Source organism: Cetorhinus maximus, chromosome 13 (assembly GCF_964194155.1).
Source record: "Cetorhinus maximus chromosome 13, sCetMax3.hap1.1, whole genome shotgun sequence".
NCBI classification, from domain to species: domain Eukaryota; kingdom Metazoa; phylum Chordata; class Chondrichthyes; order Lamniformes; family Cetorhinidae; genus Cetorhinus; species Cetorhinus maximus.
Genome location: NC_135891.1, coordinates 16,293,994 through 16,780,850, shown reverse-complemented (window position 1 = coordinate 16,780,850; position 486,857 = coordinate 16,293,994). Strand labels below are relative to the sequence as shown.

Below are 486,857 nucleotides of genomic sequence, written 5' to 3'. Positions count from 1 at the left end.
TACAGTTACCCAAGAAGCCCGTGCTGTGTAGCAATTGGTTAATACCGTCACATGGTTAACTAACTACATTTTCTTAAAGCTACATAGCACTCCACTTTACCACAGCCTGAGTCCACACAGTCATTTGTTTTGACATCCAGGGTGCATTCTATGTAATGTAGTCTGCCCTTGGCTGTGCTCTTGTCCTCCTGCACAGGTGCCGGCCTGCTAAAGGGCTACAGGAATCAAGATGGTAGAGCCGGCCGGGGAGGCCAGGAGGAGTGATGCTTGCAGCAACAGCAAGACCTGGGGCAGCTGCAGTGTTAGACAAGGTGTGGAAGAAGTGCATCTTGCCACCTTCACAGTTGGCCCAAACTCCATCTCAGAGATAAAACCTCTAAATCTCCCGAGCCTGAGGGTAGTGAGTGAGTGAGGGAGTGAGTGTGAGTGATTGAGTGTGTGGCTTTGTGTGAGAGTATGAGTATGTGTGAGAGTGAGAAAGATAGAGAGGACCCTGAGACTTGGAGTGAACCGGACACACACATGTATACACATGTACACAAACACACACACATTCCTATCCCCTCCTCCTCCTCCATCCCAAAAACCTATCCATACACCAGCCGTGAGAGGAAGAAAACCCAGGCTGAAAGTAACCCTCTTCCAGCCCCGACTTTTATATGAACTCTGTCAAGGCCATCTTGGAGTGTGCAAAACCAGAGGCAAAAGCAGTGTTGGTGTTAGTTAAACCCAAATCCTTAGCTCAGCACTGGTCCCCTTCCCTGGTGACCAGGACTTTGGCCCTAATCTGTTGTTTCTAGCTCTGTTTCTTAAGCGAAAAGGCAAAAAAAGGTTTTATTAGTTAGCTCTGTTGCTTGGCACTTTTTAATGGCCATTTTTATTGATTACTTATTTTTTTAAATTAGCATTTTATTGCTTTGACATTGATTTTTTTTTTGCTGATCATGTTGTTTATGCTTTCTTCATACCTTAACATTTTTAAAATTGAAATTCATGTTTAATGTCATGCCAAACCAGGAGCTGCATTTTACATGCCCCTGCTCGGCATGTTTTCACCTTTCCGCCCATCTCCGAGCTCGAAATTGACAGTCTGTCCCCTGAACCTGATGGGCTACACCCTACAGTCCTAAAGGAAGTGGCGGCAGAGATAGTGGATACGTTGGTTGTAGTCTTTCAAAATTCCCTAGAACCTGGGAAGGTCCCAGCAGATTTGAAAAGTGAATCAGGTAAACCTACAGGTATACTTAGGGATGCAGGGGCTAGCCAAACTCTTGCTGGGGAAAGGCCTGACTTTTCCACTGGAAAGTTCACTAAATGCCAAGGTTTTAGTAAATGGCATTGGCGGGGAGTATCTGCCTCTACCTATGTGTCGGTTGCACCTGGAGTGTCTGGAATGATAACAGTAGGAATTGTTCATGGTTTGCCTGTAGACAGAGTTGACTGATTCCTCGGAAATGATTTGGCCGGAGGAAAAGTAGTAGGCTCTCCCGTAGTTACGGAAAGACCAAGTGAAGTCAAGGAGACAGAGCAGTTGCAGGCAAAGGTTTCAGGAATTTTTCCTTCTTGTGGAGAGACCCATGCAATGGCTAAACAGGTTCCATCGCCTGAGGTAAAATTGCCACCACAAACAGATATTTGGCTATCTGAAACTTTCTTTGTGGATTTGGACAATCCGAAGGAAATGTTCCGTAAGTCGTCTCTGGTGGAGGCTCTGCAAGCTGATCCAGAGTTAAGCGAAGTGGCACAATCAGCTCAAACTAAAGCTGAGCAGAAGGGATTCCGGAATTCTACTGTATTAAAAGTGGGTTTCTGATGAGGAAGTGGAGGCCTCCTCACAGACCTGCGGACGTAGAGTGGATGGTGGTTCATCAGGTAGTGATCGTCAGGAAATATTAAGGATAGCTCTTGAGGTTCCTATGGCAGAACATGTAGGGATCTGAAAGACTCAAGCACGTATAAGTCAACATTTTTATTAGTCAGGTCTTCACATGGATGTGGTGAAGTTTATAAAACCTGCCGTATGTGCCAGATGGTGGGAAAACCGCAACATGCAATCAAACCGACACCTTTAATTCCTGTGCTAGTTTTAGGAGAACCATTGAGTAGGGTGTTAGTAGTCTGTGTGGGACCGTTACCGAAAATGAAAGCGGGACACCAGTATATCCTTATTATTATGGATATGATAACTCGAATTCCAGAGGCCATCCCTTTGAGAACAATTACAGCTAAGGTCGCGGTAGAGAAGATAACCCAATTTTTTTACTGAATATGGATTACCGCTGGAGATCCAGTCAGATCAAGGTTCCAGTTTTATGTCTAAAATTTTTCAAAACATAATGAGTAGTTTGGGTATAAAACAGTTAAAGTCCACAACATAGCATCCACAGACAGAGGAAGCTTTATAGAGGTAGCATCAAACTCGCAAAACAATGATTAAAGCATATTGTCATGAATATCCCCATAATTGGGACTAAGGACTGGACTTTCTTTCATTTGCCACCCAAGATTCACTGAATGAATCTACCGGTTTTAGTCCTTTTGAATTAATCTATGGACATGAGATAAGAGGTCCTCTAAAATTAGTTCAAAGAAAAGTTTTTAAAACAGATTAGATTATATTAGATTATATTTCCATGTTCCAGGAACAGCTCACGGGAGCCTGCAAAGTGGCTCAAGAACATCTTAAAATTTCTCAAACAGAGACAAAGGAATGGACAGATAAAAAAACTGAGACCTGAACGCCTCAACCAGTTAGTGATGAAGTTAGTGTTTTTGCCTTTACAAGAGGATCCTCTGAAAGCACAGTTCAGTGGTCCATGCAAGGTAGTTATGAAGGTTAGTAAACTAAATTATTTGACAGGCAGCCCTGATCGCAGGAAAAGGATAGGAAGGAGCAGGTATGTCAGGTACTAAGGAGAGTGGAGGATGAAGGAGACAGTGAGAGATTGAAGGCAGTTTTAACTTATGAACCAGTGTTGGCTGCCCCTAAATTCACTAAACCGTTCAAGGTGGCAATCGATGCCAGTGACTTGGGGGTGGGTGAGGTCTTATTACAAAATGATGAATCAGGTATAGAAAAGGCAGTGGGATACTTTTCTAAAAAATTAAATCAGCATCAAGAAAGATATTCTACCATGGCAAAGGAAACACTGGGATTGTAACTGGCCTTTATAGAAACCTTTAAGACTCAGCATGCCAGACTGTAAGATGGAGTTTGTTACTACAGCCTTGTAACTTAAAGGTTGTCTATATTGCTGGAAAAAGATAATATAATTGCTGATGCGTTATCCAGAATGTAATTTTTGTTCGTATAATATAGAAATCAAAAAATCAGAAACTATACAGAGATTGTGTTTAAGGAGTGAGTGAGTGAGAATGGGTGAGTGCATGTTTAAAATTTATATATAGATGTTGTATATGTTTTCCTATATGTTTTGTAATGAAGCACATTTGAAAATGGTGTTTCATCCCTTACAGATGGACGCATGTAAGGAACACATTTTTGAAAAATTTGAAGGACATTAAATTTTGGACATTCTTCCACCTGAGTTATTTTTAAGAGTTTGCAATATTAAATTGGGCTGTGAATATGCCATTCTTCAAGAAACCACTGGTCAAGATAGATGTCTGGCAGGGAATACCTGGAGAAGGAAGAAATACCTTGTATACCTAAGTTAACAAAGAACTGCTGTTGTCAGGCTAAAGACTCTTGCTGATTGGTTAAAAACATTTGGCCTAAGAGAAGTATTCTCTGAACATCTTAGTCTTTAAAACTCTCAGGCAGAGTGTGTATAGGTGCCTTAGAAGGCTGCAAGGAGAAGACTCTCTCTTTCCCTCTCTCTTGATTCGTGTGGAACAACTTTAGATTCTTTTGCAGGAACCACATTCTCTGGAACTGCATGAACACCAGGTACCTCTGTGGGCACTTGCAGTTCAGTGTCTTCCACTCTGATAGGGACATAAGACCATAAGACGTAGGAGCAGAAATTAGGCCATTCGGCCCATCGAGTCTGCTCCGCCATTCAATCATGACTGATAAGTTTCTCAACCCCATTCTCCCACCTTCTTCCTGTAACCTTTGATCCCTTTACCAATCAAGAACCTATCTATCTTAGTCTTAAATACACTCAATGACCTGGCCTCCACAGCCTTCTGTGGCAATGAATTCCATAGATTCACCACTCGCTGGCTGAAGAAGTTTCTCCTCATCTCTGTTCTAAAAGGCCTTCCCTTTACTCTGAGGCTGTACCCTCGGGTCCTAGTCTCTCCTACTAATGGAAACATCTTCCCCATGTCCACTCTATCCAGGCCTTCCAGTATTTTGTAAGTTTCAATCAGATCCCCCCTCATCCTTCTAAACTCCATTGAGTATAGACCCAGAGTCCTCAAACATTCCTCATATGTTAAGCCTTTCTTTCCTGGGATCATTCTCGTGAACCTCTTCTGGACCATCTCCAGGGCCAACACATCCTTCCTGAGATACGGGGCCCAAAATTGCTCACAATATTCTAAATGTGGTCTGACCAGAGCCTTATAAAGCCTCAGCAGCACATCCCTGCTTTTATATTCCAGTCCTCTCGAAATAAATGCCAACATTGCATTTGCCTTCCTAACCACCGACTCAACCTGCAAGTTAACCTTAAGAGAATCCTGGACTAGGACTCCCAAGTCCCTTTGCACTCCAGATTTCTGAATTCTCTCCCCATTTAGAAAATAGTCTATGCCTCTATTCTTCCTACTAAAGTGCATGAGCTCACACTTCCCCACGTTGTATTCCATCAGCCAGTTTTTTGCCCATTCTCCTAACCTGTCCAAATCCTTCTGCAGCCTCCCCGCCTCCTCAATACTACCTGTCCCTCCATCTATCTTTGTATCATCTACAAACTTAGCCAGGATGCCCTCAGTTCCTTCATCTAGATCATTAATGTGTCCCAACACTGACCCCTGCGGAACTCCACTAGTCACTGGCCACCATCCTGAGAAGGACCCCCTTATCCCCACTCTCTGCCTCCTGCCAGACAGCCAATCTTCTATCCATGCTAGTACCTTGCCTCTGACACCATGGGCTCTTATCTTACTGAGCAGCCTCCTGTGGCACCTTGTCAAAGGCCTTCTGGAAGTCCAAGTAGATAACATCCATTGGCTCTCCTTTGTCTAACCTACTCGTTACCTCCTCAAAGAATTCTAACAGATTTGTCAGGCATGACCTCCCCTTGATGAAACCATGCTGACTTTGCCCTATTTTACCATGCACTTCCAAGTATTCTGAAATCTCATCCTTAATAATGGACTCTAAAATCTTACCAACGACCAAGGTCAGGCTAATCGGTCAGTAATTTCCCGTCTTTTGCCTCACTCCCTTCTTAAACTGGGGGGGTTACATTAGTGATTTTCCAGTCCTCTGGGACCCTCCCTGACTCCAGTGATTCCTGAAAGATCACCACTAACGCCTCCACTATCTCTTCAGCTATCTCCTTCAGAACTCTGGGATGTAATCCATCTGGTCCAGGTGATTTATCCACCTTCAGACCTTTCAGTTTTCCTAGCACCTTCTCCTTGGTAATGGCCACCATACTCACCTCTGCCCCCCGACTCTCTTGAATTTTGGGGATGTCACTCGTGTCTTCCACTGTGAAGAAAGACGCAAAGTACCTATTCAGTTCCTCCGCCATTTCTTTGTTCCCCACTACTACTTCTCCAGCGTCATTTTCCAGCGGCCCAATGTCCACTTTTGCCTCTCTCTTACCCTTTATATATCTAAAAAAACTCTTGCAACCTTCTTTTATATTACTGGCTAGTTTACCCTCATAATTAATCTTCTCCCTCATTTCTTTTTTAGTTGTCCTCTGTTGGTCTTTGTAGGCTTCCCAATCCCCTGGTTTTCCACTGCTCTTCGCCGCATTGTATGTTTCCTCTTTAGCTTTTATACTGTCCCTGACTTCCCTTGTCAGCCATGGTTGCCTCATCCTCCCTTTAGTATGCTGCTTCTTCCTAGGGATGAATTTTTGCTGTGTCTCCCAAATTACTCCCAGAAACTCCTGCCATTGCTGTTCCACTGTCTTTCCTGCTAGGCTTATCTCCCAGTCAATTCTGGCCAGCTCCTCCCTCATGCCTCTGTAGTTGCCTTTATTCAACTGTAATACCGTTACATCTGATTCCAGCTTTTTCCTCTCAAACTGCAGGGTAAATTCTATCATATTATGGTCACTTCCTCCTAAGGGTTCCTTCACCTTAAGCTCCCTTATCAAATCTGCCTCATTACACATCACTAAATCTAGAATTGCCTGTTCCCTAGTGGGCTCCACCACAAGCTGCTCCAAAAAGCCATCTCGTAGACATTCCACAAGTTCCTTTTATTGGGATCCACTACCAACCTGATTTTCCCAGTCTACCTGCATATTGAAATCCCCCAAGATCACTGTAACCTTGCCTTTCTTACACACCTTTTCTATCTCCTGTTGTATCTTGTGCCCCACATCCTGACTACTGTTCGGAGGCCTGTACATAACTCCCATTATGGTTTTTTTCACCTTTGCGGTTCCTCAACTCTACCCACACAGATTCTACATCATCTGACCCTACATCATTTCTTGCTATCAATTTAATTTCATTCCTTACTAACAAAGCAACCCCACCCCCTCTGCCAACCTGCCTATCTTTTCGATAGGATGTATATCCTTGGATTTTTAGCTCCCAGTCCTGATCCCCTTGCAGCCATGTCTCCGTAATGCCCACATCAGACATGTCAGTCCTTGGTTGAGCATCTTCAACAGGAAACACTGGTTCAGTAATGATTACAGGTGGAACCATATCTTGCTGTGGTATCTGTCTTTTTCTTAAATGGTAAACATGCTTATGGGTGATCAGTCTTTCCACGTCAACGTGTTATGATAATGGTCTGGTCACTGAACTTACTTTACTTGGTAACCACTTTGGTCCTCCACCGAAATTCTTTACATATACTGCTTCTCCAACAGTAAATTGTCTCTCACGACTATGCAAGTCACGCACAGCTTTTTGGCTTCCTTGATTCTTTTCCACCTTCCCCTCCAAATTTGGAAATATTAGGCTCAGCCTTTTCCTAAGATGGCGTCTCATCAACAATTCTGCAGGTGTTGCTCCTGTCATCGTCGTGGGGGGTCCTGCAGTGAAAAAAAAGCGTGCATGCTTGGTCTCCAATGAATCATCTGTTAACTTCTTCGTGCCCGCCTTAAAAGTTTGAACTGCCCTTTCCGCCAGTCTGTTTTATGACGGATGGTACAGTGCAGTCTTCACATTGGTGATACTGTTGAGGCTGATGAATCGTTGGAACTCAGCACTCGTGAATGCAGTGCCATTATCAGATACAACTACTCCCGGTAGGATGACCAAGCTCTGGTGTAGTTTCTCTACTGTAGCGACTGAAGTTGGTGAATTCACCTCATGAACATCTAACCACTAGGAATGGACATCTATAATCAGTAGAAACATGGTTCCAAAGAAAGGTCCGATGTAGTCGACGCGTAACCACACCCAGGGTCTGCCAAGCCACTTCCATGGATGCAATAGAGCTGCCACCGGCAATGTTTGCAGCTGCTGACATTGCACACAGTGTTTTATCACATTTTCAATATCGCCATATATCCCTGGCCCCGATTGGTTGCTGTGCACTATGGTCTTCATTTGGGAGATCCCTGGATGGGCACTGTTACTCCCTTTGGGGGAACTATTACCTGTACACCCCACAATAGAACATGATCTTGACTGCTCATCTCGTGTCTTCGATTGAAGATGGTTTCATTTCATCGGAGACTGTCTCTTGAGACCAACTATGTAACACTTGGTCTTGTACTCGAGATAGGACTGGGTCCCGAATCATCCAATCTCGGATCTGTTTGACACATACTAGTGAGGAATCTAGAAAGTTTAACAGTAAAACGAGTTCCTGTGGAACTGGGATGTGTTCACTATTCACTTGTAAGGGCAGGCGACTCAGGGCATTGGCATTTGCGATGTGAATGCCAGGCCGATGTACAAAGATGTATTCATAAGCCACCAAAATTAGGGCCCATCATTGTATTCTTGCTGAGGCTATGGATGGTAGTCCTTTCCTCGCTAAACAAACCCAATAGTGGCTTGTGGTCTGATATGATCATGAAATGCTGGCTGTGTTCGTATTGGTGAAATTTTTTTACACCAAAAATGATCCCCAGACCTTCCTTTTCAATCTGAGAATATCCTTTTCCAGCTGTGGTAAGTGTCCTAGATACATTGCCTAGTGGCTGCTCTGTGCCGTTGTCCATTCTATGAGATAGCACCGCTCCCCCTCCATAGGGAGATGCATCGCATGTTAGCATCAAGTCTTTTGTCTGATAATAATGTACTAAGATTGGATGAATGTCACAGCTGTTTCACTTTCATGAAAGCTTCTTTTTGAGGTTCCTCCCAAGACCAGTGTTGGTTCTTTCTTAGCAGTGAATGCAGAGGGGCCAGAACTGTAGGTAAAATTAGGTAAAAATTACCCATAGTAATTTATCATTCCTAAAAATGATTTAAGTTCAGAGGCACTCTTGGGTGCAGGTGCTTCTCTTGTTGCTTTAACCTTCTCTTCAACAGAGTGTTATCTCTGAGAATCTGCCCAGTGGCCCAAACTGATTACTTCCTTTGCTTGAAAAGTGCATTTTTCCTTTTTCAGTCACGCTCCTGCTTGTAAAAAGTGTTTTAGGACTTCCTCTAGATTAGCCAAATGCTCCTTTCTAGTGAATCCGGTTATCAGCACATTGTCTAAGTAGACTACAACCTGGGGTAATCCCTGCAGTAAGCATTCCATTGTTCTCTGAAAGATGGCACAGGCTGAGGAAGCACAGAAAGACAGGCGTATATATTGGTACAGCCATTTGTGGGTATTAATTGTGATGAATTCCCGGGAGGCGGCATCCAACTCTAATTGCTGACATGACTCATGTCAAGCTTTGTTTACGTTGTCCCTCCTCCTAGCTTGGCATATGGGTCTTCAATTTTTGGAATGGGATACCTGTCCAGTTTGGCTGCTCCGCTGACCGATAGTTTATAGTCCCCACAGATTTGGATGCTTTGGTCTGGTTTAAGGACAGGACTATGGGTGCTGCCCATTCTGAGAACTGAACTGCTTTTATGACACCCAATCTGTCTAGCTGGTTCAGCTCAGTGTCAACTTTCTCTCAGTGTATGGCACTGATCTTGCTTTCATGAAGCAAGGGATTGCTTCTGGATCCACAAATATCTTGGCCTGCAGGACTTCGATTTTTCCCAGTTTGTCCTTGAAGACGGTGTCATACTTTTTAAGCAACTCTGGTAGCCCACTTGCTCTCAACTGGAAGATTTCAGACCAGTTTAATTTAATCTCCTTTAACCAATCTCCCCCAAGAAGGCTTGGCCCTTCCCCTACGACCAGTATCATGGGTAGCTGTGCCGATTGGGTATAATGGACAGTTGCTCTGCTGATATCTTTTACTTGGATTTCTTCTCCTGTGCTTTCAGCTTGGCAGATGTTTGTTCCAAATTTAATTGATGTTCACCATTATTTAAATATCTGAAAGTGTGTTCTTAATTATAGGAGTGGAAGCTCCCGTGTCTGCTTCCATTTTTATTGGCTTACCAATCACTTGTACTGCAATAAGTATTGGCTCTGTCTTCCCGACTTTCTTGTTAAACAATGAATAGATGTCCGAATTTGTTGTTTCAGGCTCTTCTACACTGTAGGTTTCATTGGGCTTCTTCTGTTGTTTGCATTCCTGTTTAAATCTCTCTTTGCACTGCCTCATTATATGTCCACTTCTGTGACAAAAGTAACATCTTACTTTTTTAAACTGCCGATTGCTAAAAGGCTGATTGTTTCCACATCGATTAAAGTTGTTCTTCGAAGTAGCTGCTAAATTATTTCTTTTTATTTTTCGGTTAGCGGGGGCTGTTTCCCGCTTTGCAGTGGAGTCTTGCTTTTTGGCGCCACTTTTGGCTGACTGTTCCCGTCCATTTTGGAGTACAGCACCATTTAGCACCCCTTATATTGCTTGTGAATCTCTTACAGCACCTTCCATGGCCAGGGCTATTTCTAACGCCTTCTTAAAATCCAGATTCACTTCAGCCGGCAATCTTCTCTGAATAGTGTCTTCTTTCATGCCACACAGTAAATGTTCTCTGAGCATGTCATTCAGAGTCTCACTGAACTCACAATGTTCCGCTAGTTGTCTCAAATTCACCACGTAGTTAACAATTGTCTCATCGAGACTCTATTTTGTGAATTGAACCGGAACCTCTGTGACTGAGGGCTTGAGTTGAAAATGTCCCTTCATGAGGCCCATTAATTCTGCAAAATTCTTCAAATCTGGGGCACTGGGTGCCGTCAAACTTCGAATCAAACTGTAGGTTTTGCTCCCCAAGTACGCAAGAGGATCGCTCACCTCTTCTCTTCCCCTGTGATTTCGTTCGCTTGAAAGAAGAATGCGAAGAGGCGTTTTATATACTGAGACCAATTGTCTGTGGCTGGCTCAAAGGGATCGATTCTACCAAATTGTGGCATTTTGGGTGAGTATATCCTCTGTTATTTTAAACGGACGTTGATACTCACAATCGCTGGGTACTGATTCCAATTTATCTTGAGTTATCCTCATCGCCAGTTTGTTATAGTGTGGCCTTGTTGCCTCTTTGTAATAGAGTTGATCTGCAGACAACTTTCTAAGTGGAAACATTAGGCTTATTTGCAATACAGCCAGCAGCAACTGCACATATGCTTTCAACTCCATCTCTAACTCTACAATGAATGAGGAGGTAGCCTGTGCTGCTAACACATTGTTTTACACAGACCATGTGATCTTACATCACAGGACTATTCTTAAAGGTACAGTCCAACATTTAGCAAAACCATAATTACTACAATACCCAACTTCTACATCTTGAGACCCCTTCCGTCTTTGAACCTAGTGACATTCTACACAATAAGCTATTGTCCTTCCCTGAGATATCTTAATTAAATTAAAAAGAAGCCTTTGAATATGCGGCAGATGTGTTCTCATTAAATAGCATGTCTTTGTAGCATGAACAAAATGGAAAACAATGAAAGGCAGTGACATAGTGAACTTGAAATCATTACATGCACATGGAAAAAAATGGTTTATCCCCTTGTGGATCAGAAATATTGACTGTAATCAAATAGCTTGTATGTGCTTTGCTTCATAAAATCAGCTTAACATCGACTTCCTTGAAAAAATATTTCCATTTCCTGCAGCTGAAATGCCTCGACAGACATATTGCGGTTTTTTACATTTATGCAATGGTTGAAACCTTATCTGTATTCTTTTTATTTTAAATTATTACCCAAGTTGAGGTGGGGAAGTGTCAAAAAAATTCTTCATCCATTTGTAAATGTGGGTTCTGCATTTAAGATGCTTTTAGTCTATCTCAGAATAATCACATTTCTATTTTCCATTGTCTTGTTTCATGTTACCAGTAATTGATAAATGGCTCATTTGTTCTGAGGTTACATATTGACAATGCGTATTAAATTAGGACCCCCCTTTGTCTTTAATTTTCCCTCATTAGGATACATTAAGGTGGATTTGTTGCCTCAGATGGGCCAACTGGGGCCTTTAGGCTACACCTGCCGAGCAATAACACGAATGAGTGCATGACAGCAGCCGGCAGAGCGTTTTATAACTTTGCTGCAGCATTGTAATTCCTAAAACAGTTTCCTGCAGGCATTCACATTGACAACATATTCCATCAACACCTACACCTTGAACAGCTCGTTATTTATGTGGTTAGAAAGCCTCCGGTAGAAGTGAGTGAGCAGATGCATGCTGGCTGCAGGTAAGTGACTGGGGGCTTGAGGATCCCTGATGAAAACAGAGCCATAACAATACTGTGGGGTAGAAACTGGAATTTGTTGCGCCGGTTTTTGCAGGCGTAATTTATCAATGGGATGTCCTATGAAAGAAAATTAATTATGCAAATGATTGATGCAAATCTGCTTTGATTTATATTGTGATAAAATCACTAGGCTTCTACCCAACTGAACCTTACAATCAGACAAAGGGACTAGATATTACAGTCATGTTATTTTATGAATACTTACCGATTTCCCCTCTTCACCATCTTAACCATTTAAAATGAATGGGTTAATGCGGCCATTAGAGTCGGTGTAGAGAGCAGAATTTGGTATGACTTAATGAGCTCCATTTGGTAATATCACTGTCAAAGTATAATTAGTCACTTGCACTGCTAACATGATACACAGTAATTGAATATGCAAGTAATCATTGCTTCTCCAACTTTTTAATAAGCTTGTAAACACATTTCAAGTTCAGCTATCTGCATCCAATAAGGAATTGTACAAATATTCAAAAATATCACCAATGAAGCACTGATAAAATGGGACCATACTGTTACTTGGTACTCTAACGTTCAGTGACGCTACAGAAGAATAGATTATGGATTTGTGCGTCAGATTATCTGGTGAAATGTTTTAGATATTTGCAGACCATTAAAGCCAGATACTTCCTTAGAGACATTGGAGAAAGTGCCATTGCAGCCCAGTCTTGAATACATTCCAGTGTAGTGCAAAATCCAGGAAAACTCAGTCAATGGATAGTGCAGGATGTGGGGCACCTTAAAAAGGGGAACAAAAATCTAATATGTGGGCTGGGAGGTGAGAGGAAGCAACTGAAATAAATCAACACTGAACAATTATTAAAAAAAAACAAGATCTTGTTGTAATTATGGCAGTGATATACCTGCTTTATCAATACTGGACCAAACTCTCACATCTGGAATTAGTTTTCACAAGTTTCCACTTTTGACATTATTGCAACCTATTAGAACATGAACTCATACATTTAGTTGTTGGGCAGAACAGAACTTGAGTATTGCTAAAAAAAAGACATTTTGTTGAAGTTTTTCATCTTGCACTCATCAGGGCAATCAGAAGAATACCAATGTCAGGGGAAGCAACAACCTTATACTGGATGAGAAGAGAGTCCTGATTAGTTGGCAAGTGGGCTCTGATTGGTAGAGGCATTGCCATGAAGAATACAGCAGTTAATGGTGACTGACAGTTAACTGCCAAGCATTGTTCGAAATTTAAACCAGGCACTTTGACTCTGATTCATCAAGGCATTGCCCTGAGGAATGTTCCAGTGAATGGCTATCACTTATTTTGTTTAGCTGAAACAGGCGCCATGTGTGAACACGTTCTTTCTGTCTGAAACATTCCAGATTCTTGCCCAGATGGGCAAGATTTTAAGGTCACGGGAGGGCATGGTGGGCGGGCCTGGGATTGGCCGGGAAATGATCTGCCACCTATGATTGGCCACCGACCGCGATTTCACGCTAGTGGGCCAGTTAAGATCTGCCCAGGATAAAACGCAGCTCCGTACTTGTCAGGAAGGGCTGAGCAGGGGCGGGGGCCTTTCGGCTGCTGGGTTCAATGGCGACTTGGTTTAAAAACAGCCCAAGGCAGCCCCTGGAAGGCTGCCATGGAAGGACACCTCCTCTGTGTTCCCAAATCAGTTATGGAGTCAAGTGTGGCTGGACACGGCTGGTGGGGTCAGGTAGGGTGGGCACTTGGCCCCTCGCTTTTCCGACGAGGGCCTTGCTGTCCTCCTGGAGGTGGTGGCTGCCAGGAGGGACACCGTTGTCCCCAGGGATGGGAGGAGGATGCCACTGCACCTCACAAAAAGGGCATGGGAGGAGGTGACAGCAATGGTGAGCAGCCGTGTCGTAGAGCAGCGCGCATGGGTGCAGTTCCAGAAGCAGTTCAATGACCAGGAAGGGTGAGTACTGTGTTGGCATGGGTCAGTGTGAAGAAGTGTTAAGGTGTGGCCGTCCTCCACGTGGACCTCAGGCGTGCTAGAGTCTGAGTGCCAAATATCAGTGATGCCAGGCTGCAATAGCGCTGCAGGTAGACAGTGTACTAATCAATGCACCTCTGTTCTTTCAGGAGAAGACAAACCATAACCAAGCAGAGAGGGCACGTACAGGCAGAGTGCCACTCAACCTCCTGCTGCTCAGCAGGTTCGAGCAAGATGCCCTGCAGCTCGGGAGCTGGCACACTCCACGTGTAACCAGGCGTGGAAAGGTGGGGGTGCCAGACGAAGGTAAAAGTGCAGCACACAGAAGTAAGACTTTCGGATTGAGCAACCATTCTAGTGTAGTCTCTTCATTGCTGTGAGCCTTGAACCTGGAGTCCCCATTGATCATTGAAAGACGATGGCACCATGATGCAGATCTCCATTGTCTCACCAGGGTGCCTGGCATGCGCAGTGACAGTGTGATGCCTTTAACTAATAACATGTCCTTGTTCTCCCTTTTAGGCTCGCCAGCAGGCGTTTACTCTGCGGACCCTGAAGTGCCTCCCTGACATCGGAGGACCACCGAGCTTCAGATGTACCTGCGTCACACCCGCTCTCTGAAGCAAGCAACAGTGCAGATACCAGCACCTCGGTGGGCATTAGATTGGCAGCTAATATCTCGGTGCACATTGCTGAGGGCACTTCACACGCGCTTGAGGTGCAGGTGGAGGCTGAGAGTGCCCAGGGTGCCGGCAGTCGAAGGGCTGCTGGGGACCAGGACGATGCTCAGTCGAAGGCAGATGATGAGCCTCTGGAGTCATCCATTTGGCAGCAGATGCTGGATGTCCAGCGAGATGTACGGGAGAATCTGGCTGAGATCCATGAGGGTATGTGTGCCACGGTCTCCGTTATGGAGGAGTCCATGCAGAGCGTGAGCACTGTGTTGACTCTCATGGCCAAGCAGACTGTCTCCTTCATTGAGAGAGTGGTGGCTCTCATGGCGAGGCTGCTCCAGGAAAGAATCAGGGGTTCCTGGGGTTGCGCTCAGACCTGCAATCCCTCACAGAGGCAATGACCTCAGGTGGTCAGTGCCATTGTGGGAGTTGGATGAGGCTAGGTGCCTATCCATCAATGGTGAGCATAGAGGTCCAGAGCGACCTCACGTTGGTGCATGAGCTGCCTGTCGTCTCTGCGGGCTCCTCTCAGGGCGCACTGGATGACGGCAGCAGCTCCTCCACCCCTCCACTAGTGACCATTGCATGAGGGTGCGATGACTGAGGAGATGCCAGCAGCGGCACTGGCTGCTACCTCCCAGGCAGGGCCAGTGCAGGCTCCACTGGCCAGAGGACGGCCGCCAAGGTTACCAAGACCAACACGACAGCAGAGTCAGCAGGCTGTCTCCAAAGTTGGTGCCAGTGAGGGGGCAGCACCAAGACGTAGCACTCACAAGCTTAAGTTAAAGGCAGCATGAGCATAAGAGGGACAGTTCACGGGTGGTTTAATGTTCATTTATGTTTGTTTTATCTATACTGGTCCGGGAAAGAAGATCAGAAAAGGTTATGTAAATAGTTTGGATTTGTCAAAATGAGATAAATTTTGTGTCTGTCGTCATGGCCTGAGTATGCTTCAGCTTTTTATTTTATTGGTGCAGGGTATGCCAGTATGTAATGCCGGACGTAAGTGGCTTTGAACTTTATTGCACAGGTACTGAGTGTTCTTTGGGTTCAAATGAAAGGGTCCTTTCAGATATCCAGATGGAGGCGGCAGACCTGGCATGAGGTGGAAGCAGATCTTTGGTAGCCTAGCTGAAGGAGCATTTGATCAAGGCATCCCTGGTGTCCCTGCCTCCCTAGAGGTTACCAAGGTCTGTCTCCTCGCCCTCAGCATTCTCCTCACTGTGTTCCTCTTCAGACTCACTACTGGGCTCATCATCTGTGGCCTGTGCAACTGCGTCAAGATCCTCCTCCTCCAGTGGGTCCCCCCCTTGCCAGTGCCAGATTGTGGATAGCGCAGCATGCGACCATTATCAGTGACACCTGCTCTGGGGGTATTGTAGCGCTCCCCCTGAATGGTCCAGGCATCGGAAGCGGATCTTTAGAAGACCTATTGTCCTCTCCACCACCACTCTTGTGGAACCATGACTCGTATTGTAACGCTTCTCTGCCTCTATTCTTGGGTGGCAGACAGGCAGCATGAGCCACCTCTTCAAGATAGCCCTTGTCACCCAGCAGCCATCCATCCTGTCGGGTTGGAGCACTGAAGAGCCTCGGCACCTGGGAGTGCCTGAGGATGTAAGCATCATGGGAGCTGCCAGGGTACCTTGCACAGACTTGTAGAATCTGCATCCTGTGGTCACACACTATCTGCACGTTCATGGAGTGGAAGCCCTTCCTGTTGATGAAGGCACCAGGCTGACCCGCTGGCCACATGTGTGCAGTCGATAGCACCCTTGATGCAGGGGAACCCAGCAATCGTTGTAAAGCTTCTGGCTTGCTCAGCCTGGCTGGCCTTGTCCGTACAGTAAAGAATAAAGGTTAGTACCCACCTGAACAGAGCTTCTGTTAACAGCTTGACACAACTGTGGACAGCTGATTGGGAGACTCCACTGAGCCCTGGAAAGAGCTGGAGGCATAGAAGTTGAGGGCCACTGTAACCTTCAGAGCCACTTGCATGGGGTGTCCAACCATACAGTTGGAGCTGATCTCAGGCCCAATCATCTGATAAATGGAAGTCAGCTCTTCCTTGAAAGGCGGAGCCTCCTTCAGTATTGTACTTCGTACATATTGAAGTATTTGCATCGCCGCCTGTAAACCCTGGCAGCAGGATCTTGGCGTCTTCTGTGGCCCCTTCTCACCTTGGACTTCCTGCTGGCCCTGCACCCCTTGTGCCGGCACCTCTCCTCCCACTGTCACTCCCCTGGAAGCTGCATAGGGATAGCTGGCCTCCTCTCCCTTCTGCCCCTCTCTTCCTCTTCAGAGGAGGTGCCACCAGCGGAGACCACAATTCCCATTACTGAGGAGACTGAAGGCTGTCTGATACCTGGACAGGTCCACATTTCTGAATCCTCCGGGATCCTTGGAGACACCAAATGCTCTTGAAATGAAGCCTGGAATTACTAAGAATGAAGCTCTGAATGGAGATGAATCTATCAACTACCAATGAGTCACCATCAACAAAATATGTATCAAACTCCTCACTACTCACACTGCCAATGCTGCTGACCCCTTTTATCCCGCACGGTGGATGAAGTTTTTGAAAATATCAGCTGGCTGCCTGCCCATTTTGCCCGCGAAATTGCACGAGCGACATAAAATTGTCATCAGTTGGATTGTTAATGACCTTAAGTGACCTGTTAATTAATGGCAGGCGTGGCACTGGCATACGCTCGCACCTGCTGAGTGAAATATTGCGCGAGTGCGCAATGACATTGGGACACTCATCCGATGTCATTTCGCGCCATTTTATGCCTGATCAAATCGGGTGCGCGCCCGCTCACAGGACATAAAATTCTGCTCCTTCATTCTCAGGCCTCATTTCAATGGAACAGCCATCTGCCAAAGAGAAGGTTGGACCATTGCTAGCATTGCAGTGGCCCTGAAGTAATGGGGACCAGAGGTTGGGAGATAGGAATCCAGAGAAGATGATTGGAACCTGCAGGTCAGGAGATAAAAGGTCAGGGGAGGGGATCAGAGGCCAGGCTGGTAGCATATGAATACTTGCTGGGTTGCTGCTGCATGAGCCTCATGTCTCTCATAGTGGTCATTCTTTATGTATAAGCCCGAAAGGTAAGCGTTGGGAGAGGGGCATCCAAGTGAGCCCACTTCTTTCCTCATGTTTGTATAAATGCACACATACATTCGCACATGCACACACATGGACTCTAATCCAGCAGCTTTCAATGACTATCCATCAGCAGTAGTATGTTTGGCCAATTTTCCCTTTGTAATGCAGTGTATTGAGGCCAAACGTAGTATTTCCAACTTTGTTTTGTCTGAGATCAGGCAACTTAACGTCAATGAGGTATTTATCCCAGGATCTATCTCATCCTTATCGCTTAGCCAATTACTTTATTAAACAAGCCCTGACTTGTTGGAGGAGCCATTATTTTTTAAGTGCTTTTAGGAAAATATTGCTGATCTGTGAATATAATAAAATAAAATCTATCAATTTCTGAGGACGAAAATTTTCTTTTAGACATTTCTTTGAGATGTTGCAACAATTGAAGCAGGCTGTGCTGTGGGCTTGTGCCCACTGATCTGGTAAATTAATGGGAAATGCCCAGATCTTGAACTCGATGCCCTTCAAACTTGGAACAGCTGTAACAATAAAAGGCGAGACATTCATCCAAGCTGGGTTGAGTCAAATTCAAACCCAGGTGGTAAAAGGTGAAAGGTCAGTCAGTCCATTGGTCAGTCAGACAACAAGCCTTTAATGAATTTATGTTTTGTTATTACAGTTGACTTCACTTAGGAGTAAAGCAAACACACTGTCGCTCCATCACCTTGCTCCAGGTATGAATTTTATTCATTTGGAAGATTCTATTAAGAGCAGCTTTCACTTCTATGAATTAAATAGCTTCAATTTATATTCTTGCCTTTCCTCTGACGATGTTCTCCCCATGTTCTCTTTTGAAAGCATTAACTCCTTACAATGGTTCCTAGTTACTTGACAATATCCCACCCAAGCGGCCTTAATTCATTGTGAGCCTCGGCAATAAGTGTCAGAAGGATATTTAATTCTTAGTCAGCATTAGAGCACAGCATGATCATGCCCTCACCTGATGTCCACTCATTTACACTTCTACTAGGGGTCACTGGATGATGGTCAGGATTAAGAAAGCTGGTTGCTTTCCTCTTTCCCTAACATACTGCAGCAACCCTGCACTCTGGCTGAGATCAACTAACTCAGTCTGAGCAAGTAAATGAACACTGGCTTGTCTGTGTTTCAGATAACTCATTGGTCATAACTCACATCCATTCAGAGAAGACTGGCAATCAATGGAGCTTTCGCTTTTGAAGGCTCCAGAACTCAGAGCACAAAAGGCAAGCTGGCAGTGCAGTGCAGTACTGAGTAAGTACTGCACTGTCAGGGGTAGTGTCTTTCGGCTGAGGCTTTACACAATGGTCCCCATCAGCCCACTCAGATTGCACTAAGGAACAGCAGGGAAATTCTCCTTGGTGCACCAGCCAACATTTTTCCCTCAACCAACATCGGTATAACAGTTTATGTGGATATTATCACTTTCCTGTTTGTGGAATCTTACTGTGTGCAAAATGGCTGCTGTATTTTCTACATTACTACAGTGACAACTGTCACAGACAGAATTTTTGTGTTCCTTTTTACTGCCTACGATCAACATGTTTGGACATGCATACTTACCCTCAGAGTGATTGTCTCAATTTAAATAATCCCAGCAGCAAGCATTTTTGTGAGTTTTAAAAAATAAAGGTAATTTATTAGCACATACTTGCCTCGGATGTTTAAAACGCGACATCTCAGTCACTTAACTCATACACACATAAAGATTAGATACAGATGAAAGTAAAACAATACAATTACAATTTATGATTGTCTCAGTCTCTTTCATGGCAGGCCTGTAGTTTCTTAGATGAGTTGAACCTTTAATTGAAGCTAAGGTCTTGTAAAGCAGAGGATCCTCAGTAAGCTGTGAGACTTCTTGTAGTCGAATTTCCAGGATGTTGGTTCCCAGGTGAACTCAAAGTTGGAACAGGTTGGGGGGAGTCTTTCTCCCACTTTCAAGCTATTGCTGTTTATTACCTTGGCTGCTTAGATGACTTGCAACTTGTTCAATGGCTTTCTGATGGAACTGTGTCTCATGCAGAACTGCTTCTTGCTGTTATTTTAAAAGCAGGAAACAAAATGGCTTCCTTAGCAGATGACTTGTAGAAGCTCATAGACTTTTTGTCCAAAAAGGAGTGGTGCGTTTATTATTCACCCTGTGTTGTTGGTTGACACCTTGAAATTCACCCTGGTGGGGATTTTCTGTGCCTGTCAGCGTCGGGCATGTTTTGTGGTGTGAGCGGACAATACAGTGAGAGGGCAAAAATCGGTTTCACGACGTTGTGAAACCAGTTTGTGATCGTCCACTCTGCCAGCTGATGGTGGGTCGCGTTTCCCACCATTGGACGTCAGGGACCCCATTGTAATACATCAGCATTTCATTATAAGGCCAGCCCATCGGACCCATCCCCCACTGGATTGTCCGCCCACGTCGACAGGTAAACACGCCGATGTGTTTCACAACATCAAGTAAGCGATGTGTACCTGCCGGGCTGCACTGCGCTCAGGGCTTGAGGTTTTGTCTACCTTGCTTCGGTCAGCACTCACAGTCATCATCACCAGGCTTCACAGGCAGCACCACATCACTTTTAGGGGACTTACGGGAAGGTCTCTACCTACCAGATATGTGGGTGGCCTTTCAATGGCTGCAGGGCAAGGTCTTGCTTGGGGAAGGGGGAAAAGTGACCTCGGGCAAGGGAAGAGGCTGCAGGACGAGGGCTGTACTGGGGAAGGAGGGTATCCCGGGGTGTGTGTGGGGGTCACATGTTGATCTGTGCAAGTGGTTTCAAGATGGTGAGGGCTGAGGAGGCAGTCTCCAGAGGAGATGAGACCAGATGGACCTGTGAGGGTATGTGTGTGAGAATGGGTGGTGAGGTCCCTTGAGCTGCCAGTGAATGCGTCATGGGCTTGAGTGTGTGAGTTTAGAGTGATGAGATGATTGCCGTACCCTGGCTGCACGGATTATTCATTCTTTATCTGCGTTGGATGGCCAACCTCTTCTGTGTAGCATTGGCACTGATCACCACTGCCAGATCCTACCAAGCCTGGTTAGTCATGCTGCTGCCCATCCTGTAGCCAGAGTGGGAGCAGAGGACGTCATGGTGGGCCTCCACGGCGACCAAATGGCATTCCCGTGACGTGTCTTTAAACCTGGGGTCAGCAGTCTTTTTGTCTCTCATGGATATCTTCCCTGGAAGCATTGAGATGTGTGCGTGTGGCTGGACTTTAAATATGGCACCCGATGTGATGATGCGGCAAGGTGATGGCGGGCAGACGAACGAGAGCCCATTTGCCATGGAAATGGCGTGTTTCCTGGGATTGCATAAATAATGTGGTGGGTTTAGGATGATACAGCATGAAAACCCACCATCACGGACGTTTTACCCGCCCACTACCGCACTTCTTACAAATTTGGGACGATTCTGCCCCCTGCCTAGTTTGGATGAGGGACCATCATAATACAATGGAAGGGCAATGGGTTCCATTCACAATTATCTGACACACATCGAGTTTCGATGTTTTTTTTTGTCCATGGTGAAACAGAAAGATGAACCAGCTGGAATGCCGTAATTCTTTTGTTTATGGGCAATCCTTAAATGAACGGATGTGTGAATTCCCTGGGTGGCTGTGAATATCCATCTTTAATTAGGCATTTGCTTGAGGCTCAGGGCTACATGGAACTCAAAATGCCAAAGGTCACATGATTTGTAGTGGCCATTTTAATAGTCTGATTCTGTTCAAAATTTTTAAGTACCAACCGAAAGCTCATAATATACTAGAAATGACACAACCCTTCAGTATTACATCATTGATTGTAAATTATTTTGCAACATGCTGAGGTTGAAAAAGGCACCATATAAATGGAAGTCATTCTTTTTTAAAACAAGGTTCATTCTCTTGTGTCACTGGAATTCAAGAGATTGACAGTGAATAAAGACCATAAGACCATAAGACATAGGAGCAGAAATTAGGCCATTCGGCCCATCGAGTCTGCTCCGCCATTCAATCATGACTGATAAGTTTTTCAACCCCATTCTCTCGCCTTCTCCCCGCAACCTTTGATCCCCTTACCAATTAAGAATCTATCTATCTCGGTCTTAAATATACTCAATGACCTGGCCTCCACAGCCTTCTGTGGCAATGAATTCCATAGATTCACCACTCTCTGGCTAAAGAAGTTTCTCCTCATCTCTGTTCTAAAAGATCTTCCCTTTACTCTGAGGCTGTGCCCTCGGGTCCTAGTCTCTCCTACTAATGGAAACATCTTCCCCACGTCCACTCTATCCAGGCCTTTCAGTATTTTGTAAGTTTCAATCAGATCTCCCCTCATCCTTCTAAACGCCATCGAGTATAGACCCGGAGTCCTCAAACGTTCCTCATATGTTAAGCCTTTCATTCCTGGGATCGTTCTCGTGAATCTCCTCTGGACCCTCTCCAGGGCCAACACATCCTTCCTGAGATACGGGGCCCAAAATTGCTCACAATATTCTAAATGTGGTCTGACCAGAGCCTTATAAAGCCTCAGCAGCACATCCCTGCTTTTATATTCTAGTCCTCTCAAAATAAATGCCAACATTGCATTTGCCTTCCTAACCACCGACTCAACCTGCAAGTTAATCTTAAGAGAATTCTGGACTAGGACTCCCAAGTCCCTTTGCACTCCAGATTTCTGAATTCTCTCCCCATTTAGAAAATAGTCTATGCCTCTATTCTTCCTACCAAAGTGCATGACCTCACACTTGCCCATGTTGTATTCCATCTGCCATTTCTTTGCCCATTCTCCCAACCTGTCCAAATCCTTCTGCAGCCTCCCTGCCTCCTCAATACTACCTGTCCCTCCACCTATCTTTGTATCATCTGCAAACTTAGCCAGGATGCCCTCAGTTCCTTCATCTAGATCATTAATGTATAAAGTGAAAAGTTGTGGTCCCAACACTGACCCCTGTGGAACTCCACTAGTCACCGGCCACCATCCACTCTCTGCCTCCTGCCAGACAGCCAACCTTCTATCCATGCTAGTACCTTGCCTCTAACACCATGGGCTCTTATCTTACTGAGCAGCCTCCTGTGCGGCACCTTGTCAAAGGCCTTCTGGAAGTCCAAGAATGGCATATTCTTGCCTTACTCTAATACTACTAGCAATTCAAAGACATAAAAAAGTCTTAAAATATACCTATAATGTAATAATATTTATGATAATACATTTGTATTAATATTTACTGCTTGGTGTAAAATGAACCAGTAAAACCAGACACAAATAAACAGATGAGGTAGCCAAGTCGGAGGCAAGATTGCATTGCATAGACGACTGGAGCAAAACTTTCAGAAACTTCCTGCCCTCCCACCTCCAAAGCCACCTTTGCACAGCTCTTAAGATTACACCCATAAAAAGCAAGAGGAAAACTAAGTCAAGAGTAGAGCCAATTAAAGACCAAAGAGGAAGCTTGTGTGTGGCAGCTGAAGATGTTAGCGTGGTTGTTAATGCACACTTTGTGCTTGTCTTCACAAAAGAAAGGGTGATGCAGACGCTGGATTTAAGAAGGGTGAGTGAGAAATATTGGATGGGATAAACACAGTGAAAGAGGAAATATTAAGGGGTTCAGCATCTCTGAATATAGATAAACCGGCAGGCTTGGATGGACTGTATCTCTGGCAATTAAGAGAAGCAAGGGAGTAAATAGCAGATGCTCTGACCATCAGTGAGGTGTCACAGGACTGGAGGACTGCTAATATTGTACCATTGTTTAAAAAGGGAGGAGGGGAGAAACTGACTCATGACAGGGCAGTCAGTTTAACCTTGGTGGTGAGCAAATTATTCGAAAAAATTCTGAGGGACAGTATAAATTGTCATTTAGAAATGCACAAATTAATCAAGGGCAATTGGTACAGATTTGTTCGGAAGGTTGTGTCTGACTGACCCGATTCCATTTTTTAAGGAAGTAACAAGCAGGCAAGCAGGGTGGATGAGGGTAACACATTTGATGCAGCCTCCATGGATTTTAGCAAGGCTTTTGACAAAGCTCCACAGAAAAGTAAGAGCCCATGGCATCCAAGGACAAGTAGCAAATTGGATCCAAAATTGGCTCCATGGCAGGAAACGAAGGGTAAGGGTTGACAGGTGTCTTTGTGATTGGAAGGCTGATTCCAGTGGAGTTCCGCAGGTCCCAGTACGAGGTGCCATGCTTTTTGTGATTTATATCAGTGAGTTCATCTTAAATCAAGGGACATGATCAAGAATTTTGCAGATGATGAAAAAATTGGCCACGTGGTTGATAGTGAGGAAGAAAACTGTAGGCTGCAAGAAGGTATCAATGGACTGGTCCACACGGCAAATGGAATTCAATCCGGACAAGTGTGCAGTAATTTATTTGTAGAGGCAAATAATGCGAAGAGAATACAGAATGAATGGTGTGATACCAAGAAGTTTAAAGGAACAGAGAGACCTTGGAGTGCGTGTCCAAAGATCCCTGAAGGTAGCAGACTGGGTAGATAACGTGACCTTTTTTTTAATATTCGAATGGCTGGGAAAGTAGTTATAGTTCGATGTCAAGGTTAACAATCCATTCAATAGCTTCAGCAGATGCAATGTGAATGGTTGTGATGCCATCAGGAATGGATCTCTCGGTAGAAGTTCAGTGGCACAAGTTCAGCCTGCCTATTTTTTATTAATTCACAGGATGTGGGCTTCACTGGCTGGGCCAGGATTTATTGCCCATCCCTAGTTGCCCTTGAGAAGGTGTTGGTGAGCTGCCTCCTTGAACCGCTGCAGTCCATGTGGCGTAGGTACACCCACAGTGCTGTTAGGAAGGGAGTTCCAGGATTTTGACCCAGCGACAGTGAAGGAACGGTGATATATTTCCAAGTCAGGATGATGAGAGACTTGAAGGGGATCTTCCAGGTGGTGGTATCCCCATCTATCTGTACCCTTGTCCTTCTAGATGGTAAGACCATAAGACATAGGAGCAGAAGTAGGCCATTCGGCTCATCGAGCCTGCTCCGCCATTCAATAAGATCATGACTGATCTGATAATCCTCAACTCCACTTTCCTGCCTTTTCCCCACAACCCTTGATTCCCTTGCTGATTAAAAATCTGTCTCTCTCAGCCTTAAATATACTTAATGACCCAGCCTCTACAGCCCTCTGCAGAAAGAAGGGGAGGCAATGGTGTAGTGGTATTGTCGCTGTTGCTGGACTGGGGACTGGGTTCAAATCCTGACATGACAGATGGTGGAACAAAATCTTGAATTAAATGCCTAATGATGATCATGAAACCATTGTTGTAAAAGTTAATATCCTTTAGGGAAGGAAATCTGTTGTCCCTATGTGGTTTGGCCTACATGTGACTCCAGACCCACAGCAATGTGGTTGACTCTGAAATGGTCTACTAAGCCACTTAGTTCAAGAGCAACTAGGAATGGGCAATAGATATGGGCCCAGCGTGACCCATGAATGAATTTTTAAAAAAGAATTCCACAGATTCACTACCCTCTCAGAGAAGAAATTTCTCCACCTCTGTTTTAAATGGGTGCCCCCTTACTCTGAGACTATGCACTCTGGTCCTAGACTCTCCCACAAGGGGAGACAACCTCTCAGCATCTACCCTGTCAAGCCCCCTAAGAATCTTATATGTTTTAATAAGGTCGCCTCTTATTCTTCTAAGCTCCAATGAGTACAGGCCCAACCTACTCAACCTCTCCTCACAAGAAAGTCCTTCCATACCCGGGATCAACCTAGTGAACCTTCTCTGGACTGCCTCTGATGCCAGATAAGGGGACCAAAATTGTTCACAGTATTCTAGGGGTAGTCCATTTAGTGCCTTGTATAGTTTTAGCAAGACTTCCCTATTTTTATACTCCATTCCCTTTGAAATAAAGGCCAACATTCCATTTGCATTCGTATTACCTGTTGAACTTGTATGTTACCTTTTTGGGATTCATGCACAAGGACTCCCAAATTCCTCTGTGCTGCAGCCTTCTGCAGTCTTTCTCCATTTAAAAAGTATTCAGCTTCTCTATTCTTCCTGCCAAAGTGCATAACCTCACATTTTCCCACATTATATTCCATCTGCCAAGTTTTTGCCCATTCACTTAACCTGTCTATATCCCTCTGTATATCTTGTGTCATCCTCACCACTTGCCTTCCCACCTATTTTTGTGTCATCTGCAAACTTGGTGATAGTACATTCACTTCCCTCATCTAAGTCATTAATATATATTGTAAATAATTGAGGCCCCAGCACATGTGTCACTCCACTAATTACAGGTTGCCATCCCGAAAATGTCCCCCCTTATCCCTACTCTTTGTCTTCTATTAGTTAGCCAATCCTCTATCCATGCTAATATACTACCCCCAACATCATGGGCTCTTATCTTATTAAGTTGCCTTATGTGCGGTACCTTATCGAATGCTATTTGGAAATCCAAATATGTGACATAGTGGTTCCCCTTTATTTATCCTACTTGTTACCTCCTCAAAGAATTCTAATAAATTTGTTAGGCATTATTTCCCCTTCATGGAGCCATGCTGACTCTGCTTGATTAGATTATATATTTCTAAATGCCCTGCTATTACATCCTTTATAATAGACTCCAACATTTCCCCAATGATACATGTTAAGCTAATTGGCCTATAGTTACCTGTTTTTGTCTCCCTCCCTTTTTGAATAAGGGTGTTACATCCTCTGGGCCTTTTCCAGAATCTAAGGATTCTTGTAAGATTACTACCAGTGCATCCACTATTTGTGTAGCTACTTCCTTTAATATCCTAGGATGCAACCCATCAGATCCAAGGGACTTATCAGACTTTAGACCCAACTGTTTCCCTAGTACTTTTTCTCTAGTGATAGTTATTGTATTTATTCCTCTTCCCCTTTTGCCCCTTGATTATTTAGTATTTTTGGAATGCTATTGGTATCTTCTACCATGGGAAATTAAAGCAAAGTATTTATTCAACTCCTCTGCCATTTCCTGGTTCCCCATTATTATTTCCCCAGCCTCATTCTCTAAGGGGCCTATGTTCACCTTGGCCTCTCTCTTCCTTTTTATATATTTAAAGAAGCTCTTACTGTTTGTTTTTATATGACTTGCTAGTTTACCCTCAAAGTTTATTTTCTCCCTCTTTGTTATATTTTTGGTCATCTTTTGTTGGTTTTTAAAATTTTCCCAATCCTCTGGCTTACCACTAATCTTTGCCACATTGTATGTTTTTTCTTTCAATTTGATACTGTCCTTAACTTCTTTGGTTAACCATGGTTGGTTTATCCCCTTCCTAGAATCCTTCTTCCTCACTGGGATATATCTTTGTTGAGAGATATGAACTATTTTCTTAAACGTCTGCTATTGTTCATCAACACTCTTTTCTGCTAAACTGCTTTCCCAGTCCACTCCAGCCAACTGTGCCTTCATTCCATTGTAATTACCCTTTTAAGTTTAGCACAGTTGTTTCTGATGCAAGTTTCTCATCGTAGTGGTTGAGGGCTTGGAAGATGCTGTCTAAGGAGCCTTGGTGAATTTCTGCAGTGCATCTTGTAGATGGTACACACTGCTGCTACTGCGCATCGGTGGTGGAGGGAGTGAATGTTTGTGGAAGTGGTGCCATTCAAGTGGGCTGCTTTGTCCTGGATGGTGTCAAGCTACTTGAGTGTTGTGGGAGCTGTACTCATGCAGGTAAGTGGGGAGTATTCCTTCACATCCCTTGTGCCTTGTAGATGGTGGACAGGCTTTGGGGAGTCAAGAGGTGAGTTACCCATCGCACAATTCATAAACTCTGACATGCTCTTGTAGCCACAGTATTTATATGGCTAGTCCAGTTCAGTTTCTGGTCAATGGTAATCCCCAGGATGTTGATAGTGGGGGGGAGGGTTCAGTGATGGTAATACCATTGAACATCAAGGAGCAATGGTTGGATTCTCTCTTGTTGCAGATGGTCATTGCCTGACACTTGTGTGGTGCAAATGTTAACTACCACTTGTCAGCTCAAGCCTGGATATTGTTCAGGTCTTGCTGCATTTGGACATGGACTGATTCAGTATCTGAGGAGTCGTGAATGGTGCTGAACATTGTGCAATCATCATCGAACATCCCCACTTCTGACCTTATGATGGAAGGAAGGTCATTGATGAAGCAGCTGAAGATGGTTGGGCCGAGGACACTACCCTGAGGAACTCCTGCAGTGATCCCCTGGAGCTGAGATGACTGACCTCCAACAACCACAACCATCTTCCTTTGTGTTATGTATGACTCCAACCAGTGGAGACTTGAATGGCCACAGTCACAATTTGAGCTTTTCCTTACGTTCCACGTGGGGAGCAAGTGGCCACATTTTCCCTGGCCCATCCTCAAAGTAATTAAGAGACATACGGGATACTTTCCATTATTAATCAGGACAAAGAGTACTGTAAAAAACACTATTTAGGCTACAGCTAGAGCAGTTACAGTTTTGGTCACTACATTATGGAAAGGATGTGATTGTGTTAGAGAGGGCATAGAGGAGATTTAGGAGGATGTTGCCAGGGATGAAGAATTTTAGCAATGAGGAAAGGTTGGATAGGCTGGGGAAGGCTGAGGAGGCTGAGGGAGATTTACTTGAGGCCTATAAAATTATGAGGGGTCTAGATAGAGTAGATGGGAAGGACCTATCCATTAGCAGAGAGGTCACTAATCAGGGACATAGATTTAAAGCAATTGACAGAAGGATTAGAAGAGAGTTAAGGAAGAATCTTTTCACCCAGTTGAGGTCTGGACTCACTAACTGAAAGGGTGGTAGAGGCAGATACCTTCATCGCAGTTAAACAATATGTGACTATGTACCCCAATCTACAAAGAGCTGGAAAGTGGGATTATGCAGGATAGTTCTTCTTTGGCCGGCACAAAGATGAGGGCCAAATAGCCTCATTCTGTGCATAAATTTTCTATGTTTCTATGAGTGATTAAGAGAGGAGAGGAGAGGAGAGGAGAGGAGGAAGCTCACAGTGAGCTGAGTTGAAATGGAAATTAAAATGAACAAGGATGAGGAGTCACGTGGTGCAAAGTCTGAGGGAGAAAAGCAGCGAGGATAATGATGTGTTCAATGGAGGGGCAGCAGAAAAGTAGGGGCATAGACCGTGGAGAGATATGGTGATCAGGGCCATACTGCCACTGTGGCAATTTGAGCAGGCAAATGTTGGAAGGAATAGCCAATCAGAGGAGTTTCTGTAAGGAGGAAGATGTCATCATCCATAAAACCAATTTTTATCAAGGCCATGATATCATTGCAATAAGGTTATAGGTAGCAACAGCCTCGGTCACAAGTGAATGGGCACTTGGAGATGAGGAAAGGTTATGGTAGATCCATTGGTAAAGTGAATGGTGAAAGGGGCACTTGAGACAGGAAGAAAGTTGGCAATATTATCCCCCAGCTAGAGTACTGGCTGGGCAAAATAATAAGATGGGGTATTTGGGGTTGTTGCTTGTAAGGAGGCCTCTTGAGTGCCTCGACTGGCACTTCAGAGAATGTTGACAAAGGCACAGGATTATTTCAGATGGTGTGAAACCCTTGATAGGAACAGGAGAGTTGAAAGTGGGAGAATAGTGGAAGCTATTGCTCTGGATTTTGGGGGACTAAGTATACAAGAGGGAAGAAGTGAAAGAAGGAGTGGTTGGCTAACAAGAAAGTGAGGGGACAGAAGAGAAGGGAAAGGAAAAGGGAAATGGAAGTAACTGGGCTCAGGTCTGATTACTTAATAATGATAAAAGTAAAATATGCTTACTTAAAGTTTAATACCATTTTGCATCTGGCGAATGATTCAATGATAGCAAAACATAACTGTTCTGTGGGCTTTGGCCAGTCTGCGGGAACTGCAGGGAGAGATCACCAGAACGAAAAGTGCACCCAAGAGATTGAGAACATTCACATGTTCTCCTTGGAATGAAGGCTTCCAATGATCAATTTTGAGTAATGTTTTTGAAACCATGCACTTGTGGCACAGTCTGCATGTAAAATGAAACAGGCAACACTGAGCATTGCAGCCAAACATTGTGACTTCCGTAGATAGCCTTTGGAGGGAGAAACAAATGCTTGTTTTCATATTTAACTGAACATGCAGTTTCCAACATTACTCAATCTGCACATTATATAGGGGCATACTTAATTGGACCTACTTATCACTTAATTATTAAAAAAACAATTAGATGTGGCAAAAGGGAGAATGTAAGGTTACAATGAATGAGTGAAATAAAGCCAGCCAAATTACCCTCCTCTTCTGTAATTATCGTCTAATCTTGTGATTTGACTGTATCCCTTTCATTAATCCGACTTGTGCTGGCAGCACTAACTCAACCCAAATCCTGCTCACCGCTCCATTCCAATTGTTCTGCTAGAAGCTCTGATCTAACCCAACACTTGCTGGCAGCTTTCACATGAAAATTATAGGATTATAGAAATTACAGCACAGGAGGAGGCCACTTGGTCTGTCATGCCAGTGGTAGTGCCAGCTCTTCAACCCAATAGAAATACAGCTAAACCAACCATTCTAAATTTTTTAAGGATGGGTATGGATGAGTTTTTTTTTAATGCATCTTTGGAACTCGTCAAATTATCCTTGTGAAAAACAGAGCTGACTCCACAGGCGCAAGCTTTTCTCAAGTCTCAAATTGGCTCTGATTACATGACGGATTTCTCTGGTAATAATGTTCCTTGAAGGAAATCAAATGGTTGCATTCCAAACATAGGCTCTTGTAGCTGGGTACTTTGTGAGAGGATAGCCTGAGCAATCAAAACAGAACAGTTTGGAGCAGAACATGAAAAGGATCATCTTGCGGACACTATGCATGACTGCAAATGCAGCACAGGCTCATTGTCTGTCAGCATGGGCTTAAATTGCTGTTTAACTTTAGCTGAGAACAGAAATTACAGGAAATAGGCAGAATCAGCTGACGGATTAATGCAGGTACAAACAGAAACTTCTCAGTTGTTAGGTGGGGGGAGGGGCAGCTAATTGTGTAAACTTTTCATCTTTGGTCCTCACAGATCAGTCGGTACTGAAGATGCAAATATAGTCAGGCCGAGAAAACGTTTTTTTTGTTTCATGTTCCAGTTACAACTTGGGCGACATGATCACTGGAAGGAGTCATTTATTCAAAATAAGTTAACACTGGTAGCTCACAACAAATATTAGGGATGGTTCACAATGAATAAGATGCATTCATTTTTTTAAACGAAATGTTTCACAACACTGCTTACCTTCAGTTTTCTCATTTTTATTTGTGGATTTTATATGGCAGTGAAGCTCTTAAATAGTCCAAATAATTTCTGAGGTTAAGAATTTTTTATTATTAAGCATACGAAATGTAATAACAGTGAGCAAGCTGAATATTTTTTGAACATTTCGTTACAGTCCACTTTATGAAACCATTTCTGATAACTGTAACGATGTAAGGTAGGGGTAAACCACAGTAATTCTCAGTGACTTGAGAAAAGAACCAAAGGGAGGATGAGGAGAATTTTTTTTAACATATAGGGCAGAAATTTGCCCTTGGCAGGCAGGCTTGGTGGGGACGGGCGGGGGTGGTTGAGAAGCCGACTGCTGCCCGCGATCGGCACTGCACCGCCATTTCAAGCTGGTGGGCTGATTAAGGCCCGCCCAGCGTGAAACGCGAACAGCAGTGCTGAGTGCTGCCTGTGCGGGGGTGGGGGGGCGGGGGCGGGCGAGCTGCCTCAGGGAGATGAAGAGATATTTAAATAATAATAAAGAAAATAAAAATGTAATAAAACATTGACCCCTCATGTGATTCTATCACACGAGCAGGGGCACGCTACTAATGAAAAATTAAAGCTTTTACTTTATTTTTATTTGCTTTCGGAAACCTCATCCTGCCCGTGAATGAGGTTTCCAAAGAAATGCAAAAGCTGCTTGACCTTTTCGCCTGTCCGCCAACCGTTAGGTTTGTCGGGCAGCAAAAAATTTATGTTAACTGATTACTTAATGGCCTTAACAGGCCTTTTAATTGTCAGCGGGCATGCTGCCGACTCCGGCGCGCGCCCGCTGACCGAACTATCGCATGACTGCACGTTGACGTCGGCATGCTTGGTGGACGTCAACGCGCATCATTTCACGCTCAAGCAGGTCGGACGCGCACCAGCCCGCCGAGCGAAGATTTCTGCCCATAAAGTTGTCATGATCTAGAATGCACTGTCCAAAAGGGAAGTGGAAGTAGATTCAATAGTAACTTTCAGAAGGGAATTTGGTAAAAAACCTAGAAAGAAAAAATGTAGAGGGCTATTTGAAAACAACGGGGGGAGGGGGGGTAGTGATTGGATACTGGCAGCTGTTTCAAAGAGCCAGCACAGGATCAATGGGCCGAATGGCCTCCTTATGTGCTGTAACATTTTATGACTGCCTGTTCTATTTCTAGAGACTAAAGAAGACCATGAGGACAGAATCCAAATATATTCTCATTACCTTTGTTTCTAGTTATAAATTAGAATTGCCTTGGAGGAGATGCAGAACTAAGCATTCTGCAAATGTTTGGTACAGAAATTCTGTTTCACTGGGACTGGCTAGATGGAATGCAATGGCCTTTCTTTAAACATTGTACTATTGCTATGTGATTGCTTGGAGAACCCACTCACTGAGGAAATTCGTTAAATCCTGACATCATTAAATATTGATATATTTTTGGAGTAACACATTCCAAGATTTTTTATACTTTTCTAGTCTCATCCGAACATGAATTGGGTAAATTATTCCAAGTTTGCGGGTAATGTCAAAGTATTTATTCCAAATTTGTTCAGTTGTGTTTATTTCATTATTTTTCATTAAAAGCTTAAATTACTTCATATTGTTACAATCTACAATTTTCATTATCTAAGATTTAAAAGGAAACAGTTGCATTAAGTGATTATTCGGAATAGTAAGATTTTAAACAAAAACAGAAAAATACTGTAAATACACAGCATTTTTTGAAATAAAAACAGAAAAAGCTGGAAATACTCAGGAGCTCTGACGGCACCTTTGGAGAGAGAATCAGGGTTATCAGCCACAGCCAAGATTTTATGGGCGGTTATGGCCCCATCTACCAGCCAGAAAGCTGGGTACAACGTCTCAGTTGGTCATGGAAGCCAAAACTATATTTTACATTCATCAGGCAGTTAACTGGCTGCATTTGAGACTTCCATCCCTTTAAGGGATGAGGTCCCGCCCCCAAAAGCTGATGGCCAATTGGAGGGCCACCAGCTCTTCAGTCCTAACAGCGCCACTTGGAGTGGTGGCCACTGCTGGGACTGCAGCAGGCCAGGATCAGTCACATGGAGGAGGTCCTGGAATGAAGGTAGGTGAGGTTGGGCTTACCAATCAGGCTGACCCTGGTGAGAGGCATGGGGGAAGGGTATTTGTTCTTGTGATTGGGAGGGTTTTTCCATTGGGGCTGGCCCTATTGTCAAGGTGCCCGATCAGGGGGGCTCTCCCCTTGAGCCTGCAAGGAGGCCTCCAAGGTATACCCAGCAGTTTTCTGAGTGGCAGTGGAAAGAATCCCTTAAGGGCTTCAATTGGCCTAAGGGCAGAGGGCCATTTGCCACTGCTGGTAAAATGCCAATGGTGGTGGGAAGGTGACAGGCATGCCGTCATCCCTTCTCCTTCCCACCCAATTTAATGTCCTTATCTCCGTTTCCCAACATGCTTCTTGGGGCCCCTTAAAATCCTGGCCAATTCTCAGGTTGATGACCTGTGGCTTGGTCTGTTGGTATGGAAGGGACAGTATATTTTGTTAGAACATAGCATTTGCAGGAGCCTGACCTGTTTCTGTCTTCTCGGGGCTGGTGGACCTGTTGTGTTTTCTAGCGCTTTCCTTTTCTTTTCAGGAATGCTGTATTTGTAACGTGTCTTTTTTGTTCTGATAGCATTCTATGTTTTCACTTCCCACTCCTTCTATGTCACTTAATCACCACTTAGAAAGTTGTGGGTTCAAGTCCCACTCCTGGATTTAAGTGCAAAAGGTATGAATGACAACTCCAGTGCAGATTATCTGACCATTATCATGTTGCTGTTTGTGGGTGCTGTGTACAAATTTCCAGGTGTGTTTCATCCATTGCAACAGTGGCAGTGCTTCACTGGCTGTCATTTGATTTCGGACATCTTTTAGTCATGAAAGCTGCAGTATCAATTCACATCTTTTTTGTCACTAATAATCTATTCTAATAATTTTCTATTTCAATTTACAGCTCATTCGACCCAGTAACACTCTCTGTGACCTGTTCCCTATTGGTTATCTACAGTCCTTATTTCTCTCTATTTTTTCTACCTCTGTTAAAAAGCCTATTTATATATTAGTCTTCCATTTTAATAAAGGGTACATACCTAAAATGTTGTTACCTGACTTTTCTCTCTGAAGATGCTAACTCACCTGTTGTGCATTTAGTGTTTGTTTGGTGGTGTTGGTAGGTTGGTGACTAGCTGATAGTACTAATGACACTGGTCCTGAAGGCCATCAGAGGTCAGTGTTGTTAGGAGCTGTAGGATACTGGACACCCTCCTCTTGTTAAAATCAGGAAGCTCTGTAGGAAGAAACTAGAACAGAAAGCAGCAGGGAGGGAAGAATCTGAGGAGAGAAAGAGAGAGACCAGAAGACAATGTGAGGTAGGAAAGGAAGAAGCCAGGGAACTGACCAGAAAAAAAGACTAAAAAATAAGCAAAATACTACGGACGTTGGAAACCTGGAAAAGCAGAAAATGCTGGAAAATATTCAACAGGATGAACAGGGTCTGTGGAGAGAAACAGAATTAACTTTTCAGGCTGTGACCTCTTTCTTTATGGTAAATGAGACTACTGGAGTTAATTTGCTCTTAGCAGTTTGTGTTAAGGTGAGGTTATGATTACTTTTGCCTTTAACATTCTCAAAAAGACATAGGTAACTTTTTTGGAGGTTCTTTGTCTTACAACTAATAAACACTGAGCAGTCAACCATAAAAAAAACACAATAATGGCAATTAATCCCTGTTAACCCCTTAATAGGCATGTATGTGCTATAAATACTATTCAGTGTGTCAATGCAGTTGTGGGCTATGAAAATTGGAACACTATTGGAAGAGTTACATTTAGGCACTAATCTCTAACAAGCTAAGTCAGATTGAGCAAAGTGCAAGAAAATAGTGAAATTTCCTCTTCAGACCAGAAGTACAATCCACTACTAAACCGACTTCCACACCTATGGGAAGAAATTGTACAGGAGTGCAACACAGGTTGAACAACATATATATATATAACAATATACATTTTTTATATAAAGAATGTGTGACGAGGGTGTCTGAGTTGAAGAAAAGTGCCAATGTAAGCCTTGTCAGTTATCTCACATATACATGACTATCGGTTACATTATATTAGCATGATAAGATAGAAATTTATTTAACATCAGTAAAAATGCTTGTCCAAGGTGGGTGCAGGTGTCAGGTTTGCTTTCATGCATAATTTCAAAAGGGGATTATTAACTTAAATTTACTCTACCTTGAAGCCATGAAGGTACTTCAAAGCTATTACAATATGCTAAAAAAGATACCAATGCGTAACAACAGCTGAGAGAGGTTGGTCACTAACTATTCTTATGCAGTAAGAGCATGGACGAAAAACGTATTAATTTTGCTCTTCCACTTCACTCAGCAAGATATTCAAATTTCGACCTCTTATACTTGGTAATAAATATACTTTTAACACTCACTAAAAAATTACATTTCCATCAATACATTGTGATCTTTCCTTTAAAGAGAAGGGAACCTTTAACAGACACCACTGTGCTGAGACAAGTAATGGCAGACATTAGATAAATTAGTTAATGATAGATACCATAGGCTGGGAATCTCTGCGGGCCTGAATGATGTTAAACTTGGGATATGTAAAGCAGAAGGAAGCATGTGTTACCTCAGTGATGTCATGATGAACTGCATGCCAGCAGATCTAGTGATGTTTTCAGTTAATTCCTAGAAGCATGCTATCGTTTCAAAGGCTAATGCAGTGGTTGTTTTCATATCCACTGACAAGGCTCTGGGATGTTGCTCCTTGACTCGTAGGTCTGGTTCAAGGAGCTGACACAATCCTGAGATCAGATGCCTGTTAAAGTGCAGCCTTCTTATATGCGGTTCCTAGCTGAGATTCAGTTATGTGATATTTTGACAGTTCTCATGCTGCAGAAATCGTATTATATCACTTCAAACTTCTCAGACTATGGTCTGCTGTTGTTTCAGTTCCTCCACTTCGACTGAATCTAACATTGACAGACCTGCTCCTTAGGCAGCACCTCCTAAACTCACGACAAACTAGAAGGACAAAGGCAGCAGGTACATGGGAACACCACCATCGGGAAGTTCCCCTCCAAGCCACTCACCTTCCTGACTTGGAAATATATCACTGTTCCTTCACTGTCGCTGGGTCAAAATCCTGGAACTCCCTTCCTAACAGCACTGTGGGTGTACCTACACCACAGGGCCTGCAATAGTTCAAGAAGGCAGCTCACTGCCACCTTCTCAAGGGCAATTAGGGATGGGCAATAAATGCTGGCCTAGCCAGTGATGCTCACATCCCATAAATGAATAAAAAAAACACAACCCCATGTTGGCAATTTCACTGAAAGGCTCATCTTTTAGCCAATAGCTTGTGTTCTGCTCACCGTTTGAACAATAGCATCTGATATTTCAATGCCAGCTTTAAATGGGAATGAAGTCCATCTTGAATCTTTTTTTTCAGTTCTACACTTAGCAGTTCTTGGCTGTCCTAGAGATATTCATTTTCATTAGGAGTGTGGGCAAAAGTTAATGACTACTTAATTAACACCAACTCATGTGATGGCAATCTCTGGACATACACTTAGCATGGTTATTAGCTGTACTACACAGCAAACTAAACCCCTTAGCACTGAGAAGCAGGCTGAGTGGGAAGGGGAGAGTAAGTAAATATCAAGCAGAAGGTTTAATGGGACGAGATTAGATTTTTGTAATGTTACAAAGTAGCAATGCTGATATGAAAGACCAAACATTTGAGGGTAGAACTTCCAGTTGGTAAAGTTCAGGAACAAATATTTAGCAAACAGTTGCTCCATTCCTGTGTGCGCTATATTTAAACATACATTAACTGATTTAAAATAAATCCCTTAACATTAATGTCTTCATAAAAATAGCACACATTGGAATGTGGTACAAGTGTGTTAAACTTTAGTACCTGAAGTCACTGAATGGAAGTTCTATCTTCTGATAATAAGCTCCACAGGTGTTTCTGTAAGAAAGGTTTGTCAGGAAAACCACTGACTTGATAAAGTTTAGGCAGCTTTAGCCTTGGTGTTGGTCCTTAGCAATCTGTTGCCTCAGGAAACTTGTTCTTTGTGTATAACCAATCCCAATTATAAACAGTTTATCTTTGTACTGTAAACCTATGGGTGGAATCATCCCAGATTTGCACAAGGTGCGGTAGTGGGCGGGGAAAAGGACATTTTACCCGTCGGCCACATTGTCAACTTTTTCCGTCATATCGCCCCATTCCTGGCACATCCCGCCTCATGAATAATGCATTCCTGGGAAACACGCTGGGTTGCTGGCAGGGCGGCCTTTGATTCGCCTGCCCCGCCATCACCTCAGGCCTTCGGTAAGTCAGGCGCCATATTTAAAGGGCGCCCTTGCACAGAGCTAGCTCTCTCTCTAAGACATCGGAAGCTGCTGGAAAGTCATGGCTGTCAACGGGAGGAAACATGCTGCACCTAAATTTAGCAACACCTTTCTCAGGCACCTACTGGGCGCTGGGCGCTGCGGAGGCCCGTCGTGAAGTCCTTTACCCCACTCTGAGCGAGCAATGTGACAAATCCAGCATGGGAGGCGGTGGCAGTGGTGGTCAGCGCCAATGCCCTTCAAAAGAGGACAGCCACCTATTGCCAAAAGATGATGAATGATCTATTCCATTGAGCCAGGGTATGTCACTCTTCTCATCACTCTTAACTCACACGCTTGCAAACCCATCACACATCCACAGGGATCTCACCCACTGCCAGTTCAAGCGACATCACCATTTGCTCTGTCACACACACCTCATTGACCTCATCCTGTCCATGGGACCACTCACCACCCACACATTTCAGCCATACTTATTATGTGGCCTGGCAGGCATCCTGCTTACACTCTGTTCATCTGTATTCATGCAGGATAAGCTGGCACACAACAAAAAAGAGAGGTCAGCAGAAAAATCTGCTGACATCCTAATTGAAGACCCATCACAGCACTCACTCACAACCTCTGCCAGAGCGGGGACACACACCTCAGTTGGACGTAGTTCTAGAGTACCCTTGGAGGCACAATCTGGTGAGTACATCGCGCTGTCTGATCCACAACAAGAGGTAGGCAGGGACTTCCCAGGTTTCTGGCACTTGGAGGATTGCTGGGGCCAGAACTTGAGTCAGATGAGGAGCCTTTGGACTCAGCCATATCTCAGTTGCTGGAGCTGCAAAGGTAAGCTTGGGAACATCAGGAAGGGATGCCCGCTGCACTTCTCAGAAGATAAGAGCGCTTGGGATCCAGGGCAATTTGGCAAATTGGACCCAAAATTGGCATAGTGGTAGGAGGCAGAGGGTGATGGTTGAAGGTTGTTTTTGCAATTGGAAGCCTGTGATGAGTGGTGTACCGCAGGGATCAGTGCTGGGACCCTTGCTGTTTGTAGTGCACGTTATTGATTTACACGTGAATATTGGAGGTATGATCAGTAAGTTCGCAGATGGCACGAAAATTGGTGGTGTTGTAAATAGTGAGGAGAAAAGCCTTAGATTACAGGACGATCTAGATGGGCTGGTAAGATGGACAGTGCAGTGGCAAATGGAATTTAATCCTGAGAAGTGTGAGGTGATGCATTTTGGGAGGACTAACATGGCAAGGGAATACATAATGAATGGTAGGACCCTAGGAAGTACAGAGGATCAGATTTGTTGTTGGTGTACATGTCCAGAGATCCCTGAAGATCTCCGCAGCAGCACAAGTAGATAAGGTGGTTGAGAAGGCATATGGGATACTTGCCTTTGTTAGCCGAGGCATAGAATATAAGAGTAGGGAGGTTATTTTGGAGCTGTATAAAGTGCTAGTTAGGCCACAGCTGGAGTACTGTGTGCAGTTCTGGTCACCACACTATAGGAAGGATATGATTGCACTGGAGAGGGTGCAGAGGAGATTCACCTGGATGTTGCCTGGGCTGGAACATTTCAGCTATGAAGAGAGCCTGGATAGGCTAGGGTTGTTTTCCTTAGAGCAAAGAAGGCTGAGGGGGGAACTGATAGAGGTATACAAAATTATGAGGGGCATAGATAGGGTAGATATGAAGAAGCTTTTCCCCTTAGCAGATGTGTCAATAACCAGGGGGCATAGATTTAAGGTAAGGGGCAGGAGGTTTAGATGGAATTTGAGGAAACATTTTTTCACCCCAGATGGTGGTTGGAATCTGGAACACACTGCCTGAGGAGGTGGGAGAGGCAGAAACTCTCACGACATTTAAGGAGTATTTAGGTGAGTACTCGAAACACCATAACATACAGGGCTACGGACTAAGTGCTGGAAAATGGGATTAGAATAGATAGGTGCTTGATGGCCGGCACAGACACGATGGGCCGAAGGGCCTGTTTCTGTGCTGTATAACTATATGACTCTATAGTAAGGCGTGATGGAGGTGTCCATCCGCCTTCAGTCTGAGGTGATAGCACTGGCATGCCAATGCACCGAGGTCAACACTGGTAGGATGGCTGCCATGGAGACCTTGGTCCAGGACATTGGTCCTGCACTGCGGCGCAGGCTGAACTCCATCGCTGACATCATAGTTGGCCTCCAACAGTGTCAACGCGAGAGGGGTGCGGGGCAGCTCGATCTCATTCCATCTTCCCCTTCTCCTCAAGGAGTCAGCCAGGGGCCCTGGCGCACCCATGCGGAGGAGGATCAGCAGGTGCACACCCTGGGACCATCCACCCAGGTGACCCCACGAGTGTCCGGCCCATACGATTCCCCTTTTCCTGTGACCCCAGCAGTTCAAGCTCCACAGGCCTAGGGGGTGCCACTGCCACTCAGCAGGACCACAAAAGCAGACCGAGGCCCTCCAGGTCTCAACCCTCCAGAGGACACCTGCCAAGGTCATCACAGGCAGGGTGTAGCAGTCAGCAGGCTGCCTCCACCTCCGTTGTGGATGTTGGGGGAGCACCAAGACATAGCGGCAGGGTTAGGATGGTTAAGCAAATGTAGTTTCACCGTGTGGGCATGGGCGTGAATCGCTTGTACATAATGTTGACTATTGTAAATAAGCTCCCAACAATGTCACCCTGTCTATGGCTCCTTGTTATGATAAATAGTGTTCGTGTCAGTCTGAAGTGAGAGCTTGGTTTCTGCACAAGATGAAGGGAGGTGTCTCCTCCCTGTGCTTTGTGCAACCTTTCCTGCACACTGAGGGTGTGCCTTCACTGTCACTGGTCACATCAATCATACCTGCACCTCGATAGGACTTATCATTGCTGCCAGAATGTCCTGGGCCAGCGGCAGAGTTCCCTCATTCTCTCTGTGTGCCCCCTGCACCTTTGAGGTGCGGCTGGCCCCCATCTCATTAGCATCTGTGTCCAGATACAGTGTGGTCCTGAAGGGTTCAGCTCATGAAGGATGACATCAGGCCAGGAGAAGTTAAAGTTTTCCTGTTGCATCTCCTGTTCACAGAGCACAAGCGAGCTGCAGTAAACCAGACAGGTGTCAGACATTCACATAAGCTATGTGAGGATCTAAGGAGTGTCCCCACTGCATGTCATCATCATCCTCTTGGAATGTAGGGGCTATGGGCACCCGCTGTGCCTCCGTGACAGGAACCTTATCACGGAGGGCATGTGCGCTGCCATCAGCCAGACAGGAGCCAAATGTTCACAGATGCAATGTGGGGATTTATGGAGTGTCCTTACTGCATGTCGTCATCATCCTCCATGAATCTAGAGCGCTCTGAAGGCCTCCTGAGTGTGCCTGCCTCGCAACATGATGGCTTCTTCATTGCCACCTGGGCTTTGAGGACCTCATCACCCTCATCCCTGTCGACATCCTCCTCATCGGAGGAGACATGCAGCTTCTCTATCTCCTTCTCAGACAGCTCCTCCCCCCGTTGCAACACCAGGTTGTGTAGGGTGTAGCAGGCAACACTGATGCGTGACACCCTCTGCCGACTGTATTGCTGGGCTCCACCAGACTGGTCTAGGCACCAGAACCTCATTTTCATCATCCCGATGGTTTGCTCCACCAAATTGTGAGTTGCAGCGTGTATCTAATTGTGCCTTCGCTCTGCTGCAGTCTGAGGCTGCCACACAGGTGGCATCAGCAACGGCCTCCGCGGGTAGCCCTTGTCCCCGAGGAGCCAACCCTGCAGCTTCTGCGGATCCTGGAAAACCTTTGGGATCTGAGGCCTACTGAGAATGTTGGAGTCATGGAAACTCTGGGAATCATGCGCAGACCTGCAGGATGCATCTGCTGTGATCGCAGAACAGCTGAACATTTAGCAAGTGGAAGCCCTAGCGGTTCACATATGCCATGGAGATCTATAAGCCACGTGAGTGCAGTCGATGGCAACCTGCACCAATGGAAAACCAGAGATCTGCACAAATCCCAGCGCGCTTGCTTCCTTGTTTGCCTGATCCCGGGCAAAATGCACAAAGTTCTGTGCCTTCGCCAAGATGGCCCCCCTGACCTCCTGGATACACTTGAATGTGGAGGCTTACGAGGTCCTGCAGAGGTCACTTGTGGAGCTCCGGAATGAGCCACTGGCATAAAAATTGAGCACTGCGATCACTTTCACGGCCACTGGCAGTGGATGCCCTCCATGTCCCCATGGCGCCAAATCCTGCAGCAGATGGCATATGTGACCAACCAGTTCCCTGGACATGCGCAGTCTTTGGCAACAGTGGTTCTCGGACATCTGCAGGAAGGACAGGTGCCATCTGTAGACCCTGGGCCTAGCTACGTGATAACTCACTGTGGATCTTCAGCGGCGTGCGCGGGAGCCCCAGCTGCCCCTTGTTCTTGAGAGTGCCGCTCCTCCCTCTGCCCAGTAAGGCGTCTCTGCTGCTCTCTTCTCCTTTGTCTCCACTTCCTGTAAGCCATGAGGCATACAGCTAAGTCACCTGGCTCCACACTCCTGATGTACTCCTCCTGCAGGATGAAAGAGAGAGAGACATGTGTGTTAGCATTGATCTCCAAGGGACCTCCCATGGCTATGTGAGTGGCTCTGGCTCTGTCTCAAGGCCCCTTAATGCATGACGGAAAGTGCTGGCCACCACTTGGATGGCCAGAGTTTGGTGTGCTGCAAGGCTGCCTGAAACCCAACCCACCTCTACCCAACTCCACCTGACCGATTGGCGGCAGCTTCACCCCCTGGACTGCATGCTGTGCTCTCATTCTCCTAACCCGCACTGCAAGGCTGCGCTGTTAGCTTGAACCATGGGGTAGACTGGTCCAAACCTGAATGAAGACAATGCAAGGGGCTGTGAGCAGCACCAGTGACTGCTCCATGGCTAGCTTTAGCAAGGAGATTGTACATCTTGCCCAGTCATTCAATGGATCTGCAGCCCCCTAAAACACTCATTAATTTGCAGTCTGCGCCTGAGGGGTGAAAAGCTTAGGAGTATTTGGTGGCACTTTCGTGTCTCTGCATTGCTTGAGTGGGCAGGTAAGCCATAGGCCCGACTCCAAGCATGTCAATATAGCTGCATCTGTACTGTCTCAGCTGTGGCAGAATGCTCACATTATTCAAGGTTTCCCTAATGTGTGGCCGTTCCCCTCCTTACCCCCACATGTACTTGTGCACTACCACCGGACTGTGCTGCCTTGCACCGTGTCCCCCCGCTCCACCCTCACCTCAACCGCAGTGCAGCCCCTGGCCCGGCGCCGCACTGTCAGCCAGCTGGGCAAAAGCGACTTGCTTGTGTCCTTGGCTGAATGTACGGTGCCTCTTCCTTGAATTTGAACAGGTGACTCTCGCGAACCCTGCGCGATGTTAGTGTGCACTCACCTCCAAGTTCCCCTCGAAGTTCAGCTCAACAGGTTCATGCACTTTAAATGCTGTTGTGAATCACGTTGTTCTGAAGTTGCGCCCATGTGGGAGGTAAATTCAACGTGGGAGGGATGATTCCGGCGGGCAGGTAAGATGATGAGATGCAAATGCATTGAAATTACATTCCCGACGTTGGACACAGGAAAGGTGGCCTGCGGTGACAGGCGGAGCGGACAATGGCTAACTGGTTTCACAATGATCTGAAACCTATTTTTGGCCTTCCTGCCATATTGTCCCCCAACCAGCGATGATGCCCAACCGGGCAGATAATTCTGGCCTATATACGCATCTGACTGCACTATGCTATTTCAGTGGTCTTATTCAACTCTTAAGAAGTCTCAACTTAAGAAATTAGATTGCGCATCTGAGCTGTGGATTCTGAAGCAAAATTTAACTTCTTTAACCTTGGTCAGTGGCCTGGCAGCTAGTGAAAAAGACTTAGGAAAATAAATACCTTGGTTACAGCTTATGCTTGGGTAGCAATTTCCATTGCACTAAACTTACTGCTCACCTCCATACCTTCCTTAATGGGTAGGCAATGTATGACAGATGAAATCAGAATCAAGAAAATTGCTCCTATGTTCTTTTATACCTTGTTAGACAATACTGATTTTGTCAATGAAGAGTTACATGTTTTCTATCAGAAATTATGGTAGACTTCTTCAGATAGAGTTGTCAGAACTAATTGACTGGAGATTAGTACAGGCTAATGCATGAATATTCCAGCAGCCATAGGTTGCACAGATCCTAATGGAAGCCACTGGAGTCAATAAACCAATGTAGAAACATTAGTATCTTGTGTAAATCAAAACAGGAAACTAGTGTTGATTGAGGGCGTGTAAGTGATGACAAGATTGGATTGATAGTTTGCACATGCTCCTAGTTAGAGAGCATCTGTTTTACAATTTTAGTGACAAATCAAATAAGGGAAACATCAAAATACAAGTTGTACTTTTTCGGAATGCTTATTTTACAAACACAGATTTGAATTGTTCTTTGCGTGACCCTAATGATGAGGAGAATTCTAGTATCAAGATACGAACATTGCAGCCCAAGAGAGCTGTAACTAAGAGTATAGCAGGCTCCAAATGAAGCTGGAAGTTACTGTGAACAATGGTATCAGACAAACACTAAACATATTCAAGTTTGTCTTTCTCCTTCTGATATTTTAACAGGTTACAGCTTCAGCTAAAATAGCAGAGAGAGAAAGCAGATATGAGTGTGTTAAGTATTTATATAATAAGATTGCTCAGGAGGGCCTGTATGCCTGCTTGGAATGCTGGCACCCCAGCCTGCCTCTTTGTGCTTGCCTCCAGGCTGTCCATCTGCCTTCCTGTTGCATCGGGAAACCTCCTAAACTTACCTTCAATAAGGCTCAAAATTAGTCTAATTGCCTGCCCACCTTGTGGGCCCAGACCTGCAGCGGCCAAAATGTCTGATCCTGGGAACGGGGTTGGAAAGCCAGCTTGCCAGCTGGCCTCATAATTTTTTGGGCCCCATCTGCCTCTGTTTCTGATGTGGTGGGGGGCCAAAAATTCAACTACTTATAGTAATTGAAAATAGATGATTAGAACAGTGCCCCTCGGGGTGGGAGCTCCAGGATTTTGACCATTGATGGTGATGAAATGGCAATTTAGATTGTTAAGAGATCCAAACATACTTTGTTATTGGATGGGGGTCAGGAACTAAGTCCTGATATGCCCCTGGGGTTTTCACACTTGGGTGGATAAGGAGTGGGCTGTGCATGTGCAGTCCAGTGTTCTAGAGCTCTTTGGGGCAGGAACAAGATCTCAATGCGGCTACATGGGAAAAAGGTGGTGCGAAAACCCAATCATGGGACCCAGGGGTTGGGCACCATATTGAGAGTAGTCCTGTGTCAGTGGACAGGGAGAGGTCCCCTAGAGAGACAGAGAGAGAGAGAGAAGGGAGATCAGGGAACGAGCCACCAGGAGGAGACCGCCAGGAGGAGGAGACAACTGGGAGGAACCACCGGAGAGAGAAAGGCCTGGACAGCTGAAATGGCAGCGGAAAGTTGGAGACTCCATGGTGCTGGCCATTGGGGCAAAGGTAACCCTTTGGAGCAGTGGTGTTCTATTTGGCATGGCCAAAGAGCTAAAGTTGTGCCTGTGAGTTTGTGCTGGAGTGCAGACTCAGGAATCCAGGGGAACAGAGAATCAGGAGGCGAAATTGAATCCCTAGGAGTTGTTGAGGCAGCCCGAGTCAGAGCAGCTTTTGAAGGGAATTCTGAGGCTAGATCTTCAAAAGGTAAGAGTGAAGATGGGCAATCCCTCATAAGGAAGACAGATGTTATGGATGGGAGCGGGGTCAATCTCAACAGCATTAATTTCTCATCTTACCACCCATCCGTAAACAGAAAGGTGTTTTTGATTTGCTTCCCTCATTATAAGTGGTAGTATCACCCAATTATAATAGTACCCAATCAATCAGTTTTGGTGCGATCTAATTTTCTATTACTAACCCCACAGCAAACCCAAGGTAGGATGGACTCAAAGTGTTAGTTTATTTGTGCACTCAAAACGTGAAAAGAGGGTTTGAAACATCCCCCTCGCATTCGGATAGTAAAGAGAGGGATAGACAAAAAAAAGATTTACAGTACAGAGACCACAGATGAAAGAAATATTATTTCACATGGGTTCCAGGGTCTAGAATCAAATGATGTGGGTTGAAAACTGATGCTGGATAATTCACTTTTCCAGTGGTGTTGACTTCACATAATGAGATAGGCATGCAGAGATGAATCAGTCTTGTAGGCAATGGTACAGAATTTCCAGCAGAAGCAGTGTAGTTGGGGGCCAGGTATTCTACCTGGGCCGAACTCCTTGTCTGTGAGGCTACTAGTTAGATGGTAAACAGCAGACTGAGCTATGCAGTTTAGCAAAGCAATATTACTTATTCCACAAGCCAGAGGCCCATGCCACATGACTCCAACCTTTCCACTAGGTCTTTGAAAAAGGATGTGTAACCATTGTCTGGATTCCAAAGATTGATAAATGTCTCAGCTGTTAAGAATTGAAAGGAAGGTTGCTAGACCTTTGCCTTAGCAGATGATCAGTCTCCTGTTGGCCATTATTAAATGCAGATGGCCTTTGTACAGTTCTTTTTGAATTTGGGCTGTACAGTCCACAGGTGGTTGTTCATGGCTCCTCAAAGATAATGAGCTGCGAGTTTTCACGGAAGTTCAGCCATTTTAAAGGTCGTTGTTCAGTTTTAAAATTTTAGAAATAGCAATGAGCATATCTATAGATATTTTAGAAAAATATACAATGTGAGGTCTTATTCCCTCACACAGAGTTTTAAGGAGATTACATAACTCACAGCGAACACTGGCGTCTGGGTGAATTGCTGAGAAATCCTTGGACCCTGTCTTGGTCGTATTTGTTTAATGTGTAAAGTGGGTGTTAAACCACAGTTTGCCTGTTAATTCAGAATTACATCATGTTCATCCTGAATGTTAGAGTAAGATAGATATTATAAATTGTTTTATTTTTCTGACTTTGTAGAGTAAAGTTTATTTTGTTCAGAAGCCATGGAATCTTGTGGCTTTATTCTCTTAGTAAGTACCTTGGATTTCAAACTCTGTCTACATTAAACAGAAGGTTACTGGTCCTTAACTAGATCATATCAAAAACTTGGTGGTCTGATTCAGGATCATAACAAGGTCTAAATCAGGATGGTGTGTGACTTGGTGAGGAATGTGCAGATGGTGATGTTACCATGCATGTGCTGCCCTTGTCCTTCTAGGTGATGGAGGTTGCAAGTTTGGAAGGTGGTGCCAAAAGAGCCTCGGCGAGTTGCTGTAGTGCATCTTGTGGATGGTGTACACTGTGCATTGGTGGGTTAGGGAGTGAATGTTTAAGGTGGTGGATGGGATGCCGATCAAGGAGCTGCTTTGTCTTGGATGGCGTCAATCTTCTTGAGCGTTGTTGGAGCTGCAACTCATCCAGGCAAGTGGAGAGTATTCCATCACACTCTTGTTTGGCACATTAAAGACCTACCAGAGAGCCTGTGCCACTGTCAAGGAGCATGGAGTAATCCAGCTCCAACAAGACACAGGGCTTTGAACAGAGCTTGGAGCTTATCATTTCCAGCATGAAAGTGGTGGCTAGCTCCATGAGAACACTTGCAGATTCCGAATTGGTTGGCGATTAGGCAAGAGACTGAAGCAGGTTATTTAAATAAGGCCCTGCCATTAAGATGGGCAGGGCCGTCAAGTTCCCGGCCTGGCTGGGTTTCCCCCTGCATTTCGCAGCACCCTCCCAGCAAACCAATTTAATTTCAGGGCCCATTCTATAAAATAGATGCTGCGTGACAATTTCGAGGCCTGTGTGTGTGAATAATTAAAATGATATGGGATTGGCAGGTGAAAGAGTGAAGGCGCCTGATACACAGGATCACACCGTGGTGGTGGAGTGGTCCATACCCTTAACCCTTTTGTCTTATGCTTATATTTGACAATGAACCATCCCTTGTTTTTCATTTAAGCACTTTACAGGGAATTTTATTTATTTTCTTTTGCCGTATGCATTTGTTCATACCCCCACCCACCCTACTTCCCCATTGTCTGACTCCTTTTTTAAATGCTGCTCATATGTAATATCGCCCAGTTCTGACATTGAGCTTGCGCACTGAATCCTTAACTGATTTGTACTTTCAATTATGCTGTCTGCCCTGCTAAGTGTTTACAGTATTTTCTGCTTTAATTTCACTAAATTAAGAACCTCTGTGAGGGAAAGAGCAGCGTAAAATCTGATTCTTTCGACTGAAAATCAAATGACTGTCCTGGGCTATTTCATTGATGAAACTATTTTTCTGAAGAAACTGAAAATTCCTTGTACAATATTTCACCTAATGAATCACTCTGGTGGAATGTGTTTTTTTTATAACGGCACCAATTAAACTAATACAGATTTCAATCCCCAACATGTCAGCACGTTCATCCTTAGGGAGAAATTTATTACCTGAGATAGGTGATTACTTCGGGATTCTGTAGTATGCTTTATTCATCTCTGTGTGTAAAGAGTTGGACATTACTCAAAGAGCAGGAGCTCGACCTCCCTCCAGTGGCTTTCAAAGATCCCAATTTCAATTCTATTTATTTCACATTGATAAAGCAAGGGCCAAAACCCTAAGTAGATGACTGAAATTGAAAAGAGTTAAAGGAATGCGATAAATCAGTTAGTAATGATTACATGGGTTTTGAAAGCCTGAACATTGTAGGCAGACTGTTAGACTCAAGAAATTCAACTGCCAAGTGTAGTGTGAAAATACAGTGTTCCAAGATGTAGGGTAGAATGTTCTTTTCCCGGCATGGATTCCCAGGGAGTCTAAATTGTATTGGGCCTATGCCACACTTGGCCAAGAAGTGTTTACCACTGTTATTGGATGCAGAGTTGAAATCATTATTTATCACTATGGTCACCTCAATGAGAACAGTAAGAAAAAGCTCATGTGGGGATCTGATTGGCATGTATCACTCAACACCACCACTGCATCATCATTACCGCAATGTTTTAATTTCATTTTCCAATCACATTACGCATTTTTAGAAAATTTCATGCGATCTTCATCATGAATCTGATTTTATTTGTGAGTGTTCCACAGCACAATCAAGTCAGCTAGCTGCAGATGTTTGGGTAAAATCCAATTAGTGCATTACAAATTTAGTTTTCACTGGAACACAATCAATTTTAATTCGTTTTACAGTAGACTGCTCTCTCTAATTGTGTGCATCCTCTCTACTGAGTATAGATTTAAGTAAATTACTCCACTGAGTGGAAGAAAATTGTGCTATTTAGGTTGACAGCCTGCAAAATTAAAGATAGAGAAGGTGTATATCATTAAATAAAGATTTACAGAACAGATTATGATAAATTTTAGCTATTTTCCATTAAACAGGATAATGCATCTGGTTAAAACATTGACAAATTATGGCATGCTACATTTGGCTTTTCCATCCTTCATATGACCCATGAAAATTTTTCTTGCGTTAACCATTGCACTGCCTGTACCACTTCCTCTTACGACTTAGCCCATTCACTGTTCTACTTAGTAAAGTGTTATATACTTTGAGTTGGGCAAAGCGACAATGGCTGCAATGCTACCAATCTGAGCCCAGCAGCTGAAAGTGTCTATTAGGAGAGATCACTGAGTATGTGTTCACATAGCTTTACAAAGTTACCTCCGTCTTCAGTTATTTCTTAACATTCAGAGAGATGGGGTGAAAGCAAGTAGCATTGAACAAATTGAATGCAAAAGTTACAAAGTGGCAGAGAGATCCAAATGAAATGGTGGGCTGCATTTTTAAACCCAGTTTCAAGCAGGACTGAAGTTATAATTTATTTCGTGTCAGGACAATGCATTGCTAGAAAGTGTCCAGGAATGATACCTAATTTGCTGGCATCATTCCTTGTAAGACATCCCACACAGCTATCATTTTAATTCATACTATTCTTCATTAGTTTCTTGTCTTTGAGTGATTTCAAAATCCTTCTCTTTATACATAAATCACTTTATGACTTCACCTCGCCCTACTTCTGCAACCTTCTACAGCTCATGTCCAAGCATGCACTCTCTGCTCTTCCAACTTTGACCTTGTATATGTTCTCCCTTCCCTTTTCTCCACATCAATAACAAACCCTTTAGTCAACACACCCCTGAATTCCCTTCCTAGAAACTGCCACTTTATCACATCTTTCTGCACTTATAAATGCCTTCTTAACCCTTATCTCTTCACCTATGAACTTATTAACCTTCTCCAACCCTTCTCCCAAACTCTTGCCTTTAGGTTAAGTGCCTAGGACATTTTGCTAAACAATGGTGTAAAAGTGCAAGCTGTTGTTCGTGGATTTGAAGTCATTTTTGCATTGAAACACACCTGACAATGTTCTGTGCCAATGTGAACGCAGCAGTATAACTACAGGCTAAAAACATATTCCACATTGAGCACCTTGAGATGCGGATTACATCAGCAAATAAGGATCAATGGAACATAAACTATTTCCTGCCCTTCACTTGGTCACTTCTAAATGACATGATTGAAGTCAAGATCTTATTCTGTGTGGAATTGAATGTGCATACCCGATGGAGTTGGAGTTTTGCTTGTAAAGTTCCTCTTAGTTGCCTTTTGATTCAGATGTTGTTTGACGTTTTAATCATGAACAAAAAGCTAGTAACACTGCTGCCTTAGTAACACAAGAGTTCTAAATCACACCACACTTAGCTGGGTCTCCTTTAGGAAACAGTCAAATATTTTCTATAAATCTCCATCCATACAAAACTGTTTATTGCTGTAAAATGTTAAGATATTAAGCCATTTCTTATATATTATTTCATTAAAATATTTTAGTTTATAATGATCCCATGTGTTTTTGACACAGTGATTACATTATCTTACGATTCAACACATCACCAGTGAAAAGGGATCAGCTGCAGTCCGACAGATAACAAGTACACTACTTTTGACCCTTGATTTAACATTGTCACCAGTATTGTTAAAGTAAATCATTGCTGGGTATTTTGCCTTTGCTGGCCACATATAGGAAACAAAAACTGTAATATGCAAATATACAAATCAAAAATAATTTGCATAAAAGCATGGATCATCAGCTGCTCCAGTAGAGATGAAGGAACTTATTGCATTGCAAATTCAGAAAGCTGATTTTTCCCAAAACCTAACCCCAGTTTAATTGGGCAAAGTAAATGCCAAAGACTCAAAAGGATGCAGCTGTGCACGTTTAATCCAAAGCTTTATGCATACTTTGAACTTTAATGTTTAGATTTATTTTCACAGCATTCATTATTGCTAGATTCCCTGAGGGCCCAATTCAGATGGATTGTTATGTCCTCCAATTGTCAAATTTATGTTTCACTTTTGCAACTTGTTGATTCCTTCCAGTTTCTATGAGTGAACCTATACAAAAACATTGGCATTTTGCTCAGCTGACAGCTAAGCTTCAAACTCCAGATTGTCACCAAAACCACTTCTGCAATATAGCCCACCTACACTCTGATTTTACCCAACCACTTCAGACATCCTTATGCATGTTTCTGTCACCTCTAGAACTGTATCCTTCAGTAACTTGCTCGCTGGCCTCCAATCCACCACTTCCTTCAGTTGCCTCAACCTGCATCCAATTCCACTTGGCCATCGCCCCATATTCCATTATTTACAAGGCTCCCTATCCCAAAAAACTATGAATGTAAAGGCCTCTTTCTGTCTTTTAAACCATTTCCAAACCCTATCTCTGTAACTAGCTCCAATCTTACATCCTCTCCTGCACCCTTCAGTTCTTTGACTCAAGGCTTTTGCGCTTGGCTTTACCCCACTACTGGCAACAGGGTCCATAAGACCATAAGACATAGGAGCAGAAATTAGGCCATTCGGCCCATCGAGTCTGCTCCGCCATTCAATCATGGCTGATAAGTTTCTCAACCTCATTCTCCCATAAATAGTCTTGGTCTTTCTCCCTGGAAAACGCTACCTAAAACCTTTGGCTCTTTCTTTATCTTTCAAAGATTTTCAAAACCTTTCAAAATTCAAATTTACCACCATGCTTTTGGTCATTGTTCTTAACACTCCCACATGGCTCAACTTCTGTCTAATTCTTTTATCAATTCTTACCTTTGGCCTCTAAATTGCTTTGGGTTCTTTGCTGCTTAAAGATCATATATAAATTGAAATTATTGTGCTTGTAATAGATATTTTATGGATGGGTATGTTAATCATGTTTCCATTATTAATAATACAGTGTAAGTATCGTGTTAACAGCGCTGGAGCCAGACTACAGCCATTGAAGAAGTAGGTAAGGTGAATGAGGAAGGGTCAGCAGGGTTTAGGTGAAGCGGTTGAAGTTGCGGGGGTGGGAGGATGGAATGCTTTCCAGCACTTGGTATCTGGGGCTTTGATCCACAGGCGATTAAGCTATGCTCATGGCAGGGAACAAGCAGTTAGGATGGGTGTCAAGTTTATCATCAACGGGTGAGGCAGATTGCAGCCCTTCTCAATTAATAAATGGTGTTTAATCATGAGTGGCACCATCAGTAAGTCACAATGTTTAAACCAATGTGACTGACTCACTCCTAATGTATGAGATTCACAGGTCTTTAAGTTTCTTCCTTTTACAACTTTATCCCTCTTCCACAGTGTAGGTGTTAGTTTTTTTTATTTCCATGTATAACCTTCTTGAGTGCCGTATAAAGAGTTAACAGAGGGGATTTGCTAATATATGGCTTAGAAGATGTTGTACTGCTGGCATCAGTCAGACATGTGTTAGATTCTCAAGGGAGAGGTTGGAGTCATGCCTGGGAGCTATGTGCCTACTCTGTAATCTGTTTAAATATAGTACTAATAAACAAGCATTAAGCAGATACCAGAGCATGCCTATGGTCTGGCTGAAACCAAATACCATGCCTAGAGTCCAAGGTAGAACGACCTACCTCAGAACATGGTGGCAGCAGAGGAGACATCAATGTAAGAAACAACTAAGTGTTATGGAAGGAACCATGATTGAAGAAACTTTTGAAAGCAGCTCGTAAAAAAATTTGGAGGAAGAAGGAGATAAACTGGAGAGAGGCAACAATGACCATACCTGGTGAGCAGCCCCTGCCTTTGCCCTGCCCGTTTGACTGCCTCATGGGCCTGCAGGGAGACCAGCAGTAAGAGTTATGGAAATGCTAGTTTCTCCATTACCGAGCAGCATCTGGCTTTCACAAAAAGGAGCAAAAGCTTTAAGTTAGTTCCTTTCTTTATATAGTGGTCCAGTAGCAGACGACATCCTCCTAAGGCAGGGGGTAGAGGAGTCTACTCTGGACTTTGAAACCGTACTCAAAGCTTTTGACACCTATTTTAATCCGCCACGGAACTCCATTATTGAGCAAGAGGTCAGCGTGAGAGGTGTGCTAAACTCCGAAGGCCGAATTGGGCTATAATCCACCTCAACTTTGAGGCCTCACATGACTCTGTTGACTGGGTAGGCCCATTTGCAGGGACCCCACCCACAAGAAAGCCTTCCAAATGAGGCAAAAAGGCACGAAAGAGAAACCAGCCTAGACACCAGAACTGCTCAACGGGGGCGTGGAATTCTTTCAGTGTGGCAAAGCTGGACATTTCAAGTGTTTCTGCAAATTCAGCAATTTTAATCGAAGTTGAAGACCAGAAAGCCTTTTTTGAAATGCATTCAATCCAAGAAATGGAAAGTCAAGAAAAAAACAAAATGACAGAGTTCCGAGGGGAAATTGATAGTCTTAATCCAGACTACAGTTACAATCCAAGCTCAAGGCTCTGATACCACTTTTAAAATTGATACTAGAGCTGCTGTTAACATATTAGCAGATGATCCCGACTGGCTTCAACCAATGATCCTTTATCCATCAGACATCAAATTACAAGGTTCAGATGGCATGACCTTCCAATCAAAGGCAGGATTATTGCTCCTCTTGCTACCCCTTGCAACACATCGTTGATTCTTTCTATGTTCTTCACAATCAACATACATCCTTATTGAGTGGTGATGTTGGCATAGTTCTAGGAATCTTAGAGAAACCAGACCATGCTCATCATTTGAATGACTCACTGACTTTCATGCAACAATCTTCAACCTTTCATTTAGAATCATTGGAAATTCAGCCTTCAGAAGCTGAGGAAGTTTATACAATCAGCAGTAAGTTCCTATCTTTCACAGAGACACCATTCACTAGGCCCAGGGCAGACATGGACCTTGTGAATCTCTCAGTTCTTCACCAAGTAAGGCCAGAGGTGATGGATACAGAAGTCACTGCAGCAGATGGTGACCATCCTCATGAAGACCTGCTGGACCAGAATTGGCTCTTCCTAGAGGGTGATGAGGAAGAATCCCTGCAGTACTGAGTGATCTCTTGGAGGCTGAGGTCCTAGAGAATGATTCATCTTTCATGTTGATGGATGCACCTCATGAAGTCACTGTTGTCTTTTTAGAGAAATCAAGTGTATTTTTAATGGCTGAGCAGCATTTAGATCTTAGTTACCTGAATCTACAAATGTATTGCTTACTTTACCTCCAGTTGTTCATGAAGAGTCTTCCACAGAGGATGCTTTGCCTGAGTCCATGTCAGAGTCCATAGAGACTCACGCTGCTAAAGAGCTGGTAATTTGCAAGGGTGAAAGTCAATCGACCCCCATACTTCAGTACTAGCTGAAAGTCTTCCTGTAAGACATTTTGATATTTTGTGTATTTCTGTGATGCTGTAAGTCCTTCCTTTGTTTCTTTTTAAGATGCATTATCTTTATATTTGTGTCAAAATGTAACCTGTTGTGAGGTGGACCAACGTCCTGAGCTCAGAGCCAGGTGGTAGGAATATGGAGTGTGGAGGACATTGGACGAAAGGAGAAGGTTTTTCATCGAAGACATCAATTCTGAGGCTTGAAACTTTTTAAAAAGTAAAGACTGGGCAAGGATACACAGACACAGACGTGTCATGACATGTCACTGGGGTGATGGCTAACCATCAGACACCCTGATTACAGAAACTGACCTTGACAATGGTCTCTTGGGTTTGTGTGAATGGCTTTCCTCCTGCTTTACCAAGATACGGAAATCACATTCATTGCCGGCAGGTACCTGGAGACACCCCCTGCTGAGAGCAGGAAATGACCATGTGCAGGTTGTCTTTGCATGACCAGCATGGGATTGATAGTCCAATCAGACGACTCGATTTAAGACATTACCTTATATGCCGAGAGACCAGGTTCAGAAAGGGGTATAAAGCCACACCTCTCAAGGACACTGGGGGCTGCAGCCAGGAAGTGTGATTTGGTCAGTCATGTGAAGTCATGTGGAGGAGTTCGTTCAGTGTATCAACCACCTGGGAATGAGCCCCTGCACGTGAGTCTTACTAAGTAACTGGTTGTAAGTATATACTATTCCTTACTGCATTAATAAAGGTTACCCACATAAAATGGAAATTGTATCCATAGTTTGTTTTGTGTCATTGATACCAAGTAGTGAGGTAGTGAGACCCCCGGTTAAGAGTCTGACATTCTTTCCTCCAGAGCTGGAGGTCAGCACAGAAGCTGTAGCAGAATCTTTAGCACTTCCGAAGCTGCAGAATCCTGTACAGCAATCTTGTCCTTGAGTTGATTGTGTACAGGAAATTTATCTCATTACAGAAGGTGAGGCTGTCTTGTCTATATTCTCAGCAATTCTTCCCATTGCACATAATGGAGCAACCTCATTCAGAGAGAAGTGTGGCTCTTTTACCACTACCTACAGAGAGTAGATGGTCTTCCTGAAGTATCAGCGGGAAACCATCTCTTATTCTTTTCCTGACAGTTTTACAGTAAGCTGGTCATTTTTTTCCTTCATCGTCTAAGTTCATTGAAATCTCAGATCTTCAAAGCCTTTTCAGTCTTTGATGCAGCAGTTGATGATACAGCTGTGACAGTCTTCCCTGGAGTTAAAGATCATCGCTCTTCTAAAGCTTCTTCCTAGAGTCCTTCGAGGGAACAACAAGTTCCTCGGAGTGTCCTGAGTTCTTCTAGTCCCAGAGGGTCTAGATTCTCTTCAGTTTTCTCTTTTGGATCAGTATTTCGTTGAAAAGTCTTCGTTGTCCTTGCAGTTCAGTCATCCTGAAACCTACACTCAGCTTCCCAGCAATGCTGACAATGTGCTGTCCTATCCTGCAGATGATGATGTCCTCCCAGAGGCAGATGAAAACCCTCAGGTCTCCAAGCATTCTTCCCTAAGGACCAAGAATACTGTGGGAGATTGAATCCCCCAGGCCTGTGACTTGGGGAGGTGAAGAGTAGGAGTTGGAGTTGGCTAAAATCTGTGGTTGTAAAAAGGGAGTTACAGAAATATAATGTAAATAGTTAAAGACATAGTTTCATGTTATTGTTAAAAAGTAGGATAGTATATTTGAGGGAGGTGTGGTATTAAGGTTTAACAGATGGGATATGCTAACGTATAACGCAGATGAAGATGTACTACTGACATCAGTCAGTCATGTATTAAACTCGAAGGAGAGAGAGAGAGAGAGAAGTTGGAATCATGCTTAGGAGTAACATACCTACTGTGTAACCTGTTTAGAAGTAGTACTAATAAACAAGTGTTAAGCAGATATGTCTGCCTTAGAAAAATCCCATGCCCAGAGTCCAAGATAGAAGGACCCATCTCAGAACATTGAGATGGGGAGAAATTATTATGCTTTTAAGATCCCTCAAACAAGCAGGTAAAATACTACAGGTGCTGGAAAGAATATTTGTATTGTGCTACAAGGCGTTTGTGGAATTTGATAACGATTTTCTTTGTAACTGTATTGATTTTCTTTTCTTATCAGCATCTACTCTATAGAGCCAGAAGGTTCTCTGTCTCAGTACACCCAAAATTATTTGGACCCCTGCCTCACATGTGTTCTGAAGGACCAAGCAGCAAGAATGGCTCTCTTTTGTAGAGTCATCGAAGGGGAAGAGGAAAAGGAACAGAAAAGTCAGAATGTTCTGAGAATGAGGCAGAAGACAGTAACCCACTTGCTATTAGCTCTGTTGGTGGCACTCTGGCATCTGGGTTTATTTTATGCTGATTTTTAGATAGGTAAACAATCTCTGTGGGAAAGTTCCCGTTGGCAAGATTGATGCAGAAACCGCCAACATTTCTGGCTGTGTGATCCAGGAAATTCTAGGCAATTGCATTGTGCGTCATGTTGTTTACTTGCATCTGTGCAATATGGCAGGTATGCTAGAGAAACAGCGATGACATATTTGGAGTTATTTTAAGGAAATGTAATGAAAACATGAAAATATCTTTTGAAAAGTTTGAAATTTCCACTACTCTACTTCACAAGTGTAATTGGAAAAGAGGCTTTGAAAGTACTTTGACACATTTATGACATTAAATACTCTATATAAATGCAAATTCTTGTGTTATTGATATGAACTTTGGCCATCATTGGCTTTTATTGTAGAAGCAATTGAATGTCAGTACCTCTGAAAATATTTACATCCAGATCACATTGTAAAATACCAGTTACAGGCCCAAAGTCAATGGAACTGAGTAGCAGACAGGATGTTTAACAGGTTGCAGACACAATGTCACCCATTTTGCATTCCCACTCAAGTCATATTTCACCTCTTCAGTTTCTGTTTTTTGTGAACAAGTATTACAATATTTTAAAAGTTTAATTAAAAGAATATGGTACAACTAAGATCTTTGGTGTATGATTATATTCAAGCTAAACAACAAATAATTAGCATCTACTCTGACGCTAGTGCTAACCTTTATTTTGCTATTAGCACCTACTCTGACCAAGCTTTGTGTCTTTACTACCATCATTAGCACTTACTTTGCCTGGGTTCCATGACATCTTTGTCATTTTATCTCCCCCACTCTCTAACCTACCCCTGACCTTCTCTTTGGCTCCACAAGCCCCTCCCCCTTTTTCAACAGCATAAAACACCTCACATTCCTACCTCTCTCCAGTTCCAAAGAAGAGTCGTATTGGACTTGAAACATCAGCTCTGCTTCTTCCTCCACAGATGCTGCCAGACCTGTTGAGCTTTTATAGTACTTTCTATTTTTATTTCCAATCCCCAGCGTCCGCAGTATTTTGCTTTTATTAACAAATAACTAAGTGCATCTAAATAGGTTACAAGCCAGGTGACCCAGTGTTGGGGGGGTCCATGCTTACCAGAGGAAATTAATAAAGAGTCTTCTGGAAGAACCAGCTCCTGAATGTTTTCTAGCTACCAAGTTCTTCATCTTTTTGAAGATAGCCCATCCTTTATTACAATATCTTCCATCCCATGCATCTTAAAATCTGAAGTAATCAACAATATTTTTCAGCAAAAGCTAAACTTATGTTGAACAAGTTCTGTCCAGTCTGGCATGTGTTTTTTGCACTACCAAAAACATGGAGGCCAGAACTTATAATTAGATTTGAATAAGTATTGGATGATCACTATGCTGTAAGTTCTTCTCCCAAATATGAGGTCCAGATGAGATCATTTTACCCATAGAGGCAGAAGCAAGCATTGGATTATACACATGCACTTTGGCCTTCACAGCTTCACAGAAGTATTAGATATGCTGTTCTGGTTAAAGCAACAGATTAACTCCCCGAGGTCCTGTTACAAACTGTTAAGTATTTTAATTCAATTTTAGCATTCTACTCAAAAGATGTGAAATTGGGCTCTGTAGTACCACTGGAGCAGGGCCTACTGAAGCTCTGAGGGCAGAAAATAGTGAGTGTAATGCTGCTGGCCACTTCTGGCATATCCTGTGTGGTGACCCATGCTCAGCAGATGCTACTGTGGGCATGTATGCTGGTGGCATGGGAAGATGTCGGATATTGATGTCAATCCGTTCCAGCTGATTTGATGTATGTTGCTGAAACTTCGATTGTGCAAGTCCACTGAATGCCTGCTCTACTCACTCTCAGTTGAACATGCTTCAACTGCACGTGAAACCAACCCTACCACTAACGCTATTTAAAGGGATAGGCACCCAACTTGGAGCTTTTGGTTTACTTCTACTGTGCTGAAGTACTGTGTCTTGTTTTGAAATGCCTATTGGTGACATTATGCAACCACTCTGGGATGACAGAGGATTTTGCTACCTGTTGTGAGCAAGCTGTGGGAGCTGTTGCTGTGGTACCTCAGGATCTACAAATAGCAGAGACTGCAGAGGGGGGAAGCTCTGTGAAGAGAGGGGAGAAGGAGGCGAGTTTGCCACAGATGGCCTTACCCACCACAAGTTGTCTGAGTGCAATTCTCACACCTCCATTTGAACCAGGAGCAATACCGGTGACTCAGATTCAATAAACAGGTGGTTATAGAACTGTGCCACATCATTCAACATGACCCCGAGCCTCAGACCAGGGTGAGGACGGTGCTGCCAATGGCCATAAACGTTACAGTGATATTAAACTTCTATGTGACTGGGCCATTCCTGGTGGGAATGGGTGTCATATCCACCATCTCCTACTATGCTATCCATCAAGGCATCCAGGAGGTAACAGAGGCCTTATGTGATGGGAGATATGATTACATCATATTCTCTTTAAGGAGAGAAGGGCAAGGTAAATGGGCATATGGATTTGCCCAGGTAATGGGATTCTGGGAGCCAACGACTGTGGCTTTGCGAGCTCCCCACCTCAATGAGGAGACATATGGGAACCACAAGGACCTCCATTCCATCAATGTGCAGTTGGTGTGCAACCATATACATTACATCATGTCAGTCAATGCCCACTACCCTGGCAGCAGCAATGATGGCTCGATCTTGAGGCTGAATGAAATTCCACTTTCTTTGCGTTTCCAAGAACAACCAGAGATCGGGGACAAAAGCTATTCCTGTACACGTGGGTAATGACCACATGAGGACAACAGGCATATAAAAAGAGTCGTGGAGCCACCAGGAAAATTAGGCAACAGACCAACAGCATGCTGAAGCAATAATTCCAATACCTGGGCAACTTGGCGAAGGCCATCCAATAGCTGGAGGAATGTGCCTCCAAATTCATGGTGGTTTTCTGCATCTGCCACAACACTGGCATCATGAGGGTACAGTCATTGCCACCAGGAATTCAGAGGCCAAATCAGGAGGAGGAGGAAGAGGAGGGAGGAGGAAAAAGAGGTTAATGGTTACACCATCTGCAGTTTGCATACCATGCCAGACAACAGCATGAGGGTGAGGTGGGAGTTGAGAAAGGGAACGTTAGCATTCTGAATGCTCCTGGTGATGGTGGATGCTATAGGCTCTGTCGCAGTACCACCTTCTTCATCGAGCTAGGGGCTGAAGGTGTGCCTGTCCCCTGAGCCTTGACTTTGCTCCCTTTTATTACCCTGTCCTGCAAGAAAGAGGGCAGAATGTCAGTGATGGTATTTCGCTCCGTTTGGGTGATGTGCCTGCCAGAGCTGAATAGCTAGAGATACCTGGAGGCAGTGAGAGGTGGAATTGAGGCCAGCATCATTGGAAGGTGTGTGAGGGTGAGGTGGAGCATCTGAATGTTAGATGTGAGCTGAAGGGGTGATGTGGTGCAATGAGCAGTGTGAGAGGTTGGCGGTGCAATGGGTATGGGACGTCCTCTGAAGGTGCATTCACCAATCTTGACCGCCTACCTAAGGTCACTAAATGTCTTTTGGCACTGCAGCCAGGTCCTCAGGGCCAGACTCTAGGAGTTCACCTTCCTGACCACCTGCTTCCGCCACCTTCAGAGGACAATCCTTGAGGCCTCCTGGCCCCCTGAGGGAACAAGGTGTCTCTCCTCCTGTTCATTTCCATTACTAATGCCTCCAGTGCCATGGCGAGAAGCCCGGAGCCCTCTCTCTGCCTTGGTGCTCCATTTCCCTTCTCTCCAGTTGCAGCACTGATGGTTAGCAGCAGGCTCCTTTAATTCAATGCAGCTTCTCTTTAAGAGGGACAGGTGTGCTTTGAGAGCTGGAGACTCGCTGAAACACGTACTAGTCCCACATGCTGTTCTACCCCATGTTGAATGTGCACCCAACCAGCTGGATAGGTCACGGCACGCTCAAATCATTCAATGGAGGAGGTAGGTAAAGTTTGCAGGAAAGGGGTGAGGGCGCATCGTGAATTGTGATTCCCCCTGCCTGATAACAGGCACAAACACATTTTTAACCCCTAATCTCTGATACATTTTAGCTTTGTTTTCTCAAAGCATGTGTCACTGTATCCATCAGTAGTCTTTCCTCATATTAGAACTAAATGAAACTCCTCTGATATCTCCACTGATTTATCCACTGAGTTCTAAGCCAAACTAGGAAAGCTCTCTATTTCATTTGGAGTAGAGAGGGAGCTAAAAGTGATCAAGGCCAGAATTTTATGGCGCCCGAGGTCCGGATGGCAGACAGTGGGGTGGGAGGAGGCCGTAAAATCAGGCAGCATGGCAGCAGCACCATGCCGATGCCTACCTGCCCCTGCTTCGATTTTACCAACAGCAGGGGAGGCAATGGGCAGCTGCCTTGCCTGCGGGTCAATTGAGGCTCTTAGGTGGCCCATTACTTCTCTCGTTTCCGCTGGGATTTTGCCCATGGTGGGAGAGACCGGCAGCAAGTGTCCCACTTGCCAGGTGAAACCTGGTGGACTGGCAGCTGGGCAATGGCATACATCCTTTTCAGGCTCCCTTTGACCATTACAGGCCTCCTCAAGGTGTGAATTTGATTGGTTGGCAGCGCTCGGACGTGGGACTTCATCCTGATGGGGGGGGTGGGGGGGGGGGCGTAAGGCCCGCTTCAAGCCAATTAATGGCCTGATAGCTGTTAAATAGCGGCTGGGAAAGTTGTGCAAGGGGTGGTGGGCTTGCCTCCAGCTTTTATGCTGGGGAGGGTGTGGCAGAACATAAAATTCAGCCCCAAGTTTCTGATCCAGATTATTATCCAGTGACCTATGCTGGAAATATACATGTCTGGATATCAGGTGAGGACAGGACTGGGCTTGTGCACAATGCCTGCTGAAGTTACAGATGATTAATGGCCACTTGGACAAAGTGCCAGAAGATGAGTGATGCCTGTGGATCTGTATCCCATTAAGGAGTCAATGCCTGCAGGAGAAGAGGAGAGGGCAGTAAACCAGAGAGAACGATATTTGAATAAAGGCCCACTGCCATTATCTGGGTTTTGATCTATGTTGTGTAATGTGGTATATTTTCTGAAATCACGTATAAGATTGTTCCCCTGTTGCCATATTGGTAGCACATGCATAACTAGAGGAAGGAATGTTGAATGTGTGCAATTGCATCCAAATTTATTTTCCCATTAAGCAGAGCAATTCGAAATGAAGTCTATTCTTGTGCTAGTGGTAACATTTTTCACAATGATGCAGATGTTAGCAAGTAACGCAAGCAGAAATTTTTACAACTTTGATGCCAGCGCTCAAGTTTCAGAACCATTAGACTGAGGGGAAGATTGTAGCGGGGTGTGAAAATCAGCAGTGTGTCCAAATTTTAAATTGCCCTTGAGTGCATATATCATCCGCTGTAGTGTCAACTTACTTTTATTGGATACCATTAATTATTGTAATGTAGTTTTGAGATTTTTTTCAGAGCAATGATCATTGACCCAGTTGATGTAATTGTGCTGCAGGCAAAGCAATTCACAATCCCAATGAGATCATTCCCTGTACATCGGCACATGCATGTTCTAAAGAAATGACTATTTGTGCAGCCAAGACTGCAACCGCAAGTGATATGGAAGGGCTGGATGTGGACAATATGCACATCTCAAAAATGTATGTTCTGTGGCCAACATTTCCAAAGCTATTGTAAACATCAGTCTTCAAAGCCACTATTATTAAAGGGAACCGTCCATAGGTCTATTGAGTCACATTCCTCATGTTCTTTTGTTCCTACATGCCATTGCTAGAAAGGAGTTTCTATCTCACTATGAAGATATAAAAAAGATATCTTGTAACAAATATCTCTTTCCATCTTGTGCATAAATAACTGGCTTCAATCATGTTTTCATACAAACAGCTGAAATGTTTTCATATTAGCATAACATCCTTGGACTTGTTCTATAGTGCAAACATGGGAGAGAGAGTAGAAAAACAGGCACTGCCAATATTGGGACCGCTAACCTAAATCAGGAACTCAAATCTTTCTCAATTAAGTGAGCAGATTGAGGACAAAATCCAACTCAATAATTGTCTCAATCTGAACCAAGAATAATTTGTTAATAAACCCACCAAACTGGGTTCCATGTTGAAGCCAGAAAGCTTCACAGCTAAAGCCATTGTTTTGACGAGCTTTAAATTAATCATTCAGATGTACTAAAAAGAACCCCCAAAGTTTGAGCTCACTTTAGATGAAACTGTCTTCCAACAAATGGTCTGTTTTGATGCTGTAATAGTCTATGATAACGTAGACTGGCAGAACTCAGATTATAATCAGGATTTATCCAATTTCCTTTAAACATGTAGGCAGCAAAATTCAGCTCCAAAGTGCCAACAGCCTTGGACATAAAAGTAAGGATATCATGCTTCAGTTATACAGGGAATTGGTGAGACCAGATCTCGAATACTGTGTGCAGTTTTGGTCTCCTTTAAATGTAAATTGTTGGAGGTGGTTCAGAGGACGTTTACTAGTTTCATACCTGGAACGAGCGGGTTGTCTTTTGAGGATAGTTTGGACAGGCTGGGCTTGTTTCCACTGGAGTTTAGAAGAATGAGAGGTAATTTGATTGAAGTATACAAGATCCTGAACGGTCTTGACAAGGTGGATGTGGAAATGATGTTTTCTCTTGTGGTTGTGATAATTATGGTTTTATCTAAATGTGTAATATATCTTTAAGAAGAATGTTATAAAGGAAGATTACATGACCTTGTGTTACCAATAGAAGAGTAGCACAGGCTACTTCTGTAGTCAGTAGTCTGTAGTTAGTAGTCAGTAGTCTGGAGACAGGGTTTGATGTGAAAGCACATGTGTAATTGCTGAATACCTTTGTAATTAAACAGAATGTATTCCACCTAAGAGGTGTCTGCTGATCAACTCTATCTATAGAACCAACTCGGCCATCCCACAACAAGTGTGCAACTGGGATTCACAAGTCCCAACAGTGGGTGAGTCCAGACCTAGGGGGCACTGTTTCAAAATTAGGGGTCACCCTTTTAGGACAGAGATGAAGAGAATTTTTTTCTCTCAGAGGGTTGTGTGACCTTGGAACTCTCTGTGGGGTGGATGGGGGGAGTTGTGGGGAATGAAGAAAGAGGGGGCTGGGTGGAAAGCAAGAGGTCCATGGTGACACCATCTGTAGCTTGCACTTTATGTCATTTAGAGGAATGAGAGTGAAGTGGGATTAGAGAAAGTGCATAAGGCAGGAACACACCATTTCTTTCTTCTGAGAGGTGATCAATCTGAAATATTGGGCAGCATCTTCCGGTCCCACCTCCGGCAGGACTGGAAATTCCCGCCCGAAGTCAGCGGACCTTTCTCTGGTCCGTCGAATTTTCCATCCCACCCACAATGATTCCCGTGGTGAGCAGGACCGGAAAATCTCACCCATTAACTCTTCTCACTCTGCCAGACCTGCTGTGCATTTCCAGCATTTTCAGTTTATATTACAGATTTCCAGAATCTGCAGTACTTATCTTTTGAAATATAAAGCCAGTGCTTTCACTTCACCAAGGAAAGTACCACTGGGCTGTGTGACCTGTTGCTGTCACAACTGGAGTCTTGAACCAGGGCATGGACAATCCCTCCTGTGGCATTAACGTGTCCCTGGCTCTTATCTTTAATGCTTTTTGGACTTTAGCAGGTGATATCAGCAATATCTACCAGTTTGTTATTCACTGCCGTATCAGGGAAATCACCAGCACTCTGTATGGCAGTAGAAAGAGGTACATTACTTTCCCAATGCACATAGCAAAGCAGGATGAAATAGCATTAGGATTTGCCTTTATGGTGGGTTCCCCCAGGGTTCAAGGAGATCTAGACTACACCCTCATTGCCTTGCATTCTCCCCATCACCCTCCTGGCATCTTTATGACTAGAACCAGCTTCTGCTCCTTCAACGTCCAGCTTGTTTGCAACCCTTGGCAGTGCAGCATTATGCTGGCCTGTGCGGTTTCCTGGCAGCAGTTCTGATTCATTCATCCTGTGTCAGTCCTCTGTTTCACCTTAGTCCAGCCAGGGCTGTCAGGATACAGGCAGGACAAGGGCTATCTTCTTCAGCCGTGGCTCACGATTCCTGTCAAGAATCCAGCACAGCTGCAGACGTCGCCTGTAACAAGAGCTACTTTGCCTGTAACAAGAGCAGAAATTTCATCAAGCAGCCAGTCACTATGCTTCCACTGTTTGGATTATTTGCGGGGAGTTTTGCAGTGCAGCCTTGACTGTGTATGCAGATTTGTAGCATAGATAGCCCTCACCACCGTCTATGAAGCAAGAAGTGCAGGAAGATGGAGGAGGAGGAACGGATACAAAATTGACCTTTAGTGCAGAGCAGGGAGAGAAGTGGCTGGTGAAAGCAGCTGCCGTTTGTCACGCAAGGTGCGTTGGGTGAGATGGAAGTAATAAGAGATAAAGGTGAAAAGGTATAAAGAAATCCTGTGCGCCATCTCCGCTCCAGCATTGCCATTTGTTGCAGCCATGACCACCCCACTGTCTGGGATGGACAGCACAATTTCTTTTAAAGAGGATGGATGAGCAGGCGGACTCGGGTTCTTCTGGCTGTGGCTTCCTGTGCGTTGTGCATGTCCTTCCCCTGCAAGATAGATGTGCCTGCATTTATGATCTACTTTAGTTGTTTAGAGAACGCTCCTGACATGGTAGAACAGTTCTTGTAGAGTTGGTGATATATGTTGTGGAGACGTTAGGGTTGCAATATGGTGCAGGGTGGGTGCTTACAAGAAAAAGGAAGTGGAGTCAAGCGTGGGGCAATGGTTGCAGGACAGTGAAGGAAAGTAGGGGAGAGGCATATTAGTGAGGCTGGAGGTGCAAGCAGAGGGTAAGAGAGCATACCTTGACAATTCTGGTGAGTTTGTTGAACTTTTTGTACATTGCCGCCATGTTCCAGGTATTCAAACCCCCAAGCTAGTGGAATAGCAAGGGTGTCCTTCACTGTCGTTTTGGACAGGCAGTTAAAATAGCACTGATGTACTTCCCTCCCAATTCCTGATGCACGAAGAAGAGTCATATTAGACTCAAAACGTTAACTCTGTTTCTCTCTCCATAGATGCTGCCAAACCTGATGAGTTTTTCAGCACTTTCTGCTTTTACCCCTGATGCACTCCTGCCTGTTACACTATTATTTTGATGAGATAACAAACCCTCTGCTTGTTGTTTCTCATTTCCGTTTGTGAGATCTTAATTGTCTATATTGAGAGTGACACCATTTCAAAAGTAGTTAATGCAACCAATGCTATCTAAATGCGAGTTGTTCTTTGTTCTTTCTCATTTTGCCTTGGTTTGTGGTTGATATTTTTCCCAGAGTTTCAGCTCTTTGCCTGTAATTCCCTTGTTGTCCTAGTCTGAGCATGTGCAGTATTTCAAGCATGCATTAATGCAATTCTCTCAGATCAAATGGCAGGAGTTTTCTTCACAGTGTTACAGGATTTATGAGTTCCATTACTTCTCAAGCTGATTTGAAAACAAGCTGGAAAGTGATTTTTTTTGGTACAGTTACGCACTTAAGCAATTATTAAAAGGCCATTATTAAGTGGTTCAGATGGACGATTAAAATTGTGCTCGCATGCTTCGGTCCCTGTTCCCACTGCTCATCTGCTTGCCATCTTTTCTTGGAAGTACGCCTCTTTTAATTGAACCCTAAGGGAACACTGGGATGCCCCAATGTCACCAAGCAAAAAGAACTAGCAAAAGTGCTTCCTTTTTAGAGCGGCAGAACTCATAAACAACAAAGCCAAACAAGGAAAAAGGAGTCCTGTCAAATTAAGTACTAATATTGTTTCCACTGTTGACTATGCACTCCAGCTCCTGCAACACACATTGGTCACAGAAGCCCTCAAGCGTACCAGTGAAGACCGTTTGTTCCTTCTGCAGGGCCATTCAGATGCGGACAAAGCCGCAGAAGAGAGGCAAGCAGCCAAGGCAACCACCTCCACGGGGTGCATCCAACCTGGACCTGTGGATGGGCTACTTGGTCAGGCCTAGTGCAGGCCCATGAGGAGGTCTTCCTACTTGCCTCTCTCCTGCCGCACTGGCTGACCGAAGAAAAGGAGCGTGGGACTAAAGTGGAGCCAGAAATTGAGGAGCAGCCCCTTCAAATAATGGGACAAGGGCTACAACCTCTCACATTTGTATTATACTCTAAATAGCCAGGTGGCTAATAACACATTTAGAAGCATTTATTTGCAGTGACACAAGTTACAAAAATGTACCTCCTCATCCAGCAACCATAGTTTAAATCTATTCCTTTTTATAGAGACATGTGAATCCCCAGTTAAGGCCCACTAGCTGTAAATAATTAAATACAGTTAACATTCAGTATAGACATGGAATATAGGGTCATTCAGTCCTGAGTGTATGTCAGAAAGTAGTTGAGGCCAAAACATTGTATGTTTTCGAGAAGGAGTTAGATATAGCTCTTGGGGCGAAAGGGATCAAAGGATATGGGGAGAAAGCGGGAGTAGGCTATTGAGTTGGATGATCAGCCATGATCATGATGAATGGTGGAGCAGGCTTGAAGGGCTGAATGGCCTACTCCTGCTTCTAGTTTCTATGTTTCTATGTCCTAAAAGGAGGCTAATCAGCCCATTATGCTGGCTCTCCCTAGCTCAAAAAAGATATGTCACCACTGTTCCATGCAACACTTGTTTTGAAAATATTATTTGAATTATTTGAGTCAGGTACTCCAAATTTATACTTGAATCTTGATTGCCAATTCTATTACCAGGTGCTGTCAGCTCTTGGGAATAAACAAAATGTTAGTTTTTTTATTTCAATTCATGAAAATGCATTATATGTGATAAGGTAGAACTCCATGAGTTTAACGCACAACGGACTTATCAGGAAACTGAAAAGTGGCCGAAAACTTCGGGGTCATTAAGAACTCCAACACTCATGGCATTTTCTGAGGCCCATTCTAAATAGGCAAAGCAAGTGTTCAATCCAATTCCAATTTGAGTGGAGTAAAAATAAGACATCTTTCATTTCAGTGCATTATCGAGATCATATTATGATCCAGACATAGGTGCATTTGTGGATGACGCAGAACTTGGAACTATTGTGAACCATGAAGAGTACAATGATAAACTTCAAGTGGACACATCTAAGTATTGGACTGGGCAGACAAGTGGCAGATGAAATTTAATGCAAAGAAGTGTAAAGTGATATTATCTGGTAGGAAAAATGAGGAAAGGCAATACAAAATAAAGAATGCAATTCTAAAGGGGTGAGGAACGATAGACCAGGGTCTTTATGTGCACAAATCATTGAAGATAGCAGGGCAGGTCGAGAAAGCAATTTTAGCATATGGGATCCTGGGCTTTATAAATAGGGGCATTGAGTACAATAGCAAGGAAGCTATGATGAACCTGTATAAAACACTGGTTCGGCTTCAACTGGAGTATTGTGTCCAATTCTGGGCACTGCAATTTAGGAAGGATGGGAAGGGATTAGAGAGGGTGCAGAATAAATTCATGAGAATGGTTCCGGGGATGAGGCACTTCACTTACATGGATGGATTGGAAAATCTGGGGCTGTTCTCCCTTGAAGAAGAGAAGATCAAGAGGAGATTTTATAGAGACGTTCCAAATCATTAGGGGCCTGGACAGAGTGGATGGGGAGAAACTGTTCCTGTTGGCAGAAAGATTGAAAACCAGAGGACAATAATTTCAGATGACTGACAAAAGAAGCAACGGCAACATAAGGAAAAACTTTTCCAAGATCTTTTAGGATTTAGAATGAGAATTGAGGTGTGGTGGAGATATATTCAACTGAGACATTCATAAGAGAATTGGCTAATTATCTGAAATAAAAAATTTGCAGGGCTACAGGGAAATGGTGGGGGAGTGAGACTAGCTGAGTTGCTCTTTCAGAATGCTGGCATAGACACAATGGGCCGAATGGCCTCCTTCTGTGTTGAAAACATTCTATGATTCTGTGAATTGACAGCGAGTAACTTTACCCGCCACCAACACATATTGAAAAATCGTGAAACCCAGCCATCCCATTGATTTGGAAGACAGAAAATCGTATTCACATGCTTACAATAGGTTACCTGCCACCAATACTTACTCAGGAAACTACCCTCCATAATGTTTACATGAACCTGTTGAGGGTAATTTCTGTTGAGGTGGTAACTGAAATCACAAGACATGTAAAAACGGGCTGCTGATTCGCTATTGATCATTTAACACCATCGCAGGGGGTCAGAATTGTCCCTATCGCATTTTTTTCAATACAACCACTTTTGGCTCAGTATAAAATACTGGCTGAAGACTTAGGGCAGAATTTTTTGTCCTGCAGGCGGGCGGGCGCTCGACCCAAATGGGAGTGAAGTAGCGCATGGTGATGTCGGGCGAGCGTCCCGACATCATTGCGCATTCTCGTGGTCATTTGGTTGGTGGTCACGTACAAGAGGTGGCAGCGCGCCCACTGGCAATTATGAGGCCTACTAAGGCCTTTAAACAAGTAATTAACTTGTATTTTCCGCTGCCCACTCAGCCGTTCGGTTGGCGGGTGGGCGAATAGGCCAGGTGGCCTTCGCATTTTTTACGAAACCTCATCCACGGGCGGGATGAAGTTTCCAACGGTAACTAAAAAAAAAATAAATTTTTTTTACATCATTTTCAACATGCCCCTTCTCCCATGTGACTGAGTCACATGTGGGGACGTGTTTATATCACTTGTAAAATATTTATTTTTCATTTTAAAATTCTTCAGCTCCCTGAGGCAGCTCTGTGCCTTCGGGGAGCTTACAGTGCACGCTCCCCCCGCGCATGCGCAGGCTTCAGCGCTCACGCTCCTCCCAACCCCACCCTGGCAGTGCTGAGGCTCTCAGCGCGCGTTTCACGCTGGCTTGGCTGGCCGTTAATTGGCCAGCACACGTGAAATCGCTGTCGGAGCCCGACTGCAAGCGTCGGCCCGTCTGACGGTCTTTCCCGGGCCTGTGTGCCGCGCCCGCCCGATGAGGGGAAAGTAACGCGTTAAATTAACACAGCTCTGACTATTTAATCCAAGTCAGATTTTTTGGTCCCTCAGCACCTGTTCCACTCTTGTGTCACAGTCTTAGTAACCAAAAAATATACCATCATGTTATATAAACATGCTGGCATCTCCTGTGATGCTGCTTGCAATGAGTCAGCCAGAAGATACACTATTTTGACAGGAGCATTATATCATATATCTTTAACTTTAATCAGTAATATATTATAAATTGCCAGAGCTCTATCTCTATCGGCCAAAGACTGAAGGAAGTTTGAGTGGATCTGCTGCTCGCACAGTTGACATGCATTCACTTTACCACCAATTTAATCCAAATTCTAATTTTAAACAGTGAGCTGAGTGCTTGTCATCACTATGGACAGCTGTTATAGCAGCCAGCTGGAGACCTATTTCAATGTTAAATTGGGCAAGGAGAGGCTGGATGCAGCAATTTAAAATCAGGCTGCTGATTAGAATTTCATTCTCGCGCCCTTCTCTCCTTGTAGCATGAGGGTCTGCATGATTTTATTTCTTTTCTTTTGTAATTTTCTCACAGATTTTACTTTGCCCTCTCTTCATATATATTTTTCTGTCGTTCATTTATTGTGTCTGTTTGTATATTTTCCTTCCCCTTTGTATATTTCTCTCACACCTAAAACAGATTATCTTGCCATTATCACTTTGCTGTTGGTGGGACCTTGCTGTGCAGAAATTGGCTACCATATTTCCTGTATTACACCATTAACAACATTTCAGAAGTACACCATTGATTGTAAAATGCTTTCTGATGATCTGAGGCTATATATAAATGCAAGTTCTTTCCTTCTATCCTTCTTTCTTTTGCCCCCCACAAAGCACTTTCTCCCTCCCCCCACACGCACGACCATTCTTCTCATGCCTCTCTTCCTCATCCTCACACACTGGAGTTGGTTTTCATGTGTGGCGTCAATCAGGTAGGTGAGGGGGGGGCAGCATTCATTCCCCTTACCCAGTGATGTCAGTGGAAAATACTCAGCAGGTCAGGCAGCATCTGTGGAGGGGGAAACAGAATCAATGTTTCAGGTCCACGATCTGCACGAGCTTTGCCAAAGGGTCGCTAACCTCTGTTCCTCTCTACGCAGATGCCACTCAGATGTGCTAAGCGTTTCCAAATTTCCTGTTTCTATTGGAGCAAAGATAACCCTTTTTGCCAGCCCTCCAAAAAGCAATCAGATTACTTGTGAGCTTCTCATTCCCCTTCAGCAAGAAACCCATCAGCAGCTGCCTGAGATTTGGTTTGGCACAACATTAAACATGAATTTCAAAACAAAGTTAAGGTATGAAGAAAACATAAAATACCTGCTGAGCAAAAAAATATAAATTGATGAAATTAATAAACCTTTTTTGTCTTTTCGTTTACGAAGCCCCAAGTCCTGATCACCAGGGGAGGGGGAGGGGACCTGGGCCAAGCTAAGGAGTTTGATTTAACTAACACTGATCTTACGTTTGCCTTTGGCAGCGAAAACTATGAGCTGGCTTCGGCGGAGTTCATGCAAAAATGGGGATTGGAAGTGGGTTGCCTTTCAGCCTGGGTTTTCCTCCTCTCCTGGCCTGGTGTGTGGATAGGTTTTTAGGAAAGGAGGAGGAGGAGGGGGACAGAGTGTGTGTCCCTCCGCCACCCCCCACTGCAGCAAGCAGTGTGTCTGCGTGTGTGTGTGTCCAGCTCACTCGTTGACTCAGAGTTCACACACACTCATTTGCTCTCACACTCACTGTTATGACCCAGCAGTTTGGTAAAGCGGAGTTATTTAAAAATCCCAGAGGGAAACTTCAAGATGCTGTCATAGCCAAATTTTAAATGGTATACTTGAGAAGCAACTCTAAATTCAGGAATCAGACCACCAGTTCTCGAAAGGTTTTATATTAAACTAAATGAAACAAGTTAAATATATACACATGGCTACAAATTACTAACGTCATAACTTCTAACAAATTCACAAACTAATCTCCATTAAGGCAACAGCAACCCATAGACTTTCAGCAGACACCAGGCAAAGCATTTTCATCTTACACATTCAAAATGAGGTTCCTTTCACTTTGGTTCTTGTGAAGACAGTTGTAGGCTTACAGCTACTTTGATCTTACATTGCCTATGCCGTGCATACATGAAAAGTGCTATTGGTTATATCCAGCACATCTCATTGAATGTAAATTCTCATTGTATCACCAGCTTCATTGAGCTTCACCTCTTCTAACAATAAAACCCGTTTCATAGTACCAATTTTATTAGTAATATAAACATTGCTTGGTCTCTGCTAGCTAGGAGACAGATTTCACCCCACTTGTTGAATGCTCTATTCAACAAAATGCAAATGCACCTCTACTTCTCTGTTTACATCTCAAAACTAGGACACATCAAAACACCCAGACTAGTTGGCTTTAATCCAATTAAGACACACCCACAGACTAAGCCTCTTTTTTAAAAGAAAAATATTTTCCAATAACATTATGTACATTAATAGCTTCAAGACACTCACACACTCACTCAATAGCAGCTGTGATTTCTTTCTCATTACTTTGTTCTGAGCCCAACCTGTCAGTTGTGCCCTGTGGAGATGATGGCTGATTCAGGAGGGGAAGGGAATGACCCTAGGCGTTTCCTCCCGACATCCTCTTTAAGTCTGCTCCCAGTCCAGTCCCTCAACGATGTTGTCTTTGGCCTGGGGTCTTTCCCCTACTGACCTCCCCTCATAAGTCCTGAAGTCCACCTCCAGCCTAGTCCCGTTTCAATGACCTGGGATGGCAGGATTGTCGTATGAGGAGAGATTGGGCCGACTAGGCCTGTATTCACTGGAAGAATGAGAGGGGATCTCATTGAAACATATAAAATTCTGACAGGAGTGGACAGACTGGATGCAGGGCGAATATTTCCTCTGGCTGGGGGAGGATCCAGAACGAGGAGTCACAGTCTGAAGATATAGGGTAGACCATTTAGGACTGAGCTGAGGAGAAACTTCTTCACTCAGAGGGTGGCGAACTTATGGAATTCTCTACCACAGAAGGCCGTGGAGACCAGGTTACTGAATACATTTAAGAAGGAAATAAATAGATATCTGGACTCTAAAGGCATCAAGGGGTATTGGGAGAGTGCAGAGGTATGGCATTGAGGTAGAGGATCAGCCATGAACATATTGAATGGTGGAGCAGGGTTGAAGGGCTGAATGACCTACCCCTGCTCCTATTTTCTATGTTTCTGTGTTTCGAGGTTGGGAGGAGACGGACCCTGGGCCGCAGACATCATCGTTGACAACGTCGAGGGACTGGACTGGGTGTGGACCTCAGGACTCAGAGAAGACATCTAGAGGGAAGGGTCTTCAGGAGGGGAAATAAAGTAAATGTAGCAGCACTTACCTTGCACTCCAGTAGTCTCCAGGCTCTAGGCAGGGATGAAAGTAGAACATGACTCCAACAACCCCCAAACAGATGTCCACAAGGACATAGGCAAAAAAAGGAAGGACTGGGGAATCTGGTGCACCCTACAGAGCCAGTGATTGCTGCTGTTCAGAACAGCAGCAATTATTGGTTGACTAGCCTGTCAATCAGAATGGTTTATATGCCAGATTGGCTGCTTTGGACACTACAATCCAGGATGACAGACTACTTGGCCAATGATGGCCTTGGTGATTAGCACTATCTGCACCCACCTCTCCCGGGCCCTGCGTAAAAGGATTCTACTTCAAGTGCAGGACCCCTATAAACATATTTTACTGAGGCCAATGTTCATTTGGACATCTGCCAGGGACTAATAGCTACCTTTACCAATATGGCAGCAGCCTCCATTAGTATGGGATGCTGGACTGCAAACTTCATTAGTCCAACACCCAAAATCGGTGGGACCTGAAGGAATTTCTATTCCATGAGTCTTTATACTAATATCGCTCACTCCCTACTATGTAGCATGTATTACTTTCATATAATATCAGATGCTTGTCATACATACAGATGTTATGCCACTCATGAAGACTTCATGATATATATAAAAGAATCAGAACCAAATACTGAGCTATATGAGAAAGAAAATTGAAAATATTGGTACTCAAGGAGTTAAGCAAAGTTTTTCAATAAAAATCTCAATTTTACACAACTTTCATGCAAACATCTGGTTTGGGATCACATAGGATTGTCACACCACTGACAACTGACATTTCAGTCAGAGCCAGGAAAGCGGGTTTGAGCCAAGAGTCTGACTCTGACCTGATGATGTGTCAACACCAGCCAACTTTGGAATGAGGAGTTCATCAGCCCAGTTTTCTACATATCTTTATTGGTACATCAGGTTTTGGCTTCTGAACATGTTACTGAAACCGAAGCTCTCCCCAAAACTGCTGAGTTTTGCCTGGAGGTATCTTGTAACCGGTATTAGTAGAATGTCTATTTATGCTATCGTGTTTCCTTAACTGTTCCCGTTTTCCTTTCTGTTCTAATTACAGACATCAGTGCCAACCATGGATACATCCACTGGGTTGGGGAATTGGCCCGCCCGGTTCAACAAGATATTTAGAGGAAGAACATTCTTGAAAAAAAAAACATGATTTGAAAACAAAAACTGCGCTGGAACAAAATGTTTTTTCTTCTTCAAACAACATCAAATGATAGGTCTGCGAAGCATTCCTTACAACGTAGGATGATGGTGTCGTGATTTTTACCATTCAACATCATTAGAAATTATTTTACTAGTTTGATCTGGCCTGTGTAGCCTTAGGTTCAGATAGATCACTGAGCGCCCAAAATAGTACAATCATTTCTTGTATTGAATGATTCCTGCGTTTCTGTATTGTGATACAGATAAACTTATATTAAAGTTATAATTCATTATTGTATACTGCAATAAGGGATTGTCATGTTTATTTTTCTTCAGCTCCAGTATTCCATAGCTGAATTAGCACTTACCAATTAAGGACACGATTAGAGAATTTATGGTATATAATATTTTGCTGTAAACTTTTGCAAAATAATTGAAATGGCTGGAGGGAAAAAGAAGTAATTCCTTATATTTTGACTTTCAAGAGAAGAAAATAGTATCATATACTTCAAATTTCAAATGTTGATTAGAATGTTCAGTGTGCATTCGCCATTGAGTGAATACAAGGCAGCAGTGTTTACTGAGGAGAACAGCACAGGAGACCTGTGTTACCTCCAAAGGTGCTGAAAGTTCATAGAAAAAAATGGGATAAGTGCTTCTCCATATCTCAGCCGTCATTTCCTGTGAGAGTACAAAGTATGGCTCCTAAAAGTTCAGCTTCATTAGATCTTTTAGCTTTGCTGAAAAGTGCTCTGGTCACTAAAAAGACAGAACAACTGATAACAGATATGTGCCACTCTCTCTCTCCCCTCCATAAATACACATGCATTTCTCAAAGCAGTTAACTACTTTTGAAGTGCAGTTTACATTGTTATGTAGCAAAATGCAGCATAGCAAAGTCCCACAATTAGCAATGAGATAAAGGAGCAGTTAATTCTCTTTGGCAGTGACCGTAGATGGATAAATGTCCAGGACATTTCCCCCTCTATTAGTTCCATATGATCTTTTACATCCACCTGAACAGGTGGACAGGAGCTCAATTTAATGCCTCATTTGGAATACAGCACCTCTGACAATGCAGCACTCTCTCAGTGCTGTAGATTATGTGTTCAGGTCCTGAAATGTGCTTTGAACCCATGACCTTTCAGCTCAGAAACAAGAGTTCTGCCTTGATGAAAGAGACGTGAGTATAGAACAAGTTACCTTGTACAAGGTGCTAGTACGGAACTACAGAGCAGAATATATATTTGTCTATAATACAATATGAAATAATTTATAACATGGCACATATTGCAGCCTGCACAAAAAGTTGTATACAATGTTATACATGTTATACTGAGTACACTTTCAACAGCACGTAAAAGGATATGGAAGAACTAGATATTCAGTGTGAAATATAACGACTTAAATGGGTGTCCAACCTTTTGCAGAAGTAGGCCAGGTACTGATGACACAACTAATGAATGGTCCAATATGGTTCATTTAAGTTAAGCCGAATTTTTAGCAAACACTAAATCTGATTGACAATTTATTTTGTTCCTTGGAATCCTTGGACCACGCCAACCACATTCACCTCCTTCTCTTCTAGTTGTTTTCCTTTTCTCTCCTTTACTTCTACCTGTTCCCCTCTCTGTTGATGCTTTACTCTGTTTCATCTTACCCTTTCACTCAGATCTCTCTTCTGCTTCACTTCTCTCTCTGCCTCAATTCTGTCTGTCTCTGCTTCTTCACTTCTGCCTCCCCTATCCTCTTTTACCCCTGTCGCATTTTACTTGCTGCTCTCTTTCTCTATCTTCTCCTTCATTTCTGTCTATCCGTCTCTCTCTATATCTCCCTGTTTCTTTACTTGGTTTCACTTTCCTTTTGTCTCTATCGCCCTATTTCTGATATTTCACCTTTCGTCTGTTTACCTGTTCAACTGTTGGTGGGGAGAGGCAAAATTGGGATTCAGTTTGCAGGGTGAATTAAAAGCAACTTCATTGGGACTTAAGATAAAAGCAAAAAACTGCGGATGCTGGAAATCCAAAACAAAAACAAAAATACCTGGAAAAACTCAGCAGGTCTGGCAGCATCTGCGGATAGGAGCACAGTTAACGTTTCGAGTCCGAATGACCCTTCAGCAGAACGTTCTGTTCTTGTGGCTTTCCCTGAGTTGGAGGGCACAGCCTGTTGAAAGGGGAGAGGTGCCTGTTTACAGCTCCATAGCCTGAATGAGCCTTATTAAGGGATATTTTGATAAGCCACTTGCTCCACGTCTAGCCAGCTGCAGGCATTGAGAGCAATCCTTATCTTCCTCTCCCAGCACAAAGTGACAGATAAGTGAACACCATTATTGAAAAGTGCTTGCTTATGAAAATACCGCCAGCAGAAACAATTGGTTTTCCAGTAGAGTTGTAGGAACAAAAAAAAAAATCAGACAGAAACTGCTGCTGGCTTTCTCAGAGGAATCCAAATGGGCTGACGTACAGTTCCATTCCAATTAGGGTTTGCTTCAGCAATCTGTAGCTCTGCAGGCCGAAAGCGAATGTAAGATGCTGAAATTAGAAGCACTTATCAACTGAAGGGTTTTTCATAGCTGACTGATTTTCTTTAGCACTGCTTGCCTTGCTTATTTGTGGCTCTGTGTTGAGGAGAACGAACAATTTAAGAGCTGGACCTCTGCAGGCCAGGCAAACCTAGTAAATGGGCTTCATTCAGTTAATGTTTGAGCTTCATTCAGTTAATATCTGGGCATCCTCAGCTTGTACTGTAGTGTGTCAAGTACAGCCTAAATAGTGCAATGGCAATTGTTTATAGATCAGAGGATGAGGTAAACTATACCTTACCACAATTTCTAGTGCAGCATATATTGTGGCCTATATTACCCCAGTTTAAATAGTACAATATTTAGTACAATAGTCTATAGCACTGTATGAGTTCCATATTATGTGACAGTTTATTCCTTCACTAATGCAAAAGCAGGCACCATTCTCTCAAACTGCCTATTTAACATTTAGACCTGGATCAGCCTCCAGCTTAATTCTAGAAAAAACTGATCATATTTTGCCCTAGTCACATAAAACCATATGCTTCTCTGACAACAATGCCATCCATCTCCCCAGCTGCCACATCAGGTTAAACCCAAAAATGTGAAGCCATAATGTATTGTTTGACTTCTGTCTTCACACGGAGGACACATTCCATTATGCTGTGTGACACTACTACCAAGCTAAAAGGGATGGAGTCAGAAAAGACCCAAAACTGGGCATTCATGAGGTGCTGTGGGCCATCAACGGTAGCAGAATTGTATTCAACTGCAACCTGTAACCTCATGGCTTGGCATATCCCTCACTCTAGCATTATTATCAAGCCAGTGGACCAACCAAGTTTCAATAAGGAGTGTAGGAGGGCGTGCAAAGAGCAACACCAGGTGAGCCTAAAACTGACATGCCAACCTGGTGAAGATACAACAGCAGAAGCAACATACTATAGTCAAAGCTAAGCATACCCACACCCAATAGATCAAATCAAAGCTGTGCAGTTCTATCACACCCAGTCATGAACGGTGGTGGAAAATTAAACAAGTAACCAAAGGAGGAGTCTCCAAAAATATCCCCATCCTTAGTGATGGAGGAGCCCAGTATGTCAATGCAGAAGATAAGGCTGAAGCATTTACAAATGTCTTCAGCCAGAAGTGCTGAGTGGATGATCCATCTCAGTCTCCTCCTGAGGTCTCACCATCAAAGATGCTGGTCTTCAGCCAGTTCAATTCACTCCATGTGATATCAAGAAACAACTGAAGGCAATGGATGCAGTAAAGGAGCTATACACCCTGAAAACATCCTGGCTGTAGTACTGAAGACTTGTGCTCCAGAAATAGCACCATCCCTAGCCAAGTTGTTCCAGTACAGCTACAACCCTGGCATCTACCTGACAATATGGGACATAGCCCAGATATATCTTGTCCACAAAAGGCAGAACAAATCCAACCCGGCCAATTACCGTCCCATCAATCTATTCTCGATAATCAGCAAAGTGATTGAAGTTGTTGTTGACTGTGCTGTCAAGTCACACTTACACAGCAGTGACCTCTCACCGATGGTTCCATCAGGGCTGCTCAGCTCCTGACCTCATTATTGTCTTGCTCCAAACATGCACAAAAGAGCTGAATTCCAGAGGTGAGGTGAGAGTGACTGCTCTTGAATTAAGGCCGCATTTGACCGATTGTGGCATCAAGAAACCCTAGCAAAACTGAAGTTAATGGTGATCAGGAGCTTGGCCCAATCTTCAGCTACTTCATCAATCACCTTTCCTCCATCAAAAGGTCAGACGTGGGGATGTTTACTGACAATTACACAGTCTTCAGTACCATTCAAGACTTCTCATATATTGAAGCAGTCCATGTCTGCATGCAGCAACTCATCAGTCCAGGCCTAAATGTTGAGAATCTATCCATTTCTCCCCTGACATTTATTATGAACAATGCATAATTTTTAAGTTGAGTTTATATATATTTATGTATACATGTATATATATGTGTATATATATATATATATATATAATTATATACATTTGTGTATTAAGAAAGGTAACAATGTTTCAGTTTCATTTAGGTTTTATTGATGAACCTTTGTGCCTGAGAGTCTGGATTGTGACTATAAGGTTTCAGGTTTTTTGGGTTTGTTTGTATATATACATTTTTAATGAGGTTTTACAACACCTGAAGTGAAAGAGATAGATTGAAAGGGTGTAAAAGCTCGGTGATTTTGGAAATAAAGCACAAATTAGAAAAGCTTTACTGTTGCCTAGCGACAGTGATCCAGTGACACAGACACAGAAAAAGACAAGACTTGAGAGGGGGAGAGTGCAGATTGTGTGTGTGTGCCAGAGGGAGCAGACAGGGATTTTTAAGCTCTCTGAGAAGAAAAATTACAAGGTTAGTGGGGCAGTAGTTAACTGAATAATCAGTTATGGGACCCAGTAAAGTGATCAGTTTAGCGGAGGTGCTACTGGAAGACTGTGCTTAGGGAACTCATTTGTTTGCCCTGCACATCCTTTTCTCACAATAAACCTGTTACAAAGACCACTTTCTTTCATCACTGAAACTTTGCTCAACTCCATTGTTATTACTTGTGTATTGCCGGTGAAACTTTAAACCACATTTTTATCTCTTCAGCCTCAGTCTTCTCCAATAATCTGCTTCCATCCATTCATCGCCATTCCCATTATCCCTGTAGTAAAAAGCTTCATTGGCTTCTTGTCTTCCAGAGTGTCATGAAGCTATTAATGTATATAATATTATTGGAAAATATTTTTCTTTTAAAAAGAGGTTTAGTCTGTGGGTATGTCTTAATTGGATTAAAGCCAACTAGTCTGGGTGCTTTGATGTGTACTAGTTTTGCGATGTAAGTGAGGTAGAGTGAATTTGCATTTTTTTGAATAGAGCATTCAAGAAGTTGGGTGAAATCTGGCACCTAGCTAGCAGAGGCCAAGCAATATGTTTATATTACTAATAAAATTGGTACTATGAAAGGGGTTTTATTGTTAGAAGAGGTGTAGTTCAAAGGAGCTGGTGAGACAATGAGGATTTACATTCAATAAGTTGTGTTGGGTATAACAGACAGCAGTTTTGTGCACGGCAGAGGCAATGTAAGATCAAAACAGCTGTAAGCCTACAACTGCCTCCACAGGAACCCAAGTGAAAGGAACCTCCTTTTGAATTTCTATGGTGAAAATGCTTTGCCTGGTGTCTGCTGAAAGTCTATGGGTTGCTGTTACCTTAATGGAGATTAGTTTGGGAATTTGTTAAAAGTTATGATAGTAGTAATTTGTAGCCATGTGTATATATTTAACTTGTGTAAATTAATAAATGTCTCATGTATTTTGATATAAAACCTCTTGAGAACTGGTGGTCTGATTCCTGAATTTAAAGCTGCATCTCAAACATACAAAAATAAAAAAAAAGGGTATGACAGTTGTTTAAAGTTTCCCTCTGCGATTTTTAAATAACTCAACTGCTGGGTCATAACACAGAGAATCAATTTTAAGATTCTCTTCCTTACTTTCAAATTCATATATGGCCTCACCTCTCTCTAACTCTTCAACCTCCTCCAACTTTTTGTCGTTTCACTGAGTCAATCCTCTTCAAAGTCTGACACCTGAAATGGGACATTTCTCTTTCACACCCTGACACAGCCTCAGAGTGTTTCAATAAAAGCAAATTACTGCAGATGCTGAAAATCTGAAATAAAAACAGAAAATGCTGGAAAAATTCAGCAGGTCTGGCAGCATCTGTGGAGAGAGGAAAAAGTGTTAACATTTCAAGTCTGTATTACTATTCAGAGCTGAAGTGAGGTAGAAATGTGATGGATTTTATACAGTTGAGGAGAGGGGTTGGAGCAGCTGAGTAAAATAGAAGTCCAGGTATAGGTGGAAACTCAGAAGAGATTTGACAAAAGTGTCATAAACACAAGACAAAGGGGGTGGTAATGATAGTGTTAAATATTAAGGCAGGTGCTAATAGTGGCATAGAGATCGGATAGCAAAATGTGTTAATAGCAGAACAAGGGTCGGTGTTGTCTGAAAGCAAAACATAAGAACAAGTTACAGACTGGCCCTATGGGGGGAGGGGGCTGGGGAAAAAATATATATCAAAATGGAGGACAGACTTCATGGCCTGAAGCTGTTGAACTCAATGTTCAGTCCAGGAAGCTATAAAGTGCCTAATCAGAAGATGATGCGCTGTTCCTCTAGTTTGCATTGGGCTTCAATAGGACATTGTAGCAGGCCAAGGGCAGAAATGTGGGCATGAGAGCAGGATGGTGGATTGGAATGGCAAGCGACAGGAAGGCTGGGGTCATGCTTGCAGACTGAGTGAAGGTGTTCTGCTAAGTGGTCACCCAGTATAAAACCCATCACATTTCTACCTCTCTTCAGCTCTGAAGAAGTCATATGGACTTGAAAAGTTAACTTTGTTTCTCTCTCCACAAGGCTGCCAGACCTGCTGAGTTTTTCCAGCATTTTCTGTTTTATTACAGAGTGTTTCAGGCAGCTTAGTTTTTATTTCAAATAAGGAACTGAGATACTTATACAGGTACTGAAGCCAATAATGGAAACTAAACAGATAAGTTTACCAAGACAGATACTAATATCAATACAAATTCTAATAGGATAGATTCAGATATTAGAACTGCTGCACATACTAAGATATGAAAATGTTGATGCTAGAATAGATATTGATAAAAAATAATCAATATATCATTTATATAAATCAGGCAGAGTCAGAGTATAACTTGGGTCCTTAAATTGTGCAATGCACTGAGATACCAGTCTCAGTAGGGGATTTGCAGTATTAGTGAATGCTCAGATGCTAGCACAGATGTTACTTATGGGGGGTGTTTTCTGTTCTTAATACCAACAATGATGGAGATATATGTTAAAATTGGTAGAAAGGTAGAGAAGAATTTTCCGGTTGGCAAGCGAGGGCAGGGCCCGCTCACCGACATGTAAAATGACACGTGGTGACGTTGGGTGGGTGTCCCAACATCACCCTGCATCATTTAAATTGTCAGTTCGGCGGGGGTGTAGTCACATCAGCTACGCACCCGCTGGACTGTCAAAGGCCTATTAAGGCCATTAAGAAAGTAATTAAAGTTGTTAAGAATGCTGCCCGCCCAACCTCAAGGTTGGCAGGCAGGCGAAGAGCCCAGGCAGCCTTCGCATTTTTCATGAAACCTCATCCACGGGCGGGATGAGGTTTTATGAAGGATTTATTAATTAAATAAAAATGTTTGAAAAAATTAATGGACGTGTCCCGGCTCATGTGACAGTTTCACATGAGGGGACATGTCCTTAAAATTTTTTTTTGTTTAATTAAATTTTTCATAGCTTAAACTAATCTCCCTGAGGCACTTCTGTGCCTCAGGGAGATGTCTGCGCTTTTTCACGTGCATGCGCAAAAGAATGCAGGCCCTGACTCAGGGAATCACCCCCCCTGCCTGTGCAAGGAGCACACAGCGCTACCGTGTGTGCATCACGCTGGGCGGGCCTTAATTGACCCGCCCACGTAAAGTGGCGGCGCACACACGATTGGGGGCGCCGATTGGGTTTGCGTTCGCTCCCGCCCGCCCCTGCACAACCTCCCCAACTGGTGGGGGGGGGGGTGGAATTCAGCCCATAGAGATACGCTGAAGCTCTTAGCATTACTATTTCTACACTACTCCACTTTCCACCTTAAAAAAGGGAGTGATCTCTTTTGTTGAAAAATTGCTGTGTATCAATAAGGCTTGTTGATGCTCTCTTTGAGAAAGATAAACTCGGTATGTTCTGGAAGAAATTAAAAGGGTTGGTAAAAATGATCTGCCCTGCTGATCAAACCACAGTTAATTCGTCTCTATCTGTGCCACAAACATTTGCTGCAATTGTTAGGTTTACTGGTTCACTGTTGGCATTGGTGGTGGGGGACCTAAGGTCTGCAATTTGCAAAGGAGGCTAGACATCTGCTGCAATAACCATGATCTGGCTGTTAAGCGCTTTACAATGATATATTCATGAGCATTTCAATCAGCCGAGCAGAAGTTGGATCAGATCCCTTTAAATGGACAATCAGTAAAATCTACAGTAATGCTGATGTACTGCTCAGCTGAATGTTTCATTCTTCCTCATGGGAAATCAAAAATTTCAATGTTTGTATGTACAACTGAACAATTTGAAGTACAAGAATGGTCAAAATTAAGATTTTTTTTTCCAGTAAGAACTACACAAGCAGATGTTTTGCACAGTTCTTAAGACTTGCGTTATGATCTATGTTTTGTTTCTGATTTTAAAAGTCAAAATGGAAAACATGGATAGGAAGAAAAATTCTGATTTTAATGCCATGGATCCTAATATTTATCTTTCAAAATCTGAAATTGGCTGAGGAAATGAATCTACAAGTAGAAGTTTGCTGCTCAGCTCAATTTCTGATGGTTTCCTACTCTCCAGCGTTGGATTAACATCCTTGGCTATTACTTACATACGAACAAGGAGCAGGAGTAGGACATTCAGCCCCTCGAGCCTGCTCCACCATTTAATAAGATCATGGCAGATCTGATAGCAACCTGAAATCTGCATCCCACCTACCCTTGTTAATCTATCACCCCCTTGCTTACCATGAATCCATCCACTTCTGCCTTTAAAATATTCAAAGACTCTGCTTCCACCACCTTTTCAGGAAGAGAGTTCCAAAGACTCACAACCCTCTGAGTGAAAAAATTTCACCTCATCTCTGTTTTAAATGGGCGACCCCTTATTTTTAAACAGTGACCCCTAGTTCTAGTGAAGTGGCTGTTGAACCATTTGAGATCGAGGCACAAAATTAGCAATATTGCAGTTGGGTTCTGAGTCTTTGTCAGCAAGGCTAGGAAAATCCTGTAGGGTAAAAGTATTGATTACCATTAAAGTCAGCAAAATATGATGAGATTAGTGTTCAAGTTTCTAAAAGTGAAAAGCATCCCATTTACTAAGATACAAACATAAATTCTGAAAAACAGACAGTAATACTAATAGTGATATATATATATAAGTGTACCTATGGCTTTGCTACTTGACTCAGTCAAATCACCTTCCTGTTATCAACTTTGGATGAAGTACTTAATATGGTTGAGTAAGGCAAACACAGTTTATTAGACATGGCAACTATTTAACATTTGCCTCTACTTAGTATACAGTTGCAGAAAAGAGTTTAAATTAAATTAAAACAAGTGAAGCAACTAAACTCATGCAAATACAAAGATTCACATCCATTAACATTTTCAATGATTGGAATTTAATAGGTCCTGAATTTATCTTCCAATAGCTTCTTAAGGCCAGGCAACATATTCTGACCTTATGGTGTGGGCTGTCAGTCAATTTTCTTTTAATCAAGTCTCTACCTTTGCCTAGCCTCTTTCTCCAAGAGTGATTGGCTTAGATCTTTCAGTCCCTGTCAGCCTTTGGTCTGTAATTGCCCCATTGAGATCTTCAGCCTGTTTCCCAGGCATCCTTACATTAGGAAATACGGGGTAATATGATCCTGTGGCTCATGACCCAGTTGTGCAACATATGTGGGCAGATTCGATACAACGCTGCCACACGAAATGTGATCGGGCAAATCACTAGTTTGTTGAAACAGCACTGCCTGGACCGCTTTGAAGAAGCCTTGTAATACTCAGCAGAGCAGGTATCAAGACTCATGGTGATCTGTTGCATTCTGCATAACCTCACCATCGTGAGGGTACAGCCTTTGCCATCAGCTATATGGCAGTTGAGGAACAAGAGGAGAAACTGACTTTAAGCAGTGCAAGCTAACTTTAACTCGTGCTAGCTTTGCATGATTTTGGGCTTGCTGCTGAGATCAGCAGCCTCTCAACAGCTTGGTTTGCGCTCGCGAAATGCTACAATCATGGTAATGAGCAACAGCACAAATTGGTGTGCTTCCTGCATCACGTTGGATGGGTGGGTGATAATTATGCATCGTGAGCCCTGTGCCTCTTTTTGGAGGCTGTCCAATTTACCCCCCATCAATTCTTCCACAAATGTAGGTAAAATGTACAAAGGTTATGTGTGCTCATCAATGCTCCGGCTCCTCTACCCTTTTGACGAGAAGTGGAAATACTGTGTGATCTGAGAGAGGAGGAATGAGTTGAAAAATAAATCTAAGCAACCTGCTTAAACGCTAACACAAGGCAATTATGTACATTGGACACAATACCAGTTATCAACAACAATAGATCATTACCAAGGCTAAAATCGGTATCTGTGTATTATCAATACTGGAAACTGTTTCTTATCAACAATGTTAGAGAATCGAATTACTTTGTAAATCTCTGCATCACTAATTTATTCTAAAAATTCAACAGTTTGATTATGTTGCAATGATTTCACTGTTACGTTGTGGTTCTGTCATTGGTCTCAGTGTAGGTTTGCAGAAATGGTTGGGAGGTCCAGCTTGAAAGCTGTGTTCATGGGTGGTTGGGTTTAGGCTGAAAACAGCATAGAGGACAAATTAAGAAATCCTGTTTCAACTCTAACATTACTGAAAAGTCATTGATAGCAAAAAAGAATTGCTAAAGTACTTACTTATAAATAATAATTGTTCTCCTTCCAGCTCTTGTTACTATTATTTTGGATGTATAAATATTTCATATTGATGCCGCAAATTAGACTTGTCCTTGTGCGTTTCTAGTTCTATCAATCAACATCACAAAAGCTTTGTATAATTTCATGTTAACTCCTCCTTTTCCCTTTCCCTTAAGGTTGCTAAAATATTCACCCAATGTGATATGCAGAAGCACCAATATCAGCTCACTATCAGCCTGTTACCGACTTTTGATACTGAGCTTATTGCTGACAGAGGAATTAAGACATTTTTATCACCAGAACAACTTAAATTTATATAGCGCCTTTAACATAATAGGACAGATGCTTCACAGGACAGTTATAAAGCAATATTAGACATTGAGCTATATAAAACAATATTGGGGCAGATGGCCAAATCTTGATCAAAGATGTTGTCTTTAAAGAGCACTTAAGAGAAGAAAGAGAGGTAGAGAAGCAGAGAAGTTTAGGGAGGGAATTCCAGATCTTAGGGTCTTGGCAGCTGAAAGCACAGCCATCAATGGTGGAACAATTAAAATCTGGGTTGTTCAAGAGGCCAGATTACAGGAGTGCAGACACCTCAGAGAGCTATTGGGCTGGAGAAGGGGAGTGCAAAGGCCATGGAAGCATTTAAAAACAAGGATGAACATTTTAATATCAAAGCATTGCTTGAATGGAAGCCAATGTACATCAGCGAGCACAGGGGTAATAGGTGAACAGAAATTGATGCAAGTAAGAACAGGGGCAGCAGTTTTGGGTAGAAGGATAGAATGTGGGAGGCCACTCGGGTATGCATTGGAATGGTCAAGTCTAGAGGCAACAAAGGCATGGATGAGGGTTTCCATAGCAGATGAACTGAGGCAGGGGCAAAGTCAGCTGAAGATATGGAGGCAGTCAAGTGACTGCGTCGATATGTGACGGGGTGTTCATCTCGGGGTCAAATATGACACCAAGGTTGTGAAAAGTCTGGTTTAGTCTCAGACAGTTGTCATGAAGAGGGATGGGGTTGGTAGATAGGAAATGGGGTTTTGGAACAGGGTCCAACAATAATGGCGCCAGTCCTCTCGTTATATATTTGGAGGAAATTTCAGCTCATCCAGTACTCGATGTTAGATAAGCAGCCTGTAAATTAACAACAGTGGAGTTGTCAGGAGAAGTGGTAGAATATAGAGAGTATAGACCAGCTTTCCCAAACTGTGGGTCACAACCTGGTTGGGACTGCAGAAACAGCGGATGGGGTCGAGAGCTCCTCCTCCTCTGAGGTAGTGCCTTGTACTGGCACCGAGGCCGAGGCAGCATCAGGCCCAGTCCTTGTCCTCCTCCTCTCTTTGCCTCACTTTCTGAGGTGCTGCGGAGGAGAGTGATGGACCTGGCAGGTGGACAGAGAGGCTTCATAAACATCTTGTGTAGGCCATAAACCCCAAATAAGAAGCTACCAGTCCCACGTTTGCACCGAGCGGAGCGGCAGCTGGGGGGGTTTATCCTGGGGATGGGCCCGGGTTAATAGATGTCATCTTTATAGGGGCAGGATGCATGCACAGCCACCCTGGGCCAGGAAGCGGGAGGAGAGGACCTTCGCTGAGTCTTCAGTCATTGGGGAATTTGGAGAGCCTGACTGAAACCTCCATAATTACATGAAATAATGGCCTGTAACCTCCGAGCTCCAGGGCATCATAACTAGGGGGTATCCCAAAGATGCCCTGGGGAACCCCCCCCACCCCACCCAACCGCCAGAAGTCCCCAGGTAAGAATTATACTTGCCCAGGAAGTTCAAACTTCCATTGGGAAGGTACCCTCACAGTGCTGTTAAGAAACAGAGTTTCAGGTTTTTGACCCAATGACAGTGAAGGAACAACAATATAGTTCCAAGTCAAGATATGTGAGACTTGAAGGGAAACTTGCAGGTGATAGTTTCCCATGCAACTGCTGCCCTTGTCCTTCTAAGTGGAAGGAGTCATCGGTTGGAAGGTGCTGTCGAAGGAGCCTTGGCATGTTGTTCCAGTGCATCTTGTAGATGGCATACGCTGCTGCCACTGTGCACCTGTGGTAGGGGAAGTGAACATTTAAGGTGGTAGATGGGGTGTCGATCAAGCAGGCTGATTTCCTTGGATGGTGTTGAGCTTCTTGAATGTTATTGGAGCTTTAGTCATCCAGGCAAGTGGAGAGTATTCCATCACACTCCTGATTTGTGCCTTGTAGATTGTGGACAGGCTTCTGGGAGTCAAAAGCTGAGTTACTCACTGAAAAATTCCCAGCCTTTAATTTGTTCTTGTAGCTGCAATATTTATATAGCTGGTCCAGTTAAGTTTCTGATCAATGATAACCCCCAGGATGTTGATGGTGGGGGATTCCATGATGATAATGCCGTTGAATAGATATCAATATCAGAATCAGCATTAGTCCGTTATTATTTTCAGAATTAGGGCAAATCTACTCCAATACTGCTCTTAATTGCAGTGTTTCCAATTTCAAAATTTCTTAAGTATCTATTTGTGTTACCAATCTATTACTGACATTTGAATCAAGACCAGATCTAACTACCAAATATCAGCTATCAACATTCAAATCAGTATATGCTTAATTCCAAAACTGTAATCATTACTCTTGTATTGTCAATACCAGAGTCAACATCACATCCATTCGTATTACCTTAGTTATACTATTAGTTCCAGGATCAGGACCCATTCTCAACTATTGCTAATATCAGAGTCAATTCTATCTATTAACAAATACCAGAATCTACATTAATCTGTTACTAATAATGCAATAGATAACTGCATGTATTAATGGTACCAGAATTGGTGCAATACTAGAATTGGTGAAAAACCTATTTTTGGCATTGGGATTTGTTGTTTTGTGTTACCAGTGCCTAAATCCATGGAAGTCTGCTCCTATTACCAACAGAAATAATGGCCCATTGCCAAAATTAATTCCAGTATTTTATTGATTCCAGTATGTGCGCTAATCCATCACCAATATGAGAATTGATGCAAATGTGTCTCAGTGTTTCACTAATATTTCAGTATTTATCAGCATGGCAATCCATGTCACCTCACCCCCAGCCGTACCCTCTACGCTATGTGAGGGCAAAGTTGGAATACTTGGATTTAAAACTCACTTGTTATTCAACAACAAACTACTATGAAGTACAAAACGTCCCCAAGAAGAGTCAGTCAAAACATCATTGACTGGATCTCAAATGAAAAACAGATGTTATTTTCTTTAACTGTTCCATTGCAAATCTTCCTATGTAACTCCTTGTCTGAGGTTGCGCCTCCAGGACTGAGCTAAACTATCAGAAACAGCACAATAGAAATTGTGAAGTAAGTACAATGTTTGAATACTTAAAAGTGGTGAATATGACTTTGTTTATTATGTGTGAGCGGAAAAAAGTAATCATTCCTCAGGAGGTGAAAGGTCTCGGCTTCATTGGAACTGAGCACATTAAAAATGCCAAAGTTAAACAGAAGGGTTAATTGAAGTAAATGACATAATCCTCTTCTATCCTGACATAATCCCTAAAACAGAAAGAAGCTGTCAATCAAGGGGTTTGAGCCTTTTTCTCATTTGCCCCAATGTGCATTTCATTTGGGCCATACTGGAATCCATACAAGCTGACTACTAAACGGAATTTTAATTCAACTTGCTGCCAGTGCCAAAATAATCAAATTCATACTTAAAAATTAGCTGTACTCGGAACATGCTGAGCAACTGTTCTCAACGGCCTTCCTCTTCACTTCATGTGGAAACCAAACATACAACTGTTTAGTTTAAATTTAAATCAAAATGATTCTTTTCAGGTTTCAGTTCATGGAATTTTTCTACAAATCCCTCTGATCACTTGTCCCTCTTATTTCCTTACAAAAAATGGCCAATCTTATTAATCTGAAACTAATATATCTGAAGATGGGCCCAGGCCCTCACAATCTTGAAGCAATAATATGTCTCTCCAAGCCAATGCAAAATGTTTGATCTCTATATAGCCAGTTCTTATTCATAAACTTAAATTAATTGAACCAAACCGTTTTGAAACCATTGTATTTCTTATGCCCGTATACAGGTTGTTTGATCGGTACCAGTGCAATCCTTTTTGCTGCACAGTGGGTCACTTGTCCCATTCATAGCTGGCATAATTTCTGATGCACAGGGTGAGAAATTGTGCTCTTTAGCACCTATTATTTGGGTGCTACGAGTGCCCTTCAAATTCCAAAATGGCATCTGCAGCATGGGCACTCACTGTGAGGTGAATTGTGCCAGACGCCAAATTGATGATGGCGGTGGAGTATGTGCTATGTGCTGGAAGTACGCAGCGCAGGCAGATCATGAGGTCAATCGGTGTGCATTACTGATTTTGACACCAGTGCCATTTTGGAGCTCAGCGCTCCAGCTAATTCCAATTCTTGAGCTTGCACGGTTGAACACATGATCAGCAGCCAGAAGGAACCCCACCAGTGCAATTTTTCAGGATCATCAGCTACTTCCAGGTTAGTTGCTGTTTGGCTGTTACAATGATTTTACAAGTGTTTGTTGCTTTCTATAGTTGCTTCAAGTCACTGATGTCTACAGGGAGCAGTATGGAAGATACTGAAGGACATTTTTCTGACTTCAAGCCTCTGCACAAGCCAGTTTCTTTCAGACATGGGTGCACTTGTCAGCCTTCCTCTAGGAATACAGCATAACCTGGAGAATGAATAGAGGCCATGCAGAGCAGTACAAACTTCTTGAAGTTGGAGAAGGAGGAGGGGAAAAGGGCTCAGCAGGTGGCCATAGTTACCCAGGGTACTCAGAGGACAGCAGATATAAACCACCCTATAATAAGGGGGCAGCACGCATAAACCACCCTCATTTCTCAGCAATCAAAGTGTAGGGAGTTTCTAGATGTCATTGGCACTTTGGAATACATCCCCTTCAGTTTGGCTGCTAAAGCTGCACAATGGCTTGTTTAATATTTTGTTCCTTGGTATTTTTCTGTTGATAAATGAAAGTAAAGCCCTATTCTAGTATTTCAAGTACTTGCTGTAGCATTCACAATGTTACCTCTCTCATTGTCTGAACATCTACAATTCATCTCGGCATATACTGAGAATACATGCAAGTCTGAAATCAGTATGGTTCTCTCTTTAAGTTTATTTAGTCATTTATGGGGTGTGGATCTCACTGGCAAGGCCAGCATTTAATTGCATACCTAACTGATGGTGAGCCATCTTCTTGAACCACTGCAGTCCATGTGGTGAAGGCACTCCCACAATGTTCTCAAGTAGGGAGTTCCAAAATTTTGACCCAGCATCGATGAATGAGCAGCAATACATTTCCAAGTCAGAATGGTGCGTGACTTGGAGGTAGTGGCTGTGTTGCCATGGGTCTGCAGCCCTTGTCCTTCTAGATGGTGGGTTTGGGAGGTGTGGTTGAGGAAGTCTTGGTGAGTTGCTGCAGTGCATCATCACAGTGTATCAGTGGTGGAGGGAGCAAATATTTAAGGTGGCAGAAGAACACTATACTCAAAACTGCCCATCGTCAAAATTACAAGTTGCTTAAAGATGAGGACGGCCATTCAGCCCATCTTAATTTACCCATCCAGATCAACCCTCCATTCTCCCATTGCTACATCTAGATGTTTCTTAAATGATTTTAGGTTTTTGCCTCGACCATTCTGTTTGACCGTCCATTCCAAGTATTGGTCACTTTTTTAGGAAGAAGATCCTTGTCATATCAGTCCAAAATTTACCTTTTGCTATTTTGAATCCGTGTCTTTTTATCCTACTCTCACTTATATTAAAGTAGCATTTTGCTTGCAGTATTTCCAGCTATTTAATCAGCGGGATTTTCTGCACCCGCCCGCCGCCATGATCTTCCGGTCCCGCCGCAAGTCAGTGGACTTCTGGCTGGAACGCCGTCTCACCCGCGGCGGGTCCCACCCATGACAGGGCCGGAAAATCCCGGCCAACATCTTATAGCTCTGGCATCGTCTTTCCCGGCTAAAACATCCTAAGCCTGTCCAGTCTTTCTTCATTACTCAGGCCTCTAACCTTAAGAACAAGGTGACTTTTCTTTGCACTGCCTCCAATCACTGTTGAAGTAAAAATTTATTTGTGTCTGAATTCTTTGTGTCTTAACATATTGGGGCTCTAACAAAATCCATTACAGAGCTGTAGGATGTAGGTTAGCATCCATGGTTCCCATTTTGGTAACTGGGGTCCAAACTTTTTCTTATATGAAGGAAGGGGGAATTGGATCCCTGCTTACCCTAGGCCATTTTTTTTTGGTGTATTCAATTGACTTGTTGTAAAGGAAATAAATGTTTGAAATAGGATTTCTACCTGTACAAAAAACAGAAAATGCTGGAAAAACTCAGCAGGTCTGGCAGCATCTATGGAGCGCAAAACAGAGTTAATGTTTTGAGTCCAATGTGACTCTTCTTCTTCTACCTGAACTCCATTTTAAAAAACTGCATGGCACAGTCAGACTGGAGCAGGAAATTGTTTTTAAAAAGTGGAATATTTCATTGTTCATCCTCCTTGAAAATTACTTCCAAAATGCATTCAAGAGCACTTAAGCTGAAATGTCTTGCTGTCAATATGGAAACATTTCTATAGAAATACTGCAAGGCATTACCATGAGTTTATGAGTTAACTTTCAGATAGCAATTGTTAGTAACAAGAAGTGAGGTGAGAGTGACTGCCCTTGACATCAAGGCAGCATTTGACTGAGTATGGCACCAGGGAGTCCTAGCAAAACTGGAGTCAAGGGAATCGGGGGGGAAATCTGCTGGTTGGAATCATACCTAGCACAAAGGAAGATTGCTGTGGCTGCTGAAGGTCAATTATCCCACTTTCAGGACGTCACTGCAGGAGTTCCTCAGGGTAGTGTCCCAGGCCCAACCACCCTCAGCTGCTTCATAAATGACCTTCCTTCCATCATAAGGTCAGAAGTGGGGATGTTCACTGATGATTGCACAATGTACAGCACCATTCGCGACTCCTCAGATACTGAAGCAGTCCATGTCCAAATGCAGCAAGACCTGGACAATATCCAGGTTTGGGCTGACAAGTGGCAAGTAAAATTCACACCACACAAGTGCCAGGCAATGGCTGTCTCCAATAAGAGTGAATCTAACCATCACCCCTTGACATTCAATGGCATTACCATCACTGAATCCTCCACTGTCAACATCCTGGGTGTTACCATTGACCAGAAACTGAACTAGACTAACCATATAAATACTGTGACTACAAGAGCAGGTCAGAGGTTGGGAATGCAATGGTGACTAACTCACCTCCTGACTCCCCAAAGCTTGTCCACCATTGACAAGGCACAAGTCAGGATCAAGATGGAATCCTCTCCACGTGCCTGGATGAGTGCAGCTCCAACAACACTCAAGAAGCTTGACACCATCCAGGAAAAAGCAGTTTGATTGGCACCCCATCCACAAACATTTACTCCCTCCACCACTGACGCATAGCAGCAGCAGTGTGTACCATCTACAAGACCACTGAAGGAATTCACCAAGGCTCCTTAGACAGCACCTTCCAAACCCATGACTGCTACCATATAGAAGGACAAGGGTAGCTGACACATGGGAATACTACCACCTGGAAGTTTCCCTCCAAGCCACTCACCATCCTGACTTGGAAATATATCACCATTCCTTCATTGTCACTGGTCAAAATCATGGAACTCCCTCCCCAGCCTCACTGTGGGTGTACCTAGACCACATGGACTGCAGCAGTTCAAGAAGGCAGCTCACCACCACCTTCTCAAGGGCAATTAGGGATGGTCAACAAATATTGGCCTAGCCAGCGATGCCCACATCCTATGAATGAATGAAAAAAAACCTCACTCTACTTATTAGTAAAATAACTAATGTGTTGAAATACTATGTCTAGTGTCATCCTAAAATGAAGCAAAATAACTAGATAGAGTTGTAGTATTCAACTTTCCCTTTGGCCCTTCATTGGATTCAATTGCTTGCTCTAATTATACTGTTACATTCCATTCTTTCTTTCAAACGTTATTCAATATAATGTTAGGAATTTACTCACCATTAAGCTCCTTTGTGGCTTAATATTGGTCAGGAAATTGACTGGGAATAATGACTGGGAAATTTCAATTTATTGGCTTGTGAGACTTTTGCTTTCATTCAGGTTCAGTATCCTTAAGTCACCAAATGCTTCATCCAATGTAAAATATATAACACAGCAGTGATGATGCCAACGGTATGTGAATTCTTAATAAAGAGTACTCCAGAAATGTATGGGCTGAGGATATCTTCCAAGAAAGGGATGAAGTCAAGACCAGACTGACATACATGTTCTTTCCAACTTTCTTAAATCTGAATACTTAAAGCAAGTCACTAATTTGCATATAAAAGTATTGGAAATTTTATGTGATTCATGTCACACAAAGCTAGACTCAGTCCACACCATTGGTCCAAGTGTTGTACATAAGGTTCAATGGTGCCCCAGGGCTTTTTTAATTAGGAGCCAGGCCCTTAATGTGCTGGAGCATCAAACCAAAGCTTCATGCAGCTCAGCACCCACTTGCAATGAGTATATATTGGGGCACTGTTATTGATCTGACACTTGCAGTGTGCCTGGGCCCTCATTATGCAAACACCAAGGGTGGAATTTTCCAGGGCCACTGGCATCGGGTGTGTTCAGCGGCATGAAGGGACAATATGTCGAGGCCAAAGATAGGTTTCACGATGTCATGAAGCCAGTTTGCAATTGTCCGCTCTGCCCATCAATGGTGGGCCGCATTTCCTGCCATCAGAGATCGGGAACTTCATTGTAATGTATCTGCATATCATTATAAGGCCAGCCCGCCGGAATCCCCCCCGCCAATGTCGATCATCCGCACACGTTGGCAGGAAAACACGCCGGTGCAGAACATGCCTTGACATCTGTGCCGCGCAGAAGTTGGGACTTATCGCCAGGGCCTTGCTCACATCACGGACATCCGAGGAGCAGAAGGTGCTGAAGCCTGATAGAAATAGGAGGAACGTCCATGGCATGCTGTGTAGATTCTCATAGACATGGCTCTGCCACCAAACAGCTTACGAAAGGTGGGAAGCCATTGTTGAGGGTCAGCTCACAACAGATGATTGTTGAGGGGGTAGAGAGAAAGGTCCAACTGTGTTTGGGAGAGGCAGATGTACTGGGGAGGGCGGGGTAGGGGAGGAAGATCTAGGATTGACTGGGGGAGGAAGAGGTGCCAGGGAGATGAGGTAAGGAGGGAGTGGGGGGGGAAGAAGGTGTCAGGGTTTGGGGGTCGGGGTGAGACCAAGGTGTCGGGGGGGGGTGAGGTTGGGAGGGGGGGATGAAGGTGTCAGTGGGGGGAAATTGGGGGAGGGACTAAGGGGGGAGGGGGTATTGGGGGAGAAGACAGCAACTGGGGAGGTAGGTGTAAGGGGTAGAAGTTGTTAGGGAAGGAGTTCGGAGCGGGGTAGGAATCCGGGGGAGGAAGGAGCCTGGGGGGGAGGAAGGTGTGCAGAGAGGATTCATGTTGGATCCAAAATTGGCTGAGAGGCAGGAAGCAGAGGGTGATTGTAGAGAGATAGTCCTGTGACTGGAAGTCTGTTTCCAATGGGGTTCCGCAGGGCTCTGTGCTGGGGCCCTTGCTGTTTGTGGTGTACATAAATGATTTGGACTTAAATGTAAGGGGTATGATCAAGAAGTTCGCAGATGACACGAAAATTGGTAGGGTGGTAAGTAGTGAGGGGTATAGCCGTAAACTGCAGGAGGATATCAATGGACTAGTCAGGTGGGCAGAGCAGTGGCAAATGGAATTCAACCTGGAAAAGTGTGAGGTAATGCACTTGGTAAAGGCTAACAAGGCAAGGGATTACACTATGAATGATAGGACCCTGGAAAGTATTGAAGATCAGAGGGACCTTGGTCTTCTTACCCATAGGTCCCTGAAGGTAGCAGGGCAGGTAGATAAGGTGGTTAAGAAGGCATATGGGATACTTGCCTTTATTAGCCGAGGCATAGAATACAAGGGCAGTGAGGTTATGCTGGAACTGTATAAAACGCTGATTAGGCCACAACTGGAGTACTGCGTGCAGTTTTGGTCACCACATTATAGGAAGGGTGTGATTGCACTAGAGAGGGTGCAGAGGAGATTTACCAGAATGCTGCCTGGGCTGGAGGATCTGAGCTTTGAAGAAAGATTGGATAGGCCAGAGATAAAAACAAAAAGCTAAAAGCTACCGCGGATGCTGGAAATCCAAAACAAAAACAGAATTACCTGGAAAAACTCAGCAGGTCTGGCAGCATCGGTGGAGAAGAAATCAGTTAACATTTCGAGCCTTCACGGCCCTTCGGCAGAACTGAAGCATAGTTAGGAGAGGGGTGAAATATAAGCTGGTTTAAGGTGAGGGGGGGCGGGGTGTGGGGGGGGAGAGAAGTTGAGGGTGTGGTGATTGTGGAGATAAGCAAGCAGTGATAGGAGCAGATAATCAAAAGATGTCACAGACAAAAGGATCAAAGAGGTGTTGAAGGTGGTGATATTTGTCTAAGAAAAGTGCTAATTAAGAATGGAAGACAGGACACTCAAAGTACAGCTCTAGTGGGGGTGGGGTGGAAAAGACTAACAAGGTTTTAGTTTTAGATTTAAAAATAATGGAAATAGGTGGGGAAAGAAGAATCTATATAAATTATTGAAAAAAAAAGGGTGGGGGGGGGCGGAGAAACGGGGTGGGGATGGGGGGAGGGGGAGTTTAAGATCTAAAGTTGTTGAATTCAATATTCAACCCGGAAGGCTGTAAAGTGCCTAGTCGGAAGATGAGGTGCTGTTCCTCCAGTTTGCATTGGGCTTCACTGGAACAATGCAGCAAGCCAAGGACAGACATGTGGGCAAGAGAACAGGGTGGAGTGTTAAAATGGCAAGCGACAGGGAGGTTTGGGTCTTTCTTGCGGACAGACCGCAGGTGTTCTGCAAAACGGTCGCCCAGTTTGCGTTTGGTCTCTCCAATGTAGAGGAGACCGCATTGGGAGCAACGAATGCAGTAGACTAAGTTAGGGGAAATGCAAGTGAAATGCTGCTTCACTTGAAAGGAGTGTTTGGGCCCTTGGACGGTGAGGAGAGAGGAAGTGACCTCATCTCCTCTGGAGATCTTCCTCCCACAGCTTCCAACTTGATAGTCGCCCAACCTCGGACGGCCCGCTTCTACCTCCTACCCAAAATCCACAAACAGAACTGTCCTGGCAGACCAATCGTGTCAGCCTGTTCCTGCCCCACGGAACTCATTTCTCGTTATCTTGACTCCCTTCTCTCTCCCCTTGTCCAGTCCCTTCCCACCTACATCCGTGATTCCTCTGACACCTTACGTCACATCAACAATTTCCAGTTCCCTGGCCCCAACCGCTTCCTCTTCACCATGGATGTCCAATCCCTCTACACCTCCATCCCCCACCAGGATGGTCTGAGGGCCCTTAGCTTCTTCCTTGAACAGAGGCCCCAACAATCCCCATCCACCACTACTCTCCTCCGTCTGGCTGAACTTGTTCTCACACTGAACAATTTCTCCTTTAACTCCTCTCACTTCCTCCAAATAAAAGGTGTGGCTATGGGTACCCGCATGGGCCCCAGCTATGCCTGTCTCTTTATGGGGTATGTGGAACATTCCTTGTTCCAGTCCTACTCCGGCCCCCTCCCACAACTCTTTCTCCGGTACATCGATGATTACTTCGGTGCTGCTTCATGCTCTCGTCGGGACCTGGAAAAATTAATTAATTTTGCTTCCAATCTCCACCCCTCCATCATTTTCACATGGTCCATCTCTGACACTTCTCTTCCATTCCTTGACCTCTCTGTCTCAATTTCTGATGATAGACTGTCCACCAATATCCATTACAAGCCTACCGACTCCCACAGCTACCTCGACTACAGCTCCTCACACCCCGCTTCCTGTAAAGACTCCATCCCATTCTCTCAGTTCCTTCGCCTCCGTCGCATCTGTTCTGATGACGCTACCTTCAAAAACAGCTCCTCTGACATGTCCTCCTTCTTCCTTAACCGAGGTTTTCCATCCACGGTCGTTGACAGGGCCCTCAACCGTGTCTGGCCCAAATCCCGCGCATCCTCCCTCACGCCTTCTCCTCCTTCCCAGAAACATGATAGGGTCCCCCTTGTCCTCACTTATCATCCCACCAGCCTCCGCATTCAAAGGATCATCCTCCGCCATTTCCACCAACTCCAGCATGATGCCACCACCAAACACATCTTCCCTTCACCCCCCCTGATGGCATTCCGTAGGGATCGTTCCCTCCGGGACACCCTGGTCCACTCCTCCATCACCCCCTACTCCTCAACCCCCACCTATGGCACCTCCCCATGCCCACGCAGAAGATGCAACACCTGCCCCTTCACTTCCTCTCTCCTCACCGTCCAAGGGCCCAAACACTCCTTTCAAGTGAAGCAGCATTTCACTTGCATTTCCCCTAACTTAGTCTACTGCATTCGTTGCTCCCAATGCGGTCTCCTCTACATTGGAGAGACCAAACGCAAACTGGGCGACCGTTTTGCAGAACACCTGCGGTCTGTCCGCAAGAAAGACCCAAACCTCCCTGTCGCTTGCCATTTTAACACTCCACCCTGTTCTCTTGCCCACATGTCTGTCCTTGGCTTGCTGCATTGTTCCAGTGAAGCCCAATGCAAACTGGAGGAACAGCACCTCATCTTCCGACTAGGCACTTTACAGCCTTCCGGGTTGAATATTGAATTCAACAACTTTAGATCTTAAACTCCCCCTCCCCCCATCCCCACCCCGTTTCTCCCCCCCCCCGCCCCCTTTTTTTTTTCAATAATTTATATAGATTCTTCTTTCCCCACCTATTTCCATTATTTTTAAATCTAAAACTAAAACCTTGTTAGTCTTTTCCACCCCACCCCCACTAGAGCTGTACTTTGAGTGTCCTGTCTTCCATTCTTAATTAGCACTTTTCTTAGACAAATATCACCACCTTCAACACCTCTTTGATCCTTTTGTCTGTGACATCTTTTGATTATCTGCTCCTATCACTGCTTGCTTATCTCCACAATCACCACACCCTCAACTTCTCTCTCCCTCCCCCCACCCACACCCCCACCTTAAACCAGCTTATATTTCACCCCTCTCCTAACTATGCTTCAGTTCTGCCGAAGGGCCGTGAAGGCTCGAAAAGTTAACTGATTTCTTCTCCACCGATGCTGCCAGACCTGCTGAGTTTTTCCAGGTAATTCTGTTTTTGTTTTGGATAGGCCAGGGTTGTTTTCCTTGGAGCAACAAAGGTTGAGAGGGGACCTGATAAAGGTGTATAAGATTATGAGGGTCATAGATAGGGTGGATAGGAAGACGCTTTTTCCATTAGTAGAGGGGTCAATAACAAGGTGGCGTAGATTCAGGGTAAGAGGTAGAAGCCTAAGAGGGAAGTTGAGGAGAAATTGTTTCACCCAGAGAGTAATGGGAGCCTGGAACTCACTGCCTGAAGGGGTGGTTGAGTCAGAAACTCTCGTAACATTTAAGAAGTATTTAGATATTCACTTGTGTTGCCATAGCCTCCAGGGCTTTGGGCCAAGTGCTGGAAAATGGGATTAGCATTGTCAGATCTTTGTTGACCGGCACGGACATGATGGGCTGAATGGCTTCCTTCTGTGCTGTAGACGCCTATGAGTTATGAGGGGGAGGAATCCAGGGAGAGGAAGGAGTCGGGGGAGGAGGATGGAATGCAGAGAGAGGAAGGAGTAAGGATGGAGGAAGAAGTAAAGGTAGAGGAAAATTTGGGAAGGGGGAAAGAGTAAGGCTGGAGGAAGAAGTAGGGCTGGAGGAAAAAGTAAGGGTGCAGGAAGGAGTCTGGAGATGGAAGGAGTAAGTGTGGTGGAAGAAGTAAGGATGTCTGAAGGAGTCAGGAAGGGGGAAGGCCTAATGGGGATGGAGGGGAGAGTCTGGGGGGAGGGGGAAGGACTAAGGTGGGGGAGGAGTTCTGGGGGTGGAGTCCGGGCAGGGAAGGGGTTCCAACGGAGTAAGGAGCTCCAAGGGGGGAAGGAGTTCCAAGGGAGGAAGGAGTCCGGAGAGCGGATGTCCAGGTGAACGTGCAAGGAAGGGCTCTGATGAGTCCATGACTGCCTCCTGGGGAGCGAACTGAGGGTGGGCGTGGTACGAGGAAATGGTGAGAATGACCAAGGGCAGAGTGAGGAGGGTGAGGGTGTGATGGTATCGGTAGAAGGAATGGCGAGGGTGGTTGGTGGGGACTCGGAGGCAGACATGGACCCTGGGGGAGCAAGGAGGAGGTTACTGTGGATGGGGGTGAAATTTTTGGGAAGGAAGGGAACATACCCGTTCACCTGGAAAACCCCAAAAGAAAGGGGTTGTGGCTGGTAGGTCACGGAGAGGAGGTGGAAGGTGATGCTGGGCGGTCAACAGTGATGGGGGGAAAGGAAATGGGCGACTGGGAGAGGGGAGAAGAATGGGAGAGTGAAAGAAAAACTGTAGCACTACCATGCTGGCTAAATCGAAAGTGAAATGAGAGTCATGGTGGGCCAGATCAGATGCTGCGTGGGATTGATCTCAGTGGGTGGGCGGAGATGCAGGTCAACTCAGATGGATAACTGAAAGTGAACCCCAGCAGGCAGCATTGAAAATGCTCAGGACACTGAGATGAGTGTGATATGGGAAGGATCTGCGTGCATGGGAGAGTGCTTGAACTAGGCTCCGAAAGGCCCTGCCACACACACACACACACACACACTTCTCCCTCCAGAATCACTCGTGGGCTGGCTGCATGCAGCTGAAATGCTAGTGGGGGGGATGCAGTGGGACAACTCACGAAGCCTGTCAATGAAGCTGAAAGATTGAAAGATACCATTACACCTTATTCAGTGAAAGTGAATATATTTCCAGTTTGTAAACTGACAAAATGTGTTCACCCATGCAACCAACTGTGATCAGAATTTCTTAACTTCCAAATGCCCTAGCCATCTAGTTCCTGCTCTGACACCCACAGCAGGAGTGGAGACAGCCTGTTCAATGGTTGGCTCTGTTGCCTCTGATGACTTCGGTGTGTGTGCCCTGGAGAACCAAGGCCTTGAGGGCCCCATCTTCCTTTGGCTGTCCTCCTGTGGGCCAGCTACTCTCTCTCAGGTGACAGAGAACATGGTTGAGGGGGGTCATAGGCAAAGGGGACTCGGAGGGAGTGGGCAGCTTCTGAGGTTCCTGAGTGGATGACCCAGGGGTGTCCAACTGCCGCTCCTCTTCCCTTTGGGTGCCAGAGGGCCCAGCCTGACTCCTTGTTTCCCTCTTGTGTTGCCGCTGCAGGAACTCACCGATGGCTCCCGCGATGGAGCGCAGGTCTGTGCGCATCTCCACGTTCTGCTGGACCAGGGTTTCCATGGCATTCGCCATCCTCCCCATGGAGACCTCCATAAGCGCACATGTGGGCATCACTTCATCAGAGAGCAGGCGGGAACACTCCTCCAACTTGCATGCCACTCTGTTGAGGGCTTCCAACAGCCTTCTGCTGACTTTACAGGATGAGTTGGAAGGCCAAATTCAGAGGTTTGTCATCTGACTCGGACCTCACTGATGCCTCTTCCCCAGAAGTCCTTCGAGTGCCAGGAATCTCGGCGGAACCTGCCTCCTCCTGCTGCAGAAACGTGTCCGGGTGGTGACCAGCAGATTGCAAACCTGAGCCTGCTCTAGATCTAGGTCCCACTGAGATATGTGTCTCTGCACTGGTGGAGGATGTGGGTAGGCACTGTGACGGGTCTTCCAGGCTGCTTATTTCCAGCTCTTCAATGGAGGCAGTGTCCTCTTGGCTGCAGATAAGGACCTGGATGGAGCTGGGGGGCTGGCTGGCTGAAGGTGTCGATCATTTGGCAGAGCTCCCTGTGAACCACAGTAGAGATAATTAGTGCATGGCAGCAGAGTCAAAAGCAGGAGAGAGAGAGCACTCACAGTTACATTAAGAGAGGGATGATGTGGTGCAGGATTCTCACTAGGGTGCTCACTGCCGACCCCACTGTCACCGCAGGCACGGTCCACATCTTCACCAGTCAGCACGATGGCACGGTCCTCAAAGTGAGGGAGGGGCCTAACTTGGGCCACTCTACCCCCGGTCTGGGACCTCCACCTGCTGTAGTGAACCAGTTTCCCCTAGATAAAAACAGATGGAGAGACTGTGAACAGGACAAGTGAATGTTTGCGTGGTGAGCGGAGACATCAATGGGATGAGGATATGAGCTCCAGAGGATACGAGCCTGATGGAAATGTAAGGGTGTGTGTGTGAGTTAGTAGTGTTGTCCCTTGAGGAGTGAGATCCCTGTGGGTGTGTGATGGGTTTGTGAGTGTGTGAGTTGAGAGTGATGAGAAGAGTGACTTACCCCAGCAGAATGGATGAGACCATTAATCCTGTTGTGGCACTGGGTGACTGTCCTCTTTTGCAGGGCAGTGGCACTGATCGCCGCTGCCACAGTCTCCCATGCTGGATTAATGATGTTCCTGCCCCTCCTGCAGCCAGAGCGGGGTAGAGGACACCACAGCAGGCCTCCACTGCTTCCAAAAGGCGCTCGAGAGATGTGTCATTAAACTGGGGGGCTGCAGTCTTCTTGCCTTTCAGGGCAGCAGTCCTGGGCTGAAAGAACTGAGAGGTATGTACATGGCTGCACTTTAAATATGGTGCCTGGTGTGATGAAGCGGTGATGTGGTGGCGTGGTGGACGAATGAGAGCCCGCTTGCCATCAAAATGGCATGTTTCCCAGGAACGCATGATTGATGAGGGGTGTGAAAACCCGCCATTGTAGCCTGTGGGAAAAATGTCGTTTTACCCACCTGCTATCGCACTTAGTACAAATCTGGGACACTTCCACCCCAAGTGTCACTACACACTGTGGTTCTATCTTTCCCTGATGTTGTGAAAGATGGGCCTGGCACAATGCTGCCAAACCCTCCTTTCATTTGGACAATGTCTTATCACCTGTCTCTCGTGGAATAGTTCAGGTAGAAAAACAACTTTGACCACAAGTCATTCAGGCAGTGGTCCACACATAATGCCTGCAAGGCCCTGTGAGAAAAGCAGATGATAGGTTCTTTTGGATGGTTCCCTCCCAGACTGTCAAAGTCCTTTGACAGAACATCCCATCGCCAGAACGTTCAAACAAGGACCAAGGCATAGCTTGGCTGGTGGTGAGAAGGGCCCTACCTGTCAGATCCTTCATATATGCCTGGGGTCTCACCGCCTCCGCATGCTGCCCTCAAGGTGGCTGCAGTGGAGAAGAGACTGTCACCCACCTCCTTGTGGAATGTGCCTTTGCAAAGCAGATGTAGAAAAGATGCAGAGAATTTTGTTAAGGTTCATCCGAACAATTCCGTGATGCAGGACTCAGTGTTCTACAGGCTGTTCCCAGGGATTGCACAACAAAACAAATATCAACCATTGCTGAGGACCATCAACTGGGTGAAAGACACTCTTTGATCTGTCCAAACTTTGCTGGTCTTCCAGTGTAAAGAGCCACCAATGACTGAGTGTGGTAGACTGGCATGTTCCAAGGTCCAGGGCTACGTGCACTAAAGCTTGGGTCAGCCATTGTAACAACTCACTGGAGATGGACGACTGTCTAATGTCCTCCTGCCATAGTACACTCAGGGATTGGAAACTGTGTAAAACCCCTCAGGTTATATGTGTGACATGAAATGAATATTGTAACTATAACCTGTAACTGTGAGTTTAGTGAGGCACCTCAGAGAGCCACATACTGTATTGAAAGAAACTAATCTGTTTTGCACTTTGTGTAATGTCAATTTTTAACTGTTCTGTAATGTACTCCTACAAATTTTGTGAAGAAAGCATGTTTTTTGGAAAAAAAGGCTCTTGCAGCCACCAACTCATGTGTATATGTTAAAGAATAGTATAGATCCGCAATTCACACATGACAAGTCATCGGATATGAGTGGGCATGCAGCTATACCAGGAGAAAGGATCATGCGTATGCCAGCTCCCAGGAAAGTGAGATCGCAGACAGGCTCTGCTGCAAAGGACACTGATGAGGACTTTGAAGGGGCTACCTACAGCAGAAAGCTAATGGGAATGCACACAGAAATGCTTGGTGGACTAGCAAGCCTGACACAGCGATTGTGTTCACTGTCAAGGAGCATGGAGGAGCCTGGCCCCAATGTTGCACAGGGCTTCACCTAGAGCTTAGACGTCATCCTTTCCTCCATGGTTGTGGTGGGCAACTCCATGACAGCACTTATGGATCCAGCTGTAATGCAGCACCTGGTAGCTAATGTCTCCACTTCCATTGACGTACAGGTGGAAGCCACCCAATGTCTGAGTGCTGAAGTGGAAGCTCATACTGAGGTCATGACATCCATGCTTGTTACCATGCAAGGCCAGCTTGGTACCATGCAGGTCAGACTGCTGCCATCATGACCACAAATAACAGAAATGGGCATGCAGGTTCTCACAGCAGTCCAGCAATCTGTCCTAGAGGCTAGTTAGCCAGACATCACTCATCAAGAAAGTGTTGGAATCTATTATTAAGGAAGTCTTAACAATGCACTTAGAAAATCAAAGAATGAATAGTCAAAGTCAACATGATTTTGCGCATAGGAAATTGCATTTAACAAATGTATTAGAATTTTTTGCAGATGTAACAAGTTGGGTAGATAAAGGAGAACCAATAGATGTAATATACCTGGATTTCCAAAAGGTATTGAATAAGGTGCCACACAAAAGGCTAATACACAAGATGGAGTTGGGGCGTAATATGTTAGTACGGATAGAGGATTAGTTAAAAGACAGGAAGTAAAGAGTAGGGATAAACGGGGAATTTTCAAGTTGGCAGGCTGCAGCTAGAGATGTGCTACAAGGATTAATGCTGATGCTGCAGCTATTTACAATCTATATTAATGACTTAGATGAGGAGGCAGAAACTTACGTATCTGAGTTTGCTAATGACACAAAGCCAGGTGGAAAGGCAAGCTGTGAGGAGGACACAAAGAGGCTGTAAAGAGATATAGACATGTTAAATGAATGGGCAACAAGATGGCAGGTGGTGAATAATGTGGGGAATTGTGAGGTTATTCACTTTGGTCATAAGAATAGAAAAGCAAATCTTTTTTAAAAGGCATGTAACTTGTAAATGTTGATGTTCGGAGAGACTTGGGTGTACTCATACAAGGAACATAGGGGGATTGCATGCAGGTACAGCAAGCAATTAGGAAGGCAAATGGCATTTTGGTCTTTATTGCAAGGGGAACGGAGTATGAGAATGAAGAAGTCTTGTTACAATTGTTCAGGGCTTTCGTGAGATCACACTTGCAGTACTGTCTCCATATTTAAGGAAGGATATACTTGTATTGGTGGCAGTACAGCGAAGGTTCACTAGATGTGTCCCAGGGGTGGGATGGTTGTCTTCTGATGAGACACTGAGCAAACTGGTTGTACACTCTCTGGTGTTTAGAGGAATGTAACATACAAAATTCTGCAGAGGCCCTTTAGGGAAGGAAATCTGCCATCCTCACCTGCTCTGGCTTACATGTGACTCCAGACTCACTGCAATGTGGTTGACTCTTAACTGCCCTCTGAACAACGGCAATTATGATGGGCAATAAATGCTGGCCTAACCACCAATGCCCACATCCCATGAATAAATTTAAAAAAAACACTGGCTGGGGAATCTAGAACATGGAGCACAATCTCAGGATAAGGATCATTTAGGACTGAGAGGAGAAGTTCCTTCACTCAAAGGGTTGTGAATCTTTGGAATTCTCTACCCCAGAAGGTTGTGGATGCTCCATCGTTGAGTATATTTAAGGCTGAGATAGACAGATGTTGGGTCTCTCAAGGGATATGAAGAGAGGGAAGGAAAGTGGAGTTGAAGCAAAGGTTATTCATGATTGTATTGATTGGTAGAGCAAGTTCGACGGGCTGTATGGTCTACTAATGCTTTTTCTCGTAAGTTCTTATGTTCTCCTAGGGTTACTAGGATTTCTGCCCTTTGGAATGGCATTGGCTTCATGGAGTACGAACCTGCTTTCCTCTCAAGAGAGGACAACTGCCACTCTGCTGATGCCCTTTTAACCAGCCTAGGCTATTACTGTACATGTTGAGGTAGTGCAGTCCGAAGCTGGGCCTTCAGGGCCCAGAGCTGTTCGAGAGAGTTCTCTGAGACTATCTGCAGTCTCCCTTCCACCAGCAGCCTTCCACCAGCAATGCTGCAGCCACTGGTGTTGTATTGCATAGGAGAACAATGACAGACAGAAGAAAGGCACGAGCCTGAGAGCAAATAGTTCATTTTTGTACCTGTTATTGCAAGTATTCTTGGGTAAAGTTATTGTGGTGTCTTTTATTTCACGATTTTGTTCAGGAGGATGCTATAAACATCCATAGTAGAGGGATGGAAAGCTGAGGAATTGTGGAGCAATGATGATGTGAGAATGGGGTTTCAAGGGAACCGTCTGGATGCCTTTTCACTTCCTCCTTGTCTTCCACTTCCTCCTCCTCCTTTTGCTCCTTCTCTACCTCCTTCTCCCTGGGCTGCCCTCCAAAGGCCTGGTAACAAGGGCTGCAGCCTCATGAGAGTGAGATTGTGCAGGATGCAGTGAACCACCACAAATTCACAGACACGTTCTGGTGAGTACTGGTCACGATCTGTCCAGGCATTAGAATCATTGTTTTAGGATGCTGATGGTTTGCTCCATGGTGTTTATGATGGCAGCATAGCTCTCGTTGTAGACTTCTGTCTGTGTGTGTGGTCAGCCGACGAAGGGGAGTTATGAGTCAGGTGCAAAGTGGGTAGCACTTGTCACCAAGCAACCAAAGATGATGGATACTGTTGACTAGCAAGAGGCTGTTGCCAGGATAGCAGGCATTTACCAACAGGATGCTCTGCGCATAGGTGCGCACCAACTGAATGTTCATGGAGTCATAGCTCTTGCAGTTCTTCTACATCTCCCTGTTAATATATGGTGCCTGCAGAGCCACATGCATGCAGAAAATGGTACCCTGCACCATTGGGAAGCCCACTTATAAAGTCAGGTACTCTCTCCTCCAGCTTCTCCAGAAGACCATGAAGTCCTCCCTCCTTTTGAAAGGGCCTCTGTCAGTTCCAGATGAGTGATGTACAGTGAACTGAGAAATGTTCGCAATGTTGACTACTCCAATCTGGAAGAATCTGTTGGTGTAGAAATTAAGGGCTATTCTGAACTTTACAGACGATGGCAGTGCCATCGTCATCCTGCTCTGCAGCTGTAGGTCCGATGGTAAGAGATGACACAGTTCTATGATCACCTCCTTGTTGAAAAGTAGCTATCTCAGACATTGCTCCTGACTGAGGTGAAGGTAGGAGAAGTGCTCCCTGCAGACCATTGCTGGGCACATATGTCTTCTATTAAAAGCCCTCCTCATTCTCCTCCCTCTGTGATCAGCTTCCCCTCTCTGCTGCCTGTGCCCCATGTCCCTGTTGTGCTGCATGCAAAGAGGGACAGCAATTATAGCCTGCATTACTGAAAGCAGGTTCTCTCCTGACAGGGCTTCCAACTCCTCTGACTTTCTTGTTAAAGTCTAGCACCAATCCCGTCACTCCAAAAACTTTTCCAAACTTCACCAATAACACTCAACACAGTACTTCCATTCACACCGCAGCATCAAAAGCACCTCAGCTGGACGTCCTGTAGTGGATCCCTTTAAATAGCTGTATTGTGGGGTCCTTCATGTTCATCTGGAAGTGATTAAGAGAGGGTGTTAACAGGACTTGCGAGGTCCAAAATGGCAGGTTGTGTATCAAATCAGCGTTAGACCCTGTTTGACATCACAATCTGCCCATTCTGCATGCTTCTGATGCACATGCGGCAAGATTGTGTTGGCATGTTTACAATCATGGCATGCCACATGTGTTACTGTAGAAGTTGCCGGAAGCAGGCAGGCCAACATTATAGAAGTTTCGGGCTTCTGTAGTCATGGCACCAGCCACCAATGGAGTCAAATCTTGCGGCCAAAGAAATCCTGTGGCAATTGATAGAAGAGTTAGTATGCACCATGTGATTTTAATTTTTAAAAACATCTGGAAATGGCCATCATTTAGATAAAATGTTTAGTGATTTATATCTAGTGTTGTCATTCTAAATTACTCTCAGCAGCAAATCAAAGAGAATTCCAGCTGTATGTTAATTCTTCATTTAACTAGTTAGAAAAATCCCTTTTGAAAAAATCTAAGCATTCTACCTATGGATGAGTTTTAACTGTTAGGTTGTAGATACTTAATATCAAACTCAGAACAAACATTTTGGAAATGAATTCTTGAGGATTTAATTTACCACATTGTCGAATATAAAATTAGCTTATCTGCTTCCATATAGTACTACAATTTTTTATTTCAGATTGACTGGCAAAATTCAATATCTGATAAGTAAAGCCCTCAAAATCTAAAACTTGAAACATGGAATTACTGAACTTGTGATGTTTCAAATATCTATTAATTATGTATTTGGTGCTCCAATTTTCTGTCCTTTCATTCCTGAATTGCTGAGTGAAGAAGCAAAGTAATACATACATAAGAATATGCAGCACAGAAACAGACCATTCAGCCCAACCAGTCCATGCTGGTGCTAATGCTCCACTCGAGCTTCCTCCCATCCTTCTTCACCTAACTTGATCAGTATAACACTCTATTCTCTTATCCAGCATGTGCTTGTCCAGCTTCCCCTTAAATGCATAAATACTATTTGTTTCAACTATTCCCTGTGGTAATAAGTTCCATATTCTCACCACTCTTCAGGTAAAGATGTTTCTCCTGAATTCTCTGTTTGAAAGATTAGTGTTACTGGCTCTCATTCAGTTCACCTTTTGCCCAGCTATTGTAGTCAATGACTCAGAACCTGACACTAAATACAAAAAGCTAGCAGCTACTCGAACACCCTCACCAATATCCCCTCGGGAACTGTTCATGCCCATAACTCTAGTCCCTAGGTCCTCAAGTGAATATGTGCAATTCTTTTAGACAATAATGGTGAAATACATCTTGAATAAAATCAAGATGCAATTTAATCATACAATAGTTCCCATTCATTGTATTTTGAAACCTCGGTATCTGCCTTAATTTAAGTAGGTTCTTTAGGAACTGCAGAAAGACACATGATATATAAACATGTAATGTCCCCATTTTAGTATTTGCTTATTTACCATACAAACAGTGACTGGGCTGGGTGCAACTAGTTATATTGTGACATCACACTCACTGTAGAAACTAATCCCAGGTTAATGGGTTTTTAAAGTAAGCAGTCAAAAGTAACGTAAATATTTTAGTGACAGGTTGACAGACTTAAGGTTAACACGTTAATCCTGGCTGCAGGCTCATTTGTTACCAAGTGGCCTTTATTAAAGCAATGATGATGACAATTTAGATTATAAACTGCTACAGTCAGGATCCCAGGGAGGGCGTGCCTGAGAGTTCAAAAACTGACCATAAAAAAAAAATGACACCCTCCGTTTTAGACCTCTTTTCTTAAAAAAAAAATTACCTCAATTTATTACATATTATGTAAAACTAATATAACTATATATTGTAAGAGCGGTTATTTCTATAATTATTCTGAATGTAGTCAAGTATAAGAAATATAATGGTAACTGGATACACATGAAAGATCGAAGTCAATAAAAATGATTTAAGTGTAACTGAATAAAACTTGTAGAATTTAGGTAAATATTATCTCACAGTAGGCATAATTTGGACCTTTTTGTGAAAGGCAGCTAGCCCACAACAGTAGTTAAAGTCAGTCCTCTGACTTAACTGCGTACTTTTAATACACAGCTGACAGATTCTTATTAAGTTTTAGCGGTCAAACACTTTACAATCCTAAATAAGTACCTTAAGTTTGATTACTGTTTGTATAAACCAACTCAGTGATTGATGATGTGCTGAATAGATAGTGTGGGGAGCATGGCACAGATTTCACCGGTTACATCACCAGTGGGGTAGTCTGTTTAGGCAAGGGAGAGCAATGCAAGTCTACATTTAACTTTTAATCATAATTATGATTCAATTGGTTGAAAAGAATTTTATCAAGAGGTGCATTCAATGCTAGTGTCCAAAGTACAACACCGTAATGCAGCCTCTAAGAAGAACTATGCATTGGCCAAATGCTTGCACATTACTGAGTTGCCGATATGGCGGGTAGTTGCCAGGTGAAAATTAGACATTTTGTTTCACAGAAAAAGATGGAAGTTAGCTACAGAGCCTACACTTGTCCACTTCCTTACAGCCATTTAAAGCAGTGTCGGTGGAGACTTTGCCAATTTCTTCAGCTGTAAATAGTCCTTGGGCCAGGTGATAAGGCACAACATAATGAAACAGGGAGGCATAGCTTCCCAAACTTTTCATTATTTATGCCCAAATTTACCTTAAAGAAAGCAGTAAACAGACTTTTTATTTTTCTTAATGGCCTGCTCTATCACCATGTAGAGCCAAGACAGATACTTTAACAAAATAAGGAAGTCATAGAGTCATTACAGTACAGTGGAGGCCATTCAACCAATCAGATCTATGCCAGTTCTTCATACAGCAATCTCCTGCTCTATCCCTGTAGCTCTGCTATTTCCTTCAAGTGTCCATCCAATTACCATCTGAAATTATTGATTGTTTCCAATCGTAGGCAGCTGTTTCCAGGTCATTACCACTCACTGCACAAAAAAGTTCTTCCTTATATCCCACAGGTGATAACACACCCTGAATGTATCTTGTAGGATGGCATTATATGTTCCTGCAAGTGGGAAGTATTTGAGCCATATTAACTCATCCAGAGTCTTCAGGCCAAAGAGTTCTTCCACACCGTAATTTAATAGTGTGAGAAACCTGATACTTGTGATTCTTGTAGACATGATGGTTAAAGAAAATGTTCTTTCTGTTATGCAAAGGTTTCTACCTTCGGGTTTTATTGGTGCTGGACACTTTGCTAACCATATTGGTCATCTTTTCCCAGGCTTTTTTTTGGCCTGTGGATTGTCTGAAGCAGTTCTTTAGACAAATTGGCATCTTGTAAGCCAAGGCTTCTTGTGCAATGACTCATATCACAGTTTAATTAAAACAGACCTTTGTGATACTTTTGAATCCATAGTTCAGTGTGTTACAAGCAGTGTATTTGAACTGGGGAAAAAATAATCTGTAGGTGAGTCATCATCCACAACTTATATTTCAACAACATCCATTATGTTTGGAGCGGTATATGGCCCCAAAGAAGGGTGGACAGGGAAAGGGAAGAGGAAGATTGAAAAGACGAGGCGAAAGTATATATGAAAAGCAAGATATTAAAGAACTTTCTAAAGGCAAGGAAGTAGGTGGCAAGGTTGAGATGCTGAGGGAGGGAGTTTCTGATCATAGTAGTAATATTACTGAAGGGTGAACAATGATAATGGAACAGAAGATGTTGGAAAGGAAGAGTAGGTCAATTTTATGGGACAAGACAGAGGTAAATATGTTATGGACCATAATGAGGGTGAGGACAAACTACAGCATTCTGATTGTCACTTATAAATTAAGAATGGCAGAAACAAAAGTCCAGCCACAATGTGATAAAAGCATGGATTAGGATTTGGTTAGAAGAGGGCATGAAGTAGGCATGGAACTCAATACTGTTATGGAGGTAAAATAAAGTGCTCTTGGCGACATGGGATGTTGGATTGAAACTCTGTTTGGGATTGAGCAATATGCCAACATTCTACACCTCTCGGAAAAGTTTGAACAAGGCAACTGAAAAAGGAAATAGAATCAAAGCTGGAAGCTCATTGGTCTAGAGGTTCATTCTCTGCTTGTTATGGTGTTAAATTGTGTTAACTGTGGCTGAACATTGATAAGGTGCCTTAGTTTCATAAAGACAAGGGGTATCACATTATTGCTTTATTTCAGAAACAACTATTATTTAAGTCTCACACAGACTTGACTGGAAGTCTTAATCGCTATATATTTTAACATAGTGACCATCTATATTACACTTTATTTTGAATATTTATCCTTCAACTGCATTTTGAATTAACAAAAGACATACTGGTAAGGTTCAAAGCCCTGTTGAATGCACCTGTTACTAAGCAGCACGTCAAACAAACCTCTGTCTCTATGGATTGTCCTTGTGTCAGGTAGTAGGCTTTCATTTTCACTGTGAATAATACCTCATGGGAATCTGATCTGCATCACAATTAACTAAATTAAAAGGGGGAAAAAACTTGCAATCCATAAGCAGTTAGGCGTGATAAGAGGAAATAATGAAAAGAATACTCTATATTTTTAACCACGACATAAAATAGTAATTATGAAGTAAAACAGAAAATGCTAGAAACACTCAACAGATCAGGAAGAAGGTGCGCAGAATAAAACAGGGTTAATGTTTCAGTTTGATGATCTTTTATCAGAACTAGAAGAAGTTAGAGATTTAACAGTTTTAAGAAAGGGCACGGCCAGGGAAGTATTAAATGTTTTTCTTACTTCAGCCAATTAATAAGCAGTCACTAAAAAAAAACAAGCTGGCACAATGTATATGGGAACACAATTTAAAAGAGGAATGTTTACAGACTCAGCATATCTTTCTTCAGCTTGATCCTCTATGGGTTTTCTCACTCATTCCTTCTCTGCACTCATTCTGTTGCAGTTTTTCCCAGCAGGACTGTTTTGAAGATGTTATGTATTTGACAACAATGAATGAAAGGAAATTGCAGTTACAGTGTATAATTGCTTAATGTCCATGTCGAGTAGAAAGCAAATGGAGGTATTCTTATGATAATCTAGTAACCAGGTTAGTGTACAATGTCTTATATTCATAGTACTAAGTTGAAATCTTCTAACCTATCAAAACTTGTATACAATTGTGCACAACCCAAGCACAATCAGGCTAGCACAGTTACATTAGAAGGGATCAAAGGTTCATATTGAATATGGAATGGGTTGTATGCCATGATACTCATTTAGTCTATTTGAGATCAGATGATGATTATTTCTGAGGAAGGCAATTTGGCCCATCTTAACTCATCCATGCACAATGACCTTATGCTCATTGCCCCCACTAATGCAGCTAATTGGTCCTTAAACGATCCCAGGGTTTACAAATGCATCATTCTGCCTGGACATCCATCCCCTGTGCCTATGTGAAGAAGGAGCATCTGATAATAGTTCCAAAGTTACCTTTTACTAGTTTGAACTTGTCCTGTTTTAATTTAAATTAATATTTTAGATTAACCCTTGTCGCTCACTTTACTGTCTTATATCTGTCTGCAAGATCACCTCTCCCTTCCAGAATGAAAACATACTTTTCCCAGTCTTTCCTCAGAATTCAGTCCTCTGATCAGCCTTTGGCTCTTCTTTGTATGGCCTCCAATGTTTGTATGTTTACTTAGTTTCTTGATGACTGTTATGATCCCCATCAAGACCTATAACTTTTAAGAAGAGACTCGAACTTCCAGTTGATAGCTGAAAGAATGACACAACAAGATACCACTTTTTAAAACGTTTACTGTAGAAAATGACAACAGCGCTACTGACTGAACTATTTTCTTTTCTGTTGGCAGCTTATATTTTAAACTACAGAGAGGAAGATTCCCCTTTTACACTTATCACACATCACGCTCTCCACAGAATTACAGTTCTTATAGCAAATTGCCCACAGTTGCTCCCAGATTCCAATGGGTTCCTGAATCCCGCCTTCGCCGAGTGGAAACCCTGGAGCCTCCGGGGTTTCCTTTGGGGAGTTTCTTAAATCCACCACAAGCAGTAAAGCCTGTTCCAATGATTCTTCTTCCCCCGGCCATGCCAGAGCAAATCTCCTGCAATTTGAAGAAGGCTGCAGGATGTGTCTCTGCAAGTTGAGACCGTCTCCCTCCTGCATCCGGCTGTGGTAGTTCGCAAGGTCACACAGCCTTTTCTGATTCGTAGGGAAACCACAGCTTCCTCTGCTCTCTTCCCCATGGCAATGTGAAACACCTTCAGCTTGTACATAGGTAGAAATGCTAATGAGCTCTCCTTGATCCCAAATCCCTTTCATCTCAGAAGTAAATAGACAGTTCCCAGCACAGCTGTTTACAACTGACACCTACAACACCTTTCTTGGATTTTGGGAGACTCAGGGTCCACTCATTGCAAGCCCAGAGTCTGCTGCCATTGTCTCCAAGCATTAATACTTTGCAACTTTTCCTCAGTAAAATAATCTAAACCTTCCTTTGATCTCTAACAATCAAACCATCCAGGCTTTACTGTCAGGCAGACTACAGAACAGTTCATGTGGCCCCCTTCATTTACTGTAAATTTGAAGCCACCATCCCAAATTATAATAATCTTATAAACCTCATAATTGTAACAATAACTAGAACCGGGCAGTCTTTAGGTCCAATTCAATGTTTGAATTAATGATAAATTGTACCATTAAACTGAATTCTATTATTAAATTTCAGTAATGCAAGAGAAACAGTAATTTATAATGAACTTCCCATAGTATCTAATTGTTACAATAGTTTACAGAAGGGATAATGAACCCAAAATGAACTTTAATGATGCAGAATAATTACTTGAAATGCAGTATTTATTTTGCAAATATTCTCTCCTGAAAGCACTGATTTTTGCTGGGGTGTGTGTCCATAGGTGCCAGCAGCTTTCTGATGCCTTGTGCATGTGACCATTGTTCGTGGTCTCCTGGGCTAGTTTTCAACTGCCTAAGATGGCCAGGGAAGAATTTCCCAGATTTGTCCTTTTGGGTTTTGATCTGTCTTCTTTTCCTCTCCCAGGAGATTACATGGCTGCTGGTGGACAGGTGGGCCAGGATTGGGCAGGACCAGAAATTCTCTCCAAAAGTCAACAGACCTTTGGCTGGTCTGTCAAATTTTTTCCTCCACCCGTGATGATTCCCACCATGGACGGGGCCGGAAAATCCTGGCTGTGGTGTCTAATCACGATGCCTCATGCATCATGACCATGTGGGACAGGCTTGGTGGTCCTGATGATCGTTTCCCACGCGCTATTTTCATACACTCATATGTACGTACTGGCAGGCTATTCACTCTTGTGGGGCATAACAGCCAAGTTTTATTCTGTTCAAGTTCAACAATGTCACAAAGACTTTCCAGCATGGATTGCTGGAACTCAGCTAGAAGTTGAAGGCATGGATACATTTTCCCATCTTTAACCAAGAGGCACCATAGCCAATTTTAGCACTCTGATTTGCTGTCACACTCACATTGATTAACAACATAAATTGAATAGCTCCCTTATTTAAATATTTGCTCCAAACTTTTATTTAAGCGTCCTCCAAAATCAGAGTGACGAGAGACCACGAAAGAGTGCAGAGAGAGAGGCGGGAGCCCAGTAAAGAGCGTGGAGAGAGAAATGAGAATCCATTAAAGAGTGTGAGGGGGAAAAGAGTGCAGACAGCAGCTGATTGGTGAGTAAATTTGGTGAGTATATCTAGTTTTTAAAGTAAAAGTAAAGTCTTTAGCTTGTGTTTAGGTCTCTATTTTTTTTTCTCTTTTTCTTAAAAATAGCTTGTTAAGTGCACGGTATGTAAAAACATAATTACAACGATGTGTAAAGATTGGGGGGTGGTGTTCTTCAAGTGTAAAGAGTAGGGATACTAGAGTAATTAATAAATAAATCAAATTAAATGCGATAGCGATGGCAGGGCAGGTGATGTGTTGCTGCTGCAGCATGTGGGAGCTGCTGGACACCAAGGTGATCCAGAGCGAACACATCTGTAGTAAGTGTTTGCAACTCGAGGAACTTTGGATCTGAGTTAAGGAGCTGGAATCTGAGTTATAGACATTGCACCACATCAGGGAGGGGGAAAGTTACCTGGACACTTTGCTCCATGAGGCGGTCACACCCCTCAGATTAGGTAATTCAAATTTGGTCTGTGATCAGGGACAGGAGGGTGTGACTGGTGATGCAGGTATGGGGACCCAGGGGGTAGTATTCAAGGAGCCTTGGCCCCTGTAACTGTCCAACAGTTACAAGGTTCTTGCAAGCTGTGTGGATGAGAGTGGGGACTGCAGGGAGGATGAGTGAACTGACCATGGCACTGTGGCACAGGAAGCCATTCAAGTGGGGAGAGGAAATAGGAATGTAGTAGAGGTAGGGGACAGTATAATTAGGTGGATAGTTACTGTTCTGTGCAGTCATAAGCATGAGTCCTGAAGGCCGTGTTGCCTGCTCGGTGCCAGGGTTAAGGGTATCTCCTTAAAGCTGGAGTGGAACTTGGAGTGGGAGGGGAGGGATACAGTTGTCATCATTCATGTTGGTACCAATGACATTGATGGGACTAGAAAAGAGGTTCTGCTGAAAAAATTTGAACAGTTAGGAGCTAAATTTAAAAGCAGGACCTCCAAGGTAATAATCTCGGGATTACTACCTGAGCCACGGGCAAACTGGCATAGGGTAAATAAAGCCAAGGAGTTAAATGTGTGGCCCAAAGATTGGTGTGGGAGGAATGGGTTTCAGTTCATGGGGCACTGAAACCAGCTCTGGGGTAGAAGGGAGCTGTTCTGGTGGGATGGGTTTCACTTGAACAGTACTGGGACCAGTGTCCTGGTGAATCGAATAACTAGAGCTTTAGAGAGGGCTTTAAACTAAATAGAGGGGGGGAGGATTCTGAAGAGAGGATTCGTAGGCTTACAAGTGAAAAGGATATGGCATCATTGCAGGGCAACCATTTAGGTAATGATACCCAGGGTGTGACAGGAAGGGACAGAGTTTACAAGCATAAAAAAAACAGCAGTATATAGGGTCAAAGGGGGATAAAATGGTAAAAAGGCAAAATCAATGGCTCTTTACTTGAATGAATATAGTATTCGGAACAAAATAAATGAATTAACGGCACAAATAGAGGTTAATGGGTATGACCTTACAGCCATTATAGAGACAATCAAAGCTGGGAACTAAATATTCAGGGGTGTGGGAATTTTCAAAAGGACAGGCAGGAATGAAAGGGTGGTGGGGTAGTTTTGTTAGTACGAGATAGAATAAGTGCGATAGCAAGAAATGATCTTGGATTGGAAGATGTAGAATCCATTTGGGTGGAGGTAAGAAATAACAAGGGAAAGAAGACACTGGTGGGGGTAGCCTATAGGCCCCCTAACAGTAGCTATACTGTAGGATAGAGAATAAATCAGGAGATAATGAGGGCATGTAAAAAAGGCAGTACATTAATCATGGGTGACTTTAATCTTCATGTAGATTGGGAAAATCAAATTAGCAGAAGTAGCCATGAGGAAGAATTCATAGAGTGTATTTGGGACAGTTTCCTAGAACAATATGTTGTGGATCCAAGCAGAGATTAGGCTATTTTGGATCTGGTAATGTGTAATGAGGCAGGTTTAATAAATGACCTCAGAGTAAAAGATCCCCTAGGATCATACAATGCGGCAAAGATTATTGGTTAGCCAGAGGATTGGGAAAGCTTTAAAAACCAACAAAAGATGACCAAAAAAATAATAAAGAGGGAGAAAATAAACTTTGAGGGTAAACTAGCAAGTAATATAAAAACATACAGTAAGAGCTTCCTTAAATATATAAAGAGGCCAAAGTGAACATAGGCCCCTTAGAGAATGAGGCTGGGGAAATAATAATGGGGAACCAAGAAATGGCAGAGGAGTTGAATAAATACTTTGCATCAGTCTTCATGGTAGAAGACACTAATAGCATTCAAAAAAATACTAAATAATCAAGGGGCACAAAGGAGGGAATAAATACAATAATTATCACTAGAGCAAAAGTACTAAGTTCTTTGTATTGGTTGGAGAGCTGCTTCCCATAAGCTTTCCGTCTAGGTCTTAAGCTCCTCCTCCCAGTTGCCTTCTGTCATGCCTGTCCAAGGATCTATCTGGCCACCCAGGCATTTCTTGATCTCTCCTGGGGAGATATAGGATATGGATTTACTCTATAACTTCCATTTTTTGTCATGGTTGTATAAAAAGGACTTTCCCTTATATGTAAAGTTTTCGTTTAAGGTTTTCGCTTAAGGTTTTCATGACATTGATCTTTAGTCCTGTATTAGTGCAAAATGACTGGACTAGTTTAAGGTTCCATTCAATCCCTGTGTGGGAGTCGCTTAGGAGGGCAATATTGTCAGTGAAGGCCAATGCAGAACAGTTGACTTTTCTGCTGCCCAGGTGCATAGAGATGCCTGAGTTGGCCTTCTCCAGGGAGCATACCAGCGGGTCCAATGCTATGTTCAATAGAATTGGTAATAGGGAGTCGCTAAAGGCCAACGCGTCCCCTGGACCTGATGGGCCATGTCAGGTCCCCTGGACCTGATAGGCCAGTTAGCTTAACATCTGCCATTGGGAAAATGTTAGAGTCTATTATAAAAGATGTAATAGTGGAACATTTAGAAATGCATAATACAATCAAGCAGAGTCAGCATGGCTTCATGAAGGGGAAATCATGCCTGACAAATTTATTAGAATTCTTTGAGGAGGTAACAAGCAGGATAGATAAAGGGGAACCAGTAGATGTAGTATATTTGGATTTCCAAAAGGCGTTCGATAAGGTACCGCACATAAGGCTACTTAATAAGATAAGAGCCCACTGTATTGGGGGTAGTATATTAGCATAGATATAGGGTTGGATAACAAATAGAAGGCAGAGAGTTGGGATAAGGAGGGCATTTTCAGGAAGGCAACCTGTAACTAGTGGAGTGCCATAGGAATCTGTGCTGGGGCCACAATTATTTACAATATATATTAATGACTTAGGTAAGATGAGGGAAGTGAATGTACTATCACCAAGTTTGTGAATGACACAAAAATAGGTGGGAAGGCAAGTGGTGAGGATGACACAAAGAATCTGCAGAGGGATTAAAAAATCAAAAAGAAACGAGAGAGCAGAGGTGCAGGGTAGTGAAGAGATGAACGATAATCAAACAGTGACAGGAAGGGGCAGAAAATATAAGCAGAAGAGCGCAGCAGAAATCGGTACCCAAATGAGCAATAATGATAAAAAGTCAAAGCTTAAGGCTCTTTATAAGATGAGTCAAGCAACAGCCTGACATAATCAACCTCACGGAATCATATCTTACAGATAATGTCCCAGACACCACCATCACCACCCCTTGGTATGTCCTGTCCCACTGTCCCAGTACAGATGCAGCAGAGGTGGCATGACACAGTGGTATGCAGTCAGGAGGGAGTTGCCCTTGGAGTCCTCAACATTGACTCTGGACCTCATGAAGTCTCATGGCATCAGGTCAAACATGGGCAAGGACATTTCAAAGGGAATGGATTATAAAAATAGGCAAGTCTTGCTAAAACTATACAAGGTACTAGTTAGACTACACCTAGAATACTGTGAACATTTTTGGTCCCCTTATCTAAGGAAAGATATACTGGCATTGGAGGCTGTCCAGAGAAGGTTCGCTAGATCCCAGGTATAGAGGGGTTTTCTTATGCGGAGAGGTTGAGTAGGTTGGGCCTGTACTCATTGGAGTTTGGAAGAATGAGAGGTGACCTTATTGAAACATATAAGATTCTTAGGGGGCTCGACAGGGTAGATGCTGAGAGATTGATTCCCCATGTGGGAGAGTCTAGGACCAAAGGGCATAATCTCAGAGTCACCCATTTAATACAGAGATGAGGAGGAATTTCTTCTCTCAGAGGATAGTCAATCTGTGGAACTCTTTACTGCAGAGGGCTATAGAGGCTGGGTCGTTAACTATACACAAGGTTGAGATAGACAGATTTTTAATCAGTAAGGGAATCAAGGGTTATGGGGAAAAGGCAGGAAAATGGAGTGGAGGATTATCAGATCAGCCATGATCTCATTGAATGGCGGAGCAGACTCAATGGGCCGAATGGCTTAAATCTGCTCCTATGTCTTATGGTCTTATAGCAGGAGAAGCAAGTCATTCAAGATAATAGCACATCATAATGCTTAAGAGTTGAAAAAAGAACAGTTTGCCCAGGCTTAGTAAAACAATAAAGTGCATGATAGAAATAAAATAAACAACAAAATAATAATATGTTTCTGTTTGGAGGACCTCATTTTCTCTCCCATTTCTTAGTTATCCTGTGCCATGTTCCATAGGAGAGCCACTGACCTCCTCACAATTCCACAATCAAACCAGTGGACGATACACCCAAAAAAAGACGCTGGCACTTGTCCTTTGAATGCTTTTTCTCATCAGTCTCGGTGAGATTAGGCCTTGCTTTGAAAGCGAGCTTTTCAATATACTAGTTAAGGTAGATCATTTACATCCTCTCAACTCTTTTTAACCTACACTGTGGCTAAGCAGGTTTCTCTACACTCCAGAAGGCTGCATTGGGATTCAATCCAAGCTCTTGTTTTCTCTAAGTAGGCCATCTTCTTGTTGTACTGTGCAGCAAATGGCATCATTTTCTGGAGCCTAGCACCTTTAAACTGCATGAAACCATGTGCTTTTTAAGTACTGTACCTCAAAAACACTTTAGTCCTTTATAAGTGAAAATTCCTGCCGTCATTCTACACCTAACCACAGTAATGATTGTCTTCATTGTGCATGTAAAATATATTTTTAACATTTTTACAACATTGAATTCAATGTTGCTCATGCTAGCTATGTCATGTGTGTTTAATATAAAAACTGTCCCAAATATATATGTAAAATAAAATTTGTGGGCCACAATAAAAATAGCTTGTCATTTAACTGCTAATATAGTCTTACGGCATTAAGCCAGCAGAGTTATTATGACCTAATTAAGTGCCCTTACTGCATAATAGGATGAAGGAGCTATGCTGACTTTGAGGGCTTGCCTAATGGATCCTGTATGACAGTACAATCAATTTATGGGTGTCAGATTTCCAGGCCACAAACAAGTATAAATCATGATGTCAAAAGGCAGCTTAAGTGAGCAATATGTCTATCTTGGACTCTGCTTAGTTACCAGAGGAAAGGATAGTAGATTAATCCTCAACTGGCAAAGCAATGGAAGCGTGTTATACCGAGCAGTAGACTGTTAGAATCTAACTTACATCAGTGTGAGCACAGTGCAGGGAAATCTCATTGTGGTTGTGAAGTGTGATGTGGTCAATATATAAATCTTCAAATCATAGACAGAAATCAAAAGATAAACTTAAACAGAGAAGAAAACGTATATTCCAGAAACCTGAAACAGTAACAGGAAATACACAATAGGTTCATCAATGCCTGAAAAAGAAAGTTTAATAACCTGGGTGGAAACCCATTGACATTTCACACAAAATATTGGCTAAATTCTCTCAAATGGCATTGACCTAGGCGTTGGAAATGACAACGGCAAACTCAGCCCTGTTGACCATGCAAAGGCTTCCTTACTAACAAATGGGGGCTAGTGCCAAAATCTGTCTCACAGATGAGTCAAGCAACAGCCTGACATAATCAACCTCACGGAATCATATCTTACAGATAATGTCCCAGACACCACCATCACCACCCCTTGGTATGTCCTGTTCCACTGCCCAGTACAGACCCAGCAGAGGTGGCATGACACAAAGGTATGCAGTCAGGAGGGAGTTGCTCTTGGAGTCCTCAACATTGACTCCGGATCCCATGAAATCTCATGGCATCAGGTCAAACATGGGCAAGGAAACCTCCTGCTGATTACTACATACCGCCCTCCCTCAGCTGATGAATCAGTGCTCCTCCATGTTGAACAGCACTTGGAGGAAGCACTGAAGGTGGCAAGGGTGCAGAACGTACTCTGGGAACTTCAATGTCTATCACCAAGAGTTGCTCGGTGGCACCACTGCTGACTGAGCTGGCCGAGTCCTAAATGACATAGCTGCTAGACTGAGTCTGCGGCAGGTGGTGAGGGAACCAACAAGAGGGAAAAAAATACTTGACCTCATCCTCATCAACCTGCCTGCTGCAGATGACAGTATCAGTGGGAGTGACCACCACATAGTCGTTGTGGAGATGAAGTCCCATCTTCACATTGAGGATACCCTCCATCATGTTGTGTGGCACTACCACCATGTTAAATGGGATAGATTTCGAACAGATCTAGGAACTTAAGACTGGGCATCCATGAGGGCCATCAGCAACATCAGAATTGTACTCAAACACAATCTGTAACCTCATGGCCCAGCATATCCCCCACTCCGCCTTTACCATCAAGCAAGGGGATCAACCCTGGTTCAATGAAGAGTGCAGGAGGCCATGCCAGGAGCAGCACCAGGCATACCTAAAAATGAGGTGTCAACCTTGTGAGGCTATAATACAGGTCTACTTGCGTGTTAAACAGAATAAGCAGCAAGTGATAGACAGAGCTAAGCGATCCCACAACCAACGGATCAAATCTTAGCTCTGCAGTCCTGTCACATTCAGTCGTGAATAGCGATTGACCATTAAACAACTCACTGGAGGAAGAGGAGGCTCCACAAATATCCCCATCCTCAATGATGGGAGAGCCCAGCACATCAGTGCAAATGAATGGATGATCCATCTCGGCCTCCTCTGGAGGGCCCCAGCATCACAGATGCCAGTCTTCAGCCTATTCGATTCACTCCATGTGATATCAAGAAACGGCTGAAGGCATTGGATACTGCAAAGACTATGGGCTCTGACAATATTCTGACAGTAGTACTGAAGATTTGTGCTCCAGAACTTGCCACACCCCTAGCCAAGCTGTTCCAGTGCAACTACAACACTGGCATCTACCCAGCTATGTGGAAAATTGCCCAGGTATGTCCTGTACACAAAGTGCAGAACAAATCCAACCCAGCCAGTTACTGGCCCCTCAGTCTACTCTCAATTATCAGTAAAGAAATGGAAGGGGTCTTCAATAGTGCTATCAAGCAGCACTTGATTAGTGATAACCTACTCACTGATGCCCAGCTTGTGTTCCACCAGAGCCACTTAGCTCCTGACCTCATTACAGCCTTGGTTCATACATGGACAGAAGTGCTGAATTCCCGATGTGACGTGAGAGTTACTGCCCTTGACATCAAGGTCGCATTTGATCGAGTGTGACATCAAGGAGCCCTAGCAAAACTGGGGACAATGGGAATCAAGGGAAAACTCTCCACTGGTTGGAGTCATACCTAGCATAAATTAAGATGGTTGTGCCAGGCAATGACCATCTCCAACAAGGCAGAATCTAACCATCACCTCTTGACGTTCAATGGCATTACCATCACTGAATCCCCCACTATCAATACCCTGGGGGGCTACCATTGACCAGAAACTGAACTGGACTAGCCATATAAATACTGTGGCTACAAGACCAGGTCAGAGGTTAGGAATCCTACAGCAAATAACTCACCTCCTGACTCCCCAAAGCCTGTCCACCATCTATAAGTCACAAGTCAGGAGTGTGATGGAATGGATGAGTGCAGCTCCCACAATACTCAAGAAGCTTGACATTGTCCAGGACAAAGCAGCCCACTTGATTGGCACCACATCCACAAGCATTCACTCCCTCCACCACCGATGCACAGTAGCAGCAGTGTGTACCATCTACAAGATGCACTGCAGGAATTCACCAAGGCTCCTCAGACAGCACCTTCCAAACCCACGACCACAAACATCTAGAAGGACAAGGGCAGCAGATACATGGGAACACCACCACCTGGAAGTTCCCCTCCAAGCCACTCACCATCCTGACTTGGAAATATATCGCTGTTCCTTCACTGTCACTGGCTCAAAATCCTGGAACTCCCTTCTTAACAGCACTGTGGGTGTATCTACACCACATGGACTGCAGTGGTTCAAGAAGGCAGCTCACCACCACCTTCTCAAGGGCAACTAGAGATGGGCAATAAATGTTAACCTAGCCAGCGAAGTCCACATCCCCGAATGAATACAAAAAAAGCTGTGACATAGATCCACTGGACTTAAAGATTTGTTTCTGCGCTTTAGATTCTATGCAATTCTATGTAACCCTCTTCTAATGTCTCATATGAACATACATGCAAACATATGAATTAGGAGCAGAAGGGGGCAATTTGGCCCTTTGAGCCTGCTCCACCATTTGATAAGATAATGGTTGATCTGATTGTGACCTCAACTCTACTTTCCTGTCTACCCCTTATACCCTTTGACTCCCTTATCAACCAAGAATCTATCCAACTTAGCCTTAAAAGTATTCAATGACCCAGTCTCCACTGCTCTCTGGGGAAGAGAATTCCACAGACTAACAACCCTCAGAAAGAAAAAAAGTTCTCCTCATCTTCATCTTAAATGGGAGACCCCTTATTTTTAAACCGCGTCCCCTATTTTTAGTCTCTGTCATAAGAGGAAACATCTTCTCAGCATCCACCCTGTCAAGTCCCCCTCAAGACCTTATATGTTTCAATCAGATCACTCTCATCCTTCTAAATTCTAATGGATACAGGCCCAACATGTCTAGCCTTTCCTCATAAGATAACCCCTTCACCCCAGGAATCAGTCGAACAAACATTCTCTGAACTGCTTCTAATGCAACTATATCCTTTCTTAAGTAAGGAGACCAAAACTGTACACAATACTCCAGATATGGTCTTACCGCCTCGTACAACTGTGGCAAATCTTCTCCACTTTTATATTCCATTGTTCATATATATATTCCAGATATTCTTCTTTGACTTGGTGACTATTTTTGGCTGAGTGCATCTCTGTGAAATATATTGGGATATTTTATGACATCAAATGTAATATAGAAATGTAAGTTATCACTGTTGTTAATTACTACAGTAAAGCTAATAATAATTTAGATCAATAATCATTGCATTTGTGGAAGTTCACCTGTGCTTACTGTAAGGGCAAAATTTTCCCCCTGTCATGGGGGAAGTGCGGGAGCAGGCATGGGCGGGTGGCCCTCCAATCGGCGCCCCCAATCGGGGGCGTGATGCCATTTTTCGTGGGTGGGCCAATTAATTCCACATTTCTATACTACATTTGATGTCATAAAATATCCCAATATATTTCACAGAGATGCACTCAGCCAAAGATAGTCACCAAGCCAAAGGAGAATATCTGGAATATATGGGTATAATCAAAAGCTGAAGGGTAGCCTTCAAGATAAACACTTCGTGGCTTCAATCAGCTTCTTTCTATGCATTATTCCCCTGAAAATTACCATCTCCACATTCAAGCTGCTATTCTGATGCATAAATAGAACATGACAATATTTAATATTTTGTTACCTTCAATGTAAAACAAAACTGAATATGCCTGTATTTTTTTCAGGGGCTCTTTATTTCAGTGGACATAGATTTTGTGATAATAATAATGGTGAGACTGCAAGCGTTCTTTGTCATCACTCCTTCGAAACTGACAGCAATCTCTGGAGTCCCCACATGTGCAATTAATCTGGAAATCCAGAAGTTGCTGGCAGCGATTCTACACTTCCCCATAGAGTGCACTGCTGAAGTCCCTGCAGACGGCGATCAATTAGAAATCACTGAACTGACGAGAATTTACCCTTCTATGCTACAATATTGCTGTTAAAAGCCCTAAAGAAAATTGCACCTTGTTAATGGAGCGGCACTGGGTTTTTAACAATGTACTAAGTCATTTGGTCCCAGAAAACTTAATTTATACTTAAGGAGGGATGTACTTACCTTGGAAGCAGTTCAGGGAAGTTTCACTAAGCTGATTCCTGGGATGAAAGGGTAGTCTTATGAGGAAAGGTTGAGCAAGTTGGGCCTAAACTCATTGAAGGTTAGAAGAATGAGAGGTGATTTTATTGAAACATATAGAGAAGAATTTTCCCCCCGTTGGGGGGGAAGCGCAGGAGCGGGCGCGGGCAGGTGCGCCTCCAATCGGCACCCTCAAATTGGGGGCCCGCCGCCATTTTGAGTGGGCGGGCTAATTAAGGCCCACCCAGCATGATGTCTGCAAGGAAGCACTATGCACTCCTGTGCAGGCGGTGGTGGGGGGGATTCCTTCAGCCAGGAGTGCGCTCTTTTGCTCGTGCGCGCGAAAGAGCGCACTGATCTCCCTGAGGCTAAGTGCAGCCTCAGGAAGATCAGCTCAGAATTAAAACTTTGAAGGTAAATGTTGAAAAAATTTCCCTGACATGTCCCCTCATGTAACACTATCACATGAGTTGGGACATGTCCATCACTTTAACTCAAACATTTATTAAATATTTAAAAACCCTCATGAAACCTCATCCTGCCAGTGGATGAGGTTTCATGCTTTTTCTGAAGCCCGCCAGGTCTCCCAGCCTGCCCACCAATGCTAAGGTTCAATGGGCAGGTCCATTAATTATGTTTATGACTTTTTAAATGGCCTCAATAGGCCGTTGACAGGTTGGCGGGTGCACAGCTGATTCTGCTGCGCCCCGGCCGACCTGAAAATGGAGATGATGCGGGGTGACATCGGGAGTTCCGCCCGATGTCATCCCGCGTCATTTTACGCATCAGCGACCAGGCCCCGCCCCCATCCCTGCTCGCCAACCGAAAGACCCTGCCCATAAGATTCTGAGGGGACTTGACAGGATGGACACTGAGAGGATATTTCCTCTTCTGAGGGAGCCTAAAGTTGGGGGCACAAATTAAAAATTAAAGGTCTCCCATTTAAAACAGATGAGGAGGAATTTCTTCCCTCAGAGGGTTGTTAGTGTTTGGAATTCTCTTCCACAGAGAGCAGTGGTGGTTGGGTCATTGAATATATTCAAGGCTGAGTTAGACAGATTTTTGATCAACAAGGCAATCGGGGGACAGGCAGGAAAGTGGAGTTAAGGCCACAACCAGATCAGTCATGATCTTATTAAATAGTAGAGCAGGCTCAATGGGCCAAATGGCTTGGAAATTGCAATTTTGAGGAAAGATTGGATAGGCTAGGGTTGTTTTCCTTGGAACAGAGGAAGCTAAGGGGTGACCTAATTGAGGTGTACAGAATTATTAGGGGCCTAGATAGGGTAGACAGGAAAGACTTGTTTCCCCTGGCTCAGGGGTCAATTACCAGGGGGCATAGATTTATGGTGATTGGCAGAAGGATTAGAGGGGACATGAGGAAAAACTTTTTCACCCAGATGGTGGTGGGCATCTGGAATTCACTGCCTAAGTTGATGGTTGAGTCTAAAACTTAACTTATGCTTAAATTAAGTATAATTTAAAAGGTACCTGGATCTACATTTGAAGTGTTGTAACCTGCAAGGCTACAGGCCAGGTGCTGGAAAGTGGGATTAAAATGAGTGGCTAGTTTATTTTTTCTCTTTTCGGCCAGTGCAGACATGATGGGCTGACTGGCCTCTTTCTGCACCACAACCTTCCTATGGTTCCATGGTTCTATGGCATAATCCTGCTCCTATTTCTTATGATCATTTATCCTCCTGACGTTTACGGGTTGGGGGAGAGCATCATTGTGCTGTGGCGTTAAAGCTACTTGGATCTTAAGTGTGGGGCAATTTCTCACACTTGTCTTCCTAAATCTGGGTAATAATTGGTGTCCAATTCTGAAGGGTGCCAAGGCTATGGATCATGCAGATGAGATTTACTAGAATGATTCCAGGGATGAGGGACTTCAGTTGTGTGGAGAATCTAGAGAATCTGAGATTGTTTTGGTAGTGGACGGTGGTGGTGGTTTGTTAGGGGCATTCAAGATTATGTGGGGTTTTAATGTTTAACAGTTGAGGAGAAACTGTTTCCACTGACAGGAGGGATGGTAATCAAAGGACACAGATTTAATGTAATTGGCAAAAGATCAAGGGGGGAAATGAGGAGAATTGTTTTTGTGTCGCGAGTTGCTATGAGCTTGAATCCACTGCCTGAAAGAATGTGGTAAGCAGATTCAATAGTAACTTTCAAATTGGATTGGAAGTGTACTTGAAAAAGGGATATGATCAGGGCTATGGGAAAAGAGCAAGGGTGTGGACTTTCAAAGAGCCAGCACAAATACAATGGAGTTCCTCCATGCTGTCAGATTCTCTGCCTCTGTAAATGCCAGCACAAAATTTACCACTGTTTCATGCCTTAATTCAACTAACAATAGCAAGCCCATTTAATGGAAACTTTGAACAAATCATTTAAATTAAAAACTTAACAAGACAGGTTTGAGTTCTCTCTTCTGATGACAAAACCAAACCACCAGACCTTAATGCATAAACCACTCTTTAGGGGACATAAATCTTTCAGTTTGGTTAAAGAGAAGGCAGAGAAAAATCTGTGGTTAAAAAGTCTAAAGTATTATAAATAAGGCTAGAATAATTTCCATAATCAAGGAAATTGTAGAAATCGGTGGAATGGCCTCAATAAGATGAACCATATAAAACAAATCCAAAATCTTGAAAAAATAATTTAGTTCTCTGGCAGAAAGAAGAGTGATCATGCATTTGACTTCCAAGCAGTAATAAGGGAGTACGTGTATCGTCAGCAGTTTTCCTCATGCCAGGTAAATCATAAAAATAGTTGGATACAATGTAGTTTCCATCTATGTTATATTTGATTCTGTCTCTTAAATCTGCCACATAATCATAAAATATATTTAATGTAGTTCGTTTCTAAAAAACATACATTGCTGGCAGACCTTAAACTTCTATGGATCTTGGTTCTTGGTAATGAATTAGAATAGTATTACTAATTGCTGCACTTGATATTACAATAAATGATATATGACAGGTCTACAACAGGGGATAAATCTTAAACACATTCCAAATGCAAACTTGGTTGACAGAAGCTTGAAGTGCAAAACTCAATGCAAAATTGTTGCTAGATATTCACCTTAACTCTTTCCCTAATTCATTTATTCAATTTGTGATTTTCTAGACAAGATGGCACAATGCAACATTCTGAGATTTTTATTACAGCAAGGACAGCTGAACAGGTATCTTGCCTCTGCACAAGGGAGTGCAAGTTGGGATAGAAGAAATTTTGGAATACACCACCCAGTTGATTAAATCAGTGTAGTAAGGGTTTTCTGCTCTCCTAACTGTCATTGAGTGATATATGTACCTTCAAAGGTTTCTGCAGGGAAGGTGCCAAACAAGCAGGATTTATTCTTTGGAATATGATTACTAACTTGGCTGTGTTTGATGCGCACACTCTATGATCCAATAATTGATGGCTTCAACAGAATACTGGAAAACATGAGGGAGGGATGCAGGGACCTAATTTGACTGCATAGATCTATGTTTACATAGGCCAATGGTTGAATTGTCCACGTGGCCTCCTGGCCTTAGTGGCTTACATGCTGAATAAGAGCAACAGCTGTGCATTACTGAAGTACGAGCCTTTGTAATATGCCTTTAAAGGATAGTAGCATGACATCATTAGAAGGGAAGTGTGTCATGCGATCCAGTCTTAGTGTCACTTTTGTTTTTGAGCAGAGCACACATACACACACATGAACAAAGCTCTGCTGCTGATGTCTTCAAGCCTTCTACCTATGTATAAATGTCTCCACGTGCCTAGTCTAAATAAATTAACCCACAACGTGTTCACAGAACCCCTTATAAGTGATTTGTACCTTTATATCTTTGCAAGAACATGACAGAATCCTTTCTCTTGATAAGTAACAGAAGAAATGGCAGTAAGCAAGCAGAATAGCCCCCACAGCAACCCCTCCCACCACCCTTCCCAACACCACAGCAGGCATGCCTAAAAATGAGGTGTCAGCCTGATGAAGCTATAACACAGGACTATTTGCATGCCAACAGCATAAACAGCAAGTGATAGGCAGAGCTAAGCGATCCCACAACCAACGGATCAGATCTAAGCTCTGCAGTCCAGCCACATCCAGTCGTGAATGGTGGTGGACAATAAAACAACTCACTGGAGGAGGAGGCTCCACAAATATCCCCATCCTCAATGATGGAGGAGCCCAGCCATCAGTGCAAAAGATAAGGCTGAAGCATTTGCTACAGTTTTCAGCCAGAAGTGCCGAGTGGATGATCCATTGCGGCCTCCTCTGGAGGTCCCCAGCATCACAGATGCTAGGCTTCAGCCAATTCGATTCACCCCACTCCACGTGACACCAAGAAACAGCTGAAGGCACTGGATACTGCAAAGACTATGGGCCCTGACAATATTCCAGCAATAGTACTGAAGATTTGTGCTCCTCAACTTGCTGCACCCCTAGCCAAGCTGTTCCAGTACAGCTACAACACTGGCATCTACCCGGCTATGTGGAAAATTGCCCAGCTATGTCCTGTACACATAAAGTAGGGCAAATCCAACCAGGCAACTTACCGCCCCATCAGTCTACTCTCAATCATAAGCAAAGAGGTCATCAATTGTGCTATCAAGCGGCACTTGCTTAGCAATAACCTGCTCATGGATGCCCATTTTGGGTTCCGCCAGGGCCACTCAGTTCCTGGCCTCCTTACAGCCTTGGTTCAAACATGGACAAAAGAGCTGAACTCCCAAGGTGAGGTGAAAGTGACTACCCTTGACATCAAGGCCGCATTTGACCGAGTATGGAATCAAGGAGCCCTAGCAAAACTGGAGTCAAAGGGAATCAGGGGGAAAACTCTCCACTGGTTGGAGTCATGCCTAGCACAAAGGAAGATGATTATTGTTGTTGGTCAGTCATCTCAGCTCCAGGGCAACACTGCAGGAGTTCCTCAGAGTAGTGTCCTCAGCCCAACCATCTTCAGCTGCTTCATCAATGACCTTCCTTCCATCATAAGGTCATAAGGACAGAAGTGGGGATGTTTGCTGATGATTGCACAATGTTCAGCACCATTCATGACTCCTCAGATGCTGGAGCAGCCCATGTTCAAATGCAGCAAGACCTAGGCAATATGGAGGCTTGGGCTGACAAGTGGCAAGTAACATTCGCACCACACAAGTGTCAGGCAATGACCACCTCCAGCAAGAGAGAATCCAACCATTGCCCTTGATATTCAATGGCATTACCATCACTGAATCCCCCAGTATCAACATCCTGGGGGGTTACTATTGACCAGAAACTGAACTGGACTAGCCATATAAATACTGTGGCTACAAGAGCAGGTCAGAGGCTAGGAATCGTGCGACGAGTAACTCACCCCCTGACTCCCCAAAGCCTGTCCACCAACTACAAGCCACAAGTCAGGAGTGTGATGGAATACTTTCCACTTGCCTGGATGAGTGCAGCTCCCACAACACTCAAGAAGCTTGACATCATCCAGAACAAAGCAGCCCACTTCATTGGTGCTACATTCACAAACATTCACTCCCTCCACCACCGACGCACAGTAGCAGCATTGTGTACCATCTACAAGATGCACTACAGGAATTCACAAATGCTCCTTCGACAGCACCATTCAAACCCACAACCATTACCATCTAGAAGGGCAAGGGCACAGATAGATGGAAACACCACCACCTGCAAGATCCCCTCCAAGCCACTCACCATCCTAACTTGGAAATATATCGTTGTTCCTTCACTGTTGCTGGGTCAAAATCCTGAAACTCCTTTCCTAACAGCACTCTGGGTGTTCCTACACCACATGGACGTCAGCAGTTCAAGAAGGCAGCTCACCACCAGCTTCTCAAGGGCAACTAGGGATGGGCAATAAATGCTGGCCCAGCCAGCGAAGCCCATACCCTGGGAATGAATTTCTTTAAAAATAGGAGAGACTATTCCTGGCTCACAGGCAGGCCTGTGTGTCCTTTTCATGTTAAGGTAGGTGGGAAGTGCAGGCATATCATCATGAATCACCTAAGAATCCACCATCTCTACTCCTTCCACTAGTGGATCACATAGAAATGGAGCAAGAGGCACAATGTTGCTATTGTCTTTCTTTCTTCAGTCCCACTGGGATCAAGGGTGACTATTGCTTTCACTCTCGTTCAATGGGTTCTGAGATGGCTGTAAAATCCAATATGTGATCTGCAGGCCCTGGCATATGCGGGGCAAGTGGTGCTTAAAAGGTTGGGTAAATGAGTTGTTTGGAGGTTTGTGTGCTCCCTCTAATGCCTCAACTTCATCTCTGCGTGTTCCTGACAAATTCTCTTGATGTGCTCAATGCCTTCCCAAATGAACCTTCGCCTTTTGAATCAATCACAAGCCAGTGACTCCCATAAGTCGTGGACCTTTTCATGAATGCTTTGGGAACATCCCCAAAGCATTTCTGCTGTCCTCTTAGGAGTCTCCTCCCATGGGCAAGTTGCAAGTATAGCCATTGTTTTGGATGTCTGGTGTCAGGGATCTGAACAACATGCCTTGACCAGCAGAGCTGGTTTTGAGTGATTAGCGCCTTGACACTGGTTAAGTTGGCTTGAGAGAGGATGCTTCTGTTGGGCCACCTTTCTTGCCACCAGGTTTGGAGGATCTTGCGAAGGCACTGCTGGGGGTACTTCTCCAGTGCTTTGAGGTGCCTGCTATAGGTTGTCTAAGTCTTCAAAGCATATACAAGCGTGGGGATCACTGCTGCCTGGTAAACCATGATCTTAATCTTGGATTTGAGATCCTGGCCCTCAAATACTCTTTTCCTCACTCAGCTGAAGGTTGAGCTGGCAGATTGGAGTATATTGTATATTATATTGTGTGTTGTAGTATATATATCATAAGGAGTCAGCACAGTAATGCATCATTCACACAGCTCAGGTGCACTCTCAAGAAATAGAAACAGATTATGAATGTTCTAAGTATTGTATTCATACTGTATTTATTACCACATATGAAAGAACAGCCTGGATAGTGTATTGTTATAAGTTAATCATTTATGTTTCTCTGCAGCTAGAAAGGGAAAAATTCCAAGGTAAGTTCTTGTTTTGTCTTGTCTGGGGCATTTACACCAATGTCTTTGCAATAAAATTATTTTCATCATCATCCTCTTCCTGGGGCTTTGTTGCTGCTGTTCAGCTTTGGCAAGCATACATGCAACTATTGTTCATTATACAGCATAAAATTATTCCATCAACTTGTTTTCTGCTCCAAGGTAACCAATGTTATTCTAAGCATTCAAAAAGTTAACTTAATGATCTAAAGATGCTCTATAATATTCTTCCTCAGTGTCTTCCTCTTCCTGAGGGTCTCCTGGTCGTTCTTTGAGGTGAAGATTACCATGTTTATCATGGGGTGCTTGGTAGGGTTCTGGTGGGCACGTAGGTGACTGCCAAGGCCGGCGTGACCCCGGAAGGTTCTGCTGAAAATGGGACAGGATACTACAGATGACTGAGCTTAGGATGAGTTGCTGGCTTGGGATTTCCTCTCCTAGCATTTTTTCTCTGCCTCTGAAATGCGCTTTCTTTCGAAGGAGGCTACACCATCTTTTATTTGGTTGTGCCAGATGCAGCAATCCTGGGCAAACTTCTCCTAAGACTTGAAGTTGGTATCAAAATTCCTCAGTGAAACCTTCAGAGTGTCCCTGTAGCGCTTCTTTTGAGTGCCATGAGAGTGCACCACAGACTCAGCCTCTCCATAGAAGATTCACTTTGGTAAGCAAGTGTCAGGCATTCTGGGTCCATGGCCAGCCCAACTCAGTTGTGACTGTCTCAATATTTTTTGTTTTGTTTATTCATTCACGGGTTGTGGGCATCACTGGCTTGGCCAGCATTTATTATCCATCCCTAATAGCCCTTGAGAAGGTGGTGGGGAGCCACCTTCTTGAACTGCTGGCGTCCATGTGGTGTAGGTGCGCCCAAAGTGCTGTTTAGAAGGGACTTCCAGGGTTCTCATCCAGTGACAGTAACGGTATGTCGTTGTAGTTCCAAGTCAGGATGGTGTGTGAGTTGTAAGGGAACTTGCAGGTGGTGATGTTCCCATCTGTTGCCTTTTTCCTTCTAGGTGGTAAAGGTCGCAGGTTTTGAAGGTGCTGTTGAAGGAACCTTGGTGAGTTGCTGCAGTGCATCTTGTAGATGGTACACACTGCTGCCATTGTGCGTCGGTGCTGGAGGGAGTGAATGTTTAAGGTGGTGCCAATCAAATGGGCTGCTTTGTCCTGGATGATGTCAACCTTCTTGAGTGTTGTTGGAACTGCACTCATCCAGGCAAGTAGACAATATTCTATCACGCGCCTGACTTGTGCCTTGGGGAATCAGGAGGTTAGTTATTCACTGCAGAATTTTCAGCCTCTAACGTGCTCTTGTAGCCACAGTATTTATATAGTTGGTCCAGTTCAGTTTCTGATCAATGGTAACCCCCCAGGATGTTGATAGTGGGGGATTCAGTGATGGTAATGCCACTGAATGTCAAGGTGAGATTGTTAGATTCTCTCTTGTTTTAGATGGCCATTGCCTGGCACTTGTATGGCGCAAATGTTGCTTGCCACTTATCAGCCCAAGCCTAAGTATTATGTAGGTGCTGCATATGGGCATAGACTGCTTCAGTATCTGAGGAGTCACGAATGGTGCTGAACATTGTGCAATCATCAGTGAACATCCCCAATTCTGATCTTATGATGGAGGTAAGGTCTTTGATGAAGCAGCTGAAGGTGGTTGGGCCTAAGACACTACCCTTAGGAACTCCTGCAGTGATGTCCTGGGACTGAGATGATTGACCTCCGACAATCACAACCAACTTCCTTTGCGTTAGGAATGGCTCTAACCAGTGGAGACTTTTCCCCTTGATTCCCATTGATTTCAGTTTTGCTAGGGCTGCTTAATGCCATTCTTGGTCAAATGCTGCCTTGATGTCAACGTCTTACCTCACCTCTTGAGTTCAGCTCTTTTGTCCATCTTTGGATCAAGGCTGTAATGGGGTCAGGAGCTGAGGGACGCTGGCAGAACCCAAGCTGAACATCAGTGAGTAAATTTTTGCAGAGCAAGTGCTGCTTGATAGCACTATCAACAACACCTTCCATCACTTTGCTGATGATCGAGAGTAGACTGATGGGGTGGTAATTGGCCGGGTTGGATTTGTTCTGCTTTTTGTGTACAGGACGTCCCTGGGCAACTTTCCACATTGTCAGGTAGATGCCAGTGTTGTAGCTGTATAGGAACAGCTGGGCTAGAGAGTGGCAAGTTCTGGAGTACAAGTCTCCAGTACTATTTCTGGAATATTGTCAGGGCCCATAGCCTTTGCAGTATCCAGTGCCTTCAGCCATTTCTTAATATCACATGGAGTGAATCAAATTGGCTAAAGACTGGCATCTGTGATGCTGGGGTACTCTAGAGGAGGTCAAGATGGATCATCCACTTAGAACTTCTGGCTGAATGTGGTTGCAAATACTTCAACCTTGTTTTTTGTACAGAAATGCTGGGCACCTTCACCATTGAGGACATGGATATTTGTGGAGCCTCCACCTCTAGCTATTTGTTTGATTTTCCACCACCATTCATGACTGGATTTGGCAGGACTGCAGAGCTTAAATCTGATCCTTTGTTTATGGGATCACTTAGCGTTATCACTTGCTGCCTCCACTGTTTAGCATGCAAGTATTCCTGTGTTGTAGCTTCACCAAGCTGACACCTTATCTTTAGGTATGCCTGGTGCTGCTCCTGGCATGCCCTCCTGCACTCTTCATTGAAACAGGGTTGAACTCCCAACTTGATGGTAATGGTAGAGTGAGGGCATATGCAGGGCCATGAGGTTACAGAATACAATTGTGCTGCTGCTGATGACCCAGAGTGCCTCATAGATGCCCAGGTTTGAGTTGCTAGATCTGTTCGAATCTATCCCATTTAGCACGATGGCAATGCCACAGAACACGATGGAGGGTATCCTCAATGTGAATGCAGGACTTTGTTTGCGCAAGGACTGTGTGGTGGTTACTCCTACCAGTACTGTCATGGACAAATGCATCTGCAATAGGTTGATTGATGATGACGAGGATAAGTAAATTTTTCCCTCTTGTTGATTCCCACACTACCTGCCGCAGACCCAGTCTAACAGCTATGTCCTTTTTTGGACCTCTGTCAGCTTGATATGGTGTGGGTGCTTGGCATGCCAGCTTGACCGAGTACCTAAGTGTCTGGGATTTTGTCCCGACATCTGATCTTAAGTAGCTTGTGAGGCAGCTCAAGTGAAAATGGTTAACCTTCTTCCATGACGGTAGTACACAGTCTAAACCGCGAATGCACGAATGCACCGAGCAGAGTGAGCAGCATTATTGATCTATAGAGTTCAGTTTGATAGACAGGCTTACTCCTCTTCATTCACAAACTGATGTTGAAAGTCTGCCAAAGGCTTCACTTCCTTTCACAATTGTCTCAACGTCAATATAGGCAGCTCAAGAGGGTGTGCTGCTGAGATAAGTGAACCTATCCACTGCTGACAGGTTCTGGTCATGGATTGAAATCTGGGGCTAGAGGTAGGGCTGAGGGATGCAGGGTTCTCAAAGGTGTTAGCATTCAAGTTCTGAGTGGCTAACCCATGTCTTTACGAGACGACAATGTAGTCAATTTTACTTTTTGAATTATTTGTGAACATCTAACTCGATCAACATTTGTGCATTTTTGAACACTGCCTTGGAAACAAAGATAATTTTTTGCCTGTGTTTACATATCATCTGCATTTGAAAAGCACCTATTTTTTCTGTTAACAAAGTGAAAGGTATTGTGTTAAGGTGTATAAATAGTGATGCATTTCTAATCCACTGTGCCTTGTACTTAAGATATAACAAATATCTGAAAAAAATATATTTGCCTGTCCTACTTCTGCTTGCTTGGTATTCAGGCTTTCTCCAAACGATTGTTCTCTTGTTCAAGGTCTGATGTTTCCAATAGTGGACCGAGTCCTTTTGAACTGAATCTTATCTCTTTATCTCTGCCGCAAATGTGTTAGCATGCCCAGGTATTACAAATTTGGGTCTACAGCTAATAAATCCTCAGGTACAGTGGCATCAGTCACTTCTATACATAGTATAGATGTAAGTAACACCTTATTTTTATGTTTCTTACATTACCCTATATATATGCTTGTACAATGGCTAGACCCAAAGGCTGGAGTATCACTTTGAAGTAGGTATTTGTCTCTGTCACACAGGTTCTTCTTCAAACACTTTAAGGGCAAATTGACCAAACTATGGTGAGATGAGGTATAATACAAATAAATAGGAAGCTTTATTCCTCTGTTCTGTGAAGATACATAACTACTGCAGTGAATGGACACATCTTAATGCAAACAATACAACTTATCTTCATGCAAAACAAAGTTCATTCTTCCCCACTTCAGTAGGTCAACTCACTTGTGTCAGCCTTGGCTGTGGATGCACTCTTGGCTGAGTCAGATGGTCATGGGCTCAAGTCCCACTCCAGGATTTGAGTACATAATTGAGACTGATTCTTTAAGGGTATATGGATTGTTGTAGATACTGTCTTTTCTTAGAGATGCTAAACTGAGGATTTGTTTGTCCATTCAGGTCAAAATATACATGCAATGGCAGTATTCAAAGAAGAGCATGGCGGTATTCCCAATGTTCAGGTTAATTAACACAAGTGTTAACGAATTAACTGATATTTCATCTCAGTACTGTTTGTGGGACCTTGCTATGCATTAAGTAATTGCCATGTTTACTACAGCTAATAGTGACTGCACTTTACAAATAACTCATTGGCTGTACAGGCATTTGGAATGTCCAGTGAATAACTGCCACTTTGATAAGTGCAAGTTCTTTTTTAAACAAAATTACTTTTGATCTTTCTCTCTTACATTCCAGCTCTCTCCCAAGCCTTGCTGCCTGACAGCTTGTATCTGTCTGTGTTTTATGACTCACACAGCCTTTTAATGATTGTAGAATGGTCTTTAACTGCCAAGATGATCCAATGATTTACTTATTTTACTTTATAGCCTACGTGGAAAGAACATCCGATTCCACTTCATTGGCATAACTAACTAACCACCCCAGAGCCAGTTTTTTTCACTTGTATGAAGACGCCATGGACTGAATTTGCAGGGGGCAGCAGTCTCCCAACCCTTGAAACCCCAGAAACCTCTTGTGGAAACTAATGGCTTATACTTTTAAATCTCCAACACTGAAAGTAAATATTTTTCAAAATCCTTGCTGTGTATAAGTGGATAATAAATGATAAAACATGACATTAAGTGTAATGGTTAGCCATTAATAAGCCATGAATAGGTGATTTACAGGTGAATGATAAATATGAGTAATGCCCACCAAGTCCTCCTATTACTTCAAGGGCAGAAAGTATTGTGCTGCCTTTCCAATTCTTACAGGCTAAATTACATGGTCAGTTTTATTTGCAGATGAAATAATACACTGAAGCAAAAAAGGATGCCACAAAATGCGAAAACAAGACATTGGTACAAGGAGAATGCCTCAGAGCAACTAGAAGTTGGCAATAAATGCAGCATTGCCAGGGTCACCCACATCCCAAGAGCAAAAGGAAAAGATACTCTTGTGGCATTTGCCATTTGATAAACTGCAACAATTACCTTTCTGAAGAGCCTGAAATCTCCTTTGGCATTGTTCCTCTTGTGTTTATTTTAAATATATTTTCCCCTGAAAGTCCGCCTCTCACCTGCTCCAAACTCCCATATAGCCTGTTGCTCCTCATTAAGAAGAATGCCCCAGTTTAAGAAAAACTGTTATTCCCTTGTTCATTATATTAAGGTCAGCTGGTATCCTAAATGTCCTCTCATTTTGACTAATCATTCTTTATCACACAGTGGTCCAAGTAACTTAATGTGACTCAAATGAACAGTGCATGTGTCCGAGCATGTGAGTCCTCTCTTATGAACTCCATAATTCAAACAGGCAGTTACATGTGAATATCTTTTCCTAGAGGGGTTTAGCAGTTAAATTAACCCTTGCTGTATCTTTCCTGACTTGACTTTTGAGAGCTATTCTTGCATAGAATAAACCTCTACAAAGCATAAAGCAATTGGAGCTGTAGACTCCTGTTACTCCTAGAACTCTATGTCGAATTTCCAATTCTTCTGAAACACTAGAAATTGATGACAAACTCCATACTTATTGAAAGTAACTTGAAATATTGTATAAAGGTAAGGGTGCTAGAAGGGCAGGGGCATAAGGAACATTTTGGAAGACAAGACAGTCTGACCTGCTTAGGTCAAGAATGTGTGGAGGATAGGAAGTTTTTTAATGAATTATTCGTACATAATTTTCAAAAAATAAAGAACATGTTAATTTGTGATTATTGTTCATTTTCCTGGCAGCTCCCACCCTCCATCCAAAGTAATTTTTTTTTAAATTTCGGGTTGGTCCTATATGTAGAACCACGTCATTCCTACTTTCCTTTTTTAAAACCTTTCAACGGAGGGAAATGTCGCTGAGCTTTCAGATTCCATTAATAAATTATAGATTTTAGTCCATTATCATTCATTCTCATCCCAAATCCGTCAATAGATGGTGAAGTCAAAGGAGAATTTAGCCCCTAAAACCCTTTTTACCTGTCATTTAATTAAATTATCCCATAATGAAATCTTCTCTAATGAGCTTGATTTTAATAATTTATTAGCTACTAAAGCATCACTCAGGATTTCATCAATTATGCATGAGACAGGCGGGCTTTTGGATTTTTCAATCCATCTTCTTTTCATTTGTGGTGCAATTCATTATGAGCACAAGCACTGTTACTTAGGGCTCCCAGGTGATTGACATGGAGCTCGAGGTCAGGTTATCGATATACACTGCCTAGAGCTTGCCAACAGATACGTGTTAAAGCGAAACATGTTGGTTTGCCCTCAGGTTGCATTTTCTTCTTTCTTGTTTTTCTACTACAGTCTGGCTTCAGGGATCTGAGGGGAAAAAGGTTTATACGTATAAACTTTGGCTCCAATTTTGTTTCCAAGTTTTTTATTTTTTTCTGCTCTTTTAGAGTGCCAGAAGGAGTCTGCATGTGCAGCAGAATTAAGGATAGGCAGGTGAAGTGTTGAATCAAGGGTGAACATATGAGCAGTGGAGTCAAGGGCAGGATATGTGACTTGCTGAGCCAAATGATGACATGTGAGCTGCAACATTGAGGTCAAAGTCAATGGCAGTCAAATGACTCCTGACGTTAAGCATGGGTACGTGAGCTGGACAGTTGAAGGTGGACACAGAGGTACAGCACCTAGAGCAGATACAGGTTAGCTGCAAATCAATGCTAAGGCTAATACATTGCTATGCATTCAAGGTGTATAGTACGTACATGAGGTGGGAACTCCTTGAATGAATGAGCACATGATACAGAATTGAGGACAAATGAAGACAAAGGCTATGCTAGTGCCTTGCCTGAATATTTTGACACATTTAAAGAAGGATCCGTCATGTCAGAGATGTGTTAATTTCCAATTGTACTCAATCTGCTTCAAAGCCTCAGTTCATATCCAAAATGCCCCTTCCTTTTGCTCTCTAGCATTCTGTCAATTATTGCTCGAATTGCCTTAGCCTAATAACTTTTTTTATTATTCATTCATGGGATGTGGGCATCACTGGCTAGGCCAGCATTTATTACCCATCCCTAATTGCCCTTGTTCAGAGGGCATTTAAGAGTCAACCACATTGCTGTGGATCTGGAGTCACATGTCAGCCAGACCAGGTAAGGATGTCAGATTTCCTTCCCTAAAGGGCATTAGTGAACCAGATGGGTTTTTACAATAATCAGGGATGGTTTTGTGGTCATCATCAGTCTTCTAATTCCATTTTTTTTATTGAATTCAAATTTCACCATCTGCTATGGCGGGATTATGAACCTGGATCCCCAGAGCATTACCCTGGGTCTCTGGAATTGTCCAGTGACAATACCACTACACCACCACCTCCCCTGTCATGTTAAAGATAGAGTAAGGGGCCGAGATGTCCTTTGTCCTAGTGAAGGGAACAGAACGCGCTAAACAATACTGAGGATAGCACAAAGGTACCCCCAGCCATTACAGCCATCTCCTCCACCTCTTTCTGCTCATACACCTCCATCACATTCCAGTTTATGATTGCAAATCCTTAGAATGCTGAAGTATTCCCTTTCCTGTAGAGGGAAGTGACACTATTTACATTCTGCTCAACAGATCTCGCTCCTCTTAGCTGATTAAGGAATCACTTTGCAAGCAGTTGTGCAATCCAAAAAATAAATTTACAGCCTTTTTTTAAAGTAATAAAATGCCCAAATAAACAAGGCGTTGAAAACAATGATTACTAAACCTCATCACTCAGCGATGTGGTGCCATTCATCATTCATTATCAGTCATGAAATAATTTAATGATCAACCACTATGAGTGTAATATCCTTTGTTTTCCCATGTGTGGTGTAAATGTCTCCTTTATACCATCCAGTTGTATTTAGCTACGGGGAAAGGAAAATAGAAATATAATGTATGGCCAATGGATTTCTTCTCAAAAGCACAAATTCTGGGAAATATGTGCACCTTTCTCCTAAATATTGACTACCAGCTGCATTCTACTTACTGCCTTAGAAATCAATCTCTCTAAAGAGAGGGCAGACCTTTAATAGAACTCTCTCCATGTCCTTGATATTGGAGTAGTATGCAATCCATCAATATATACTCTCCGTCAATATGTTATTAATTATTAACTTCAGCTCTGTGCAGCTGAGGACAGTATTTCAACAAGCTTGTTATTTTACAGATTGCATAGTCATCATTTTATCGATTCATCAATGCATTACTGTATGGTAACAGCTAAGCAATACCATGGGACAAGAGGGGTGCAGGGGTAGGGGTGGGGGAGGTACACTCCGCAAGGATAAGACCTTCAAGACCTTGAGAAGATTGCACACTTAAAGAATTAGACTACACAAGATGAAAGACTAAGCACACGTGGTTTATTGCGCTCCAGGAGTTACTCTAATTTCGATATACCACAACATGCACGTAGATCCTTCTCAGTTAAATTGTTGTGAAGCTTCTGTGACTTTACCCATCTTTGCATAAAGTCCATTGAATGTTACTGTCTCTAGGATTTCAAGGGTTAACAATGCAAAAAGCCTTTTTTTTTCCAGTTACGTTCCTCTTTATCTTCATACCACTGACTTGTGATGGCATGTGGTTCCGTTCCATGAGTGCAAACATAGGAACATAGGACTTAGGAGCATGAGGAGGCCATTCACCCCTTTGAGCCTGCTCCACCATTCAATAAGATCATGGCTGATCTGGTTGTGGTCTCAAGTCCACTTTGCCGTCTGCACCCCATAACCCTTGACTCCCCTAACCATGAAAAATCTGTCTAAGTCAGCCTTGAATAAATTCAATGACCCAGCCTCCACTGCTTTCTGGGTAAGAGAATTCCACAGACTAACAACGCTTTGAGAGAAAAAAAATTCTCCTCATCTCTGTCTTAAACAGTAAACCTCTTATTCTTAAACTGTGTCCCCTGGTTCTAGTCTCTCCCACAAGTGGAAATATCCTCCTGGTATCCACCCTATCAAATCCCCTCTATAAGATCACCTCTCATTCTTCTAAACTCCAATGGAACAGGCCAAACCTGTTCAACTTTTCTTCATAAGATAAGCCCCTCATCCCAGGACTAAGTCGCGTGAACTTTCTCTGAACTGTTTCTAACGTAGTTATACCTTTTTTCAAATAAGGAGACCAAAGCTATACATAGTATTCCTGATGCAGTCTCACCAAGACCCTGTACAGCTGCAGTAAAACTTCCCTACTTTTATATTCCATTCCCCTTGCAATGTCAACATCTTTGACCAATTTATTGGAGTTCTTTGAAGAAGTAACATATGCTGTGGATAAAGGGGAGCTGGTGGATGTACTGTACTTAGATTTCCAGAAGGCATTTGATAAGGTGCCACATCAAAGGTTACTGCAGAAAATAAAAGCTCATTGTTTAGCGGGTAACACATTGGCATGGATAGAAGACTGGCTAGCTAACAGGAAACAGAGAATAGGCATAAATGGGTCATTTTCTGGTTCAAAGACTCTGCTTCCACTGCCTTTTGAGGAAGAGAGTTCCAAAGACTCACAACCCTCTGAGAGAAAAAATTTCTCCTCATCTACATCTTAAATGGGCAACCCCTTTAGTGACCTCTAGTTCTAGTTCTCCTGTAAGAGGAAACATCCTTTCCACATCCACCCTGTCAAGACCCCTCAGGATCTTATATGTTTCAATCAAGTCACCTCTTACTCTTCTAAACTCCAGCAGATACAAGTCTAGCCTGTCCAACCTTGTGCCACAGGGATCGGTGTCGGGGCCTCAACTTTCTACAATTTATACAAATGACTTGGATGAAGGGATCGGAGGCATGGTAGCTAAATTTGCTGATGAAACAAAGCTAGGTAGGAAAGTAACTTGTGAAGAGGACATAAGAAGACTAAAAAGTGATATAGATAGGTTAATTGAGTGGGCAAAGATCTGGTAAATGGAGTATAATGTGGGAAAATGTGAAATTTTCCATTTTGGCAGGAAGAATAAAATAGAAGCATATTATCTAAATGGTGAGAGATTGCAGAGCTCTGAGATGCAAAGGGATTTGGGTGTCCCAGTACATGAATCGCAAAAGGTTAGTATGCAGTTACAACAAGTAATTAGGAAAGCTAATAGAAAGTTATCTTTTATTGTGAGGGGAATTGAATACAAAAGTAGGGAAGTTACGCTTCAGTCATACAGGGCATTGGTGAGACCACATCTGGAATATTGTGTACAGTATTGTTCTCCTTATTTAAGGAAGGATGTAAATGCATTGGAAGCAGTTCAGAGAAGGTTTACTAGACTAATACCTGGAATGGGCATATTGTCTTATGAGGAAAGGTTGGACAGGCTAGACTTGTATCCGCTGGAGTTTAGAAGAATAAGAGGTGACTTGATAGAAACATATAAGATCCTGAGGGGTCTTGATGGGGTGGATGTGAAGAGGGTGTTTCCTCTTGTAGGAGAATCTAGAACTAGAGGTCAATAAATGGGTTATCCATTTAAGACATAGATGAGGGGATTTTTTTTCTCTCAGAAAGTTGTGAGTCTTTGGAACTCTCTTCCTCAAAAGGCAGTGGAAGCAGAGTCTTTCAATATTTTTAAGAGTTAAATTGATTCTTGATAAGCATGGGGTTGAAAAGTTTTCGTGGGCAGGCAGAAATGTGGAGTTGAAGTTACAATCAGATCGGCCATGATCTTATTGAATGCCAGAAGGGCCGAGTGGCCTACTCCTGCTCCATTCGTATGTTTATATGTTCTATTTGCCTTCCAAATCACTTGCTGTACCTGCAAACTAACTTTTTGTGATTTATGCACCAGTACACTCAGATCTCTGTGCACCGAGTTCTGCAATCTCTCTCCGTTAAAATAGTATATTGCTTTCTATTCTTCCTGCCACAGTGGACAAGTTCACAATTTCCCACATTATACTCCATCTGATAGCACAGCCTACAGTGTCTTTCTGATTCTTCATCCATGTTCATGTACAGTGGGTCTTGTCACACCATTTGACTATAAGGACCATCAACCTGCATTGATGAAGCACCTTTAATGTAGTAAAACATCTCACAGGAGTGTAATCACACAAAATTTGACATCATGCCAAAAGAGCTATTAGGACAGGTGACCAAAAGCTTGGTCAATGAGAGAGGTTTTAAGGTGCATCTTAATGTAAGAGAGTGGTAGAGAGGCAGAATGGTTTATGGAAGGTGTTCCAGAGCTTAAGACCTAGGCATTTGAATGCACGGCCACAAATGCTGGAAAGATAAAAACGTGGGATGAGCAAAAGACCAGAATCAGAGCACAGAAATCTTGCAAGGTTGCAGTGATGTATAATGATTATTGAGATGGGGAAAGGTGAGACTGTCCTGTCCTTTCTTCATTTGACGTATGTGCACAAACAATTTCCAGGAAATTTTACTTGCTGGGAAATTAGCAATCAGAAGCCCCTAGCTGATTTTCTGCACTCCCTAATCCTGAAGCACATTGAAGGAAAGCACCAGTGCTACTTTGAATGAACACAAAGTTTTTGGACGTAATTTCATAGCATATTAGTTAATGGTTTATAATTGTTTTAGCGCATTTAAAAACATTTGCTATTGCTCCCTTAGAAACTCAAAGATATTACATTACATACAAAAATAAAAACAGAAAAATTTGCAAAACACTTAGCACGTCAGACAGCATCTATGGAGAGAGGAACAGGTAACTTTAGATCGGTGACCTTTCATTGGAACTGGTCATTACGCACTACCCACTGATGGAAAGAAATCCCAAAAGGTTGATTCTAGGGTATTGTTCATGTATGAAGCTGAACAGTAAAGGCAGTAGAAAAAGTAATTGAAATACCTTAGCTAATCTTTCTCCTGCTGGTCTCCTTGATGGATTTTTGCCTCTTTTTTCCCCTGTTTCAATTCTATGATTCGGAGAAACTACATCTGATGCTGATGTTACCAGGGCTACTTGTGAGGGGGGAGAGGGGGAGGGGGGGTAGCTGTAGCAACAGGGTTGCTATTTTCACTGTAATATAGAGCACTAAAGTCTGATTATTCCTTAGGGGAATGGCGGCACAGTCAGTCAAAATACCATGGACTGAAAACTTGGTCAGTCCAAAAGCACCATCAGAACACACAGAGATAGGGGCATTTTTTGTCTACCCTCATGTGTGAGGGTCATGAAAGTCCATGAAAGTCATGGAAGCTGTCATAATTATTGGGGAGAATAGCATAAACACATTCAAGGGGAAGCTATATAGCCACATGATGGAGAAAGGATTGGAAGGATATGCTGACAGGTCTATGGAAATGTGTAGGAGGAGGCTCTCATAGAGCATAAACTCCAGTTTAGACCAATTGGGCCAAACAGCCTACTCCTGTGCTGCAGATTCAATGTAATTCTATGTAAATACACACATCAATATCTCACATACTTTGGGAAGATGGTGTGTGTTGGCTGGAGAAGGAGCAGAAAACAGAACAGTTGTGCATTGGGCCGACGATATACCATGAAATGAATGGACACAGAAAATACCAAGAGAGTGAATAGGGAAGACAGATTGAGGTAGGGGGATTTTGGGGCCTGAGTAAAAGGGCAGAGAGGGAAGGAATGGGAGTGGGAGGTGGGAGGGAGAGTTGAGGGGCTAATTGGGTCCGTGACTGGTTGCCAGAAGATGTTCCTAGAGGTGCAACAGAGATTAAAATCTGCTGCTGTTTCATGGGGCAATGTCCACCCTGGAGGAAGAAGGTAACCTGGGTGACAAGAATAGCAAATGAATCAAAGAACGAACAAAAATCTCATAGAGTTAGACCGGTGTGTGTTTCGTATGGAGATATAAAGCAGAAGCAATGATCTATTTTGACTGCTGGTGAGACACCTACCAAGAATGTGAACACACTTTGGGGAGGAAGGTCACTGTGGTAGTGAGTGCCACCTCATTGAACACAAGGACTGCTTTGTAGTACAGTAAAAAAAATCAACAACTTCACTAATGCAATCAGTAATTTTGAAACTTAACAGTGCATTTAGATTTGGGTATTATATAGTTGTTAGTTGTACACAATAACGGCACGTGAATATGTCACAGGAGTCCAGGTGATTCCAGGAAACCAGCCTGAGTTTGCATGTTCCTTTCCTGAGGGACATGCTTGTTGTGCTGGTGCACCAAAAATAGCACCATGTTTCTCCATGACAATCTACCAGGATCTGCCCTGGTTCCTGTTAATGAAATCGTGTTACATGAAATGGGTTGCAGCAGAATCACAGTCACCCAGCCTTTTAATCAACTGCGATTACTAACTATAAAATAATAAATTAATTAACTGTTCACTCATGTCCTCTTTCTGGCAGAGGTCAGTAGATGTAAATCAGAAGTGAGGTTGACTTTTGCCCCCCTACCCAGCCCAGAAGTGCTGTAGCCGATCAAAAGTGACTCTACTGCCACTCTAACTGAGGGCAGCTAACTGAGCATTGGCTGGGAACTGAACCTAAAACCTTCCTGGTTTGTAAGGTTGAGTACCACACCGGGTGATACATTTATGCACTAACCATCACCGTATAACATGTCAAAAGAAGTGTTCCTAAAATCATCACAGTGGAACATCGCAACCCACGTAAAGTGTTCACACTCCAAATCTTTATACGCCCTGAGTTATTGGCCTAAAAATTGCGCAAACTGGTGTGCAGGGAGTGATTCCACCATCTTTGCATGTAATGGGGAGGGTGTGGGATGGGTCGTGGTGAGAAATGCAATGGGTGGCTGGTTGACAACAGTGTCAGTGGATGGGGGAGGAACTTGTTGCAGGTCTATGATGGCTGAAGGGATTCAGTGGCAGGCTTCCTTTCCCCATTTTCCTGAGGTCACCACTCCTGAAAACAGGCGGATCCCCAGAGGAAAATTCAGGCCATAATGTCCCAACTGCTCCCTTAACAAAGCAAGTGAAATGAAATGATTTGCAGCAGTTAGAAAGACTGATCATGGATTGTCAGCCACCATCAAAAACAGTTGAAGCAGGCACCAGCCTGAATGCATGCACTTTGCAACAAACATTAGCGATATGAATGAAAAGCTCACCGCCACCTTCTCAAGGACAACTAGGGATGGGCAATAAATGCTGGCCCAGCCAGCGAAGCCCACATCCTGTGAATGAATAAAAAAAATATAATAAATCACAGAGTATTGGTGAGGAAGGGTTGCAAAAAATTAGGTTAATGAATATTGAGCGGACACTGGCGTTGCTTTCCAAATCAATGCTGGGTATTGCATCATATGAACCATGTTAAGCGGTTACTTGCCTCCATATACTACATTGGCATGGCAGTACAGAGTTGTATGGAGAGGTTGAATTTAGGCATTCAGGTCTGGTTTCAAGTTGTCAGAGAAGGTTCACTTGACTGATTCCTGGGATGAAGGGGTTGTTTTGTGAGGAAAGGTTAGGTTGGGCCTGTATCCCTTGGAGTTTAGAAGAATGAGAGGCGTTCTTATTGAAACATATAGGATCCTGAGAGGACTTGACAGGGTGGATGCTGAAAGGATGTTTCTCCTTATGGGAGAGGTGAGAACTAGGGGACACAATTCAAAATTAGGGAGTTTCCCATTTAAAATGGGGATGGGGAGAAATCTTTTCTCTCGGAAGGTCATTAGTCTGTGGAATTCTCTTCCCCAGAGAGGAGTGGAGGCTGGTCATTTTGACTTACTCCTGCTCCTATTTTCTATGTTTCTATGTCATTGAATGCTAACTCTAAAGGGTGAGTTAGACAGATTCTTGATTAATAAGGTAGTCAAAGATTATAGAGGGTAAACAGGAAAGTTAAGGCCACAAGCAGATCAACCATGATCTCATCAAATGGCGGAACAGGCTTGAGGGGCCGAATGACCTACTCCAGCTGCTAGCTCGTATGTTCGTATGTATGTTCATATGGTAGTATTCTTTCAGGCAGTCACGAAAAGGGGTTCAGAAAACTCATGGCTGCTCATGGTTCTCCATTCAGACATTTCAGAGAACATAGTTGTAGTGATTGTAAGTAAAGCCTTTCATACTGTTTTGGGGATCATGTGACTGTACAGAGAAATCAGCCCTAAGCGCGGGTAATCTTAGGGGCAGAGCTTTCTAGCCTTGGTCTTGGTTCAAGCATGTAGCTTCATCAGGAGAGCTGTAAATAAAGTTTACTGTTTCTGACAAGAAAGCTGTCCGGAGCACAAGTTTATTACAATAGTGAAGTAACGTCCTTCAACACGGAAAGAACAGGAGCATCTAGCTGGTACTGTTAATCCCTTATCTCACGTAGTATTATGCTGTTTTTTTCTTTTTACTCATTGCACATATTGCTTCCAAAAACAATAAGCCAACAATGAACTCAGCAAAGGAGATTCCTAGGCCTTATTCAGAGACATGCTGAAATACCCATACAGAGAACTTTCTGAATCCCCTCCAGCTCATTAGCTGGTCACAGAGAGATCATCCATAACTAGATACCAGCATCTGGCCTTCTGCAATTTCTCAAGGGCAATTAGGGATGGGCAGCAAATTTTGACCTTCTATCAATGCTCACATCTCAGGAAACAATAAAAAAACCTTATTAAAAACAAAAAACTAAAAACAAAAAACTACTGCGGATGCTGGAAATCCAAAACAAAAACAGAATTACCTGGAAAAACTCAGCAGGTCTGGCAGCATCGGTGGAGAAGAAAAGAGTTGACGTTTCGAGTCCTCACGACCCTTCAACAGAACTGAGTTCTGTTGAAGGGTCGTGAGGACTCGAAACGTCAACTCTTTTCTTCTCCACCGATGCTGCCAAAAAAACCTTATAGTTATTTGAGTCTATAGTGAGGCCTCTATCTAGAACAATACTATGCAGTATGCAGCATACTGTTAAAACTTTGCCACCTTTCCCTGGAGTAAATTATATCATCCTCTGGCTGATGCAACTATCCATACCATTGCTTAGCAACACAGATATATGCTCAGTGAATCTCCTCTCTAGCCCATGTGCCTTGTTGTATCCATTCTCTGTTGGGCTGTGAGCTTTGTACGGTGGTGCCATCAGTTTTGGTCGCATTGCATAGTCCATTTCTTTGAGGAATCAGCCATTTGAGCTGTGTCACATTTATTGCCTCAGAACGAAATCAGCATTTTTCACTGTCTGCCACCCCAACCGCTCCCAACCATATTCCTCTCCGCAGATGCTGTCAGACCTGCTGAGTTTTTCCAGCTATTTTTGTTTTTGTATAGTGGAAGCATGCATTGATGTACATTATTTAATGTCAGAGTTACATAATTAATTGTAGATTGACAGATTAATAACCTTTCCCATTTAGATCCTCTAGGATTGCTGCTCGTTACATGAATGACTGACTATATGTGTATAGTTAAAGGTGCCCTCCACCTTGATGTTATAGAAATATAATCATGTCTGTCACTGATTGCTGGTAGGTAGATGCCTCCTTAATAGAACGATGAATAGCAAAATTGCTAACTCCTCTGATATTCCTTTTATGTCCCTGGAAAGTCCTTATGGTATTAAGTTGAGGGCAATAGTGATCTTCATTGCCAGTGATTAGTGCAATGTGAGTGGTCCACTATCCCTGTGTAGCAAGCGAGACATAGTCCTAGCCTTGGTATGACCATTGCTGCTTTATTAAGTTTAAATAGCTGACTCTGCATAGAATAATTATCTTAGGTACTTTTCTTTCTCTGTAGTAGAACATTTCTTTTGCCCTTTGCACTCCCTGGGTTATCATCTCCTGTTGCTGCACTAAAAGCTAAGACTAGTTTGTGCAGTCATGTTAAAGGGGCTCAGAATGTTGTGTTCACTTCTGTCAGTGCAAGGTGATTTGATGGAATCCTGCTTAGCTGTGCAATGCTGCTTCTGATTTTTTTTAAAATTTGTTCATGGGACTTGGTCATCAGCATTTATTGCCCATCCCTAATTGTCTTTGTTCAACTCAAAGAGTTAACCACATTGTTGGTGGGTCTAGAGTCATATGTAGGCCAGTAGACTTCCTTCCCTAAAGGACATGAGAGAATCAGATGGATTTTTATGTCAATCATACTTTTAACTCCAGACTTTTATGGAATTCAAATTTCACCATCTGCTAGGGTGGGATTTGAACTCAGGTCCCCAGAGAATTAACCAGGGTTCTTAGAACATTAGTCCAGTGACAATACCACTATGCCACCACCTCCCCTAAGTCTGGGCTCAAGACTCAGTATTTTGTTGATAACTACATCATCGCTCATGTAATTCTGTAAGAGATTAAAGTCCTAACAGCCTTGACAAAAAATTACCAATAACACCTTTTAAGATAGAAATAATGCTGAGAGTAGCAACAGAAAATAGATGAAAAGTCTGTTACCATTTTCTATCATACTTGCTCCCCTGCTTTTACTCACATACACTATTTTGTCAAAACGGTCATGTAGCAGAAAACATGGCCTGTGGCAGGGTGGACGAGGGATCAGCTATCAAGGCTCCAATGGTCACATTGCCTGCTAACCTTCATTGTATGGGCTATAGAGATGAAGGGGGGACAATTAGGGAAGGTAGTGTGGGGGGCTTCCAGTATCGCACCCTGGCATAAATCAGTGCCTTTCGAAAGGGAGTGAAGGAAACAGAAGAACATTTTTTTACTTTTTTAAAATTTAATTGAATGTAATTATGATATTTCAGAGAAATGGTTTATTTATTCGAGACTGGGTTCCAGTATAAACAGTTACATGTCTAGGTCGTCTGCACCCTTAGTGAGAACTCTTTGAACAAGCCAAAAAGAAATATTAATTTAGGGAACATGGTTAACATGCATGAAATGGTTGATTAGTTAGCAATGGTTCTAGAGAAATACTGCTGGTGTTTTTAATAACACTCAAATAGCAAATGGAATTTTACAATCTCCTGCTTCCGGAGGCGAGCCAGGCTGCCAGGGAGTGCAGCTTGGAGGTAGAGCTGCAAAATAGCAGCTCCCATCCTCTGCCTTGCACACCCTGTGAATGCAGCTTTCTGCTGGGGGCACCGGGTTCCACAATTAACCCTGGGCAGAATTTTACGCCTCGTGGGCGGGCACACGGCCGACCAGATGGGGCGTAATATAGCGCGAGAAAACGTCAGGCGAGCATCCCGATGTCATCAGGCATGCGGGCAATCTTCGGGTCGGCGGGCACGCGCGGGTGTCAGAGCCGTGCCCGCCATCAATTAAGAGGCCACTTAAGGCCATCAAAAACCCAATTGAACCCCATTTTACCTTGTCCGTGCGATTTCCTGCTCATCGCATGGGCAAAAAGGGCAGGCAGACAGCCCACATTTTGCAAAACCTCATCCAAGGGTGGGGTAAAAAGAGTCAGCAGCATTGCCAGTGTGAGTAGTGAAGAGTTTAGGAGATAGTTTGCTGCTGGTTGCATATTTGAATATGACAACTTCATCTCTGTTCTGAGCTTCAGTCTTAGCATTTCTAGGCTTCATTCCAGGACTCATTGGTGTCTCCGAGACCTCCGGAGGATTTTGACTGTGTGGACCCTTCCAGGTATCAGACAGCCTTCTGTAACCCTGGTAATGGGGATTGTGGACTCTGCTGGAGGCACCTCCTCTGAGGCATAAGAGAGGAGCAGAAGGGAGAGGAGGCCAAGTGTCCCTATGCAGCTTCAGGGGAGCAACCTGTGGGAGGAAAGGGGCAGGCACAAGGGGCACAGGTCCAGCAGGTAGTCTAAGGCAGAAGAGGCCACAGAAGATGCCACTACCCTGCTGCCATGGTTTACAGGCGGCGATGCAGCTACCTCAATATGTCCGAGGTCCAATGTCAAAGGAGGATCTGCCTCTCCAGGAAGACAATGACCTCCATTTGTCAGATGATTGGGCCTGAGATCACCTCCAACTGTGTGGGTGGAAAGACCATGCCAGTGAAGTCACTGTGGCTCTCAAATTCTATGTCTCTGGCTCTTTCCAGGGGTCAGTGAGAGATCTTTGTGCAGTGTCCCAATCAGCTGTCCACAGTTGCGTCAAGCTGGTGACAGCAGCTCTGTTCAGGTGGGCAATGACATTTATTCATTTCCGTATGGATGAGGCCAGCCAGGCTGAGCGAGCCAGAGGCTTCGCAGCAATTGCTGGGCTCCCCCTTGTCCAGGGTGCAATCGACTGCACACCTGTGGCCATCAAGGTGCTAGCGGGTGAGCCCAGTGCCTTTGTCAACAGGAAGGGCTTCCACTCCATGAACGTGCAGATAGTGTGTGATCACAGGATGCTGATTCTGCAGGTCTGTGCAAGGTCCCCTGGCAGCTCCCATGACTTATATCCTCAGACACTCCCAGGTGTCGAGGCTCTTCAGTGCTCCAGCCCGACTTGTTGGATGGCTGCTGGGTGACAAGGGCTATTCTTTGAAATTGGCTTATGATGCCTCTCCACCACCCAAGAACAGAGGCAGAGCGGTGTTATAACCCCCAGAGTGGGTGTCACTGATAGTGGTTGCATGCTGTGCTCTCCACAATCTGGCACTGGCAAGGGGGGGCCCACTGGAGGAAGAGGATCTTGAGGCAGCTGCACAGGCCACACAGGATGAATCCAGTAGTGAGTCAGAAGAGGAGCACAGTGATGAGGTTGCTGAGGGCGTGGAGGCAGACCTCTGTATCTTTCAGGGAGGCAGGGACACCAGGGTCGCCTTGATCTAACGCTCCTTCAGCTAGGTTGCTAAAGATCCGCTTCCACCTCATGCCAGGGCTGCCGCTACCATCCCAGATGTCTCAAATGACCCTATCATTTGAATCCAAATTCCACTCGGTGCCTGTGCAATAAAGCTTAGAGCCACTCACGTCCAGCATTACATATTGGCGTACCCTGCACCAAAAAAAAAGTGAAGCATACTCAAGCCATTACGACAAAAACAAAATTTACCTCGTTTTGACGATCCAAACAAATTAACATAACCTTCTCTGGTCTTCATTCCCAGACCAGAAAACATAGACTAAACATTACACAACAGAAGATCACCCGTAACCAGTCCCTCTTCTGCTCATGGTGCCTTAAACTTACGTTTGCAAGTGGTACATCTTGGGCACTGGGCACTCTCTGCCACCGCCTGCACCTCAAGCGAGTGTTAAGTGCCCTCACTGCTGTGCTCCAACATTCTAGCTGAAGGTCTGATGCCCACTGAGGTGCTGGTATCTCAGCTGGTGCCTGGTTCAGAGAGCAGGTGTGACGCAGATGCATCTGAAGCTTGGTGGCCCTCTGGCATCGGGGGGTGGGGGGCTCTTCGGGGTCCTGCGATTGAGTGCATACTGGCGAATCTAAGGAAGAATAACAACATGTCATTAGTTAAAGTCATCACACTGTCACTGTGCATGCCAGGCACCCTGGTGAGACAATGGAGATCTGCATTATGGTGCCATCATCTTTCAATGATCAATGGGGAATCCAGTTTTGAGGCTACCATCAAAGATGAGACTACACAAGAATGTTTGTGCCATCTGAAACCCTCGCCTCTGTGCACCGCACTCTTACCCTTGGCTGACACCCCAGCCTCTCCACGTCCGGCTGACCGAGGTGCATGGTGCCTCTCTAGCTTCAAGGCATCCTGCTCATATTTGGTTAGGATTAGGGGGTTTGGGGGGCTTCCGCCTTTCCGTGACCTTTCAATGTTGTTATGGGTCACCTTCTCCTGAAAGGACAGAGGAGCATCGATTAGCCCACTCCCTACCTGCAGCGCCATTGCAGCCTGGCCAACCCCACCTGAAGAACACCTTGCAGGGCACATCCAAGTCGTGGCCCTCGAGCCACAAGGCACTCAGTCCAAGTAGCCAGGGCTCACCCCCTTGGCCAGCTTCGGCATCATTAACAGTTGGCACTCAGTCTCTAACACCCCTGAGCTCCACGGGGACACGTCCAGAACTTAAAATTTCGCCACTCTGATCCATGCCAACACGGTGCTCACCCTTCCCGAGCGCAGCAGGCCGTTAAACCTTTTGCTGCACTGCACCCATGTAAGCAGCTCAATGTTGTGGGTGCTGACCTGCACTGCCAACTCCTCCCAAGCTCGTTTTGTCAGGTGCGGTGGCCTCCTCCTTCCATCTCTGGAGACAAGGGTGTCCCTCCTGGCAGCCACCTCCTCCAGGAAGACTGCGGGGGCACACATTCGAAATCCGGAGGCAGGGGGGGGGTGGGTGTGCCCACTCGACCTGCTCTCCCGCCTGGTGTCTGCAGCCGCACTAGAGGCCGTAGCTTCGGTCTTCAGAAAGCTGCAAATATGTTCTTCCCTGGCAGCCTTCAAGGACCTGCATGTGCCGTTTTTAAACTGCCTGCTGCGTCATCATTGGACTCGAAGGCCGACAGGCCCTCGGCCCCGCCCGGCCCTTCCCGACCATTGGGAAAATGCGTTTCACGCTGGACGGGCCTTAATTAGCCAGCCAGCATGAAATCGTGCTCGGGGGCCAATCATGGGTGGTGGCCCGTTTCCCAACTGGTCGTGGGCCTGCCAATCATGCATGCCTGCCAAGGGTAAAATTCAGGCCTCTGTGTTTAGTGTTCTGCAGAAACAGCTACTTGTGAGGTATTTTCCCATTAAATTTGCTAAAATATTATTCTTAGTAACAGAAAGCCAACAGCCTCCTCAAAAATATGTTAGCTTACCACCCTCATCTATTTCTTTAAATTGATGATGACATTTTTATTAATTCCATAGTTTGCCGTTTGCACTGGAAAAATTATCTGAGGCTCTTAATACAGCGAGATCCTGACCTTGACATTCAGCTCTCTACTAATGAAGGAGGCCATGAACTTGAATAGCAGCAACAGGGCAAAAGGGCATGTTGTTCTACCAAGAGAGTTCAGACATATTTGACAATAGTGCAGAATACAAGAGGTGATCTTATTGAAACATGGGCCAGGATTTTTCAGTGGTCAGGCGGGCTCGGCGGGAGTGGGCAGGGGCGGTCGGGAACCCTACCACCGCCCACAATCGGCTCCGCAATGCCGTTTTACACGGGCGTGCCAATTAAGGCCCACCCAGCGCAATACGCGAGCGGATGTGCTAAGCACTGCCTGTGCAGGCAGGGGGAGGAGGGTCAGTCGGGTCCAGCGCTCTTTCGCACATGCGCAAGAAAGCGCTTCAGTCTCCCTGAAGCACGGAGCTGCCTCAGGGAGATTGAAGTGCTTTTTAAACAAATAAATGAAACATGTCCCCTCATGTGACTGTGTCACATGAGATGGGACATGTTTTTATTTTTCAAAGAAAGCTTTTATTTCAATTGTAACAGCTTTAGAAAACCTCATCCCACTCGTGGATGTGGTCTCCTAAAAACGTAAAGGCCGCTTGGCCTTTTCACCTGCCCGCCGACCATTAGGTTGGACGGGCAACGTAGCATTCATGTTAATTACCTGTTTAATGGCCTTAATAGGCCTATCAATTATTGGCGGGCGTGCAGCTGACTTCGGCGCGCACCTGCCGAATGGAACATCGTGAGTCAACGCAATGACGTCGCGATGCACGCCCAACGTCATCGTGCGTCATTTTACGTTCCGGTGTGTCGGGCCCGCCCCCACACGCCAAATGTAAAATTCTGCCCATGTAAGATCCTAAGGGGACTTGACAGGGTAGATGCCGGGAGAATGTTTCCACTTGTGGAGAATACTAGACTAGGGGACGCAGTTTAAGAATAAGAGATCTCCCGTTTGAGACTCAGATGACAATTGCTTTTTCTTTCAGAGGGTCGTTAGTATGTGGAATTCTCTTCCCCAGTGAGCAAAGGAGGCTGGATCATTGATTTTATTTAAGGGAGAGTCAGACAGATTTTTAATAGAACAAGGAAGTCAAGGATTATGGGAGTCAGACAGGAAAGTGGAGCTGAGGCCACAACCAGATCATCCATAATCTTATTGAATGGCGGAACAGGCTCAAAGGGTCGAATAGCCTACTTCTGCTCCTAAGTCCTATGTTGCTATATTCCTTACGTTTCTATTTCATTAGCTTCAGTAAGCCTAATGACTATCTCCAGAAAAATGGTATTGTAAGGAGTGCAAAGGGAGCCCCATAGTGCTTTCATTCTGTTCAGATGCCATGAGCTGCCATATTGCAACTCATAATCTTCACAAAAACTTTGAATACATTTGTTTCATACTAAACATGAAAATTCAAAGTTCCGTTCACTTATGATATGGAAATAAATTTGCTACTATACATAAAACCTCAGTCAAGTAAGGATGAAAGCCAATACTTACATTCCAAATTGTTTTTAAATGTAGATTTGTATTTAAAATTTTACAGACATAGATACAGTGGCATAGTGATGACTGCACTAGTAATCCAGAGAACACTAATTCAAATCCCAATATAAGAATGTGAACTTATAAAAGCTGGTATCAGTAAAACGGAGATCTTGTGGCACAGTGGGACTGTCCCTACCTCTGGGCCAGAAGCTCTGGGTTCAAGTCTAATAGCCATGGAAGGTGTGGTTGTAATGTTGCCAAATAATGTGATTATCAGCCTGCAAATCCTTCCAATGCATCTGATGGTAGGTAGTAAGAGTGGGAGAGCTTCCTGGTCAGCCATACTGTAGAAGGCAATGGCAAACCACTGCAGTATTTTGCCAGGCATAACCCAATGGAAGTCCATGTTTGCCAATGCACTCTTAGGAGGGGGAGGCGGAATCAGTAAAATTTGTCAATGATATAAAATTCCAGCTGATTCACTAATGCCCTTTAGGGAAAGAAACCTGCTGTCCTTTCCCAGTCTGGCCTAGACACCCTTTGCACAGCAATGTGGTTGCCTCCCCCCTTTGAAGGGCATTTAGGGATAGGCAATAAATGCTGCCCTAGCTAGTGGCGCCCACATCCTAAGAATAAATTTTAGAAAGTGATCAGTCGTATTAAATTGCTGCCAGTGGTTCAAGAAGAAAGGTTTACCACTGCCTTCATAGAGCAACTAGCAATGCAGCAGAACCTTCTGGACACAGATTGTCCTTGGTAGTCAACGACATACCCAGTGGAACCCTACCAAATACTCCAGATTTGATGATCATGGTCATCTTCACCTTGAAGGACAAACACAAGACAAGGTTGGGGGGGTGGTGGCGATGGTGAGCAATAAATGTCAACCTTGCAAACAACATCTATGAGTAAATTTTTAAAAATACTAAACATGAAATATGGAAGAGATGCTGGGGTATTTCATTCTCCTCTACAGTTAGCCAACCAAAATGATACCTGCTTATACCTGTGACACGTTAGAACTTGATAGGAGGAATTTTGAGTCAGGGCATAAGGAATAAGAGATAGCCCTAGATCACAAATGCAATAAGACCCCTACATTCCAAATTCACAGTACTTGTTCTTGTATATAATGTGACTTGATATTTTTAAAACCATTCTGCGTAATCTTCTGACCTAATTTAGAACAACTCTATTTAACCTCAGTAAGTAGATTGTAGATACTAGCAGGTAAACTTCAGCTGTTATGTTATTAGTTCCATAAGCCTGCCTCCATTATAATGCTCTTTTATTTGCTGGTCATTGGTAATCATTCTTTTTATTCCCAGTTACAGCAGGTAGACAAGTGCTGAAAGTCAATGCTAGCTAACAAGGTCACAATTGCATGAACTTTTGTGATGTCTTTTGGTAGAATATTAAAGTGACTGAAGTCTATTTCCTATTGTATTTCTTGGTGCAGCACTCCCTGAAGGGTAGGGTCAGTGAACAGCTGCACTGAGAATTATCAGAGACCAGGTAGAACAATAGGTGCAGTGTGTGTGGTGAATCAATCCGGTTGAGCAGCTTCTACGAACAGTAGGTCTCTACTTGTGCTACACAGATGGCAAATGCCTATCTCTATAAATTCGGTCTGCAACACAAAACTGCTCCTAATGTGGCATTAAATTGGCACTCTCAGACAACGAGGCCTCAGGCCGGTGCAGGAAATGGAAAGACGTGACTTGAGTGCAGCAGGAGGTGCCATTCTGAGGTCTGAGGCTAAGGTAGGTATTTGGGGCAGAGAGGAGAAAGCTTTATTCTTCATCTAACAATATTGCATCTCACCTGGGAGTAGAAGGAAAAAGAGGAGGGGACTAAAAATCAAGGCTGATTGGATTAAAATGGATTTTGGTGATATGAGTAAAAGACAGGCAAAATTGATGAGAAATAAACAAATTAGGTGTACAACCTGCAAATTATGGAAATGCACAATAGATTAGTCAGTATCTGTAATGAGAAAAGACAAATGGCATTATAATATTTCAATTGTCTATCAATTATCAGAAAGCAAAGAAAAATATGATAATAGCCAAAAGGAATAGAGAAAAATGTGGCAGAGTCAATATGGTGAGATCTTAGAGTAGATGGTTAAGATGGCCATTGAACCAGAAAGGTTCCAGGTTTGAGCTCTAGTCAGTGATGAGTTAGTCAACCTTACCTGAAGTTGTGCTACAGCGGCTACAATTAGTCTCAAGAACCTTGGACTGGGGAGGAACCTCCTCATAGTGGCAACCAAGCACCCATTGACGAAAATGCATAGATGCAGAATTGGGATCAGTAGCACCCATTGTTTAGACATTGTGGATGCCATTTGGGGCCCAAAATGCCATCCAATTTGCGCACACCCAATTCTGACACAAATCATGGTGGATGCCATGTTGGTAAAGGACAAGCAAGACATGTCCTTTATGCAAAAAAGGAGCCTAATGCCTTCTTTTCATCCCAGCTGCAACATTGGTTTGTTCTGAGGCAGCCAATGCCAACACTGATTGCCTCTGGGAAAGACAACGCCAAACACTGCATAAGTGAAAAGTGGTAAGTACTTACCATAATCACTACCACTCCTGGTTCAGAGATCTCCAGCTGCTCTCTCAACTCTACCTTCCAGGCTGATCTACCCCAGCAACAGACCTGACCTCCTTATTCTCCTCCCCCCTCATAATAGCACTCCCGACCCACCCCCCTCAACAGTATTCCCAAGGCCTGCAATTTTCCTACCCCATCTCCCACTGGGCCCCAATCATGGTCTTTGAGGCCCACCCATTTCTCCTTCAAATCCTCAAAATCCAGCCTAATCCTCTACCTGAAAAATGGAGCACTAACCTGTACAGGTTCCTATTGCACTGCCATCTACATTACGATGAGGTATGAGACCCATGATCTGAGGCTCCTCAGACCACTCCATTTGAGCACAGGCTTTTAACCCCGTGGAAGCAAGATGTCCAAAAATAAGCATGTCCAAATTCCTTGACCCAAGTGTCCACAAATGCACACAGCAGAAAATCAGGTTCATCTATGATAGATGGCCTGTTAACGCTTACTAACTACAATGAACTGTTAACGAACTATAGACACTTGAGCAAGATACTGTGGGCACCTGACCCCGTGTATTGTACCCTGGTAATACCGTCAGAAAAGAAAATATAGCCTTGAAATGTCAAAGATGATTCTCAACCGCTGAGCATTCATTTCTCACTTGAAAGATGGGTGGCCATCACCTGAAAATCAAAGAGAAGAAAGGGCCACCTCAAGCTTCCAAGACCTGCCTGAGGCAATTTTCATCCACGTCATTTCAACTGCTGCACTATCAACAAAATGTGAGCAAACGTAAAAACATAATTCACAGGAAATAGACTGATAGAATCATAGGGAAAGTAATATAGGCATGATTGTTCTGTTTTGCAACTGTCTCATTAATTTAGGATAAAATGGAGGAATGAAGGGGACCATGTGGCCTATTCTAAATTCTACCCGACAACAAGCTTGGGTGGCTTGGCTGTTAAAGATTAAAGGATTGTCTTGCTGGGAGGAAGGTACGAAATATTTAGACCTGTAAGCAATGGCCAGGGTGTTGTACTGAAGGTGGATAGACTGTTAGTCCAAGTCACAGGGAGGCGTTAGGTATGTCAGGCACTGTTCTTTTTATTCATTCATGGGATGTGGGGGGTGTCGCTGGCTAGGCCAGCATTTATTGCCCATCCTTAACTGCCCTAGAGAATTTGGTGGTGAGCTGCCTTTTTGAATTGCTGCAGTCACTGTGGTGTAAATACACCCACAGTGCTGTTAGGGAGGGGGTTCCAGGATTTTGACCCAGCGACAGTGAAGGAACAGCGATATATTTCCAAGTCAGGATGGTGTGTAGCTTGGAGGGGTTGTAAATGGTTATACTTAAAGCTTTCAATTTAAATCTAAGATAGAATGGAGTTGGAGGCTTAGAAGATAGTTAATCAGCATTTTGGCCTAAATAGAAGGCCCATGTTATTCACATTGCCATGGAGATGAGAGGAGAACAGGCCATAGAAAGCCATTGTCATATTGGCTTACAGAGTTTTCTTTCTTAAGATATCCCTAAACCTCACAGACAGGTTGGTAGGCAAGAGAGACAGACAGAGAAAGAGAGAGAGAGAGAGAGAGAGCAGAAAGATGGAGGCAGTTAGTCCAGCACCTTAAGTATAGAAAATGCTGTCCCTGTTAGCCACCATGCAAAAAAATGCTCAGATTGAAGAGACTGAGTTTGTGAGGATTAGAAGATTCACTTAGCTTGACTAGAGGAAAGTATCTCTCAATGTGAAAGGCAGTTCTGGGATTGGGGCAGAATTTTATGGCCCTGCCGGGTGTGAGCTCAGCTGTAAAATGCAGTGAGCTTTTGAAAAGTCCATTGACTTTGGCGGGACTGGAATAATCCTGCAGAGGGAGGGGCTGTAAAATTACGCCCAGGAGATGCCTGGTTGGGAAAGGAAAAGAAAGGAAGCAAGCCCTTGGGAGCTAAGAATCACTTTGGACTGGTTCCTGGAAAACGTAGTGTCTGCTTAAAAGACAGCGTAAAGCATAACAGTGGAATGGGATTTTCGATTTTTGGTTAAATGGGATAACTTTTCTGTAGTTTTAAGTATAAATATCTGCAAAAATCGTGTTTAATCACTGTTGCTTTTAATTCGTTTGTTACAGTAAAAGTCTTAAAACTTGAAATCTTGTCATATGATCCCTTCAGTCAGTCAGTGGAAGTTCAAATTTCTTTTTAAAAGTTATCAATCTCCACGGGAATGGTAACAAAAGAGTAAGGGAGTGGAACTAATTGGATAGCTCTTTCAAAGAACTGGTAGACATGCTTGGCTGCATGGCCTCCTTCTGTTCAATGATTCTATGCTGAACCCTGACCTCTGACTTTTTTTTTTGCAGGACCAGCATGTCATAAGCTTCTGTCTTACCATTCAGAGGCAGTGTGCTGTTTCACTAATCTTGAATCATAAGAGGTTGGCTCTAGTATGGATTATATTTATGGCATTTTTTAAATTACTCAAATATTCTAGTCTTACTGACTTCTTATTCATGATTTTCCAAAGGAAGCTCACAGGATTATTCCTTTATGAAAAGTTAGTTAGACTAGCTGCACTTCCTTCATTGTTGCCAAGGGAAAATCCTAGAAGTCCCTACCTAACAACATTCCAGACTGTAGCGTTTCAAGGAGAAGGTACACCACCACCTGGCTTGGACATATATCACCATGGTCACCAGGTCAAAATCCTGGAGTTCCTTACCTCTAAGTATTATGGGTGCACCTTTATTACATGGACTGTTCAAGAAGATGATGCACCACCCCCTTCTCAAGGGCAATGAATACTGGCCTTGCCTCAGATGTCTATGTACCAGGAATTAACTTATAAAGATGCTACCTCATTGGGCGGGGGGTGGGGGCAGTCTGACCTCATAGTCCCCCTAATTTGCAGCAGTGCATGTTACTTATAGCAAGCCCTTACAGAGAGGGCAAGCAATGCTAATGCAGATCAACTTGGAGTGACAAAGGTAGTAATGGAGTAACGTTGGACAGAATTGTCAATACCTGATAGGTGGTGTTCTTTTCTCCTTCTTTATTGCTTATTCAGCTCCCAGGAAGAAATTGCCTTCTTTAATCTTTAGGAATGCTATGGAGTTACTTCAACCTTAGCAAAGTAACATGAGTCCAATATATAAATTCAAATATCTACCAGGAATAAATAAAAAAATATTAATTCACTTGCATTAAGGTGAGCAAGACAGAAGCACAACCTGCTTCTCTCTTGTCAGCAGCTCACATTATATTAAAAAATAATTAACTGTAGAGCTTCAATGATCCCATTGCTCAGGCAAAGACACGCCACTAGATTTATTAATAATATGATAGCTGATTTTGTGCCCTACTGCACTTTCCAAAATTGTTATACTGCAGTTACTTCACTGATACAGAGTGTTCATTGCAGCCTCTTCTTAACCAGGCCAAATGTCTGAAGTTTCTACCCAGACTCTGAGAAATGTTCATCTCTCTGCAGCTGTTCTCATGCTCCCATTGCCCCTCCCCTGTATTTTGGTTATTTTAAAAATCTGTGTCATTCCTTGAGTCATGGTATGTGACAGCCATAAGGGAAAGAGGCCAGTAGAATCATTGTGGAGCAGAGCACTGACAACATGCAGGGGAGCCCGCATCTATCAAGACACCGGAACCTAAAGGGATCAAGATCATGGAGCAGGCTCTGAATGTCTAAGGGAATTCATGGAATTCCGCATGAGCGGAAGGTGCGTGAGGGGCTGCAAGTGGACTGTTTGAAAGGGTTGAACTTCAGATCTGAAATGAAAAGAATCATTAAAGTGATAAATCACTGCAGTGATCAAGCTAGTTGCAGTGTTATGAATATGCAAACCTTATATTACATGGTTTGAAATACATAAGTTTAACTTTATCTCAAAAGCAATCAGTGGCAGCTGGTCCTGAGAGCCAAAGATCTTTTTTGTTCTCAGAAGAAGTGGGACTCACTGTTGGAGGTTCTATTGACTGCACTAATGCAATAATTTAAAGTTCCAGCATTTGATAAAGCTTTATTGTACAATTTTTATTATCTTTTGAAGACCATGGTACAATGTGTTATTTAAGCAAAGATTTGGGTGCGAAAATGATTAATTATGAAGTGAGATTTTGTTGTCAAAATGATCACAAGGTTAATGGCACTCACAGTTATTAATGTGTAAATAGTTCTTCAACCCATGCTGGGGAAGAGATATCCCGTGAATTGTGAATCACAATATTTGGGAGGGAGAGGAAAAAATTCGAACTAATGACACAAGATGTCACCACCCCCTCCCTCCCCCAAAAAATCAGTATGTTGTAAGGTTGTTACATTATGCTTGTTGTAGATACCAATTTGTTTCTGTGTGTTCATCATGTGAATTCCTGCTGTGGCTCAGTGGTAGCATTCTTTCCTCTGAGTCAAAAGGTCGTAGGTTTAAGTTCCCACCTAAGCACCATGACCTAGGGTGGCACTGAGGGAGTGTTGCACTGTCAGTGGTGCTGTCTTTCAAATGAGATGTTAAACTGAGGCCCTGTCTCCCCTTTCTGGTGGATGTAAAAGACCCCATGGCACTATTTTAAAGAAGAGCAGGGGAGCGATCACAAGTGTCCTCGCCAATATCTTTCCCTCAATCAACATTACAAAAACAGATTATTCATTATCACATTGCTTTTGTGGCAGCGTGCTGGGTACACATTAGCTGCCATATTTCCTACATTACAACAGTGACTCTACTTTTTTGGCTGTACAGCTCTTTGGAACATATGGCAGTTGCGAAGAGCACTATATAAAGGCAATTCTTTCTAATCTTTCAAATAGTCAAATGGAGGCTTTTGTATCTATGAGTGTAGTTTTATCATGTGGTGTTGTGTTTAGTGCACTTCAGTAACAACCCCAAAAGCAATATTTTATGTTATTCAGATAGCCTGTCACCAAAATTTGAAAATTGGGTGATTTTCCAACCAAGCAGTTAAGATAATTTCTGTAAATAATCATTTAGGGAACTAGAAACCATAACATTACACATAGCACATTTGGGCCTAGAAATTCAACTGTACAGCACCTGTATCTCGGGCATTAAGCAGCCTCCTAAGCCTTCAATATGATGGATAGGGTCCTCAGGTTCATTACAAACTAGAAATATACCACCCACCATAAAGGCCAAAAAACACAGCATTCAGAGTCCAATCCTGAAACAAACAAATGGAAAACAAGATGCCTACTGCCAATTTGAAGGCCCCTCAGCATTACTGGTTTGTTCTGAGGTATCTGGTTCTTTCTGCACTCAGGACAATACGTGGCCTAACAGGCAGTCCTTAAAGGGCCACAACCAACTAGGCAAGTGCTTAAAACATAATTACCTAAATGTGGAGCTGACCCAACGACCTTTAGTCACTTACATAATGCCCTCAGCTGGAGTTACTATGGCCTGATCTTTTATCCTTCTTCACTGACGAGCTACCTACGTGCACCTATCAGGTTTTCACATCTTGCAGACTCAATAATAATGAGATCCCAGGCCTAATATTGGATCCACTTTAGGCTTACCGATAGGAATCGCTCCGCGCACTCACCCCCACCACCCACCACTCGCCGTCCTCGTTTCCATTCAACCCCAAAATTGACATGAGTGAATTTAAAGACTTCACCATACAATGGCTTTTCTTACAAAGGGTAGTTCACTCATTGGCAACCATTTCTTGATGTTTTTTGAGGTTTATATATTGTCTTGTTATAGTATTTATCCAAAATTACTTATGCTCAATTTTCCAATGTATTTGCAAATAAATATTTTAGTTGCGTTAGCCTGTAAAAAATAGTCTTGAATTTGAAGAGACCAGTACAGTAGCATAATCCAAATAAAGTACTTGTTAATAATGTGGATAATGAGTTCTGAAAAAACACTGAAAATACAATGGTTTCAATTCAAAGAGGATATAATCCACTTATGGGAACTGCTGTGAAACTATTAAAAAGTAAATCCCCTAATTAAAACTCCTTCCAAATGTAGTACCATCATTGGTTTATAATTTGCAAACGCCTACATTTCACAGGTAGATTCAAGAAATTAGCAGTCTCAATGTTATTGATGTTTAATTACAGGTCACTGATGCACTAATTCTGATATGTGATGTGGCAGGCAGTGTCTGAGTGCCCGACCAACATAAAAGAAACATCTTTCAGCTCCCTTCCCTCTAACCGAGACAAGGTATAATATAGATGAAATCAGCCCACACAGGGTTTTGTGTAACTGAAGTCACCTCAGATATGATGTAAAGCAGCTGAAATTATGGCTCAGCTTTGACAGTGGTAATGATGGCAAAACCCTCAACATTCACTGTTGATATTCCTCAGTTACTGATAGCAAATTCTGGAGTCTTTTTTCTCCATTTACAGGATGTGGGCATCACTGGCTAGGCCAGCATATATTGCCCATCCCTAATTGCCCTTGTTCAGAGTTTAATAGTCAACCACATTACTGTGGGTCTAGACTCACATGTAGGCCAGACCAGGTAAGGACAGCAAATTTCCTTCCCTAAAGGGCATTAGTGAACCAGATGGGTTTTTACAACAATCAGCAATGATTTCATGGTCACCTTAGACTTTTAATTCCAGATTTTTATTGAAATCAAATTCCACCATCTGCCATGGTGGGATTTAAACCACTGTCCTCAGAGAATTACCCAGGGTTTTAGGATTACTAGTCTAGCAACAATACCACTACACCATCGCCTCCCCGTTAAATGAGGAAATCCAGAAATTGCTGCCAGTGATTCTGTGCTTCCTCTTGGGATAAAGTCACTCCCTCCCCCCCACCCCCAAAATGCAATCAAGTGGAAATCACTTAACTGATTAAAAATTGTCATTTTACATTTTACACTATCAATTTTGCTATAAAAATCCTTGAAAAGGTTACCCTTGTTGAATTTGGTGTAACTGGATGTTTAATGACATCTTAAATTCTTAATTGCTGCTGAACGGCCTCACTGTCCCTGAAAGCTAATGTTCATATTTGTGAAATGTCACATTACTACATTATGATTTTACAAAATCACACTTTTAATGATTTTAAAGAAAGTTTATGGCATTTCACGTTCTACCTTAATCCCATATGTATATCCCAATCATTTACAATGCTTGTCATAAAATTGTGAATTCAACATGAAAAATTCAGTGCATTTTACTTCCTGGTTTTGCTGCCTATGAGAATGCTTCAATAATGTGATTGGCTGCTTACCCTGCTTGATGACATCACCGCTGCTGAACGCCTAGACATCCCCTTGATTTGATGCCATATTCAAATTAACATGGGAAAAGGGAAACCCATGCCACAGAGATCGCTAGATCTTTTGGGTGGCTTTCTTTGAGGTCAGCAGGGAGCTCCTTTGCTTTGCTGCTGACCGCAAAATACCAGCCAACCTCAAAGAAAGGGTAATGTAATTTAATATTTCTGTAATGTGACCACTATAGGAAAACCAGTAATCAAGTCAGGTTTGTGCAGACAATTTTACACAAGTGCGTATTAACCGATACTGCAGACAGATGTTGCAGGGTAAAATGTCACTAAGTAATAGGGTATCTCTACCAAGGAAAGAAAATAGATTGACCAGCTTTGGTTGATTATGGACTGTTGTAGATCAGGGACTGTGGGCAGAATTTTCACTTTGGAGGCAGGAAACAGGGGCCAGGACTGAAGTTGCCTCCTGGGGGGCGGAAACCGTAACTCTTTGGGATTTTGCCCAGAATGCTCCCTTATTTGGCATGGAGATAGGTTGTCCGTCCAATTAAGGGTGGCAGGTGGGCTTCTGAAGCTGGAGGGCCAATCAGAGGCCTTCCAGTTTGTGAGAACATCAGACTGAAGTAAAAAGTCAGAAACTGAGAGGACGCTTCAGCAGCACTCATGCTGAAGTCAGCAACTTTTTAAAAATTTCAAATGGATGTAGAAAAAGCAGCCAGGCCAACATTGTTGGGGTGGGGGGATTGGGGAAGCCCCTTTACTGGGTGGCCTTTGGCTGCATCTGCACCCAGGCAGGTAGAGTAAACCTGTAGGCTGCCCTCCCGGCCTGCCACTGGGTGCATGCCTGCAGGCAGTTTAACTGCTGGTCTAAACCCCCCCACCCCAGCCTGGTCACATTGGGAAACTGGGGGCCAACTGGAAAATCCAAGTTCCAAGCTGTGAAACTGGCCCCACCCACCTTCATTCCTGACCTTAGTGGGGCCAAAAGTTCTACCCCATTTGTCTCTTCCCAACCTTGTTAGCTGAAGGATTGGAAACAGCATAGCGACAAATGCATTTATATAATGCCTTTAATGTAGAAATATGCCCCAAGTTGCTTTGCAGAGGCACAAGGAAAACATAGATGTCATGCCAAAAATGTGGATATTAGCAGGGGTCTTGGTAACGAAGATGGGTTTTAAGGAGATCTTAAAGAAGGAGAGGGAGACAAAGTCATAGATAGGGGAGGAAAGCCTAATAGAGGGTACAAGATAGCTATAAATAGGGAATATAATATCTCTAAAAAAGTTACACATAGGCTTAGATTTTCACCACGAGGGAGAGGCTCCCTGTCATGACCCAAATCCTGGAAATGGCCAGAAATTCTTATTCCTGCCCCTGAACACGGCACATTCCATATTCGCAAGCGAGGGACTGGAGTCAGGCTGAGGTTCATACACGCAAAGTTTATGGAGCCATTTAAATCACCAGCAGTCTCCGCTCAAGTGGGATTTTGGTGGGCCAGGAGTTTGAAATGCATAATAGGCCAGATAAGAGGAGGTCTGAACTTGGTGGATTCATTTGGATAGCCAGGGTACCCCTTTGGAGAGGTAAGGTGCCCCTTTGGATATGGTCCTGGGACACCTTTGGGAGAGGTAAGACACCGATTGGGCGAGATAACGCACAAAAAGTAAACATGATTCTGAATAAAAAAGTGCATAAATGCATTGGAACTGTCACAGAACTGTCCAGCTGTCAAAGAACTGTCCAGTTGTCAAAGAGCGGTCAAGGAACTGTCAAAGGACGCGAGGTGAATTGGCATGGAGGGTGTAAGGACAAAGGGTAGTGGGTGGGGGCATGTGTTGGCATGAGTTGGCATTAAGTTGGCATAGGGGCTATAAAGGGTCATGGGGATGTGGAGGGCATAATAAGCATGAGGAGCCATGGGGTTGGTAGAGGGCCATGGGTTAGCATAGGGAATATGAGTGGTCATGTAGGGTGGGTAGAGGGACATGGATTGGTTTGGTGGTATGAGGGGCCATAAGGATTGGGGGACATAAGGTGGCATAGGTTGGCATGGGTGTGCCATGGGGAGTGTGTGGGGGTGTGAGGGGGGAGGGGGGAGGGCTGGTGGGGGCTGTGTTTCATTTATTCTTTTTTAAATTTAATTCAACACACTGCCAGAGTACAGAGGCAGGCCTTCCGCCCAGCCTGCCTCCATACTTGGCATCCTCCGTACTCATTCTGGGGGCAGCGGGCCTGACTTCCAATCCAGCCTGCCCACCCCGGAATGAAACCTGCGACCTGCGGGCAGCCACTTTTAAAGGTCAGGTTCACAGAACCGGGTATTCTCCAGTCTCTGCACACCCGACCCGGGAACGAAAACCTGGGCCATAATCTTCACGTAAACATAATTGCTGTAGCATTGCAAGGAGGATAATTAGTAACATAGGAGCACAAGAACAGTTAGGCCATTCAGCCCCTCAAGTCTGTTCTTCCATTCAATTAGGTCAAAGCTGAGCCATATCTCAACTCTATCTGTCTGTGCTTCATATCGCTTGACATCCATACCAAACAAAAATCTATTGATCTCTTGAAAATTTCAATTGACCCAGCATTTGTTGGAGAGAGATTTCAACTACAGTTTGTGTGAAAAAGCATTGCCTGCTTTTACTCCTAAATGGCCTAGCTCTCATTTTAAGATTATGCTTCTTGTTCTGGATTTTTCCCACCAGAGGAAAAAGATTCTTTGTATCTGTCATATCCAGTCCCTTAATTATTTCAAGTACCTTGATTAGGTCAGCTTCAGTCTTCTAAATTCAAAGGAAGAAGAGACAAGTTTATGCAACATATCCACATTATTTCACCCTTTAAACCCTAGTGTTATTCTGGTGATTCTGCCCTGTACCCTTCCAAGGCAAATATATCTTTCATGAGGTTCCTTGCCCAAAGTTCAACACAGTACCAAGACTGTAAAACTGAAGTATGACTTCCTCACTTGTGAATTACATAAATAGCTTTTAAGTAATTGCAGATTTTAAAACATGAATGCAAGCTGATTTGTAAAGGTTGCCAATTGGGATAGTTTGTGGCTATTCATTATGACAAGGTGATACTATAGTCATAACCAGATAGTCACGGCATAGACAAATACAGGACCCTGGAAATCCTTTGCTTTTTAGTGACCTCTACAGCCCGGAGGAATACTATTCATTTTCAGTGGTTCTATCAATTAAACCAAAACATGTTGCTTAAAGAGCATGCATCCAAAATGCCAAACAAGAAAAATAATATTCAAGTTAAGTTTTCCTCAGGTATATACAGACAACCCCACATTGGGTCATATCAGGTGACAGTTCAGATCATCTTATGGTCAGAAATTCATTGAAAATGGACACTTGGGAGTAATGATGAGACTATAATCCCATTGAGCAGTTAAGGTGGTTTTATAAGTAAAACAATTGATATCTTTACTGGAATACAGAAATTAAAGCATATTAGAGAGTAACTCACAAATCAGTAATCTGATACTGGGTTTAAATGGTTTATCTATAAAAGAATTAGTTTCTTGGGGTGACTACATGGAACTGATTTTATGGGGAGAGGTGTCCTGATGACATAAAAATGTTAGAATGAAGTTTGAATGGTTTGTATTGATTGTCTGAACAGTCAAGGAAATTGTTGTCTTATATTTAGTGACAGAAGTTAGTTATTACTTAAAACAGAAATTCGTGATTTAGCCCTTGTTACATTACCTTTATCATTTGTGTATGTCTGTTTGTTTGATTTTAAAGGAGTGTGTAACAACAAGAGTGAGTAATATTTTAAAAATAATTAAAAGTTATTACCATCGCCATGGGGATCTGTAATCCAAAATAACCAAATTTACTGAATGACATACAAAGGAAGAAATTACTGGACAAGATTTTACATTTTGTAACTTTTACTTTAACATGATTCATAATCAACCTAAATTAAACATAAATTAACAGACAACTCACAGTTGATTAGAGCTATAACTTACACATGGAATAGCAGATACAACAGAGACTATCTCATTGATTTTATGGGCCTTCCATTGCCAGCCTGTCCCGATTTCAGACATACAGTGCCTCAAAGCAGAATTCCAGTCCCTTTCCTTCACAGACTTAGCCGATTCTCTGCAGGCCACATCTATTGTGTAAACAGGGCTCTGCCCAAGCAAACTTCCCTATATGGTGCACTTCTTTCTGGAGGCTTCTCGACTCTCAACTCCAATCAGTCATGGTAATGTGGATCTACCAGAACTGCCTTTACCTTCACACAATACGGCCAATTCTAGGAATTCAATCACTCAGAATTGAAAGAAATAGTGGCAGCATCCTAAATGTGCTTTTCAACCATTCAGGAATCTAGCTCTTAACTTGGCTTGTTGACCACCTCTCCTCTCTCAAGCTTTTCCCTTTCTTCTTTTCTTCTGGCTGTCACATGGCCTCCACATTTTCTCTCCCTTCCTGTGGATACTGTTTCCAGGTTAGGGGTCGCCAGGTTATATGGACCACTATTTCTTATTATTGTTAGCTGTCAGCCAGCGGTATTCTTTGAGCAGGACATTTTCCCTGTGGGCATAATGAGGGTTCAATGTTTGCTAGCACGGGGAGCCACTTGAACTGTGTTGGTGGTGGGTGTCTACTATGTTTGTATGGTGGCTCCTGACCCAGGTTGAGCAACAGTACCCTGCTGTTGGGTAGGCCAGACCAAGCGAAGCAGTGTATAGCGTGCTGGTTCTGCTGTCCCCAGTGGTACCTGTCAGTTTCCGTATGAGGTTCACTCACATCTTGACCTTGGCTCCACTGTTCTGGTGGTGTGGTAGGTCTGTGAAGGGTAAAGAGTGGTGCCAAGGTATCTTGGAGTTGGGTTGTGAGTGAATGTTGGCCACAGAGGTGGAGATGATGTTTTTCCCTGGCCTTCAAGTCTTTCAGGCTGCAACAACAGTCTTGGCAGTACATGATTGAATTCTCTATTTTCTGAAGTAGGCATCCAGAGAGCATAGGTCTTCAGTGAGTGTTTTCTGAATGTTCTGGCGTTATTTAGCCTGGAAAGCCAAGGCCAAGCCGTTAATATTTTAAAGTAATTACAAATTTTCCTTACTGTTGCTGCTTCCGAGTCAAAGGCTATCACACTTCAATAGGTTTGAGTTTCCCTAACCATGGCAACCAGATCACATGGGTATATCTCCGAGCTAAGGTCTTTGTTATTACTTCACCACCCCCCTTTTCAGAACATTCTGTTTCACCTTAAGTTAAAGGGGAGTTTTAAAACATAAACATCAAAAGTTCAGCGTTCATGACAAAGTATTGAAAAGAAATGTGACATAGGATCTCAATATAGCAAATCATGGGTAGAAAGAAAATCACTATAATGTATAGATTAAAGATATATTTGTACACTATCTTCACATACCTTCATATGTATACACACACGAAAAATTATCCTGGGTAAGTTTTTTTTCTCTTGCTTAATAGGGCTGATCATTCACAATTTAATCCTAAGGCAGTGTCATTTTCTATATTGAAGCACTTGCTGTTCCCATCAGAACTAAGATTGACAAGAAAAGCCTTCAACACTTAGTCTAAGAAGTTCTCTATTGGGGCAAATGCCTGACAGAGGCTGAATGGCATATCTGAATTAAGAAAAGATTACTACCAATCATAAAAGCAGTTTGTGGTCAATTTCCTTCAGCCAACTCCTTTAATTAGCTAATAGTTTCCATGGTTCGATCCAAGATTAAAAGTCACAAGAAGCCAGGAAATTTGACAAAAGAATCCTTACAGGCCAAAGTTTCCTATCTAAATGATGGTGAGTTTAACAACACTCGCCATTATTAATGTGTAAATTGTTTAACAAGTTGTGTCAAGGAAGAGGTAACCTGTATATTGTGAGTCATCGCGAGTTACTGGCCAAGTTGTCATTGTTACATTTTGTGTGTTCCACATCACACCAAAATTCCTCCTTCCGGTTTGCTGCCTATGGATTTGCTGAAACGCAATAACCCTGTGAATGGTTGTTTCTCATTGTTTCTCAATGTTTCCATCTCGTGCAACAGAGGCAACTTCTTTAACAGCTGCTGTATGAAGGTAGATTCTCCAACACATATTTCATGTACAGTTCTCATGCATACTGAATTGGCTGAGCAATAGGAAACAAAGACAGGAAACACTCTAACTATTTCGCTCATTGATTAAAATATTTAATTATACATCCTACCCCTGTTCGGAAAAAGAGTTATATTGGACTCGAAACATTAACCCTGTTTTACTCTCTCCACAGATGCTGCCAGATCTGCTGAGTTTTTCCAGCATTTTCTGATGTTTTATTTCAGATTTCCAGCATCCGCAGTAATTGGCTTTTATCCTGCCCCTGTTGTAGGACCCTTTTGTGATATTGTTCCAGCACCTGACTCATCATGTGTTAAATTCACCCAGCATTTCATGGCATTCATAGGCAGAAAGAACCCTGCAGCAGTTTTATTTAAAGTGCTCATTCTCTACATGCTGGCTAGTTGCAGGTTCATTATTTGAGGCTGCTGATTAAGTTCTGGATGTTTTTGATCTGTTCTCTCATTATGATTTCTGACTTCCCGATGAAGTTTTTGTTGGTGCTTCACCATCTTTGGTTGCCAGCTGAATGGTTTTAGTGCATTTATGAGTGGTCCAAAAGCACTGCCTTTGGGGCAGGAGGACAAGGAGGAACAGCAAGGTGGACAGGAGAGAGCAGGAGTGTCTCATAGCGGGAGAGGGGGAAGAGGAGACTGTACAGAAGGACATACCTATACCAGGTCCTAAGGGGCCACTTCTTCAGCTTGAACATCACTGAGGACCAATATCTAAGACATTCGCTTCACAAAAGAAGCTATCACTAAGCTATGTCACCTGCTGGACACAATTTGAGTGGTTTACTAGGGCAAGGGCAGCATTATCCTCATGACCCTTAATTTTTATGCAACAAGCTTATTTCAAGCTGAGCAGCTGACATGCATTAACTTTTACCTAAGCATGAGTTACAGGTTCCTGTTATTAGAATTATAGAATCATAGCACAGAAGGAGGCCACTCAGTCTAACCACTCTGTGCTGGTTCTATGCAAGAGTTATCCAATTAGTCCCATTCACCTGCATGTTCACCATAGCCCTGTAAATTTACCCCCTATATGATTTATCCAATTCCCTTTTGAAAGTTGCTGTTGAATCTGATACTTACACGCTTTCAAGAAGCACATTCCAGATCAAAATAACTTTTTTTTATTAATTCACGGGATGTGGGCTTTGCTGGCTGGGCTAGCATTTATTGCCCATCCCTAGATGCCCTTGAGAAGGTGGTGGTGAGCTGCCTTCTTGAACCGCTGCAGTCCATTTGATGTAGGTACATCCACCATGCTGTTAGGGAGGGAGCTCCAGGATTTTGACCCAGTGATAGTGAAGGAACGGCAAAATATTTCCAAGTCAGGATGGTGAGTGACTTGGAGGGGATACTCCAGTTGGTGGTGTTCCCATCTATCTGCTGCCCTTGTCCTTCTAGGTGGTAGTGGTCGTGGGTTTGGAAGGTGCTGTTGAAGGAGCCTTGGTGAATTCCTGAAGCGCATCTTGTAGATGATACACACTGCTGCTATTGTGTGCTGTGGGGGAGGGAGTGAATGTTTGTGGATGTGGTGCCAATCAAGCGGGCTGCTTTGTCCAGGATGGTGTTAAGCTTCTTGAGTGTTGTTGGAGCTGGATTTATCCAAGCAAGTGGGGAGTATTCCATCATACTCCTGACTTGTGCCTTGTAGATGGCGGACAGGCTTTGGGGAGTCAGGAGGTGAGTTACTCGTCGCACGATTCCTAGCCTCTAAGCTGCTCTTGTAGACATAGTGTTTATATGAGCTAGTCCAGTTCAGTTTCTGGTCAATGGTAACCCCCAGAATGTTGATAGTAGGGGATTCAGTGATGGTAATGCCATTGAATATCAAGGGGCGATGGTTGGATTCTCTCTTGTTGGAGATGGTCACTGCCTGACACTTGTGTGGTGCGAATGTTACTTGCCACCTCGTCAGCCCAAGCCTGGATATTGTCCAGGTTTTGCTGCATTTGGACACAGACTGCTTCAGTATCTGAGGAGCCGTGAAAATCTCCATTACTGACCTTATAATGGAAGGAAGGCCATTGATGAAGCAGCTGAAGATGGTTGGGCCGAGGACACTACCCTGAGGAACTCCTCCAGCGACGTCCTGGAGCTGAGCTGACTGACATCCAACAACCACAACCATCTTCCTTTGTGCTAGGTATGATTCCAACCGGTGGAGAGTTTTCCCACTGATTCCCATTGACTCCAGTTTTGCTCGGGCTCATTGATTCCACACTCAGTCAAATGCTGCCTTGGTGTCAAGGGCAGTCACTCTCATTTCACCTCAGGAGTTCAGCTTTTTTGTCTATGTTTGAACCAAGGCTGCAATGAGGTCAGGAGCTGAATGGCCTTGGCAGAACCCAAACTGGGCCTCAGTGAGCAGGTTATTGTTAGGCAAGTGCCGCTTGATAGCACTGTTGATGACCCCTTCCATTGCTTTATTTGTGATCGAGAGTAGACTGATGGGGTGGTAATTGGCCGGGTTGGATTTGTCCTGCTTTTTGTGTACAGGAAATACCTGGGCAATTTTCCATATAATTGGGTAGATGCCAGTGTTGTAGCTGTACTGGAACAGCTTGGCTAGGGGCGCAGTAAGTTTGGCGCACAAGTCTTCATTACTATTGCCAGAATATTGTCAGGGCCCATAGCCTTTGCAGTATCCAGTGCGTGCAGCCATTTCTTGATATCACGTGGAGTGAATTGAATTGGCTGAACACTGGCATCTGTGATGCTGGGGACCTCCGGAGGAGACCGAGATGGGTCATCCACTTGGCACTTCTGGCTGAAGATTGTTGTAAATGCTTATCTTATCTTTCACACTGCTGTACTGGGCTCCTCCATCATTGGGAATGGGGATATTTGTGGAGCCTCCTCCTTCAGTAAGTTGTTTAATTGTCCACCACCATTAATGACTGGATATGGCAGGACTGCGGAGCTTAGGTCTGATTCATTGGTTGTGGGATCGCTTAGCCCTGTCTATCACTTGCTGCTTATGCTGTTTAGCACAAAAGTAGTCCTGTGTTATAGCTTCACCAGGTAGACAACTCATTTTTTTTAGGTATGCCTGGTGTTGCTCCTGGCATGCCCTCCTGAGCTCTTCATTGAACAAGGGTAGATCCCCTGGCTTGATGATAATTGTAGAGTGGGGGATATGCCAGGCCATGAAGCTACACATTGTGGTTGAATACAATTCTGCTGTTACTGATGGCCCACAGCACCTCATGAATGTCCAGTTTTGAGTTGCCAGATCTGTGCAAGATCTATCCCATTTGGCACGGTGGTGGCACACGATGGAGGGTATACTCAATGTGAAGGTGGGACTTTGTCTCCACAATGACTGTCCGATGGTCATTCTTACCGATACTGTCATGGACAGGTGCATCTGTGGCAGGCAGGTTGGTGAGGATGGGGGTCAAGTGTTTTTCCCTCTTGCTGGTTCCCTCACCACCTGCTACAGACCCAGTCTAGCAGCTATGTCATTTAGGACTCAGCCAGCGTGGTTAGTAGTGGTGCTACCAAGACACTCTTGGTGATGGACATTGAAGTCCCCCACCCAGAGTACATTCTGTTTCCTTGCCACCCTCAGTGCTTCCTCCAAGTGATGTTCGACATGGAGGAGCACTGATTCATCAGCTGAAGGAGGGCGGTACGTGGTAATCAGCAGGAGGTTTCCTTGCCCATGTTTGACCTGGTGCCATGAGACTTCATGGGGTCCAGAGTCAATGTTGAGGACTCCCAGGGCAACTGGGACAGAACATACCCAGGGATGGTGATGGTGGAATCTGGGACATTATCTGTAAGGTATAATTCTGTGAGGATGACTATGTCAGGCTGTTGCTTGACTAGTCTATGAGACAGCTCTCTCAATTTTGGCACTAGTCCCCAGATGCTAGTAAGGAGGACTTTGCAGGGTCGACAGGGCTGCAATTGCCATTGTCGTTTCAGGTGCCTAGATCGTCATTCCTTTTCATTCCTTTTTTGTAACCTTGTAGCAGTTTGTTACAACTGAGTTGCTTCCAGGCCATTTCAGAGAGCATTTCAGAGTCAACCACATTGCTGTGGGCCTGGAGTCACGTGTACGCCAGACCATGTAAGGATAAAAAGGTTTCCTTCCCTAAAGGACATTAGTGAACCAGATGGGTTTTTACAACAATTGACAATGTTTCCTAGTCATTAGACTTTTAATTCCAGATTTTTATTGAATTCAAATTCCACCATTTGCCATGGCGTGATTCAAACCCAGGTCAGAGCATTACCCTGGGTCTCTGGGTTACTAGTCCAGCAACAATACCACTACACCATCGCCTCCCTCATGTTGGCTCAAGCTCTTTTGTCAATTGTATTAAACAGGTAACAGAAATAATTGTGAATCATCGTTCTGAATCTTAGTACCAAGATTCTCTGTTCATTTAGTGCTCCCACAAAGTGTTTCACCAGTGGCTACAGCTTGGGGTTGTAAGGGAGCTGAGCATCCATTGCAGACACCATGTTGGGTCACTCAAGCAGCTCTGAGGCTTGAGGACTCAGCTGCAGACTGAAATATCTTGACATGACACAAGCACACAAGCTGAAGTTGGTCTCCTTCAAACTCTGAGATATGGTGCATAATATGGCTGGCAGGCTGCCCAGTGCATGTGGCATATACTAGTTTATGCCCATCAGTCTTCTTCAGGAGCCTGGGCATCTGCATCCTCTGCAGTAGAGTTAGTATGTGATATTGCTCTCCAGGAGCTGGCACCTGTCCCTCTCTTGTGCACATTGATTCATCAAGTGAAGACACATTCTCTAGCCTAACTTTAAAACCATCCTTAGTGCCAGTGCTTGCTAGTGCCAGACCAAGTGATGATGCATCTTCGGGAGGGCTGGCCTCTTCTTCCTGAAGCTGCACAGTTACCTACAGATTTTCAGCACCTGAACTGAGAGGAAGGGACAAAAAGTTTGCTTTTAATGTGAAGGGAAAAGAGAGAGAGAAATGGTTAGTGAAAGCAGCTGATGTTTGTCATTTAGAATATGTAGGGTGAGATATAAGTAAGTAGGATAAAAGTTGTGAAGAAATCATGGTGCATTGTGTTGTCACTCACCATGGTCATCAGTCTCCTCATGCCTGAGATGGCCAATCAATTTTCTTCCACTGGGGAAAGGGTGTGCAGGTGGTGGTATAGTGGTTTGGGGAGGAGGTGGTGTAGTGGTGTAGTGGTGTTGTTGTTGGACTAGTAATCCAGAGACCCAGGTAATGCTCGGGGGACCTGGGTTTGAATCACACAATGGCAGATGGTGGAATTTGAATGCAATAAAAATCTTGAATTAAAAATCTAATGAAGGTCATGAATCAATTGTTTAGTTCACTACATATGACTGCAGACTCTTACCTGCCCCTCTGAAATAGCCTAACAAATCTCTCAGTTGTATCCAACTGCTACAAAGCCTATAAGGAATGGACAACTGAAAACTCAGCCCTGTTGTTGATCCTGCAAAGCCATCCTTACTAACATCTGGGGTACTTGTGCCAAAGTTGGAAGAGCTGTCCCTCAGACCAGTCAACAGCCTGATATAGTCATACTCACAGAATCATACCTCACAGTTAATGTCCTGGACACCACCTCCTCCACCAGCGCTCAGCTGATGAGTCAGCACTCCACCATGTTGAACACCACTTGGAGGAAGTACAGTGGATGGCAAGAGTGTAGAATGTACTCTGGGTGGGGGAACTTCAAAGTCCATCACCAAGCATGGCTCAGTAGTACCACTGTTGGCGGAGTCCTAAAGGATATAGCGCTAGACTGGGTCTGCAGGAAGTGGTGAGGGAACCAACAAGAGGAAAAAATGTACTTGAACTCATTCTCACCAACCTGCCTGCTGCAGATGCATCTGTCCATGACAGTATCAGTAGAAGTGCACAGTCCTTGTGGAGCCAAAGTTCCTAAGTGGGATAGATTTTGAACGGCTTTAGCAACTCAAGGCTGGGCCTCCATGAGGCATTGTGGGCCATCAGCAGCGGCAGAACTGTACTCAACCACAATCTGTAATCTCATGGCATGGCATATCCCCCACTCTACCATTACCACCAAGCCAGGGATCAACCCTGGTTCAATGAAGAGTGCAGGAGGGCATGCCAAGAGCAGCACCAGGCATACCTAAAAATGAGGTGTCAACCTGGTGAAGCTACAACACAGAACTACTTGCGTGCCAAGCAGCGGAAGCAGCATGCGATAGACAGAGCTAAGCGATCCCACAACTAACGGATTAGATCTAAGCTCTGCAGTTCTGCCACATCCAGTCGTGAATGATGGTGGACAATTAAACAATTCACAGGAGGAGGAGTCTCCACAAATATCCCCATCCTCAATGATGAGGGAGCCCAGCACATCTGTGCAAAAGATGAGACTGAAGCGTTTGCTACAATCTTCATCCAAAAGCACTGAATGGATGATCCAATTCAGCCTCCTCCAGCAGCCTGCAGCATCACAGATGCCACTTTGATTCACTCCACGTGATATCAAGAAATGACTGAAGGTACTGGATACTGCAAAGGCTATGGGCTCTGACAATATTCTGGCAATAGTACTGAGGACTTGTGCTCCAGAATTTGCTGTGCCCCTAGCCAAGCTGTTCCAGTACAGCTACAACACTGGCATCTACCTGACAATGTGGAAAATTGCCCAGGCATGTTCTGTACACAAAAAACAGGACAAATCCAACCCAGCCAATTATCGCCCCATCAGTCTACTCTCGATCATCAGTCAAGTAATGGAAGGGGTCATCAACAGTGCTATCAAGCGGCACTTGCTTAGCAATAACCTGCTCGCTGACGCCCAGTTTGGGTTCCGCCAGGGCCACTCAGCTCCTGACCTCATTACAGTCTTGGTTCGAACATGGACAAAAGAGCTGAATTCCCAAGGTTGGGTGAGTGTGACTGCCCTTGACATCAAGGCAGCATTTGACTGAGTGTGGCATCAAGGAGCCCAAGCAAAACTGGAATCAATGGGAATCGGGGGGAAATTCTCCACTAGTTCAAGTCATACCTAGCATAAAGGAAGATGTGGTTGTCAGAGGTCAATCATCTCAGTTCCAGAACATCACTGCAGGAGTTCCTCAGGGGAGTGTCCCAGGCCCAACCATCTTCAGCTGCTTCATCAATGACCTTCCTTCCATCATAAGGTCAGAAGTGGGGATGTTCACTTATGATTGCACAATGTTCAGCACCATTCGCGACTCCTCATATACTGAAGCAGTCCATGTCCAAATACAGTAAGACCTGGATAATATCCAGGCTTGGGCCAAAAAATTGCAAGTAACATTCGTGCCACACAAGTGTCAGGCAATGACCATCTCCAACACGAAGAATCTAACCATCTCCCCTTGACATTCAATGGCATTACCATCAATGAATCCCCCACTATCAACATCCTGGGGGTTACCTTTGACCAGAAACTAAACTGGACTAGCCACATAAACACTTATGCATACAAGAGCAGGTCAGAGGTTGGGAATCCTGCAGTGAGTAACTCACCTCCTGACTCCCCAAAGCCTGTCCACCATCTACAAGGCACAAGTCAGGAGTGTGGTGGAATACTCTCCATTTGCCTGGATGAGTGCAATTCCAACAACACTCAAGAAGCTCGACGCCATCCAGGACAAAGCAGCCCGCTTGACTGGCACCCCATCCAAAAACATTCACTCCCTCCATCACCAATGCACAGTAACAGCAGTGTGTACCATCTACAAGATGCACTGCAGGAACTCACCAAGGCTCCTTACACAGCATCTTCCAAACCTTCAACTGCTACCATCTAGAAGGAGAAGGGCAGCAGATGCATGGGAACACCACCACCTGGAAGTTCCCCTCCAAGTTACTTATCAGCCTGACTTGGAAATATGTCGCTGTTCCTTCGCTGTCGCTTGGTCAAATTCCTGGAGCTCCCTTCCTAACAGCACTGTGGGCGTACCTACACCACATGAACTGCAGCGGCTCAAGACGGTTGGTTCACCGCCACCTTCTCAAGGGCAGTTAGGGATGGGCAATAAATGCTGGCCTTGCCTGCAATGTCCACATTCCATTAATGAATTTTTTAAAAACTTCACCTCCCCTGATAGCAGCCTCCTGCCACAGGCTGTGTACAACTTTCCCCTGCAATAAAGAAAGGAGTTTGTTAGTTTTATGAATCGTTTGGAGAATGCGTCTGTCATGGTAAAATAGCTAGTATGCGCCATGTGAAATGTGAGGTGTGAGAAGTGGGCATTGTAACTATGTGATAGTATGAGGAGAAGGAGGTGGAGTGATGTGTGGTAGATTGAAGAAGAGTGAAGGAATATCGTGGAAGGGGAGTTTTGTGAGGAATGAATGCAGTATGCTAACTGAGGCCTAACCAAGGTCTCACACAAGGACAAATGGCATAAATGGTATGCCTTGCTTTGTAGTGAATTATCCATGAATACACCCAAGAACCCCCTTTGCGATTGATGCACGAAAATACCCAGATGCCTTTTTTTCACTACTGGCTTTAATTCAGTTCCTGTAGGGTATACGCATGTTTAGAATTTGGCCTGCCTATGTACAATTCACTGCACATTTAAACAACACTTGCCAAACACAGGGTCAATCTCCCAACGCATCTAGATCTGCTTACAGTGGTTGAGCATTGTCTACAGTCCTACTCTTGCACATATCTTGGTATCACCTGCAAATGATACTTTTTCTAAGAAAAGGTGTTGTTGGAACATGAAATACTTCGCCACGGGGAATAATTGAGGCAGAGAACAAAGCATCCTTAAAGAGAAGATTAGATAAATATTTGAAGCAAGAAAAGGTACAGGGCTATGCAAAGGCTTGGCCTTAGTTTTGTGGTTCCTGAGCAGGGATGTAGTGGGCAAATGATTTTGTGTTGTAAACTTCTATGCTTCTAAGGTGTCATTTATTTGGTAATATAGGCAATTCCTTACCTCCTGCAATTTTCTCTTCCTCCTCCACTCTATGTCCTTCTAAAACCCAAGCTAAATGCTACCTGACTTTTTCTTTCTTGATTTATTTTACCTCTATTTCTCTTTTCAGCCATAGTAGTGCCTTTCACTGTGGATTCTGACCATTCACTCAGGCTTTCCAATTAAAAGATATGGAAAAGCAAAACTCAAGGAATATAATTACCTGGAAGATAAAAGCAAAAAACTGCGGATGCCGGAAATCCAAAACAAAAACAAAAATACCTGAAAAATCTAAGCAGGACTGACAGCATCTGCGGAGAGGAACACAGTTAACATTTCGAGGTCGTATGACTCTTCAACAGAACTGTTGTTGTTCTGTTGAAGAGTCATACGGACTCGAAACTTTAACTGTGTTCCTCTCCGCAGATGCTGTCAGACCTGCTGAGTTTTTCCAGGTATTTTTGTTTTTGTTTTTAATTACCTGGAAGATTCTGTAGAGGAGATAACAATCCACTTTTTACCAAAATAACCGTTAACATTTTCTAAAACTAAAGTAAAACCATTACACGCAACCCTATTAAGAACTATTAAATATCATACCAAAGTATTCATGTAAATTAGGCTTTACCACTATTATGAATGTCATATCAATCAATGGCAAAGTGAATCTGTTCAGCTAAACTCTCTGGGATGTTCATTGTTAACTCCTGCACCTTTTCTCATCTCTGTCTACTTCAACAATCATATGACTGCCCAACTTTTCAGCCAAGCTTTTGTTCCCCTTTTCTAGGGCGGAATCATCCCAGATTTGCATGAAATGTGGTAGCGGGCGGGAGAAAGGACGCTTTACCTGCTGGCCGCAATGGCGGCTTTTCATGCTGTATCATCCCAATCCCCCCCTCATTAATCATGCATTCCTGGGAAACACGCCGTTTCACTGGTGGACGGCCTCCGATTTGCCCACCATGTCTTCACCCCGCAGCTTCCTCATGTCGCGCGCACACCTTTCAGTGCTCCCAGCCTGGGGCTGCTGCACAGAAGACATGGTCCCAAAATGCAAGAAGACTGCAGCTGCCCGATTCAGTGACGCATCCCTCGAGCACCTTTTGGATGCCTTGGAGGCCTGCCGGGATGTCCTGTACCCCCACTTTGGTTGCAGGAGGGGCAGCGACATCATCAATCCAGCTTGGGAGCAGGTGGCAGCGGTGGTCAGTGACAACGTCCTGCAAAAGAGCGCAACTCACACATTTACAAAGGGATCTCACTCACTGCCAGTTCAAGGAACATCACCATTCACTCTCTCACACACATTTCATTGTCCTCATTCCATCCATTGGACCATTCACCATTCACACATGCCAGGAACACTTATCATCTGGCCTGCTTACACTCTACATCTGTATTCATGCAGGAAAAACTGGCACACAACAAAAGAGAGAGGTCGCAAACTGGTGGAGGAGTGCCTGAAATAAAGGTCCTCATGGACTTTGAAAATAGAGTCATCCAGCTGGCTGGCGAAGATTTGGACTGTTCCTGTGCTGGTGAAGTTAAGGGTGCTCAACCAAGTGAGGATCCAGAAGTGCAACATCCATCAGGCACCATGCTGTGTGAGATGTGTCCTGTTTCACAGACCACTGCCATGCACTAATTATCTCTCCTTGCTTTCGTAGGCACATCTGGGAAACAGGGAGGGAGCCCACAACCCAGGTCTTCGACTCAAGCCCCGAATACACATCAGAAGAGAAATCTGCTGAAACCCTCATTGAAGACCCATCACGGCGCTCACCCGCACCCTCCACCAGTGCAGAAACACACACTTTGTAGGGGCCAAGCTTTAGAGTAGCCTCGGGGTCACAATCTGGTGAGCACAGCACACTGTCTAATCCACAGCAGGCAGCGGCAGGGCTTTCCCAGGTGTCCAGCACTGGGAGGACTGCTGGAGGCTAGAAGTCTGCTGAGTCCAAGTCAGCTGACGAGCCTCTGGACTCAGTGATACCTCTGTTGCTGGAGCTGTAATGGCAAGCTCAGGAACACCAGGAAGGGATGTCCCCTACATTCCTCAGATTGCAAGGCATGATGGAGGAACCTGTCCACCTTCAGTCTGAGGTTATAGTGCTGGCACGCCAATGCACCACGGCCAACACTGGTATGATGGTAGCCACCATGGAGACCTTGGTCCAGGCCATCGGTCCTGCACTACTGTGCAGGTTCAACTTCATCGCTGACGCCATAGTTGGCCTCCAACAGTGTCAACATGAGAGGGGTGCAGAGCAGCTCAATCTCACTCCACCTTCCCCTTCTCCTCAAGGAGTCAGCCAGGGGCCCTTGGGCACCCACAGGGAGAGGGTCAGCAGGTGCATGCCCCAGGGCTATCCACCCAGGTGACTCTGGGAGTGTCCGGCCCATCCAACCCCTCTTCCTGTGACCCAGCTCCACAGAACGAGGAAGGTGCCACTGCCACACAGCAGGACCCTGAAAGCAGACCGGGGCCCTCCAAGTCTCAGACCTCCAGAGGATGCCCGTCAAGGTCTTCACAGACAGGGCTTAGCAGTCAGCAGGCTGCCTCTACTTCTGCTATGGATGTCAGGGGAGCACCAAGACATAGCGGCAGGGTTAGGAACGTTAAAAAGATGTAGCTGTACAGCTTGGGCACAGGTGTTAGATCACGTGTACACAATGTTCACTTTGTTAATAAATTCCCAAGAATGTCTCCTTGCCTATGGCCCATTGTTCTAATAAGCAGTATTTGTGTCGCTCAGATGTGAAACCTTGGTCCCTTTACAAGATAAAGGCAGGTGTCTAATTCCAGGGCCTCCCCTGTGCTTTGTGCAACCTTTCCTGCACACTGAGGGTGTGCCTTCACTGTCACTGGTCACATCAAACATGCCTGCACCTCGATAGGGCTTATCATTGCTGCCAGAATTTCCTGGGCCATCAGCACAGAGTTCCATCATTCTCTCTATGTGCTCCCTGCACCTTTGAGGTGCGGCTGGCCCCCATCTCATCAGCACCTGTGTCCAGTGACAGTGTGGTCCTGAAGGGTTCAGCTCACGAAGGATGCTATCAGACCAGGAGAAGTTCAAGTTTCCCCGCTGCATCTCCATCATATGACTGTGTCCACAGAGCGCAAGCAAGGTGCCATTAGCCAGACAGGGGTCAGGCGTTCACATAAGCTATGTGAGAATCTATGGAGTGTCCCTCCCTCCATGTCATCATCATCCTCCTGGAATGTAGGGACTATAGGCATCCGCTGCATCTCCATGACAGGAGCCTTATCACAGAGGGTATGTGGGCTGCCATCAGCCAGACAGGAGCCAAACATTCATAGTTATGAAGATCTATGGACTGTCCTCACTGCATGTCATCATTATCCTCCACAACGCCTGTCCACCATCTACAAGGGACAAGTCAGGAGTATGATGGAATACTCCCCACTTTCCTGGATGAGTGCAACTCCCACAACACTCAAGTAGCTTGACACCGCCCAGGACAAAGCAGCCCGCTTGACTGGTACCACATTCACAAACATTCACTCCCTCCACCACCGACGCACAGTAGCAGCGTTGTGTACCATCTACAAGATGCACTGCAGGAATTCACCAAGGCTCCTTCAACAGCACCTTCCAAACCCACAACCACTTGTCCATAGATGTGACTGACCAGTTCCTTGATCGCAATCCTAGAAGGACAAGGGCAGCAGATAAATGGGAACACCACTACCTGGAAGTCCCCCTCCAAGTCACTCACCATCCTGACTTGGAAGTATATCGCCGTTCCTTCAGTGTAACTGGGTCAAAATCTTGGAACTCCCTCCCTAACAGCACAGTGGGTGTACCTACACCACATGGACTGCAGCGGTTCAAAATGTAAGCTCACCACCACCTTCTCAAGGGCAACCAGGGATGGGCAATAAATGTTGGCCCAGCCAGCGAAGCTCACATCCCATGAATGAGTTAAAAAAAAAGAACCTAGCAGCTATAAGGGCCTCCCGAGCGTGCTTGCCTTGTCTGGACAACGTGAAGGCCTCATCGCCGTCATCCTTGCCTTCGAGGACCCCCTCACCCTTATCCCCATCAACGTCCACCTCACCGGAGGAGACGTGCAGCTGCTCCATCTCCTCCTCAACCAGGTCCTCCCCCTGTCGCAGCGACAGGTTGTGAGGGGCACAGCAGGCAATGACAATTCGTGACACCCTCTGTGGACTGTATTGCAGGGCTCCACCAGACCGGTGCAGACACCGGAACCTCATTTTCAACATTCCGATGGTCTGCTCCACCAAGGTGCAAGTTGCAGCATTAACCTCATTGTGTCCTCCGTCTGCAACATTCTGAAGCCTCTGCATGGGTGTCATCAGCCATGTCCTCTGCGGGTAGCCCTTGTCCCTGAGGAGCCATCCCTGCAGCTTCTGTGGACTCTGGAAGACTGCAGGGATCTGAGACCAACTGAGAATGTAGGAGTCGTGGACACTCCCTGGGAACTTTGCGCAGACTTGCAGGATGCGTTTGTGGTGGCCGCATACCAGCTGCACATACAGTACTCGCCTCGACCGCAGTGCAGCCCTTCTCCCCCCCAGCTACTCACCTCAACCACAGTGTGGCCCTTGCCGCGGCGCCGCACTGTCAGCCAGCCAGGGAAAAGCATCATGTCTGTACCCTTGCCTGAATGCGCAGCACCTCAGCCTTGAAGTCCAACAGGCAACCCTCGCAAGCGCTGTGCAACGTTACTGTGCATTCACCTCCGGGTTCCCCTCAAAGTGCAGCTCGCCAGGTGCACGCCTTATAAGTGCAGTTGTGAAACGCGTCGGCGTGCAATCATGCTGATGTGCTCGGATAATCCAGCGTGGGTGGATGATTCCGGCGAGCTGGGCTTATAATGATTTGCAGGTGCATGCGGTGGTGGGAAACGTGGCCCACCATTGATGGGCGAAGCAGACAATTGCAAACTGGTTTCACGGTGTCCTGAAACTGATTTTTGGCCTCCCCACCATATTGTCCACTCATGCCCGACACCAGCGGGCACGGAAAATTCCACCTCTAACCTCTCTCATTAAGGCTCATCACCTGTTCCCTTATCTGCTCCTTTTTTTTTTCTCACTCCCAGAAACAGACCTTGGCTTGTTCTCGATGTTAAATCTGTCATATAAATTCAAGTTGTGGATAAGTGGTTAAACAATGGGACCTTGCCATATTGGTGAGTGGGTTGGCTGCATAATAAAATGCTGGTGAGCAGTTCAATGGTATTGTCTCCATCTTCAAAGGAAGAAATCTATAAAAATGGTAGATTCCACCTAGAATCATAATATCCTAGCTTGCTACCTTGAGTACACAGAAACCGGTTATTCATGTTAATACTTATTCCATATGGGTAGACTGGTTTCATGCTCATAATTTTAATGTTGTCAGAGAAACATTGACAGTGCTGGTTGTAGCTTGAATGGTGAGTTGTATGAATGTTTGTAGGACTTGTGACATTGCGAGTATTTGTCTGCAGTTCTATGAAGCTCTACAGCACTGTTGTTTACACATGTAAATGATAAAACTAGATAGTGTGAATAATAGCGTTTCTGTAAATGGTGTCCAAGCAATTATGTCTTGTGCCAGGCGATGCTATGGAAGAATCTTGCACCAGCTGGTGCAACACTGGTATGAGTGCTCAGACACTTTAGATGAACTCTTAGGAAATTTGAACCAGAGACCACAAAAAAACTTTGAGGAATTGTGATGCTAGTATCAGAATGTCAAAGATCTCACAGTTTGTACACAGACTTGCCATCAGGGAATCAAGCAATGACTGAATAATCAAAAATAGAAACAGGCAAGTGTATATATGATCTAATATTGGTGAAGTAGGACAATGCAGTGATCAGAGCCTACAAATTACATTGCTCAAATTTTCCAGAAAGCCTTGCAGCAGGACTCTGGTGCAATAGTGTTGGAAATGTTTCCATTAGAAGTCCATGTTTGGATTCAGCCTAGTGTATGGCAATACAGGTTGCTCTTGCTAATGGGCTGTTTACTGGCATGCCTGAGTTTCTCAGTGCAGACCCACTGGGCAGTAGTCCATCATGCAGGATGGCTCTGAGCCACAGCCTGAATGTGTGGATCCAAACAGCTGCAAGGAGCTTGGAAAACATTTAGAGAATGTGAAATCACATTTTTATGTATAAGATGTGAATGTTTCAGATTTTATTAGTATTCCAAACAAAATTGGTCTGGAATTGCCATCAAGGTTTTTATGATGCATCGCCTGGTGCATGGAATATACAGATGTTGCACCAAAAATTTCAGTTCTAGCAAGTTTCCCTGGATTATGGTCCATGGCTGCATAGGAGTGAGAGGCTCTGCAGACAATGCAGAGGACATTGAGCTAGTTTTAGAATATGTTTGTGCAGAAGTGCAAATATCTTCCTGTACGTGATGCGAATATGCTATTCGTATATATATATATATTTATGCATGTGTTGACATGTCTTTAGGTAGGTTCAATATTCCTTTGACTAAATAGTTTATGAGACTTTCCAAGCATGTACTTATGAAACACCTTTAGTTGCATAATTAAAAGGCTATTTGATGCCTGAGTCCAATCCTAATATAACTAAAGCTAGGCCATATATTGCATTCCAAAAACTGCTTAAATTGAAGATCTCTCTTAATGGTTGTGACCTATAATAATACAATCTTTCAATACCATGTCACTGGGCTGAATATTTTGAGTCCCAATACTACAACTGCTTTGGAAATAAAAACAGCAACATTGCAAATGCATTTCAGGTCAATCATTCGCTGGGAAAAAAGGTCAACCTTTTAAGCAAGACTCTTCATCAGATTTTTGATGAAGTATCGCACCTGCTGCATTAAGCTATCTTTCCATTTGCTGAAACAAAAGTAAAATACTGCAGTTGCTGCTACTTTAATTCTCCATCCCACACTCACTCTACTCCTTTCTGTCCTCTGCTTCCTACAATGTTCCAATGAAGTTCAATATATGCTTGGGGAATAGCACCTCATCTTCCGAGTGGACATTTTACAACTATAATGTTGAATTCAGCAATTTCAGATCATAACCCTCACTCCCACTTTCTCAGATTGGAGCTGGTAACAATTCTGCTGTAGCCATTTATACCTCTTCTGGACCCATCCTTTCTTACTTTATGCCCCGTTATCACCACCTTTGGCATTGCACCATGATCCCTTTTGTCACTTAAGTGCTCCTTCTAATATTACCTCCACCATTTGTTCTTTCGTCACCATAGCCCCCCACCCTCCCAACTTTTTCCTGGGTCTGTGCTTGTTTATAAACTGGTAAATCTCCATTTGGTCCCAGTGGTGGTGAAAGGTCATTGACTGGAAAGTTTCTCTCCATAGATGCTGCCTGATCTGTTGTGTTTTACCAGCATATGACATAGGAACATAGGAACAGGAAAATGCCATTCAGCCTGTCGAGTCTGCTCCGCCATTCAATACGATCATGGCTGATCGAACACTTCAATGCTTTTTACCCACACTATCTCCACAACCCTTTACGTTATTGTTAATCAGAAATCTATCAATCTCTACCTTAAACATGCTCAATGACTGAGCTTCCACGACCCCCTGGAGGAGAGAATTCCAAAGATTCACAACCCTCTGAGTAAATAAATTTCTCCTTATCTCGATCCTAAGTGGTTTCCCCCTTATTTTGAAATTGTGTCCCCTGGTTCTAGACTCCCCAACCAGGGGAAACATCTTACCTGCATCTACCCTGTCTATTCCTTTAAGTATTTTGTACGTTTTAATGAGATCACCTCTCATTCTTCAAAATTCTAGAGAATATAGGCCCAGTTTGCCCAATCTCTCTTCATAAGACAGTCCTGCCAACCTGGAACAAGTCTTGTGAACCTTCGTTGTACTCCCTCTATGGCAATAATATCCTTTCTGAGGGAAGGGGACCAAAAGTGCACACAATACTCCAGGTGTGGTCTAAACAAGCTTCTATACAATTGAAGCAAGACTTCACTACTCCTGTACTCAAATCTCCTTGTGATAAAAGCTAACATTCCATTAACCTGCCTAATAGCTTGCTGCACCTGCATGTTAGCCTTCAGTGACTTATGGTAAGGACGCTCAGGTCCCTTTGTACATGTACACTTTCTAATTTCTTACCTTTTAGGAAATACTCTGCACATCTGTTCCTTCTACCAAAGTAGATAACCCCACAGTTTTCCACATTATATTCCATCTACCATGTTCTTGCCCACGCACTAAGGTTGTCCAAATCCTCCTGTAGCCGCTTTACATCTTCCTCAAAATACACATTCCTGCCTAGCTTTGTATCATCCGCCAACTTGGAAATATTACATTTGGTCCCCACATCCAAATCATTGATATATATTGTGAACAGCTGGGGCCCAAGTACTGATCCTTGCGGTACCCCACTAGTCACAGCCTGCCAACACGAGAATGACCCTTTTATTCCTACTCACTGTTTTCTGCCTGTTAGCCAATCTTTAATCCATGCCAGTATATTGCTTCCTACCCCATGTGTTTTTATTTTGCTGAACAACCTCCTGTGGAGGATTTTATCAAAAGCCTTCTGAAAATCCAAGTATACTATATCCATCGACTCTCCTTTATCAATCTTGTTAGTAGTATCGTCAAAAAACTCCAAGTTCGTCAAACGTGATTTCCCATTCACAAATTCATACTAACTATGCCCAGTCAGATCATGATTATTCAAGTATCCGTTTATCACATCCTTTATAATGGGTTCTAGCATTTTCCCTACCACTGATGTAAGGCTAACAGGTCTGTAGTTCCCTGTTTTCTCTCTGCCTCCCTTCTTAAATAGTGGGGTGACATTTACTACCTTCCAATCTTCAGGAACCTTTCCAGAGTCTGTAGAATTTTGGAAGATGATCACCAATGCATCCACTACCTCTATAGCAATCTCTTACAACACTGTGGGATGCAGAATATCAGGTCCCAGGGATTTATCAACTTTCTGTCCCATTCACTTCTCCAACACAACCTTCTTACGTATACTAATTTCCTTCAACTCCTCAATCTCCCTAGTCCCTTGGATCTCTAAATTTTGGAGATTTCCTGTATCTTCTTCAGTGGAAATAGACACAGAGTAATCATTTAGCTTCTCTGCCATTTCTCTATTCCCTATTATGAATTCTCCTGACACTGCCTGTAATGGACTAACATTTGTCTTTGCCAAATGCCTTTTTACATACCTATAGAAGCTTTTACAGTGTTCTTTCATGTTTTTTGCTAGATTGTATTCATATTCTATTCTCCCTTTCTTTACCAGTTTCTTGGCCTTCCTTTGCTGTATTCTAAAAACTGCCCAAACCTCAGGTTTACTATTATTTCTGGCAACTTTATACACATTTTCTTTTAATCTTATACAATCCTTAACTTCCTTTGTCAGCTACAGTTGTCTGGCTTTTTTTGGGTTTATGCACCTTGAAGGTGCTTACAGGTACTGTAAGCTATGTAATAGTTCTTTGAAGGCTATCCATTGCCTATGTACAGTCATATCTTTTAATGTATTTTCCCAATCCATCTCAGCCAATTTGTCCCTCATGCCTACATAATTTCCTTTATTCAACTTTAACACCCTTGCTTCAGAGTGAACTACCTCACTTCCAAACATAATGTAAAATTCTATCATATTGTGGTCACTCATCCCTAAAGGTTCTTTTACAACAAGATTATTAATTAGCCCTTTTTCATTACATAATACTAGATCTAAAATAGCCTGTCTTCTAGTCAGCTCCTCAACATACTGCTCAAGAAAACCATCCCTAAGACACTCCAGAAACTCGTCTTCCACAGCATTAGTGCTCAGTTGGTTTACTCAGCCTATATGCAGATTGAAGTCACCCATAATTACTGTATTCCTCATGCTACATGCTTCTTTCATCTCCTGATTAATACCATGCCCCACATTGCCATTACTATTTGATGACCTATAAACAACTCCAACCAATGTCTGCTCCCCTTTGCTATTTCTTAGCTCCACCCAAACAGATTCCACACATCATTTTTCTGATCTTAGGTCCTCCCTTGCTAATGCACTGATCACATCCCTTATTATCAGCGCAACTCCACCTCCTTTCCCTTCTTGTCTGTCCTTCCTAAACGTTGAATATCCTTGAATATTCAGTTCACAATCTCGGTCACCATGCAGTCATGTTTCCATAATGGCAATTATATTATACCCATTTGTGCCTTTAGATCATCTACCTTATTGCAAATGCTGCATGCATTCAGGTAGAGTGCAATTAACGTTGTATTTTTGACATCATTTCACATTCAAAGCATACTCAATGCTCTGCTTTGTTTCTCCTGCCTTCTAATCTCACTACTACTTCCTGTTTCTAACTTTATTTCCTTCCAATTTGGGCCACCCCTCAGGTTCCCAACCCCCCTGACAAGCTAGCTTAAACCCACCTCAACAGCACTAGCAAATCTCCCTGTGAATATATCAGTCCCAGTCCCGTTAAGATGTAACCCGTCCAGTTTGTACAGGTCTCACCTACCCCAGAATTGGTCCCAATGCCTCAGCAATCTGAAGACCTCCCTCCTGCACCAGTTCTCCAGCCAAGTATTTAATTGATCAATCCTCCTATTCCTGTGCTCACTAGCACGTGGCACAGGGGGTAATCCTGAGATTACTGCTCCTGCGACCCAGCTTTTTAATTTCCTTTCTAACTCCCTGAAATCTGCTTTTAGGACTTCATCCCTCTTCCTGCCTATGTTGTTAATGTGGACCGTGACTTCTGGCTGATCCCCCTTCCCTAGAAGGGTGTCCTGCAGCTGCTCCGTGACATCCTTGACCCTGGAACCAGGAAGGCAACACACCATCCTGGAGTCACGTTTACCGCCGCAGAAACACCTGTCTGATCCCCTGACTATGGGATCTCCTATCACTATTGCCCTTCCATTCTTCTTCCTTCCCCCTTCCCCCCTGTATGGCTGAGCCGCCCATGGTGCCACAGGCTTGGCTCTGGCTGCGCTCCCCTGAAGAACCATCGCCCTCATCAGCATCCAAAATGGAAAACCGATTAGCGTTTCCTGTTATTCTCTTTCTTTGCTGAGACTCATTGGGCAGAATTTTATGGTAGCGGGATTTTACATTCCCGCTGAAGTCAATGGGGTTTTTAATGACTCGCCGCATTTTACGGCCCCGTCCCCACTGAAACAGGGCCATAAAATTCTGCCCATTGACTTTCTTTGCATTTCTTAATATTTTCTGTTTTCATTTCAAATTTCCATAAGTTGACATTTTTTTTCTTTTTATGTATAACTTCGTTGGAAAGCATAATTCAAAAACTCATATTTATTGTAACTCCATTAATGAGAAAGACATCCGGACCGGATGATATGAAATTTGTTTTCTAATAGAGCTTGTCAGCACACTCCAACTGGTATAATATGATATACTTGGAGAATCGTATTTATTTATGCATAACCACCCATGATTGTGTTGATGGGAAATAAAATGTAGCTTCCATAGAGTGAAGAACTTTATCCAGTCATAGATCATTAGTCCAATTGTTATTGCAGCTGACTCTCACAGGATAGGTGTATAAAGTAAGATATTACCTTAATTAGTTATTACATATGCAGGGCTAAAAAGAAAAAAAGCTTGCATTTATACAGCTCTTTTCATGACCACTGGATGTCTTAAAGTGTTTTACAGTCAGAATAGTACTTCTTTTGAAGTGCAGTCACTATTACAATGTAGGAAACGCGGAAGCCAATTTGCACACTGTAAACCCCTACAAACAGCAAAGCGATAATGACCAGATAATCTGTTTTTTGTAATGTTGGTTGAGTGATACATATTGGCCCAGATGCCAGGCATAACCCCCTGATCTTTTTTGAAATAGTTCCATGGGAACTTTTACCTCCACCCAAGCGTGCATTTGGGGCCTCAGTTTAATGTTTCATCTGAAAGACAGCACCTCCAACAATCCTTCAGGAGTGTACTGGAGAATAAGTCTTGATTTTTGTGCCCAAGCCATGGAGTGGGACTTGAATCCAGAACCATGAGATTCAGAGATAAGAGTGCTACCAACAGAGCCACAGCTGACACTCACTATTAAATTCTTGTGTTCAATAGTGAGAGTGAGCTAGGCATTTCGGTATTATGGTAGTTGACTTACACTATATATCTACTTCTATGATAGTATAAACTAAGGAAGTAACAATAGCATCCCTTTGCTATTGTCCTAGGCCAAACCATCTTCAGCTGCGTCATCAATGACCATCCTTCCATTATAAGATCAGTAGTGGGGATGTTCGCTGATGATTGCACAATGTTCAACACCATTCCCAACTCCTCAGATGCTGAAGCAGTCCATGTCCAAATACAGCAAGACCTGAACAATATCCAGGCTTGGGCTGACAAGTGGCAAATAACATTTGTGCCACACAAATGCCAGGCAATGACCATCTCCAACAAGAGAGAATCTAACCATCGCTCCTTGACATTCAATGGCAACACCATCATCTCTCACTATCAATATCCTGGGGGGGTTAACCATTGACCAAAAATGGAACTGGACTAGCCATATAAATACTGTGGCTACAAGAAAAGGTCAGAGGCTAGGAATCCTGCAGCGAGTAACTCACCTCCTGACTCCCCAAAGCTTGTCCACGAGGCACAAGTCAGGAGTGTGATGGAAAACTCCCCACTTGCCTGGAAGAGTGAAGCTCCCACAACACTCCAGGACAAAGCAGCCCACTTGATTGGCACCACATCCACAAACATTCACCCCCTCTACCACTGACACACAGTAGCAGCAGTGTGTACCATCTACAAGATGCACTGCTGGAACTCACCAAACATCCTTAGACAACACCTTCCAAACCCACGACCTCTACCACCTAGAAGGACAAGGACAGCAGATGCATGGGAACACCACCACTTGGAAGTTCCCCTCCAAGCCACTCACCATCCTGACTTGGAAATATTTTGCCATTCCTTCACTGCTGCTGGGTCAAAATCTTGGAATTCCCTGTGGGTGTACCCACACCAATGGACTGCAGCGGTTCAAGAAGGCAGCTCTCAAGGGCCTTCTCAAGGGCCACTAGGGATGGGAAATAAATGCTGGCCCAGCCAGTGAAGCCCACATCCCATGAATGAATAAATAAAACCTCATATTCATGGTTTTTTTAAGTGTACCTCTTCAAGCTCCTTAACTGAGCTAAAAGTTGATGAAGTTAGGTTTGAATTGTAAACTGATCAAGGTGAAATGCTCAAAACAGTGGGTGCACCATTTTGCTGTGCTGTGTTACTTTTCTGAAACAAAATAATCCCTCTATATTCGGTCCTGCCTTCCCAGGCCAGAACTTCTTTTCTTTTGCTTCCTGACAGCCTCTGCAGCATTTTGTTTTCAAAAGCCTAATTGCCACACCTCCCCTGTGTGAGCAGACTTCAGCCGAACTTAGCAATGAACCTGGCTGAATAGGGCTGAGGCAGCAGCAATGAATGAACTAACTTTTGATGTCTGCAGGCTGCTGATTCAGATGTCCATCTGAAATCTAATATATACCTGCATCCTTGTTATCCTACGAAAGTAAGTTTTAACTGAAAAGCTTATTTCAAAATAACACATATCTAAATGGTTTCTGAGGGGCCCTTGGGGTGCAGTGAGTAGCCTCCCTGCCTCTGAGTCAGAAGTTCTGGGTTTGAATCCAACTCCAGGACAGAAGGTGCATTCATAACATAGCCAAACAGATTGGTTATCAACATGCAAATCCTTCCGAAACGCCTATGGCTGGCGGTAAGAGTAGAAGAGTCTCCTGGTCAGCCATGTGTGACTTGGAGTGGTGTCCCTCAAGCTATAGCCTCTGGCAACAGGCTAGTGACCTACGGAAACAGGTGTGAGCACATGCTTTGTCTTATTCATACACCACGAGGTGGGAAAGAATAGAAGATAGGGAAATGCTTTCCATAGAAAAAATGGTCCAAAAATCTAATAACGTGACATTAGTGTTTTGATTAAGTTTATTCCCAATAATCAGTTGGATATTTTTCCTTATATATTAATGTTTGTGGCCATAAATTTACACTGTGCTTGATGCATATTATCTTCATATGAAATCCTTTTAACTGTTTTTGTTAATGCCTCCACTAAAGCAGCAAACAAAAGTATTTCAAATGAGTGCTTCATTTGTATCCTTATATTTGCAAAGCATAATTTCAAGGTCTGTGACATTCATATAAAGCTGAGAGGTAAACTAAGTACAGACAGGAATTAGGTTTACCACCTGCCTATATATATAGCCTACTTTCTTTACTGCACATTTTATTATAAATGACACAAACATTGAAATTATGATATGCAAATATTAGGTTACAAATAATGCTTTTGTTTGAACGCTAGCAGGTGTATGCTTAATCAATGCTTTCATATGATATTCCTCTGTTTGCTGGCTTCACATGTTAAAATAAATAGGTTCAGTTGTTACAATACTAGTAGAGGAATGTCGAGTGAAATATATCATGCATCCGTCCACTGTGACCAAATTATGTATTTTGCCTAGGCTTTGATTTGGCAATTGCCCCTTTGAGGTCCATCATTCTGATTAGGGAGTTTAACAGTCAGGTAAACCTAAGTCATGAACCAAGAAAATCCCAATGCAACGTTGTTGATTATAGCCTGAAAGGAGAGACAATTTAAATCTGAACAATGTGTTGATTCAATTTTTATTTGACTAAGAGACCCATTTTTGCATTTAAGTGGTCAGCCATACAAAATTCAGAAAGGCCCAATAACTCTTCCCATGTATTAAAAAAAAAGTCATTTTTAAATCCAAGTTGGAAAATCCAGAAGAGGAAACTGGCAGGGAAGCAATCAGTAGTAACAGTCAGTTTGACATTCCTCAGAGAAAGAAGAAAAACTGGCCTAGAAATTGGATCACACAGTGCCCATTTTTTTGGTGTAACAGAGGCTCTAATTGGTCCAATATGGCGTGCAGCATGTCTGCACTCATTCTGTGTCAGGCTATCAAAAGTATAGTTTAAGATATGAAAACCAAAGTAATCTAGGTTAGGAAAGACCCTAAAACTTTAACAATTGCATTAAGTAGCCCCTAGCTTATACACATTTTCAAAGTAAGTGAAATATTTTCTTCAGGCCCTAATGTGCTTGTAAGAAAATAGGTCCTAGGTTTGAATACTTTAGAGTATCGTTGATGTCACAATAGCTTTTTAATTTACTTGTTCACATCATGTGCTCAACAAATTACTGGTATAGTACTCAGTTTGTTACTCAAACTGTACTCAGTGTACTAGTTACTAAACTATCCTAGTAATGCACTCACAAGCTAATTTGAATACTATTCACTAACTGTCCTAATACTCAGGTCATTACTTACTAACCTGCCAGGATACAATGCAAAATGTATTAGGATCATGATTGAATACTACGCTCAGCATATTATTCATAGGCATTTGAGTTCCATATTCAGAGTATGACTTTATAACTCATTTGAATGCTGTACATAGATGCACATCTTTCTTTAATGGTTCAACTGCTGTTTGTTGCTCGATTGCTATTAGGGATTCTCTGCATGCACCACTGGGCAGCCACTCCATTTTGTTTTTTTTTTGTCTGATTCTGTTTTGCCTTTTCCTGTTCAAATCTCCAAATATGGACTTTTCCAAATTATGATTTAATTGACTTATAGCAACTAACGATGTTTACTGCCACATGGCAGTGTTACTGGCACTGACAGCCTGTAGTCTTGCTGCATTAACATGGGAATGTCACTGCTGATTCTGTTTCTTGTAGAGATCCCACATACCCTTAGCTGTAAGACTGGAGCCCTGTACAGCTCAGATTACAGCTCCTTTAAATAGTAAACACTTTGACCTTCACTCAGAAGAAGCTTGAAGGATGGCTGGGCTTCTTTCTTCTTCTCCTTACTTAACACTTTTTATGTTGTTTAAATAAAATTCACAGTCAATTGAAGTTGTTATTATAAGGGCGTTCATTCTTTTGAATTTGTTACTGTAGGGGGCATCGTTCAATTGAGATTGTTATTGTAGGGACCTTCATTCAATTGATATTGTTACACTAGGGGCCGTCATTCAATCAGCATTGTTACTGTAAAATGTCATTATTTAATTTGCATGATGGTTTAAGGAACCCTCATTCAGCCAACGCAAAGAGGTTTGATTCATGCTAAAAACGCTGGCGTTAAAAAAAATGATTATCCATCTCTTGTTGCACAGCTGCTATCTTGGCTCAACTCATCATAATATTGTATTTATGGGAAGAACAGTACAGATCAAATAGCTTCCTAAAGGACACAGAATTGTGCCATGGTGCCGAATCTTAGAGACGGGTGGAGTTTTGCACCTGATAGAATTCAATTTCTTAGCTTAATCCGTGGCACACGTACATGGGTATTCGTGTTTCTCACCTCGGATTGCTGACGTGAGTCAGTGGAAATGTTTGATGTTGCACCTGGTAGCACACAGAGGCACCCGAACTGCAAGTTCCTGTCTCCCACACATCAGGCTTTAACTGTGGGGTCGCGATCGAATTATCTGTTCTATTGCTTTGCAATCAACACTTGCAAAGAAATTATGTATAATAATGAAAGTATTTAATGGCATTCTCTGAAATTGTCTAATGTCTTGGATTATTCTGGGACCTATAGGTTTTTGTTATGTTTCGATTTTTTTTCCCCCAAATACCTTTAGCGTTTAAGGTTCGAGCAACTTGCCTGCCAGTTTAAAGTGTGCAAGGTCAATAGATCAGTGATGGCTCTGTAGTCAATCTTCAGAGGCAAGAGTATTAGCAAATGGGCTATCAACAATAAAAAAAACACAAAATGAACACAAACCCGTTGGAACAAATGCCTTGGTGAAGAGGCCTGTGCTTTTGTTGCTTTATACATATTTGGAGTTTAATTTCCTCTGGTGGGATTGCATAATGCGATCATGTAAAGTTCCTTTGTGCTCCATTTTAACACAGTCATTAGCCCAGTTAAAATAAATAAGTTGTCAAATGCATTAAATCGCTTACAAAGATATTTTATGCAAACATGTTGAGCAGCGCTCTATCAGAGGAAACTAATCCCCTTCACGTTGGTGGGTTTCAATTTAGGGCCTACATGAGGTCCAAGGAAAGCGATATTCATAGTTCCATCCAGATAGAGCTGCTACATTTTTATTTCCCAGTGCGTTCTGAAAAAGGAGTATTTGAATTTGGCAGAGAAAAAGTAAAGATTGTCGAGGAACAGCGAAACATATCTGTCACTGCTTCTGCGAGCCAAGAATTTACCAACTCTCAAACACGGCGACAAATCTTTCCTCAGTAGGACATGTTTCTTGTAGCCTGGAAATTACGTATACGATGTTAGCGCACGAACACTTAACACGTGCATTTGGAATTTCTCTGTCTGCAATTTTAACATTGTCCATTTAAGTGACTAACGCTTCCCTTTAAACAGCAACTTAATTTTCTTCGAAAATGCTACCGATTCCCGCATCATTTTCTAAACTGGTGTGATTCCCTCACTCTCTTATGTGAATCTGTGGTGATCGAATTGCTACCAGATTTCTTGTCCTCTATTAGTTCCGTTAATAAAAAAAAAATAACTGATCACAAGTGAGAAACCCATTGCGACCTTGAAAGAAAACCCAATAGAGAAACTGTCAGGAGTGAATGTAAATCTGAAACTATGCTGATGAAGTTTATGGTCTAATAAATATTCAGTGTGATTTGGCTGTAATCTTATCTCGATCATTTTCGGTAATGCTTGGTTTATTTGAAAACAGAGGATTATTTCCTCTTGTGTTGTTCTTCCTGAGAAAGAAAGCCTGAAGGGTTGATCGTTTTGCCCTGATTTTCCTTATATGGGAGGTGGCCGCTCCAGCACTCATAGGCTGTCTGCTACTCAAGTTAAAATCTAGGTGTGTGCAGCTCGTGGCTGAGCCTGTTTCTGGCATCGGACTTTGGATAATACTGAGACTTCAACATGGAGCTATTTCTGACGTCCAGCTGCCCATTTCCCGTCGTATTTTTCAGCCGTGAGCAAGGTGAGTGGCGAACTTTTAATGGCGAGTTGCTGGATTAAATCTTGGGTGGCTGGGAAAGGATTTCTCCCCTCAGTTGCCTGGCTGAACTTGACCGTGCAGCAGCGCAAAAGCATTCGGAGTTTCGGGGCTGCGTTTTGGGAAGAATCGGGTTTCTGAACGGACAGCAAATTGCTACAAGGTTTAAAATACACGGGCCGGCCTCACTTTATTCAGTTAGGTTCCACTTTCTCAGATTGTTTTTTTCTCTTTTGTTACTAAAACTTTGCCGCCGAGCAGCACTATTGTCAAAGCAACCCATCAAAAAGGCAAAATGATGTTCCCCTTGAAATATATCTTTTTTTTTAAAAAAAAAGAGGTCTTCAGATCAGAAATAGCATTTAAGAGCGATGGGGTATCATGGATGGAAAGGAGCACAGAGTTAACACATTGGTCTTGAGAAGGTAGACACAGGATTCAGGTGCTGATATGGCCTGAGATGCTGAATGATGAATTATGTTGGAACAAACCAACAGTTTCAATTCTAAGGAGAACGGTTTGCACGGCAATGTTTGTTAGCGGTGCTAATTCAGACAGAAACCAGACATCGTGAAATAGACACAATTGTCTTTTTTCTTCCCCCACCCCCACCCGTCCCTAATTTTCTTCCCTTCTCGAATGCTCTCCCTGTGTCGTGCACCATCTGCAGCATCGAAAGTTGCCCTGCTCCCTGGCCTGTGCAATGCTGCTGTGAAACCAGACACTGCCGAGGTGCACATGACCAGCCTAGAGTTACTACTCTACCTCCCGTCTCTCCCTGCCCGGTGGGAAGGCTCTCGGCCTCCGCTCAGCATCTCCCTGCAGGGTCAGGCTGGGAGGTCGCAGGTGTAAGTCTGTGACATCCCATTGCCCGGGACTGCAAAGTTGCTCATCAAGTGCAGTGCACCGCTGCATGGTGTGGGAATAAACTGAAACCGTTTAGCTTTTTTGAAAGTAAATATTAACCTATCTAGTCTATAGAGTTCAGGCAACCCCATTTGCAAGCGCGTAGGGTACCCCACCACATAGCCCTGGTAGCTGCTATAGTGCATTCACCACTGAAGAACGTGTCCAAATACAGCGTTACTGCAGAGCTCTCCATTTGATATGCCTTTGCAGTACAGTTTAAAGCATACTTTGATGAAATACATTGATACCCTGTAAATTCCAGCTGTGCTTTTATCATTGAAATTGACAACTTAAAAGGTTACGAGGCGATTGAACCCGCGGAGCCTGTTTAAACATTTTTTTTCTAAAAAACAGAAAATAATACTAAAGAAAATACGCAGCAAGTCCGTCAGCTGAAAGGCAGAAGTTTAGGTTAATGTTTTTATTTGGAGACCCCCTTCACCCGAAATGGAATTTACTTATTTGGTATCTTGCCTTCTTCTCCCTGCATTCGACAAGCTCATTCGAGCAGAGTGTGCGTTTTCAGTCAGGATCTCGGGGGTAACGGCAGTGGATCCCACACTCCCAGTGAAAAGCTGCACTCAAAGGGGAGGACAGGTCAGAGATAGGCCAAGACGGTGCGCTGTTTCTCTGAGGTGACTTCCACTTCAGACTATGGCATTGCTGAATTTACTTTGCAACTTATTTCTGTTTCAGGGTGTCTTTATAAACACGGTAGCTGCTGTTTGTAGCTTTTGAGAATAAAATACGTTTTGCGGTCAATCTGGCGCTGGTAATAGCGATTAACCGGGGATATCACTATCGTGGAAACGAGTGTCCAACAACCATTTCATATTTTGTCAATAGAGCACACATTGATGGGTAAAAAATAAATTGGTGATTTTTTTTTTGGTTGAGTAGCAACCGATTAAGGAAATAGTTCTGTCCACAAAACCCGTTCGGAGTGGTCAAAGAGCATCATTACAATCACCGCTGCGAGTGGAAGTTACTTGTTACCAAATTACTACCTAAGAACTAGTGAGATCTCTGGAGCAGGACCATCTGATCAGAGCTTTCAAAACTGAGCAGCATTTCTGCACCTGGTCAGTAAACTTGCACAAAGCCTATTATTTTGCTTAATTGAAAAAAGAGGCTCCCGAATTAAAGGTGGTCACCTGATACTAAATTACGGGAGAAATCAGGAGCTTTTTCCCCCTAACTTTCGGACAGTATGTGACAGCTTCATTTAACACTTAGTAGTTGTGCAGTGGTTTGTTAAATTGCAATGCAGGAGAGAAGAATCCTGCTGTGCTGGAGATTTGTGAGCTATCATTTATTTTAAGGAGGATTTTTTCTTTTAAAAATCAATAGCTTGTAAGTCAAGATCCGCAGCCCAGTGGAGTTACACAGGGATTCCACACTTTCTGTGGCGTGTTTGGCTATTGGAAAGTTTGTGATTAATTCGAAATATATGGTTTTTGACGCATGTGCCTTGTTCAAAAGAAAAAACCAAGGGACCTCCTTCAAACTCCAAATATCAGACTTGAGTTTGGTTCTTCGTTGAGTGTTAAGTTGAGTGTCCGCTACGGACATCAGAGGCAAATATTTCACCCGTGGGATAGTAAGGAGCATTCGGTTCCTTTCACTTTATTCTCTTTTTTAATCAAGATCATTTTGTAAATTAATACTAATTTATTAAATCAAAATAATTTTGAAACTGAATAAAGCTCTCTGTGAGTACATCCTGCCGACCCCCTCAAAATAAACTCATTGAGCTTTCATCTGTAAATGTTGGACATACAACCCTCTTCTGCTGATTGGGCAAAGGGCATTTGCTATTGAGATAAACGAAATGCTCTGGTAACTTTGGGCATGCCCTCTCCCAGTTTGCTTTCCAAACCGTAAAAAAATACCATGTGGACCTCGATGTAAAAAAATCAAGCAGCACCAATAAGCAAAAATAATTGAGAAACAGATGATGTCCCGTACACAGGCGTAATCTGATTGACTACCAGGAAAAATACACCCTATTTCTACAATGTAGCTCTTAAAAAGAGAGAAAAGTTCTTTCAGACTTGTGTAATTATCAGAGTCAGTTCAATTTAGTGAATTTTTGTGTTAATTCCAGCTGTTAAAAATTATAGAGTCCAATTAATGTAAAAGTGCACATATTTCTGAGAAAATGATAATTTTAATAAGTGCTTTTTTGTCTAGACTGCCCATCAAAATGAGATTGGGGCATTTAAACGGGATGATTGACCTTTGCAGGCAGCGTTCTGTAACTACCTTGTAATTCATTCATTTCAAGTCTTTGGTGTTTTGATATATTGCAAACAAATTATTATAAAGTATTTACTAAAATAATAAACCCAATGGCATAAATCACTGAGACCTTCTGAGATCCCAGTATGTCTTTTTATGCGTGTGTGTGTGTGTGTGTGGTGTACGGATTGTGTTTTCTTTTTGCAAATCACACAGCCTGGCTCGGTTGGTAAAATGACTCTTTTGAAGGTGAGTTCGTTCCTCACGCGGCAGATAGAGTGGGTTGCTTCTTCTCAAGGCAAGGCGTTCCCAGGCAGTTCGACCCCTCACTGCCTCTTTGCCACTCCACAGTTTTACGATTTGCTTGCTTTCGATGCACATTATGCCCCAAGTATCAGGACTTACCCATTTTAAAGCCATACAGCGTTTCAAACTCCCCAAATGAAACGATAGGAGAAAACCGAGCCGAAACACTTAACTTCATACCATCGTCAGCTAAATAAAGTGGTGTCGTTTCACCTAACCGTGAATTAAGACAGGGAGAGAGATGCAAACCAAAATCCCAATCACAATTGGTACAGACCCAGTAGCAGACTGATTAAGCAAAGAAAACAGAAGGTGAGTTCTCCCCCCCACCCCCCCCACCCCCAACCCTCCACATTCAGCTCTCGGCTCTGTCTTTGTCTAAAGAGCTACAGATAATATCTAATTGAGCTCGATTCAAAGTCTGACCGGGGGATTGATCAAGAGGAAAGGGAGGGGGGGTTGGGGGAGGAGAAGGTAGAGGATTGTCGTGGAATTTATCAATGCCTTCTGGCCGGAGTCATTTCTTGGTTTTTCTGGAAGTCAGCCTTGCATCCCCTGGGTCTAGAGAGAGTTGTGCAAGTCTCATTTGGGACACTGCCTTGCAGACTGTGTGCAACATCTAACAGCAGGAGCAGTCAGTCAGTCAGTCAGTGTGCGTACACTTCTCTGCCAGAGAGGCTCCTTAAAAATGCACTTCATATAGCCTGAAGCACAAGTGAGATGTCATGGAAATGTAGACCTTCATCTTCGTTTGAGAATAGCTCAGTAGAAATAGAATTGCCGAGCCCACTAGCAGTCAGGAGGGAAACCCAAAGGGATCCATCAACAGGAGAATCGGTGCTGGAACCGTGAGTGTGTTCCTGCTGCTGTTAAAGTGTGTGGAACAGCAAAGCCACTCTCAGACTGTCGACAGTTCTACAGTATACCAACAGCTGCAGGCTTAGTCTTTCTGCCTTGGAGACACGCACAAACATCGGCCTGGGTAGCGGTGAGTAAGCTTGGCTGTTGTCTCCTGGTGCATTTGGCGTTTTACACATAGGCCATGTGTAAAATGTTGTTTTAACACTAAAAATAATCTTTCGCGAAATGCGTGCAGTCAGTAGCTTTGTGTGCTTAATGTAAGCTGCATCTCCCCCCCCCCCCCCCAGCTATGTTAAAAGAAAAATCACAAATGTACTCAAGTACAGAGCAACTGTTCTGTGGCGCGTATTGAAGTCTGAAGTAGTCTTATTTTGAAGTTCGGGTATGATTAGAGTAATTACAATGTATACGCAGTCACCGACAAAGGCAGTCAGCTGGGATCTCGGCAATAAGAATGAAACATTTATTTTTATTACGGCAATGTTTCACGATGGTGTGAAAAACAGGCTTGGAACAAATGAGCAATTAAACACGCCGAGAGCGCGTTGGAGAGAACGGGAGCAAAGATCCTGCTAAACAAATAAAAAGTTACAGATAATGCAATTTGATTCCGGATGCTAAAATGCTCGGATTTTTTTTTTGCTCCATTTTTTTGATGTAGAGATGAAAAAAAGAGTAACAGCATAACAAAGGTGTGGCGTATAAGTGGAGAGTATTCACACGCACGGGGGAAGAGTATGGACTACATAAGAGTATAGGTATTCTAAGGCAATGTGTTGCGTGTGAGGAGAATATAAATGCTCTAACTGTGCATGTGCTACACATGAAGTAGGGCATATCTATGAATTTCTGAATGTACAAGGAAGCTGTGGAGGCTGTAGGAGTATATATGCTATATAGGCTTTCTTACTGTCCATACACAGCAATACATAGTGCATAGCAATAATGTTCAACACAGTTTGCATAAAAAGATAATAAACAACATTTCAATTGAGATGTGCATAGGGACTGTTATGTATTTTGTTGCCCCTGAATTGTTCTTTAAGCCTTTACATGTATGAATTCTGACCTTACCCCGAAACATATTTCTCAACTTATTTTGGCTTTTTTTTGTTGTTGAAATTAAGCTCATGAGTCTTGTGAATCATGAATAATGTGTTGAAATGATCATAAGATTTTAAGACGCTCCTTCTCCTGCCAGTAATAATGATACGCTGTGCTGCAATGTACCAGCATTTTTCAAAAGAGTTTCATTTTCACAATGAAGGTTTTACCATGAAGGTTTTCTAAGACAATATGGTTTTTATCATGACAGATAAAAAATACAGTTAAAAACAAGTCTATGGTTTGAAATGGAGTGTATCAAAATATCATTATTGTTGAAACAAAAGCTCATACAGAAATGCTATTAGTGCAACCTTCAATCTAAACCAATTTATAATTTTAAAACAACAATATACAATGTTTAAAGCTAAACAGCTAGGATTGATCTTAAAATGATCTTTTCAAACTGTTTAATGCATTTTAGCCTTTTATGTTTGGATCAAAAAGATTTTGCTGGACATCAAAAACATTAAACAGACGTAGGCTATCAAGCTGTTTAAAATTTAATTAGCATCGAATGTAAAAAAGAACTGGGATGAGGAGTTAAGAGCAGCATGATGCAGATACTTGTTTAATATGGAGCAGACGAACTATCCTGAGATATTGAACCTGAAATGATTCTGTGTAAATGTTATATTTTAGACAATGTGTGATCTGTCATTCTGGGTTCTTTGCAAGAATGACTGACATGAACAATCTTTAAATATGCCCTTTTGGTGTCAGGAACCTGTGTAAGTAGCCAGACTGCATTACACATGGGCTGATGAAAGTATTTATACTGACTGCCCCGAATTCAAAGTTTTTTTGGAATAAAATCCAAACTCAATTTATGAATAGACTTTAACCAAAAAATATTTGTATAATTATCTGATCAGTTTGGTGTATATTTGTATTAGAATAGAACATTTGAAATTTAATATTTAATTTCTTCTATTATGCCATAAACATAAAATTCAGAGGGTTAGTGAAAAGACAGGGAAACAATCTGATCACTTATTGAATCTGCAGAGGCTTAAAAAAATTCCAAAAAATAAAATCTGATTTGCATTGAATTTACATTCATCCAGGTCCTTAAACAGTGAGGGACAGTTTGGGGAAGAGGTATTGTGGAAAATAATAGGTAGTCATAAGTGGGTTGTAACATAACATTTAGGGAGCCTCATTTAAACTACCTACAGGGTTGCTGATCATGTGCAAGATTTTTAACAGCGTAATTTTGAAGCATGAAATTCGTAAGGTCTTAAAGCATGGCTCTAAAAGTGAACTGTAGTGGAGATTAAAACAACAAACAGAAATCGTGCAACCTAGTTGCAGTTATGGTGGAAAAAACTGTTTCAAAGGGTATTTGCCATACATTTAAATGATAGGTGTTACCTAGTCATAGGATTTGGTGTTAACACAGGAGTCAGGCGTGGAAATGCAGGATTTTTTAAAACAAAAAAAGAAATGGTTTAAGCTGTGGAGGAAGATGGTTGTTAAGAACCAGGACTTCTATAAGAAAGGCTTTAAATGTTCAGCAAACACATAGCTGCTGACAGAGGAGGAACCTCTGAGAAACAGGGGCTCGGCTTCTCGGCTTTTAGTTTGTTTGCTACACTCCTTAGCTGAAAGATTCAGTCAGAGGACAATCAAAATACAGATAATTCAGCAAGACAAAAGGGCTCTTCTTTCCTTCCTGACTGATCACGCTGCTCCTAATGGATTTTCACCAACACCCTCTTCTAATCAGGTGAATGGAGATAAACTAGATTTAGGCGACAAATAATTATAATGGTGTCTTAATGACAGCGAAAAGGCTCAAATGTGCTGAGCTTAAATTCCCTAGGTTAGTTGCTGTACTCTTGTTTCAGGGCTCTGCTGAAATCATAGTGGCTGACTGACTGATGAGGCCACGGACTCAAAATGTGGAAAAATTAGAAAAACAGAATAGAACATTTCTCCTCCCATTGCATTTAAGCATTCTCCTTTTTTTTTAAAAAAGGGCAGTCTCATATGAGTAACAATGAAATCAATACTTATAATGATAACGGATAAAAATAACAAAATAATGGAATCACTGAAGAGATAAATAAGTTGTGAGATCTTTAATAACTTTATGAGATATACTTCACCTAGATAAATTCATTAAGCATTCTATGGCATGTAAATGAAGTTAATATTGATAAATAAACAGAGAGTTATACTGTATTACATAGAACGAACTCATTTTTGTGTTCTCACTAGCTATGGAATCTATAGACATTTTACTTATGGACAGCACCAAGACTTCTATTATCTTCATTTCTTCATCCTCCCTGATATTTCTTACTATTTTTGTTTTGAAATTTCCAGAAAGTGAAAGAGATTGTTTTTTAAAATACAGCCAATGATAGGCCTACATATAAGAATTTTAAATCTGTTCACTGAGATAGTCTTAAAAACTTTACTTCCATGGGTCTGACGATTCTGTTTATTTTAAAACTGTTTAACACAGTACTGCACATTTCACTGCAGATGCTGTAATTCTTGGTATTGAAAGCACTCTTGCAATTTCAACATTAGTCTTATGCAGTAAATGCAATTGAAAGCGATGTTGCACTTTAACACCCATTTGTGATCTTATTTTCCATGAAATAAAAATCTGGCACAATTGCTTCAATTACTTCCCCCTGACTTAAACAACTATACTGCAGGAGCACAGTGATACAGGTATGCTACACACATTTGCAGAATTAAATGCATAAGACAATTCGAGTGTAATTGTTCCATATGTGAATATACCGAGAGTTATGCAGCAAAAATATTATAATACTACGTACTTCCAAAACTTCAGTGCCAACTCAAGACTTCTGCCCATGAACCAGAACTCTCAGATATAAACACATTTCATGTACTATTGTAATATGTTTGTTTATTCTTCACTGATATTTTATTTATGTTATTTTTGCAAAAGATTATGGAGTGTAATTATGCTTTACAAATGGGGAAATCTGTTCATCATTGGAATTACATAGAAAATTGAACCTTGTACTTACATTGGCTTTTTTTCCATAATTATGGACAGGAGGAATTGCGCAACATTTTAAAACTTCTGGTAAGAGTTGCGATGGGGATAGACATTTTCATGCTGACTGTGATGATCCAAGCCTCTCTTTGGTATTAGTCAGGGGTGTTCCAATAATTTATAAATAGAGGCTGCACGTTGGACAAGATTTTGCTTCCCACTGACAAACCGGACCAAATCATACATGAACAGTGAAGTTTTAAGCACTTCATGATGTCAAATCAAGCTGTGAGATCAGTTTTGTATTTAGCAGGTCTCAATATATCTTTAATTATTAATGAACAGAAACAACCAAGCAGCAGTGCAGCAACAACTTGAATTTACGTAGCACCTTTAACATAATAAAATGCCCCAAGGTGCTTCACAGAGGCATTATAAAACAAAATAAGACACGAGGTACATAAGGAGATATTAGGGTGGATGAAGAGGTAAGTTTTGAGGAGTGTCTTTGAAGGAGGAAAGGAGGTACAGAGCCAGAAAGGTTGAGGAGGAATTCCAGAGCTTAGGCCTTAGGCAGCGGAAGGCACGGCTATCAATGGTGGAGGGGTAAAAATCAAGGATGCTTAAGAGACCAGAATTAGAGGAGTGCTGGTGGAGATTACAGAATAAGGGGAGGCCAGGTCATAGGGGCATTGCTTAAACAGGAGCCAATGTGGATTATCAAGTACAGGCACGATGAGTGAATGGGATTTGGTGTGAGTTAGGATGCAGGGATAGAGTTTTGGATGACCTCAAGTTTACGGAGGGTAGAATGTTACAGAAGTGGAAATAGGCGGTCTTAGTGATGGTCCGGATGTGTGGTTGAAAGTTCAACATTGTGTCCGATATGACACTGAGGTTGCAAACAGTCTGGTTCAACCTGTGACAGTTGCAAGGGAGAGGGATGAGTTGGTGGTTAGCAAGCAGAGTTGGTAGCAGAGGCCAAAAACAGTAGCTTCACTCTTCCCAATATTTAATTGGCCAAAAATTCTGCTCATCCAGTACTGGGAGTTGGACAAACAGCCTGACAATTTAGTGACAGTGGAGGGGTCAAGAGAGGTGGCCGTGAGGTAAAGCTGAGTGTCATCATTGCAAACTTTTATTCAAATTGAAGAAAGATGTACTATGGTGCAAATTATGTTGGAATTATTGAAGGAGGTTGCAGTCATAGAAGATGTTGCATTATTGTAAACTACTCATAAACTAAGTTAAATGTCCACTAGAGCATAGCAAAGAGGTTTGAACAATGGGGATTTGAATAACTGGATCAAGTGGCATTGTACTTGATTTGCAAAGCTCCTGCATATATTATTACTGTACAATAACGAGAGCGAGGAATCATTCATCTCAAGGCTTTGCGTGGCTTCTTGTTAGCACATTAAATAATTATAGCATGGTTGCTAAGGGAATGATTTGTGGTTTTGCACGGATTTCCATAGCATGCAAATGTTTTTAGTTTTAAAATGCATAGATTGAGATAGTTATACAATGAACGGCAGTAGGTCTTGGAGAATCACTAATAATGAGTATTATTTCATTGGCTGTATAGTGTGCCCTGTGTTACAGTAATAGACGTACTTCATATAATTACACACACAGCTCTCTCTTGCCTTCTATAAACATTTAAATTTTAATCACTGACAGAGGAACTCCCGCCTACGTGGTTATATACATACTCCCGTGTGTACAGAGTCGTTTCCAGGGCAGGAGCTCATCTAGGCAGTATAAACAAGACGCTGCTTGGCTGGAACTGATACTGCAACTACTAGTCTGAGTCAGGAAGTTGCTATGTAAATGTAGCATTATAATCATGCTGCACAGAAATGCATAGACAACTACACCATACATAAATACATCGAACTTGAAACTCTATATAAATATATTCAATATACAAAGTAAATGTTTGAACATCTGCACTGAACATAAATACAATTGTGTGCATTCAACAGTAATATTTAACACAATTACACCAATAGCTACATTTAGAGTTACAATGACAAGAAACTGATGATTGCAGTGTGCACAAATACACTGGACTATACTGTTCATAAATAGAGTGTACATGAAATACTTCTAGCTGCACTGTGTGTAAACATGCCGACAAAAATACAGTGATAGCTGCACTGTATAAAAATACAGTGTAGGTAAGTGCGACAAAATTGCACTTAATAGATACATTGACAGTTATACTGTCATCAAATACAATAGTTATAGATACAGTGGCAGTTATATTTTACTTAGAAATATCAATATAAATAGTTACAATACTGTAAGTCATAGGGTCATAGAATCATCAGGACACCGAAGGTCACTTGGCTCGTCTCTGTAGAGAAATCCATTCAGTTCTATTCACCCATATTGAACATAACAATATTGATTTAATGCAATATGATTATTGTACATAAATGCAGAGGCAAGAATATACTTACAGTTATACATAATTTTACAGAAGTAAGCATGCTGATAGTTATAAGTAAAGTCAAAAAAATGCTTGAAATGCTCAGTAGGTCATGCATCAGAACTAAAGGGTTATCGACCTGAAACGTTAACTCTGTTTTTCTCGATAGATGCTGCCTGACCTGCTGAACATTTCCAGCGTTTTTTATTTTTTATTTCAGATTTCCAGAAGCTGCAGTATATCATGCTGATAGTTATGCTGTGCATTGGTAAATTACACTACATCGATATATGTGTTGAATAAGCAGGCGGTTTCTCACAATTCAAAATTTGGGGTTCTGCTCTCTATGATTGATATTTGACACTAACATCAGTAAGCAGTGTAACAACATTGCTTTTATCAGGTGCTAAGAAGTTTCTGCTGACAGACATCAGGAGCACAAAGCTCTGGCTGCTCAGAGATGTTGAGTTGTACTGTCAGTCCAAGAGACAATTAAACTCCTTAAACTCTAGCTCAGAAATATTATTACTTTAATTTACAAGAGTATATAAGTCAAAGCCATTATTAAATACATAGAAATGAGTGATGACCATTTAATACAAGCATAGGAGTAATTGAAATGCATCTACCAAGTATATGGAAGTGAGTAGTCGGTATTCATTGAGTGCATAGGACTGGATAAATCTTACTGAATGGCTAGAACTAGGTGAATGGCATTTACTAAGCGTAAAGGGGTCAATGGGCTGAATCGTCCCAGATTTGTACTAAGTGTGGTAGCAGACATATCGTCCCAATCCTGTCTTATTAATCATGCATTCCCGGGAAACACACTGTTTCGTTGGCGGGCAGCCTCCAATTCGCCCGCCACGCTGTCACCTCACCGCTTCCTCATGCCAGGTGCCATGTTTTAAAGTGCAGCCGCATGCACATCTCTCAGTGCTTCCAACCCAGGACTGCTGAACAGAAGACATGGCCCCAAAAGGCAAGAAGACTGCAACCCCCCAATTCAGTGATGCATCCCTGGGACGCCTTCTGGACACTGTTGGAGCCCATCGCAATGTCCTCTACACCCGCTCTGGCCGCAGGAGACCCATCAGTGTCACCGGTCCGACCTGGGAGGCAGTGGCAGAGGTGGTCAGTGCCAATGTTGCACACAAGAGGTCGGCCATCCAGTGCAGAAAATGGATGAATGATCTCATCCGTGCCGCCAGGGTAAGGCAACCATCTCATCACTCTAAACCCGCACACTCACAAGCCCATCACACATTCACTGGCATCTCATTCACTGCCAGCTCAAGGAACATCACCACTCACTCTCTCACGCAAACTCTCACACCTCCATCTCCTCTGGAGCCTGCCTCCTCAGCCCTCACCCTCTTGAGGCCACGCACAGATTAATATGTGTCCCCACACACACCCTGGGATACTCCCCTTCCCCAGTAATGCCCTAGCCCTGCAGCATCTTCCCTTGCCTGAGACCAATGCTCCCCCCTCCCTAAGCAAACCATAGCCCTGTAGCCATTGAAAAGCAACCCCTGCCTTACAGCTGGTCTCATAAGTAGAGACCTGCCCATGTGCCCCCTAAAAGTGAAGTGGTGCTGCCTTCGAAGCCTGGCACTGATTACCATGTGCTGCCTGAAGCAAGATAGGCAAACAAACAAAGTCCCAAGCAAAATGCAGCTCTCCAAGTGCACATTGCTTATGTTCAGTTGTGAAACACATCGGGGTTGCTCGGGTGATCCAGTGTGGGAGGATAATTCTGGCGAGTTGGTCTTATGATATGCAAATGTATTACAATGAAGTTCCTGATGTGCAGCGGCAGGAAATGTGGCCCGCAATTGATGGGCAGAGCAAACGATTGTAAACTGGCTTCACGATGTCGGGAAACCGATTTTTGGCCTTCTTGCCATATTGTCCACTCATGCTGCCAAACATGCCAGCCATCAACTGGCAGGGAAAATTCTGCCCAATGATTCTCTCAATGACTATATAAGAGTGGCTGATAGTTATTTATTGAGGATATAGGCGTGAGTGACAGGCACTTCATGTTGACTCTGTGCATAAGAATGGGTGACAGCACTTCACATTTAATAAGTGTGTGCCAGCAGGTGGAAAATTGCACCCAGTGTTAAGGACAGTCTCTTATTTCCTTTCACCAGTAAAATAGTTGCATGCAGTTTGTTTGAAGGTGTCCCAGGAACTCCTGAACCTCTACATCGGCAATACCTGCCACAGTGTGATTTCTGACCATCTGTCCGGCTAACTGTGCCGTTTATACAAGTAGATGTTTTTGTGTCTGTGCCTGATGGCATTGATGAGCTAAAATTGTGAATGCTGGGTTCATTTTCAGAGGAATAAATCTGTATCTAGCAAAATGAAGTTACTTTTCCAAAAAAAAAACGCCAACCATTCCTGATGGGCCTTTTGCGTGGTCAGTGACTACAATAAGGGTCTTATTTAATTGATAAGTGTTGCTGCGACGTATAGAGTCTGAACTCTCGAACAATGAAGTTAGATTGAATTACAACAAGGGAGCCTTTCTTATAATAAGGATTTAATAACTTAAACCCACTCTCATCAGAGCACTGGACTAGTTTACTGATGCTGCATTTACCATATGTATAAGTTAAGCAATCAAAATTAAAAGAGTCGAGTTGATGAAAGTAGTTTTAATGTAATAATACTGATCCAGAATTTGCTGGAGCGAGACTCCTTGCAACTGGCTCAGTTTGTTAGATCTTTTCCTGCAAACTACAGCTGGAAAAAATTGTTTGCGTAGTGAATGGCTGGAAGTGCGAGCTAGTAATGGCGCAAGGTCAATGGGGCATCTGGGGCATTGGTGAACAACGGGACCAATAGTCTATCTCCTTAACTAATAAAATTTAAGGACAGAGAAAGAAAAAGAGAAACAATGGAGGAGGGAATAGGGTGAATTAGAATCAAATCAGCTGAACAAAGCAAAATAATGAGGGAAGAATTTTGGGTTTAGTGAGAAAGAAGAAAAAAAAGAGACAGAGAGAAAAAGTTAGAAAATTTTAAGTGAAAACCTCGAGAAACAATTTTCCATCTGCGGAAATGAAACTCCACAGTTTGACTTGTTCCCTTCCTGTGTCTCTGAGGCTGAGTGGCATTGCAGGAAAATAAATCTCAACATTAAGGGGGTCTTTGCATCATTAAGTACAAGCCCTAATGTTCTGCGGTGAATTTAATTCATTCTAACTGCATAAATGCCGTAATTTCTTGAAACTTATAGGTAGGTTGGCAGAGATTCCAGATTTTGCGAGGCTAACAGCAGAAGGGTGCAAATCATCCAGCAACTCAAGCCATATCTCTTCCTTGGCACAAATTGCTACATTTTTTTTATACATTAACAACAATGTACATAATTATCTTGTTATTTCCCTAGCGAATTTGGGGCCATTGTATTTACTGAGAACACATTCACATAATTATAACTCACTATTAAAGGTTACAAGCATAAGCCTGGTATAAAGTTGCTTACTTCAACTTGAATTAATAAATATATATCTGATACATGTTTAGACATGCAGTAGCTGGCAATTAGAATTTCGCTGTACTGGTCATCACACCAGCAAGCTTCACGGGCTAATGGCAATGCCAATTCTGAAACATAAATTACTAGCAAACTTGTGCAGTTCATTTTTCTCAGAATACTATCATGCTCAAAAGCAATTTAAGAACGATAGTTTTCAAATGGCTTTATTTTGAGTTTCAGGAGAACAGTAAACTAGTCATCTTAACATTGGCAAAAGGTGAGCTTCCAGGTGTCATAATACAAGATAAAATGAATGGGCGGAATTTTACGCCAGCGGGATTTTACAGTCCCGCCGAAATCAATGGAGTTCAGCACAAAAACGGAATTACCTGGAAAAACTCAGCAGGTCTGGCAGCATCGGCGGAGAAGAAATCAGTTAACGTTTCGAGCCTTCATGGCCCTTCGGCAGAACTGAAGCATAGTGAGAAGAAGGGAGAAATATAAATTGGTTTAAGGTGGGTGGATAATCATCTTTTGATTATCTGCTCATCTCCACAATCACCACACCCTCAATGTCTCTCTCTCCCCCCCCCCCCCACCCCCCCCCCCCCCCCCACCCACCTTAAACCAATTTATATTTCTCCCTTCTTCTCACTATGCTTCAGTTCTGCCGAAGGGCCATGAAGGCTCGAAACGTTAACTGATTTCTTCTCCGCCGATGCTGCCAGACCTGCTGAGTTTTTCCAGGTAATTCTGTTTTTGTTTTGGATTTCCAGCATCCGCAGTAGCTTTTAGCTTTTTGTTTTTATCTTTGAGTTCAGCACGGCTCACTGCCTTTTATGGCCCAGTCCCCTCCGCAACAGGGCTGTAAAATTCCGGCCAATATTCATTTCAAAGGGCAAGTTTAAATTAAGGGCAGCCACAATGGACTTGCAAAAGAAAAACTAAAAACAGAAAATGCTGGAAATATTCAGCGAGTCAAGCAGCATCTGTGGAGAGAGAAACAGAGTTAACTGGCAGAATTTTACCAGCTGGCTGGGAGGTGGGAAGGCCTGTAAAATAGTGGGAAACCACATTGGGATGGATCCCTGAAGCAGCCCCGCCACCAGGGAATTTCCCCAGTGGCTGGCTGTGAGCCAGATCGGCTGCCCACGTCTGGGAGGCGGGCAGTTGATTTGCATAATTAAAGGCCCTATTATGGGCCCGTTTACAGATCTGCCAGCATTTTGCAGAAGGCATAGCAGCCCCTCGCTGCTTAGAGAGGTCACCACCTTCAAAGGGGGACCCTCTGTGGCAGCCTGAGGAAGCTATCAGAACCAGAGGCTCCATGACCCAAAGAGCCCCCACTGTCCCAGGCAGCCTCTGAGGCGTTTTCCCTCTGATCCTTGGCCCTCTGCGTATTTGACTTTTAGCCCACTTCTCTGGAGGTGCCCTGATGTCTCCTGCCTGCCTCAGCAGCGTGCACCTTTCCCCGTGGCGATGCTAAGGCTTCAGAGCTTCCGGCCCACTGATTGGGCTGGCAGTATCATGTGCCTGCCCACTGTCATTAATTGGACAGTGGGCCTGCAGCCAGCCAATTAGAAGGCTGCCTCTGGTTAATTTGTCATGCTGGTCCTGCTGCCAGCAATGTGCTTTCCACCATGTTTTTGGGGACCCGAAGCCTGCTGGAAAATTTAACCCAATATTTCAAGGCCACGTATTTTCATCAGAACTGACAGATGTTAGAACAGCTTATAAGCAAGCAGAGAGCCCAAGATTTGTTTAATAGAGTTCTTTAAGGAAATAGTAGCTTTTATTACTAAACAATGCTGGATGCCGTATAGATTTAGGAAAGGTGTTTAATAAGGTGGTGCATTGTTGACATAATGAAGGCACTAGGTATTAAAAGATAAAACTAAAATACTGCAGATGCTGGAAATCTGAAATAAAAACCGAAGGTGCTGGAAAAACTCAGCAGGTCTGGCAGCGTCTGTGGAGAGAGAAACAGAATTAATGTTTCGAACCCATACAGACTCGAAGCATTAACTCTGTTTCTCTCTCCACAGACGCTGCCAGACCTACTGAGCTCTCCCAGCATTTTCTGTTTTTAATTTCAGGTATTAAAAGGTATTAGCAGCTTGAATAAAAAAAATATAAGAAGAAAATGCTGAACGCCTTCAGCAAGTCAAGCAGCATTTGGTGAGTGAGAAACAGGGTTATGTTTCAGGTAACTGACCTCTGAATAAGAATTTAGCTAAAGGACAGAAAATACAGAGTAGTGGTTAATGGATGTATACAACCTTCAGTTCTTGAAAATGCGCATTAACTAGTACTTATCTGGATTTGGGTGCGGGGGCACAGTATCAAAATTTGCAGAAGCTAAAAAGGAACGTAAGTGCCTTAAGGAGGACATAAATAACATAGATTGTGAAGATAAATGATGTATAAAGTTTAATGAGGAGAAATGGGGAGTGATGATTTTTTGAAGGAGCAAAAAGAAAGAAAAACTTACAGTAAATGGGAAGACGTTAAAAGGAATAGAAGAGCAGTGAGGCTTAGGGGTTCATATACACAAACCTTTAAGATTGGGAGGACAATTTGATAAGCTATAACACAAGTATATAAGATCCTTGGATTTACAAATTGTAGAATAAAATACAAAAACAAAGAGGCAACGCTAAACCTACATAAAACATTGTTTAGATTGCAGTTAGAATTTTGTGCAGGTCTCCAGCGTGCTATTTAGGAAGGGTGTCAAGGCCAAAAGAAAGTAGAAAAGAAAGATTTTCATTCATATAGCACTATCCACAACCTCAGAATGTCCCAAAGTACTTTATACTCATTGAAGTCTTTTCAAATGATTCCTGTTGTAATGTAGGAAACACAGTCGTCAGTTTGCACACAAAGTAAAAACAGAAAATGCTGGGAAAAATTCAGCAGGCCTGGCAACATCTGTGGGGAGAGACACAAAGTTAATGTTTCGAGTCCATATGCCTCTTCGTCAGAGCTTGCACACATTAAGACCTCACAATCAGCAAAATTACAATAACCAGATATTTGTATATTGAAGACCGTGATAGATAGGTTCTTGATTGGTAAGGGGATCAAAGGTTATGGGGAGAAGGTGGGATAATGGGGTTGAGAAACTTATCAGCCATGATTGAATGGCGGAGCAGATTCGATGAGCCGAATGGCATAATTTCTGCTCCTATGTCTTATGGTTTTATGGTCTTTTATTTTGATGATGTTGATTGATTGAGGGATAAATATTGGCTCAGCCCCCAGCAATATCATACCGTTATTCTTTGAAATAAGGCATGGGTCTTTTACATCACCCGAGAAAATGGACAGGGCCTCAATTTAACATCTCATGCACAAGACAGCACATCCAACAGTGCAGCATTCTCTCAGTACTACACTGGAGTATCAGCCATGATTTTGGTGCTGAATTCCAAAAGAGGGACTTGAGGTTTCAGCCTTCTGATTCAGAATTAAGAGTGCTATCAGCAGTGCGACAGTTGCCACTTACAGAAGAAATTTGCAAAGAAGATACTAGGGATAAGAAGTTTTACTTATGTTATCTTTTTTCACCAGAACAAAAAAATTATTCTGCGTAGAATCATGAGGCATGGTGATAAGCTCAGCAGTGGGAGTCTATTTTCATTTGTTAACTAGTAGTCAATTCGAGGGTGCAAATTTTAATCATCATAAAATGAATGAGGGAAGATGTTAGGAGAATATCATTTTTTGTAGCAGTTTGTGAGGAAATGGTATGGCCTACCAGCTATAATCCATGAAGGAGAATCTACAATAGTTTATAAAAAAGGAGGTGGATAAGTATTTGAAAAATAATTAAAAGGGTACAGTGAAAGCAGGAGAATCAGACTTGGCAACTCACCAAGGCTTCTTCGACAGCACCTTCCAAACCCATGACCTCTGCCACCCAGAAGGACAAGGGCAACAGATGCATGGGAACATCACCACCTGCAAGTTCCCCTCCAAGCCACTTACCATCCTGACTTGGAACTATATCACTATTCCTTCACTGTGGCTGGGTCAAAATCCTGGAACTCCCTTCGCGGCAGCACTGTGGGTGTACCTACAACACATGGACTACAGCAGTTCAAGAAGGTAGCACACCACCACCTTCTCAAGGGCAATTAGGGATGGGCAATAAATGTTGGCCTAGCCAGTGATGCCCACATCCCATGAAAGAATTTAAAAAAAGGACTACCTGCATAGTTCTTTCAGACAGCTGCAAGATTTATGATGGATCAATTCGAGAGAACTTGCATTTCTGTAGTGCCTTTCACAATCCCTAGATGTCTCAAAATACTTTGCTACCAGTTTGGTTCTTTTGAAGCATAGTGACTGTTGTAGTGTAAGTAGCATCCTACATTAATAAAAATTCAATGATTCTATGAATTTACTGAACAGAGGCTTGAGATGAATTACTAGTAGACAATTGGGAGATAATATGTAACAATTGTGATGAGTAGAAATAGATTATGAAACAGTATTTGCACTGTGGCCTTAAAGGGTCATTGTCTTCATGAAAATTGTCTGCCAACTTCCTTTTTGTTTCAAAAGAGAGGAGAGGTAATTATTTCCATGAGTGATGACATCATGTGCAATTGATATCATTGACATAATTTATGTAATTGATTAGAGTGGGTTATCAAAGACTTTTTCATGAAGGCAGCGTCCCTTTAACTTAAACCATCTGTGTTTTGCTGGAAAGGCAGTTAGTATTCTGACTGTGTGGCTTTTTGGACAGAACCACCACAGGCAAGTAAGCTTGGTGCAAATGTATTGTGTTCACTGACCAATAAGACCAATCTTCATGGGAACTGCATTCAGTACAATAAATGCAAAAACCTAAATGTCACATAGTAAGGGGCTGTACAGTCACTAGTGTGTCTAATGGTGCATTTAGGTTTCAATGCTGTAGAAACGACGTCAGTTACATCATAGGTCAGTTTCTACTGTATTGGATCTACATTTAAACAGCATTGATGTGCATGCATAATTTTTAAATTGCTGCCTATGAGTTATTATTGGGAGCCACTATCTCCCTCAGTTGCTGGGGAAAGACTATACAAGCCAAAGTTCAGTAACTTTATGAGCTGGGCCAGAGTACAAAGCCTGCTGCTGGTTTAAAGGTAAATGTGAGTGTCTCTTCCTCAAGCATCTGTGTTGTTATTGGAAATGGTGCTGTCATTGTTTGGTTTAATTTCTCTTCTCGCTTTTCTGCCAAGTCCAGGGCTGACACTGGTCGCAATACATGGAAGTAAAATGTGTGTCCATTCCTGCCTGTAACATTATAGATGAGGACTGAATGTTATTTATCCTCTCTCCCATTTCCACAATGTCACTGAAGAGGAACTTCAGAGCATCAGTGAATAGAGGGTTCCATGGAGAATTGATTAAAAATCTTAAAATGTAAAACATAGAAACCAGGGAAGATGGAAAAGCTCTCTGTAAGTGAACAAATATTTCCTTTGATAATACTTAGGATTGTGTGACAATTCAGATGAATAGAGCCCTGTTAACAACATTCCATTAAACGCAATTAATTTAATAGTTATATGCACCATGACAATTTTGGAGGATTTAATTTCTATTCATGTTCCATTAACTCATCATCAGCCCAATGTAAATTGTTGCACACACAACTAATTGACGACAAGAAAAAATGGTCTTGTCAAGTTGTTCTGATATGAATCCCCCCAGAAAAACCACAGGGAGACTAAAAAACCAGACTAAACATCCATTTACGAAAATGCTACTAACTAAAGATTGATGCTATCAATCGTTACGACCATCCCTCTCTGCACTGCAGCCTGAGATCTACAAAAGAAGTGGTATGTGTTTCATAGTAAAAGTAAATCACAAAGGAAATGGATTTCAAAAAGAGGGGAAAGAGCTTTAGATGTGGTTAAATCAATAAAGAATGTACTACAGGTAATGCATCACAAAATTACTTTTTTAACATTGGGTTCGGCTCCTGTTTTTCCTCTAAAACTTTAAGATGTGTTATAGCACCATAGCAAAACGCACGAGAATATTTCTTTAAAGAGTAATCTTTAAGAGTCACACACCTGGGAAATGTTTTAAACATGAAGCTTGGGAATAAATAGTTGAATTACAATTGGATGACTCTCCTTTGGAAATAAAATCTCTTCCTCAGCAGGTAACAGAATTCACATGCTTCTCAGGACTTCAGATACAGGAGAGTCTATAACCTGTGCCCATAGAAGAAAATAGTGAGCACTTGTATCATATTTCATCAACCAGAACCACTTCAAATAGAATCAGTTCTGTTTCTCTTGGCTGTTAGTGGTCTGGGATCGGTCCCATTTATATTATACACTTGTGATTGTAACATTTGTTTTCTGGTTATGGATCTTCCCTCATGGCTTGGAAAGATTTGTACAGGCCAGCGGCTGTACAAACGAATCATATATTTTCTAGTTGAAACCAATAAAATCTGTTTGGAGAAATGTGCAATAGGTTAATAAGAACTCAGAAGATCTAGTGTGTCCAAGCCTATTACTGCAGTAAGCAATACGTTAAACAAATATTTCAGCAAATAATTTCAGAATGTGCTACTGGAATGGCTTTCATCCATGCCATGAAAGCATGGCTACCAACGATGGAGCAATTAAAATCAACAATTTAAAAGAGACCTAAAATAACGTACGCTACAGGACCAAAGTAGTCTACTGTTCTGCCAGGTTGGAGTCTGTGCCAATGATTTTTTCACATTGGGAGTTTCAAAGTTTTCCCAGTTCCAATAAGTATTGACACAGTCGGTAGAAACAATTTCACCAATGTTTATTTGTATTCGTTCACGGGATGTGAGCATCACTGACAAGGCCAGTATTTGTTGCCATCCTGTTCAGAAGTTGGTAGTGAGGTAGTGCTGCATTCCATGTGTTGTAGGTACACCCATGCTGTGATTAGGGAGAGAGTTCCAGGCTCTTGAATCAGCAACATTGAAGAAATGGCAATATAGTTCCAAGTCAGGGTGTTGTGTGGCTTGGAGATGAACTTGTAGGTGCTGGTGTTCCCATGTGCCAGCTGCTCCTGTCCTTCCAAATGGTTTGGGAGCTGCTGTCAAAGGAGGCTTGCCAAGTTGCTGCAGTAGATTTTGTAGATGGTGCACACTGCTAACACTATCCACTGATGGTGGAGGGAGTAAATGTTTAAGGCAGTGGAAATGGTGCAGACTTCTCTTTCCTTGATGATGTCAAGCTTTTTGAAGCTGCACTCATTTAGGCAAGTGGAGATTAATCCATCGCACTTCTGACTTGTGCCTTATAGATGGTGGAGAGGCTTTGGGGACTCAGGAGGGGAGTTGCTTGTTGCAGAATTCCCAGGCTCTGATCTGCTCTTGTGGCCACAGTATTTACAGGGCTGGTCCAGTTAAGTTTCTAGTCAATAATGAAACCCAGGGTGTTGACAGTGAAGAATTCAGTAATGGCAATGCCATTGGATGTCAAGGGTTGATGGTTAGATTCTCTCTTCTTGGGGATGGTCATTGCCTGGCACTTATGTGCACAAATGTTTCTAGTCACTTATCAGCTCAAGCCTGAATATTGACCAGGTCTTGCTGGCATGGTCCACTTCAGTATCTGAGGAGTTGTGAATGATACTGAGCACTGTGCAATAACTAGTGAACGTCCCGACTCCTGACCTTAGATTGGAGGGAGAGTCATTGATGAAGCACTACCCTGAGGAACTCTTTCAGGAATATCCTGTGGCTGCAGTGATCAGCCTCCAACAAACACAGCCATCTTCTTTTGTGCTAGGTATAACTCCAACCTGTGGAGAGGTTTCCCCATGATTCCCATGGACTTCAATTTTGCTAGGGCTCCTTGATGTTACATTTGGTCAAATGCTGCCTTGATGTAGACTGATGGAGCAGTTATTGGCTGCATTGAATTTGTCCTGTTTTTTGTGGACAGGACATATTGGGGCAATTTTTCACATTGTGGGTAGATGCTAGTCTTGTAGCTGTATTGGAGCAGCTTTGCTAGGGGCACAGCTAGTTCTGGAGCACAAATCTTCAGTATTACAGCCGCAATGTTGTCAGGGTCCATAGCCCTTGCTGTATCCAGTGCCTTCAGCTGTTTCTTGATATCACGTGGAGTGTATTGAATTGGCTGAAGCTTGGCATCTGTGATGCTGGGGACCTCAGGAGGAGGCCGAGATTGATCATCCACTCTTCAATTGAAGATGGTTGCAAGTGCTTCAGTCTTTTCTTCTGCACGTGTTTTGATTTAATCTCTAAAAAGGTAATATGTACCTGCACACCTAAAGTCCTAATTATGTAAGTAAACTCTTTGCAGTGTGACTGGATTACTGGTTGCATAAACCTGACCCCCAACCATGTAAACAGTGTTGGTAACAACATCAATATTGACTCCTGATCATGTCAACAAAATTCCTCATTGTTCATTGGGAGCTTCTCATCATATAAGCAGGACAAGTGATTATATTGATTAAATTCCCAATCTTACTACTGGGGCTTCTGATTGTAGGAATGAGATTCTAGATGGTGTAACTGAGCAACAAGTTGCGTGTGATCATATAAGCAAGGATTCTAATGATGTAAACAACAATTCTGTATGTGTGGGGACTGCTTATGACTGTAAAGAGGATTCTGGAGCATATGAACATGGTAACTGATGGCAGAGAAGATCTGAGCTTATAAATGAAGCTGCTATAAGTTTAAACAGGCCCCTGCTACATAATCATATAAATGTACCTTTTTAAAATAAATGATGAACTTATAAACAGGATTGCTATTAATTGTGCAAATATGGCCCCTGCTCATATAACTGCAGCTCCTAATTATTTAAGTGATCATGTAAACAGCACTTCTAACAGTGCAAAAGGAACCCTGATTGCGTGACACCAGTGCCTGATTTATGAAAGTGGGACTCTTAGCTGTGCAGAGAGGACTCCTAACCATACAAATACTACTTGCAACTGTGTAAGTCAGAATCCTATTTATGTAGACAAAGTTACATAGTATTTACAGCACAGAAACGGGCGATTCGGTCCAACAAGCCCATACTGATAGTTATGCACAATAAGAGCCTCCTCCCATCCCTCTTCATCTAACTCCATCAACATCCTTCCAAACATTGATTGTGAATATAACTTTTAATTATGCAAATGATATTCCTCTTCAGATAAATAGGACTCTTGATAATGGAAATAGTATCCTGATTATGGAAGTAAAGTTCCTGATCATGTAATTTGATTTCTTGATTGTACAAATAGGGTACCAATTATGCAACCATGGTAACCAAACTCATACACATGAGTTCTCAATTGGTTCCCAATGTGTAAATGCAACTTCATTCCTGTAAATGCTGCTCCTGATTGTGTAATGTGACTCCTCGTTGTGCAATAGCAATCCTGTCAATCAGATTCCTTCTTACCTAAATGAGACTTCTTGATCAAGTAATGTTGCGACTGGTTGTAAAGACACATCTCCACCTTGTGAAGAGAATGCCTAGATGTTCAAGCACAACTGCTAAATATAAATGATGCTGCTGCTCACGTGAACAGTATTCCTAGTTGTGCATTGTCGACCATGCAGATGTTTAGTGGAATGCAGTAACTGCACCTTTTGAGTGTGTGTCGTGTTTGCTGAAATATGAATATTTATCACATAAAGGGAGTCATTTTGACTTCACGCAATAGTGTAAAACAAGTGACAGGGACTTGGCGGCCCGTCTTATACCTCTTCTGATTTTCGCTTCAGGAGAACTGAAAAACGGCTGACGGATTTGCTATTGTCCATTTTGAGCTATCATGTAAAGCCCCAAGTTACCCCAAGGTGGTTAGAGTAACTAGGCCTGACTCTCTGTTGTGTGGATGAGGCTTCTGATTGTGTAATCAAATCTCAAATTATCTAAATATTACTTTAGCTGGTACAAGGAACACTTTAGTATGTCTGCCTTCTAGATTTTTTTTCTTTCATGTGGCTTTCTTCAGTTGATCTTTTCTCTGGCTTACTTGTTTGGGTGTTTCCTCAACATAATGAACATATCATAATAACTAACTGATATTTAAATTTAATTATTTAAGCCTTCTAATAGTAAAGCTTTACTGAATGATTTGGTTTGCCTGCTGTAGGTAAAGTGATAATTTTGTCTGATCTCTCTGATGTTTGTAGCTGCACTGAGCTGATTGCCAATGATAAACCAAGGTAACAGTAATTACCTTAGAAAGGGAATACAACTCATTTAGTCAGGCAAAGTAAAGGGAATTGGGAGCAATTTCATTCTAATTATCATCAGGCTCATCTGTTTCAGTTGCAGCTAACTCCTATTTATGTAGACATGAGCTAGAAATTACCAGCCGATACACATGGCATGTTATATAATCTCCTCACTTTGTGTGTGGAAATCACATAAGGCAGCAGCCTTCTTTATAAACACTTAATGACATAGCCTACAGTACAGGGAGAATCATTATTCACTATCCAGCCTGAGTTAGCAACAATAGTCAATAGACTGGTTTCCTGTGACATAAGGTACTTGTACATTGAAAATATGCCATCATCGGTAGTATTTTTACCCTCAGTGTTACATGTCAAAATAAAATATCGGGCCTCCATGATCCCAATGACATCTGGGTCCTAGCTTTTTATGTATCCTGAGAATGGAGGTTGGAGCAAATATTTTTTCCTATTAGCTCTCCAATAAGGCCCCTCATTACCAGTGGTGCACATCTAAGGTAAGAAAAAAAGGGGCAATTTTCACAAAGCTGCATCAGCAATGTAAACCTTGCTCTAGGAAGGTCTGTATTGTGTCACAGGTTACCATCCCTAACTCCTTCAATGCCAATGATAAACTAAGGCAGCAGCAATTACCTTAGTAGCTCATTCAACTCCCATATATAACAGGGCAGGGATCCACATTATTTCCACAAGTACTGGTCTGTGTTTTTATTACAGGATGCTGAACTGTATGATTCCTATATATTACAACTGGTCTCATTCTTTCTGAATAAAGAAAGATATTGATCCATATGGTTGCCATAATAAGTAGAGTATTGGTCTGTGTTTGATTCTCATATAAAGCAGGCAAGGATCTGTAAAGCCAGTTCTTATTGTCAATTTAAAAACCCATATTTTTAATGTTGCAAATTTAGAGAAAATTGGTGGGAAATGAACCCCTAAAAGCTGAGGTAACCTCAAAGAAAACAAGTGAAGAGGGCACTTGGTAGAGCACATACCTCTGCCATGTTTTATTAACTCAACGGTATTACAATTACACAATGCGTCCTTGACGGTTTTCCCTACCTGGTTGATGCTCGGTAACTACAAAGCTGAAAAAATAAATCTTTTTATTAAAAACTTCCATCTAACTGAGGAGGCTTCAGGCCAATCCACATCCAACAGCCTTCTCTGAAAACTCTGTTCACATTTTGACAGCTGTGACGAATTCCACCACAATCCATATAGCCACTAATATTCCAGAGACCCAGGGTAATGTCATGGGGATGTGGGTTCGAATCCCGCCACGGCAGTCGGTGAAATTTGAATTCAATAAAAATCTGGATTTAAAAGTCTAATGGTGTCCATGAAGCTGTTGCCGATTGTCATTAAAAACTCATCTGGTTCACTCATGCCCTTTAGGGGAGGAAATGTGCCATCCTTACCTGGCCTGGCACACATGTGACTCCAGGCTCACAACAATGTGGTTGACGCTTAAATGCGCGCTGAACAAGGGCAATTAGGGATGGGCAACAAATGCTGGCCTAGCCAGCGACATCCACATCCCATGAAAGAATAACAAAAAAATTCCGAAACAATCCACAGAATTATGAAAAACAAGTCAATTTGCCCTATCTTCCAAAGTTAATGCTAAAGAATTCCAGGATCCCAATCCGGACCTTCGCCAGAAACTCATCTTTTCTTCCATGGGCCATGCGCTTTTTGTGTACCAAGTTTAATTGAAATCTGGCCAATAGATTTGGAGATATATTGTTTAAAGATAAACATACTAACAGACAGGCGTGAAAACATTACCGCCACCCACCATCAGTGGGACAGGTAATCAGTACAAAAGCATTCTTACTTTGAACTTCACTAGAAATGAAGCAACAAACTTAAAAAAGGCGCAGTCAGGCTCAGGGGTATCATTCTTATGGAGCTCACTGTTAGAATTTCATTTCACTGAACAACAACAACAACTTTTATTTATATACCGCCTTTAATGAAGTAAAACATTATTGTGGCTCGGGAGCATCACTACAGACCGAGCTGGCCGAGTCCTAAATGGCATAGCTGCTAGACTGGGTCTGCGGCAGATGGTGAGGGAACCAACAAGAGAGAAAAACATACTTGACCTCATCCTCACCAACCTGCCTGCCGCACTTTCATCTATCTATGACAGTATCAGTAGGAGTGACCACCGCACAGTCGTTGTGGAGATAAAGTCCTGCCTTCACATTGAGGGTACCCTCCATCGTGTTGTGTGGCACTACCACTGTGCTAAGTGGGATAGATTTTGAACAGATCTAGCAACTCAAGACTGGGTATCCATGAGGTGTTGTGGGCCATCAGCTGCAGCAGAATTGTACTCAAACACAATCTGTAACATCATGGCCCGGCATATCCCCTGCTCTACAATTACCATCAAGCCAGGGGATCAACCCTGGTTCAGTGAAGAGTGCAGGAGGGCATGCCAGGAGCAGCACCAGGCATACCTAAAAAAAATGAGGTGTCAACCTGGTGAAGCTATAACACAGGACGTGCCAAATAGCATAAGCAGCAAGCGATAGACACACCCAAGCACACCCACATCTCTTTGAACATCAGCATTTAAAAGTTTCATGCCTTTTAAAAAATATACTGCCTTTCTATTCTTATGATCAAAGGGAATAGCCTCTCATTTCCCCATATTATACTCCATCTGCTGCCTTTTTGCCCATTTACTTAAGCAGTCTGTACCTCTTTGTAGTCTCACTGCGTTCTCCTCACATTCCTGCCTACCATTGTATCATCAACAAACTTAGATACATTGTCATGAATAAAGATTATGAATGGCTGAGGCCCCAACTACTGATCCTTGAAGCACTCCACTTGTCACAGCCTGTCAACTTGAAAATTCCCCATTTATCCCTACTCTTTGCTTCCTGTTTGTTAACAATCCTCTATCCATGCTAATACTTTACCCCAACTCCATGACAGTTTATCTTGCATATCAACCTTTTGTGTGACATCTTATTGAATGTCCTTCGGAAATCCAAGTATATTACGTCTACTCACTCCCCTTTATCTACCTTACTAGTTACATCCAAAAAACTATAATAAATTTGTCACTATAATGCAATTCACTGGTTGCACTAAACCCCTTACATTGTAGAGTACTAATCCCCATTAGCCCATGTAATACAGGATTCTGGTTCATGTATCTCCATGGGCAGCATCTTCCGGTTGGTGAGCAGGGGCGGGGCCCGCTCGCGTAAAATGACACGGGGATACTTCCGGCGTGCGTCCCGACGTCACCCCGCATCATTTGGATTCTCAGGTCGGCAGACGGCTGCGCGCTCGCTGAACTGTCAACGGTCTATTAAGGCCACTAAAAAACTAATGAAGATGGTTAATGGACCTGCCCGTCCAACCTTAAGGCTGGCGGGCAGGCCGGGAGCCCAGGCGGGCTTCGTAAAAAACATGAAACCTCATCCACGGACGGGATGAGGGTATTTACATTTTTATGAAATGTTTCAATATAAGTGACGGACATGTCCCAACTCATGTGAGACAGTGTCACGTGAGGGGACATGGCAGGGAAATTTTTTTATCACCTTCATTTAAAGTTTTCAATCGCGTGCATGCGCGAATGAGCGCACTCCCGGCTGAGGGAATCCTCCCCCCGCCCGCACAGGGAGTGCACAGCGCTTCCTGGCAGATTGGCAGATGTCATGCTGGGCGGGCACGTAAAATGATGGCGCCCGCCCCCCGAGCGGGGGCGCCGATCGGAAGGCCGCCAGGCCGCCAGCTCGCCCCCACTCCTGCGCTTCCCTCCCAACGGGGGGAAAATGTTGCCCCATATATTGCTGGTTCACGTGATTGTCCTGTGTTGTGGACTTACCAGGTAATTTTTGTACACAGTGGGTAACAGGCAGTGCTATTCCTATATATATTATTGTATACTGGTTCAGATCATTTTCATACATTGCAGGTTATTAACCAATATGATTCTCATATATCATAGGATTCTGGTTTCACGATTCCCTTATATTTCAGGGCACTGATCTGCATGATGCTCATAAGCTAACGGTATATATGGCCCACATGATTTTCTACCTCATGAGTACTACCCCATACAAATGCACATTTATTGCTGGGTCATGAGATTCCTGTTTTCAGAAAATCGTGATCTTCATGATTCCACTTTAGTACAGGTTACCTATAATCCCATAATACTGGATTTTGACTTGTTTATATCTCATATGCAACAAAAAGAAACTAACTAGCACTCTTGCAAACATGCTTTTCATCTTCAGTCCATTTACATAACACTGTTAGATCGTGATAATTTGGGACATTTGACATTTCAGCATTATCCACCCATTTTTCTTATTTACGCCCAAGTCTAAGTGCAGGGACCAGCTGTTTTATTTGTCAGTCCTTTAGCTGAGGAAGTTTAAATGAAGGTTTGGCAATAAATTGACCTTTGTTACCATGATACTGAAGTCTGACACTTACAAAAGTATTCCCAAGTTGACAATACTGAAATTGGTAACACATAACGTGCAGAATATGTTGTCAGGCGTTTACAGTAAAGAAAGGAAGTTTTGCATTTATTTAGCGCCTTATGTTGACAGGCTGAGCTAAAGTCGGATGGGAGGAGGCTCAAGTGGAGCATAGACACAGGCCTGTTGGACCAAATGGCCTGTTACTTTGCTGTAAATATTATGTAACACTATGTAATTACCAGAAGCAACAGAAAGAATGAATTGAATGAATGAACAGGTAATGAACTGGCTAGTCAGTTGAATCAAGTCTTGTTGTGATTGCCAACGTCATCGCAGCAAAATATCCAAACTAATACACCCAGGAAGGTGAGGAAAAATAAAGCTACAACACTGTGATATTTCTGATACTCCTCACTGTAACAACAGCTAGTACTGAGCTTAAAAAGGATGGGAAACTACTTCCACACACAAGGTAGCACAGTCACATCTGAGACTTAGATTTGAACCTTGCCTACAAAGACAGTGTACAAGCTTTCTTCTACTGTTTATGAGGACCTTGGAAAACATGATTTTTTGCAGTAAGTCTCAATGGTGTTTGTAACACAAAACCATCCATAAAGTTAAAAAAATACAAGTCTTAAAAATTTGAAATAAAAGCATAAAATATTGGAAATACACAGTGCGTCTGCCAGCAGCTGCAAAAAGGAAAGATGGCTTGATATTTTGGGTAGAGACCCAATGCCAGAATCAGATCTCACGTAAAACCTGTGCCCAGGACCTTAACCCGTCTTTTCTATTTGAGGATGTTAATGTACCTACTGCGTATTTCCAACATCTTCTGTTTATTATTACAAACCAAATCTATAAATTAGCACAAATTGACGAGAACTTGGCAGCCTCATCTAAAGGGCAACGAAGATGATTGATGTGGAAAATGGAAAAATTCACATTCATGCTGTGGAGAGACAATGTAGAAGGAACATTAAACTATACCTGATTGTTATACAGCTAACTTGAATCTCCACAGTGCTAGCACCAGCTATCAGAAGAATCAATGTCTGGGAGAGAAATTCAACTTCCTGCCATCCATTTTTCTAGTGTTGGCTGGTGATAGATCTCCAAATGTTACATTGTAATTAGCCACCCCGATGGCGACGGAAGGCACTGGAATATGCAAATATGGGTCCAACCTGGTCAGCACTTGTGTTGAGCTGTCCAGCCAATGGCCCTTAAAGGGACCATTGAAAGCAACACAAAAAAGTTCCAGGAAATCAGCAATTTTTATTTTTGTGGGCCCAAGCAAAGCAGAGTCCGAATTTCTCGGCCCATGTTTCTAAAACAATGGCACTGAAATAATTGGGGTCACAGAGAAAATTTTCACCAGAGCTGGGCAGGAATTTGGGGCAAAACCTTATTTTCTTTCAGCCATTTCCTGGGGGAGACATGGATGAATCTTGCGCCTACTTCTTCCCCATGCCTAGAGAGCATTCCCAGGGAGTTCCGCGCCAGCCTAATGTGTTCCTATACGGTTTTAGAAACTCTTGCTAGGTATTAACTGCAATTTTTTTCTGCAAGTTTTCTGCCCAACAGCCAATCTGATTGCCAGGCTAGCTGCTTATTGGATGGAAATGCCTACTGCAGCAGAACGCAGCTGAGGAGTATGTCGTGAGGAAGGGAGCTCACAGTCTCGCGGGGGGGCGCAGTTTCATGTTTGGGGTTGGGGGAAGAGGTTGCAGGGAGTGGGGGAAGAGCTTGGAGGTGTTGGGAGATCATGGGAGTCATGGCCCTGGACTCACCTTCTGAGAGTGGATTGGTCACCTACCCCCACTCCACCATCTTTAAAACCAGAAATGCGCTGGTTCAGGACAGATAGGAACAGGGTTTGTCATTTTTTAACCTTTAAAACCTCTCCTTGAGGTTAAAATTAAATGGTTTAAAGCACTGACGCAATTGCTGCTCGATTTTAACCTCCCCCCCCACCCACCCCCTTTCCACCAGGTTTCTGCCAGGCAGAACAGGATTTTTTTTATTTATCCATTCATGGAACGTGGGCATTGCTGGCAGGACCAGCATTTAATGCCCATCCCTAACGTCCTCAAGAAGGTGGTGGTGAACTGTCTTTCTGAACTGCTGCATTCAGTGTGGTATAGACATGCCCACAGTGCCGTTAGATAAGGAGTTACAGTATTTTGACCTAGCAACAGTGAAGGGACGGTGATATAGTTCCAAGTCAGGATGGTGTGTGACTTGCAGGTAGTGGTGTTCCCACTCCTGCTACCCTTGTACTTTTCGGTGAAAGAGGTCGCTGGTTTAGAAGATGCTGTCAAAATAATATTAAGTTAAAACTCTCCTTTTAATATAAACAGCAATTTTGAAATAATAATTCTGGCATTCTTTAATCTGATCTCTATTTCTAGCTGGTTTTAGGTTTTAGCTATTTCCTGTTTCCAGTTCCTTAGACTTTCAAATGGTTTCATAGTTAACAACAGGACTTTTGAAATTTCTAAGGAGATCATAATCCATCATTAAAACAACTATTAAGTAAAACATTGGCTGCATTAATAGCCAGCTATAAATTGTTTATCAAGAATTCCATCCCAAGATATTCTTTGATGGCTCAAATCTCTCTTTCTCTGTAACCTTTAGTTGACCTCAGCACGTCCTATTTACAGCAATTCGAGTTGCGTCCTTAAAAGGAAAGGCAACTTTAAACACAGCGGTACCTTAGTAACAAAATAATACATGGGAGGTTCGTTAGAACTTCAGTCAGTTTTAAAGTTACTTAATAATTAATGAGAGGTGAGACTCCTTTCTAAGAACTGGTTGGTTCTGTGAAAACATTGGCAATGCTTTAATTTTTCACAAACAATATGCATTATATTTTAGCATGCAAGCAAGTGTGTGGTAAATACAAAAACTATTTACAGATGGAAAGTGTGCATTATATGTGATTATAATAGTACAAAGCATATGCAAGTAAACGCGGATCAAAAACAACAAATGCATTAACCACTGTGCTAAGAAATAGTTCGGAGAGAAAATTAAACTATTTGAATTATTATATTTGTATGACTTTGCTATTGATAGATGGATAGAGTCATAGCTGTATAATTAATGCCACTCAAAGGCACCTTAAAGTGTGATACTGCAAAAAGTGCCATGTCTTAACTGTCACCCCTCAAGAGCATTGCATGTACATGGAACAAAAAAAAGCTTGTGGTTATTTCAGCAATCAAGTTAACATGTATGTTTATTGGGTCCACTTTCCCACTGACAAAATCTAAAGTAGTTAAAAAGCAGTCGCATTCACTAAAAGGTAGAATCATTAATTGTTAACAAGCATCACAAAAGTACCAGATCAAATAGTTTAATTATTTTTCAAGCATGGTAATCTCCAACCAAGAAAAATCATAAAATAAATCATTCAAATTTCTCATAATTTCTACAGACTGATTTCATCCATCATTGTCCTTTCTCATTCATGTTAGTGTACATAGCTAAAAGCAACATAGCATAACATTTAATGTTGCACAATTCTGCTAAACATATTTACCAAAATTGCCGTTTAATGTTAGAAATGCATTCAAGAAGCTTCTCCCACATAGGTCTTCCTTTTTGAAGTTCCCTTCCAAGCTTGAGTTGTAAATTTCACCTCGGCATTGCCTGCTAGGGCTTTCCAACTACTGTGCATAGATTAAATGTAGGTAGAAAAAGGATACATCATAGGTGTTGCAACTTTCAACCTGTTCCTGTGGGATTACGGTAACTAGCATGCACCATGACAGCCCACGTTGTTGGACAACCAAGTAGGAAAGGACCAGAGAGTTCTCTAGTTCCTGTTGACAAATCCTGAATGGATGTGAGAAAGATGAACGCTGCATTGGAGTTTCAAGAATCCTACAATATCCAGTATGATGACCATCATGCATCTATCATGACAATGTTTGTCAGGTGACTCAACAACTGTAAAGTATAAGTCTTGGGGGGAAAAAATCAACTAAAAATAAAATGAATTAATTTCTTTCCAAGATTAAACCATTAGATAAAAATTCTGGCCTACTTTGTTCACAATGAGTTTTTCTTCGTGTGGTTGAGGGAATTTAATGTTGGTACTGAAACTGGAGGAGGAATGTTCATGACGTGCTTTGATGCTGCATTCAGACATTGTAGTCAGAATGAGTCAACCGACCAGGCCTAGAGTATGGTGAATGACTCTGTTCAAGATACTGGTCATTGGAAACGAAACAATGGGAAAGCTACACGTGCAGTGCTACACCATTGGCAGTTACAGAAAGAACTACAATCCTTTGTGGAGGGTAAGGGGAGAACAAAATATTTTATAATCCCATAGATAACTAAGTAATAGAAGGAAATTTTGGGGGCAGAAACAAATAAATAAAATGCTTGCGTCTTAATCAAACAATGCAAATCCACGACGTGAAGTAAAGCCAAAAAGCTATAATGTAAACAATTGAGGAGAGGAAGTTTTGGGAAAGGAAGAGCAAAGTAAAAGTTACTTGCATGTTAAGCAAGATTATTTAAGTGGTATGGAAATAAGACCTGTATTGAAAGGGCAGAATCTTTAGATATTAGTTAAATGTACAATATTTTTCCTTGTGTCATTTAGGTGATAAAATTAAATTACTTCAGTAAATTTGTTGTATTACAACAAGGGGGTGAACAGCTGTCATTAGAGACCAGTGAGCATTACTGAGGTAGGTCTGCTAGTTTCTTAAAAGAACAAATTACATTTTCATATGAAACTTCTTTATGGGAGACCTTTGTAAGAAAACAATATTTTGTTGATTTATAAAGCTTCTAAATTAAAAAGTCACAAACTACTCCCTGATGGCTTAGTTGGTAAGTGTACAACATTCTGTAACCATAGAAACCAAAAAATATCATGGCTCAATTTTTGGTTTGTGCTGATCTAAGCAATCTCTGGCATCTTCTTCTTGCATACGACACCTTGCAGTTTTACACGCCTAAGTCCAAGTTGGACAACCAAGTCACAGCTCTGTGTGTTGTTAGGAGGGTTGCCTTGAATCATGCAGCAATTTTTCTTAGGTCACTTTCATTCACAATGTGGTGGACAGTTTGCTCCAGGTGACAATAGTCACATGCTGACCTTTGCTTGAAATTCCATTATGAGGAGGTGTGATGTCCTTGTGTGGAGAGTTTGGACCCTGTTGAGTATAGACCACTGTTTTCGAGAGAGGTCAAACCCTGGAGTCTTCACTGGCGAAAAACTCACCAGATTTTGTTGGTGACGGTGTCAGCCCCGAGGTCGCGCTATTTGTCCTTTTTGTCAAAACCTGTAAGAACCAATTTCAGGTTGCAGTGTCGGTGCCACTACTGGCCTCCCTGATCTTAACAAAGGAAACTGAACCGGGGGTCCTGCAGATAATTATAATGACGCATGCTGCACATGCACAGGAGAGGATTAGACTCAATTCTAATGGTCCAATGGCATGCAAAAAAAAAACCATGAAGACTATCCACTAGGGCATAATACTGGAGGGCTGCCAATGAACATTAGACTGTATCCCCATCATGAATCATCACACCAGGGAAAGAAGGTTAAGGTAAGAAAGTCAGATTAAAACTGGAGGGACAAAACAGAACATAAAAACATGAAAGCATTTGCTACAGGGAAAGACTGCTATTGGCCAAACCACAACTGTTACAGCACAGCTTTATTCAGTTTGATTTCCTTTTCCTGTGAGCCAAACTGTGAACTCAAGGGACTGGTGCAAGTGGAAACAGAAATTAGTAATTTTTTTTAATTTTAGTACAACTGCTAAAACACTTGCTCTTAACTTTCAGTGGGCTGACATCATGTCACTCCAGTGAAAGTTATTGCATTCCAAACATTGTCTGCTATAATGTCTGCTTCTCAACTCGAATCTCACACTCAGAGTTTTTAACTATCAGAGATCCAAAAGCTACATCCAATCTTGCCTATAAGCTCTTTTTGTTTCAGGGAAAGATATTTTGACTGTGTTGGCCTTGTGTACTTTTATAAATAGGTCGACATGCCAGTAAGAGAAGATGACCACAAGCACCAACCCAGCAGTGATGTAACAGTCAACCCAGCTCAAAGAATAATCTAGGGTTTAATAGAAAGAGAGCTACACAGTCTGTACAAATAGTCCTCTCTCCTGAGTATCCATAATGTATAACACAAGTCGACCAGGAAGATGCTGGAACTACTCAGCGGGTCTGTCAGCATCTGTGGAGAAAGAAACAGAGTTAATGTTCTGAGTCAAACATGACTCTTCTTCAGAACTGAGAAGGCTACCAGTGTTGGTCTCACAATTATATTAACAATTAAATTTCTGTCACATATATGGTTTATAAAAGGGATAATGTGACAATTTGTAGGGTATGAAGATGTGCTGTTATGTGAAAAGTCTCTGTGCATTGCAATTATGTACGAAAGGGTAGTAATTCTATGTGCTAATATTTTTTGCGCACACTTTTAAAATTCCTTCTAGGAGTGAAGCAGTTTGATGCAGCTAATGTACATATGAGATTAATTCAGGTAAAGTGTACCAAAATATTATGCAAACACATTTGCCACTTCATCGTTGTCATCTTGTTTCTTATCTTGTCACTTCTATTCAGTTCAAGCACCTCTATGTGGATATCCTTCTAGTTTTTCTAGGTATGTGATTCAGTATTGACATCAAGGGACATAATCTCCTCGTCTTGTTTTATCCTCGGTTTATCACTGGGTTAACCTCCTGCAACATACGTTCTCAACCTGCCTGCAGATTATTATTTCTCAACCTAGTTTTATAGTTTCATCATCATGCCTTCACTTCACCCAGAAACCCTCTGCAGTGTGCTACGTTGAGAGCTAAGGTAAAAGAAAGAGACTTGTTCTACTGATTGCTCAAAGTTTTGAGTTTATGCAGACTATTATGTTTTAGGATCTTTACCACTCTTTTGTGCTCTAGATTTTTTGGCTGTCATTCTTTAGACTACTTTCATAGGTGAGTCCTATTCTTATGCTTTTAAGAGCAGCATCAATAACCTTACTATCTGGATAAATGTTTGGTTGTGCTTCCAGGATAGTGAACAGAAAGTTCTGTTTGTTAATTATTTATATAATAAATTATTGCCACAACTTTTACAGAATCGTCATTAAGAAATAGACCTTCCCATCAAACCTTGTTGAAACAACATTGCAAATTTATTGAACAGGCAATTAACAAGTGCAAGAAATATGGAAAATATATATACATTAGAAATTCAATGCCCACAAAGGGAAAAGCAATAAAAAATGATAATCTATGTGCATTACTGTCCTTTTATGAATACCTCTAATATAAACAACTCCCCTCCTTGTTGTCTCCTTTATGAGCTGCGAAATCTAGCTAAATATTGCGATCTTTCTCTGATTTCCACATATTTGACTAACTCCACTTGAGATAATCATCTCAGTTTGTTCCTTTTTACACTCCTCGATTGGTAGCCAAGGTTTGCTAGAAATTTTTAACTGTCAGTCCCTTTCGAAAAATAGCAGGCTGTTGCATACGTAACTGAATCAGTGATGAAGTCTGATTATATTTGAAATTGTGCATTAAGTTTTGTTTCAAACCTACTACTAGGGAGAAAATAACAACAAGGCCTTACAGCACACATAATGGCATAGACTGGGGCCACTGTGTTAAATTTTTACGCATTGTGCCCAAGTTAAAGGGATAGCTGCCAGACCAAAACAAGAAAGAACTGCTTCATTTTTGTCACATTGACCTCAGGTGAAGTACGCTGGTGTCTCAGTTTGGCTAAGCTGGTAGTAATGTTGCCTGAGGGTCAGAAGTTCATGGATTAAAGTGGCACACTAGGGGGATAATTTTGACCATCTGATAGTGTAAAACGGGTGATAGCGAATTGGCAGCTTGTTTTACGTCTCTCCCAATTTTTATTTCCACTGACTACAAATGACCCCCAGGTCTTGAGAGCATAATGCAGGCTGACACTCTAGTGTAGTACTGAGGGAGTGCTTTAATGTTGGAAGTGCTGTATTTCAGATGAGACATTGAAGTGAGAGCCTGTCCATCTAGTTAGGTGAATGTTAAAGATTCTGTAACAGCATTTGAAGGCCAATAACCCTGTAGCCAAACTACCAAAGAAAAATAGAACCGTTCCTCTGCCTAAGTAACAACTGGACCTCAGATAAAATGCAACACATTATAGGAATTACTTTGAATTTTTTTCCAACAGAATGACAAAGTGCTATAGAAATTCTTCATTTTACCACAGAGAATATAAACTCAGTCTCTGTAGGAAAAAACTCAAATTTTTTGCATATTATTATTTTTTCAATATGGTTCAAATTAGTGTAGAAAAAGTTTGTCAAAGATAAACCTAAAGTGATTTGTTAGCTTGCTTCGTAGAAGCTTTTTTCACCCTAGATGGTAGAAACGACAAAACAAAGCAGGTATTTAATTTCCTTAAAATTCCTTAAGGTAATTGCACATAAAATGAATGGTTAGTCACTGCCATTCATCTGTATTTGTCCTTCTTTCTTTATTCACTTTTCCTTGTCTATAACATAATTGAGCTGTAAAATATTTACGCAGCTTAAAAAGAAAGCCCGGGAATTACCATGAGCAATGTTATCATGTAAATGCTTAACAGAGCGATATCAAATTCCTCTATTTTAATGGGGGTGTTAACCAATTTAAAATAAACAGGTTAGCACCTTCATTAATGAAAGGAGAAATTTAATAGAAGAATTTACTGTTTGTGCCATAGCAACAACTTACAGACTTTAGTTTTTGTGCTAAATCTGCAGTTACACTAACATGTGGGAAATACCTCTTTAAAAGTTGGAGTGAGACTGAATTATTGTGTCTTCAGGCCTCACCAATGGGGCGTTGGCTGTACGTTTATGGGCATTACCTTAACCCCGAAGACCCACTGCTGGGGATTAAAGTGATTTGTAATTTTACTCTGACAGAAAGGCTCTCAGACCAACAACATTCAGGAAACAATAATGGCTGAGTAAAGGTCAAAGGGCATGGAGGTCAAAGAGGAAAGTAATTAAAAATGGTTTAGCGACATGCATACACTAAACCCGAGCAAAAACTATGGTTAGTAGAAGTACTAATTTACTTAATATTGTGCAAAGAATTCCCTAGTGATTAATAATGCAGCATTTACAATGCACCAGGATTGTTTGGCTTATATTCAACAGATATCATATGTTGAATGCTGAAAATGAGGTAGCAAGCTCTACAACAATTTAGTGGCGTAAGATCATACCTTGGCTCTTACAGCACTGTGAACTATTTTAAAGTTAATCCTTATTCTAATGTTACTTCATTTCAACCTTTACAGCAGTGTTAAATTTATTAGATTATAGAATGAGAGACTGGTGTAGGGATCTAGAACATCAATGTGCAGCACGACAGAATGTAGATTTGATCCCATCCAGGTTCCTACTCTCAAACACACAGCTGCAGAGAAATGCCAAGGATAACTTGAATCTTCCTAGAGGGACTCAACACCCTTATTACTTTTGATGGGGAGTTACAGCGGAGCCAATTTTTACATATCAAGAGCCCGCAAACAGCAAATGCATGAATGACTAGATCTTTTATTTCTGGTAGTGTTGGTTGAAGGAAGAATGGTAAGGTCAATACAAAACATTTGAACTATGCAAGAACCATGGGCAGTTAAAACACCATCTGGTCAATCCAACCTCCCCCACACAATCATGATGCCTTTAACATCATGACTCCCAGCACTCCATATCCTCCAGCAGTTGTATAGCCTCTTGGGAGAGGGGAAAAAAAACAGAGACAAAAACACCATGGCCAATTAAGGGAGAAGAGAAATCTTGCAAAATTTATCTCCTACTTCCCAACAAAACTAGTCTAGGTGACTACAGTGACCATGATTAATATTATTAAGTATCACACCTACCTCTTGTATACCATGATTTCTGCTCCAGCCAGAAACTGGTCCACCTCTCTGAAGGTGTGCAGCAAATCAGCACACATGAGATGGAAACTTGTTCCATAGGCTACAACACCAGAGGAGTGCTCTGCTCTTCTTTAAATAAGGTCTTGGGATCTTTTATATCCACTTGAGGAGGGGAAAAGGCATCAATTTAACATCTAATCCTAAGGACAATACATCATGCCATGGAAACATCGCCTTAGATATCTAACTGGCCTGGAGCCCACAACCTTCCTGACTCAGAGACAAAAGAACCACCAATGTTGAAGCTGACATTTAACATATAACTCGAAGAAAAAAGACAGATAGTTACGAAATAAGAAGCAATGATTTGATGAAGTAAGTTTGATCCTTCCTTGACCATTTCAGACTTCAGCTTAGTCAAATTTATCTATTCTGTGAGGGAGACAAATCACTGCACTATCACTTCCAAAAGGTAAACCCTTGATACTCTTGCCTCCTTCTCCCCTCCATCCCCTCCATTAGAAGGCGGCTAAAAAAGCTGATATAAGTCTAATATTGCAAACTATATCATTTACCCCTGAGCAGTTGCATCTCAAAGACAACATCTCCATTGTCCCACCAAATGGCCTTCTGGAGCAGAGTACTTTGCCATTTACAGCTTGATTAATCTCACTCTTCTTTGGTCCCATCTTAACTTTTATCAATCTCCTTTGTAAAAAGGTTAATTGGTATATCTTTAACTATTTTTGGTGCCAGCCAAACACCACAAATATATTATTTGGCTAGAGAAAACAAACTCTTCTAATTTCTATCCTTCATTTGGTGAACATTTTCTCAATGCTTGCAAATGATAACAGGCAAGATAAATATAGAAATCTATGTTTGAATGTCCCATATGAAAAAAATGGCTTGTGAAAAATATGAACTGCAAAAGTGAATCACAAGTAGTAGCAATGAGACTGCTGCTCTAGCATGACATTTTTTAAATTTCCCACATATTCACTGATAGAAACTGTGAATTTAGTGCAATTTGTGCAGTTCACATCGGAAACATAGCTCAGATAGCTCAAGTTATTTTTCATGTAAGACCGTCATCCAAACAACCTGGTCTTCTAGACATGTGTTAACCTGCTGTGCCACTTGTCTTTTGGTCCTTACTGGGTGTTTCTAGGATGTAAAATATATATTTGTGCAATTTTATTTGTTTATATGTACACATGCATAATCTCTAACCAGAGAATGGTTAAAATGTGTAACCTCCTACCACCTGGAGTAGTTGAGGCAAAGAGCATGGGTGCATTTGAGGGGAAACTAGATAAGTGCATGGGGGACAAAGGAATAAGATGACAGGCTGATAACATTTGAGGAAGTAGCATGGGAGGAGGTTTGTGTGGATCATAAACACTGTATAGGCTAATTGGATAGAATGGCCTTTTTACCTTGTAAATTTTATGTAATTCTATGCATGTGAAATTAACAGGGAGGTTAATAGCACTCACTGGTAATTTCCATGGAACTTTCATGGCTATTTAGTCAAGCATATGTTGGATGAGCAGATGAACTCTGCAGAAATTCACCTCCCTGGATGTTTAGGTGCATAAAGGCATCTGGAGGATGCAGTCAACTGTTTTTCCTGTCAACTTGACAAATGGATTAGTTTCCCTTATTGAGCAGCTGAGAAATGATATGGGATCTTCTGAAAAATCTCTAGAATATAAAATATGCTTTGCTTTGGCATGCCTAAAGAAAGAAAGACTTGCATTTGTGTAGCATTTTTTACAACACAATGGGCAGAATTTTACCCTCGGATGGCGGACGGGCCCCACTGGCTCGGACAGCCAACCCCTGCCACCGAAACGGGGCCCGCCGCCATTTTGAGTGGGCAGGCCAATTAAGGCCCGCCCAGCAGCCTGCCCGACAGGAAGCGCTGTGCGCGCGGGGGTGGGAGGGAATCCCCATCTGTCAAAGTGCGCTCTTTTGTGTATGCGCATGAAAGAGCACTCTGCTCCCTAAGGCAAAGCCCTGTCTCAGGGAGATTCGTGACAGGTAAGTAAAGTCTAAAAATAGATAAATATTGAAATTATTAACATGTCCCCCTCATGTGACAATGTCACACGAGATGGGACATGTTAATAATAAACACATAAAATTTATTAAATGTTTAAAAAACTGACATGAAACTTCATCCCGCCAGTGGATGAAGTTTCATGAATAATCTGAAGCCCGCTGGGGCTCCTGGCCTGCCCGCCAGCCTTAAGCTTGGACGGGCAGGTCTTTAATTATCTTAATTGGCCATTGACAGGTCGGCGGGCGGACAGCTGATTTCGCGTCCGCCTGCCTTCCTAAAAATTTAAAGGGACCGGGATGACGTCGGGGATTCCTCCCAACATCATCCCGCGTCATTTTCCCCTCAGCGAGCGGGCCCCACCCCCAAATTGCCGAGGGGAAAATCCTGCCCAATACATCTCAATATAATATAAAAGCAAAATACTGCAGATGCTGGAAATCTGAAATAAAGACAGAAAATGCTGGAGAAACTCCGCAGGTCTGGCAGCATCTGCGGAGAGAGAAACAGAGTTACCGTTTCGAGTCGTATGATTCTCCTTTAGAGCCTACATCTCAAAACGCTTTACAATCAGTAAAATACTTTTGAAGTGTAGTCATTGTTGTAATGTAGGAATGGTATCAGCCAATAAGCACACAGCAAACTCCCATAAGCAGCGGTAGTAATTTATTTATTTAGCAAATATAAATCCCCAAGTGATAGCCTTCTCATTTGCTGAGTTTAAAGTAACCTCCACCACAACCTCTACCACCTAGAAGGACAAGGGCAGCAGATGCATGGGTACACCACCAGCTGCAATTTCCCTGCCAAGTCATACACCATCCTGACTTGGAAATATATCGCCGTTCCTTCACTGTCACCAGATCAAAATCCTGGAACTCCCTCCCTGACAGCACTATGGATGTACCTATAACATGGACTGCAGCGGCTTAAGAAGGCAGTTCACCACCACCTGGGCAAGGGCAATTAGGGATGGCAATAAATGCTGGTTTAGCCAGTGACACATACACCCCATGAACGAATATAAAAAAGATTAGTCCACCACTTAATCTGTAGAGGAGACACACCTCGGTATTGTGCAACATTAGTGATAAGTGATAATGACCAGATAATCGGTTTTAATGATATTGATTGAGGGGTAAACATTTTTTTTAACAATAAGCAACTCCAGCATTCTTTCAATATTACACTGGAGTGTGAGCCTGGATTTTTGCATCTAAATCCTGGAAGGGGACTTAAATCCAGAGCCTTGTGCCTCAAAGGCAATAATGCTATGAATTGAACCTCAGCTAAGACTATATCCAGCTAGGTTTGGAGCGTTGTGACACTGAATTCTGCTCTGACATCAAGGAGCTGTGCTTAGATGTACTGCAGTTTGGAGAATTGGGCCTATTGTGTTAGCCCTATAATTCCTATGTGTTAGGTAATAGAGGATAGTGTATGTGCAGCAAATCTGGAGGGACTGCTGATTGCTTTAGCACATTTGTGAAGAGTAGGTTAATAGTATACAATGTAATTACTTTTCTATTTTGAAACGTTGCATCTGAACATGGAATAAAAGGGACAGTAGCAACATGGGGCGGAATCGTCCCAGCTTTGTACGAAGTGTGGTACGTTTTATCTGCCGGCCGCAATGGTGGCTTTTCACGCCGTATCATGCCAAACCTGCCGCATTGTTTTTGTATTCCTGGGAAACACGCTGTTTCCATGGTGGGCAGGCTCCGATTCACCCGCCACGCCATCACCTCGCCGCTTCATCGGGCCAGGCGCTACATTTAAAGTACAGCCGCACACATACCTCTCAGTGCTCCCAGCCCAGGACTGCTGCAAATAAGACATGGCCCCAAAAGGCAAGAAGACTGTAGCTCCCAGGTTTAGTGACACATCCCTTGAGCGCCTTTTGGATGCTGTGGAGGTCCGCCGTGATGTCCTCTACCCCCACTCTGGCTGCAGGAGGGGCAGCAACATTACCACTCCAGCTTGGTAGGATATGGCAGTGTTGATCAGTGCCAATGCTGCACAGAAGAGGTTGGCCATCCAATGCAGATAAAGGATGAATGATCTCATCCGTGTTGTCAGGGTATGGCAACCATCTCATCACTCTAAACTCACACGCTCAAACCCATCATACATTCACTGGCATCTCACTCACTGCCAGCTCAAGGGATATCACCACCCATTCTCACGCCCATACCCTCACATATCGATCTGGCCTCGTGCTTTGGAGATTGCCTCCTCAGTCCTCACCATCTTGAGGCCACTTGCACAGATCAAACTGTGCCCCTGTATACACATTGGGATACCCTCCTTCCCCAGTACAGCCCTCACCTTGCAGCCTCTTCCCTTGCCTGAGGCCACTTCTTCCCCTTCCGCAAGCAAGCCCTAGCCCTGCAGCCGTACAAAGCCACCCCCGCCTTAAGGCTGGTCTGGTAGGTAAAGACCTGCCCGTGAGCCCCCCTAAAAGTGATGTGGTGCTATCTGAAAAGCCTGGCGCCGATGACTGCGAGTGGCTCCTGAGGGTGTTCGAGGAGAAGAGAGACCTGCCGGAGATGAAGATCCTGACGGCGGAGCCGCACTTTTCTCTGCCGTTGCAACGGGAACGTGAGGTGATGGTGCATGTGTACAACCCCTTCGTCCCTGTCGCCGACGTGGTCACCTTCCTCACCAGGTACTTCGATAAGGTGGGGAGCGGCACCGAGATTCGAGACGATTTGGGGATCTGGACAGGCAAACGCCTGTTTAAGGTCACGCTAAAGACCGATGGTAAGGGAGCCATTTTCCACCCTCCCTCCAGTTTCGCTATCGGGGGAAACCGGGGCTACCTGGTCTACGCTGGGCAACCCAAGCATTGTCGCTCATGCGGCAAGGCTGGTCATGTGGCGGCCAACTGCAGCGCCTCCCTCTGCAAGATCTGCAAACAGGAAGGGCACCAGACAAAAGACTGCAAACAGGCCAAGTGCTGCAACCTGTGTGGCGAGGCAAGTCACCTCTACAGGACCTGCCCCAAACGCTGCCGTACTTACGCACAGGCAGCCAAAGCCGACCAGGGGGAAGCAGAAGAAATGTTTCGTGTCACTCCAACCACCAAGGCCCCCAGGGAGCTCAACGGGACAAAGGAGGACACAGAGAGAGACAAGGTGGAGAAAGAGATTGAGGCAACAGAGAGCCAATCAGCAGCACTACCCCCTGAACCTCCCAGTCCTCAGGACAGCGAATCAATGGAGGAGGAGGCAGCAGTGGAAAAGCAGCAGGGGGAGTGGCGGACGGTGAAGAACAAGAAAAGTAAGAGGGAGCGAAGAAGAAGCAAGGGCGTTTCCCAGAGAAGCGGCAAGAGGCGTCTCCCATCCGACACGGATGACAAGGGCAGCAGCTCTTCGGATGATGAAGTGCCAGAGCGGCACCGACAGAAGAGGCGGCAAAGCTCCAGGGCGTTGGAGGACGAGACACCCGAGCTCCAGAAAATTGGAGACAACAAGGAGACCAGCGCACCCCAACTTTGCCTGCAACCTGAGGAGGCCAGTGCACCACAGCCCCTGGAATCTGGGAGCAGTGAGGCAATCATCGCACCCCAGCTCCAGGAAGCCGGGAACAGCAACACCCCAGAGGGGGTGAGTTTTGGAGAAGCTTCTCCAGCAAAGGTCATCTCAAAACCCGCTCTCTACGTGAACCTCCAGATGCCACTGGAGCAGAACACGGCCAAGGAGATCTACCTCAGCCCATCCAAAGTGAAGGAATTTGAGCTCACTACGGGTATGAAGGAGCAGACTAAAGGTCTGGGACTCTCAGAGACAGTGGGTTTGGTAGGAGAATAAATGCTTTAAAATGGGTTTAAAGATTGTATCCATAAATGTGCGTAGCATTAAATCTACTACGCGATGTGTTGCGACCTTGGACTACCTAGCCAAGGTCAAAGCTGACCTGTTGTTTCTGCAGGAGTGTGCGATACCGCACCTCAGCTCCTACAGGCAATGGTCACGATGGTGGTCCCACGGGCCATCGATCTGGTCGGGCGGAAACGACTCTCGTTCCTCCGGCCTGGGTATTCTGCTGCGGGGAGGCAACTTCACCGTCTCCGAGGTCAAGGAGGTGGTGGGCGGGCGACTCCTCGTAGCAGACGTAATGTACAAGAACGCTCCACTCCGGTTAATTAACATGTATGGCCCGGCACAAGGGGCTGAGCGGCTGGAGGTTTTTCAGCAGCTCCCACTGCTGCTGGCGACCTCCAGGCCGGTCATTCTGGGCGGGGACTTCAACTGCATCATCGATGCGGCTGGACGATCCGGCAGGGCCGGAAGCAGATTGGACGCTACGTCCAGATCCCTGATGGAAACAGTTAAGGATGCCAAGCTGCACGACGTCTTCAGCAACCCTGCAGACGGAGCGCAGCGTAGATACACCTGGTCGCGGCCAGACGGGTCCATTCGTTCCAGGATAGACTTCCTGTTTGTGTCCCGTGCATTCACAGTCAGATCCACCGAGGTCAAGCCGGTGTTCTTCTCTGACCACTGCCTCCTACTGGCGGACTGCCACTTGGAGAAGGACCTGAGGGTGGGCAGGGGGGCATGGAAGCTAAATGTGCAACTGCTGACCCCAGAGAACATTGAGGAGCTCAAGAGGGATTACAAAGGTTGGAGAACCGTGAAACCCCTCTTTGAGTCCCTGACACACTGGTGGGAAGTGATCAAGGGAAGCATCAAGAGGTTTTTCATCCTCAAAGGCACCCAGAAAGCTAGAAAGGAACAGAGGGAAATGTCCCGACTCCAGAAAAAGATGCAGAATCTGCTCCGGCTGCAGTCGATGGGGGTCGATGTCAAGGAGGAGCTCCAAGAGGTGAAGGGCCAGCAAGCCTCGCACTTTGCCTTGGAGGCCTCCAAGATCATCTTCCGTTCCAGAGTCCGCTCCGTGGAGCAGGATGAGACGTGCTCACGTTTCTTCTTCCAAAAGGTACACAGAGAGCGCTCTGTGATCAGCAGCCTGAAGGAAGAAGACGGCTCAGTAAAGTCATCACGGTCCGACATTCTGAGGATCAGCAAATCCTTTTATGCCGGATTGTATGACGTGAAGCCCACGGACAGCACGGCCTCCCAGTCCTTCCTGTCCTCTATCACGGAGGTCTTAGACCACAGTACGCGGGAGAGCCTGGACAAACCGCTAACTCCTGACGAACTGACTAAGGCCCTCGAGTCCTTCGAGAAGAGTAAAACCCCCGGAAGCGACGGCTTGCCGGCGGAGTTGTATTCGGCTCTGTGGGACTTGATCGGCCCAGACCTGCTAGGAGTGTACGAGAGTATGCTCCAGGCCGGTAGTATGTCAGAATCCATGAGGAAAGGCATCATCACCCTCATCTACAAGCACAAGGGGGAAAGGGAGGAAATTAGAAATTGGCGACCCATTTCACTGTTGAATGTGGACTATAAGATTCTGTCCAAGGTCATCGCCAATCGGGTCAAATCCGCTCTGGAATTGGTGATTCACCCTGACCAGACCTGCTCTGTGCCAGGCAGGAAGATCTCTGACAGCCTGGCGCTGCTCAGGGATACGATTGCCTATGTACAGGACAGGGGTGTGGATACCTGCCTCATCAGCTTGGATCAGGAGAAGGCCTTTGACAGAATATCGCACACCTACATGGGGGATGTGCTCTCCAAAATGGGGTTTGGGGAGGGAATTCGAAATTGGATCCAACTGCTCTACACTAACATCAGTAGCGCAGTCTCAATCAATGGGTGGGAAACAGATAGCTTTCCGATTAAATCTGGAGTCAGGCAGGGCTGTCCTCTCTCGCCTGTCCTTTTCGTGTGTTGCATAGAACCCTTTGCCGAGTCCATCAGGAAGGATCCGGGCATAAGAGGAGTGACGATCCCAGGCAGTGGAGGCACTCAGGTAAAAGCCTCCCTGTACATGGACGACGTCGCCGTCTTCTGCTCGGATCCGCTGTCGGTGCGCAGACTGATGCACATCTGCGACCAGTTCGAACTGGCCTCGGGAGCCAAGGTAAATCGTGGGAAGAGCGAGGCCATGTTCTTTGGGAACTGGGCTGACCGATCCTTTGTCCCCTTCACTGTCAGGGCTGACGGCCTGAAGGTGCTGGGGATATGGTTCGGAGGGACCGGGGCATGCGTTAGAAACTGGAAGGAGCGAGTGGCTATGGTGAAAAGGAAACTGGGCATGTGGGAGCGACGCTCCCTCTCCATTGCGGGTAAGAACCTGGTCATCAGGTGTGAGGTACTCTCGCTGTTGTTGTACGTGGCGCAGGTCTGGCCCATCCCAGACTCCTGCGCGATGGCGATCACTCGAGCCATCTTCCGCTTTATCTGGAGGTCGAAAATGGATCGTGTCCGCAGGGACGCGATGTACAAGCCTCTAGATAAAGGGGGAAAAAACGTGCCCAACATCGCCCTCATACTGATGGCCGCCTTTGTGTGTGGCTGCATCAAGCGGTGCGTAGACCCTCAGTACGCAAACACCAAGTGTCACTACGTGCTGAGGTTCTACCTGTCCCCGGTGTTGCGAAGGATGGGTCTGGCCACGCTGCCGCGGAACGCTCCAAGTAGTTGGACCGTGCCGTACCACCTGTCCCTGGTGGAAAAATTTATGCAGAAAAACACCTTTGACCACAAGTCCATCAGGCAGTGGTCAGCACGTAACGTCCTAGAGGCCCTGAGGGAAAAGGAGAGGGTGGACCCTGTGGGATGGTTCCCCGAGCAGACTGTCAAAGTCATTTGGCAGAATGCCTCATCGCCAGAACTTTCCAACAAGCACCAAGACGTAGCTTGGCTGGTGGTGAGAAAGGCCCTCCCCGTCAGATCCTTCCTACACGCCAGGAGGCTCACCCCCTCTGCACGTTGCCCTCGAGGTGGCTGTGGTGGGGAAGAGACCGTCGTTCACCTCCTTGTGGATTGTGCCTTTGCAAAGAAAGTCTGGAGAGAGATGCAGTGGTTGCTGTCGAGGTTCATCCCGAGCAGTTCTGTGACACAGGACTCTGTGCTCTACGGGCTGTTCCCAGGGACACACACCGAGACAAACATCGACTGCAGCTGGAGGATCATCAACTCGGTGAAAGAGGCGCTTTGGTCTGCCCGAAACTTGTTGGTCTTCCAGCACAAAGAGTTGTCCCCGACCGATTGTTGCGGACTGGCACAATCCAAAGTCCAGGACTACGTGCTGAGGGACGCACTAAAGCTTGGGGCAGCTGCCGCAAAGGCGCAATGGGGAAGGGTCGCTGTCTAAGACCTTTCTACCACAGCGCACCGAGAGACTGGGAACTGTTTAGAGCCCCTCGGGCTGTACAGATCAAAATGAAAGGCTGTAAATGATTGTAATATTGTTTGTACTGATGCACCTGGTGATACATTTTGTAAAAGTTTAACCTGGATTGTACCCTTGTAATGTTGTTTTTGAAATGGTTTTGAATGTGATTGAAGATATTTTATGAATAAAGTATATTTTTACAAAAAAAAAAGAGTGCTGCCTGAAGAAAGCTAGGCAAACAAACCTCGAAGTCCCGAGCGAAGTGCAGCCCGCCAGGTGCAGTTGTGAAACACTTGGGTGGATGATTCAGCAAGGGGGGAGGAGTCTGGCAGCCTGGCCTTGTAATGATATGCTGATAGATTACAATGAGGTTCCTGATGTTTGATGGCAGGAAACGCAGCCCGCCATCGATGGGCTGAGTGGACGATCACAAACTGGTTTCATGACGTCGTGAAACAGATTTTTGGCCTTCTTGTCATATTGTCTGCACACGTCACCTGATTTCAGCGGGCACAGAGGATTCCACCTACGGGCATGAAATTGGCTGAGTGACAGGAAAAAGAGAGTAGTACGTTAATAGAAGTTTTTCGGACTGGAGGAAGGTTTATAGTGGAGTTCCCAGGGGTCCGTGTTAGGACCCCTGTTCTTCCTGATATATATAAGTGATCTAGACGTTGGTGTACAAGGCATGATTTCAAAATTTGTGGACTGTACAAAACTTGGAAGTACTGTGAACGGCGAGGAAAATCTTCAAAAGGGCGTAGACAGGTTCGTGGAATGGGTAGACAAATAGCAGATGAAATTTAATGCAGTGAATTGATACACTTTGGTTGAAAGAAAATGGAGAGACAATATAAAATAAAGGGTACAATTCTAAAGGGGATGCAGGAGCAGAGGGACCTGTTTGTAAATGTGCTTAAATCATTGAAGGCGACAGAACAGGCTGAGAGTGCAGTTAATAAAGCATTCGGCATCCTAGGCTTTATTAGAGAATCACAGAATCTTTACAGTGCAGAAGGAGGCTATTTGGCCCATTGAGTCTACGCTAGCTCTCTGAAAGAGCATTCTACCTAGTCCCACTCCCCTGCCTTATCCCATAACCTTGCACATTCTTTCTTATTAGATGGCAATCCAATTCCCTTTTGAATACCTCGATTGAACCTGCCTCCACCACCCTCTCAGGAAATTCGTTCCAGACTCCAACCACCTTCTGGGTGAAAAAATTTTCCTCACCTCACTTCTAATTCTTTTATTAATAGGAGCATGGAGTACAAAAGCAACAAAGTTACGTTAAACACTGGTTTGGCATCAACTGGAGTTTTGCGTCCAGTTCTGGGCGCCATAAGGACTGTTTTCCTTGGAGAAGAGAAGTTTGAGAAGAGACATATGGAGGTATTGAAAATCATGAGGGGTGTGGGCAGAGTAGATAGGGAAAAGAATTCCCATTGGTGGAAGGATCAAAAACCAGTGGGCACAGATTTAAGGTAATTGGCAAAAGAAGCAATGGGAACAGGAGGAAAGACTTCTCACACAACGAGTTGTTAGGATCTCGAATGTGCTGGCTGAGAGTATGATCCGAATGGCTTCCATCTGTGCTGTAACCATTCTGTGATTCTGTGAACTTCTCATTGGGAAATATGTTTTCTCAGAAATAAAGATCATGCCCAATTAATGTGATGATACGATTTAGGTTCAAATGTTTTAATAAAGCCATCAATAATATTTTAGTACCGCTACTTTGATGCAATGATTGTTTCAGCTTTGGGTGTAGTTTTAACCCCCAAATTCAGGCAGGTTGGCAAAAGGCTGGAGGTAAAAATTTTAAAATCTCAAACCTGACCCCCAACCCACTCACTCCTACTTTTGATGTTGGTGGGTCAAGGGGAGGGGTGGGGGGTGGGGGTGGGGGGGTGGGGGGTGGGGTGCAGTGCGCAAGCAATTGCTCTCTTGAAATTTTTTAAGGAGCCTGCATGCCTCCATTTTACTATGACTTTTATTTTTAACACATGGAGGCCAGGTTTCCCAGGGCTCAGGAATCCTGGAAGGTACAAGGACGGGAGAAGGACTGGATCAATGAGGTAACTGTATTTGCAGCATCGCTTGTGGGCCAAGGAGAACCCCCCCCCCCCCCCCCCGCCCGCCCCCCACATTGGCTGACCCTCCACCCCCACCTCAAATGTCCCACTACGGAGTGTGATCTATGATTTTCGCCACTACCATTTCACACAACCCCTGCCCCCTACACCTGCTTACCTGGCATCTACTTCTCAGATGAGACACCGGGTTGGCAGAGCTACTTGCCAACATATGACATGTAGCTGATTGGGCGCATTAGGAGCCAATTAAAATGGTCTGATTGGAATTTTTCAGTCGGCTTTCAGCTTTCCACACTGGTAGGCACTAGTTTAGGTGCCTGGAGGCAGGCACGTGGTGGTGAGAGCAGCCGCTTGCCACCATGTTGATGGGCTCCTTCAATGGCCATGGCAATGCCTCAGCCAACCAACCAGCACCCATTTTTGCTCGTAGTATAAATTATGATCATTTGAAATTTGGCATTTGTTTGTCCTGATGAGTGCAAGACAAAAAGCTCTGGCAACATGTCTCTCTTTTCAGCAATATTCATAATATCTATTAGAGTTTAATATCATTTTAAATAATTGTTCTTTTTTATTACAGAGCCTTAACAAAAAATGTTGGGCCAGAAATTCTGTTCAGGCCCTGGTCCCCACCTCAGTGTAACTGCTAAATAGGCATTGTAAGTAGGATGGGCCCTGGTTCCACTAAGACTCTGCTCTGTGAGAGGAGGCCAGGAAATTCCAGGAGGGGAGAAAATGTGGGTCTTAAACCGTCTCCTCTACGTTGAAGGAGTGATTTTGCTGGGGGATGAGGGGGAGCTCTTGAGTTACCACAAGAATTTTGACCAGTCCACCTTTATAAGGCCTCAATGGAACTATTAATCCCTTCGCAAGGCCTTAGAATAGCGCTTCCCAAACTTTTTGCCAATACAACACCATTTTAACTCTTGAAAATTAATGTGACCCCAGACATCAACAAAATCAGAACAGCAATAAAGCAGTATAGTAACATTCAATATATAATTATTAAAGTTTGCACATTATAGATCAACATATATTGTAATACTTCATATAAATAACAAAATCTGTACTTTTAAAGTACTTTAAATTTTTTTTATTATTTTATGCTCACCTGTCCATTCCTTCATCTGAGCTACTTCAGCTAATGGACTTTTATGTCCTGGGTAAATGACTTCATTGGCCATTTGAACTCTAACTGCATACCTTCCTATGTTCTCCCCAATTGCTGCTTGCAATCAATAACGGGGAGAGACTGATGTAAGAATAAACAGTGATGGTTTATTGAGGCATCGGGCAGAGCACCAGATCATACATGCTCACTCAGAAACCTCCAGAACTGGACTTACAGTTCCCAGTTGCCCACGCTGTACAGTGATTCATCAGTGCTAACACATGATCAGTACACTTGCATTCTCTTAAAGGGACAGAGTACCTCACTTTACCACATGGACCTTGGCCATAAAGCGGCAGAAGCACAGGTTGAGGGTCTTGAGGTAGCTGAGGTGGCTGATGTTGGAGCCCAAGTCATCCTGCAGCACCAGAGTGAAGGGGTTGAGCTCAGACAGGCAGCAGCTCAGCAGCGGTGGTATCGCCGCCAGGTTCATGGTGGGGGTCGGGTTTTATGAGGAAAGTGGAGCGCTTCTGAACAGGCATAAAACATAACGTGCAACAGTTACTGGCCACTAAGGTTTCAGTCAAGCTCTCCATATTCCCCAGTGACAGAAGGCTCTGTGAAGCACCATGGGCAAGAGCCCAAGGCCCAGAGAGAGAGACTGAGAGATGATCAGAGCAAGTGCAGAGCTGGACACAACCTGGGTTTTGGTGCTGGTGCAAGGCACAGTCCCAGAGGAGGGAGAGTTCACAGTTGCTGCAGCCCAAATGATGTTGCAACCGATATTTTGGGAACCGTTGCCTTAGAAGTTTTGTAAACAAGGGTAGCTGATCTCTGGAGGGATCAATTACCTTTAAAAATTGATCCGCTGGTTTGATTCCGAACTGGGGATAAAGAAAATTCACCTTGTCAAGGGTCTTTCGGGGCCTCCTCCCCTTCCTTTTGGGTGGCATTGTGCCAATTTGATTTCCTGAGATAATGCTGGACGGGCACTGCTGATGTGCTCTTACAGGCACCATGCACTGACAGGGAAGCTCCCATTCACGGGATTTACGATGGAGCCTGGGTCAATGTGGACATAAGGTCTGGTCCATTACTCATCTTCCACCAAAGTGCCCTAGATGGATTATGGGGCAATATTCACAATACATGTAGCAAGAGGCAGAAGATGTTAAAATAATTATTGTCAATCGAATTGTCCTAGAGGGGAACGGGTGACATGAAGGGTTGGCATATTTTCCTTTCACTCCTAGGGACTAGGTTCAAATCCCAGGCCAACTCATAGATGTTAAACAGGTTTAAAATCATTCAGATGTAAATTCACAGGACAAAATACTAACAATTCAATATTATTTGGCATTAAGAGAAAAAGCACTTGCATTTATATAGCACCTTTCATGACCATCAGACATGTCATAGCACTTTACAGCCAATTAAGTATTTTGAATTATAGGTACTGTTTTAATGTAGGAAACACAACAGCCAATTTGCACACAGCAAACTCCCACAAACAGAAACATGATAATGGCCAGAGAATCTGTTTTTGTAATGTTGATTGACTGATAAGCATTGGCCGGGACAGGGATAATTCCCCTGCTCTTCAAAATAGTGCTGTGGAATATTTTATATGCAGCTAGAGGGCAGACAGTTTAACATCTCATCTGAAAAACAACACATCTGAAAGTACAGCATTGTGTTGAAAGGACTTGAACCCAAACTTTCTGGCTCAGAGGCAGGGCAGGAGTGCTAGCATCTGAGATGCAGAGTTTGAATTTGCTGTCATAAAGGCCACACGATGTGGGCAATGTGAGTTACTTGGGCAGCGTTAAGGAAACTTTTTCTTTATTCATTCATGGGATGTGGGCTTCGCTGGCTGGGCCAGCATTTATTGCCCATCCCTAGTTGCCCTTGAGAAGGTGGTGGTGACTGCCTTCTTGAACCGCTGCAGTCTGTGTGGTGTGGGTACACCCATGGTGCTGTTAGGGAGGGAGTTCCAGGATTTTGACCCAGTGACAGTGAAGGAACAGCGATATATTTCCAAGACAGGATGCTGAGTCACTTGGAGGGGAACTTCCAGTTGGTGGTATTCCCATCTATTAGCTGCCATTGTCCTTCTAGATGGTAATGGTTGTGGGTTTGGAAGGTGCTGTCGAAGGAGCCTTGTTGAATTCCTGCAGTGCAAATTGTAGATGGTACACACTGCTACTACTGTGTGTCAGTAGTGGAGGGAGTGAATGTTTGTGGATGTGGTGTCAATCAAGCGGGCTGCTTTGTCCTGGATGGTGTCAAGCTTCTTGAGTGTTGTAGAGCTGCACTCATCCAGGCAAGTGGGGAGTGTGGGCCCTGACAATATTCCGACAATAGTACTGAAGACTTGTGCTCCAGAACTTGCCGTGCCCCTAGCCAAGCTGTTCCAGTGCAGCTACCACGCTGATATCTATCCAGCTATGTGGAAAATTGCCCAGGTATGTCTTGTCCTCAAAAAGCACGACAAATCAAACCTGACCAATTACCGTCCCATCAGTCTACTCTCAATCATCAGTAAAGTAATAGAAGGGGTATTCAACAATGCTATCAAGCAGCACTTGCTTTACTCTCCACCAAAACTGTAGTGTACTTCACCTGGGAATGCTTAATGCTGAAACCAAACACAAAAAGTAACAAGATGTAAAGTAATGGCACCCTTTACTTTGATGAGCACAAAATACACCTTCTGCTCATTTATTTTCAGGAGGGAAGTAATGACTCAGGTTGTCCAGATGCTAAGTCCAGCTACTGTATTTTATGGCAAAACAAAATTACTGCAGCTGCTGGAGATCTGAAATAGGAAGAAAACGTGCTGGAAATACTCAACAGGTCAGACAGCATCTGTGGAGGGAGTTAACGTTTCAGGTCAAAGACCTTTCATTAGAAGTGGAAGATGTTAGCGATCTAACAGTGTTTACGCAAGTATAGAGACAGAGAAGACAAAGATGAAGTGTGACATCTGTGTGATGGAATAGAGAGTAGATGTGATTTTTCTGGAATAAATCCAATTGGTCCTTCCCTCACAGATGAGACAACGCAGAACTAGGGGAAAAGATTTGGGGCTGACCTCCAAATTCAATCTGGATTCAATTTGAAGCCATGTTTCCCAATGATTATGTGGACTACTTTACATCTCAGTGCGGAGAGGCCTGGGCCCACAGGAAAGATGTCTTATAAATGATGTTTGACCAATATTTGACCAGCTCAGGAGACAAAGGCCAATTTAGTTTATTTTTTTTTCAATCCTCTGCTTCTTTACCATTTAATATTTATTGTGGCTCCCCTTTACATCTCACAAACCACAGATCTTTCATTGGCTTAAAATGCAATCAGACAATCTGCTTCCAGATCTTTGCTAATTTTCCCCAGTTTTTTTTAGATTGTGTGAGTATCTAATGGTCTAATAGAAAAAATACGGTATGTGGAATATAACATTTTCTGAAAGATGAGGTCACCTCACATCTGTGTTTAATTGACATGGAAGTTTTACTTTCATTTTTGTATAGGGTTGTGGTCTTGTATTAAATTACTATCAGTTGTTGATTCAGGATTAACTAGATTTAACTAATTTTTACCGGACTTTGGAATTTATGAGATTTTGCCCTGCATTTGTTGTGTGGGGGAAACAGCAAGAAATATTTTTATTCTAAGATTATGGTAAAAGAGTACTTGAGCTTAATTAACAAAGCAGAAAACAACATGTCTAAGCCTTAACCTATTCTACAGTGCACTCTTTGCAAAGTGGAACTTTTTCAGTATCACACTAAAGCCTGGCCCATGGCAAACTCAGCCAGTACCTCAGTCACAGGTCACTGTGATGGGAGGATGCTCTGGGTTGTAGTGAGGGCCTGGCTCAAGAAATGCCTTGTTGCTATTGCAACAAGGCTTGCTGATTGAAATCCCTCTCAATGTCGCACATATTCATTGTGATAACAAATACCTGAGTTATTCATTGAATCATCTTCCCATCATTTAAGCTATTAGGCCAGATTTTGCTGTGATACTTACACTTCCCCATAGAGAGACTTTGCATGGCATTTTGCAAAGCAAGTTCCTGTGAGCAGAATAGCAGGACAACCAAATGGTGGGGCGCGCTCTGCAGGCCATCTAGGGCATGCCTGAATAGGAGAAGCATCTGTGTATCTACTTAACCAATCAGATTGAAGAACTGTTAATAAACAGTACAGAGTTTGAACCAGAAGTTTAAGTTAGAGTATTGAATTTAGAGCATTAACAAATCAGATATAGAAAGCAAGATAAAGAGAGGGAAAGATTAGATTAAGAAGAAAGAGATAGAAAGAAAACATTTGGTTTTTTTTATTTATTCATGGGATGTGGGCGTCACTGGCTAGGCCAGCATTTATTGCCCAACCCTAATTGCCCTTGAGAAGGTGGTGGTGAGCTGCCTTCTTGAACCACTGCAGTCCACGTGATGTAGGTACACCAGTGCTGTTAGGGAAGGAGTTCCAGAATTTTGACGCAGCGACAGTGAAGGAACAGCAATACATTTCCAAGTCAGGGTGGTGAGTGGCTTGGTGGGGAATTTCCAGGTGGTGATGATCCCATGTGTCTGCTACCCTTGTTCTTCTAGATGGTAGTGGTCGTGGGTTTGGAAGGTGCCGTCTAACGACGTGTTAAAATCTCCAACAATAATGAAATTCTTTTTCTTCATATTTGTTCTTGGGATACGAGATCGCTGGCAAAACCAGCGTTTATTGCCCACCCCCAATTTGCCTTGACTACATGGTAGTGAGCTGTTTTCTTCAACCACTTGCTGTTTATGTGTTGTAGTGACATCCACTGTGCTGTTAGGGAGGGAGTTACAGGATTTTGAGCCAGTGACAGTGAAAGGACAGGGTTATAGTTACAAGTCAGGATGTTGTGTGATTTGGAGGGGAACTTGCAGGCAATGGTGTTCCCATGCATCTGCTGCCCTTATCTTTCTAAGTGGTAGAGGAATTGGATCCGGAAAGCACTGTCAGTGAAGCCTTAGTGAGTTGCTACCGTGCATCTTGTAGACACCACACACTGCTACCAATGTACATCAGTAGTGGTGGAAGTGAATATTTAAGGTGGTGGATCAAACGGGCCGCTTTTGTCTTAGATTATGTCGAATTTCTTGAGCCTGGTGGAATGAGGCTCCAAACTTGTTAAAATTAATTTTCAGTGCAAGAGAGGTTGTTTGGCAGTAATTAAGAGTTGGTACAACACTAAGAGGGTCCTTAAATAGGGACTGACATGATAACTTTTTGTAGTCCATTTCTATGGTGCAAGTACAGGAGCTTCATGCTATTTAATACATTTCTGGAAACCAGATGTTGAGATGCCATTTTCACACAGCTCGTGGAGGAGTGGCGCATCTCGCAGAGCAACTCCGGGTTTTTCACATTTAACTCCTCATGTGATGTTGCTGTCTGACTGGTGCAAATATACCAATGATTGTGATTAGCCTCCCTGGTCATTTGACATAAAAATCTGACGCATTGTATCAGAAGTTTGTGAAAAAATACCCCATAAATTTGAAAGCCTGTATTAATTCTCCCCTTGACCTTCTCTACTCTCAGGAAAGCAATCCTGGCTTCTCTGTTCTCTCTACATAACTGATGTCCTGCATCCCTGGTGTCATTCTGATCAATCTCCTTTGCAACCATACCAAAGCCTTGAAATCCATTCTAAAGTGTGGTACGCAGGATTGAACACAATACTCCAGCTAGGTCCAAACCAGTGACTTATAAAGTTTTAGCACAACTTCATTTCCACCATTCTCAAACTTTAAAACTGCATAGATATGACAAGACATATAAAACATCAAAAACCCTGTTGAACATACATTTGGTGTCCTGAAAGCACTTTTCTTACATTTAGTTCTGTACAATTTACAGAAAATTCACAAATCTTTACAATATACTGTTTACTCTGTCAGATAATCCTATTGAGGATGATTCATGTTGGCTAAGATTTTGCAGTGGTGACGATGTTGAAACTGTTAGTGTTCACCGTCATTACTCCTCTGAAACTGACAGCAACTTCTGGAATCCACACATGCACAGTTAAACATGGAAATACAAAGTTACTGTCAGTATTTCTCCAGATGGTTTGTTGCTTAGGACCCCACCTCTCCCAGACTGCAATCAATTGGAAATCACTGACCTGACAGAAAAGTTTATTGTTTGGCTCTGAGTCTCATTGCAAAATCCTTGAAAATCCTGTTGAATGAAGTGTAACTGGGTTTTAAACTGTGCAGTAAGGTTATATTTGTGGACTGTCAATTTCTGCACTGAAAGAAATTCCACGTATATTTAATTTTTTCTAAGTTTATTATAACTTAGCTTCTACTTTAATCCTAAGTGTCTGTCCCAATCATTTATTTTCCTCTCTGTAAAATTCAAAAATGAGAGTGACGTTTCAGTGGCTTTTACTTCCTAATTAGCCGTCTGTGAGAATACTTCAATATTATTGGCTGCTAACCCTATTCGATGACATCACTGTTGCTGCACTCCTGTTGATCTCATTGACTTGCCACCAGATTTAAACTGATGTCAGGAAAGGGGAAAATCCACACCACAGAGATTGCTAGATCTTTGTGGGCTGATTTCTTCAAGTGAACATAGTTACTTTGCTGCTGACTGTAAGATCCAAAGTCATTGAAGTTTTGGTGAACAGGATGTTGTCAGACAACAAATTATGACAATTTGTAAAAGAAGGATGCACTGTCAGTAGCAAGGGAATTAAGTGCCAATTTATACTTGAACTTTTCATTCAAAATGGCAGGATATTTCAAATATCCTATAAACTATACCATACAATGTGAACTTGACTGAATCGCTGTAGAAACAGATATTTCCAATATGTGAAGTTTGAAACAAAGCAGAAATAACATAACAACACTAATCCTTATTATGAACTGCATGATAGAAAGAAACTACACCCTATATTCTTCTTATGAATCCTAAGCGTTTCTGAAATCTAATATGTCATACACTAGGATGACTTTGGGCAAACTGCCCTGTAATTTTGTAACTTATGCACACAGAACTAATGTTGGTATATAATAGCGTTTTGTGACTTATTTCTGATCTAAATTAATTCTGAAATTAAAATTTAATGAAAACCATGCACTGTAATATTTACTGCAACTGTGCTTATTTCATAAAGCCCAGCATTTGCGCGTGCCCTATATGTTGTACTTATTGGGCTGGATTTTCATTCCCCGCCGGGACTGGGATTAGTTGCGGGGAGGGCCAGAAATTAACCCCGCCAGCTGAGTGCTGTTTCCCTAGCTCCATCACATCTCTGGGCCATTTTTGTGGAGGTGGGATCGGGGCCGGCAGAGCTACCTGTAAAATTCCAGTTGGTCGCCAGTTTCCTGCACCAGCATGACCCATGACGGGCGCCCGGTGGTAGGCCAGGGTGTGAGAACACTCCAGGTATCTCTGGAGGACCCCCCAACCTGCCTGGGTATAGGGGCAGCCAGAGGCCGTCCTGTAGAAGTGTTCTCCCCTGAGAGCGGTGATTTAACTGCTGAATATACCTTTAACAATCTGAAAAAGTTGGAGAGAGGTGCCTCCATGTTGAAGTGCCCTCTATTTTACTTACCCTCCATTTCAGCCTGCTGCTCCTTTCAAGCTGGGAGGCCTCTCATTGGTCCTCTAACTTCGAGAGCCCGTGCACCACCCCTAATTGGACGAAGAACTCGTCTCCATGCCAGTAGAGAGGGCATCCTGTGAGAATCCCAGGGAGTGACTGCCCATGAGGGCAGGTTCAGGACCTGGAAAAAGCCGCACTGTCTGTTTCTTGCCCTAGAGGGAAAATCCAGCCCCATGTCCCATCTCTCTGAGGGCAGTGTATCCTTTTTAGGGACTGGTTAGTTGTATGTCAGAATCGTATTGCACAAATGCTAATGGATGGTGCAGATACGCCCTCTCCGACAATGAAAGAATGTGAACTTAGGTGATAGAAAGGGCAACACCTCAAATTATTGTGTTTGCCTCAGGGATACAAACCTCTCATTCTGTCTCACTGGATGATGTACTTGAGGCAATTAGTAAATCTTTTAACACCACATTGGGAAATTGAGATCGAATAAGTCAAGGCCTTCAATCAACCTGCCGTTGGTATTTGTCTAAAATTATGCCTTATATTTTGTGGATGCTTTGCCAATTGAAATTTTTGCCCCAGCTTAAACAATATAAAACTGATCAGTAGTGAACAATTAAAAGGGATAAATAGTCCTGATGTATGTCTGCATCTTGTGTGCGTACCTTAATTGGACCTGAATGCTCTCACTGAATGGAGTTTATTAGACTGCTGCCTGGGATATTGGCCTCTCACTGAAAGCAGTGCTGTGGGATGTGTGCCGTCAATTCGCATCTGAAGATGGCGGCCCAAGGCTTGCTGGAAATTGTGCCTCAGGCCTCAGCTACAAGTGAGTTATGAGTGACAATCAGGGGCCTTGACAGAGATTGCTGGTGCGAGCCCTAGAAATTTCAGCTAGCTCCAACCTGGGGAGGTGGTGGGGGTGGGGGGTGGAATGTGGGGTTTCCTCAAGGGTTCCTGTTCCTCCTGCCTCCAAATTAAAGTAAGTGAAAAAACAGAAATGATACAACAGGATTTGAGCACAAAAATCAAGGCTGACACTACAGTACAGTACTGAGGAAGTGCAGCATTGTCAGAAGTGCCGTCTTTCAGATGAGGCTTTCAACCAAGGCCCTATCTGCCCTCTCAGGTGGATGTAAAAGATTTTGGAGAAGAGCAGAAAAGTTATCCCTGATGCCCCAATATTTAATCTCTCAGTCAACATCACACAAAAAGATGGATTATCTGGTCATTATTGCTTCAGTGTCTGTGGGACCTTGCTGTGCACAAATTAGGTGCCATGTTTCCTACTTTACAACAGTGACTACACTTCAAAAGTAGTTCATTGGCTGTAAAGCACTTTGAGAAAGGTGCAATATAAATGCAAGTTTTTCTTCTTACTTTTTCTTTCTTTCTTTAACCTGTTCTTGGTAGCTCCCAGCAGTCCCTTTGAGGATCACTGGTTAGGCTGTCGTAGACCTGGAAAAACTGAGCAGAGCAAGCTTTTGTGTGGGTGTGTGTCAGCGGTGGTTCAGTTGGTAGCACGCTTGCCCCTGAATTACAAGGCCCTATGCTCAAGTGTCCCTCTAGGTCTGGAGCACAAAGGTCAAGGCTGACATTCCAGTGCAGTACTGAGGGAGCACTGGCTTGTTGGAGGTGCCATCTTTTGGATGAGATGTTAAACTGAGGCCACATCTGCCTGCTCGAGTGATGTAAAATGTCCCATAGCACTCTTTCAAAGAAGAGCAGGGGAGTTATCCCTGGTGTCATTGCCAATATTTATCTCTCAAACAACATCACAAAAATTGATTATCTAGTCATTATCACATGGCCGTTTGCAGGAGCTTGCCAAGTGCCTATTAGCTGCTGTGTTTCCCACATTACAATAGTGACTACACTTCAGAAGTACTTCATTGGCTGTAAAGCACTTTGAGATGCCTGGTGGTTGTGAAAAGTGCTATATATATATGCAAGTATTTCTTTCTTTTAATTAGCCTTTGGAGTTCTAAAACAGGCAGTAGACCCCCAAGTAGCATTTTGAAGGAACTCTACTCCTGTTTCAGGTGGGTATGCTGTGCACTTGGACAACGCAGCACATTCTGGAGGCAATTGGGCATTGGAAATTGCCTTTGGGAATCAATCACCCCAATTTCTATTCTTCATCCAGAAAATGGGCAATGCATGGGCCATTTTCTCCCCGTTATATGTTCAGATAGTAATTGGATTAAAATCAAAGAAGTTTGCAGCACTTAAGGAAGCCAGTTGGCCATCTTTTCTGTATTAATTATTTGTCAGAGTAATATAAAACTATTCTTACTATGCTTACTGAGATTTCATTGAATCAAAGACATTATAACTCACTTTATTTTAACGTTTCATTTAACATGTTACTATTTTTTTCCTCCTCGTTTAGTTTCTCCCTGTATCATCACTCATTCCCTGATAGAAAATGTAGCCAGACCAATACCTGTATCATCATATAGTGGGCTATAAGTGAGTGGGATAAGTTGACCTCCTCCTGTAAAATTTCCCCTTTTGCCAATTTATAGCAAATAACATATGAAGGGAAACTTCCCCCCCCCTCCCCACCTTCCACCCCTTCTTCCCCAAACTCCCCCTCCCTCTTCGCCCGCCCGCCCCCACAGGAACCAGCCACCAACCTACGTTTGAAACTGTAGGCATGAACACATGTACTGTTCTTTCCTGGCTACTTGTGAATACATCAGCATGCTGCATCACCACCACTACACCGGCTGGCTTTGGTTTTAAAAGACACACACAGCCTTGTTTTGCCAGGATTGAACTGCTAATCAAAATCATGTGGGATCTCTAAGCGTCCGATTACACAACATAAATGGCCAATAAATGTGCGAGACAAACACTTGCTACGGAATGCATACCACGTCCCTCAGACCACGCAGAGACCAGTACAATTTTAGCACAAAATGATTGAAATGAAGGAGAAACAATTTGAAACAGCTGTACTCCCTCTCCCAATCATTCTAAGTGATCTGCTGTGAATCTAAGAAACCACCACACATGTACATACAACCTCTTGCTTGTCAGCCTTGTGATTGCAAATGAAAGCAGAAGCAAATTTAAGTGAAATGAGTCAAAGAGCAGCCTTCACCATCCGGCTTTTGTGAAAAGTAATGCAAAGCCATCTTTGCTTCTCAAATTTTCTTCAATTTTGACCGAATGGCATTTATTTTTCTGAGTACTGGCAAATATTTTGAGTGTAGGAAGTCCTGTTTTCTTCTGGCAAATGCTTCATACTATTTCCCGCACTAGATTTGTGCCTTGCCCTGAATTTTTCTCTTGTTGGAGGTATTAGCTCTTTATTTGGCTTAATAGTGCGATTCTGCCTATCCTGTTGAATCAGATCGATGTTTAAGATTCTGTAGTATCATTCAAAGAAGGATGCAAAATCCTCTCAATGCCCTGACCAACATTCTCTTCTCAATAAGTAAACTTGTACTAGTTACATGTGCCAGGTACATCTTAAATAAATCTGTTTCTTGCCTTATTCCTGACCTCCATAATATAGTAATTAGAAATAGAATAGATATCAAAAACAAACAGAATATAATACGTCAGATTTATTTATAAAAATTGCGTAAATATATCCAGCTGTATGTAAGACTAAATATATTAGATTATATGATATATAATCAAGTAAAATTATACCTAAATATATCATATTGTCAGATGTAACGATACATAATTTTCTATGTTTGAAATATCTCTATAATTGGAGAAAGTGATATGTTGAAGTAAGCAATTTTTTAATCACTTCAAAACCAGCGTTTTCTCTGCCTCCAAGACATTTCATGCAAAACTGCAGTATTTAAGCAACAAATTGTGCTCTATGTGGTAAGTTTGGAAATTTGAAGGAATTGTCATAGGATGCTGCCCTGTGCCAAATATATTTATAATCTCACTGCCTTATATTATTCGCTGACTGTTATCTTCTGATGTGATTTCATAGTTCATTCATTGGCCCCCTAATACATATAAATGAACTGCACATTATTCTTGAACATACTGTTACTCTGACGTAGAATTTGTCATTCACTGGTTTTGTATGTCCTGATGTAATATACATACTTGCTTATTCAGCAACTTGCCAGCCAATGAATTGTCCTCCCCACCATCTAAAAAAAAATCCATGGCTCAGGGGGAGGATGACGGTCAACATTCTGGGATTGTTCACAAGGCAGGAGTAAACACAACTTCCATTCTTATATGCTATTCACGAGTGACCTTTTTTAAAAATAGATTTTTAATCTAAGAAGCCTCACCAATCCCATTCTCAGGCAGAACACAAACACTAATTGGATCTAACACTCATCCCGCTTCTCAGTAAACCTGTCACCACCCAAACGTTTTTCGGCAGAGCCCATCCAGAACCACCCCACTTTCAGGCAAAATCCAACCCAATCCAGATTCACTTTCAGGCAGAACTTGATCTAGTCCAACCCCACATTCAGGCAGAATCCAGCTTGATCCCCTTATCATATAAACCTCAGCCAGCCTAATCCTGCTTTCAGGAAGAAACTGAACAGATCCAATCCTACTCTCAGACAGAAGGCGATCCAACCATACTTTCATATGGTATCCGAGCCAATCTAATTCTATGCTGTTTCAGACAGAATCCAATTCAAAGTCACTCGTGGGTGTGACTCAACCTGACCTGACCTCACTTTGGGGTATAAACCCAGTTAACCCAACCACAATCACAGGTAAGAACCAAACCAAACCCTCTGTCAACCAGAAATGGCTTCAGATCAGTTGCAACATCGCTGGTTCCACCATTTACTGGAAGGAACTTCAACCATTGAAGAATAAGAATGGATTTGATGATTCTTTCCATTTTACAAAAGGTCAATATTGGGGGGGGGGGGGGAGAAAACCCAGTAGAAAGGGGATCTAAGCGACAAAAGGAAGAAAGCCAATACATAGACTCAATAGTCACAACATAAAGGCCCAACTGCACTCTCAGATAGAAATAAAAGATCCAATGGCAATATTTGGAGGGGAGTTCTCCTGGTGTCCTGGACAACATTTAACCTGCAACCAAAATCCTCAAAAGAGAAACAGATTACCGGGTAATTATCTCATTACTGTTTGTGGGACCTTAATGTGTGCAAACTGGTTGCCATATTTCCTTACATTACACCAGTGACGACACTTCAAAAGTTCTTAATTTGATGTGAAATGCTTAAGGACATCCTGAGGCTGTGAAAGATGCTACAAAAATGCAAATTCTCTCTCAAAAAAGGAGCAGGCACATACACGCACTGACAAATAGTGAGAGGAGGCTACAGATGCAGAATTAATCAAAAAAGATGAATAGGGCAAAAGTGAGGGAGGAAGAATTAAGAAACAGTAGAAAGAAGGATAAAACTAAATAGAAAATGAAAGACAGGAATTGCAGGAGCCCCTTTTCACATAACATATAGAATACAATCCCCTGTTCTCTCCCAGATTTAATATTTCCTAGGAAATTTACAGAAAAGTAACTGAAAATAAGTGTTTCTTTATTCCTTTTTACAAATTAAATTTACCATTTCTTTCACTAAGAGTGATTCAGTAATTTAATTGAGTATATTCACATAAATCAGATTGAAATCCAATTGTAGAACTGTTGCTGATGTGACAGATGACTAAAAATTTCATAATGCGGGGGCCTGGGAGGGATGACGGGGAAGGGGGAAATCCATTAACATGAACAGCAATGACATTTCCACAAGGCGCTCCTGTGGATAACCTTTATTAGATTTGTTGAGTCCAAAGCTATGCCTGCTGTGGCTGAGTAATGGCCCTACACCAAAAAATTATTTGAAATGTATAAGGACTGTAACATAAATTCTACGATTTGAGGTAAGGATGCCAAAGACGGTGGAGAAAAACTGATTGTAAGCAACAGGCTGCACAGGATCAAACTTAATTTGTTGAGCCTTATCCTGGAGTTCAAGGTACTTTAGAAATGCACAGCTGTATCAGGCAGTGCATTATCTGGGCCATTCTATTATGTGAAAATAAATGAATAACTGCCATTGGACATACATTCTCAACAGTTTTTTTTTCCCCGAAGATCACTGGCTTTTGCAGATCCTGGATTATGTAGGAAGGCTTCAATCCAACTCGTCTGTACAACTTCAGATCAATCCGAACTATAAATCCTCTTTTAAAAATGTTATAGTACTTTATTTCAGCTGAACTTACACTTTACTTTTTGTACTGCTTTCCATCCTTCACTTAACCATTGCCCGTCGCCGAGAGGGCAAATATGCAATGCCATATATTACCAGTGCCCATGAACCAGCTGTCAAAGGTTGGCAGAGACCATCATGTGCGAGAATCTCTCATTTTCCCTCCTCCACCCCTGCAGATTTGCAAGTCATTTGTCTGATTGCAGCAGTGTTTCTTAATACTACACAGAACCTAAAGGCTTGCCAGGTCTGGAGTTTACACAAGATGCTTACAGCTTCCTATCAGTTTGCTTTAGAAATCTAAGTCTGTGTGGAAATGTGAAGAGAAGGGTACTGGGCTGTAATTATCAAGCCATTTTGTACAATCAGCCTCCAGGTCAACACTCAGATACTAAGCACATTTTATAAAGATGTGTTTCATTTGAGCCGCAGGTGGGTGGTCAGAAGTCTTCAGCAGCAGCCCTGGAATTATAGGCCACTGACTGGGGGAGTGTCTATAGATAAACTTTCACAGCAGAAGTCACATCTGATCTACATTAATCAATAAAGTATGAACATGCATTCACAATGGGACAGACTGTGAGCATGCTGAGATAGATAGGGCTGTGAAGTTCTTATTGCAACTGAGGCGATGGGGGAGGGGTGAAATCATTGCTATATGCTGAACCTCACTGGGGACTTAATGCATGACTTCTCTCCTGTGAGCAGATTGCTAGGAGCTACCTTTTTGCAGGAATATCCTCCTGCTTACCTTGACTAAGCTGTTTTGCCTGATGAGTAGAAGAGTTTCGGGGAGGTCCATTTCCCAGCTGTTGCTCGTGATAATGAATGACCCTCAGTCATTCTGCTGCTTTCTGTGATTGGGGGGAGGAGCAGATATCCAGGAGGCAGAAGAAAAGACCAAAGTAATACTAACCTATGCACAATAACGCTCAAAGAAAGCATTTGCTTCCAATCTGGCCAGTAGAAATGTGCCTTTCACATTTGGCTCCTAGCTTCATAAAATGAAATGTGCAACAGATGGACCTGCATTAATGGGAAATTTGTTTCGCTTTTATCAGATTTAAGTTTAATTGATTACTGCGTTTTGATGCTATTAGAAAGCAGGTGAGTGAAGGTCATGGCAATAAGTGAGGGTTTAACCAGAGGCAGGTATAAACAAACTTCCTAAGAAGTGCAAAAAAATGTCATTTCCAAAATAAAGTTGATTAGCAGGAAAATTATTTGTTGTGACTGGCTTTCAACACGTAGTAGTTCATGCTGTTGGCTTGTGATGGATCTTTTCATTGGCAAGAGAATAATTATTGGAATTATTGATTATGTTGGCAATGAGCTGTTCACTTTATTCAAGCGAGCATTGTTTATTCAGATGGGTGAGGGTTATTCATCACAAGAGCCTATACTTTCTATTTATTCATCAGGTTACGCATTGTAATTATATGAAGTTTTTATTAAACTGCAAGGTAAAAATTACTCAGTGTAACCGGGTACTGTTTCCAACCAGCAACATTGGGGTTACTCACTGTACCAAGGTGTTCAGTTCATGTTTATAGCAGGTTAATGGTTTCTCCCTGTACCTGTTTCCTTTTTAGCCAACAGGTAAGGATTACTCACTGCTTTTTGTGTGGAATTTCTGTTTAATCAGGTCAGAGGAGGGTTGCTCACCATGTGAGTCTATGAATCCTACTTACTCAGCATGGTAATATTATGATAACTGGATGATATAACTATATTGTGTCAGGGGTACTGGCTGCCTTTATTCAGTAAGTAAGGATTATTTACTTTAAATATATGGGGTAGTGTTTAATGGGACCTGTGGGAGTGGGAAACATGGTGGGCGGAGTGACTGAATTAGGCGGGAGCCAAAATCTTGGTTTCCCAAAGGTGAGCTGAGATGCAGAGATTAAGTTGGCAGTGTTGCAGTGGTGGGTTGGGTCTCATGCCGCCTGGTCGCAGCTTCCTATTTTCAAAGCGTTTGCATCCCATGAATACTCATTATCTTTAAACCTTTCCAAATTAAGTCCTACCTTTGAGATTAAGTCAGCAGCCCATGGGAAACTCATGACACCAGTTTCATTTTTGTTTAAAGATGACGTGCGCTAGTTCAGCTCTTCCATTTTGATCGAGGTGAGTGGTTGTTTTTGTGGACATCTGCAGCACAGGGGAGTGGAGCAGGAAACTGCCCGTTTGGATGGAGTACCAGGAGGGCAAGGGCAAATCAGGGGTGAGGGTGAGGTTGGATCAGGCCATGAAGGGGAGCATGAGGTAGCTGGGGGTCGGGGGGTGGTCAAGGGTGATGGTGGGGTGTTTGAAGATGACAAGGGAAGGTGCTCAATCATATTTGGAGGGACGGGGGTGATGGGCTCAAACTCGAAGGAGACAGAGGGAGGGTAGAGGTTGATGCGTTCTCAGTGGAGGGTAATTCTTGTTCTGTGGCTAGCCATTGCTCCAAACTGACAGCGAAGCTCCAAGTGGGAGGAGGCTACTTGGTGGGGCGGTGGGGGGGGTTGAGTTTTAGGTGTGGCCTATGGGAAGATTTGAAAACCTCATTGCTTAACAGCTGTATGGATGAATACAGAGATGCCTGCCTTCTTCACACAGTTAACTTGATGGGTTTGCTATGGGTCTGCGACATCCAATATTCTTGCAACCTCAGGAGCAGGAGGAGAGGATGTGAAAAAGGAAGGTTATTACCGGCAAGCAGCAGAGGCCACAAGGCCAGCAGCAACAGAGGGGGAGCTGGCCAGGAGGTGGGCATCCAGGGAAGGTGTCATAGAAGATGGGCACCAGCACAACACCACATCTTTAGGTATAGAACTAACAAGGCGAGGAACCAGGCCTTCATGAACTACCATAGCCGCTATGGGGATTGAACTTACGCCGTTGGCGTCAATTCACATCACACGATAGCTAACTGCTCATCCCCCACCCCCTCCAAGGAGTTCTGCAGCACATACCACATATAGTCATGGTCTGCTGTGCACTGCACAACTTGGCCATGCAATGTGGAGACCATTGCTACAAGATGACAGAGAGGAGCAGCACTCCTATCTCAGATGAGGGTGAATTGCATGAGCCTGAGGAGGAAGCCATGAATGTACATGACCCTTTACTGGATGCCAGAGCCATGGAAAGATGTGTAAGAGATGCCAGAGGAACCTCAAACGCACCTGATTTGCCCAAGGGTGAGGTAACTACATGAACATGGTCCCATCACCGGAACTCCAATGCTCGCTTGGGATGTCTACCAGCCCCTGCCAGCCTCCGCCTCAGAGCTGCTTCTGAGCCAATTTCCTCTACCACCTGGAAGAGAAAGGAGAGTGGATCTTTTGTCACATACACTGATCCCTAGGACATCTGTTTCACACTTGGACATACATCTATCAGCATACCATGACCAAGAATTCAGATCCTGCACCATCATTACAGGGCTTTGAGTGCACCTACAACAGTTTCATTATTTCTGTTGAGAGTAATCTCGGACTATCTCCTTGACAATACACATCAGCCAAGCCTGCATGTGCAGCCATTTCCCACAGATTGGTGAGTGCATAACCAAACACTAACATGAACATTCAATAAGGACTGAATGCAAACACACATCTTTCCTCTACAATAAAGGAAATGTTCCTAACTCCCCTGTAGTCATCAATGTGTGCCAACCCATGAGGAATGCTAGTACATTTAGCTCTCTGACTAAGCTAGTCCCAAGAAATGACAATGATGCACACATTAATAAGGTGAAACCAATATAATGTAAAAAATTTACATGTGACAAATTGAACTTTTTTTAAAAAAACACACCCATGCTTTGTGCTCTCATAAAGTCTTACATTTTCTCTTACACCCACTACACCTTGGTGCAGCCCTGACATCAGTGGCTGAGGTGGAGGCAGTCTGCTCAGTCTGCTGCCCCATTGCCTTTGATGCCTGTGGTTGGCGTCCTCTGGAGATCTGAGGCCTTGAGGGCTCTGGCCTGCTGGGGGCCTCCTGCAACGGTTCCTTGACTTTGCCTGCTGGAAACAATGAGGTCAAAGGAGAGGACACTCACCCTGGTGGTGACCTGAGGGGAAGCCCCTGAGGTGGCAGGTACATGCCCCTCCCCTATGTGCACAATGGCACCTCCCTGTCTCCCTGAGGGGAAAGAGTGCCTTGAGGGAGGTCCAGGTGCCTAGCCCCCTCTGGCCTAGCCACTGCTGTATGGAGCCCATGGCTAGAGTGACGGAATGCAGGTCAGAATGCAGGGTCACATGCTGGACCTGGCTCTCTATGGCAGTCACCAACCTCTCCATAGAGGAAGCCATATGCTCACATGCCTGAAACATGGCAGAACCCATGGCTTGCATGGACTCCTCCATCACCAGCAGAAGGCTGCACATGACCTCTGGCGTCTCTGCCAAATGTTCCCCTGATTTTTGCTGCATGTCCAACAAACCAGCTTATAGTAGCTGCAGCCAGAGGTCCATCATCAGCAGGAGCTTGGTCCCCAGCAGTCCTCCAAGTGTCAGGGGCCTTGGCTGTCACAAACTTCCCCAGCTGCTGGGATTTTTGTGTAATGTTCTCATCAGATTGTGCTCCCAGTTCTAAACGCAACTCCTCCTCAACCCAAATGGGTGTAACTGCGCTGGTGGAGATTGTGGAAGAGGCAGGTGACAACGCATCCTCTTGCTCAGTGGTGTCATCATCCCCAGAGATGGAGTCTTCAGGCTCCGATTATGGCTGTGGCCTAAGCTGGGCATTGCAAGGACCTGTAGTGGAGAGCGAAATTAACCACATTAAGGATTAGCACAGCCTATGAGTGCATCACGTTACCGCGCATGCCCCTTGTGTGTCCATAAGCCTGTGTCCTGTAATATAAAACTTGATGACAAAACACAAAGACAGAATTCAGCCTCTATTAAAGAGGGTTTTCAGCACGAAGTCCCCATGTAAAATCACATCGTTACATAGAAATGAACATGAGTATCCTTACATTATGTTCCATACATTCTTGGGTTAGGCATTGGTTTGAAAGACTGACAGACTATGACTGTGAAGGCAGGTGTATTATCATTAGTGAAAATACAGTAACATACTCAAGTTTGTAGTGCATCTTATTATTGCAGAGCACACATTTCATTTGGCATTATTGCAATACAGAATTACTCTTGTCATGAAGTGGCTGATTGATATTAGAGTTCTGAATCTTTGTAGCAGATTTGCTGAACTTGTTAATATTGAAACCTACTTAAATCTAGTTTGCACAATTTTGGAATGTGCAATTTCGTAAGTGGGAATGTGTTGAGAAGGCAGATATACAACTAATTCACTTACATGCTGCATAATTACTTAAAATTAACAAGCCACATTGAATAAATTATTCACAAATAATTCACAAATGAATAAACAGAAAAATTCAAGAATGTTCAAGTTAATCATAATCTTTTGTAATGTCCGACTTTTAGAAGGGATCCTTATCATGAGAGTTATGAGATTCATTAACTTTGAGCTTTATTATATAAAGATTTTAGGGTCAATTTTAGCTCAGTCTTCTGGGCAGGACGTGGGTCAGTAGCAGCCCTAAAACCAAAGAGTGCTGCACTTAGCACCTTGTTCCTGCTCCAAAACCACCCACTGGCATTTTTCCTGGGGCCTATACAGGGACTACCCAGGTTTTTGCCCAAAACAGACAGGAGACTCATTAAAGTATGCAAATCAGGGTCATTTGACTTCCATAGGTTCCCCAATTGCAATTTCAAAGCACAAATGGGTCAGGCATGCCCCATGCAAACTCTCCCATTTGTACTCGGTGGTGAGCTGCCTAACCAATGGACCGTAAAGAAACTGAAGGCTGCTCAGAAAATGGTGGGGCCAGGAAGGGCAGGAGCGCTCAACCTGGGCCGACAATGTAAATCTGGGCCACAGCCGGGCTTATTAAAGGTTCCCCTCTCACTCCCACCTAGCCCTCCCTCAGGTTCTGACTTCTAGCATGGAAGAAGGTGAAATTGCCACCCTTTCAGAATCACCGAGTTGCACTGGGGCAGCCATCTGGCACCTGCAGTTTGGCAGTCGAATAAATATTTAAAATTCTCATATACACAGTGAAAATTTCACATCCAAGAGTTATCACATAGACAAAGCTTTGATCACACTTGCACTTGATTAGCTCAGATCTCATAATCACAAATGAGCAAATATCACAATAACATTGTTTTTAAAAGCTTAAAAACAATTGAAAATGCAAACAATTTCCTCTTGGTTTCTGTTGACTTGACTAACCTTTAACTAAGGAAAAGGGCTGGGGATTCACAAGCAGCCCTGCCCACCTAAGTGATACTTCCTTCAGCAACAACAATTAGGCTCCTATTGTCCTTGGGATGTTTAAGCCACTACCCCACAATGAAAAGCTGGACAGTGGCCTTAAAGGCTTGGTAAACACAGCCGCACCGTAATAGTTAAAAATAGTCATACAGCCATTAAGAAACACAAGGAGGCCATTCAGCCCATCGAGTCCATGCTGGCACTCTGTGGAGTAATCCAGTCAACCCCATTCCCCCTCCCCCCAAAACCCTAGCTCAGCAAATTGATTTTCCTCAAGTACCTATCCGATTTCCTTTTGAAACCATTGCTTGTTTTTGCTTTCATTACCCTCATAAGCAGCAAGTTCCAGGTCATTAACACTCACTGCGCAAAGAAGTCCTTCCTCACATCCCCCTGCATCTCTTGCCCAAAACCTTAAATATCTGTGCCCTACCCCTTATACCATCAGCTAATGGGTACAGCTTTCCTTTGTCTACCTTATCTAAATCTGTCTTAACCTTGTATACTTCAAATCTCCCCTCAATCTCCTTTGCTACATGGACAATAACCCCAGTTTCCAGGAGAATTTGCAGCTTGGGAGGATTAAGAGATCAAAGTTCAGCAAACCCTGACTATAGTATTATCAATAAAGTGGAGATGGAAGAAGTGTATGAATAAGTTATTAATACTAAAGCCCGAATCTTATGCTCGCACGATTGGCGGGCCTGAAACAGATGTGAAAGGCGCTTCAGCTTGTGATCGGCCCCTGAACGCAATTTCGTTAAACGCCCGCTGAAGAAGCCTCAGTGCTGCTGGGGGTGGGGGGAAGGTGGCGGGAAGAGGGCAGGCGCCGACAAAAGTGAGGGTGCGGGGAGCACTTCTGGCGAGCTCCCTGAAGGCAGACAGCTGCTGCGGAGCTGCCCCAGGGAGCTGCAGACCTGGACAGATTAAATGGTGAGAAGAAACTGCACCAAACTGTGCCTATGCAGCACATTCAAACACCTGACAGCAGAACTCAAAGAAACATCAGTCCCCAGATATCTTTTTTTAAATTATGTTTCACCCCGGACATTTCATCCTGTTCTGGATAGAGGTTTCAGCGCAAATGTAAAGGCCGCCTGGCCAATTGGCACGTCCGCCAACCGTAAAGATGGGATGGGCCGCGTAAAATCGATTTCAGTTGCTTCCTTAATTGGCTTAACTGCCTGCTTAATTGTCAGCGGGCGCACTTCCAACTGCTGCGCGCGCCTGCTGAGCGAAATAGCACGTGAGTGCGCGATGGCATCAGGACACGCACCCAACATCTTCTCACGCGATGTCGCATGCATTCGGGTCGGGCATGCGCCCCAACAACCAGCGTGGAATTCTGGCCTAGGTTTACAAATGCACCAACATCAGTGCTTATAAATCATTCTGGATACATAGCGCCCAAAATCAATTACACAGACAGAAGTTTATATTATCAAGTGGGCTCCTGTGTCCGAGCTGCGAGAAACGTGTTCGGACAAATGTTGCTGAGAGTTCTACAAAATCAGTGCTTGCGATGAAATTCTTGCATATTATTAGGTATACATAGAGGATGCTCGAGTGTTCGTTTTTTTTAAAAATCCATTTACAGAAGTGTTAAAACTGAGATACAAAATGTCAGGGTAAAGAAGTAAGGGTTTCCTTTCTCTTAAAAAATATCTCTTTCTTAACAGACAAATTATTTGTGTGACCAGTGTAGTTTAGTTTGGGAAGCACCACCTGTTTCCCGAGAAAAGAGTAAGTTCATAGCTCTTATTAATCTCTTGGCTGTGCGCAAAGTAAACAGAACAATGAATAGAAAGGTGAGCTCTGCTGCAAGTGACTCAGAGACAACCATATGCTGTGGATGTAGTCACAGCAGAGGGAACCTTTTGAAGTCGTACACAGCTGTCATCTCTTGTGTTTTGCTCTCTGACTCGAGTCTGGAACACTCTTGCAAATGCCGAGTTCAACTATTTCATCGCATGTCATTGCCTCGGGCTCCAAGAATGCAAATCGGACCCTACAAATGTCTGAGTCACACGGCAAGATCATATTGTTACATTTGAAACCAGTTGTCACTTTTATCTTCAGCTTCTGTGGGTGAGGGTAACTTTTTGCAACAGATCAATGCGATAATGTAATTGTATAGTTTAGAGCTACAGTGCAAAGGGAGCCATACAATCTCTTTCTTCTTATTTTGCTCCATGTTATAATGTTCACCAATAGATACCAGAATAGTCTAAACAATTGCGAGCTTTCAGTTTGGAAAGACATTTTTCTTGTCTATCCTGAGTGGAGGCAGATGCAAATTTCCAGGATGTTGGATGTCACTGACTACTGCGATAAAACAACAGCGAAATAATGTTGCCTTTCAGATTTTTTAAAGTGTTATATTTCCAGGTTCTTTTTAAATCTAAGTACGAGAGCAGCTGGGCTCTGAAAGTTGTGTGGCTTTCAGAACCTCAACTTGCTCTAGGCGTTAATATTGCAAATCAGTTGGCAGATTGAGAAAACATTGTGAAGCAGTTAATTCACCAGCACATCCCTTGTGAGCCAAAGGTCCCTCGTCCTCAGAATGGAAGAGGTGCGTGTCCTTTATTCTCTGAATAGAACCATTTGCAAGCCCTATGGTCTCTAAAAAACTGTTCCAATGCAGCACTATAATCATCCATACTCCCACCAAACTCAAGTCGCGCTTTTAATCATAACTCTTTGCTACAGTTCAGGATTATACCAACATTTCTGTTGTGTTTACAGATCACTGTTGGTTTTTCTAAGCTGACTGAGTCTCCTTGATCCAAAACCTGCATCTTTCTTCTATGCCGTGAAGTGGTTAATTTGACTGGGTCTCCCTGTTGCCGCCTAATCACAGAGTATTCACCACTGGTGATCATGTGATATGCCCTATGGCATTCTCCTGATGTTACCAAATGCTGGAAAACACCATGCGGGAAGACCAGTACTTTGCTAAAACTATTGGGTCAGTTTAATTTACATGTTAAATAACAAACAGAAACAAAATGAAACAGTAATCTATAGAGTCAACACAATACTTGTAATTAGTCTACAAGGAGCTCATTTTTCCTATTTTAGAAACTATTTCTTAAGAGTCTTATAAGTGACAAGACATTTGAATGATACTGGCATGATTACCACTTAGCAGAGACTCCAGGAGTGCTGTAACTGAATGTTATGGTACTTCAGTAAAGTGGTTATGTCCCTGGACTAGTAATCTAGAGGCGTGGATTAATGATATGGAAGCATGAGTTTACATCTCACCCAGGACAGTTGAGGAATGTTAAATAAATAGAGAACTTTTTTAAAAAGGTTATCCATAATAGTACTCAATGGTACATTGGAAATGATACTCAAAAAAAAAACTGTAATGGTGACGATGAAACTACCTCATTTTTGTTCAGTTTCGGGAAGGAAGTCTGCCATCCTTACCTGGTCTGGCCAGGCCCACAGCAACGTGATTGACTCATAACTGACCTCTGAAATGGCCCAGCAAGCCATTTTTTTGGCATGAACAGACAGCAGGGTGGGTTGACTTTCCATGGCATTTTCTGCAGAAGGTAAACATACAATCGGAAGATCCCCTGCTGAATTTGAACCTCTGAGAGCTTTACAGTTCAGACACCTTGTAAAATAAAATAATTATGCCTGGACCTTTGCCACTTCCCCTGTACATTTGCCTTAATGGATCAACATTAGAATCATCTACTCTTCTACCTAATCCATATATGTTAAATTACAAATAACCTGTTATATCCACCAAATAATTTTTAACTTGCCTCAATCCCAAATAGAGCTTGGAAACAAACAAAGGAAATCCATTAAGGTCAGTTGCTTTTCGCTGCTCACTGGTGCAGCAATCTCAAGGTTAAAATTTTCATCCTCGTGTTCAATCCTTCCATGGTCTCACCACTCTCTCTATCTCTAAAACCTCTGCAGCTCCACAATCCTAAAAGAACCCTGCATTCCTCCAATTCTGAACCCTTGCGCATTCCCGTTTTTCTTCATTCCGCCATCAATGGTCATGCCTTCAGCCGCCTAGGCCCTATAAGCTCCGGAATTCTCTCCCTGGATCTCTGGCCGGAATTTTTTGGCCCTGTTGGCAATATGGCAAGAAGGCCAAAAATCAGTTTCACGCCGTTGTGAAACCGATTTGTGATCGTCTGCTCCACCCGTCAATGGCGGGCTGCGTTTCCTGCCACCACTTTTCGGGAACCTAATTTCAATACTTTAACATCTTATTACAAGCCCTGCTCACTGGAATCATCCCCGATGTCAAATTTAGCGCCCATGTTGGCGTGACTTCAGAACAGCGTGTTTTACGACTGCCTTTAAAAGGCGTGCACCAGGCGACCTGAACATCGAGGGGAACTCAGAGGTGAGTGCACACAACCTTGTGCAGTGCGCACGAGCATCGCCTAAAGGACATCAAGGGAGAGGCGCTGTGCATCCGCGGGAAGCACAGGAAAGTCATGTTTTCCCACCTGGCTTTCAGTGCAGTGCTGGGGCCAAGGGCTCCAGTGTGGGTCAGGTCAGGGGTGGGGGGCAAGGCAGCACAGGCTGAAGAAAGTACATAAGCACGTGCTGAGGGGCGTTGAGGGGTGGTTGGGGTGAGGGAAGCGGCCACGCACTTGGAAAAACTTGTCAAAATGAGCATTCTTCGGCAGCTGAGACCATTCAGCTGCAGCCCCATTAACATGCTTGGAGTCGGGCCTCTGAAGCTTTGCTGCCCACTCAAGAAACACAAAAGCATGGAAGTGCAACCAAATGCTCCAGAACTTTTCACCCCTCGGGCGCAGACTGCAAACTAATGTGTATTTTAGGGGACAGCAGAGCATTTGGCCGACTGGGCAAGTTTTAGAATCCCCTTGCGAAAGGTAGCCATGGTGCAGTCACTGGTGGAGGCGCTCACAGCGCCTTACAATCTCTTTATTAAGGTTTGGACCAGTATCCATCATGGTTCAAGCTAACATTGCAGCCTTGCAGTGCGGGTTAGGAGAATGCCTGCACCTGAGCTGAGAGCACAGCATGCAGTCCAGTGGCAGAAGCTGCTGCCAATCGGTCAAGTGGAGTTGGGCGGAGGTGGGTGGGGTTTCGGACAGCCATGAAGCACACTAACACTGGCCATCCAAGTGTTGGCCAGCACTCTCCTGCATGTGTGAAGGGGGCCTTCAGACTTAACCGAGAGAGATTTTAGGGCACCTCTTATCACCCACATGTCTCTCTCTTTGATCTAGCTGGAGGAGAACATCAGGATTGTAGAGATGTGCTACCGAGAGGTTTCTTTAGTTGAACAACAAACTTTATTTACAGAGCTGTTGGATTAGCTGCAGGCCTCTAGCAAGGCTACAATAAACTCTCCCAGGCTAGCAAAGTTCCATCCCCTTATGAGATTCCCAGCACCATGTGTTGATTTGCTATTCTGAACATGTGACCCTTAAGGCTGGCCTTAAAGCAACAATCACTACATCCCTCCCCCTTTAATTCCTTGTTTTACATTCCTTATTTATGCAAATTACTTTATACAGGTGAATAGAAAACAGTATCAAAAGTCCTAGAAATAATCACACTGGCATTATGTCATGAATTCAGATTTTACACTTATATATATAGGTCCAGTAATTACAAATCAAGTCTTTGAGGGGGTTTTCTGTTCTGGGTAGAGCGGTGTAATTCTATAGCCTGAGGCTCTCCTACAGGATCGACACTAACTGCCAAAACAGGTACCTCTTTTGACACAGGCAGTTCATTACTATTTGATTGAAGGGAGACATCAGTTATGTCTATTAAAGTCGATCAGGTACTTCGGTGCTTACGGGTTCAATAACATTCCTTGGTGGCAACTCTGACTGTGGAAGTATCTCCCTGCTCCTCAGGTGATCCATGTGTTTATGAATGGCCCAGCCTTCCATGTCCACTTGGCATGAAAGGAGTCCAGTCTCACAGACGATAACTCCTGGGATCCAACTTGGACCGCTACCGAAGTTTCGTACATTTCCGGCTTCATCTACCATAAATTTCCAAGGTCTACTATGCAAACCATGCTTGTTTTCTGATTACAGTGGTTCTTCACTACCCACCCTGGCAAATTTGGAAATACGAGGCTCAGTCTCATCCTGAGAAGATGCTTCATAAGCAGTTCTGTTGGTGGAACTCCCATTGTTGCAAGCGGAGTTGCGCGGTAGCTAAGAAGGAAGCATGAGAATTTGGTTTCCGAGGCTCCTCCCGACAATTTTTTTCATCCTGACCTGAAAGTTTGGACTGCCCTCTTGGCTAGTCCATTTTATGCTGGGTGGTAAGGCACAGTTCAGATGGTGTTTAGTGCCGTTTAGACTGGTAAAGTTTTGAAATTCAGCAGTTGTAAATACGACTCCATTGCAAGGACAATTTCTTGGGGTACAGGAGCACACACGATGCTTTCTTGCAAGGGTAGGTGGCTAAGAGCATCCATGTTCGTTATGTACCAGGTTGGTGTTTTAAAGTGTATTCATAGATGGACAGAATTAATGGCCATCACTGAATTCTTGCCAAGGCTATTGGCGGGATAGCCTTGACTTCGTTGAAAAGGCCCAAAGGCAGTTTATGCTCAGAGATGATAGTAAAGTGCCTGCTATGTAAGTACTGGTGGAATTTTCTAACTCTGAAAACTATTGACAGTCCTTCCTTCTTGATCTGCGAATAAGCTTTTTTGGCCACTGAGAGGGTTCTTGATACGTGACCTATTGGCCTCTCAGAGCCGTCGTTCATTTCATGGGACAATACTGCACCAACGCCATATGGAGAGGTGTCAATATCAATTCTTTAGATGGGTTGAAGTGCACTAACAAAGTTGAGGAGTGCGACAGTTATTTTACTCTGTTGAAGGCTGCCTCCTGTGGAGCCTTCCAGGATCAACGATGGTGTTTTTGTTCAGCAGTATGTGCAAGGGGGCCACTACAGTTGATAAGTTGGGTAAAAATTGCCCGTAGTAGTTTACCTTCCTTAAAAATGATTTGAGTTTGGTGATATTTGTAGGGGGAGGCGCCTCCTTTATCACCTTAACCTTTTCTTCCATGGTGGGTAATCCTTGTGCGTCGACACGGTCCCCCAGATAGGCAACCTCGGTAGCTTGGAAAGCGCATTTCTCCTTTTTTAAGCGAACTCTCGTTTCCAGAAATCTTTTTAATACCTCCTTTAAATTTAGTAAATGCTCGGCCCCTGTTGATCCAGTTACGAGGACATCGTCAAGATATACTGCAACCCATAGTAATCCTTGTAGCAAACTCTCCATCGTCCTTTGAAATATTGCACGTACTGAGGATACACCAAAAGGTAGGCGTGTATACTGGAATAGGCCTTTGTGTGTGTTTATTGTGACATGTATTATCTAACTTGAGTTGCTGGTACGCGTGGCTCATATCCAACTTAGTGTAGGGTTGACCTCCTGCCAGCTTTGCGTACAAGTCCTTAATTCTTGGAATTGGATATTTATCCAACTTGGTGGCCTAATAACTGTTAGCTTATAATCGCCGCATAAGGTCTTAACCGGTTTCAGTACAGGGACGATAGGTGCTGCCCATTCCAAAAATTGAACTGACTGTTTGATGCCTCGTTCCCCAATCTATTTAACTCAGCATCCACTTTTTCTCTTAAGACATATGGTACCGATCTGACCTTAAAAAATCAGGGAGCTATCTCTGGATGAATGTAAATCTTGGTTTGTAAGCCTTTGATTTTTCCTTTACTCGTTTCAAAAGACGCTATCGTGACTTTTCCAAAAATCTAACAGTTCTCCTGCCTGCACTTGAAAATCTCAGACCAGTTTAACTTGATTTCCTTGAGCCAATCATGGCCCAGAAGGCTTGGTCCTTCCCCAGTCACTATTATTACTGGGAGCTGGGCTGGCCATTGCTCACAGGTACCATGATGGTGCCTTTTACTTTTATTGCTTCTCCTGCATAAGTCTTCAACTGGGCAGAAGTTCTCTCCAGGCGGAAGGGTTGGGTACCTTCCCTCAGGTACTGAATTGTGTGCCCACCCATCACAGTGGCTGATGCCCCTGTAGCCACCTCCATAACTAGAGGCTTCCCACTTGCATGGAGTGTGACAGTAATAGGGTTTGCCTTGGCTGCTTTAAGATTAAAAAGAGAGTGAATGCCCGAATCAGTTACTTCAGGCTCTTTCACATTATATACTTCTAACATCTTTGCTGGCTGGTTACTTGGCAGTCTAGACTTAGCTCTGCACTGCTTTATCAAATGTCCTCTTTTGTGACAGTAATAGCACTCGGTCGCCTTAAATCTACATGTTTCAGGAGTGTGGTTACCCCCATTTCGGTATCATTTCAACTTCAGGATTGCTGTCCGATTGCTTCCGGTATATTTTTTTGATTTCTGGGTGATTGGGAATGATTCCTGCTTCGCGGCTGCTTCTGCGGTTTTGGTGCCACACCTGGCTGCAGGTTCCCGCCCTAACTGGTCAACAGCTCCATTTTGCAAGCTCTGTAACCCCTGCGAATTATTTTCAGCACCTTCCATGGCCAGCGCTATCTCCATTGCTTGTTTAAAAGTTATATCGACTTCTGCCAGCAATCGACGCTGAATCACGTCATTGCGCAAGCCACAAACTAACCAATCCCGTAGCATGTCGTTCAAGGTCACTCCGAAATCACAATGTTCTGACAATTGCTTTAGCTTAGCAATATAAGTCACAATTGATTCGCCTGGGGCCCTCACCCTCATATTAAATTTGAATCTTTGCATAATGACCGACGGTTTAGGCTGAAAATGGCCCTTCACTAAATCCATGAGCTCAATGAATGATTTGGAGTCAGGCCGCTTGGGTTGTGAGACTGCGAAAAAGGTTGCAGATTTGACTCCCACAGAAGCTCAAGAGAATTGCTTTGCACTTTGCCTCCTCCCCTATTTTGTTAGCCTGGAAATAAAACCCGAGGCACTTGATGTATTGAGTGCAGTCCTCAGTGGAGGAGTCAAATGGGTCAATCCTCCCGAAGAGAGGCATCCTGGTGAGTATATTTTTTTCTTTCTTTCCTTCTTTAAAACGAGATGCTCACAGTTGTAGGGTGAAAGGTAGCGCCAGGATCATTTAACCTCGTTGCCAGATGTAGAGATGTACTACTGAGAGGCTTCTTTAGTTGAATAACAAACTTTATTCACAGAGCTGTTGGATTAGCTGCCTGCTTCTAGCAAAGCTACAATACACTCCCTCATGCTTAGAAAACTCCAGCCCCGTATGAGATTCCCCGCGCTAGGTGTTGATTGGCTGTTCAGAACACGTGACCCTTACTCAGTAAGGCTGGCCTTAAAGCAACAATCACCACAAGGATTATGGAGCCTGGTGATTTAGTGGAATGCCTCATGGCTTACAGGGAGCAGAGATGAAGAAGAGGAGAGCGTCAGAGGCGTCTGGCTTGGTAAAGGGAGGTACACCTCCCTCAAGATGAAGGGGTAGCAAGGCCTGCTGCACACACAGCTGAAGATCCACAATGAGCTGTCGCTCGTAGATGCCTCGCTAGATCCAGAGTCTGTGGACAGTGCTTGTCACTCCTGCATACCAGTGAGAACCAGTGTCGCCGAAGACTGCGTGTGTTTAGGGAACTGATCAATCACATATGCCACCTGCTGCAGGGTTTGGTGCCACGGGGACATGGAGGGCATCCACTGCCAGTGACCATGGCGCTCAATTTTTATGCCAGGCTCCTTCCAGGGCTCCACAGACAGCCTGTGCGGGATCTCACAAGGCTCCACACACAGTGTATCCAGGAGGTCACGGACAGCACCTTTACGAAGGAATCGAGATTTGTGCATTTCGCCCAGGATTAGGAAAGCCAGGAAGCAAGAGCGCTGGGATTTGTGCAGATCTCTGGTTTTCCACAGGTGCAGGGTGCAATCAACTGTGCTCATGTGGCGGTTAGATCTCCATGGCAACAAGCAGTCAACTTTGTCAACCACAAGAGCTTCCACTCGCTGAATGTTCAGCTGGCATGCAACCACCTCAAACACATCCTACAGGTCTGCACACGATTCCCAGGTAACGTTCACAACTCCTACATCCTTAGCAGATCTCAGACCCCTGACATCTTCCAGGGTGCAGGGAGTCTGCAGGGCTGCAGGGTTGGCTCCTCAAGGACAAGGACTACCCACAGAGAATGCGGCTGATGACGCCTGTGAGGCGGCCTCAGGCTGTAGCAGAGTGACGGTGTGACGAGGCTCATGCTGTGACACGGACTATGGTGGAGCAAACAATGGGCATTTTGAAAATGAGGTTCTGGTTCCTCGACAGGTCCAGTGGAGCCCTGCGATACAGTAACCAGAGGGTGTCACACATCATCGTCGCTTACCGCGCGCTCCACAACCTGGTGCTGCAATGGGGGGAGGACCTGGCTGAGGAGAGGGTGGAGGAGCTGCATGTCCCTTCCCATGAGGAGGACATTGAAGGGGATGATGATGATGAGGTCCTCGAAGGTGAGGATGCCGGCCATGAGACCATCACACTGGCCAGACGAGAGAGGGGCACTCGGGAGGCCCTCATAGCTGCAAGTTTCATGGAGAATGACGACGAGATGCAGTGAGGACAGTCCTGACATCCTCACCTTGCATCTGTGAATATTTTACTCCTGTGTGGCTGATGGCAGCGCACCTACCCTCTGTGCTCAGGAGGCGCATCGAAGGCCATAATAGTCGCTAGATTCCAGGAGGATGATGACATCATTCAGTGAGGGCACTCCATAGATCTTCACATAGCCTCTGTGAATACCTGACTCTTGTCTGGCTGAGGGCAGCTCGCTTGTGCTCTGTGATCAGGTCATATCGTGGAAATGCAACTTTAAATGTACCTGATCCTTTGTCAGTCTTCAGCACCTGACCCCTTTAGGAGCACAGCATCACCAGTCACAGGTGCTGAGGAGATGAGGGGCCAGCCTCACCTTAAAGGTGCTGAGAACACACAGAGAGAATGACGGAACTCTATGATGCCTGCCCACAACATTCTGGAAGCAATGACAAGCACCATCGAGGTGCAGGCATCACTAATGTGTCCAGTGATTGTGAAGCCAGGCCATTACTTTGGTCTGAAGGTTACACACTGCACAGGGAAGAGGCTCTGGACTGAGACAGCTGCCTTTATCTTGTGCAGAGAGGTTTCACATCTGAGGGACAGGAACATTGCTCATCAGAACAAGAAGCCATAGGTAGGGAGACATTCTTGGGAGTTTATTACAATAGTGAGCATTATGTACAAGTGATTAACACCCATGCCCAGGCTGTGTAACTATATCTTCTTAACCTTCCTAACCCTGCCACTATGTCCTGGTGCTCCCCCGACATCCACAGTGGAGGTGGGGGCAGCCTGCTGACTGCTACGTCCTGTCTGGGATGACCTTGGCGGGTGTCCTTCAGAGGGCCAAGACCTGGAGGGCCCCGGCCTGCTTTGGGTGTCCTGCTGTGGGCCGGCTGCACCCTCCTCGGCCTGTTGAGCTGAAGCTGTGGGGGTCACAGGAAGAGGGGATTTGAATCGGTTGGATATTCCTGGAATCACCTGGGTGGATGGCCCTGGGATGACGCGATGCTGGTTCTCCTCCTTGTGGGTGCCCAGTAGGCTGACTCTTTGAGGAGAAGGGGAAGTTGGAGTGAGATCGAGCTGCCCCGCATTCATCTTGTATTGATACTGCTGGAGGCCAAATATGGTGTCAGCGGTGGAGTTCATCTGCCCAGCAGTGCAGAACCGATGACCTGGACCAAGGTCTCCATGGCGGCCGCCATGCTACCATTGTTGACTTCGGTGTGTTGGCATGCCGAAGCTATCACCTCAGAGTGAAAGCGGGTGGGCTCCTCCATTGTGCCTTGGAATCTGAGGAGTGCAGTGGGCATCCCTTCCTGATGTTCCCGAGCTTGCCTTTGCAGTTCCAGCAACTGAGGTATGACCGAGTCCAGAGGCTCGTCATCTGACTCGGACTCAGCAGATTTCTGGCCTCCAGCAGTCCTCCGAGTGCCTGAAACCTGGGAAGTCCCTGCCACCGCCTGCTATGGATTAAACAGTGCAATTTTCTCACCAGATTGTGACACCGAGACTACTCTAGAACTAGGTCCCACCGAGATGCGCTGGTGGAGAGTGTGGGTGAGCGCTATGACGGATCTTCAATTAGGGTGTCATCAGAATCTTCTTCTGAGATGTCTTCAGGGCTTGAGTTGAGGACCTGGCTCGTAGGCCCCCTCAGCTGCTTCCCAGGTGTGCCTGTGAAAGGAAGGAGAGATAATTAGTGCATGTCAGGGAATTGTGGAACAGAGGAACTCACTCACAGTATGGCTGTCTGATGGATGTTGCACTGCTGGATCCTCACTTGGTTGAGCACCGCTGACCTCACTGTCAGCACGGGAACGGTCCAGATTGTCACTGGCCTGCTGGATGGCTCTATTTTCAAAGTCTGTGATGTTGGGCGTTCCTCCACTGGTCTGTGACCTCTCCATTTTGTTGCATGCCAGCTGGTCCTACATGAAGACAGATGGAGAGAGTATAAGCAGGATGCATGCCAAGCCAGATGAGAAGGATATCTGGCATGTGTGGGTGGTGAGTGGTGCCATGGATAGGATAGGGACATGAACCACAGGGCTGATGAAGGTGTGTGTGAGAGATTGACTGGTGATGTCCCTGAAACTGGCAGTGAGTGAGATCCCTGTGAGTGTGTGAGTTGAGAGTGATGAGAAGAGTGACTTACCCTGGCGGAACGGAGGAGATCATTCATCCTCTTTCAGCACTGCATATCTGTCCTCTTTTGCAGGGCGTTGGCACTGACCACCACTGCCACCACCTCCCATGCTGGGTTGGTGACCTTGCTTGCTGGTCTTCGCCCAGAGTTGGGGTAGAGGACTTCACGGCGGGCCTCAACTGCACCTAGTAGGCACCTGAGTGAGGCGTCGCTAAATTTGGGGGTGGCATGTTTCCTCCCTTTGGCAGCCATGACATTGCAGCAGCTTTCAATCCCTCAGAGAGAGCTAGCTCTGTGCAGGGGCGCTCAGATTATTGAAGGCTTGAGGTGACGGGGGGTGGGCAGGCGAATCAGAAGCCTCCCCGCCAGCGATCCAGAGTGTTTCCCATGCATGCATTATTAATGAGGTGAGACGCACCGGGAATGGGATAAAATGGCGCGAGAAACCGCCATTGCAGCCGGCGGGTAAAATGACTATCGCATTTAGTGCAAATCTGGGACGATTCCACCCTCTGTGGCCATGTCTCCTCCTTTAAGAGGCTTCTTAAAATCTACCACTGTGACTAAGCTTTTGGTCCCCTCTCCTAATATCTCCTTACATGGCACTATGTCAAATTATGTCTGATAACACCCTCGTAAGGCTTTTGGACTGTTTTACTATATTAAAGGCCATTATAAATGCAAGATATTGTTATTGAATACACTATCTGATTGTGGTGCCAGTTATTTATGTTGGTTTCCACTGCTGCAGAGAAACATGGTCCTTACAGTGAGAGAGCCGGCTGAAGCCGATTTGTAAAATCAGATTTGCCCTAACTAGCTGACAGGATGTTAGATAAAATGTGGAGGCTTCCCAAATTAATTAGACTCCTTTCATTTTAATTTCATCCACCCCAATATGCCAGTTGAAATGTGATGGAAACTTGACTTAGCATGCTTATAATCCCTCTGTCTCCTCAGTGCCACCGATAATTAATCTTTAATAATTCATTAATCTTTACATTACAGGATTATGCATCCACATATTGGACTCAACTTGTGCATCTACTTACAATGTATATCTTGCACGACTGGGGTATTTATTTCAACCCTTCATTCTGAGTCACTCCAAAATGTGGTCTTTTTTCATTTTGATTCACCATAGTGAAGTAAGAAGCACAATCGGTTTATCACTTAATACTGAATTTATGAAAGGACATGAAATTTTAGCAGTTTTGATGTTACTCTCCCGCAATAGCAACATTCTTTCATCAGGGTCAAATTTTGACTTATTATCCCCTGTACCCGGGGAGCCCCATAGACTGGCCACCTGCATTGGTGAAATACGGTGATCTGCTGCCCATTCCAACAGAGACTCAGAAGCCGGTCCACGTCCTGACAGAGCAAGGAGACGATCCCACCATACCGGCAGAGTGTGTAGACCAGCTGCCTGTACCAGAAGAGCTTCAGTGACCAGTCCCCTATGGCAGCGCGTGGTGACCAGCTGACCACATTTGAATGCCCGTATCCCTGGGCAAAGCTTGCCGGGTGTACTGTCAATCCACATTTTCTTTAAAGTTGCAATGGGTTTCCTAACTATGCTTGTAGGGCACCGATTTGACTGGGACAGAGGAATACTGCTCATTTTCAGGCAGCACTTCAGCCGCTCAGCCATAGGACCTTGTGAATGTTGCTTCAAGTCGGTCGTCAGGGTTAATCTGCTGGCCAATCCATCGACCCCATTTTTAAGCTCTTGACACCCCATTAACAACAATTTTCCCGAAGTGAAAATCAGCCCCAGGGTAGCCAATGAACTATACATAAAGGGAATAATTCGCTTTCGTACAGTCAAAATTTCCATCCACAGGGCATCCCAAAGCACTTTATAGAAACCAATTACTTCTGAAATATGGTCACCATTGTTTCATTGATAGATACAGCAGCCGTTTGCACACAAGAATGTCCCACAAGCAGTAACCAGATAAGTGGTCAATTCCCCTGCTTCGGCAGAGGTTGGCCTGGAGGCAGACAGGAACTCAGTTTAAAATTTTGTCCAAAAAGCCAGCACCTTTATTAATATAACTCACCTTCAGTATTACACTGGAGTGCCAGCCTAGCTCTATCCCTGGATTAGGGCTTGAACCCACAGTCTCCTGACACTGAGGCAGGAGTGCCACCATTAAACGCCGGTTCCAGGTCCCTTTGCCAAACTGGGCTGGGAATGATCATGGTTTGTGCCATGCAAGCTATGGTCAGTTTCTTCAGGTTCTTGCCAGCCAAACTGGTGATCCACAAAAGCACGGTTGGAGGCTCCTGCATGAAGGAGGGCTTGGTTGCGCTAGTTTTCACTCAGTGCAATTTGCCCAGAAAGGTGAAACCAGCGCAAAAGGTGCCAGAATTTAAGCACAAAATACATTGAGCACAAGTCGAGTTTCTGCAGTTTTTTTAAGAAACATCATGGTACAAACCAACCCTGCACCGTAAAACTGGCCATGCCACTACTCAAGTTCATCACTATTAGAAGTTTTCACTAATTGTGTTTGTTTAATTGGAGGTGTAATGAACTTAAGGTACCGGACAGGTTTCTTACTTAAAACGGATAACTTTATTACAGAGCCCTTCTAGGAGTTACATGCTTGAACCAGGTCCATGACTAGAATGCTCCGCCCCTAAGTTTACCAGCGTTTAGGCCTCATTCGTCAGTACAATCACGTGACCCCAAAAGGCAGCAGGAAAGGTTGTACCTGCAATCACTATGGGAGGCCTTCAAGGAACCTGCAAAAATCAAGCTGATCCCTTTTTTAGGCCAAGGCCATAGGCAAATTTTAAAAGTTTTAGAATGTAGTTTTTTTTCAATTTCCTAAGTAGGTGACTGTACACCGATATAACTAGCAAAGGTTTTAAAGTTATATTCCGTTATTTAAAGTCAATGTACTCACAAGTAGTGAACTAAGCACTCATTAAAAGTATGTTCGTTTTGTGGATAAACCCATTTTCAGCTGTATTAATCAAACTGCACCAAGTCATCACTCTCAAATATTGCAAGGAATATTTTCAAAGCAAAATAATTCTTTAAATGTTCTAAAGAGTTGCCAATTGTGCCTGTTTAGGGCAGAATTTATGTTTGGCAATATACAAATGATTTTAAATAGAAACTTGATAAAAGAGAACACTTTTCAAAACTAGTGCAATTCTGATGGCAATTTGTGTCTCGGTCGCAATTGTGCCCAAAGTGGAAATTCTACCCAATTTTACTTACTTAATGGTTGAGCCAAGAGAAGCAGAATTGCTCCTACTGGCTCCATATTAAGACATCGGCCGCTGCCAAATCACACTGATCCAGCCCTTCTGCTTGCTGCCTGCCCCCTGCCCCCGCCATCCCAGGCTTTCCTGATACACATCTGATATAGGGCATTTTGCAGTATCAGTCCTAAAATTTCCATTTACCAATTTGAACCTTTGTCCCCATCCTACAGTACCAAGATTAACTATTTCCATACCCCCTACTTTCTTGTCTACCTCTATAAGATTACCGCTCCTTTTCCCGAAGGAATAGCCCAAGTTTCTCCAGTCATCCCTCATAACTCAGACCACTGACACTGGGGATCATCCCCGTGACCCTTCTCAGCACTGTCTCCAGGACTTGAACGTTGCTTATTAAGCAGCACTGGTCACAGCACTCAAGGTGCAATCTGACCAAGAGCACTGTACGGTGTGACCATGACTGCCTCTGACTTGATGGCTCTCCTTCCTTCAATTACCAAGTGTGTTGGAGCTTTATTGCACACCAGCAAGGCACTGGTCACATTACTGGGTTAATATGTTTTGAATTAAGAAAAAAAGTGTGCATCAGCGGAGATCACTGATGAGATCTGCGGCCATTGCATCAACTGTATCATTAGGTTGTCTGTTTTCTAACCTGGTACAATGCTCCATTAACTGTTCTCCAGGTCCATGGCAGAATTCTTTGTCATAAATATCATCCCACAAAATGGTGCTTGATTTAAGCAAATGTCCGTCATCAACAGTCATTCCAGTATAATAACCCAATGGCTACAAATCTACTCGGAAACTAATCTTTCAAACATTCCTCTTGCTAACATAACTTGTTATAGTTATAGTTGTCCTCCTGAGAGATGAGATAGTTTGGTCACTGATAACGAAGAAGCTTTCAGTGGTCAATCGATGCTCAGGCTTTCAACAATAGTTGAGGAGGTTTGTTTGTTGATAATAATTAAAAAGAACACAATCAAAAAATATAATTTAATAAGAGAAGTGATTCAGATTTGGCGAATGAAAAATTGCCACAAAATTACTGTAAACAAACAGCAGTGATTAATAAGATTTCTTTTGTGAATATCCCTTCAGAATGGATCGATGAATATTTATAAGAGCTGAGAGTATTTCTTTTTCTGTTTGTTGGCAGTAAACCTGTAACAAAAATGAAACTGAAACAATGTGTATTTGTATAAATGTGGAATTAATAATGTCTAATGCTCCTAAGGGAGCTGCTACACTAATGTCTATGGCCAGTCACACAATGATTGAAGGTTACTGTGAGCCCAGAATTCAATACACACCTCTCCAGTCATTTCTCATAATTCAGATTTCCGACACTGGAGATTTGCACTCCAGTCCCCAGCAAAATCTCTCTCTGCCAAGTTAAAACTTGCCATGTTGATATTTGTACCAGCGCACTGTGGACATTTTACTGAAAATCTAGGTAATAATTCAGGAATTTCAGAAAACACAATGAGTAAGATATGGAAGTTTTGCTGTTAACAAAAAGTAATTTGCAATATCACGAAAGCAGTAAATTACCTTCTCAACGTAACTGCCTTCAGTTCTGCTTCTAGATTTGTAGATCTTTGATTTTTAAACATCTGCAGAAATCATTTGTGCATTTTAATTTTCCAGAATATTCTGGCAATTCACGAAGTGTTCATGGAGACCTTCAGGGGGTGTTGTGGAAATAATTTATTTATAATTTGCATGCAAGTGTAATTGTCATTGAAGTTGAAGTAGTTGCGTATGCTGATGAATGACAATCTTATACTTATCGTTAACTTTTTTTCTGCCAGGTGCATGGAAATGTTAGATTTGGTGATCCCACACAATCTGACTGGAAGCATCGAGTGTCCCAACAATTCAGATTTCAGCAACGCTCATATTAATAACATCTCAGTCACATCAAATGGCAAAGAAGGTAAGAGAACAAAACTGACAGGCTGTTATCTGGAGTCTGCACAAATGTTTAGAAGATGCTATCACACTGGGAAAATGACAAAAAAAAAGTGACAATTGGGATGTCAGAGTTCTTTGAATGTTGCACAAGTCAGCTAACAAATAATTGGAATTCTTTTAAGTCAGTCATACAAAACGAGAAGGAAGATCCTGGCGAGAAAGCATCCAGGCTAATAAGGTTTAAGACGAGCAATGAATTATCTGAATCATAGAATAAAAGGTATTTCTTGTCCTCTAGAAATTATCTCCACCCCCACCTTGAATCATTCATTAACTAAAGCCACGGGTGGACACAAACATGCATGAGTATTGTGCTCATCGTGTGCAGGAGAATTTCTCTCTACTGGCTGCTCTAACGTAGTCAGTGGAAGGTATGCTGGGGCTAGATGACAGACCCTCCCACCTGCTCTCCCTCTGCATGAGGCATTGCATGGCCTCGGATGAATGCATCTGTTTGGCGGTGCAAATTGAGTTCACAATATTGGGGTCAGAATTTTGCCCTTGGCATGCAGGATTGGTGGGGGCGGAAGGGGCCCAGAAGGCAATTTCACGCTGGTGGGCCAAGTAAGGCCCGCCCAGCGTGAAACACGAGCGGCAGCGCTGAGCGCCGCCTGTGCAGGTGGGGGGAGGAGGGCAAGCGGGACGAGCACAACCTTCGTGCATGCACGCGTGTACGCATTTCCTAACCTCCCTGAGGCAGAGAGCTGCCTCAGGGAGATGAAGATATATGAAGAAATATAATTAAAAAAATTAAAATGTGATGAAACATGTCCCCTCATGTAACTCTGTCACATGAGCAGGGACATGTTATTAATGAAAAATTAAAGCTTTTATTTTATTTTTATTTGCCATTGGAAACCTCATCCCTCCCATGGATGAGGTTTACAAAAAAGTGCAAAGGGCACTTGGCATTTTTACCTGCCCGCCAACTGTATGGTTGGACGGGCAGCGAAAAATTTATTTTAATTAACTTTTCTATGGCCTTAATAGGCCTTTTAATTTTCGGCGGGCGCGCTGCCAACTCCAGTGCAGGCCCACTGACTGAAATATCGCACGAATGCGTGATGACATCGGGATGCTCGCCCGATGTCAACGCGCGTCATTTTATGCTCAGCAGGATCAGGCATGCACCCGCCCACCGAGCGAAAAATTTTACCCTGGGAATCACAGGTAAAATTCCACACTCCACCATCCTGTGGCACCTCACTTTGCTCACCAATTTTCTGTGGCATACTGGCCCTCCCTGAAAATACCAGCGAGATCTCTAATGGGGAGTCAACAATCGAGACGGGGGAGTCAGCTCCCACAGTATTGGGAGGGGGAAGGGTTTAGTATGATTGATAGAATGGTTTAACTGGTGAAAACTTGTAGTCTGACAAAATTAGCTGCTGGAGTAGCAAAAGCCTAGGAGAGGTTATACTAGTAAACTAATAGGCAAGTCAGATTTCTCAATGCCGAATGCAGCAACAACAATTTGCATGTACATAGCACCCTAAACATGGGCAGAATTTTTCGCTGAGTGGGCGGTCGCACGCCTGACCTGCTCGAGTGTAAAATAGCGCCTGATGACGTTGGGCGAGCGTCCCGATGTCATCGCGCAGTCGCGCAATATTTTGGTCGGCAGGTGCGCGTGGGAGTCGGAGCAGCGCCTGCCATCAATTCTGAGGCCAGTTAAGGCCATTAAAAGGCAATTATGGTAGATTTTACATTGCCCATGTGATTTCGCGCTCGCCACACGGGCAAAACGGGCAGGTGGGCAGCCAACATTTTGTAAAACCTCATCCAAGGGTGGGATAAGAAGGGTTAACAGCATTACCAGTGTGCGTGGTGAAAAGTTGTGGAGATAGTTTGCTGCTGCTTGCTTATTGGTCCTTGTCAGCTTCATCCCTGTTTGGAGTTTCATTATTAGCATTTCCAGGCTTCGTTTCATGACTTATTGGTGTCTTTAAGGGCCCTGGAGGATTCAGACCTTGTGGACCCTCCCAGGTACCAGACGCCTTTCATTACCCTGGTAATGGGGATTGTGGACTCCGCTGGTAGCATCTCTTCTGAGGAGGGGCAGAAGGGAGAGGAGGCCAGATGTCCTAATGCAGCTTCCAGGGGAGGGACCTGTGGGATCAGAGGCGCGGGTATAAGGGGCGCAGGGCCAGCAAGAAGTCCAAGGCAGAAGGGGCAACAGAAGATGCCTCTATCCTGCTGCCAGGGTTTACAGGCCACGATGCACCTACCTCAATATGTCCAAGGTGCAATGCCAAAGGAGATTCCACCTTTCAAGGCAGGCTGTGACCTTCATATGTCAGATGACTGGGCCTGAGATCACCACGACTGTGTGGGTGGACACCCCATGCAAGTTGCTCAGAAGGTCACAGTGGCCCTCAACTTCTATGCCTCCAGCTCCTTCCAGGGCTCAGTGAGAGATCAGTGTGGAGTCTCCCAATCAGCTGTCCACAGTTGTGTCAAGCTGGTGACAGAAGCTCTGTTCAGACGGGTACTGACCTTTATTCTTTACTGTATGGATAAGGCCAGCCAAGCTGAGTGAGCCAGAGGCTTTGCAGTGATTGCTAGTTCCCCTGTATCCAGGGTGCTATCGACTGCACACATGTGGTCATCGAAGCGCCAGCGGGTCAGCCGGGTGCTTTCGTCAACAGGAAGGGATTTCACTCCATGAACGTGCAGATACTGTGTGACCACAGGATGCAGATTCTGCAAGTCTGTGCAAGGTACCCTGGCAGCTCCCATGATGCTTACATCCTGGGACACTCCCAGGTGCCGAGGCTCTTCAGTGCTCCAGCCCGACTAGATGGATGGCTGCTGGGTGACAAGGGCTATCCGTTGAAGAGGTGGCTCATGACGCCTCTACGCCATCCAAGAACAGAGACAGAGAAGCGTTACAATAGGAGTCATGCCTCCACAAGGGCGGTGGTAGAGAGGACCATATGTCTTCTCAAGGTGCGTTTCTAATGCCTGGACCATTTAGGGTATGGTACTACCATACCCCCAGAGCAGGTGTCACTGATAGTGGTTGCATGCTGTGCTCTCCACAATCTGACTCTGACAAGTGGGGGTCCACTGGAGGAAGAGAATCTTGACGCAGCTGCAGAGGCCACAGATGGTGAAGACAATGCTGAGGTCATGGATGCAGACCTCTGTAACCTCCAGGGAGGCAGGGACACCTTGGTCCAACACTCCTTCAGCTAGGCTGCTAGAGATCTGCTTCCACCTCATGCCAGGTTGCTGCCTCCATCCCAGGTGTCTGAAATGACCCTTTCATTTGCACCCAAACTCCACTCAATGCATGTGCAATAAAATATCCAGCTCCTCACGTCCAGCATTACATACTGGCGTACCCTGTACCAGAAAGAAAAAAGATAAAACATACTCAGGCCATCAGAACCAAAGCAAATTTAATGTTATTGTCACAGTGAATGCATAATGACATGACCATCACTGGTGTTGATGCCCACACTGGCAGACATATAAACCAAACATATATCAACAGAAAAATCACCTGTGAACTGTCCCTAAGTGCTCATGGTGCCTTTAACTTATGTTTCTGAGTGCTATCTCTTGGTGCCCGCCCTCCCCCACCCCTCAAGTCTGGCACTGACATTGGAGACAGCCTGCTGACTCTGCTGTCTTGTTGGCCTTGATGACCTTGGTGGTCGTCCTCTGGCTAGTGGAGCCTGTGCTGGCCCTGCCTGGCAGGGAGCGGCCAGTGCCATGGCTGGCATTTCCCCAGTCATCGCAGCCTCATCAGATGCCATGGTCACTGGCGGAGGGGCAGAGGAGTTGCTGCCGTCATCCAGAGCGCCCTGAGAGGAGCCGGCAGAGACGACAAGCAGCTCATGCACCAACATGCAGTCGCTCTGGACCTCCCTGCTCACCATTGCTGGACGGGCACCAAGCTGGGATATTGGGTGCCTCATCCAGTGTCAGACGAAGGTAAGAGTGCAGGGCACATCCCACTGGACATGCAGCATCTGCTACCTAATGGACAACTTCAGAGGCTCATCAACTGCCTTTGTCCTGGTCCCCAGCAGTCCTCCAACTACCGACACCCTGGGCACTCTTTGCCTCTGCCTGCACCTCAAGCAAGTGTGAAGCACCCTTACCAATGTGCACCAACATTCTTGCCGCCAATATAATGCCCACTGTGGTGCTGGTATCTGCACTGGTGCCTGTTTCAGAGAGTGGGTATAATGCAGGTGCAAGTGAAGCCTGGTGTTCCTCCAGCGTCAGGAGTGGCCCTTTGGGGTTCAGAGAGCGAGTGTGTGCTGCAAATCTAAGGGAGAATAAGGATACGTCATCAGTTAAAGTCATCACATCTCTGGGGACAAGGATGTCCCTCCTGACAGCCACCTCCTCCAGGAGGACAGCGAGGCACTCATCCAAAAAGCAGGGGACCGAGCGCCCACCCGACCTACTCTCTCACCTGGCGTCTCCAGCCGCACTCGACTCCATCACTTGAGTTTGCTAACACCGAACAGGTGTTCTTCCATGGCAGCCTTCCAGGGGCTGCCTGGGCCGTTTTTAAACCGGCCGCCGGGTCGCCATTGGACCCGGTGGCTGACGGGCCCCCACCCCTGCTGGGCCCTTCCATAGAACCATAGAAAAGTTACAGCACAGGAGGCCATTCGGCCCATCTTGTCCATGCCAGCCCGAGGACACCCAGGTGCCCTTTCTAATCCCACTTTCCTGCACCTGGGTGTCCTCGGGCTGGCATGGACAAGATGGGCCGAATGGCCTCCTGTGCTGTAACTTTTCTATGGTTCTATGGAAGGGCCCAGCAGGGGTGGGGGCCCGTCAGCCACCGGGTCCAATGGCGACCCTGCATAGCCCTGCAACTTACAGCACTTTAGGTGCAGATCCAGGTACTTTTTAAAAGAGTTTAGAGTTTCTGCCTCTACCACCAGCTTGGGCAGCGAATTCCAGACGCCCACTACCCACTGCGTAAAAAAGTTCTTCCTCATGTCCCCCCTACACCTTCTGCCACTTATCTTGAATCTATGTCCCCTGGTTCTAGAATTCTCCATCATGGGAAACAATTTGATCCTGTCCACTCTATCTATTCCCCTCATAATTTTGTACACCTCAATCAAGTCACCTCTCAGCCTTCTTTGTTCTAAGGAAAATAACCCCAACACTTTTCTAACCCTGGCAACATTCTTGTAAACCTCCTCTGCACTCTCTCCAGAACTATTACATCCTTCCTGTAATGTGGTGACCAGAACTGCACACAATATTCCAGTTGTGGCCTCACCAGTGTTTTATACAATTCCAACATTATATTCTTACTTTTATATTCTATACCTCTGCCAATGAAGGAAAGCATTCCATATGCCTTCTTTACAACCTTGTCTACTTGAACTGCTGCCTTCAGGGACCTGTGTACTTGTACATCAAGATCTCTCACTTCATCTACCCCTCTTAGTATATTCCCATTTATTTTGTCATCCCTGTAACTGTTTGACCTCCCTAAATATATGACCTCACACTTCTTTATGTTAAAATCCGTCTGCCACTTTACCGCCCACTCCACCAACCCATCTATATCATTTTGGAGATTATGGCTATCCTCTACACTATCCACTACTCAACCAATCTTTCTGTCATCTGAAAATTTCCCAACCGTGTCCCCCACGTCCACGTCCAAATCATTAATATATAACACAAACAGCAAGGGTCCCAACACCGAGCCCTGTGGAACACCACTTGAGACAACTTTCCATTCGCAAGGCATCCATCGACCATTACCCTTTGTTTCCTGTTACAAAGCCAACCTTTTATCCAGTTTGCCACATTACCCTGAATCCCATGGGCTTTTACTTTCCTGACCAATCTGCCATGTGGGACTTTGTCAAATACCTTGCTAAAATCCATGTACACAACATCCACTGCACTGCCTTCATCTACTCTTTTTGTCACTTCCTGAAAGAATTCAATCAAATTTGTGAGGCAAGACCTTCCTTCAACAAATCCATGCTGACCATCCCTGACTAGTCCATGCCTTTCCACATGAGAGTTAATTCTATCCCTCAGGATTGATTCTACTAATTTGCTTATCATCGATGTAAGACTAACTGGTTTATAATTGTTTGGCATTCCCTTTGATCTCTTTTTGAACAATGGAACTACATTTGCATTTCTCCAGTCCTCCAGTCCCTCCCCTGTATCTAGTGAAGATTGGAAAATCATCCTCAGAGCATCTGCTATCTCCTCCCTGACTTCCTTCAGCAGCCTCGAAAACAATCCATCTGGCCCTGGTGACTTATCAACTTTCAAGGATTTCAACCCTTCGAGTACTTCCTCTCTCTTTATGACTATCCCGTCCAATATCTCGCAGTGTTCCTCCTGGACTACTAAATCTACATCCTCCCTTTCCTTTGTAAACATGGAGACAAAATATTCATTCAAAACCCTTCCCACAGCCTCTGCATCTACACACAAGTTTCCATCTTCATCTCTGATAGGTCCCACTTTTTCCTTAACTAACCTTTTAGCATTAATGTATTGGTAAAGCATCTTTGGGTTATCTTTAACTTTACTTGCTAATCTTTTTTCATGCCCTCTCTTTCATTTCCTTATTTCCTTTTTTATTTCGTCCCTGCACTTCCTATATTCTTCTAGGTTATCTGCAGTGCTTAGTTTTTTGTGCCTATCGTACGCTTTCTTCTTCTGTTTGATCTTCCCCTGTATTCCTCTAGACAATTTTTGTAGGGGACATGTCTACTTTGTACAATTAGGATCTTGCTTTTTGGTGCTTCCCACTGGTTTTCCACTGTTTTATCCTCCAGCAGTGCTGTCCAGTCCACCCCAGCCAAGTCCCTTCTCATTTCTGCAAAATTTACCTTCCCCCAGTTCAAGACTTTTACTCCTGCCTTATCTCTGTCCTTTTCCATAGTAATGCTAAATCTAACTGAATTGTGATCACTGTCCCCGATATGGTCGCCAACTGTCACTTCACCCACTTGCCCTTCTTCATTCTCAAGACTAGGTCTAGAATTGCATCTCCTCTCGTTGTGTTTGTCACTTACTGGTTGAAAAAATTTTCCTGGACACACTGCATGAATTTTTCTCCCTTAGTGCCCCTTATATTGTTCGAATCCGAGTTGATATTAGGATAGTTGAAGTCTCCTACTATTGTTGCCCTCTTGTTCTTACAAGCAGAAATTTGCCTACATATTTGTTCTTCTATCTCCCTTTCACTATTTGGGGGTCTGTAGTATACTCCCAGTAGTGTGACTGCCCCTTTTTTATTTCTAAGCTCAATCCATAAAGCCTCGTTTGTTGACCCATTTAGTATATCATCCCTTCTCACAACCGGAATTGATTCTTTAACCATTAGTGCTAACCCCCCTCCTTTTTTATCTCCTACTTCATCGTGTCCGAAGATTCTATAACCAGGAATATTTAGCTGCCAGTTTTGTCCCTCCTTTAGCCAGGTCTCCATTATAGCAATGACATCCTGCTGCCATGTGTCTACCTGTGCCCTTAACTCATCTACCTTGTTTGTAATACTCCTTGCATTGAAGTATAAACAGTTTAACCCCATCAGTTTCCCTTGCTGGACACTTTTTAAACTTTGCTTCTCCTGTAACTCCACGTCTATCACAACGTCCCTAGCTAATGTTCTACCTCCATTTTTCTGATCTGAATCTGACCTATCTGATCCTACTCCCAGGATCCCATTCCCCCTGCCACACTCGTTTAAATAATTCCCAACAGAACTATGAAAAGCCCCCGCAAGGACATTGGTCCCAGCTCTGCCTGGGTGCAGCCCGTCTGGTTTGTACAGGTCCCAGTGCCTCAAGAATCTGAATCCCTCCCGGCTACACCATCTCTCCAGCCACGTATTCCGACCAGTGGGGAGCCGCGATTCATGCTGGGCAGGCCTTAATTGGCCCACCAGCGTGAAATCACGGTCAGGGGCCAATCCCAGGCAGCCCATTTCCTAATCGATCCCGGGCCCACTGACCACGCCCGCCTGCCAAACTCAAAATTCTGCCCATAGTAAGCTGTCCCCAGGCCTTTCAATGGGAGCATTATCAGACAAGAGCATTGACAAAGAAGGAGACAGGTGACCAAATGATGATTCAAAAAGCTAGACTTTAAGGGCCATCTTAAAGGATGTTAGAGAGGAAGGGAAGTGGAGAAGTTTAGGGAGTAAATTCCAGAGTTTAGGGCCTAGGCAGCTGAAGACATGGCCACCACCAGTAGGATGAAGGGAGCCAGCAAGCACCAGAGGCCAGTACTGGAGGAATGTGGAGTTCTCAGATGGTTGTAGGGTTGGAGGAGGTTACGAAAATGGGGGGTGGTGGGGTAGGGGGAGGGTAGTGCAAAACCACAGAGGGAATTGAATACAAGGATGAGAATAATATGCTCCAGTAAGACTTTTTCTCTAGTGGTGGATCTTCGCTGTATTAAGGGTCTTATAATTTCATGTACTATCTTTGAGGACTGTTTGACTAGCCAAGGGGAAATATGCAGCAAATTCAGGAGTTCATTCACCAAAAGCTACCTGCTGTACTTAATTAACTCAATAGTAAAAGAAACAAATATTGCAAAAGTATGATACTGAGTGGATCCATTTTATTTTGATAAACAACCTGAATGTACAAGAACTTAACAAATAGGAGCAGGAGTTGCCTGCTCCGCCATTCAATAAGATCATGGCTGAACATTTACATCAATGCCACTTTCTTACCATATCCCCATGTCACTTAATTCCAAAATTCTATAGATATCAGTCTTGATTGCGCTCAATAGCTGAAAATCCACAGCTCTTTGGGGTAGAGAATTCCTAAGATTCACAGTCCTCTGAGTGTAGTCATTTCTCCTCATATCAGCTGTAAATGGCTGACAGTTTATCCTGAGATTATGAAGCTGAGTTATCTCTCCAGACTGGGGAAAACAACCTCTCAGTGTTTATATTACATCTTGGGACTGTGACCACTATATTCACAAAAATATTTTCGATGCTTCATAAGAATAACATAGGAATACTTACCAGGTTGACACCATACCTGAGAAAATCAATGGCAACGTGCCCATTTTTGGGGGTTAAACAAATGTTTAAGCCTCCATGATGGGCAGGAAGTGCATGCTCAATAAGAGTTGAAATTAAGCTGCCTGCCAACTTGGTCTAGGCAAAAAACTAAGGACCTCCTCTGTCTGTGCCTGAAATCTTTCTGTTATGATCAGGTGAGGAGAGGTGGAATGGTATCCTTCTTTTCCCCTCTTCATTTGACCACAGCAGGGTTTTTTTTTTAAAAAAAGGATATGCTTGCCAATTCAGTGAGTTTTTAACTGTTTGAGTGCTGTGACTGTAAAAGATGTACACAGTCAGGTTTCCTTGTAAGGTTTTAAAACGAAAAGAGAATAATGTTTATTAACCAGGTGAAAGTAAAAATAATAAAATTACACCAATTTCCACGCACACACACAGTCAAGGTTCACACACACACACAATGTAAATTACTAAGTAGGGAGAATAGATTAAGTAATCTTTTTCGGGTCCAATAAAAGTTAAAGGCATACAGGTCTTACAGGTTGATGACTTGGATGGTTTCAGGCAGGATTCAGTGTCAAGGCAGTTTAATGATATTGACAGTCAATATATCTTTTCTTTCAGAGGTAACAGCTGCTGGGCTGTTTTTTTAAAAACTCTGCCTGAGGCTCTTGGATGGTCAAACAGTAGAGAGAACTCGATCTTGCAAGATGGGTGGAGAGGGAGGGAGAGAGAGTTTCCACTTGGGGACCTTCTGTTCTCTGTCTTTCCTGATGTGTGACCTGGGGAAAACAGTTTCTTGAAATGCAAAAGAAGGTTAGCTGGCTCATCACATGATCTCCTGTCATCAACTGCTCAGTTACACAAATATGGTTGTGGCTAGTGTATTCCAGGTGTCTGGTTTTGTCTTGATTATATTATGGCTGGGAGGATTCCTTTCTTAGCCAGGGTTCGTTGTCTGAGGTGGTTGTATCTAATGCTAGTCCCTACCTAGGTGAATGTACCAGGTGAAAGTCTGAATGTTATGTGAATGATTTGGGAGAAGATCCCACTCATGCTCTTCAAGGTAATTGTCTCTGAGGTTTTCTAGACAGGTTGACTCCAATTTAATGGCTTTGGAATTTGAAAGGTAGAGTCATGTAAATGTTCAGCCATCTTATAAACTGCTGTTTCAAGCCACTAGTATGTGGTTTCAGTCTTTTAACACTCAATCAGTGTCAATTTTTCAGCCAGTAAATCCATAAAGTCATTTTCGATATAAAGCATGGCTTTATAACACTTTGCATATGCACATAATGGGTCTGAAGCTTGTTTTGACCACCCTCTGTAAAGTTGGGTTGCAGCTTGCACTGGGTCAGGTATGTTCAGGAAAGTCCTGTCTGCATGTGGTACAGGGCACCACTAAGAGGTAAGTTCGTAACACTTAGCTGAATGTGGAATCAACCTTTTTTGCCACAGGCTGCCACTAGCTCGTATCCTAACCGATTGACACTTTGCCCACCTTTCACGATGGCCCTACTCCAATCATGTCCCCACCCCGATAAGCCCTCATCCTGATTACCCTTCCTTTCCCAGTTTTCCCCCTCCTGATTGCTGTCATTTTCCCCTTCCTCCAACGTGTGACCATATCCTACCGAAAATGGTAGGGTGAAAGTTTTTTTATTAAATAAGTAAAATTACTAAGTAAAATGGTTATAAGCATTCTGAAACCAGTGGGTACAGCACAAAACTACCCGTAACTCTCCATCTTATCTAAGCTATCTCATTCATTCACAACAAATTACCATGAAGAAGAGGGCATTCATCCCATCTAGCTCAAGGCTGTGTTTAATTTTGTGTAAAAGCATCCACTCTGTTCTTTTCTCTCTTGGCCTCCCTGCTGAATTTGGAAACTGTTGATTTCCTTTTTGAATGCTTCAACCAAGCCTGCAGCCATTGCAGTAAATGGCGATTATTCCATTAGCCATCAAGTTTAATTGTGATGGAGTTATTTCTTAAACTGCTTCCCTCAAGGTTAATTTAGCTTATAATCATATCACCAAATTTTCTTCACCTAATGCATTGCACCTTGTTAAACAGCCACACAAATAGAGAGATTTTTTTGTAAACATTGGGATGTTTTATCCATATCACACAGGTATATTAATGTCCTTAAATTTATGCATTTTATGATCAAAATGCCTTTAAAAGCACTAAAAAAGAGCCCACTTGTGTAAGCAGTCACATGTCCAAGATCAGTTTGTTAGAAAGGATTTGTGGCTAACCTCAGCACAAGTGAAATATTCTCCTTTATGAATCAGTATTTCAGTTAAAATCCAAATTCCTGCACTGTGAGATGTAAAGTGTTGCAACTTGCAACCCGATGTATTCACCTGGAATAATCGTCTATTCAGAAAACTCAATGACTCACAGTGAGAATGTATCATTCCTGAAACATTAGCTCTAGTAGGGACTAGTCCAGAATCCTCAATGCATGTCACACCACCACTAACACAAACATCTGATCGCAACATCATTTACACAAGTGGAGGCACAGCTTGCCAATCTTAAATACATAACTTGGCACTCAAAACTTTTTGGACATAAATAGCCCCGGTGTCAGTTTATTTTAACCTTTTTACCTCACAGACAAAATACACTTGTTAAAGGCCTGGATTCATATTAAAATCCATTCATAAATGAGAGCAAAACAGTGGGGATCAGTGGAATACCAGAATGCCAAATTTATTCAACAAGTAAGACACATAATTCTTCACATGTGAAGAATCACCAGGTTAAGGTTTTGCTAATGCATGGAACGAATTATTGCTCTTGCCTGTGTATACTGCAATTGTAACAAGTGTACAGACAAATATTTCATTTGTTTTCTCTTTATTTTTAGTTGCATTTTGATGAGGATTTTTAAAATCACAGAGAGCACTATAAGACACCTCATTATTTTATATGAGCTGCCTTTTGATTGCCTCAGTACTAACTGTTCCCCAATTTCCTAACCTGCTTGTCAGAATAAAGTGCTACTTCTCTGGGTCAGTTTTGGCTTTAAATCCCACTGTTTTCCATGAGTTTCATGTGCATTGTAACTAGCTAGCTCTGTAGTTTTTAAGGCAAAAAACTTTGCTGCTGCTGATTGTAGATACCCCTACCAGGAGATCTGCTGTCGTGAGCCGCCCTCAGACATTCACTGTGGTTTATCTGCAACCACTCTGTGACATCCATCATCTAACCACACCTAGGTCAACTCTCTTTCTGCTGCCCTCCACTTTTCCCTCTAGAAGGGAAAGTGGTTACAATGTAGCATCATATGAGGTTTTCTTTGTTACAAGCTTGGGTTTTCTTGGTGTTAACAGATCCTTTATCTTCATAAAATTACTTTTGGCTATGTTTATCCTCCTTTGAATTTCGGCTTCACATCTACCATCTTTTGTTATCATGTATCCTAAATAGACAAACTTATCAACTTGTTCCAGTGTGACACCTTCCACTTCAATCTTCACTCTAGTTCACTTTAGTTTCTTCCAATCTATCCCTTCTAACTACCATTGTTTTAGTCTTTTAGGTGTTCCTACTCAATTCATGTTCTGAACTTCTGGATTTTACTTGATCTATAATATTTTGTATGGCCTCTTTCTAGCCATTGGCAAAAGTACAGTTTTTGCCTCAAATAATGATTGGCTGCGTTTCTGTAATCCCTACTAACAAACACGCAGTTGATAATTGCTGAAAAAAGAAACATGCTGTCAAAGCTTTTCATCTTGCATTCATCAGAGCAGACACAAGAATGCTAAAAACCAAAGGGAACAACAATTTAGACTGCATGAGGAAAGGGTGCTGATTGGTTGGAAAGTGGCCTCTGATTCGTCAAGGTGTTGCCATGCGGAATGCACCTGGGAACCACCGTCTCCCATGCTTTTGTTTAATTGAAAAATCAAACTGTCTGGACATGTTCTTTCTGTTTGCAGAGGACAGGGCCCTACATATGAATATATGTAGCTTCTAGCAACCATAAGTGAGTCACATTGTGAGCACAACTGATAATCTTAACCTGGTAAGATGTCTCAAACATTTGAGCAACAGGTGAAGCTAGCCATTTCACTTTACTACTATGCAGTAGCAACATGAGTGGTTTCTACTAACAGGATGCTGCCGTGAAGCTGAAAAGATGTTCTGCCTTCCACACAAATGACAAATGTGGATATGAATTTCAGTGCCAGTGTGTGATGCCTGGTATGTAGGCCATACATCCCAATGACTGGTGGATCATATCAAACAGCACATCCCTTCAGCTAATCGCAGCAGGTAGAGTACTGACTGTACTCAACCAGCTGGTGCTTTCAAAACTCAGAACAGTGCTCAACATTAGATGTGATTCCACATTGGACAGCATTTACTGACCAATCTTGAGTGTGCTAAGAATTACACCAACAACCAAGTTAAGATTATCAGTCAGGCTTGCAATGTGGCTCACTTATGTTTGCTAGAAGCTACATATATTCATACACAGGGTCCTTTCCTCTATTAACAGAAAGAATATGCCCAGGCATTGTGCTTTTTTCAATTAAACAAAAGCATGGGGCACAACAGTTCCCTGGGGCATTCCCTATGGCAAAGCCTCGACCAATCAGAGTCAACTTGCCTTCTTTGAAGTTTAATAAAAGCTTGTGGGATAACTTTTCTCTGGTGCCTTCTCCATGGCAATGCCTCGACCAGTCAGAAACAACTTGCCGGCCAGTCAGAATCCACTTGCCAACCAATCAGCACCCTTTTCTCATACAGTATAAATTGTTGTTCCCTTTGAAATTTGGTATTCTTGAGTCTGTCTCGATGAGTGCAAGACAAAAAGCAAAAGCTTCCACAGCATGTCTCTTTTTTCAGAAATACACAGTTCTATACTAACAAGCAGTTAGATTCATAGTTCCAACAGCAGAGCCAGTGTGAAGGTCTGGGATTGGGAGGAGAGGAAGGAAGAGGGATTGGTGGAGTCCTGCTTAACCTCCCCCACTGCCCACACTCCCCACCAATCACTTTGATGTCTGCCAATTTGTTATGCCAGGACTCAGGGAACTGCCCCTTCGAAATGCTGAAAGGGGAGGGAAGGGGAATATTTGTTTGGAGATGGCATTACACATGAGGTGGTGGAAATGCAGAGGAAGGTCCATTGAATGTGGAGGCTAGTTGGAGTGGAAGATGAGGACAAGGGAAGGGGGAAGGAGTGAGTGGAAGTGTGGAAAATAGAATGGACACAGGCTAGAGCCATGCCATCATGGTACAGGGAAATCCTCAGTTGAGGAAAAAGGAAGACATGTTAGGAACACAGATTTCGAAGGTGGACACCCTGATCCACTCCTCAATCATCCTGAACAACCCTCCTCTTCCCACGGCACCTTCTTGAGTAAGCACAGGAGATGCAACACCTGCCTTTTTACCCCTTCCTTTGTCACCATCCAGGGCCCCAAAACCTCTTCCCTGTGAAATAGCAATTTACTTGTCATTCTTTCAATTTTGTATACCTTATTTGCTACTCACAATGTGGTCTCCTCTACACTGGGAGAGACCAAACACAGATTGGGTGGCCATTTTGCGACACATGTCTGTTGAGTCCACAAGCGTGAGCCAAAGCTCCCACTCGCTTGTCATTTTAATTCTCTGCCCCTCACCCACTCTGGTGTCTCTGTCTCCAGTCTCCAGCACAATTCCAATGAAGCTCAATGTAAGCTGGAGGAACAAAACATCATCTTTTGATGAGGCACTTTACAGCCTTCCGAACACAACATTGAATTCAACAATTTTACATCATAACCCCTGGCCCCATTTTTTTCAGAAAGCAGTTATTGGTAATGATTCTGCTATTCCCATTTACACCTCTTCTAGATCCGTCTTTTACTTCTTCACTTAACCCATCATCATCTCCTTTTTCTTTGCACCATCATCCCTTTTGGCATTTAATCTTGCCGGATTCCACCCTATCTTAGGCCTTTGCTTTTGTTCTTCACCCCTGCACCCCTTTCACTGCCTCTGAACTTGCTTCAAGTCTGTATGTCACTAATTTTCCCCAGTTCTAATGAAAGACCATTGACCTGGAACATTGGGCTGAATTTTACCAGCCATTTGGGGATGGGCTGAGTGGCAAGAAGGCTGGCAAATGACATGGGAAGACATCAAGTTGCATGCCCGATGTCTTCCCGTCTCCATGCCATTTTTCCACCAGAGGGAAAGATGACAGTCTGTTTGAAGCCCAAATGAGTCACTTAAGTGACCAGTTAAGGGCTGCCGGCGGCCTATGTGGGCATTTTGCCAGCGGCAGGGAGGGCCTATCGCTGCGTGGGGAGACTGCCTGAAACCTGGTAGCCTCCCAGTGGGCTCCGGAGGGACGAGCCTCCTTTACTGGCATTTTATGGCTCACAGAAGGAGCCCCTGACAGCAATGGGCGCCCCTGCACCACCTATCCACAGACATTCCCCCATCCCCCCACACTGATCTGCCAGGCTCTGGCTACCTCCAAGCTCACTTACCCCTCTTCAGGGATGCCAGGCGTTGATGCGCCCTCATCCTCCAGGTGTAACCCCAGCAGTGACCACCACTAGGCCTCTGGTTGCCTCCCGTTTTCGGCCCCTGTGGCAGGAGTTCTGCCACCTCCACATAAGTCAGCCCATCAACACCGGGTTCTCTCCAAAGATGCTGCCTGACCTGCCAAGTATTTCCAGCATTTCCTGTTTTTATTTCAAATTTTCAGCATCCGCAGTATTTTGCTTTTGGAGAGCATTTGGTCATGAAAATATATTTTAAAAAGGGTATTTAACTACAAATAAAGAAAAGTAGATCAATACCCTGCCTCCTTCAGAAATAATAAATAACACAAGTAGTTGATGCCTAGCATTTATTTGTGAAGCTGGTTGTACAGCTGGAGTATTGCGTCCAATTCCGGGCACACACTTCAGGAAGGATGTTCAGGTCCTGGAGAGGGTGTAGAGCAGATTTACTAGGCTAATACCAGGGATGATGCACTTCCGTTATGTGGAGAGACTATGAAAGATGTGATTGTTCTCCTTAGAGCAGAGAAGATTAAGACAGGTTCCGTTCTGTGTACTGTGGCATAACTTTTCCCAGGTTCGGTGCTTGTACATAGGTCAGGTCCACCTGCTATTTCTTTGTAAGTGAATGATGCTGCTTCAGGATGTGCCTATAATCTATTCAGTTCTATTTTTTTTACTCATCTGAGGTGAGGGAAGACTATGTTGAAAGCCAAACATTGTATTAAGACACTAAAATATTCCCAGAACTTGCCAGATGTGAGCATTTCTACAAATCTGTGCCCCCTGTGTAGAGTCTCTCCCAACGTTTCTTTTTCTTTCATGGAATGTGAGTGTCACTGACAAGGTCAGCATTTGTTGCCCAGCCCTAATTGTCCCTTGAACTGAGTGACTTGCTGGGCCATTTCAGAGGGCAGTTAAGAATCAACTACATTGCTGTGGGTCTGGAGTCACATGTAGGCCAGACCAAGTAAGGACGGCAGATTTCCTTCCCTAAAGAGTATTAGCGAATCAGATGGATTTTTACAACAATCAACAATGGTTTCTTGGTCACCATTACTGAGACGAGCTTTTCAATTCCAGATTTAGTAATTGAATTCAAATTCCACCAGATGGGATTTCAACCCTTGCCCCCAGAACCTTAGCCTGCCATTCTGCATTTCCATGTCTGATGCAGCAACGCCTAATATTTTCACACTGGCCTTCCATTAATTTTACAGCTAATAATTGCATTCCCCACTGCATCATTCCCCTTTTTTGCAGCCCTTTTATTCCATCTCACTCCTGAGATATGCTAAGGTTTCTAGGCAGCACCATTCCATTCCTTTCTCTTTATTGAAGTCGGCTGAACTTTGCATTTAGAGCAGTTTTGCCATTTGGGGTTACATCTGCTGTGGATTATGTCTGATGCCTGCAGAACTCATTAATTTTATAACAGTATCCCACTCCAGCAATAACATTGCCAATCATTTGGAATCTGCTCGACAGCACTTGATCTAAAGATCTTTCTCCTTGACTAAATTCAAACCTAACAAGGGGAATTTAATTTGTCAGAGATGCCTAAATGCATTGGTTTAGCAGGTTATTAGTGACATGCCCATTGCTGGCATTTTTAGGCGTCAGCTGCGACTCAGTAAGTAGCACTCTCACCTTTAATTCTGAAAGTTGTGGGTTCAAGCCCCACTTCAGGACTTGAGCACGTATCCAAGGCTGATGTTATCTTGCAATGTCGGAGGTGCCATTTTTCAGATGAGACTTTAAAACTGAGTTTGTCTTCTCAGGTGATTATAAAAGATCCCATGGTGCTATTCAGGAAACAGCAGGGAGTTCTCTCCTGTGTCCTGGCCAATAATTATCTCTCAGTCAATATCACTGAAATGGATTATCAGGTCACTATCACATTGATGTTTGTGGGAGCTTGCTGTGCGCAAATTGGAGGCCATATTTCCCACATTACAATAGTGACTACATTTAATTGGCTGTAAGGTGCTTTTGGACATCCTGAGGTAATGAAAAGTGCTACATAAATGGAGTTCTTTTAGTATATTGGTGATTAATTATAGGCTTCAGGTTATATGGAATCTCAGTTTGATTCCACAATGGCAGACATGGTGCTATAAGTTCATTATCTCTTATTTCTTAGAGGAAAGGGAAGTAGAAGAATGCAAAAATCTCTTCAAAGAGCTACTGCCAGCAAAGCTTGTTGAACAAGTTCTTACAGGTACAATCATGCCTTTGTTACAAAAGGTTAATCAGAGGCTGTCGGTATTTGGCAAAAACAGGTCACTGTTGTGTACTGAATTTAATCAACCAGAAATGTATGATTAAAATCTGAATGTTGATTTCAGTCAGCGCATCAGTGATGTTTGGATAAATTGATCTAATCCATCCCAGTCTCAATTCATATAGAATGTAGATTTAAGTCAAGCAATCGAGCCCAGATATAATTTGGTGGGATATGGTTTTATTTCAGTAGTTCAACACAAGCCCTAATTGACATAGAGAACAGAAATTCTGAGGGTGCACCGCACTGTAAGTCTAGCATTTGTGCAAATGCTATGCACCACCTGTTACAGTGTGAATGCAGCCTGAAGCTGGAAAGAAAAAGAAAATACTTGCATTTTTATAGCACCTTTCAGAGCTTCAAGATCTCCCAAATCACTGCACAGCCAATGAAGTAATTTTAAAGTGAAGTCACAATTGTAATGTACAAAATGCAGCGTCCAATTTGTGCACAGCAAGCTTCCAAAAACAGTAACGTGATAATGACGTGCCTATTTAAGTGATGTTGGTAGGAGGGATTAATATTAGCCAGGATATCAGGGAGAATTCCCCGGCTCTTCTTCAAAACAATGTCAGTGGATTGTTGCATTCCCCTGAGAAGGCACCTCCAACAGCAGAGTACTCTCTCAATACTGCACAGGAGTGTCAGCATAGGTTTTGTGCTTAAGTCACTAAAATGACTTGAACCCACTACCTTCTGACTCAGAAGCAAGAGTGCTATCAGCTAAGCAATATGTAAAACCAATTCTGATTGGGTGTTTTCTGGGAGATTTCATCACATGACCTTCCACCCCTAACTGCTGCCCCCCACCCACCCCGACCCCCATCCCCACCCGTCCTCCCACCTGATTGGGTAGTTAGCTAATAAAAATAGTGCAAATTGATTGAGTGAACCTCAACTGTTGAGCCATATAGACCAGGACAGTCACACTTACAAGTCCTGATCTGTGCCCATTTGGGGTGGTGTAAGTAGGTGCGCTAAGGTTGGTTAGGAGAAGGAAAATCAGCAAGCCTTCCTGCCGAAAGGACATATGTATGATCTGAGGTCAGGAGACAGGTGGAGTCAGCTGTGAAACTCCCAAATGGTCTATTGACAATGACTGTCAAGACGCACGTCTTACTAATGGTCAATTGGGCCAGGTAGCGAGGCCATCAGATCCATGGAACTGTACCCAAGCAATGAGTCAGTACTTTCAGAACAGCAGAGGAAATTTGGTGAGATAATTGGAGGGAAATGAAAGAATGTTCTAATCTGATGGAGATAATCTTAGTTTTTCTGATGGTGACAGTGAAAGCACTTTATCCCAGTATTTTTTTTTCCATCAGTGGCCTAACGTTCTATCTTTTCTATGGAACTCACTTCATAAAATTCTAATACATTAAAAATTCAGAGAATGATACTTTCTTTCCTAATTAGCCACTCACAAATGAGGCAACATCCTCAGAAATTGTACATCCCTCACTGTCTTGAGCATTTATGCGATTGTTATGTTGTTACTGTGTGAAAGAAGAGGAAATGTACCTTTAGCATGTTGCAAACTTATGAACCCCAATGCACTAAGCATGGGTTTTTTAAAAAAAATCCTTTTGGCGGTTTTGACGATCCATCCACCCAATAATGCCCACAAAGGAGGACTGTAAACCTGGTGGCTCTGACAAGAGCCATTTCAGGTGAGTGTTGGTGATCCCCTGTTAAACGCAGAGCAGTTGAGGAAAAATTCTCTGCAGCCTCCCTTTGCTGACACTTCATGGATATTATCAAGATTGCATAACGCAGTGCTTAAAGTAGAAAATTTACCACAATATTCTGCAGTCATTTAAAAGTAGGAGGACTAGAAATATGTGGGAATCTAGATTTCATGAAAAAGGGCAAGAGAACACAAAAGCAAATGGATAATCCTGAACCTATTTAATCATGTCTGGGTATGGTCACTTAACGGTTTTGTTAATGGATGAAGAGCCCATCGGTCATAAATTTAAATTCCAGCCCTCTAAATTGTGAAATAGGATCAGCACCAAAGAGTGATGAGAGAGGTTAGGAGATTTTTTTATATAGGGTATTCCATTTTTGTTATTCATTTACGGGATGTGGGCTTCACTGGCTAGGCCAGTATTTATTGCCCATCCTTAATTGCCCTTGAGAAGGTGGTGGTGAGCTGTTAGGGATGGGCAATAAATGCTGGCAAAGCCAGCGAAGCCCACATCCTGTAAATGAATTTAAAAAGAACATGGAATAACTAATGATCCTATTAGACACAGCAGGGAATGTAGAATCCAGGGAAACTTTTAAGTACCGAGTGGCTAAAAAGATGTAATGATTTTTTTTTTGTTCTTCATTCATGGGGTGTGAACGTCACTGATATGCCCATCGATAATTACCCTTGAGAAGGTGGTGGTGAGCTGCCTTCTTGAATTGCTGCAAGCCACATGGGGCAGAATATTCCCCGCTTCGGGGCAGTTGTGCTGGGGTGGGCGGGAGCAGGCCCATCGGGTCCACGCCGCCATTTTGCAGCCTGACGCACGCCCAGAAGCGCACTGTGCTCCCTTAGCGGGTGGGGATGGGGGGGGGATTCCCTGAGTCGTGGCCTGCGCGCATGCGTGCGAAAGAATGCAGAAATCTCCCTGAGGCACCTCTGTGGTTTAAACATTTAAATAAAGAAATTAAAAACTTTTAAAACATGTCCCCCCGTGTGACATGTCAATGAATTTTAAAAAAAATTTTATTTGAATTTTTAAACACTTCATGAAACATCATCCCGCCCGCAGATGAGGTTCCATGAAAAACGCGAAGGCCGCCTGGGCTCTTCGCCTGCCCGCCAACCTTAAGTGTGGACGGGCAGCTCATTTTATTAATTCAATTAGTTTTTAAACAGGCCTTAATGGGCCTTTGACAGGTCAGCGGGCGTGTAGCCGGGTCAGCTGCACGCCCGCCGAACTGAAAATCTAAATGACGCGCAGTGACGTCAGGACGCCCGCCCGACATCACCGCACGTCATTTTACACGTCAGCGAGTGGGCCCCGCTCCCCGCTTGCCGACCCGAAAATTCTTCCCACGGTGTAGGTACACCCACAGTGCTATAGGAGAGGGAGTTCCAGGATTTTGACCCAGCGACCATGAAGGAACAGCAACATAATTCCATGACAGGATGGTGTGTGACTCGGAGGGGTATTTGCTGTTTATAGTTTTCCATATGTCTGATGTCCGTGTTTCTCTAGGTGGTAGAGGTTGTGGGTTTGGAAGGTGCTGTTGAAGGCACTTAATCGCTGGAGTGCATCTTGTAGATGGTACACACCGCTGCCACTGTGCTCTCTTCAGAGAGTCCGCTCAGTTGTGATGGGCTGAATGGCCTCCTTTTAGGCTGTAACATTTTAATCGTTTATGTCCCATGTTGAAACTATAATGATCCAGATTTGCAAATTTGAAACTTGGCTAGTTTATTGCTACTCCTATACTTAGTTTGCATTTCCTTTCCTCTTCCATTATTACTCATTCTTTATATTACTTACTCCCATAGATATCAACAGTGGCTGTAGTAAATCATTGTATCTGAAACACTTTGAGGCATTTCGGAGAGACAATGTTAAGAACTATGCGGTGAATTTCCTGAGGCGTTCTCCTGCTGGTACACCATATCTTTGGCAGAAGAACTGCCAAAACTCAGGGATGATGGCACAGGCACTGATTATTCTGATTTTCTAGAATTTCCCTGAATCTTCTGCCGGTGTTAAGCAGGAAAACCCCTCAGAAATTCACAGCCTGTGTTTGGAAGTAATTTTCTGTTCCATTTGATTTCTTTGACCTTCTGCCTCAATCCCTGCCCTTTTAAATCATGAATGATATATTTTTCTCTGTTCAACAAAACTAGTGAAATTGTAAAAAAGTGGTTTGATGTCAATAGGAAGCACTATCGTTCTAATTACCTGCATTTATTGCTGTTCTGAGGATTCCTACCCCTCCAAAAATGAACCATGCAAAACATTAAATATATGGTTAATACAGAACATACTATAAGTTCTACAGTCTGGTTCAACATTCACATGATTTCTGCTGATCTTCCACCGAAGCTACAATAGCTGTCTGGGAAACCAACGTCTTCCTACCCAGGGTTTGATACATTTTCGACTGTATATTAAACTAATATAAATTGGAGTACATTCTGCTACATTACCAATCTGATATAACAACCTATACAGGCACACCTTACAAATTAGCTCAGGTGAATTGACTTTCTGCAACCTCCTGAGGCCTGCATCATCATGGATGTCAGTCTTCAGCAAATTTGACTCACTCTACATGATATCAAGAAATGGTTGAAGGTACTGGATACAGCAAAGGCCGTGTGCTCTGACTGGCTGTTGTACTAAAGGCTTGTGCTCTAGAACTAGCCAAGCTGTTCCAGTGCAGCTACATCTACCCAACAGTGTAGAAAATTGCTCAGGTATGTCTGTTCAGAAGAAGCAGGACAAAGCAACCTGGCTATTTACCACCCCAATAGTCTACTCTCAATCATCAGCAAAATGATGGAAGGTGTTGTCAACAGTGTTATCAATTGGCAGCTGCTGAGCAACAACCTGCTCACTAATGCCCAGTTTGGGTTCCACCAGGGCCAATTGGCTCCGGACCTCAATACAGCTTTGGTCCATACTGGACAAAAGAGCTGAACTCCAGAGGTAAGGTGAGAGTGGCTGCCCTTGACGTCAAGACAGTAATTGACCAAATGTGATATGAAGGAGCCCTAGCAAACTTGAAGTCAGTGAAAACCATTGACCAGAAACCTAACCAGAGTAGCCATGTCAATATTATGGCTACAAGAGCAGGTCAGAAGATGGGAATACTGCATTAAGTAACTCACCTCCTACCTCCACAAAGCCTGTTCATCTTCTACAAGGAACAAGTCAGGAGTGTGATGGGATACTCTCCATTTGCCTGGATAAGTGCAACAGCACTCAAGAAATTCAACACCATCCAGGAAAAAGCAGTCTGCTTTATTGGCATCCCATCCATCGTCTTAAACATTCACTCCCCCCACCACCAGTGCACAGTGGCAGCAGTGTGTATGATGTATAGTATGCACTGGAGCAACTCACCAAAGCTCCTTTGACAGCACCCTCCAAACCTGAGACCTCTGTCACCTAGATGGACAAGGGTACAAGGGTAACAGGTGCATAGGAACACCACCATCTGCAAGTTCTCCTCCAAGCCATACACTATCTTGTCTTGGAACTGTATCACGGTTCCTTCACTCTCCCTGAGTCAAAAACCTGGAACTCCCTTCCTAACAGCACTGTGGGTGTACCAGCACTGCATGGACTGCAGCGGTTCAAGAAGGCAGCTTCACCACCACCTTCTCATGGGTAATTAAAGATGGGGAACAAATACCAACAATGCTCACATCCCATGAACACATTAAAAAAAAGCTAAATGCTTGCCTTAGTTGCCTGCCTGCCTTCACTGTTGTGCTCAAGTCTAGACTGCAGCAGGACACTGAAGTCAGTAGGGGCTTCATTCACCCTTGCAAAATTCACAATACCCCAAGTCAATAAAATCAAAGACAGTAATTGGAAATATGTCATTAAGCTAGATGTGGTTACTTCAGCGCATGTAGAGTCAAGAGCAGAAAAAGAGTGAAGCAAGAAAAAAAACAGTAATGGCAGAGGGAGACAAATGGGAAAGAAACTGGAAGGGAAGAGGAAAGTAATGGTGTGGGCTATTTGCACAGAGAAATTAGTGCAGCCAATTTAAAACCCCCATGATTTTCTGTCCATTGTAGGCAACAAAATTTGTCAGCTTTGGATTAGGCACACTGATCCCTGTGCCTAAATTCCCAATATGCAATCCTTTTCCATAAAGCCCTGCGTTAGTTATGCTAGATCATAAAATTTATCTATAGAAAATTAGCATGGGGAACAGAAGAATGAGCACAAGATACAACGTGGGCCAGAATTTTTTGGATGGTGGGGAACACATCCCTGCCGACTCCTAGTGCCCTGCAGCCTTTTCACGGCTAAATGTGCATTAAGTGGCCGCAGGCAGGACTTCCGCCCCTCACTCGGGAGGAAGTCCCGCCTTAGAGAGCTGCTGGGCAATTGTATTGGCCGGCAGCTCTCCAGCCCCTGCAGCAACAAGAGCTGTAAGTGGGCTGAAGAGCAATTGCATGAGGACACTTGGAATTAAGCCCAGGCATCGGAGTTCAAGGCATCCCAGGGCAGGGAGAGTAGGTGTGGTAATGTGAAGAATCCTGTACCTTAAAGAGAATGCAAGTGTACTGATCATGTGACAGCACTGACAAATCACTGTACAGTGCGGGCAACTGGGAACGGTAAGTCTAGTTCTGGAGGTTTCTGAGTGAGCATGTATGATCTGATGCTCTGCCCTATATGTCTCAATAAACCATCACTGTTTATTCTTACATCAGTCTCTCCTTGTTATTGATTGCAAGCAGCAATTGAGGAGAACATAGGAAGGCATGCAGTTAGAGTTTGGTTGGCCAACAAACTCATTTACCCAAAACATAATAGTAGGGAAGGCCTGAGAGGGGTGCAAAGGTGGCAACCGGGGTCGTGGGGGAGAGGTCGGGGAGGAGGGAGGTCCGGAGGTCACCGGACCTTAAAGAAGAGGTGCACCCAACTTCAGAAGGGGGCTTCTTATGGAGGTACCCCCCACTCTCCCCGCCCGAGATCGAAGTCTGTTGATTTTTGGGCTTCCCCCACGCAAGGTCAATTCTCCCGCCAGCCTAAAAATTGAGGCTGGGTGGCAAACGGCCCTTAAGTGGGCAATAATTGGCCACTTAGCCTCAACTGGGGCAAGGGCAGGCTTCTCATCCGAGGTCTTGCCCATCCCAACGTAAAATCGCTCCAAGGTGGAGGCGATTGGGAACCCAGGGGGATTCCTGTCCCTTCAATTTCATGTTCCCCCCCCACCGCCTAAAAACCCGCTGGTGGGGGAGCGTAAAATTCTGGCCATGGAGAAACAAAAGAAAAGCAAAGGAAATGAAAGGATAATCAAATAGTACAACTGAAAAAAGAGAACCATGGAGGATGAAGACAGTGAGAAAAATAAAGATACATCTTTGTTGACTGCTTTTCTTTTCGACACCCATCAAATTATAAAGAGGAAAATCAAACACTAGATATAGAGAAAACACAATGAAAGATTGGTATGTGGGGCACAGAAAAAAAAACCTGATAAGAACGTGGCTGTGTAGAATACTTCCTTTTATATTTCAGACTAGCCCAACTTGTTTTATGTGGAGGAAGTAGAGATTATTTTAATGTGAAGCTTTCCTTCATTTTGTTCTCGTTAGATTTTGGGGTTTCACAGTCACCTTCACAACTACTTGTTCAATGTTCAGTAAATGATTTATCATTTTTTGCAGACAAATCAGAGTCAATGAGCAGCAGTGTAATTGCCACAACAGCATTAGAACACTTCTCCAATTCAGGTAAGTTTACTGTGATAATCTTGGAGTTTACATTAAAAGTTGCTCCATGAGTAATGCAATAAATCAAACCAGGTAAATGTCTTTGGATTTAGACCTCTTCAGTAGTGGCAGGTCTTCCTACATTCATACGTGAGGCTGGTCTCTTCAGTCACAAGGCCGTACACCTCTCCACACGTATGCAGCAGCACGGTCCCTCCTTAATTATGCAGCAGGGAAGCTTTTCCACTGCTGCATAACTTGGGCATGTCTTCCTGCAGTTAGGCAGCACCGTGGTCTCTCTGTGTACGTACAGCTGGAAACCTTCTCTGAGTTTACAAAGTGGAAGAATCAGTTACATAAAGGGCAGGCTCCTCAGCAGCCACACACAGAAAGGAGTTTCTTCATTCACAGAGCAGGTAGGTGAATCCACACTTGGATAACTGGCATGATGCTCTACAGCATTAGCAGTGGCTGGCCTTTTGCTCTGCAGTTAAATTATCCAGGCCCCAAGTTATAGTGTTAATCAGAATTGAACTTTCTCTGTAAGTGTGAACCCCACTCTACTAATATGGCATTCAGGACTTGAAATCTATTCATCTCATTGTTTATTCCATTTGCATGGCAAAAATGGAACAATGTATTGCATTTGCAAGTAAAATATTGCTGCTTTATGAAAGGTTATGTGTGAAAGATCATCATAATTTAGTGCCTACAAGTTAGGCATTGTTCAAGTTTACAAAAGATGTGCCATATTCATAGACAAAGGTGCCACCTTTGTTTATCACAGCGCCTTATGTTCCACTCTTTCAAGTGCCTGGTGAAGGAGATACTGAAGCTGCAATTACAGAGACTGCTAGGGTTACCAAACACATGCCATTGATCTCCAACATATTTTATTTAGGAGCACTTAGCATTATAGCTGTGTGCAGAAGTGGAAAACAAAGACTTTTCCAATGGTTGCCTTTCTGACTGATATCCATGCATCCTCATCATTCCCTTTGACCTTAAGATGTTGGTGTAGATTGAAAATGTAGATTGGAAGAAAATACCCTTCAAGTGAATGTCCTAGTACAGCCACAGGAAAATATTGATGTGTAGGTGTTAAATGATTGCACTGAATCGTCAACAAGAAATTAGTGAAACATCGGGCAGAAGTTTCTTGACCCCATGGTGACGGGATTGGATACAGGATGGGGGGGTGGTGGGGGTGGGCGGGGTGCTTTGGTGGAGCGGGGAGGGAGTAAGTCAGATCAGGGTGGCTCCTGGACACATTCATGCCACCAGAGAAGTTTCCCAGACTTGGGTAACGGATTGGCTACCCACGGAAAGGAAGCAGGCAGCCAGTTTACATGCCTAAGGCCCCGGTTGGGGATGTTTTGCGGCACCGTTGGTAAAAGGGGCCCTCCTGCCACATGCAGAGGGTGTCAGCTCCAGGAAAGTGGCCTTCCTGTGACAGCCTGGTGTGATGGCGGGGAGTTGTCCATTAGAGCTGGAGGCTCCATGCTCCAAAGAGGGGGCAGCGGGCATGAAAGGCCACACCCGTGGCCCAAATGCTTCCACTGGAGGGATTCAAGCCCCTCCAATCCAAGGGGCATACCGACTTGGCCCCTCTGAAATTTTACCTTTAAATCTTCATTTTCAAGGATGCATCCATGATGAGGCACCCTCGTAGTGTCTGACCTGCCTCAGCAGTGCCCACCTCTCCTGGTGAGGCTGCCGAGGCTTTAGAACTGCTAACCCTCTGATCGCGCTGGCAGCATCGTGAAACCCGCCCAGCCAACTAGGGGGCCCCTTTGGACATATCCTCTGCTGAGCTCGCTTTCAGCTAGTGCAGGCTCAGGAGCCCATAAGGTCCCAACATCAGGATCTCAAAGCCCACAGGAAAACCCAGTCCACACAATCCAGAAAATGACCAGAAACAGCATCAAAAAAGGAAATCGCCCAAAAACAGCCTAAAATATAGGCTATATCACATTTTAAGACATGAAGCTAGATTAAAGCTGAGTTTGCTATTGTTTAAGCTTCAGCAAATTTAAAATTACTGAAGTAATTCAAATAATTTTAAATTATTAAAATATTAAAAATGATTTTTAGTGAAAACTGAGTTTGTTATTGTTTAAGTTTCAGCAAATTTAAAATTACTGAAGTAATTCAAATAATTTTAAATTATTAAAATATTAAAAATAATTTTACAGATATGGACTATGATCTGTTTATTTCTATGGCACTTTTTCAGCCATTTTGGACCCCATTGTAATTCTGCCTTACAAACCAAAGATAATTCATCCTCAAAGAGTTAAACGTACTTTAAATATGAAAATAAAAATAATTATATAGACGCCAGTAGTATTTTGCTGGAAGCAAATCCCTCCATTCGGAATTTTCTCTTGTTAATTTTTGAACAGAACATTTTTACAACGTGCATGTACAGTAATTCTAACTACATGGCACTCAGCATTTGCAAAATAAAATGGTGCTCTGTTGCATCTGTCCCAGATTCCATGGCAACTCCAAGAGACAGCTGGGTAATTATTTAGATTGAGACTATGCTGATTTAACTATTTTAAATAAACAGTTTTTGTATTTAAGCGGCTTCTGCATGGATAAGCGTGTCGGTCTTAATCAAAACCTTAAAAGTGAACTCAGATGAATCATCACATCAAATTTTAACCTGTGATTTCTTCTTCAAATGCTGATCAACCTGCATTTCAAACATTTTAATTTTCACAACCTGAGAATGTGCTAGGCTAGGAATATAGTTTTAAAAATTAATTCTTGGGATGTGAGTGTCACTGGAAAGGCTGAACTGTCTTGACCCCATGGTGATATTTAGGGGGAGATGGTGGTGTAGTGGTAATGCTCTGGGGACATGGATTCAAATCTCACAATTGCAGTTGGTGGAATTTGAATTCAATAAATAAATCTGAATTATAAAAAGCTTGTCCCAGTAATGGTGACCACAAAACTATCATCGATCGTTGTAAACGCCCATCTGGTTCACTAATGCCCTTCAGGGAAGGAAATCTGCCATCCTTACCTGGTCTGGCCTACATGTGACTCCGGATCCACAGCAATGTGGTTGGTTCTTAACAGCCCTCTGAAGTGGCCTAGCAAGCCACTAAGTTCAAGGGTAATTCAGGGTGGGCCAACAAATGGTGGCCTTTCCAGTGACACCCACATTCCATGAAAGGATAAAGGAAAAAATAATATTGTCCATCCCTAATTCCCCTTGAGAAGGTGAGTGTGGAGCCACTGCAGTCCAGATGATGAAGGCACACCCACAGTTCTGTTAGGGAGGGAGCACCAAGATTTTCACCCAGTGCTGATAAACGAATGGCCATGTATGTGAAAGTTAGGATGTTGTGTGTTTTGCAGGGAAACTTAAAGGTGATGGTGTTCCCATGTACCTGCAGCCCCTGTCCTTCTAGATGTCGGAGGTTTGGAGCTGCTGTTGAAGTACTGAATCATTATAGCAGATCAATGCTTAACATTTAAATATGACATTAAATTGCCCATTATTTTACTGCAGCATTAATCCATTTAAAACAAAGTGATAATTTTAAGATTTAACTTCTCAAAATTTCACATTCAAATTTGTGTGCAACCAACAGTTGTGGAAAGTAATGTCTGAATGATTGGTTTGTATAGGCTGTAGCTCCAGGCTCCAACTGACCTCTTTGGTTCTGGCAATCTTCAATCGTGTTTCACGGTGATCTGTTTGAATCTGACAACCCAGTGAAAAATCTTGGGGTTTTTTTTAATGAAACTGTAACAAGCTGACATATAGATTAATTAAAGTACACGCAGTTGTCAACATAATTTCCAGGAGGGTAGGTTTCATACGAACATACGAATCAGGAGCAGGAGTGGGCTATTCTCACCCTCGAGCCTGCTCTGCAAATCAATAAGATCATGGCTGATCTGATTATGGCCTCAACTTCACATTCCCACCTACCCCTGATAGATTCTTGACTAACAGGAGAGTCAAAGGTTATCTACCTCTGCCTTGAAAATATTAATTGACCCTGCCTCCACCACCAAGAGAGTTCCAAAAACACACAACCCTCAAAGAAAAAATTTCTCCTCATCTCGACCTTAAATGGGAGACCCCTTATTTTTAAACTATGTCCCCTAGTTCTAATCTCTCCCACAAGGGGAAACATCCTTTCAGCATTCGCCCTGTCAAGTCCCCTCAGGATCTTATGGGCTGAATCTCCTGGTTGGCGTGCGGGGGTGTGCCCGACAGGCCAACGTGTAAAATGACGCACAATGATGTTGGGTGTGTTTCCCAACGTCATCGCAAGTCATCGTGATATTTTGTTCGGCAGACTTGCGCCAGTCGGCTGCATGCCCACTGAACTGTCAACGACCTATTAAGGCCATTAAGAATGTAATTAAAGTATTTAAGAACGCTGCCTGTCCAACCTTAAGGTTGGCGGGCAAGCGAAAACCCCAGGCTGTCTTCACGTTTTTCAGGAAACCTCATCCACGGGTGGGATGAGGTTTCCTGAAGCTTTTATAAAACAATTAGATAAATTTCCCCAACTTAACAAACATGTCCCAACTCATGTGACACAGTCACATGAGGGGACATGTTTGAATAAATGTTTACATCATTTGTTGAAGTTTTTTATCGTCTATTCAATCTCCCTGAGGCAGCTCTGTGAAAGAGCGCAGGCCCCGACTCTTCCTCCTCCCCCCGCCCACATAGGTAGCGCTGAGCGCTACTGGCTGTGCGTTACGCTGGGCGGACCTTAATTGGCCCACCCGCGTAAAACGGCAGCACGTAGCCGATCGCTGGCAGTGTTTCAGCTCCGCCCCCGCCCACTCCTGTTCAGCCCGTCCGCCATAGGAAAAATCCTGGTCTATGTGTTTCAATAGTGCCACCTCTCAATCTTTTAAACTCCAATAGATTCAGGCCCAGCCTGTCCAACCTTTCCTTGTATGAGAACCACCTACCCCTCCCCACCCTCCCAACCCCCATCCCAGGTATCAGTCAAGCAAACCTTCTCTGAACTACATCTAATGCATTTATATCCTTTCTTGAATAAGGAGACCAAAACTGTACACAGTAATCTAGATGTGGCCTCACCAAAGCCCTGGACAACTGTAGCAAAACACCCCTACTTCTATATTCCATTCTCCTTGCAATAAACGACAACATTCCATTTGCCTTCCTAATCACTTGCTGTACATTAATACTAACTTTTCCTGATTCATGTACCAGGACACCCAGATCCCTCTGTGCCACAGAGTTCTGCAATCTCTCCCCATTTAAATGATATGCTGTTTTTCTATCCTTCCTGCCAAAGTGGACAAGCCCACATTTTCCCTCATTGGACTTACCATTGTGCGCTGTGTGTATTGAAATCGTAAATGCATCGTTTACAAAGAGCTTTATCATTTCATGAAATAGAACAAATCTTAACGCATATTTTTATGCTAGGACTTCAGTTATTTTCCTGCAATTTTGCTTTTTATGTGAAGCTACAACTATCCCAGCACTAACACAGAAGTGTATTCATCAGTTGTAATTCTCCCCTAACATGCATCTTCTTTCATTCTTGTTCCATAATTCAATTATCCTTTGTCTGCAATTCTCTCTTCTCTGTTGTGTTCTTCACCTCATTGCTTCTTCTGCAATTTTCCCTTAACAATTCATTGCTTGTTTTGATCATCTACAACATGAAATTTGAAGTGAAATAGTGAGGTAGGATATTGAGGTATCTGCAATCAGTCACCAAACAGGGTTTCATACCAACTATCCTGGCAAGCCAGAAAAGCTTATCTAAATCTCAAGGTAACGACCCTCTTAAAGGTTTGAGGAATTGGGACTAAATTGTGAGAATTTTACAAGAGCTGTAATAATCCACAGTAAGAAGGTTATAAAACATCTAATAACTTAACATATTTTTCCCTGCTGTCCATTGCCTGTAATTGGCCCTGTCATTTATATTTAACCCTATTCCTACACCATTCATGAGATAAAATTTCTATGAATACTTAAACAAAAATGTTCTAATTACTAATACAATTGTGTCTTGAAAAATGAAAAATAAATTTTGGTCTATATGCAGTTGAATCCTACATCTACAGAACAGATGATCTACTACCTTAGCTGAACAGGAAGCAGGTCCTAAAGGAATATTATTAAAACTATTTTTTAAAAACTTTCTACCCAATTCACTAATACTTCAGCAAATTAATTAGCATTTATTGCAAACAAATCACATTATGAAGCCCTGTGGGTTATGACTTTTGACAATGACCATACATTGGTGAAGTGAGCTATGAGCTATGTTGGGCTGTAATGCAGCAGAGCAGATTGACTCCACGTTGTGGAATCCATGGGCCTGAAAATTTTCCCTCAGTATGCTGTTTCACAGTTAATTACATTTTCTAATGGCTTGTTTTACATTCTACAGCTAATAACAGTGATATTTTCAGTAAAAGACAACCACACCAGCTTTCATCCCAGATTTACACGTCAAAGTAAGTGTATTTTAAGTAAATGTTTTGTTTCAGTTTAGATGCTTCATTGTTATTTTACGTCTTACCAATTTTATTTATGCTCCTGTTGGTATTTGTGCCACTGAAGAGCCAGTAATTACATTATGCGTCCCATTAAGTGATGAACCACTTTAAATTTTGCTAAGCAAAGATAGAGTCAACAGTTAGCATTTCATATGAACACATCCGCTGAAGCCAAGAATTACAGAGCTCACATTGTGTCAGTGGGTGCCATTAGGGTTAATTGTCATCTTCATCACCTGGGCAGTAATCTAACAGAGCAGATTGACTCCCCATTGTGGAATCCATAGAATGTTCATCGCCAGAAGGTTAAAAACAATAATTTATCCCATTATGTCAATGGTTGGTCTTCATTTTACTGAAATTCCAGTCATTGATATGCCAACATACCTTAAATGAATTATTTTTCAGTTGCCTATTTAACTACTTGGCTGTATTCTATTTTCTGAATAAAGATTTTTGGCTGGTTAGAGGTTTCTAACAGGGCTTTTTTTTTCAGTAGTTTGCCTGAGATCTGAAGTTTTTGTATTGGGCAGTTCTTTAACAACTAATCTATTAAGACTAGAAGGCCAATTGTAAACTCAATCTGCAATTTGTGAATATTAGTCCAGCTGTTACCAATAATGGGGATGAGAATCATAAAATGGTTGCAGCACAGAATGAGGCCATTTAGCCCATCGCATCTCTACCAGCTCTCTGCAAGAGCAATTTGCCTCATCCCACCCCATCTTTTCCCTGTAACCCTGCAATTTATTTCTCTACAGATAATGATCCAATTCTCTTTTTAAAGCCACGATTGAACTTGCTTCTACTAGGCTCTCAGGTAGTGTGCTTTGGATCCTAACTATTAACAAAAAAAAAGATTTTCTTCATGTCACCATTGCTTCTTTTGCCAATAATCTTAAATTGGTGTCCTCTGGTTCTTGGAGCTTCCACCAATGGGAACAGTTTCTCCCCATCTACCCCGGATTATCTAGTACCTTAACTAATTAGGTTATAAAGTGGCTGTTGCTACTATATTTTCAGTGCTTTTGCTTTGGACAATTAGGAGTGTTTGACTGCATTGATCAATCTCATAAGAGAGCCTTTATCCTTTGTATCTCAGAGGGTGTTTTTTCTTGTCTAGATATCAAGTTAAATCTGCACGATAGCCACATTCAAATGATCTTCCTTGACTGTGGTATATTGGGTTTGTACAACCAACTAACTTAGTAAACAATTTTGAAAAAAGTGAGTAGTAGAAATTATGTGTCAGTAGTCATTAAACTTGTCTCTCTCCCTAAGTATGTAGAGAAAAAAAATAGAAATGGCTCCTGTGCTCCTATATTCTTATGTGGTCCTTTTTTTTCCTTTCTCGTCGCTTACAGTTATTTGTCCTAACTGTTACTGAGTTATGGCTTCAGGTTGATTCCCGAATTTGAACTAACCAGGCTGAGAAATGAGGATAAATTTTACAAGCCACCACTTCCCATTAGCAGGACCTTGCTGTTCATGATTTTCTAATCACACTGGCCGTATCCAAGGTTCCACCAGCAACGGGAAGGGAACTCACAACTTCGACCCTACGCTTTCCAGAAAATAACAAGGACCAAAGAATTTTGAAATAATTAATTTCACAATTGAACAAGTATTTGAACAAAACCTGCAATTTGTATTTAAATTAAATGACTCAGTCCCTCTCTCAGGCACCAAAGTGAGGCAAAGTGACTTTAGCCTGTAGCATTCATGACAAAACCTGCATTCCTGTGAATGAAGCCGCATTTCAACCTTTTGTTTACTCCGACAGGATGGTAGAAACCAATACCATGATAAATCTTCATTTTTGTCAGAATCACAAGTCACCCTTCACTTGTGAGATGCACTATTTTTCAGTGTTACATCATATTTGGTCTTTTCCTAGCTGCAGGCCTTTAAGCTGTGTCTATATCTTAAAAGATCAATTTTCACTCCATGAAAAGTCCATAATTTTTAGTGTCTATATGCTTTCTGTATTCCCATTCCACTGTTTCTCCAAGGTGATTTTGTTCCTCGTATTTCAATCCCCTCTCCAATCTAAGTCCATTCCTTGTATTTTAATTTCCCCCTCCTATATCTGTTAATCCAATTCTTGCAATTCCCCCACCAGCTGCCTCCCGTGCTCCAGGTAAAGTCAATTCCTGGTTGCAACACCTACCTTTCCTTTGAGTCTATGTCCTTGTATTGCTCCTCCAGGTCATACAGTAAAATATTTATTCCCTGGCAGAATTTTCTGGAATGAAAATCAAACTCTCCAAGGAACACTTAATGTTATCTCATGGGTGTGTGAGTTTGGCAATAATGAATGAGGAGATTATGGAGGTGAGCACACCAGGGATGTTCTGTTAATATGCTAAAGAAAGCCCTGACTAGCTAAACTTTATATAAAAACACAGGTCTGAGTTCATTGTAAGCTTGAGGTTATGGACTGGCCGCTTTTTTCTTTTGGCTTGTTTTGAAATAAAAGCATTTTCCACCTGTTCATTTGACTTTTTATTTCCCATCAACTGTCACTGTCGCTATGTCACTCAGTAAATACTCTGATGGCCCAATGAAACTCTTCCTTTACATCTTTCAACAATCTAATTGCTCTAATGTACTTCACAAATATAAATAATTTATAAGCATATGTAATGGACACTAATTGATTTGTTTATATTTTATTTATCCTAATTAGATCATATCCACACATTATTCCTACACCTTCCTTTCACACCATGGCGGCCTATGGACAAACACAGTACACGGCGGGAATTCAGCAAGCTGCTCCTTATGCTACGTACCCGCCACCAAGTCAACCCTACGGATTACCTTACAGTGAGTATAAAGGCTATATTTGCTCAAACAGGGTTCTCAAGCAGAATCTCTGTAATCGTTATAAGCAATTTAAGATCAGCCTCATTAATGAAAATAAAGCACATCTGATCAAGTATTTGACCCATAAAATACCTCAATTTATAAACATGAAGGAGCGTACATTATAAAGGAGAATTTAACACTGAAATGACAGTAATGTTTCATCTGACCCTTATCATTATGGTTCTTGTTCTAAGGATTCTATACTTGAAATAAAATTATGGATATATATCTATTTATGTGCAAGTTTGAGATCATCTGTTGCACTCCAGACATCACATGTCAGGCTTAAACATTTCAAAGATATTAATAAGAAAGAAAGGTTTACTGTGTTTTGTTTTGCTGGAGCCAGAGCATTTGACAATCTGCATCATCTCTCACCAAGTACCAAGAAAACTCGGTGATTTCACAAGCCATTTTGAATGCCCCTTGAGAGGAGGTATGTCCAAGAATAGAGTAATATTACTTCATGGTTGACAAGCAGAAACACGCTAGCAGCAAGGCCATGATGTGCTGCCAAACCTTAGTGCCCATATCTGAACTCAGATAAAAATGACAAAACTTGAGGCTAGAAGATTCAGGTGAAAGGTCGACCTGAAACTCAGAAATCGGGAAGGTAAGCATTAAAATCCATGAATAGAGTTGTGCATAATTGGGCCAAATAATTTGTGGCAATAAAATTGGGCAGAAGTCAATTCCACTAAAAAAATTGTCCCTGTCTGAATTTCCTCATGCTTATCGGTCCTTCCTGCAATCCATCTGCAAATTCTCGTGAGCCCTCATCTACGTATATAATAAGGTACCCAGTGGTGCCGCAGTTCCGAAGATTCCTAGGCTTACATTCACACCATACTCAGTAACTTGGACTGAGGATTAGCAGACACAGTTGCTGCCATCAACAGCTGAGACAGACAGAATGGAGGAATGTGTGAGCCTGAAAAGTGTGGAGAGCTTCGGTAACTATTTTTGCGTCTGGGAAACACTTTGTGCTGTGATTTTTGTTTTGCTATTCTGCCTACACACAGCTGCATTTGCTTCTCTTTGATTCTGACAGCGTCAGGCCACCTGCAGATTTTCACCACACACGGTTCCCCCTCCACCACTAAGGGCTCCGCAGGAGCAGTCTGGCGTTCTATACCCTTGTATGCCATTACCATGGAGAAGGAGCAGCACAAGATAGAACAAACGAGAGTCCGGCTGCGAGGATGCATGCTCCCACCCTCTCCTCCCCCCACCCTCTGCCACACCAGATATGATCTGCCCCATAGAATGTACAAGCAGCAGGGGTTATATTAAGACCCTAAGAAGGAGATGCAGAATCTGGAATGTACTGTCTGAAAGGGTGAAGGAAGCAGTTTCAATGTCAACACTCAAAAGGAAATCGAATAAACGCTTGAAGGAGAAAAAAAAATCAAATTATGGGGAAAGAGCTGGAGATTGGAATTAATTGGATAGCTCTAGCAAAGAGCCAGTACAGGCACATTGGGCGGAATGGCCTCTTTTTGTGCTGTATCATTCCATGATTCCATGTGTACGAGGAGATTGCACTTCACCAAAGAGGCAATAGGTGAACTGTCACTTATTGTGTGAAGATTGGCCAGTCACACACACACGACTGCGCTGCACTTAATTTGGTTTTGAGGGTGACTCCCACATTCAGCCTTTTTGTGGGACAGTCTGGTTTTCGACAGCAAGATAAAAGCAAAACACTGTGGATGATGGAAATCTGAAGGGTCATATGGACTCGAAACGTCAACTCTGTTTCTCTCTCCACAGATGCTGTCAGACCTGCTGAGTTTTTCCAGCGTTTTCTGTGTTTGTTAGTTTTTGACAGCTTTGGATGACCTCCACACATCAGCTAAGAGGCATTATGGGTATGCAGTCATCAGGTAACACATTTTACAAAGAGAGCTCAGGCAAGCGATCTAATAAACCTAGCAGGACGTCTATGTTGGATGTAAGGAAATATTAAAGGAAGGGTGTCATATTTTGAGACTCAATTCTCTCAAAACAGGATGGCCTACTCAGTGTTAATTTTAAATCAGAGGCATTTCAACCAATCTTGTGCACTGTTGAAAGAGTTACTTAAAATAATGCTTCAAGGCGTTTTTGTGAGTGGATGCATCTTAATGTGCATGCAGTTCGGTTCACGCTTTCCTGAAGTAACAATGCGCCTTTCAATCAGGCATCAAGACAGAAGATGGTCTGAGCCAGGCACACTCACCAGGACAGACGGGATTTCTCGGCTATGGCACCAGTTTCAGTACACCTTCGCCAGGCCAGGCACCTTACAGCTACCAGATGCATGGTTAGTATCAGCCGGGTCTAAACATACTTTTCAATCACTAGATTGTTCAGGAATCTACGTTGAATTTTCAGAGCGTCCATGACCATAATATTGATTAAAAGGGTAATAAACATGGATCGTCGACTACAACAACCTGCATTTATGTGGCTCCCTCATCATAATGAAACATCCCGTAATATTTCAGACAGCTGGAAACAGTAGCAGAAGAATCATGGGAGGGGACTCAAGATATGGATAAAGAGGCAGACCTTCAGAGATTCGGGTAACAAGAGAGGCATCAAGATGGATCCTCTTCAGTTGAGCATTTTAGAGTGGGACAAAAGCCTTACTATTGAGTTAGACTGGAAGAAGGAAGGATGCAAAGGAAACGAGCACCCATAATGCTGAAGGAGAGGTGAGGACAGTGCAGAAATCTGTCAATCAGGGCAAAGAGTTTGAATTCCATGCATTTGAGAGATGAAAACCAGTGGATGTTAGTGAGGACAGATGTGGTGAGGATAGCCTGCAGACATCAGAGATTTAACTGAGGGAGCAAATGAGAATTCTCATTAGAGAAGTCAAGGCAGTGGACGATGGTTTCAGTGGCAGTGGGCTGAGGTAAAGGCAAAGAAGGGCAATATTTTGGAGTTGTGAATAGATGGCCTCAATGATGGATGAGATATGGGGTTTAAAGTTCAGCTCCGTATAAAAAAGTATATGGAAATTGAAATTTCCTGTATTGTTCTGCACTACATCATCGGCTATTCTGCAGCAGTTTTTGTGGGACAATAGATACACGTCTTGAATCGTACATTACAGGAAGAGTTAATACAAAACAATGAACTATTTCACTACCATTTGCAATCATTTAAAATAGGTAAACAAACAATAGTCCTTATTTCTCACTACTCGATAACTAACAAGTAATTAATATACAATAGAATTTGTAATTTCCTTAAGATTCAAAATACTATTCCCGCTCAATTACTTTTTTGCCAATTACAAATATTTCTTCTTGGCCTCCCCCCTCTCCTCCACTTCTCCTCCCTCACATTGGCTGCAATTTCCTTAGAGCTTTGCCTGTTCTTCCACTGTAACTTTGTTTGAAGTTATGTGGTGGAACAGGAGCAGGTCTAATGAAGCTTCAAACAATGTGGTGTCGCTTTAATCTTGGTCTGATTCTCTCTCACTGTCTTTCTTTTTCCCTCTCTCTCTGTCTCTGTCTCTCTTCCTCTCACCCGTCAAACACAGGAAATATCGGACCCTGAAAGGAATCCATCCTCATTAATTTTCAAATATAGCTTTCATGAAATGGTGTTAGATTTAGAATCCTTCATTAACTGATAACATCTTCAGTGTATGCTTCTCCCAGCTGTTTATACAGCAGGACACATATTCAGCAGTGGGCCTATTATAGCACTAATTCCACTTTGATTTTTCTAGTGCTTTTCCAAGCATTTTAGCCAAGTTTGCTTAACAGATTTGAGGTCATTAAATATAATAGACAAGAAAACTGAAGGTTAACAAATGCACAACTAGTTGTCGAAGACATTATTTGTTACCATCATGATTTTTCTTGGGTTAGTGTGAAGATAAACAGGGAATCAAAACAGCAACAACTTGCATTTATATAGTGCATTTTAATGTGGTAAAAATTCCAAGGCGCTTTAACAGATCATTTAGATACCTTTGTTCCACAGCCACTTAAGAATTCATTGAGCAATTACATCCAAATGAAAATATAAGAATTAATAAAACGTACATGATTAGATGCCTAAAATGTGTTGCTATCTGGAAGCAAAGACAAGCTTTACATATTTTGGTATTAGGCCTACTAAAATTCAAGAATTCATGATATTGAAATCAAAACTATGATTCTGATCACATACAGAAGTTTGCCTGAAGCCCCTAAATAAATGCAAGCAATACCCCTCCCATCTGATCCACAAATGGTTGGGGAAAAAAGTAGCATGGCTTCTAAACCTGCGAAAACAGACAAAATTCCAACTGCTTCAATACACACGCTGAGACACATATACCAAAAAGGAGAGGAAAAATACAATTAGACTTCAATAGACACAAATGCACACTGTAGATTTAACAATTAATTTCCTCTAAAATCCACATGTGCTTGGCTCTCTCTTTCAGCTTTTCCCATGTTCCACATGGGGATGAATTTTCCTCCATCAGGGTTGAGGTGGGGGAGGTGGGGGGAGTGCAGAAGCGGGTGTGTGCAGGCGCGCCTCCGATCGGCGCCCTCGATTGGGGGTGCGCCGCCATTTTACGTGGGTAGGCCAATTAAGGCCCGCCCACCCACCCAGCATGACATCCGCCAGGAAGCGCTATGCACTCCCTGTGCGGGCAGGGGGAATCCCTCAGCCGGGAGTGTGCTCTTTCACCCGAAAGAGCGCACTCACCTCCCTGAGGCTAAGTGCTGCCTCAGGGAGATCGGCGCCAAATTTAAAAATGGTCAGTGTACAAAAATAAAATTTCCCTGACATGTCCCCTCATGTGACACTGTCACATGAGTTGGGACACGTCCATCACTTTTAATCAAACTTTTATTACATTTTTTTTAAAACCCTCATCCCACCTGTGGGTGAGGTTTCATGCTTTTTCTGAAGCCCGCCAGGGCTCCCGGCCTGCCCACCAACCTTAAGGTTGGACAGGCAGGTCCGTTAATCACTTGAATTAGTTTTTAAATGGCCTCAATAGGCTGTTGACAGCTGATTCAGCTGCTCCCCTGCCAACCTGAAAATTGAAATGATGCAGGGTGACGTCAGGAGTTCCGCCTAACATCATTCCACATCAGCGAGTGGGCCCCACTCCATCCTGGCCATGGAGTCACAACCTTTACATCAACCATCATTTTTTTGGTTTTAGAGTTGGATATTCTTCCTGTGACTAACCCTGCCCATTTATCCAGGATGCAGAACCAGCACTAATACACACTGGCTTACCTGTATCAGGGGCTGGGTTATTTCCTAGCCAGCAAGTCCTGGAGTGGGACTTGAACCCAGCATCTTTCAGTTTAGAGGCAGGAGAGCTACCCACTGAGCCACTTGAGCTTCTGTGTAAAAGTTATCAATATTACCATTTAAATGGTGAACTTAAATTAATGGCGTAAAATGGTGATGTTTAAATACATCTATCCAGTGCATGGGATTGGAATAAATAGCCGCAGTGTGGGGAGTACCACCACCCAAGGTTAGACCTCCGATTCAAACTATTTACCCTGAACTTAATCCAGCCAGTGTTAAACATTATTGTTGTCTAAAAACCAGGAAATATGGAAAAGACAGACAATCAGCAGTGAAAAGAAAGATAGCTGGACCCTCTTCATTGACCTTTCTTTTTTATTTCTTTTTAAAATTTAAAGCAAACACTGAACATCATTAATTTAAAACCTTTTAGGCTGATGAGATTTTTCCCTTATTGTTCAACCTATTTTCCTCCTTGTCCTTCTCTGTCATGTTGACTCCTGTTAAGGACACAGTGTCACAGATGCAGGGCAGCCTCCTGTATCTTACCCAATGGCCATGCTTCACATGTGGACCTAAGCAGTTAGTATTGAAGGACTATTCAACCATGGGGGGAGGGGGGGAGGTGAGAGACATCATAAAATCAAACTCAGCCAAAGCTCACATCCCTAAACATCGAGCAACAACCATGGCAATCGATCAGGAGCAGGGGCACCCACATTTTCCTATCCTTAGAAGGCTCGACAGGGTAGATGCTGAGAGATGACTTACCTCATGAGGGAATCTAGAACTAGCAGCTACAGTTTCAGAATAAGGAGGGGGGGGGGGGTCTCTCATTTAAGATGGAGATGAGGAAGAATTTCTTCTCTCAGAGGGTTGTGAATCTTTGGAATTCTTTACCCCAGAGAGCTGTGGCAGCTGGGTACTCCAGGCTGAGTTAGACAGATTTTTGACCTACTAGAGAGTCAAGGGTCATCGGCAACATTCAGAGAGTGGAGGTGAGGCCACTTTCAGATTGGGCCTGGTCTTATTGAATGGCCTACTCCTGCTCCTATTTCATATATGCTTATGTGAACCCTAAGCTCCGAGACCAATCGTAGCACCATAACCACCACTTTTGTTGAGATCAGCTAATTCAGCACAAGGTAAGGTCAAAGCTGAGACTTTCCTCATCTATGTGGCTCAGTTATTTCCTTAATCATTAGAAGCAGCACCTGAAATTTAACAAATATAAGATAAACATTTTAAGTGAGTTGAATTTTCAAACTTTGAAGCATCTCAGGCAGCAGTAATTGCGATGCAGACTGTTCCTCAGATGTAATTAATCTGAGGAGCTGCTCAAGAGAAGGGAGCAACACATGCAGTTTGCAATGAATCTAAAATGGCAGCCACATTCCAAAGCAAATGGGGGAAGAAACCAGCTTCATATTGAAAATGAAACTGATCTGTACGTCTGAGCTGGCTAAAGATGAAAGAAATATCAGTTCCTTGCAAGGGCCACATTGGCCAACACATGAAATTATCTCTTTTTTTTCTTTTCAGTTTTTGTTCAGAATTTACACCCACACAAACACTGAGTAGTAATGCTTAACATGCCTCCACTTGGCCAAGTTAAATTAAACTCCATTGTACAAAGCTGCCACAACACCAGGTGTGCAATGTCACAGTTAACAACCCTCAACTTTTCAATAACAGCTTCCAATTGCAATTGATGAAGTGACTACCCTTTCCATTGTACTTGCGTGGGTTTGAATTCATTGTCATTTTGGTAGCATTACATAAATAACTCAGTGCTACTAGAATAAGGGGCTACCAAGCAGCTTTAGTTTTAACTAACCGTCGGTTTGAGCTCATTTACAATTCCTATATTAGATGGGAACCACAGGTATGTATCTTTCAGCCCACAGCATAAGGAAACAGATTTTCTGGTCATTATCACATTGCTGTTTGTGGCCTTGTTGTGCTCAAATTGGACTGTCATATTTCCTAGAAGTGTCTATACTTTACATGTATTTCATTTGCCTAAGTTCATGAAAGATGCCATATAAATGCAAGCTTTTTCTTGCCTGAATACATATGAAAAATCAAAAATATTATATTGGCATAAGGAAAAAGTCTTCATAATCCATAAATAATTTTCAATATATGAATTCTAAAGCACATGTAAATAAGGAATATATTTGCATCTGGTTAAATGTACCTGTTAATAGCGTTTGATACTGTGGAATGCATGAGACCTATTGAGCCAACGAGGACCATTCTATCTAGTTGTTTGATGCTATAAGCAACCTTCAATGTGTTATCCTTCAAGTGCTTACTTTGTAAAGGCACTGACTCAAGCTGGAATATTATTCTACAGGTGCTGGAAGCGTACCAGTGCTTTCCTCAAGTGACTACCCCTTACCTGCTAGCTTAAACCCTGAGATGCTGACATGCCACATTTAAAATGGACGCTCTTATTTTATCAGGAAAATCTAGCCAATTCTCCAAAATTCAGCAAGTTGGTATCCCTTTTAAAACAATGAGTGCTGGTAGGGGATATGATTATACAGAATGCCACTTCCAAACCTGATTCTGTCCTCACTTGATGTCAGGGATGTGCAACTTCTTTGCGATGAATAGATAGCACTGAGTAGTCAGAACCATGACTGACACTTGCCCCCTCTCTAGCCATGGAGATGTTAAGACCTATAGTAGTTGGCCAACTGCTGTCCTGGCAGATATCAACAATGTTCATCCTTAATGTGGAGGCCATAAAGTGAAGTCAAAAGCAATAAGTTATGATATTTAGTGCTAATGAGTTATCTAGGAGATATGAGGCCAATTTCCCTAGCAGCTCTCTGCCCCAACAATGAACAAATGCAGCATGCCCTGTAACGCACCGAGCCTGTCTGGGCTGAGTTACACCCGAGTTTGGTGGGCCGTGCCATTAATGTGGACCAGTCCCATGCCTGGCACAGATCCTCTGGAAGGGTCTTTTGTCAGGACACAAAAGTGTTAAAGGAAGTCCAACTGCAAGCCCTGGGGCTATTTGATTGCTGTTGGAGAATCCACAGCCCTGACAAAAAAAAAAGTGAGCTGCATAACTTCCAGGCTCATTGGCTGACCCCCTCACACCATCCTACCTGAGGGCAGCCACTGGTAGAAGGCCCACCACCAACATCCTCTGGCATCTGTGTCTGACAACCAGACAAACTAAACTGCAAGAAAATGAGACAGAAGAATAGGAATGCCCGTTCCTGCATCCTTTAAATAAGTCCTACACCTATCACAGATACAAGCATTTCTCTCATCCTCAGGTGGAGCCCCAGGAATCCCAAGGCTAAATAGTAGGGATGGAGACCTGGTGTGCTGACCTCTTTTTCCTAATCCTTGCACCTGGTAATTTTCAGAAGACTCTTACTGAAGTTCTACATGTAAGGTTTTATGAATAAAATTAAGGCTCATACAATTAATGAAAAATCAGTTAACTGGATTGAAAACTGGCTTGGCAATAGAAAATAAAGGTAGTGATGCAACGTAAAGCTTAGGCTTGGAGGGCAGAAGCAGTGACTCCTGGAATTACAAACGATCTCATGTGGATCCACGCGTAGCTGCACTGGGGAAGTGGGGGGTGGGTAGCACTTCCAATATAATGTCATACATGTTGAAGACACAAAAGCAAATGGAAGGGAGAATCATGGGTTGGTGGGGGGAAATGTGTGGGTCAGAATTTCCTTGAAGGGATAATATGTTGCTTTAGAAGCCTATAGAGGGAGTTATAAACAAGTTTCCAGTGTCTACTCGTGCATTCCCATTGCAGTAAATATTACGTGTAAAACAGGTATAAGCAGCAAAACAGCATGGAAACACATTTACAGCCTTTAAAAGCATTGTTCAGCTTGCACACCTAATTAACAGATTGGGAAACAACAGAGTAAAAATAGAACAGTGCTTGACTCTCGTTTCACTCTCTCATAAGTTCATGGCTGATCAATGGCCAGGATCATTCATTACTGACATTGTTTTGTGGTTCCAAAAATGGAAAATTTGCATAGACAATTTCCATTATAAATGTAGATATATAGAAACAAAATGATCAAAAATATGACACAAATATCTCATTGGCAGTAAGATTTTGTCAGCTGGCAATGCACCTTAACGTTTTTTTTAATATTATGTTATGGAGATTTTTTGCAGAATAATGGAAATATGGGATAGAATCTGAGCAAAAATAATACATTTTAGTTTGGTTAACTATTTTGAAAAAATGATTGAATAAATATATATTTGAGAGTGGGACTAGCAATACAGAGAAAGAAATTCTGGTCTGTCAGCATCTGAGGAGAGAAAAGGCAAGTCAATGTTTCAGATATAGCTCTTCTTCAAAACTGAAAGTTAGTAGACAAATGAACATTTTGATGAAATTGGGAAAAAGGAGAGGGGAGATATATAAACACAATCACAAAGATTCCAATCACAAAGAGAAAGTTAGTTAGTTGCAGGATCTGTAACCTACTTAAAAGGAAAGCAGAAATCATCAGAGTATTTCAAAATTATCTCAGTACATGAAAGATATTAAAATGATAAAACAACTTGCCAGAAAATCTATCACAGAATCACAGAATTTTTACAGTGCAGAAGGAGGCCATTGAACTTCACCTGGGTGGACAGGTGGCAAATGAAATTCAGTGCAGAGAAATGTGAAGTGATTCATTTTGGTAGGAAGTACAGAGAGCGACAATATAAAATAAATGTTACACTCTAAAGGGGGTGCGGGAGTAGAGGGACCTGGGTGTATATGTGGATAAGTCATAAGAAGGTGGCAGGACAGGTTAAGTGAGTGGTTAAAAAAGCACACAGCATCCTAGGCTTTATTAATGAGGATGTAGAGTACAAAAGCAAGGAGAAGTTATGTTGAACTTGTATAAGACACTTGTTCGCATCAGCTGGAGGATTGCATCCTCCAGTTCTAGGCGCCGCACTTCAGGAAAGATATGAAGGCATTGGAGAGAGTGTAGAAAAGATTCACGAGAATGGTTCCAGGGATGAGAAACTTCAGTTATGAAGATAGATAGGGTAAGATGGTAATGAGGCCCATTCTAGGATAAACAGGATCATAGCATTGTTACGGTGTAGAAGGAGGCCATTCGGCCCAGTAAGTCTGCACAATGACATGAAGACAAGAAAATAGAGCAAATTGCAAGCAGCAACTGAGCAAGCATGCAGAGATTGGTCTTCAGTGAAAACTGAAATGTTGAAAACACGCCGTGGGTCCATCTATCCTACAGGACTATCTATGAGGGCTTTAGCAGCAGCTGAGCTGAGGTGGGGCGGAGCCAGGCAATGTTACAGCGGTAGAAATAAGTGGTCTTAGTGATGGATATGTGACTGGAAGCTCAACTCAGGGTCAAATATGACACCAAGGTTGTGAACAGTCTGGTTCACTGAGGGATGGAGTCAGCTAAGGAATTGAAGGGACCAGAGATAGTCCCAATAAATATTTCTGCAATGCAGATTTGTTACACACCTTTTTTAAAAAATGCACATCCTTAGATTTAATACATATTAAAAAACTTCTGCCTCAATAGGGTAGCTTTTGACTTTGTGTAATAGATAGTGTGAAACAGGTGGCAGTGATTCGGGGGCCTGGTTTACATCTCTTGATTTATATTTTCTCTGAAATCATTGGAAATAAAAATAGGGAGAGATGTAAAGCTGGCTGTTGATTTGCTTTCACCCATTTTACACTATTTTACAAAGGCAAGATTCACTCCCAGGGCTTGAACCATAGAACGACTTGTTGCACTTCAAGTGAATCAGCCTCTACTTAATAATGGCAACAGGCAAGGATAGGAAGCTCTGATTTAAAGCATAAAGTCACCAAAACGTAGGTCTAATCTTTGTCTCCTTGCCACTAGGGAAGCAGTTGCTCATGAAAGTTGTTGTAGGAATTCTCAGGCTCCAAATGTGCATGAGTTACATTCATGTGCACAGCCTCAGAACCTAATTGATTTTTTTTTTAAGAAAAGAATTAGACTCTAGAGCATTCCAGAGATTAAATCCGGTGGCAGAAGTGAAAGTTGGAGCGACTTCTGCTGGAGAGCAGGGTGGCTGAACACGGAAGATCGTGTGCTGTTCAGCTCGTTAATTATGAGGTCGCGAGGAGCATGTCAAATTTTAGGGAAGGCAGGAAAGTGGCTTGGCTTGCCATCACCTCATGAGATCTAATGTCTAAGTGTCATATTTGGAACGGCACCCAGGGCAGCCATTCAGTATTCCACTCTGCTCCTAGACTCCCCTCCACCACCACCCACCCCACCCCACCCCACCCCCCCAACCCGCCCCCTGCCAGTCCTGGCTCAATCTCACCCCTGTGCCCAGGCTTGTGTGTCAGGAAGTTGATGTTCTCAGGGACGGTGTGAAAGGAAGGGAAAAACAGCGTCTATGGACCTGAAACTCCAGGAAGAAGCCTACCTCGCCAGGTGCATGCCACTTATGTACAGTCGTGAAACAGAACGTTCTAAATTCCCTTGACGGGGTGCTAAAGAGGGGCTACAAGATTCCTGGTATTAGGCTTTTAATGAGCGTTGATGAGATGCAAATGGAGTTTCTGACATAGATCAGCGGGACGCTCAACCTGCCTTCAACCCACCATGGAAGCCGGGAGAACAAGGTTCCAAACTGATCTCCCAACATCCGGAAACTGAATTTTGGCCAGGCTGCCAAATCTTGCTCTGCTGCCCACCACGATTCCCGCTGCTGGCGGGCGTGGTAAACCCCGCCCTTGCTATGTGAAAGGGTGGCATTACATAGGTCTTCACAGTGACTCCAAGTTTGACTGCCTTCTTGCTGTAGTGTGCCCAAGATATAGTTAACAGGGCACACCCTAGGGTTCAAATTTCACAAATACCAAACATTTAATTCCATAGTAAATTCAATATTCATTAAAATTCTGCAATCTAGCTTTTCATCATTTCTTCCTTCTCCATTGCAGCCAAGACTAGAACTGATAACTTCAATAAGTTTACACTTTCAGAAACTCAGTGTGAAACAAAGGGTATATTTTTGATTATCCATCCATGAGGGAATGCAATAAGAATCGTATGAACTAGGGAGGAATTGAGTTTTCTTCTTCTCCCCCTGAATGTCAACGTTTTGTTCCCTTCAAATTTGCCGGTTATTCCTAACCGATTCCTAACTTGCCTTCAAAAATGACTTAATTTTGAAACTATAGGCTGGAATTTTCCACAGCAGGGAGGGATCTCCCAGTCCTGCCGATTGTGAACGGAGGTTTCAATGGCTTGCTGGTCCCGCCATGGTGCATCCTGGGAAGGCTGGAAAACTCCGGCCATAGAGCATTTATAAACTGATTGATTTTATACAAGTCTTGACAACAAAGTGAGGGTGCCCAACTTTACTCAGTGTGGGCTGAATTGTACGTGCCTCCACCGGACGTTACCTGCAGAGGAGGAATGTGAAATAGGGTGGGCACTCACCCCACCACCTTCCTACCTGCCCCCGAGCTCACCCCATAATATTGGCGGGTAGGGTGCGGGGCAGGCAGGTGCCAAAATCGGCAGCCCACCCGCCATATTGAAATGAATAATTAAGGGTCAATTAGGCTTGCTATCAAGCCAATTGACCCTGATAGCAGGCTGCCCATGCCATAAAACATTTTGTGTGGGCAGTGGGGCGGGAGCAGGAAGCCTAATTTTTTGATTTAAGTGTCTAAAGGGCAGGAAGGAAGATAGGGTAGGGTTGCTCTTTGGGGGCTGTCCTTTGCCGATCGCAAAGCGCTCCCCTCCCCACCTTAGGTCAAACCCCCCACCCCCCTTCCTTCCTACCCGCTTCCTCCCTTAAACCCACCCACTCTCCCTAACCTACACAAACGCTCCCAGCCCAAGGTCCCGGACTTACCTACTCCAGGGATCCATGGGCCTTGGTCGTCTTCTTCCCCTGCAGTCCCGGCAATGGCCACTCGCGCCCTCTTGGCGTTGCCGGAACTGATGGAGTTGCCAGCCAGTGGATTGGCCAGCAGCACCAAAGGGCAAAACTTCCACCACAATCAGGGGCAGAAGTCTTGCTCAGCCCTCATTAGTAGGCCCCACAGTGCTTTATGCCTGCTGGGCAGGTTGGCATGGACCATGTCGGCTCCACGCCAATGTTGTTTCCAGTGCTGTCCGTCCCCCTGTATTATTCAGCCCAGTATTTGGATAGTAGCTGACTGAAATGTTAATAAATCAGGCTGATAAGCCATCATTAATCACTTCCTCACATCAGTAAGCTCTCTTAGACATGACCAATTGTAAGTTTTTGCTTCCCAGATATTAGCTAGGCACAATCAAACACTGAAAATTAATTTTATTTTGGATCTTAGAGGTGCAATATCATCCTTCAATTGGAAGGGTAAGATGGTCAGGTCTCTCATTGCTAAGTTTCTTCCTTCAATGAACAGTGTCACAGGCTCATTCTCCTTCATGACTAACCAACAGGAACTGTGCTTCAGCCTGAATCTCATCTCCCTCAATTTAACAACACCTCGCTTATCTGTAGGCAATTGACGCATGGCTGGAATTTAAACTTAAACTCTCTTTTTTGAGAGTGCAGCCCTTTACCTCTGGAGATACTATATCTTGTAAAGAGACTTAAAAGCAAATTAACCCTTCATGAAAATCCAACTACAGGTCCACCCTTAGGAGGAGAAGACAAGTCTTTCTCATGGGATCTATCAATTTCTCTCAGCAGGATTGCTTCAAACAGCTGAAAAGCTCTTTTTTATGGAGCCTTCAGGAACTCTACAAGGCTGAACTCTGACCTTGCCAAAAAGGAGGTTGCTCTTTCTTTCCTAAAAAGAAAAGTTCACATAAGAAAACAGCCCTCTCCCCATGCATCAGATCTCCAGATACTTCTGAACTCCTTTTATAACTTATTGCAACAGCTAAACTTCTGCCATATATAATTTAAAAGCAAAGCCACCATAAACTCCTGTGTCCTCTTGGCCTCTCACTCTACACATGGTTCTCATTTGGCACAGTCTGTGAGACTGCAACGGTGGTGAACACAGCACGAGAGCAGCCGCTTCCTTCAGAAGAGGTCAAACCTCTCTTTTTAAACAGCATGATAAAAAATCACTGCAGAAAATCACCCCATCAGGTTCAGAAGTGTTCAAACAAACACAGGTCGACTTTAAATGTAGCAGAAATAATCACCTTTACTGTTTCATTATAAGCGTGAAAATGTGTCTGTTCCCTGTGAAACTATTTGCCACAGAGTTAAAATGCATAATGTGGGAAATGAGATCCAGGTTATTCAGAATTGGGCAATATATGACAACAAGGACAATTTGGCTATTAGCGTGCTTTTCAAAAGATACAGCAAAGATATGAAAGCACGTCTCTCCAAAATTATTGTAAGAAAAATAAAACTAATACCCCTGAGTTAAAGTACCTAAGACTTACACTAGTAAATCTAATGCACTTTGCATAGGCACAAATTATGCTACGCAAATAATAGTGTACAAAGGTTTAATACATTTTGTCTGCAATTTTGAGAAGTTTGCCTATTTATTTGGAATGGGTTGAATTCTATTAAAGAAGCAGAGAAAGGAATTAAGTGTTTATATGTTAATATCTGCATAATGTAATTTTTACAGCCAGAGAGAAAGCGAAAACAGCAACTCAATTATTCATTGTCCATTTTTATTCCTCTTTTGAATAGTTCAGATTGAATTCTGAGTATCATTTCACTGACCAGTATAACTGGCTGCCTTGACTGTTAGAGATGTCCGCGCAGAAAGTATTCCCAGAGGGATGGAAAGCCAGAAGTTAAAATTTATTTTGCAAAGCAGGATTTAAGAATAGGAAAAGGGTTCATTCAGTAAAAAAAGAAATACTTCCCTATACTGAGCTTTTAATTCAAAACTTCACAGAAAAGTGGTTAGTGCTATTAGTAATGCACCAATGCACAGACTGAAGAGTAATTACACAGCAGGACAATTCCACAAACTTTTATACGTTTCTATGAAATGACAAAGGACCAGTTTTTGAGTGTAAGAGCAATAATCTATGTTATTTGCACATAAGGCGAAACAAATTGTATTTAAATCATTTGCTGATGCAAGAGTTTGGTTATGAGTGCTTAGATAGTGCACAGCTATTTAAATTCTGGCCTAGATGAAGCATAGTACAACATCACACTTCATACTTTTGATTGTGTTAGAATTGGTCTGCTGCCAAGATTCCCATTAGCTGCTTCTTCTGATGGCGCAATTGCTGCACTCAAAATCCATCCCCATCCTTCCAACTTTTGTAAGTGCTATGAAATAAGGAGTAACAAATAATGAAGCATGTGGACATAAACCTGGACAACATTTAGGCTTGAGCTGATAAGTGGCGAGTAAAATTCATGCCTCAGAAGTGCCAAACAATGACCATCTCCAGCAAGAGAAAGCCTAACCGCCTCCCCTTAACATTCAATAGCATTAGTATTGTCAAATACCTGACCAGAAACTTAACTGGACAAGCCACATAAATACTGAGTGCAGGTCAGAGGCTGGGAACTCTGTGGCGAGTAACTAATTTCCTAATTATTCCAAAGCCTGTCCACCACCTATAAAACACAAGTCAGATGTATGATGGAATTCTACACTCTTGTCTGGATGGATGCAATGCCAAGAACAGTTAAGGGGCTCCACAACATCCAGGACAAAGCAGTCCACTCAGTTGGCAATCCATCACCTTAATTTCCTCTACAACTGGTCACAGTGCTTGCAATTTATTCCATCTACAAGATGCACTGCATCAACGTGCCAAGGCTTCTTCAGCAACACCTTCCAAACCCATGGCCTGTACCACCTAAAAGGACAAGGGCAACAGGCAGATGGGAATGTCACCATCTCCAAGTTCTCTTCCAACTCACACATCCTGACTTGGAAAAATATTGCTGTTCTTTCATTGCCACCATACAGACTGTAGCAGTTCAAGAAGGTGACTCACCACCATATTCTCGAGGATAATTAAGGATGGACAAGAAACACTGGCCTTTCTGCAATGCCCACATCCCATGAATGCGTGAAAGAAAAAGTTACCTGCCCCTTCAGAAACTCGCTGAGAATAGCGTAGTCTCATGTAAAGGACTACATACCAGCAATTGTTGTATTACTGAAAAATGGATGTTGTGGAAATCATTGCTCATTTAGTCTCCTAAATGGTGCACTTCAGAGTAAAAGGGATGTAACCATTTATTACCAGATTTAACTATACTGGGCGGACTTGTTTTGATTCCAAACTTTTGTAGCACAAAGAACTGAGCAAATCAAGGTATTCCATACCAAGACATGGTTATTTCAACGAGAATCACACTGCCATTGGTTAACAAGTGCACTCAAAGTCATACACAGCAACCTATCTCATCAAATTAAAAAAATGAGGAAAAAAAAAGCTTGCATTTAGATAGTGCCTTTCATTACTTCAGGGCGTGCCAAAATGCCTCGTATCTAAGGAGAAATTAGCTTTTCACTATTTCAAGTTCATTAACGCATACAATAATGGATACATTATAAAAGTTCATTCCCAATTATGAATTAAATGTCATAATCTCAGTGGAAGGTTTAGTTTCTAAAACATCGGAATGTGTGTTGTTGCAAAACTGTTGCATGGTTTGTAGCTACAATTTGAAATATAATTTTTAAGATCAATAATAGTTTTAACTAAAACTAATGTACAAAATAACTTATTGGAATGTTTTCCATTTTGTAGTCACAGAGACGGATGTTAAAATTGGCAGAAAACCAGATTAGTAGCTGAAACTATAATGACTGTGTATGGCCTTCATGTACTGCTTGACAATGAGCTGAGCTTCAAATCCCACAACCAATCCATCAGCAAGACTGATTACTTCCACCTTCAAAACATCACCCCTCTTTGTCCCTACTGTACTTGCACCACTGTTGAAGTATCCATCCATGCCTTTGGGACCTAGAAATTCAACTTTACCAATGCCCTTTCCACACGTTTACCAAGCTACATCCTAGATAAGCTTCAACTCATCTAGAATTTGAGTATTGCTGAAAAAAGAGACTTTTTTTGTCAAAGCTTTTCGTCTTGCACTCACCAACACAATTCACAAGAAAATACCAATGTCAGGGGACAGAACATGTACACACATTGTGTCTATTTCAGCTAAACAAAATAAGTGACAGCCATTCACTTGTTTATTCCCCAGGGCAATGTCTTGACCAATCAGAGTCAAGCTGCCTGGTTTAAATTTCAAACAATGTTTGGCAGTTAACTGTCAGTCACCATCAACTGGTGCAATCTCCATAGCAATGCCTCCATCAACCAGAGCCTAGTTGTCAACCAATCAACACTTTCTTCTCATAAAGTATAAATATGTTCCCCTGACATTGTTATTTTTTGGGAATTGTCCTTTGTGTGCAAGATGAAAAGCTTTGACAAAAAAGTCTCTTTTTTTCAGTAATACTTATCTAGAATTAGGCCACCAACCTCCCCTTTCTCAACTTTATTGGTTACACACTCCTGAACGCATTGATTCCAAAATCAAATATTCATTTCCAAATCCTTCTGTGGCATTGTTCTTCCCTATCTCTGCAATCCTCTCCAGACTAACTTCCCAGCCCATACCATCTGCTCTTACAAACCTGGTCTACTGTGCACTCCCTACTTCCTCCATTTACCATTGTGGCAAAGCCTTACATAAAATTGGCATCACACTTTGGCATATTAGTGCAGTACTGAGGGAGTGCTGCACTGTCTGAGCTGCCATTTTTCAGATGAGATGTTAAAACAAGGCCCCGTCTGCCCGCTCAGGTGGATGTAAAGGATCCCATGGCACTATTCAAGGAACAGCAGGGGAATTCTCCAAGGGAAAAATTTTCCCCCTGTCGGGGGGGGTTGTGTGGGGACAGGTGGGGGCGAGCGCAAACCCGATCTGCGCCCCCGATTGGGGCCGCGCCGCCATTTTACGTGGGCAGGCCAGTTAAGGCTCGCCCAGTGTGACCCTCACCCAGAAGTGCTGTGCGCTCCCTGTGTGGGCAGGGGGGGATTCCCTGAGTCTTTTCCTATGCTCTTTTGCGCATGTGCGCGAAGGAGCGCAGAAATCTCCCCGAGGCACCTCTGTGCCTCAGGGAGATTAGTTTGACCTGTAAATTTAAATAAAGGAGAAAAAAACTTTTAAAACATGTCCTCATGTGACACTGGAAGTGGTCATCAACAGTGCTATCAAACCGCACTTGCTTAGCAATAACCTGTTCATTGATGCTCAGTTTGGGTTCTGCCAGGGCCACACAGCCCCTGACCTCATTACAGCCTTGGTTCAAACATGGACAAAGAGCTGAACTCCAAAGTTGAGGTAAGGTGACTACCCTTAACATCAAGGCAGCATTTGACCGAGTGTGGAATCAAGGAGCCCTATCAAAACTGGAGGCAATGGGAATCAGCGAGAAAACTCTCCGCTGGTTGGAGTCATACCTAGTACAAAAGAAGATGATTGTGATTGTTGGAGGTCAATCATCTCAGCTTCAGGACATCATTGCAAGAGTTCCTCAGGGTAGTGTCCTCGGCACAACCATCTTCAGCTGCTTTATCAATGACCTTCCTCCCATCATAAGGTCAGAAGTGGGAATGTTCACTGATAATTGTACAATGTTCAGGACCATTCACGACTCCCCATATACTGAAGCAGTCCATGTCCAAATGCAGCAAGGCCTGGACATGACCCAGGTTTGGGCTGACAAGTGGCAGAAAACATTTGTGCCTCACAAGTGCCAGGCAATGACCATCTCCTACAAGAGAGAACCTAACCATCGCCCCATGACATTCAATAGCATTACCATCGCTGAATCCCCCACTATCAACATCCTGGGGGGGTTACCATTGACCAGAAACTGAACTGGACTAGCCATATAAATACTGTGGCTACAAGACCAGATCAAAGGTTAGGAATCCTGCGGCGAGTAACTCACCACCTGACTCCCCAAAGCCTGTTCACCATCTACAAGGCACACGTCAGGAGTGTGATGCAATACTCCCCACTTACCTGGATGTGTGCAGCTCCAAAAACACTCAAGAAGCTCAATACCTTCCAGGACAAAGCAGCGCATTGACACCCCATTCACAAACATTCGTTCCCTGCACCACCGACGCAGAGTGGCAGCAGCGTGTACCAACTAAAAGATGCACTGCAGGAACTCACCAATGCTCCTTCGACAGCACCTTCCAAACTCTTGACTACTACCATCTCGAAAGACAGGGGCAGCAGACACATGGGAACACCACCTGCAAGTTCTGCTCCAAGCCACTCACCATCCTGACTTGGAAATCTATCGCCTTTCCTTGGCTGTCATTGGGTCAAAACCCTGGACCTCCCTCCCTAACAGCACTGTGGATGTACCTACACCACATGGACTGCAGCGGTTCAAGAAGGCAACTCACCACCACATTCTCAAGGGTAATTAGGGGATGGACAATAATTACGGGCCTAGCCAGCAATGCCACAACCCATGAAAGAATATAAAAAAAGAAACACACTGTATAAATTCAAATCTTCGATAGTGGCCTCAGCCACCAGCTCTAACGTACTTCTTTTACTTCTGCCTGGATGTGTAGCCATTTGGGATATTTGTTATTTTAAGTGTTCCTTATATAGAAAGCAGTCTTTCAAAATCGGGATATGAATCAGGTTTTTAAATTTACTATTGTGCTTAATTTGCTATGGCTTCCTGCCCTTAGGTTCTGGGTTAATGTCCTTGCCTGTCACTTGACTGGACAAGTCATTGATAAGTCACTTGAGGGCCATGAAGTGAGTATTATTGCAGCTGAGTCCTGATGGGTTTGCGCATAAGGCAAATTAAATCTTATAGAACAAATTCACCGAGTGTCGCCGAGTGTAAAACTGAAGTAATTAGAATTTCTTTTCATTGCTGTTTAAATAAGTAAAAATGGCCAGAACAAAACTCGGTTTCTAAAAGCAGAAAATGTTCCCATCAGTAGCTTTCTTATGTCACTAATTGTGCTTTTATATCTATATCTTAGATCTTATATTCTTATGTTCTCCATTTATAAGCCAGTTAAAGGACAACATAATGGTGGATAGTAGATGCACTGTACCAGAGTCTGGTCGTAGCCTTGATGTGAGGAGGCATTGAGGAAAAGGTCAGCCATTTCACTTTAGAAAGGATAGAGAAACCAAAAAACATTGAAAGAAAGTTATCATGTTTGAATATTTTCACACAGAGGGGACAGTTGGACATTGCCATTTTTAGAAACCTTAGAGATAGTTAGTTATTGGTCGGCCATCTCAGCTTAGGGATGGCATATGGTCTGGGAAGACCTAAAGGAAAAAAAATGCTCAGGAATTATCAGTGCTTTACATTTACAGCCATGCTCCATGAAAGAGCTGTAAATCATAAGTGTCCTAAGCATGAGTGAGTTATGACATTATGCTGTATAAAGTACACTCCCAACAATGTACAATGTCCCATTTATTCAATAGATTTAGTTCTGAACATGTCCTGGAATGTGCCTTGTAGTTCAGTCCGTTAAGTGATAATCACTGGCACTTTGTTAGTAGTTTTATTTTCATTGCATTTAATGCTCACATTCCTGGGCAATGGAATTATCTCTAACTCCCACAGAATTAAGCAGGGCGTCATATTGAGGTTGTATGAGTAAAGCAGGGTATCATATTGCTTCAGTACAGGTAATAAACTTTTAACATTCAGATTCTTTTTTAGTGCTGGTTGCCTTAAGCTGTGTCCTCCCATTGACAGTCTTAATAAAGAATGATGGATCTATATGAAGTGACATTGTTAAGAGTAAAAAATTCCAGCCTGCTTTGTTTCCAGGCTCAAAGATACAAGGGCTTTTTTGTTTAGGTATCAGTTATTAAGATTTTGCCTTACAGCAATAAAGCTACCCACCTTTCCTCTGCCCTCCATTCAGAAGAAAAGAGTTAGGTATTTTGCATGCGATAGTTCAGACAAAACAGGTCTACTGGGGCCTGAAGGAAGAAGAGTTTATACAGAAGTAAAACCCATACTTCCTGTTTTGTGTAAAAGGGCTTCAAGGCCACGTGCCATTGAGGCGTCTTGTAGTGCTCTCTTTTTTTAAGGGTTTTATTTGCAATGATGGCCCAGTTACTGAAGTTTTTACAGCTGTCCCTTCCATCCACGCATTTAAAAGACTTCAAGTAAAGTAAGTAGCACAACTCAAGAGGGAAAAACCTAAGACAAATAGTGATACAATTCCTCAGTTTTCTGCTGCACAGAGAAAACAGGTGCAGAGCTCATCAACGACAACATCATCCCTCCTCAGAAGACAACCTTTGGCCTCTCTGGTCTTGTAGTCTACTGCCCCATCTCTGGTCTCCCTTTCTTTTCCAACAACCTTGAATGCGTTGTTGCTTCCCAACTCCATGTCTATCATTCCTAGAACTCAATGTTTGAAGCCTTCCAAAAGGTTTCTGTATTTTTTTATTTGTTTTTGGGATGTGGGTGTCACTGGGATGGCCAGCATTTGCTGTCCATCCTTAATTGTCCTTCAGGACGTAACAGTGAACCATTGCAGTCCATGTGGTGTAGGTATACCCACAGTGCTGCTAGGAAGGGAGTTCCAGGATTTTGATTCAGCGACAGTGAAGGAACGGCGATATAGTTCCAAGTCAGGATGGTGTGCGACTTGGAAGGGAACATGCAGGTGGTGGTATTCCCATGCATCTGTAGCCCTTGTCCTTCCAGGTGGTAGAGGTCTCAGGTTTGGAAGGTGCTGTTGAAGGAGCCGTGGTGAGTTGCTGCAGTTTTATATAGCACCCACTGCTGCCACTGTGCATCAGTGCTAGAGAGAATGAATGTTAAGATTGGTGGATAGGGTGCCGATCAAGCAGACTGCTTTGTCCTGGATGGTTTCACGTTTCTTGTGGGAGCTGCAGTCACCCAGGCGAGAGGAGGTTATTCCTTCACACTCCTGACTTGTGCCATGGAGATGGTTGACAGACTTTGGGGAGTCGGGAGATGAGTTACTTGCCCCAGAATTTCCAGCCTCTGACCTCCTCTTATAGCCAGCGTATTTATATGGCTGGTCCAGCTCAGTTTCTGGTCAATGGTAACCCACAGAATGTTGACAGGGTGTTATGTTGTCATATTATTCACAAAGAGCTAGAAACTAATTATTATGCAAAGTAACATCCAGGGTGCCCCATTTCTGCACAGTAAGATGCCAAGCAACAATGTATCAGTCAACCAATTACATGTAGAGCATCAAGAAATACACTCAATGAAGCTCCAACATTTGAGTCTAAAAGTGTGATTATTTTGAGTCTCTGGGAACAAAAACACATAATCGTGGCTGCCTGTGAGTAAAATCCCAAACATATTAAATGGATTTAATGCAGAAATCGACTGAAAAAGATCAATCCAAATTTGTTGCAGAGAGAGAAAAACTGAGTGAATCATGTAAAAACTAAACGGTTGCCACCACAGCATTGAACACACAGAGACATTTAAGAAGTTTAAACAAAAGTGCAGACTGACATTCAGTTGTCTTCTAAAAGGCAAGAACAAAGAGAAAAGGGTCAACTACATCCTTTTGTGGGCAGGAGGAAAAGGGTTAATTTTTTAAATAGTTGGTAGATGAATGAGGATGACAGTAAAAACCCAGACAAAATTTATGAAAAAAGTCAGCAGACATTTCCAGCCAAAGCCGAATCACTAGGTCCATTGATATGAATTTCAAAGCCTGAGGCAGGAACCAGGTGATCCTGTCGACAATTTCTTAACAAGATTGAAAAATGCAGTCAGAAAATGTAAATTCAAGGACACCGATTCAAAAGGCTGCTAGATCTGCTTATCTTGGGCTCTAAACACCCTGAAGTACAAAAAGATTTGATTGAAGAGGAGAAGCTTATAATATAGCAGGCTGTAGACTTTGCCAGAGCACATGAATAGACAGATGAAGATACTGACTACCCAAACAGCTAGCTTCCAGTTAAGTCAAGAGAAAGATTATTTTTTTGCTATTCATTCATGGGATGTGGGCATCACTGCAGGGCCGATTCACTGAAACAGCAACAAAAGAATGCACGCCAGACTGAGAGAAAGATATATGATGAACGGTGGACGACCACATGAGCTCGCAGACAGAAGGAAATGTCCCGCACATAGATCAAACTGCAAACTTGTGGAAAAACCTAATAACTGGGAAAAGATGTGCAGAACAAAGAAAGAAGATGGTAAACAAGTTATTGGAAACAGAGCAACAGGATGAATGAGAAGGAAAAGAAACAAAAACATCCATACCCTGGAAGATGGCAATGAGTTTGAGGATACAATAGGCATAGGAACCATACAAATGCATGAAGTTTCTGGATGCGACAGTTCCCAGAGAAAATAAATAAGCTCATAACCATAAATCTGAAGCTGAAGCTTGATACCAGATCACAGAGTAACACATCCCGCTCAGACTATAAAGACCTTTCCTGAAAATTTAAAAGAAAATGGTTACCCAAGGAAGGATGTTCTGAAACTTGCCATATAGGGGAAATGAGATTCAACAGCTAGGAACAACCCAAATCAGGCAGAACACGCAAAGGAAAATATGTTAACTGTATGTTCTGTATCACTGAAACAGATGGTCCTGCTATCCTGGGGTTGAGCAGTTGTGAACAGCTGCAGTTTATCTCAGTAAACCAGGAGATGAAGGAGGTGGCATTGAGGGTTGAAGGTAGTACACCCATCGAAAAGCGCCTTTCCAATCAGAAGCAAGAAAGTGACTGCCAGAATCATGGAGCCTACAGATTGGACAAATTCCATTGTTGTGAGATAACGGGCAAAGCCACATGAATGGGTTGCCGTCAGATATTGAAAGCCACGAAGAGCTCTTCACAGAAGAGGAAAGAGAGCTAATTCAGGAAGCTCAACAGCAGATTTCCAGAAACTAACTGCACTCCAAGGTGAAACGTTAGAACTAGAGAATAAAGCAGCTGACCTGGAAAGACCTGAAGTTTGAACAGGACATAATGTGGCTGAAGAGGAGCATATGGAAGAGAAACTGCAAGCTGTATATCTAGCAGAGGAGGCAACCAAGAGGGAGATCCTGAACCTCAAGTCAAAGCTTCAACAGTAACGTGCTTCAAATAGAAGGACTTGAAAGAGTAAAGAATGACAATGCTGAGTTCAGACAGCAAATCAGTGAACTGCAGGTGCAGCTTAACACTATATCACAGTCGGAGAGTGATTTACTGGATGTTATAGAGTTGATCTTCCAGACAACTTTTCTAAGTGGACACATTTAACTTTATTTACAAGACAGCAGCGGCAACTACACGTGTGCATCAAACTCTATAACTAAAGAAGAACTCTCCTCTCAGAGGTTCCCCGTGCTGCTGGCTCATCCGTTTACGCAGGTCACGTTCTCTTACAACATAGGATTATTCTTAAAGCTGCAGCCCTATGTTTATCCAAACTATAATTACTACACTGGATAACAACATTTAAAAGAGGAAATGCTAGAAGCCAAGCAGAGCTGGCACAGCTGGAAGTTGAAAAGCTGGTGGAAGACAGGCACGTAGGGTGGTTAGAAGAGAAAAATATGGTGAAGGATCATAGTGCAGAGCTTGAGGAGACGTACTGCCAGGCCGAAGACAGACTGTAGCGCGCTGCTTTAGCTCAGAAGAGGAGGTAAAACATTCTACCAATTGCTACACTGTGAATAATGTTTTTTTGAGAAAAGAAAACAAACTATAAAAGATTCTTAATGTGTTCAGTTATTTTTAAAAGTCGATTGTCAATCTTCTTTAGTTGAGGCATAATACAAAAAGTTAATGATTGGAAGCTATATTAATATATAGAGGCATTATATCTTTTTTAAAAGAAAGAGCAATGTATCGTTATGTTGTTTGCAAAGAGCTAGAAACTAACTGCTCTAAGAACGTACATCCAGGTTGCCACATTTCCTGTTTCATTGTAGTCAGGTACTGAGCAACAATGTACCAGTCCACCAGCCATGTGGAGAGCAGCAAAATAAACACTCAATGAAGCTCCAACATTTTGAAATAAAAACCGAAAATGCTGGAAAAACTCAGCAGGTCTGGCAGCATCTGTGGAGAGAGACACAGAGCTAATGTTTCGAGTCGGTATGATCTTCTTCAGAGCCAACATTTTGAGCCTATTTCGAACCTCTGGGAACCATTTCTCTTCTAACTGCTCTGTGTGCCTGTCTTCCACAAAAAGGCATAACAGGGGGATTCAACGATGATAATACCATTGAGTGTCCAAGGGGAGATGGTTAGGTTCTCTCTTGTAGGTGATGGTCATTGGCTGGCACTGGTGTGATGTGAATGTCACATGCCAGTTATCAACCCAATCCTGAATGTTGTCCAGGTCTTGCTGCACACGGACTGCTTTAATATCTGAGGAATTATGAATGATACTGAACGTTATAGAATCATCAGGGAACGTCCCCACTTCTGACCCTTTGATCGACGCAAGGTCATAAATTCCACAGTACTGAAATGCCTCTTACCAAAGTCACAAATGGCATCCTATGTGACTGTGACAAAGATAAACTACCCCTCCTCATCCTTCTCAACCAGTCTGAAATCTTTGATATAGTTGATCATACCATCCTCCTCCCAACACCTTTCCACCAGCATCCAGCTGTGTGAGATTCCTTTCATCCCAGTCATAGCCAGAGAATCACTTTCAATCACTCCCACACCATTTACTTTAGTGGCCCCTCAAGGCTGTATCCTTGTACCCCCCTCACTCCTGTTTCTCATCTACATGCTGCCCCTCAGTGATATTATCTGAAATCACATTGTCAGTTTCCACCTATATGCTGATGACACCCAGTTCTACCTCACCGCCATTTCTCTCGACCCCTCCACTATTTTTAAATTGTTGGACTGCTTGCCCAATATCCAGTGTTGGATGAGCAGAACTTCTATCGGAAGAGGGAAGCCATTATCTTCAGTCCTACCACAAATTCTGTCCCCTGGCCACCGGCTCAACCCTTTTTCCTAGCAACTGCCTGAGACTGAACCAGGCTTACAGCCTTGATATTGTATTTTACTTCAAGATGAGCTTCCAACCATATAGCCACACCATCACTGCTTATTTCCACCTCTGTAATATCGCCCAACCCCGTCCCTGCCTCAGCTCAACTGCTGCTGCATTCCTCATCCATGCCTCTGATACCGCTAGACTATTCCAATGCCCTACTAGTTGGCCTCCCACATGCTACCCCCTGTAAATTTAAGGCCATCCAACACTCAGCTGCCTATGCCCTAACTCAGTCTGTGCTCGCTGATCTACATTGGTTCCCAGTTAAGGAGCTCTTCAATTTTAAAATTCTTATCCTTGTTTTCACATCCCTCCATGGCCTTGCCCCACTGATCTCTATAATCTTCTCCAGCCCTACAGATACAGCCTTGCGTTACCTGCACTCCTCCAATTTTGGCCTCATGAGCATCCCCGATTTTAATTGATGGTCATGCCTTCAACAGCCTAGGCTCTAAAGTCTGATTTCCCTCCATAAACCTCTCAACCTCTCTACCTTGTTTTACTCCTTTAAGACAAACCTTTAAAACTACCTCTTTGACCAAGCTTTTGGTCACCTGCCCTTACGTGGCTCAGTGTAAAATGTTCATTGTATAACGCTACCGTGAAGTGCCTTTGACGTTTTACTATGTTAAAGGTGCTATCTATATATAAGTTGTTGTTATTATTGTAGGTGCAAACTTAAGCGGCAAAGTTGGTTATTCCATTAAGAATGAAGCTTGGGACACCACCATGCATCTTTTTTCATTTCTGCTAACAGTCTCACTAAGGTTTTAACACTATTTCCCCCCCCTGCTCCCAGTAGCGGCAAAGCATTTCGTTCTGTGCCCTGCTAGAGAATGCAGATATACCTCCATGGTTTGTGGTAACCAGGAACAGTAGCAAAGAACAACAAAGGCTAGTGCTTCTTCATAAAACAGACCTTTATTTGTGTTAATGGCTCAATAGGTGCGATTGGTAACCGATATAAATGCACTCAGCAATAACGCTGATCACAGTAAATTGGCAGGCTTATTTATTTGAAAGCTATTTTGACTCTTTTGCACTTTCCTTCTGTATGCTTTCCTCACCTAGCTTCTCCTCTTCACCTGCATCCCTGTTGTCATTATTCAAACACTCAGGAGAAATGATCTGATTCCCTGATCGTTTTGCAACAACAGGTCAACGCTGCTCTTTGGTCAGCCCAATTAGAGATGCTACCGAACTGCAAAGGAAAGGCCCATCTCCACCCCCCACCCCCACCCCCAAACATGTAATTGGAACCACTTAAGCCGTGTAATTGCCTCGTAAGTGAAAAATAGAAGAAAGCTTTTGTTTTCTCTGTGATCGTTAACTTTTCAGAATACTGGCTCATTAATCATAGAGAATATCTCGTTTCACAGTTTTTGTTTAAAGAGCAATTTGAGGTCATGATATCCATTTAAATATTCATTCTAACTTATGATTTAAAAACAACAAATCAGTGTGACTGAAACAAAAGACTATCAGGACCTTCACTGAAATCTTGGAGTTAGGCTTAACTCTTTCCCTTGCATTTTCCAGGTAAATCGTACAACATTGTAGTAAAGGTTGTCATCAAATCATGCAATGAAACAGCACAGAAAGAGACCACTTGGTCCCTTATTCCAGTGCCAGCTTTTTGTAATTAGTCTCATTCCTCTATTCTTTTCCCATAGCCCTGTAAATATTTTTCCTTCAAGTATTTATCTCATTCCCTTTAGAAATTTGTTAATTATCCAAGTGGTGTAACCAGGTGAGGGGAATGGTTCAGAGTATGAAGGGATTCGAAAGAGCTAAGGAATGCCTGATGAATTTTAAGAAGGATAAACGTATGGTGATGTATATTGGCGGGGAGGTCTTGTGGCACAGTGGTAGTATCCCTGTCTCTGGGCTAGAAGCTCTGGGTTCAAGTCCTGCTTCAGGACTTGATGGCTACAGGATGTGAGTTTATAACTTGGCCAAACTGGTTGATTATCAGCCTGTAAATCCTTATAATATACCTGATGGTGAGCGGAAGAGTTTCCTGGTTAGCCATACTGCAGAAGGCAATGGCAAATCATTGCTAAGCATGATCATGGACCAATCCAATGGAAGTCCATGATTGCCAATGCCCTCTTAGGGCAGGGTGCCTGAAGGAGGAGGAGGAATGCATGTTGGATGTGAAGCTTGTACATGCTAAAGGGATGTTGACATATACTGAGAGTTTGCAGTAAAAGTAAAGCTGTTACCAGCAAAATTAATCCAGCTCATATGTATGGGAAAGGGTATTTAATTGTTATTCTAATATTGCATAAATCATTTTGGATATTTTGTGAAATTTTGGGAATCCTACCTATTTTTTATAGTTTTTAATATATATTTTGTTTAAACAGCCAACGTTGAGAATCGCTTCATGTCACCACCACCTGTCTGGCTCCTCTACTGTTGCTAAATAATCAGACTGCTTCCCTAAAACCCAGTAGTCAGGAAACAGAACTTTCCTCGAACTGAACATTGGGAAGACCAATGTTATTGTCTTTGGCTCCCACGACAAATTCTGTTCTCTAGCTACCAACTCAACCCTGCTCCCTGGCAAATGCCTGAGCCTGAGCCAGATTGTTCTAAATCTTGGTGTCATATTTGGCTCCAAGAGGAGCTTCCAGCCACATATCTGCATCATCACCTAAGACCACCTAATTTTATCTATGTAACATCATCTGACTCCACTCCGGCCTCAGCTCATGTACTGCCGAAACCCTTATGCATGCCTTTATTGTTTCTAGTTTTGATGTCCCAATGTGCTCCTGGCCAGCTTCCCACATTTTGCCCTCTGTAAACTTGAGGTCATCCAAAGCTCTGCTGCATGTGTCCCTACTCATACCAAGAGCCTTTCATCCATCATCATTGACCTACGTTGGCTCCCAGTTAAGCAACATTTCAATTTTAAATTTCTCATCCTTGATTTCAAATCTCTCCAAGGCCTCACCCTTCCCTACCTCTGTAATCTCCTCCAGCTCCATAACCCTCTGAAATATCTGTGCTCATCTAGGTCTGACCTCTCGAGCATCCCCCAATTTTAATTGCTCCCCCATTGGTGACTGTGCCTTCAGCTGCCTAGATCCTAAATTCTGGAATTCCCTCCCTAGACTCCTCCGCTCCTCTACTGTCTCTCTTTCCTCCTTTAAGATACTCCTTAAAACCTACCTCTGACCAAGCTTTTGGCCATCTGCCCTAATATCGTCTTATATGGCTCAGTGTCCAACTTTGCTTCATAATGCTCCTGTGAAGCACCTAGGGATGTTTTATGTTAAAGGCTGATTTTGGTTTGGACAAGTTACTGTGACAAATTTTATGTGGGAGATCAATTCATTTAAGTAAAAATGCAGCAACTCACCTTTCGTGCTTCAGTTTTAACTGCACATATTAATATATCTCCCTCGTACTGTGGAGCTTGATAACTTCTGCATGCTAATTTCTTTAATTATGTCTTGACACTCAGTTTAAGTTAAACAAGCACGTTTTTTTAATGAAAAGTAACACGAGTTGAAAGATGGATAATTATGTTAAAGCTTATTCATATTTCTGAATAAGCAATTATCTTTTTGAAGTGGGTTATTTATGGGTGATTACATATATCACTCCACAGACAAAAGCTTATCTTCTTTATTAATGTTTACCAACTTAATCCATCTATTCTTCTGTAATTTGTGAGCCATTCTATCATTCGCTGTTCAATCAGTAAAAATATTCAGACGTGTGTAGTCTCTACATCTGTAGTGCCTATGTTTAGAAACTGAGTATTCTATTCTTTATATATAAATAAATGCATTTATATATATAATTAAGAAACATAAACACATAATAGGTATAGAGCCTTATCTTCTAACTATCTCTCCATTGTCAACCTATCCTTTGCAAACCTATATCTGTTAACCTTCCCAACTGTCAATCTACATCTGTTAATCACTCGTAAGGTTAGTTTACCAATCACTGCATCTGGTTAAATCATATAACTGGATATCTGTACATTTGTAAACCTGAGCACCATTTCTACATACATCTGTAAACATGACTTTCTATCTGTCTTTCGTCTGTCCTTCCATCACCACACCAACAATAAGTTTACCCATTTTTCAGTCTAAAACCACAGGCAGTAGAAACACATTAGCATTATACCCATTACCGGCATAGTAATGACGAATTGAACAGTGAGTTGGCCTGTGTCAAATCTGCTTGCGCATTCAGGCCACTGCTAAATTTTTCAGGGTGATTTTACAGGCATCTCTGGAAGGTGGCTTCCATATGTATATGTTCTTATAGTTGAGATCTCCTCACTGAAAGGCTACGTTTGGTGACACTGCGGCTGCAAAGGGCACGCTTACTGCAATTGGTCAGCGATGAGCATGGCAAAATCCAAGCCTACTCCACTTAAAATTCTTCAGCATCGTTAATCATACCTTCACCCCCGATTCCCTCCTCGTGATTGACCCCATTCCTCTGTTGCTTCTTCAGTTTGCGACTTACATTGGGCAGTTGTTTTGCAGGACAGGCAGCTCAATTTTTTTTTAGGATAAGTGCAACAGTCATCAGCAGTTCACACAAAAAAGGTTAATCTGGCCCAAGGACCAATCCTGGGCTGGCATCCAGCCTCCCACTTAGGGCCGGAATATGATATGCTGAGGATCTAAACTGTGTCAAGCTTAAGAGGCCCCATACAATAAAAATAATACTTTATTATTCTCTCAGAAAGGACAATGATATGAAAGCTTTATATTTGCATATAAACAAAGGTGGAGGCACAAAGAAGCAATTATAATCTAACTAAAACACATCTTACAAAATACCTGTTTGCATAATATAATATTTTCAAATTAAAACACGTTCATGATTTCTTAATTAATAGATATGAAACCTTTCTGTTGTTACACAAATCAGCAGCCTACCAAATGGAAGCAATAATGCAACCTGCAGTGGGTCTGCTTACACATCACATAAAGTTGAAAATTTAAAACATTTTCTTTCGTGATTTGTGGAGAGCAAAGTCATCAATGTGGTCCTCAAATGATAAGCTACTAAGTTTATCACTTTCAATGCACATAATGTTTCGGGCACTTAGCTTTCCTTGAGCAGTTCATTCTTGATGTTTTACAGTCGCGAAAATGACCTCTCTACATCAGGGAATGCCAACTGAATCTTATCTTGGATGGTGACTTGATACAGGTCCTGGTGGCTTAAATGTCCTTTATCTGCATCATTTTCCTTAATATAAGTATGGAAGTGCTTTATTTCCCAAACAAGGTTAACATCAACATCATCAGGATAGTCTTTCATCAGAAGTTTTACACTTTCATATATATAGCCGTTTTCCTGAGACATTGAAATCAATCAAAAATGAAAAATTGTTCACAGCATTTTCGCATATTTCATTTGCTTCAGTTGGCTTTAAGTGCGCACATGATAGGGATAAAGGATTTTACCTGAAATTTGTCTCTTGGAGAAAGCATTTCATCAGCATTGGGTGCATCACCATCATTGACTTCTTTTTTACTAATCCTTTTCCCTTTATTTACACGCTTATAATCTAAATCTGGCAGATTTTCTTTTGCTTTGAGTTCAGCTTCGTCAAAACTTTCATGGGTTTTTCAAGAAGTGAGAGAGTGATGTGTAAAGTTTTTCACATGTACTAAGATCCATCTGTGCGTCCTGTAGGCCTTGTTGGTTTTGTGGAACTGATCCAACTCACAATTCCAAAGTTCTGACATAAATACAAACTCTAATTCCTCCACTTTCTTCTGCAGAATGCCAACTTTTCTCCTTGTATCACCTTTTTCACACTTATCAGTGTGAAGATGATTAAGAGCATCACTAATTTATTCGATCAAGGGATGTGGGCATCGCTGGCTAGGCCAGCATTTATTGCCCATCCCTAATTGTCCTTGTTCAGGGGGCATTTAAGGGTCAACCACATTGCTGTAGGGCTGGAATCCCATGTAAGTCCCACCAGGTAAGGACAGCAGATTTCCTTCCCTAAAGGACATTAGTGAACTAGCTGAGTTTCTGCAACAATTGGCAATGGTTTTGTGGTCATCATCAGACTTTTGATTTCAGATTTTTTTTTTATTGAATTCATATTTCACCATCTGCCATGGTGGGATTCAAACCCAGAATCTCTGGAATACTAGTCCATTGACAATTTCACTCTGCCATCGCCTCTCCCTAATTGAACTATAACTATCAGCTACAGCTGAAGTAGCCCTTGCATGTGCTTCGCACCTAGTGTCAGAGAGATGTTTAGGTACAGTGGAATCAGGACTTGAAAATGATTTGAGCACTGCCCAGCGTGTTTATGTATTTACACACTTACCCATTCAACAATGTAGATATTTACCTTGTGTCAAAGAGAGAAGGACTCCTTGTGCAACTCGCAGAGACGCACATAAAGCCATAGAAAAGTTACGGCACAGAAAGAGGCCATTCGGCCCATCGTTTCTGTGCCGGTCAAAAATAATAAAAAGCTAGCCGCCCATTCTAATCCCACTTTCCAGGACCTGGTCCGTAGCCTTGCAGGCTACAGCACTTCAGGTGCAGAGCCAGGCACCTCAGCACAACCGATGTTGCAACTGGAACCAACAGACACGTGGTGCGCAAGTTAAAACTTCAACCTGGGACATATTTAAGCCAAAGACAATAATTCAGTGGATAGCAGCAGGGGTAACTGAATGAAGTCTTTCACTTTGTCTGGCTGCAATATTTTTCACTGGATTTTCATGAAATTTTGAGATGAATTATCGTTATATCTGCGCAAATTTGTGAACTCAATATGATTAGTAACTGTGTAGCCATATATATGCATACTTTTGCCATATTAGAATGAAAAGTCCATGCTTAGAGAGTAGTTTTCCCATTTCTTCTATATTTAACAACTGATTATGATAAAACTTGATAATGAGTCCATTTTTTTTATTTAGAGGCCCCTCATTTTATGAGGCTCTGAGCTGTAGCTTAATTAGCTTAAACCTAAATCTGGCACTGCTCCCGCTGCCCGCTGGCTATGAACACTAAAGATATGTCTATCAATAACCCTGCCAGCTTTAAATTCATAAATGGATCACTCAGTATGTCTATCAACATTCCCGCATTTTAAACAAATATAATTATCTATAAAATTTACCCATCTGCCAATCCATAAATTCCTCTGTTTATTTATCAATCTATAGGCATTTCAAATTACAAATCTCCACATCAATAGCGCCTTCAACCTATAACCTATCGATCTACAAACTACTCAAGCGTTTAACCATTCATCAATCTGTCAATATATAAATATATTCATCTGGAAATCGGTCTATCTTTTAAATGTAACCATCTGTTAATCAGTAAATCTCCCCTTCTGTCAATCTGCTTCCATTAATCAATAATTCTTACCACCTGTCAGACTATGAATCTCTGGATTAGTAAATCCATCTAGCTACTAATATATAATTAATATGTTTCCCATCTGTCCATTTGAAAATCTAACAATATATAAATCTGCCAATCTTAATCTATCAATTGAGGCATCTGTCCATCTCTCTTTGTGTAATCTTGTATAACTGTTTCCTCTTTGACAAAACCTAACATTTCTAACATATTGTATGCCCACTCATCTGTCTGACCACTTGTCTCCCATCTCTCTCTATAAACTTTTCATTCTATGAATATGTCAATCTTTCAACTCATGAATTCGTATATAAAGTTCTGTCTCTTCTGTATCTGCCCACTAGTAATTGCACCTACACATGTATCAGATCTTTTCTGCCTTTGCTAGACTTGCCCTTCTGTTTCTCGATGTTTGTCAGTTTATCAATACCTTTGCATGAATCTATTCATTAGTCAGTCTGCAAAGAAACAAAAAATAATCAAAGAAGTTAATGGCATGTTGGCTTTGCTTTCAAGGCAATTAGAATTTAAAAGTGAGTAAGTAATGCTTCAGTTGCACGGAACCTTGGTCAGGTCCCATCTGGAATACTGCATTTAGTTCTGAGCAATGAACTACAGGAAAGATATATTGGTCCTGGAAGGTGTTTAGTACAGATTCACCAGAATGATACTTAAAGGGTCAAAATCTGGGAAACAACTTTATAAAGTTGACTTGTATTTCCTTGTGTTTAGAAGGCTCGGAGGTGTTTAAAGTGACAAAGGGATTCATTAGGGTAGGGAAAACATTTCCCTTGGTCGGGGAATCCAGGAACAAAGAAGCATAATCTTAAAGTTAGAGCTAGGCTATTTGGAAGCGGAATCAGAAGGCACTTTTTCGCACAAAGGGTAGCAGCGTTCTGAAACACTCTCTTCCCAAATGCTGTTGATTCTGGCTCAACTGAAATCACGCAGGTGACATTTGTCCATGAGTGAGCCTTGACAGTGAGTATCGGCAGACTACTGAACTATAGGGGCCACCAGAGCTGAGTGCAAACTAATTCTATCGTTGCCCATCATTAATAGACATATGCTTCCATCTAAAATTGCCAGAAAGTCATCATGGGCATTGTAAATGCCCTTACTCTGAGATTGACTATAAATCTGCCTATCAGCTTACCATCTGTCCTATCTACTTTATGTCCTTCTACATATCTGCTAGTTTACATCTTAATTTGTTTATTTATCCATAAATCTCTCTGTCAATCAATAAATCTACCCAGTCCATCTGTAAGCCTCGAGATAAAAACACTACTATTAGCAAATGAGAACTTAACGTATTTGGATGAGAGTTCTTTGCTATTTTAAAAGAAGCATTAAAATAAAAGGGTGTGCTAAATTATCCAGCATGATTTTGCTCTATGTATTCAACTTTAAAGTGATCAAAATGCCAAAATCTTTATCTGTCAATCTTTAAATTGATACAACTATAAATTTATCAGGAATCTGTTTATCCACCTGTGAATCTATCCGTTTTTCATTTCCACCCTAGCCCATTATCCTTCTATGTATCTAGAGGTCTTCCAAATGCAAATTTGTCCATTTGTCTGTCTGGTAGACTTCACCTGTCATTATATAAATCTGTCCAATGCCAATCTATAAACCTTTCCACCTGTTCATTTATAAGTCTGTCCATCTGTAAATCTATCAACGTGCAAACCTATCCATCTGTAACTGTCTCCATTCATAAATCTGTCTGTCTATAGTTATGTCCATCTGTAAATGTTTCTTTCTCTCTCTTGGCATTCACTGCACATATTCCTTCATGAAAATTGGATTGTTTAAACCAGCAGTTGTTTAAATCAATGAGAACAGATGGTTTATAGGGGGGTTAAGAATAGGGCCATTATGATATGTATACAAAATACATGAGCATACTGAAAATAGGGCAGACTTGCAGTCACGGTATGTGTGCCGATATGTGCTTATTCTTTGTGAATATAACTGGATCTTTTCTCCTTTCGTAGGTAGTGGTCTGACAGCAACATCAGGGATTTATCAGGGAAATAATACAATCACCAGTTCTACAGGCTTTAACAATGCACAACAGGTATGATTCATTCGATTCTTTACCTACAGATCGTTTGAGATACTTGTAGGCAGTCCCTTTGGGACTGACATTATTGTGTTTACACTTTCTGAGCTAGTATTTGAAAATATTAGGACACATAAAACAAAGTTTCATGCAGCAAGTCCTGGACAACATTCAGGCTTGGGCTGATAAATGGCATGTAACATTCATGTCAGCACTATGCAATGACCATCTCCAACAACACAAAGTCTCTTCCTCCCTCTGACATTCTATGGCTTTACCATCATTGAATCCCTCACCATCAACATCCTGGGGATCACTTTTGACCAGAACCTTAACTGGACCAGCCACATCAATACTGTGGCTACAAGAGTAGGTCAGAGGTAGGGCATTCTGTGGAGAGTAAGTCACCTCCTGACTCCCCCAAAACTTTTCCACCATGTACAAGGCACAAGTCAGGAGTCTTATGGAATACTCTCCACTCCAGCAGCACTCAAGAGGCTTGACACCAACCAGGATAAAGCAGCTCACTAGATTGGCACGCCATCTTAAGCATTCACTCCCTCCACCACTGCGCACTGTGGCTGCAGCATGTATCACCTACAAGATGCACTTCAGCAATAACGTCCAAAGATATCCCAATTTACAGCCTCTACACCTGGAAAGACGAGGGCAGCAGGCACATGGGAACACCAACACCTCCAAGTTCCCCTTCAAATCACACACCATCCTGACTTGAAAATGTATTGCTGCCATTCCTTCAATGTCACTGCACCAAAATCCTGGAACTCACAACCTATCTACGTTTAGGAGTGCCTACACCAAACGGACTGCAGCAGTACAGGAAGACAGCTCACCACCACCATTTCAAGGCCAATTAGGGATGGGCCTTGCTAGTAATTCCCATATTCCATGAATGAATAAAAAAAGTAGTTATCTGCCCTTTGAGAAACTCACCAGGAATAGCATTGTGTCTCACAAAGAACTATACAGTGGACATTATTCCTGGAAAATGAATGGTGTGGAAAACAAAGTTCAAATCATCTTAATAGTGCACTTCAGAGTAATGATCCCTATACATCACATTTAGAGAAATATCTTCTTGGTTGCAGAGCCAAACTTCATGTTGTGGAATCAGAGCAGTGTTGATAACTATCATAGTCAATTCCATTCCGCAAATCTACTTCCTTCAACTGCCCCATCATAGCTGACGGGGGAAACTTATGTGTGGAACCTCTTTCCCAATCAGCTAAAGAAATGAGTATGACAATGAGTGGGAAAAGCCTCAGGTATTCACCGTCTGCCCCAATCAATCAGTGAGATTATTGTCGTAATGGTGTAGTAGTTATGTGTCATGGTTCGAAATTCTGTAGCAATTTTGTTTCTTGAATAGGAATTGGCTGAACTGCAACCATTGATAAACAAGAGGTGATTTAAATGCAGAATGGGCAGTTGTCTATTAAGGAGCACTCCTTCTGCACCTGGCTCCACAATAAGTTTTTGTATTTACTTTTGGGAACCTTCCTCTCTATTCTGGCTGCTTCTACTGTAAAATTGCCAATTCTGATTGGATGTAAACCTGGAGATTACATCACATGATCTCCTCCCCGCAATTGCCACACCCCCACGCTCCTTCCTGTTGGTCACCATGACCATTCTCACAGTACAAACTATAGGCCTGTTAGCCTAATGTCTGTCATTGGGAAATTACTAGAATCTATTATTAAGGAGATTATAGTAGGATACTTAGAAAACCATAGTGGGATCAGGCAGATCTTTGTGAAAGGGAAAGCGTGTTTAATTAATTTATTCAAGTTTTTTGAGGAAATAACAAATAAGATGGATAAAGGAGAACCTGCAGATGTGATGTACATGGATTTCCAAAAGGCATTTGATAAAGTGCCCATTAAAGGCTACTAGACAAGATAAGAGCACATGGTGTAGGGCATAGCATATTAGCATGGATAAAGGATTGGTTAGCTAACAGGTTGTAGAGAGTAGGGGCAAATGGGTCTTTATTAGGTTGACAAGCTCTAACTAGTGGAGTGCCACAGGAATCAGTGCTGGAGCCTCAACTATTTACAATCTATGTCAATGACATGGATGAGTGGACCAAATGTATAGTAACTAAATTTGTCGATGGCACCAAGATAGGTAGGAAAGTAAGTTGTCAAGAGGAGGTAGAGAATCTGCAAAGAGATATAAATAGGTTTAGTGAGTGGGCAAAAATTTGGATTATAATGTGGGAAAATGTAAACTTGTCCACTTTGGCAGGAAGAAAAGAACAACAGTTTAAATGGAGAGAGATTGCAGAATTTGGTGGTACAGAGGGAGCTAGGTGTCTTATTAAATGAATCACAAAAATTTAGTATGCAGGTACAGCAAGTGATTAGGAAGGCAAACGGAATGTTGACATTTATTGCAAGGAAAATGGAATATAAAAACAGGGAAGTTTCACTGCAGTTGTACAGGGCCTTGGTGAGATCACATCTGGAATACTAACGATCTTCTGAGGGAAAAAAATTCTCCTCATTTCCATCTTCTTCTGTGTTTTGGTCTCCTTGTTTGAAAAAGGATATAATTGTGCTAGAAGCAGTTCAGAGAATTTCACTCGACTCGTTCCTGGGATGAGTTTATGAAGAAAGTTTGAACAGGTTGGGCCTATACCTATTGGAATTTAGAAGAATGACAGGTGACCTTGTTGAAACATATAAAATCCTGAGGGGACTTGATAGGGTTGGTACCGAGAGGATGTTTCCTCTTGTGGGGAAGACTAGAACTAGGGACACAGATTAAGAATTAAGATGGTGGTGAGGAGAAATTATTTCCCTCAGAGTGTTGTTAGTCTGTGGAATTCTCTTCCCCAGAAAGAAGTGTAGGCCGAGGCACTGAATTTATTCAAGGCTGACTTAAATAGATTTTTGATAGACAAGGGAGTCAAGCGTTATGGGAGGGCAGACAGGAAAGTGGAATTGAAACCACAACCAAATCAGCCATGACCTTATTGAATGGCAGAGCAGACTCAAGGAGCCGAATGGCCTACTCTTGCTCCTAAGTCCTATGTTCCCACAATGTCTCTCCTCACCAACCAGAATGCAAACGCACTCTTCGTCACCTGGCTAGATGATTCTTGACTCGGTCAAACAGCCTTATCTTTCCCAATTCCAATATACTTATAATTAATAAACTAAAGTGCTGAAAGAACATAGTTTTTCTCCTGGGTTGCTCCATCAGTGTTTTGGTGATTAATTATCAGTTCCTGTTGTCAAGAGGAGACAAAGAGTCTACAAAGGGAACCCCCAGGACTACCCTGGAGGGTTGGTAACCCTATTCTACTGAGCAAAGCTTCTGCAGAGGATGTTCTGCTCAAGCCATTAAAATGACTTTGGGGTCCTTTCTATATATTTAACCCCTGCCCCACCTGGTTTCTTCTGGCTAGATGGACTTAAAAGCAGATCCATGGCAGATCCTATGGTATTGTGCTAACAACCCAGAGGTTGTGAATTCAGATCTGGCATTAATTGTACAGAAGTGATTTTTCAATTGCATAATTTAATATATTGCCACTTGTTTCTGTTTTCTAAGGAATATACTGCATATCCAGGCTTCCCACAGGGACAATATCCACAGTATTACAGTTCTCCATACAGCTCTCCTTATGTAACTGCAAATAGCATTAGTCCTTCAGCCATTTCTGGAATGACCTATCAGATCCCGGAGCCACCGATTGCTATAAGCAATCAAACAAGTGCAGAGTCAATGTCAGGTAAGGGCAGCACATAAATCTTCAGCTGTTCCAGAAGATATTGTTTCTTGTTTACTATTTTAATTTCAGCACTGGACATAGCGTTGGACTGAATCACTTCAATGCAAACAGTCCTGCAACAAAGACCAGTAGTTGTGGATCAAGAGAAAAACAAAATCAAAAATTAATGCTACAAAGAAGCAAACGCAGATTTGTCCCTGATAGGTTTCACAATGACATATATGTGATACCTTTCACGTGTGTGTGTGTGTGTATGTATATATATATATATATATATAGAGAGAGAGAGAGAGAGAGAGAGAAGGCACTAGCTGTAAGGAGGAATAAAGTTTAAACAGCTCATCACCATCTTCTCAAGGGCAATTAGGAATGAGCAATAAATGTTCATGTTGCCAGCTATTTTAACATCCCATGAAAAAGTTAAAAAAAAGCTAAGTGATGAGGGGTAAAAGGTCTCACCCACCAATGTCATCAGCCAAACAAACAAAAGCACCAGTACATCCAGTTCTCAATGCCGCAATATGCAACCAATACTATTATGTCATCAGAAGTAAAACCTTTATATTTGGCCATCTGATTTTTAAAATGGAACTGCCATTTGGAACACCATTGCTCTTACATCACTGTCAACTCTCCTTAAATATGGGTTATTGCACCATTCCCAGCTCCTCCAGGCTCATAGGAACATAAAAATTTACAGCATGGAAGGAGGCCATTTGGCCCATCATGTACATGCTGGCCACCAAATAGTCATCAACCCTAATCTCTCTTTCCAACTCTTGGTCCGTAACCTTGTAGTTTATGACACTTCAAGTGCATATTCAAATACTTTTTAAATGTCATGAGGGTTTTGCCTCCAAAATCCTTGCAGGCAATGAGTTCTAGATCTCCACTACCCTCTGGATGAAAATCCCCTCAAATCCCCTTTGAACTTCCTACCTCTTACTGTATGATCCATGCCTCCTGGTTATGGACTCCTCTACCGAGGGAAATTGGGCCTTCCTATCTGCTCTAACAAGACCTCTCATAATGTTATACAGTTTAATTAGGTCTCCTCTCAGCCTCCCCTGTTCCAAAAAAAACAATGTTATCCTATCTAATCTTTCTTTATAATTAAAATTCTCAAGTCGGGGCAACATCCTTGTAAATCTCTTCTGTACTCTCTCTAGGCAATTGTATCGTTCATATAGCGCATTGATCAGAACTGCACATAGTACTCCAACTGTGATGAAACTAGTGTTTTATACAGTTCCAGCATTAACTTCCTGCTCATATATGCTATGCCTCAGCTAATAAAGGGAAGTATTCATATGCCTTTCTGATCATTTTTTCTACCTGTTCATCTGCCTTCAGGGATCTGTGGACATGCACTCCAAAGTCTTTGTTCCTCTACACTTCTCAGTATCCTACCACTTATTGTGTATTCTGTTGCCTTGTTAGCTTTCCTCAAATGCATTACCTCACACTTTTCCAGATTGAACTTCATTTGCCCCTGTTCAGCCACCTGACTAATCCATTGATATAATTCTGTAGTCTACAACTTTCTTCATTATCAACTACTTGGCCAATTTTTTTATCGTCTGCAAACTTCTTAATCATACCCACTAAATTGAAGATCAAATCATTGATATATGCCACAAAAAGCAAGGGACTACTGATCCCTATGGAACACCGCTGGAAACACTCACAAAAACATTCACCAAACATTACTCTTTGCTTCCTGCCTCTGAACCAATTTTGGAACCAACTTGTCACTTTGCCTTGTATCCCACGGGCTTTTCCTTTTGTGACCAATTGACCAAAAACCTTGCTAAAATCCACATAGACTAAATCAAATGCAATACTCTCAACGACCCTCCTTGTTACCTCCTCAAAATATATGCAAAATTTTCAGTTTCTCCAGGCCAATCTAATAATTTTCAATTCCCCTATTGTAAAATGTCTCTCCTAATTTCACCAGGATTATTATGCCATTCTCAGCAAGGTACAAGTGGGTAAAGGATAGGTAGCAGTTGAAATAATATCTGAAAACTGTAAAGTAATGACAAAGCACAGGCATGTGTTATCTTAACTTGCAACAAGGTAGAAACAAATATTGAGAATATGACTAATATTTGATCTTTAGCTCTTTTTAATTGCAAATTAAATGTTGATGCTATATTGAATTAGATTTATCTAATAAAAATACTGTAACCTATTTGATAAAAATGATTAGAAATGATGAGCTTTAATAAACTTTTACTTCACAAAGTATTATTAGATCTGGGTGATTCTAATGTACTGAAATATTATCGGTTTAAGAAATAGGAGCAGAACAGAATATGTCATTGTTTATGAACTTAAATAATTGCTTTGGGGTGACAGGTTTAACGTGAAAATCTGGTACATATCAGAGCCTGTCTTGAATAGAATTCTTTATAAATTTCCTTCTTAGCAAATGCTTATGGTGTAAAGTGAAGAAACGTGAGAAGGGAGCCCATATGTAAAGGGCATATTCTGCTTTGCCAACATACAAAGATCCCTATGGCACGTCAGCATGATAATAACTGGGAAAAAATTTCTTCAGATACTTTGGAATGCATGTTATAAATGGAATAGAAATCTCATGATTCAGCTGTGAGCCAGTTCCAGTATAGTTTATCGCCTGGCAATCATTACCACATTACGGTGTGACAACACAATCCATGTGGAAAATGTTTACACTCAATGTAAGCGGATTAACAGCCTTGTTGCGGGAAGTGACCATACCCAGTAGCAGAATCAGTGTGGAAAATAATTATAATCAATGAGGTGAGGGCAAATCATAAAAGTCCCTGTATAAAGCTAAAAAACCAATAGGTAAGGTTTCTCTAGCTCTTCAGCAGACAAAGCATTGTCACATGAACTATCCACATTTTATCCTGTCTGACCATTATCAAATGCAACGTAGGCTCTGCAGCTCTTTACATTATATTGTTGTGTTGGTGCATTTTACAGTTTATAATGTCAGTAGCGGTAGAATGCTGTCATCACGTCTTTATACTGTAACTGGGCCAGTTGTGTTTTCATATTTTTAGAAGTGACAAACTTAGATACGAAAAATGCAATCACTGTGAAACTTGAAGAGTCCCTGTTAGCTTTCAAATTGTTCTGAATGGTTTTCATTTGCTTGCTTCAGGAGATTACAATACTGTCAATCGCGCCAGAACCCCTGTGAAAGATTTGGATTCAGATCGACAGCGGAGAAGTTCAGATGGAAAGTTACGTGGAAGATCAAAAAGGAACAACGATCCCTCCCCTCTACTAGACACTGACATTGAGGTACTGGCTTATCATCAGATTTATCAGAATCTTGCTGATGCTTTCCACAGTGCTATGGAGTTACAGTGTTAGTTTTAATCTTACAGTGGTATACAATTGCATTCTTAGTATTTCAATATCACAACTACAACATTACAGGGTTTGTATTACAGCATCAAGGAACCACAGAAGTCTGGTTATAGCATGACAATTAATACTGCATTCACAACATTACACATTGTGACTGAATATTATGAACATAATGTTAGAGAGTTACAATGTGAGATGGTCACCATTACAGTTGCAATATTACATGATTATAGTGTTATGAACCCAAGCCTTTCATCCATTCCTCCCCATCATTGGGGGGAAGGCCCGGTGTTGTGGTACTTCCACCTGTCCCCAGAGATGCCCTTCTGATGACAGGCATTAGCCCAACCCTGAGGCCCTTAGCATATGGAAGCAGGTGGGGTTCCCTGAGCTCCACTGGCAAGTGGTGCAGCAGGCATTATGTCCTTGCCACAGCTCATCATTATGGAAACTTACAGCACAGAAGGAAGCCATTCAGCCCATTACTGGATCTTTGTAAGAGCAGGCATATAAACTTCCACAGTCCTGCTTTTTATCTGTAACTTGGTAAGTTCCTCAAACTCCAAAAGCTGTCCAACTCCCTTTTAACATTCTTTTTCGGGTTTTTCAGGTAGAGCATTCCAGATCGCAACACCTCTGAGTGAAAAAAAATTCTCCTCATCCCCCCTCTAGGATTTTTTCAATGATTTTGAATCAATTACTTCTAGTTATTGACCCACTCACCAGAGAGAATATAGTTTTCTCTATTTAGTCTATCAAAACTTCTCAGCATCGGAAAAAACCTTCGAGGTCACCTCTTAATCTTTTCTAATTGAAGGAGAACAGTCCTAATTTTTCCAACCTCTCCTCTTAACTGAAGTCCTTCATCCTTGGTAACACCCTGGTAAGCCTCCTCTGTTCCCTCTCTAAGGCCTTTACATCCTTCCTGAAGTGTGATGCCCAGAATTGTCCACAATGCTCCACATGTTTTTTAAACCACTTTCACTTTATCAACCGGCACTGCCACCTTTAAGGATTTGTGTATATGGACAGAGGCTCAACTACACTTATCAAAATTGTGTAATGTATAGTATATATTAGCCCTCCCAAAGTGCATCACTTCATGCTTCTCTGCATTGAACTAAATCTGCTATGTTTCTGTCCATTTCACCATCTCATCTATGCAATCCTGAAGCGTATAACTATCCTCATCACTATCTTGCCAAGTTTCATACTTTGAATAGAGCTCCCTACACACAAGTGTAAAGGGGGAGAGGTGATGGCATAGTGGCATTGTCACTGGACTGATGTTCCAGAGACCTAGTGTAATGCCCTGGGGACCTGAGTTCAAATCCCTGGACTGAATTTGATAAAATTCTGGAATTAAAGATCATGATTAAAAAGATGATTGTGAAACCATTGTTGTAAAAAGCCATGTGTGGTTCACTAATGTCCTTTAGGGAAGGAAATCTTTAAAAAAAATGCCCTCTGAACAAGGGCAATTAAGGATGGGTAACAAATGCTAGCCTAGCCAGTGATGTCCACATCCCATGAACAAATTTTTTAAAAGTCTTGGCCGTTTATAAAAATTTCAAAGTGTAATGGACCCAACCTAGCCTTTGGAGAAAGCACATCTTAGTCTGAACAACATCGTGCAACCACCACTCTTTACCTCTGTGCCAATTTTGTGTTCAAACAGCCACTTTCCAGTTAATTCCATGGGCTTCCATGGAATTAATCCTTACTCAAGTTAGTCAAACCCAATTTAATTTCACAAATCCATACTGACTCTCCTTGATGCCCATGCCTTTCCAAATGAAAGTTTATTTTGTCCCTGTAGCTTCCTTATTTATTGCTCTCTCATTTTTTGCATGGTGGTATAACATTCGTGACCCTTCGCCCTCCACCACTACTCATATATCAAGGAGGAGCGGGTGGTGGCTGACGAGCTATCTCTTAATTTTCTTTGCTGGCTATGAATGTTTCACCTTACTGATGAGACCTCTGGGCTGCTGTGCTCTGAAAGTTCTTGCTCCAGCACATCTTCAGTTTTTACCCATGGGCCCCCATTTTCAAGGGGGATGGATACCTTAGCTTAACAGATGGCCCTGATTCCAGTGCACAAAGAACGCAAAATGTTTGCGACCGTGTTTGCTTCATTTTCGTAAGCCTACCATTCACTGCCCACAGAGCAGTTGGTGCTGATGCTCCCTTCCCCCAGGAAATGGGGGAGCAAATCAGCATATGCCCCTGTGTTGCTGTCTGCCCTGGCCCATCCAGATCAAATGAAGAATCAGTGAGGGGGAGGAGGAAAGCCTAGAGCATGGTGCTAAAATTGCCATTACGTTTGTAGTAACAAAGTTGCAATGCTTGCATTAGCATATTGTGATTACGTTATAGGGCAGGATTTTGCCCTTGGTGGGGGTGCTTGGCAAGGGTGGGCAGGGGTGGTTGGGAAGCCGACCGCCGCCCGCAATTGGCTCTGCACCGCGATGCCACGCTGGTGGGCCAATTAAGGCCCTCCCAGCTTGGAACGCGGGCAGCAGCACTCCCTGTGCAGGCAGAGGGGGGGGAGGCGATCTTCACACATGTGCACGAAGGAACGCTTCAGTCTCCCTGGAGCACCGAGCTGCCTCAGGCAGATGAAGCGCTGTTTAAAGGAAATAAAATTGTCATAAAACATGCCCCCTCATGTGACTCTGTCACATGAGCTGGGACATGTTTTTAATTCAAAAATAAAATTTTTATTTGATGTCTGTTTGCTTTAGGAAACCTCATCCCACCCGTAGATGAGGTTTCCTAAAAAATGTAAAGGCCGTTTGGCCTTTTCGCCTTCCCCCTCCCCCGCCCCCCCCCCCCAACCAACCGTTAGGTTGGACGGGCAGTGTAAATTTGAATTTAATTAGCTTCTTACTGGCCTCAATAGGCCTTTCAATTGTCGGCGGGCGCGCAGCTGACTCCGGCGCACGCCCACCGAACGAAATATCGCGAGACTGCTTGCCCGATGTCATCGCACGTCATTTTACGCTCGGGCGTGTCAGGCGCACGCCCGCATGCCGAACATAATATTCTGCCCATAGTGTTGCAGCATTACAGAGATATCAATCAAATGTTATGATACAGCTTTCGTTTTTTTTCTCTGTATTTACCAACCACTTAAACAGGCCAAGTAATCTCTGTAAAAGCCCATGTCAAAGGAAAATTCCGTCTGAACAAGTTAGCTTTCCTAAAACTTTTCAACTTTTATGAAGTAGCTGCTAACTTTGTGTGGTCAGTATCAAATGCAAAGCCAATGTTTATCCAAGTTATTAACTTTGTATTTAAACAGAGAAGGTAAAATGTGCGACTTATGAAAACTCAAGTGTATTTTATTGTTACTGTGCAGCCCCTGTTTAAAAATAGGGGGTCGCCCATTTAAAACAGTGATGAGGCAAAATGTTTTCACTGAGGGTCGTGAGTCTTTGGAACTATCTTCCTGAAAAGATGGTGGAAGCGGAGTCCTTGAATATTTTTAAGGCAGAAGTGGATAGATCCTTGGTAAGCAAGGGGTGATAGGTTATCGGTGGTAGGTGGGATGCAGATTTCAGGTTACGATCAGATCAGCCAAGATCTTACTAAATGGTGAAGCAGGCTCGAGGGGCTGAATGGCCTACTCCTGCTCCTTGTTCGCATGCACCTAAGGACTTTAATGTGAAAAAAAACCTAATGCACCTTTCAACTTTGGGAAGCTAGTATATTCAGTCCTGTTTTACACATTCCTGGGATGACAATTCTATTCCACACATGCCCTTGACTGAATCAACACTGAGAAAGCAGTCGTATTCTGCATTTGTGCTATCTTCTCAAGATGATGGCCACACTGAAAAAAATATGCCACAATGGCACATTAAAGGGGCATGTCACAGGGGACTATTAAAGAGTGCGTCAAGATGCCATGTTTCTGATTGGATTGAATATCCGTATGAAACTGCATAATCTGAAAAAAATAATCCAGTGAAATAGTGCTCACTTGCTTCTGTGTGTTGTGCACACATTGACGTGGCGAGGCCTGGATCACTTTTAAAAGAAAGCAACTTGTTTAATTTGACTTAAATTTTTGTCTGTTACATGTTCTTTAATGTTTACTATTAATGTACCTTGTGAGGTGTCCCTTTAAAATGTCCCAATGACATATCCTTTTCATGACGCACACTTTAATAGTCCCCTGTGACATGCCCTTTTAATGTGCCATTGTGGCATATTTGTTTCAGTGTGGCCAGCACCTATCCTTTTAATCTGTCCGCATGAACACAAGAACGTGGATTCGGAGCAGGAGTAGACCATTTGGCCCCTTGAGCCTGCTCCGCAATTCGATAAGATCGTGGTTGATCTGATTGTGGCCTCAACACTTTCCTGTCTGCACCTCATAACCCTTGACTCCCTTGCTGATCAAAATCTAACTCAGCCTTGAATGTATTCAGTAACCCAGCCTCCACTGCTCTCTGGGGAAGAGAGTTCCACAGACCAGCTTTTCTCTGAGAGAAAAAAATTCTCCTTATCCCAGTCTTAAACAGGAGACCCTTAATTTTTAAACTGTCTCCCCTGAGATATCATCTATATGGCATGTACTTTAGAGTGAGCAATTTCATGACATTGTTCTTTAATGCATTTCTGCAACATATGCCTTCAATATTAGTATAATTAGTATCTATATAATTTCTAGCAAAATATCTGATCAGTGAGACTGCCACCAAATGTTTGTTTTGTTGTCTGGGTAAAGTTTGCAGTAAGCCCTGTGTAGTGTGATTTTATGGAATTTTGTATTGGGCTTTAGATATAAATCTGGAAAGAAGGCACCAGATATATTCCTTAAAGATGAAAGTAGCCCAACTCAGCTCCTTCAGAATTACCTGTGTGACTTTATTTTGAAATTCACTCAAAGGCTTTCCAGGTTGTTATGTTTTACTCAGCAACAGGCTAACACGGCAATGTAAAGGAGAACCTCATTAGTATAATATTAAGTTTGTTAAAATATTCTGCTTATAGCTTGATTCCTGTAATACTGGATAGTCAGACCTGTTCTGCATCTTTTCCTCTTCCACTCAGCACTGGATTCAGATGGTAGCACTCTGACCTTTGAGTTAGAAAGCTGTGGGTTCAGGCACCATTACAGCATTGTGAGCAGATAATCTTGGCTAATGTTCTAGTGCAGCATGGAGCGAGTGCTGCATTGTTCTTTGGTGCAAGCATTAAATTCACCTGCCTGACTAGGGGTGGCCACTAAAGATCCCACGATGATAGTATTGACTTTGGATTATGCTGTAAAATGGGTGATATTAATTCAGCCATCCGTTATACATCGCTCCCTATTTTCATTTTCAGTGAATTCAGTACAGATGTATACCACACACCTGAATCAATAGTACCCATCTTACAGTATTGCGTAAGCCAAATTTACCCCATATGGCATTATTTTGAACAAGAACGGGGCGTTTTCCCAGTGCCAACATTCTTCCGTTAACTAACACCACCAATAGTGTGTTAATTATATGTTGTAGTGTATTTTTTGGGATTCTGCTGCGTAGAAAATGGCTGCTGTGCTTGTCTATATAACAATCGCGATTGCCCCCCGTCAGGGGGGTTGTGCAGGAGTGGGCGCAGGCAGGCGCATACCTGATCAGCGCCCCCGATCGGGTCCAGGCCGTCATTTTACATGGGCGGGCCAATTAAGGCCCGCCGAGCGTGACGTGCACACGCTAAACGCTCCCTGTGCGGTGGGGGGGGTTCCCTGAGTCGGGGGTGCGTTCTTTCGCGCATGCGCACAGAAGAGTGCAGGAATCTCCCTCAGGCACAGAGACGCGTCAGGGAGATTAGCTTTAAGTTTTAACAGTTCAATAAAGTGTTGAAAAAATTTTTATGACATGTCCCCTCATGTGAAACTGTCACATGAGCTGGAACATGTGCATTAATTTAAATAAAAAATTTTTGAGAAAATTTAAAATCATTCATGAAACCTCATCCCGTCCGTGGATGAGGTTCCATGAAAAATGCGAAGGCCGCCTGGGCTCTTCGCCTGCCCGCTGACCTTAAGGTTGGACGGGCAGCTCCGTTAATTATTTTAATTGTTAGTTAAATGGCCTTAATAGGCCTTTGACAGTTGGGCAGGCACACAGCTGAGTTGGCTGCATGCCCGCCGAACTGGAAATCTAAATGACGAGCGGTGACCTCGGGGCACACACTTGACGTCACCCCGTGTCATTTTACGCCTCGGCGAGCGGACCCCGCCCCCCCGCTCGCCGAGCCGAAGATTCGCCCCATAAAGTAATTTTTCATACCTAAACCATTTCTGAGGCATGATGAGGTGCTATATAAATGTAAGTATTTCTTTTAGTGGGGAAAGCCAGTTCTTCTCTATTATTGCTGACCAAGTTAGGACCAGGATAGGCGGTCTTGTTCTTTGTATGAGCTAGCCTTGAACAGATCTGGAATTGTTGGTTATGTTACACAAAACATGGATTTATAAGCTGCTTCGTCCATTCAGTCCCATTAGATATTTCACACTTCCATTGTATGTCTCTGTTGTTGCTCATTTCCAAGACAATGTTTTCCGGTAAATGAAATAAGCCAAATTCTGCTTTTATTACAAAGGATTCTGTGATTTTTTTTAACCAGCATTTTGGGGATTGAATTCCAGGTTTCTGTCTGCTTACAATTAGGGCTACTGGTTCATGGTGACTGAATGACTCAAATTCCTTTTTTATTGCATGTGACTATGGGATTTTCCAGGATTTTACCAGTGTTTTGGGGACATTATTCTGAGATTCCATCCATTTTCCATGAAAACTGAAAAACAGGGGCTTTTGTTTATTTGACACTTGAACAGTCGCGACACATTTATTGTGAAGGTGGATTTATAATATTGAATATTTCAGGGAAATATTTTCTTCAATCCTATTTACAGAATCATCAGATATTGATCCTTGTTCTAATTCAGCTTCCCCTCTTGGTGATTAAACAGACTGTCACTGCTGAGGTGAATTGCTAATTGTGGCTAAGAATCACCCGATGCAGTCACCGGCTCCAAGTGATTGATTGACCGCATTCATGCCAGATTCTGATTCAGCACCCAGCTTATGAAATATGTATGAATCCCCATTCATAGAATAATGATATTGTAGACTGGCTCTGGCAGTAACTTTGAACTAACCTCTTCTTTGGTTCTTTCCTTCACAGCGGGTTTTTGTGTGGGATTTGGATGAAACCATCATTATTTTCCATTCATTACTCACAGGGACATATGCTACCCGATATGGAAAGGTAGGACCTTTATTATAAACTCCCTATGCCTCAGAGGATAAAGAATGCTGTGTGTGTATTTATTTGTCAAATTAAAGGTATGGGCCCCCTTTTATGTGGTATACAGAGGTTTTAATTAACCCCTTGAGGATCAGGGTAATATAAAGTCAGTTGACCAAAACACTATCTGTTTATGTGAAACCATTACAAATTAAGGTCTGTTGTTCCATAGATTTAATAACTTCTAAGTATAAAACTGAATGTTTGGAATTTAGAGTGAACCAATTTTGCAAGTGATCTTAATAATAAAATGTAGAGCATCCAGGATTATTAGCCTTCATTCACCAGATGTATGGAAAATAGAAAAATCAGGTGCGCAAAGATTCCCCTTTAAAATTGCATTAACATTTGACCATGAGTTCTTGTGTTTTAGCCAACTTGCTATAAAGTTTTTATGTTCATCTGGACCATATGGAAAAGTAAGTTTCTTGAGCAGAGCACAGGCCTGTGTTGTGTTGCTTCATGTTGTCCATGCACCATGGTCCAGTCCTGAAGCATAAGAAAGAGAGAATCACTGATACTACTTATACAAGTATCCCCTTCAGTATCCTTTTGCATTATTAATGCATTCCAGCCACATCATGGAGAAGTGCTCTAATTAGAATAATATTTGAGGTCTTGATAAGCCTTGGGCACAGTTGGTACAGAAATTCCTATTGTGCTAGGTGCCCCTTGCCCACATTAGCTGGTAATTTGGAGCTCTGGTGCCAGCTACAGCACTTCAGGTCGCATTAATTGCCCCATCTTTTCTACATTACAACAGCCTCTACACTTCAAATATGCCCCATTGGCTATAAAGCACTTTGGGATGTCCTGAGGATGTGAAAAGTTCTATATCAATTAATGTATTTTTTCCCCTCTGAATGAAATAGAGTTCACCCACTGATTTTGTTAGAAGAGGGGGGGGAAGTGTGGATGGAGAAAATAAATGAGAAAAAAATGAAAGATGTAAGGACAACTGAAAGAGAGAAGAGGAAAGAAGAACTTACATTTAATCTTTAAGGCTTCGCAAGACACTTTGCAGCCAAGAAAGAGCTTTGGAAGTGTGGTCACTGTTGTTATGCAGGCAGACATGGCAGCCAATTTGAGCACAGCAAGTCCCAGAAACAACAATGAGATATAACAATCGTTGATTATTTTTTAAAATGGTGTAAATATTGGTCAGGGCATTAGGAGACCTCCCTGTTCGTCTTTGAATAATGCCATGTGATCTTATATATTCATCAGAGGAGATAAGATCTAACACCTGATCCAAAAAAGACCATCTTCAACAGAGCAGCACTCTCTCAGTACTGCACTGAAGCGTCAGCCTAGATTACATGCTCAAGTCTTTGGAGTGGGCTTGCAGACAGATGAGTAAAAAAGCAAAACAGCAATTTTTTAAGAATACAGTGAGGAAGATAGATTAGAAATTTGTCAACGTTGACTTTCATCCTACAACCCGCTAGTGTTTTCCAAGACTGAGCTTTAATCACACACTCTTCTGTGGCTGTGGAAAGGCAATGCTTCTTCCAGAATTATTGTGCACAAGGACAGGATGAATCACTCGCTATTTATAACAAAATCACAAACACAAGGATAAACAACAGACTTGTTATTCTTAATATTAGAAGAGAAAATGTTCCCCAAGCTCCCCATCTTACAACAGCAATAATGTATATTTATATAGCATCCTTATTGTAATAAAACACCCCAATGTACTTCACAGAAGCATTATAAAACAAAACATGACACCGACCCAGAGGAGAAGATATTAGGTCAGCTGACCAAAAGCTTAGTCAAAGAAGTCGATTTTAAGGAGTGTGTTAAAGAAGGAAAGCGAGTAGGATCGGCAGAGGGGGGTAGGGAGGGAATTCCAGAGTTTAGGTGCTAGGCAACTGAAGGGGCAGCCACCAGTGGTGGAGCAATTAAAACTGGGGATGTTCAAGAGGCCAGAATGAGACGAGTGCAGGTATCTCAAGGAATTGCGGGGCTGGAGGAGATTAGAGGTAAGAGGTGTGAAACCATGGAAGGATGAGAATTTTAAAATCAAGATGTTGCTTGATTGGGAGCCAATGTAGATCAGCGATCACAGGTGTGATAAATGAACAAAACTTGGTGCGAGTTAAGACGGGCAGCAGAGTTTTGGATTACTTCATGCTTACAGGGACTAGAATGCAGGAATCTAGCTAGGAGTGCATTGGAAATTGGAATAGTGAAGTTTAAAGAGGCAACAAAGGCAAGAATGAGGGCTTCTGTAGATGAACTGAGACAGGAGTGAAATCGCGCAATGGTATGGAGATGGAGGAAGGCAATATTACTGATGCCGCGAATATTCGGTTGGAAGTTCATCTCAGGGTCAAATATGACACCAAGGATACAAACTGGTTTAGTCTCAGACTGTTGAGAGGGAGTGGGATGGAGTCAGTAGCAAGAGAATTGAGTTTGCAGTAAGGATCAAAAGCAATGGCTTCAGTTTTCCCAATGTTTAATTGGAGAAAACCTCTGCTCATTCAGTACTGAGTGTCAGATAAGCAGTCTTATAATCTAGCAACTGTGAAGGAGTCGAGAAAGGTGGTGTTGAGGTAGAGCTGGGTGTTGCCAGCGTATGTATGACAACTAACATTGTACTTTCCGATGATGCCGGTGAGGGGCATCATGTAGATTAGAAATAGGAGGGAGCAGAGGATCGATCTTTGGGAGACACCAGAATTAAACAATGCGGAGCAGGAAGAGAAGCCATTGCAAGTGATTCTGTGGCTACGATTAGATAGCTAAAAATTGAACCAGGTGAGAGCAGTCTCACTCAACTGAATGACATTGAAGAGGATATGGAGAATGATGGTGTGATCAACGTTGTCAAAGAGTCTGCAAGCAGTTCAAGAAGGAAGGGGTGGGATAGTTTACCCTTATCACAGTCATATAGGATGATATTTGTGACTTAGATTAGAGCTGTTCCGGTACTATGGCGGGGCGGAAACCTAATTGGTGGGATTCAGACGCAGACTTCTGAGAAAATTGGGCATGAATTTGGGAGTCCATAACAAGTTCAGGGACTTTGCAGAGAAAAGGGACATTGGGATGGTAGTTTGAAAGAACTTAATAGTTGGTTATTTTAGCTGAATTGTTTTATAAAGAAACAAAGGTAAATAATGCAGAGCCTTTTCCACCAGTGGTTCCTTGCACACAACGAACGTATAGGGCATGATCTTCCCAGGGGGGCAGGGGGGTAGTGGGGAGTCCCAAGGTTGGGCAGTCTCTTCGGGCTTGGGCAGGAGACAGGACTTACCCCCACAACATTGTCAGGAGTAGGCAATCGAAGATGAGGAATGTGGCTGATTAAGGAAGGCGGGTGGGCCTTCCATACTGCCAATCAGAGGGCCAGACACTCTGCAGCCTTGGCAGTGCCTGCATAAAAGGCGGCCACTTCTGAGACAGTACCAGAAACATGAGGGCACTTCAATTTTGAGGATGGCAGAAGTTGTTTTTTCCCGGGAGGCAGGTTCTGGCAATTGGAGGGAAAACCCCTTCAGTAGCAGCGCCAGGGCTGCAGGGGTGGCCCTTGTCGCTGGTGGCTCCTTCCTTAGGCCATGGAGCCTCCAGCACCAATGGCCACTTCAGAAAGCCACAGGGAGGCCATTTTCTTGCAGCTGATGACCTCACCCACATGGCGGGTTGGCAACTCCACTGCTGGAAAAATGTCAGCTGCTCAGGAAGATTTCCCTTATTTGGGTCTTTAATTGTCAGTGGGGGAGCCAAACCACTGTCTTTCCATTACTGGGAAGCTTTCCCATGGCTTCCCAGCATTTTAACGGCCCCCACCTCCTAGCCCACCACCTCGGGGGAGTTGGGGGGGTGGGTGCGGGGGCGGCACGGGTAAAAGTCTGCCCATACAATTTTAGGCCAACTGATATTGTTGAATTGATTGCCCATGATTTTCTGAATTCATTCTATAGATTGGATTGTTACACACAGGCGAGAGAGAAACTGAACTTCTTTATCCACTCCCTGTCTGTCCATAAGCAAAGGTGTTTTTGAATTATTTTTGAAGTAGGCTGTGGCATGTTTCCCCAATCCCTTAGTTTATGTGGTCCAATTTATAAATAACTCACAGCAAACTTGCGTTATGATTAACTCAGGTTAGTTTATTTACATTCAAACACAGGGGGTAGTGTTCACAACCACAAACACACGCACAAATATACACATATGTAGTAAGAGGGGTAGAAAAGAGGAAGATTTACAACTATGGGCAACAACATTAAAAGAGCCACAGAAATGGATATTAGTTCACGTGATTTCCAAAGTCCTAGAATTCAAAGACCAGAGGGTGTTTCCTTTGTGGCAGAGTTCAGTCCAGATGAGTTCCTGGTTGGAGACAGCAACATGAAAATCCTTGAAACAAATGTTACTGCAGCACGATTGGGCTCCTGTGCTGAGACCATTTGGCAGGCAATGATCAGAGACTTTTCAAATCAAACAGGCTTCAAGGAGTTCAGAGATGCCGATCAGCTGCTTGGTCAGCCAAGAGTTGCTGGAGTTCTTTCCGGTTGGCGTCACATCAACAGTTTGAGCTGTGAGGCTAGAAATGTAATATTAAAATTACCCAAAAGGCTAGAAGCATGGGATTATGTGATGTGGTCCATTAATAGGTTAATTGCAGCCTCGTAAGCAGTTTCTGTGCTTCTGGCCAAAATCCATTGTTCCCTTAGAAACGAAATGGTGGTGTTAACAATTCTTCAGGTACAACGAGTTTTGATGTCTCTGTCTTTGTTATCGTCCTGGCTGGGGGAGTCAGTTTGTTTGTTAGCTGTCTAGCTTCATGATTATAATGTGGCCTCACAATGGGGTGAGGTTCCACAAGGATGAGAGTGGAACCCTTTTGCTCTTGTAATCTCAGTTGGAAGTTTCCAGAACAGATGGTCAATCTTGTGAGTCATGTGACCTGTAGCAGCCATCTTGTGGTTCAGCAGAAGTCCATTTTAAAAATAGCAAAAAAGAATAAAGTTTTGATACACAGAGTTTTGATTTCTTTTGACTGGAGTGCGACGTCAGTGGAGTGCTGGGAGTTTGGTGAGTTGAGGGAATTTTAAATTGCTTTTTAAAAATCGAATATTGATTGTATTTAACACTTAACTGAAAGTGCTGTTTAAATTCCAAATCTCATCCAAGAGCCTAAGCAGGGAGATAGAAGCTATCTACTGGGGAACAGCTGTAATTAATCAAGGAAACTAGCTTGAACTGTTTTTTCTGTACCTGGGACTTAGCTAGTCTCTTTAGTTCCAGAATATATAAGTACAGGCAACTCAGTGTGACCTAACACTGGAGTGTGACCTCAATAGAGTGCTGGGAGTTTGGTGAGTTGAGGGAGTTAGGTGACAAGGTGAAGAAGGTGCTCTTTTGCCTTTTCTAACTTTTTCACCCTGTAGGAATTGGTTCTTAATCTATTGCAAGGGAAGAAGCTAGCTGTTTGGAGAGTATCTGGTAAGTGGTTAAAGTCTGTTAGATTCCTAAAGTTTTAAATATAGTATGCAGACAGGTGGCGAGGTTAATAAAATATGTAAAAAAGGAAAATAATTAATTGAATAAAATAATTAAGTAGTTAATTAAATCAGGTAATGTGTCATGTAGCAAATGGGAGCTCCTGGATACCATTGTGATCAAGAGCAAATAGGTCTGCAGTGAGTGTTTGTGGCTCAAGGAGCTTCAGCTCAGAGTCATAGAGCTGGAGGCCGAGCTGCAGACACTGCGACACATCGGGGAGGGGGGATGTTACCTGGATGCTTTGTACCAGGAGGCGTTCATACCCCTTAGGATAGGGTCTTCTGCTTTGGAAAGTAGCCAGGGACAGGAAGGTGCGATTACAGCTGAGGCAGGTAAGGGGACCCAGAGAGCAGGAGCCTCAGCCTCTGCAATTGTCTGATAGTTTTGAGCTTCTTTCAGCTTGTTTGGATGAGAGTGGGGGCTGCACAGTGGATGAGCTAACTGACCATGGCACCGTGGTACAGGAAGCAATTCAAGTGGGTGGAGCAAAAAAGGAATAGGGGACAGTACAGTGAGTGGGGTTAACACTGTTCTCTGCAATAAAGAGCAAGAGTCCAGAAGGCTCTGTTGCCTGCCTAGTGCCACAGTTCAGGACATCTGTTCAGGGCTGGAGAGGAACTTACAGTGGGGCAGGGTGGATCCAGTTGTTGTGGCCCATGTAGGTACCAATGATATAGGTAGAACTAGGAAAGAGGTTTCTGCATAGTCAGTATGAGGAGCTAGGCAACAAATGAAGAAACAGAGTCTGAAAGGTAATAATCTCTAGACTACCTGAGCCACATGCAAATTGGGATAGTGCAAATAAGATTAGACAAATGAATGCGTGGCTCAAAGACTGGTGTGGTAGAAGTGGGTTCCACTTCATGGGGAACTGGCACCAGTACTGGGGAAAGTGGGGGCTGTCTACACCTGAACTGTGCTAGAGCTGGTGTTCTAGCGAGTCATATAATTAGGGAAGTAGAGAGGGTTTCAAGATAAATAATGGGGTAAGGGATCAAATTTGGGAAGATGTGGTAAATCAAAGAGTAGAGACAAGGCAAAAGTGAAAAGTATTAATATGGGAAATGATAAACAAAACAGACAGGCAGGGATAGTGAGTTAAAAATCTAAGAGTAAATCAGTGATGAGGTGAAAGGCTAGAGGTTACAAAAATAATAAAAAGGATAAAACTAAAGGTTCTGTATCTGAATGCACGTAGGATTCGAAAGAAAACAGGTGAACTGATAGTGCAAATAGAAATAAATAAGTACATTCTAATATCCATTACACAGACATGTCTGCAGGATGACATAGTTTGGGACCGGAATACTGAAGGGTACATGACATTTAGGGAAGATGGAAAACTAGGAAACGGTGGAGGGGTGGCTCTGTGAATTAATGATGGTATTAGCACAATAGAGAGGGATGACCCAAGTTCAGGAAACCAGGATGTAGAAGCGGTTTGGGTAAAGATGAGAAATGATAAAGGCGAGAAGCCAGTTGTGGGAGTGGTCTACAGGTCCCTAACAGTAACTGCATGGTGGGACACAGTATAAAGGAAGAGATAATGGAAGCTTGTCAGAAATGTGTGGCGATAATCATGGGGGATTTTAATCTATAGACTGGAAAAATCAGATGGGCAAAGATAGCCTAGATCAGGAGTTCTTAGAATGTTTTCAGGATAGTTTCTTGGAACAGCACATTCTGAAGCCAACCAGACAGCAGGCTATACTGGACCTGGTATTGTGCAACGAGATAGGATTAATTAATGACCTCATAGTGAAAGTGCCCCTAGGGAGCAGTGATCATAATATGATTAAATTTTACATTCAGTTTGAGGGAGAGAAGAATGGGTCCAAGGCTAGTATTTTAAACTTAAATAAGGGCAATTATGATGGCATGAAAACACAACTACTTAAAGTGAACTGGCAAATTAGGTTAAGGGATAGGTCAATAGAGATGCAGTGGCAGACATTTAAGGGGATATTTCAGAATACACAGAATGAATACATTCCAACAAGAAAGAAAAACTCTAATGGGAGGACCCACCATCTGTGGCTAACTAAAAAAGTTAAAGATAGTGTCAAATTTAAAGAAAAAGCATAATATTGTGCAAAGGTATATGGCAGGTCAGAAGATTAGACAGAATATAAAAACAGCAAAGAATGACTAGAAGATTGATAAGGAGGGAAAAACCAGAGTAGTAGGGAAAGCTAGCTAGAAATATAAAAATAAAGGGTGGAATTTTCCGTGCCTGATGATGTCGGGCGTGTTTGGTGGCGTGAACGGGCAATATGGGGAGAAGACCAAAAATCGGTTTCACAACATCATGAAATAGGTTTGCAATTGACCTCTCTACCCATCAATGGCAGCCGCGTTTCCTGCTGTCGGATGCTGGGAACCTCATTGTAATATATCTGCATATCATTATATGCCCAACTCGCCAGAATCATCCCCCCTGCTGGATCATCCAAGCAATCACGCCGTGTTTCACAACTGTACATAAGCAATGTGCACCTGGCGAGCTGCACTTGGCTCGAAACTTCAAGGTTTGTTTGCCCACCTTGCTTCGGTCAGCACTCGCAGTCATCCTCACCAGGCTTCACAGACAGCACCACATCACTTTTAGGGGGCTCTGGGGCCGGTCTCTATCTACCAGACCAGCCATAAGGCAGGGGTAGTTTCTCAATGGCTGCAGGGCTAGGGCTTGCTTGGGGGAGAGGGAGAAGTGACCTAAGGCAAGGGAAGAGGCTATAGGGCGAGGGCTGCACTGGGGAAGGGAGTACACCAGGGTATATGTGGGGGCACAAGTTGATCTGTGCAAGTGGCCTCCATATAGTGAGGGCTGAAGAGGCAGTCTTCAGAGGAGATGAGGCCAATGGAAATGTGAGGATGTGTGTGAAAGAGTGAACGGTGATGCACCTTGACCTAGCAGTGAGTGAACTGTGAAATTGTGATGGGTTTGAGTGTGTGAGTTTAGAGTGATGAGATGGTTGCCTTACCCTGGCGGCGTAGATGAGATCATTCATCCTCTAGCTGCATTGGATGGCTAACCTCTTCTGTGCAACATTGGCACTGATCACCACTGCCATCGCCTACCAAGCCAGAGTGGTAATGTTGCTGCCCCTTCTGCGGCCAGAGCTGGGGTAGAGGGCATCACGGCGGGCCTCCATGGCATCCAAAAGGTGTTCGAGGGACAGGTCACAAAACTGGGAGGCTGCAGTCTTCTTGGCTTTTAGAGCCATGATTATTTTGCAGCAGTCTTGGGCCGGAAGAGGTGTGCTGTGGCCAAACTTTAAATGTGGCGCCTGGCATGATGAAGCGGTGAGATGACGGTGTGGCGGGCGAATTGGAGCCTGCCCACCTTCGAAACAGCATGTTTCCCAGGAATGCATGATTAATGAGGCGAGATGGGGACAATACGGCGTGAAAAGCCACCATTGTGGCCGGCGGGTAAAACATCCTTATTCCCACCTGCTACTGCACTTGGTGCAAATCTGTGACGATTCCACCCAAAAAGCAACAGTTTCTACAGATACTTAAAATAATAAAAGAATTAACAAAGTGAGCATTGGTCCTATAGAAAGTGAGCCTGGGAATTAATTAGAGAAAATTAGAAGATGGCAGACGAATTGAACAGGTTTTTTTGCATCAGCCTTCACTATAGAGGATACAAGTAACACCCCAGAAGCAGCTATCAATCAGGAACTGGAAGGGAGGGTGGAACTCAAGAAAATTACAATCACCAGGGAAGTGGTACTGAATAAATTGTTGGAGCTGTGGGCTGACAAGTCCTTGGGCCCTGATGGACCTCATCCGAGGGTTTTAAAAGAAGTGGCTAGTGAGATAGTTGATGCGTTGGTTTTAATTTTCCAAAATTCCCTAGATTCGGGGAAGGTCTATTAGATTAAATAATAACAAATATAACTCCTTTATTGAAAAGAGGAGGGAGACAGAAAGCAGGAAACTACAGTTAGCATAACACCTGTCTTGGGGAAAATATTAGAAGCTATTATTAAAGACGTTATAGCAGGGCACTTGCAAAAATTCAGGGTAACCTGGCAGAGTCAATATGGTTTTGTGAAAGGGAAATGATGTTTAACCAATGTGTTGGAGTTCTTTAAAGAAGTCACATGTGCTGTAGGTAAAGGGGAACAGGTGGATGTACTGTACTTAGAATTTTCAGAAAGCATTGGATAAGGTGCCACTTCAAAGGTTATTGCGGAACATAAAAGCTCTTGGTTTGGGGGGTAACATATTAGCATGGACAGAAGATTGACTAGCTAACAGGAAACAGAGGGTAGGCATAAATGGGTCATTTTCTGGTTAGCAAGACATAATGAATAGTGTGCCACAGGGATCAGTGCTGAGGTCTCAACTTTTTACAATTTGTATAAATGGATGAAGGGACAATAGGCCATGGCTGCTAAATTTGCTGATGACACAAAGATAGGTAGGAAAGTAAGTTGTGAAGAGGACATTAGGAGGCTACAAAGGGATATGGATAGGTTAAGTGAGTGGGCAAAGATCTGGCAAGTGGACTATAATGTGGGAAAATGTGAAATTGTCCACTTTGGCAGGAAAAATGTTAAAAAAGCTTAATATCTAAATGGTGAGAGATTGCAGAGCTCTGAGATGCAGAGGGATTTGGGTGTCCTAGTGCATGAATGGCAAAAGGTTAATATGCAGGTACAGCAAGTAATTAGGAAATTAAATAGAATGTTATGTTTTATTGAGAGGAATTGAATACAGAAGTAGGGAGGTTATGCTTCAATTACACGGCATTGGTGAGACCACATCGGGAGTACTGTGTACAGTATGGTGTCCTTATTTAAGAAGTGGGTGTAAATGCATTGGAAGCTGTTCAGAGAAGGTTTACTAGACTAATACCTGGAATGGGCATGTTGTCTTATGAGGAAAGGTTGGAAAGGCTAGGCTTGTATCCACTGGAGTTTGGAAGAGGAAGAGGCGACTCAGTTGAAATATATAAGATCCTGAGGGGACTTGACAGGGAGGATGTGGAAAGGATGTTTCCCCTTGTGGGAGAATCTAGAACTAGGGGTCACTATTTAAAAATAATGTTCACCCATTTAAGACAGAGATGAAGAAATTTTTTTTCTCTGAGGGTCATGAGTCTTTGGAACTCTCTTCCTCAAAAGGCAGCAGAGGAAGAGTCTTTAAATATTTCTAAGGCAAAAGTAGATAGATTCTTAATAAGCAAGGAGCTGAAAGGTTATAGGAGATAGGCAGGAATGTGAAGTTGAGCTTACGATCAGATCAGCCATGACAATATTGAATGGTGAGCAGGCTTGAAGGGCCGAATGGTCTACTCCTGCTCCTAGTTTTTTTTTCATATGTATGTTCACATGTTCTTTTCATGTCTTATCGACATAACAGGATGTAGAAGCGTTTTCTCTATAGAGAGAGAGGAGAAGCATGGAATTAGTCACTGCATAATTTCATGATCACCATCATGTAAAAATTTCTGTAAATGTGACTATGAAGATAAGAAAATAAGATGTTAAAAACATCTAACCCATCAAGCATTTTCCTTCAATAGACAATATATAATTCTTTCCTGTGGATGAGTAGCTTTAGCAAGAATTCTGAAAGATTTATGCCTGCCTCTATAACTAACAAAACATTTAACCAAAATAACAACTTGTATTAAAAGTGTCACGACCATGTGATGAGGGGTAAAAATGATCCCCATATTCTCCCACTCCAGATCTAACCCTAACAGGGCTTTTTGTGAATTTTTAGAGAGGATGCACTTTGCCAGGAGTCCAACTATTTACATTATAAAGATTATAAAGGATTAGCCAGACAGGTTTTCTAAGTTTAAACAAAGAACAGGATAAGTTTATTGAAACTATTTCCCGAATTTTAAAAAAATTAGGTAAATTGCAACCACTACTCATACATCACTCACATTCCCTGGGTGCACAGACGCACGCTAGGACAGGTGGTAGAATAAGAGAATAAGTTTAAAGATCTTTTAACTGTTTGTGAAGAAGCTAAAACAAAGCAGTATACGGTTAGCTGTCCTTTGGCTGGTCTCAATGTGGTGAATCCACGTTGTGGCTATTTTGTTCAGTTGCTTTTATGGATGTAGTTGTAAGGAGCAGATTTCCATGTTTTATTCCCTAAATATCGTGGTTTGCTGTAGATTTCCCATCTCAGGATGTTTACTTTGCAAATCTAGGCACAACACTTTCGAGAGAGTAAGAGAGAGAGAGAGAGAGACAGCTTCTTTGTGGCCTTTCAGTACAGCATTCTGATCTGATCTCTCTGGCTTGGTAAACAGTTCTTAAAGTCCTGCTGGCAATATATGACAGAGGAATTTGATCCCTCCATGTCTGCTGTAGTCATTGTTTTCAAAACAGGTAATTGCATTTTGATATCTCATCTCAGAAACTTTTGAGAAGTTTCCGCACAGTGTAAAAGCTAACAGGAGATGGGGTCTTTCATGCCCCCTTGGGGGGTGGGGAGAGTGTCTATTCCCAAGTTTGCACATTGTAGCTGGCTGCCAGCTGTCCATTGTCTTAATAGGATTATAGCTTTTTAAATGCAGCCAGAAAAAGAATTAGAAATTATATCTTTTTTTTCCAAACACGCACATCCTACAAAACAAAAGAAAGATGTATATTCATATAGCGCTGATTACATTGTAAAACATCCCAAGGGGCTTCACAGGAGCATTGTCAGCCACTAATGGTGCAGCAATTAAAATCTGGGATGTTCAAGAGGCCAGAATTGGAGAAACACAGATATCTCGGGGGAGGGGGTGGATGGAGTGGGCTTTAGAGCCGGAGGGGGCGAGGCTATGAAGGGACTTGTAAATAAAGATGAGAATTTTAAAATTGAAATATTTCTTAATTAGGAGCCACTGCAGGTCCATGAGCACAGGCGTGATGGAAGAACAGAGCTTGTTGCAAATTAGGACACAAGCAGCAGAGTTTTGGATGATCTCTAGTTTAAGGAGGCCAGGAGTAATGCATTGGAACAGTCAAGTCTAGGGGTGAAAGCATGGAGGATGAGAGCTTCAGTTGTAACTAACCTTATACACTACCTTCCAGACCCTTCACCAATTTCTTACCCTTGTGGTATTTCCATTGTCCCAACATTCTCCAAACAGGATTTGATGCCTAAGGGCAGAATCATCCATGCCCACTGGCATCGGGTGTGCTTGGTGGCGTGAGCAGACAATATGGTGAAAAGGCCAAAAATCGGTTTCACAACATCGTGAAACCAGTTTGCGATCGTCCGCTCATCCCTTCAATGGCGGGCGGTGTTCCCTGCCATCGGACGCCGGGAACCTCATTGTAATACATGTGCAGCCCGCCAAACTCATCTAACCCCCCCACCCATCCCACTGAATCGTCCGCCCACATCAGTGTGATCGCACGCCGGTGCAGAACACCTTGACAAAGTGTGATGTGCAGAAGTCGGGACTTCCTGCCAGGGCCTTGCTTACATCACGGACATCCAAGGAGCAGAAGATGCTGGAGCACGACACCAACGGCACACTGGAGAACCGTCCATGGCATGCTGGGTGGATTCTCATGGACATGGCTCTGCTGTGAAACAGCCCACAGAAGTTCGAAAGCCGCCATTGACAGTCTGCTCACAACAGATGATGGTCAAGGGGGTGGAGAGGAAGGTCCAGCTGTGTATGGGAGAGGAAGGTGTACCGGGGGCTGGGAGAAGGTGGTCTAGGATCGACTTGGAGAGGGAGGGGTGCCAGGATGGGGTGAGGTTGGAAGTTGGGGGAATGAAGGTGTCAGGATGGGATGAAGTTGGAGAGGGAAGGAATACAGTGGGGTGGGGGGTAACAGGGGAGAAGATGGCAACTTCGGAGATAGTGTAAGGAAAGGAGTTCAGGGTGGGGGGAAGGGGTTCCAAGGAGGGGGAAGGGGTCCAGGGGGGCAGTATGTCCAGGCGAATGTGCAAGGGAGGGCTCTGATGAGTCCATGACTGCCTCCTGGGTGCGAACTGGAGTGGGTGTGGAATAAGGGAATGGTGAGAACGACTGAGGGCAGAGTGAGGCAGTAGGGTGGGAGGGTAAGGGTTCAACAGTGGGACAGCGAGGGTGGCTGGTGGGGAATCAAAGGCAGACACGGACAGAGGGGATGGGAAGGAGGAGGCCCGGGAGGTGAATGTGGATGGGGGTGGGATTTTCAGGAATGTGCACGTTCACTTGGACATCCCTGAATAAAAAGGGGTGTGGCTGGTAGGTCACAGAGGGGAGGTGGGAGGCGATGCCAGGGGGTCAACAGTGATGGGGGAAAGGAAATGGGTTACTGAGGGAGGAGAAAAGATGGGGGAGCTGACGAAAAAGCGAATCCAAACCATGCTGTCTAAAATGAAAGTGAAACAATAGTCGTGATGGGTGAGATCAGGTGCTGCATGGGAGTGTGATCAGTGGGTGGACGGAGATGCAGGTCAGCTCAGATGGACAACTGAAAGAGAACCCCAGCAGGCAGCATTGAAAATGCTCAGGACAGTGAGATGAATGTGATGGATGAAGGCTCCACGTGCATGGGAGGACAGCCTCTGAAATTCCTGAGAGGATGACCCAGGGGTGTCCAGCTGCCGCTCCTCCTCCCTTCGGGTGCCCAGGGGCCCCAGCCTGACGCCTTGGGGAAGGAGCGCCTAGGGGGACATCGAGGTGCCCTGTTTCCCTCTCGCATCGCCACTGCAGAAACTCACCCATAGTCCTTGTGATGAAGCGTAGTTCTGCCCACACCTCTGAGTTCTCCCGGACCAGGGTCTCCATGACGTCTGCCATCCTCCCCATGGAGATCTCCATACACACACATGTGGGCACCGCTTCATCAAAGAGCAGGTAGACACTCTCTTCAGACTCGTGTACCTCTCTGTTGAGGGCTTCTAACAGCTCTGCCTGATATTCCCACTCCTTCTGCTGACTCTCCTGGATGAGTTGGAAGGCCAAATTCAGAGGTTCGTCATCTGACTCGGACCTCACAGATGCCTGATCCCCAGCAGTCCTCTGAGTGCCGGGGAACTCACACAAACCTGCCTCCTTCTGCTGTGACCACCAGATTATGAAGCTGAGCTTGCTCTGGAACTAGCTCCCACCGAGGTGTGTGTCTCTACGCTGGTGCAAGGTGTGGGTAAGTGATGTGATGGGTCTTCCAGACTGCTTATTTCGAGCTCTTCAATGGAGGAGACGTCCTCTTGGTTGGAGGTGAGGACCTGGATGGAGTTGAAGGACTGCCTGGCTGAGGGTGTCAGTCGCTTGGCAGAGCTCCCTCTGAACCAAAGTAGAGATAATTAGTGCATGGCAGCAGAGTCAAAAACAGGAGAGAGAGCACTCACATTTGCATTAAGAGAGGGATGATGTGGTGCAGGATCCTCACGAGGGTGTTCGCCACCGACCCCACCATCACCGCAGTCAACATCCATCTCCTCACCAGTCAGCACGATGGCACACTCCTCAAAGTGAGTGAGGGGCCTAATGTGGGCCACTCCACCCCCCCGGTCTGGGACCTCTTCCTGCTGATGTAAGCAGGCTTCTCCTGAATGAAAACAGATGGAGAGAGTGTGAGCAGGACACATGGCACTGCGTGGAATGTTTGTGTGGTGAGCGGAGCCATGGACAGAATGAGGACATGAGCTTGAGAGAGTATGACCCTGATGGAGATGAGAGGGTGTGTGTGAGAGTTAGTGTTGTTGTCCCTTGAGGTGTGAGATCCCTGTGGATGTGTGATTGGTTTGTGAGTGTGTGAGTTGATAGTGATGAGAAGAGTGAGTTACTCTGGCGGAGCAAATGAGACCATTCACCCTGTAGTGGCACTGGGTGGCTGTCCTTTTTTGCAGGGCATTGGCGCTGACCACTGCTGCCACTGCTTCCCAAGCCAGATTAGTGATGTTGCTGTCCATCCTGCGGCCAGAGCGGGGGTAGCGGACATCACGGCGGGCCTCCTTTGCATCCAAAAGGCGCTCAAGGGGCGCATCATTGAACCTGGGGCTGCAGTCTTCTTGCCTTTCAGGGCAATGTCTTCTGTGCAGCAATCGTGCGCTGGAAGACTTGAGAGATGTGTGCACCGATGCACTTTAAATATGGTGCGCAGCGTGATAAAGTGGCAAGGTGATGGTGTGGTGGGCAAATGAGAGTCCGCCCACCATAGAAATGGCATGTTTCCCAGGAATGCATAATTAATGCGGTGGGTTTGGGACGATATGGTATGAAAAGTCGACAATGTGGCTGCCAGGTAAAACTACCGTACTTAGGGCAGAATCGTCCCAGATTTCCACTAAGTCTCTTATCCTCGTAAACCTCAATGCCATTCCTAACCAAACATTCAGTGGCAGAAATTGGACCTTGTTGCACCTGAAATATGCCCACACTATTTTGACTCATTCAATATTCAATCATCTCTGACAGCCATCTTAAACAGGCTTTAGTTCACTTAGAAAAGCTGATGAAGAGATTAATGACCCCTATAATAACATTTGGAAGTCTTTGAAAAGGTCATAAATCTGTCAAAAAAATCACTTGAATAGGCAATTGAAAAAAACATTGTCTTCCTGCAAGCTCATAAATCTGTCAAAATAAATACTCACATTTCCCAGCACAGCTGTGTAAACAAACCCTGAAGTACAGACTCTATTAGTGCCTTTGAAGACAGCCAAAAGCTCAAAAATCCGTCAAAGCTTTGAAACAGCCAGGAAGATGGCTGAGTTTTCTTTATAGAATGAATGAAAGCTTAAACACCTGTCAATGCTTTGAAACAGCCAAACAGATGGCTGAGCAATTTAAAAAAAAAAATGAATGAAAGCCATGGGAAAAATTTCACTACTTGGCTATCTATCTCCCACTGGGCTATGTTTTCTATATTGTACAAAGCAAAACAGATGATTTATTCTAATGCATCTGAAGACATTTCTATTTTTACGATGCTGTTCTTTCACTTGACAGCTTGCCAGTTGTCAGAAATAACAATCTGACAATCACATTATTTAACTTCTCCAGTAACAGCACTATCATAACTCACTTTAGTAAACATGGATGTAGCTTAGGCTACAGCATTTCATGATGAACTATAAAATTTTTACTCGCCTTTCATGTTCTTCCTACCCCCGATCCATGGTTCATCTTTGCAGTCGGGCGTGATTAGAAAGGCTTCCAAATTGCTGAAAATTGCAGAGGTTCTGAAATACCCACTTGCAGAATGGTGCTGACAACTTTTAAACAGCTGCGTGCGAGGTTCCTGCCCTGCCTCCTTTCATTCACCACTGGAAATAGCCCACAAAGGAAATGGGGGCGGGACATCTGGATCCTCATTCAGGCCATTGCTTTCTTCTACCCAACTCCATTTGGTCCCAAATCTGGTCTGCAAAATCCAGCCTCTGGAGTCAGGTAGTGAATGTGTAAATGAGAAGCACTTAAAGAGACAGGAGAAAAAATATGTACAAACTGTGCAGATGAGGCAAGAGAATGTAAACTCAATGTAAAACCTAGGTGTTGATAGTATTATGCAGATGACCTGTGCACATTCCCAGTCACACAACGGGCCTAGGCATCCGCATATAAAACGAACACAGTGCCATCAAATTTCTAGGCCCCTATTTCTCTAACATCCCTAGAACCTGGGTTCAAACCTAACACAGACAATTAGGATGAGTGTCTCCTTTTCTTTGCCCTGCAGCTACCTCAGGCCTGGGAGTATTCAATGCTGGCGCTGGTTGTAAACTGTGGAAATTGTTCCATTCGTCAACTTCAATAAAAAAAATAAAAGTTCATGCCAATTTTTCTCATTAAAGAAGAACTATCAGCGCGCCTTGTTTTATTGTTACAAATGAAGCAAAAACTGATGTCTTCATGCAGAACATAGCGAGGAGTTAAATATTTCAATATGAAGGGTGATAATAATAATACTGGGAAAATAAAACTTTACAACAAATTGGTCAATCCCTCAATATGCAGTATGTTTAGCAAAAAGGAAGTGGTGTCTGTAGGTTTGTTTTCAGATTGTTTGATGAAATCTGAGCAATCCTCTATTGGACCTCGTAAAGTAGCTCCTGAACAAGGGAAAGGAAATGGAGAATTACATTGTACATAAGCTGCAATGAGAATAACTGTCTGCTGACATCATGACTCCATCCGTACATCATTCCCTGGAATAGGTCCGCTGTCAACTGTAAATTCATAACTTTGAAAGTTGGGTTGGGGGGGTGAACAATATTCCACTATTGTCCAGAGTCAGGAGAGCAGAACAGCAGGAACCCTGCTTAGGAAGTGTTCTCAGAAAATCCGCATGCGAACGGATATGTGCTGTGCTCTATTACATTAATTCTCTAAACTACTGTATTTCAGGGGAGTTAGGTTTCCTTCCGAGGGTCAAACAGTTTTAGAAATCAACATGTTCAGTGGAACAGCTTGGACCGAGTTCCAGGATAATCCCAGCAAATACTCATGATTTTTTTTTTAACACAGAAACGTGCTCTTCCCTAACATTTATCTGCATAAATAATTACCGTGAAGAAGGCAATGCAAATTCCCCTGAGCACCTGATATGGTGTGACTTTGTTTTCTGGTTTCAATGGTATTTTGGTCAAGATGCTGTGAAGTTATGAAAAAGAAATGTAAGAAGAGTATTTAACTGCATTTGGAAACCAATATTAACATTCTATTGGAGATAATATGTTAATGGATGCATTGATGCTCAGTGACACTTTAAGAAAGTGCTGCGGACAAGTACTTGCAATTCAGTGACCATCATGTCCCAGGAGTAAGGAAGTAAACGATGCTTTAAGGTCCACAGATGGATTTTTAAAAATATATCATTCATTCATAGGATGTGGGTGTCAATGGCTGGGCCAGCATTTATTGCCCAGCCCTAATTGCCTTTAGAAGGCGGTGGTGAGCTGCCTTCTTGAAGTGCTGCAGTCCATGTTGTGTAGGTACACCCACAGTGTTGTTAGGTAAGGAGTTCCAGATTTTGACGCAGCGACAGTGAAGGAACAGCAATATAGTTCCAAGTCAGGAAGTTCCCCTCTAAGCCACTAAACATCCTATCCAGCGGTGCCCACATCCCATGAACAAATAATTTTTAAAAAAATTCCCTCTGTGGACCTTAGAGCACTTTTTACTTCCTTCCTCCTGAGACTTGATGGCCACTGGATTGCAAATACTCATCTGCAGCACTTTCTTAAAGCGTCACTGCCAGTGAATTGCCAGTGTATAAGTGAAAAGAAACAAAGTTGTTGAGTGACTCAAGATAAAACAAGACAATCACAAAAAGGGGACTGAAAATTGGCCCTGATTATCATGGAAGTTTTCAAAGAGACATTATTCAGATTTAGGGGATCACCTATATGCAATGTCTGAGCCACTGGCATTTTACACACATGGGACAAGGCTAATATAGAGCCAGTGCTTTGTAAGGTATAGCCTTATTCTACAGTTGCTCTTCTTTCTGGTGTCCAGGACCCAAAATGAACTCTAGTAGAACCAGACATTAATTCTCCCATTCAAAGCTATTGGGACATATATGTGAACATCCATAATGATTATATATGCTAAGCATGGTGCACAAATCAAAAACTGGACTAGCTTGCACTTATTGTACAGAAGATGCAATGTAGCATGAGAACTACACTGCACTGTTTGTTCCAGAGCCAGTTTATGAATGCATTGAAGTAGTTACAGCTGTATTAGCAATTTGCGGGTCAAATTTGTAGGTGTTCTAATATCTAAAGTATAGTATAACATAGAAGTCCAATCATTGCATATCAAAATACTGCAACTTATTAAAAATGTCTCCAACCAATAATTTTCTGTGAGATTTGGAATTCTCCCCAACTGATTCTATTGCTGTATATCATTATAATCAATCAATTCCATCGCTGAATATCAATATACACAGTAAATTCTATCACTGTATACAAAGTATTCTATCACTGTGTATACTCAATTGTTCTATCCATCGCTTCTGCCAATCTTCTGCTAAAGTTACAGCAGGCAATCTTGATTTTCCTGATAAGTCTCTATCCCTGATGCATTCTGGTAATCTCCAGTACTGGTCACAACCCATATCTTTGAGGTAGCCTATCAATTCCACATTCTTGAAGCATTTTAACAATCAATGATCACTTTAGATAAGTCAGTTAGAATATTAGAAATACTGTAGCAAAAATTCCTGGATCACTGGGTCTAAATAAATTGTTACTAAACTAGTTTTTTAACCTTTATTTCCCGTTTCCAGTGGGTTTAATGTACTGCACCCAATATTGTAAACATCATACTCTGACTTACCATCAGTGTCTCTTTGTGAACTATAAGCGTGTTTGAAATCATGCTCATCTCATTTGTGGAAAATAATTACATTTGAACTGGAACTTCAAGCACACTAAAGTCAAGTATAGCAATCTAAAAATCCCATTACATTATTCCGATGAACAATCACAGTTCAGGTATTGCACAGGTTAGATGCCATGGAAAGCTTGTACCATAATGTCCCATTTGACACACCCAACTTGAATACAGCACCAATTAAGTGCGGATTAAGTTCCTTCCACATTATAGTATCAGGTGCTCACAAGTTTTGATTTAAGGAGCGATCCTTAGGTATACTTCTGGTATACCTCACAGGGAGTGATTTTCGGGAAATCGCTAGAGACACAGTTCAGGAATTTCATGAGATGCGCTCCCTGTAAGTGCCACTGGGAACACTGAATCACTTTAGATCTAGCATGCAGACAGAGGTGGTTTGGGACCATAAACCAACAACTACTATTAGTTAATGCTACCTTTAGTTAATGCTGATCGGATGCAGAAGGAAATCACAGCCTTGGTTCCGAGAGGAAGTATTCACTGTGCGCTGAAGGCTCCAGATTGACTTCTCTCTCCACCTTCAAGCAAACGTGGATCAGTAGGCAGGAGTTCAATGAGTCCAGCTCCTCCGTACTCCGTCACAAGTGCTTCTAACTTGCTGTAGGGTTCTGTACTTGCCCAGGGCTAATCCGCTTGTAATAAACCATCAGCTTCTGCTTTTCACACAAGATCCTTTTTTTTTTATCCATACAGTTTCCCCTGTGCAAAATTCCTTACAGATTCTGCAGAGATGGAATGAACGAAATGTAACAGCTGACATAATTGGTCATCATTTGCTGAATGTATTTGAAATATATTTGGTACCTTTGTTTGGGTGCATATTCTGTCATAAAATCCCCATACAGTTTTGCTTTCAGCAATACTTCAAAAAAGAGATTTCTTGGTTTTTTTAAATTAAAAATGGTAAAAAAAAAGGGTGGAAGAATATAACCCTCTTAAAATGCACTTCCTTGCAGAAACCCTCACTGCAAGAAAAATATTCTCACAATAACCAGGATTTAATACATCAGAGAGCGATGCTTTGAGTGTGTAGTTCCTACTGCTATGTGAAAGGATGTAATAGTGTCTCACTAATCAAGAGGTCAATGATTACTATGTCTGTTGAATTACCTTGTGTTTTATACAGAGCCCCATAGTCTCCATTGTGTTATAAAAACAGCCCCATTTGAGCCAGATTGGTTGAATTAGGTATTTCTTGGCCCGGCATCAGCAATGGGCAACTTCAATAAATTCTGCTTCTTGTGAAACACAAAACCACTGTCCCAAGTTTGTTATTGAAGAACCAAAAGAAAAGCTGCCAAAATCCCAAGACGTAACACTCCTTTAAGGTTAAAATCAACAGGCATCCCCAAGGACTATTAGTTAAAAGGACCGTACAGATTCCATTCCTTTTACACGAGACTTGGCCCTATCACCTTTGTGCTCAAACTTCTGAGAGATCTCCATTCTTTGGGCAAACACTTTAGACAGAGCGCTTAACCGCATCTGTTTATTTTATTTTTCTAATGAGAAAACCTTCCAATTTCTGCCTGGCTCAGCTGTGTTTATTTACACTGTGTTAGTCATGCGTGCTGTGCACTCAGGGACATTAAAGAGCTGCAGATGCCTTACTCCAACACTGGCTTGGCTTACAGGCAGAAGAAGTGAGACAGAACCCACTAAACCGTTTAAAACTAGTCTAGAAAACAAATAGAACATAATGTGCTCAGTAGACCATGGATTTTTAAAGTGCAGAATTTAATAAAGCATTTTTAATATGAGTCACAGACCTAACCCTTTCCATCACATTGCAAAGATGACACAAGAAGAATCCATAAGACAGTAATTTTGGAGAAGAATTTTACAAGTAGTTTGTTTAAACGCATTGCTTATTTTGCACTTAAATTGCCCCTTTTTCAATTAGTAAGACTTGTGTAGCCACTTGGACAAAAGGGTGGAGCAAAATTCTAAACAGTAAAATTCTTAATGGAATAGAGGAACAGCAATATTTATGGTGACATACTATATATGAGGTTCTTAAAAGTGGGATTGCCAATGAAAAAAGCCATTAAAAAAATTAAATGGGATTCTGATTGAAGGCACTGAATATAAAAACAAGGAAAGAATAGCGAATCTGTACAAGATTATTTCAGTCACAATTAAATGTATAGTTTTGGGCCACTTTATGGAAAGGATATTGGACCATTGGGAAAGGTGAGAAATTACTAGAATGATACCAGGAATATCAGGATATAATTATGATGAGAAATTGGAAAAATTGGCGTTGCGTTGACTGGAGCAGGCAAGGCTAAGAACACCTAATAGAAGTGTGTAAAGTTATGAAATGATATGAGAGAGCAAATAGTGAAAGCTTATTTCCTCTTGTCTGCAAAAAGAGCCATAATCCTAGGATTTTTACTGGAAACATAATAGGGAGGTTTAGATTTTTTTTTTCACCCAAAGCATTATTAATGTATGGAATAGTGTAGGAAGCTAGCAAACGTGAAATTTAAAGAGAGAATTAGATGAACAAGAAATATATAAAGGGTAAAGGAAAAGAAAAGACAAATGTGATTAGCGAGTTAATGGTAATTTCAACTAAACAGTTAGAAAAAGACAAGGGGACAAACGTCCAAGCTCGCAAAGGACATTTACAATGAAAATCAGGAGTACTTTTCACAAAGGGTGAGTAAGTTGTGGAATGGACCACTGGATAGAGCAGTGGAAGTGAAAATCTCAGAAATTTTTATGATCAACGGAATTCTGCAATGATGGAAATTTAGGATCTTTGACCAGCATTTGTCATCTGTAATTATCTTTTGATCTTTTAAGCTAGTTGAGCTGGGGATGCCAGTATTGCCACGAGTTCATTAGGCTGAATGCTCTCCACTCACACCAAAATTTCTACTTCTATGAAAATTGGGCTATCAAGAGAAGGGTTCATGATTAATAATAACTCGCGAGAAGTCCACACTAGTCTAGTAGCTCACTTATTTTTTAAAATCCCAACGTCCTTCCATCAAACTGAAGTTATGTATCTGTACAATTAAAAATATTGCATGTGTCCCTAGTGTCATACCTCTTCAAAACGTCAATCCTCAAAGTTGCGACTCTTCAGAAGTGTCACTTTGCAGAAGTGTAACAAGTCTGCTTCTTCTATCATCTTGCTGAAAACTGATGTTGCCCTTTGAACTGGCTGCCTGCTTTTAAAGGCTGCAGCAGAAAAACTTCTCAAGGTACTTTACAGGAGCATTATCAGACAAAATATGACACCGATCCACAGAAGGAAAGTTTAGGGTCGATGACCAAAGGGTTTTCAAAGGGGTAGACTTTAACGAGCGTCTTAAAGGAAGAATGAGAGCAAGAAAGGTGGAGCGGTTTAGGGAGGGAATTCCAGAGCTTAGAAACTCAGCAGCTGATGACACAGCCACTAACCATTAAGCAACTAAAATCGTAGATATCTCAGGTTGTAGGGCTGGAGGAGAATTCAAATTTAAGGACGGGCAAGGCTGTGGAGGGATTTGAACATAAGGGTGAGAGTTTTAACATCATATCCAGGAACCAATGTAGGTCAGCATGTACAGGGGTAATGGGTGCACAGAACTTTGTCCAAGTTAGGGTACAGGCAGCAGAATTTCAGATGACCTCAAGTTTACAGAGGGTAGAATGTGGGAGGCCATCCAGATGTACATTGGAATAGTCAAACCTAGACAGAGCAAATGCATGGATGAGGGATTGAGCAGCAAATTAGCTGAGGAAGGGACAAGATCAAGGAATGTTAAGGAGATGGAAATAGATGATCTTAGCCATGAGGAGGATATCTGGCAGGAAGCTCATTTCGGGGTCAGATATGACACCAAGATTGTGAGAACCCTGATTCAGCCTCAGGCAGTTAGTTGCCAAGGAGAGGGATGAAGTTGGTAGCTAGGGAACAGATTTACTGGCGGGGACCAAAGACGATGGGCTAAATATTTACTTACCTGACTCTGTAGGAAACCCTGAATTCGGGGGGGGGGGCGTTGGTGTGCGTGTGTGTGTGTGTGTATGTGTGTGTGTGATGTCACCAATTGGTTTGCAGATGGATTAATGGGCTTAGCTGGGAGTAGGGCCGTCAAGGTCACAGGACCAGGTCTGTGCTAGGGTGGGGGGCAGGGAATGGTCAAAGGGAGAATTGGAAGACTGGTGGGGGTTGGGATTGGAGGCCTCAGCTGGGAGGTGGAATCTGAGCCTGGTCCAAGAACCGGGGCCCTCGAGGAGGGGAGATCGTAGGTTTTGTGGGGGGCTGGAGGCTTGTGGTGAGAACAGAGGCCTCAGGGAAAGGTGGGGGAAGGTACATGATCATGGAAGCTCCTTGGACAGGCACCTGAGTCCAACAGCTGAGCGTAAAGGCACTGACCTCTTGATTCTGCCAAGACCTCACTTCAACAAAGCTGTCATAGAAACGTAGTAACATAGGATTTAGGAACAGGAGTAGGCCATTCAGCCCTTCGAGTCTGCTCCATCATTCAATAAGATCATGGCTGATCCGGTTGTGGTCTCAGCTCCACTTTCCTGTCTGACCCCTATAACTATTGACTCCCTTGTCTATCAAAAATCTATCTAACTCAGCCTTGAATAAATTTAAAGACCCAGCCTCCACTACCTTCTGGGAAAGAGAATTCCAAACGCTAATGACTCTCAGAGAAAAAAAATTCTCCTCATCTCTGTCTTAAGAGGCAGACCTCTTATTCTTAAACTATGTCCCTGAGTTCTAGGCCCCCATAAGAGGAAACATCCTCCCAGTATCCAGCCTGCCCAGTCCCCTCAAGATCTTAAATGTTTCAATAAGATCACCTCTCATTCTTCTAAACTCCAATGAATATAAGCCCAACCTGTTCAAACTTTCTTCATAAGCCCTTCATCCCAGGAATGAGCTCAGTGGACCTCCTCTGAAATGCTTCTAAAGCAATTATATTTTTTTTCAAATAAGGAGATCAAAACTGTACACAGTACTCCAGGTGTGGTCCCACCAAGGCCCTGTACAGCTGCAGTAAAACTTCCCTACTCCTGTATTCCATTCCTCTTGCAATAAATGACAACATTGCATTTGCTTCCCTAATCACTTGCTGTACCTGCATACCAACTTTGTGATTTGTGTACCAGGACACCCAGATCCCTCTGTACCACCGAGTTCTACAATCTCTCTGCATTTAAACAGTATACTGCTTTTCTATTCTTCCTGCCAAAATGAACAAGTTCACATTTACGCAAATTGTACTCAATCTGCCAAGTGTTTGCCCACTCACTTAACCTGTCTATATCTACCTCCTCTTGACAACTCACTGTCCTACCTGTCTTGGTGTCATCGGCAAATTTAGCTGCCATACATTTGGCCCCTTCATCCGGGTCATTGATGTAGATTGTAAATAGTTGGGGACCCAGCACCGATTCCTGTGGCACTCCACTAGTTACAGCTTGCCAATCCAAAACAGACACATTTACCCCCACTCTCTGCTTCCTGTTAGCTAACCAATTTTTATCCATGCTAATATGTCACCCCTTAAACCATGTGTTCTTATCTTGTGTAGTAAGATGTGACACCTTGTCGGGTTTAATGAACCTCAGGAAACCTGGCTGACCAGAGTTAAAGTTGAAAAACTGAATGACAGTGAAGCTCACATCATCATTATCATATTCAAATTACCAGCTCATTTCCTTGGAGTGGATTGGTCACCCTCCTACCTTCCTGCCTCAGTTAAAGTGGAAGTGGACAGATTTGGATTGGGAAACAGATCTTTCGAACTTTAACCCGATCCAAACTCAGCCATTATTTTAAGGTTAAAATCCCTCCACTATTTAGTTGGAGGAAATTTTTACTCATCCGATACTGGATGTTGGACAAGCAATATGAAAATTTAGAGACATTGGAGAGGTCAAGAGTTGAGGTAAAGCTGGATGCTATCAGCGCACATGTGGGAACTGGTATTGTGTTTTCTGATGACGTTGTTGAGGGACAGCATGTAGATGAGGAATAGGAGAGATCCAAGAGCAATCCTGAGAACACCAGATCGAATGGTGTGGGAATGGGAAGAGAAGCCACTGTAGGTGATTTCCTGGCTACTATTGGATAGTTAAGAATGGAACCAAGCGAGCGCAGTCCCACCCAGCTGGGGAAGAGAAAGGAAAAAGATGGGTTGTGTCAACCATGCCAAGGGCTGCAAACATGTCAAGAAGGATGCCGAGGGATAGTTTACCTTTGTCACAGTCACATGGGGTGTTATTTATGACTTTGATAAGAGCCTGAGATGATGAGCCAACAAAGTGTCTTTTCCTGCCCCCAAATCCCCCCGCTATGGCTAATAAGGTTTCCTGGAGAAAATTGTGGGTTAGCAGCATTTTCATATTAGCACAGGTAAGAACCATCCTGCTAAAATCCACCAATGGGAGGAGAATCCAGGACATACTATTGCAGCATAATTTTCAACCCATGGTGCATGCATACTATAATACAATAGGGATAATATAATGTTTCCTTGCTATCAGCTGCAGATTATCAATGCTAAGGGTAGAGCAGTTGCATCACAGACAGTATTGACCCATCCATCAATGTATGCTATACCATATTTCAATTAGAACACAAGAGAATGAAATGGATCTGACCACCACTTGCACAACCATACATTTTAAAAACTGGTGAGCCCATGGCATTATATGGATATTCCTTTCATGTCAAGATCTCAGGAGAAAAGAGACAAAAATTGGCAAAAGAAATAGCAAAGAGAACAGATTTAAATTTTGTATGCGAAAGCAGATTCTGTGGCTTATTAGAGTCTGAGTTTAGGCCCCTTGTTACTGATTTGCCAAATATTCTTTATCTTTCAAAACAGCTCATAATTTTGAAAATCTCTACTCAATCCCACTCCCTTCCCAAAAAAGTGATTGTTTCCCATTATTTAGAAGCATTGGGCGGAATAAGACTGGGGCGCATTTCCACCCCACACCCTGAAAACAAAGATGGCATGAAGCCAACAAGTCAACCTGCCCCACAGTCATAAAAGCGCTGCCGGATGGATTGACAAGGGCCGAGTGGGACCTCCGCCCCTCACTGGGGAGGAGGTCCCACCCTCTGGAGCTGCTGGCGAATCCGATTCGCCGGCACCTCCATGAGTCACGGCAGCACCAGGAGGGTGTCAGTGCCCACTGCCGGACTGCAGAAGAAGAAGAAGACCAAGGGCATGGGCCCGACCCGATAGGGCGTAAAATAGCGCGCGATGACGCCGGGTGAGCGTCCCAATGTTATCGTGCACTCGCGTGATATTTTGGTCGGCAGGTGTGAGCCGGAGCCAGAGCCACGCCCGCCATTAATTAAGAGGCCGTTAAAAAGCCAATTGGCGCTTATTTTTCATTGCCACTGCATTTTCGCACTCATCGCACGGGCAGAAAAGGCACGCGGCCTGCCGATATTTTCAAAAACCTCATCCACGTGTGGGATAAAAGCCAGTGTCAGTAGTGGGGAGTTTGGTACATAGCTTGCTGCTGGTAACTTATTGGTACTTGGCAGCATCATCTCTGTTTGGAGCTTCGTTCTTGGCAATACCAGTCTTCATTTCAGGATCCCTTGGTGCCTCCAAGGCCCCTGGAGGATTCAGACCACGTGAACACTTCCAGGTATCAAACAGCCTTTCATTACCCAGGTAATGGGGATTGTGGTCTCTGCTGTTGGCAAAGGGCACCTCCTCTGAGGAGGAAGAGAGGGGCAGAAGGGGGAGGAGGCCAGGTGTCCCAATGCAGTTTCCAGGGGAGTGACCTGTGGGAGGAGAAGCGCAGGCACAAGGGGCGCAGAGCCAGCAGGAAGTCCAAGGCGGAAGGGGCCGCAGAAGACGCCACTATCCTGCTGCCAGGGTTTACAGGCAGCGATGCAGCTACCTCAATATGTCTGAGGTGCAGTGCCAAAGGAGGCTCCCCCTCTCAAGGGAGACAGTAACCTCTATTTGTCAGATGATCGGGCCTGAGATCAGCTCCGACTGTGTGGGTGGACACCCCCTGCCAGTTGCTCTGAAGGTCACAGTGGCCCTCAACTTCTATGCCTCCGGTTCTTTCCAGCAGTCAGAGGGGAATCTGTGTGGACTCTCCCAATCAGCTGTCCATAGTTGCATCAAGCTGGTGACAGAAGCTCTGTTCAGGCAGGTATTGACTTTCCTTCATTTCCATACCAATAAGGCCAGCCAGGTTGAGCGAGCCAGAGGCTTTGCAGCGATTGCTGGGATCCCCCATGTCCAGAGTGCCATCGACGGCACACATGTGGCTATCGAGGCACCAGCGGGTCAGCCGGATGCCTTCGTCAACAGGAAGGGATTCCACTCCATGAACATGCAGATAGTGTGTGACCACAGGATACAGATTCTGCAAGTCTGTACAAGGTACCCTGGCAGCTCTCATGACGCTTACATCCTGAGACACTCCAAGGTGCCGAGGCTCTTCAGTGCTCCGGCGCAACTGGGTGGATTGCTGCTGGGTGACAAGGGCTATCCGTTGAAGAAGTGGCTCTCCAGCACCCAAGAACAGTAGAGAAGCATTAGAATAGGAATCATGCCTCCACAAGGGCGGTAGTAGAGAGGACCATAGGTCTTCTCAAGGTGCACTTCCGATGCCTGGATCATTCAGGGGCACTACAATGCCACCCAAAGTGGGTGACACTGATAGTGGTTGCATGCTGCGCCCTCCATAATCTGGCACTGGCAAGGGGGGGAACCCACTAGAGGAAGAGGATCTTTATGCAGCTGCAGAGGCCACAGAGGATGAATCCAGTAGTGAGTCAGAAGAGGAACACGGTGAGGAGAATGCTGAGACCTCAGTAACCTCCAGGAAGGCAGAGACACTAGGGATGCCTTGATCCAACGCTACTTCAGCTAGGCTACCAAGGACCTGTTTCCAATTCATGCCACGACTGCTGCCCCCATCCCGGATGTCTGAAATGACCCTTTCATTTGAACCCAAAATCCACTCAGTGACTGTGCAATAAAGTTTAGAGCCACTCACATCCAGCATTACATACTGGCGTACCCTGCACCAAAAAAATAAAAAGGTGAAGCATACTCAGACCATTATGACAAATATAAAATTTACCTCATTTTGACAATCCAAAAAAATTTACATTACCTTCTCAGTCCAGTAAAGATAAACCAAACATAAATGAAAAGAAAACTGTCCCTCTTGTACTCATGATGCCTTTAACATACATTTCCGAGGGCTACGTCTTCGTACCCCCCAACCCCCTCCCTTGTTGTCCCCAGTATTGGAGACAGCCTGCTGACTCTGCTGTCTTGTTGGCCTTGATGAACTTGGCGGCTGTCCTCTGGCTAGTGGAGCCTGTGCTGGCCCTGCCTGGGGGGGAACGGCCAGTGCCATGGCTGGCATCTCCCCAGTCATCGCAGCCTCATCAGATGCGATACTCACTGGAGGAGGGGCGGAGAAGCAGCGTCATCCAGAGTGCCCTGAAAGGAGCCCGCAAAGATGACAAGCAGCTCATGTGCCAACATGAGGTCACTCTGGACCTCCCCGCTCACCATTGATGGACGGGCACCTGGCTGAGATACTGGGTGCCTCATCTGTCTCCCACACTGGCACTGACCACCTGAGGTCATTGCCTGAGTGAGGGCTTGCAGGTCCGAGCGCAACCCCAGGAACTCCTGATTCTGTTCCTGGAGCAGCCTTTCCATTAGAGTCGCCACTCTCTGAATTGAGGAGGCAGTGCGCTCAGACATGAGGGTCAATGCAGTGCTCATGTTCCGCCTGGACACCTCCACAACGGAGACCATGGCACGCAGACCCTCATGGATCTCCGCCAGATCCTCCCGCACATCTCGCTGGACATCCAGCATCTGCCGCCTAATGGACGACTCCAGGGGCTCATCATCTGCCTTCGACTGAGCATCGCCCTGGTCCCCAACAGTCCTCCGACTGCCGGCGCCCTGGGCACTCTCCGCCTCCGCCTACACCTCAAGCGAGTGTGAAGTGCCCTCACCAATGTGCACTGACATTCTAGCTGCCCACGGAAGTGCTGGTATCTGCGCTGGTGCATGTTTCAGAGAGCAGGTGTGACACAGGTGCAAGTGAAGCCTGGTAGTCCTCCGGCGCAGGGGAGGTCCTTTGGGGTCCACTGAGCGAGTGTGTGCTGGCGAACCTAAAAGGGAGAACAAAGCATGACATTAGTTAAAGTCATCACACTGTCACTGTGCATGCCAGGCACCCTGGTGAGACAATGAAGATTTGCATCATGGTGCCATCGTCTTTCAGTGATCAATGGGGACTCCAGGTTCGAGGCTCCCATCAATGAAGAGACTGCACTAGAATGGTCGCACAATCCGAAAGTCTCACCTCTGTGCACTGCACTCTTACCTTCATCTGGCACCCCCGCCTCTCCACGCCCAGTTGCACGGGAAGCGTGCCGGCTCTTGAGCTTGAGGGCGTCCTGCTCGAACCTGCTGAGCAGGAGCAGGTTGGGTGGCACTACGCCTGTACATGCCCTCTCTGCCTGGTTATGGCTCGTCTTCTCCTGGAAGAACAGAGGAGCATTGATTAGTCCACACTCTCCCTGCAGCACCATTGCAGCCTGGCCAACCCCAGCTGAGGAACACCTCACAGGGCACATCCAAATAGTGGCCCTTGAGCCGCAAGGCATTCTGTCCAAGCAGCCACAGCTCACCCCCTTGGCCAGCTCCGGCATGATTGACAATTGGCACTCAGACTCCAGCACCTCTGAGGTCCACAGGGGGACAGCCACATCATAACACTTCTGCACACTGACCCATGCCAACATGGTGCTCACCCTTCCTGAGCGCAGCAGGCCATTGAACCTCTTCCAACACTACACCCATGTACGCCGCACCACGTCATGGCTGCTTACCAGCACTGCCACCTCCTCCCATGCCCTCTTGGTGAGGTGCGGTGGCCTCCTCCTCCCATCTCTGGGGACAAGGGTGTCCCTCCTGGCAGCCACCTCCTCCAGGAGGAGAGCAAGGCACTCCGAAAAGCCGGGGGGGCCGATTGCCCACCCGACCTGCCCTCTGACCTGGCGTCTCCAGCTGCACTCGACTCCTTAACTTGAAAGTTGAAGACGCAGAGGTGACATTCTTCCGTGACAGCCTGCCTGGGCCGTTTTTAAAATGGCTGCCAGGTCGCCGCCTCCACTCGGCCCTTCCTGACCAGTAATGAGCTGTGCTTGGGGGCCAATCGTGGGCACCCCCGTGCCCGCCCACCCGACGACCTCAAAATCCTGCCCCTTGGCCCATGAATCACCGGAGCAGTTAAGTCCGGGGTCTTATGCCGAGAGGGTTTGGATTGGTTAAGGAGAGACGCAGGGTTGGGGTGGTGGGTTTAAGGGAGGGAGAGGGTAGGAAGGAAGTGGGGGTTCAACCTTAGGGGGACCAAACCGCGATTGGCAAAAGGCAGCCCCCAAAGAGTGACCCCCCTTTAAACTCCGAAGTGACAAAAATGGGCCTGCCCACGCTCACCCAGCTGCCCATGCCAAACATTTTATGGCATAGATAGTGTATTGTCAGGGTCAGTAGGCTTGACCACTGACCCATGCCAACATGGTGCTCACCCTTCCTGAGCGCAGCAGGCCATTGAACCTCTTCCAACACTACACCCATGTACGCCGCACCACGTCATGGCTGCTTACCAGCACTGCCACCTCCTCCCATGCCCTCTTGGTGAGGTGCGGTGGCCTCCTCCTCCCATCTCTGGGGACAAGGGTGTCCCTCCTGGCAGCCACCTCCTCCAGGAGGGACCCTCGATGATTCATCTAAATGTGATGGCCTGCCTGCCCCACACCGTATTTTGGGGGTGAGCTCAGGGGTGGGCGGGAAGGTGGTGGGGTGGGCACCCCCCTATTTTATGTGCCGCCCCACGGGAAACACACCCGCCAGGGGCATGTGAAATTCAGCCCATTGTTCCTTTAATTGAAAAGAACTGGTTCATTCCAGTGTGACAGTTAGCATGTTGGAAGTGTGTGTGTGTGTGTGTGTGTGTGCACACGCATGTGTGTGTGTGTTTGTGAAAGAGAAGTGTTTGTATTTTAATCAATATTCATATCTGTACCTGTAATACGTATTTTCTATTGAATCGCTATATGAAGTGTTGCTAAGATTGTGTGAGAACCTGCATCAAGGAGTTTAAAGTGTTAGTTTGTACTCAAAGATGTTCTAGTCCAGAAAGCCAGTTAGTGTAGGATAGGGCTGGAACCAATCCTTACTCAGTCTTACATTGATTTACATGCATACACCTCCTAACCCAACCACAGCCCCATTTCAATAATGTCTCTGTGTGCGCAAGTGAAACCCCAATTAACCCCCACTACCTGCATACAATTAAACACAATGAATATACGAACATACGGACAAGGAGCAGGAGTAGGCCATTCGGCCCCTTGAGCCTGCTGGGCCATTCAATAAGATCATGGCTGATCTAGTAGTAACTTCAAATTTGTATCCCCAATAACCTATCACCCCTCTTGCTTACCAAGAATCTATCCACCTCTGCCTTAAAAATATCCAAAGACTCTGCTTCCACCACCTTTTCAGGAAGAGAGTTCCAAAGACTCACAAACCCTCTGAGTGAAAAAATTTCGCCTCATCTCCGTTTTAACTGGGCGACCCCTTATTTTTAAACAGCGACCCCGAGTCCTAGATTAACAAAAGAGAGTTGAAATTGCAGCACAACACCAAAGCACAATACTCCAGATGAGGAAATCTGAAATAAAAACAGAAAATGTTTGAAATACTCAGCAAGTGAGGCAACATCTGTGGAGGGAGACACAGTGAACGTCACCTCAATGGCTTTTCATCGGAACTTAAGAGGCTAAAGAATTAATAGTTTATAAACAAGTACGGTGCCAGAGGAAAGTGAGTGGTGAGAGGGGAGAGGAAAGAATAAAGGCAAGGGTCTGTTATAGGCAAGAGAGCACAAGTGATTAAATGACAAAAGAGATGCTGGTGCAAGGCAAAAGGGAGTGACTTAAAACAGCAATGAGCTTGTTTGAAAGTGATTTTTGAACTAAATGAACTCTCAGAAAAATAAACTATGCCTGAGGGTGAATGAATGTTTGATGAGAGAATAAAAAGAGACTAAATTCATTATGCCATAAAAAGAACTTTGACTGTTGAACTTAATCAGAAACAAGTCTTACGAAGGGCAGTGACACACTGTAGACATTCTCATTGTATGTATTTTGCTATATTTTACTTCTATTGAGCTTCAGATTACTGTTTATTTTCACATACAATTATTTGTTGTTTTATTTGTAAACTTCTAGTTGAATGTAATTTTATGGAGAATTTAGTAGCTTAACATGAGAGTGGTCTGATTTTTTTCTTTTATTTGTTCATGTGATGTGGGCCCAGCATTTATTGCCCAGCCTTAAATGCCCCTCAAAGGTGATGGTGAGCCTCCTTCTTGAACCACTGCAGTCCATGTGGTGTGGGTATTCCCACATAGCTGTTAGCGAGGGAACTCCAGGATTTTGATACAGCGACAATGAAGGAACAAATCAGTTAACCAGCGATTATAATTTGGGTAATTTATAACCCTTTTAGTGTAGGCCTATGTGGGGACATTTTATAGTGGTATTGCATCCAAATCCTAGGGAAAACTTGTGGGAATTCCTGTTAGACTTTTGAAATAGAACATGATACTAAAATCCCTGAAAGCAAACATTTTAAAAAATGTATTCTTTCATGGAATGTGGGCATCACAGGCTAGGCCAGCGTTTATTGCCCATACCCAATTGCCCTTGAGAAGATGGTGATGAGCTGCTTTCTTGAACCGCTGCAGCCCATAAGGTGTAGGTACACTCACAGTGCTGTTAGGCAGGGAGTTCCAGGATTTTGACCCAGCGACAGAGAAGGAACAGCGATAAATTTCCAAGTCATGATGGTGAGTGACTTGGAGGGGAACTTGCAGGTGGTGGTGTTACGATCTGTCTGCTGCCCTTGTCCTTCTGGGTGGGAATAGCCACAGTTTTATACAAGTATAACTTTTTAAAAATAGTTATGTACGACTCAAGTCACTCCTTAAGCAATTTGACCAGAATTATATAATAACACTCTGTGGTGTATTTTAACGTAAACAACGCAATCCATGTACAACTTTTGGGGCGCAAAAGTAGCATGTAATAAGAATATTGTATATGCTCTATAATTACCGAAACACATTGCTGAAGCGATATTTTTGAGTAGGGGTTGATTTTTGACTTGTTGAGCCCTTAGCTAACATGTCACTATAATTTTTTTCTTACTTCCTTGTCATCTGTATCACTTCAGATAAAAAAATGTTCAATTTATTAAGTAAATAAAAGATTATGTAATGAACAAATATCTGGCAGTGAGTTTGGAGCAATAAATCAGCTTGTCAGTTCGACTGGCATTTATAGACTGCTCAAGACGTGCTCTCAGGAAGTAATGCTGTCCAATCACAGGAAGTAATAAAGCCGATGACGGGAAATAATATATTGTTAAATAAACAGGGTTTAGGTTGACTAGATGAACAAACATATAAGTGCCAGCACACTCTATGTTATTATTTAGCAGACCATATAGAGTGGTAGGACATATTGTTAGATTGGCAGGACAGCATTTAATGCCCTCCCCAGAGGTAAGTTTGGAGCCTGGGGGGCATTTAATCGGGTGGGAGGGTGCCGGGTAGGGAACTCGCCACCTTCCCATCTCTGCCCTGATTAAGGCCAGGTCAGGAAGGCTCATGGATGGCCTCCCCGCCTAGACGCCAATTGAAGCCCTTATGTGGGCAATTGATGTCCGCTTAAGGACATCATCCTGCTGCCGCTGGTAATCAACCAGCAGCGGGTGGTGTAGTTGCCACAAGGGAAACCCAAAAAAACAAACTCTGTCACGTTTGCTTAGGGGCTCCCAGGGTTCCCTCATTATCAGGCACCCAGCATCGGGAAGTTGGGGAGGGGGTAACTGAGAGCCATCCCCTTGCCCTTTCCTGTACCCTCTCCCTTCTACTGACCCCCTTCCCGTGACCCCCATCCCACTGTTAATCAGCTGCGGCGGGCCCCTCACCGAACCTGGAGGGTGTAGGCCTAGCAGCTACCACAGCTCCCCCAGTGGTGCTGACAGCAGTGAGGAACTGTCAGCCTCTGATTGGATGGCAGCTCTGGGAGGGTGGGATTTCTGTCCCTTGGGGTCCTTAATCCCGGGGAAGGCCCACCACTGGCCGCTTAAGTGCCTTTCTGGTAGTCTTACCCAAAGGAGGCAATCTGCAGCCAGCAATCATGACCCCCATCACCTGGAAAATTCCATCCACGGAATGCAAAATTCAAATAGATTATAGCTGACATTCTGTAAAATCAAGTACAATGTCCAGCGTTTTTAGCTGCTAAACTTATGAAAAAATCGTCAAATAGGGCTAAGTATTGGGTTTGAATCATTGAGATGTGAGAGCAGAATAAGCAAGCCATTTCTATTCTCATTAGGGGAAAAGGAAGCTGGGGGAAAATATTGTCAATTTCTAAATTTAATTGGAATTCATAAAAAACGGCACTGGTTTAATTCCCACCTTTGTGGCCCTAACAATGCTAATGTGCAAGGGATACCTGTGCAGTCCTTCATCCAGCATTGCTAGACTGTTTGCAGGTACTATAATTATAATGTTAAAAGCCATGATATAGAGAAGGCAGCCTATTCACCTAATAATCCCAACTGTTTTCTCCAAATTATCAGGTCACCCTATTTAAATTGTGTCTAGGCCCAATTGGCAATTCTTCCACCCCACCACTCCCATCGCTAGTCTGCATTGGGAACCTTATTTGCACTATAAAGTGCATGGACAGCCGCCAATATTATGTAAATTCCCTTGATCCTGGAATTTGGCACAAGATGAAGGCACATCCATAGGGTGGGTGGGTGTTGTGCAATGCCCCAGATCTGCCCGCCCACTAAAGGACGCTCCTGGATACTTTACCTCAAAGGGGAACAAACCTGGATGAATTAAATTACCCAGTAACCCCTTGATGCTATCACCATTGCCTCTGTTCCACTCCCCCCTGTATCCTCCTTTTCCTCCCACCACCTTCCTTTCATTTCTCTGGTGTATGGTTCCATGAGCATCAATTAGCTTCGAGTACCTAACCCCGTTGGCTATTCTTCCTGTAAACCAGGACCATCAATATTGACAAGATATTCAACTGTGGAGTGCCTCACAGCTGATCCTGGTTTGGTCCTTATTCTGCAACCACAAGCATATTCTTCCAACCATCACAGTCATCAGATGCTGTGACCTTGACTGATTTTTCTCATCAAAAGCAGTAAAGCCAATCATGATGCCTCCTTCTGAAATCAGCTAATTTAGCACGGATTAGGAATTGAACTTTGATCCTTTCTAGTCGGTATGACTCAGTGATTTAGCTCAACTTAACCAATGAGAAAGCTACATTTCTTTTTCAATGTTTTGAGTTTTTCCAACATTTCAACAGTCCTTACTTTAAGGTAATTACTCATGTTAGAATGTGGATCCACAGGAATCAGGATCCAGCACCTTACCCAAGTGCCCATTTATATGATAAGGGAATGAATGTCAGCAAGCTGGTGGCTGGAGGACATCACTCTGTCCTCATCCAGTAACTCCACAAACACAGTTTTCAGCAGGAAACTTTTACAATCGAAAATGCTAACTGACGTTTGTCCTCCCTACCCAAGGAACAGCGAGGACAATTTTCACATCTTCACTGCTATGCCACCTGAGGTCAGATTGAGCATAAACTGGGAGTTGATATTTAAAACCTTCTCAACCTAAATGAGTCATTACCACATCAAGCAATGAAGCATCAAGGACACCTCTTCATGTGCTTCTAAGCTGATATCCTTTTTCACCAAGTCTATGTCCGTCTGCTCAGTAGTGTTAACCTAAGGTGTAGCATGCTGTACGTGAAAACAGTTACAAGAATTCAATCAAATTCAGATATTTCCAAAATGGAGAAACTGGAATAAGAATCATGGAGAAATAACTTTATACCCCAGTTCACCGTCCATTCTGCCACACATTAGACAACTCTAGTTCCGGTTGAAAGCACATGTGCCACTTTGCAGATGGGAAAATTCTACTGATCAGTCCGTATCCGAATTTCCTGGTCACTCCTGTATTGCAATGTGGAACACTGTAATAATGTTTATAAGGTTTAATGAGGAGGCTCTCCTTATGTTACGTAGGCCAGGATTTCCCGGTCGGCGAGCGGGCCCCGCCCCCTGTTCGCCGACGCGTAAAATGACGTGGGATGGCAGAATTCCCGACATCACCCCGCCCCATTTCAATTTTCAGGTAGGCAGGGGCTCAGCAGAATCAGCTGTGTGCCCACCAACCTATCAATGGCCAATTGAGGCCATTGACAAACTCATTGAAGTAATTAGTAGACCTGCCCTTAAGGTTGGCGGGCAGGCCGGAAGCCTTGGCGGGCATTAGAAAAAGCATGAAACCTCATCCACAGGTGGGATACGGTTCCATGTAGGTTTTAAAAAATGTAATAAAAGCGTCTTTGAAAGTGATGGACATGGGGGACATGTCGGGGAATTTTTATTTTCAATTTTTAAAATTTTTTAGTGTGGAGCCAATCACCCTGGGGCAGCACTTATCCTCAGGGAGATGGGTGCGCTCTTTCGTGCGCATGCGCGAAAGAGCGCACTCTCGCCTCAGGTGATCCCCCGCCCCCGCCCGCAGGAAGCGCATTGCGTTTCCTGGCGGACGTCACGCTGGGCGGGCCTTAATTGGCCTGCCCACGTAAAAAGGTGGTGCACCTCCACGCACCTGCTCCTAAACATCCCCCCCGCCCCGACAGGGGGAAAATTCGGCCCATAGAATTACATAGAACTTCATTTGGCCCAAATAGTCTGTGCTGGTATTTAAGTGCCACATATCCTCCTTCCACCTTACTTGATCTAACCCTATCTTCAGATCCTTCTATTCCTTCCTCTCTCACGAATGTATCTAGCTTCTCCTTAAAAGCATCTCTACTATTTGCCTCAGCTACATCCATTTGGTAGAAGTTCCACATTCTAACAACTCTCTGGATAAAGACATTTCTCCTGAACTCTTTATTGGATTTATTAGTGACTGTCTTATATTTATGATCCTTGCTTTTGGACTCCCTCATACTTGGAAACATCTTCTCTGTCTATCCTATCAAGTCCCTTCAAAATTTTAAAGATCTCTGTTAAGTCATACTTCAACCTTCTCTTTCCTAGAAAAGAGCCCAACTCTATTCAGTCTTTTCTGATCTTTAAAACCTCTCAGTTCTTGTATAATCATTGTAAATCTTTTTGTACTTTCTCCAGCGTCTCTATATCAGTTTTGCAGATACCAGCACTGCACACGGTACAGTTAAACAGGAGATGCATTGTAGGCTGTTCAGAATCAGAATGATTAGTTGAGCTGTAAACATTCCCTGCAGGATGGTCGCTACACCACAGAGTCCTCACTAGTTCACACTGCAGTAACAATGTTCAACTCCATGGACTAATTACAGTCTTTTTAAACTCAGGCCCCTTAGCCACAAGAATCTCTGCACAACTAAACCTCTCCACTTTTCTCTTTGCACCTTTTAATTAAAAGAGAAAGCTTTCTGGGTGCTGAATACCTTTGAAGGGTTTGCTATAGAAAACTAAAGCAATTTCCAAGCTTGGGAACCTTTTATTTACGATGAATGTGGGGGACAAACAACAGTCAGGCTCAGCCTCCTATGTGCACTTCTATAATCCACATAATTTCGCCTATTGCACATCAAATGACAAGGCTTGAGGACTTGGCACCTTATAACTTTTGTGATAGTCATACCCTGAACAATAGGCTCATTGGTTTGTCTGGGGATGTTTTGAATTCCCAGAACCGGTTGTTGCCATGTCACTCGTCCAAGTTTATGGCAGCTGAACAGTTGATACATATTTCAGTCCGATGTTAACTGACATGCTGCCAAATGTTTAATTCCTTGGAGCATTCCCTCTGTAACAAGCCTTTTTTAAGTCTAACTGAGAAGGATAAAGAGAAAATATCATTCTTTTTGGCAATTGGAAGATTAATGATCAAGTATTGAATATTAACAATCTCACCTACAAGCGCAAGCATTAAAAACGTTTTGGTCAGATTACCAAATCCGACAAAAAAATGTACCATAAAACCTAACCCAAAATATTGTAACTGTTGTATAAATTACTGAAAGAATGGCAAGTATGGAAACCATGCATAACCTAGCTAATTATTATGAAGAGCAACGAAATGCTAAGAATTTCTACTGCTGATCTGCCTAGTCAAAAAGTTTTGAAGCAAACGTCAAAGCAAATGTAACATTAGATTAGCTTGAGATGGCATCTATTCGATAGAAGCTTCAATTGTCCACCGTGAGGAGACCTGATAGCTGTAATATTAGAATGTTGGGATCCCGCTCAGGCAACCCAAGTTCCAATTAAAGTCTCAAGAAATATTTAAGCTTTGAAAACACTTAGGCTGAATTAGATTCTGCCAATGACTGAGTTTGTTTTGTCTATAAAAAAAACACTCCAGGGAGGTGGTGGGTCCCATTTGAGAAGAGGAAGAGGCTGTAGTGATATGAAGAAGAGTCTTTTCCTTTGAGGAGTAAATGCTGCCCACGGAGCTATTTACTGAGCGATCTTCCTTAATGACAAGTATTGACAGGGGTGCGTTAATGTGCATGAAGAGAAGATGGGAAAAAAAAATAGCAAAGAAAATATAATCAATGTAATAAAATAATTCCAGTTGGTAAAGCACCACAATATCAAATGAATGCATTTTTGTCCAGGAACTTTTTGTTTACTGACCTATATTGCTGATTGTGAACTGAAATAAATAGATAAATTTTTATAAAATTTTACCAAGATTCTCACAAGGGCTTCTCACAGACAGCAAAATTATTGTTTTCACATCAGTTTGGTCCAGCTTACATTCACCTGCCCAACCGGATACTGTCTCTTAACGTTACCAAATCCTTTTTAACCTTCCTTTGTAAACACTAAGTTGAGCCACCTGACACCACAGGTCAGACCATACAGTTCAACAGTGACCCATAGCCAGCCTGTGAATGGCCCCTCCAGTTTCCCATGTCTCTAAAGCTTCCAAGCCATCAGCACAAGTCGGCGTCTTTCTGGCACCAGCAACCACTTGGATACTAATGTTGGTAACAGACATTCTTAGCATACTTCTGGTCAGAGCCATCCTTTACTGAAGAAGCCATGAAGATCATTATTCATGTCTTGTCAGAGAAAAGCTTCAGTTTTGGAAACTTTCCACTGGTTCCAGTGAAATGCTCCAAAGTAAGTCAGGGTTAGCTACGGCAAACAGCATTAAGGGTGCTGAACAGTCTTGCACTGTTATGTTGCTGTCCATAATTTATTTCACTACTTCACAACTTTCCCTCAAAACAAAAAATAAACAGAGGTACTATTGAGGGGGTGAGGGGGCACGAGAAAGAAAGCGTTGTATTTATATTGTGCCTTTCACAACCTCAGGATGTCCCAAAGCACTTTACAGCCAAATACGTACTTTAGAAATATTGTCACTGTTGTAATGTTAGATAACAGTATCAAGCTGTACACCAGGAAGCCATCATAAGGTTTCAGAGGGGCTCCTGATGTCAGTGTTTACTGCATTAGCAGCAAAAAAAATACATGATGTGCAACAAGAACAGAACAAAGCCTTCTTTCGAGTATTCTCCCGAGTTGGATCCGTAGCCATGGCTGGTGTAAATTGTTCTTTACTCAAAAAGGCTATAATCTGTCAATCTTGCTGGCCAGCATGATCCGAAGTAAAGTTCTTATGTATCAGGGTGGAATGATTAGTGCTTCATGCTAGTGACCAATTTGTAGACTATTGCTGAGGTTAATGACAGTGGAGATATTCAAAATATCTACCACATACAAATTTTTGTTGTGGCATTTAAAGAAAAGTAGTTAAAAGAATTGAGAGACAGGACTTTCAGTTGGAATAGGAGATTTATGTGGAAACTAGGGCCTTGAAATGACTGTGTGCTGTAACCCATTTATAATAAATTAATGTCCTGTTAAAGCAACAAGCTTTTCTTATGCTTATATTGTACATGATAATTTAAATTCATATTTTTCTCAAAGCTTTGATGAATATATTTTTTCTGCATACGTCAGTGAAAACAGTGCTGCCTGATAAAATCCAAAGCCACAAACACCAAGGCACAGATAGACTCTCAGAGTAAATGAGGCATTAACAGATGTCAAGCTAAAAATATACTTATGGAAAAGACTGGACACCCCACTGATGCAACGCACAGAACACACTGGGCATCCCACAGACGCCTAGCTAAATATATGCTCTTGGAATAGACTGGGCATCCCACAGATGCAAGACATCGAATACACTGGGCATCCCACAGATGCCAAGCTAAATATATGCCAGTGGAATAGAGTAGTCAGGGATAAAGCTAAAAATATTCCTAAATATTCTTGTAAACACAGCACAAAGTTAAAGAGAATCCCTTAAAATGGATTGGGGGTCCTATGTGTCAGGCTCAGAAATTCTGTAATGCAGCTCACAAATGAAATCAAACTGTATTCCATGTATGGACATGTGTTTTCTCCCTCTCTTCCCAAACTCATAACCAAAGCCAGTAATTCAACCTGGTATTGATCATGGACATAGCTGTCCTCTAGCCTTTTTACCAAGTTGTCTTGTTTCAACTAGGAGTCTGGACAGTGAAGGTTGGCAGGATAGTTCAACCATAACAATCACAGCCAAAATCAATTATATGCTTCCATGGCATCCATGCACATGAACTTATTCAGCAACAGTCAGTGCCGGGAACCACGGCTATATTTTTCCCCTTTAGCATGGATTCTAAAGGTCAATTGTAGCGAGTCCTCGGCTGACATCTTAAGTGAGATCAATTAACTTAGCAATGATCATGGATCAAACCTGAAATCTTGCCTTGTCAGACTTGATGCAGCATGAAATCCTTTAAAATATATGTTTTAAAAGCAACAAAATATGGACAAATCAGTAACATGGCTCCAAATGGATAGTATTCTTAATATTGCTGAGAAAAGAGACATGCTGTAAAAGCTTTAAATCTTGTACTCATCAGGATAGGTACAAGAATGCCAAATTTAAACAAAGGGCAGCATTTGCTGAACAATCCTGAGTGTGCTAAGAATTATACTAACAACCAATCTAAGATTATCAGTCAGGCTCGCAATGTGACTCACTTACACTTGCTAGGGATCTGTCCTCTGCAAGCAAACGGAATATGTCCAGAAATTGCACCTTTTTTGAACAAACACAAGCATGGGGGACAATACCTCCCTGGTGCATTCACTGTGGCAACATCTTGACCAATCAGAGCCGATTAGGCAACCAATCATTCGCCCTTTTCTCATTCAGGATAAATTGTTGTTCCCTTTGAAATTTGGTTTTCTTGTGTCTGTCCTGATGAGTGCAAGATAAAAAAACTTTGACAGCATGTCTCCTTTTTCCAGATACTCAAGTTCTATACTATCAAGTGAGAATTCTCATTGTTAATACTCTCTTTCAAGACTCCCTCTTTCAATCCAGAGGATAAATTTCATCTGTTCAGTTAGCAATGGTAAAAAACATCTTTCGGGCTGAAGTCAGCTTCACAGACTAGTGACCAGTTTATTTTCAGGCAACTTAGAATCTAGCTATGGACCCTATTTGTAATCTATATTCAGGTAATTGGTACAGTAGTTAGCACAAGAGACAAGGGAGTAATATACAGGTCAGGAGAAACTTCTTGACCCAAAGGGTGGTCAGAATGTGGAACTCACTATCACATGGGGTAGTTGAAGTAATTAGTTTAGATGCATTTAAGGTAAAGCTTAATTAGGGAGAAAATAATGAAAGGTTATAAGGTTATGCTGATAGGGTTAGATGAAGAGGGGCGGGAGAAGGCTTGAGTGCAACAAAAGCAGAATCGAATGGTCATTTTTCAGTACTGTACATTCTAGGCATGATCCCTCAGTTCAACATCTGTTGGGAAGATGTGATTGAAATCAATCATCAAAGAGAGAGGACCCAATTTTAACTTTCTCCTCCCAGCAAAAATCAGACAGGTGGACAGTTATAACGGAGTAGTGGACTAAACCAGGTTGGGCTGAATAAAGGAATGGGTAGCTGTAATTTTAAATTGTGGGTGACAAGGACACCCACCCAAAACTAACAGGGTCCTCTTTAAAAGTGAAGCTCAGGCTCCAATGTAGTTACTGGGGTCTGATCTGCCATTGTAAGCCGAAGCCTGAGTAGAGGCTGCCAAGACCACAGCAATGGTCAGCAGAGGAGCAATAAGGCAACTTTTTATTTTATTTTTTTGTTTCCTTGTGAGCCTTGAGGAGTAGGCCTGCTCTTCTGGGCCTCACGTGAAAACCTTAGGCCCCTCCAGTCCCTGTCTTCCCATTGTAGAACCATTATGTTGCGCTGGAGACCATATCCCTGGGTCCTTAGTGGTAGCCAAGCCTGTTGCTGTCATTCCTGCATGGGTACGTCACTCATTTTGCTCTTTATTAGTGACTTGGATGAAGGAATAGAAAGTTATACATCCAAGTTTGCAGATGACACTCGCTTTAGAAGCACAGTGAGTATCATAGATAGGAGCAGGACTTTATTTACATCAGGATATAAACAAATGAGGTGAGTTTGCAAAACTGTGGCAGATGCAGTTCAATGTGAGGAATTATGAAATCATATACTTTAGATGTAAGAAAAACGTCAGAAATATTTTCTTAATGGCGAGATACTAGGAGCTATGCAGACATAGAGAGATTTAGATGTCATAAGAACATAAGAAATAGGAACAGGAGTAGACCATTCGGCCCCTTGAGCCCGCTCCGCCATGATCATGGCTGATCTTGTGTTTCAAATTCCACATTCCCATCTACACCCCCACCCCGCCTACTTCTGCCTTAAAAATATTCAATGACCACACCTCCACCACCTTATAAGGCAGAGAGTTCCAAAGTCACACAATCCTCAGGGAAAAAATTTCTCTTCATTTCTGTCCTAAAAGGGTGACCCCTAATTTCAAAACAGCGCCCCCTAGTTCTGAACGCACCCACAAGAGGAAACATCCTTTCCATGTCCACCTTGTCAAGGTCGTTCAGGATCTTGTCTATTTCAATCAAATCACCCTTCACTCTTCTGAACTCCAGTGGAAACAAGCCCAGTCTGTTCAACCTTTCCTCATAAGGCAACCCACTCATTCCAGGTATCAGGAATCAAATATGCCCCTGTACACAAATCATTGAAAGTTAGCACGCGGGTATAAAGCCTAAATGCTAATGGAATTTTAGTAATGAAATTGGAATTCAAAAGTGAGGAAGTGGTATTGTATAGTATATGGAGCCATGGTCAGGCCACATCTGAAGTATTGTGTTCAGTTTTGGACACTGAGCTTCAGTAATGAAATATAAACAGAAAATTTTGGAAAGATTCAGCAGGTATGGCAGCATCTGTGAAGAGAGAAACAGAGTTAACACTTCAGTTCGATGACCTTTTCAATTTGCAGACTTGAAACATTAACTCTGCTTCTGTCTCCACAGAAGCTGCCAGGTCTGCTGAGTACTTCCAAAATTTTCTGCTTTTAATTTCAGATTTCCAGCATCTGCAGTATTTTGCTTTTGTGTTTAGTAATGATATAGTTGCCTAGGAAGGGGTACCGCACAGATTCACCAGAGTAATGCCAGAGCCTAAAGATTTGAATCATAAGGGCATGTTGCATGAACATGTCTTGTATTCCCTTGAGGACTGATCTAATCAAAATCTTTAAATAATAGAGATTGGGTAGGATAAGTATAAAGGAACCATTTTCTCTGGTGGGGGGAATTCAGAACAAGGGGGCATAATCTTTAAATAGGAATTCCACCATTTAGGAGTGAAATCAGGAAGAACTTTTTCATACAACAAGTAGAGGAAATGTGGAACTCTCTTTCCCCAAAAAGCGGTGATGCTGGATCAATTAACATTTTCAAGACTAAGAATGATTAAGAGAGAATATGAAGTACAAGTAGGCAAGTGGAGTGAGGTGCTGATCAGCCATGATCTAATTGAATGGCAGAACATGCTTGAGGAGCTGAGTGGCCTACTTCTACTCCTTCGTTGCTCACCCCAACATTAGGGACTTAAATTTGGCAGATTTCCCATATAGTGAGAATGAAATACTGACTGCAGCATTCCCTGAAATCATATTAATTTGGATGAATGCAAAAATAAATTTAAAACTTGTCAACACCTAATCCGTCCATTCTCGAGATCTTCAAGAAAAGTGTCCCAGTGAGAGGAGTTTAAAGAGAGCCCTGTGTTCTATCAAATATAGTGTGATGAGGCTCAAAGTACTCCATTGTGTTTATGGTGTACTATGTGTAGGGGAGTGTACTCTATTAAAATTAGACCTGTATTCAATGTGGGTTTAATTGGATGCGAGTCAACCAGAGGTTAGGCAGGGATTAGTGCATTGCTGTGGGCCCTTTGAGATAATCGAGATGCTGTCGTTTGCAGTTAGAATACAAAGCATGTTCCTTGCAAAGTAGAAACTGACAGCAATAGTTTAATTACTTGGAAACGGTTATCACAGAGACACGTCAGTCTATTCAACTGCAGTTACACACACAAAGAAAAACTTAGCAGTGCCTGTTGAATCCTGCAATTATGTTGCAAGGCTTTAAAAACTAAAACTTACTTTAGGAAAATAAAGATCTCCGCAATTAGATGCGTGTTTAAAAAGACTGGCACATAGGAACTAACCATCCTTTAATTGTGTCATTAAAAAATACAGAAAATGACAGAAACACACAGCAGGTCAAGCAGCATCTGTAGAGAAAGGAAGGTAGAATTAACATTTCAGGTCAATGGCTTTATGTCAGAATGGAAAGTACAGCACCTACAGCATTTTGCTTTTTGCCTTTATTGTTAAATTGTGCACCTTATTTATGGGGCATACTTGTGTGCCTGAAATCCTAGTTTATCAGGTTTTTTTCGCATTGTTCGGCATTAATTCAGAATCAAATGTTATTGTCCGCAGGCTTGCTATATTGTTCATCTATGTGTTCACTGCTTCACCCCCTTAAGACACTGCATTAGTTACTTATTCATTGTCTTGAAATGCCTAATTTAAATAGATTTTTTTGTTTACATCGTCCCACCACATACTAGGGAAGTTTCATGTGGCTCAAAATCAGTTCATATTGAAGCCTACCTTTGGACAGACTGTCAATTGACTCCACTATGACTCACACCAAACAGTGTGTTTTACAGCAGACAGGAAGTCTACTTACTCAGAGAACAGATGGGCCCAAATCTTCCAGTTTATGGATCGTCAGAGACAATCCCATTCTTCCACTGACCCTGCAAAAACCTTTTTACCGATATCTCGGGGCTTGTGCCAAAAGTGGGAGAGCTGTCCCACAACAATAGTCAAACCACAGCTTGACATAGTCATGCGCAAGGAATCATACCTTATAGACAACATCCCAGACACCACCATCACCATCCATGGATATTTCATGCCCCACCAGCAGGTCAGACCCAGCAGAAGTAGCAGCACAGTGGTATACAGATGGGAAGGAGTTTCTCTGGACGTCATCAACATTGACTCTGGATGCCTCATGGCAACAGGTCAAGCGTAGGCAAGGAAACCTCCAGCTCATTACCACCTACCGCCCTCCCTCAGCTGATGAATCAGTGCTCTGCCATGTTGAACATGTTGGAGGAAGCACTGAGGATGGCTAGGGCACAAAATGAGTGGGAGACTTCAATGTCCATCACCAAGAGTGACTTGGTAGCACCACTATTGACTGAGCTGGCCAAGTCCTAAAGGACATTGCTGCTAGACTGTGTTTGTGGCAGGTGGTGAAGGAGCCAACAAGAGGGAAAAGTATACTTGGCCTCACCCTTACCAATCCAACTGTCTCAGATGCATCTGACCATGACAGTATCAGTAGCAGTCCACCAACCCGGTGGAGACAAAGTCCCATCCTCACATCGAAGATACCCTCCGTCATGATGTGTGACATGACCACCATGCTAAATGGGATAGATTTCAAATAGATCTCACAACTCAAAACTGGGCATCCATGAGGCTCTGTGGGCCATCAGCAACATCAGAATTGTACTCGAACACAACCTGTAACTTCATGGCCCGGCATATCCCCCACTCTACCATTACCATCAAGCCAGGGGATCAACCCTGGTTCACTGAAGAGTGCAGGAGGGCATGCCAGGAACAGCACCAGACATACCTAAAAATGAGGCATCAACCTGGAAAAGCTACAACTCAGGACTACTTGCATGCCAAACAGCAGATCAGCATGCAATAGACAGAGCTAGCCGATTCCACAACCAATAGATCAGATCTAAATTCTGCAGGCCTGGCACATCCTGTCACGAATTTTGGTGGACAATTAACAACTCCCTGGAGGAGGAGGCTCCACAAATATCCCCATCCTCAATGATGGGAATGCCCAGCACATCAGTACAAAAGATAAGACTGAAGCATTTGCTACAATCTTCAGCCAGAAGTATTGAGTGGATGATCTATCTCGGCCTCCTCCTGAGGTCCCCAGCATCACAGCTGCCAATTTTTAGCCAATTTGATTCACTCCACGTGATATCAAGAAACGGCTGAAGGCACTGGATACTGCAAAGGCTTTGGGCCCTGACAATATTCTGGCAACAGTACTGAAGACTTGTCCTCCAGAATCAGCCAAGCCCCTATCCAAGCTGTTCCAGTACAGCTACAACACTGGCATCTACCCAGAAAATTGTGGAATTTGGAAAATTGCCCAGGTATGTCCTATCCACAAAAAACAGTACAAATCCAACCCAGCCAATTACTGCCCCATCAGTCTACTTTCGGTCATCAGCAAAGTGATGGAAGGTCAACAATGCTATCAAGTGGCACGTACTCAGGAATAACCTGCTCACTGACGCTTAATTGGGGTTCTGCCAGGGCCACTCAGTTCCAACAACACTCAAGAAGCTTGACACGATCCAGGACCAAGCAGTCCACTTGATTGGCACCCTATCCACCATCTTAAACTCATTACTTCCAACACTGACACACAGTTGCAGCAGTGTGTACTATATACAAGATGCACTGTAGCAACTCAACAAGGCTCGTTCAACAGTACCTTCCAAATCATGGATTTGGAAGGACAAGGGCAGCAGACGCATGGGAACACCACCACCTGGGAGTTTCCCTCCAAGCCACACACTATCCTGACTTGGAAATATATTGCCATTCCTTCACCGTCGCTGGGTGAGAATCCTGGAATTCCCTTCCTAACAGTACTGTGGGCGTGCCTGCACCAGATGGCCTTCCATCAATTTAAGAAGGCCACTCATCACCATTTTCTCAAGAGCATTTAGGGATGGGTAATAAATGCTGGCCTAGCCAGTGATGCCCAAACCCCGTGAAATAATTTTTAAAAAGTGGCATTTAATCGAATGCCTTTTGGAAATCAAATACAGTACTAGTAGCCCTTTATCCACCCTGCTTGTTACATCCTCAAAGAACTCTAATAAATTTGTCAAACATGATTTCTGGTTCACTAAATCATATTGACTCTGCTTGACTGTATTATGATTTTCTAAATATTATGCTACTACTTCCTTAATAATAGATTCTAGTATTTTCCTGATGACATATGTTAGACTAACTGGCCTATAGCTTCCTGCTTTCCATCTCCGTCCTTTCTTGAATAGTGGTGTTACATTTGCTGTTTTCCAATCCGCTGGACCTTTGCAGAATCTAGGAAATTTTGGGAGATTGTAACCGATGCATCCATTATTTCTGCAGTCACTTCCCTTAACACTCTAGCTTACAGGCCATTAGGTCCTGGGGACTTGTCAACCTTTAGTCCTATGAGTTTTTCTCAAGTGATTCTGATTGTTTTAAATTCCTCCCTCCCTTTTGCCCACTGCTTTTCTACTATTCTTGGGATGCTTTTTGTGTCTTCTATTGTGAAGACAGATACAAAATACATTCATAGTCTCTGCCATTTCCCTATCCCATTATTAATTCCCCAGTCTCACCCTCCAAGGGACCAATGCTTAATTTATCTACTATTTTCCTTCTTATATACTTACAGAATGTTTTACTGTCTGTTTTTATATTTCTTGCTAGCTTGCTCATACTCCAATTTCTCCCACTTCATTTTTTTTTTTTGGTCATCCTTTGCTGGTTTCTAAAATTTTCCTAATCTCCTGGCTATCACTAATCTTTGCAGCATTGGACATCTTTTCTTTCAATTTGATACCATCCTTAATTTCCTTAGCCACAGGTGGTGCATCCTTCACCTAGACTTTGTCTTTCTCAATGGAATATATCTTTATTGAGAGTCATGCAATGTCTCTTTAAATGTCTGCCATTGCATATCTTCCGTCTAATCTTTGAACCTATTTTCCTATGCCACATTAACCAACTCTGGGCTGAATTTTGCCGTCGGTGAGCGGGGGCGGGGCCTGCTCGCTGACACGTAAAATGACACGGAGGGTTCCCCCTGACACTATCCACGTCATCCCGCCCCATTAAAATCGTCAGGAAGGTGGGGGCACAGCAAAATCAGCTGTGTGCCCGCCGACCTGTCAATGGCCAATTGAGGCCATTGACAGGATCATTAAAACAATTAAAGGACCTGCCCATCCAACCTTAAGGTTGGCGGGCAGGCCAGGAGCCCCGGCGGAGAATTAAAAAAAACATGAAACCTCATCTACCAGCGGGATGAGGTTTCATGTAGGGATTTAAAAAGTTTAATAAAGTTTTAGTGTAAATTATGAACATGTCCCATCTCATGTGACATTGTCACATGATGGGGACATGTTAAGGATTTTTTTTTCTATTCTAATGTTTTTAGAACTGTCAGTGAACTCCCTGAGGCAGCACTTAGCCTCAGGGAGATGTGCGCTCTTTCGTGCGCATGCGCGAAAGAGCACACTCTCGCTTTTGGGGAATAAGCCCTCCCGCCCACACAGGAAGCGCATAGCACCTCCCAGCAGACGTCACGCTGGGTGGGCTTTAATTGGCCCGCCCACGTAAAATGATGGTGGGGCCCATTTCTCCGGTGGGGATCAGCTCCCCGCCCACCAGAGATTGGGTCAGGCCCGCCCGCCCGAAGGCAGAAAATTCTGCCCAATGTCTTCATTCCTTGTAATTGCCTTTATTTACTTTTAAGGCACTAATTTCAGACCCAAATTTCCCACCCTCAGATTGAATGTAAATTCTATCATGTTAAGATCGCTCTTACCAAGAGGATCTTCTACTATGAGGTCACGAATTAACCCTACCTCATTACACTTTACCAGGCCTAAAATAATATGTTCCCTGGTTGGTTGTAGAGTATATTTTTCAAAGAAGCTATCCCGAATACATTCTATGAACTCACCACCCAGGCTACCTTTGCCAATTTGATTTGTCCAGTGTATATGAAGATTAAAATCTCCCATAACTATTGCAGCACTTTTATTACAGTTTACATTATGTCTTGATTTATACTCTGTCCTACAGTGTAGCTACTGTCAGAGGGCCTATAAGACACTCCCACCAGTGACTTCTTTCCTTTGCTATTTCTTTTCTCCACCAAACTGATTCTACACTTTGATTCCCCAGACCATAATCATTTCTCATGACCGTGCTGATCTTATCCTTTATTAACAGAGCTACCCCACCACCTTTTCCTTTCTTCCTGTCCTTCCAAAATGTCAAATATCTTTGAATAATTGGGTACCAGCCATGGTCACTTTACAATGGCAATCATACCATACTCATTTTTATTTTGTTATCAATTCATCCATCTTGTTATAAGTGTTGCATGCATTCAGATAAAGAGCTCTTAATTCTTACTTTTTACCATTTTTCCCTGGTGCACTTCTATGTTTGTACGTGCTGTGCTTTCCTGTCACACTTGGCCGTGTCACACCACCACCCTGCACTATTGCCTTGTCACATGAACCAACCAACTGTGAGCCATGCATTCAACTCTTATCTTATTTACCCTATGCCAATTTGCTCGTGGCTCAGGTAGTAACCCGGTGATTATTACCTTTGTGGTTCTGTAGTTTGGTTTAGTCCCTAGCTGCTCATACCCCCTCAGCAAAACATCTTTCATAGTTCTACCTATGTCATGCTTCCCATGTGAACCATGGCAACTGGATCCTTCCACCCCCCCCCACTGACTCCAAGTTCCTTTCCAGGCCCAAGGAGATGTCCTTAACCCTGGCACCAGGCAGGCAACACAGCCTTCAGGACTTACACTCTCAGCTGCAGTATCTATCCTTCTAACAATATTGCCCCCTACTACAACAACATTACTTTTTGCTCGCCACTTGAATGGCTCCCTGCGCCACGGTGCTATGGTCAGTTTGCTCATCCTCCCTACAGTCCCTTCTCTCGTCCATAAAAGTTGCAAGAACATCGAATCTGTTGGACAATTGCAAGGGCTGAGGCTCCTCCACTGCTACCTTCTGGATCCACATACCTGCTTCACTTGCAGTCACACCCTCCTGTCCCTGACCACTGACCAAATGTGAAGAATATAGCCTTAAGGGGTGTGACTGCCACCTCGAACAAAGCGTCCAAGTAATTTTCTCTCTCCCTGACACATTGCATTGACCAAAGTTCACACTCCAGCTCGTCAAATCTGAGAGAAAGTTTTCTGAGCTGCAGATACTTACTGCAGATGTGAATGCCATGGATCACACAGGTGTCCACTAGCTCACACATGCTACAGTTGCAACACATCACCTGCCCTGCCATCTTTACTTTGTTTCCATTTAACTAATTAAGTTTCAAGTTTAGAATATCACCCAATGATTATCCATAGATATATTGAGGGCTTTAACTCGTTGCACTACAAGCTTAATATAAAACTTATATTTCCCCAGTACCAGTTTAAACTAATGCCCCAGTTTAGCGAGAAACAAAACTTAAATCTCACCGATCACTTACATGCATGCCTAATTAATACTCCAGGCTTCAGCTTTTGGGTCTCGCTGTCCCTAGCTTCCGCTCTGGGACCACTCCTTTTTGTGAAGGCCAGAACAGCACGTCCTCCCTTATGCACCAAATTCCCTCACTAACAAATTCCTGGGTTTAAGCACTCAGTCTCCAACTACCACCTCCGAAGGTCCCATTTAGAAAGCCTGATTCTGTTTCTAACAGCAAGCTGGTGTAACACAATCAAAATGGCTCCTGTCCTTTCAGGTCCTGTTCTTTTTCTGCCTCTCCCCTTTTCGAAGTCCTGGTTCTACCCACCCCCCACCAACACTTTAAACAGTTTAGCAAGATGCAATATTAGACAATGGCTTCAGTCTCCCAAATATTTAAGTGGAAGAAATTTCTGTTCGCCCAGAATTTGAAGCTGGACAAGCCATCTGATAATTTAAAGAGGGTGGGAGGTGGGGAGCGGGGAGGCTGGTGGGGGTGTTGAGAGACAGATTCATTTTAAATAGACTCTGTAGACTGTTTGCTGTAGTTCACTGTTTAAATAGCATCTGTTTTCTAAGTGAATAGACTGCCAGTTTGCTGTAAAATACACTGTTTGCTGTTAGTCTTGTCCAACTTGCTTCTAGCTTATTGCTCACACTATTGTAGTCTTGTCTTACATCAGTAACATGTGTTACTTTATATTTTGATTGTTGAAATTTAGGGCTGAATTTTTTAGAATCTCATGCTGCCAGCTGGCATGCTGATTCCTCGGATCCATCCCACCCTTGGGCCATTTTCCCAGAGATGGATTGGGAGGGCAGCAGGCCTATGTACCCACAAGTGGCAGATAACCAATTCAACTAGTTAAATGCTAATTAAGGCCGATTGTTGGAGCCTCCAGGTCAGGTAACAGGGAAGCTGCCTGGAGGCGGCCTCCCATAAAATAGTTGGAGTGAAAGCAAATCCATCTTGGGGGGGGCGCCCTCTCTCTCACTTACCTTGAGAGGTTAGTTTCTGTTTCTTCTGAGCTGGTATGCCTCCCACTGACCCTCCAGCTTTGGGAGCCCGCTTGGTATCCCTGACTGGACATCAGGCCCATTGTCTGGCCACTAATTGGCCAGTTCAAGGAAAATCACAGATCAATCACTGTTCCCTACAAAATGTGGGCTTCTGAAACCACTTTGAGCCTTACGACAGGGTCTTGAAGACTGCAGGGAAAATCTTGCCCTTAGAATCATTACTAATATTTAATGTTGCATTCCTTGTACTGACGTAAGAAAGAAGGAACCTGAATATATATATATAACACCTTACATCTACGAAACGCTTTTCAACCAGCAACTTTAATATTTGAAGTGTAGTCACTGTATACAATAAGGTCCCATAAACAGCAATAAAAGGAAAGGCCAGTTAATCTGTTTTGGTGACTTTGGTTGAGGAGCTAAATGGTAGTCAAGACATCTGGAGAACTCCTTGCTCTTCTTCTCCAAAAAAGTGCTCTGGTTTCTTTTACATCCACCTAAACAGGCATTCAAACAATGTCTCTTCTAACAATGTAGCAATTCCCTCAGTACTACATGAAAATAGCAGCTTAGATTTGTATGCACAAATTCTGGAGTGAATCTTGAGCCCAAAGGCTTTTAAGTCAGAGGCCAAATGCTGCCACTGAGCCAAGTGGACACAGAATCACAGAATTTTAACGACACAGAAGGAGGCCATTCAGCCCATCGTGTCTGCACCAGCTCTCCAAATGAGCATTATGACCTAGTGTCATTGCCTTGCCTTTTCCCCGTATCCCTGCACCTTGTTTCTATGCAAATAATCATCTAATGCCCTCTTGAATACCTCGATTGAACCTGCCTCCACCACACTTTCAAAGCAATGCTTCCTTAATGTACAAGTGGTTTGAAATTATTAGGCACAGCAAATAAACTTGAAATCATAGTATATTGCCAGGTTTATGAACATGTCTCTTCAGACTTCACTTATAATAGATAGCATGTGCGCTGGATTCTGTAATGTTGCTGTCCTAGTATTTGGTCAGTTTGTATATGGTCTTGAAAAAGGGTTGGAGGGGTGGGGGGTGGGTGGCAGTGGTTAGAACTTCACCTTGTGACCTTAATGCTGCTGAGTCGGTGGGCTTCATCCCATGTCTACCTGAGACCCACGCCAAATTTGGCATCAAATTTCGTTTGAATGGATTCAGAAAGCTATGGGTGCCAAACATCTTGGTGCAGCTTTCCAGACAGCCCATAACAAATTGAGAACAGATCTGACAATGCACAGCTTGTAGGGAGGAACAAAAGCCAATGGGGAAAATCCAGCCCACAGTATTTTTCTGGCTCTAGGTCGAGCACCTCTGTTTGCGCCTCCACAAAAATACAACTTTGAATAAACATTCTGGCAGTTTTTGCATGGTCTCCAGCAGTCCCTTTAAGGACCACTGTTTTGGCCTTTTGACTAGTCAAGACCCGGGGCAACTCTGCTTTGCTCTGGCCCTTTGTGCCTGAGTTTGCATTGGGGTTCTACAATCAATGTTTCAGGTGGGCAACTCGATTGCCCATTCACAGGCCTGCCTGAATATGGAATCAAGTGGATCTTAGGCATCAATGGGATGACCAAAATCCACCTCCCCCGTAACCCCATCAATTTGTCAGTGCAAAACAGATAGCCATGAGTTAAATTTCTCCCTTTTGGAAACCACAGCAAAGCACGCTGTGTATTTTGAGTCTGAAAAGCTGCCTTTCTGGGTTAATTATTTAGAGTAAGCTCCAGGGCCACACGCACTTCCTGCTATACCAGAAACTCACCTGTCCCCAGATTTCAGCAGTTGCTTGGTTTTACAATGAACTATGAAAGTCCCTTCTGTGAAGCATTTCTATTTTGAAGAAAACCTTAAGAAAGAAATCTCAAGCTAATAATTGTTGCAGGCTATACTTTTAATTAATCGTTGCAAGGGGCTGTCCCGGTTTACGAGGGTTTGTTCAACTTTTAAGGCTTAATAAATCATTCCATTCTGGTTTACCAATCCCTCAGGTTGCTGATACCCAGTGGAGCCAAAATAAACCCGAAATGTTGGAGAACGCTAAAAGCCAAGTGGTTTTACTCATTTTGGAGTGCTGGCCACAAACACGGTTTCCTTAAGACGGATTAATTGTGTTATAATTATAGGGGATATTAAAATCATTGAATTGCTCTACAGTTAATAACATACACTTGTTAGAAAGGAAGTAAGACTGATCCATTTTACGGCAATCTAGCAGAATTTTATTCTATTTATCACATCGTGACAAGAAGTACTGTTGGTCACTGAGAGTCAACAGCAGAGAACTATTGAATAAAAACAGAAACATAAGACCGCCTAGACAGGTCCATCTAGTTCGCTTTTTGCCATCACGGTTTTTGGACCATACAATGATAATTATATGTTGAAATGTTGACTAATCATAACAATTAGCGAGGGGTGCACTTTAGAAGGAAGAATGGGCACCAGCTGGAGTATTGTGTCCAATTCTGGGCACCACATTTCAGAAAGAGTTGGCAAGACCATGGAGAGGGTGCAGAGGGGGATAGCAGAATGATACCAGGGATAAGGGAGTTGGTTATGTGGAGAGCCTAGAGAAGCTGTGATTATTCTCCTTAAAGCAGAGAAGGTTAAGGGAAGATTTAATAGAAGTGTTTGAAATTGCGATTGTTTTTAATAGAGTAACAAAGGTGCATTTTTAAAGTCCCTTCAGACATAGTTGGAGCTGAGGGACAAAGGGCAAGATTTTTGGGTCATCGGGCGGGGGCGGCAGGCGGGCCCGGGAGCGGCCGGGAAACGGCCAGCTGCCCCCGATCAGCCCCCAACCACGATTTCACGCTGGATGGCCAATTAACAGCCAGCCGGCATGAAAGACGCGCTGAGAAGCTCAGCGCTGCCCGGGTGGAGGCAGGAGAAGCGTGAGCGCAAAAGTCTGTGCGTGCGCGGGGGAGCGCGCGCTGAAAGCTCCCTGAAGGGAGGGAGCTGAAGAATTTAAAAATCAAAAATAAAGCTTCTGAAAATCAGAAAAAAATGTCCCCACATAGGACTCACTTACAAGAACATAAACGCAATAAAAATAAGGTGAAAGCAAATTTTTTTTAAAAAATGAATGTTGGAAACCTCGTCCTGCCCGTCGATGAAGTTTACTAAAAAATCTAATGGCCGATTCGCCCGCCCGCCAACCGTTAAGATTGGACGGGCAGCGATAAAGAACTTTTAATTAATTGATTAATGACCTTAATAGGCCTCCTAATTGTCGGCAGGCGGCTCCCGACTCTCGTGCACGCCCACCTACCAAAATATCGTGCGAGCATGCAATGACGTCAGGATGCTCGCCTGATGTCGTCACGCGCCATTTTACGCCCGATTGGGTCCCGCGGGGCGTAAAATCCTGCCCCTAGAATTCAGGGGCAGAAGGAGCTAGAGCAACGAAAAGATTTTACTTATTCTAACGCTGCCCCATTCACCATTCGGACAGCCACCTTGTTTGGACACACCCCAGTCTGAGAATTACCACTGGAAGGAAAGATGCAACTTGTAGACGTGTTGACCATGTTCACCAGAGTAAAATCTAGTCATGGAACCTAAATGCAAAATACTTATCATTCTGACAACCATGTAGCTGCACATAATTAAGTTTTGTCTGACTCTTCAGGTTAAAAAAATAGTTTTAAAATTTTTAAACTGTAACATATTTTGCTTTATTAACATTTCAGTAACTTGTAACTCCATGTCAAGTTCTAACTGCACTAAGTCAGGGTAAACATGATCCACATTCCCTGTCCCCAAGCAATGTCGTTCTATACTATCTGAACTCTTTGAATTATGAAATTAATTTACACCCCAAATATGTTTTCTATCACCTAGCATCTACAAGAAGGGTTTTCTGTAATGTTATAATACAGGTCTCACAAAGGGTCAGTTCTAAACTTACGGAGAATCTGATACCAACCTCTGAGGCATCAAGCTCACGCAACATTCAAAATCCGGCATAAACCATGCCGAGATGACATTTTTTTTTTAACTCCATGCCAAGTTTTTGAGAGCTAAGGTCAAACTGACACTAAAATTCAAGTTCTGAAGTGAAATTCTCTAAGTGGTAATTATCACACAACAGAATGAAAATATTGAAAAATAGTAAAAAAAAAACTTGGAGAAATTTTAACTTTCTCTTCCCTGCCCAAAAATGCTGCCGTATTACTCGAGTAGGGAGCAAGTCAACATGACAATTTGACCTAAAGAATTCCTAAAGCTTACAGCAGCCTGTCGACACACCACTGACAAGCTCCACACTCACCCTGCTCCAACACTGAATGCAAATGAAAATATCTGTTTTAAATCCAGTTTAACTTGAAAAACACATTTTCTCCAGCCCGTGCCTCCCCAGGCAGCCCGCCCAATTTTATAAAGGTGAATTCTGGGCTGCTTGCAGTGATTGGGGGTGGGGCACTGGGGATAATGTGAAGCGGGGCAGGGGGCACTCTGTTGTTCAAGAGCTTTTTTTTTAAAGCTAACCATTTGGCAACAGCTGCTGAAAAATCTGGAGCAGAGCAGACCCAGCTCCACAATGTCCCCATTTCCCAGAGCAAGCCTAAGTACAAGTAAAGCCCCTCATTTAAAATGTGAGAATATGATGAAGAGCACTGGGAAACCAGAATCTTCCATATCATATAAAGGTGTCATATCGCAGAACTCGAGCATTTTATAAACACTGATATGGCTTAGGGACTAACAGCAAACAGTGAAACAACTTTTTTAAAAATTTCAGCAATGTATCATATGGGAATGCTAGGCTCTTCACAGTTGAAACACATGGGGGGGCAGGATTTTTCAGAATAGTCATCAGGGAACACATCCCACAGATCACAGCAGCCCCACAGTCACTTGACAGTCCGAGGAGCTTTGATTGTTTGGAGACGGGACTTTTATTTTGCTCATTCATGGAACGTGGGCATCACTGGCTAGGCCAGCATTAATAACCCTTGTTCAGGGTCAGTTAAGAGTCAACCACATTGCTGTGGGTCTGGAGTCACATGTAGGCCAGACCAGGTAAGGACAGCAGATTTCCTTCCCTGAAGGGCATTAGTGAACCAGATGGGTTTTTATGACAGTTGACAATGGTTTCATGGTCACTTTTAATACCAGATTTTTAAAAATTGAATTCAAATTCCACCATCGGCCGTGGTAGGATTCGAACCCAATCCCCAGAGAATTACCCTGGGTCTCCAGATTACTAGTCCAGCAACAATACCACTACGCCATCACCTCCCCTTGTCAGGGCTGAAGTCCTACCTCAGAAAGCTGCCGGCCAATGTCATTGGCTGGAAGTTCTGTAGCCCCAGCAACGACAGGAGTGCCGTGGCCATAACTCTCACTGAAGGGAGGGGAAGCGAGGTGAGAGGGTTGGCGAGAGGGGGGCTAGGGGTCTTGATAGAGAGGCAGCGGGGGGAGGGAGCACCCACAGGGGAGTAGACCTTGGGGGCAGGGCGTCGAATGTGGAAAGGGGGCCTTTGAGGGAGTTGCCCCTCCTTCCCACTCAAGGCTAGGACAGAGTGATCTGCTGGGCTTCGCAGCCGCCCACCATTCCTGAGCTCCACCATCCGTGAAGCGGCCCTTAAATGACTAATAATATGTTATTCAAGGGCCTTAATTGGGGCGAGGCCGTCCTAGTCCTTGCCCGCCCATGTAAATTTGCAGACAATTCGGGGACAAGTGGCAGGGCAGAGGGAAGGTCACTCAGACCTTTAGGGGCATTCCCACCTCCAAACCCGCCAATGGAGGACGGTAAAATTCTGCCCATGGTTGCCAATACATTTGTCCTATCTACAGCCTATTCCAGTGATACTAGACACACAATTAGTTCATTATCACATCTGATGCTTTACCTGTGACCATCTGACAACAAATTGTGATGAGACTGTCAAAATGCAAAGTGTACTACATTAAATTCTAGTGGATTGGGAATGGAAAAAAAAATATATATTTCAAATACAGAAGAAAAAAATGTTAATCTGTGACTGTTGGTTTGTGTATAGTTTATGGAACCATTGCCCTGTATTTAATATCCTGTGACTATTATGTTATGTAAACAATGCCACAAATGAGTGTTTCACCCTCTGCTAACCATATTGTTCAGTACTAGGGATCTGCTTGGATTTGTGCTAACACTCTCACCCCTGAGTCAGAAGGTTGTGGGTACCTGCTCTAGAGACTCGAACACTTAACAGAAGCCAATGTTTCCATGCAGTATTGAGGGAGCACCACCCATTGGGATGAGACACTAAACCAAGGCCCCATCTTCCCCTTCATGTGGATCAAAAGGTCCCAAGCCATTATCTCAAAGAAGAACAGGAGAGTTCTTCCGAAGCACTGGCCAACCTTTAACTCTTAACCAAAATCATTGGGTGGGATTTTCCATCCCCGCCCGCTGCCAGGATCGTCCTGTCCTGCCGAAAGCCAATGGACTTTTGGCTGGGCCGCCGCATCGCCCAGACTGGGTCCCACCACGATGGGGCCGGAAAATCCCTAACAGATTATTTGTATCCTGCCTCATTGCTGTTTGTGGGACCTTGCTGTGTGCAGAGTGGCTGCCTGAGTTTGTGAAGGCGCCACGTAAATGAAAGTTTTTTCTTCTTTATGCTTTTATCCTGTTAGTACTGTATGACTCATGTGAATATTAGTCATTGTGTTCCAATCGAGAGATTACTCAAAGGGATCATTACTCTGTGCCTCAAACAATACATGCTCTCTGTGACTCACGTCGTGTATAAATCCATTGATAGAGTCAATTGATTAATCTATGATTTTTTTTTGACAACCAGAAAGTATTTTATGAAATGTTACTAAAAGCAATGTAAAGGAAGAACCAAATAATTGCATCTTCACGTTCGAACAAATCTCTAGAGGTCATTACTAGGACTCACAGAACTGGAGCTTAAATCCACCTATAATAAAAACAGAAAACTCTGGAAATACTCAGCAGGCCTGGCAGCATTAGTGGAGAAGGAAGCAGAGTTAATGTTTCAGGTCGTGACCTTTAGTTCAGATTTCCAGCATCTGCTTTTGTTTTTGGCTTAAATCTACCTCTTCTTTTGACAGGATACACCCACAGCAGTGTCACTTGGATTGCGAATGGAGGAAATGATTTTTAATTTGGCCGATATGCACCTATTCTTTAATGACTTAGAGGTAAGGGGGAACTTTATTTGAACAAAGCAAAGCCATCACAGAATGCTGAGTCAGGGTTTTGAAACTACCTGCATGTGCGTAATTGCCCAGCCAAATAGGTTCAGGCATATCTGCCAGTGACAACGAGACATTTCAAAATCACACTGTTTTTTTCGGCTCATCTTTTCAGATCCGCTTTTCTTCTCATTTCTCCTGAAGGCAAGTGTCTCGTTCTGGGATATGGTTCTACCGGCACTGGCAGTCCCCCAGTACCTCACTTAAGTGACTATATCCCACACGTAAGCCTGAGAGAGAATGTTGGAAAGGTATTCAGCAAACATAGGGTGGGTGGATGGGGCAACCAATGTAGGATAGATTTGGTTCTAGGCCATAGGGTAAAACAGATGGGGCTAAATTTTTGGCTCGGTGGGAGGGCGCGCTCACGACCCGGTCGAGTTGATGTCGGGCGAGCGCCCCGATGTCAGTGCGCAGTCGCACAATATTTTATTCGGTGGTCGAGCGCCAGAGTCGGCATTGCACCCACCGACAATAAAAAGGCCTGTTAAGGCCATTAAAAAGATAATTGAACGAAATTTTTCGCTGCCCTTACAATTCCTGGGCAGGCAAAAAGGCCAAGTGGCCTTTGCACTTTTTAGGAAACCTCATCCACGGGCGAGATGAGGTTTCCTAAAGCCAATAAAAATAAAATAAAAAATTTAAAAATTAATTATTAAATGTCCCTGCTCATGCGACAGAGACAGAGTCACATGAGGGGACATGTTTATTATATTTTTAATTTCTTTATTAATTTTTTTCGACATTCTTCATCTCCCTGAGGCAGCTCGCCCCACTCGCACTCCACCCCCACCACCCCCAGCTCTGAGCGCTGCCGCTCGGGTTTCACACTGGGGAGACGGGAGGGGGTCTTAATTGGCCTGCCAGCATGAAATCGCTTCCGGCCTCGATCGCAGAAGCCAACCCCTTCCGCCCGCCCGACGAGGGCAAAATTCTGGCCATGATTTTGCATTGGTTACTATTATACGCCCTGTCCCATATTCACTTCCATTGACTATAATGGGTCTGATTATCTGATGCAGGGTGTTTAGCAGGTGGTCAATGTGCTACAGCCCAAGACCATTTCCAACCCCTCTGAATCTAATGCTGTTCTTGACTATTATCTGCACATTCACACGGGATACAGTCAAGTTTGACAATTAACCCTGGCTGATTTCTGCCCTCCTGCTTCAGGATACTGCAACAAATTGCAGCCCCCCAAACAATTGCACCAGCTGAGCTCAGCGCAGGCTTGCAAACAAATCTGGGACTTTTCTGATCTGGGACACCAGGTGGCACATTTACCCATTGACCTGCATTCATTTGCAATGAATCACTGTTATAGTTTTGCAGCTGTGTTGATGAATTTGGTTATTTATACTTTTATGCACTTGTATGAATTAAATGCAGTTGATCCAATTAAATGGACTGGATGGGTCTATTTGTAAGAGAGCTGTGTTCCCTCGGTCATATCTTAGTATTCAAATAACATCAGGCATGTATATACAAAAAAGACACAGGTAATCCAAACTCATTTCCTGTCTGTAATTTTTGAACTATTTCCTCAGCAAGTAACATGATAATCCTTACATTTACTGCACAATGCATATCTGATATTATCCAACCCCTATAAAGTGACCCAGGAATGTTAATACTCAACGCTCCTCTTCATGATCCTTGCACATGTTAGCATGTTTGTTTAGAAAGGCTCTTGTCCTGTTAAGTAAGTACCAATTCTTGAATTTTTGGCACCATGTTTAATGAAATACCATATTTAATGAAATCATATTTGAGGCCCGATATAAGGAAGAAAAATTTTCAGGATTCTAGGGCAATTGTGTTTTTGTTTAGATCAGAGCAGTAAAGACCAATTTACATAATGCAGAGAGAGCACTAAAGTTAAAATGAGTGAAAAGGGAAGCCAAGGTATGTGGTTGAGTAGTTGACACTGAGTGTTCAGAGGTTTGGTCTTGTAAGCCTGATGATTGACTTTAGGAAGAAAAAATGAGGGATCTTGAGCTCCAAAGTTTGGGGGAGTTGCATCAGCAGGTTATGTCATAGATTTTAAGGATATTATTTCACAATGTACAATAATCCTCTGGACATACAGCTCACCTCACATTCCCTCATAGACTGTGCGACACTAAGGCCAGAGTTTTCTGCCCCATGGTGGGTGGCGGGGTGAACAAATCCTTTTGCCAAGAATGCCAAAAAATTGCTTTCATACTGTCATTAAACCACATTGCGATCATCCGCTCCACCCGTCAACGGTGGGCTGCATTTCCTGAAACCGCACCTCAGGAACCTAATTTCAAAACTTTAGCATCTCATTATAAGCCCTGCTCGCCAGAATCATCTCCCCCACACTGGACACCAATGTGTTTCACAACTGTACATAAGCGATGTTCACCTGGCGGGCTGCATTTCCTTCGGGATTTCAAGGTTTGTTTGCCTACATTGCTTCGGGCAGCACTCGCAGTCATCGGTGCCAGGCTTCAAAGGCAGCACCATGTCACGTTTAGGATGGCTCACCGGCAAGGGTCTGCGGGGCTGGCTTTTCAATGGCTGCAGGCCTAAGGCTTTATTGGGGAAGGGGGAGAAGTGGCCTTAGGCAAGAGAAGAGGCTGCAGGGTGAGGGCTGTACTGTGGAAGGGGATATCCCAGGGTGTGTGTGGGGGCACATGTTGATTTGTGCAAGTGGCCACAAGAAGGTGAGGGCTGAGGAGGCAGCCTCCAGAGGAGATGAGGCCAGATGGAGGTGTGAGGGTGTGTGTGTAAGAGAGTGAGTGGTGATGTCCCTTGAGCTGGGAGTGAGTGAGATGCCAGTGAATGTGTGATGGCCTTGTGAGTATGTGAGGCTAGATTGGTAAGATGGTTGCCTTACCCTGGTGCCACGGATTCATCCATTTTCTGCACTGGATGGCCGGCCTCTTGCGTGCAGCATTGGCACTGACCACCTCTGCCACTGCCTCCCAAGCCGGAGTGGTGAGACTGATGGGCCTCCTGCAGCCAGAGCGGGGGTGGAGGACATCACAGCGTCCAGAAGGCATCCCAGGGAACCAGGGGCTGCACTCTTCTTGGCTTTTGGGACAATGCCTTCACCAGAGCAGTCCTGGGCTACAAGCGTTGAGAAGTTTGCGGGCAGCTGCAATTTAAATATGGTGCCCGGCGTGAGGAAGCAGCGAGGTAACGGCGTGGAAGGCAAATCGGAGTCCGCCCTCCAGCGAGACACCGTGTTTCCTGTGGCTGCATAACTAATGAGGCAGGAATGGGACGATACGGCGCGAAAACCCACCATTGCGACCAACGGGTAAAATTACTTTTTTGCCGCCCACTACCGCACAGTGCAAATCTGGGACAATTCCGCCCTAAGTTTACAAGAATCCTATAGGCCTTTTAGAACAGTTTATTCTATTTAGCAATTGTACAGCCAGGCTTTACTCTGTAATTTCAGGGACCATGTCATGAAGTTTATTGTTAAACCATTACATATCAGTGATATTTGGGCAGTTAGAATTGGCAAATGTATGCAGGCTAGTCTTTCTGCAAGTCTGAAGAAAAAAATAGAATTAATAATAGAACTCAGAACAGTGCTTTGCTGTGGGTTTGGGAGGGGTTGTGTCTGACGCAGTCCCTTAATTCAGATAATTAAGAACTCCATTTGCTAATGACACATCTGTATAGGTTCAGTGCAGTGAAGAGGAAAATATGTATTTAAGCTGAGAACAGAAGTGGCAATGTGTCAGAGCAGCCACACCTGATTACATGGGAGAAAAGACAGAGGGAAGGATGAGAAAATCTGATGGAGGAGCTTAATTGCCTCCCAAGCAGTGTTCAAGCCTCCTTTGCTAAGTACTTTTCTGTGCTTTTGTAAATGTGGTCAATGCTTACATAAAGGGATTTAGTGTGATTGAAAGGCAGCCTATTCAGTACAGAGCTGACAATCCCATTCACTTAGAGTTTAACTTGTAGACGGTTATTTGCAGGAGGCGCAGGTTAATTTCAAAGCCACTTGTTAAGTCTACCTCAACAGGAGCATGTGTAGGGCAGCGAGAGAGCAGAGTTGCCACAGCAAGAGCACCATCAGCTTTTCATTAAGAGCGTTTGACGTGTAAGTTTCTCAAGAGACAAGAGAGCAAATTTTCCTCGGCCTTTCCCCCAAGCAGTGCTTAGAAAATGGGCACCATCCAGTAGAGAAATGGGTGCCATTTTTTTTCCCAGTGATCTGCACCTGAATAGTCCAGCACCTGACCATTCGCTATGGCTTTTCTGATGTCTGCACTGGATGTGAATGTAGCACAAAAGCCATAGAATTATAAAGTCTTATAGCACAGAAGAGGCCATTTGACTCCATGGGTGGGATTTTTCACACCCGCCCGCCGCTCAGATCTTCCAGTCCCGCCGCAAGTCAATGGACTTCTGGCTGGGGCGCCGCCTCGCCCACGGGGGTCCCGCCCAAGACAGGGCCGGAAAATCCCAGCCCTCACAGCAGCTCCTCACAAGCAATTTGAAGCCAATCCCACTGCAAAACTCCTGAGCCATAAAGTTGTAGAATGGTTACATTACAGAAGGAGGCCATTCGGCCCATCATGTCTGTGTTCGCCCTTTGAAGGAGCAGTTCACTTAATGCCACTTCCCTGCCTTTCCCCCATAGCCCTGCAAATTTGTCCTTTTTAGATAATAATCCAATTTCCTTTGAAAGCCTCAATTGACCCTGCCTCCACCACACTCACGGGCAGTGCGTTCCAGATCCTAACAACTCGCTGCATAAAAAGGTTTCTCCTCACGTCACCATTGCTTCTTTTGTCAATTACTGTAAACCTGTGCCTTCAGATTCTCGATCCATCCTCCATTGGGAAACAGTCTTTCTAAGTAACTGAAGTTAACCGCAGTTCCCTGTTATACTCTAAATCAATGAAAACTACATGCAGGCAGGTAAATGTCAGATGACTGCGCACATTTTCTCTACTCATGCCAGGTGCACATGATGGACTGACCCAATTAAAAACTGGTTGCAATTGCTTCGTGAAATGTTTTCAAAGTGGCAGGTCAATATTGTGGATAAAGGTTTTATCTTCTGGAATTTTAAAAAAAAATGGTTTTGCTGCTTCAGAACTAGTTTGTGAATGCAGCTAGTCTCAGTGATGGAGGTTGTTTTGTCAGTACTGCCCACCCACCCCATGCACCTACCCACCCACACCCCCCAAAAACCGACCCTTGTGATTTGGCTTATTGAAGGCAGACAAGAAGAAAAAACAAGTTTCTGTACCTAAAAGAATTTACTTGGTTCCCCCACTTCCACCCAACCTCTTCCCTGCCCACGCTTTCCCCCCCACCCCCAACCTCTTCCCTGCCCACACTTCCCCTCCCACCCCCAACCTCCTCCCTGCCCACGCCTCCCCCCCGCCCCCCCACCCCTAACCAGGATTGAGAAACAGCAACTCTGATATTGGAGCATAGGCTCTGGATTTGTGTTATAACAGACGTTCCCAGCATTATTGCAGTCCTGAGCCAAACCTGTAGAGCCAGGGCTACAAAAGGCTCATTCTCCAACAATTCAATAAAATAAAAGCTACAAACCACCCCTTAGCTGGACAATTACAAGGGAAGATCAACCTGACAAGCACGAAAAAAATATCAAGCTTAAACTGCAGTTCGTGGTCACTTGAATTTATGTTTTCATTCATTTTCCCCAACCCAGAATAGTGTGTCATTCACATCACTGCGCCAGTGGTGGTTACAGACAAGGCCTGCCACACTAGGAATACATATAATAAAACCGACGGGCAGCTTTTCATTATATTTATAAGTGACCTGGATGAAGGAAGTAAAGCTGCTAATTGAAGTTTGCTGGCAACAGGAAGTTAGGTGGCAGAGGTAGTTGCAAAGGGATATTTATAGATTAAGGGGTTGGAATTTAATGTAGACAATGGGACTCTCGCCTGCTGGCTGGAGAGCTGGTGAGAGGCCTGTGTCGCCCATTTTCAGGAAGGCTTGCCATATTGTCAACTGGGCAGTGGTGGGCTTTCCCCAGCATCAGGGACCCAGAGGCCTGCCCACCAAGAGCTGCCAGCCAATGACAGTCCGGCAGATCTTCATTGCTCAGCAGTGCCTCTTTGGGGTGGGGGGGTGTGTTAGTGGCTGCTGCAGGTAATGCACCCATCTTCGAGGGAGGTGGGGGGTGGGGTTTGGCAGCAAGTGATGGGGGGGATTGCTCTCAGCAGGCCCAAGCTTCCAGATGCCAAGCCCCTCAATCAGGCGGTGGTGCCTTTGAACAAGGGACCACCGCCCCCTCCCCAGGAGAGCACAAGCAACCCCACGAGTTTGCTTTTTGAGCTTCCTGCATGGAAAGCCCCCTACCCGCCACTAAGTGAATACCAGTGGCAATGAGATGAGGCCCTTAAGTGGACATTAATTGCCCTCATATGTGCCTCAATTGGTGGTGGGGCAGGAAGGCCCTCCACAAGGCTTCTCGCCACAAACCTAATCAGGACAGAGGCAGGAAGGCAGCAGGGTCACCCGCCCACTCAATTAAATGCCTCCGCCACCAAAGCCGCCACAGGGGAAGGCGTTAAATTCTGTCCAGTGAATGGGCAAAACTGTATCAGATGAAGTTCAATGTGGGAAAATGTCAGGACATCCAAGAAAGATAGGTCAGGGTATTTTCTGAATGGTGAGAAGCTGGGAGCAATGAGATTTGGATGTTCAAGTACAGAAATCATTGAAAGCTAGTGGATAGGTATGAGGAATAATTAACTAGGCTAATGGAATGTTGGCTATTAGCTACAAAGGGCTGGAATATTTAGGGGTGGAAGCTATGTTACAGCTGCCCAGAGCTCTGGTCAGACCCCACATGGGATACTGTGTTCAGCCAGCCCGCCACACCTCAGAAAAAACCTGGGTGCAGCATAGATTCACCAAAATGATGCCAGGACTAAAAGGGTTAAATTATGAGGACAGCTAGTACAGACCAGGCTTGTATTTCCTTGTTTATAAATGATTGAGTTGTTTATGATGGTCAAATTATCTGATAGCAATAGGTTATTTTCTCTGGTGGGAGAGTGCAGAGCAAGGGCAGAATATTACGCTCGGCATGAGGGCACGCACCCAACACCCCCGAGCGTAAAATGACACGTGATGACGTTGGGCGTGCGTCCCAATGTCATCGCGCAATCTCACGATATTTTGTTCGGCAGGTGCGCGCCAGAGTCAGCTGGGTAATAACCCGCTGATAATTAAAAGGCCTATTAAGGCCATTAACAATCTAATTAAATTCAAATTTACACTGCCCGTCCAACCTAACGGTTGGCGGGCAGGCAAAAAGGCCAAGCGGCCTTTACATTTTTCAGAAACCTCATCCACAAGCGGGATGAGGTTTCCTAAAGCAAATAAACATTAAATAAAAACTTTATTTTTGAATTAAAAACATGTCCTAGAGTCACAGGAGGGGATATGTTTTATTAAATTCTTATTCTCTTCATTATTTTCTTTAACTCAGCGCTTCAATCTCCCTGAGGCAGCTCCTTGCCTCAGGCAGACTGAAGTGCTCTTTCTCGCGCATGCACAAACCGCGCGCTAGGCCCGGCTCTCCCTCCTCCCCCCGCCCCGCACAGGCAGCGCTCAACGCTACCACTCGCAATCCACTCAAGGTGCGCCTTAATCGGCCCACCCGCGTGAAATCGCGGTGCAGAGCTGATCGTGGGCGGCGGTCGGCTTCCCAACCGGCCCTGCCGAGCACCCTCGCCAAGGGCAAAATCCTGCCCCAATAGTTCATAACCTTAAATTTAGAACTAGGACATTCCGGGTGATGTCAGAAAACACTTCTTCACACAAAGGGTAATAAAAATCTGGAACTCTTTCTCTCAAAAAGCTGTTGAGGCTATGTCAATTGAAAATTTCAAAATTGAGATTGATATGTAGATATTTATTAGGCAAGGACACTAAAGGTAATGAAACCAAAGCAAGTAGATGATGTTAAGATACAGATTAACCATGGTTTAATTGAATGGCAGAATAGGCTGAAGGGGCTGAATGGCCTACTCCTGTTCCTATGTTCCTGTATGCAAGCAAGTGTACTTATCATAGAAGGATGTATGGAAATAATGCCGGTGTCCAATTGTTATTTTACAGTTGTTTGTGCACTATAGTTGGAATTTTTTTTCCCAATAGTGTAAGTTCAAAACAATTAGTATGTTGGATAAAGGGAGTCAATTACAGTTTAGATGTATAGATTTAGCTGGAGAATATTAAGGTAAATTCAGCAATTGCACGCTCCCATCAGGGACCCACAAATGACAGAACAATGCTATATAACCTTATCTCCAAGCGCTGAACTTACTCTAACCCTATTCAAGGAGGTAAGACTAGCAATACATGGGAATTAAAATGCACCAGGTAGGTCATGTATAGTACATTTAAACTGATACAGACATATTAAATCATAAGACATGTGAAAAGGTCATTCAGGCCATTTAGATCAGTGCAATATAACCCTTGGAAGGGTCTGCTGCCTGCTGCGGGGTTGTCTGTATTCAAAAGAAACGGTGACTGTGCAGCCTGTGCCTTTACCAGATGTATTGAAGGTTGGGGACTGAAGTTTAGATCCAACAAGTGTTCTTACATTTTATCTGCCTTCTAAAGCTTTATGTAATAACGTTGTACAAGGTTTAAAGACCCAAAAAAATGGCAAACAAAAAAATGTCTCAAAAAGTAGCAACAAAGTAGTCCTACTTGCCAGTCTGAACTAGTGTCTCGGTCAATTTCTGTACCAGTCACTTAGTCAGTAATCCGATAGCGACTGCTGATGGGTTCTGAGGTAGTGTCTCAGTTAATTTCATGGTATTTCATTAAGTCAGTAATGTGATAGCTACCAGTGTTGCACGTTCCTGTACTGAACAATCAGTAAAAAAAGAAGAAAATGGAAAACACAGATCCCAAGCAAATACCAAACTGCTTAGACAGTTTGAACTGTGCCTCAATAGGAATTGGGTAGGCAGCACAGTCCAGTGTGCACAGTTAATCCACAACATCCAGGGATTCAGCAGAGCAATAGCCTCCACACAAAAAGGGCACTTTGTGGTTAAAATTGAGTTACAAATCCTGGAAGTAGGAAATAAAAATATAAAAGCTGTAAATGTATAACAGGGCGATTATCATCTATATTTTTTTCAAAAAGACAGATTTATGTTTGGAATCTAACCTTTCATCCAAACTGAACTGGAAAGTTAAGCTATCTTCCTATCTATAGTTGCTGATTAACCTCTTGTATGTTTGCAGCAGTTTTTGTTTTTATTTTTAAAATATGTTAACCTGTTCACGGGTAAAAGTTTCCAAAAACATATCCTGTTCAGATAGAATTGCATTGTTCAGTCTGCAGATGAGATCAGCAAGGGAGAGGAGATAGCATACTGGAAGACTTTGTTCCAAGCCTAATAGAAATCTTCTATAATTCTATAATTTTCCCTTGGAGCACGCACATGCTGTCACAGCTTTTAAAATATCAAGTTGAAACATGCGCTAGCAGTCTCTTGGGAGGTTGCAGGGCAATGGAGCAGTGGGGGTGGTGTGGATAAGGAGTTGGGGGGTATGTATTTGTTGGTGGACCAAGTCTTCGATTGCAGTCTTTGGTTTTTGCCTGGGGATATGCAAATTTTCATTCTGCTACAACCAGGAAAGCCTCAGCAAGTGGGAGAGCAGAGCTCAGGCCTCTGAATAATGAGCTGGCATCCAGTGGGGTCGTGCCTGATGGGAAAGGAGTGATGCTCCTCTCCGCACATCTAGCCAGTTCTCCTGGAAGGCAGTTGAGAGGCGAGGGAATGTCCTGCAGAAAGGGACTTTGCTGCAGAATCAACCTAAAGCTTTTACATTCAGCAGATCGCACAGGGAAGAAACAGGTTTCCTCGCTTGGCTCGAAAGAAAGAGATGACAATTGAAAACCTTTAAGGTAGATGATGCTGTAGCTACCTGCCTTTTGGAATGCTAGGACATAGATTTGTCTGAAAGGTACTTTTCCAAATTCAGTTGTGGCCTTAAAGAGAGAGGCAAAAAATGGTGTTTTACCCCAAGAGGGAAGGGGAGCAAGGGAATAATTGGTAACTAAATCCCCGTGGGTCTCTTCTCATCCACGCCTTCATAATTAAATATTGAGAGGGTGTGGTGCCTGCCTCTCCACCTGACCAAGGAGTGATACGTAATATAGGCCAACTAAAGAGGAAAAAAGCATTATGGAGGATTCAACAACAAAAAAAAAGTAGAATTAAAGAATTGTAGAGCACTTTTCGGAATTCAAATTATCTAAGGAAAATAATTTTAAAAACTATTTGTTTTAATCTGCCACAACCAAGAGTTTCGTCAAAAACAAATAATTTTAATCTACATTAAAATGCTTTCTTTCTGTAAGAGTTTGCAACACAATTCCTCTGGGAATAACTGGAGTATCTAACAGTATTTATTTGAGAATAATGTCGCAGTGCTCAAAGGGAAATACAAAAATTGCACCCAAGTAATTATACTTTGTCGCTGCAAGGAATAATGGGTACATTTCAGGATTAAAGAAGTATATTGTCATACAGCCAGTGCCCACCTAGCATTCATATGGTTTTACCTTCCAGTCTTAATATAAAACCTTTCCAACCTGCCTTACAAAATAGGTGCAGGATAAGAAGCCAGTTATATGCTGTTGGCAGAACTTCTCCGCACATCAAGCCAAGTTTGAAGCAATTGCCTGACAAAGAAAATCTTTTGGAATCATATTTCCACTGGAAATCATGTTCGGCCATTTAAAGGGGCACTGTACTGGCTGTGTAGACAGCAGTCTGCACAATATAATGGGTGATGTATTGATGTCATTAAAAGAATTATTGTGCACAAAATAAAACCCTAGACTTTTAGAAAGGAAGAGCTTGTTAAAAAATGCATTGAAAACATTTGAGGTGAAGGATTTTTTTGTTTCAGCACAATGATTGCAAACAACAAAAATATGTATTTCTAAAGTTATCTCTTGTCACTTGCTCACGCACTTTGTTTAACACAAATTTCCTAATGTAACGACAATAACAACTTGTAGTTATAATATCACCGCCTTCAACACCTCTTTGTCCTTTTGTCTATGACATCTTTTGGTTATCTCCACCTATCACTGGCCCTCTATCCAGCTCTACCCCCCCCCCTCCCCCACCCCCACCCCTTAAACCAGCTTATATTTCACCTCTTTTCTATTTTTACTTAGTTCTGTTGAAGAGTCATATGGACTCGAAACGTTAACTGTGTTCCTCTCCGCAGATGCTGCCAGACCTGCTGAGTTTTTCCAGGTATTTTTATTTTTGCCCAAGAAGCACATTCCTTCCTAGGCTGCAAAGTTTAAACCTATTTTAGCTTTCTCCATTGTGTGTCCCTATTTAAATTAACTTTTCTTTCCTGTACCCTATCTAATCCAAGTCTATTTCTATGATATGGTGACCCAACTGAGCATCATATTCCAAGTGAATAACACATCATAAAGTCCCAGCGTGATTTCTGTATGCTTATTCTGCTATTCTGGAAATATATCCTATGTATTGGATTTTTTAAATGATGTCTGGACATTGTAATAGCAAACAAACCACTTTCAATGTATAGGCTATCATAAATCCATTTATTCACTTATGTCCCAAGTATTTGGCATTTTTATAATGTTAATCACTGCTAAGTTTAATTTGTTGTGTGTCTTCCTAATTGTATGGCTGATGTAAATCCATTTGCAAACACTCTGTTGTATCCTGTAAGTCCTTTGTTGTTTTATTGTGTCACATGCAATTAGCTTTAGTTTCTAGTTCATTCACAATGGAATGCAAATACAGTTCAGTCCACCTGGTCCCAAGTTTAACAAATGTTATGTTTGCCCTCACCTGGAATTTCTGCAGGGGTCGTCCTCATTTCCTGCTAAACTTTGGTTTTGCATTGCTACTCTCTCGTTCTTTCCCCCACCTTCCCCAACCCCACCATGAAAGAATACAAGGCAGTTAGTTAACACACATTAAGGAAAAAGAAAATTGGCGGTGCATGAATCTCCAAGGTTCTTGCAGAAATAATTAGCTCGATTACAAATGTTCAAGAAGAATTTTAATAAATATTTTAGGTATGTGCCAAACATAAACCAACATAGGTTCATAATTTCCAGAACTCATTCCTGTATCTGCATCAGGCACAAGATTTCCGTAAGATGTAGGAATCCCCGTAGAGACTGTTCCGGAAAAAGTGGAATGAATACCAACCGGGATGATTTCTGGGCAATGATCCAAGAAATACAAAATGGACTGAAAGAATTCAGGGTTTTTATCTTCAACAAAGAAACAAGACTAAGGGTTCAGAAGGGACATAGGACAAGTGCTTAACTTGCTGAAGAACTGTTCCAGTATAAATTAACAAGCTCTTTGTACTTCCCATGAAGCATGAAATAAGAGGACATGACCACATGAGCTGGAAGAAAAGGCCTAACATGGAATTGGCCATTCCTTCAGAGGAAGAAGAAATGGGCAGAACTACTATTGTACTCTGCAATAATAATGGGGCTGCTTTTCCTGTGGTTTGCTTCCAGGGATTGTGGATTCCCTGGGCACAAAGCACAGGATGCAGGGGAAGAGACCTGTTATTCTGGGAGTCCAGCCCAATTCCTGCCTCCTGTAAATAACCCCAGAAAGAACGAAATAGAGTGGGAGTTTTTAGGAGGACGATATAGTGCAAAGGATGAGATAAGTAATCTATCTTCTCCACATACAATTGACCTGTAACAAAATGGCATAGCTGGAGATGGGTGAATATGTAGCGTCCAAAGTCAACTTGTGAAAAAGCTAACTTTGTTTGGATGAAGCATTTAGACATCTGGCCTGATATCTCTTTACGTGACTCAGTGTCAGCTTTTTCTTGATAACAATTGTAAAGTGTCTCGGAGCATTTTAGTCGTTAAATGCACTGTACAAATACAAGTTTTTTGCCCCTCTTCTTGGTGACAGAGGTTATGTGTCTGGAAGACGACCTTAAAGTAACATTAATGAGTTCCTGAAGTTCATCCTGTAGATCCACATTAGAGGATTGGGTAATATTTTTTCTGATTGATCCAGCGTGTACTTGAATTGGAACTTGGTGCTCAGCTGAGAGTGAGATGCCAGAACAATGTAGGAAAAAGGAATCCTTCGACCAAAATGGAAGTTTGAGTTGAGTCTCCTTGTCAAAAATTGTCTAATATCTCAGTGCCTTAGAACTTGGGCATCTTGTAGTTGAAGCCAAGTGCCTTATTGCAGTAGCTACTGATGGATGCTGTTCAATGTATAAAACACTTAAACAGTTATTTGAAGGCTAGTGAGCTTCAGAACAAGGGAGTATCTTGTTCCATATTTTGTACAATTATGAATCCGAAAAAAAATGTAGAAAGCTGTGAAAGCAAAATATTCACACAGCACATATGCCCCATTCATGAAGACAACATACCATTTTAACTTTGCACTGATCAGTGTGGTTTGGAGATGCTACTCCTGTTCTCAAAGTATCAGTCTAACAGTTGAGAGAAGCAAACTCTTTTGCAATCATGTAGGCAGGCAGTCATTCTTTAGCAGATTTGGCTGCGACTCGAACACATGTATTCTGCAGAACAAATGTATATGTAATGATTTTGCATAATAAATCATTAACGTTTGCCCATAGCATGTAATAGCAAAACTATGCAGCACTAAACAATTACACATGCAGTTTCAGAAGAGCTCATACTATTAACCCATGTTGATTGCAGCAGTGAAAATTACTCTGCTGAAAAGATAGTACAAACCCTCAGCTGAGAAATCCAAGCTTGAAAACTGGTCTCACACTCAAGTTTCCCCTGAAGGATAACTTTCATTGCTTTTTGGCTAGACCTATGTCAATGAAGACTGATAAGTAACACACATGGAGGCCTTTTCCCACACACATTTAAGCAGTCGGTGCAATAAAATAGCAACTTTTCAAAGTTTATGGAGACACCTGCTGGCTAGAATGCATTGCATTGATTACCAGCGATTATACATATTCCAGGGGACAGTTACCTCGAAGGTAATTGAAATAGGTTAGAAATGCAAAATGCAGTCATTCTGATGGGCCATTGAGGATCATATGGTGGTGTATTTTAATAATATTTTGATCCTCCATTTCGAGGGCATGAGCTCAACACAGCTATGGTAGAAAGCCTTTGATTAGAGCCTGTAGATATATTTAGAAACATCGAACCAAGTATTCTCATTGGGCTCCCATCCTAATAGCGTTTGAAATTCTCATTTCCCTCACTCAAAACCCAAGTATATTTAAGACGTACTGTTTGGCTTTGCGGTACAAAGTGTCAATTTCACTGAGTTTTCACTAACTATGAACCGATGTGAATCATTGCCATAGTTTGTTTTGTCATAAAAATGGTTGCAGTTATTTTACAGCCATGTGCAGGAGGTCACTTCCTTGCTTCTGCGGGGATTAGGTTTAGGGTAAGCCACACTGTTTGAAAAAAAAACCTGAGCCTTTATGGGGCATGGTGGCTCAGCGTGTTAAAACACTCTCACCTTTGGGACCTGTACTTGAATGCAGCCCAGACTGAAAGGATTAAAATTTCTCCTCTCTGCCCTCCCTAAAGATCTTAAGGAAAATGAGCTCAGGGCTGCGTCAGTAAAGTTTCTAGAAGGAGCAAATATACAGTATAAAATTATCTCTATCTACCACTAAATTGGCAAGCTGAAGAAGTGACTGGTATGAGGAATGGATAACAAACTGGTACAAAGAAAAGAACTTCTTAGGCAAAGATAGAATAGAGGCTTTACTATATGAAACTGGTGTCCACGGACCCCTGAGGCTCTGTAGAGGCTTGTCAGGGGGACCCGCAAAATAATCAATAATGCTGCCGGGCTTTTGCTGAACATATTTTACAACAGTGGCAGAGGACATCTTTGCAATAAAAATAACATGCAGCACCACAATTAGTTTCAGATGGGACTAATTTTATAACAGTTCATTTTGGCCAGCGCAGAAGGAACCTCTGTTGCTTTTGCGTCTTGAGAGCTGTGCAGTTTGCAATTATTTATGGGGAGGAGGTGCCGTGGTCAAAACAAGAGCAAGTGAATAAGCAGCAGCCAGAGGTGGGCTTATCGTGAGTTGGGAGGCAGGAGCAGAACATGGCCATCACATATGCAGCGCAGAGCGGGCTGGCTGCCTCACCTTGGAGGGGAACGGACATGGGGAAGAGCTGAGAGAGAGGCACAAAGATCACCAAGTGATGGCCGCCAAAAATTTGAACGATAGTTTGATCGTCTCTATCTTCTGCTATTCTCGTTTTGGGTTGAGATGAGCGATTGTAGCTTCTAGACCCTTTGGTGGAAAAAAACAAGGGCCAGGATTTTCCATTCATCGGGCGGGCTTGGCGGGAGTGGGCGGAGGTGGTCGGGAACCTGACTGCCGCCCGCGATGAGCTCCGCACCGCCATTTTAGGCGGGTGAGCCAATTAAGGCCCACTCAGCATAATACTCGTGCAGTAGCACTGACCGCTACCTGTGCAGGCGAGGGGAGGAGGGAGAGCCGAGTCCAGTGCTCTGTCGCGCAGCAATCTCCCTGAGACACAGACTTATTCTTTTAAATAAAGAAATAAAAACCATAAAAATTTAATGAAATGTGTCCCCTCATGTGACTGTGTCACATGAGATGGGGCATGATTTTATTTTTCAGGAAAAGTTTTTATATAATCATTATTAGCTTTAGGAAACCTCATCCCGCTCATGGATGAGTAGCATAAGATTCATGTTAATTACCTGTTTAATGGCCTTAATAGGCTTATCAAATATCGGCAGGCGCGCAGCTGACTCCGACGAGTGTCTGCCGAACGAAATATCGCGAGAAAGCGCAATGATGTCGAGATGAACGCCTGACATCATCGCGCTTCATTTTATGTTCCAGCGTGTCGGGCCCACCCTCGCACGCTGAATGGATAATTCTGCCCATGTATTTTGGGCAGTGTTTGTCCAGAATCTACTGTTATTGATACCAGAATTTCATAGTATAATTTAGATGGGGAATCCGCGATTACTATTTCATTTGAAAAGGAAAACGTTTGAGAATCACTGCTGTATGTAAAAGACAATGCAACTGACCTGGAAATGGTTGATGCTGACACTCAGTGCAGAAAGTCAAAGTGTTCTCTTCTCCTGCACAGAGCTCCCTCAGCTTGATTAGTACAAGATTCAACACATAAAATAAGTTGTCAGTGGTCCATCGTGAAAGAGAACATTAAGTATGTTCAGTGTTGTAATGCTGTCTTTGTTATTAATTTACTGTTTCAGAATTAGGAAGACGAGCTGGCTCTCTCAGACATATAATAATTGGCAATAATACATAGTCATTTATTTACTTGTATTGTATTTCTGATGTTTCTATTCTCCGCTTTTTATCTTCCAGATCAGGGTTAATGTTGTTTGGCTCTGATGTGGCTATCTTTGCAGCTTCTGTTTTGGCCCTTAGACAATGCTGAGGGCAGATCAGGAAGGTTTCCTTCGTCCCAACTCCTCATCTCCCTCCACAGCTTCACCTGCTAAAGCAGCTGAAGAGCTGAATTCCAGAGGTGAGGTGAGAGTGACCCCATCCACCACCTTAAACATTCACTCCCTCCACTACCCACGCACAGTGGCAGCAGTGTGTTCCGTATACAAGATGCCCAGTAGCAACTCACTAAAGCTCCTTTGACAGCATCTTCCAAATCTGTAACCCCTACCAGCTAGAAGGACAAAGGCAGCAGACACATGGGGCAGAATTTTGCCCTCGGATGGTGGGCGGGCCCCACCAGAAGCCCGGAAGTGACGGTTTCACATGAGGGGACATGTCCTTAAAATTTTTTTCTACCTTTATTAAACTTTCCATAACTTAAATTAATCTCCCTGAGGCACCTCTGTGCCTCAGGGAGATTTCTGCGCTAGCACAGGCCCCGACTCAGGGAATCCCCCCTGCCTGCACAGGGAGTGCTCTGTGCTTCCGGGCGTGTGTCACACTAGGTAGGCCTTAATTGGCCCACCCATGTAAAATTGCGGTGCGCACCCAATCGGGGGCACCGATCGGGTTCGCACTCGCTCCCCCCTGCCCCCGCACAACCCCCCCAAAGGGGGGGAAATTCATCCCCCTGAGTTGGGGCCTGCGCTCTTTCGCGCGCAGAAATCTGCCTGAGGCATGGAGGGAGATTAGTTTAAGTTGTGGAAAATTTAATAAAGGTAGAAAAAAATTGTAAGGACATGTCCCCTCATGGGAAACTGTCACATGAGCTGGGACACGTCCATTAACGTTTTCATAAATTTTTATTTAATTAAAAAACCCTTCATGAAACCTCATCCCACCCGTGGATGAGGTTTCATGAAAAATGCAAAGGCCGCCTGGGCTCTTCGCCTGCCCCCTGCCAACCTTAAGGCTGGACGGGCAGCATTCTTAACAACTTTAATTACTTTGTTAATGACCTTAATAGGCCTTTGACAGTTCAGCGGGCATGCAGCCGACGCGGTTGTGTGCCCGCCGAACTGACGATCTAGATGACGCGCGGTGACGTTGGGACGCATACCCGACATCACCACACATCATTTTACGCGTCGGCGAGCGGGCCCCACCCCCGCTGTCCCATGCTGCTGAACGAAAGCCATCTGTGAATGGCAGCCAGTGTCACACACATTTGTCCGGTGTTATTTTTGATTGCACTTACAAAGCTGCACAACTAAGCTGGAATGGACTTTGCAGCTTTCAAAGTCTCAGCACATTTACCACCAAATGAACATCTGCAAAAGGAATTTACTGTAACTTCCCCTGATTCAAAGCGATAAAGTAGAAATACAGAACTTGACAGAATCACCAAACATTTTCTCATTAGCTGTATTTTCCAGCTACATTCTTTGGTTAAACCTGTGATCTTGCTCGTGGAATGCTGAAAGCCAACATGGGTTTCAACTTTGACCTCAGCATCATGAGAGACTACAGCTAAATAAGACAGAATGTAGATTTTGGTAGGAGGCTAAAGGTTAAAATCATTTTTCTGGCGTTTGATATAACATCCGATGCCGTATTTTCATCCCCAACTGATTCAGGAAGCGGTCTTGACATGGGAAAGTGCTCCACTGCAGACTGCTGGGTGACTAGAATATTCAATGTGCTGCACTTTGTTTAAATTCCAGAGTTCTTAATTTTATTTATATTTTTGCAGGAATGTGACCAGGTTCACATCGACGATGTATCTTCAGATGACAATGGGCAGGATTTGAGGTGAGCTCCTCACTGAAAGTAAGCCCCACATGGGCTGTTTTATTCTCCAGAATGTCAGCTGTGCACTAATTAATGGAACTAATGCCACTAACAGTCTTCCTCTCTCCTCCCACACAGCACGTATAACTTTGCAACAGATGGTTTCCAAACAGCAGCAGTTGGTGGAAACCTTTGTATAGGCTCTGGTGTGCATGGGGGTGTAGACTGGATGAGGAAATTAGCATTCCGCTATCGTCGAGTAAAAGAAATGTACAACACTTACAAAAACAACGTTGGCGGCAAGTATCTGCAATTTAATATATGCTGAAAGCTTTCTTACCATAATACCTAGACACACAAATTTTGTCACAAGTCATATAATGGACAGTTCAACTGCAGAATGAATCAATAGGAACCCTTCAAGTTCTATCACATTTGACAGATCTTGCACTTAAGGCAGAAATACTTTATGTTTGTTCCAAACGAGAAATTACTCTCAAAAGGAAAAAGCAAATGCTATTAAAAGAAAAACACTGGAGAAAAGAATATCACAATGATACTGGGCTATTTCTGGACTATTCCACAAATGAATCATCTAAACTTTTTGATGAGTTAAGCAAACTTAGCAATTCATCACGAGCATGACAGTATGTATCATTTCTGTTGATGGATCCATAGCCAACTTCACACAATGTTGCCAAAATGGCTACCTGTTATCCTTTGACCCTTTTCCTGGTTAGTTTTGACTATGGAACTATGCAATAACTAACTCACCATCAAAATCAGCGACTCTGCATTAAGCTTTGGTTCTTTGTCATTGCATAGGTCTAATTGGAACACCCAAGAGAGAAGGATGGCTGCAGCTGAGGGCGGATATGGAGGCTCTAACTGATCTGTGGCTGACACATGCACTGAAAGCACTCAGTCTAATTAATTCTAGGTAAATAACCTCAAGCTTACTGGTACCTCTTAACCAGCAATATGTTGAAAATGTCTATTGGGATGTAAGGCAGTAAATTAGCTGCTTTAGATCATTGGAATCTTACAAACTGCTTTTCTCAGTGTCGCTGCATAATCTAGTTTTGCCCTGACTACAACAGACATACTTGGTCCTATTTTTTCATCCAGTAACGTAATTCAATATTTCCAGATTAATGTAGGTAACAGGATTGCTACTGGGATATGTTCATTTCCTAATCAGCATTGTACCAACTGCTCTGAGGTGGGATGATAATAAGGGTCTTGCAATCGGCCTAAGTATCTCTTGAATTAGAGTAGAATAATCAGCCAAGATTTTAGCTCCTGATTTCTATCAGATAGCCCCTGTTGGAATGTGTGTCCGTGTGTTGGTGTTTGTGGTCAAATAGCCTGCCAGAATTCACTGTCAAGTCAAGCCCCACAATGTGCAATTGTTACTTGAACAACATGTGAAGAGTGACTGGGATCCTTAAGACATTAATTTGGCAAGAGAGAAAATTGGTGAAAAATACAGATTGCAGTTGTGTAAACTGCTTGCTTTAGATATTGAAGGTGATGCATTTTGGTGTGATTTCTGTTCTTATTTGTTCATGGGATGTGGGCATCACTGGCAAGGCCAACAGTCATTGCCAATCCCCAATTGCCCTTGAGAAGGTGGTGGTGAACCACCTTCTTGAACTGCCACTGTGTGTGTGTGTGAACATATTCCCACAGTGCTATTAGGAGGGACTTCCAGAATTTGGGCCCAATGATGATGAAGGAATGATGTGTGACTTGAAGGGAAACTTGAAGGTGGTGTTGTTCCGATGTGCCCGCTGCTTTTACCCTTCTAGATGATACAGTTATGGCTTTGGAAGATGATGTTGAAGAAAACTGCACAAGTGCATCTTATAGATGGCGTTCATTACAGCCACAGTGCACCGATGATGGAGGGGGTGTATATTGAAGGTGGTGGATGGGTGTCAATCAAGCGACTTGCTTTGTCCTGGGTGGTGATGCTGAGGTCAGTACGACACAGTGGAACCCCAGTGTCAGAAAGTGGGACAACCTGGGCAGTGCAGTTAGGAACAACACTTCACAGTTAACATCTCTGTAAAAAATTGAGTTGGTTGATTTATTTTACAGATCAAATTGTGTGAATATTCTCGTTACAACAACACAGCTGATACCTGCCCTCTCAAAGGTATTGTTATACGGACTGGGTACAGTCTTCCCAATAGAAAATATTTACAGTGCTACAAAAACGGGTAAGCACAGGTGAATTTTAAAATCTTTATTAAATTATTTTATTCTACATTATAGATGATAATCACCTTTTGGATGACATCATGGGAAAAATTTTCCCCCTCGTTGGGGGGGGAAGGGCAGGAGCGGGCACGGACGGGCTCACCTCCGATCGGCGCCCCTGATTGGGGGCACGCCGCCATTTTACATGGGCGGGCCAATTAAGGCCCACCCAGTGTGACATCAGCCAGGAAGCACTAGGCACTCCCTGTGCGGGCGGGGGAGGGGGATTCTCTCAGCCGGGAGTGCGCGAAGGAACGCACAGATCTCCCTGAGGCTAAGTGCTGCCTCAGGGAGACCAGCTCCGACTTAAAACTTTTAATAAACATGTTTAAAAGTTTTCCCTGCCCTGTCACATGAGTTGGGACACGTCCATAAGTTTTACTGAAACGTTTTTTAAAAATTTAAATACCCTCATGAAATCTCATCCTGCCCGTGGATGAGGTTTCAAGCTTTTTCCGAAGCCCACCAGGGCTCCTGGCCTGTTCGCCAACCTTAAGGTTGGATGGGCAGGTCCATTAACAACCTAAATTAGTTTTTAAATGGCCTCAATGGGCCTTTGACAGGTCGACGGGCGCCCAGCTGACTCGGCTGCGCCCCCGCCGACCCGAAAATGGAAATTATGCAGGGTGACGTCAGGAGTTCCACCCGACATCACCCCGCGTCTTTTTATGCATTGGCGAGCGGGCCCCGCCCCCAATTGCCGACTGGAAAATCCTGCCTAATGTGTGAAAACAATGGTCAGAAAAAGGCAATCAGAGATACCAACATAAGAAATAGAAGCAGAAGTAAAACATTCAGCCCCTCGAGCCTGCTCTGCCATTCAATAAGATCATGGCTGATCTGTTTGTGTTTCGAATTCCACATTCCTATCTACCCCCGATAACCTTTGTTTCCTTTGCCTAACAAGAATCTATTTACTTCCACCTTGAAAATATTCAATGACCCCGCCTCCACCACCTTCTGAGGCAATGTTCCAAAGTCGCACAGCCCTCAGAGAAAAAAATTCTCCTCATCTCTGTCCCAAAAGGGCAACCCCCAATTTTAAAACAGTGCCCCCTAGTTCTGGACTCACCCACAAGAGGAAACATCCTTTCCATATCCACCTTGTCAATACTGTTCAGGATCTTATATACTTCAATCAAGTCACCCCTCACTCTTCTAAACTCCAGTGGAAACAAGCCCAGTCTGTCCAACCTTTCCTCATAAGACAACCCACTCATTCCAGGTATCAATCTAGTAAACCTCCTCAGAACCACCTCCAATGCATTTACATCCTTCCTTAAACAAGGGGACCAAAACTGCACCCAGTATTCGAGATATGGTCTCACCAATGCCCCATATAACTGAAGCATAACATCCTTACTTTTATGTTCAATTCCTCTCATAATAAAGGAAAGCATTCCATTAGCCTTCTTAATAGGTTTTGTCATTTAATAGGTTATGCATTTGCTCAATGTTGACGATAGAACTTGCATGATTAACACTGGTAGATAATGAAACTTAAACAACAAACAATTAAATGATTGAATTGAATGTAAATAGTTAGTTAATGTGAGACAGATAAATTTGGATCAAGAGCAAGAAAGAGACAGTGCAGCCTAATTGTACTAATGGTCCTCATGGACTTAACGGTCTCTCTTAGCCTAATTGTATTGTGACTGTATAGAGGGCATGCTCTTCTTAGCCATACTACTATGAGGCTCAATTCAACCCATGACAGCTATAATAGACATGTATGGGTTACCTTGACATTAAATCTATATTGAGACATATTTTTGAGTGCTGTCCACAAGTATTTTATACCAGAGGCAGCCACTTTTAAAAATCAAAATCAAACTCAAGAGCAAACACTTTGCAAGGTTATTACTGCTGCCCGAGATTGGAGAACCATCAATTGTATTGTTTATTTTTAGGGAAGGAAAGCTGCTTTGAAAGAATAGTTCAAAGGTTTGGAAGGAAAGCAGTCTACATTGTGGTGGGAGATGGGGTTGAAGAAGAACAAGCAGCAAAAAAGGTAAGCCCCTTATATCGAACTTCATTAAGTTCCAAGTAGATTAAATTTACTAGTTATCCAAGCAATGCAGTTAGTTCCCTATAGAGCTCAAAGATTCATGAGAAATGGTTTGTTGCTTTTATTCCTCATGGCTTTTATGCCCTTTAGATTGATGGTGTCTAGGCCCTTTTATAGAGGAAAGAAAATCTTGCTTTCCAGTTCTTTTGTGGAAAGGTTTTTAACTGGACAACTGCCCATTCCTTGCCTGACAAACAGCTTCCTGATACAGAAAAGTATGTTTCTTGGACATCCGTTTGCCGGCCTGATTCAACTTTCAGTCAGCCCTTTAAATGTGTGCTGAGCATTTTCACACAAAGCAATGCAGTATTGTTTAAATATACAAATCTCCCTACGCCGGTTGCCGAATTCAAGTGGCAACGTCAATAGATGAATGAACAGAGAATGCACTGTTCATGCTGGTGTCAGTTATAGCAGGTGTTGAGCAGCCTAACCAATGGTCCATAAAGGAACCTCTCTGTCAGCTACTTTGGAAAAGAGAAGTTATTGCTTCCTTTTATGAATCCTTTCAAATTCTTCTGTCTCGTTCTGCCCTTCACCTCCCCACCAACATGTCCTACCTGCCATTCAGCTCCATGAAAATGATGCTGGAACCGGAAAATGGTTTGAGCCTCTCTGCGTGGGGTCTTAAGTAGAGGCACCACCAACTTTGCACTCATTTTGGGCCAATGTTTACTATTGTCTGGGTCCAACTACTGTTCCCATCTCTTACCTTTGGTGGCTCCAGCACTGGTCATTCTTCAGGCTAGCAGTCACCTCATCATTCCTTTCTGATGTCCCTTGTATTTCATTCTTTCCAACCTTAGTGAGGTTCTGCACCTTGAGCCTGGGTTCTTTACATTTCATTCTCAACAGGTAAAATGAATAGCATCCTGTAAAATGCTCTGCGGCATGTTTTCCAATTACAAATGGGTCCCAAGCTGATAGCACCCTAAAAACTGAATGCTAGTTTTGCACATTTATCTTTGAACTATATTGTTCATATATCTCAATTTGATGGGGGTGGCAATGGTATTGCGTAACCCTACATACTGTGATATTGGGGTGTTGGCATTACATATGCACTGTACAATACCATAGTCTGGGACCTAATCTTGTCTAAACAGTGATATGTATTTATATATCATTGTACACCATTACAAGAGAACTACCCTTCTCTACAGTCAATTTATTCACCTTCCAGTTGTCACTTAACAGAACCTAGTACAAGGCATCGCTAAATTCCTACCTGACATAATTCAACCTCAAAGAAAACTTGAATTTAACATTATCTGTATTGTTCTTCCTTTATTTCCCGTGCCTCAGGCTCTATATTATCCGCCAATTTCCACCATCCAGCCTGGGGATTGGTTGGAGGGGGCGGTGGGGGGGGAGGTAGACCTCCATGATGACAGATAGCAGAGGTCCCATTGGATAAGCTTCCCTATCCCAGTAACTGGCTCAGTGAACAAAGGTACACCAGATGTACCCACTAACATCAAAGAAAACCTTGTTTCCCAGGGTCAGCACCTGAAACAACTGAGCAAACAAAGTGTTTTCCAGGATATTTAACTCTAATAAGCTTCAGTGGCTGTTTGAAGAAAAGGTTTGAAGTGGCCTCTTACTGACGTCTCCTGGTGTGAATGCCGTATTTGTGTAGTAAAGGCAATGCGTGAAGAGCAGCCAGCATGCCTGTCTTTAGGTTGATTGATTGGAATGGCTGACTCAGTTCCACACCTGAGCTACGTACAATAGCATGGGGAGAGACTTTCACTGCAAATAACTGTTTTGCCAACAGCAGTGATAGTTTTTGGCAATAGCTGGATCCCATTTTAGCATGTGCTGGTGATATTCTTTTTAAAAAACAAATAGTGCCATAAAAATACTGAAATACAGAGAGAAGTAAGAAACAATAGCTAATGCGTTAATAGTGTATTTTGGGAAGTCAAAGTGCTTTTTTCTTGTGCAGAGGGAAGAGAGAAACAGGGCAAGAACTAACTAACATCAAGATTTTCTGTTTGTATGGCTGGAGAAGCAGTTATAGTTTGGTGTGGAGATTAGCAATCCATTCAACAGCTACAGGTGATGCAGTGTGAATGGTGGCGATGCCACCAGGAATGGATCTCTCAGGGTAGAAGTTCAGTATATGGGCGATAGTCTGACTTGGATGGCCACAGTTTGAGCTGTTTCTCATGTTCCACTTGTGGAGTACATGACCACAGCTTCCCTGGCCCACCCTCAAGCATGGAAGGTTGAAACCCTGGGACTTGACCACTTGGATCAGTTACCAGGTTGTGGTTGGTGATGTTTGCTGTATCCAGGAGGTGCGCCATCAAGAGGTGGGACAGTTGCGAGTTTGTAGGGTGTGGAGTGTGTTCCAGTAAGGACTAGATTTCAGGTGAGCACATGTGTGTGGTTTCTCTTTTTGAGGTCCTGTGTCAATGGGAGTGCTTTGTTAGCTGTCAGCCGCTGGTGTTCTTTGAGGAGGGTGTGTTCCCTGTGGACATCAGGAGGTTCAATGTGTGCTGGCACAGGAAGCCACTTGAGCTGTGTTGGCCTCAACATCCCAGAAATAATCCTCATGGCTTCCCAGAGGTGGCTATCTACCATGTTTGTGTGGCAGCTCCAGAACCAGGTTGAGCAGCAGTCCTCTGCTTTCGGGTGGACCAGGGCGAGTGAAGCAGTACAGAGTGTGTTGGCTCTGCTGTCCCAGGTGGTAACCACCAGTTTCCAATGGAGATTCACTCCCATCTTGACCTTGGCTCTGGTGTTCTGGAGGTGTTGCGACAGGTCAATGTATGCTCAAGAGTGATGCCAAGACATTTTGGCGGTGGGTCGGGGGTGAGCAGTCAGCCATAGAATTGGACCTGAAGGTTTTCCCTGGCCTTCAAGTTGTTCAGGTGGAGGGCTGAAATGACAGTCTTGGCAGTGTTTGAGTAAAGTCTCCATTTTCTGAAATCGGCTTCCAGAGAACATAGATCTTCAGTGAGCGTTTCCTCAATGTCCTGAAGTTCTTTAGCCTGGAGCCAGGGCCAAGTCATCAGCAGACATGAAGATCCGTGACTTTGTGGGAGGGAGGTCACTGGTGTATAAATGATAAAGAGAACCAGTGCGAGGACTGATCCCTGTGGGAGCTCGTTGTTGGTTAGACGTGGGCAGCCGATTTGATCTCCAAGGTGCACACGGGACTGTCGGCTGCTGATCATGGAGTTGATTAGTTGTAGGTTTTTCACACAGCAGCTGATTTTGGAGAGTTTCGGCAGCCTGCCTGTGCACCACACTGTGTCATAGACACTGGGTAAGTCAACAAAGGTCGCTCCTGTCTTCAGGCCTATCTGGAAACCGGCCTCAATACGTGAGTGTCAGAGCCGACTTGGAACAGTGGTGGCCTATGCAAAACTCTGCCTGTTGTGGGAGCATTGATGCTCCCAGGGTGGGACTCAGCTTTTTTTAGCAGGAGGTATTCCAATGGGGGCAGTGGGATGGTGGCTGCATGGGTCATGGAGTGTCCCTGGCTTGGCAATGGCCAATATCTTGGATTGGCACCAGATGTTTGGAATGGTGCCTGTGCTGTGAATGGGAACCAGCTTTGCTAACCACTTCCTTCCCGTTGATCTGATGGTCTTCAGGAATTCTGGGTAAATCCCATCGACTCCTGCTGGTTTGCCTGATGGTTGTAATCAGGATGCTGTCCACATCCTCTTGTGTGTAAGGGTTTGGGAAATCTGCCTGCTCTGCGACAGTCTTGACAGACTGCATCAGGGCTGTTTTTACTATCGGCTTATCCTTGCTGCCAATTTTACACCAGGGCAGACAAGGCCTCGGATGGGCCGCCCGCCCTTGCCCCAGTTGAGGCTCTTAAGTGGCCAATTATTGACCATTCAATTTTTCAGCTGGTGGGAGGATTTTCCAGGTGTGGGAGAAGCCTGAAAACGATCAGGGGTTTAGGCCTCGGGCAGGAAGGAGGAGGGGGGTGGTGGCACCTCCATCAGAAGCCCCCTTCTAATTTCAGGTGGCCCACTCCTTAACGTCTGCTAGCCACTGGACCACCCTTTTCCCCCACCCTGGCCTCTGCTTGACACCCCAAACCCCCGCTATCTACCCCCAAAGGCGATCTCTACCCCCCACCCCCCACCCCCCCCAAGCCTGAGACCCCAAAAACTAATCTTTTTGTCCACTCCCAGGACTTAGACTCTATCGTCTTCATCAAGTTCCATTTCAGTCCACTGCAGCTTCTGTCGCTGCAGGGAATAGAGAGTTGGCCGGCAGCTCGCTAAGCCGGGACTTCCTCCCGAGTGAGGGGCGGAAGTCTCGCCGGCAGCCAGTTGATGCTCATTTGAGCGTGATGTGGCTGCAGGCCAGGCAGTGTTGGCAGGGATGTGTTCCCCACCGACTCTTCAGATGGCTGGACGGGAAGGTACCAATACCCTACAGGGGTTCCGCTGCTCTCTCACCGTAACGTCTCTGGAGACCAATGGAACTCACTGGATAATATCCCAGACTCATGTTTATACTGAAGCCTATTATACTCAGGTGTAGCAGCTAGATGAATGGGTTTCATCAAAGGGGTAAAGATCAGCGAAGCGGCTAGGACCGCCAAACAAAAATTCTTCATTGTCCCCTTAAATAGAATCGAAGGGGACATGTCCAGCATCAGACTGGAGATGTGGAAGAGTGCCCTCTGGGCAAATCCCGCTCCCCTCCCAAGCCAGGCAGGTGCCAGATTTTTTGATTGTATAAGGTAGGCAGTTAGGAGAGATGCACATAGGGTGGCACTTGCACCCACCCCATTCGGATTAGATGGGCATCCCAGTAACCTTAGCCTGCAAGTTGTGGCTGTGATCACATCCTGAGGAATTTCAGGACCACATCCCAGCACCCAGAACCCAATCTTCCCAGCTCATGAGAGCCTCCACCGAAGGCTGTGCAAAATGTGGACATCGGTCTGTCATCCTCATGACAATGTAGCAATGGCATTACAGGTGAATGGTGTGGGGAATGGAAGTGTTTCAATAGATGGCTCTTAGTCGTGAATAAAGAGGGAATCCTCATTTCTCATCTTCCACTCACTGCAACTCAAATCAGCTACAAAATGAATGAAGACATTTTTCATGGTAGCACCAAGAGCCTGACAACCCCATTACAAACCAAATTCAGTGAGTAGCGCATGGGATTACACAGGATATACAGCACAGAAACAGGCCATTTGGCCCAAATGGGCCATGCCTGTATTTATGTTCCACTTGAACCCTCCTATCTTTTCTCCTCTAAATCTACTATCATAACCATCGACAGTATTTCCTTCTCCCTCATATGCTTGTCTAGTTTCCCCTTAAATTTATCTATACTATTCACTTCAGCCACTCCTTGGGGTATTTTATAGAGGTGACGCAAGTCTTGCCTGCTCACTGTAGAGTTGACACGAAACCTGCTTTGCCTTTGTGAATGTCCACCGGTATTAAGTGCCTCTCACTTCAGTAGCCAGCGGCAGGCCTTCACCAGGATCCAGGACCCCAGGGGTGGAACTCCTGCCCACTGAAAGCTGCCAACCAGTCAGAGTCCGGCAGCTCTTTTGCTCACTGCAAAGGCGGTGGCTGATACTGGAACAACAGTCATCTGAGGCCTAGGATCAAGGAGCGAGCCAAACCAGAGTTAGGTAATGGCTGGAGGGGTTTTGAAGGGTGAGGGTTGCAGGGGAGGGTTGTAGGGAGGGTCGGCAACAAAGGCTCCACCCCCTTCCCAATGCCAGGTCTCTCGATCAAGCATTGTGTGCCTTTGAATGAACACCCCCCACCCGTCCATTTAATAGGCCCGACTGGGCCTTCTCACCCTGGACTTAATTTTGGCGGAGGTGGGAAGGCGGTGGGGTACTTGCGCACACCCTCCAGCCTAATTAAATACCCTCCCACCTAATTAAATACCCTCCCGCCTGATTAAATACCTTCCCGCCTGATTAAATACCTTTCCGCCTGATTTAATGCCCTCCTGCCTAATTAAATACCCCACTGCTTCCAAACACTCCGTGAGAGAGGGCATAAAATTCTGCCAGCTGTGGTAGCAAGTTCCACATTGTCACCACTCTTTGAGTGAAGAAGGCACAGAGTGGGAACTTGGTCATTAGAAGGATGAGAGCAGCAGGTTTAGAGCTGTGCAGCTGGTAACGCACAGATGAGATCTAAAACAGGTAAACAATATATGGCTGTGTTTGTCAAACAGCCAATTGCAGGAAAAAGACTCTGAGCCCAGCAGCTCGCAGTGGAGGTGGCACTTTGCAAATGAAACTGGTTTTGGGAGAGGCTAAAATGCCACATTTTTGAAAATCAGAAAATAAAATGAATTTAATCTAACACAATAGGACTGCAATCCCAACTAACAGTCACAGCTGCAGCCCCTACTCACGTTCCAAGCCCAATTCACAATCCCGATTCAAAATCCACGTCCCAAACCCAAATACCGTTACTAACAGTGCGGTTGATCATATGAAGTGTTGATGAGTTGGTGTCAAGATGTTTTTGTGTTGGACTGAACTAAGGTAGGCAATATTAACTCCAGTTTGAACATATTGAAGTTGCTTTGATTTAGTGTTTGTTTTGCTTTCCTGGAGGAAACAGTGAGGGATAATATTTGTTCCGTATTCAGTTTCACATTACACAAGTCCTATGTACATTACAACATGCTGGGTTGGGGTGTGCTAGATAAATGATTATTTCCATAAATCAACAACCTTGAACAGTGCGTTGGAGGAGCCTGTTTGTTGGCCTAGTCCAGAGAAAGTGCATTTTACATATTTATTTTCACTATTTGGCATTTGTGTGGCATGGCGGAACGTTCAATGAAAGCTGCTTTGATTGTTTAGCTTTGAAGAATGATTTTGCAAGTTTGCTCCCGGAGTGGAACCTCACTCGATGAGAGTGTAATTTGGAAACAAGACCAAATTGCAATAAGGCAAATACTGTGACCCAAGCTCCAGGAATAGGCACTCACAGAATTACCCTCTTATTCCCTTATATTAAGTCACATGAAGTGATATATACATTCTATAGTATTAATGTATAGAGTGAAAAAAACCCAAAATGTGTTCACTAAAGTATAAAATCAGACCCATTAGAACATAATCCTGTCCCTTTAGCGTTTCCTCTCTCCTCCCAGTAATTTCTAAATGCACTGATGTCTGTGTTTGGCTGACATTGAACCTGGGGCATATTTTGGAGGGAAGGAACTGCTCTTTGGAGATGATCTATATGGTAAATATGATGCAGAAGTGCTCAATTCCATCACTGCTGGTTGCAACACAAACTAAAACAATTCAGTAAAATAATAATACCTGTTTGGTTAGTTTCCTCCTCCAGCCTCTGACCTTTGAGCCCCGCCACATCTCCTTTGACGTGAGCAAGCAGTGCTGTCAAGCTGAGCTATTTGGTGTGGTCTGATAAATTGTTCTGAATTAAATGCTCTGATTGAGAGCCCTGTTGTAGGTGTTAGGTCCTAACAGTTAGGATGATTACTTGAAGTAAAGGATTTGTTGCTTCAACAAGCTCTACTGTGCTTTCTGCAGAACAATATGCCATTCTGGAGGATCTCGTGCCATGCAGACCTCGAGGCCCTACGACATGCCCTGGAACTTGAGTACTTGTAGCAGAAAACAGACTGCACCTTTGCTCCTTGACTGTGGTACTGATCCAGCTATGAAATGTGTGGATTATGCAGTTGATATACGCTTTGTCTTAACCTTCACGGAAGCAAAATGAAAATGATTTCAGAATTATGAATGAGATCTGACCTTCATAGAAAAAAAAATGATTTAAAAACCACTGCATCAGGGTCTTCATCATGGAAATGTGCCTTTATTGAAAAGACACAAACCTGAGCTGATATTAACTACAAAGTCAACTGAATCCTTCTTTATCATCAAGACTTTACTTTGGACACCGAGAGGGAACAGAGACTTGTGGTTACCAACAGCGTGGTACAATCACTGTTTTTAAGAACATAAGAAATAAGAGTAGGAGTAGGGCTTGTGGCCCCTCGAGCCTGCTCCACCATTCGATGAGATCATGGCTGATCTGATGTTGGCCTCAACTCCACTTTCCTGCCTGTTCCCCATAACCCTCGACTCCCCTATAGTTTTTTTTTAAATGGTTCTTGCTATTTATGAACTCATGCTTTCCCCCAACATGAACTGTGCTAAATGTGTAAACACACGTGTCCCACGAGGAAGATAAGTTCTTATTTAAAAAATACAAAACCTGCTATTGCTAAGACAATCAAAAGACAAATAATCTTTTTTGTGTAAATTTGTAATCTTACGATATTTCTCTTTTTTTCTCTCTCTCTCTCTCTCTGATACTGTCAAGTTGTTTTCAATAGTAACTGCAAATAGCAACCCGTGAGTGTTTTTATTAAAAATAGGTGTTCTGTGGACTGTGCATGTGTCTACACTCTGCCTTATGCCACCACCTTGTTGATCAATACGTGCAGATAGTACTTTTGTGACAATGAATCTTGTGGTTAAATGGCATTGAATAAAAAAGGATTTGAAATTTTCCAAGGCCTTTTGAAACAAGTCATAGAAAATCCAAATAATATGACAGTTTTTCAAAGTGAAATGTATTGACAATATGTCCAATATTAAGAGTGTAACGACTATATCAGAATACACCCTCACACTATTTATGTGCAAGGAATTACTGAGTTACAGTTAATTAAATTGGTTTTCAATTTAGGTATGTAAAGGATTCCTACTTATCCATGCCCTAAGGCAAATATAACAGACAAGCAAACAGTACGCTACAGATATTTAATAAAGGGCTGCATTTTAAGGTTTTTCCTAAACATTGAATGTCTTCAAATTCTTACAGCTTTAAGGTCTATTATTCACACAGCCTCTATTATTTATCTTGGCTAAACTACTAACACTGAAACATAGAAATATAGGAATTGCTAGAAGGAAAAGACCACCACCCATCCAATTCACCTTCCACCATTCTGGTAGACACATGATATAAAGATAATGGAGTTATTGACAAATTATAGCAATTAATCACTATTTATTATTCTAAAATTATATATAGAGGCAGGTTGCTCACTCCAGTTCCTGCATCCTTATGGTGGAGAGCCTTTCAGTGCACAGCAACCCTGTGAGACCATGTAATTAGATAACCTTCATCCACCTGATAAACAAAAAAATCTTTTGGCCAGCAGTCTCTTCTGTGCAAGCCCATTCACTTCATAAATGGATGCTGAGATCGTTGGGAAGCTCCTTGAAGTCAAAGGGACAAAAACTGAGAGGGTCTACAATGGGAGAATAATCAACTCTGGCAGGTTTCTGCCAGGAGGTAAAGTTGAAAATTACCTGCCCTCAGGTTCCTCAAACAGCTAACTCTACACTGTCAAGTATAGGTCCTACTCCAGGATCCCACAAATTTGTTCATCTTCGAAATATGGGGAAGGAACTACTACAAGATCTATCACTGCTTTTATTTTGGAAGACCGGATGATTGAACACCATGTTGTGAATACAAAATCCTATAGGAACTCCTGTACATAATGTCCTGACTATAGATAACAAAATAATTTTGCATGATCAATAAGTATTTCTATCTACACTTGCTGTTTAGGAACTGGACGTTAACTTAATTACTCTGGTTTACTGAATAAAATTTTTTGGTCGCTGGCTAGGCCAGCATTTATTGCCCATCCCCAATTGCCCTTGAGAAGTTGGTGGTGAGCTGTCTTCTTGAACTGCTTTCAAAAAAATAAATAGGGCTTTGAAATTAAGTATGTTGTCATAAGACTACAAAAAGGACTGAAAATAGCATCATTGGTCATTGCATTGCAACAAGGCACATGGATTTCTGAAGGCTGGTTCCTTTTCTGTCAGTGGTGCTCTGACGTGAATAGCAAAGAGGTGAGTGAGAAATATATGGATATTTTCTCCCAATGTGTAAGCACATCTCCAGGCAACTGAAGGAGATCCAGAATCTTAACACATAGGGAACAGTGGAAAGAGAAAACATGTCCTTTACCTCTGAGGAGCACTTTTTAATTGTTCTGATGTAATGTCCTTCAAACATTTGAACTACAGGGTGACAAAATTGTGCAGCAGCAAAGCTATAACTTTTCTCCTGCAATTCACAACATTGTGACTCAGTAACTGACATGTAAGGTAGCAAGTAGAGACTAGATACTCCTCTATGGTCACGGTGGAAACAGCCCAGGGGTGAGTAACAATGTCCACCCACATCCTAGTAAAACAGAAAAGGCAGAGCATTGAAAGCAAATCAACTTGGCCTCATGGCTAGGATAGAGAGATAAAAATGAACTGCGTTAAAAAATATACACACACACAAACTGTGCCAAATTATTTCCACCAGATTCATTAGGGTTTGTTCTACCGCCCTCTGTTTTACTTGTTTTTCAGAAGTTGAATTGCACGCCCTAACTGTAAAATTATTTCTCGAGAATCCTGCTCAAATAATGATTTGACAATTTCCATTCAGTAAAAGCTTTTTGATTTGTGATTTTGTATTTACAATTCATGCGACTAAACCTATTACTTAATATGGTGTAACACTGGCGGTGGGGGGGAGGTGGTATAGTGGAATTTTCACTCGACTATAGACTCAGGGCAATGCTCTGAGGATCTGGGTTCAAACATCACCACAGCAGATAGTGAAATTTGAATTCAATAAAAATCTGGAATTAAAAGTCTGATGGTGACCATGAAAACATTGTTGTAAACTAATGCCCTTTAGGGAAGGAAATCTGCTGACCTTACTTGGTCTGGTCCATATGTGACTCCAGACCCACAGCAATGTTGTTGACTCTTAAATGCCCTCTGAACAAGGGCAATTAGGGATGGATAATAAATGTTGGCCTAGCCATCAATGCTCACAAACGAATATAAAAAACAGGGCATGAATGGTTTTTGCAGTGGTGAAGTACAGAAAGGTGCCCATTATACTTTGCCTTAAGGCAATCAACCTTCTACTCCTCTATTCTGCAGTTCCATATTTTAAAAACACATCTCATAAGCAATTTTCTGTCTGTGATCACTTCTTTTGTAACAATATTATTATGCATCTGTGTAAGGAAGGATATCTCTGCTATATAAATGTATATTCTGTAGGATTTCCTCCTTTGAGCATTCTCACTGTGCAGTCAAACATCTCTTCCTACCGTCCATGATCCTTCTCTAAAGTCTTTTTATGATATTTATTGAGATTTCTAGCTGCTTGAAATGAAGCTGTCCCAGCCTGGAACCTCAACTTTAGTTCAAAAATGGAGGTTAATAGCATTAAAGTGTGATCTCACCAATTCTGGGTTGGGAATGGGGGTGATATCACAGCATATTCCCTTCTTCAGCAGTCACTTCAACCCAGCACAAAGAAGGTAAGCTATTTGTGGAAGTGCATTTCTGTAGCAAATAAGAACTGTATTGGGCTGCCGGGGCTTTAGTAACTCCTCTTGGTTAAACAACCAGTTAATACTCATTGTCTAACTCATACAAAATCACAATTTGTTTAAGGAAATATGGGCCTGGATGCTATAGTTTCATAGGAAGAGAATTTAACTAGCTCAAAACCCATTCACTTGCACAGAGTTAAAATTGGGTCCAATTATAGATTTATTTTCCCAAGTAAAGATATATACCAACGTGGGACTAGCAGTGAATTGGACTGCTTTGCATTATTTCCATTTTGGACAAGTATAGGGGTACACTGTTTACTGCTTATTTTAGCAGAAACCATTTTAAATGTTATCAAAATTAAAGGTCTAAATATTAGCATCTATACATATAATGACATTTCAGTGACCATGGTATAACGGTGTGCAATTCCATGCCCTGACAATTATCAATTTGCTTCGGATTTTAACCCTGCGTTGGTGGCGAGGTGGGTTCAAAACACGTCTGCTGTTCCAGAATTTAGACTCATTCAATTTCAACTCCCAAGCCTCTTAAATCCCACTGTTAATTTTACTCTTAGAATGGCCAGGAAGTGAAGGAAAATCATATAACCCCGAGGAGTCCCACTGAAAACAAGTGGGTTGTGGGATTGGCTTTAGGAGTCCTCGTGCTGCAGAAATATGGGTGGGGCCTGAACCTTTCTTGTAGAGCCTGGAAGTGCACTCTAGTTCCTCCTGGCTTCATAAAGGAAGTAAAACAAATACCCTCTTGAGCCTCTTCAGACCCAGACGCAGACCTAGACCCAGACCCTTCCCGTTCCCTTCACCCAGAATGAAAACCACATTGACTTCACCACTCAGGCCAAAGGTTAAATTCACAGTCAGATCCCAAGATGCATATCCAAAAAAGGCCACTTGAGGTTTAATGCACTTGACACCAGGCTAAAATGAAGTATGTTGAGTTCCTGGCGGCTTGAACAACTGAGTTGCTCAGGTGGGTATGGTTAAAATTGCCTCCATAGCTCGGGTAGAACAAAGCTGGCCTATAGTTTTAACGATTCACACTCTCGGATGAGTGACTGAATTATGCAAGCAAAGTTCAGAGGTTGACTGAAGAGTGAAAGCCCTTCTCTTTGATTTCTTTTGACAATAACGCCAATATTTTACTTCAGACACTAGTTCACCCTTACCCTTTTTAAAAATAATTAGCTGTTTTGCATATTGGCACAGCATTCTAGTACTCCAACGGACTGGGCCACTGAATGATGTAAAGCAAACTACACAGCTGGTTCTGAACTTTAGTCAGACCACCAGACGAGAAAATGAGTTCTTCTAATATCCCAACAAGCTACTTTGAAATGAATAATTAGCCTCACATATTCATTACCATGCTGTAGGTGTGGCATAAAACCTAAACACACATCAATAACCTGTTAATGGGGCCATCAACCTGCTGAGCTATTTAAAAGCACACTGACATTTCCAAGTGTAACCCATTAGGTTGTCTGTCCAAAGCCTGGGCTTAATTTATCCTATTATGGGTTTGTATAATTTCCTGAGGGAGATGGCAAACCACAAGCAGAACGCTCAGAATTCAAATGCATGTCCTAGGAAAGTTTTGTTTTGTAGAGCTTATGATTCAAATACCTCGTTTGAGCATAAATTTCTCACATTAAGTATAAAGCAAAACCCGAGACATGCAAATTAATCATAAGTGTTGAGAATATTGCGAATAGAGCTTCGAAGGTGAAACTCTGAAACTTCTCTCAGATCCTCACCACAGGGGTAGGAGAATACACATTTAAACAACTAAATGAAGGTACCCAGCCACTGGATCTGGAGCAAACCACAGCTCAGCTGAAGACATAAACTGGAGAGTCAATACAGGTGAAAGGCATCACCACAGTACATGTGTCCTCTCGGCAACAGACAGCCCAGCTCCCAGTGATCGTTGTAACAGGTGAATGACCTAGTCTTTTGGGCCGTGATTGGTTACAAAAAATTAACCTCAACTGGTCAGAAATATTCCAAGTGAGAACAGGGGGAATTCCTGAGTTGTTAAGGAAGTACGACAGCGCATTTTGCGATGAATTGGGAAAGATAAAAGGTCTACGAGCAAAAATATATGTAGATTCAGAGGCGACACCCTGGTTCTCTAAGGCCAGACCTAAAGGAGAAGGTAGATGTAGAATTGTGCTGCTTAGAGAAGCTAGGCATAATCCAGCCAGTCCAATTTTCTGAATGGGCAGTGCCCATAGTCCCTGTGATCAAACCAGATCAAACTATTTGCATCTGTGGAGACGACAAATTAACTGTGAAGCAGGCCGCTAAATTAGATAGACATCCTATCCCGAGGGTTGAAGATCTGTACGCTAAGCGAGCTGGAGGAAAATCCTACACCAAACTGAACATGAGCCATGCAGACCAACAGCTGGACAGCTCATCTAGAGGGTATGTAACAATCAACACGCACAAGGGTCTGCATCAATTAAACATACCTACCCTTTGGTGTATCATCTGCCTATGTAATCTTCCAAAGGACAATGGAAAGCCTATTGCAAGGAATTCTCCAAGTAGTAGTGTACCTGGATGTTGTCCTGATCACAGTATCAACAGAAACTGAGCATTTGGCCAACCTAGAAGAGGCTTTAACAAGATTTTTGGTCGCTGTTGTACGATTGCAAAAAGAGAGGAGTACTTTCCAGGCGACTGAAGTCACTTACTTGAGTCACCGAGTGGATGCCCAGGGGTTAGATCCAATAGAGGAAAAAGTCAGGGCAGTCAAGGAGGTGCCATCTCCCACCAGGGCCACTAAACTCAAATCTTTTTTGGGGCATGATAAATTATCACAGTCACTTCTTGCCAAACTCGGCAACAGTGTTAGCACCTTTACACTTATTATTGAAAAAGAACCATCGTTGGTCATGGAAGGCACAAGAAGAAGAAGCCTTCGTAGAGGTCAAGAAGCTATTACACTCATCATGTCTACTCGTACATTAGGACCCATCAAAAGAATTAATATTAACCTGTGATGCACCTCCTTACGATGTGGGAGCTGTGCTATCAAACAGGACGGAAGATGGTTCTGAAAGAAGAATTGGCCATGTCTCCAGAACCCTCTCTGCAGTCAAGAAGGGTAATTCACAACTTGAAAAAGAAGGTTTATCAGTAATATTGAGTGAAGAAATTCCATCGCTATCTATGCGGACGACATTTCACCATAATGTCGAACCATAAACGATTAATGGGTTTATGTAGTGAAGATAAAGCCATCCTGCCGATAGCCTCAGCCAGAATTCAACATTGGTCTTTGATTTTATTAGCGTATGAGTACACCTTTATGAGCCGTCCGGGTGTGCATATTGCAAATGCAGACGCACTCAGTCGCCTTCTGTTACCAGATAGCATTGTACATGCTCCAGTGTCACAAGAAGGTGTACTTGTGTTGAATTTCTTGGACTCCTCGCTGCGAATTGGGCAAACCAGGATCCAATTTTGTCAAAAGTCCAAGATCAGGTATTGCAAGGATGGTCGAATTCATCAGTGTCTGAAGAGATAAGACCATTCTATGCCCGGAAAACTGAGTTAAGCTGTCAAGATGGAATCTTGTTGTGGGGATCAAGAGTCATCGTCCCTTTGCAAGGAAGAGAACCACACTTGACAGAGCTTCACAGTGCGCATCCAGGCATTTTGAAAATGAAGATGCTTGTGCGAAGCTATTTCTGGTGGCCAGGTATAGACAGTAACATAGAAAGGATGGTCACACTGTCTCCAGTGTCAGCAACAACAGAAGTTGCCATTTTCAGCTCCACTGCATCCGTGGAAGTGACCCGGTCAGCCCTGGGTTAGACTGCATCTAGACTCTGTAGGTCCATTTTTAGGTACCACGTTTTTATTGATCATCGATGCGCATTTTAAGTGGATGGATGTGTGTGAAGTTAGATCACCAGCATTGAGCTCAACAATTGAAAAGCTGTGCCAATGTTTCAGTATATATAAGAAGTAATTTGTTTCAGATAACAGTATTGTCTTCACTGATATGGAATTTCAGAGATTCGTGAGTTTAAATGGAATTAAACATTAAAACAGCACCACATCATCCCCGATCAAATGGGTTAGCAGAAAGAGCTTTCAAATCAGGAATGATGAAGTTATCCATAGGTACGTTAGAAACTCGAATTTCACATATTCTTCTCAATCATCGTATGATTTCTCATGCAACTACTGGTTCAACACCATCTGAATTACTGATGATACTCCGCTTTCGTACAAGGTTAAGTCTGGTGTTTCTAAACTTAGAGGGGAAGGTAGAGAAGAAGCAGAGTGGTCAGAAATTGAGTCACGATATTCATAGCAAAGCTCAGAAATTTACTGTGGGAGATACAGTTTTCATACGGAATTCTGGAAATGGTCCTAGTTGGGTTCCCAATATAATTGTCTCTGAAATTGGACCTTTGTCATACCAAGTGGAAGTGGAAGACCGGATTGTTCGAAAACAGGTGGATTTAATCCCTAAGGTGATTGATCTAGAATAGACATACCTGATGTCTTTGTTGACTTTCCTAATCTTGAACTGCCAATTTCTAAGGATGTCCCTGATGTTGCAGTTCCTGGCCATGTCGATCCAGTGGGAGAATCTCAAACGGTAGAGCTACGTCTAACCAAATGAGAAAGCCACCTCAGACACAATCTTTAATTGCATGACCTGTGTATATATGTGTATGTTGTGGATTAAAATATTCTTTTCAAATAAGAAATGTAAATAAACTAAAGGGGAAGGAAATGTAGGGGAGAATTTTCTCCCCGTCGTGCGGACTGAGCGGGAGCAGGTGCAGGTGGACGCGCAGCCGATTACCACCCACGATCGGCTGCGCGCCGCTATTTTATGTGGGCTGGCCAATCAAGGTCCGCCCAGCGTAATGCGCACCCGAAAGCGCTCAGCGCTACCTGTGCTGGCGGGTGGAGTAGGGAGAGTCGGGGCCTGAACTCTTTTGCATATGCGCGTGAAAGAGCGCAGAAATCTCCCTGAGGCACAGATCTGCCTCAGGGAGATTAATCTGATTGTGTAAACTTGAAATACAGGATTAAAAAAAAATTATTCAGGCATGTCCCCTCATGTGACAGTGTCACATGAGCTGGGACATGTCTATGAATTTTATTAAAAATTTTTATTAAAGTTATAAAGCCTTCATGAAACCTCATCCCGCCTGTGGATGAGGTTCCATGAAAAATGCAAAGGCTGCCTGGGCTCTTCGCCTGCCCATTAACCTTAAGGTTGGACGGGCAGCCCTTACAAGTGCTTCAATTAGTTGATTATTGGCCCCCGCACGCCAAACAGAAGATTCAGGCCATAGTGATTGTAGGTATAACATTTCCTACTGCCTTTAGAGGTCATGTGATTGTACTGACGAATCAGTCCTAAGCATGAATAATCTTAGGGGGCGGAGCTTTCTAGTTGCGGTCCTGGGTGAAGCATGTAGCTTCTACTCGAGCTCTGTAATAAAGTTATCTGTTTCAAATAAGAAACCTGTCCGGTATATCAAGCTTATCACAGTTAGAATGTGTAACTTGCTACCACAGGGAGTCATTGACATGAATAGTATAGATGCATCCAATAGGAAGCTAGATAAGCACATGAGGGTGAAAGGAATAAAAGGATAATTTGATGGATTAGATAAAGAGGGCTGGTAGGAATCTGGCATGGAACTTAAATACAGGAATAGACCAGCTGGGCTGAATGGCCTGTTTCTATGCTGTAAATACTTGGCAATACTTTCTAACACTTTGGGCAGGACTTATCTTCTGGGGGTGAGAAATAGATATTAGGACTTTTCTGGGTCCCAAACCCATCAGGGTGAAGCAGTCACAACCCATGATTTTTGGGGAGCAGAGTGATAATTGGATAGAGGGTGGGAATGGAAGCAAAGGCGTGATTGTAAAGCAGCGAGCCCAATTTAAACCTTCAATAGCAGCATTATTGTGGCTGCTGTTTCATTGCATTACCTCACTCACCTTCCTGACTTGGAAATATATCGCCATTCTATCACTGTCGCTGGGTCAAAATCCTGGAACTCCCTCCCTGACAACACTGTGGATGTACCTACACCACATGGACTGCAGCGGTTCAAGAAGGCAGCTCACCACCACCTTCTCAAGGACAGCTAGGGATGGACAATAAATGCTGGCCCAGCCAGCAGAGCCCACATCCCATGAATGAAAAAAAAAGAACCCTTAGGGCAGGTCTTTGGGTATTCACCATCAAGCAGACACAGCCTGAGGGCACATGCTGCTCCTGCAGGAGTTTCTGCAGGGCACTTACTGACCCCTCATAATAGCTCAGTGCCATTGTGCTTCTCTGGACCTGCCAGCACTGAAACATTCTAATTAATAGAGAAACTTCTAATTAGTAGAGGAAGATAGCATTGGTCATAAGAGGCTAGTTGTACCTTACCACACAGTCCTTTAAACTTCAAGAAATGGGCACCTAGTGCCTGAGAGAGGACCCAGATGAGAGGAGGGGTTCCCAACTTGCACATCACCATGGAGAGGAAAACATGGGCATTTGCCAGGGTCGCTGACCAGAAGGACATTGGGCAAGGCGAGATGGGCATCTGCGGTGAAGATGGTGATCAGAGAGTGCAATGCTTTCATTAAGAGGGTGGACAGCATACCCAACACTGAGGTGCATTGGGAAGCCTCAACACTGCTGAGGGTTCTGCTCTTCAAGGTTAGTTCTAATGATCACTTCATGTCACCCACAGGCATAAACGCCGAGGCAAAAACAAATTCCCTCATGATCACCGAGCCAAGCGTTATTGGAGCAGAGCTCAGACCAGGCTCCGTCACACCTCACAAGTGCACCCTCCACCAACACAGATACAGTCACCTCAGTAGCCCTCATGCGTGAGCAGACAGGGTGGCACTGGGCGGTGAACACAACACCAGTGTGCAGGAGGAGGTGACAGAGGTAGAGGCAGCAGTAAGCATTCCCCCTCGGAGGATGGAGGACAGACACAGCCCCGTTCAGCTGGGCACAGATGCAGAGCCTCTGGAATCACAGGAAAGAAGGCATCCTCATGTCAGAGTTCCCTGAGGCAGTGTATAGTCATGGCCGGAGAATGGAGGAGTCCATTCAGCTCATGATTGCCACCATAGCAAAGGTTTTTGAGTCCATGAGTTGTCCATGAGAGAACCATATGTAGCAGCACATAAAGTGCATGCAGGAAACTGCACACAGTCATTCACAGAATGCATGCCAAACTATGTAGCCTGAGCAGGTTAGTGGCACTGATGACACACGGATGTTTTGAGTGGATGTCAATTGCACCTCTCCTGGGTTCAAATGCAGCTCAGATTAATGGAATAGAACTCTGTCTGCTGGCTGCGGGGACCCCGGGCCTTGGAAACCAGAACAGCAAGAGTGCAACTTGGGTGGGCGTGCTAGAAATTGGAGCAGGACACACTTTATACAATCTTTGCATAGTTCTTTTAAACAATGGCAAATTCTGCTCAAAGTAGGGGTGCTTAGTTCTTGTGTCCACCTGTAATCCCCCCACTCATAGGCACCATCCTCAAGGCAGAAATCATGCCAGTTCCACTTCCATTGTCCCCGACATTAACAGTGCCAGGAGCAGGTCCTGGTGGAACTGAGGCCCACAACAGTTTCAAATGCCCATTTACTAATGACAGTCAATCATGGGGAGATCGATTGTCATTTGAAAAGCATTAACTCTGAATATTTACCTTTTCCAGTCATCTTTAAATGGCGTGACAGTCTCCTTTAATGGTGTAGCAAGTGGCAGCTCTGAAATCCCCACTGCCAAGGCAGATGCTCGACAATGCCATAAATGGCACATGCATTACCTCCTTAAAAGCAAATGGACTTAACCACAAACATTAGGTTGGAGCCTGGGGCACTGTAGACTAGGGGTTAGAAGTCACACCCTGACACACTTCTAAGAGCAGAGTAAATCCCAGGGATTTTGGATCCACCTGTATAGATTAAACTGGAGACACTATCAATTCAGTTCCTATTAGACGAGGACATATAGCACAGAATTGTCACCAAATTGCCACACAGACTAAAAGACAACATAGGATGACAATTATTTTCATTAAATTGAAATCTGAGATGATGAGGCATTAGGGATAAAATAGAGGGAGAGTTACTCTACATGCAAGTGTTTCCCTGAACTGGGAGTGCTTGTTGCTGCTACGAGGTTCCTGAAATGAATAGTGTTCCATTCTCCGGCACCAAGAGGCCACATCGCTATGATTTCAAAAAAAATTACAAGGATTAATCTCGGTAGTCTAACTATCGCACACTTCTACCATTGTGCTACCCACAAAGAGAGTGGTAAGTCTCAGAATTAGGCCACAGTTTTATAATTCTATCCATGACCCATGCTTCCTTTAAGGGGCGTTTAATACTTTAATTATCTGATAGAAATATCTGTAATGTATAAACTAAATATAATTTATAATAAATCTCATGGATGTGGAATAGAAACAAGCACTTTGCAAGGAAAGGGAACAGCCTCTCCTGTGCATCAAGAACAGAAAATGCTGGAAATATTCAAAAAGCCAGGCAGCATCTGTGGGGAGAGAAACAGAGTTAATGTTTCAGGCCGATGATCTTTCATCAGAGTTCTTGTCATTGTAAATCTATCAGGATTGAGTTGACAGTGGCCAGGGAGCAGTTTATTATTTTGAAGTTTTTTATTTGCCTCGTACTGCCTTGTGCTCAGAATGGCTGAGGAACATAGGAGAGAGAAAAACTTAACAAGTGTCAACAAACTGTCTCCTCCATCCCCACCCCCTTTCTGATCCCCCCCTTTTGTTTTCCAATAATTTATATAGATTTTTCTTTCCCCACCTATTTCCATTATTTTTAACTGTATTTTCATGCATTGTTTTATCTCTACCTTTTAGCCTATTTCTATCCCTTCCCTTCACCCCACCCTACCCCCACTAGGGCTATCTGTACCTTGCTCGTCCTGCTTTCTACCCTTAATTAGCACATTCCTTAGATAAGATCACCACCTTCAACATCTCTTTGTCCTTTTGTCTATGACATCTTTTGGCTATCTCCACCTATCACTGGCCCTCTATCTAGCTCTACTTGTCCCACCCCCCTTAAACCAGTTTATATTTCACCTCTTTTCTAATTTTCCTTAGTTCTGTTGAAGAGTCATACGGACTCGAAATGTTAACTGTGTTCCTCTCCGCAGATGCTGTCAGACCTGCTGAGTTTTTCCAGGCATTTTTATTTTTGTTTTGGATTTCCAGCACCTGCAGTTTTTTGCTTTTGTCAACAAATAATTACTTAGTTCAAAAAGGAAGAATAATTGTTGTCTCTGCTATTGAGCATGGCTGTGGTAACAAGATCAAAACTACTCAGATCAGCCCTAGCTTCTCTTTGAGCTGAATTTATCACTTATGCATTGCCCTCACGTAGCTAGGGGCCTAGTTCTCACTTACCACAGAGCAATTAGCCCGACTAAAGTATTTCCAGGTGCCATTTCCAGAGCACTTTATTTAAATATTTAAATTCACTACACACTACCATGGAAATAGCAGGAAATATTGGCCCCTGACATAATGCTTCCCACTAGAGTTGAAGTGTGAAAACCTGGCCCAAGGCAGTAAACTTGTGTTGGATGGTTTTTCCAAAGATATAAAGTGAATTCCTCAGTTATACGTCCAATATAAATGTGGGGTCCTGGATTGCTGAGGTCAAAAATCTAATTGTGAGGGCGAGGAGTAGCTATTTTCATCCCAAAGAAAATCAAATTGCCGGCAGAGCAGTGCTAAAGACTGGTTTAAATCTGCTCCAGAACTAAACGGGAATAGTCAGTAGTAGACAGCAATTAGTACCGCCCACCTCAGATTTAGATAAAACACCTACAGGATATTTAAGCCCTTGGGCCGCTGGGTGGAAAATAGACATATGGGCTGTGGCCGATTTTCACTCGGCATGAACACTTCAGTCAGCACATCACAACTTCAGATGTTCAGTCTGCTCAATGGAATTTTATTTTCAGTTAAAGCTTTTCCTCGTTAACATTAGCCATCCCGTTTGGCAAAACGGGGATGTAATGTTTCAGAATTTAACCAAGAAGTAAGTGTATTTTTTTTTTGCAGAACTGCACATTTTACCCAATAGCTCAAAGACACGTTTAAAGTGCAATTTTCAGTCGGTGCAAATCCCAAACCGGCATTACATTTTTAAAAAAAAAAGAAAGCTACAATCGCCAACATACAATGCAAAGTTTGCAGAGTACATTCTTACACGACAACCAGCTGTGCCACTTTCCTCTGCAGCTTGGAAAGCTTAATTCTGATTCTCAATGCTCGTTATTTTAGATTGTGACCACCGCCCTTCCACCCCCACACATTTTGCAAGATACATTTTCACCTAATTTGGTCTCATCAAACACCATCTTTCCGCAAAGACTTTTACTAGAATACTTTTTTTGCTTCTCTTATATTTACAATGGTTAAGGTGAATCGCAAGTGAAATGGTGCAATTATGCCAATTTGTCCAATGTCAAAAGTCAGCCTGGTAGCACAGTGCCTTGGGAACCCCAGCTTGCCGTGTCACAGAAGGAAAGCACATGATCTGAGCCAATGATTCTCTACACAGGGCATTGCCTATTTCATCTGTGCCACCGTGGGGAAGGGGCCAGACATTTTTCCCCATGGAGAGGAGTCCATAATCAGTGGCAGGGTCCCCGCAGTGCATTTGTATTCCGCCTAATTGCCAGTTTCAGATCACCCCCACTGGTAAAAGCATGGGAAAGTCACCCACTGTGTTCTCGATTGTGGAAGGGGCATTGTGGACTGGCACCTTAAGAGAAAGGCAGAGAAGGAAACACTTCAAACAAGTGGAGTCTCACTATCATAATGAAAATATTCATACAGCACACACTGAAGGCTCTTTATCCAGTTGACACTTACCTTTTAGTGTGGGAATAAAGCACCAAGAAATTTACGGAGCGTTCTCAGAAATAATGTACATTATCTTGTCTGGGTCGTCAGGCTGTTCCACGTATTTCAGAACAACAACATTAAGGGACATTAAATGAAACTCCTGAGTGCTACATGTAACAGATGGAAGGTTGCGACTAGCCACAAGGTTGGCCTAAGGGACTCTGCAAATGGAGGTTACAAAACTGTTTAGGTAAAGTACTGAGACTGACTGCACAGCTGTCATAGAAACCTACCAGAAAAAAAAATCAATCAAAGGGTTTAACCTTTTGCAGAAAGGTCAAAATAGCCTCTTTAAGCCAAAACATAAATGCGTTGAACTAAGTTTCCAAATGCTGGGATGAATATGGCTGGATTGTGTGCCACCATATATAAAAAACACACTTACTCTATTTGAATGCTGACAATTAAATGCTGTCTATTTTGCCTTCAAAGGTCTATAATGCTTTTCACAGTTTCAGTGAGAAGTCCTTGCTTTTATCACAGTTCCATATTATTTATACAAGCTATCGCAAAAGCAGGTGACTTTTTAAAATCAACATCGTACTTTCCATATTAGGCTATTACTGATTGCCTCAGAAGAATTATCAATGTATGCTTTTGAAGTGCAGCACTGTATATAACACACAAAAAAAATCAAAAAACATTATTTCTGTTTCTCTAGAAATCCCCTGAACATGGATATGCAGATGCATACTGAGGTTTAATGATTAGAAATTTTGAACCATAGATCTGTAAGTTAAAATTGAGAACAGACATGCACATCGATATATAAATCTGAGTCACTAATGTCCCTATGTGGACATCATTTATCATTTCAGGAACAAAAGAGCAGTCACTCTCCTCTGTACCTAATTGTGCCGGGGTATCTGACTGCCCTCCAGTTCACATTAATGCATGTAGATGGCTGCTCCTGTGATAGCTGACTGGGATCAGGTATAGACACACTAGTCAAGCTGTCACGTTTCTGGATGCTACCTGGGGCTACAGACTTGACAGGTCGGAGGGAACCTGTTTGAGCAGACTGTTCACATGATCCCTGCTGTTTCCCTGCTCATTCACCGAGTCTCAGTTTAGAAAAGCAAAGTTCTGACATCCTCTTTTACAGTCTCTGGGGAAGGTTGTTCTGGAACAACCATAATCTAATGTCAAAAAGGCCATCATCTGAGGGGAAGAAAAGCAATTGTAGTCCCCAGCTCCCTTGATTATGCTTTTTTCCCATGCCATCAAAAGAGTGAGGCAACAATAGAACAATGACAGTACAGTGATATGACATATTTTTAGATCAAATTAGTTAGATCATCCCTTTATGTGTTTGGAAGTTGTTGCTCTGGGTGGAGGAAGATGATGAAGTGAGAAAATTTGTCAGTGATGATAAAAGCCCAGCAATCTTGCTCAAGGCCACTTTTGATTTCATCTTGAAATCTGCCAGTTCACACAACGATAGATCACCACATCCAGTTCAAACACGAACTTGGCAGAGGGAAAATAAATCACAGCAATTAATCGTCAGGAGAAACTCTCTGCTCTTTGGAAGTGCAGGAGGTATCACTGTAGTAGGCTTCTGGCGGTGAAAGAATCATTCAGCATAAATTAGTATTTATTGAATGATATTTTGAATTAACCATAACCTTGTTGTATTTTTACCTCTTCTGTTTACACAAGTCAAGTGACAGGGTTGCATGGCTGTTGAAGGTTCAGGGGGCATATTGATGCTCTGTGCCCAAAACAAAAAAGAATTTAAATGAAGAGCTTTCTTTGGGTAAAGGTGCAAGAGGCAGGGACTTCCCAGCACAATATTGACACAAAAAGGTTAGAGTTTGCAATTGAGATAGGGCAGTAGTAGGCTTGCTAGGAACAGACTTGAAACTTTTGCCCAAACCCAGGGTGGGAGCTTTTGCTTAAGTGAAAACTTCTCACCATAACCTGAACCTGAATGTTTTACTGAGGCATCTTACTCCACTTAGCTCTCTTACCCAGAACACTTTTATTTTGTTTAAACTCTTCCTTTGTTAAAGTTTATATTCCTAACCTGATATCACAGGAAAGTTGCTTTATATTGAGCATCTGCCAATCCTATTCCTTAACCAGTCACCAGGAAGCACAGGAAAGCTCCAGTGACTGTCTTCTCCTCCGAATTTAAGTCCTACACTCTGGAGAAGTACCTCATTCGCACCACCCATCTGAGATCAATATTTCAACGCATAGTGAACTACAAAGCATGTCAGACAGGAAGGAAGGAAAGGAATGTAAAGGAAAAGAAAGAATATTTACATAGTGCCTTTCATGACCTCAAGATGTCCCAAAGTGCTTTTACAGCCAATGAAGTATTTATGAAGTGTAGACACTATTATAGGGAAACGCGGCAGCCAATTTGCACTAAGCAAAGTCCCACGAACAGCAATGAGATACTGATCAGATATTCTGTTTTAGTGATATTGGTAAAGAGATAAACATTGACCAGAGATAACATTCCTGATCTTCTTCAATTAATACCATTGGATTTTTTGCAGACAGTGCCTCGGTTTAGCATCTCATCTAAAAGATGACACTTGGGACAATGGAGCACTCACTCAATACTGTACCTAGTTTGTGCTCAAGCCTCTGGAATGAAACTTGAACCCATAAGCATCTGAATCAGGAATGAGAATGCTACCAGTGAGTTAAATATGTGAAGATGGAGCTTAGAAAGTGCCTTGAAATGAAAGGAGAAAAAATCATTTTTAAGTAGGCTGACCACAACAGATTCTACAGTGGGTTATATGTTCTCCCATTCATATTCAAGAAGTTACTGTTTCCAATACTGTAGAATTCGCAAAGTGTTTAATGACCTGAAGAAGCAGTAGGTCAAGTAGTGCAAAGTCTACAATTTATCAGAATCAGGTCTGACACTTTCTCAGCTTATAAATTCTGTCTGATTTCATGAGGTTTCATATTCAGCTTCCACAGCTGGTCAGTATTATAGACAATAGTCATACCTAACCACTTCCTCTCAACATTTTTATAACGACATTCAATAAACCTCAATGACAGAATTTCTTTGTTATTAGTTTATGTTAAGGTCTGGATTTTGTATTCCACGTTCTTGGCATATTTTACATAGCAGGGAGTCAGATTTTCTTTCCCCTTCTTTTCAGTTTAGCATTGTGAGAAAGCACAATATTGTCCCTGTTTTCCGCTCCTGTTGAAAGAGCCTTATTCTTGTCTAAAAAATTTATATTTTACAAATGATTGCCAAATTGTCTGCTGTACTGGATTATGGACCTAACATGTGAATGAAACCCCTGGACCCCTTTGATGAAAATGATACATCTCCGAGGTAGCAGGGACATATGGAACAGCTTTGGAGCTACAAGTATTGGCTGTGTTGTGCTTTTGGAAGTCCTGCACTTTGAATTTTGAACAGCCACTTCACAGACATTTCTGACAAATGGTCCATAAGTAGTTTTATAAGGAAAATAATAAAGACGTGTTGCCTAATATTACCAGCTTCCAAATCGTGAATTAATTCCCAATGAGTGGATGCCTTAAATTCGGTATTTGAAAGACTGAGCAGTATTCTGAAAATTGACAAGTACCTGCCAGCACTTATCTTTGATCACATTTACGAATCATCAGTCTAAGGTTGACAGCAGTATTTGCTTCATCTCCACTGAAGACGAGCATCGAAAACTTCTTTTTGTTAACTTTTGAATAAATGGCCTAACCTTCTGAACCTTGCTGTCATCATCATAGTAAAAATGTTTAGAAATTATTTTCGTCTGCCAGAGTGCTAAACACATTAATTTAAGCCAGGCTCAGTGGTGCTTACTCCCTTGCTTTTTAAAAATTCTTTGATGGGGTGTGGATGTCACTGGTAAGGCCAGCATTTGTTGCCCATCCGTAATTGCCCTTGAACTGAGTAGCTTCCTGGATCATTTCAGGGGGCATTTAAGAGTCAACCACATTACTGTGGGTCTGGGGTCACATGTGGGCCAGACCAGGTAAAGATGGCAGATTTCCTTCCCTATAGGACATCAGTGAACCAGATGGGTTTTTACAATAATCAATGATGGGTTCATGATCACCATTACTGAGATTAGATTTCAAATCTAGATTTTTTTGGGATTGAATTGAATCAATTGAATTTAAATCCTGCCAGCTGCTGTGCTTCATACAAAGTTAAAGGTTGTATGAGCACTCTGTTGGCACTATTGTGATGCTGCTATTCTATTAGAACGACTTGAATTGTCATGAACAGCTTCAGACAATCCCATATCAGATCGCTTTGACTCTTTCTGATAAAACAACATAACCACTCAAAAGTCCAAATAAACTTGTAAAACATGACAAAGAATGTACAGTATAGAAACTGAGCAGTGGTCAAATGGTCTATACCAGTGTTTATGCATCACACAGGCCAACTAGATACCTTGCATCTAATACATTATTCACCTGCACCTCAGCATGATATTTGCAAATTTCTATGTACCTCAAGTTACTAACTGCAACAAATCACTACTGAAAGAGGAGAGAACATACCAAATGAAAACGGCTCAATGTCCAGTTGAAAACTAGTGAAATGTACAAATGCAATTGTTCAACAATATATAATCAGAATGATCTACCAATAAAAACAAGGAGAACAAATTAAATTATTGCAAATACCTTTCATGCACATGTTGAAACTAAAGTTAGTAACATAATGTTAAAAAAAAGAATCACCTATTCAGTAGCACTTTGTATGTTTAAAATGTGATTAATGACACTTTCTCTCAAGGGTCTATGCCTCACTAAGACGTCTAGGGCTTGGGGTCATGGATGTTCCCAAATCTATCACTGTCACTGGGTGTAAATTATATAATGAGGGCTAGAAATTATAATTTTTTTTAAATATAAGCTAATTTGTTTCATTTTGTCTTTATCAAGTCTGCAACAGTGCTCAGTGTTGTTTAAATGTCTGCTTAAATAAATGTAATTAAATTCAGGACTTTAATGATTAATGGGCCAGGCCAGCTTAAATGCGGCTCAATTTTAGCAGTGGAACAATGTATTTAGCATTATATGTTCTAAAACAGCACAACATCTGAACTACTGTGACCAATGCCACAGAAAACCCACTAGTTGCAAAATAAAATTAAGGAGTAAAGGAAATTAATGAAAGCCATAATCCTCAGCATCATGCACTATATTGTCGAAAGTACCTTGTTCTCACACAGTGCTAAGACTGACTGCCAAGTACTGACTGAACACAGTTAAACTGCAGCCTCAGGCTGCAAGTCCATCCTGCTTCATATACTCTGAACAAACCACAAAGCACAAGGTCACAATCCCAATAAGTGTACTGACTTTATCAGCACCTACAGCTAAGGTATATCCCTCAATGTTTGAATACATGTGACTCTGCTATTGATTAAGTTTTAAATTAATTCATTAAATTAATTAAAATGCTGACTTTCCTATTTAGAGGACTAGAATACAAAGGGGTTAGAAGTCTTGATTCAGCTATGCGAAGCCCTAGTTAGACCACACCTGGAATATTGTGAGCAGTTTTTGATTTTTAAATTCTCATCCTTGTTTTCAAATACCTCCCAGGCCTCTGTAATCTCCTCCAGCCCCACAGCACTCTGATATCTGCACTCATCTAATTCTGACCTCATGCATCCTCGATTGTAATCGCATCACCATTGGTGGACACGTTTTCAGTTGCCTAGGCCCCAAGCTCTAGAATACCTCCATTCACCTCTCTGTCACTCTGCCTTTCTTTCGTCCTTTGAAATGCTCCTCAAAATCCACCTCTTTGACTAAGCTTTTGGTCATCTGGCCTAATATCTCCTTATGTGATTCGGTGCAACATTTTGCTTTATAACGCTTCTGTGAAGTGCCTTGGGACATTTTGTTTATATAGTGCCTTTAACATAATAAAAATTGCTGTTGTTGATTGAGGGTAAAGGCAGGTATATGGAGTTAGGTCACAGATCAGCCATGATCTCACTGAATGGCAAGTAGAACAGGCTCAAGGAACTAAATGGCCTGCTCTTGTTCTTATGTTCCTATGGTTTTTATAATTCACTCATGGAATGTGGGCTTTGCTGGCTGGGCCAGCATTTATTGCCCATCCCTGGTTGCCCTTGAGAAGGTGGTGGTGAGCTGCCTTCTTGAACCGCTGCAGTCCATGTGGTGTAGGTACACCCACAGTGCTGTTAGGAAGGGAGTTCCAGGATTTTGACCCAGTGGCAGTGAAGGAACGGCAATATATTTCCAAATCAGGATGGTGAGTGACTTGCAGGGAAACTTCCAGGTGATGGTGTTCCCATCTATGTGCTGCCCTTGTCCTTCTAGGTGGTGGTGATCGTGGGTTGGAAGGTGCTGCCTAAGGAGCCTTGGTGAATTCCTGCAATGCATCTTGTTGATGGTACACACTGCTGCTACTGTGCATCGGTGGTGGAGAGAGTGGATGTTTGTGGATGGGGTGCCAATCAAGCAGGCTGCTTTGTCCTGGATGGTATCAAGCTTCTTGATTGTTGTGGGAGCTGCACTCATCCAGGTATGAGGGAATACTGCTGACTTATGCCTTGTAGATGTTGGACAGGAGGTGAGTTACTCATCGCGGGATTCCTCTGATTCCTCTTGTAGCCACAGTATTTATATGGCTAGTCCAGCTCAGTTTCTGGTCAATAGTAGCCCCCAGGATGGTTGATAATGGGGGATTCAGTGATGGTAATAACATTGAACGTCAAGGGGCCTTCATTTAAATCAAGGTATATATTTTTCATTTTAATAACTCATGTTAGATATCTACTACATAGATAGAAAACAAAATGAAACCACTATGCTGTGCCAGCTAAAGCTTTTGTCACCCTGTATTATAGATTCAGATCCAACTATATAAAGTGCCTAAAACTTTATTTGACAATAGGCCATGAAAGAATGGACCATATTTTGAAACCATTCCATTCCTGGCCAAAAAATATTGTAGCACTTGCATTGAACTAAAGAAGTTGTCCCTCATTACCTTGGATGCAAGATTTCATGCTCGTATAAACAGAGCAGTTTAATACTCTGTAAATAGGATATAAATGAGCTTATCAATATTAACAACTGCATACAAAGTGCATCATCTCCCATTTTAACAAGCTCCAGATGGAAAACTATGAGTCAAAAGGTAGGGTTCATGTTTCGAATTACATTTCTGGAACGTAACGGGAAATTTTTTTAAAAAGCAAAATTAATTTAAGAGTTAAGAAGTGTAATGACATGATTCACTTTAGCACGAATACTGCGAGATTCACGGAGATTTGAAGCTTCTGGAGGAGTGTTTCAGGCTATAGAGAATACCAAATTCCAATTTCTATTCAATATTTTGAACTGAGCTTATAATGATGAACGCTTAAAATTTTGGGGGTATGATTCTTCCTCTGTACAGGAGCTAAATAAATGGGTGGACTGGTTAATGGAGGTGGTCTTGAAGAAGCGTTCTGCTGATCCCTGCTCTTAGCGATTTTGCAAATTCCTCCATTGAATCTGTTGCTTCTCCTTCAATCTGATAATGCTGATAATGCTAATAATACATTACAACAGTGGCTGCACTTCAAAAGAACACTATTGGCTGTAAAATGCATTGGGGCATCCTGAGATAATGAAAAGCTCAATATAAATGCAAGAGAAAGACCTTCCGAGGCAAAATACAACTGGAGAAAGGATCGTTCCGAATTAATATTATTAATGATGTAACAAAAACAGAATTTGTATCATTATGGTTGGGTATATTTGCAAAAGCCATGGTACCCTAGATCTAATATAAATTCCATTCCCCCTTAACTGCATCTATACTATTTGCGTCAACCACTCCCTGTGATAGCGAGTTCCACACTCATCACTATTTGGGTTCTTCTGAATTTCTTATTGGATTTCTTGGTGACTATTTTATATTGATGGCCTCTAGTTATACTCTTCTCCATAAGAGGAAATATTCACTCTATCAAAGCTTTTCATAACGTTAAAGACTTCCAACATGGTCTTTGCTGTCAGATAAATTCAAGAAAAATGACAGGAACACCACCACAACTTCATTGCATTCATCGCCTTGATCAAAGCATTTGACTCAGTAAATCATGAGGCTCTGTGGATTGTACTCCAAACATTTAGAATATCCAAGAAACTTCTTCACAATCCTACAACTGCTTCATGATGATTTGACTGCAAATGTCGAGTGGGAGACCTGAAACACCTTCAAAATCTAGACTGGTGTCTGGCAAGGCTGTATGATAGCCCCCATGGTATTTACAAATTACCTGACAGTGGCTAATCATCTTATTAAAGATCAGTGACAGTGGCTATTAAAGGTCAACTGTTGTTTAGCGTGAGTATTAAATACTGCCTAAGTAGAAAACTCTCACTTCCGAGCCAAAACTAAACTGACCACCATAGACATACATGGTCTACAACCTGTGGATGACTGCAGTGTCATCTCTGCACCAGATTTCCAAGCCATTCTCTTCACTTCTGCATACAAAAAACTTGGTCTGTCCTTGAATGTTGTCAAAACAAAACTCATATCAACCCATGGTCAGCCAAATATTCCACCTCTCATATATGTTGAAGGAGACACCTTGGAATGTGTTGAGCATTTCCTATGCTTTGATAGCCACGACTCTCAAAAGGCTACCACTGACGACGAGATCCAACATCAGATCAGCTGTGCCAGCTCAGCCTTCTACAAAAGTCCTAGTCTACAGAGCAGTTGTTGTCACCACACTCCTCTACTACAGTGAGACCTGAACTGTGTATCAACGATGCCTCTGTTAGTATCTAATAGGTTCTATTGTTGGATGTTGAAGACCCAGTAGTTTAAAGTAATCAGGTGAACAGGTGTTGGGTATTGATTAGTTAATTATACTCTAATGTGTATATAAAAAGAGTCAGCCAGCACTGGGTGTCTGGTGTTAGAGTGGAGAAGTAAGCTTTGCAGTGAGCAATAAGTGCCTTCTTCACAACCAGACTTGGGAGTTCTCTGACGGCCTCTGCTGCATCCTCCGGATTCAATGGGAGGACTGGTGAACAAACACTAGTGTCCCTCTTGAAACCAGCTCCACAAGCATTCGGGCAAAACTCCTGCAAAATCAACTTCAATGAATAGAATGCTGTGCCTGAATGGCCAAAAAGCATCTCCCCGCCAGGTCTTGTTTTCTCAACTCTCAAATGGCCAACATTCCAGGGCAGGACAAAGAAAACGCTTCAACAACACGCTAAAGCTCTCCTTGAAGTACAGCATTAATGACTGGGAGCAGCTTGCTACCCAATCATTCAGAATGGTGACAACTTGTCCATCAATTTGCATCATGCTTTAA

The 486,857-nt window shown here is 43.3% G+C and overlaps 1 protein-coding gene across 1 annotated transcript; it reads left to right on the top strand.

Annotated features, from left to right (window-relative positions):
* The first annotated feature begins 202,024 nt into the window (after positions 1–202,024).
* LOC144688449 (protein phosphatase EYA1-like) lies at positions 202,025–463,676 on the top strand. The gene is made up of 17 exons (XM_078555016.1): positions 202,025–202,539; positions 287,487–287,611; positions 312,843–312,908; positions 319,313–319,379; positions 322,111–322,250; positions 324,475–324,597; positions 358,011–358,093; positions 361,661–361,841; positions 364,999–365,141; positions 372,402–372,485; positions 432,447–432,536; positions 450,781–450,839; positions 450,957–451,117; positions 451,644–451,758; positions 452,922–453,043; positions 454,997–455,097; positions 462,689–463,676. Exons 2-17 carry the CDS (start codon positions 287,491–287,493, stop codon positions 462,767–462,769), a joined length of 1,737 nt encoding a protein of 578 aa, XP_078411142.1. The 5' UTR covers positions 202,025–202,539; positions 287,487–287,490; the 3' UTR covers positions 462,770–463,676.
* Positions 463,677–486,857: the final 23,181 nt, after the last annotated feature.

Bases quoted from the DNA above. Each gene is read 5' to 3' on its own strand.
- LOC144688449 (XM_078555016.1), top strand. From the start codon at position 287,491: ATGGAAATGTTAGATTTGGTGATCCCACACAATCTGACTGGAAGCATC. The intron at 358,094-361,660 runs GTATGATTCATT...CTGTTTTCTAAG, and splicing joins GCTTTAACAATGCACAACAG to GAATATACTGCATATCCAGG. The intron at 451,759-452,921 runs GTAAATAACCTC...TTTATTTTACAG, and splicing joins CTCAGTCTAATTAATTCTAG to ATCAAATTGTGTGAATATTC.